Source organism: Saimiri boliviensis, chromosome 13 (genome assembly GCF_048565385.1).
Source record: "Saimiri boliviensis isolate mSaiBol1 chromosome 13, mSaiBol1.pri, whole genome shotgun sequence".
In the NCBI taxonomy this organism is placed as follows: Eukaryota; Metazoa; Chordata; class Mammalia; order Primates; family Cebidae; genus Saimiri; species Saimiri boliviensis.
In genome coordinates, this window is record NC_133461.1 from 2,864,490 (window position 1) to 3,441,205 (window position 576,716).

Here is a 576,716-nt window from a genome sequence, read left to right on the forward strand (position 1 = left end):
AAAAGAGTATCATTGGGAATTACACACAAATGAAGGTCTTCCTGTGTCTTAAAAGAAATCGTACATCACCTCTTTCTCCCCCAGGTATATTCAGTTACCCTTTTCTCCATGAGATCATATGCAAGAACATTTATTAGGGTTGTTTGAAAACAGAAAACGCTAAATAGGAACTAAAAACGGCCCATAATCCTTTTGTCCTGATAACCCATGTTGTCATTTTGTAACAAATGAAAGTAAAACATGCACATGATTACAAAATTCAGATAATAATGGAAGGTATAAAACTGAATGTGTCTAGAATAGACAAATTCATAGAGACAGGAAGCAGAACATAGGTTACCAAGGTCTGGGAAGAGAGAAGAGTGAAGAGTCCTTGTTTAAGGAATAAAGAGGTTCAGTTTGGGAAGATGAAATACTTCCAGAGATAGAGAATGGGATGATTAGGCAACATCATGAACATACATTAAAGCATTAAAACAAAAGGCAACTATTTTTTCACTTTTTAATTTTTTTTTAATTTCCACAGGTTTTTGGGGAGCAGGTGGTATTTGGTTACATTAGTAATTTCTTTAGTGGTGATTCCTGAGAATTTGGGGCACACATCATCCGAGCAATACACACTGAACCCAATTTGTAGTCTTTTATCCCTCACCCACCCCATGCTTTCCCCCAATCCCTAAAGTCCACTGTATCATTCTTATGCCTTTGTATCTTCATAGATTAGTCCGACTTGTGAGTGAGAACATGTGATGTCTGCCTTTCCATTCCTGAGTTACTTCACTTAGAATAATGGTCTCCGGTTCTATCCAGCTTGCTGTGAATGCCATTTATTTGTTTCTGTTATGGCTGAGTAGTATTCCATATATAAATATATGGAATGATTTATATATATGGAATATTTATATATATTATAAAATGATTTATTATATATTATATATATAATGGAATACTACTCTGCTATAACAGAAACAAGTGTTATATTTTATATATATAAAATATATGTGTATATATATACAATTATATAATACAATTATATATTTTATATAAATTATATTATATATAAAATATATTTTACATGATTTATATAAAATATATGTTTATATCATATATTATATGTATATATAATTGTATTATATATATACAATTATATATACAATACAATTATATATACATAATATATATGTGTATATATAATTGATTTTTACATACACACATATATATGTGACAGAGAGAGAGAGAGAGAGAGAGAGAGAGAGAGAGATCACAATTTCTTTATCCACTCCTTGATTGATGGGCATTTGGGCTGGTTCCGTATTTTTGCAATTGTGAATTGTGCTGCTATCAATATGCATGTGCAAGTATATTTTTCAGATAATGAATTATTTTCCTCTGGGAAAACACCTAGTAGTAGGATTGCTGGATCAAATGGTAGTCGAACTTCCAGTTCCTTAAGGGATCTCCACACTGTTTTCCACGGTGATTACACCCGTTTACATTCCCACCAGCAGAGTAGAAGTGCTCAAAAAAAAGCAGATTATATTTTTAAATTTGGGATAAAGGTTTCCCTTTTCTAGTCTACCTTTCCCCAAAAAATCATCACTAAAACTGTTTAACAAGCATCCTTTGAGAAAAAATTATATGCATATAGTCCCTTATATATAAATATGTAGCATTTTTTTTATTTACATGAATCGGAGTATAGCTTATACAAAGATGTGGATTTTGTATAAGGAATATTTCTCTTTCATTTAGGAATATTTCTTGAAAGTCTTTGACCATCAACATTATGGAACCATACCTTATTATTTTTATCATATGTATTATTGCTCTTTATATGAATTATTGTAATTTATTTAACTAATCTACTCTAGTCTCCTGGATATTTAGATCAATTCCTTGTCCATATGTCCATATGATATAAGACAAATGATAGATATTTTCAAGGGGCATTGGTGAAAATTTTTAAATAATAATGAGGCTAAGATGAAGGTAGCAGTCCCACCATAATAATGCTGACATGGAATTGACATTGTTTATGACTGCGAAAATACAATCTAAATAATATCTAAACAAAGCAGTTTTTAAATGACAGTAACAACAGTAGTGACTAACAAAAAGTCGGTACTGAATTTAACCAATAATAATAGGGATGGTTTTTTTCTTTAAAGTGGTAAAGTTGCTGGAAGTAATTCACTCCTCTCACAATACCCTAGTTGTTAGTGAAGGGAACAGAAGAAGAACATGCAGGTAAGATGTCTTTCGAAGGCTTCATGCACATCACCTGCGGTTTTGCCAGCTGCACCCTATCACAAACTCTACTTTTCCAAATACTTGACTGAGAAATATTTCAAAGTTGTTAATATTATTCAGCGCTCTCAATTTTCATTCTGTGAGGTTGGTTTTAGTCCAATAGGTAAAAGATAATATGTCACTAGGAAAAATAAAGTTTTCAACCAATTTTAAATATTCATGTCAATATTGCCTCTTTATTCTACCATTATTAAAAAGTTAAACTCAAGTTAAACAGAAATGATTTATTAATAATTCCCAAATTAAATTATGCAGTCAAAGCCAAATCCCAACAGTTACAAGGGATTTGAGCCCTGAAGATAATTACTATACTATTTTAGTTTCTTTCTGCTCAGTTTATCAGAATCTGCTCTCTAAATCTGCCCCTTCATTTCTTCTTCATAGATCTTACAAAAGCCATAGTTACAGCAGCGACAGGAACATTTCTATTTCAGAACATCTAAGTTATTTGTAATAACTTAGATGAATAAACACCATGATTAATTTTGACATTCAGGATTGTGTGTTTCTAGCAAATAGCTAATATGTTTTAAAGTACTGAAAAATATGCATCTCATTTGCAGCCTCTGTCTCTCCCAAATTGGCGATAAAATGTAAGGCTTTTAGCAGCACTGGATGTGAAGACTGGTAAGTCAAGTTAATCTCAGAACTTCGAAGGAAATAAAAATAAACAGATAAACCTAAAGATTTTATGAAACAGCGTCAAAAACCAGAAACTACCTTAAGAAGAAAAGGAAATGGAGTTGGCAGAGCCTTCATCAATTCCAGCCCCTCCTCATGTAAAGAAACAGAGGTAAATCAAACCAGAAACGTGGACAGATATTCCCCACAGTACTTTACAAAAGGCACCCCCTCTTCTCACTGCTTCTAACCATTACACACCATCTTTCTTACTCACTCGCAGCAGATTCCAGACTTTTGAAATCTAGAAAGTGAATAGGAGCAGACTGAGCAGAAAGAGAAGGAAGCGGTGGGCTGCACGGGCACGGTGCCGCCTCCACAGGTCAGGCTCGCGGGTCGGTGAAAACGTCTGAAATCACTTGATAGACGAGCAAGCTGGGACTTTCAGTTGTCAAAATCTTCATGAACTCTTAAGTATGAATGAAACATAAATCCCATAGGGAAAACTTAACACAAATTCAGAACGAGCTTAAAAGCAAAGAGGAACTATGTGGATATGCCAGAAAAAAAAATATAATCAGAACTGGGACAGAGATAAAGGGCCTAGAGCCTCACATACACTGGCTAAGCTCCTCTCAACTGGAGTCTGAATAAAGGAAAACCAAGTCTAATGACACTGAGAAACTGGCACTCCCACCTCATCAAACAGTCCGATGGAATCGATCCAGGGTAAGCGTGTCATCAAAGATCATCAGTCCTGTAAAGACAAGGGGGTCATATGGAAGAGAACAAGGAATAAAAACTGACAGAAAAAAAAAAAGACGGAAAACTCAGGGAACAGAAAAAATAATTGTAGTTAACATTCTGAGATATTCAGGAAGATATGACTTTCACAAAATAAAATCAATATGCTCTAAAGTGGAATAATCAGAGAACAAAAAGCGTTTTAGAGACTAAAATATGCTCATAACTTTTTTAAAACATAATGAAGGAGGCATTCCAGAATGGAGAAGAAGAAAAGAAGAAGAAATCAAGGAGGCATGGAGCGTGAAGGCACCACCCGTGCCACCCCGACCTGACCAACAGCAGACCTGGGCACGGACGGAGAGACAGAAGGAAACTGCCGGAACCGCCGTCTTCCCGTAATTCGCCAAAATGACGCACACAAAGGGAAAGAGGAGAGGCGCTCGGTGCATGTTCTCCAGGCCTTTTAGAAAACATGGAGTTGTTCCTTTGGCCACGTACATGCGAATCTGTAAGAAAGGTGATATTGCAGACATCAAGGGAATGGGTACTGTTCAAAAAGGAATGCCCCACAAATGTTATCATGGCAAAACTGGAAGGGTCTACAATGTTACCCAGCGTGCTGTTGGCATTGTTGTAAACAAACAAGTTAAGGGCAAGATTCCTGCCAAGAGAATTAATGCGCGTACTGAGCATATCAAGCACTCTAAGAGCCGAGATAGTTTCCTAAAACGTGTGAAGGAAAATGATTAGAAACAGAAAGAAGACAAAGAGAAAGGCACCTGGGTCCAACTGAAGCGCCAGCCTGCCCCACCCAGAGAAGCGCACTGTGTGAGAACCAATGGGAAGGAGGCTGAGCTGCTGGAACCTATTCCCTATGAATTCATGGCATAATAGGTGTTAAAAAAATAAATAAATAAAAGACTTCTGGACTGTTAAAAAATAAAAAATAATAATAAAAAAAAAACAAATTGCCAAAGAAATCCCAGAAGGAGGAGAATCTCTGGAGCAGAGACGCACTGCACCCGGGCGGCCCAGCGGCCCTGTCTCAGAACAGCAGTGAGAGGAGAGACTTCCATCACAGATCCAAAGACGAAAGGAGGTTTTCAGATTGAAAACATTCACTCTGAGACAAGAAGAATTTTGGAAGATTCACGTCCAGAAACATTCTGGAGAAGTTTGAGAACAGCGAGAGAAAATGACAGCTTCCAGGGAGGGGAAGGGGGAGGAGATGGGAGGGGAGGGGAGGGGAGGGGAGGGGAGGGGAGGAAGGACAAGGGAGAGGACGGGAGGGGGAGGGGAGGGGGAGGAAAGAGGATGAGAGGAGAAGGGGAGGAAAAGGGGGAGGGGGAGGGGAAGGGGAAGGGGGAGGGGAGGGGAGGGAAGGGGAGGGGAGGGAAGGGGAAGGGGGAGGGAAGGGGAGGGGAAGACAGGGGAGGGGAGGGGAGGGAAGATGAGGGGAGGGGAAGGGGAAGGGAAGGGGGAGGGGGAGAAGGAGGGGAGGGGAGGGGAAGGGGAGGGGAAGGGGGAGGGGGAGAAGGAGGGGAGGGGAGGGGAGGGGAGGGGGAGAGGGAGGAGGGGGAGAAGGAGCAAATGAATAATAAAATTAACAAATAAGAAGGGAATTTTAAGGTGGAATTTACAGCTTTATACCTATGGTGCTGAAAAAAATAGAGGTAATAGGAAAATGCACTTTTCCAACCTTTACTTACTTGGAAAGAGGGGGAGCATACGAGCAAGCCCACCACAGAAGGAGAAAATGAAATGCTCTGTGCACACTCCTCATGACCCTGAGACGGTAGACCAGGTGTCATGCTCACAGGGAACTCACCTTTTTTTTTGTTTTTCTTTTTTAATTTAAACTCTTTTGGAGCAAAAAGAAATACAAAAACTTTCTCAAATACTTCTACCAGGTAAAGGTAGGCAAAAATGACCTCTGGACAAAAAAAGAAAGCAATCAACGAAACAATCCCATTGCCATTAGCAGAATATAGCAAGAAGATAAGTGAAAAGTTACCAGAAAAGAGAAGAAAACTGTCATTTTTATGCATATGGAGTGATTATCTAATTGTTTACAGGTATTTAAAAAAAGTAAAGAGTTCATAATGTTAGTTCAGTATAAGATTACCATAAAAAAATAACTTTCCTATGCACTAATCAAAGATTAAATAGATGCTTCTTTGTTTATACAAAATATATAGTCAGGCTGTGAAAACAGACGATAAGCAACAACGAAGACCAAGGTTGTAAATACTCTGTAGTAATTCTCCCAAATGTAATCTATAACCTCAACATACATTCAATCAAATTTCATTGCAATTGTGACTCCAAACTTCATCTGCAAGACAACATTGCAAAAAAAAAAAAAAAGAAAAAGTAACCTAAGAGAATGCTATAAACTAATTTCTTGTGTGGCAAGAAATTAGATATCTCACATGAAATGAACAAATTTCCTGCAAAGGTAAAAACCACCAAATCTGACTCAGGGAGAAGGAGAAAACCTGATCAGGCCTGTAACAGAGGGAGAGTTGTTAAGTTTATTAGTAATTAGATTTAATAATTAAAACTACCCACGAAGAAAATCTCAGGCCTGAATTTTTTAATTCTCCCCAAATATGAAAAGAAATAATAACAATTCTTCACAAATTGTTTCCAAAATAGAAAAAGAGGAAATCCTGCCGGCTCATTTTATGACACCTCTATGACTCTGTGTGGGAAAGAGTTAACATTTCAGGTATGATCGTTGTGGCTGGAAAGATCCGCTTACTGGGTTGGTTCCTGGCTGCCATCTGGGAACCTGGATTTGGGGAGGGTCCCCACCACTGTTAACTGACAAAGGTGGTTCACTGTACCTAAACCGATTCTACCAACAACATGATTTCTGCTAAACACCTGCTTTGAGTCTGGAATTTCAGTCCATGCCAGACAGAGGCTGCCTCCATGATCAGCCCCTGTAGAAACCCAGTCACTGAGTCTCTAAGGACTTCTGGAGGGCTTGCTGGGCCACCAAGAGCGGCTCTGATTCAGCAGGTTGGGGTTGCAGGGTGGCGGGAGCACTTCAGCAGATTCAGAATGGGCATGTCTATTGTGTTTCTGGGGGGTTGTGCTGCTGCTGCTGCTGCTGGTCCAGGGACTGAACTTACAGGGCCAATGATCAAGGCAGTTATTTTACCTCATTCCTTTTTTAAGAGAGCTCATTTCTTGAATATCCCTTTCCATCGTAATCCATCTGACCACAGCTTACACAACTGAATTGGTTTGTTAAATCTGACTACCACAAAGAAATTCTTAAGAAGAAACAATGACCTAGTAATTATGAAGTTACTTTCATGTTATCTAACCTCTAGGATATTTGCCAATATCTAACATGTTCTAACATATTCTAAGTATGACTATATGACTCCACAGTTATCCCAAGTATAATGCTTTTAAGACAAAATTTTAATTGTTTTATCGGGATAGGTCAAAGTGTATATTATAATTAATTTTAAATCTTGTTACGTACCTTCTAAATGACATTTGCAATGTTAAATACATCTGACTCTCTAACAATACTGGAATTCCTTTGACGTCACAGCGCTGTTTGCTCATGCTAGGTTAGGGGCGGCAGACTAAATCCAGACACCGCCACCCGTCTGCTGTGCTGGCAACAAGCCTTCTAACTAACCAAAGCAACTAACGCTTCTGCAATAGCTTTGAGAAGTATGACCACTGAAGGAGAATTTTCCATTTGTCCCCTTCTAAGGTAAGCATATAAATAATCTAAAGCTATTTCTACCTCTGACAAATTAAAACTTATTTCTTCAGCTTTTTCCCATGGTCTAACCCTAATAAATTGTGGCACTGGACTTATCTATAAATCCTTGCAAGGTAATGCCTGCCCAGAAGTAGCTGTAAATAATGCTATCTCAGGGCCGCTAAAAGCCAACTCCACCATTACAGAAACTGGAGATTTCATTGCAGACCTAAGATTTTGTTACAGATGGTCGCTAGTAAATATACATAATTGATTAATATACTTTGAATTGATTTTTTTTAATGATGTGAAAATCATTTTCAAAGAAACTGCATTTTGTTACTTTCAAATACGGCTCTAAATTTATTTTCTTGTTTCTAGTTTTATCCCCTTTAGAATCCAATTCCTCCCCCGAGATAAGAGTGATTTTCCTAAAAACATAAAACATTCTCTTGCATTAAGCCTTCTTGTCCTCAAGATGAAGTTCATCTTAGTCTCTGGGCCTCATCTTCCAGCTTGCCTTCATCCACCTTAACCCTAGACACTCCACACACAACACTGATGCACCTTTTTTTTTCTGTTTTTTTTTTTTTTTTTCAATTTATCGTACACTTTTTAACCTTCTGGATTTTGTATAGACCGTGTCCTTGCCTTACTCATTTCCAGTGACCCTTCAAATCTCAGTTTATAAGACGTGACTTCAGGAAGCATTCTCTTAGCCTGGGCCTGGGTTTAGTGCTCAAATCGTTTTCTTCCATACATCTCTACTTCTTCCATCAAAGAACCTAGGACACTGGATTTCCTGCATATTTGTTGAAATATTCCTCCAGATTGAGAAGAAGTCATTTCTAAACTTATTTACCACTGTTCAGTGCCTACCAGAACATATAAGTGCTCATTGACTATATGCTAGCTGGCTGGCTGGCTGGATGGATGGATGGGATGCATGCGTGGGTGGATGAATGGGTGGGTGGGTGGATGATGGATGAACAGATAAATGGATAAATGTGTGGATGGATTTGCAGTTGAATAAATGGATGGATGGATGGATGGATAGATGGATGGAATTCAATTATATGAAGAATTTCTAAAATGGTGCAGCATCCTACAAAAATCTTAATGGACCTCCTAACTGCTCATATTCTGGCACACCTGAAACTATGATCCCTTTTGTAAGACACCTCAGCTGTTCTTACCCGAGGAACTGGCCAGATCACCCCAGGTGCTTTGGGTGTTACTTGCTCACAGGCACTGTGCCTGGAAAGCTGTGTCCTGGGGAAGCCTCTAGTGGTGTCTCTTGTGCGAATATAAATTGAGTTCGATCAACAACCATTGGCTTGAAGGCAGGAAGTAACAGGTCTCTCTGTGACCCGCCCACATTCTCACTGTGAAAACCTGGCTGCTAAGGGAAAGGTGGGTAAGTTTCTATAGAAGAAAGAAGGAAAGAAGCCAATAAATAAATCTCTTCTCTCTTATTTTTTAATATTAGGCTTACTGAAGTATATATATATATATATATATATATATATATATATATATGTGTGTGTGTGTGTGTGTGTGTGTGTGTGTGTGTTGTGTGTGTGTGTGTGTGTATATATATATATATATATATGAGAGAGAGAGAGAGAGAGAGAGAGAGAGATAGTCTCACTCTGTCACCCAGGCTGGAGTGCATTGGTGCAATCTCAACTCACTGCAACTTCTGCCTTCCGGGTTCAAGCAATTCTCCCTGTCTCAGCCTCCTGAGAAGCTGGGATTGCAGGCGCCTGCCACCACACCCAGCTAATTCTTGTATTTTTTAGTAGAGACGGGGTTTCACCATGTTGTCCAGGCTGGTCTTGAACTCCTGACCTCAGGTGATCCACCCGCCTCAGCCTCCCAAAGTGCTGGGAATACAGGCGTGAGCCACCATACCCAGCCATTGAGGTATAATTTATACATAGAAAAATTCACCCTTTTTATGTGTAGAGTTTTATAAGCTTTGACAAAAGGATGCAGTTGCCAGACCACCACCATAACCAACATGGACAATTTCCATCACAAAAATTAGTCCCCTTAAATCCCAAAATAGCCACTCCCACTGGTTCCAGCTCGTGGCAAGTGCTAGACGGATTTGGATTGTACAGTTTTCTCTTTCTAGAATATCATATAAATAGAATCATCGAGTATGCAGCCTTTGCACCTAGCTCCCTAAACATAATGACTTTTCACCCACGCAGCTGCCTGTGTCAGCAATTCCTTCATTTTTGTTGCTATGCAGTATTCCACTGTGTAGATGAGCCACAGTTTGTTTACCTGTTCACAGGCTGATGGATGTTTGGGATATTCCAGTTTGAACTGATCATAAAAATCGAGATTAGAGACATTTATATATGGGTCTTGGTGTGGATATATGCTTTTATTTGTCTTAGGTAAATATCTAGGAGTTGTATTATGGGGTTGAGTGGTATTCATATGTCTAACTTCATAAGAAACCACCAAATGCATCTGGAGTGACTGTGCATGCTGGATTCTCACCAGTAACAAACGAGGCTTTCGGCGGCCCCACACCCTCTCCAGCACTTTGACTGGCATTGTTTTAAGCCATTCTAATTTATGTGTGTCAATCCTTTTGATCCGAACTTGAATTTCTCTAATGACTAATGGCTTTGAGCATCTTTTGATGTGTTCATTCACCATTGATACCTTTTATTTGGTGAATTGTCCAAATCTCTGCCACGGTCCCTGTTTTTTGTTTGTTTTTGTATTATTTTGTGAAAGTTCCATATATCTTCTGATTACTAGAGTTTTTTCATCACATGAGTGTTTTGGAAATGTTCTCTCCCAGTCTATTGCTTACCCTTTTGTATACTTAACGGTGTCTTATGAAGAGTACAAGTTTTTAAATTCTGATAAGGTCATTCAACTTATCAGTGCTTTTCTGTTATAGTTTATGTTTATTGTATCTTATCTAAGAAATATTTGTTTGGCCAAAGATAACAGGATTTCTTTTTCTTTTTTTTTTTTTTTAAATGGAGTTTCGCTCGTGTTGCCCAGGCTGGAGGGCAGTGTCTCAATCTCAGCTCACTGCAACCTTCACCTCCTGAGTTCAAGCAATTCTCCTGCCTCAGCCTCCGGAGTAGCTGGGATTACAGGCATGCACCACAATGCCCAGATAATTGTGTATATTTAGTAGAGACAGGGTTGCTCCATGTTGGTCAGGCTGCCTCGGCCTCCCAAAGTGCTGGGATTACAGGCGTAAGGAACTACGACTGGCTAGTTTGAGGCTTTATAGAAAGAATGATGATTTATCAAGTAAATATTTGTGTATCGTATGAGATACAAGCTGAAGTTCTTTTTTTATATATGGAATCCAACTGTTCCAGCACTGCTTGTTAAAAACGCTATCATTTCTTTTTTGAGTTTCCTTATTACCATTGTCAAAAAATCAATATACGTATAGTCTTTCCCTGAACCTGATCTGCTCCACGCACCATTATGATTAGCCCTCACCAATATCACAATATCTTTGTTCCTGTCCCGAAATCAGGAGTGAGAGTCCTCCAGTACCTTCCTACCTTCCTTTAGCATTTCAGCAGCCACAGATTTTGCTGAGATCTGTCAGTAGGAAAGTCTACCAGGGCTGCCAGGAGGACCCCACACAGCCACCCAGATGCAGCTCAGTGTGAATGAGCCCATGGAGGCTGGGATACAGAGCACACGGCCAGTGCCGAAGGCTGCAACCCACACAGTGGGACTTCCAGGCTTTGGGAGGGAGGGGATGTCTGTCAGGATGAACAGAGGAGGTTTCACCATAGGAAGCCAACAGGAAGCATCACCATGGCCTGTGAGGGGACCAGAGCAGCAAGGTGTCAGGCATTGCACTGGGCCCCTAGACAGGACCTCAGCATGGCTGTCCAGACCAAGAACACCGTTGAGGAGCTCAGGCTCCTTCGCCTCTGCAAGCCTTTGGAAACGTAACTGACTCCTTTGGACAGTGCGGCTCTTACCTTTCAAGATTAAGAGTAAAACAAAGCTTCGAGAGGAAAACCACTTCGACTTTCTCATACTTTGAGTTGGTAAGTGCTCACAAAATTATTTTTTTCATGTGGTTATATTTATACCAGCATCTAAAGAAGTGTTATATCAAAGTGCATAAAAGTACAATTTTTGTGGTTTAAAAATGTTTGAATATTGGCGGTTTCATATGGTTTGAGTTACTAAATCATATTGGTTTTCATTCATTCACTTTGAAATGACCTATCTTGCCACAAACCCACCATGTCTCACTACACACGGTACCTGCTTGGGAAGATTTCTCTCTTTTTTATCTGTCTAATTTTGTAGTCTGTCTTTTCCCCACTCCTTCATGAAGGCTGTCTTAGTATTTCAGGATATTTAATATACATATAATATTTGCATATTAAATATCAAAACAGGCCTCTTGCTAATGCTCTTTGTGATCGTAGCTTCTCATTTTCTTCTGACTGGGCTTGCTAATTTATCGTGCTCATCATTCTGATCTCTAAAGTAACTTGGATGATGTAGTTCGTTTTGATAAGTAAGAACTTTTGAACAATCACTACAAAAAGCCTTAATTTGTATCCCTAAGCAAGAAATTCTTTATAGTTCTGTACGCCCTTTAAAAACTTTTCAGCATTTGGCCAGGAGTTAAGAGGACCTTGAGAGTCATTAAAAATTTACATTTTTTTCTTTTTTTACAACATATTACTAGGCTAGGATTTAAGCTAATGAGCCAAAAGCATTAAGCAAGAAGCAAGAAAACTGTACCAAGGACCCAGCTCATTTACAAGCTGCATAGAGAGCTGACTATAACTAAATAAATTCAAAGCTTTTCTTGAAAGTTCTCTGGCCAATTGTCAAATACATTGACCTGAATTTTTATTTTCTCTATTAAGAGAAATTGTGTTTCAATAGGGAAGTAAGACAAGTGCAGAGTGTGGAATAAAAAGACAGCAGAACATGGGGTGCACCCTAGGGGGAGGACACGGGGTGCAGCTGCCCCTGAAAGTCCGCTGAGAGAGTGTGCCACAGCTGCCTGCCACCTGCCCCACATGGGAACAGTGCAACACGTGTGCACTCTGGAATCAGACACACCCACTTCTTTGCTTTTCCAACACATAGTGAACCTCACTAAGCTTGAGTTTTTTTATCTGTAAACCAAAGATGAGAACAGCACCAAAATCATGGGATGGATATGAGAACTAAGAGGGAGAACATGTAAAATGCTCGGCACATCAGGGTGCGGGAGGGAAGAATGCTGATGACAGAGCTGCAGATGTGGACAGTGATGGAAGGTCGTGCAGGGGAACTGCAGAACCCACGGGGGAGGTTTAATCAGTCCACTACTCCACTCATTTATTGATGGGGAAAAGAAGCAGATTACGTTATTAGAAAATGACATCTATCAGGCCATAAGAGAGTTGTATTAATCTGATTTCACACTGCTGATAAAGGCATACCCAAGACTGGGAAATTTATAAAAGAAAGAGATTTATTGGACTTGAACTTCCACGTGGCTGGGGAGGCCTCACAATTATGGTGGGAGGTGAAAGGCACGTCTCACATGGTGGCAGGCAGGAGAGAGAGCTTATACAGAGAAACTCCCGTTTTAGAAACCATCACATCTCATGAGACCCATTCGCTATCACAAGAACAGCACAAGAAAGACCCACCTCCACGATTCAATCATCTCCCACTGCGTCCCTCCCACAACATGTGGGAATTGTGGGGAACACTGTGGACCCCTCGGTGGTGACCGAGCAACCCCAAGCTTCTGGAAGAATTGGCAAAACCTGAGCTATCTGAAATAACAAGAAGAAATCGTTGATTTTTAACCTGTAATACTCTTAGAATTTGATTTCCCAGAAATGAGTTATTTGCTTTGTTATACTTGTTACTTACTGTATCTATTAGATTTGAGAAAATGAAGAATAATGTGAAAAGTTAAAATGTAGCTTGTAACTTTGGCTCTGCTGAGCTGTTCTTGAAAAGACAGGCACTCTGTGTTAAAAAACCACACAGCCTGACTTCCAGAGAGAGATGACAGCACATAATAAGCTCCTCAGTGCAGACAGCCTGTAAGCGGACGTGTTACGGAGAGGCTGATTGCCCAGATTCCTTTCCCAGGAAAGGCATGGTAATTACAGCCCTGGAAAGGGAATGCGACCCTTATGGAGAGCCTGTCTCTGGTGGAGATGAGGTTGTAAAAGTCTTTCTTCTCCCCCCACCCCGCTCCTCCTGACCTGCATGGAGCACGCCCATCCTCTTGCAGCTTTGTGGTCAGGCTGGTTGTCCTGTGTCAGACCCTGCTCGCCCTGCAGCTGTGAGCCCAGTGTATTCTTGCCGATAACTGTAAGTTCATGTGTAACCTCTATGCTTGCTAAGGTGCCTGGTTTTGATGCTGACACACAGAAAGTTATCTTCACATGGTTCTGCTTTTACAATACCACATCGTGATCTTTCTGCACCAATTTTGCAGATGTATTCCTTTCATATGATCATCACCCCAGTGTGTGTAGCCTCACCCACCCTCCCCTGTTGAAAGAGCCTAACAAAGAACTGAGGTTTTCAGGGGAATTTTAGACATCCACGGAGCGGCTTTCTATAGTGTCTCCCCTGGGCCCAGCTTTGAACAAAACTATTTCTTTGTCTTTTTTTTTTTTTTTTTTTTTCCTTTTCACCACCACTGTATCACTTTGAGAGATCTTGAATCCATGTGGATATATTGGGAGCTGGTCTCACAATGGGAGTTATGAGAGGTACAAAATGAGATCTGGGTGGGCTCAGAGAGCCAAACCATACGGAAGGTCCAGTGCAAACATCAAATGTGAATTGGAGAGGCCGCCGTATGCACAGACTTCCCACTAGCAGCGTCCCGTGGGGAAGGTGAAGGAGGACAGAAACCAATCTTATTCCTTTTCTGAGCAGATCCCATTTTGTTTGAGGATGATTAAAGAAAAAAGGTCTTCTTTTCATCCTTTGGAAACTAATTCCCACAGTGGCCCTTGGACCCATACCAGCTTCCTAGAAAACTCAGCCAAATCTGTTTTGTAAACATAATTGGATAGGCAATTCTATTTACGAGAATTTTATCTGACAGATAAATGGGCACATATGCACGATTTCAAAGGTGCATATATAGTCATTGCAGCAAAAAGATTGTAAACAATTTTCCAATCAAAAATGGCCTGAGATAAAATTACATAGTTCAGTAAAGGTCTATACATTCTATAGAAAGAATATGAAGACACTCTCTGTCCTGATATATTAATAGCTCCAAAATATATTAAGTGAAATAGCATAAGAAGAGTCATATGGATCAATGGAATAGCACTGAGATTCCAGAAATAAATTCACACATTTTATTTGTAACAAGAATGCCAAGATAATTTGATGGGGAGAAAATAGTATTTTGAACAAATGGAGCTGGACGACTGGATAGTCACATGCAAAAAAAAAAATGAAATTGGACCTTACTTCACACCATACCAAAACTTAAAATAGGTCTAAGATCCAAATGTAAAACCTAAAACCATACAAATCTTAGAAGAAAACATAGGGTTAAATAAATCTTAATGATCGGTATTAGTCAATGGTTTCTTAGAAATGACACCAAAGGAAAAAAATTAGAAAAACTTTATCGAGATTAAAAACACTTTCGCTTTAAAGGATAACACCAAGAAAGTGAAAAAAGACCCCATTCAATGGGAGAAAATATTTGCAAATTGCACATCTGATAAATACCAAGTGTGGAGAATATATAAATAACTTCTACCAATCAACAGTAATATGACACCACAATTTTTAAAATAAGGAAAAGTTTCAAATAGACATTTCTTTAAAGAAAATACGCAAAAATCCAATAATGGCATAAAAAGAAGTTCAATGTCATCAGCCGTCAGGAAACCACAAATCAAAACTGCGGTGAGACACCACTTCACACTCTTGCATGGCTAACGCCAAAAAGGCAGAGAGCAAGTGCTGGCAAAGACGTGGAGGAGCCGAACGCTTCGCACGCTGTAGTGGGAAGCGAAAATGGTGCAGCCATTATGGAAGAGGAGTTTTCCAAACCGTTTTGGTGATGCAAGTTTAATTCAAAAGGTTAAATACAGAGCTTCCACATGACCCAGCAACTTTACTCTTCTGTATATTGAGCATTGAAAACACATGTCCACACAAAACCTATACATATATTTATAACAGCATTATTCAAAATACCCAAAAATGGAAAACACCAAGTATCTATCAACTGATGAAGTCATCAACAAAACATTGTTTATTTATAAAATGGAATATTGTTTGTCAATAAAGAGATACGGAGCACTGAGACATGCAGCATCATGAACCCTGAAAGCATTATGCTGCAAAAGAAGCCAGGCACAGAACACCACATACAGAATGGCTCCTTTTATATAAAAATGTCTAGAATAAGCAAAGCCATAGAGATAGAAAGATGATCATTGGTTGTCAGAGGCTGGGCAAGAGGAAGGAAGAGAGAAGCCTCAGTCTGTAGTTTCTTTCTTGTGTGGTGAAAATGCCCTGGAAATGGGTGGTGGTGATGGCTGCACAACTCTGTGCATAAACTAAACACTACTGAGTTGTCATCTTTAAAAGGGTGACTTTTATGGTATGTCAGCTATACCCCAAGACAGCTGTTACAAAAAACTGACGGGGCTGGGCATGGTGGCTCATCCCTAGAATCCCAGCTCTTTGCGAGGTCTAGGCGCATGCATCACCTGAGGTCAGGAGTTCAAGACCAGCCAACATGGTGAAACCCCATCTCTACAAAACAAAAGTACAAAAATTAGCAAGGTGTGGTGGTGCACACCTGTGGTCCCAGCTACTAGGGAGGCTGAGGCAGAAGAATCGCTTGAACATGGGAGGCAGAGGTTGCAGTGAGCCAAAACTGTGTCACTGCACTCCAGCTTGGCTGATGGAATGAGACTCCATCTCAACAACAACAACAACAAAAACTGATGGAACATAAAATAGTGAAGAATATTTTAAGTTAAAAATCCTAATAAAGAAATGTAATTGAATGTTAGAATATGAGAAGTGTATGCAAGCTAAATATTCATCTTTCATATCGAGGAATTAATGAATATTATTTGAAGCTACAAATTTTAAAAAATAGATACAAATGTATTATCTAGAGTTTTGCAGGTTCCTGCCAATAGAAATGAAAATAGAAAGAGCTTGAAGCAATGGCCTCTGGGTGCCTGTAGGTTGTTGAGGAGGCAAGGTGTGACTGTGACTTTCTGTTCCCAAGTGCATGTTTATTTTTACCAAATATTTTAATTTTAATAATTTTAAATAATTACAATAGAATGGAGTAGAACTATAATAACAGCTTACAAAGATTTCCAAGAAATATATTAAGAAATCAAGTTGCAGAAGAGACCACACAATTTGATGGGTCTTTTTTTAAAAGGAGGAAGAAGAAATTATTACAGAACTATCTTTGTGGGTTTCTGGGAAAGGCCTGGAAATACAAGATATCATCACAACAACTAACCTGAAAAGTTTGACTTGTGGGAGTGAGGCTCATCCAGCAGGAGACTGTGCTCCCTTGTAGCCTCTGGACTTTTTTCCCAATGACGTTTACCTTTATGGCATTTTCACACTTAAATAGACAATGGGAACAGTTCCTCTTTATGTATTTAAAATTCAGTCTGATTTTCCATTGCCTTTCTAATACTAATCTTCCAATTAGTTTGGAGGACAAACTTGAAAAGAAAGACAGACGATTTAATTATTATTGTTATTATTATTATTATTATTTTGAGATGGAGTCTCACTCTGTCTCCCAGGCTGGAGTGCAGTGGCAAGATCTCGGCTCACTGCAACCTCCACCTCCTGGGTTCAAGCAATTCTTGTGTCTCAATCTCCCCTGAGTAGCTGAGACTTCACGTTCATGCCACCATGCCCAGCTAATTTTTGAGACAGGCTAATTGTAGAGACAGGGTTTTGCCATGTTGGCCAGGCTGGTCTCGAACTCCTGACCTCAAACAATCTGCCCACCTCAGCCTCCCAAAGTACTAGGATTACAAGCCTCAGCCTTTCAACTGGAGAGAGGATGCCAACGTGACTGTTTTTTTAACAGGAAAGGAAACCTACAACAACCTCTTTGCTTTGAGCTCAATTAAACTTGAAGTCTTGGAACCTTTCCTCATGGTTTTTCTATATACAAGGCACCAAGAATTTGAGTAAGCCAGATAATGAAGAAAAGTAGAGCAAGACACTGAGGCAAAGAGCTAATGACCAGGCCAAGCCAGCGCCAGTCCCAAGAAAATACAGTCCCTGAGAGAAATCAACAAACAGCAAATAAGCCATAGAGTGAGGCAGAGAAGATAAACTTTAGCTAGATTTTTACATAGATTTTAAAGGCTTGGAAAGAGGTTTATTCAACTTGAATTCTGATACATTAAAGAGACAGCATGACCACTTGGAGTTCAATTTCTTAATAAACATATAAATTTCATATGAAGGGCTTAGAAATTTCTATTTGTACTACCAGCCCAAATCTATTAAGAATGTCTTTTAATGACCACTTGATGGCACCATAGTTAAAATGCAGGCGCAGTCACTGGCCCCTGCAGCATTAAAACTATTCCAGAGCTGTTTTAGAGCCATTGGCTCCGTGAATCCAGATACGGCTCAGCAGAAATGTACAAGAACAGACAACCATTTTCAGGCCCTCCAGAATAATTGTGTACTTTGGCCTTTGCTTGCTAAAAGATCAAACAACATTCCTTAGCATTCCCAGGAAGGAAGGAAGGAAGGAAGGGAGGGTTGCTCCATCCAGAAGAATTTTTATTTGTCTAGCTACAGTAATTAGATTTTTATTCACAAACAGCTCATAGAGAATGCGCTTAAATTAGGTTAAAAAGAGATCTTTGAAATGTCATTCGCAAAATTAGTTTGGGATATACAATATTCTCCTGGCCTAAGGTTAAGTAGATTTGGGGCAATATATTTCAAAGCAATTTTCCATTCCAAATTTTTCATTCTTCTCCTCTCCTCAGATTCTCCATTGGGCACATAGTCCAGGACATTCACCTCTTCGCCTTTGTTTTAATATGGAGGCTTCAAGACCAAACCCTAGAAGGTACCACCACGGCAAAGCAGGTGGTGACTTCCAGCTGTGAACTGGAGACCGCAGGGCCCCACTTCCATGAAGGGTCCTTGATCCCAGGGATAATGTTTCACTTGGTTTGTGAGTTTTTGTTTTTTACCATTCCCGCTTCTTGTCCTGTGATACAAAGTACAAGTAAGGAAAATGTGCATTGCTCAAAGTTACCCAAATGAGTACCTTTGTGTGTTGAGGATTGGAAATGAAGGAGCTTGTGAATGTGAATGTTAAATGTATACTGCAGTAACCCGAATGGCACAGCAATGGAGACCAACTTCTGATCAATGGACGTGGCCAGGACAATCGAGGACAAACGTGATGCTCAGAACATCTGCCCGTGCTCTTGAACTAATGTCAGGAGACTACAGCCAGATGCCAAGGGCTGCGGGCCTCTGAGTTACATGACGATGGGGTAGAGATTGTGCAAGCTGTCAGCCCAGAAGGCCTCTGGTAAGTAGGCGAGCACACTTTCTTCCATCTCAATTTGGTGGAGAGGAGCACCCAGCAGCCCTGCTCCCCAGGAGGAAGCCTCCTCACTGCCTGGGAGGGAGAGCCCATCGCAGGACCAGCGGTCCCTCCAGACACCAGTGGGTGGGATTTAAATGATTTCCATATTCAACACAAATTTAGGAAGAGATTTGCAGTTCCATCACAGGGAGCTGCCCCCTTCCTCCCTGGTCCTGTCTCTCATGACCAAGAACTCCAGACACCTCATAGTCAATGGGTGCAAGAAGAGCCTGAAGGATGTGAAGAAGGCGGGGTGCCCAGGGAGCCGGGCTCCAGGAAGGGCAGAACTGAGCTCCTGGGCTTTCTGTCACCCCTCATAGATTCCACGTGGCCCCGCAGAAGCCCCCGCCCTGGGACCACCCACAGACACACACATAAGGAGCTTCAGAAAAACCTTGCCTGCACCCCCACCCCCAGCCAGAGAACCACAAACAGAGCAGCCAGTCAGCATGGCCAGGGCTCTGCTGCGGCTGTGGTGCCACATGCACCTGCCCAGACACAGCAGCCCAGCGAAGAGCACCTGCTGCAGATGAAGACGCCATCGACTTTGGAGTCTCATAAGATATCCTAAGTGTCCAGGCTCCGATCCAAAGTCACTCAGTGCACAAGAAGTAGGATAATCACAATTGGAAGGAGGGATAAACAGGTGGATGACAACATGCAGGTGAGTCAGAGGCTACCATTAGCTGAGCAGGATCTTCACATATCCATCATAAATACGCTTCAGCAAGTACTAATTCCCATGCAATAAATGGAAAATTAGACGATTTTAGGAAAAAAATATAAAGAAAAAACAAATGAGGCCAGGCGAGGTGGCTCACACCTGTAATTCTTGCACTTGGAGGCCAAGGCAGGTGGATCACCTAAAGTCAGGAGTTCAAGACCAGCCTGACCAACAGGGTGAAACCCCATCTCAACTAAAAATACAGAATTAGCCGGGTGTGGTGGCTGGCGCTTGTAGTCCCAGCTACTTGGGAGGCTGAGACAAGAGAATCGCTTGAACCCAGGAGGCAGAGGTTGCAGTGAGCAGAAATCTTGCCATTCCGCTCCAGCCTGTGCAACAGAGTGAGATTCTGTCTCCAAAAAAAAAGAGAAAGAAATTATAAAGCAAGAAAACACAATAATCAAAAGACGAACAGCCACAAAACCTCAATGCTTACTTAACCAGGACGGCGAGAGGGCTGGAGACTGGACGAGGGCCAGAAGTCACCAACTTAGAACAGCACTGAGGGAGTGTGCCAAGGAGAAAGACGGATTCTCAGGGGCCTGCGTCATCCTCAGAGGAGAGACAAATGGAACTGGAAAGGTATATTTTTCAAATGCCTGAAAACTTCCCAAGTTAAGTAAAATGCACTAAAGATTCAAGGATCTGAGAAAATTCCAAATGTGATAAACCCAGAGAAATTTATACCAAGATACTTTATAATCCAAGGTCTGAACAACTCAGGACAAAGAAAAATATCTGCAAAGTAGCCAGAAAGAAACACATTGCTTGTAGGACATGCAAAATTTTCCATTTGAAACCGTGGAAGCCAAAAGAAAATAGCACGTGTCTCAAATTCCAAGAGAAAAGGACGATCCACCAAAGCTCTATGGCAGGAAAAGTGTCCTCCGCAGACCAGGGATAAACAGAGATGCTCCTGGGTGAAGAATCACTAAGAGGATTTGCACCAGCAGGGTTTCTCAAGCACGGCTGAGAAAGTTTCCTAAACAGAAGGGAAATTATCGAGGGAGCAATATCCGAATATTAGGAAGAAAAAGAGAACAATGGTGAAATCAAAAAATACGGGTAAATAAACAGACTTCCCTTCTCCTCTTGAGTTTTCTAAGTTATGTTCCATGGTTAGAAGCAGAAATGACAACGCTGTCTGATGCTCTCAATGTATGTGAAGAAAATATTACACATGATAGTTACGTTATAAGCTATAACATGATACTGTAAACTGTAATATATATTGGGGAGGGATAGCATGAAAAGAGAGTTTAAGTGACCACATTGTATTAGAGCTAACAAAATGTCAGCAGCACTAGACCAGGTAGGTTGTGTATAAATGATGAAATGCCTACAGCTACCATTTCTATAAAAAGGCATAAACCCCAAAACCCTGGATAAATCAAAATGGAATTCTTAAAAAAAAAAAAAAAAATTCAAGTACAGGAAAGTCAGAAAAAAAAAAAAAAAAAAAAAAAAACAGAAAAACTCTAAAGAGTGTTTTTATACTTCAATAAGCACATTAAAGCAACCAGTGGCAGGTGCAGTGACTCAAGCCTGTAATCCCAGCACATTGGGAGACCAAGCTGGGAGGATCACTTGAGCCCAAGAGTTCGAGACCAGCCTGGGCAACACAGTGAATCCCGTCTCTTTCTGAAAATAGTAATAATAATGCTAATAAACAACACTAGTGAGAGCAGAAGCAGGGGCTGTCTCTGGTCGGCATCTCTCTGATGTGTTTCTCCCCAGACACACTCTGCTGAACACATGAACTTGGAGATAACTGAACCCCTTTCAACGTTCAGTCATTCTCTGCACGTGTGAGTGCCCGCTCTGATCCCGGAGCGCTTAGGGCACTTGGCTAGTGTGGTCCCGACCTCACAAAGCCTTTGGGTTTAGGTGGGAGAGAAAAATATGGAATCAATAATTCAGGACTTCTAAATGTGCTGCCCGCTGAGATTTCAGAAACTCCCACTGTGTGCGGGCTGCGTCCTGAGCGCTGTGTGGTTCCCCATTTTACAGAGAAGGATAAAGAGAATCCTGAGAATCTCCCGAGGACACGTAGCATGCAGCGGGCGCGTCCTTCATCCCAGGGCTTTTTACCTCTCAAGGCCTTTCTAGAAAAATCTAAATTATTACAGGGTTTCCAGGGCAGCACTGAACATAAACCTATGGCTGCTCATTGTTACTATTTCACAAATGGTATTGTTTTATTTCTCACTTTTCCGTTTTAATACTTCCCAAAGAACTGAGGGACATTTTCCTGCAGCATGAACGGTGTTCATTTACATCACTAAGTCTGTCAGTCTATACACGTTTCATCCTACGTGGACCAGTTATCACTGAAGGTCATTTCATCAAACAGCAATAGTTATGAGCATTCAGCTTCTCTGGGCGTTTGTTTGTTTGTTTGTTTGTTTGTTTGTTTGTTTTAGACAGAGCCTCACTCTGTCACCCGGGCTGCTGGAGTGCAGTGGTGTGATCTCTGCTCACTACAACCTCCGCCTCCTGGGTTCAAGCAATTCTCCTGCCTCAGCCTCCCTAGTAGCTGGGATTACAGGCACCTGCCACCAAGTTTGGCAAATTTTTTTGTATTTTTAGTAGACACAGGGTTTCACCATTTGGGCCAGGATAGTTTCGAATTCCTGACCTCATGTCTCACCCGCCTCAGCCTCCCAAAGTGCTGGGATTACAAGCATGAGCCGTCGCACCCAGCCCAGCTCATCTAATTTTGCCAAACTCATTTTTCCTTTTTATAAAAACATTAGAGAGAGAGGGATAAATCACAACGAAGGCCACACTGTGGCCACTTCCATCCACCTGCTCCCACCCCTTCCCCTGCCTTCCTGGTCCTTCCAGCCAGGAGCATCCAAAAGTGTCCCGGACAAAGCCCCTGTGGCTCCTTCCTCTCCCTCTGAATCCAGAGGTGGACAGGACAATCTCTGCACGCCTCTGGCCTGAGCTTACCAAAGTGAGCTTCTCCTCCCTGTAGCCCGCAACCTGCTCAGTTGATGCTCTGAGCACCCACGGGAGACACTGACTCGACTTGACTCCTCCCAGCAGGGCCCCTGGCTGTCGGGCAGGCAGAGGCGTCCAAGTTCTCTGGTGGTTCTGGGACAGCTTGTGCAGGTGGAGCGGGATGAATCGGCAACAGAACTGTTTCCTCCCTCAAGCTACGGGGCTAAAAGGAATAGCCAAGTTAACTGCTTATCTACACAGAACTCAACTGAACTATTAACTTCATAAGAAGTTTTCTATCTCATCTCCCTCCAGGTTTTCAGGTTATATATGTTAATAGATTGAATTATGCTGTCATTCACTTTATCTACTTCTTCATATCAGTGAAGCAAAAACAAACAGAGAAAAATATGAGTGGTGGCTGCAATTCTCCTTTAAAACACTAAAATCATGAAACAAGTTTGCAATGATGAAAAGGAAAAGTATCATCGAGCAGTTAGCAAAGGCTGCCTTACTTTTTCTACATGCCCTTTTCTTTCTCACCTTTGCCTTTCATCAAAGAATTCTTTGTAGTATTTACTGAAGCTTGAGATGAGCCCTCACTTACAGAAAAAAGGAGAGACCGCCTCTGAACATCCGGATGCTTGGGGAGGCTGCTGGGCCACCGCTGGTTCTGCTTGTTTGTTTTCTACTTAACACGGAAGGGAGATGGCGTGTAAATATTGTGAGTCAGGCTTGTCAAATACTCACACACATCACTGACGTGTACGTGATGTACTAGGATGAATTCTCTATGTGAGTGTCCTTGATAACCCGAGTATTGCCCCTTCAGGAAACCTCTTAGTAATTAATTTCTTCCACAAATATTTGGTGCACATGGTTCTGGGCAGGCTTTAGGAGGCTTGACACACACAGACTCTCGCCCCGAGAGGTCAGTCCCCAGACACAGGGCGTTGTCTTACTCACTGCAGACTCTTCAGAATCTAGGCCGATATCACCTGATAGAAATTTCTGCAGTCATAGAAATGCATACGACCTTGCATTACCCAACACGGTATTCACTAGTCCCACGTGGGTATTGAGAACTTGAAATGTGGCTAATGTGGGTGAGGAGCTGAGTTTTTTAACTTTGTTTCACTTTCATGGAATTTCAATCGTCAACCGTGGCCAGGGGACAACACAGACATGCCAGATACAAGCAGAGGCTCCGTGACTATGTGTTGTTGAGAGTGAGCTGCCTCTGCCCTACCGAGCTTATGATGTGGGGAGAGATAGATACTGAGCAAATACTGACAAAATAAATCTGTAATTACAAATTATAACTTGGCTGTGGAAAAGTGCATGATGGCTGGCCACGGTGGCTCACGTCCATAATCCCAACACTTTGGGAGGCTGAGGCAGGAGGATCACTTGAGCCCAGGAGTTTGAGACCAGTGTGAGAAACATAGGGAGATCCCATCTCTACAAATTAAAATTAAAAATTAGCCAGGCCTGATGGTGCTCACCTGTGGGCCCAGCCACTCAGGAGGCTGAGATGGGAGAATCACTTGAGCCCAGGAATTCAAGGCTGCAGTGAGCCATGATCGCACCACTGCAAGACCACACCGAAAGAAGAGAAGAAACAGTGCATGGCTCCATGAAGGAACATAGGCACCTTGGGCCTCACGGAGACTGTCTCTGGGGAAATAGTGCTGGGGCTGAAACCAGAGCAGCCATGAGCTGAACACAGAACCAGAGAGAAGGAAAGGCGAAGAGAGAGAAAGGAGGGGAGGGGGGCAAGAGAAGTAGACAGAGAAAGAGACAGAAATGGAGAAAGAGGAGGGAGAAGAAAGGCGTCAGAGAGAGACAGAGAGAGAAGGGGGAGAGACAGAGGGAGAGAGGCAGAGAGGGAAAAAAAAATGGAGACGGAAAAGCAGAGCAACAGAAACCAACAGGCAGAGAGGAGAAGAGAGAAAGAGAGAGAGAGAGAGAGAGGAGTGCAAAGGGAGAGGGAGATGGGAAGCAGCAGAGAATTCTGCCCGGCAGAAGACGCTGCACAGGCAGCAGGAGGGAGCATGGGGTTTCCAAGAACAGCAGGTATCTGTGCGAATCTCACACCGTGAGGTTGCAGGTGGAGGGGTGGCCAGCTGCAGCGGGCTGTCCAGGTCCTCTTGGGGTTTCCCTCTTTGCCCTCAGAGCAATGAGAGCCCACTAGAGAGAGGTGAGTAGAGGAGGGGCCCACAGGGTTTGTGATTTTGAAGAATCACCCGTCTGCAATATAGAGAACCAAGCAGAAAAGTGGACGGAGGGGAGAGGTAGGTGGCCGCGGCAGGTGTCCAGGCTGCAGGTGGGGAAGATGGAGGGACGCTGCCGTCATGCCTGGACAAAGCTGAGGGCATGCCTGGGACTGGATGGTTTCTAGACCACCCTCAGAAGCCCCGCTGGATGCTGTGCTGAGAATGCTGCTGTTCGTCCAAGTTTCCACTCCCACAATCAAAGCTCATCACAGGCCGAGCACACGCTGTGTCATTCATTCATTCACTCACATGGAGGGAGTCATTGTCCTCCAGAGGCCGGGTGCGGCCACGTCCAGTGGAGCGGAGCCAGGTAGACCCTCAGCCTCCTGCCTGCAGTGTGCGTGTGAGCTCTCCAAAGCAGAGCTGACAGGCGTGGGGAAGCCGTGGGAAATGATCAGCTCTCATGGTCATAGCATCTTCCCATCTATTGATTTACTTTTTCAACTTGAAAATGGGCCACAGATACCATTTTGGCTTCAGAAGTATAAACTGGAGTCCCAGTAGGCAGTAGCATTCATATTTTTTCCTTAAGGACAGAAAAGCATTTGTGTTGCAGAACGCCCTGGATGGCGGGGCTGGCTGCAGTGGGAGCTGGGCCCTCCTCATCCTTACCCCGAGTTTCACAGACAGTGGGGGGCACCGCACAACCTTGGCAGCCCCACCATGAGTGGCCCTTCCTGTCAAACAAAGCAGTATGAACAGCCTGAGTTTATATCCATCTTTCCGTTCCAAAGGAGGCCAGTCAGGAATTACTGAGAAAGTTACAAAGGCATTTGGTTACAATCCATGCACTAAGTAAACAGATTTAATGAAGCAAACCTGTAACCCCGAACTTAATGAAGCAGACATAACAGAGGGTAGGGCAGCGCCTAGTGTCCCCTCCTGCCGTTGCTGCTCCTGGCCTCAGAAGCTCGATGGCCAGTGGGACTGCAGCGTGGACAGGCAGGTCTGCACCACGAATACACGCCACAAACAGCAAGCTCACGGGTTCCGAGACAGGGAAAGGCTTTACTGTGTGTGGTGCTCTGATAAGATACAGAGAGTGGAAGTCAATATGGGTCATAACTCCCTGCAGAATCCCTGCCAGTCGTGGGGTAAAGAAGGAAGAAGGGGAGGATCGATCACATTTGCTCTCAAAGGCAAGCTCACATCGAGAGGTTCCACCACCACCCCCATTTCGCAAGCAGGGCCCATCCTCCCGGCAGCAAATCGTCTGAAAAATGCAAGCAGTGGCACTGACCTTAGTGACCAGACATTGAGCACTGAGGCCAGGGGTCATGCAGACCCCTCTGCAAGCCCAGCAGTGGCCACCTTAAGCCACAGTGGCATCCAGGGGGGTCTGCTGCAGGCTGGAGCACACAGGCTCAAGGCTACAGAAAGGTGTCAGCACCTGGGGCTGTGGACAGAGGCACGTCAGCACCTGGGGCTGTGGACAGAGCCACGTGGAGGCTCTAGTAGGACAGCCAGGTGCTAGCAAAGTGCTTCTGGAATAAATCACTCGCCACCTTCTGAGGAGGACAAGGAGGCAGGTAAGTCCCAAGCTGAAAGCCTTGGCTGGGTGGAGAAGATGTCATTCACTGTGGAAGGTACAGACGTCAGGGAGCACAGGGCCAGGCAGGAAGGTCCTCCTAGAGGTGAGAGACTGTTACAGGAAGATTGAAGACCTGCCAGGAAAGGAAGGAGGCTCTGGAAAGAGAAGACCAGAAACGTCCAGGAAAATCCAAGAAGATGATGACTCTTGCAGGACTGATACTGACAACCACGTCCAGTTTCTCACGGAGCTGAAGCTTTAAAAAACCTTCGGCCACCGGAAAGCAACCAGCCACAGGGACCGCAGCTCCACCAGTTCAGGGCCCTGTCATGGGAGGCTGTGGGGGTGGGGGTGCTCTCTCTGGCCTGAGAGGTGTAAGGAAGCTGGAGAAACCCGTACAGGAGGCTATCGCAGCAGATGAGCGCAGCAGGGTCTCGTATAAGCAAAATGAGATGCACAAGCCAGCCGGAGGAATGAGGGCCAGTCAGAGAAGCAAGTGGTCCCAACCTGCAGGGGCAGCGCCACACGGCCATGTGGAGAGGACAGGATCGCCCAGAGGAAGACCCCCACCCGGTCGTGAGGCAGCCACTTCTCTCCAGCCAGGGCATGAGCTGTGCTTATGAGCATGCAGACTATGAGCAAAACAGGAGCAGTGACAGTCACACACACACACAACAACGACAACACAAAATGAAGCCACAACAGAGCTCCATCCACAGCAGGGCTCGAGGACTCAGAGCTTCCAACCTTTGATTTAAAAATATGTATATCTAGTATTGTTTTACAGCTATTCTTGGTAAAATATCAGGAGACACACTCCTTTTGCCACCCATTTTTCTGAGCCAGTGAGTGACCTTGTGGTTGTCAGCCCAGGGTGAGGCTGTCCTGGGGATGCTGCGATGCTGGAACCATTTGGGTTGTTGGTGGTGCCTGGGTGCTGCTGGCATCATGTGGGTGGAGGCCACAGAAGCTGCTGGGGACCCTCCAGTGCCTGGGACTGACCCTCAGAGATGACCAGCTCCAAGTGCTGAGGTGGAGAAACCCCAGTAAGCGAATCCAGTACCAAGAGAACTTAGAGGGGCTTAGAACAAACTGGCTTCCATTGCTGTTTTCCCCAGGATAAAATCATGTTTTGACCAGTCTTAAAGTGACAGGTTTCTAGGTTCCTCTTGTGAGGTTTCTGCACCCCAGGGCCTGTCTGGGGGCTCGGACCCTGGGCCCATCATAATGCGGATGGTGAGAGGGTGGTGCTGTGGGCATGCCTGGCCACTGCTCTTCCCCACCCACCCAGGAGGCCTGCCTCCTCCCGTGTTTCCGAGGTGACTGTCAGGAATGACCCTCCATTACAACGATGAGTTCGTCTTGACTCATTTGAGGCTCAGCAGAGGGGACCCCTCTCTGCATCACGATTAGGCACATGTGTGAAATCCCACCCTGATCTGGAGGTGAGCCTGCAGGGTCTCACACTCTCCTCCCCAACTCCACTCCAGACCTGGGCCCCCACTCCCTCCAATAAAGACAGGTCATCACATGCTACAAAGCCAGATGTTTGTGAAGACCCTCGCTCAGGGAGGGGCGGGAGGGGTGAGAGAGGAAACAGTGTCACAAGACCTGCTCTCAAAGAAACCAGGAAAAGGCCTTTGTCTCGGAGCAAAAGTTTCACAGCTGTGAGTAATCTGCACCCACAAGAAACACACGTAGTGCTGAATTCCAAACAGCACTGCTTCCAACCGGGTGTGTTCGACTTGTCTCACTTCAAAATTACAAGTAAATAAACACAGAAACAAACCACTAAGCCGTTGCTTCCCAACATAATGAACTCTAACTTAGAGACTTTGTGATTTGAACAAATGGTGTTAAGAAATAATATTTACAGGTTTGAGTTTCAACGTATTATTTTCATTCTGGGAAGACGCCTTCTAAACAAGCAGACACAATTTAAGTTTAACTAATTGAAATTTAATTAAAAGTTATTTCTCTAAGATTATGAGTTATCTAGGCACCCCTTAAATTGACTCCTATATGACGCTGCTGTAAAACCTCTTAAACTGGTGGAAAACAAAGCTTCTCATTTTAAATAAGAAATTCTTCCAGAAACACACATGCACATCCCTAATGGGCCGAAAGGAGCTCAGAGTGTGGGGGATCCTGTCTCCTGAGTCTTGCTGTTCCCCCTAAATTCATCAGCGAAAATGTACCAGGCCCTTCCATTTAATTTGGCACAGTAACAACATTTTTTTCCTTGTCTTTTCAAAAATTATCTCAATATAATAAGAGCAAGAAAATAAACCCTTTTCCTATCGATGTGGTGACGTCAAAACAAAATAAAACAAAACAAAATAGAAAATAAACCCAAACTTTGCCTTTCACAAAACTAGAAGACATCTATTCTTGCAAATCACGAAATACAAAGACAAAAAGAATGGGCGCAGAAGTGGTCAATGACGTGGATGATAGGGAAAGAGGAGGCCTCGGCGTCTGCAGGCGCAAAGGGCTGGGGATCTGGAGGGCACTGGGATGTAGGGTGGGCAGCAGGGTTGCGCAGGCCCTCACCCACTCCCAACGTGCCTCTCCCACACGCTCAAAGATGGGAATTGTATGCACGGAAAAGATTTCGCAAGAGCAGTCACGTGGAAATGGCACCAGCAATGGGGTAACAGGCATGGCAGGTTCTCATTTCAGAGACGCTATTTGCCGCGTTTCGGAATCTCAGGACATGCCTAGTCGGGAAGATTTTTTTCCCCAAGACTTGAGAAGATCATTAGGTGAAGGTAGTTCTCAGCAGGAAGAAATAGTTTCCTCCGAGGGGACATTTGGAAATTGTGTGGCACCCAGAGGTGTGAGGAGCCACTACCAGCATCCAGTGGGTAGAGGCCAGGGTGGCGCCCAGCTTCACAATGCACAGCCAGGAGGACGATGGAGCTGCCCAGCGAGGAATGGTCAAGCCAGAATGCCAGGAGCGCTGCTATTGAGACGCCTTGATTTAGACCTACAAACGCCAGAACTAATTCTATGATATATGAGCTAAGAAGCAAGAAATAGAAAATGAACAAAGGGGGAAAAGCTCTGCCTTGTTCCCACAGATATTATGTGTTTTGTCCGTTTCTGAATCGTATAAAAGGCTAAAAGCTAAAAGGGAATAACCAATTCACCATGAACTCCCTTCTTTTAAGCATGAGTAATATCTAAAGCCCCGAACAGCCTTGTAAGGTCAACACGTGGTTTAACGTGCCAATATAGACTTAGAGCATATAATTTTCAAATGTATTGGGAAATCCATGATGTCGAGATGTTCCGGTAACTGGGAGGTGTTAACACAACCTGACGGTTTGGAGAGACGCTGATATTCCCTGGCCATGCCACTCAGAAGCTTTGGGGACCCCATATTTCCAGCCTGGCAACAAAAAATATGCAGTTTGCCAGTAAAATAGGAAGAGAGAATTTCTCCAATCGCATGGGGCTTGCGGAATCTCATTAGGTCAAATTAGGCAGTAAAACATAGTTTGTGAGATTTTACTGCAGCATTGTGCAGGCGTCATTTTAAGGCATGCCCAAGTCATTCATAATTTTGAGGCAGTGTTCAGCTGTCTTCCTGGGTGGTCATGAAGTGCTGTCATTCCTTTTGGAAACTTAAGTTGCCCTAAGGAACATCCAAAAGAAATATCTGCTAGTGACCTGAAGTCTTGGCTTTGGAGCTGCAGAGACAGGTTCCAGCAATAGGTGTTCGTTTCAAAGCCATTAGGGTACAGAGAACTATTGACGGTGAGTAAGTGGGGTGAGAAAAAAACACACAAAACCTCAAGGGAGAAATGGAAGGACGCTGATCAAACTGTCAGTATTGGTTACGTGACACACAGAGTATGAAGAAAGGGAGACAGAGGTTTTTTTGTTTGTTTCATCACTTTCGTCTTGCAGAAATTGTTGCAATTATCAAATATGGTACAACTAAAAGAAGCCTTAGAAGGGAGACTTAGGAAGAATGAAAAATAATTAACAATGGGCCTTGTTTTCAGAGACAGAAGAAGAGTGGTGGGTGCAGATACATGCATTTGTTAGGGAGGAGGCAGAGCGATCTTCCGGTGGGCAGAGAGTGAGGGGCAGTCTCCTCACACCTCAGCGTCCACAAGGACCACCGGGGATCCCCGACACCAAGCGTCTGGGGGAGACATGGGATTCTGCGTTGCCAGCAAGCTCCCCAGTGGCATGGACATTGCTGACCTGGGCTTTTCTGAGCCTCCATGGCAGTGCTGGCTTCTCTGGGCTGTCAAGGCTCCCTGAGCAGCTCCTTGGCCACAGTGTCCTGGTGGCATCAGGCACAGAACCAGGTGGTTCTCATGACAGCTCCATCCAACTGCCATTTTTATTACTTGTCATACATTTCCTTTTTAAACAAGAGTCCCAGTAGAAAAAATAATAATAATAATTGAGCCAGGTATTCCAGATACATGGCATTTTCAGCTTAGACAATGATATTTAAGAATAAAAACTACAACATAATTATCAATGAAAAATATCCAAAGCAAAATCAAATTAAAAGAGAAAATATCTTACTGGTAAGATCGACCAGAAGTAAATCCTGTTTTTATTTTGTATTCTGCTTTGTTTTATTTTGTTTCTGTTATTAACTTTTGAATTCTATTGAAAATTTCTTTAAAAATTAAATTATAATAGCTCTAACACTGTCTTTAGAACAGAATAAACCTTATCCTAGAAGGAATTCTAGAAAGATAAACTTTGATTCTGGGAACTAGAAAAATTCTAGAATGAATAATTTAAAATAAAAATAGTGGCTAGAGGCCAGGCACAGTGTTCACGCCTATAATCCCTGCACTTTAGGAAGCCAAGATGGGTGGATCACAAGGTCAGGAGATCAAGACCAGCCTGGCCAACATAATGAAACCCTGTCTCTACTAAAAATACAAAAATTAGCCAGGCATGGTGGCACATGCCTGTAATCCCAGCTACTCAGGAGGCTGAGGCAGGAGAATTGTTTGAACCCCGGAGGCCGAGGTTGCATTGAGCTAAGATCGTGCCACTACACTCCAGCCTGGGCTACAGAGCAAGACTCTATCTGAAAAAAAAAAAAAAAATGGTGGCCAGAAATTTGATGCAAAAAAAAAGAATAAAAATGAGAAATGTATTCTTGTGAACTAAGTAAGTCGCTAAGACTTGGTAATATCCGATTACTGAAGAATGTTTTTCTAACTATTAGATGTTCACGTGTATATAATCCCAGCCCAAATTTTAATTTTTGTAATTTCCTTTTAGAAATGAATAGGCTGGTTTCGTCCAAGCTTCACCGTTTCCTCTCTGTGTACCTGGAGGAAGGTAGCATGATTGTGCTCCTTAACTCACTCAGGTGTGAACTCGAGAGCACACACTAAGGTAGTGAGAATGAAAGTCCTTTGTAAAGGGCTGTGGAAGTGCTTCTCACAAGGATCGCCATTGTCATAAGTGTTTCTAGCATGAGCTGACCACAAACAAAAAGATATTAGTTCACAACTGTAATATTATTTCTCGAGAGAAGGTGTTTTCTATGTAGCAGGATCTCAGAAATCTGTACAAAGCATTTTCTGTATAATTATGATTTCAGTGTTATTCCAGATTTTTAAGGCTCAAACTCCTCCGTCATAAAGCCATCTACAGTTTCACTAAAACAGTCATAATTTTGGGAAAAAAAATTGATGCAGAAAGAAAGGAAATGCGCCATACATTGACCAAGAGCGAGCTCCTGGCTTCCAGGTGGCATCTGCAAGCCAGCTCTGGAGCAGACTTCCCAGGCCCCACCTGGCAGCTCCTCCCTCTCCACCTGGTTTGTCCAGCAGCTTGGCAGTGTATGAAAGTTTAGAAAGTATTAGTCCTATTTTTATATTTAGCCTTTCATGGTAAGTGAAAGATTCAAGCTGCTTGAGAAGAGAAATAGAGATGATTATATAAAGAAGAGATCATTAGATACCCTCCTAATGATCTATGATCTCCTCCTGAAACACAGACTAGAAACCCTCAACAAAACCACCCCTGTCGGCCAGCAGAGAGCATGACAGAGACATTTCTGACCTCTCCTTTATCCCTGGCCACACCCCTCCCTTCCCCACCTTCTTTAAAACCTCAGAGGTTCTAGAGTCCAACCCCCATCCTCCCTCATCTCTAGGTCCCAAGCACTTGGCTAGAGTGGTTAAATAATTTAATCTAAACATTGTCCCCAGGGGAAGGCACCATTGTTACGCTGAATTTGGCATATAAATCATAGTTGCCATCGTCTTGAAGATGTGCCGATTAAAACCAATTGGAAATATGCAAATAATTGCATCACAGTCTATGAAAGTGACAAGGCCTGTTTAATTGGTATGATATTTTACGTGCTTGGAAACTCCTAGGAAGAGCCTGAGGAAGCTTCTCCTTTACAAAGTCTGCTTAGACCATTAAAACAGCAGAGAAGGAGAAATCACACTGGAGGAAATGAAAGAATCCATGACCATAAACTATTCCATAAACATGAATCTTTGAATTTTCAAGCCAAACACAAGGGCCTTCAAAAGAAAAAAAAAACTAGCATATTGAGACTGGAAAAATCACACAAAAAATCAATTAATCTACAAGTTTGTCATTTGAAAGAATAAATAAGATAGAATACTAGCTAGACTAATAAAAGGAGAGAAAGATCTAAATAATCACAACCAACAGTAGCAAAGCGGCATTACCACGAACCCCGCAGAAGTACAAATAACCCTCAGAGACTGCTATCAACACCTCTATGCACAAAAGTTAGAACCTAGAAGAAATGAATAAATTCCTGGAAACATACAGCCTCCCAAGATTAAACCAGGAATAAATTGCCTCCTGGAATAATGAGTTCCAAAACTGAATTAGTAATAAAAAGCCTACCAACCAGAGAGAGCCCAAGACCAGATGGATTCACCGCCAAATCCTACCAGGAATGTAAGGAACAATGATACCATTTCTTACTGAAACTATTCAAGAAATTGAGGAGGGACTTCTCCCTAGCTCACTCTATGGGGCTGGCATCATCCTAACATCAAAATCTGGCAGAGATACAACCAAAAAAAAAAAAAAAAAAAACAATTCAGGCCAGTATTCTTGACGAACAACAATGCAAAAATCCTATAAAAAAAAAAAAAACTTGCAAACCAAATCCAGCAGCACATCAAAAAGCTAATCCATCACGACCACGTAGGCTTTATCCTTGGGATGTAAGGTTAGCTTAACATATGCAAATCAATAAAAGTAATTCATCACATAAACAGAACTAAAAGCAAAACCCGCATGATTATCTCAATGGATGCAGAAAAGGCTTTTGATTAATTTGACATCCCTTCATGTTAAAAACTGTCAACAAACTAGGCATTGAAGGAACCATCCTCAAAATAGTAAGAACTATCTATGACAGACTCACAGCCAACATTATACTGGATGGGCAAAAGCTGGAAGTATTCCCCTTGAAAACTGGCTCAAGACTAGGATGCCCTCTCTCACCACTCCTCTTCACCCTAGTACTAGAAGTCCTGGCCAGAGCAATCAGGCAAGAGAAAGAAATAAAATGCATCCAAATAGAAAGAGAAGAAGTCAAACTATTCCTGTATGCAGAAAGTACGATTCTATGGCTAAAAATCCTCATAGTATCTGCCCAAAAGCTCCTTGATCTGTTAAACAACTTCAGCAAAGTTTCAGGCTACAAAGTCAATGTACAAAAATCAGCAGCATTCCTATACACCAACAATATCCAAGCTGAGAACAAATCGAGAACACAGTCCCATTCACAATCGCCACCAAAATAATAATTCTCTGCCCAGTGCCTTTCACACACACCCCATGTGGACCGTGAGGTCAGAGCCTCACATGCTCCTGTTCTCCCCACTGTATTCCCAGCATCGGGCAGAGCTTTTTGCACAGAGAAGGCTCTCAGCTAGTAACTGCTGAATGAATGAAGGAATGGATAGATGAGGAATGGGTTGATTACTGCTCCATGGCTTATCGCTTGCCTGTCTTTGCATCTCTTCCTTTCCCTGGGTCCCAAGTGCCCAGATCGCTTACAGTCCCTTGGATCTGCTGTTCCGCCTGTTGGAGGCTTTGTCCAAGCTGTCTTCTGTCTGAGTGCTCCACAATGGGCCCATCCCTCCTCTAAACAGGCCCACACACTGAAAACACAACATTTTCTACTAAGCCTTTCTTTATCCATTCTGGAATATAAACTAGCTGTGATTTGGGTGATTTTTCCTCCATTGTTGACTCAACTCTTTACAGGCACTCCTCCTTTTGAAGGCATCTTGTTTTTCTTCTTTTTAATATCATGCTTTGTTTTTCCAAGACAGAATAAATTGAACCTACAGGCTTCATCTGTTATTTCAAAGAGAGATTCATACAGCAAACCACCCAGAGAATTTTAAAATCTGTTATTCCTAATATTGTGCCATGTTTGTAGGGAACTCAAGTCGATCTTTTGTGCTTTTCTTTTTCTTTCTTCTTTCTTTACTTTCAAAGCTTGAACATCATTTAAGAAATGAAAACGTAAAATAATTGCAAGAAATCTAACCCAAGATGACAACACATGGCAGCAGAAGGGACACAATGCACTTTTACATCCAAACTCTGAGGTAGCAAAGTGAGACCAAAGTGCCTGAATTCTGTGGTCTACAGAAGACGCGTTTTACAAGTTAGCACTGAACTTTTATAAATGAGTTGGAATTAGTGCTTTGTGCCAGAGGGTGAAAGATGAGATCATAAGTTCACTTCTGTGTTTCTGCCAGTAAGGAGCAAAGCTGATTAGTAACCCACAGCCGTTCTATTCCCAGGGCTCACAGGGAAAGAAGGATTAACAGAATGAGCAAAAGCCAGAGGAAATAAACATGATTCCAACATTGAAGGAATTTTGTGCTGCTATTGGCCACTCTATACCTGAATAGTCATGGGGATATATCAGTGCAGCAACAAACGCATTTTGCTGAGGCCGGGAAAGGGAGGCTGGGCAATGGGGAGGTTCTGACTTCAGGAAATCTCTTTCTTGGAAAAGGTTTACTCTCATACATTAAGAAGGAATGTGAAGTTTTGTGGCTTTTTTCAAAAACAAGGTGGAAACAGATGTTTAATTCAAAATATATAAATTCTTCAACCCCACAATCCCACTTTTGGAATCCATCCCAGAGAAATTGTATCACTAAGAATGTCAAATGTACGAGATGTAGATGCATTGTTTATATGGATAAGAGCTGCGAATAAAGGGACCATCCATCAGTAGAAGCCTGGCTGAATAAAGTAGACTATAGCTCTCCATGAAAAACTATGCAAGCCCCAAAAAACTACTTACAGCTACACCGTATTTCCTAGAGAGAGTTTCATAAAATACTGTTAAGTGAAACAAGAAAGTTGTTGAAACACGTGATTAATCAATCTATTCTCATAAAACAAAATTGGACGAATTCCTTTCTGTATGTGTACAAATGCACCTGCGTGTGTATGCAGGTGTGTGCATGTGCGTTTGTATGTTTGCACATGTTTACACAGTATTCTATACGTGTAGACCAAAACATGGAATGAACACTCAGTCATAACATGGGCAATCTTGAGTGGGTTCTCACGTGGGTGAAGGAGTTTGGGAAAAGAGACAAATGAAAAAAGAAAAGAAAAAAATTAGATTACAAATGCACACTTCAACTTCTAGCCTAGAAAAGGTGGTACACACCTGTTTCCCTGATCTTTCCACTTAGCACGACTATAAACCCTGGAAACAAAGCAATCGACAACCAAAGGACGGCCGTGCTGCATGGTGAGAGGACAGTGATGTCGTTTGCACTTCTGGGAGTGGGAGAACAGCATGGCAGCAAGGTGTCTCGCGACCCCATTCAACAGAGAAATGGGAGCCAGATTCTGTGTCGCCCACCTACAAACCACCAGCCCCCAAAAGAAGGTAGCCCTGGTAGGCACATTCCTCCCCTGATCAGTCAGGGGCTCCTCTAGACAACACCAGCGGAGCCCAGTGCCACCTGCAAATGAATCGATCGCCACTGGAAACAGTGACCATGGAAAGCACTCTCCTTCTCCCTGGGCCTGAAACCCCATCCCCACCAGAAACACCCAGGATAACTACACCAGTGTAGAAAAGGAAGAACAGGGAGGAATCACTTTACCAGTATTCAGACTGACTACATAGCTACAGTAATCCAGACACTGTGATGTTGACAGACGGCTAACCAATAGATCCATGGAACAGGATACAAAACTTAGAGAAAGACCCACAAAATATGCCTGATTTTTTATGAAGGTAGAAGAGCAATCAACAGAGGAAGAATATTCTTTTTGTATCAGGCAGGGTTCAATCAAAGAGCAGAAGGAGTGGGAGATATTTAGTAAGCATTTGTTGCTAGGAGTTGGCTTATAGGATTAGGGAGCCAGCTGGTCAAGTCTAAAATCCATAGGTAGCATGAGCTGGTGCTGGCCCATAAGTGGGGTTTCTTCCTCTCCAGGGAGCCCTCATCTCTGCTTTCAAAGCCTTCAGCTGCTTAAACCAGGTCCACTCAGATTACCTAGGATAATATCCCTTAGTTAAAGCCAAGTAATTATGGACTTTAATCACAAGTAAAAAATCAATACCTTCTAGCACTAAATTAAGATTTGAGTAAATAACTGAAGACTGCAGAGTATCCAAGTAGAAACATCCAAAAGATCATTGCACTTTTCAACATACAATGCTGGAGCAGTTGAACATCCACAGGCTGCAAACACAAGCCTCAACCTAACCTCGTAACACACAAAATTAACTCAAAACAGATGATGAACTTGATGTAAAATGGAGAACCAGAAAACTTGCAGACAACAAAAAGAAGAACCTTCAGGATATGAGACTAGGCAGAAAGTTCTTGGATCTGACACTAAATACAGAATCAATTTTTTTAAATGTTGATAAATGGCTCTTGGTAAGTATTAAAACCATTTTCTCTGTGGAAGCCCATGTGGAGATGAAAATAAACACCACAGGCTGCAAGAAATACCTGCGAACCACCTATCCAGCAAAGGACTAGTCTCCAGAAAAAATTAAGATTGCTCAATCCTTACCAAGAAAAACAAACAATTCAACTAGAAAATAGGCAAGGACACAAACAGACCTTTCACCAGAGGATACACAGGGGCAAGCATCATTAACCATCAGGAAAATGTTTGAGTCCCACGGCACCTTCCCATGTAAGACTCAGTTGACAAAAGGACCTTTAAAAAGGGAAGAATTTGGGAATGCAAATTAGTTCAACCATTGTGAAAGACAGTGTGATGATTCCCCAGAGATTTATAACTGGAAATATCATTTGACCTAGTAACCTCGTTACTGGGTATGTACCCAAAGAAATATAAATTATTCTATTATAAAGATACCTACTTGCATATGTTTATTGCAGCACTATTCACAATAGCAAAGACATAGAAGCAACCCAAATGGCCATCAATGATAGACTGGGTAAAGAAAATGTGGTACATGTACACCATGGAATACTATGCAGCCATAAAAAGGAACAAGTTCATGTCCTTTGCAGGGACATGGATGAAGCTGGAAGCCATTATCTTCAGCAAACTAATGAAGGAACAGAAACCCAAATATTGCATGTTCTCACTTACAAGTGGGAGCTGAACAATTGGAACACATGGACACAGGGAGGGGAACAACAGGCATTGGAGCTTGTCCAGGGAGGGTGAGAGGGAGAGAATTAGGAAAAAGAGCTAATGCACACTGGGCTTCATTCCTAGGTGATGGTTTCACAGCTGCAGCAAACCACCAAGGCACATTCTTACCTATGTAACAAACCTGCACGTCCTGCATATGTAACCCAGAATTTAAATACTAAAAATGTAAAAAAATAAAAAGCATTCTTACTGTCTTTCTTTGATAACTGAGCATTTGAAGAAAGAAAGCATTTGTGTGTGTATGCTTGCAAAACATTTTAATCTATATTCAACTCTCTTTCATTGACCTTGGGGTTTGCAGGGAGGTGTCGTGAAAATAAAGAAGGCTCCTAGGAAGACAGGACTCGCTGCTGCTCACGGCTGCTCCAGGAGATGCTCTGTCAGTCAAGGTAGCTCTCAAGTCACGTGGAAGCATGAAGGGTTCTCTGGATATTTTCCTTAGCTGAATGCTAAGCAAAAGCTGAAGTGTGGAATTCTATCATCTCCATTTATTGTTTAACATCCAAGTGACTTGTCTTGGTAACAGAGTTAATGAATAGTCAACTCCCATCAATAATAATTTAATCGTACATTTAAAAATAACCAAAAGAGTGTCATTGAATTGTTTGTAACACAAAGGGTAACTGCTTGAGAGAATGGATACCCCACTCTCTGTGATGTGATTATTACATGTTGCACGCTCGTATCAAAAAATCTCAAGTACCCCGTAAGTGCATAGACCTACTATGTACCCACAAGAATTAAAGAATTAAAATGTAAAAAAAAAAAAAAAAAGTGGTCGAGAAAGCAGAGAAGTAACAATAGCAGGCTGGGCACATGCGCCCCTGCACAGCAGCAGCTACGCAGAGCCGGTACAGGCCCAGGGGTTTTGAAGTCACATGAACTTTCTCCTGCTACAAAGTCACCTTATTTAAATCCTTTTTAGGAAGACTCAACTTCCCAAAAGACCTATCATAAAAGAAACTTCTGCATTAGTGCTCATAATGTATTACTCACTATTATCTTAGGGAAACTTCTCACCTGCCAGTTAAAGAGAGAAGAGGCAATGGATTATGTATGGAAAAATGCACCCATGCTTTAGGTAGAAAGTAATCATTTGATTTTCAATAATAACAATGATTTCTAGTACTTTTTTAGCTTTTTCTAACAAGAACTTATGATTTCTTACTACTGCCCCAAACTATGATGCAGTCAATAATAAAACTGGCCAAACTGTTAAGCAGCAAGTGACAGTCTGAATGAAGACATGACACACTGAACGTAGCTGCAGACCAACAGCCAATTATGCTGAGGGATTTCAAGCAATACCACAGAACAATAGTAGAAGCTGTAAATGCGATTAACTTAAACAATCAACTTATGAAAGTTACGAAAATGAAGGTTGGAAGGTGGGATAGCCTCTGTTTCAGACGTCCTTGGCAGGAAGCTGTACTGGCCTGAACCTCTCCCATGGAGGAGTAGGGGGTCTTGGTGCCTGGGTCCCAGGCACCACGGAACAGAGAGAAGCTCTGTTCTTGCCAGATGAGAGTTTGGTGTTGACCAATATCCCCGGTTCTCATCATGTGGGAGACGTGAAGCTGCCCAGATTGCCGCTGGGAAGAGGCAAGAAAGTCATTTGCATGGTTAAGGTTTAAGCCTCAAGTAGTTAAAAGGAAAAAGTGACTGAGTCATAACCCTGTACCATTCACAGCATAAAGCAGCTCAATTAACATAATAATTTCTTATCTGAATGGGAAATAGGCCACGAGTCTGGGGAGCATGCAGATTAAGGAACATGTTGAGGGATCGTCATCTTTTTAATGCCACAGAGCTTTCAAAACATGTGATTGGTGGCAGATGTAACAGTGGCAAAACTCAGAAATGTCAGGATTCTTCCCTTTGATGTGCTAAGTGATGAAGCTAAAACCCTCAATTTTTTTCTAATTAAGCAGTATCTGTATTCGATTCTTGACTTCCAGTGTCCAGGGGTTCCCTTTGAGACTCTTGAATTCCCCGACTCATAAGCATGCACAGCTGATCTAAGAAGAGCAGACAGGCAACGGGATACAGGTGTCGAGGGCTCAGCAAGGCTCCATCATAAACTCAGTGACCTGCTCTGCGCACAGCCCCAGCAGAGAGCATCTCAGCTCTCACTCAGGAAAACTCAAGTCACTATGTGTCTTCAACCTTTTGAGTGCTCTTAAGTGACTAAAACAAGACGTAATAAACATGCAAATGCCAAGGGCTTTATTGAAACTTGACACTGAGTAGAAGAATCATCTGGTAACACTACATCATCAAAATATTCTTTTTTCAATAAGAAACAAGTAAACAGGCTTATAGCTCAGGAGCGTGAGGACTGTGTCATCCTATCAATGCGGGTACAGACCTGCATCCACAGCCATCCGTGGGGTTCATGAGGAAGCCTTGAGGCGACACGTCAACCTAAAGGTTTAACTTTTTTCTCATTTACTTTCTATGAGCATCTTGGCAGTAAACAAGAATGGGAGCATCTAACAGTTTCTGTAAATTCAAAACCAGATACATAGGCAGCCTCCAAAGACGGAAACAAGTTTTTGTTGTTCTTGTTTTTAAGCTGGCAAGTTGATCGCTTGGATTTTGCTATGTGTTTTTTGGGAAGCAGAGTCGTCAAGACTCCCATCGTGCTGCACCTGCCGGGACCCATTCTCCCACTCACTGTGGGTTCTGCACTTTTAGGCTGGCCTAGGAGAACCCAGGGGTGAGCAGAGACCATTTCAATGGCAAAATTTTCAGAAATTATTAAATAAGATATCCTGACAATGAATTCCCAATGCCATTGGGACTGTGGACTCTGTACCATGTCCCTCACAGGTACCAAACAAGACACAGTCCTGGTCATATAAGCTCCCGAGACACAGTAGCTTTCCAGAGACTTTTGCGAGCCCATGGGAGCCAACACCGTGGAAACCCATGTAGTGCCAGGGAGGAGGAGGGGAGCGGCTTAGTCATCTCTTCCTCTAATAACCTGAAAAGAACGAACTCACAGTCTGGGGCAGATCTGGGAACCCTACCTTTTATAACTTGCTGGCTTTATACATTTGACTGGAATTGGCTCAAAGCAGAGATGCCGCCAGAAACCCACAGGAGCTGCAATGAACAGGGTGGAGGAAACATTTTTCAGATCTAGCCTCTCGCGCTCTGTGACTTAAGATAATATACAATAATGGAGAAAGAGGCACCTGGGGAGTTTTCTGCCTGTTCTCTCTTAAGGCCAGACCATTGTTGATGGTTAATATTATTTCTTTAAAAGTCCACCTGACAGAGTACTACCTAACCAATATGAAAGCAGGCCCCTCACTCTAATTGCACTGCAGAATTAACCACTGTTTCTGTTACAGCGTCAGTGTAAAGCACCTTCCAGCCAGGTGTCCGGGGCAGCCACTCCACCACCCCCTGCCCCAGCAGGCCTCTCCTTCTGCCTCCTTCTCTCCCTACAGCATGGCACAGGGCTCGGTGAGTGTGGGATCCGGGGTGCCGGGAAAAGCGGGCCCTTGCTTGCCATTCTCAGGTTCTTGCTCTCAGCTGTCAACTACCCAAGAACCTAACCCCTGACAATTTAGAATTAGTCAGTAGACACAGAAGGTTTGACTCCTCTCCAGGGAATTTGAGTTTTATTTAAAACTCCTAAGGAGTCCAAAAAGTAGACTCTCGATGCGGTGATAGCAGGCAGCGTTTGTATTGTGTGTGGGAGTTTCAACGACCGCCTGCCCAAGTCAGGCATTTGCGTGGCCTCTCACTGATGACTCCGATTTTTATGCTACTAGATTTTTAACTTGCCAGAGCCTCCTTTTCATGTGAGCATCTGAGATCATTCACAACGCGCTCTGTGATTGCACCTGCTGTCGAATATGGCTATTCTCCAGCATGTTATTTCTATATCAAATTATCTATTGCAGTAATTTATTAAAACATTATGTATTTTGTCGTGTGCAATTCTGTAATCCATTGTACATGATTGATTGTACTGACTACTCTGTGTCATTGTTTGGAAGAAACAAGCCTGTGACAAGAGTGGGAAGATTGCCTAGGGTCCAGAGTCACGTTGCAGCAGAAGTCAGAACAGCAGAAGCGCGTCAGTATCGCCCGGCCACTGTGTTTACTGAACTATAATTACATGAATGAACTAAAACAGGAGAGAATCTGCACGTTTGCAGAGGTATTTGAAAAACTAGCACAGTTTCTAAGACCTTTCAGTCAATTTTTGTGAGTTGAAGTGTCAAGTAGAGAATTATAATTCTAAAAGAACAATGATACCTCATCTTCCAAATGTTTTTAAATGTTAAGAATTTAAAGGAGATTAGAGATAGAGAACATTAGGCAGTAATGACATATAAGTAGCATTAATGTTGCTAATTGAACCTGTAATTACCAAATGTTTTTCTTGAACTTGATTAACCAGATAAGCAACTAACAAGTACATGGAAAATTACACTGTCTCTGGCTTTAGACCTGGGCTGGGGGTTCTAAGACAGCACCGATTTGACCTCTTCCTCCTTCAAACGGGGAAATGGAGTGGCAGAAGGGCTGTCGCCTTCCCATGATCGTGAGCATTTTGCTGAGTACTACAGGACAACAATGCAATAACACATGTTTAGGAGTCTTTCCTCCAAAGAATTTATACAGGAGTCAAAAAGACCCACTATCCAATGCATAGTGACTTAAAAAGAAAATATTCATGCTCCCCATAAAGACTCTGTAGTCAATGATGGACCATGCATACAATGGTGGCACCATAAGATTACAATAGAGCTGAAAACCCATGGCCTGGTGACATCATAACTGTTATAACATCAACGTGCAATGTATTGCACATGCAAATATAAGAAAAGTAATAGGCCAGGCACTGCAGTTCACACCTGTAATCCCAGCACTTTGGGAGGCCGAGGCAGTTGGATCACCTGTAGTCAGGAGTTCAAGACCAGCTTGGCCAAAATGGCAAAACCCCCATCTCTACTAAAAATACAAAAATTAGCCAGGCATGGTGGCACATGCCTATGATCCTAGCTACCCAGGATGCTGAGGCAGGAGAATTGGTTGAACCCAGGTGGTGGAGGTTGCAGTGAGCCAAGACCACGCCACCGCACTCTAGCTTGGGTGACAGAGCAAGACTCCATCTCAAAAAAAAAAAAAAAAAAAGACAAGACAAGACACAAACCAAGCAAACTTAGGTTGGTTTGCCGTGGACATATTTCTGAAAAGAGTGATACCTCCTTAAGAGGGTCCTTTGGGAGGCGTCTGGAAGAAGACATTGTTCGACAGCTCCACGAGTGTTCTTCCCCCTGAAGACCTTCCTGTGGGACACGATGTGGTGGTGGAAGATGGTGACGCTGATGATCCTGACCTGTGTGCATATTTGCCTTTGCTAATGTGTGTATTTGTCTTAGCTTTCAACAAACAAAAAGCTTAAAAGTAAAAAAAAATTAAAAATAGTAAAAAGCTTATAAGTTAAAAATATCAAGAAAATATATATTGTACAGCTATATAAGGTTTGTGTTTTAATCTATGTTATTACAAAAGAGCCAAAAGTTTTCTAAAAATTAAAATATTTATACAGTAGTTAGAGAAAAATGAGTTGCATTTATTATTGAAGAAAAAAAGCTGTTTTAAATAAATGTAGCGTGGCCTAAGTGTACAGTGTTTTTAAAGTCTACAGTCACATATTAGAATGTCCTAGGCCCCCACAGTCACTCACTTCTCACTTACTGACCCACCCAGAGCAACTTCCAGTCCTGGGAGCTTCATTCATGGTAAGTGCCCTGGACAGCTGTATCATTTGTTTCTCTCTTACACCATATTTGTACTCCACCTTTTCTATGCTTAGATGCACAAATACTTACCATTGTGTTACAAGTGCCTACAGTATTCAGTGTAGTAACATGCTGTTTGTAGCCTAGGAGCAATAGGCTATGCCATATAGCCTACGCCATAGAGGCTACACCAAACAGCGTGTATAGTAACATGCTATTTGTAGCAGGCTGTATCATGCAGGCTCATGTGAGTGCTCTCTGTGGTGTTTGCAGAAAGATGAGATCACCCAACAGTGCACTTCTCAGGACTATGCCTGTTGTTAAGTGACTCATGACTGTATTCTGAGTTGTCTCTACAAGACAGTTTCCTTAGTCCATTTTGCGTTGCTATAAAGGAATACCTGAGGCTAGGTAATTTACAAAGAAAAGAGGAGTTTTTGTGCTTCTACACTGCTGGTGTAAATGTAAACTACTACAACCACTATGGAAAACAGTGCAGAGATTCCTCAAATAACTCAAAGTAGAACTACTGTTTGTTTTTTGTTTTGTTTTGTTTTCTTTGAAACAGTGTCTTGCTCTGTTGCCCAGGCTGGAGTCCAATGGCACAATCTCAGCTCACTGCAGCCTCCACCTCCCAGGTTCAAGTGATTCTCCTGTCTCAGCCTTCTGAGTAGCTGGGACTACAAGCTTGCACCACCATGCCTGGCTGATTTTTGTATTTTTGGTAGAGACCAGGTTTCACCTTGTTGGCCAGGCTGGTCTTCAACTCCTGACCTCCAGTGATCCGCCCCCCTCAGCCTCCCAAAGTGCTGGGATTATAGGTGCGAGCCACAGCACCCAGACAAAAAGGATAACTACTATTTGATCCAGCAATCCTACTATTGGGTATCGACCCAGAGGAAAATAAGTCATTATATGAAAAAGATACTTGCACACATGTTTACAGCGGCACAATTTGCAACTGCAAAAAATGTGGATCCAGCTCAAGTGCCCATCAATTAATGAATGAATAAAGAAACTGTGGCATATGTGTGTGTGTGTGTGTGTGTGTGTGTGTGTGTGTGTGTGTGTGTGTGTGATGGAATACTACTCAGCCATAAAAAGGAAAAAATTAATGGCATGGCAATTGCAGCAACCTGGATGGGATTGGAGACCATTACTCTAGGTGAAGTAACTCAGGAATGGAAAATCAAATATCTTATGTTCTCATAAGTAGGAGCTAAGTTAAGAGGATACAAAGACATCAGAATGATACACTGGACTTTGGGGTCTCCAGGGGAAAGTGTGGGAAGGAGTGAGGGATAAAAGACTACATATTGGGTTCAGTGTGTATTGCTTGGGTGAAGGGTGCCCCAAAATCTCACAAATCACTACTCAAAGAACTTACTCACATAACCAAATAACACCTGTTCTCCAAAAACCTCTGGAATTAAAAAAAAATGAAATGACAAAACCAACATACAAAAAAGAAGAGGATTTTTTTGGCTCCGAGTTCTGACGCCTGTACACGCAGCATGGCGCGAGGCCTTCGGGAAGCCTATGCTCATGGCAGATGGAGATGGTCAAAGAGAAAAAGAGAGAGAAAGGAGGGCTGCCATGCTCTTTTAAACAACCAGCTCTCACATGAGCAAGAGCAAGACTGGCTCATTCCTGAGGGGACGGACAGCGTTAAGCCACTCATGAGAGATACACTCACAGTACCGAAACACCTCCCACGAGGCCCCACCTCCAACAGGGGGTGTCAAATTTCAACATGAGATTTGGAGGGGCCACATCTTCAAACTGTTGTGAGCAGTGCAAGGTCAGAGATAATCAGGTCTACACACGTTTGTGCGTGTGTACAACGTCAGACTTTCGCTGATGTTATTTTTATAATAAATGCCATGAGCTTTATGGAGTTTCCAAACAGGAGATTTTCTTTTGTACTTTTTGTTCACTCAGTAGTCAGAGCCACAGCACACAGGCTCAAATCCCTCCGCAAGCCAGTTGATACTGTAAACTATATATAATTCTATACTTAATATATGAATGCCACAGATAAAGCATTTTACACAAAGCAATATATAACATCAAAAGAAAAGGGACAGAAAACAGAGTTAATGACTCTGTCCAGAGAAAGCATTGTGAACGAACGCAATGTCCTGGCCCCATGCGGGACTCCCCCTTACAAGCCCACCAGTGTCGATGTCTTGTAAGGAGGAGTCCTGAGTGTGGGCAGAACCTTTGACAACCCATGCCACATGCTTTTCACAAGGGACAGCAAGATGACATCTGTTGACACGGCCATTTTGAGCTGGGGAAGTCCTATTCTTTTTATGGCCACAGAGTCCTCTGGTGAGGACTGGTAGTGTAACAGTGCGTTCAGTCATGTCCTTCCTAGGTTGGATGTAGCCTTTATTGATCAGCAAACCCTCTGGTCCCTGTTGGCAGGGGTGCCTTTTGAAATGTAAGGTGGAGTCTTTTTTTACGATGCAGTTACTTATGTCAAGGATGCACTCTACCCAAACTGTATCAACAATATTTTATTAATGACAAATTCCCTAATCCGTCTAGCATAAAAAGAAACAAATTCTACAGGAAGTACCTGCACAAACTCAAAAGAATGGAAAGAAGATTAATATTAAGCTATCACATCTAACCCTGAGCTCACACAGCACCATAATTCTCTCTGTACTTTCAGGGTTAAAATATTTTCTCAAAAAAAAAAAAAAAAAAAAAAAGTTCTCCATTATGCTGCAATAAAGAGAAGCCCAGTGACTCCTCTGCAGCAGGTGCACAAGCCAGAACAGAGTGGTTGTTTTCCACAGAAGGAAGATCTGGCCTCGGAGGAAAGCTCCTAACGGCATCATAGTTCTTTGCACAAGTGAGTGCTTATGGAGTAAATGAGTCAAGATAAGGTAGAGAAAGACAAAGTCCTAAAATTTACTTTAGTTTGCCTCATAAATCTTTGTGTGGTTTTCTTAGTCCATTTTGTGTTGCTATAACAAAATACCTAAGACCAGGTACTTTATGAAGAAAAGAGGTTTATTTAGCTCTGTGCTGCAAGCTGGGAAGTTCAAGGGCCTGGCCCTGGCTTCTGGTAAAGGCTTTTGTGATGCACCCTTGATACGGTTTGGCTGCGTCTCCACTCAGATCTCACTTTGAATTGTAAAAATCCCAAGATGTCAAGGGCCGGTTGAAGCGGAGAGCATTGAACCGTGGGGGTGGGGTCCCCCACGCTGTTCTCATGGCAATGAATAAGTCTCAGGAGAGCTGATGGTTTCGTAAGAGGGAGTTCCCCTGCACATGTGCTCTTGCCTGCCACTGTGCAAGATGTGACTTTGCTCCTCCTTTGCCTTCCACCATGATTGTGAGACCTCCCCAGCCATGTGGAGCTGTGAGTTCATCAAACCTCTTTCCTTTATAAATTACCCAGTCTCAGGTATGTCTTTATTAACAGTGCGAGAACATACTAATACAACCCTACAAGGCAGAGAAGGTCAGAGAGGAGGCAGATACATCTAGAGACAGATCCCAAGGGTTTCCTGGCCTTGGAACAACCTGCTGTCATGGGAACTAATCCATTCTTACCACAACCAATCAACCTCACTAGAGTGAGAACTCACTACCAAGAGAATAGCACCAAACCATTCACGAGGACTCCACCCCCATGACCCAAACACCTGCCCCTAGGCCCCACCTCCAATGCCATCCACATGGGGATACACATCAACATGAGTTTTGGTGGGGACAAACTCAAACCACAGCAGAATATTGTCTCATTAATGGAACATCATCTCATTACTAGACCGTCAAAACTGGATGTTAATATTGAGCATGAAATGACAGCTTAAGCAATGGAAAACATGTCCTTAATTTTATTATAACAATGTTGTTAATGATATTGTTATCGTTGTATTAGTATTAGTATTAGTATTTTCTAGAACTATCTGTTCCAGCTTATTCTTTTTTTTTTTTTTTTTTTTTTTTTTTTTTTTTTTTTTTTTTTTTTTGAGACGGAGTTTCGCTCTTGTTGCCCAGGCTGGAGTGCAATGGCGCGATCTCCGCTCACCACAACCTCCGCCTCCTGGGTTCAGGCAATTCTCCTGCCTCAGCCTCCCGAGTAGCTGGGATTACAGGCACGTGCCACCATGCCCAGCTAATTTTTTATATTTTTAGTAGAGACGGGGTTTCACCATGTTGACCAGGATGGTCTCGATCTCTCGACCTCGTGATCCACCCGCCTCGGCCTCCCAAAGTGCTGGGATTACAGGCTTGAGCCACCGCGCCCGGCCTGTTCCAGCTTATTCTTCAAGTTCTCATTAAGCTGGATCATTTGTGACTAAGGAAGTTTGATCATGATTGCATAAAGGTTTTGCTTAAAAATTCTCAAATTCAACTGAAAGTAATTTAATTCCATGTCAGACAAAATGCTACATAAAAATTCATGTTTTGCAGATAGCCGAGAAAGAACCTGTGATGGCCAAGTTTGTAATGGCATTGGAGGAACTAAGAACAACATTAACTTATGCTCTGTTATCAAGAAGTTTGAAACACATTTCTGCCTCTTAGCATAAGAAGAGGGCCATCATGTTAATGCCAATCAGCTTAGTGTGTGAGGCCAGGTCTTGTAGTCTTTTTCACACTGCAATGGTTTTCACACTACTGGAGGTAATTTATTACTAGCTCATGCCTTCAAGATAATGATTTCCAGAAGTGCTGTCCGTACCCAGGCAGGATACATGGTGATCATCTCCTGCCCTTTTACATGTGCACAGTTACCGTTCTCTAGTTATAGGTATAACGGATGGTTAACTTCTGTGTAAGACTTGAATTCCTCTCTCATTTTTTTCTACTGGCTACCTTTACTCATACCAGTTATGATAGGCCAACTAGAAACATTCTGCAGAGGCAGCTCATCAGAGTTGGGTATCTGCAGTGATAGTTCAGAGTACTAGGAGTTTCCACTAATGCTGGTGGATTTGCAGACATGAATACTGAGCTAAAGAATCTCACCTTATACACAATGGCACCATTAAAGGAGCAGGATTTTTCTAGGATAAAACGTCCCTTAAAAACATACTATCCGTATTTCACATGCTGTATACTTACGGTAATAGACATAGTTGAAGAATATCTAGATTCCTGAGACATTAAAAAGACTGCTTTTTGCACACACTTTGGTTTTTTATACATGGCATTGCTTTTGTAAGTACTACCTGAGTATCAGCTGGCATTTTATGAAGTATACTGCTTGGAAGGGTCAGAAAATGTGGCGTTCGTTCAAAGCTAATACATCTGTACAGATTTAAAACCAGGAATTTCTTAACATAGCCACCTGTTAAGCACATTTAGCTCCACATGGACCATCAGGTCCCTCAGCCACCATTGCCTTTTGTGGAAGTAGTTAATGTTAGTCAATAACTAGACTCAGAAGGCTTACTATTATTTTATATATTCTTTATTTCATTTAACTCAGATTTAGTGCATCTAGCTTGGATTGACAATCTTAGCAAATCATCTTGGGATGATTTCAATGTCTCTAGGTCCCTCATGGACCAGATTTCACGGTGGCTTACCCTGGGCCATGCTACCAATGTCCATGATCTGTTTTATCATAAAGATATTCCCATCCGGTTCATCAGCTTCCACACAGAAGTCTGAGTTTCATTTGACAGGATTCTTCTCTGAAATGCTGAGAGCCAAGGCTGGGTCTGATGTAGACACTCAGTGATCGCTGAGTGATGCCTGCCAGAGCAGGAGGCGAAGCGGAGAGCCTTGTCACGGGCTGGAAAGCTCCTTGTTTCTGCCAAATCCTATTGCTTGCCTTCCAGCTGAAAACAAGGTGCTTTTTTGTTTTTTGTGTGTTTTTTTTTTTAAAGAGAACGTTATAAACAAAATAAGCAGAACGATAAATGAGACGCTGCATAGGTTTGCTGTGATTTGTTTTCCTTGCTGATCTTTACTATAAGTACAACCAACAGAGAGTTTAACTGTGCTAAAGTTCTCCAGCAATCAAGACCACTCAGCCACAGTACCGGTGCAAAGTACCCCAGGCCTGCGCAGCTGTCATGGTTTTATAGCAATCAGCTATTATGAGACCAGATGGTGCTGCAAGGATCTAATGTGTTGCCCAGACACAGTGATGGCCTAGAGAAACACAGCTTAAATGAAAGACAATGAGATTTCATCTAAAATACTCATGGACGGGTGTTGAGCAATGAGAACACATGGACACAGGGAGGGGAGCATCACACACTGGGGTCTGTTGGGGAGAAATAGGAGAGGGACAGCGGTGGGTGGGGAGCTGGGGAGAGAGAGCATGGGGAGAAATGCCAGATATAGGTGATGGGGAGGAAGGCAGCAAATCACACTGCCACGTGTGTATCTATGCAACAATCTTGCATGTTCTTCACATGTACCCCCAAACCTAAAATGCAATTTTAAAAATTAAATAAATAAATAAATAAAATAAAATCCTTAACAATGGGCTTCTTCACAGGGAGCCTGAAGTCGGCTTCCACGCACTTGGCAGCTGGAGGGGTCTACGGAAAGCTGGCATCTCAGAGGTTTCTAGTCTGAAGATGTCCAAATCTGGAGGAAAATTAGAGTCACATGCTATTTAATTAGATGAAAAGTGTTCATAAATACATGCGTCTCTCGCCCTCACTTTCACGTTCATCAGCAAGTCCTATGGGCTCCCAACACACCCAGAATCATTTCTTTGCCTCCATCCTTGTTACCCTAATCCACCAGTTCTCAAAGTGTGGGATGTGGGATGCAGACTCCTGAGAGTTCCTGGAGGGGACTTGTGAGTCCACAAGATCAAAACTATTTTCATCAGACTATTTAGATGCTATTTATCCTTCTCATCGTGTTGATATTTGTACTAATGGTTCCTAAGAAAGGGCAGGTAGAATTGCTTACTCTTGACCGTGATACAAAGCGTGGCACTGGCCTGCAGCAGTGACCACTGTCCCCTTGACCTCCGCAGACTTACCTGTGAAAGAAGTGCCCCTTTTGTTAAAGACTGTCCCTGAAGAAGCAGCCAAAATTGTGAATTGTATTAAGCCTCAGTTCCCCAATGCATGTTTTTCCAAAACTCTTTACCACAAACGGGAAGGGCTCAGAGAGCATATCTCCTGCAGATGGAAGTTTGTGGTCATCTCAAAGAAAAGCTTTACTCATGGGATGGTTTTTACTCGGAAGAAAGACAGCAGGCAAACTAAGGGAATTCAGGCTTGAGTTTGTGGCTGGTATTTTCTCAGAAATGAATGAAGGGAGCCTATCACCTCAAGGAACACAATTGACACTGTCTCTTGCCAAGAACACAATTCGAGGTCTAGAGTGAAAATCTGAATTTTGGAAAATGTATATCTTCTGCTGAGCACCTGACAGATTTCAGACACTTAAAGTGTTTTGTGATAAAAATCAGTGGGGATATTAGGGAGTGTGATTTTTTAATGATAGAAATTCACGATATATGTCAATATTTGGAAGATCTGCACAGCCCACTGGAATGAATTTTCTAAATGACAGATGCTTGATGTTACAAATTGTGCAGGAGGACAAGATGAATTCAAAGAGTAAGAATGACAAATGAATTTTAATATAAAAGAGATTGAAAAGTTTATTAATATGGTTTCAGATTTCATGTTGCAATTAATCATGAAGAAGCTGTCACTTGTCTAGTTTTGGTACAGATAAGGAAAACATCCTCAATCATAGGAAAATGTTATTAACTCTTCCTTTTCCAGCTACTCATCTATATGGGGGTGAGTTTTCTCCATATATTTCAGCCAGAACAGCATATCACAGCAGATTGAAGGCGGAGGCAGACAGAAGAACCCAGCTGTCTCTGTTAAGCTAGATATCATAAAAATGTGATAGTCACTCATCACTAATTGCTTTTGTTTCCAAAGATGTCACTATTTTTCATAGAAATAGATATTATTAATGTTTACATGCAACAGGCTTATAATTATTATTTTTAAATATACTAATCAATTTTTCTGTTTTAATTTCTGAGAAAACGATTTCTAACTCAGTCAGTGTAGATAGATATCACTCCCATAATCTCATTAAATTCTCATCACAACCCTATAAACCAAATACTATTATATCCAATTTATATCATACAAGAGTAAAGGGGCCCATTATTAATAAAATTAGGATAAATTTGCCACTAACATTAAATACATTGATTGTAAAGACAAGGGTTGACCTGCCCTGATAAGATTTTCTCTTAAAACCACCTGCCTGCCCTGGTGCCAGTTGAATGTTCAACAGGTAACTTTCTCCTCTACTCAGAAGCAGCCCCCCACACAAGCAGCTGACCTTGGGCAACTGGCACAAGGATTCAGGTTCCTTCCAGAGCAAGCACTCTTCTTTGCAGTCCAAAAAGGTCTCTTGAGTAAAACCACAATGGCAACAACACATGAGGCTTGGAGGATTCTGACTTAGCATCTGACCCTAATCCTGCAGACGAGAGCTTTGTGTCCTTCAGCTTCTGAGCCTTGCACTCAGCGAAGCAATAAATTGGACTGCTGGGTAACAGAAGGATCCCTAGTGAATTACGCTCATTCACCAGAACCAGGTGAATGATCCACCCTTCTTTATGAAGCAAGAAAATCCCTCTCTCTGTGGCAAAACTCCATCTCTACAAATAAAAAATTGAAACATTAGTTGACCTGGTGGATTGCACCTGTTGTCCTAGCTACTCAGGAGGCTGAGGTGGGAGGCTTGCTTGAGCCTGGGAGGTTGAGGCTGCGGTGAACTGAGATTGAGGGACTGCACTCCAGCCCAGGCAGCAGAGTGAGACCCTGTCATGATTAAAAAAATAAGGAAAGCAAAAGAAAATCCCTCTCTCAAAGTAATAAGCCTGAGAACAAAGCTGTAGCTTCTGTAGGAAGCAGCAACACAGCACGACCACATGTCCAGGGTTGTTTCAGACAGTGATTCCCAACTTGAGGCAACCTCGTCCCCATGGGCCATTTTACCAGCCTGGACTCCCTGGCAATTTTCATGAAGGGTGTGGGTGTGGACACTACTGACACCTGATGGGTGGAGGTCAGGGTTGCCGCTGCATGTCCTGCAGGGAACAGGACCCTGCCCAAACCACACACACAGAGGTTACAGCCCTGTGTCAGAAGAACAGGGTGAGGCACCCCGTTTCAGGACTGCCCTGCTCTTCAGACACCCTCTCTCTGCAGCCACTCCTGCTGTGGGCATGGCACCCACCTCAGGAGTCCATTCCTCAGGTCCCAGAGAATGTCTTCGGGGCCTGTATCTTCCAAGTATATGGAGTCCTATATAATTGCTAGTCCCTGCTAATCCAACATGCAGCACAGTGCCTTGTCCAGAATGAGTATTTGATAACTATAAATAGTGGCTTAATAAGTATTATTATATATCTACACCTCTAGTGTAGTGTCAATATATCTACACCTCTATGGTGTCAATAATGTTATGAAAAAATTGACCCAGTGATCAGTTAGAGCCACTGGATCCAATGATAATTTGGCACGTCCACTCCAGGTATACCAGAAGTAGTACCAGGATAAAAATGTGAATATCCCTATCCTATTAACTCTTACATAACCCATATTTTTTAATTAAAAAAAATCTCAAAGTAACCCAAATAATAATCATTAAAACCATAAACCTGGCCGGGCATGGTGGCTCATGCCTGTAATCCCAGCACCTTGGGAGGCCGAGGCGGGCAGATGACAAGGTCAAGAGATCGAGACCATGGTGAAACCCCATCTCTACTAAAAAATACAAAAATTAGCTGGGCATGGTGGCAGGCGTCTGTAGTCCTAGCTACTTGGGAGGCTGAGGTGGGAGAATTTCTTGAACCTGGGAGGCAGAGGTTGCAGTGAGCCGAGATTGCGCCCCTGCACTCCAGTCTGGTGACAACTAAAAAATACAAAAATTAGCTGGGCATGGTGGCAGGCGTCTGTAGTCCTAGCTACTTGGAAGGCTGAGGTGGGAGAATTTCTTGAACCTGGGAGGCAGCGGTTGCAGTGAGCCGAGATTGCGCCCCTGCACTCCAGTCTGGTGACACAGCGAGACTGTCTCAAAACAAACAAACAAACAAAACAACAACAACAACAAAGATAAACCTGAGTCTTGGAAACACTGCCAAGGATTTCTTCCCCTGAGTAGAAGGAGACTCACACGATGAGGCTCTCTCTCAACAGCCTGCCGCTGGTTCTCTCACTCGCCCATCTCTCTGCACATCTGACCGTTTCCATGAATTCTCACACACACGGCTGTTGAATGCCTACTGTAATTGCCAACTGTGCTAGAAAGTGGGGATTTGAAACGTAAAAGACCGCGCAGCACCCCCAGAGCTCACAGTCGGATTGGATGTGAAAAGATATGTTCCCAGTGGGAAAAGGCGCTGTAGACTCCAGAGAACAGGTGCCCGACCGCCGTGTGAGCTCAGTGATCTCGTTTCCTCCTAAGGAAGGGGCGGCAAGGCGGGAGACCCAGGAGGCCGTGGGAAACCACGGTGCCTAGATGAGACGGTGGCAGAAGCCAGGACGATGAGAAACGCTCAGAGCTGAGTCTATTTTGAAGCCACAGTTTTTATGGGTGTGGCTCCTCGGAGTGCAGAACCCTTGAGAGAGGGGCTTTACTCTCCCTGAAACCAGGCTCTCCCTGCAGTGCGGGGCCAAACGCCACCCTTGGCAAAGCACCCTGGCCATGACTGCCCATCAGGCCTGGCAGGTGTCAGCCAGCAGCCTCCCTCCTCATGCACGGCTGGAGCACTGTTCGGGCTTCTCAACGTTCATGTTCCCAAGGGCAGCAAGCAGCTCAGGTGACGGTCACCTGCCCCCACAATGACCTTCGCACCGCTGTCTACTGTGGGGCGTGGAATAACACCAGGGAGCATCGGGCCAGCCACCTCCGCTGCAAATCCCGGCTCCCCTTCCACCAGCATGGAGCATGGGCCCAGTGCCCAGCCCCTCTCAGCCTCCAAAGCCTCATCTGTAAAGTGGGCAGCAGAAAACTCACTCTCAGGATCATCTGACAGGCAGACAGACAGACAGTGTATAAAGTACTCAGTGTGTGCAGACAGCCCACAACCCTACTCACGTCTCTTCTCCCCTCCAGTGCTGCGGCAAGAAAACCACCTGCTTTGGCAGCACAGGAGGGCCCACTGTCTGTGAGCAGCTGGCCGCTTAACTCTGGGCCTCCAGAGCCTTGGCTGTCATGACCACCCCAAATGGAGGCACCGCCGTCTCCTGCCCAGAACACTAAATGAGGCATAAGGACAGCCCCTGACACAAAGGAAAGGTTGCACAGTGATGGTTATTAATTAATATCTTACGGGCAAGACACATCTACCACCGCTGTCACCAGCAGGTTCAAATACAGCCATGCCATCAGCATTTATTTATCACCTTCTGGATGGTGGTGGGGCTGGGGAGGGGGTAAGGGGCAGGTGGTGCTGGTATAAATCAGTAAATGAGAAGACGAAACACAGCCCTTAAGGAAACACACAAAACAGAAATTAAGATAGGTTATCCCAATTTAACACAAGCAAACTATGAAATGGAAGTTGAAAAAAAATGTTAAAAAAAAAAAAAGGCAAAATGTAGCATCTGAGCCACAGAATAAAGGGCCCAAGAATTAGGGAGGATAATAGCTGAAGAGCCCCATGACTCAGATCTTAGATTACCAAATTAATGATTGGTGAATCAGACAAGAAGGTTGCAAGACCATTTGTTCTATCACCTGTGACTCAATAATTTGAGTTTGAAACTCGATAAAAGTTTCTAGTAACTTTTCATTCCAATCACTCGGCAACAAAGAATGTGATCCATTATTCAGAGAGGTTTTGATCAAATTAACTTTAAGACCCACAGGAGAAAGCCAAACTGTAATGATGTCACTGAAAAGTACCGGCGCACTTTGGGGGAGACCCAGTTACAGATGAGGAAAACAGACATAGAATTTTAAGCAGTAGAGGCTGCAGGATGGTTTGGAAAGAACTGGGGAAAGCTGTGTTAGGACTGAATGCTTCATCGTCCAGCGGAGAGATGAGGGGTGTCTGGTCATCAATGAGAAAGGAAGAAATCAGTGGCAACGCTTCCCTCAGCTATGGCCCAGGCCTTACAAACCCAGAAGAGAACATCTTGTAAATACCAGAAAATGTCCCCTTTCAGAGGTAAGAGAGACCCAAGAGCGGGGATAGGGTAGCCATTTGGTTCTTTATCGTTTCTAACAAACACCTATAACTGGGTGGAATCAGGAAAGAGAACCCTTGGGATCCAAAAAGGAATGTCATGGAAGAGATGCTGGCTTAGGGCACCTGTGGGGAGTGATTCCGTTTGCTGCGTCCACACCCAAGTCTCATCTCGAACTGTTGTTCACATAATCCCCACCTGTCACGGGAGGGACCCAACTGAATCATGGGGGCAGTTACGTCTGTGCTGTTTTCGTGGTGCTTCACCTCTCATTTAAGGGCGTGCATGAGCTGAGCACTTTGCCAACCTACCTAGTATATTAGTCAGGGTTCTCCAGAGGGACAGAACCCATAGGATATATGCATCTACGAAAAAGGAGTTTACTGGGGAAAACTGACTTACACCGAGAGTGGTTGCCAGGGGCTCTGTGGTTTGGCCACAGACTGAAGGCTGCCCTGTCTCCTTCCCTACTTTTGAGGTTTTGGAACTCGGACTGAGCCACTAGTGGCTTCCCTGCTCCTCAACTTGGAGACAGCCTTTTGTGGGACTTCATCTTGTGATCACATGAGTCAATTCTCCTTTAATAAACTCCCTTTCATATACGCATATATCCTATTCGTTCTGAGGAAGAGCAGAGGTTTCAGTCAACTCAGAACGTGTTTTGTCATTTCCCAGCATGCAAAACGTTGTGGGGATTTCACAAACCCTGTTATTATGTGGGAGAAGCAGGCTCGTATAATTCAGCATTATCTGAGTGAATAAAGCAATTTGCTGCAGCTTTGATGATCAAACTTGTCAGCTGCTAATAAGTCAGCTGAGATGAAGACAGTGCTGAACGGTGCGCGTGGCCATTCGGAAGTCTTCACTGACTTCGGAAAAACTGGTTCTGATGCACAGGTGAGGCTAATATCTCTAATCTTCAATTGTACATAATAACTGATAACTTAGCTTTCCCTTGGCCTTTTAAAGTCTGGAGTTTGGGATGCTATGCCATTCTTATATATTGCCAGTACTTACAACACAAAGAAATTTAGCGTGTTTTTAACAAATAACCACTATTGTTATACTGCCAATACTTACAGGGCCAAGATATTTACCATGGTTTAACAAATAACCACTATTTGTTATATATGTTTTTAACAAGTAACCACTATAACAAATAACCACCATAAATAGCATTCAAATCTTTGTCTAATCCAATGTAGAAAAAAATGTATTTACGTCATGGATTTCATAATTTTTCATCTCTAAACTATTTCAATTTCTCAATTTGTATTCACTTGCTCTGGCCACAGACCCAGTCAACCATTCAGATGCTGGGCACGTTATTTGAATGCATGATTTTCTGCTGTGTTTGGATGGGATTTACTTTCTATTATTAGTCTATTATTTCTAAGTGAAGGACATGCTAAAAATGCCTCCAAAATCCATAATATAATTCATCATCCTCCTGGTGTCTTACTTTGTAGTCATAGGATTAAAGGAATATCATTTTGAAACATTGAAATTTGCACGTTAAAAGGGGCTGCCTGAGCGGAGGAAGCATTTTTCTCAGGAAACCATAATTGCACAACAGAATAAGAAAGTAGTGATCACAGAGCCCTGCGTCTAAACACGGCCTTCTTCAGAATTGTAAATGCTCGAGCATCCAGAGCTGAAAAGGGCCCTGCAGATAGAAAATAAAGTTCTAACCTGTCGTGTAAATGATGGAAACCTGAGGCACACATATGAGGAAATTAAGCGACTTTCACAGGTTAACTTTACCCAGTGGTGACTGGGAATGCCTAAAATAAATGACTTCCCATGAGTCCTTGTGTGAAGATTCTGGGTGATGGGAGAAATGTGTGAGGAATGGGTAAATATTCATGCATCCCAGGTGCATAGCGGCAGAATCCTAGCTTGGAATTCCTGCCTCTTTGCGAACGCTGAGGCTGACCCTACTGCAATACTGACGCACTGATCAGCTCTCACCCAGATTCGCCATCACATTTCCTGAAACTCAGTCTTAAATATCCTTTTATAGTCACCTCGGGATGTGAAGATTTAAGAACAGACACTTTGTATGTCTTTGCTCATCACAATTTTGGGAATATGCAAGGCATATGGAATAGAGTATCTGTAAATAGTTCAATGCCACAAGTACCCTTTAAAAATAGAATCGGAACCCACTGGAAGACATTAGTAAACCCGGCTGCCAGAAAACGTTTAAATACAGGACAAAGAAGCAAAGGCCTCCTCTATCAATCTCTGTTTTCAAACCTTTGTCTTAGTGCACTCTGGCTGCCAGAACAAAGTATGGTAACCTGGACTGCATATGAATAGCATAAATAAATTTCTCATGGTGCGAGAGGCTGGGAAGTCCAACACAAAAGCGATTCTGTGTGCTGGTTCATGAACAGCATCTTTCTGCTGCATCCCCACCTGGTGGAGGGGGCAGGGCAGCTTGCTGGGGCCTCTTTCATAAGAGCACTTGTCCCGTTCGTGAGGGCTCCACCCTCCTGATCTAATCCCCTTGCAACCCGCCTCCTACTACCATCCCTTTGAGGGTTAGGATTTTAACATGAGTTAGGGGGAAATACAGCTATTCAGACCATAGCAGATATTTACCACAATAATAGACTTTTAACCATGCCTGTTATATAATATAGTAGATCAGATGATTAAAAAATTAGTGTTATTCATACAAAAATATATATACACTCTAATCGTGAATAAACAAAAAAAAAAAAGCACAAATTCTGTCATAAAACAGCAGGAATGTGTTATTCCCTCACAGTTCTGGAGGCCCGAGGTCTGAGGTCAGGTGTAAGGGCTGCCTTCCCCCTGGAGGCTCTGTGGGAGGGCCTGTCCTTCCTCCGCAGCTCCAGGTGGTGCCTACGTTCCTTTGTCAGTGATGGCATTGCTTCCACCTCTGCCTCCATCCACGCGGGGTATCCTGAGCCGTGTGTCTGTGACACATTTCCCCCGGTGTGTGAAGACACCAGCCATTGCCTTGGGGACCATTCTAATCCAGGATGACCTTATCCTGGTTAATTATACCTATTTCCAGGTAAGGTAACATTCCGGGGTTCCAGGTGAACACGGATTTTTGGAGGCCACCTTTCAGCCCAGTACACAGACATTCTACAAAACAACCTGTTGCTCTTATATTTAAGAGCACTCCTGAATTCTCCAAATCCCCCCATGGCCGTGGGAGTGAGCCCCTTCCCTGTTCCTGGTCACCCTGCACCACCCCACCCCACAGTGCCCACTTCCTCCACCCGAGACACTCCTCCCCCTGCCATGCCCACATCTGTGCCATGGAAAGTGACAGCTGATCTTTTGCATGACTGCTAATTCAGCAGAATACTTTAACAGAAACAATTGCTGATATGCACAAAAGGGCCTGAGCACTCCCAGCTGTCATCCCAGGCAGTTGTCACCATTGACTCGAGAAGTTACACACTTACAATGTTGCTCAACACATGCAGACACTCCTCTTTGGGAACTAGCTTTGAAAAGAGCTAAAGACAAAGCCACAGTCTTTTTAGTTCAAAATAATATCAATATCTCATCTGTTCTGCTTGTTTCTCAGAAGATGAATATTCACCACTGTCATGAGATTGGACATCACAACTGAAAATTTTGAATATTCAAGAAAAGAGTAAGATCTCCCGTAAGCAATGTAAAAAAGACAAACTGAGAACCAACTTGTTCAACTCACATCACAAGTGCTTCCCTAATCCATAAAAAAAGTGTCTACAAAGTATCAAGAAGACCAAGAGACCCATAAGCAGAAACGGTTAAAGGCCATGAACAGAAAGCTCACACAGAAATAACTAATACTGTGAAAATAAGCTTAACCTCACTCGTTATGAAAACTGTGCCAAGATAACTTACCACCTCTCAGATCAGCAATCTCAAAAATTTGATAACACACAACAGGACAGATTTTGGGAGGATGATTTGGCATTAATTATCAATCTAATGTGTATGACCTTTGGCCCAGCAACTACCTCTAAAAATACATTTACATGTGTGTTAAGTGATGTAATGTAAACTACTTCTTTACCTCATTAGTTGTTATAAACATCAGAAATAACCTAAGTATCTCTCACTAACTCAGATATTTAGTATCTGAGTATTTCTTTACTCTGGGTAAATAAATTATATCACATTCATAAAATAAAATTCTATACAAATGCTTAGAAGTGAGTATGTTTCTTATCTTAGTCCCATCAGGCTGCTACAATAAAATGCCATAAACTGGGTGGCTTTTCACCACAGAAATTTGTTTCACGCAATTTTGGAGCCTGGGAAGTCTAAGATTCGTGTCTGGTAAAGACCTGCTTTCTGTTCCTAACTGGCACCTTCCAGCTGTGTTTTCAATGGTGAGAGGGCCGCGCCAGCCCTCTGGGGCTTCCTCCATAAGGGCAAGAATCCCATTGGCAGGGGCTCCACCCTCATGACCTAATCACGTCCCAAAGGAGATCCCCGGGAATTCAAGTGGTAATATGTATTTGGAGGGGTTGCAAAGACTCAGATCATAGCATTCCTCTAGTACTAATATGTTATTAAGCGTAGAAAGAAGTGTAATAGCTTACAAACTTTATGTACATAAACTTTGTATCGCATAGCGCCTTAAGTGTTGAGAAAGGGAAAAGTGCCTATGTATGCATCTGTATTTTAGCTACATGTTTGTTTCTCTACCCATATGTATTTCTGGAAGGATACACCAGGAGCCGATGGTACGTCTGTTATGTCTGCGCTGGAAGATGAGAGATCAGCTTCAGATCTGAGAGCCCAGCGCTGTGTTCTGGTCGTTCTCTTCTGTCACCTGGCGACAGTGGAGGCAGGCTTTCCAAGTGATGAGTAATAAAAAACGCTTTCGATAGTTCCACAACTTTTAAAATATTTGCATGGTCTCCGTAGGTGGCTAAAGGAAACATCTACAAGTTTTGCACGTTCTAAACAGATTCGGTCACTTTACTCTCCCCCTGCATACACCTGTGAATCACTGACAGGGGCAAAGTCTTACTTAATTTCCTCCACTGTTCATTTCGCTCCCAACTGTCAAGGGAATTAATGACTACGATACTATCTTTCAGGCTATTTTTCATAATGACAGGGTGAAACTCAAAATGTTTTAAAAAACATAACTAACCACAAAACATTCTCCATGCTTTCACATCACTCTCAAAGGTTCCAGATATTTTATGATACACTACTTTTTGCGTGATGCCAGCTTTTTATGATTTTTCTATCTATATTCCAAATTCTGTCATTGTAGGCAAACAATCTTTCAAATCCTTTTCAAAATATAAAAGTACTAAATTAAGGTACAATAAAATAGATTCATTCAGCCAACAAATACTTATTAATGCCTGCTACACAAAATTAAGGCTTCTCTTAGACCTACTCTATTAAAATAAATAAATATTAAAATAAATTAAAATGTTTAAAATCTTAATTTTTATTCCTATTAAAATAAATTAAAATTTATTTACTCTATTAAAATAATAATAATGAAGAAAGAGAAGTATAGGCCTGGTGCAGCGGCTCACGCCTGTAATCCCAGCATTTTGGGAGGCGGAGGCAGGTGGATCACAAGGTCAGGAGTTTGAGACCAGCCTGGCCAACATGATGAAACCCCATCTCTACTAAAACTACAAAAAAATTAGCCTGGCATGGTGGCATGCACCTGTAATCCCAGCTACTCGGGAGGCTGAGGCAGGAGAATAGCTTGAACTCAGGAGGCGGAGGTTGCAGTGAGCTGAGATTGCAGCATTGCACTCCAGCCTGGGCGACAGTGTGAGATTCTGTCAAAAAGGAAAGGAAGGAAGGAAGGAAGGAGGGAAGGAGGGAGAGAGGGAAGGAGGGAGAAAGGGAAGGAGGGAAGGAGGGAGAGAGGGAAGGAGGGAGGGAGGGAAGGAGGGAAGGAGGGAGGGAGGGAAGGAGGGAAGGAGGGAGAGAGGGAAGGAGGGAGGGAGGGAAGGAGGGAAGGAGGGAAGGAGGGAGGGAGGGAAGGAGGGAGGGAGGGAAGGAGGGAAGGAGGGAAGGAGGGAAGGAGGGAGAGAGGGAGAGAGGGAGGGAGGGAAGGAGGGAAGGAGGGAGAGAGGGAGAGAGGGAGGGAGGGAAGGAGGGAAGGAGGGAGGGAGGGAGGGAAGGAGGGAAGAAGGGGGGGAGAAGGGAAGAAGGAAGGAAGGAATTAAAATTAAAAAGATTAATTACAAATTCTAAATAATAATGTAACCTCATAGTGGGCCTGATTAGAAAAAGCACTTCCCCATCATTACTCCTTTGTTAAAACGCTCTCTATCCCGTGGGGAGCTGCTCTCCGGGCCATTTGACTTACGAAGGATGGTGGGGAAGGAAGAATCATGAGGCCACACAAAGTAGCTCCAGTGAGGCCGGGTTTCTGAACACGTGGAGAGGTAGCGCATACAAACACGTTCTGCGGCACAGCTGGCCCCTGTGGGCAGTGGGTATTTCTAGACAGCTTGCGTCTGTTTTCCCTCACTCTGAGTCAGGCATCAGTTCCCGCCCTCACCAAGACACCCGGATCTCTCTCATCTCCGCTTCTCTTCTCTCTGCAGACCCGCTTTCTCTGCCGGTTCTTAATTTCTGCTTTCACTGAGGGTGGCTCCGCTGGGGTGCTACCTCCACACAGCACCTTTCACCACCAGAGCCCTTCATCATGCGACTGCTGTCGAAGGAGAGAAACAGAGGGAATGCAGCTTCGCCTAGACCATGGGCACCCTACACCTGGGTTGGAGCCCCGCCTCTCCCACCTTCTCACTACAGTCAGCAAGCTCAGACACCCCTGTATTCCAGGTACGATGGCCGGTGAGGCAGGTGAGAAGGGAGCTCAAGCGTTGCATGCAAAACAACCAACATCTCCTGCAAGATCCAAGGTACCCAGGAGATTGTTCCAGAGTTGGTTTTTGCTTCAACAGTTTTCTGTAAGTATTTAAAATATATTGCACACTTTCTTGCAAATATGATCTCGTCCTACTCACCCACTTACAACTTTACAACGTTTTAATGACTCACCATGATCCTCAGTGCAAAGCTCAGAGTTCTCAAACTTAAGCATCTTCCATCTCCTCACCCCTCCCCTCCTCACCTCTCCTAACCTATCTTATTTCATAATCCTCCTCTCCTCACTAAACATTCTCCCTTACTTCCAGACTTTTGCACATCCTGCAGTTCTTCTTGGAATTATTAGCACTTCATGCTATATAAATGATACTGAAACCTTTCATTTTGTTTTTGGATTTTGAAAAACATTTGCAATCAGGTCTGTTCTGGATAAAAGTGGGAGGCATGAATAAAAATGGCATGCAGGATGTTTCATCTCCCAGTGAAGCCCACCTCCTTGCCAGCATGCCCACCAAGAGCTGGGTTCACTTGCGATCTTCCCTCCACCCTGGTGAAATCAGATCAGGGAATATCCAAAATTCACTCATCCAAAATGAAACCAGCTCCTAGTTTCCATTTCATTTACCACTCCCGGTGCTATTTGCATTGTGTCATGAATCAAAATGTTTAAATGAAGTCATAATGTTAGAATGTTATGCTGTCCATCTTCAGCCAGGAGAAAACTGACGTTAGTCTCCATTTGAAAGGCAGGTGGAGTCTTTCCAATGCCTGGGAGTTCAAATAGTTTTCTGCCATTGCATAAGGCAGAGCTCGGCTGCACTTTCCTTGTCATGAAAGTACGTATTGCATGGATGAATAAACGGAATTTTTCATAAAACTGGCTGTGATTGCACCTGCCAAGGCTGGTCCGCAGAGCTGCACATCAACACAATAGCTTGTATGAATTTCCACAATAGGCCAGAAATGATTAAATAATTTTTGTAGAACAGCATTTGAAATTTTGCTTCTGTCTCTATTTTTCATAATAGTCAGCAGAGAACTGATTGCATCCCTCCGAGAAATGAATAATTTGGCATTTTAAAAAGGTTCAGAGGCACACATTAGCACAGAAAAACCATTACGAGCCAGTGTGTCAGGCGCACACATCTCGGACGCCTTTTCAAGCACTTTATCTTTCAACTCTACCAAATGCTATTTTTTAAAAGCATCCAGATTTCTATCCTAGAGGCAACTATTTTCTTAAAGTTCATAAAGGGTAGGAGACAAATGAAAAATGCATTTTAACATGTGTATGTATGTCCCCCAGCAATAATATCTAAATAGTACATTGAACTGCAACTCTAAGAGCTGTGAAGAAAGGGGGCTGGTATGATTCTAGTCCATTTTATTAAGAAATCCATGAGCTGGTCTAAAACCATTTTACGTCCATACAAACAAAGGCTGCACACATGCCCGAATGTTCTTATGAAACTTTGTCAGTGCCTTCTGTGATGGACAGATTTCGTGTGTGAACTTGGCTAGGTTACAGTACCCAGTTATTCAGTTAAATGCTAATCTGGCATTGCTGCAAAGGTATTTTGTAGATGTGGTTCATATCTACCATCAGGTGACTTTAAGTAAAAAATGATTAGATGAGGTCCACTCACATACCCTTGATTATGTGAGTGGACCCCATCTCATCAACCGGAGGCCTTAAGAGCAAAACCTGAGGCTTCCTGGAGAAGAGGACAGTCTGCTACAAGACTGAGCATCAGCTTCTGACCACGTCTCTAGGATGTTCCCCTGCCCCTCGGATTTCAGGATTACCAGCCCTGCAATCAATCATGTGAACAAATTTCTTTAAATAAATCTCTTGATAGATAGATACACAGACAAACAGACAGATGGTGGCGGGGGGGAGAGAGAGATGATAGAGATAGATAGATGATAGATAGATACATGATAGATAGATACATGATAGATGATAGATAGATAGATAGATAGATAGATAGATAGATAGATAGATAGTAGAGACAGTTAGACAGATAGCTATCTTCTGCTGGTTCTGTTTCTCTAGAGAACCCTGACTAATACCTTGTCCCATATGATAATACTTATTAATATACATATCACACCTGATAGTTTTTTCAAGGGGAAACACTCTGTGAATATATTAATGATATGAAATCCTGTGAATGTGTTGTCTATGTGAATAAATTTTTTGGTGGTGTTAAACCAGCTTTTTCAAGTCGAAATCACAGTTACCTAAACAAGTTGCCTCAGTTACTCCCGTGACCAGAAAAATCAAGACCACTTCCAAATTACCTCTTATGATTTCCAGGATGTAGCCTTAAGGAGCTCACTGATTGCTGTTGTTGTTCCTGTGTGTTCTAACTAGGAAAGTTAGAACCATGCAAATGGAATTGATGTGCTACAAACCTAACACAAAGGTGGGAAGTTAGCTTGTGGGTTCTTTCTTTGATATTCCCAAGGAATAACGCGGCATACACCTCTCACTTAACCAGATTTAACTGCTATTTTTCTGCTGACTTAATGATTGCATTTCTGTCTCATTTCCTGATTTAGAGCATCAAATTTAAAGTCAGATGCACCAATGAAAGGGCCTCACTCATTCTTCAATAGAGCTCCTCTTAAAGTCCTTTCTAGTCAAAGTCTATAAATGCTGGAAATAAAAAGTGGAAGCTGTGGACCATCTCCAAGGGAATGAACCCTGCCTTTCCTGGAAGACATGTGCACCCCACATTCTGACATGGATATACACGGAAACAGGTGACACACGGCTTCTCCCCCGCCCTCACTCCTGTCCCACATACGGTGGCATGTGACAAGTCACTAGACCTTCTGAGCCCAAATGGCTGGTATCTGTGATTTTATAACAGCAGGTGGGAATTATAGACACTCAATTAAAATGAATCAGGGGGCCCTGCACTTCAAAGGAATCTCGCTGTTTTTAAATTCTCTTTGTAAATATGGACTCTTTTTTTAGAGATGGGAATCTCACTCTGTCACCCAGGCTGCAATGCAGTGGCACTGTCACAGCTCACTGAAGCCTCAACCTCCTGGGCTCAAGCAATCCTTTCAACTCAGCCTCTTGAGTAGCTGAGACCACAGGTGTGAGCCACCACGCCTGGCTAATTACGAACTTCTGCACACTGGCTTTGCTGAAAGCAAGAAACAGGTCTGTTCTGCTAGAATGTGGGCTGAGTTTACTCTATCAGCCCACTGGTATTTCATTCAAGTTAATTGCTAAACCTCACAATATGCATGTCATAAGTATTGCCAAAATTGCCATTTATCTGTGTAGAGGTTATGTTTCACCTGAGCCTCCAGTAGATTAAATAGCACAGCTCTAGACTTTATTTATTTATTTATTTATTTATTTATTTATTTATTTATTGTTTTTGAGACAGAGTCTCACTCTTGTCACCCAGGCTGGACTGCAGTGGCGTGATCTTGGCTCACTGCAAACTCTCTCTCCCTGCAAACTCTGCCTCCCAGGTTCAAGCGATTCTCCTGCCTCAGCCTCCCAAGTAACTGGGGTTACAGGCTACTTATGCACCACTACACATGGCTAAGGTTTGTATTTTTAGTAGAGATAGGGTTTCACCATGTGACCAAGCTGGTCTCAAACTCCAGACCTCAGAAGATTTGCCCGCCTTGGCCTCCTGAAGTGCTGGTATTACAGACAGTTCTAGACTTGATGATGATGGTGATGGCGATTTAACATAAATGCCATAATTCTATTTAGTTCTTCAAATTTTTATTATGCTTTCAAATGCATATCTTATTTAATACTCCTGACATTCCATTTTACTTTACAGATGAGGAAATTTGGCCTTAAAGGGAGCAAGTGAGTCACCCGAGAGGAAGTGACAAATCAAAGGACAGCGGGCAGCAGGGCCCCACGCCCAGCCCGTGTGCTTCCAGCCTGACGTCTTTCCAAGTTCTTCCCAGACACGCGCCTGCAGGTCTGATTCCCACTGAGGACCTCTGTGTGTGTGAATGCCTCCTGTTCTGAGAACTCTTTCTCTGCGTGGACAGTGGGAACCCATGGGAACCGTGGGGACAGGGCCTGCACACACAGGTGGTCTTCTGTTTGGTTTCCCAGGCGTGGCTCTGGGAACCAGCGCTGTCTAGAATACGTTCGGAACACCGTGAAACCAGAGGAAGGAGAGATCAGCAATGTGAGCGACCCAGGACTCTCCAGTTCTAAACTCACACATTAGAAGCGGGCTCCACAGCAAGATGAATGGAAGCCAATCAGCCAGTCCAGAAGAACACGGTTGCTTCTATCAAGGATGCCGACACCTATTCCGTGACTTGGGAAGATGATTCTGATGTTCTGCTCAGTGAAAAGCATGTTACGAAAAAATTACAGCATGATTACAGTTTTATACATGAAAGAGTGAAAAGTGAAAGCTCATACCATGCTCAGATAATTGTTTCTCAGTAGTATAATTTGGAGCCTTTTGTGTTTAAAAGTGTTTTTCTTCATTTTCTAACTTTTCACCATAAGTAGGCAGTGCTCGAATAACATAAGGTTTAAAAGACACTACAGAGCTAATGGCTAACCGTTTGTGAATAGGCTACTCACTTACCAGGCATTCTTATGCCAAGGACCTCTCCCATCTTCTGCCTGGTTCTCTCCAGAACAGGCTGGGGGTCTGGGCAGGCAGGGGGCAGAGCCAGCACCGATGTCCAGGCTCAGCAGGGATGAGACGGCCGCTGGGCCCCCATCCCGGGGTTGTTATCAAGCTGCTTCTCTCCTCTGCTTATAAAGCCACTCCAGTTTGCAGAAGAGTCACCTTGTGACTGTTTCAGGACCTGGAATGAATGAGCTGAGGCGCTAACTGTGTGTCACTCTTCGTAGCCAAGCATCAGCCGGGTCTCCCCATCCCACGGGAATGCCCAGCACTCAGGCCCAGCCCCAGGACAGGGGTATCTGTAGGTACAACAGGCCCAGAACATACCTGGGAAGGCAGGGCTGAGTCAGCTACATCTTCTGCTAGGTTTTCGAGCGGTGTCTCTCTTTATCCAGGGGGTGGACCTTGTCTGATTGGCACTCGATGTCTGGCCCTGGAGGCGGTCTGTGCAGGAAAAGGGAGGAAAATCTGTGTGCTGTCTCCTGTCCCTGCACGCTCCCTCCCACACCATCAGCATCTGACGTCCACAGGCCCCCTCCATGGCGTGGCTCAGGTGAAGTGAGCACCAGCTCTGTGTGGCCAGGTGGCTCTGACAGAGAGGATGAACCCCGGCTGCCAGGAGCTAACAGCATCCACTCTCTTCTTTCCCTTTAAGCCCACGCCTCTTCAGATGCCACCAGTTCTGAATCCTGTGCTAATAGTGTACGTGTTTCAAAGAGGACATGCAGCCTACTGAAGAGAATCAGCTTCTTCAGCGCCCTCCGGTGCTCATGCAATTACCCACTAGGTCATGAGAAGTCATTATTGTTTTTGCTCTTCATGTTTATAAATAATGGAGCCCTTCCCCTGTGGCCTCTGTTCAGCTGTAATTTATTAGCCTAGCCGTGATTCCTCTGGGCTCTTGAAACTAATAATGTTTACTTTCTTTAACAATGGGAAATACGTGGATGCATAGCAAATGCTTATTAGTCTTCAGTCTGTGCCAGGCCCTTCTGAAGAACCTCACACAGACTTGCTCATTTCATCCTCAGGACGACAATGCCTGGGAAATGGACAGGATGGTCACCGTCACCATTTACCGGGGAGACACTGAGGAAAACAGTCTGGGCCCCTCCCCAGGGTTGCACAGCCAGCAAGTTGCAGAGGCTGAGCCCAGGGTGCCTGGCCGTCACACGGGCCCCTGAGTGTCATGATATATGGCACCTCTGCGCAAGCAGTGACAAAAATTACTCTCACCCGATTGTCCATGTGTGACTGTGAGTCTGAGCTTCCGAGAAAGCTGCCCCCACACCAGGAGGGCTCACAGAACTCCTGTCATGACCAGGCTACCGCCGTCCCTTCTCACAATGCCATTCTGGGTTAGGTGATGGCCACAGCCTGAGCTGACACCCTCTGAGGGAAGCCTCAGGGTTTTATTTGAAGACTGAGTATGAACAGGGCACCCAATGCTGCCCAGGGCAGCAGTGAGCCATGAGAGAACCCTACCAAACCTGGAGTACACTCTGAGGAGGCAGGACAGGTGGAGAGAAGGACAGTGTCTCCATCCCATCACAGGAGCTGCCAAATTCAGTGCCTCCTTCAGAACCTGCTAGTGATGCAACACAGTGGATTCCTCTTACTGCCTGCCTCCTCATTAATGTTGGCCTTCTTCTTGGGACTTGCAACCAATAATTCACGTGCTCAGGAGAGGAATGTTCTTACCAACAGCCATTCAAACACGGCATTGGCTGCCTGGAGCCATGGACGGAGGAGACGTTGGCCATCCTTGATATTTTAAAATTAAACATCCAGCTACATTATCTGTGTGTGGAGCTGGCACTTGTGTGATGTGATGCTACAGAACTAGGGGACCACAGATTTCAAAATGTGAAGAGTGAGTCCCAATCAAGAGAGAGAGGCTTGCTTTGGAAGCAGTCACCTACGATGCAGAGAAGAAATGGATATGGCTTGGTGAGCATATGTGTTCCTGGTTATCTGACCTTCTGAGGCCAAGAGGCTTGCAGGATTCTCCACCCCCAGGCCAAGGTATTACCAGCAGCACCAGGAAGCGGGGATTTAGCAGGACCATGGACAGAGATCAGGAGAAGCCACATACTCATGCTGCCTCCATGCATCTCCCATCAGGCTTTCTTTTCTTGAAAGTCATTCTTTCTGGAGAGGATCAGCTGGTGGACAGCCAGAGCTTTGCCTCCCACCAACAGACGTGGTTTGGAATGCTCCTGAGGCAGAAGCCACTAAATGCAAAGTGAACTGGGAGAAAGCTTTTTGCCAGGATGCAGAGTTTCCCTCCCAATTTTGGGCTCAAACTCGATGGCTAGGTGAGATCTCTGGTTGAGGTTACTGAACAATTGAAAGCAAACAAACAGAGCAGAAGTCTAAATATCAAGGACTTGCATTGCCAAAGGAATGCTAAAACTGAGCCAAGGGCCACCAAGGCAAACATGCAGGACCCCACATCTCTCCCAAAAGAAAGCTCTAGAAAATGCGGAGCCACCTGGGGCATCACCCCAGGGCCTTTCCAGAGTGTATTAGTCCATTTTCACACTGCTGATAAAAACACACCCAAGACTGAGCAATGACAAAAAAAAGAGACTTATTGGACTTACAGGTCTGCATGGCTGGGGAGGCCTCACAATCGTGGTGGAAGGTAAAAGATACATCTTACATGGTGGCATACAAGAGAAGAAAGCTTGTGCAGGGAAACTCCCGTTTTTAAATCTGTCAGATCTCATGAGACTCATTCACTCTCATACGAACAGTGCAAGAAAGACCTGCCCCCATCATTCAGTCATCTCCCACCGGGTTCCTCCCATAACACCTGGGAATTGTGGAAGTTACATTTCAAGATGAGATTTGGGTGTGGACAAAGCCAAACCATATCATTCCATCCCTGGCTCCTCCCCAGTCTCATGTCCTCACATTTCAGAACGAATCATGCCTTCCCAACAGCCCCCAAAGTCCTGACTTCAAAAGTCCACAGTCCAAAGTCTCATATGAGACAAGACAAGTCCTTTTCTGCCCATGAGCCTGTAAAATCAAAAGCAAGCGAGTTATTTTAGATACATTGGGAGTACAGACATTTGGTACATGCAGCCATTCCAAACGGGAGTAATCAGCCAAAACAAAGGAGTTACAGGCCCCACCCAAGTCTGAAATTCAACCAGGTAGTCAAATCTTAAAAGCTCCAAGATGATCTCCCTTGACTCCATGTCCTATATCCACATCATGCTGATGCAAGAGGTGGGCTTCTACGGTTTGGGGCAGCTCTGCCCCTGTGCCTTTGCAGGGTACAGCCCCTCTCCTGGTTGCTTTCTAGGGTTGGTATTAAGTGTCTGTGGCTTTTCCAGGTGCATGGTGCCAACTGTCAGTGAATCTACCATTCTGGAGTCTGGAGGACGGTGGCCCTCTTCTCACAGCTCCACTAGGCAGTGCCTCAGTAGGAACTCTGTGTGCGGGCTCCAAAATCACATTTCCCTTCTGTACTGCCTTAGGAGAGATTCTCCATGAGGGCCCCACCCCTGCAGCAAACTTCTGCCTGGGCATCCAGGCATTTCCACACATTTTCTGAAATATAGCAAAAGTTCCCAAACCTCAATTCTTGACTTCTGTGCACCTACAGGCTCAATACCACATGGAAGCTGCCAAGGCTTGGGTTTCCACCCTCTGAAGCTACAGACAGAGCTGTACCCTGGCCCCCTTTAGTCATAGCTAGAGCAGCTGGGACACAGGACACTAAGACCCTAGACTGCAAACAGCAGAGGGGACTCTGGGCCTAGCCCATACATTCATTTTTCCTCCTAAACCTTTGGGCCTGTGATGGGAGGGGCTGCCATGAAGATCTCTGATATGCCCTGGAGACATTTTTCTCATTGTCCTGGGGCTTAACATTTGGCTCCTCATTACTTTTGCAAATTTCTGCAGCCAGCTTAAATTTCTTCTCAGAAAATGGGAGTTTCTTTTCTATCACATTACCAGGCTGTAAATTTTCAAAACATTTACACTCTGCTTCCTTTATAAGACTGAATGCTTTTAACAGCACCCAAGGCACCTCTTGAATGCTTTGCTGCTTAGAAATTTCTTCTGCCAGATACCCTAAATCATCCCTCTCAAGTTCAAAGTTCTACAAATCTCTAGTGCAGGGGCAAAATGCCAACAGTCTCTTTACTAAAACATAAGAAGAGTCACCTTTGCTCAGGTTCCCAACAAGTTCCTTATCTCCATCTGAGACCAGTTCAGCCTGGATTTCATTGTCCTTATCATTATCAACATTTTGGTCAAAGCCATGCAACAGGTTTCTAGGGAGTTCCAAACTTTCCCACATTTTCCTGTCTTTTTCTGAGCCCTCCAAACTGTTCCAACCTCTGCCTGTTACCCAGTTCCAAAGTCACTTCCACATTTTGAGGTATCTTTTCAGCAGCACCTCACTCTACGGGTACAAATTTACTGTATTAGTCCATTTTCACTGTATTAGTCCATATGCTAATAAAGACATACCTGAGACTGGGCAATTTGCAAAAGAAAGAGTTTTATTGAGCTTGTAATTTTACATGGCTGGAGTGGACTCACAATTATGGTGGAAGGCAAAAGGCATATCTCACGTGGCAGTGGACAAAAGAAGAGAGCTTGTGCAGGGAAACTCCTGTCTTTAAAACCATCGGATTTTGTGAGACTCATTCACTATCACAAGAGCAGTGGAGGAATGATCCACCCCCATCATTCAATCACCTCCCACTGGGTTCCTCCAAGGATACGTGGGAATTGTGGGGAATTATAATTCAAGATGAGATTTGGGTGAGGACACAGCCAAACCATATTACAGAAACACAGAGTCAGGGACATGGCCACCAGGTCCTTGCGTGGACCACAGTCGCCTGTGGCTTTCCTTCCTCCTTCTCTCTGTGGCAGTCCACTTACACTTACTCTGTAGCTCCCTCCACCATCCCACCACCAAACCAAGAGCCACACCCAGGAGAATGCAGAGAGCTTCACCTGACCAGATATCCTGGGCTCTGAGCTGATGGCCTCAGGGGATGGCCGCTGTGAGGAGAGGGGCAGGAGGGATTTCTGGTCTCTGATTTTTTTTTTTTTTTTTTTGAGATGAGCATCTTCCTCTACTTCCCTCTGATGGCTGAAGTGCAGTGGTGGGATCTCAGCTCACTGTGGCCTCTGCCTCCTGTGTTCAAGGGATTCTCCTGCTTCAGCCTCCCCAGTAAGCTGGGACTACAGGTGCCTGCCACCACGCCCAGCTAATTTTTGTATTTTTTTAGTAGAGACAGGGGTATCACCATGATGTTCAGGCTGATTTCAAACTCCTAACCTCAAGTAATTTGCCCATCCTCACCTCCCAAAGTGTTGGGATTACAGGCGTGAGCCACCATGCCCAGCCAAAATTTCTGGTGATTTTGAGAAGTAATTGTATGTGAGGAAGATCCCCCCCAACCATGTCCCTTAGTGGGCGCTCACCCTCTAGGGCTGTGGATCTGGCCCCATGTCCCTGAGTGGACACTCACCCTCTAGGGCTGTGGACCTGGCCCCCTGTCCCTGAGTGGACGCTCACCCTCTCAGGGTTGTGGACCTGGCCCCATGTCCCTGAGTGGACACTCACCCTCTAGGGCTGTGGACCTGGCCCCGTGTCCCCGAGCATCATGTTGTGAGGATGAAATTGTGGAAGTCTCTAAAACACTTACAACATAGTAAGTGCCATGTGTTATTCAACTATTGTGACTTTGGCTTCCATTTCCTGAAAAGAAAATGATGAAAGGGATTCAATTAGACATAAGAGGAGAGCGTTTTGGGGAGACACCATCCTCTGTGTTAATGGGAGCAGCAGAGCTGAGGGAAAGAGTTGTTCATCCAGTCTGCGTGCATTAGAGACATGCTCCCCTCCTCCCATACTTTCAGAGAGAAATCAGGGTCACTTACAGTCGCTTGCGATTCCTTTTAGCTGATAAACTGTGCTTCCCTGTGCCAGACTGGGTCACATGGGGCCTTACCATCACTCGGGTGCTGGACTGAAGCCCTACTACAGGCCCGCCTGCCACAGGGGTTGACAAGGCAGACGTCAGCAAGAACAGGGAGGCCCTGCCTGTGTGGAGCTCCCATGCTAATGCGGAGGAGGGAGTGTGGGGCACGGCCAGGAAGCAAGCAGGAAGGTGCCAGGTCATGTTGCCAGTGCAGCGCAGAGATGACACAGCACCCGGGAAGCACTGGTGTGACGGCTGCTTCCAAGTGGGAGGCCAGGAAAGAGCTCACTAGGAGAGGATGATTTTTGATCGTGGTGAAGTACAAATACTATGAAATCATCTGAAGCATGTTTAGGTGCACAGCTGAGTGATGTTAGCCATTTCACATCTTCCTGCAGCCGTCACCACTTCCCACCCCCAGAGCCCTCTTTGTCTTACAAAAGAGAAACTCTGTGCCCCTTGAAGGACGAGGGGACTTGTAAGTGGAGGCCTAAATGACTAGAAAAATGGGCTTGCTGCGGGGGCTTGTGGAGAAGAGGAAACAGCTCAGCGGAAACCAGGGAGGCAGAAACATGGGAGGCAAGCATAAGACACGGAGGGTGCACTGGAGGGGCTCTGAGGGACACAGCCAAGCAGGGAGAGGGTGTGGGTTTTATCCTAAAGGTCATGGTGCATTAGTCTGTTCTCACCCTAGACGAGGTAATTTGTAGAGGAAAGAGGTTTCATAGGCTTCTGGACTCACAATTCACATGGCTGGGGCGGCCTCCCAATCATGTCAGAAGGTGAAGGAGAAGCAAAGGTAAGCCTTACACGGCGGCAGGCAAGAGCGTGCGTGCAGGGGAGCTGGCCTTTATAAACCATCAGATCTCACAAGACTTGTTCAAGACCATGAGAACAGGATGGGGGAACCACCCTGTGATTCAGTTCTCCCACCTGGTCCTGCCCTTGACACAGGGATTTTAACATTCAAGGTGAGATTTGGGTGGGGACACAGCCAAACCACATCCTAGGGGAAACACTGCAAGACCTCACATGAGGGATGTGGTGTGACCGGTGTGCGGCCCGTCTCTCTGTGGTGTGGCTGGAGCAGCCCCCGCAGCCTGGGGAGCCTCAGGGCAGCTTGGGCGAGGTGAAGAACGGACATGCAGTGAACAGGGAAGTCTGGGGGACAGAGTGACGGGACGTGTCCACAGGTTAGGCATGTGGGTGTGCAAAGCATCTGCAACAATTTCTAAGTTCAGGGCTTGAGCCCTGGACGGTCAGGGAGATGATTTCTGGAGACAGCAAGAACGCTGGCTCAGAGAAGGCAGAGAGGCAGGGCCAGGAAAGACGGACCTCCATCCCGACTGGGAGGCATGGCTTCTCGGTGAACTGCAATGTCAGACCTAGGATACTGGGTCATAGAAGAACTTAACATTAAAACACACACACACACATACACACACACACACGCAAACTAGAGTACTGTAGACTGCTTTTCTTCATGTAAACCTGACCACACAGTATATCACCATAAAGTTAAAATTGGCCAAGCGCAGTGGCTCACGTCTGTAATCCCAGCACTTTGGAGGCCAATGTGAGTGATCACTTGAGGTCAGGAGTTTGAGACCAGCCAGGAAAACATGGTGAAACCCCATCTCTACTAAAAAGAAACAAAAATTAGCCAGGCATGTAGCACAGGCCTGTAGCCCCAGCTACTCCAGAGCTGAGGTACGAGAATTGCTTAAGCCCAGAAGGTGGAGGTTGCAGTGAGCTGAGATCACGCCACTGTACTACAGCCTGGAAGACAGAGATTTTGTCTCAAAAAAGAAAAAAAAGCTAAAATCACTGATTATATCATATAATCCATGCTCAATGAGGCTGTATGTTAATTTGCATTTATTTTAATAACTTGTGGCAAACATCCTTTTGTAAATAGCAAATTTATTTTCCTAACCCAGATGAATCTCTGAAATTTTTGTCTTTGGTTGCCATAAGAACAGTTACATATAAATGTTGACTCCCAGAAACATTAATATAAAGAATAACTGAAAAGCATCCCGGCATCTTTCACTTGTACCAGTTAGCATCAGATACTTTCAGAGATAATACAGTAAAAAGCCAAGAGCTTTAAATACTAAGTCATTCTCTCATAATTCGTGATGACAAAACACACTTGAAAATGTTACTGTGTCCTCAAGGCTTATGCCATTTGCTAACTGTCAAATCATCACCTAACCCCGTCTCACTTGAGCTACGTAGTAACAAAGTCACAGAAACACGAAATGCTTTACCCAGGAAGAGACATAAAAATACGACCAGGATTGACCAACAGGGGGAGCTCAGTCTCCTAACCCTTTTTTGGGACCGCGTCTGGGGTGCAGCCACACTGCCTGCTGCCCATGCCCAATTCTAGCCCTTTCTTGCAACAAATTCAGCAAATACCTATCGAGGGCCTCCTGCGTGCCAGGCACTCTTCTGAGTGCTTGAATTAGCTGAGCGATGGCCCCATGCCTGTCCTGGAGGAGCCCGCAGTGTAGCCGGCAACCCTGCCGCAGAAGGGAGAATCCCTGAGCTCCTCCGAAGGCCGCTCCCTGTGAGGACTTCACGGCTCCTGAAACAGTGCAGGGACTGAGGGAAGCACTCCTGGGCCTCACTAGTGACTACGCGTTTCCCTAGCGCTTTCTCTGCTGGAATCTCTCCCACCCCTCTTCTCTGCTTTCCCCAGAGCTGGCCACATGCTCCCCTGCCCACATCCTCTGATTAGCACCCTCCTTGGCCTCAAACCTCTCCTTCCTCCAGGGCAGCCCTGCAGCTCCCTGGCAGAGTCCGCTCCAGAACGGCCTGGCCCCAGCTGCTATCTCCAGCTCCTGTTCCATCCATGATGTTCTCTGGCATTCAGTCTCTCTCTGTCACACATTTTATCCTCCAGAACTCCCCGTGGCTCCTCAGCCCATCGTGCTTCTGAGCCTTTGCTGGCTGGTGCCTCTGCCTGGCACACCTTCAGTATCCCTCCTGCCCCTCTCCAGCAGGCATCTGCCCCAGGACACCTCGAAAGACTCCTCGGGGTCTCCCTGACTTCCGGGCAGGGCTTTCAGGCCACCCTCTGGGTTTTCCAGGCACCGCAAACTGCTATTGCTGTCAGTCTTTGTAACTGACCTTAAGATGACCACGGGTCTGAACGTCTCTGTGACCAGCCCCTGGGCCCCCAAGTGCCAGGCGTGTGCCGGGAGTGTAGCACACAGTCACGAGGCCCTGAATGACAAGACTGGGGCCGAGGTCTCCCGGGAAGGAAACAGCAGATGACACCCGCTCCGGCTCTGGGAGGAAGAACCAGGCACAGGCAGCGCGGGGTGGGTCCAGTCTCTCCTGCCGGGTGGCCTGAGACTGTCCCCCAGGATTTGTGAACCTGGAGGGTGCTAGGAGCCTGCACGGGGGCGGAGGAAGGAGGCTGGGTATTGCCCTGGGCTGCCTGGGCACAGCTTCAGAGGGGAGATTTGTGTGGTTGGGGCCATGGACGGGGACAGGCAGAGACCCTGACTTCTGACCCTTGACCTCACTCCCCACAGCGGCTCCCGGGGCCTTGCCCTCTGGTCCTCCCGAGTCCACTCTGCTCACCTTCCTCCCACACCTCGTGTCTTTCGTGGCTGGGTTGCTCGATTGCCACTTTACCTAAAGTCTTTGTAGAGTGAACGTGCAGACACCCGCTTTTCTCCCTGGAGGGACTGCTCCTGTCGCCTGGCCCTGCTGTAACAGAAAGTCACCTTCTGGGAGGCTTCACAACAGAAATGTCGCTTCTCAGTCTGGAGGCCGGGAGTGTGGGATCCAGGTTTGGCCCCGGCTGCGCTCCCGCCAGGGTCCAGGGGAGGGTCCCTCCTTGCCTCTCCCAGCTTCTGCTGCCTCCACGTCCCTCAGCTCGGGGCTGCATGGCTGTCACCTCTGCCTCCCTCTCACATGGCCGTCTTCCCTCTGAGTGCCCCCTCTCCTTACAAGGACACAGCCAGTGCACTGCAGCCCCCCAAGGACCTCATCTCAGCCTGACGATACCAGCAAAGGCCATTTCCAAGCACAGTCACGTCCCCAGGTACTGGGCGGGCAGGACTTGGAGCTCTCTCTTCGGGGACACAGTTCAGCCTCAACAGTGAACTTCCTCTGTAGAAACCCAGTTTTTCCACCTATGAGGACAAACTCCAGAGAAAGCAAGCCTGGTGCGGGAAGAACGAGACATCATGGACAAGGTGGAGGCAGCTCTGGGTCAGAGGTGGAGGCCAAGGTAGAAATGCAGGCCCTTGAAGCCAGGCCCCAGGCCCCTGGTTCCCACTCACCCCGCCTCTGAGCCCCGCCAGGGCCGTCTCCCTCCCTCAGAGCTGGCTTCTGACCCTGCCCCTGCAACAGGGCTGCTCTGTCCTCAGAGCCTTGCCTGGATCCCTCTGAGGTCTCCCATGGCTCCCACGCACACTGGGCATGCTCTGGACTTCCCACCAACCTTCCCTTCCTCTCAGGCTGCTTCCTGGGGCTGGTTGTTAAGAGGTCACATTTAATCACCTTGTTGTAGGAACGTGAAATGTATCACACAGTCCAGCACACACACGACCCCCACCCACCCAGCAGACCTGGCTAAGGCTCTCCTCTCCCTCTCTCTATTACTGCCTAATCCAGCTCCTTCCCAGCTCCTGGGAGGCTGGCACCCGTTCCACCACCCCCGCAGGGAACTCTGTTGACTGGACTGGAAGCTGAGTAGTTATTCCCCTTTTCCCCTACGTATTCATCTAACCCTCTACTAAGGACTACAAGTCTGTCCCCCAAAAATTTATGTTAAAGCCCCAGCCCGCATGGAGTGGTATTTGGAATGGGGCCTTTGGAAGGCAGTTCAGCTTGGATTGAAGCTGCGAGGGTGGCCTCATAATGGGATTAGTGTCTTTATAATGAAAAGAGGCCAGAGCCCAGACTCCTCCTCTTCCTCTTTCTCCCTCCACCAGCAACACAGACAGAAGGTACCATTTATGAGCCAACAAGCAAGCCCTCACCCAACGCCAAGTCTGCCAGCACCTTCGTCTTAGACTTCCAGACTCCAGAACTGGAATAACGTCTGCTGTTTAAGCCACCCAGTCTGTGGTATTTTGTTATGCAGCTCAGCTGACAAATACACCCTCAAGTGAAATGAAGCCCCACTGGCTAAGTCATGTATTTCTGCAACAGCGGGAATATGTGGAATGTCTGAACAACCAGGCCGGAATTCCTCTGAAATACAGCTTGTCTGGAAACAACTTTGATCAATCTCTGGGTGAATAAGGGAGACCTCAACACCTGGGTATTCACCGATCCTGGGCTGCAGAAAGAGAGTGTTCAGCCCTGATGTAAGGACGACTATTACCTCCCCAGTACCGATGAAGGAACTGAGGCTCAGAGAGGTTTAGATCAGGTCTGAAAATAACATTCAGTCCTGGTCAGGCGTGATGGCTCATGCCTGTAATCCCAGCATTTTGGGAGGCCGAGGCAGGCGGATCACCTGTGGTCAGGAATTCGAGGATAGCCTGGTCAACATGGCAAAACCCCACCCCTACTAAATATACAAAAGTTAGCTGGGCGTGGTGGTGGGTGCCTGTAATCCCTGCTACTCAGGAGGTTGAGGCAGGAGAATTGCTTGAACCCGGAAGGCAGAGGTTGTGGTGAGCTGAGATTGCGCCATTGCACTCCAGCCTGGGCGACAGAGGGAGAGACTGTGTTTAAAAAAAAAAAAAAAAAAAAAAAAAAAAAAAAAAAGTTCAGTTCCTAAGCAAAACGTTGTAACAAAGACCAATCTGTTGATGAGGAAACTAAAGAAAGGCAAAGTTCCTGCAGTCTGAAGTCTGTTGGAAACTATTTAGATTCATTTTACTTCCTTTAGCTTGGGTAATATGGAGTTTAACTCAACAAACATTTATTGAGTGTATTTCATGCACAAAACAGTTTGCTATTTGCTGCCGTATGAGATGCTAGATAGGTCAAACTTTCTGCTCTCTGGTACCTTGTGAAACATGGGGGTAACTACAATGTGATTTTCTTAGAAACGTCAAAGACACAAGGAGGCTTTGATGCGTCACTTGTCAGAGATGCCTTCCTATTTTATTCAGCACAACGAATCTCTGTACTTTGCCGAGGGCTGCACAGACATCGTCATGTGAAAGTTTGTCTCTCCATGGTGAAATGCCAACCTCTGTTTCTTCCATCCACTGTCCTCCACTTGGGGTCCTTTTGCTAACCAGGAGGGCAGGAAAGCCCCCGAGACAGGCCCTATTGATCCAAACGTGGATCCATTGTTTCATTACATACAATAGTACTTCTCTGAAGACTCATGAGTTTTTAAAACTGCCGGGCTGCCCATCTGCGTGGACACTCTATCCCAACAAAATATGCACGGTGCAGTTTTATACCTACTTTAAAAAGACTTTTAACTGGAACGTGTGGAGCCTGCCGTTTGCAGGGCTGACCGTTGGCATATGTAATGCTTCAGGAAACCGCTGAAACCCCAGCAGAAGGAGCGCAGAACAGAAGGTCGCGTGCTGCCGCTGTCACTGTGGTCTGAGGGACGCTCCTGAGCCCAGAGCCCAGCTGCAGGGACATCTGCAGGCAGGAAGGTGGCCCGCCCTGTGGAGTCACGGAGATAAAGCCAAGGGATATTTTGGGGAAGAAAAGCCGTTTCTGATGTTAAAACAGGTATCCAAAGTAGGGCCCAGTGTTCCAGCTTCTCGGCCTGGGCTTTAGTGACTTGAGCTGGGGTGCACCTGCGTTCGCTGTCACCGTCCGTGCTCCTAGGGCAGCTGTCCCGCCTCCCACACCCACTCGCTCATCCTTGACTTAAAGTGAGGTTGTGGGGCAGAAATATCGGAGAAGCACACTTTATCTCTGGCACCCTTTTCCCCGCCCCTTCTCACCTTCAGCCTCAAATTCCCGGAACCCTCCTGCCCTCTCCACTTGAAAAATCTCTCCTGAGGAAAGGCCCAGACTAAATGCTTTTGTATCATCGTCTAAATATTTCTCTTCAGTTACCAGCATTTGAACACAGTTGCTAAATCTTCCGGGACTTCCAGGGATGGTTTTAGGCCGCAACCCCGACCCCACGCTGAAGCCGCCTCCCAGCGCGGGCCAGGACAGCGCTCAGCCCTCTCCCTCACCTCCTGACAAACTGTGTGGGTCCCAGGTTGCCTCCGGAAGCCCCCGGTCCACATCCCTGACTGGGGGTGCAGGTCAGGAGGAACGCGGGGGCTCATTCGGGGACTCCCCCACCTCCCCCTCTTCCACCATCAGGAGACCGAGAATCCAGCGAAAGATCTCTCTGACCACTAAATCTGTGTGCAGGTGAGTCACGTCCCGACAGCAGGCTTTTTCTGTTTAACGGGAGAGTGACGAAGACCACGCCGCCTCCCCGCTGCGGGCCCAGGCGGCTTCCTCGCACGTGGCGCGTTTGGCTGTGTTTTCCGCGCGGACTTCCTGCGCCCCTCCTGCAGGCGAAGGTGCGCTCCCAGGGCCGCGCGGAGCACCTGCCGGCCGCACGTGGGCCTGGGCGGGGCTGCAGGGGAGGGAGGGCGCGCCCGGGAGGACCTGCCCGCTCCCCCCGCCTCCAGGGCGGGCTGACCCTCCTCCCGCCGCGCCAAGTCCTTCCGCAGCTTCTGGGGTTTCCAGCCCCTGAGGACACGGGGAGAGGCGGCCTCGGTCCCCTCCCGCGAGGTCGAGGTCGGGGTCGGGGCGAGTTCCCAGGCCGAGCCACCGAGGAAGGGTCTCGGGTGAGGCTCCAGGCCGCCCCTTCTCCGAGGCCCGACCCCGCGCGTGAATCCCGTGCGCCCCCCAGAACTCCGCGTGGGCAAAGCGGGCCCGGGGTCCTCAGAGCTCCCGGGGCGGCCGCGTCAGGTGGGGCGGGCCCGGCGGGCTGGGCCTGTGTTTACCTGGCGCGCAGGAAGCCCGGGGAGGCGGGGCCGGGAGCGGGGTGCGCGCCCGTCCCTCGGAGCCGCCTTCAGTCTCCGCCGCCGCGCGCCCGCGAGAAGCCGCCTCCAGCCCCGGCGGCCTCGGGCTCCCGACCCCGGAAGGCGGTGCAGGCTGTCCGGGGACCCCGCGAGCCGGCGCTTGAAGCCGGGACCTGCTCGCCCGGGCCTGGGACCCCGCGGCACCCCTCGGTCTCGGAGCAGCGAGCGCAGCGCCGGTGAGTGACCCTCGGGGGCCAGTGGGGGCGGCTCTGGCGCCTTTGTCTCCGCGCCCCTCCTAGCGGGGACCGCGGAGACCTGGGCGGGACCCCGGGGCCGAGCCCCGCGGGAGCCGTGGACGGAGGGTCGGGAACAGGAGCCGTCCCGGCGCCCGGACTCCGAGTCTCTTTCTCGGCCGAGAACGCGCAGGGGGAACCTGGGGAGCAGCGCAGGTGGCCGGGCAGGTGGCAGCCGGGGGCCCCTGACCCGAACCCACGGCCCTGTCCCCGATCTCTACTGCGAGGGGGTGGGCGCGGGTGTCGACTCGGGTTTACTGCGCCAGGGCCGGCCCCTGACACGTGTCCAGGGTGGTCTCCAGTCAGGCCCGGCGTCCGGGGGTCGCAGAAACCGCTCGGCCTCGGGCCCCGGGGCTGAGGGGAGGAGTCTAGGGTGGGAGGGACGGCGATCAGAAGCGGCCACTCAGCGCGGGTGCGGAGAGGGTCCTCCCCGGGCCTGCCAATCACGCCCCGGGGGCCCCGCGCGCCGCCACGCCCCTGCCGCTCCCCCAGAGGTGAAGCGCAGTTTCCCTGTGAACTCCGAGGGCGGCGGCCAGAGCCTGGGTCCGGGCTTCCGCCTTCTCGGGGCCTCTCTCGGGCTCCTCGGCCGGCCAGTCTTTGCGCCCACCTGGGCCCACGTGCGCGCCCGCAGCTGCCCGCACTACCTCGCCGCGCTGAGCGCTGGGCCCGCGGGGCCCGGGTCTCCCCGGCTGCTCCTCCCGGGCGGGACGGCCTGTCCTGAGGGCGTGGGGTGCGGGGTCCCCCCGAGGCCGGCGTGTGTGACCCGCGCGCGGCCATTTGCCGCCACCCTAGGTCTTTCCGGGCGCCGGGGGCAGCGCCTGTACCCTTTCGCGTCCGCCTGAACCCCCTGTTTCGGGAGGTGGAGTGGCGCTCGAGAAAGGGTTCGAGTGTCTTTAGGGATCCCCGTGCGTCTCTGCCTGGAAACCGGCGCGTTCTGGTCGCTTGTTCCGTTTTCCGATTGCAACAACGTGAGAATCAACAAGTGCTCGGCTTCTCTGCGGGTGGGTGAGGGGCGCGTGGCTCGCCCGGCTCTGGGAGGGCGTGGACTTCGTTCCAGGGAGGTCTCTGCCTCATCTTGAGCACAGAACGCCCCGCCTGGAAAAAGAGCTTTTCAGAGGAAGGAAAGGTCAGGGAACAGCCAGTGTGCGTTTTGGACATTTTATCTGGCGAAGCTCCGGGGGACGGGTTAAGGACGGTCACGCCAAAGTCAGGGACCACACGGATGGAGCAGGGTCCTGCACTGAGCTCCCTGGCGGCCACCTCCAGCGATGGGCGCCTCCTTAGCGGTTGGACCCCGGGCGGTGGATACGGCCGAGAGCCTGGAACCAGCTGCACTTCAGTAGAGGAAGGAAGGCCATGACCTGAAACCAGGCGGGCAGCCAGGAAGGGGTGCTCCCACCAGCCAAGGGAAAGGGCACCACGCCAGAGGATTTTTTTTTTTTTTTTTCGAATGAGATAAACAGAAACCTGGGGAAAAGGAATCCAGCTAAAAATGGTTGTAAATGCTGGAATAAGTCTCAGGGAGTTAACTGTTCTGAAACAACCACCTCTGTTAACTCCGGGTTAAACAAAGCCATTCTGTTCTAATCTTTGAAAACTCTCCAGAAGTATCACAATTCTGCCCAGAGATAAGGAAGTGTAACATGCGTCCCTTGATTTAGATCTGGTAGCTCATGGCATGATTTGAAACGTCCGCTTTGAGTGTGGTCAGTCTCGGTCCCGGCTGTGGGCACCAAACGCTGGGGGAAAAAAGAAACCAGCCTCTCTTGTGATGTTTCTATTTCCGCCTGAACTTGTAAATGTTAATTGTAAGTTATTTTGTTTGACTTTTATCTCCAAGTCCTTTAAAAATACAACATGCTGTACTAAAAATACAAAAAATTATCTGGGCGCGGTGGCAGGTGCCTTAATCCCAGCTACTTGGGAGGCCGAGACAGGAGAATCTCTCGAACTTGGGAGGTGGAGGTTGCAGTGAGCCGAGACCATGCCGTTACGCTCCAGCCTGTGCAACAAGAGCAAAATTCTGTCTAAAAAAAAAAGACATGCTTAAGATTAGCAGCTGCCTCTGTGCCTTTTCTATCCCCAGGGAGTGCTTATCGAGCACTCGCACATTGCCAGGCTCTCTTCTGAGAGCTGTTTGTCACCTCAGTTAACAGTTGTGATGGCCCTAGATGCCCTCATGGGTGGTTACTGTGCTTTTCATATCTTCATTTTGACTGATGAAGAAACAAGGCCCAGAGAGGTTAAGTTACTCTAAGGGCGCCCAGGAAGAGGCAGGATTCTGTCCGGGGAGTCTGCAGCGGCGCCTCACTGCTGTGCTGCCCCACCATGGTGAACAGCATGGCGTGCAAAGGTGCTCCTCATCCCTCATTTTAAACTTCCACCCCTGATTATGAGTGACGTGCACCCAGAGATGTTTTCTTTCGAGAATCATTTGACCAAAAGGCTCCTGTCATCCCTCTTTGTTCATCATCCTCTCCTTAACGTTCTTAGTTGCCAGTAAAAAAGAAAGTATTCTAGTTACTAATCACTCTTTTTTTTTTTTTTTTTTTTTTTTTTTTTGGACAGAGTCTTGCTCTGTCGCCCAGGCTGGAGTGCAGTGGTGCAGTCTCAGCTCACTGCAGCCTCCACCTCCCAGGTCCAGGTGATTTTCCTGCCTCAGCTTCCTGAGGAGCTGGGACTACAGGTGTGTACCACCACACCTGGCTAATTTTTGTATTTTTTGTTGTCTTTTTGTTTAGTAGAGACAGGGTCTCACCATGTTGGCCAGGCTTGTCTCAAACTCCTGACCTCAAGTGGTCTGCCCACCTTGACTTCCCAGAGTGCTGGGATTACAAGCGTGAGCCACCACGCCAGCCTCTAATTACTCTTGGGATAACTTTAAATAAATGGCCGTTAAGCAGGAAGACGCTTGGCTGGCCCATTGGAGCCCCTGGAGGAAGCCCCCGAGCTGTGTAAGGGAGGAGTGAGTGCTCATGGCACAGGCCCTGATGCCAGGTGAGCCACTAGAATAGTCTCCAGAGATTTTACATCTGTCAAAACCTGTAGTGAGCAGGCTTCCTCCAGAGAAACAGGAGGCAATGGAGAAACATATTAGAGTCCTGAAGGAATTGTGTATGCAGAGGTAGGCTGGCCAGGTTTGTGGGACGTTCGGTGGACAGGCCGACCCGCAGGGCAGCTGATCTCTCGGGTGGGTGCTGAAGCTGCCCTCCACAGCAACAGCTTCCGCAGTACCAGCGACAACTGTGAGTGCGTGTTCCCACGCTATTGGCAATGTCTCAGACTCAGTGGCCATTAGAGCACAGAAAAGTCATCCTGAATGTTCTTTTGTTCTGGGATCTGTGAACAGCACCGCATTGGTCTGAGTCACCATTGTGAAAAACAGGTGGATTGCAAAAGATGAGGAGAAGCAGACCTATGTGAGGCTAGGATTTGGAATACATAAAAAGTTTGAAAATTCAGTAATTTGAAACAAGCCATTTAAGAGCAGAATATGAGCCTGAAGAGAAAACCCAGATGGACCAATAAAATTCGACAAGAACTTTAACCCTCTGGGAGTCAGGGAATTCGAAATTAAAATGGCAAAAGTTTTATTTTTTTTTTTTTTTACATTTCTTGTACTGGAAAAAAAATTCAATTGTGACTATACCAAGTAGTGGAGAAGGAGTAGAAAAATTAGACCTCACGTGAGTTTGAGTGGAATATAAGGAACGAAGATGTTACAGAATAATCTAGAAAAACTGAAGATGGGTATATCGTAAGATCTAACAATTTCACTTCTAGGGAAAACAAGTTCTGTGTGCATGAGACACACACAATGGATATTCACTGAAGCAATTTTTTAAAACTCTGTTTTGAGATAATTACAGATTCGCAGGCAATTCCCTTCACTGGTTTCCCCGACAGTAGCATCTTACGAAACCATAGTACAATGCCGCAGCCAGAAAATTAACATTGGTACAACCCGTTAACCCTGTTGACATTTCAGATGCCACCAGTTAACACGTACTCACTGTGTGTGTGTGTGTGCGCGTGTGCACTTAGTTGTGTGTAATTTTATCACCCGTGTATAACCGTGTAAGCACCAACACATCAGGGGACAGGACAGTTTCATCACAGGATCCTTGATGCTCCCCTTAGAGCCAAGCCCACTTCCTCCTTCCCCTCCCTGAGCCTGGCAACCACAGGAGGCTTCCCCTTTTCTATAATTTTGTCATTTTAACAATGCTCTGTAAATGGAATCCTACATTATGCAGCCTTTTGAGACAGACTTTTCCCACTAAAGGCAGTTCCCCCGAGACGCATCCAGGTCGGTGAGCATGTCCATAGGTGTTTCTTTTTAATTGCTCAGTGATGTCCACCGTGTGTTCAACTCTTCACCCAGGAAGGGCACTTGGATTATTTCCAGCTTTTGGTTATTGCAAATAGGGCTGCTGTGAACATTCACGTACAGGTTTTTGTGTGAACACAGTTTTCGTTTCTCTGGGATACGTGCCCAGGACTGCAATGGCTGAGTCATATGGTTAGCACATGTCTAATTTTATAAGAAACTGCTAACTCTTTTCCAGAATGGCTGCACCATTTTGTGTTTTTGCCAGTGGTATGTGAGTGATCCAGGACCTTCCCAGCCTGGGCGGCATTTGGTATTGCCACTATTTTTGTTTTTATTACTTTAGCTGTTCTAATACATGTGTAGTGATATTTCCTGATGGTTTAATTTGCATTGCCCTGATGGGTAATGACATCAAGACCTTTTTATGTACTTATGGCCATCTGTGTGTCCTCCTCAGTGAAAAGTCTGTTCATGTCTTTTGCCCATTTTTTAATTGGATTGTTTGGTTTTAACAATTGAGTTTTCATCATTCTTTGTATCTTCTAGATACTGGCCCTACCACTCTGCGACTATTTCCTACCAGTTTATCTTGTTCTTTCATCTTCTTTACAGAGTCTTTTGCAGAAAGTTTTACATTTTGATGAATTCAAGTTTATTTATTTTACCTTTTTTGCATTTTGAGTTTTGGAATGAAGTCTAACTCTTCACCTAGCCTGGGGGAAGTCCTCAAGATTTTCTCCCTTTTTTCCTACAAATTTTATAGTTTCACATTTTACACTTAAGTCTATTTTCCATTTTGAGTTAATTTTTATATGAGCTGTGAGATTTAGGTTGAGGGTTATTTGGTTCGCTTTGGGTTTTGCCAGTGAATGTCCAGTTGCTCTGTGACTGTTGAAAAGATGATCCTTCTTCCACTAAATTGCTTTTGCACCTCCATTAAAAATGGCTTCCACTTGTTGCTGTGGGTCAATTTCTGGGTTCTCTATTCTGTTCCATTAATCTATATGCCTGTTCCTCAGCCAGCAGCAGGCTGTCTTGATTACCGTAGTTGCATAGTATACTTTAATCAGGTGGAGTGACTTCCTCTCACTTTATTCTTCTTTATAAAAAATGTGTTATCTGTTGTACGTTCTGGGCCTTTCCATGTGAGTTTCAGAATAGCTTGTTTATGGTTACAAAAACCTTGCTGGGCTTTTGATAGGAATTTCTTTAAACGTAGAGATGAGTTTGGGGAGAATTAACAGTTCGACTGTGTTGAGTCTTCCAGTCCGTGATGGCAGGTTCTCTCTCTCTGGTTATTTAGGTCTTCTTTAATTTCTTTCATCAATGTTTTATAATTTTCAGTGCATGTATTCTGAATCTGTAATTTTTTTAACAGTCTACATAAGTGTTTTATTTCTTTTGGGGCATTTCTAAATGGCATTGTGTTTTTAACTTCAGTTTCCACGTTTTTTGTGGAGTATATAGAACTGTGAGTAATTTTTATGTGTCAGTATGTATTCTGAAACCTTACTGAACTGGCTTATTAGATCTACTAGGACTTTTTTTTTTTTTTTTTTTTTGGTAGATTTCTTGGGATTGTCTATGTAGATCATCATGTTATCTGCAAATTGGATAGTTTTATTTCTTCTTTCTAACTTATATCCTTTTTATTTCTTTTTCTTATTGTACTGGTTAGAATTTCCAGTGCTGTATTTAATAAGAGTTGCAAAAACATGGCTTGTTTCTGACCTAAAGGGTAAAGCATTGAGTTTTTAACCACTAAATACGATGTAGCTACAGGTTCTTAAAGATGTTCTTTGTCAAGTTGAGGTAGTCCATGTCTATTCATGAATGTGTGTTGTATTTTGTCAAATATTTTTTTCTGGGAAAATTTATATATTCATGAGATTTTTCTTCTTTGACTTCATGGTATGATGGACAGTATTGATTGACTTTCTAATGCTGACCCATCCTTGGGCATCTAGTATATATTCCACTTGGCCATGTATACAGTTTTTTTAATATGTTGCTAGATTCACTTTACTAATGTTTTGTTGAGGACTTTTGCCTCTAAGTGTTCGTGACATGTTGATTGATCTGTGGTTCTCATTCTTTGTATCATCTTTGCTCGTTTCAGTATCAGGATAACTGGCCTCATAAAATGAGTTAGAAAGTGTTCCTACTTATTCTAACTTTTGGAAGAGAGTGTATGAAATTGCCATAAATTTCTCCTTAACTGTTTTAGTAGAAATTTCCAGTGAAACCATATGGACCTGGGGATTTTTTTCTTGAGTATTTCCTTTTTTCTGCTTTCTTTGTATAAATTTAGCTTGTTTGTTTGTTTGTTTCTTGAATTAGAACTTAGATTATTAATCTGAGACTTTGCCTGTTTTTTAATATAAGTCTTTCAGGCCACAAATTCCCTCTTAGCATTACTAAACTAGGTGTACATATTTTGTTGGGTAAAGGTTTTGATACCAAAAAAAGAGGGAAACACACTAATCTCCCATGAGTAGGGCTATAGATTTATACTATGATTTATTTACAACAGTTAAAATAAACTACCCGACTTTGTGCATCTACATGGACAAATACATGTTATAATATTACTCTATTTATTGAAAATTTTCAAATATGTGAAAGTCATGCCAGGTAATGTTATCTTCTAACCTCAGGGAGGGGAGGGTATTGGCTGTCTCTATATGGTTTCATTTCCTTTATTTATTTATTTATTTATTTATTATACTTTACGTTCTGGGGTACATGTGCAGATTGTGCAGATTTGTTACATAGGTATACACGTGCCATTGTGGTGGTTTGCTGCATCCATCGCCCCATCATCTGCATTAGGTATTTCTCCTAATGCTGTCCCTCCCCAATCTCCTCACCCCCTGCCATTTCTCCCCTAGCCCCCACCCCCCTAGGCCCCAGTGTGATGTTTTCCTCCTTATGTCTGCATGTTCTCGTTGTTCAACACCCACTTATAAGTGAGAACATGTGGTATTTGGTTTTCTGTTCTTGTGTCCCTTTGCTCAAAATGATGGTTTCCAGTTTCATCCATGTCCCTGCAAAGGACATGAACTCATCCTTTTTATGGCTGTATAGTATTCCATGGTGTATATGTGACACATTTCCTTTATCCAGTCTATCATTGATGAACATTTCGGTTGGTTCCAAGTCTTTGTTATTGTGAACAGTGCTGCAATAAACATATGTGTGCATGTGTCTTTATAATAGAATGGTTTATAATCCTTTGAGTATATACCCAGTAATGGGATTGTTGGATCAAATGGAATTTCTATTTCTAGATCCTTGAAGAACCGCCACACTGTCTTCCACAATGGTTGAATTAATTTACACTCTCACCAACAGTGTAAAGGTGTTCCTGTTTCTCCACATCCTTTCCAGCATCTGTTGTCTCCAGATTTTTTAATGATCGCCATTCTAACTGGCATGAGATGGTACCTCAATGTGGTTTTGATTTGCATTTCTCTAGTGACCAGTGATGATAAGCTTTTTTTTTTCGTATATTTGTTGGCTGCATAAATGTCTTCTTTTGAAGAGTGTCTGCTCATATCCTTTGCCCACTTTTTGATGGGGTTCTCTCTTGTACGTTTGTTTTAGTTCTTTGTAGAGTCTGGATATTAGCCCTTGTCAGATGGGTAGATTGCAAAAAATTTTTTCCCATTCTGTTGGTTGCTGATTCACTCTAATGACTGTTTCTTTTGCCATGCAGAAGCTGTGGAGTTTGATTAGGTCCCATTTGTCTATTTTGGCTTTTGTTGCCGATGCTTTTGGTGTTTTAGTCATAAAGTCCTTGCCTGTGTCTATGCCCTGAATGGTTATGTCTAGGTTTTCTTCTAGGGTTTTTATGGTGTTAGGTCTGATGTTTAAGTCTTTAATCCATCTGGAGTTAATTTCAGTGTAAGGTGTCAGGAAGGGGTCCAGTTTCTGCTTTCTGCACACAGCTAGCCAGTTTTCCCCAACACCATTTATTAAATAGGGAATCCTTTCCCCATTGCTTGTTTTTGTCAAGTTTATGAAAAATCAGATGGCTGTAGATACGCGGTGTTCTTTCTGAGGCCTCTGTTCTGTTCCATTGGTCTATATCTCTGTTTTGGTACCAGTACCTTGCTATTTTGATTACAGTAGCCTTACAGTATAGTTTGAGGTCAGGTACATGATGCCTCCAGCTTTATTTTTGTTTTTGTTTTTGCTTAGCTATGGGGCTCTTTTTTGGTTCTATATGAAGTTTAAGGTGTTTGTTTTTTTTCCCAATTCTGTGAAGAAATTAATTGGTAGCTTGATGGGGATAGCATTGAATCTGTAAATTACTCTGGGCAGTATGGCCATTTTCACAATATTGGTTCTTCCTAACCATGAGCATGGAATGTTTTTCCATCTGTTTTTGTCCTTATTCCTTGAGCAGTGGTTTGTAGTTGTCCTTGAAGAGATCCTTCACATCCCTTGTGAGTTGTATTCCTAGGTATTTTATTCTCTTTGTAGCAATTGTGAATGGGAGTTCACTCATGATTTGGCTCTCTGTTTATTTTGATATTTTATACAAATAGGAGAATGCATTACTTTTTGATGAAAAGGATAAACCAGTTGTCTTTTAGACTATTATCTGTGCTTTTTGATATGTTTGAACTAATCAGTAATTTTTATTCGCAATAAATAAATAAACAAATGTAAAGTTCGGGGGGAAATGACGCCAAGGATAATGAAGTGTTAGGGAGAAAGATGAGAGGGCCTCACAAAGGAATCTGAAAGTAGGTGTGGAGGCAAAATGACTGAAATTTGGTAAGAGCACGACAGTGGCAAGGAAGGAGGAGAGGAAGAAGAAAGCAGAAGAGACAGTCTCTGTTCCCCTTGTTGTCACTTGTTCAAGTAGTATAAATGCAGAAAGGTTCGGGGTGGGGGCGTGAAGAAATTGATCTGAAAAGAGAAGCGTGCAGAAATGGGCAGGAGCTAGGACCTCAGAGGAGTGGGCTGGATTCAGCACGAGCCTGGGGATTAACTGGATGTTTGCAACCTCACTCTTGAGCCAATGACTTTTTTTTTTTTAAAAAAAAGCATGAGAATCTAGCTAAATCTGAAAAGATTTAAGGAACAAAGTTGTTATGGACTCTTTTTCCTTCTTGGCTGCCAGGATTTATAATGAGCTGGGCCTGTAAGTGCAGTCTAGCATGATTCAGAGGCCAGCAAGCCAGGGCCCCGCTTCCTGTCACTCTGCAGGCTACCTGGCTCAGAGACTCTGCAGGTGCAGCTCGGCGCCCACTCAGCAGTCTCGGGAAGTCCCCAAAGCCCTGTCTTCTATCTCCTGTGGGTGGGCTCTCCCCCACTGGCCCCGAGGGAGCCTTTGCTCCTTTCCTCTCCCGTTCCCTCGGAACTCATGTGAGACAGGCACCCAGGCCAGTGCAGCCCCAGGTGACCAGTGTCCAACCCCCACTTCCAGGGGTGCAGCTGGGAAGGATGGTGCAGGCAGCGACCACAGCAGTTACTGAACCCCAAGAAAGGAGACCAGCACTGCGGGGAGTGGGAGGATGCGGCCAGAAGAGTTATTCTAGCAATTTATGCTTATATCAATTCACTTTAAGAGTAAAGGGATTGGCATTCGGCTCACCAGTTTTCCAAAGGTCAAGAAGGAAAATGAAGTTTTATTCAAAGTACAGGATTAACCAAATTGCCTGTTTAATTTTACATTAGAGACCACATATAAAATATGTGAAAAGGCAAGTAAGGAGGAGAGAGCACATGGAAAGAAAGGACCAGGAGGCAGAGATGAGGGGCAGGCAGGGGGCTGGAGAAAGGGTTTCTCAGGGGACCGTTGGTGTAGCCCCCTTTGGGGGCATCTGGTGACACGGCATGTTCCCAGAGAACCCTGCTCCTTCTAGGTAGGAAGGTGTGCCCGTGCCACCCTGCAGGCTGGAGCAAAGTGCCCCGTCCAGGGAAGGGGTGGAGCTCAGGGCGGCCACACTGGCAGACACCCGTGCAGGTGCGTTAGGCTGCTTCCGCTGACCACCAACCCAGAGAGACAGAGAAATGCTCCACTCAGATCTGCTTTTCACCTAGAGTCTGATCAAGAAACCTAACGTTTCAGAGGTCAACACACGCAGAAAACAAAACAAAAATACCGGGATCCGTTTAGAGTCCTAGCAGGGAAAGATTGGTGTGGTGGTGAATGCACAACTCCCAAGCCAAGCGTCTGCCCACCTGGGGAGGGGACACGCTGGTGCCTGGGGTCAGCAACCACCTGCCCACATTGCGCTGAGAATTCAAATTAAATGCAGAGTCCTAGGCCCACCCTGGCATACCACCCCACCGTCTTGGGGATGGGCCCAGGAATATGTATTTTAATGAGTTCTCGGTTAACTCAGGATCGCTGCTGTAAGTGAAGGAAGGAGACAAACCGTGAATGCCTCTGTAGTTCTAGGTCTACACAGCTCATCCTAGTGGACACACGGGCTCTCCAGTGTGTGCTTTAGAGAGAGAGTGGGTCAGTGTTCCTGGGTCTACACAGCTCATCCGAGTGGATATACAGGCTCTCCACCGTGTGCTTTAGACAGTGAGCGGGTCAGTGTTCCTGGGTCTACACAGCTCGTCCAAGTAGACACTCGGGCTCTCTACTGTGTGCTTTAGAGAGTGAGTGGGTCAGTGTTCCTAGGTCTACACAGCTCATCCGAGTGGATATACAGACTCTCCACTGTGTGCTTTAGACAGTGAGCGGGTCAGTGTTCCTAGGTCTACACAGCTCGTCCGAGTGGACACACGGGCTCTCCAGTGTGTGCTTTCCTGTGATCGGGATGTTCTTTATGTTTCACTGATAAATTGAATTTGCATTGGAAAGAATAACTTGTTGATACCGGAGCATTTCGTTGAGAGTTTATTTTTATTTGCATCATGTAATTTGGTACTTTCTCCACATTCAGAGAATCACATTTTATGTCCTGCATGTGAGCACCACTTCATCTGATGAGGAAGGTTTACGGATACTCATTTTCCTCACCTTTCTTATATAGTTGAAAGCTCACATGTTTGCTAAACTTGCTATCAAAGCAAAAAGCCATAGAGCTATGTTGCCAGCTCCTCCGTACAGCAAATGTACCATCACTTTTTAAAAATTCCTTGGTGTCTGTGTACAAAAATACTATGCTGTGCATTTCAGGGTACATTAAGAGAAAATAGATGTTGCTCTTGCCCTTGAAGTGCTTATAGTTTTGTTAGGAAACTTAGAAGTTCTCAAGTAAGTTTCCCAAGGCAGAATATTTGCTCAGTACCCTGCCATGTGTGCAAAATGCTGCAGGGCTTCTTTAGAAGGGGACTGTGCTCAGTGGAGGAGTGGAGTAGACTGGATGACGATGAGTAGAATTGGCAGAATTATGTTGAATGGAAAATACACTGGCCAGACACAGTGGCTCACGCCTGTAATCCTAACACTTTGGGAGGCTGCTGAGGTCAGGAGTTCGAGACCAGCCTGGCCAACATGACGAAACCCCGTCTCTGCTAAAAATACAAAACTTAGCTAGGCATGGTGGTGAGCACCTGTAATCCCAGCTACATGGGAGGCTGAGGCAGGAGAATCACTTGAACCCAGAAGGCAAAGGTTATAGTGAGCCGAGATCATGCCACTGCACTCCAACCTGGGTGACAGAAGGAGTGTGTGTGTGTGTGTGTGTTTGTGTGTGTGTGTAGAGAGAGAGAGAGAGAGAGAGAGAGAGAGGAGGAACGAACAACATGAACAACATTTTGGTCTCTTCTATGCCACAGTTCACTCTCAGTTGGCCTCCACAGTCCGGGGAGCTCCCTGAGCTTCTCCCAGCTCCCACGTCTAGGAGACTTCTCGGGACTCTGGCTGAGACTTTAGCTGGGTTCCCAGCTCGTCGTCGGTGTAGCCGGCTCCTTTCTGGACTTGCCTCTTACCTTGTTTCTCGCCCATCTCCTTCCTTGCACAGCTTCCAGAAAGGATGGCTCTCTTCTCCAGTTTTGGTAGCGTTTTGTTTACAAGGGGCTGAAATGCTACACTGCAAACTTACGTTCTGGAAAACTGTTAAAATATGTTTTGTCCCCACTGATGTCTACCATCGTGCACAGTCCTAATACTTGTTTCATAAACCGAGAGGCAGATTCTGCCAGTTCTGCTCATCTTCATCCAATTGATACACAGCAAGAGCCTAAATTTTGCAGATGGCATGTGTCTAAATCTGTTCTCCACCAATCAGAAGCTAAAGACCTGGGCATGACTTATTCAGCTTAAATTGTTGCCTGAAAATACCAGATAAATTAACTCAGTAATTTGACCAAAAAGAAGAAAAGAAAGAAAAAGACTCTCATGTATTTTAGGAACAAGGCTTCTCTTACTTACATGGGGTTGTGGCAGGCAGGGTGTTTTGGTGGTTTTATTCTTTTTTTTTTTTTTTTTTTTTTTTTTTTGGCTATCTGAAAATGTAATAACCTTGGGATAGCTTGAGAGTAAGATTTATGAAATGTAAGCACCAGCTACAGTTGTCTTCCTAGATATATAAAGAGGATAAATTGTATTTCAGAAACAGGCATAGTATGTCTATGGACAGCTTCAATGTATCATTTTAGATTGCTGTATGAAAGGTGTGATTTTAAAAGGGAGATAATGATTCTTTTATTCTGTCATTATTTTCCTATGTCAGGACATATTTGAAGAGAGGAGGATTTAAGCAAGATATTACAAGCCCACCTTATTCATTTCAGACTAGTAGTTCAGAATTGGTGCACACACAGGGCAGGAGAAGTCAGAAGACCAGAGGCTGGCAGCAGCCTTCCTGAACACACGTTTAAATGGATGTAAGGGTTAAAGCCTCATTAGGAAATAGTCCTAATACTAAATGAACAGACAGCTCAATAAGCAACACCAAAATAAAGTGTACTATAGGAACTTAAAGTAAAATCTTTTTTTCTTTTCTTTTTTGAGACAGTTTCACTCTGTCACCCAGGCTGGAGTGCAGTCACCATCATGGCTTACTGACCCCTGAATCTTCGGGGCTCAGACAACCCTCCCACCTTAATCTCCCCGAGTAGCTGGGAGCACAGACAGACACACACTGCCACACCAGGCTAATTTTTATATTTTTAATTTTGGGGGGGACAAGGTCTCTCCATGTTGTGTAACCCAGCTTGTCTCAAACCCCTGGGTTCAAGGGATCCTCCCACTTGGTCTGCTAAAGTGCTGGGATTGCAGGCGTGAGCCACCGTGCCCAACCTTACATTTTAATGGGAGGTAGATTAAAACATGGACGTGTCACACAATTTCAAAAACTGAAACAAAACTACTACATTTGCTCCAGAAGATAGACCAAGTTGCCAGAGGTATTTTTGTATGGGTCGATCTGACACAGTCATCTCACAAGAGTCCTAAATCTCATAGATGCAACGTCATCTTACAACATGCGTAGAGGAATTTGAACACTTTACCTGATTCCACACGGGGGTTTATTCCTGACCTCTTTCAGTGGAACGCCACTGGATCACCACGACACCTGTGCTCACAGGGCAGCTCCGAAGGTCGGTAACGTGGTTTTCCAAATCCCAGTATTTCCCCATCCTTTTCTTAGGCAAACTGTCTTGCCATTCTCTCTCTGGAATTTTCTCCTGTTGATGTGATGGACGTTGTGACTAACAAAGCATTTTGTAAGATACTCTCGAGGCTCAGAGAAAGCCAAATATAAAAACCAGGAGGGAGAAGCCAGGCAGAGCAGCATTCATTCCTTCCTTCATTCATTCCTCCATTCCTCCAAGCAGGCCTAGCTCAGGCCCAAATCCGCGCCCGGGGGGCTTCCAGAAAGGAAGAAAACACCCACGCCAAGGCCTTGTCCTGGGTCAGTGCAGGTCTGAGTGCCCAAGTGCTTGTGGGTGCCACAGCCCATGTTGCAGCCGCCCCTCTACCGCCTCCCAGGTATGGCCAGCGCGTCTGAGGTCACCTGCTGTGCCAGTCATAGCTACACCGGATGCTGGGGGTTGGGGGGGGCTGACCCAGTTTTAGAGGTTTCTGTTTCACTAGCATTGGGAGGAAGCTTACTTACAGGAGTTTGTGTTCCCTGCGTGAGGACTTTGAACCCTGCAGTGGATTCACAGAAGCACACACAAAGTGATAGTGAACGCTTTAGCACACCTCACCGGAGACAAGGCGGAATTCGTGCCTCGGGGGCTGAGCACAGCTGTGCTGTTCCTGAGTTGCCGGACCTGCTGTCTCTGGAGACACTGGGGGTCCATCCCACCCTGTTAAGGTCCCCATCTGCCCTGGAGGAGGATCACCTGGGTGTGGCCTGGGCTGCTGCACCTGCTCGCACTGTACCCGGGCCTCTCCCGTACCCACCCCAGGGCCCTGTCTGTCTCCTGGGGGCTTCACATCTGGGGCATCAGCCTCCAGCTCAGGGAAGGCAGCTGTCCTCAGGAGGCTTGCCCACACTTCCCTTGGGGTGTCCCTCGTTCCTCAAGAACCAAGGCTTTGGTTTTCCAGGAGGAGCCTTCAGTCCTGGCTCCTGCTCGCTCAGCTTTCTGAGGCTCACCAGATGGTGTCTGATCTCCAGTGGAGGGTGCTGAGCTGTGTGCGCGCGGCTTGGGGAGGAGGGAAGAGCCAGGGCTTCCCCTCCCATCTTCTCATCCTACTGACAGGCATTTGTCAAGCACTTGCTGTGTGCCTGCTGTGTGCTGTGTGCCTGCTGGGTATTGTGTGCCTACTGTGTGTCATGTACGTACTATGTACCATGTGCCTGCTGTGTACCATGTGCCTGCTGTGTACCTCCTGTGTGCCTGCTGTGTGCCTGCTGTGTACCTCCTGTGTGCCTGCTGTGTTCCTACTGTGTACCTCCTGTGTGCCTGCTGTGTGCCTGCTGTGTACCTCCTGTGTGCCTGCTGTGTACCTCCTGTGTGCCTGCTGTATACCTCCTGTGTGCCTGCTGTGTGCCTGCTGTGTGCCTGCTGTGTACCTCCTGTGTACCTCCTGTGTGCCTGCTGTGTACCTCCTGTGTGCCTGCTGTATACCTCCTGTGTGCCTGCTGTGTGCCTGCTGTGTACCTCCTGTGTGCCTGCTGTGTTCCTACTGTGTACCTCCTGTGTGCCTGCTGTGTGCCTGCTGTGTACCTCCTGTGTGCCTGCTGTGTACCTCCTGTGTGCCTGCTGTATACCTCCTGTGTGCCTGCTGTGTGCCTGCTGTGTGCCTGCTGTGTGCCTGCTGTGTACCTCCTGTGTGCCTGCTGTGTACCTCCTGTGTGCCTGCTGTGTGCCTGCTGTGTACCTCCTGTGTGCCTGCTGTGTTCCTACTGTGTGCCTCCTGTGTGCCTGCTGTGTGCCTGCTGTGTACCTCCTGTGTGCCTGCTGTGTACCTCCTGTATGCCTGCTGTATACCTCCTGTGTGCCTGCTGTGTGCCTGCTGTGTGCCTGCTGTGTACCTCCTGTGTGCCTGCTGTGTACCTCCTGTGTGCCTGCTGTGTACCTCCTGTGTGCCTGCTGTGTGCCTGCTGTGTACCTCCTGTGTGCCTGCTGTGTACCTCCTGTGTGCCTGCTGTGTGCCTGCTGTGTACCATGTATCTGCTTTGTGCCTGCTGTGTACCTCCTGTGTGCCTGCTTTGTGCCTGCTGTGTACCATGTGCCTGCTGTGTACCTCCTGTGTACCTGCTGTGTACCATGTACCTCCTGTGTGCCTGCTGTGTACCATGTGCCTACTGTGTGCCTGCTGTGTACCTCCTGTGTCCCTGCTGTGTGCCTACTGTTTACCATGTGCCTGCTATGTGCCTGCTGTGTGCCTGCTGTGTACCTCCTGTGTGCCTGCTGTGTACCTCCTGTGTGCCTGCTGTATAACTCCTGTGTGCCTGCTGTGTACCTCCTGTGTGCCTGCTGTGTGCCTGCTGTGTGCCTGCTGTGTGCCTGCTGTGTGCCTGCTGTGTACCATGTATCTGCTTTGTGCCTGCTGTGTACCTCCTGTGTGCCTGCTTTGTGCCTGCTGTGTACCATGTGCCTGCTGTGTGCCTGCTGTGTACCTCCTGTGTACCTGCTGTGTACCATGTACCTCCTGTGTGCCTGCTGTGTACCATGTGCCTACTGTGTGCCTGCTGTGTACCTCCTGTGTCCCTGCTGTGTGCCTGCTGTATACCACGTGCCTACTGTTTACCATGTGCCTGCTATGTGCCTGCTATGTACCTACTGTGTACCTGCTGTGTGCTGTGGACTGTGCCAGGTCCTGGGGACACCATGGTGACGAGACAGAGGCCCAGCTGGCATCATCTCCTGTGGTGGGGGTGGTGATTGAGCACATGCGGGGACGGGGTAGCAGAACGGCTGGGCAGTGACTCAGCCAGCTCTTCTCCGCACCCCACAGGGTCCTGGTGGCTTCCAGGACACCTCAGGCCCTCTCCTCAGGCTTCCAGGTCCTCTAGCCCCTGCCTGTCCTCGATTAGGGCAGGTGATACTTCCACTGCCCAGCTCCAAGCCACAGCTGCCACAGCTCCAGCTCTGGGACCTGCGGGACCAACTGTGGGCTTCGCTTTCCTCTGTCAGCCGCCCTTCCAGAGTGTCCAAGGGAAAGTGTGTCCGCCGGGCAGCGTCTCACAGCCAAGGGTGGTGTGAGTGTGTCCTTTCAGCACCCTGGGACAGCAGGGAGGAGCACCACACACACACACACACACACACACACACACCCCACACGTCCTCCACATACACCACACATGCACACACACCACACACGCACACACACCACACACGCACACACACCACACACATCCTCCACAGACACCACACACACCACATACACAAACCACACACATCCTTTGAAGACACCACACACACACACCCCATACACACACATCCTCCACAGACACTACACATGCACACACACACCCCACACACATCCTCCACAGACACCACACACAGACACATACCACAGACAGTCACCACGCACCACACACGCCACATTCCCACGTGCACACACACTACAACTTTTGTAAGGTGAAAGGGACTTGAAGGAGAAACCACCTCTCTAGCCTTTTGATGGAGGCCTTTTCCGTGATAAATCCAGGACTGTATGCATCAAGAAACCAAAGGCAGGTCGTCAGGTCAGTGAAGTCACAAAGCACGTAGCAGCCAGGAGCACAGCTCAGCTCCGGCCTGTTGGTGTTCGTGTCAGGCCCTGCTGCGTGGACGTGTGTTACTTGGCTGGAGTGCAGTGGCATTAGCTCAGCTCACTGCAACCTCTGCCTCCTGGGTTCAAGCAATTCTCCTGCCTCAGCTTCCCGAGTAGCTGGGATTACAGGCATGCACCATCACGCCTGGCTAAGTTTTGTAAAAGTAGAGACAGGGTTTCGCCATACTGGCCAGGCTGGTCACACATTACTCGGGCTTTCTGAACCTCATGAGTTTCAATGTGGGGAGCGTGAGAATAGCACTTGCCTCCTCATGCGGTAGAGAGGACTAAGAAGCTCTATTTCCGGCGTGTTCCATGAGCACCTGGCCCCAGTAAGCACCCCATCAGGGCTGGCTGCTATCCGGGGTTTCCTGAGCCCAAATCCAGATCTGTTCAGTGCGTCATTCTGTCTCGTGCTGTGTCTCCCACTCTTTTCTTTAAATATAATTGTCACTTGCTCGCATCTTTTGTCTTTATAATGTGTTTTGTGAAGTTAAGGACTCAACCAATAAAATGCTGCATGCCCATGTGAAGACGCGGGGCCCCTGAGGAGATCAGCTCAGAGTCAGGTCTTCTGTGAGACAATGGTGAGGTTAATGACCACACATTGCATGGTCTTCTTTGATTAGAATCTGGAAGGCTCTGGAAAGTTCCAGAAGGTTCTGAAAGGCAGTTGCCCAGTAAAATGCTGCATGCCCATGTGAAGACATGGGGTCCCTCAGGAGACAGCTCAGAGACAAGTCTTCTGTGGGACCACAGTGAGGTTAATGATCACATATTGCATTATTTCTCTTGATTAGAATCTGAAAGGACCTGGAAAATTCCAAAAAATTCTGAAAAGCAGTTGCCCACTAAAATTCTGCACGCCCATGTGAAGACATGGGAGCCCCTTAGGAGATCAGCTCAGACTCAGTTCTTCTATGGGACCATGGTGAGGTTAATGACCACGTAGTGCATTCTTTTCTTTGATTAGGATCTGGAAGGCTCTGGAAAATTCCAAAAGGTTCTGAAAGGCAATTGCCCAGTAAACTTCTACAAGCCCATATGAAGACATGGGAGCGCCTTAGGAGATCAGCTCAGAGCCAGTTCTTCTGTGGGATCATGATGAGGTTAATGACCACATATTGCATTCTTTTCCTTGATTAGAATCTGGAAGGCTCTGGAAAGTTCCAGAAGGTTCTGAAAGGCAGTCACTCAGTAAAATGCTGCACACTCATGAGAAGGCATGGCACTGAGTAGAAGATGGGCTCTGAGCCAGGTTTTCTGTGAGACCATGGTGGGTCTCACATGTGGCCACACCACAGCATTCTTCTCCTTGATTAGAATCTGGAGACTTCAGATCTACCATTCTACCTCCCTGTGGCAGCAGCAAAGCTGAACACCTTTCCGTGATAGAAATCTGTGTTTTCAGGAAGACTCAGTTTATTTTAGCCAAGACCCAGATGGCAGCTCTTATGTATATGCATGGCCTGAGCAGGGGGCCAACACATTTGTTTCCTACACGCAGACTCTCAAGAGCCATCGTGCCTGGTGGCAAGGAATGTGTGAGCTCCTCCGCAGGTGAATTAAAACATTGTTCTGTTATCATCAGCCTGGCTGTGAGTGATGCCTGAAGTCCGTGTGTTTCCTCTAGTTATAAGACCAGGGCCCAGGGTTATGTTGACCCTGTGGACGGTGGTGTTGGCAAAGGCGTGACTCCCTGCCATGCTCAGGAGGGACACGTGGGCGGCCACAGAGGAGCAACTGTTGCCGGGGTATAGCGTTCCTCTGATTTGACGGTTTGCAACCCAGGGACCTGTAAAATATTAACCAGCAGTTTCCACAGCAGCTGGGGGAAGCAGCATCCACCATCAGGGCGTTACAGATAAGGAGGACAGGGCCCACATCCTCAGAGCAGGCAAGGAGAGCAGGAACAGGAAGGTCCTGGCCAAGCACGTCTGCCCCAGGCTTTCCCCCTTCCTCCCTGCAGCTCATGGCGCGCCCTGTCCCAGCTGCCCGCCCTTGGGTTGGGCGGCTTGCTCACAGCACACTTGGAAAGGGGGCTTGGCCAGACCCGACCTATGTTCCTGTGACTAAGCCCCACGTGACTGCAAAGCCACCAGGGATGCCCCCAGCCACACTGCAAGGGTGTGCCATGTGTGCCTGCGTGACTCTGCCCACCCCGTGCCATCCAAAGTCCAATCCCAGCATGACAGTGCTGGCGTGGCTTGTCAGGACTTATGTGGCAAGAGTGGCTTCCTCCTGACCTCGCTATTTTTACACAGAAAATTTCGTAACTCTCCGTAACGCTGCTACAGCTGAACACCATACCTGTCTCAGACATGTGGATACATTCACAAGAAACTTCAAATGCTAATCTCACTGACACATGGATGAGCCGCTCTTTCACCTGCCTTTCTTTTTTCTTCAACAAAATGCTTTGTTTTGGCTTAGCCAGGTGATGCTGCAGCAAGCTGGGAACTCCGGAGCCAGCAATTCGCCGCTGGATTCTGATAATGGCTTTATCTCCAAAGTCAGCTGATCCTGCAAACAGTGATTTCAAGGGACCACAGATTTCTGAAAAACTCCACTTTTCTGCAATTCCATCGTTTTCTTTTAAAATGATTTTGATAACTTTAAGGCCATGATCTACAGTGCCTAAATCTACTTGAATCTGCTAAGGCAGAAAAAAACGAAGAATGGTGATGACTACCTTATGAATGATATTATCTGATACCTCAGAGCAGAAATCCCCATGCCAGGAAATAGAGAAGCTACTTCCTTATCAGGCACTTCTCACATGGGTGGATGCAGATTGGGTTTTTGGAACTTTTTTCGTGTGCAAGTACTGTGGAGGCCCTATTCCAGGGCTGGCTTCTGAAAAACACGGGGAGCCTGGGTCCCTCCAGTGTCTGTGGGAAGCTTGCTCTAGGACAGACATGGGTGCCTCAGATGAGTTCTGACCTTGTCCTTTGTGGAGAATTCCTGGCTAGCAGGTGGTTCTTCTTCTAGGCCCCCAACACTCCAGAAGACTTGCTCATTGGCAGAATTGACTCACTGTTCAGAACGGGCAGAGAGCATTGCCTGTGTCCTGTGGTATACGTCACTCCCCTGCCCTCTGTGGGTGCATGAGGGGACCCCGTGCATTTGTGGATTCTGTTCTATCGGCTCGATTTGTGCCACGCTCAGACTGCACTCACAGCCTCTGTGCAGCAGGGCGTTTGCACAGCCATGCCCTCTGCCCGGAACACTGTTCCTCCCCAGACCTTCACCTGCACCTTCTGCACCCTGGGAGCCTCCACTTACCTCCCACCTCCCCGCCCGTTACTCTCCAGGGCTGCTGCGAGGCCGTACCACAGGTGGGCATCCGGAAACAGCGGAAGCAGCCCCCACAGCCCTGGAGGCCAGGGGTGCCAAGTCTGGGCGTTGGCAGAGTGCTCATTGTACTGGTTTTTGGTGATACTGGTTCTGTGTGCTATGCTCTGAACACACTGTATTACAATAATACTTTTGGTCTGAGAAATAAAAATGATTGTCTACAGAATACAGGCTTTAATGCTTGGGTATCAATAGAATATCATGGGAAGAAGAATGGAGGGAGGGACGTGGGTGGAGAGAGAAAGGGGACAAGGATAGAGGAAGATGAGAAGCTCCGTCACTTGGTTTCATTGATTTTCTTTCAGATAGTTTTTGTTTTGTTCTATGTATGAGTTTCTTGTTCTTTGACATTTCTTCCCCAGGATTCTTTTTTCAGAAGTCAGAGAAGCAGGGTTGTAGTCTCGCCTGTCCTTTGACTTGAGGCTGCCACTGTCCTGGTCTAGAGGGAGGGGTTTGTTTCGTCCCTGCAGGGAGGGGGGCGGTGTCTACACTCTTGCCAAGCCTGCCAAGCCAGGGCACGGTCTCCCAGGCAGTTGCCTGCGGCTGGGGAGATCACCCGGTCTCAGCATGTTGGTTGTGGCCCTGGTGAGTCCCGCCCTGGGTGCTGGAGAGGAGGCAGAGGCCTCGCAAGACGGAGTGGCCCCCTGCCCAGGGCTCACAGGACCCCAGAGCTCTCCCGTGGGGGTCTCCTTCCTGCCGCCCACAGCCTTCTGCTGATCCCCCTGCCTGGCCTTCAGTGTCTCTACAAAGGGGCATGACAACCCCTTGGAATTTCCGTGGTTCCACCTGTTTATTCCGGTTTTCTCATTCCTGGGATGCCAGGTCTGCACCTCTCTCTGTCGATCTGGATTGTACTCCATCCATAGTTAACACACAGTTCAGGGGTCAGAGAAGGCTTTTCTGATGTGTGCAGGTCCACAATAGCGTTCCCCTTGGTTGCATTCTTCAAGAAGGGGTGGTTATGGCACCTCTAAAATACAGAGCCATGCCCACGAGCGCTGGGCTCCTCAGTGGATGCTGGGTGATGCCGTGTTTCATCCAGCAGACCCACAGAGTGGTGTCTTCAGTGTGTGCCTATGGAGCTTCTCCTCCCAGCCAAGCGTTACCAGGCCTTCCGAAGAGGCGCTGAGGACCCCGAGACCCAGCGAGCGATCCCACACAGGATTGCAGCAGCCACGAGGTAATACAGGCAGCTCACCTTTCAGGTCCAGTATACCGTGAAGACGCCAAAGCACGTGGGATGTTGGAAACATCACTTCTGGGATTTGAAAAAGCAGAGAAAGCAGAAGAGGTGCCATCAAACTCTCCCGGCATAAGTACCAGTTAAGACCCTTCCTTCTGTGAATGACACTAAGTGGATTCTGCTGGGTAGATTGTATTAAATTAACCATAATTTCTGTTTTATAATATATTCTTATGTGTCTGTTTAGGCATAACATGTTACAGTTTCCAAATACAGGGAAAAAAAAAAATATTCTCTAATGTATGTGCTGCCGAGGGAAGTGGTCTTAGAACAAAACTTCCACACACTCTTGTGGGATAGAGAAAGGCTGCAAGGGCTGCTGGGAAATGTGGCTCCTGCCCAGCATCCAGGTGGCCTGTGTAAGGTGGGTGGTGTGGGGAGGGGGTGATTCTCTCACTACATGAAGAAGGGAAGGTGGAGGAGTGGGAGGAGGTCCTTGTGACGCAAGTGTGGGAGACCTCTTCTGGAAAAAAAAAATCACATGTCATAGATTTTGCCCCCGATCTACATGAAGAAGGTTCTGAAACACAAATCACCTGCAGGGCTTCTGAAAGCAGAGTCGAAACCCGAGAATGTGTGTTTCTAAAAAGCTCTCCGGTGCTGCTGGCTGGTCCCCACGCCACATCACACTGCCTCGTGTTCACTTCTGAGACCCTCAGCACCGCGTGCTGCTTTTATTGTATTGATTAATAATTGAGGAATGTCGAATGTCTTCACCCTACTCTAATACTTTCCACATGGGATATTCAGAATGTAAATGACATCCAGCTAACTCTGTTCATAACTAAAATACATTCCTAGAGGCATTCTCATAGCTACATTCAGTATTCTAAACTTTCACAAATGTAACATGGGAATGAAGCTTGCAGGGTGATTCCTATAATTATCTAACTTAGCTTTATAGAAACGTGAGGGATAAAGTAGATTGTTGTGAAATAAATCCCATTATCTCTGTAGAAACATAGGCTTTAGGATTCCTTTCTTAAACATGGACTCAAAAAAAAAGTGCAATCAAAGCATGTTATGAAAACAACCCCAAAAGAATCCTAAGTCTAAAAAGTAACACACGTGTGATCTGTGTCCTACAATATGGGTGTTCCCTGCAGCTCCGTACTACACAGATGTTTTGCTAATAAGCCTAAACACACAATGACATGCAGAGAACATGTTATAATTCCACACCATCATGAATTTGACCTTGCATGCTTGTCAGCTAAACCCTCAGCAGTGACGATGTTTGCTGCTTGTATTTTCGCAGCTTTGGGAGTGGGAGTGAGATGATCAGGGTAACCAAATGCCAGCTATCTAGGAAGCCTTGCACTGAGGTCTCGTCTATCTCACGGTTCATTTATTTAAACAAGGGATTTCACAAATCATCTCATTGCTTGTAAAATGGGACTCAAAATTATTTCAAAAATCACCAGTTTCTCATCTTAATATTTGAATACTTCTCTGACGTCTGGGGAATGGCTGTCTCGTGAATGTCCTCTTCAGTCTTTTCCCTCTTTCCTCACCTCCCGCACCCCAGGGCGCTTCGTGGAGTCTTAAAGCAGCAGCCGCTGCATTTCCCTGGCTTTAGTTGAGTGTGTCGGATCAAGAGCTTTGTTGATGGGCAATTACAGGATGTGACCCCCAGGCTTCTAAAGGCACCTGGTGTTTTTAGCCCTTTTTCTTCCTTTGACCATGACAGTTTAGGAGTGGATGCATCTAGATGTGGGAAGCCACACAGAGGTCTCTGAACATGTGTGGTAGCAAATCGGTAGCAATGTTTCTGCAGCTGCTCACCACTCACCCAGGGAACCCAGGATCTGGGGGAGGAAAGAGGAAGTCTTCAGCACACCCCCAACCCTCACCTCAGCCCTGCCCAGCCCTGCCCAGCCCTGCAGCTCACGTGGGCTTCATTCTCACACCAGCGCAGAAAGGCAGGTTTTATTACCTCGACTCTATGGGAAACTGAGGCTCAGAAAAGTGGAGTCTTGTGCAGAGTCACCCAGATGGAAACTGTATTGAGACACAGGTCTTCCCTGTCTGACTTGCGTTATGAAAAGTCAGAACTCCCTAGCGAATGAAATCAGCAAAATACCCAGGAGCAAGGCATTTGATCCCCAGCATTTCAGCTGGGAGCTATTTCCCTGCACTGATAGGCTAGCTACGTTTATCTGTGCTGAGTTCTCCGATGGCGCCATCAAGGTGACATGTCATCTTAAACTGCTTTAGGTGCATTTTATTTAAAAAATTGTTGCTAACAGTGAACAACAGTGGACTGCTTCCCAGTAAATCTGGATGGCTAGCTGTGCATATCCCCTTAGTATTACCTCGAGGTAATACTAAGTGTTGATAATCACATAAACATTATCAAAATGTCCAGTAATCCCAGTGGCTGGCATCAGATCTAGAAGCGAAGTCCAGCCTAGAAATCTCGGCGGCCATGATGGAATCTGAAATTCTGTCCCTGCCATATAGCTCTTGCTCAGTTCTTCCTCCCTCTCATCCTTTTATATTATCTTACAAAAGGCTTCGTTATTACCCAAGAGATGCTTCGGCGTCAGCTGGCTTTCCTTGCAGCATTTCGCATGTTTACCCAATTTTTCTCTGGCTCTCTCAATTTTGATCAATCGCAAAAACGAAGTAAAAAAGATTTCCTCCAAGCATGCAGCTGCTTTTTTGTGTGCAGATGGATCTTTTCAGCACGTTACAGAAACCAGCTGCCGGGCTGAGCTCTTAGCCCTGTGACAGTGAGATCTTCATCCTTCTCTAGCTCTTCTCTAAAAGGCAGACTGGGACAGAGTGTCAGAAGCTCATGAGGAGACTGCCAGTCACCCATGATTATCAGCCACATGCTCTGTGGTTCCCTCCGTAGTGCGGTGAGACCCCTCTCACTTAATGCTCAGAAGCCGTTTCCACTGAGGGTTCTGATGGAGGCTCCCACACATCAACTTCTCGTTTTGTTCCTCCTGCCTTTCTTTTCCTGCTAGTGTATGAATTTTGCATTTAAGGCTAGAATTAACCAATCCTCAATGATGCATATAAATACATTTTCTTTATATTAATCCTAGAGACTAGTCAAATGCAAGTAAGTAGGCTTGTCTAACTAACTAGTCAAATCCAACTAGATGTATTCAAAAAGCTGGGCTTGAGTTATTTTCACTAATTCTGTGTCCAGTATTCTTGCATTTTCTAAATCGTGATTAAGATCAGTCACCCCGAGCGTAACCTAGAAGTGTGCTATGAAGTATGATAAAGTTTGATCACAACAGACTGGCTCGGAAGAAACACGGCCCCTCTCCAGGGAGCAGTTCAGTACCTTGTGGGGAGATCTCAGCTGCATTCAAGAGCCCTTTGTCCAAAAATAGCTCTCTGTGTCTATCAGCATGTCCCCAAATACTTACATGTCCCACACTATTCTGATTTGGGACAAATCCTTGGAGCTTTGTTTTCTGGAAGGAGTGAGTGTTACATTTGGGTTTGCCTAGTCCCAGCTTGAGGAGGTAGGAGGAGGAGGGTGAGAAATGGTTGGAGCCAGGGAGCAGGAAGGGGCCTTGGCAGGGGAGGGCTCCCAGGAGGCAGAGGTGAGGTGATGCCTGGGCCGGGAATAGGCACTTGGAGAACACAGCTGGTGAGAGGACGTTCTTTGTGTTTAGACGGGCAAAATGCCTGAGAAGGTCCAAGTTGTCCGCCTTCACTGAAGGAGGTTACCTGTTTCTACCTGTGTTTAGCTTTGAATAGACCACTTCTCATTTCTAAAACAGAAAAATGGGTTGACAGATATTTGACATGTTTTATTCTACAAAATATGCCTATCCTGCAAGCTCTTAATATTTAGTTCCAACAACACCACGTGGAATTAGAGAGCCGTCAGACTTGAGAATGACAGCCCCCGTGTACCCAGGGTTCAGAGCAGCACCGCACAAGGAACACACTCGTTCGTGCTTAGACCCCAGAAGGGCACAGTGAATTTGGTCTTTCCCCTTGTTAACCCCTTCTTACCCAGGAAGGCACCAGACCTTCATTTCCCCATGAGAAGATGGCCTCTGCAAGGTTTTTTTTGGTTGTCCAACTTAAATAAATTGAGGAGATAGAATCACACTGGACGCTGACATCATTCGCAAAGGTAGCCTTGCGTTTTTCAAATCAGACGCATCAAACTCTGATGGCTTTTTTCACTCTCATGCCACGAAGGATGGGGTTCATGCAGCCGGCTGTGCTCATAGCATCACTAGCACCGCATCTGACTTCCCAGAGCCCCATCCGTGGGCGCTTTGACCTGAGTCGCTTGAAGTCCAGCATGTTGTCCACCTCCCTGCATGAGGCCCCCACGGAAAGTCTTACGGCAGGCCCCCTTTTGCAGTCACACGTGATGAAGGTGGGTGGGTCTTCACTCTGCGGTGGCCGGCTGAGTCACCCCCACACACGTGAGCGGGGGTGGGGCCCAGGAGTGGCCACTCTGCTGTCGTTAGCTTCTCTTCTCAGCAGCCCTTCCAGCAGCTGTGGGGTGATGGGGGTGCCTGCCTGCGGAAAAGTGTCCTCAGCTAGTCCTTCCAGAGCCACCAAAAAGGGACCCGGGAATGTGGGAGACAGAAAAGCTTGGCTGTCAGGCAGTTCTCTCTTCTAAAGAGTGACTTTTGAGGAACACAATTCGGCTTGTGTCTGGGCGTCTCTAGTATTTTGGGGAGCCCCCCGACCACGTTCAGGAGATGGTTCATCCAGTTCCCTCACAAGGAAAGCTGTTCCTGGGTTCTCACACCTTTTCTCAAAAGGACACATCCATCAAGGAAAACATATCATTGTCCTTAGACTCTCTGGTCACCTGCACCCGGGTTGGGGCTGATGGTTCCAGTGACCGTCAGCTGATCGGCCCCAAGGCCAGGGCAGGTCCCGGAGGCGGGCTGGGAGGAGCAATTTGCTTGGAATGAGTGTGGCTCAGTGCTTCCCTTCTTTGCATGTCTTGGGGAACAATTATAAATGTGCTGCTAAGGTTGGGGTTAGAAACTAAAAATGAGGAGTGGCATGCTTTTTTCATCTAACTTTCCCTACAAATTCTGCAGGTTCTTTGGACACTTGTCTGTTAAGCAATCCTTGGTCTGATGTTGGCTCTTTCTGTGCTCACGTTTTTTTTAAAGCAAGGAGCGCGAATATCTTCTTATTACTGTTCAGTTGTAGAAGAGTGTCAACACTTTTCTGACGTCTCAGCTCATTACAGTACACCCGAGTGTGGGATGTAATTCTCTGCGTGTGTACATATGTATGGATAGATAGATTATTTCTGTACATATACACAAATCTGCAAGATTTCTTAAGACAGGTTGAAGTGTGTTACTGAACAGGATCTGGATGTTGGTGCAGTTCTGTTTTTGAGCTCTTGGCATGAGATCAGAAGATAGAATTTATTAATAAGGTGACTGGGGCGTGTTTCTCAGTTCTCAGAGCTGTGGTGTCCTCTTCTCAAAAGTGGGCATCATGTATCTCACAGGATTGTCTTTCTGATTGAAAAACAACATAGAAAACTAAGAGTACTAGATTTAAAGCTAACACTTTCTCTTTCTCTTTTAGCCTCTGAAGAGCTGCTCTGTTCAGGATGGGAAACCACGCAGGCAAACGGGAATTAAACACCGAGAAGACCAATACGGTAAGACAGGAGCTGATCCTAAAAGTGCGCATGTCGTTTTGTTATTAAACACAAATCCCCTTGGTGAGTCAGAGGCGGAGGGCATGGGCTCCTGCTGCTGCGCTCATCCCTGACAGCTGGGTGGAAGCCTGGTCCTTGTCAATAGGATTCACTGTTACTCATTTATTGAGGAAGATTGTGTGGCAGTAGGTAGGTCCTGACCTTGCAAAGCAATAAAGGAATGGAAAAAGGAACAGAGTTAGGAAGGAGAAAGAAAGGGAGGAAAAAAGAGACCCAGAGAAAGAGAAAGAGGGAAACCAGGAGGACAAGCAGACGAAGCAGGTTTCGCGCTCGGTCCGTGCTGTGTGACTGGTCCTCGAAGGCTCAGGAGGTGCTCGGAGAGGAAAGAGATCGTAAAAATCCCTTTGTTCTCACGCTAAAATACTTTTGATTTTTTAACATTTTTATTTTTTAGATATTTCCAAACTGCATTCTATCTAATTAGCTGCTGGTGTGAAAGAGCATAAACATTTATACCAGTTCGTGAACGGTGAAACACATCAGATTTTCTTTTAGCTCAAAAACCTGATCCCCTCTACTAAGGTCGCACGCCTTTCTTCTCACCCACCGTGGAGTGTGCCTCTGACTTTTCCCTCTGGGCTGGTTCTGGAAGAACTCACTCTGCATCCGAGGTCTGGAGAAAGGATGGACATACTCCGTCCCCCTGGACCGCTCCTAAATCCAGACCCTGCTTTCTCCTGCACACAGCTGCTTGGCTCCTCACCAGCGGCCCTTCTCTGGGGTCCTGCTCTGGCCTGACTGCACATTGGAATCTCCCGGGGAGTTTTCAGATCTGCCAGGGTCTTTGCCCACCTTCGATCCCGATGCAGACGTGGGCGTTTTTCAAAGCTCTCCAGGCTCCAGAGCGAAGGTTCCAGCTCCTCCCACTCCTGCGTGTCTTGTGTTTTGGCTGCCAGGATTTCCCTCTATCGGTTGGGTCATCGCCCTCCCGCCCCCAGAACTTCCAGGAAGCCCTTAGCTCAGACTGCAGTCCAAGGGTTCTCAGCCCTTCTTCACCCTCACTGTGACTGGCCCTTCCAGGGACGGCTCCTGCACAGCCCGTTCCTACCCCTTACCACAAAACATGTGGAAAATGCAGTTAATCAAACAGGAAACTGCACATTAAAAATCATTCAAATCCTTCTGGCTGCTAAGAATTCGTCTTTGTATTTCTAGCTCGGCAGTCACCATTGTCTGCCTTATTTGAAGGCACTGGCCCCTTTGGTGTGATTTGGATTGTCCGCATCGTCGCCGATTCCCCTGTAGCGTCCTGAGTCAGGGTTCTGGAGCCTTTTCCCAGTGAGATGCTCAGGACAGATGATCCAAGGATGTCGACAAGGACCACAGATGCCCAGGGGTCCTCGCCGTCTGTCTCTCTGCCCACCCTTCTCTCTAGACCAGAGAATCGTTTCCGATTATGAGGAATTAGCCTGCTATGGTGCACAAAACTGTAAACCCTCCCTAATTTGTATGCGGGGCCCTTGCTCTTGGTCCATGCTGTGTGATTGGTCCTAAAGGGATCAGGAGGTTCTCGGACGGGAAAGAGATGATAAAATTCCTTTGCTCTGATGCAAAAATACTTTTCATTTTTCAACGTTTTTTATGTTTTAAACATACATATTTTTCCCTCAAGGAAAGTTATTCCATTTCCTTGGTACTTTAATCCAACATAAAATTATGCATGCTCCAACCCGAGGGAGATGCTGGTGTACTAGAACGTCTGGTGCTGAAGATGGGCTAGCGTTAGGGTCGGGGCCACCCCCGGCTTACACCCAGCATGCTTTAGAAATGTCCACAGAATTGAACTGAACTGAATGTCAGTCTTCAGACCTCTTTACCGTGGTCCGTAGTGCATTTTTATTTAATAATAAACTTGGAAGAACTGGGACCTTCTCTGATTTGTACTTGGACTCAGCCTCTGTATCAGCCACAGGGGTAATTCTCCATGGTTTGCTTTCAAATCGTCTGTGGAAAGCGAATAGGTGACTACATACTGTTTCCATTTACATTTTATCTCAAAGTGAGAAGCAGTCATTTCTTACCTAATGATTTAGAAAGACCAATTTTATAAATATGTAAATAGTTCTAGTCAATGTTGAACAGGGGTTCACTCATTTTATTCAGCCCATACTTCAGCTATATTACTGGTAATGTCATTTTATAATTAACAATGTCATTTAACCATAAATGTATTAAGTTACTAATTTATTAAGAACATGGCTTGGATACAACATCCACACCAGGAGAACTGTTTCAGCTAAAAATGAAAAAACAGCTCTGCTCAGAGGTCTCCAGGCTGCTCACACTGATGATATTTTAAGTCTTAGAATAACTGATTTGCAACTCCAGTTTCTATAAAACTCGGTGTGGCCTTCAGTTTCTTTCCTGTTGTTTGACACTGTAAAACACCCACATGTATTTTCGATTCGTTTAATGTTGTCAGAGTCAGATTCTTGAGCCCTAGCAAAGCCCACACTTAGGACTTTGTTTTCTGAAATCTCACGTTTAAAGTTCTGATTATTTTAAAAACCTCAAAAATGGGAAATTTTTAAACTATGGTTCCCGTAAGTGGTTTAAGAAGAGCTTTTATTTTCTTTAAACCTGACGGGAAGCATTTTTGTGCCTTTCCAAGTACGTGCTCTGTGATGCCGCATGACTTAGTGGAGTGTTTAAACTTGAACCACGAAAGAAAAAGTGCTGCCTACCGCTCGCACGTTTCTGTGTGTGATTCCGGGAGGCATTTATTTTTCCCCTTAGGAGAAAGTCAAGGAAAGTTTCTGTCAGTTTCAGGGGCTGGTGACTGATCTGCCAGCAGGGAAGCCAGCAGCAGTGGGGGCTGCCCGTCCACCCTGCACACGGCCACTGCGGGGCCACCCCGTCCACCCTGCACACGGCCACTGCGGGCCGCCCCGGTTCCCGACCCAGGCTGCTCAGGGCCCCCTGCCTCCCGCCCTGCTGCCGTCTTCACCCATCCCCACCCACACCCAACGCCTCTTTCCTCTGCCGTCATAGAGCCTGCAGCCGAGTGTCTGATATAGATCGTAGTGATTTGCTTATCATCCGGCTAATTCCCCTCCAACATCCAGGAGGAAACTTCCCTCTCTTTTGCCTCCATCTCAGCCCGGAGCAGCCCCAGCACTTAACTGGCTCACAGATGTTTCAAAGAGTAAATGAATCATACCTATTTCCTAACTTCTTTTTCACATAAAAGCTGTTTCCTGAGCAGGCTCTGGGGGCTGCTGGCTGCTGGGGAGGTGGTGGCGAGGCCTGGTCGTTGCCTGCAGGAGCTTCCAATCTCCTTTGCGAGTTTTGCCCTCAGTGACTCAGGGCCTTGAAATCTGCTGCTCTCTCATCCTGAATAAGCCACATCAGGATATAAGAGGAAGAGGGACTGTCTAAAGGATTAACTGTGGAATTTCTCTGCGTTGCAGTGTTAGTCCAGTCATGTGGGACGCAGTTCCCAGGTGACCAGTGGTTGGGGCACCTTCCGGGGCCAGTTGAGGGTCAGAACGGTCAGAACAGGGAGAAGGATGCCTCAGAGGAGCGAGGAGGCTGCACTGCTGACGCTGACTCAGTGTGGATGGGGCATGACTTCCTGCAGGCGGGCGCAGGTTCCGTGCAGGGCTCTCCTCAGGAATGAAGAAACCCCTGTTCTGCCTTGTACTCCCTATGTCTTTTTAAGTCGCCCGGAAATCTGGTTTCCAAATGGCCCTGCCTCACTATTTTACCAGCTTTTTAGCGATCTGCCCATTTTGTGTTTGGTTCGCTGTCTTGCTGCAGAACTTGGCAGGACCCAAGAAGGAAAGGGTGCCAGAAGGAAAGGGTGCCAGCCGCCCTGGAGAACCCAGGGGCGTGCCTTAGCACCAGGAGGGGGGCAGGGGCAAGACCCGCCCACAGAGGGACACCCCGTGTCGGGCAGTCTTTGCCTGCCTGGCAGTCCTTGGTCCTTAGGACAGAAGACATTTGGCTTCACTGGCCACTGGAGGAACTCATTACCTGTTGGCAGTGTGAATCCAGGGGGTTGGGTGATTGCTCAGAACACTGCCCGTGTCCTTCGCCAGGCTGCTCGCAGCTTTTCCCCCTCAGCTTTCTCTGAATGCTGTAGATCTGATGACCTGTGGGCTTGCTCTTTGGGGTTTTCTGGTGATAGCTAAGCTTCCTGGAGATGATTGACTATGTGTTAAAAACACCAAACAAGGCTGGGTGCAGTGGCCCACGCCTGGAATCTCAGCACTGTGGGAGGCTGAAGCAGGTGGGTCGCTTAAGCCCAGGAGTTCGAGACTAGCCTGGACAAAAAAGTGAGACCCTATCTCTACAAAAAAAATCAAAAAATTAGCCAGGCATGGTGGTGTGTGCTTGCAGTCTCAGCTACTCAGGAGGCTGAGGTGGGAGGATCACCTGAGCCTGGAGAAGTCAAGGCTACCGTGAGTCATGATCACACCACTGCACTGCACCTTGGGAAACAAAGTGAAACCCTGTCTCAAAAACACAAACACACACACACACACACACACACACACACACACACCCGCATCTGTCAGGGCCAGCACTAACACTGCGTGGGCGCCTCTGTGAGCCAGGGACTTTGAAGATGTTGTCTGTGTTGTGTGTTGTATCAGTTCTTGGGGCTTCCACAACAAACAGCACAGACTGGGTGGCTTCAGCCACAGACACATCTTCTGCCACAGTCCGGAAGACTGGAAATCCCACGTCGAGGTGCCAAGGGCTGGCTCCCTCGGCGGCCTCTCCTTGGCTTGTACGTGGCATTCCCTCTCTGCATCCTCCAGTGGACGTCCCTCTGTGTGTGTCTGTGTCCTAATCTCTACTTAGAAGGACACCCTCACGTTGGATCAGGGCCACCCTACTCCAGCGGGACCTCATCTTCCTGTCATGACCTTTTCAAAGGCAGCATCTCCAAATGCAGTCACGTGGCGAGCCAGTGAGGGCGGGGACATCAGCGTGTGGATGTGGGAGGAGCACGGCTGAGCTTACCATGTGTGTTACTCGATACACCAAGCAGCGTCTGCACAATTCGAGAGAGCAGAGGAGGAGAGCGCTGGGACTGGCATTTGCCGCACGCCTGGCACCTCCTGGGGAAGGGACTCCATGCAGCAGCCACGTGCTGTCTCTGCCCTGTCCTCAGAGACAGCAGAGATGGTTTCTCTTCTGCGGACTTGGGTCAGGCGCTTCCTGTGTAAGCTTCCTTCTTCCTGCCTCCTGCCACGGGCCCCTCCCAGGGCAGGCGGGCACCTGCAGAGCGCTCATCTCCCCTGGGCTGGCTCATGGCTTTGCACAGCCCTCCCCATACTTAGGACCCTCCAAGGATCATCCTCATTCTCCCAGGGACTGAGACTCAGAGCTGGGCTGGGCCTGCCCGAAGCCAGGTAGCAAATGGAGGGGAAGCCAAAGAGCAAAGCCAGACCTAAAGCCCCAGGTCACACAGCCACGCAGAAACAATGCCTGCATGGGAGTGTATGTCTTCTAGTGGACACAGAACGTGTAGGAAGAAACAGGTGAAATCATTTTAATGTCATGTCTTTTCTTTCACCTAAGAAACCCCAAATGTCATGTAAACACAGAATCCATATGAAAACTGTTCATGAAATGGTTTATAATTCTTCTCTCATGAGGTCCTCACACTCTGAGATATATTTTAACTCATGGTGCAGTGTGGCCTGGCCACGTCTCAGGCGCTGGGTGGACACACGTGGATGGGACCCCAGGTCTCGGCTGCGCAGCTCCACCCCTTCCTGTGCCCACACACCCTGCCATATAGCCAGGCAGCGCACGCTGAGACCCCCCCCATATGGTGTACGTCACCCAGTTCACCATCCCCTTTGTGCATGGTACCCATTGGTTGATAAATGAGCACTTTCTAAAGAAGTCAGAAAAAATTGTAAATTACCAATATTTTTTCCCTGAGAGATGCTTACAGGTCTGGTTTTTCACACACTGCACCTCCCCTTGTATGAAATGAGTTGGGATTGATAAAGATGAGGAGGAGGGGAAGAGGGTGTGGGGGAGGATGGAGTGGAGGGGACAGAAGAGGAGAAGAGGGAGGGGAAAGGAAGGGGGGAGGAAGAGGAGGAGAGGGAGGAGCGGGGGAATGGGCCTGGCCAGTAAACGCAGTCCTGAGGGCTGCCCTGGATAAAAATGCAGTGCAGAGGAGGAGCCAGGAACAGCCCTGTTCAAATCTGCCCAGACTCAGGGGCAGTTTCGGGCCAGTGCGCCCGGTCCCAGGCCCCGCTCCGCCTTTCCTTGGCGGTGCCTCAGAGCCCTCCAAGCCCACATGGCAACGCAGAGGGACCTCAGCCCAAGTTCTGAACCAAGAGCCGTGGCTGCGCCCTGCCAGTGTGTTGATATGTATCAAGCTGTCTTGCCCCGAGTTTTCTAACAGCAGACAGCCTGTTTCTAATTCACGAGTGGATCGCCCGTGCTCTTTACCAGTGCAGGTGAAAACTCGCTGTTTGGGACTGAAAGGAATGTTTTAGATGTTGGTTTGTTCATTCCTGCATTCATCCATCCGTGCACATACACTATAAATACTTTTTACTAAATGCCTGCTCTGCACAGGACACTGCGATAAACTTTGTAAATGAAAACTTTGGCTTCACCACCAGCTAGTTGGGTGATCTTGGGCAAGTTATTTTCTCTCTACTTAAGATGATACCTGGTAGCATAATAACACTATGTAGAGTGAATCCACATGTGTGGTGCACTTAGAACAGCCCCTTGTACAGAGCAAGTGGTACGTGTTGTTTGCTGTTACCAATTTTCTTATTGTGAAAGAAAAGCAAGTCCCTATATCTGTCCTCAGAATATCTCAGAGTCTAATCAGGAGACCAACAAAATTACGAAGCCACATTCAGAGCAGTGATGGGTATGCAGGATGGAAGCTGGGCTCCCTGGGGCCGTGGAGCCCACAGGCCGGCAGGAGAAGCTGCGGGGAGGGCTCGCGTCAGAGGGAGAGACGGGAGTGTCCTTCCCCATTTCCCGGGGTTGAGACAAGCATAAGCAAATCTTTAAATACTGTATTTTTTTAAAGATTTGATCTGTGGCACCTGCTGCAAACCTCTCCCACTCAGGATCATCAAGGTGGTAGGGTCTGGGTGCCCCCCGACACCAGCTCCACCCATTCTGGCTTCACCCCAGAAGAGCTCTGCCTTCCAAAATGCCTGGCTCTGCAGACCCATTCAAAGGCAACGCACAGAGCGATTGCTGGGAGACAGCCACCCTCTGCGATGAATCCACATCACCGTGTGAGTGGCTGGCAGCTCCTTACGCGTCCCATGGAGATCTCGATTTCTGAGAGGATGCCCGCTGAGCGAGGCTGCAATTTATTAACACAGGTTGGAATCGTCTGAGGCTGTGTAGAGGGCGTCTGGCTCTGCAGACGGCCGTGGCTGAGACTCTGTCTCCCGAGGGTAGCTGCTCTCCTGGTGAATCCTGGAAGCGCTAAGCTCCCTGCTTCCCTAGGGCATCTGCCCAGAGCAGCACTGTCCTGTGTAAAAGAGCGTCAGTGGCATCTTTTGTTATGTAGAGGAGATGGAGCCCTCCCCGCCCCGCCCCCCCTCAGTGACTGGTAGCTGAGAGGTTGGGAGACCATGAGAGCCAAGCAGGGAGAAGGGTCACAGGAGGAGAAAGCTGTCCACAGGAAGAGCTAGCAGAGGGCCCCCCTCTGCCAGGCCCCTCCAGAGCCCATCTTTACAGGGCGGAGAGCTGGGGTCCCAGCATCTGTGAGCCGTGACCTTTGAGAATTCACCTGAAGGATTACCCAAAGGATCTGGGGGATCCCCTGCCCCGAGCTGGCCCACAGTGGGGCTCACTCATGTTACCCAGTTGGGGGATGTCCGTGAAGGTTCCGAAACAGGCCTGGTCTCTGGAGACCCTGTACCCTTCCTTCCCCAGCGCTCTCTGCTCCCCCACTTCACACCAACCCAAAGGAGTGGGGTTTGTAGTAGCCTTGAGTTATTTGTCAGCATTTGAATTCTTTCACTTTGGTTTTGTGAACACTGTCTCAGTTCACAGTGGAATGAACTTGGAGAGGTCTAAAAACCTTATTCTTTTTCTCATATGAAACTCACAAGGCTTGCTAATTACAAACAATAAACCTGGAACCTTAAAAAATGAAGACAACCTGTAGTTTATCTTCACACACTTTTACATTACCCAAAATGGGTGAAATCAATTGGTAAGCTCCTAAAACGTTCCAAAACCTAACAGGCAATAATAACCGAAAACCTGCTTTTCATCTGCGGGTGGGCTAAGAAAAGGTAGCCTCTGGGCTTTCCCTGGTAATAATATCTGGCTCGGAAAGGTTCTACAAAGATGCTAGCCATGTTTCTGGATTTCTCTATTTAATCAGCTTAAGAAAAAAGATGCCATACTGAAAAATAAGATCTGACAGCTGGCAAAATCGTATCTAAATTTTACAGTGGAGCGTAGCTGGTTGGTCTGTTTAGTGTTCCAAATTAAACTGATTTTTTAATTTAAACTGCACATCAAATCCAAGTTCAGGCAGGAGCAAGGAGACACACGCTCTATACCTCTCCAGGGATCACCAGGCCCCTGCAGAATCTGCTCTGTATTTAATTATCATCAGAACCCAACTCTTTCTTCATGACATTCTCCAGATACTATGAAAATGACATTCTGAGAAATGAGACATTTAGTTTGCAGATATACACAAAGGCATTGAAGCAATTCAGCTCCTTCCATCAACATGTAAATAGCATCTTTCACTTTGACGGGAAAAACACTTTTCCTTTAAAACTACTGACAGCCCAGCTGTGAAATGTCACTGACTTTTTACAACTAGGAGTTATTTTCTCATGGCCATTCCTTTGTGGAATCATAAATCCTGCAGCATTTTATCGTACGTGCAGGAGATTCTTAGACTATTTAACATCTTTAATGAGTTCTGTTCTGGTCATACCATCCTCAGGAATGAAAGATGATTATACTTTAAGCCATCACTAGCTCACAGCTGCGTTATGCAATCATCCCTCTCCACGGTAAAATTAAGTCCAGTGAGCGTGAACTTCGTTTTTGCTGATGGAGGTATCCTTAGGTCCAAGTAGTGTGCACACATAGGGGCTGCTGACGGTGAGCACTCTTGTTAAAGGAATGAATCCTAACCACCCAGGGTGTCTGCAGAACATCTCCAGACATTGTCCTGCCCGGAGGCAGGTCCGGTAGCCACAAGACTGGGTGACATCTGAGGACACGCTGTGAAGTGGGCAGGAAGCCGTCCATCCTCCCTGGAGAAGAGCAGAGGCGGGACTGAAGCCCAGACCCTTCAAACCTCCAAATCCAGTGTACCGTTTTTCCCTCCCTCACACTTCCTCTGCAATTACGTGCTGAAACCGACCCCTGTCACCATAACTGTTTCACAGAAAGGGAAGCCAAATCACTCAGGAAGTCACTTCCTCCCAGTCATCCGAACCCACGCCCGGATTGCTGTGACACAGCTGTCATCGAGCGCCACGCTCCCTGGGAAAGCCTGCCTTTCTCATCTGACTGCGGCGTGCTGGCAATTGTCAGATCTATACGTGTAAAGCTTCTATTTTATAGTAAGTCACATCAGCAGATTTTTTGAGAACTCATGTAATTCTTAACTTAGTCGTTTAATCGATATTTTAAAAGCTTAGGGAACTGAAAAGTAGGGGTAAAGACACTCACCAGTCTAGTCTGACCCTTGGATACGTGGAAGTAGTGAGCAATGCCTAGAAAATTCTTAGACTATGTGGGTGCCGACAGGCTTTTTATTGTACCTTATCTTCAGCAGAGTTTAGAGCACTTTCACATACGCGACAAACCTCTAGAAAACTCCCCTTGAACTCAACAGCAGAACATTAGACGATCTCTTAGTCAGTAGACAGCGCATTGAAACAGCCACACCACGCAGTAATAGCTCCCACCTGCTGGCAGCTTGCCATCCAGACACTCGGCTGTAGCACGGGCCAGTGGGACTTTCTGCAGTGGTGGGAACGTTCTGTATCTGTGCCGCCTGGAAATACGTCAGCCTGTAGACACCTGTGGCACACAGCACATGAGATGAGACCCGTCCAGCTCAACGACTGTTTCTAATGTCCTTTATTTTTAAATAATTTAGATGGAAGCGGCCACAGTTGTGAGTGGCTCCCCGTGCGACAGCAGAGCTCTCCCGTGTGCTGGCGGTGGTGACCCCTTGTTCTCCCACGGCCCTACCAGATAGGTGTTAGCTCCATCTGTCAATGAGAAAAACTGGGGTGTTTCCCCAAATCACATGAAAGTTAATTTTGAGTTCAGAGGTAAAGCTCTCTGAAAAACACAATGACACTTATGAATGCCCCAAATGGAAGAGGACAGCGCTGGTGTGCTGTGGGCCATGGCACGAGTGTCAGCGTGAGCTCTCCTGTGCTCACCTCAGTGTGGGGGAGCCGGGCAGTCCTCGTCCAACACAGCGTGCTAGTGAAGCACCCCACTACGACATGCCTCCTACAGAGTCCAGAAACCTGCCCTTACCAGCAACAGAACTTGGAGGGCTGCCTCTGGGCGTGATGCACCCTCCGAAGCCCACCTTGCTGATCTGGTTAGTACTTCTATAAAACTCATTGCACTCCTAAAAAGAATAAAACAATATGGAAAAGGTATCCTTTTAAAGAGACCCCTTAGGCCAGACGCAGTGGCTCACACCTGTAATCCCAGCACTTTGGGAGGCCAAGGCGGACGGATCATGAGGTCAGGAGTTGGAGACCAGCCCGTCCAACATGGTAAAACCCTGTCTCTACTAAAAACATAAAACTAGCCTGGTGTGGTGGCACATGCCTGGAGTCCCAGCTACTTGGGAGGCTGAGGCAGGAGAATCGCTTGAACCTGGGAGGCGGAGGTTGCAGTGAGCCGAGATTGTGCCACTGCACTGCAGCCTGGGAGACAGAGCAAGGCTTCATCTCAAAAAAAAAAAAAAAAAAAAAAAAGAGAGAGAGAGACCCCTTAAAAACCCGTGAATGCTAAATAGCCTGGTTATAGTTCTGGAAAACCCCGTGGACCCATGTGTCTGACTGAGAGCATGTGTAAAGCATGGTTCTGGAGTGGTTTTAGGAAACCAGCTTTGCGGTGGGAGCCAGCAGCCCCCTCCAGGCCATTGGGCGGACTGTCCAGCCCCCACCTCCACCGTGAAGCAATGGCAGTACCTGCTCATGAGAATTTCTTGTGAATGTTGTGTTCGAGATGCAGAATTTCTTTCTGATGTTAGAGAACAATCTTACGAGGTTTACACTTGATAGCAACCTCTCAGATATCTTGAGTCAGTCATGTTTTTGCTTCTGGAGGGGATTCACGAAGGAAGTCTGGCATCCATGCTTGCGTGGCGAGCACAGCTGAAGGTCGACTCTGGTTTCTGAGGTATGGAAGTGGGCATTTTGCTTCCTCTGATGAACTGGTGACCCCAATACCTTTGTTACGTCGGAATGTGATGATTAAAGACGTAAGATGTAATTAGCAAGTGGGGCAGCCGCTCCATAACCTTTATTAAAAAATAATGTGGGGGTGAGCATGAAGTGGGCCTCGGGGCCGTATAAACCCACAGGGCTCCACCTGCCCACGCCTGTGAACACGCCTGACCCGCGGCTCTCTCCTCATGCTGGCTTCTCTCTGCTGCAGCTCCCAGACCCAGCTGTGGTCATCCCCCTCGAGGTGGCCCCTGGGTCCCACGTGTGAGCCTGTCTCCAACCGGTTTCCTGATGCTCCCAGAGAGCCGGCCCGGCCGCAACCCCAGGTCTGGCTGAGGGTGATGGCTCCAGCACAGGTTCGGGGGTGGAGGGGGACACTAAGGCACCAGGGGCGCGTGCTCTGTTCTTTCGCCCACAGCAGGGGCATCCTCAGCCTGGGAGTTAGCTTAGCAGCAGAGGCTCTGTCAGAAACTATGACCCAGTTTGCAAGCGGCCGACTTTAAACAGACTTTGGGAGCACAAAATTGAAGGCAGGTTGCTGCATGTAAGTGATAGAAACATTAACATCCGTTCTTTGTGTGAAGTCAGAAGCAGCGGCATGCGCACGCAGGGCAGGTGTGTTCCACACTGAGCCACTGAACCGGCCAGCAGACGTGTCTCTAGTCCTCACCGCAGACTGTCCCGGGGGCGAGGGGAGCTGCCGAAGGGAACGGCCGATTTCGTGACATGAGGAACCAGCTCCTCCGAGGAGGCTGGCTGGTGTGTCCTCGTTTTCAGCTGAACTCGTAACGCTCCCCTTTCTTATTTCTTCCTTCCCTGATGTGGTTCCCGGATTGCATCCCTGCCTCTGTGACTCTAAGCGACTCCACAAGATCTGGCAGCGAGGAGGCCAGGGAAGGGAGGATCTCAGCCGGTGCCAAAGACAGCACAAAACGGGCAGAGCAGGGCCGATGTCACGGAACAGGGTTCGGAGGGGGGAAAGGTGTTTGAGCCGTGGCGGGTGCATCCACGCGTGGGTCTGGTTTTCGTGTGTCCATTTGAACCTGGAGAGCGCCGTGCTGAGTGCGGCCCCGCCGAATTCTGTTCATCAGTTATTGGCGACTTCCCTGCCGGTGTTGCCGTGACAACGCTCCTTCCTGGAAGAGGGGCTGGGTTTCCTGGGCTGGGAGGCATTCAGTGCCCTCCTGCGGATGCTCCCTCGAGGGGCAGAGGGTGCGGCGTGACGGGGAGTCGCCTCTAGTCACCAGTCTGCTCAGTGCTGACCGCACCCTTGGCACACGTGAGGTGCCACACTGGGCCGGGTCAGTTCAGAAAGGCCGTGTGTCATTCCAGCTGTGCAGACGGCTTTGTTTCAGACTCTGGAAGTGGAAAGCATGCCCTTTCATCTAAAATCTGTGTTCGCTGTTATTATTAGGAAAGAACTTCTTTATCTTTAATAAAGTGCACTTAAAACGTTTGAAATGAAATGAAACCTGAAAAATCCAGTTTTCAGAATCATGTTCCCTATCTTCAGCTATCTGGTTTTCAAAGTTCAAATGTGGCCGTGAGACTTCTTATATGACAGAATATATTTGTAAAAAAGTGTAGCTCCGTGTTTGTAAATGTGTATATATGGTGTGTGTGTGTACATGTGTGGGTATGTGTGTACGTGTATGGGTGTGTAGGTCTGTGGTGTGTCTACACACATGAGGGGGTGTGTGTGCCTGTGGTGTGTATACATGTATGGAGATGTGTGTGTACTGTGTATAATGTATGTGTGTGGTATGTGTACATGTATGAGGCTGTTGTGTATATGTGGTGCGTTTTAATGTACTGGGATGTGTGATGTATGGGTGTGTGTGTGGTGTGTATACATGTATGGAGATGTGTGGTATGTATAATGTATGTATGTGGTATGTGTACATGTATGGGGTATGGTGTGTATATGTGGTGTGTTTTAATGTACTGGGATGTGTGATGTATGGGTGTGTGTGTCTGGTGTGTATACATGCAGGGGTGTGTATGTGTCTGTAGTGTGTATACATGTATGGAGATGTGTGGTGTATATAAGGTATGTCTGTGGTATGTGTACATGTATGAGGGGGTGTGGTGTATATATGTGGTGTGTTTTAATGTACTGGGATGTGTGATGTATGGGTGTGTGTGTCTGGTGTGTATATATGCAGGGGTGTGTGTGTGTGTCTAGTGTGTATACATGTATGGAGATGTACATATGTGGTGTGTGTGTGGTATTTTTTCATGTATGGGGATGTGTGTATATGTTGGGAGGTGTATGCATGTGTGTTCATGTGTGTGTGCATGTGTGTGTGGTGTGTATGCATGTGTAGGGGCGTGTGTGTGTGTGTGTGTGGTTTTTCCTGCCCTGTGAGTGCTGTGAGCACTGTGTGGCCCTTCCCTCGCTCAGCCCCAGCTCTGCACCGGGTGGTTCCTGCCCGTCATTCTCCTCACTCCAGTTTGATTCCTGCATTAATCTAATTATCATATTTTTAAGTGTAATTATCATATAGTTATAAATAAAATTCAATATTACATTTCTGCAACCTTTGATACTTGGAAAACAGAGTCCTTGTTACTTCAAAATTTTTTAAATATTAAATTAAGTAGTTTATTGAATGTGTCCTAGATTATGCTTGAGCACAGTTCATATAGAACCAAACAGAAGCTGTAAGTCAGGCGACTTGGTAGTTACACTAATTACCCACAGTGATTTAGGTTAAGTGCAACGCAGAGTATTGTTAGAGGTGTGTGCAGCCTCACTCTACGATCTCAGAATTGCATTAAGGCGCCTAACACAACACCAATGTCTAGAAATGCCGATGTGAAGGGCTGGCTCGCATGTCGTTCTCGAATGTGTAGATCGGAATTTACCTCCTTTGAGGGACGTCCTGTGAGCTCGGCCCCAGGCTCACTCTCTGCCCTCTCCCAGCAGGCCTGAGCTGTACTGCCACCTCCTCCTCCCACTCTGTGCCAGCACAGGGGCTCTTCCTCCCTTCCACCCTGCCCAGCCCTGGCCCTGGCCCTGTGTGAGGTTGTCCCTTCTCATCTCCTCCCAGGGGAACGAGGGCAGAGCCATCCCGGTTGAGACAACCCGGTGGTCCTGCAGATGGGCAGGAAGGGCACAGCAGACACCGTGCTGGAGGGCATGGCTTCAGAGAGCAGAGGCCGCCGGGAGCCTGCACTGCACCATCTGGGATCAGGAAGGCGGGGCTGCGGAGGGGCGGCCGGTGCGCCGGGAGGGTGGGAAGTGCGTGTCCAGAGTGAGGTGGTAGGAAACGTCCCACCAAGGAGAGAGCACGGGGCCATCAGACACCCGGAGTCTAAGAGAGATGGAGACTGAGGACTGGCATTGCCGGGGCACCTGGAGGTCGCGGCTGTGGGGACAGAGCCGCTCCGGCGGTGAAAACCCGGTCAGTGTCAGCTGGCGAGGAGATTGGCTTGGTGCGTGTGGAAGTCGGTTTTGAGTTCTGCTGTAAAGAGGAGTTGAGCCTCAGAGCGGTGTCTGCTGAAGGACGGGGTGGAAACGGGGTGGCTGGAAACGGAGTGTGGATAGCAGGTTGTCGGCTGAGGCAAAGCCAGGATGAGAGGCTACAGGGAAGGCTCCGAGTTTAATTTAGTAACGTTTAATTTCATGCTTGCTGGAGCTGTGACTGTTTTGAAAAGGAGGAAAACACGTTTGTCTCAACCTCAAGCAATGGGGACTAGACGTTCCTAGGTGACCCCAGGACTCTTGCCAAGGCTGGTTTACATCTTCCTTTAAGGCAAAGCCCTCTGACAGGTGGCCCTCCACGGCGTCTGCTGAGCAGGGGAGCGCAGGCCACCGGCAGAGAGGGCCACTGCCCCAACGGCACCCGAGAAACTGCGGTCACAGTGTGGCCAGCCTGCCCAGGCTGGGAGGCGTGCTGGCGGCACCGTCTGCTCCGAGTAGCTGACTGTCGTGCACTTGCCAGGGACACAGCTGAAGATGCCATTTGAGGCGACATGGGGACCACTCGGAGCCTTGGTTCGGGAATGCACGCCTTGGAGTTAGGGCAGGAAGAGACGAGGGTCTGAGCTGACTTCTCACCTGCTGCAGGTGTTTCAGGCAGGTGCGCCAGCCAGACTCCCTGTGCGGTATTTTTGCTGTCAGGACAAGAAGAAAATGTTCCACAAAATCATGGCAGGACGGGACCCTCTTGCCCGAAAAGTATGGTAGCGTCTGAGAGCAGCTGCTCTCACAAGCTGCCACACACTGAATGTCTAAAACACCAGGAATTCATTTTTTTAGGGACCTGGAGGCCGGAAGTCCGACAGCAAGGTGTGGGCAGGGCACGTGGTCCCCTGCGGAGGTGAGGCTCTGCAGCCTGGTGTGGGCAGGGCACGTCCCCTGCGGAGGTGAGGCTCTGCAGCCTGGTGTGGGCAGGGCACGTCCCCTGTGGAGGTGAGGCTCTGCAGCCTGGTGTGGGCAGGGCACGTGGTCCCCTGCGGAGGTGAGGCTCTGCAGCCTGGTGTGGGCAGGGCACGTGGTCCCCTGCGGAGGTGAGGCTCTGCAGCCTGGTGTGGGCAGGGCACGTCCCCTGCGGAGGTGAGGCTCTGCAGCCTGGTGTGGGCAGGGCACGTGGTCCCCTGCGGAGGTGAGGCTCTGCAGCCTGGTGTGGGCAGGGCACGTCCCCTGCGGAGGTGAGGCTCTGCAGCCTGGTGTGGGCAGGGCATGTCCCCTGCGGAGGTGAGGCTCTGCAGACTGGTGTGGGCAGGGCACGTCCCCTGCGGAGGTGAGGCTCTGCAGCCTGGTGTGGGCAGGGTCCCTGAGGGAGGCAGAGGCTCTGCGGGAGAAGCCCCCTGGGCTTCTGGAGGCTCCTGCCAAGGTTTCCCGCCTTGAGGCTGTGTCCCTGCCTCCCTCCAGGCTCCGCCCCTCCTTCCTCTCCCCGCTTCTCCTCTTCTTTGTGTAGCTCTGTCTTCTCTCCTGCTTAGCAGGACACCAGTCATTGGATCTAGAGCCTACCTGGATAACCTGGTCTGGTGAGGGAGGAATTTCTGCCCTGGGGCCATGGAGATGGCCGCACACTTGACGCCTGACACTGGCCAGGTGAGGTGTGAGTCACTCCACTCACTGCCCCAGGGAGGAAGACAGGGCCTGCCAGGCAGGACCACACAGGGGTCACACCTAGGAATGGAATGGACACCCAGCAGCTGTGGAGGGCGGGCTGCGTGGTACGGGGAAGGCAGTGCCCTCTGTGTCCTTTGCAGTATGAAGAAGGCAGATGCCCTGGGTCCCGTGGGAGGACGTGACGGGCTATGTGAATAATTCTGCCAGCTGGCAGGGAACCAAGGCCTGTGACGCGGGGTGAGCCCCACTGTGCCCGGCCCTGTGACGAGGAGGATGGAGGGCCGGGGCCTCGTCCCCTGATGGGTGGGGGGGGGTGTCCACATGCAGACTCAGGCCTTGATCTTCCGCCTTGTACCCCACGCTGACTGCTGTCATCTGGAGACCCTCACCTTACTTCTGCAAAGACTCAGCTTCCAAATAAGGCCACCCTCAAGGTGTGAGGGGTTAGGACTTGCACATATTATTTTGGGAGGAAAAAGGACGGATCATTGCTGATTTGAATATAAATGTGGATTTGTAAAGTTTTATTCAAAAAAACTTTTTTATCGTACTGATTGGTCTTTTGTATTATTATAAAAACCATAGTTTGTTGTAGAGAAGTAAAACAAAGAAGCCCAAAAAAACCTGTTTAGTCTCTAATAATGGCCACTTCAACCAATGCTAATGGTTTAGAGTATCTCCGAAGCTTTTTAATCTGCATGTGATAATCTTTATATGCATGCATCGTGCCGGAATCCTGCTTCCTTTTTTGTTTTAATGTGAGAAGGCGCTGGGCCTGTGAGGACATTAGAAACTGAGTGCATGGCATCCGTGCGCTCCTAACAAGCTCGGTGGCTGGAGACCTTACAGCCAGCGGGGCGGTGTTAACAGGTGAGGCCTTGGGGCCTCGGTTAAGTCCACAGGCACCTCCTTCGTGGATGGCTCCTGGCCTCAGTAAAAGGGCTGGGGACTCCCTCGCTCCTTCTGCTGGATTCGGACGCCCCTGGAAGGCGCCGTCCCTGAGGGATGCCCGGGCCCTCTCCAGAGCCACCGGGAGGAAGCGTTTTCTGTGGCTGACGAAGCGCCCAGGCTGCAGTGTTTGGTTACCACGCGCCCCGGAGGCCAGGTGGCCAGGGTCTCCGCTGCGGGTGAGAACTGGCCTCGGAGCCTGCGGGTGTGGCCTGGAGGACCCGGGCTGCGTCGCCAAGGCCCTTCCCCGTCTGCTCCTCCAGCTCCCCAGGCGCAGCGTGGACACAGTCGGTGGAGTCCCCGAAGACTCACCTGTCCCCTGCCCCGTCCCCTGTCCCCGTCCCCTGTCCCCGTCCCCTGCGCCGCGGGACGCTGCCCGTGGGCCCCCAGGAAGCAGGAGCGCGCAGGTGGGAAGCTGGGATCCCAGCCCAGGGCGTCAGTCTCCGGACCGGTCCACACAGGGACCCCTGAGTGAGGAGAAGGCCCGACCCAGGAGGAAACCGGCCTGGGAGGAGCTGCCCAGGCCCCCGCAGATGCTTCGCGCTCCCCGCCCTGCGCCCTGGGCCCGCTCCGGCCTCCCCTCCCCTGGCCTCCCCTCTCCTTCCCTCCCCTCGCCTCCCTGACCCACCCCCGCACCTTCCCCCTCCCCCCTCCTCCCCTGGCCTCCCTGCTTCCCTCTCCCCTCCCCTCCCCTTCCCTCCCCTCTCCCCTCCGTTCCCCTCCCCTTCCCTCTCCCTTCCCCTCCCCTCCCCCCCTCCCCTCCCCTCTCCCCTCTCACCTCCCCTCCCCTCCCCTCTCACCTCCCCTCCCCTCCCCTCTCCCCTCCGTTCCCCTCCCCTTCCCTCTCCCTTCCCCTCCCCTCCCCTTCCCTCTCCCTTCCCTCTCCCTTCCCCCCTCCCCTCCCCCCTCCCCTCTCACCTCCCCTCCCCTCCCCTCTCACCTCCCCTCCCCTCCCCTCTCACCTCCCCTCCTCTCTCCTCTCCCCTCCCCTCCCCTCTCACCTCCCCCACCTCCTCCTGCAGTGTTTGCCTCCAGCCTTCCCTAGATTCCCACGCAGGCCTCACCCTGCAGCGCAGAAGCCAGATGACTCTGCCTGCTCTAGAGTGAATGGACCCGGCGTGGGAGGGAGGAAGGGAGGCCTCTGCGCTCCGGCTCCAGCCGGCCTCCTCCTTGGGACCCTGTGGCCCGAGGGTGGCCCGAGCAGAAAAAAGAAAAAAACGGGTAGGGGGGAGGACACGTCTCATTTCCTTTGAAAAGTAAGTAAGGCGCCATAAATGTTGGCCTTTTTCAGGGGCCAGGGAGGCCCTGGCCACGCCGGTGAGTGCGAAGGGCGCGCGTCCTCCCACCCTGCTCGGCGCTGATTTTCCCCACGGGGCAGGGGTGGGTTCCCGCCTCCTGGATGGTGAGGAGCCCTTCCCTCTTTCCCGTGGCAGTGGCGAGGACTCTGCGTGTGCTTTGCACACTCTGCGTGTGCTTTCGATTAGTTTTTTCTGTTGAATTAATAAAGGAGCTGTGGTGACTGATAAAGCATTTATTTTTATACTTTTCATGTAAAACAGATTGAATATAACATTTGGTGGCCTGCCTATTCTTCCTTGTGGCAATTTTAGTCTTTTTAAAAAGTGGTTTATGGCAATGCATTTCAAAGTGAAATATGACGCGGTGTCTGGAGAGCGTTCGAGGAGCACAAACTGCTTGCTTTTCATGAGCCCTTCTTAAGACAGACTTTTCCTGTCGTTGCTGGAACACAAAAGATTCAGTGTTCTGTTTAGGAACATTATAGCTCATGGCTTTTTTGGCAACTTCTCAACATTTAAAAGAAAATCAATTTTTTATGGTTTGTTCTTGAGTTTGTAATAATGTGCATTAAACTCTAAAGACTAGGAATTGATTTTTCTTTGAAGTCATAATTCCCTTAGCGCTTAAAACAAAAGTATTGTTTGATGAATCACTTAGAGAAAACCATTTGATCTGCATCATTCCTGGATGGCTTGGTCATCCTGTGACCTACGAGATGAGCTGAATGCTCCAGAGAGTAGTTTTTCAAAGGATCTTTATGACTTATATCTTCATGAAACCATATTCTAACTTGATTTTATTACCAGCTACAAGACTAGAGAAAATCTGTGGCCTGAAAAAACATTTCTCCGGAATGTGGAGTTGCGGAGAGTATCCTGTTCAGACTCTTGAAAATGAGGAATTGTCCTTAATGGATCTTGATGATTGGCATCTATTAGCACTTATATGCGTGGAATTCTTGGAACATATTCAGTTTCTTCATAAAGTCCAGGTGACTAATTTTGCTGTTGAATGGGTAGAAACAAGTCTGATCTGGCTTCCTCCAGCTCTTAGGACAAGTTGGAGCAGATTTGCTCTTCTGATGATTCATCTTTCTGATCACAGGGATAGCAGGGCTCAGCTTTGAAGAAAGGCATCTGCAGAGATCGTGGCAGTACCCTTCTGCATTCTGACTTTGCTTCTTTCTGTAAGGGAACCAGAATGCAGGTGCAGTTAGAAGTGCTCTCGCTCTTGCGCTCTCTCTCTCTCTCTCTCTCTCTCTCTCTCTCTCTCTCTCTCTCTTTCTCTCTCTCTCTCTCCTCTCCTTCTCCCTCCTTAAACGTATCGCACTGATGCTCACCTTAAAACCCGGTTCTTACTTTAAGAAGATTTAATGTCCGCCTTTCTAAAGGCCTAACTCTGGAAAGAAATCAGAAGATGAATGACAGTAGAAACGTGATGGTGATGCCTGGCATTGGCTCCATGCCAGCCGATCACCAGATGCTGTCATGAGCCTTCCATGAGTGAGATCATGTAAGGTTCACAGTGACCCTGTGAGATAGAAAATATTCTGCCTGTTCCACAGTGGGAGAGAAACTACAGAGATCGGAAGGTTGGCAGAGCCAAGCTGCACATTGAGAAAAAGGTACCTGCTTCTCCTCCATTACTGTCTTTTGAGCAAAGATCTTTCTTTGTGTATTTGACCTCTTGCGCTTCTGCCGCATCTGTATCATAGGACACAATCCAATACAGAAACAGGTGCAGGCACAGGAGAATTACGTAGGACTGTTTTTGTTTAATTATAGAAACTGAAGGAAGTGTATTCACCATCCAATTAAAAAGACAGTTTCCATTGCATTCTTCTGTTTTTAATAATGTGCAATTTCATTTGAACTGAATAAAGGCCCACATGAATTAGCTTTACATGCATTTTATTCAAACTTGAAATTCACCCAGCTATCAAACTCTTGTTGTAAAAGAGCTACACTGAATGTTCCCCTCTCTCCCCGCCCCACTTTTCTCTTTCCCCTTCCCCCTTAATGTGATCTTATTTTACTTAACCAGCTGACGGAGCAATGGCTTCCAGGAATAAATGGCACAATATTTTGTGTTCCTAAAATAGAAGTTAGGATGTCCAGTTACATAACAGACCTCGATAAACAGTCTTGTTGTGACACTGGGTCATGTTTGCTTGGGTGTCACTTCTAGAAGACAGTGTGTAAATTATATCCTGAGCACATATCTTTGCATTATGAACCTAAATAACAAATACTCTTAAAAAAACATGTTTATCTAGGAACTGCATTGCAGTGGGAATACATGTGCCATGGCAAACTATGTGTCATTCAGGGAGGTGAAGGAAGACAAAGGTTTTTAAATGAAAAATGAGGAGGATTATACAATGTCTTGAGATAGTTATCCTTAGTACAATGATCAGTACCAAGGGTGGTGCCAGGCAGCTGCTGGGCAGGCATTCCTCACAGGTGTGTGTGTGTGTGTGTGTGTGTGTGTGTGAGACTGTGATGTATCTGTGTGTGTATGTGAGACTGTGATGTATCTGTGTGTGCGCGCGCGTGTGTGTGACTGATGTATCTGTGTGTGTGTGACTGATGTATCTGTGTGTGTGTGAGACTGATGTATCTGTGTGTGTGTGTGACTGTGATGTATCTGTGTGTGCATGTGTGTATGTGAGACTGTGATGTATCTGTGTGTGTGTGTGACTGTGATGTATCTGTGTGTGTGCGCATGTGTATGAGACTGTGATGTATCTGTGTGTGTGTGAGACCGCGGTGTATCTGTGTGTGTGTGTGTGACTGCAATGTATCTGTGTGTGTGTGTGAGACTGTGATGTATCTGTGTGTGTGAGACTGTGATGTATCTCTGTGTGTGTGTGTGTGACTGCGATGTATCTGTGTGTGTGTGAGACTGTGATGTATCTCTGTGTGTGTGACTGCGATGTATCTGTGTGTGTGTGTGTGAGACTGTGATGTATCTGTGTGTGTGTGACTGTGATGTATCTGTGTGTGTGTGAGACTGATGTATCTGTGTGTGTGTGACTGTGATGTGTCTGTGTGTGTGTGACTGTGATGTGTGTGTGTGTGACTGTGATGTGTCTGTGTGTGCACGTGCGTGTGCGTATGTGGGGTTGCGATGGCCTCTTGGCAAGGTTGTGATTTTTGCAGCCTTCTGTGGTAGCTCTTGTTGTCAGGCTTTTGTGCATGAAAATTCTCCCTTCGTGGCCTTCCCTGGCTCAGTTTTTCAGCATTTTAACCCAAGTGACTCCATTTTTATTCTGACAAGCTTCACAATACTCGTTATTTAAACACTGCCATCTTAATTACACTACAAAATGATCTCACGGAATGTGTGGCTTTAAACTAAAAGGAACATTTACTAACGTAAGTAATGTTTTCCATGGGAAAATGGCTTCCTGAGTTCCCCCAATATGTGGTTCCAAACTCCCTTCCAATAATGCTATGATGATGTTTCATTTTTAACTACCCATACACTGAGCATTTATAGTTGTTTTTTAAAAAAAGCGTTATTGAGATGTAATTCAGATGACATACAGTTCACCCACTTAAAGTGTACAATGCCATCTTTTTTATTAGATTCCTGGGTACGTGCAACTATCCCAACAGTCAATCCGCAACACTGACTTCACCTCAGAAAGAAACCTGCATCCTTCACCAACCCCTCCCATCCCCCCACAGCCCTCTGCCATCGCTGGCTCACTTCCTGTCTCTAGGGTTCCATCTTCCAAATGTTTCATCTGAATGGAATCATTTACGTGATCTTTTGTGTCCAGATTCTTTCATATTTTCAGGGTTCATCCATGTTGTAGCCTATATCGGTGCTTTATTCTTTTTTATACATTATATTAAAATACAGCTAAGTAATATCCCATTGTATAGAATATACACATTTTGTTATATAATTGTCTTTATAATAACATACACATTTGGTTATGTATAAAATATACCACATTTTGCTAACCCATGCATCTGTTGGTAGATGTTTGGGTTGATAGCTTTTTGGCTATCGTGAATGACTACCGTAAACAAAACGTTCAGGTGCAGCTTTGTGTGTGGACTTCTGTTTCCATTTCTCTTGTGTAGTTTCTTTAAAAACAAATCCTGGAATCTCATAGTCTCATGTTATGGAAAGTGCTTCCTGTGTTTTCCTCTGCTACTATCAACACTGGTGAAAGAAAAGGCTCCTGGGTTTGAAATGGAGATTAGTGACATTGTGGAACTTTCCTCTGGGTCCTCAGCGTTGAGCAGTGTTGGGCAGGAAGTGTTTACTGAACCTTTTCTCATAAAACCATTCAAATAATCACTCTAGGTGGGGCGTTGTGGCTCATGCCTGTAATTCCCGCACATTAGGAGGCCAAGGTGGGCAGATCACTGAGGTCAGGAGTTCAAGACTAGCCTGGCCAACATGGCAAAACCTCATCTTTACTAAAAATACAAAAAAGAAAAAAAGAAAAAAAAAGAAACTCTTAGCTGGATTTGGTGGTCTTAGCTACTCAGGGGGCTGAGGCATGAGAATTATTCAATCCCAGGAGGCGGAGGTTGCAGTGAGCTAAGATTGCACCACTTCCCTCTAGCCTGGGCAACAGAACAAGACTGTGTCTCAAAAACAAAAAATACTCTATCCAGAAGCAGAATAGTCAGACTAGCAATTACTTAAGAGAGAATACTCTCCTTAAATGTTAATTCCCCACGTTTTAAAACCAGTCTGGGATCCTGGCACTGAAACACGTGGTGTTCCCTAGACTACCTGGGCCAGCTGCTGCAGGGAGAGAAGATTCCTCATCCTTCTGAATCACATGGTATTTCCCAGACCACCTATGCCAACCAGCTGCTGCAGGGAGGGAGGATTCCTCGACCTTCTGAACCACCCGGTGTTCCCCAGACCATCTGGGCCAGCCAGCTGCTACACGAGGAAGGATTCCTCGTCCTTCTGAACCACATGACGTTCCCTAGACCACCTATGCCAGGTGCAGGGCAGAGGGATTCCCTTTCCTTCTGAAACACATGGCATTCCCCAGACCACCTGGTCCAGCCAGCCAGCAGCTGCAGGGAGGAAGGATCCTATGGTTCTTCCCTGAGCCACATGTCCAGTCACCATCTCTCGGCATCTCACTGGGTCCTGACTATGGGGTGCACACAGGGGTACACATCCACGCTTTTAGTACATTCACAGGATTGTGCAACCATCACCACGATCTAATTTTAATGCGTTTTTGTCCACCCTGAAAGAAACTCCATACCTATTAGCAGCCACTGCTCACCCGCACCTGACCTCGTTCTATTCCCCAGTCCCCAGGCAACACCTCATGCACTCCCAGTGTCTGTCATGTGCCTGTTCTGGACGCTTTATACTTAGGAATCTTCCATGAAAACACAGGCTTTTGTGAGTGGCTTCTTTCATGTAGCATAATGTTTTCAAGGTTCATTCATGGTGTAGCACATACCAATACTTCATTCCTTTTTATTGCTGAGTGATATCCCTCTGTAGGACTGTCCCATATTTTATTTATTCATTCACTAGTTGATGGATATTAGGGCAGTTTCTACCTCTTGGCTAATATAAAATATGCTGCTGTGAAGAGTCCCGTACAAGCTTTGTGTGGACATACGCCTTTATTTCTCCTGGGTGTACCCTTAGCAATGAAGCTGTGGGTCATGTGGTATCTTTATGTTTCACTTTTTGAGGAACTGCCAGGCTTTCTTCCACAGAGCCTATTTGCATGCCACATCCTCACCGGTAGCTGCCATTGGTCTTTCTGATTCTAGCCATCTTACAGGTGGTATCTCATGGTGGTTTGATTTGCATTTCCTTACTGGGTGATAATGTTGAGCATCTTTTCATGTGCTGGTTGGCAATTAGTGTATGTTCTTTAAAGAAATGTCTATTCACATTTTTTGGCTGTCTTTCAAACCCGAGTTTTTGTCTTTTTGTTGTTGAGTTGTAGGAATCCTTTACATATTCTGGATACATGATCTTTGTCAGATCTACGATTGGCAAATATTTTCTCCGCTTCTCTGGGTTATGTGTCCCTTTCTTGATGGTGTCAGCGGTTCACCATGTTGATGGAGTCCCACTGATCTGTGGTGTCTTAGCTTGTTCATTGCTTCTGTGTCGTCTCCAAGAGCCACCGCCTGGGGGGCACTTGTTTTAAGGACTAAAGTCACCTCCCACCTTCAGTCAGCCTCTAATCCTGTGTGTTGTCCCTACTTTCAAATTATTCTTTTAAAAGTCGAGTTTTAAGACTACACCTTCATCATTTCTAGTTTGTTAAAAGTAGAGTTTTGATAAAAAGTGTCTCGGTCGGGCGTCGTGGCTCACACCTGTAATCCCAGCACTTCGGGAGGCTGAGACAGGTGAATCACTTCAGGTCAGGGGTGCAAGACCAGCCTGGCCAGCATGGCGAAAACCCATCTCTACCAAAAATACAAAAATTAGCCAGGCCTGGTGGCACGTGCCCATAATCCCACTCGGGAGGCCAAGGCAGGAGAATTGCTTGAACCCAGGAGGCAGAGGTTGCAGTGAGCTGAGATCGCACCACTGCGCTCCAGCCTGGCGACAGAGCAAGACTTCATCTCAAAAAAATAAAAAATAAATAAAAAGTTCCTTTATGAAAACCATGCTGCCACCAGGTATACTAGGAAATGGACTGGCCGTTTTCACTTCCTCTCTAGTACTCCTCTGTCTAGACCAGGCGTCCCCAAACTACGGCCCGCAGGCCGCATGCGGCCCCCTGAGGCCATTTATCCGGCCCCCCGCCGCACTTCAGGAAGGGGCACCTCTTTCATTGGTGGTCAGTGAGAGGAGCACAGTATGTGGCGACCCTCCAACGGTCTGAGGGACAGTGAACTGGCCCCCTGTGTAAAAAGTTTGGGGACACCTGGTCTAGACCAACAGCCCCTAATGAGGTGTGATTTGCCCCTAAGGGACATCTGCCAATGCCTGCAGATGGTCTGGTTGTCAAAGCAGGGGCTGCTATCAGCATCTAGTGGGTGGACGCCAGACACCCCCCATGCAGGGCAGCCTCTGCCCCACGACAAAGAATGATCCACCCCAGACCCAGCAGGACCCCGGCGAGGAGCCCATGTGGCTGGGACAGCCTGGGGCTTGTCCTCAAGCTTGATTGTCCCCATCCTGTTCTGATTCTGCAGAGAAGGGGGATGCCTTTGAGACGAGCCTGTTTGTACAATTCTTATTTTCATTTTCCCAGTCTAGGGCAAGAATAAAACTATGGTCTTTATTAAAAGAAACAAAAAACGCTGAGCAATAAGTTTGCAAAGTTATAAGAACTATTTTTATGACAGCACACACACACTTTGTTCCTGGGCTGGTACTTCAGTTCCGAAAGGGTTTCAAATATAGTTTACCACCAGACGGAGGTTTTAAAAACATGCATTTTTTTTTCCATCCACGTGAAATACTAGTCGGCTTGATTCTCGCTGTGCATTCTAGTTGGTGAAGAGCCGTTCAGTCCTGGAGGGAGTTGCAGTCCCGGACGCTGTGAGGTGATTCTCCTCCTGTTTTGAGACTTAATTAAAGAACAGTGCCACAGGGATTTAAATTGTATATACAACCAACCCACACAGAACCTTAATTTATTCTGAGTGTGGAAGGAATATTTGCTTCTTGAAAAGAGCTAGAGAAAGCAAGAGAGAATTTACCTTTGAGAGGTAAAGAAGTCATGGAAGTTTTTTAATATTCCTAAATGTAGGAATAGGAATAACATTTATCATAAATAGGAACAGGAATAATATTTAAGAACTGAAATATCAGCATGGGAATAAATTGTGTGTGTGCTGTTGTAATATTTATTATTTCTGATTCCTACTTACCTTTGAAGATACACAAATAGCCAGTTAGCACATGAAGATATGTTTAACCTTATTACCCAGTGAGGAAATGCAAAGTGAGAGAGAATCTACCTTTGAGAGATTCCACAATTCCCCGAAACATTGTGTGTCCCGTTGAGAAACTGACTTCTTCCATTTACCTCCAAAGCTGCATGTCTGAACTTTTCCTGAGCCCTGCTTCCCCACGGTGACCATGGCCATGGTGGCACTGCCTGTCGGGCTAAGAGCTCAGCATCCCTCCAAGCTTCGTGTACCGGGTGGCTGCTCTTGGGTGCTGTCCTTTTCTCAGAGAAATAGTCCTAGGCCTGCTACCCCCAGTCCAGAGACCCTTTTCCAGCCACTCTGAGCACGTTGGAACCATCTCCTTTTTTTTTTTTTTTTTTTTTTTTTTTTGCTGACTCTGCAGCCTCGAGGCTGGGGACTTGCAGGCTTGGTCCTTTGTCAGGGGTGCGGATGATGTGCCCGCCTGTGGGACACTTCTGCTTTCCAGCCTCCTCTCCTGCTGGCCTCGGTGATGGCAAGCTGCTGAGTCATCCCTGGACTCACGGAGCTGCAGTCTTGGGAGGGTGCTAGGCAGGGGTGCCCAGAGCTCAGCCAGGCTCCTGGAATCCCAGTGCTGAGCCTGCCTGGGGTTCCCAGCTTTATAGGGTCACAGGCAGGAGCCAGCACACAGGATTGGAGCATCCTTGATGGCTGGAGCCCACCCGACCCCAGGGGCAGCCCCTGCCACTGAAGACAGGAGGGGGAGCAGAGGCCAGTCCAGTGCTCGGGACGGAGCCCACCTGTCAGGACCGCCCCCCTCTGCGGAGCTGCTCTCCAACTCTGGAGATGCTCTTCAGCGCTCAGCTCACGTCCTCCTGTGACAGCTTCCGGAGAAACGAGTTCTCCGGGCTCCAGCCGTAGCCTCATGGGAAGACGGCTTCAAATTTTCCTGATTCTGGCTGAATGCAGAGGTAGTGAGAGCAGCAGAGTGTGGCACCTTCTGTGGAGGTGGATCTGACGAGCACTTTGTATCATCAACCTTCTTTCTACTCCTTTCTCCAGAAGTTGTCACATGAGGGCTAAATAGCAACTTCAGAATATTAAAAACGTCCTTGATTCCTGGGAATTGACTAGTCAGACAGCAGGAAATCTGGAAGGGCAGGCAGTGGAATGGCAGGGAGGGAACGAGGGCCGTTGAAAACAGAGGTAGGAAGGGAGACAAAGGCAGCCTCGACCGGGAAAGTGACTCGCACAGCGTGAGTGCGTCTCCTGAACGGGTAAGATGTCGTGACACGTGGCAAGCACAGATGGGAGGGCTTGATATGGGATTAGCCATGAAAATGCATCTTCCATTGTTAGAGCAGATAGCTGTCCTTCAGCTGCCGGGGCTGGAGATAAGGAGGCCCATGGTGGGCACGTGTGTCTGCAGTGAGCCATCCCTGGAGAGGCGGGGGCGGGGGGGTAGCTCTCGGTGAGAATGGCGGGGGAGAGTCCGTCCGCGTGGATGCTTCCGTTACCTGTCTCTTAATCTCAGTCTAGAAATTGGCAAATGTAAGACCTGCGCTCTTCCTGAATTAAAATAGCAATCCTCCCACGGTGATCCTGTTAAGTTTAGATTCTATAATGTGCCTTATTTTCCAAAGAAAATTGTTAGTTCTGTGACATGTTTTTCTGGAATTATCCTAATGAGTAGTTCCGAATCCTGCGTGTGCTGACAGTCACCTGCGAGGGTGAAGACCAGGGAGCTAGAATCTCGAGGGTGCAGGACAAGCTCTGCAGGCCCTTCTGAGGCCGCCCTGGGCCGGCCCAGCACTGAGGAATCACAGACTTAATCCCCTCAGCAAAACTCAGTCCAAGCAAGGTCCTGCCCCACCGCAGGGCTGTGCAGTGTCTTTACTTTAGTCCAGAGTTATTCTCCTGGTCTCTACCCAGGCACTTTTGGGAAATGTTATAGAATGTGGTGAGGGCCCGGGGGTCACCTAGTGCAGGTGCCAACCTTGGACCCTAGTTTGCAGGGGACAATATTTTCAGAGGAAGGATCGAGAAAAGAATTGCTTTATTTTATTTTTTTGCAACGGAGTCTCACCCTTGTTGCCCAGGCTGGAGTGCAGCCTAGAACGCTCACTGCAACCTCCGCCTCCCGGGTTCAAGCAATTCTCCTGCCTCAGCCTCCCCAGTAGCTGGTATTACAAATGCTAACCACCACACCCAGCTAATGTTTTGTGTATTTTTAGTAGAGATGTGGCTTCACTATGTTGACCAGCCTGGTCTTGAACTTTTAACCTCAGGTGATCCTCCCGCCTCGGCCTCCCAAAGTGCTGGGATTACAGGTGTGAGCCGCTGTGCCCAGCCTGTTGTGTTTTAATTTTATACCAAACACACAGCACTAATTCTATGCCAGGTACTTTATAAGTATTAATTCACTTCATCTTGATAACAAAAGGTACTATTATTCTCACTCTTAAGCAAATGAGGAAACAGAGGCACAGACACATTAAGCCGCTTGCCCTTGATCGCACAGCTGGTAAGGGTGGGGTGGGATTGGTGCCTCGGCACCTGGCTCCAAAATGCTGTCACCACTGGGCCCTGTGGACTTGGGGCTGGAGCTTCTTCTGGGGGTTTCTGTGCCTAGTCACTGGAATCAGGTGTTCTTCAGTGTGTTTAACCTCATACTTAAATTAAAAGTTTGATTGGCCCTTTTCTCAAGAATTGCTGAACACGTTTTTATTTTGAGTGGTCACCAATATATTTAATAACTGCTCTGTGGAAGGTCAGGAAGGGTGAAAGGACATAACCCAGCAGCTGGCACGGTTGTCCCTGCTTTGTATTGCTACATAACAAATGATTCGAGACCTCAGCACTGAAGCGGCAGCAGCGTTATTAGGTCTCGGGATTTGGTGAGCTGGGACTCAGGCGGCGCTCACCGGTGGTGGTGCCACCCAGGTGCTGCTCTCACAGGCAGTGGAGGCCTCGGTGTGGCGCAGGGCCTCTCCAGGTGCCGCTGGGCCAGGGGGAGCGGCTGGAAAACTGCCCCACAGGGCTCCCCTCTCCAGTGGCCTCGGGGCATCCCCAGGTGGACTCCCCTGTGGAGCAATGCAGCGGCCCACATGATGACTCAAGAGGCCACAGTGGAAGTGGCCAGTCCTCGTCAAGGTCAGGCCAAGTGCCAGCACGGTGCCAAACCCATCCTGCCGTGTTGGCAGGACTACCAGGGCCAGTCCAGTTCCAGGCAAGGGAAATGGGCTGACGTTTCCATGGGACAAGTGTCCAAACCCAGGCAGCCCTCTTTCATCCCTCACACTGAGGCACGCGGTCGATTCTGAGTCAGAGGCTGTCAGCTGAACAGCACAAACCGTCACTGCTGTTCCACAACGCACACTCACAGTGCTCTTCGATTTCGATGTATTCAAATCCAAGTTGGAAAGATTGTGAAGGTCAGTGTAAATTTAATTGAACCCTCCATATGCATCAAGGTTTGATATTCAGATCAGCATTCTATGCCCGTTGCCTCCAGAGGCCAACGGTGCCCGGAGACCGGCATGGGCCTCAGGATAATGTTCACCGCACAATTTGCAGCCTAATATAGGACGCCTAATCTCACTTCCGCTCTACGCCTCCTCTCCTTCGTCGGACTGTAATACTGTTCTGTGTAGGAAGTGCCGTTAGCGCAGTGTGCACGTTTTTATGGGTGACTGGCTCCCGTGCACTGAAAAGCTCCCATTCCGAGGACGTTAAACAGAGCTCCTCCATGTGGGCATTCAAGATTAGTTCACGCAGGCTTCAAAATGATATTAAAAAAAGTTTTCTTCTCTCTGCTATGCTCAGAGAGGGGCTTGCGTATCAAAATCACCTGGCTACACCCTCAACCCAACTCTCTCACCGACTCTGGGGGCTGCAGTGCCCATCAGCCCACTGCTCCTGGAGGAGGGGACCCACCTCGCTGCGGTCTGGAGGTGCCAGACATCCTCTAGCCCAGTGGTGGACGTTTTGATGGAAGGCTACATTTATTAGATATTTCATCATCCTTTTAAAAGGACTACGAGTGTTTTCTCTTATCAATTCCGTTTTAACGTTAGCTATAACAAAAACGTAGTTTAATGGTTTGTGCAAATTGCTCCAAAGTAATTAATAAGTGGGCCCTATTTGAGGCAGAAACCACATCTGCAGAAAGTTATTCCATCCCTTGGAGAACCTTCCAGACAAAAAGGGCAGGAGAGTAGATACTTGAGCAATCCCACCTGCCGTGAGAGAAGACCCTTTCTCTGCCATTCTGGATCGTGGAGAAGGGGATCGAGATCTTACAAGCTCTGTCAGATAGTCTGTTCCTATATTTACAGGTTTGTTTTACCTGCAGTATCCTCTTTAAACACCCACAGTTTATTTCTTAATCAAGATAGTATTACCTAGAACTTGTGGATCATCTAAACACGATCTGGTAAAATTATCACAGGTGAATTACAAGTTACATCTGCAGGTTTCTCTTTAGCTGCTGTGATGTTTACACGCATGTTTCTTACTGGCCCTGCACAACCCATGTAGGCATTGCCAGCGGTGCTCTGGCACTCACGCAATTAGAAGCCATTCCGCACAGAACTGAGGCTGAGGAATGCAGGTTCTGCCTGGGTATTGATTTCCCATGAAATCATGGGTTTAGGTTCCATCCCACCCCCACCCGCGGCTGTGCCTGGATTCCCTTTCCTTCCCCCACCCCGGATGGGGGCCAGACACTGAGGCCCAGCGCTCCGTGTAGCTTGAGGCCAAAGCCTTGTGGCCTCTCCATATCATAGGCCTATAGTCTTGTTGACCGAAGAGAAAGAATTCTACAAAACTGAGGCGGGTGGATCACGAGGTCAAGAGATCGAGACCATCCTGGTCAACATGGTGAAACCCCGTCTCTACTAAAAATACAAAAATTAGCTGGGCATGGTGTGCGCGCCTGTAGTCCCAGCTACTCTGGAGGCTGAGGCAGGAGAATTGCTTGAACCCAGGAGACAGAGGTTGTGGTGAGCCGAGATCGCGCCATTGCACTCCAGCCTGGGTAACAAGAACGAAACTCTGTCTCAAAATTTAAAAAACTATGATACATAGGACCTCAGCCCTGCAGTCTCTGACTGCCTTGGAGAAGCCAGCTTAGAAAACCTGTCCGTTTCCCTTGAGGCCACGGCTCACTGAACACATCGTCTTCTGACTCTACTGTCCGCACAAGCCTCATGGCCCTTTCCAGAAGCAACCATGCACAAAGGTGGGAGAAACAGAAAAATCAGTGACCCCACGTGGGCACCGTATACCTCCAAGGACCCCCAGACTGGGGGGCTGCAAAGTCCTCAGATCTCTGTCCAGATCAGAAGCAACCCTTTCTGTGCATTTGCCCAAGGGTTTCGTGTCATCTCTGAGCTAAATACCCTGTACTTGTGCACAGGTGAGCCTCACCTAGTCAGTCTTAGTGGTAAGATGAGTGCTTGGGCTGGTCTCTAAAGTCACTAATTGTGAAAGTCTGTAACATTTTGTTTCCTATAAGGAAAGTAGCAGATATCATGGTGATCTTTTAGCTTGAGAATAAAATGTGTGAAGTTGGGTTTGAGTGTGAACTGGATGGAAGGCAGGAGATACACCCATCGAGCCAGCTGAAGAGTACTTGTTAGTTTTCAGTAGGTCACCTCTTATATAACTAGTTGTGGGAGATAATCTTCCAGGGGTCTGCATGTCCTGCAAGCCAGACGGGATCCACCCTTATTATAGACTATTTTTTCCAGGATGTTTATATAATGAACAGCTTGGGAAGATAGTGAGTGTGTATCTGGAGCAAAATACAGGTCTTGGGAGATACAGTGTCTTCCTCTAGAGCAGGGCACTGGCGTAGCTACTGACAATTATAAAGGATCCAGGTTTCCAAAGTGGGGCTTCCTCTCCTGCCACTCAGCCCACTGTGTGCAGGCAGCCACCTGGGCCCCTTCCCGTGGCTTCTGTGTGAATTGGGTGTTAGGGAGCCCATGCCCAAATGGTGAAACGTCCGTACTGCTATGAATAATAACCTGCCTGTTGTCTCTGACCCAGGAATTTCATTCCTTCGTGAGCATCCACTGAACATAGCTTTCAAGTAGATAAAATCTCAGATGTGCCACTGTTCTTAATATAAACCTAGTGTTGATCCTCTTTATAAAACTAGATAATGCTGAAATTCCTTTTATAATCTAGTCTTGTATATATATTACATATACATATGAAATATTTATAAAAATTTAAAGAGCAAAAATATGTAAGTTGAAAAATAAGCCAGTTTACCTCTACCTGATATCTTTGACTTTCTGGGACTGGAAATGAAATTTGTGAACAGATTCTGGATTCTAAAAAAGCATTTGGAAGTATTCATTGTCAACTAAAGTTTCATTAGAAATCCTAGAAATCTCTGATGTGGATTAACTGGAGAGAAATCTTAAGGAGGGGCAATGGCGGTGGCGAAGATGCAGGAAGAACGTGTTGCTGCAGGCAGGGACGGCTGGCCACTGCTGACGGTGGCAGAACAGGCCAGGTGTCCTCAAAGTGAGTTTTCCTCCAGAGAAACGTGCACATTTGCAGTCCCCATGATGATGTCGCAAGACGGGGACCATTGTCCTCATGGGGCAATTAGGCGGGGGAGCCTGACTCGCTTACGATCTCTCTTGAGTAACTGTGCTAGGGACGGCTCTGCACCCTGCTGATGCACAATCACCTGTTTCTGCTGCCACACCGGGGGTCCTGGGCCAGAGCCCCTGAGAAGCGGGCTGTGACGGTTCTGAGAAAAAAATAAGGGCTTATTCTGGTAACAGCGCGAAGCTAAGCTGCTACAGATCCGCGTATTCAATGGCCTTGTGTGCTTCTGCAAAAAGCAGTTTCCACATAGTGAATGCTCTTCACAACAACCACAAAGTATGATTATAATGTTCGTTTTAACGCTGAGCAAACAGAGGTACAGAAAACTTCATTACCTTCCCAGTGACCCCAGCAACCAGCTTCTGAGAGCCTGAAGTCTTGGCTGTCATGCGAATCATGATTTTGCTACGACATTCCTGTGTTGCAGATCCTGATGCCCCCAAACTATTTTCTGCAAACATCTGGGTGGATTAGATCTGACTACAGCAGGGAATCTGGCAGAAGGTAAAGAAAACTTAAAGAAATACCTGCCTTTCAGTAGCATCCCCTCCAAAAGGACCTCAGGCTCAAAATCTGTGTGGTGCTGTGAGAACAACAGGCCATGCTGAGATCTGTGCATAGAAATGAGATGAGAATCCTGAGGCAGGAGGCCAGGGGAGACAGGGCAGGGGGCGGGGGTATGCCCGCCAGCAGGAGGTCAGCCTCTACAGGCCCAGCCCAGCAGCTGGCACGTGGGTGCCGCATATGACTGTGTCGCCGGTGACATCATAGGAAGTTTCAGCTGAGCCTCTTTTTTTCTTTTCCTTTTTAAATAAGGTCAGTCAAGTATACGATTCAGGAAGAACATTGCTTTAAGGAAGGGGGAAGACAGTGGTAACTTCTCTTGTTAAACATCCTAGGAATTTTTAAAATATGAATCACCGTGTAATTTTTCTTCTAGGGCATCTCAGAAAAAATAAGCATGGTGAATTTCCTACATCACTGACACTCTCCCGTGTGACGGATGGGGCTTGGCCCAGCATATTTGACTGGACAGTCGCCATCTGACATTCTGGGCTTGCTCTTCTAGCTTCGAAGCGCCTGATTTGGCTTATTAAAATACTGCCTTATTTTCCTCTGTATGCTCCGCTCCTGGGCAGTGTTTCTTGCAAGCAGGTGTGGGAATGGCAAGGTACTGAGGACACAGAACCAGACAAGAGTTTTACCTGCTTCCATGCCAGCGATTCTCTGCCCAAGACTCAGAGTGTCCAAGGAGAAAATACGGTCATGGGTTCTTAGTTTCTGTTTCTGGTTGGGCCAGTAAAGCTCCTTCCTCATCCTTTTTTCTGGTTATCACTAGAGACAGAAACTAAAAACCGTGGCTTCAGGCTGTTGAAAGCGTAAAACAAAACAGAACAGAACAGAACAGCACAACGAATAAGATGGGCTGCACACGCTTAGGACATCTCTCGAAAGGCAGGATTTCTTAAGGGATTGCAGAATTCTCAAAATCAATTCTTACATGTTTTGAATGAAAGCAGCCTGTGGCAGACCCTGACTCTGAGTATAGCATACGACTGGTTTTGCAGGTGAAAGTCACTTTGTAACGTGCTTCAACCCTTTCCTCTCCGGATAAGTAGTTTCTAGTGTGAATTGGGACTTGGAGAAATACACTCGATAATGTTTGTAACAAGATGAAGCAAGGGTTTTCCTCTCCCACGGCCTTTGTAGAAACTTACCTCTGGACCATTCCTCCTGAAATTGCCACCTCCAGACCATCAATCTTTTAAAAATGTAAGGCTGATTATAAGAGTATTTTCACTTCAGTGTGTGCGTGCATGTGTGCCACGCATGGGCACCTATGTGAATAGCCGTTCCAAGTAGGAGATCTTACAGACGTGACTGGACGCTCTGGCTATGCAGGAACGAGCAGCTGAGCCGGGTCCTCAAAACCAACCCACGGCCGGGCGTGGTGGCTTGTGCCTGTAATCCAAGCACTTTGGAGGCCAAGGCGGGCGGATCACCTGAGGTCGGGAGTTCAAAACCAGCCTGACCAACATGGTGAAACCCTGTCTTAAAAAAAAAAAAAAACAGCCCGGATTCCGCCCGCTGGCGTCTCGGCTGTGACTGGCTTTGGGAGGTTTGACACCATGCTCTCCTTTGCTTCTCCGCTCAGTTCTGATGAAGACCACTGAATTGTGCTCCGGGTGGCTGGAGAGGGTGGAATTCTGGGGATTCGGGGCCTTAAAAGTTGAATTGGCAGAGGTTTGGTTGAGATGGTTATTTAAAACTAAGTTATAATTGAGTTAGAATATGAGACATGGGGTCCTGCTTTAGGAGGGGCATATTCAAGGTATTATAGTATATTCAAGGTATTACTATAGTATAGCATTCACCTGCCCCTTCCCTGGCCTGCCCCAGGTCCCTGTGCAGGGCCATGCTGACCCCCAGGGAAAGCTTGCCCCTGAAGGGGTTAGAAGTCAGGGCCGGGTAGAGGTTTTTGGTTTCTGTGTTTTTACTCACAGAGAAAATGAGACTGATTACTGGTTTATAATAGATTAGGAGGCTATCATTTCCTTTGTTCCAAAAAATAGACTTTTTTCTCTGTCATCTTCACCGTGCGTGGTGACGTCCCGAGCTGTTGGCGCTCCTTGCAATGCAGGGGAATGTGCCCACTTCCTGGGGCTTCTGGAGCAAATTCCCACACACCTTCCAAAATTGTTACGGATAGGAAATAGGTTCTTACTTAGGTCAGCTCCCACATACGTAAGAAGGTTGCTACAAACGTATGAAGGAGCCATCATGGCTTGAAATGCCTGTTGACACCTGCAGTCACAGAATCCATTTGGACTCGGATTTGGACTCACTTGGGCAATGAGGCACAGAGGGCCTGAACGGCCAGGACCCGCCTCTCTCAAAAATCTACACCCTGTCTGCAGGAAGCGCTTGTTTTCTCATCACGAAAATCACATCACTTTAGACACATCACCTCCGGTGTTTGTTTTCCTAGTAGACGTTTGGCTTACAGGAAATATGTTCATCATAAGGGAATATTTTATATTTTTCAAATAGCAATATCAGGTCTCAGAAACAAGCCTTTTATTTGAGTAGAAATTAGTCCCGAAATTTCCCAGGCCAGTGTGTACTTTCTGCGCACAACCCGCGCCCCTGTATGACCTGGAGATGTTTAAACATCAGAGAGTTGAGTTGAGAAGGGAGAGAAAAGGGAGGATTTGGAGTCCCGTCTGCTGTCCCTATTCAGGGTACACCTGTGGCCAATTTGATGTGACGGATGAACAGAGCGGATGCACCATCACCAAGGGACCGACGTGGGCACAGGCTGGCACACGGGACACAAAATTCCTCCTCACACTTACGCTGCCCCTGCCCTCTAAACCAGCCTGGGAAGTGGACGCAGGGTCGCTGCCGCTGGGTTATCCCCTCCACGCACTTAAAGCAAAGTGATGTGCTTTAAATATCAGCTTGCCCTCTGCATCCGAACCACCTCATTTCTAAGACACAGCATTGTGCTACCCACCGCAGGAAGGGCTGCCCACGCCGACTGGAAGATGCAACGGGTCCTGGCGCTGTCCCTCTTGGAGAAACATTAGCATGAAGAAAATGCAGCTACGATCAGTAGCAACGGCAGCTGAATCGTATTTAATTAGTTCTTAATGCTTAGTGTTTTGTAATTAGTGAAGAATATAACTTTATATTAGCATAGAAGCTAGATGTAAAAAACATATGACATGGATCCGTAGCTGAGGAAAGACTACCGGGAAATTATTTCTTTTTTAAGTTTTACTGTCTTCTAAAATTAACTGGATAGATAGGAAAAGTGTACATAGTCAGCTGTCTTTGGCTCCCTCTGCTGAAACAGAAATGATCCACTTTAACTGTGTTTCAAAAGCAGTCGCTGGGTGCCAGGCACTGTGCCAGGTGTGAGGGGTAAGAGGGTGTGTAAGGCATGGCTCTTGTTCTCAGGGAATTCACAGCATCACAGGGAGGTGGACAAACCAATGGGCTGTTCCGTGAGTTTCTGTAATAGAGACACATGAAAATCCGTGGAAGGTCACAGGCGGCTGGGAGCCTGGAAGCCATGGGTGGTGAGGTCAGAGGCCCCGAGGAGAGGCTCCAAGAGGCTGAGAGTGTTTATTCCAGTCCCAGAAAACTTCCTGTCCCTCTCCATCTCTAGCAATGCTGGGAGTCAGTTTTTTCCTACTTTGCTGCATTGAAATCTCACGTGTGTTTTGCTCTGTATTTCCTCCATTCTCAGCGAGTTGGAACATCCTCTGCATTTCATTACTTAGTAATAACAGTCTCCTGGAACTCTGTGACTCCAGGTCTGGAACGCAGCGCATGGGTTTCTACACCAGTCATCCGCAGCAGAAGCCTGGCAGGTGGAGACAAAGTTACAACAAACTTAGAAGCCTTCATTGGCCGTTACTTGTCATTCTAGAATCCGGCAACACCTCTTTCTACAAAACAGAATGAGCGCTCCGATGAGCCGAGCAGAGGAGGCTGGTTTCTAAACAGACTGAGGAAAGCAGACACACAACAGAATGAGGGCGGATGGGTGGGTGGTTCCAAAGTGACTCCCCTGCAAAGGTTAGAGCAGACGGGACTTCCTCAGCATCCAGGCTAAACCCAGCCTGCTTGGAAATTGGGCTGTTCTCTCTCCTGGTTTCTCGGGAGGTCAGATAGAGATCCTCGCTTGGGCTTGGTGCCGTACTTCATACTGGGGGCGTCCGCTGGGCCCAGTGCACGGACTCCGCCCAAACCGGTGCCCTCTTCACAATTTTATTTCACGCCGTAAAGGCAACTTCCTCCCTCCTCAATGTTGTGACTTCAGTAACCCCTGTGTTTTTAGTATGTTCATCACACTAGACAGCATTGACTTGTGGAGATAATGGTGTACGCATTGGTTGGTGGGGACGTCGCCCACCCATCCCCTCCCATCTGCCCAGGGGTAGGAATGAAGACCCTGATACACACACACACACGCACACACACACGCACGCACACACACACATAAGAGGGCTCTCAGTGACTAGGAGCAGGACTGCAGGACCCTGGCTGATGTGAGCTCAGAGGGCTGGGTTCTCTCCGGGAACGCAAACACTGCAGCACATCAGTGCGTCACACTCCGTCTGAATCAGACTTCAGATCTCATGTGGCTTAATGGCTGTGCTGGGCCCCTCTGCCCAGAAGGGCTGGAGACTATGTAAAATTGAAACTATGCGCATCTTACGGTCCTGGGTTAAAGGCTCCTCGGAAATGAGAGATTGGTGTGAAAAACTGGTACAAAGTCAAGTGCGGAGACTGGGGTGGGAGAGAAGCAGCCCCCTGTGCTGCTGTTGAGTGGCACAGGACCAGCGCTGCTGCCCGCAGCACGGACACCCGCCCAGTGAAAGCCCAGTGTGACTCAGTCCTCCTCCAGAAATGCTCCCTGCCCATGTGCATTCTGAGAAGTGAGCAGGAATTCGGGCAACGTGGTTAGGATCGAAAGACAGAAATGTGAACAAGCTGAGTGCTGGTGCTGGAGCCTGGAGAGGTGTGAGCAGTGACGGAAGTGCTCGCGGGCTCTGTGGGCAGCTCTGCGCTGCCGACAGGAGGCCGCCTCCGGGAACCCTCGTTCCCAGGCAGAAGCAAGGAGGGCATCATCCACAGTGAGATGCCACGTATGTGAAGACAAAGCCGAGGGAAAAGGATATGCATGTGTAATTGTCTGAAGGTGCACAGACGATTGTGCAGAGTCTGGAAGAAGCTGGAAATGCCGGCTGTCTCCCAAAGAGAAGGCAGCATCCAGGAGACCCCGGGGTTTCAGCATATGGCCACTGTGCACTTTCCAGAGCATTTTAATCGTGTGACGTGCAAGCGTGACATTTCAAAATAGTCGAGTAGAATTGATATCACAAAAATATAAAGAAGCTGAACCGTATCTTGTCTCTGCACTGGTGATCGAACTGTGTCCTGAACATATGAAACTCAAAAAAACAAGCTCACACTAAAATTCGGGCACCAGCAACAGGCAACGGGAGGCCCCGAAGACGGGGAGGAAACTCCGAGGCCGCAGATTCCCAAAGGAGTAGAGGGGCCGTTCCACAGCGGCTGCTTCCCTCCCCTGGAATACAAAGGTGCCTCCCAACACCGGCTTCATTTTCTGCCCCCAAAAGGGCTCGATCTCCCATCAAAGTGGTCCTGACTGGTTCCAGCTAGTAGCAAAGGTGTAACTGGAGAAGTAAGGCCTGGTGTCAGCTCTGCCTCACAGTGTCACTTAGAGTCTAAAGCAGTGACTGTGGGCTCACCCCTGGAATAAATAGGATGGGGTGTAGCTAATTTATTTTACCTAGGTTGATATTCCACTATTTTTGTATAAAATTATATCAACTGAGTCAAGAAAGTGCTTAGGTGTTTAGGCAGAGAAAATAAGCTAGAATTCAGAATCTTGTGCAGGAAACCCACCTCTGAACCAAAGCTCTGTATTCTATCTGGCAAACAGACGTGAAATTGATGATCCGATAAAAAATTTATAGAGACAAATTCATTACAGTTATTTTGTTGATAAAACAGTTTATCTTAAGAAAGGGGTTTGTTGTGTTTTCTTTTTCCAGAATGGTGAGACGAACAGAGGAGAATCTGAAAAAAAGAGAAAGCTGGGTGAACTTTCGCCGACAAACTCAGAGGACAACGAAGTGTTTGGTAGGTGACACAGACGTTGGAAACGTGGCACCACATGGTGACAGCGTACACCTGCACTCTCGCTCAGGGAAGCCTTTGTTTTTCCAATTGCATGGGTAATCACAGACTTGTTCTTGTTCCTAAAAACATAGAGGCTCTGTTCATTGGCTCACACCTATAATCCCAGACTTCATGGGGTCTGTGTAAGAGGATTGCTTGAGCCCAGGAGCTCACGGCCAGCCTAGGCAACATATGAGATCTTGTGGTTTACAAAAAATAAATAAGTTAGGCAGGTGTGGTGGCATGCACCTGTGTTCCCACATGCTTGGGAGGCTGAGGTAAGAGGATCACTTGGGCTTAGGAGGTCAAGGCTGCAGTGAGCTGTGATTGCACCACTGAACTCCAGCCTGGGTGACAGAGAAAGAGCCTGTCTAAAAAAGAAAATGTAGGCTGTGTAGATATGTGGCAGATACAGCCCCGCCTCCGCCCCTGCAGTCCCTTCCCGTCGGTTTTGTTTCTGCTTACGTGCCTTGTTGCACACAGACACTCTGCCTTTCCCAGCTTTGCCTCACTGTATTCTGCTTCTCTGATCATCTGTTTGTGCAGCCCTATGTGAGCACCGGGAAGCCCAGCAGTGCTCGTAAAAAATAACTAATGAGGAAGTGAGATTACAGCAAAGCCTCGATGCTGTGGTGTTTATCTTGACCGCAGAGTGACGCAGAGGGCGTCGGGAAATAACTGTTGTCTGCAAAAGTTTACTTTTTTGTATTGCCTTATTGACTATAAATTGCCTTTACGTATTTTTATGGTTTGAATGTGTCCCCCAATTTCGTGTGTCGGAAACTTAATCCTTAAATTTCTATGTTAATTGGACGTGGGCCTTTGAGACCGAGTCACTGGGGCCTTGGGGTGGGGCCCCTGATGAGACCATGGCTTGAAGGAGAGAAGAGAGGCCTGAGCCAGCTCTCACTCTGTGTCACCATACAGTGCCACCCCCACGTCAGGACACACTTGCCAGAAGCTAAGCAGATATCAGTGCCATGCCTTGGGACTTCTCAGCCTCAAGAACTATAAGGAACACATCTGTTTTCTTTATCAATTACCCAGCCTCAGATATTCTGTTATGGCAACAGAAGATGAACTGAGACGCAATCTCAGCATTCATCTTTGCTTCTGCTTCCCCTGTGAGTGAGCGACCGTGTGCTCATCTGATGTTGACATGGATGCCTTTCCCATCCTGACACTGAGGGTCAGTGACTTGCTGAAGACCGCAGGGCTCTGAAGACACTCAGAGCAGGTCTGTTCTGCTGTGCACAGCTCTCTGATTTTCTCCATGTATTCCTAAAGCAGAGAGAAAAAGGGGTGGTGTGAAATCTGCTCAAATCCTGAGGACTCACTGTAGGTCGCAGGAAAAAGGAGTGATTTTCTGGCTGCTGAAATACGCATCCCTTTCCCCAAGATCAGCCCAGCCTGCAGGTTTCAGACGACACGCAAGGTAAACAGGCTTCCTGGCCACATTCCCTAGCCTGGTCTTTGCTTATTTATGGAAAGGCCTTTATGCTTCACTTGTTAGGCAAGGTAATTATGCCAATTTTTGTTGTTGTTGTTGTTCCTGATTAACTTGCTGTTTTTCAAAAGTCCTTTCTTTTCTATAATTCCATCCTTCTTGACAGAGCATACATAAAGTAGATGTGGTGATGCCCACCATTTCAGTATCTTAAGTGTCCATGAAAATCAACATAACCCAAAGGCCCAGAGGCTGAAAGAAATGAGGACTCCTTGACTAGAAATGAGACCGGCAAGGGCAGAAAGGATTCGGAGCTCCGCTCGTTTCTGTGTACCTCCTGATGATCTCTATGGGAATTTTCTTGGAGGCATGCCCCAGCATAACCCACTGCCTTTAGGAAGTAGGGTTTCCATCCTTAGTGGCAGAGGAAGAAGAAGCAGGAGTTGAAGGCAGCTGCGTCTGTGACTAGGAGCAGCAGCGTGCACTCTGCAGAACACTGAGGGTTTCCTAGAATAGATAAGCTGTGCGTTTGAAGGAGATGTCCCAGCCTTGATGATTTTAAGAATAAATCTGCCTCTAAAAGCCTAGAATAAAAATTCCTTTAGATGATCTCTTTACTCATATATTTCAGCTACATGTATAAAGACATAATAGAAAAGCATGAAGACAAATGTCCAATTTTAGGTTTTACACATAAATAAAAGTGAGTTCTAAAATTATTTTGGCTAAGCCTACTGATTTTTTTAAAGCAAGCATCCTCTTTGTCATTATTCCCCCTTGCTAGTTGCCTTGAAAATTATTAGTAACCATGGCAGCAGTTCCGTTATCATCTAGCACACGTGTGCATGCTCACAAACACACACACACACACACACACACACATATGTGTAGGTATATATACAGCATACATACAATATAACATAAAAAGTTCTTCTACAGTCAGCCCTTTTGGTACACTATGAAGATGACATAATTCCTGAAGCCCTTCCAAACGCAGCCCTCCTTAACCTTTTTGGAGAGGTATTCAGTTTGGAGAGTTATTATTTAGGGTTGAATGTGAACGCTACTGGAAGTGATGGAAATGCAGATGATGTCCATCATTTCACAAACTTGGTTTGTCTTTTGATAGGAAGAGCAGTCCTTCTGCCTGTCGTGTTTACTGAGATGTACCCAGGTCGTCGGATGCCAGACAAGGCACACATACTGCTGAATGAGCTTAGCTCTCACATTCCAAGCCTCTCCACCCGTGAGTGTGATGAGGAAGCAGATCCCCAAGAGTCACCTTCAGGCCTTTGCAGCTGATGGCTGATTCAGGTTGAGTCAGAACAAAGGGGGAAGTGGGAGGAGCTTGCGGTCTGAGGTGTCCTCATTTCATCTGACTGTGGGGGAGGCTGGCCCGGGAGGCCTCTGTACTCCTCAATTTGTGAGCAACAATCTCAAGTGATGCCGACCTGGAGGGGCCTGTTGAGCTGTGGGGCGTTTGCTTTTGACCTTAATAACTTCCCATTCTCGATCCTTTGCTGGAACACGCAGAACTCTACTCGAAACGTGCAGAGTGCTGAAGGAAAAGCAACTAAAGTAACCTTGGCTGTTAGTCTTGACTGTAAACCTTGAGGACATATATGCAATTTCTTTTTAAAATATAATGTACTAAGTTACTCTAAATGAGAGCAGCAGCTCCCTCCCACTTTACGAAAAGGGTATTTCCTTGACAGGACACTAAGTCCCATAAGTATGTTAGGAAATCACTCTTGATATCCCGTGAGTACTAGTCATCCATGCTCGGTTCTGGGTAACTGTTTCATCCATGCATAAGAAGAATGAGCAAGGAATGTGCTTCAGGTGCAGAAAGCCATAATCCTTAGCTGACCACCTCTGCAGGACACCCATACCTGAGGTCTCTGTGAATGTCAAAAGGCAACCATGTCTGGTAAGAGGGTGCCCCCTGAGTGAAGACTGGATTGGCATGTTGAGTAGAAGTTCGTGCCAGGAGCTGACTCCGGCACAGATGCCATCACTACGGTTCACACACTGAGTGCTCAAAACCACAGACCGACAGCTAAAAACCAGGCAGCCTTCCTGCTCATCTTCGTGAAGGCCAGAGCCAACCATTTTCATAGCAGTGCACTTTGAAGTTTTATTTGCCCTCCATCGCCTGCTAAAAATCCCACCAAAGGATTGTTTTCAATCTGAGCAAATAACTCGTTAGAGCACACTTTCAGATACCTTCTGTAATTTTTTTTTTTGACAGCTTTGTGGTTATGCTTAAGACTGTTTTGCCTAGTTACAAAAGGAGGAAGAAAACATTTCAGGCACGACAGCCTAGAGAACCGGGTGTTGTCAGCGCTCTGGGGAAACAGCAGGTCATTTTGCGGTAGACCAGTTGCTGCTAAGCGTTTTCTGACCCACACACCCACAGGCAGTGTACACCCCGTCCTCCTCCTTAGAAACCAGGCGGGAACGGGGCAGAAGTCAGTCTCCACCTCTCCTCCTGCTGGAGTTGGCCAATCATGGGGCTAAACTACAGGCAGGCAGTTCAGCTGAGGTGAGGGAACTTTTCAGTCTCCCTAAATTATACTAAGGAAGGAGAGGAGTGGCCAAAAGAGGGCGCTGCTGCCCCCGGAACTGAGCGTGGTTCTTCTGAGCTGGGACGGGCATCTCAAAGGCGGGGCTGGAAGCAGGTGCACTCGGCGTCACGCGTGAAAACATCACCATCCTGCGTCTGTGTTCACTGTGTCCACCTCATGGGGCCAAGGCCTGTGTGTACAGCACGTAAGGGCAAAACCCGGTGAAGAGTCATGAGGAAAACGTTCACTACATTGCTCAGACAATGGAGATAGAATTATCGGTGTTTAATGTCTATTTTTAAAATGTTCATCCCAGAAACATTTAAGCACCTATATTCGTGTGTGTGTGTGTGTGCGCGCGTGTTTTGCTCTTCTTTATAAAGCTTGAGTTAGTTGATGGTAGGAGAAAACGCCAGGAAACAGTAAAATATAAATAAAATGGAGAAGTCTAGATGACGTGAAGTGAGACTATAGACACATCAGCTGTGGAACAGTGACTGCAGAGGGCCACACGTTTGGCTCTGAGCTGCCCAGCGGCCAAGTGCAAGGGGACCCCAGCCAGCCTGACGTCGCTCACTTTACACAGCAGGTGGCAGAGCCCCACCGCCTTCAGCCGTGTGCTTTTGGCAGTGAACTCCCCCTTTTGTGTCTTGGCTTCCCATATGTAAGCAGGGTAATCATAAAGGGCCTGTGAGTAATAAACAAGTTAATCCATGTGCACACGAGACTCTCCCATCTCCTGCCAGTAGTCTTTGGCTAATATTTTCAGAGAGAAGACTGCAGACATTTTTTGAAGGATACAGAGCTTTAACAAATGCTAAGAATTTTTCCTGCTTAAATTCTTATCACAGGTGAAGAGTCACACGGTAGTCAATGACCTCAAGGTACTTTTATAGCGCAGGCCCTGTGAGCCGCGTGGACACCAGGCCAGGTACAAGAGGCAGCCATGGTGTCTTCCCCAAAGCCTCTGCAGACCCAGCCCCGGACACAGGGGCCTTGCTGCCGTGTGCTGGCGCAGACGCACGCAGGTGCTGCCCGCCCTCGTCCACGCGGTGAGCGGAGCGCAGCACGCTCAGCCTTTCCAACATTCCAGCAGCTGCTCTAAAACCCTAATTATTCCAGCCAGACTTCTAGAAGCGCTGAGTTTCTGGGAATATCTGGGTTTGCAAGGTCACAGGTCGCCAAGTGTGCTGGGAAAGACATTTCCAGTGGGGCTGAAGTCCTCCATGTGAATGAACTTTCCTTGTCCTGACCTCAGTGTCTGTAATGAGGGCTTCCTGATTGTAGTTTGCTTTAGCTGAAAACAGAACAGAAGCAAAACCACCTTATTTAAAGGAAGAATGGAAGTTATACTCTGAAAGATAGAAGCAGATGTGAAAAGCAGTTATTAGTAGAGAACAAGATTGCGAGAGCGAGAGTGAGAGCGAGAGAAGGAAGGAAGGAGAGAAGAGGAGAGGAGCCCTTTCTCCGCACAGTTGATCTTTCCCGGCAGCCAGGGAAGATGGCAGGAGGGACGCTGGGCCAGGCGGGGGCAGCACCCCGGCATCTCCCAGGTCAGGGGCTGGGCTCTGAGTACAAGGGTTCTAGAGGTTGATGATAATGTGTCCTCTACTCTGGGTATTTTATCAATTAGTATCAAGCCACTGCCTCCCAGGGCAGGACACTGTGGCACCAGCTCGGCTCAGCTCCTTCCTGCCACTGGGTTTTGCTGACCCTGCTGCTCCCACACGGAGGCCATGTTGCAGTTGCAGCCAGGCTGCCTGCTGTTTTCTCTGCCACAAAATGCGGCGCACACACGCAGGGCCCAGCAGCGGAGGCGGCGCGGCCGATCCCAGGTCTCCACCCGCAATGCGCCCACCCCGAAGGCTCTCTTCTCCCAACTCCCGACCTCCCAAAGCAAACTCATTATGACTTCTCTTGGTTCGCATACTTATACGATATTGAATTCCATAGAATGTTGTCATTTAAATGTGTGTGTATGTGCGAGTCCCTCGCCTTCTCCTCTGGGCTTTCTGCTCCAAAGCTGATTTTCCCAATAATAGGAAATAATCATCTAGAGAACATAGTAGCAGAGCAGGAGAAGTGAGGGCTGTGCGCATGGCGATGCCTCCCCGCCCCTAACAGGAATTGAACTTGAGCTTTCCCCTTATCCAGGCACAAAATGAGGTGCTGTTTCTGTGTCTTTGTTGAGAGCACTGATGGCTGATTGTGCCAAGGACCCAGGCAAGCTCCCATGCATAGCAAGGACCGCTCCCAGCACCAAGGGCAGGCCCTTCTCTGCCCACCTGGGTTACTGAGTGGGTCCCTCCCTCCATCCTGATCTGTCCCTGTCTGTTATCCCTGCAAGCAAGCTGCTGCGTGCCCGGCTCCTGCTCAAAGCCCACCTGTTCCCCGAGGGCCCCTCCAAAGGCACCTCCTGTGGCCCCTCCCTCCTGGGTGTGGCTGGAGCGCAGGCTCTGCCCCCCTCCTTCAGTCTCCTGCCCAGATATCCAGAGGTGAGCTCTTCGCTCCGCGTCCCTTCTCGGTGACATCTCCCACTTAGAAGTGCGACTGTGTCAGCACAGGTGGGCTCTGCGGGCCTGCCAGCGGAACTCCTAAATCTCAGAGGCTCGAGGTGATGTCCACTCACGTCTCAGCTCAGCGAGGGCCAGGCGGCTTTCCCTCCAGTGCACCTGGAAGAGCCCCGTGGCTTCCACGTAGAGCCTCCACCATCGGAGGGCAGGGCAGGGAGGGACCGGGAGGAGAGCCCAAGGGCCAAGCGCCCGAGGGCCAGGCTGAGGGGCAGTCATCATGTCCACTGAGTTCTGTTGGCCAGAAGCATCATGCGGCCCCACCTGGAGGAGAGGCCCCTGGGGACGAAGGACGCAGAGCGGGGCGGTACGGTCACCTCTGTCACACTCCCTATGTTGCTTATTGTCTGAGCCCCCATCCTGGATGGAAAGTGAGCCCCGTGAAGGCAGGGACATCTGGCTGTTTGTTCACTCAGATATCCCAGCACCTAGACGCAGGCTCGGCTCAGGGGAGGGGCTTCGTCAGTATTTGCTGGATGACTGAGTGACAGGTGGGACACCCCTCGTCCTTGCTGCCCTCTCCTCTCCTATCTCAAAGACTTGGTTTGCACATGGCAGGGTTCCACATAAGGTGCCAGCAGACAGTGTGCCTGAGGCCTGAACTCCTCCCTGTAAGGAATGCTGGCCCAGTGCTACAGCTTAGCAAGTGACTCTTGTGTCAGAGTGTGTGTGTGTAAGAGTGCCTGTGTGCGCTTTGCGAGGCATGCACGTAGCATGTGGGGTGCATGCTATAGAAATGCTGCTCCAACTGACAAAATGCCCCTGGAACTCCCGAGTTGCCTTTGTTCTTTGAAATCAGGGTGAGACTCTGAAGCCACAGCCAGCCCCTGTCATGGGCCGTGCTGGCTTATGCACCTTGGCTGCGGGGGCTGAGGACAGAGCTCGGTCCCGGCCAAGCTGAGCGTGCAGATGTCCAGCTTCTGAGTGCCCCTCGGCTGCACCTGCAGTGGGTCCCTACCTGCCCCTCCCCTGAAGCGGCCACCATGAAGACAGGTGCAGGGAAGTGGGAAGCAGTCGGGTCACTGCAGGTGCGGCCACCCTCAGCCAGGGCTACCAACAATAAGCTATCTAGTGTTGCGCTCCCTGGAGACACATGAGCCTGTGCTGTTCCCCTCTCTGCTCCTGGGATAGCCACGCTGGCCTATCAAGGGGACACAGCATTGGCTGGCTGCTTTGGGGGCCTTCCTTTTAGTAGGAAACCAAAAGCACCCCTCTTTCAAATGATCCAGGGCCAGCAGCTGAGACCTAGCATGGCTCACACCCGTGTGCCCCAAAGCCTTTCCAGTGGCTCCGCAGGAGGGAGCAGGTTAGGATGGGAAGGGCACAGTGCCCACAGGGACAGTGCCCCTGAAGGCCCCCCGGGCAGGGGCCCCTGCTGACTGGAGAGTAGAGGCTAGAGGACTCAGGCCCTGTGTTGCTGGGTGAGTAGGGTACTTCCCGTCGGGAGTCACATGTCCCAAGGCAAGGATGGTGGCCCTGTTCCTGTGGGGGGTCGTTCCGGTGGGCGGCTGGGTGGGTTGGGGACGCTGCTCAGTAGGTCCTCGGAGCGTGCCGGGCTATACAGTGAGCACAAACACTCATCAGTCACAGCCGCATTCACTTCAAGTTTGTTTCCTGTGCACTTACCCCTAAGCGATTCTGGCCTTCAAAAATAAACAGGCACTGCTGAGAGTCACTTAGGGTCACCAGAGGCACAATGGGACAGCTGACAGACTCCCAGAACAAAGAGGGGATACAAACCTGACAGTCGCACAAATAGCAGCTGTGATGGGCTCTGGCCAGTGGGGTGGCCATGCATCCAGCTCAGGACCCGGGGGCTCAGACAAAGGGGTTCCTGCTGATGGGTGCCCCGTCCAGAGACGCCATTGTCTTGCCCCCCGGTCGGGATGCTGCTGATCACGGTCGGGTCTTGGGTCCCGACGTGAAAGCTCCTCTATTTGGTTTCCATGAGTACAAGTTGCCATCTGTGACTTCCACCTCACAGCCTGGATTCGTGGTTGGAACTCGGGGCTCGGGCGTGTGGCTGTCGGATCGCCGCTGCTCCTTGCCCCGTTCCTGGTCGGGGGACTCAGGCATGTGGGAGGAAGACTCCGGCTCAGAGGGCACAGTCTCAGGCAGGCAGCTGGCACTCGTGGGCCTTCTCCAGCCTCCTCCTCTTCTTCCCGTGGTGCCACACGGGTTCACCTTAATCTTTTCTTTAAGATGCCTTTTTCCCCCCACTTTTTCCCGTGAGAGAAGGGCATGTCCCTGAGTTTCTCAGATGAGTCCTTCAGGAGCTGGGCCTCACTTCCACCAAGAACATTTTAGCATCAACATTGTGTAAGGTGAAGAAACAGGGTATTTAAAAAAAAAAAAAAAAAAAGGAAAATTCAGCACCCCGTGACATGCAGGATGAGCAAGTCGCACCTGAGTCAGTCCCTGCGTCTGGCCCTCACGCGTCAGACCGACCCTGTCCCTGTCACACCACTGCCTTCCATGGTAATCCCAGCTTTTCTTCTTCCCCCCAGAAGGTGTTACATTGATGTGTCAGGAAAGATAAGCTGTTAGTGATTATTATTCCTAAGCTCTCCTTCCACGTGGACGAACCCTCAACTCTTCTTAGTGAGTAAAGAGTTCCGTGAAAGCCGGGTCCTGGCTCCAGCCCCAGGTCTGCCCTGGGTCTCAGTTTTGGTATCGTTGCCGCAGAGGCCGTTAGCCCCTGACATCGGCCCCCTTGGGAGGAGCCCCGTCCAGAGACCCAGAAGCAGCCCCAGGAAGGCTCTGTTGGGCAACTCCTCCTTAACTGTTGACCTGTTAATTCACTGTCTGAGCCAGGCCGACAGTGGTGGGTAGATTTTTAAATAAACAATGGATGTCACCATTTAAGGAGACTTAATGTTCTCATTAGAGGGGCACAAAGCAATTGAGAGATGTTCGCATCGTTCACCGACAAGCGGAACGTAAGGAACGCGCTGTAGTTTAGGCAGAGTGAAATGGCAACGTTTCATGAGGTTGACTTTTTGTATCTGGACCATTTTTATTTCAAGGCTGCAATACAGTCATTTTCCACCATAATAAAATTGACATAATAAAATTGAGGCTCTGATTAAAACTTACCCAAGAAGCTCTCCTTCTCCCCTTCCTTCTCTGACGGGAGGACCCCATCTGGATAGTAGAATCTTACCTGTTATTTTACTTAAAGGTTGCCGTTACTAAATCTTTTTATTAAAATTACTAAATTATGTCTTCATGTTCCATTTCTTTTTTTTGGAATATTCATAAATAACCAAAAATACCCAAAACAAATATTATAATTAATATGGTCCCCATGACTAGAACTTGATACTATAATAATTTGCCCGAGGTGGGGGAGAGAGTGGCAGGGGGCTTGCCCTGAGGTGATTAAGACATGCTCCTTAATACTAAGGTAATGGGCTGGGTGCAGTGGCTCACACCTGTAATCCCAGCACTTTGGGAGGCCAAGGCAGAAGGATCACCTGAGGTCAGGAGTTCAAGACCAGCCTGACCAATAGGGTGAAACCCCATCTCTACTAAAAATACAACATTAGCCAGGCATGGTGTGCTTGCCTGTAATCCCAACTACTCAGGAGTCTGAGGCAGGAGAATTGTTTGAACCCGGGAGGCGGAGGCTGCAGTGAGCTGAGATTGCACCGTTGCACTCCAGCCTGGGCACTTCACTCTCAGAGTGAGACTCCATCTCAAAAGAAACAAAAAAAAACGAACATAACAATTACTTCTAAAATGCTTTTCCGTACTCTAGGGAAATTTTTATAGTGAAAATGTTGTCCATCTTTCTCAAAGCAAGAAACTTTCAACTACAGTGAAATGAGATTTCACACTCACACACACATACTCATGCACACTCATGCACACACTCGCCGTCATACACTCAACCTTTGCACACACTTGCATATTCACCCCCACACACACAGAGACACACACACAGTACCACCTGCAGCCCCATTGGTGGCAGTCACCCAGACCCTTGCACTCGAGATCCAGGGACTGTTGTGCAGAGGTTGTACAGGTGCAGGGTGGGGGGAAGCGCACCGATAGGAGGAGCCGGACCGTGCACAGGCTCGGCTCCCGCGCCCAGCGGACGAGCGCAGTGAACGTCTTCATGGCAGGTTCCCTGCAGGCCCTCGCTTGCCTGTTCCTAAAGAAAAATGGGCTTTAATAATTTCAGTAAGATGAAAAGGGTGAAATCTCCTAAGAATTTCCCTGGTATGGTAGAGCAAAATATTACCTCTTTTTTTTTTTTTTTTTTTTTTTTTTTTGTAAAAATGATGAGGAGGAACATTGACACAGCTTGACCGTGGGTGTTATTTCCAGTGTTTCTCAACTGGCGGATCCAGTGGTGGCTCTTTCGGTACAGAGGGGTCTGCCTGATTGTGTCCAGGGGTGCTGTCAAATCCTCAGTCATTCTTGCCCACTTCAATTAAGATTGAGGCCAGGCGCAGTGACTCACACCTATAATCCCAGCACGTTGGGAGTCCAAGGCGGGCAGATCACTTGAGATCAAAAGTTCGAGATCAGCCCAACCAGCATGGTGAAACCCCATCTCTACTCAAAATACGAAACTTAGGTGGGTGTGGTGCCATGCCCTTGTAATTCCAGCTATTCAGGAAGCTGAGGCAAGAGAATCACTTGAATCCGGGAGGCGGAGGTTGCAGTGAGCCGAGATCACGCCATTGCACTCCAGCCTGGGTGACAGAGCAATACTCCGTCTCAAAAATAATAATAAGTAAATAAATAGAACATTTTAGTCAGTAGTACCCCCGAGGTACACAGCTCAGTTATGGCAATGAAGAAGGAATGACCCTGGTAAACAGGAATAATACTGTGGCAAGCCACAGACTTCGGCAAAATTTGTATGGGGGAAAAAAGCATATAACCTGACATTTAAAATATAAATAGCAAGCTATTTTGTGTTTCAGAGCTTTAGTTTCTCTCCAAAAATTACTTTAAAATATTCAGTTTTGGCATCTGCTTTTGAGGCTGCGTTTCTCCAGTGAGCGTCTCGGTCCGCAGAAGACTGTGCTTTCCCAAACGTGTCTCCAAACCGAGCAAGTCTGGAAATGCTTCCATAGAACAGTCATGACTTTTAGACATTGATTTCTTAAAGTCAAAAGACAAACAGGAATTTGGAATAGCATTACTCAATGAAAACTTGTAATTTTTGTTCTTGCTGTTGACATTCTACCAAGAACATCAGCAACGACAAACTCTACACTTTGCAAAAAATTAAAATAGAACTTGTTTCCATGGTTACAAAAGTGCTCTTTGTTTTGAGAGTTTAAAATGATCATTCAACCTGAATGCACTGGCTCACGCCTGTAATGCCAGCACTTTGGGAGGCTGAGGCAGGCAGATCACTTGAGGTCCAGAGTTCAAGACCAGCCTGGCCAACACGGCAAGACCCCATCTCTACTAAAAATAAGAAAATTAGCCAGGCATGGTGGTGGGTACTTGTGATCCCAGCTACTCAGAAAGCTGAGGCAGAAGAATCACTTGAATCTGGGGTGCGGAGGTTGCAGAGAGCCAAGGCTGCCCACCGCACTCCAGCCTGGGCCACAGAGCGAGACTCCATCTGAAGAACAAAAAATGAAAATAAAAAAATAAAATGATCATTATCCATATGTAAAGATGAGTAAATAAAATCCACATGTGACCAAAAATGATGCTCTGTAATGACAGGATTGTATGATGGCACTTACTCTTTTCCTAATAATAAATCTGAGCATGACGTGCAAATAGGCAAAATGCTCCTCCCAAACCAGTGAGGCAAGTCGTCCAGGTCCCATTGCAGCGACCCCAGATAGCTTTGGACTCTCCACTGATAGGAATTTCAAAAGAAACAGAATGTAAAGTGAGCCTTTTCTTTGTTAGGGTGTGAAAAAGACCCAGCTATGAGCATGTTCTCACCACAGGTTGCATCCTCATCATACATCAAAGCTTTTTATTAGTTTGAAATAAAACTTATTCTACAAACACTTAGTGAACAATTTTTATGCCCCAAAAATCAGTGTCACACAGGAGTACGACAGTGAACAAAACTGATTAAAAACCCTGCCCTCACAGAGATTATTCTTAACCCGGGTTCAAATCCCAACCCTGATGCTTAATCCATGTGTATTAAATGTTTTTTTGTTTGTTTGTTTGTTTGTTTGTTTGAGACAGAGTTTCGCTCTTGTTACCCAGGCTGGAGTGCAATGGCGCAATCTCGGCTCACCGCAACCTCCGCCTCCTGGGTTCAGGCAATTCTCCTGCCTCAGCCTCCTGAGTAGCTGGGATTATAGGCATGAGCCACCATGCCCAGTTAATTTTTTGTATTTTTAGTAGAGACGGGGTTTCACCAGGTTGACCAGGATGGTCTCGATCTCTTGACCTCGTGATCCACCCGCCTCGGCCTCCCAAAGTGCTGGGATGACAGGCGTGAGCCACCACGCCCGGCAAATGTGCCCTCTTTGATCCTCAGCTTTTCCATCTGTAAAATGGAGATGATAGAACTTCCAGAGATGGGCTAGGCACGGTGGCTCACGCCTGTAACCCCAGCACTGTGAAGGGCCAAGGAGTTCCAGACCAGCCTGACCAACATGGTGAAACCCCATCTCAACTAAAAATAAAAAAAGTAGCCAGATGTGGTGTCAGGCCCCTGTAATCCTCAAGAGGCTGAGACAGAAGAATCAGTTGAACCCAGGAGGCAGAGGTTGTAATGAGCCAAGATTGCACCACTGCACTCCAGCCTGGGTGACAGAGACAGAGGGAGAAAAAGAAAGAAAGAAGAGAAGAGAAGAGAAGGAACCTGCCTTGCAGAGATCGGTGGGGAGGCGTGAAGTCAGATGCCAGTAAAAGGCCTCACACAGTGGTCTTGGAGTGATGACCATTCATTTTTCTCTTCTCCAGCTGGACCTCTTCCTTCCACCCCACCTCCTTCATCATAAAAGAAACAGTTTCCTGTGAGGATGGCCCAGCTTTCCCTCTGCCTCTACCCAGGCGTCCCCAAACTACGGCCCGAGGGCCGCATGTGGCCCCCTGAGGCCATTTATCCGGCCCCCCGCCGCACTTCAGGAAGGGGCACCTCTTTCATTGGTGGTCAGTGAGAGGAGCACAGTATGTGGCGGCCCTCCAACGGTCTGAGGGACAGTGAACTGGCCCCCTGTGTAAAAAGTTTGGGGACGCCTGCTCTACACAGTCCTCAGAACGCTGCTAGGGCTGGAAGCCCGGGGTTCTCTTTCAGGTAAAGAAAGGAAATAGGAGCAGTGCCGTGACTGCCCACAGCTGTGTCCTGCTGGGTGCTATGTGTGGAAGGAAGCCCTTCCCAGCGGAGATTCCAACGGAGTCAAGGGAGAGACACTAAAGCAGACACTTCGCTCATTTAAACGTTCAATTCTAAAATCGATAATGGGCCTATTTTTCCTGGAAATGCTTAATCGTCACATTTTTGAAAATTATTTGATTTCTAGCTTTGGGGTGAATTGCTTTTAGTAGTACTATGATATCATTGTATTTCTGCACAGAATTTTCTTCTGAAGATTGATAGATCTAATTCCTTGACTGCATCATACGTACATTATTCACTGGCCTGTTCCGGCACATAGTCAGTTCACTTGCCAGCCATTTGGAATTAAATGTTAAATATATCTCTAGTCCTCTCAGTTGCCTTAAAAATAGGATTGAGTACACCCTCTATCTTCTGATGTATTTTCTGTTTTGTTGAAAAGTTATGTTGAAGCAACAAAACAGTAGAATGAAAACTGATTTAATTGCTTTTATGTTTTAACAAGCTTAGTGAGATAATTTACGAACTGCGAAGTTCAGCCATCTTCAGGGTACATATTAACGGTTTTTGGTGAATTCAATCTAACCTTAGAACATGCTCACCATCCCAGCAAGGACACCTGGGGCCACTAGAAGGCTTCTCCCTTCCCTTCCCCCACACATCTCACCCCAGCCCCAGCCACTTCCTGCATCTGTGGATTCGCCTGTCCTGGGTTCTTCTGTAAATTCGTGGAGTGAGTTGTTTGTGTAGCAGCTAATAGCTACTTAAAGTGGGGAAGAAAAGTGGGCCGGGGTTCTACAGCACAAATATCCCAGAAAACTAGGTATTCTGGTGATGCAGGAGTAAGCTTCCATGCCTGAGAATGTTCCAGAACAGGTAGAATAATGTCCTCATCTAGCCAGCATCGCTGACACTCTCAGAATGCGAGGTTATCTATAGGTTTTAATGTTACCAAGGAGTAAAACTGTACAATATTTAAACAGCTACATAATACCAGCATTCATGTCTATAGTTAACAAAGTTTGATCCAGCAGTTTGAATATCTGGATTATTAAATATGTTGCACATTCAGTTTCTAGTTGGTATAATAGTGCATGAGTGAAGCTCTCCCTCCTGGTGTCTTCCAGAATACAAGTGTCAGATCTGTCAGCGTTGTTTGCCATGAAGCTGAGCCTCAGTCTTGTAGCTAGATTTCTAAAACTGCATCAGTGCCCAATACACACCTCACAGCTGTGCTAAGAAACACTCCCGCAGACAAAGGCACCATCCGCTTTCCAGGATGTCAGTTGCGTGGAGGTTTCGGTCTCCATTGTCCTGGACTGCCTGCATGCTAGGATTTCAGCAATTTCACTGTTAATTGGTGCCCTTTCTAATAAAAACGAAAGATTAAATTCACAATAGCAATTTTTCAACTTTGGACATGGCTTTGCCACAGAAGATGGAAATTACAGAACAATGTGGAATTTTGTCACTGTCCATGGATTTCAGTGCTCTGAGCGCCCCTGGCTAACAAGCTCACGTCGAGGGTTTTCAGACTTTGCAGTGGGAGTCGGTGCTGGCAGTACGGGGGCCTCTATTAGTACTTGTGCAAATGTCCCTGCCGGCAGCGGGGGCTCCAGAGACCCTGACCGGGCGCAGGCAGGCACTCTGCAGGGGATCAGTCGGTTTAACACTCAGTTGCGCGTTAATGGGTGGGCTGTAACATTTACATGGTGATTAGAGAGACCTCTGTCCATTTGCTGTTGTCAGCAGCTACTCTGTTTAACAGTTACCACCAGTTTCCTCCAACCAACATAATGTCCCTTTTCTGATGGCAAAGAACAAGCAGATTAACCCGTAGACACATAGGCTGATTACTTAGAGAAACCGTCCCCTGTCAAAATACATGAAGATCGTATTCATCCGCTTACCAGCCCATCTGTGTGTATCCCGTTATGTAGGGAATATTGAATACTCACACACTCCTCACTCCCCACACTTACACACACACCACGCTCACACACACACGTCCTCTCACAGACTCACAATCTCTCACAGTCACACACTCACCACACTTACACACACACGTCCTCTCACAGACTCATTCTCTCACAGTCACACACTCACCACACTTACACACACCACGCTCACACGTCCTCTCACAGACTTACATTCTCTCACACAGTCACACACTCACACTTACACACACATCATGCTCACACACACATGTCCTCTCACAGACTCACATTGTCACACAGTCACACACACACACAGGATGCAACAGACAACTTTACAGTCACCCTAAGGATTGTTGTTAAGAGAACCAACATTTCCATTTCCTACAAGTAAATTTATTTGGAAAGAAAACAAAATACAATGTTTTTAAATGAACATTTTCCTTTCTCCTCTTACAACTTAAGTTCAGTTTGCTTTTAAGCATTTCAAATCTGACTTCGTTTATTCACGTGGCAGGTGACTCTGGGGCCCCTTGTGTGTGGCCTGGACAGGGAGAGCAGCCTGTGAGCAGAACTTCCTGCTGAGCAGGAGGACAGCAGTTCCCAGGCCCGAGACACTGGAGCCTGATCTCTGGAGGCAGAGGAGAGGGCCAGGGGGCTGGCTCCATGGCAGCTGCAGCAGAGTTTGGGGAGGTCATGGTGGAGGTGAAGCTTGAGGGCAGTTGAGGAGGGGTTTGAACCCCATCTCGGGTGTGTAGTCTGTGAGCCACCAGCGCGGTGCTGGGCATTGCAGCATCCACGGGGGGCACAGAAGAGGCTGCCGCCCTCAGGAGTTCACACGCAGGTGAAGGGGGGCACTTATGAGACATTTAGGTCACCAGAGAGTGCATTTGACCTCTGCAAACCAGCCCCGGGTGCAGTGCAGAGGGCATCGGGGGAGGGTCCAGCAGGAGGAACTCACCGCCCAAAGGAGAGCAGGATTTACACAGCCTCCAAAGAGGAGGCAAAGAGGCAGAGAGCCTCAGGATCAAAGATACAGAAATTGGGAGGCACGGGATGGCAGCCGGGGCAATGGCACGGGGGCGGGAGTCCAGGTCAGGTGGAGTTGCTGGGACCAGATCCGACCTGGAAAGCCGAGCAGAGCTGACGTGCGACAGTCCTGTCCCGCATGTGTGGGCATGTGAGCAGCATTTGTGAAAACCGCGCCTTAAATCAACAGAGATGTGTCCACTCCCACGTGCCCTGCATCCCTTTCTCACCAACTCTGGGTCCCCTGGGAAAGTCTTACCCATCACCCGCAACACCAAAGCAGTAACTCAGTGCATTGCAGTGTGTGGGGCATGCGTGCAGGTTCAAAGCTTTATCCCAAATGAAACCATTTTATAGATGAAAACATTTTATACACTGCATCAGGGTGTTTGTAGAGGTTCAGACCAAAAAGGACCTCGCAACCCACGTCCACGCTGCTGTGAGTGTCACGCTGGCCTCTGGTGATTGCAGCAGGAGCAGGGCAGAGTCACCAGCAGGTCTGCGGGGTGCCCTGCAGGCCACAGCACTGATTTCCCTCTTTTAGATGCTGCGATAGCCAGCACCCCTCAGAAATAACCCAAGACTGACTGACAAGAATCTATGCCAACTTGTCCCTGTGATAAAAATAGAAAAACAGCCGGGCGTGGTGGCTCAAGCCTGTAATCCCAGCACTTTGGGAGGCCGAGGCGGGTGGATCACAAGGTCAAGAGATCAAGACCATCCTGGTCAACCTGGTGAAACCCCGTCTCTACTAAAAATACAAAAAATTAGCTGGGCGTGGTGGCACATGCCTGTAATCCCAGCTACTCAGGAGGCTGAGGCAGGAGAATTGCCTGAACCCAGGAGGCGGAGGTTGCGGTGAGCCAAGATTGTGCCATTGCACTCCAGCCTGAGTAACAAGAGCGAAACTCCATTTCAAAAAAAAAAAAAAAGAAAAGAAAAAAAATAGAAAAACAATACAGTGAGATTTAAGGAGATAATTGTATTTCAATTTTGAAGAACTGTTTATGAATTTATTTTCATGATGTGGAGATGTTGCCTTTCTACTTACAATAATTTTTTTAAATTACCAACTTATTCAAGATTCATGCAACAACAGGTGAAAGGTTATTGTAAGTACCCATTGCGATGAAGTTAGAATTTTCATAAATGTACCTTGAAAAGTCTCCTTCTCCTCTAGATGCATAGATGGGAAATATTTCAATTACTTCCTTCTGATGATAGGCCTTATAAAATGTAAATAATATCTGATTCTTTGATTGATAAATTTTCTCGAAATGTTTCCTGAAAGAAAAACAAGGCATTTAAGTGTTAGTATGCATTCTCTTCTAAAGCAATGTATATCTGGGAGTAGCTTGGTTGTATATCCAGCGCGGTCGGAGGGAGTTCTCTGAGGCCAGTTTTACAAATGATACCTCGGAACATCCTCCTTCCCATTTGTCTAATTATTACATCATCTTCTCCTAATCTGGAAAATCGTGTTATTGCCTGAGGCTTTTTGAAAGTATTTTACTGAATAGTTTCTCGCTTGAAGAGCTTTTAAGTTATTTTTATCTTTAAAAAATAGTAGCTAACACGAGCTGGTACCGGGCGGGCCCCGTGCAGGCGCTTGCTGGGTGTTGCATGCCGTTTCTGAAAAGCAGACATTGTGTGAGGCCCCGGCCCCGCCACTGAGCGAGACATTTGACACCATTGTTCCTGCAGCTTCCAAGGACAGTAAGTGCTGCGTACAGCTTGGCCACTGTCCCCAAGAAAAGACCCAAAATAACTCTCTCCCTTACAAAATGCCCAGTGGTAAATGTATCCGTTACTTTTTCCCATTGTAAGCTGTGGGTCATGTCTGTCTTGCAAAACAGAATACACATTAATGGTTAGGGTTTCTCACCCGAGTTTTCAGATAAGAAATAATGAACGTATTCTCTGAATATTTACAAAATCGTGCAAATGTTTTTGGAAGTATGAAAGCTGAACCTGACATTATGTTTTAGCAAAGAGAAGGGGTGTCCATCAAAGTGAGGCACAGCATGGACTCACCGCAAGGTGCCCAGGGCCGAGAGTCGGGTCCACTGGGGGCACTGAGCGGGAGGTTTCCTGGGTTCTCAAACACGTGCCTTTGTCTGGAAGGGTAAGAGAACGTGCCACTTTCTGCACACCTCCCTGGTCCTCGCTTCTTGAATTTGGAACAGTTGTGGGATAATGCAGGGAATGCCTGTATTCAGCAAGCAAAACTTCCAGAAAGGTCATAGAAAATGAGAGCTGTTTCCACCTCATCATGAATTCGTGTTTTCCTTTATTTCTGTGTCAGAGAGCTCAGGTGTGATTGCCAGAAAGCTAGCCTCTTTTTACTGGTCACAAATCCATGATGCAGGGTCTGTGGGTCTCTTATGGATCATTCTTTCTAAACAAATGTGTGTTTGATCATCTAGCAAGCAAATTTTGAATTGGAAGGGAAGAAAGAAGTAAAAATAATAGAAGCATCGTCTAAAATTCAGTTCTTAAAGATGTTTGAGACACTTGTGAGTGCCAAGGCAGGAGCATCCGCATTTATGTAACTGTAGCTTTAGGACTGACATGCGATTTTTGTACGAGTAAAGTTCTCAGTCCTCAGTAATCTCCCTGCTCTAAGAACAATGAAAACCAAGCCACAGGCACTCATGCAGTGCACAGCCGTGATGCTGGCCACACCGGCGTTCCCGGGCTTGGAGGTCCTGGCTGTCGGGGGCGTCACTGCAAGAGCTCTGTTCGGGTGTCGGGAGAGCCGCTGCACATCCACCCCTGCGTTTCCCTTCTGCGCCCCGTTTCCTCTAGCTTCTCGGTGATACGTGATCACAGATCCTGTTCTTCCTTCCTACCACCTAACTCACAGCTCCTACCTGATTTCAGAACGTCTTTGTCCAGAAACAGCACTCCTCTTTTTTTTTTTTTTTCTGGCTAAAATATTTTGCAAGGGACCAGGTAATTGGGGAGGGGAGACAGGTGGGGGCGAGGGGGGAATGCCCCCCCATCTCCTTGGAGGCAGTGGTATGAATCTTCAACAGCAATTAAAGAGGAAGTGATTTGTCTAGGTGGCGAGCTGCTGGTCTGTTCTTGAAGAGGCAGGTCAGGGCATGGCCTTGGTCAAGGTGGGGAACCAGGGTGGGACAGGGACAGGCAGAGGTGCCTCCCACTGGGGCTGGTGGCAGGGCACTACCCATGGGCTTGGAGGTGCTTCCATCACGTACAACAGTTCTGGGTTCATGTGGTTGAGGACGTGGGCAGGTTGGAGTCAGTGGGGATCCTTGCAGCAGAGAAGTCACTGACTCTTAAGATGATGCCAGTCCTGGGAGAGTTAGGGTATGGTACTTAGACGAGAGAACAGGCCCAAGATATTGAAGAAGTGTCCTCGTCCGTCAGCCAGCGTGCACCCTCTTCAGTCCCTTCAGCCCATGAGTGGACAATTTTGATCTCAGTTTTCCCTGGAAAGGAGCAGTATGCAGTGAGAGGAGAAGATGGCAGCAGCCTCAGGGCAGGCCGCCTGCCCCGCTGGTCTCAGCCCCTCCACTTCCTTTTTTTTTTTTTTAGGGTATGTATTGATCCTTATGAACTGACATGAGGAAAGGCTGTTCACACTCACCTGCACCCTGTCCTCTGGCATATGGGGTCCTGTTTCCCCTCCCCTGCATGCCTGCTGTGTTCTAGGGTGGCTTTTGGGTATGAATTAAAAGTAAATTATCCCATAGGGCTGACTTCTTCCATCACCTTACATTCATCCTCTGGTTTTAAAATAATTCTCGTCCATTTCCTGCATGAAATTAACACTGAATGCATTTTTAACTTGGCCTTACCTGTCTAGCCACAGAGCTTCAGCAGCGCACGGTAGCACCTCACCCTGGCTTCCTGCACCTAGGGGCTCGCAGAAATCTGACTTCTGAGTTGAGTTGTGTTCACTCTCAGTGCTGTGTCCTAGCAGGGCAGCACCAGTCAATCATGCCTGCCTGTTCTCAGAGCTTTAAATGACCTTATTGATCACAGAAGAGCCAGATAGTAAACCTTTTAGGTTTTCAGGCCATGCAGTCTCTGGAGCCTCTGCCTGCGTACCTGCCATTGGTGCACAAAAGCAGCCAGGGACACTTTGATCAGCAAATGGCTGTGACTGTGTTTCAGCGAACCTTTATGGACACTGAAAATCGAATGAACTGTGCCTTTCATGTTTCACAAAATACTGTTTTTCTTTTTTAACCGTTCAATCGGTTAAAAAAAAAAAAAAAAAGTCCTCAGCTTTCCAGCTGTACAAAAACAGATGGGCCAGATTGGGCCCCGAGGCATTGTTTGCAGATGCCGCTGACTGAGGATTCAAACCTCCATCCTAACCAGCGACATCGTGTTCTGCCCAGTACAGAATACAAAGGAGAAACTCTGGTCACTCTTCAAATTTCTTCGGCTTTAAAATACTACATAAAAAGCAAACAAGAGCCCACATTGTATTAATTAATTGATGAATCATTCTTGCATCAAGCAAGTGATATGCATACATGTGTACATCTATGTATGCACATGTCCATATGTACATAAACGTACATCCACACACACATGCCTGCATGCACCCATATATAGCAGGTACTTGGTGCCAAGCCCAGGGTTAGGTGCTAGGAATGTAGGAGAGAGGGGAACAGACATGGTCACGAGTCTGCAAGCTCAGGCTCGTGTCATTTCCAGGAGCCGGCTGTGGCATGACAGCAAAGAAACACCAAATATGTCAGCGAACAGTGTGCCTTTCTACTCCCAGCGTGCTGTTGAGTAAGGGCCACTACTACTGGGTCCCGCAGGCATAAACTCTGGTTAGTAACGTGCGCTCTCTGTGTAGCAGAGGACCAAATATGAAGGTGCAGCAGAAAGGTCTTTGCAACCTGGAACCCAGGACTGCCAGTTCACACTGTGGCCAGCCTTCTGATGTGTCTGAATTATTGCAGAACTTCCCCCCATCTGCTATTTGCCCACACGTTTTTTTTCTTTTAAACTGAGCTGCTGTTCCTCCCCACTTTAATCTAAGACTTCTGGCACAAACTCTTAATGTCTATGCAGACAGCACACAGATGTGATTCGTCTTTCAATGTACTGATCGTTTGCAGATGCATTGAGAAGTCTTCTAACTTAGTAATCGCTGGCTGCTAAAATCATGGGCCCTGGAACTGACTGAAGCCATTATTTACGAGAACCCTTTCGAGGATTTGATTTGCTGTCTCAGTTGGGTTTTTGATATCTATTCCCTTATTCCCTACCGTGACTCTGCATTTGCCTGGAAATAAGCTGCAGAGGCAGAGACACTATTTATTTCACAACGATGTATTTCTGTGTAATTGGGGAACACGCCGCAGACCTCGAGAGGCCTGTCGCCTGCTTTCCGCGTGTGGCCACGTCTCTGTCGCCAGCATTTGGTGCTGTCCTGTCACCCAGCAGCGACATGCTCCAGGTGCCTCGGCTGCTCAGAGCAGCTTCGTCGGAGACTGCGTGTGCTTCCTCCCCCTCCCATTCTGTGATCCAGAGGATGGAAGAGAAAAGGTGAAGTCCAGTAAAATACTGAGGTTTTAACTACCTGCTCGGTCACAAAATCGATCTGCTTGGAAGCTGGAACTCTCCACTATTGATTCAAATCCCCGCCTGCCCTGCACGACTCTCCAGAATCAGTCCCCATATCCTGTTCAGTGACACTCGAGGAGAGCTGCTGGCCCTGCTGGGCATGCCCAAAAACAGCCCCTCCAGTTACTCTCTATGGCTCTGGCCAATCTCTGTCCCCAGACCTGGCCATACTCCCGATCTCACTGGGGGATCAAATCTGGCCACTTGCTTGGCTCAGTCCTCCAAAATGTGACCAGTGATGTGAGTCTCATCTCTTTCTTTCTTTCTCTTTTCCTCCGATTTGACACAAGAACTGCCAGCTGTATTTGCTGTATGAGAAAAAGGAGCCTGGCCTAGCAAGTTCTCAGTCAGCAGAATGATTGTAGGGGATGTTTCCTTGCCCGAAAAAGCTTTAAAGTCCATCAAGTTTGAAAGAATTCTTAAGCAGTAATGCTTGCAGGAGGGTCTTTCATGGCAATGTGCTTATTCTGAAAGGTTCTCCCTCAATACGATGGCCATTTGCTTTCTGTAGAGTATTTTTTCTCTGAAACATATTATTATAGACTTCGGTCCCGTGTATTTAATCTGTATGAAAGTAAGTCAGCTTCATGGTCCTCCCTCTCCACCTGCAGTGTGAGTGTGGCGTCACGGCATGGCGTCAGCATTGTCTGCAGGGCTGCTTTATTGCTGTCAAGACAGTGAACAGACAGCTCTGCATGGACCATACACTTCTCATCTTAGTACCGGGAGAGCACTGGCCTTCACCAGCCAAAGGCTAACTTTTAATAGAGATGTGAACGGATGGTTCATATCACTGACCGTGGCACATTTTGAACTGAGAAACAGAAAAACAGGATGGATTCGTGAAATTTAACAGTCTTCTTTGCTCAGAAATATTTAGTGGACATCTACTACATGTATAACATTCCAGTAACAGAGAAAAACTATTCCAAAGAGCGTACAGTGGTGATCTGTGGACAGATAGGCACTTAGAATGCAGCGTATATGTCCCAGGACACCTGTGGGTCCCATTCACTGTGAAAGCCGTAGGCTGATAACCCACTTAGAATGAGTATGAGTGGGGAAAGTGGAAGAAGCAGCTCTCTGGAGAAGCAGAGGAAACCTGGGCAAAGTTTTAGCAGCATCTCGCAGCCTGCACCCACAGAGTCTGTTCTCAGAGGGCTGCCTGGCACCTGGGGAGCTGTGCTGCCATGGAAGGTAAGCTTGGTGGATGCTGTGTCCTCCGGCTCTGCACAGTGAAGCCCCCAATGAGTCTTGAATTACAGAAGCACTTCCCTGGCAATCTAACCACGGAGCCGCGCTTTTTCAAAGACCAGATTTTGACATCATGCAGCGCACTCAGGCTTCAGGAAACAGTTTGAGAAAAGCGAATAGATAGACCCGAGATAATGGTGCGCGGGGGCCTGCAGCAGATGGTTCAAAGAGCACCTCGCCCACCCAGGCTGAGGCCCCAGGAGCCCACCAAGGGGAGGCAGGGGCTGGGCCAGGTGGACGAGCCAGTGGTCACAAAGCAAGAGAGTCTCCAAAGGAGTGAGCAGGGAGGTCATAAAATGTGCCACCGGATTTTACTAACTTTCATCTTCTAATCCACCAGCAAAATGCGGTGGATTGTCTGCCGACCTGTGTCCTGTAGCCCTGGCTCCCGTAGGCAGTGGGAGGCTGTAGGAGGCGTGCATCTGTTTTTCTATTGCCGTGTAACAAATCACCACATGTTTTGCAGCTTGAAACAGGTTTATGAGCTCGAAATTTTGTAGATCAAAAGTCAGGGCAGGCTCTACTGGGGTCTGCACTCTGAGTCTCCAGGCCTAGCATTAAGGAGTCAGCGACCAGGCTCTTCCTAGAAGCTCTGGGAGGGAACCCACTCCCCAGCTCATTCAGTTTGCCAGCAGAATTCAGATCTGTGGGAACCGTCATCCCCATCCCTGCTAGTGGTGGCAAGAGTCACTGTCAGCTCCCGGGGCCTCCTCTCCAATCACGCACATTGTCCCCACTGTCCTCAAGCCAGCCCTGGCGCTTCAAATCCTTCTCAGCCTGGAGTCTCTCTGGCCTCCACTTCTGCCACCAGCAGAGAAAACCCTGCCTGTAAAAGACTCCTGTGATTTGGTCTGAGGACCCCAGATAGGCTCCTTTTTTTGCCCTATTAGGTAACAATCACAAGAGATATTCATCACAGGCTCCACTATGCTCTGGATGAGGGGTGCAGTGGGGAGCAGGACTCTGTCAGGGTGAGGATTAGTGGGAACCATCCTTAGAACCGTGCCTAACTCAAGGCACTATGTGAGTATCAGATGGGTGGGTGGATGGATGAATAAATGGATATGTGGGTGGGTGGATGGGGGGATTGATGGATGGGTGGACTGATGGATGGACAGGTGCTGGGTAAATGGTTGGGCAGATAGACAGATAAATTGATATATGATGGATGAGTAGATACATGGGTAGATGAATAGATGAGTGGACTAGTGGGTGGGTAGATGGATGGATGGATGATGAGTAGGTGGATGGATTTGGTGGATTGATGGATGGGTGGATAGGTGGATACATTGATATATGAATGGATGAGTAGATACATGGGTAGATGGATGGATGAACAGATGAGTGGACTGGTGGATAGGTGGGTGAATGGATGGATGGATGGATGGATATGTGGGTGGGTAAATGATGGATGGGAAGTGGGTGGAAGGATGAGTATTGTTTAGGGCCTTACTCCTTTGCCCAAGGTGTTTCCAGACTAGTTGTAGAAACATTGTGATAGTAACAATAAAAGCCCTAATTGTGCACCAGGACCAGGACATTTTATGACATGCAGAGCAAGCACTCATTGGAGCAGTGCATGAGGGAGCTACAGCTGTTGCATCCGTTTGCAAATGAGGCAACTAGGCCTTAAAGAGATTCAACTGTGTGCTCAAGGTCACACAGTAGGTGATGGAACCAAGACTCAAAGTCAGCCATGTTTGGCCGGGTACAGTGCCTGACACCTGTAATCCCAGCCACTTTGGGAGGTTAAGGCAGGCAGATCACTTGAGTCCAGGAGTTCCAAACCAACCTGGACAACATGGCAAAACCCCATTTCTACTAAAACTGCAAAAATTATCTGGAGGTGGTGGAGGGCACCTGTAATCCTAGCTATTCAAGAGGCTGAGGCAGGAGGATCACTTGAACCTGCGAGGGCGGCAGAGGCTACAGTGAGCTGAGGTCACAGCTCTGCCCTCCAGCCTGGGTTACAGAGCGAGAGTCAGTCTCAAAAAATAAAAGTAAAAAACAAGGTCAGGCATGTTTGCCTCCAGACCTTTTCTAAAAGTCCAAATCCAACTCAGTTCAACTAGTGTGTTTTGAGCTCCCACCATGTCAAACTGGCCAAGAGCTGGGAATAATTTTTTTAAGTTGTTTATTCCCCAGTGAGAAGCAATTCCTAGCACTACCTGTGATGCCACTTTCTTAAAGGAAACCTTTTGACTGCTCTGGGTCTGTCAAGTGTTGGCACAAGTCACCGTGAGATCCGCCAGAGGCTCCACACAGAACCAAGCTTACACGAATATCGGGCTTTTTTTTAAGAATCTGGTATCTCTACACCAGCTGTGTTAGGGAAGCTGAGCATATGGACTGTTGCCACGTTGGAGGAGGAAGAACTTTGAGCTCAGTGCATGCAGCCTCACAGGGGTGATGGCCGGCACGTGGTCCTGCCGAGACAACCCCGTCTCCGTCCTCCCGAGGCTCCCCCAGCACACGGCTGCCTCTCCTGTGGCTCCTTCCCTGCCGTGGGAGGCTCCAGGGGTGAGCTATGTGGAGCAAATAAACACTATATGTTCTGCGCACACAAAGGAGGCATTGCTGTGAGATGGGTGGGATGATGAGCCTGTTTGTGGGAAAGTTTTCAAGAAATCTCTGCGGGTAGCCTGGCGGGCAGCCACATGCCTCTCATAGATGCAGCATTTCTGCCATCGCAAATCCACGGGCACACCATGGGCCTTTTTGTTTCCTTTGCCCTCCCTGGTGACCCTGAGCACAGCACACCGTGACACAAGTATTCCACAAACAAGGAGGGTCCTCTTCGGCCCTGGCCCACACTCCCAAATTCCACAGTTCTCTGCAGGGCTCAGCCGCCTTGAGAGGGGCCAGGCCAGTGGAGGCCCTGGGTACCCCTGGCGTCTTCTCCAGTGGGACGAGGGGCCAAAGCTCCAAGCCAGTCGTGCATCTTCAGCCCCAAGCTCTCCTCACTTCCACCCCCAGGAAACATGCATGTTGCTGTCGCCATGGCTTGAAGTTTCTGACTCTTCATGGGCGGGGAGCAGACCGCCTGTCTGCTGGACAGGAGCTGGCGCCGAGAGCTCAACAGAAGCCCTGGTTCCCACTGGACAGAGCCTACGCTCTCATGTCCCCACCCATGAGAGAGGCCACCTGCAGCCCACTCTGCAGCCCATGCACAGCCTGTGCAAAGTGGCTGAATGGAGAGGCACTGATCAGGCACCCGTATCAGATAAGAGATGTCAGCACACCCAGCGTTAAGGACATCAAGGAGCCCCTCTGCAGAACAGTACCCTGGAAATTGTGTTCAGAGAGTGAATTACCTTCTTCAAAACATCTACAAAAACGAGAATCTGACCAGCTTCAGGTCTAAACAAATGGATTACTCCCTGCCGCCTTTTTCTTAGCTTTCTTTACGTGTTCCTGAAATCTGCGTTTGTGGGGGAATTGGAGGGGTTAGGGTGCAGTGGCTGGCAGGGCAGGTGGTGATACAGGGAGTGGACAGGAGGGCGGGGGTGCTCACAGCCTTGGGGGTCTGTCGGGCGTCTGCCAAACTGCTTTAGGTAAAAAACCAGTTGTAACAGCTCCAAAACATCTTCCCACCGTTAGAAGCAAATTGAGAATTAAAATTTAGAAAGGCCACTTGAAGACATTTGTATCATCTCGTTTCAGTTTTGTGTTGAGTTTTTATATGGGTTTTCCTGGGACATAGGAAACAGCATCACTTTCTTTTGATTTTCTGAAAATAGGATCTTTTTTGCAGTGGCTGAAGAATTGGATAACATTTATTTCTCTAAAACAGTGTGTGTATAGCTTTAGAGTTTCTTGACTATAAAGAATGGTGTCAGACTTCAGAATCCCCTCCTCCACTGATAGCACGTTGCCCCTCTGAAGGGCTTGAACTTGAACTTGGGTGTGCAGACTCTCACTTTGCTGGATGACTGGTCCCCATAAGAGAAGGTCTGAAAGAGGGTCAGTTACAAGACTGAAGATCGTACAGTGGCCCCAGTAGCCTCAGTCATCTTGAAGTTACCATCTGATAAAAGGGCCTGGGAGAAATGTGTATGTTAAAAAGCATGACTTTAAAAACACCAAATAACTAAACATTTTTCCATTTTGTGAATTCTGCAATAATAGTTTCCTTAACTATTATTATAACTATTATAGGTTAAGTTTCCTTCACCTGTTCCATGCTGTTGTTTCCAGTTAGCAGCTAAGGATTAATTTAAATAATTATGGAAGATAACACATTTTGGCATATTTGGATATACAGATTTATTTTTGGAAAATACTTCCTGAAGCGATTGTGGGCTAGAAAACCAGTTTGCAAATCACTGTAAGAGAAAATTGTTCCATGTACCAGAACCACAGGGCCAGCCTGCTCCAGTGAATCCTGCCATTGCGAATTTACAGCAGGAAGTCACCAAAGCATCCTGTCCCTGTGTGGCGGCCTCGCCAGCCCTCCAAGGAGGCTGCCCTGTTCAGAGCTCTTTCCACGCAGAGTCCCCATGTGAACAGTACCATGGGCTCTTGGGTCCCTTCCAGTACTTTCTGCCTCAGAAACTGTGTGACCTTATAGCTGGATTGCCAAGAATGGAAAATAAAGGAAGAAACGGTCATGATTCCAGGAGCCATTCCGAGCTCTAAACCATTCCCCGAGCCTCTGGGGACCTTCATTTCCAGTTCCTTGTATTTTAACATTATGGACCCCAGAATTTCCTTAGGCAACTGTGTGGCCTCTAGTCCCTAAAAAGATCATCTGGAAGTGCATTTTGGTGGCTCGGGGGTGGGTGTGGCTCCTATGAGACACCTAAGATTATGTCTGGGTTCCCTGTGTGAGTCAGACCAACAAGAAGGACATCTATGGATGGTAAGCTGGGAACCGGGATTTTTGAGCCAGGAAAATTCCTAGTTCCTGGGCTAAATTTCCTGATGGTAGAGGACAGACCTGTCAAATCAGGTCAGTGGTGACTGTGTGTGTGTGTGTGTGTGTGTGTGTGTGTGTGTGTCTGCGTATATGTGTGTGTGTGACTGTGTCTGTGTGTCTGTGTGTGTGACTGTTTTTGTGTGTGTGTGTGACTGTGTGTATGTGTATGTGGTGTCATTTTATCGGAAATTAAAACACTCAAAACTAACCAAAATTGTACTCTGGGCTTTAAACCTAACTAGATATGCTACCAAAAATAATACTTTTAAAGCCAAGGTAAAAATGTGGACAACCAGTGAGTCTATTATTATACTAATCTCTCAAAATAAATAAATCAGGCCGGGCACAGTGGCTCATGCCTGTAATCTCAGCAATTTGGGAGGCCAAGGCAGAGGGATTTCTTGAGACCTGGAGTTTGAGACAAGTCTGGGAAACAGAGCAAGACCCCATCTCTAACAAAAGGTTTTAAAGATTAGCTGGGCAATGGCTTATGCCTGTCATCCCAGCTATTCAGAGGAAAAGGTAGGAGGGTCGCGTGAGGCTGGAGGTGTGAGACAAGCCTGAGCAACAGAGCAAAACCTCATCTCTACAAAAAAAAAATTTAACAGTTAGCTGGGATGGTGGTGTGTACCCTACTCAGGATGCTGAAGTGGGAGGATCACTTCAGCCCAGGAGGTTGAGGCTGCAGTGAGCTACGTCTTATCAAGCCGCTGCACTCCAGCATGAGCAACAGAGCAAGACCCTGTCTCTAAATAAATAAGCAAAGTTTTTTTGTCAAAACATCTGGTGGATGTCATGTTGAAAATATACAGGAAAGTGGTTACCAGCGTGGGGAAGTGTTTAGTGGTCTGTGGCAAAATGAGAGTTGTGAGCTGTTTGGGTCTGCGAGGGGCCTGTCGGTTCTGGAATGTGTGCAGAGGGTGGGGAGCTGGGTCTCATGTCATGTCTGTTGGAGACCTCGGGCTCCCTGACGCTTTCCCTGGCCCGGCCCCTGCCCAGGGGATACCAGCTGGGCTGGATGTCACAGCCTCTGCTCGGTGGGCCTCAGCAGGGCTGTGTGGGCAGATACTGGGTTTGTGCAGCAGATAGAAAAGCAACCCTACAATGTCACTTTTATGAAGCTAAGTGTATTCCATAACCTTTCATCCTGAGGAGAGGCTCTTCCCATTCTATTGATTCCAAAATTTTTTTTTTTTTCTTTTTTTGAGACAGAGTTTCGCTCTTGTTACCCAGGCTGGAGTGCAATGGCATGATCTCAGCTCACTGCAGCCTCCGCCTCCTGGGTTCAGGCAATTCTCCTGCCTCAGCCTCCTGAGTAGCTGGGATTACAGGCATGCGCCACCATGCCCAGCTAATTTTTTGTATTTTTAGTAGAGACGGGGTTTCAGCATGTTGACCAGAATGGTCTTGATCTCTTGACCTCGTGATCCACCCGCCTCGGCCTCCCAAAGTGCTGGGATTACAGGCTTGAGCCACCGCGCCCAGCCCCAAAATTATTTCTTTTGTGAAATTATATTCCCAGTACATGGTAGTCATTTGCTTTTTTTTTTTTTTTTTTAAAACGTCTTAGCTGGCAAAATAAAAACTTGAAGTTTTGAGGTGGTGATACAGAGTCCCACCATTTTCATCTCTAACTTTTCATGTTTTACTGGCCCATGAAGTCTGGGAATCTCCATTTAGATGGGAAGGGCGCAAATACATAAAATAAGCCAACAGTGGTGACTCAGCAGGGAAAGTCTCTACTGCATGCCTTAGAGTTTATTGTTGGGAAAACCTCAAGGTACCTGAGGATGATCGTTTTCACTGTATCTCATTTAAGATCTGCTTAGCCATGAGTATGACATTTCATCAAACATCCCTAGAGAAGTTGTATCTGGGTGACCCCTTAGGTCTAATGGCAGGGACAGCATTAAATTGACTGTAGTGACAAGGGCAGTATCATCTCATCTGCAGAAGTCCACTGTGTTATAGTTCAGCTGGGGAGTGGGGTTGCCTTCGTGGAGAAGGTGATTTCTGCGTTATGATTTATTCTGGTTTGGTGAGCACTAGGGCATGCTCTGGATTACTAACTAAATGCTTTCCTGTTGACCTGAAAACCTCTGGCTTTAAAACAGAGTTGCAAACCCAGAAGATACCACAGCAAGCCTCATCCAATAGCCCCGAACGCCCGCGCTCAGCCTCCCATTCCGGCTGAGGGCCGCCCGGCTGGGTCATGCCAGGGAGAAAAGCACTGAGTTCAGGCACAGACAGCGGCCTGCAGGCACCGTCCCGGAAACGAGGCGGCAGAGCCCCCCAACCAGAAGCATTGGAAGCACAAAGACTCATGGAGGGTGGTCGAGACCCACCTCGGCACAGGAGGCAGCAGCAGGCTCAGCCTTATCCCAGGCTTGCAGTTAAGCAGATTCCGCGGCCCAGGCCGGAGCTCCGCTGAGCGGGACGTGTGGCTGCACTCACGGAGCAGCTGGATTGGGATGAGGGCGGTTTTTTGGAGAATGAGAACTCACTGCCCACTGCTCCTCTGGCTGTGCCAGGAAGGCAGCCACCGAGCCCCAGCCACACGTTCTGGTTTGTTCAGGCTGTGGGGTGTGCCTGGGAGCCCGGATGCCTGTCTCTCACACGTGCTGGTTTTGATGGAAGTTACTTGTAGGATGTGATTTTCATGGATGCAGGGGAATGGAGTTGAGGAATATGCTCTTGGTTAAAAAAAAATAGCATCTCAGTAGAGGCCAGTGTCTGCTCTGTCATCACAGTTCTGCTGGAGACCGTCATGTATGGACATTTGATTCCTGCCATGTTCTGCTTCGAGCAAGATGACAGTGAGACAGTTTCCTAAACAAGCCTGGAGCTGTGGACCAGGAGCTTCCATGCTGTCTGCAGGGCAGCACGTGCATGGGCCGTCAGACGCGGACTGTACGTCCTGGAGTCCGGGACTCAGCTTTTGTTCACGTTTAACAGTCGTTAACGTATCGATGTCCAGGTGGCCGTGGGGGCACCCAGACCACAGAGTGCCCTCGAAGGCCCTGTGGCTGCAGGCCCAGGACGGGTCCGAAAGCCTCCGTGGCTCTCCTTTGAGCAACTGCTGGCCACAGATGGCCAGCTATCAGTTATCTGCAGTTCAGTTTGACCCTGAGAGGAAAAGCCTCATTGCAGTAGAAGCCAGTCGGCTGGAGCAGGGCTGGTGACAGATAGTCAAAGGTGGGAGATCGCCAGGCTTTCCAGAACATTCAAAGGGCATTTAGGCAGGAGTGAAAGGCAGCGCCTCCATCAATCCCAGCTTAACTTTGCTAAGTCTCAGTTTCTTGTATTAATAAAAGGGCTACTAAAGCCGCCCACCTCGGAGAGTGACGGGAATGCACACTCCCCTCCCCAAATGCCTGCAGTCTGCTCAGGAACGCTCTCTCTGCCACTCTCCTCCATGGAAGGCAGTGTTTGTGGGAGGGTGACACCCAGGTCGCAGTGTGCCATGCAGACGGGACCCTGGGGATGGTTAAGGTAAGAATAGCCCTGAGTGCTCCCGTCTCATAAACACAGAAATGGAGGCCCACTGGGCCCCGTGACTCTCTGCAGCACGTCGGCGGGTCAGTGGGCGGATGCGGTTGGCCTCTGAGCTCCTTCCCTGGGCTCTGCACAGGCCTCCACCCTGGCCTCAGCCCCACCCTGGTGACTGCAGGCCGCGGGCTGCCAGGACGGCCAGTTCTCCGTCACCCACGTGCGTTGGTTTGCCCCACGGAAACTGCAGCGCACGTGGGCCTGGCCTTGTGGAAGTCGGTCCCACTCAGCCATCTGTGTTCAGTCTGAGCAACCACCCAAAGCAGAGATTCGCGTTTGGAGGTTAGGACAGGACAGAGCCGGAAAGTCTCATTCGTTACTCCAGTAGTTCAGAGCCACGCTAAACGGCGATCTCTACCGTATTACATGAAAACTCTGCAGAACCAGAAAGAGTGAAATTTTACTACGGAAATTCATTTCTACGCAGAATTCTTTAGACCAGAGGTGTCCAGTCTTTTGGCTTCTCTGGGCCACATTGGAAAAATCATCTTGGGCCATACATAAAATATACTAATAATAGCTGAAGAGCAAAAAATAAAAATAAAATAAATAAATAAATAAATAAATAAAAACCCACAAAGTAACTCCTGATGGTTTTTTTTGTTTTGTTTTGTTTTGTTTTTTGAGATGGAGTTTCGCTCTTGTTACCCAGGCTGGAGTGCAATGGCACAATCTCGGCTCACTGCAACCTCTGCCTCCTGGGTTCAGGCAATTCTCCTGCCTCAGCCTCCTGAATAGCTGGGATTACAGGCACGCGCCACCATGCCCAGCTGATTTTTTCTATTTTTAGTAGAGACGGGGTTTCACCATGTTGACCAGGATGGTCTCGATCTCTTGACCTCGTGATCCACCCGCCTCAGCCTCCCAAAGTGCTGGGATTACAGGCGTGAGCCACTGCGCCCGGCACTCCTGATGTTTTGAGAGAGTTTATGAATTTGTGTGGGGCTGCATTCAGAGGCCTCCTGGGCTGCATGCAGCCTGTGGCCCGCAGGTTGGACAAGCTTGCTTTGACCATGGATGTCGAAGCTGACAGGATTTGAGAGAAATTCTCACTTAAAAATCAGTATGTAAAAAACTGCTTAACAGCTATCATGCCAAGTTTTTCCAAAAAAAGAGTGGGGGTTTGCTATCTTTTCTTTTGGAGAATAGTCCATTAAACATCAGCATCTGCTATTAGCAAACATTAAGCGCTTGCAGGCTGTCTCTGAAGGCCCCAGCACCAGCCCAGTGCATTAGAGAATACGCAGCCTGGTGCCCGGCCCTCAGAGAAGGAGGTCGCTTGACTAGAGAGAACACAGCAAATGGGAGGTGACCTGAAGGAAACCAAGGAGTGGCTGTGTGTGCTGGAGGGCAAGGCACCCATGGAGAAGGGTGTCCGGGCCGTTCCCGGGTGGGGACCCGGAGGCAGAGGAGGCGCATGGTCTTTGTTGAGAATACAGAGGTCAAGGGCCTGCAGTGATGCACACAGCGCCCTGGACGAGAGCAAGGGACTCGCGGGCAGAGAGAGGAGTGTATCCTTGGTGCACAGAGAATGAGGAGTCTGAGTTAGGGGCCTTGTGTTGCAAAGCCCTTTACGGATCGTTAGGTGGGTGTGCAGGCAGTGGAACCCACGAAGAGAGCCTGGAGAAGAGGGGATTGGCCGTGATGACGCGACAACGGCCCCAGCAGAAAGCCGTAGCAAGTAAGGGAAGTGGGAGCTGTGGTCACGTAAGAAATACTCCAAAGGAAGGAGTGGCAGGACTTGGTGACGCCTGTGTGCTGGGGATGAGCCGATGGAAGCAGCAGACACGCTGTAAAAATGAGGCCACGCGGCCTGTCATGAACACCACCTCTCCTGAATCTGAGCTTCCACAGGTAGTGACACCTGAGTTTCTTGAAATAGTAAACACTATCCCCCAAATATCACAGCTGTGTCCCGCCGGGCACTTCTGTGCTGCAGAAGCCACCCAGAAATACACGCTACCCGTGCTGTGGCGCACAGAGGTCAGTGATTTCAGGGCCATCACGCCCTGAAGGCCAGCATTGTTCCAGCAGCACGATTACGGTGTGGTGGCGTCCTTTAAGGAAGTTTTCCTGCAATTGCAGAAATCGAATAAAACTACAGGAAATATGAGTACATATTTTGGGAAATTTGGATCCTCATGTTTCACTAATTGTGTCATAAATGCTCTGCCCTATAAATACCCAAATTTAAAAGTCTGCGTTCAGATTTCGTTCAACTGAAGGTAATGTCAACCAACTAAACCTGCTTGCCCCTACCAAAATGCTGCACATCCATAGATTTAGACTTTTTCGCATGCTTCTTGTGTGTTGGGAGAAGCTACTTTGGGGACACAAATGCCCTTCTCTGTGCCTTACAAATAACTGCATTCAGGGACACAAAGCCCAACTGTTGTAAAAATATTAGTATTCAGATGTTCTTGTGTTTTGTTAATGCATTTAATTAGGTACAATATAGCGATTGTTCTCCTTCCACATTTGCATTCATTTATATTAGCCAGAGAATATAAAGCACGGCTATAAAATCAGACTAATTATTTCTGTTGTTCTTGCAACCTATAAATAAGCATTGCATGCCTGCAAAAACTACAGCTTTGTACTGACCACCACGTTCTTCATGTTGCTTTTTCAAACACTACAATGCAACGATGTATTTCATCATATGTTCTAAAGCTTGGTGTTCTTATGCAGTTGAATTTCACCAGTGGTCACAGAAGAACAGTGCCACCAACGTCTGCTGCCCCACCTGGCCCTGCCTTTTCCAGGCTTGTCCTGGAGCGTTTGACCTATTTTTCAGGCATAGGACTCAGCCAGCACAGACACACCAGCAGCTGTATGCACACCCTTGGGTGCATGGACGAGGACACCACACCCCTGGGTTCCGACCGCTGGCCTTACACTTTGTTGGCAGGCATCTATAGTGTATGTGAGAGCAGGTTAGCCTGCCTGGGAACCGGGTCTTATGTGGACCGCATGGTAAGTCACACTTACAGGGCACTTTCTTGACCCAGATGATTTTGCTTTAAAAAAAGTAATCACAAGCGTTGGAATTCTTTTTCCAATGAGCAAGTGTTGTAAGTCTGCAAACGTCCATGGATATATGTAGCAGAAGGAGAGCAACCCCGCCTCTCTCCTCTCCTGCCCTCCCTCCCAGCCCCAGAACTGGGGCCCTGCCCTCCTCGAACCCCCCAGAGGAGACCTCGGTGCTGAAGGGGCCTGTGTGTTCTCAGATTCAGAAAAGGCCGATCACTGCAATTAGCCAAAGACCCTGGGAAATACACTGAGAAATAAAGGAGCTGCACTGGAGTCCATGTGCTCGCGATGGTTTAAAAGCAGAGGGTGCGTCTTCACAGGCGCTGTTTTATCTACGCATCACCCGAGGTCAGCCACCTGGGGGGCTAGCAGGCTTTCATCTGGCTTCGTCAATAGCACTAGCAATGCAAGAGGCAATCACATTCTTACTGAAGTTTCTACGAGAATCGCTGAACCCGGGTTCCAATTCTGATGGCGTTCTGCCTGTGTGTGTGTGTGTGTGTGTGTACACGTGGGTGTGTGTGCACAGGAGGGGGGTTACCTAACCCCCCCAAGGACGAATGTAACTCAGGTGGGAAACGCGTCTACCCCACTCTCCCTGAGAGCTGCTGCTGCTGAGAGCTGGAATCTTCCACCGAGAGGCTGCTCCTACGGGTTCATCTTCAGAGTTGCCAGTTCCGAGGCTGTACCCAGTGGACGATGGCGGACGCTTTCTCAGGGGATAACACTCTTCCAGACATGGAGGTTCACAACCTAATCCCCCCAGTTAAGTGTCTTCTCAATCCATGTAAAGAAATGCCCTCAAAGTTTTTGGCGTGAACCAAAGCACATGAGAAGCATCTGTTCCTCGCCAGCGTGTTTATGGCTTTCCGCCTTAGTAATCGTGCAGAAAATAGTTGACGCCACAGGCCTGGGACCGTTTACTCTTAGGCAGGCCTGTGGCGAGCTAGGTCCCGGGGTGTGGTCTGGGATCTTGAGTTTCCAGAGGGCTCCCAGCCACCGTTCCCTAACCGGGAGGGCAGTTCGCTGTGCCTGCGCGGCTGTGGGCACCACACGGTCCGTGCTGAGCGGCCTCTTTCCTCTGGAGCCTGGGATCTTGGTGGCACCACGCAGGGACAGCCTAGAAGACCAACCCCCAGTAAAGCCCTGGGGAGGGGTCGCTAACGAGCCTCAGTAACAGCTTTTAACACGTGGGGTCACAGCATGTGAGCACTTCACACAGGTCACAGCACATACTGAGAAATTCAGCGTCCCACGTGACTGTGAGGAGGGGTCTGGAACCTCACCGTACCTCTCACTGTAATGAGTCATAGCAGTGACGGGACCGTATCCTACATCCCAGGAGCTCCCCCAGCAAGTCGTGGAAACTGGAGAGGTGGAGGGGACCCCAGGGCAGTTACTGAAAGAGGTCCTTTTGGAAACCAACCTGGAAGAATATCTGCCAGCTGCCCACTCCTCATTGTGTGGCAGGTGTTCTTAGCTGTTTGCTGGTTCCGTCTATACCTTCCCCAGGCAGGCTGGCTGCACCCACTCTCCTCAGGCCAGACACCTTCTCTCCTTAGTGTCCCAGCCAGACTCCCAGCCCCGTCCCTCTCCCAGTTGCTCAGGATAGAAGGCAGGGTGCCCCTAGCATCTGGGTCCTATCATCGCAGCGGCATCCCTCCGCAGAGGCCGCTCACCAGAATCTTCCCCTCCTCAGGCCCCACTGCTCCCCAAACCAAACCCTGTCTTCATGCCGCAGAGCCGCTTGCTCTGCCCTTTCCACCGTCGTCCGCAGCCAGCAAGGGGCCCCCCAGCTCCCTGCCCAGGTCTTCCGGCCTCCCAGACTCCTGCCTGGCCTGGGACATCCTCAGCCCTGCCGTCCTCCTGGACCCAGGACCAGCACGGCCACTCTGCTGCCACTCCTGCCGCAGGGAGCCAATTCTGCACAGACTTCCAGGGGGGCCTGCCTTCCCCCACTGCCAGAAGCACCCTCCCCTACTTCCCCAGTTCCTCACGGGGCCTAGACTTGCATCCTGTCCAGAGGCAACTTCCACAAGGACCCTCCTGCTGACCCAAGCCCTCTCTGCTTTCCTGTCCCCTTGCCTGATGTGAAGTTGCACATCGAGTGAGTCTCCCAGGGCTGCCAAGACAAATTGCCACACGCTGGGGGATTAAAACAACAGGAATTCTCTGATCATTGTGAAGGCTGGAAATCTCAAGTCGAGGGGTCTGCAGGGGTATGCTTCCCCCTACGGCTCTATGGAAGAATTCATTCATCACTGTAACTCAGAAATCGGGAACAGTACATTACACTTATTCAGTACTCATAAATAATGGATGGGTGGATGGATGAGTGGACGGGGGATGGATGGATGGGTGGATTGACAGGTAGACAGATAGATACATGAGTGGATGGATGGATGGGTGGGTGGGTGGGTGGATGGATGGACAGTTAGGCAAATGGATACGTGGGTGGATGGATGGATGCATGAGTGGATAGATGGATGGGTGGGTGGATGGACAGGTAGATACATGAGTGGATGGATGGATGGATGGACAGGTAGGCAAATGGATGGATAAATGGGTGGATGAATGGATGGGTGAATGGATGGATAGATGGGGAAATGGACTGATATGTGGATGGATGGATGCATGAGTGGATAGATGGATGGGTGGGTGGATGGATGAGTGGATGGATGGATAGGGGTGTGTGTGTGTGTGTGTGTAGGATGGACAGATGGGTAAATGGACTGATATGTGGATGGATGGATCAATGAATGGATGAGTAATATTACAGGAATATGTGAGTGAAACCTGTTTTCTGCAGATAAGCGTTTGAAGAGGAAACTAAATGATAATTCATTTAAACCTAACACTGTAACTTGAAAGCAAAATGGATTTATTGCCATTGGTGACAGAAATGCTGTATTTCTTGGAAAAGCTATGCGATGGTGGTATGCAACATGAAATATCTCAGTCCCACTTCAGATTTCTAATTGTTTCTGCTTACAGAGGAGAAGCCAAGTAGAAATGTCCTGAATAAGCAATTCTCTATTGCGAGAGGCCTCTTGTGGAATCTGGGATTGAAAACGTTCTAAATGCCCCACTTCTTTTATGCATGAATTGCAAAAAGATGTGGCAGGTTTCACTCCTACCAAGAAAACTAAAAACACCTTTTGTCAAATAAATGCTCCTTGAATATTTAACGTATGCACCAGTGGCCTCATGGCGGTCAGTGTCCCATCAAAGTGCCTGCACATCTGGGCTCTCTGGGGAACAGCTGTGGCAGCACCCAGGAAGAAACACTGATGTGGCTGCTCCGTATGCCCAGGCTACTTCATCGGGAAGCCTGGGTGCATTTTACCCAGGGTGCCAAATCTCAAGTAACGGAGGAATTCCCAGGGCCTTCTGAAAGCAGAGTTGCAATAAGGCTGCTCCCTCCAGGTTAGCTCCATCCTAGGCCAAGGACTCTGAGCACTGCACGTATTCTGTGGGTTTTATAGGAGACAGCTAGGTCAAGGCCCTTCAAAGAAAGCTGCTTTGTCCGGCGCTGGGCTCTGCACAGGCCCGTATTCATATCTCATTGTTGTTTGCAGGAGAGGCAGATGTGAACCAGAACAATGGGACCTCCTCTCAGGACACAGCGGTGACTGACTCCAAGCGCACAGCAGACCCAAAGAATGCCTGGCAGGACGCCCACCCAGCTGACCCAGGGAGCCGCCCCCACTTGATCCGCCTCTTTTCCCGAGATGCCCCGGGGAGGGAAGACAACACCTTCAAAGACAGGCCCTCTGAGTCCGACGAGCTCCAGACCATCCAAGAAGACAGTGCAGCCACCTCCGAGAGCCTGGATGTGATGGCATCACAGAAGAGACCCTCCCAGAGGCACGGATCCAAGTACCTGGCCACAGCAAGTACCATGGACCATGCCAGGCATGGCTTCCTCCCAAGGCACAGAGACACGGGCATCCTTGACTCCATTGGGCGCTTCTTTGGAGGTGACAGGGGTGTGCCCAAGCGGGGCTCTGGCAAGGTGAGCTCTGAGGAGTAGAGGACCTTTAGATTAAGTGGAAAAAGCAAAGGAGAAATCAGTAGGTGAACTAAGCCATTAGAGGAAGAACTGGCATGTAGCCTCTTGCTGTCTAAGGTCTGGGTCTGTGCTGGAGAATGCATCTGAGCCCAAAATTGTGGGCCTGAATTGCTGCTTAGGACGTTGTTTTCATGTAACTCACCCTCTGTCTTCCTCAGAAGGGATGGTGCCCGGGGTGTGGCTCGGGAATGTAAGGACATGCTGAATTGTGGAGCTCTAAGGGGGCCCGGGCACAGGCATTGCAGAAAGAGAGCCACGTTTTTGGGGTCTCTGGTGGTGTGTGCTTGCCGACTTTGTGACTGAGCTGCCTCTGCAGCCCACACGTTGGAGTTCAGCACTGGGTTACGCTCGTTTTTCCTGGAGTCAGTGCTGTTGGCTTCATGTTGCTCTGCAACAATCACACAATTGAGGTTGAGGAAGACTTTTGAACAAACTCCTGAATTTAAATCCTCCTTGAGCAAGCTTTCTCTGTGATCTGAAAAGTGGAAGGGGTGGAGGGATGAATGAGTATCTATGAATCAAAGCTTTATTATTTTGTGATTCCAGTAATTTGCATATAGAGTTTTAGAAGTTTAAAAGCGAATGTTCTGTGGATAAAAACGTATCACAAGAAAGAAAAAGAAAACCCTGCTCTGGGGTCCAGTGTGTCGGTGTGCCTTCTGCCGTTGCTTGTCTGGATAAGCCTGTGGCTGCAGGTTCATCAAAGCACTGGCTCCTGAGTGGCATTCAGATGGCAGAGGCATAGCTTTTCACATGACACTTAGAGTGCTTGGTGGTTGTGTAAGTTTGGTGAGAAAGAAGTTTTTCCCCAAAACATCCTGGTTTATTGGGTGTTCTCACAAACCCTGTAAGAGGCAGCTATTTTTCTGCCTGTGTGCAGTGCCGATTCTGGAATTCTGGAAAGCCTTGTGGGAACGTAAAAGGCTTTTGAATAAAATGTGGAACAGAACACCTCATTCTGTTAACATGCCATCATAAAAACCACAGGGTAATCTGTGGAGTTAAGGAATCCCTAGAATTTGCGTTAGTCTCCAGCTGCAATTCTTTATTGATCATGAGATTGTTGAAGATAAGCACAAATGTCAGCTTTACCTTTCCTGTGGGCATGAGAGCACACTGAAGTTTCAGGCAACTGTGAACATCTCTACCATCTGCTCTGAGTTGAGAATTCATGTTGTGACACTTGCCATGACTTACTTGTAAATAACATTTGGTGTATCCACAGTACTTCTGGAATCGATAGTCTGACTAGTTCTCTCAGTGTATTTGTAGACGTTTTCTTTCCCTTTGTGGCAGTACTCCCCCACCCTGAAATGTTGGTGTTCCAACCTATTTCTCATGCTAATTTCAACTGGAAGCACTTTTTCAAACCACGCCTGATATGCATGGATTCAGGTTGTGCAATCAAGTGTGGCTGTTACGCTAAGCACCCATCATGCATACAGCATCACCACTTTTGAAAGCTTGAATCATTCTGCTCAATGCAAGGTACAGAAAAAAAAATGTATTAACTGCAGAAAAGGTGAAATCGTTGGATAGCATTGTATTATAAAACAAGCTTCATGTCAGAGATAATGGTTTAAGTTGAAATGAAATGGTGAAAGCATTGATATCATTGTGACTTTATCTCAAAATGGATATAGAAATGCAGAGATGTGTGTTTCTTCTTTTATGTTAAGATTACAGCATTCATTGTCTTAAATCCCTTATATGCTTCAATATTTTGAAAGAAAATCTTCTAGTCTCAGAAATAGTTATCTTTGCAAAATAGGACCCAGAAAAAACATTTTTCAAAAATTTTAAAAATAAAAATTTTCACATAATTCCTTTAAGAATTTTAAAATATCAATTCTTTTCACTATGGAGGATTGAATATAGAAGATTTTTTAATGAACAGGCTTGCCCTTTGATACCAAAGGCAAAAAGTAGTAACATTTGCACACGTGATCGTACAGCAGCCTGTGAGGCTTCCCTGTGGAAAGGGCACAGCGGGGATGTGTATTTGTTCCACTCAACTGTTTTATCACAAAGGGTTTTAAACATGGAAGATGAAAGCTTAACTCTTTCTACACCCAGCTACAAACCCATAATGGCCCTAAAAGTCTGGGCTATTCATTGGTATGGGCTGCCGTGGATGAACTTTTGGTTTTGTTTTTATTTTTTGCTCTGTTTACAAATCAGAAGAGCCCCAGTTTTTATCTGCTAGGAAGGTCCTTCAGACAGACTGAAGAGGTGTGCAAGGAGGAGGGGTGGAAGGCTGAGCCCCGTCTCTCGGGACCACGGCCGCTGCCCTGCCTGCCCGGCAGTTCATTGGGAACACAGTTATTCTGCTTCTCCATCTAGAACAAGGGTTATCCTGGCAGATTCCTACCAGACTCTGAATGGAGCCCCCCACGACCCTATAAAAGGGGCTGTTTGTCCCCTCCCACCCTCCTGAGTCTCTCCCTCCCTCCCCTGAGGGCACGTGGCCACTGGTACCACATGTTGCAGGGGCCGCCCCCGGCCCCGGGAATGCCCTAACAACACCCATGCTTGTGTCGCTGGGAGCTGACATTCAAGAAAAGTACATTAAAAATTCCTTGAGGAGGCATATTCTTTTGAGAGCCATAAATGAAAAGTGCATTCACAGAGAACACGCTCCTTTGTTGTGAGAGCAAAGAAAGGACGATTGTTGCCTTTAAGGAACACGTTTCCCAGTTCCCCGGAATGTCAGGGTCGCGTGAGGAATGGGTGGGCACTGAGGGCCAAGACTGGCACGTGCTTAGCCCGGCGGCTTCCTCTCCAAGTGACCTCCCCGGCATCAGTCTTCTGCCAGTGCTGATGTCTGAGGCCACTTGAATGGCACGAGGCAGAGCCTGGAGGTGTTGGCTTTGGACACCACTCCTTCCTTTTGATAGAGAGGAAGGTTTTACAAAACACGTAAGCAGGACACAGGGATGTACCATGCGGGCAGTTCCCAAAACAGAATGCAGCCAGGACACCCTAGCCCCTGCCTCTCCATGCCATATACCCTTAGGAAGTTTTTTAAAAGCTAACTTCTTACTGATGATTTTGTCTATTTTTCTGTTTGACATTAAGACCTCCATTTATAACCTGTTCTCAGTATTCTGTAATTCAGCATTCAGTATGACTTCTGTGCCTCTGGCTGTATGGGGGAAGAACTCTGTCATTCAGTGCTGTGGGGTATCTTCAGTGCTGTGAATTAATCACAATGTTCTGTTGCCTGATTTATTTTCCATTGCATTTTAATTTCATTAAGCATATTTTAGTTCTACAGTAACCTAATTCCTCATTGTTAACATGAGATCCTAATTCTGTAACTTTGTTCTGTAATCCCACTGTTGGGGGGGCGCGGGGGGGGGCGGGGTGTAGCATTTGGAGACACATGAAGGATACAGTAGCTACACGGAGGGCCAGCCATGCACAGGGCTATCCCCTCCCCTGAGGGCAGCCTGCACCCAGAACCAAATTCCATCTCTTTCATCATGAGCCTGCGTGGTCACTGACCTGGCCACCCAGCACCTCCATTGGATGAGAGAGTTGGCCAGAGATTCTTCTAGAGAAAATCCAAATATGGAGGGGGTGCATTTGTTTCTGCACTCAAACACCTAATGAGATTTCCTAGAAGAACTCCTCTCGAAGTCCCGTGGCCCTGATCAGTTATTGATCGGAGGCTTCCCTGGCTTGGCCACCAGCCTCCCTGTGTCCTTCTGTGGTCTGCATATGTTGCTGCTGTGTGAACAGGCGACAGCTAATTAGCCTGGACATGTCTGTACTGGCAGTGATTTTGCAACTTCCTCTGTACAAGCGATACGTTTGTGAATCATGGTCATGGATTTGCTGGTGATTGCCTCTGGTGGTTGTATCCAGGTTTAATTCTGAGCTTTTTGCCTTATATATTTTTCTGCCATTTCATGCATTCATTAAACAGTTTAACAGACCATGGACAGTGTACTAATTGCACGTGAACTTTCTTAAGTTGTCGTTTTTGGTTGCCCTGCGTACGTCAGTGTGCTGTGTGGCCGGCACTTCCGTGGCCTGGTGACACAGCTGGCAGGTAAGTCTGAGCACCAGAGCTCCTGTGCTTCTGTGCGGGAAAGTCACAGTTGCTTGCTCCTCTGCTTTTATGACACCAACACATTTTACCCTCTTCTCTCCACCGACGGTCCGGTGTTCTGGTCTTTCTATTATGACTGTTCTGATTCTGCCTCAAGTTTCTCACGTTTCTCTCAAAGCGTCATCCGCGAATGTTAGGGCAGGTGGACGCTGAGCAGGCGCTGTCCGCGACTCAGCCCACCCCACCAGCACCCCCCAAATGAACGCGCACATGGGGGCCGGTGCCCGCAGAGCTCACTCAAGGGGGGTCACGGGAACCTTGTGGCACTGAAATAAGGGGAAGGCACTGGCTCTCTGAAGGGTGATAACGAGTGTATGAGATTAAGGTGAAACTCAGGGTCCTTGAAAATCAGAAATGAGAGCAAAGATGAGTGATTGGCTTGTAGGTGGCCCTGCCGTTCATGTCCCGTCAGACCCTTGTCTTAACTCCTCCCTTCAAACTCATTTTCATTTTAAAGCATTCATTTCTCTCATCATTGATTTTCCTTTGATAAAAAGACTAGCCATTTGATAACAGGCAATTCTGATCGGTGGATCAGGAGCTCGGCTTGACCTCTGAGGGAACAGATCATCCTTAGGAAATAAACATGCAATGGCACTCCTGTGGAAATCGCTTAGATATTGATTCAAATTTAAGAACTATGGACATTTCCTATCAAACCCTGATTCAATGTTTTTGTAAATTTTTTTTCCTTTATGTCTATTAGCATATTCTTAATGCTCTGAAATCATTCTACTTAAAAAAAACATAGTAAAAAAGGAAAAACAGCTAAAGAAAACTGACCTCTTTTGAGGGAGACCCATAAAAGTAGGCTCAGCACCCACAATTTCTCTTGAGACGGTTCTTGCCTTTCAGCTTCTCTGGCCTTTGCATTTGGCCTCCCTTTCCCTGGTTCTGGAAGTGGCAGGAGCTGGGGTTACCAGTTGCATTTTCTGAAAACCATCAGTGGGATGCCTTATATCTGCCCCAGCCACCTGCCTCTCCATGGGTAGAGGGGGAGTCAGCAGAGGGGCTTCACACCAGCCCACCAGAGCCATGAGACCATGTCTCACAATGGTGATCCTCTTCTTAAGAAGAGCCGTTGTAGGAGATGAGGGAAAATAAATGGAAAGTTCTCCGTTTGATGGCCACATGCATAGCGTGCACTTGCTCATGGACACCCGTTGATGGGGGTCACTGCTTAGGGGGACAGCCACTGCTTAGGGGGACAGCAGCTCCCATGGTCTCGTCCATGGAGACATCCTCTGAAGTGAATACTCAATTTACTTACTGTTTAATATCATGAATTAAAGTCACCAGAAATTCCTGCCAATATAGAAATAGCCTCTCTCATGCAGGGAGAATCTGTTAGGAGACATAGAGCTAAGCACACACCACAGATTTGCCTCCGAAAACCCCAGAATGTTCACTTTCCATAATACTTCTAGAATGTGCTCACATTCTTCCGTGCAGAACTACTCTATTCTCACACATACTCAGCTGCTAACTTGTTTAAAAGGATCCATTTCATCTGCATCCAGTACATCTCCTGATGCCTGTTACCCTGATTTCATCTCTTGACCACTGTGAGTCTCTCTTTTCCTTTCTCTGTCTTTATTTTGCTGTAGATGATAGTCAAGAAATAGACAGTTCTTGCAGAGCATTTACCTTGGTTCTATAATCACAGTCTAAACTGCAGCCTTCAGAGTTCATGGATGCAGCAGATACTCTCGTGCAACTGACAGAATACAGTAAGTCAGGAGCAAATGGTATTTAGGAAGATTTATAACAGAGCTCAGGTGAGTGCACAGCTCCTGCTCCTGCTGAGGAAGGTTAACTTCCTACTTACGTTAAATTCCTACCTTCAGTAGCAAGGAAGGATGTCAGCAGGAAAACCAGCTCTAAGTAGTTGGCTAAAGTGACTTTGAACACTGCTGCTCCTAAAATTACTTCCTTATGCTCTGCAGAGAATCTGAAACAGCCAGTCCTCGGTTCACTGAACTTCGCAGAGCAGGAATGGCTTCCACCTGCATTTTTCCTCCCTCTCTGGCTCTGGGAGTGGCAGGCAGCTGGGGTTACAGGCTGCATGTCCTGAAAACTATCAATGGGACGCCTCATGTCTACCCAGCCAGCTACCTCCCCCATGGGGGAATACGATGCAGAAGCAAACGCACTTGCTATAAAAGAAAAAACACAACTGTGCAAGTGAAGTTGGATGTAAAATGTATCCACTCCATGCAAGACATCAAAAAGCCTTTAGTGCCCTTTGCTCTAGACTGGGAAATGCCTTCTGCACTTGACTGTAGAACTCTCACACAGCTGGTGCCTGCACCCGTGTTTGGTCCCATCGTTTGCTACAGGCCCTCAGAATAGACTTTGGAGGAGAGGATTCTTAAAATTTCCCTTCTGCTCTTGGTTTTCTGAGTCCTTCGGGCGCTGCCTGCCCTCTCCTCTCGCCATAACCTCTTGCTGGTCCGTCCATCACCCATCTCTGTACACAGCTTCTTCATTCACCGTCGCCCCCCATCCTCCATCTCCCGCTCACTCCTCCTCCCTCTGGGTTCGTGCCAAGCCAGCTCTAGAGGAGATTTGCTGGAGGACTTTGGGGCACTGCCAGTGGCGCCCACCCGGACTCACACAGCCCACTCTGTGTCCCCCGGCAGGTACCCTGGCTAAAGCCGGGCCGGAGCCCTCTGCCCTCTCATGCCCGCAGCCAGCCTGGGCTGTGCAACATGTACAAGGTAAGATGCCGGCGGGTCCCCACCCATCGGGGTCAGGGGTGACCTGCCCTTGCCTGGACTCTCAGCCACTATCCCGCAGGGCAGGCAGTGGCACTGCCAGGAGTCCACCCCAGTCTCCGAGGCATCTGTGAGGCTGTCAAAGCAGGGAGGCAGGCCTCCCCCGGGGGGGAAAGCAGACGCAGGAAGAAACAAATGCCCAAGGAGGGCCTGCCTTTGAATCCTTGGAGGGGAGCAAAGGGCGTGGCTGTCAGCTCAGGACGGTGGGCAAAGCTTGGTGACGCTGTTCCCAGGCCTGAAGGGCGTGGGGGGCCTGGGATGGCTCTGGTATCCAAGGGCTGGCCTGAACCTGGGCCACTTGCATACCCGTGCCTGAGTTTGCTTTGAAACCTAGTGCCTAGCAGACACTTAGCACTTGCTAAACATGGGTTAAATTAAGCTCTAAACGATGAGTGCCCTTGGGACGTCCGGCCCCTCTGGACTCTGTCCTCACCTGAGTGCAGCTGGGCTCTGCGTAGGAAGTGGGCTGTCGCTGTGGCCTGTCCTCATCTGCTGATGCGGCTGCCACGGCTTCTCAAAACACGACGGTGCCAGGAGTAATCACGAAGAAGGCAGGAGGGGAAGCGGGCAGGCCCAGGGCTGACACCGGAGTCGCCGCTTGCACGCTAGGAGCGGCCGCCACAAACCCGCGTCCACCAGACCCCTTCCAGGTCCAAGCCACCACCATCTGCACCTTGGCACCTGGCTTTTAAAGCCTGGGAATATGCAACAGATTGGAAACACGTGCTCAGTACTGAAATAGCACGAGCATTTCACAGCTGAGCTTGATGGAGCACCAAGTGTGAGGGAGCACCAAGTGTGAGGGAGCACCAAGTGTGAGGGAGCGTTTACACTCAGCAGGGAGCACAGCAGCATGGGGTTGGGGGGGCAGGACGCCTGTGGACGCCAAAACCTGGAGCCCCTGAAGGGGAAGTGTTCACCAGGTGTGGCCGCATGTCAGCCATCAGCTAATGGCTGGGCGTCCAGGGCTGCCCCGCTGCGGGCCAGGAGTGGTTTACAAGTTAAGGATGTGCCTGCTGGCCCCAGGATGGCCAGTCCAGGGCAGTGGCTGAATGTGCAGCAGCAGAACCAGGGCTTGGGGGCAGAAGGGCCCTGGGGGAGCCGGGGCCAGACAAGGAGCAGGTGAGCACCGCAGGGTGGTCGTGGGACTTGGAGTGACCGGCAGCTGCGGCTCGGGGTAAGGATTTCTTCCTCAAGCCACAGGGGAGGAGGCAGCCAGGCACCCGCGGAGCCTCGGTGGCTTGCACGCCCGTCCCGAGAGTCTGTGTGTAGCTTGGGTTGCGTCCTTGCTGAGAAGCTGCACTTGATTTTCAAGAGCTCTCTTGGTGATGAAAACACCCCCACTGCCCCCAGGTAGCTTCCGAGGCTCCGCTGTCCTTCTGGGAGGTCTCTTCCCTGGGTCGCACTGGGGCTGTGGCCACCTGGGCTTCACAGCCTGGAAGGGGCCGACCCTGCGGACCCCACCCTGGAGAGCAGTGCTGGTGAGAAGGAGGATTTTAACTGCGTGGAGGAATATCTGACGTGGGAGGGCTGAGCTGAGGACGCCACAGCACCCGGTGTGTGACGCACTGGCAGGCCACAGCTTGCCCCCTGCCCCGTTCCCTGCTCCACCAGAGGCACGTTGTCCTCAGTGGACCCTGGCCACGGAGAGGTGGCGCCTCCGCCAGAAACCCCCCATGTTGCCAAGCAGAGAGGAGACGATGAGTGTCCCAGGCTTCGGTATCCAGATCACAGCAAGAAACTCAGCAGAATGTTTGATTCCTCTTCTAAAAAATTATTTAGCAGAGAACAGCCCTCTGTTCTCCACAGTGCCATCTGAGATGGGTCTTTGCATGTACCTTTAAAAACCTGGCCAAAGATAAGTCCGTACTCTGCACAGCACTTCACCCACGTGGCTGCCCAAGGGTCACACTCCAGTGCACACGACAACGTCACAAAGTCCTGCAGGCTCCAGGGTTCGGCTCTTTTCACTCAGCGCTGTGCACCTGTGGATACCCCATTCTGGTCCAGATAGGAAAAGCAGTAGGGGTGTGTGTCTGTGTGTGTCTGTGTGCATGTGTGGTATTTACATGTCTGTGGAGTGAAAGGAAAAAGAAGATAAGCATAAGCAGGAACTCAAGGCTGAGCAGGCTGTGTGGGCTCCCAGCGTTGCTCCTGATGGACAGAGAACCCTCCCAGAGCTGCGTGGTAAAGGTCTCAGCTGCTCCCTCCAACCCCCTGAGCTGGGGCTGGCAGTGCCTGGCTTCCAGAGGCCTCTCTGCAGGAGCCGCACACAGAGGGGCAGGCAGGCTGGTCTCAGAGCCCCCAGGGTGTCCCTGTCGGAAGACAGTGGCAGTCCCATGCCATTTGCATATGGAGTGGAAGAATAAGCCAGAAGCTTCTCGTTTCTGAGAAAGAGCTTTTGAGTTTGAATGTCTTCCTCCGGGATTTAGGATGCTTTCTTGTTGCAAGACAGTGGCTGTGAGGCACCAGCCACAGAGGCACGAAACGTTTTTAAAATAGAGGGATTTAAAGTGCAGGGATTCCATGACAAAAGGCCCCTGAAGTCAGCTCGCAACAGAGACAGAAGCAGCTGGGTGGAAGGCTCAGGCTGAGCAGTGCCAGGAACCAGCAGAGTTGGAACCAAGAACCCCCTGCCCTGTGACTCAGAAACCACGGCGCTCATGCCCTAAGCTGAACAGAGGTCTCTGCTCGGGCCCGCCTCAACATGCTTCACCCTGCATCTGTCTCACCTCCCGCTCTGCCTCCCTCTTCCTTCCTCCTCCCTGTGCAAACACCCCAGGAGAGTAAGGGAGACCCCCTCCCCAGCTATGAAACAAGCACCAAGGCAAAGAACAACCCAGCTCCAGAGCTGGGGTGCCCCTCCAGAACGGAACCCTGCTCCCAGCTCCCTGACTCTGGAGACACGGGTGCTCTAGGAGCTGACTGGGCTCTTTTCTTTGCGGACTGGAAGCGGGGCAGCGGGAGCACAGGAGGGGAATCATGCAACATCTGAACACCCGAAAGTAAGCAGGGGAGGCAAAGACTCCGAAGACAGAGGAGCGACACACGCGACGGAACGGCCGCGTGGGATGTGGACACGCTCTTCTCTGCAGTCTGCCTGTCTGCACGGCCCCCACCTGCCTGCCCGCCTGCCCGCCTGCCCACCTGCCTGTCCAGCCAGCGCTGCAGGTCCCTGGAACCTGGTGCTGGGCTTGCGCTGGAGGCTGGGGGGAGGGCACCTGCGGTGCAGCTGGAAAGGTGGCCCAGGGCAGGGTGCCTCCTCTCAGCCCTCCACACGGTGCCAGGTCCTCCACGCTCCAGGCTTGGCCCAGGGCCCAGGACACGGACCTGAGCAGGGAGGGACGGGACGCCCTGCTCGGGGCTTCCAGCAGCCACCGTCTCCGTGTCCCGGGACAACCTTTCTGCCTTGTTGCTCACAGGCCCTCATGCTCCTGGCCCGCCTAGGAGGACAGTGTCCACCCCTCAGCCTCGCGCCCACGGAGGCTTCTGGAAAGACCTGCCCTGCCTCTGAATCCACCATCACCCAGCACATTGGTGTTCAGGAGGCAAAACCTTTTTTGCCATGGAAAAGCACAGAAGTAAGAACCGAAAATGCTCGGCTCCGGCTCACGGCGCCGCGTCACCCCCACGGACCTGGGGCGGGCGTCCGTCTCCTCTGAGCTTCCTTCCCTCTCCTGTGAAAAAGATCCGTGGCAAAGGACCATGCATCCTGCAGAGGCTGTGGGAGTTCGTGCTGATCAAGTGAGAAAAGCCACGCCAATGACCACAGGAGCCTCGTCCTCTGGAAACGCTGGTGTCGTCGGAACCCTGCACAGTGCCATGCCACACTCGTGCCGTTCTGGAAGAGGCCTGGTGGCCTTGGAGCCGCTGGGGAGGGCAGCACTGACTCTAAAATGCCCCGGGGCCCCCGGCCCCTCTGCTTGTCAAGGCTGTAGCTTTGGGTCCTCTGTGTTTCTGTACTCGAGCCTTAGTTTCCTCAACTGTAAAATGAAAATCAGAGTGGCCAACCTCACATCAATCCCTGCTTCCACCATTTTTAGAAGGAAGTGGCAATCAAGCCTCTGTGGTCTGCGGCAGCTGGACTGGAGCTCGACTCTCTGGCTATCAGCTCCATGTCATCTGCGGTGGGAAGCAGACATCTCTGAGCCTCCCTGAGGGAGAAGAGTCCCTCTTGCCATGAGGAAGAGGAATTCTTCCCGTGGGTCTCTGGGGACGAGGAACAGAGACTCTGCTTCCCGGCACCACGGTCATCAAGGGTGTGCTTCTGCACAGAGACGCCGTGGCAAAATGGTACCCAGGGGTGAGCTGGCATCCACATGCCACCCAGAGAGGCCACGGCACAGCCACTGAATGGAAAGCACGAGACCATTTTTAGGACTTCCTCCCCCATCTGATGGCGGCTTTCGGCTCAGACAGGTGCCATCTGTCCCCCTCCAATGCTTCCCCCTCTTCAGCACACTCACCAGGATGAAGAGGCTGGAACCTGCTGTCAAAGCTCTTCCCTTTTGAGGTTAAACCCATGTCAGAAAAATACAGCCACTGAAAGGGTTTACTTCACGGCGGAAGCACAGGCTGCTGACGCTTGGCTTGTGGTGTCCTTCTGTGCCCAGGGCAGAGCCCAGTGTGTATCCCACCTGGTTTTGTGCCAAGGGGTCTCTGATGCCAACCTCTGTATCACCAGTGAGCAAAGGCAAAGGCCCCCAGAGAGGCCACGGGAGCTTCACTTCTTCCCTGAAACATGGGCGAGAAAACGTCACCAGACATGCCCGGCTGCGTCTGTAAAAGCAGTGTCTGAATCTCTGCATCCAGCCTCACAGTTGCCAAGAAGAGAAACGCTGATCCTCCTGCCACGGGGCAAAGCCACAGCCCCTGAGTGAAGCACCAGGAGGGAAACCAAGCACAGCGGGCAGGGCCCCCAGCTGCTGCCACCCTGCAGCGCCCTCATCCTCCAGAATCTGCAGGGAGCTGTATCCTCGGAACAGTCTCAGGTTACCCGAAATCTGCATCTGAACAAAAGGCTTCTCTATGGACTTTTTCAGACATATGCACAGCTTTCTATAAAGAAAGTAAATGCCCATGACCTTCATTGACTAGTGTGAGCCGGTGACTCAGGAACAAACATCGTCTGAAACCCGGCAAAGGGCAAACACAGGAAAAACTGCATCTGGCATTCAGGCAGAAAAGAACACTTTTCTCCAGACTGCAAAATCTAAATGCCCTGATCTTGCTAGAAAAAAAAAAAAAATCCACATACTCTCCTGAGGCATAGTAGGAGCTATTGACCAGATGTGGAATAATAGCATGCTTTTTTTTCAGAGGAAGCTATTATTTAACTATTAAACTAGTGTTAAAAAGCACCACAGTGTTCTGTGATTTCTTGGAATTGCAGAGCATAGTGACATCAGGGGCATGGGAGTAAGAAAGGGGAGAGACCACAGCCCACCATTCACAGTCGGATGTGTCCTCTCCAGCCCTGCAGGCTTTAACACACGTGTTCCGTTCAATCATCCTGATTTCACTGGTGCCTGTTGTAGCTGCTGGGCGAGTTGCCATGGGGAACAGATGCCAAGACCCTAACCTTCAGATCATTTGCAGGGGTCTGCTGTTTACCACTCCCACTGGTGTTTAGGTGGAAAGTAGGCATGCATTGAAACAGAGAGCCCTGGAGAGAAAGGAGGGCGCTACGTAGGTGACAATCTCCTTTGAGACCTCTTTAAGGAGGGCCATTTAATCATTTAAACAAGATTTCTGAGGATGGGAAGGATCTTTGTGAGCCATGAGTGTGATGCGGGGGGAAAACGGAAGAAAAAGTGTCTCTATTTCATCTAGAACTATATTTTATGATTCTTAATTCAAAAAATATACTGAAGCATCACTTTCACAAGAAAATAATTATTTCAAATATTATTCTGTGTTCTTTCTTACGGCAGCTCAGCAAAACGGTGACACCACTATCTTCTGTGGTTTTGCACAGGTCACACAGATGAATCCCGGAGCTCTCTGGCTCTGAGTTTCTTCAGATTAATTTCTGAGCTCTCTGGTATCCGCATTTCCTGAGAGTGCCACAAGAATCAAATATCACCCTGGGAGGAAAAAAACAGTAAAAAGCAAAATCATTCGCTCTTCACCCTTAGAACCACAGGTAAAAGCATCAAAATGAACAGTGTAGGACCCGAATGCTGCTTTGTGGATGTGTGCAAAAATCCACCACGTTCGACCTGAAAATGAATAAGTATCAGGAGATACAAAATAGAAGGGTCCAGATGCTGCAGTCGGTCAGTGCTGAGGCATCTGAAAGGAGGAGCAGACAGGCCCTTTGTTTTACTTACATGGAAATGCATCGTTAAAATGACAGAGAAAATCAAAAAATCTAATCTGTAGTTAATGCATTAACTACGGCTGCATTTACCGTATACATCAGTGTTTACCTAAATAATTAGGAACTGATTTTCTAGTAAACAGCAGCAATTGAAGCTTCCCTAATTCCCTAGACCCTAACTGGCATATGTCATTGACTTTGTCTTCAGATACTAGTTTATTTTTCTCATCTATGAGCACATTGTTATTTCTAGCCAATAGCTTCATCACTTACTACAAGGTAAGCCTACAGATTTTCGTAATAAACACAATACAACTTAAAAATCCATTCCTCTCCCTTCCCTTTTCCTTTTCTCCTATGACTAGCCAGTGAGATTCCCCATCGGCCGCTGAGTTTCAGCTGGGTCACATGAGCCTCTCATCCTGCGTTCGCGCCACAGGAATCTCACTCGCAACGGAGTCTGAAGATCAAGCCCGCAGGCAGGTCCCTGAACCTCTTTGCGTCTCAATATCCAAATCTACAAAACGAGTAGTGACGAGGGAGCAGTGCTGGGTTTACGATGCTCACACCTCATGTTTTCAAAGACGCATCACTTTCTCTATTCTGGTTTTGCATTGAATCCTTTTGGGGACACAGGGAAAAATGTACATTCCTAGAACTTGGACCACTTACTGGATTAAGAAAATGCCCATAAGGAAATCCCTGCTGCATTCCACCACTGGACGCTGGATGCCCCTCTCTGGGCATAGTGAGATGCATCAACAGAGACAATTTTCTAATGTGTCATTCCCAGATGACATCACGAGCCATATGACAAACTGAAGACCAGGCATTTGCTCAGGCTGCACAACCACCTGCTGATGGGTGCATCTCTGTAGTAAAGGCCAGCACGGGAGGTCCAGGTGGAGAAGCCAGGTGCATGGGACCCCGCCGTGGGCGCCTCCATGAGAAGGCACCATGCCAGGTTGACCAGAGGGCGGAGGTCTCCAGGCGGGAACTCCACATGGAGCCAAGCTCCTGTGCTCCATCCCGCCAGGTGGGAAAAATGGGGCAGATGGTATCAACACTCAGTTATGTGACCAACTTCCCAAGCACTGGCACACAGTAAATAAGAGTGGGGAAGCCAAATGTACTCTGTTAATATGTATGATCTGAAAGGAGGCAGATCATCTGCAGTGAGATTTAGGAGATGTTCTAACACGTGGCTGTGTCCGTGAGAACACTGTTGCGAGGCGAAGGGGTGTAGATGAGCAGGAACTCTTTCTTATGGGCATTAGTTTTGTTTTGTTTTTTGAGGTGAAGTCTTGCTTTGTCACCTAGGCTGGAGCACAGTGGCACAATCTTGGCTCACTGCAACCTTCACCTCTTGGGTTCAGGTCATTCTCCTGCCTCAGCCTACCAAGTAGCCAGGATTACAGGCACCTGCCAGCATGCCTGGCTAATTTTTGTACGTGAGTAGAGATGGGGTTATGCCATGTTGGCCAGGCAGGTCTCAAACTCCTGACCTCAGGTGATCCACCCACCTCAGCCTCCCAAAGTGCTGAGGTTATAGGCATGAGCCACCATACCTGGCCTCTTACGGGCGTTTTCTGAAGCAAGTCATGCAAGTTCTGGGAATGCACACTTCTCCCTGTGTCTCCAAGAGGATTCCATGTGAAATGGGGGTAGAGACCTCCAATACCCCGCCCATCTGCTGTAACTGCGGAGCGGGTGCCCGGCGGGCTCTCAGCTGCCATGGCCGGCTGTGGAGCTACTGGAGGCGGTCAGGCTCTGCTGGGCTGATCTTCTGGGCAGGTGTGTCCACACCCATGTATCTAGTGATTTACTCTCATCACTAGATACAGAAGAGAAACGCGGGCACACCCCAGCCTGGGATGGCACGGGAGGGACCCAAGCCCCACGGGGCCCTGCGTGGTCCCACCTGGAGGCTCAGATGAGCTTCAGAGTCCGGGCCAGTGCGCGGGGACCAGGGAAGGCTCGGAGCCGTGGATTCGCTGGGACTGCACGTTTGACTTTGTGATCGTTGATTCAGGGGAACAGCGAAATTCCTCTCTCAGACAGAGAAGTAAGAGCTTGAACTCTTGTTTCCTAACCGCAAAACTCCGGGCACCAGTGAGGATTGATTTTTTTTTTTTTTTTTTTCAAATTAATTGCAAGGATTTCTTCTGAGGGGAATGACTCCATCAACGGCCTCCTTTAATGAAATCCGAATGGAAATGATGGTGCTGAGAAATGCCTTGGGCCTGACCTTCAGAGGCTTCGGGTGGTGACTCAGCCCTGTTATTCCTTCCAAGTTTAAGGACACCCAGCTCCCCAGACCTTAAAACAAATTGGAGAGCACAAAAAAAAAAAAAAAAAAAAAAAAAAAAAAAAAAAAAAAAACACCTTCCTGATTTCTGCAGAGACGCTGGTAACAGTTATCACAGGTCGAGAAAAACTCTCCAAAAACCATACAATCCAACAGGCTAATGGAAAAAGCAATTGATTTTACAAATAAACGGCCACACATGGTCTTCTTCCGATGATTTAAAAAAAATTTTTTAACAAGTTATTTTATTTACCAAACGAAAGTTTGTCGTTTTTCTGTTGCTGCTCGACGAATCGTGATGAAAACCTCTACTGGCAGGAAGAGACGCTGACGCTATCTAGTAAAACAAGAAAACAGCTGAAGAGAACAGCATGTCCGCCATGCTCGCCTTGAACGGCATTTGCGTGTGTGGTCTGTGTTTTTGTACAGAGCCAGATCTAACAACGTGCTCATCAAAGTGTACACCAGGGTCACCCTGAAGTGGTAGAATTTTCCCACAAACTTTCTTATTTCCTGCGATATTATATGAGCATGTATTATTGTTCTAAACAATAGAAAATATTCATATTTTAAAATCGGACCATTTTTTAATTTTTCACTTGTCCCAAGTATTCAGCTCCAAATAAGCAAGCCAAACATTTTGCAAAAATGTTCTGGCATCATCTCTAGCTGGCAAAACGCGAATGCAGGCCGCCCTCCAGCGTCTGAGCCCACGTCGCCAGGCGAGCCCTGCGTCCGTTCCTCATTCTTTCCTGCGACTGACCTCCTAGCTCTTCCTTCGCTTTTAATCACCTAAAAAGAAAGTTCAGTGCTTGAAACAGGCTAGGGATGGCCAAGGAGACACAAATCTCAATGAAGAACCAAAAACGTTAACACTTGTGGCTTTTTTAAAACCTTTGCGAATACAACTAAAAGTATGTCAGGGAATTCCAAAGTGTGTGTCCTAAAAACTAAGCAGGCCAGGTGCGGTGGCCCACACCTGTAATCCCAGCACTTCAGGAGGCCGAGGTGCACAGATTGTTTGAGGCCCAGAGTTCAAGACCAGCCTGAACAACATGGCAAGACCCCATCTCTACTGAAAATACAAAAATTAGCCAGGCATGGTGGTACATCCCTGTAATCCCAGCTACTTGGGAGGCTGAGTTATAAGAATCACTTGAAGCCAGGAGGTGGAGGTTACAGTAAGCCAACATCATGCTACTGCAGCCTGGGCAACAGAGTGAGACAGTCTCAAAAAACAAACAAACAAACAAAACCCAAAAATCCTAAATGGCAGGAAACCTTTCTCTCCTGGAGAGCTGAAGTTCAACTCTCCCATCACTTTCAAGATGGCCACACACATCCCAGGTGCTCCTGGGGCCGCGGCTCAGAGCTTCTGGACGGCGCTGACGGGGAGGCGGAGGTGCAGGGCTGGCCCAGGCTCCCAGGTCTCCTCCGGGATGGCTCGAGTGTGGGCCACACCCCTCAGCATCCCCAACGGCTGGTCTGTGAAGTGAGCAAGTTCACCCCCAAGCGCCCCACCCAGCTGGCATCTTCCCCTCGCCCCTCCCACTGTTTCTTGAAGGCCTAGCCTCCTCTCCCAGTTCCTCCTGCTTCGGAACAGCTCACCTGTTTACTGTAAGGTGTGACAGATGATAAATTCCCACAAATTGCAAAATAACCCCCCAAATGCTGCTTTGAAAATGCACAGACACCTTGCATTGGTCCTGTTTCCTGTACCTCTGGACAGCGTGCAAGTGGTGGTGCAGTCCCAGAATTGGGCTGAGCAGGGTTTGTGGTGAGCAAGGGGCTGTGGGGCCAGCCAGAGAGGGGGACGAGAGGCTGCGTGAAAGGACCCCAGACCCAGATCAAGAATCCAGAAGGAAGCTTCTGCCCTTGTCTGCTGGCCTGTGTGACCAAGGCCATGCTGCGTGCCAGCCACTCACTAGCAGGGCAGACACAGGGCGCCACTCCTCAGCCAAGCCGTCCTCACACCTTGTGGATGTCTCAGCTCCTGAATGCACCTCTGCCTTCAAAAGGGCGTCAGGGTCCCAGTGCCCTGTGCTGCTATTCACTCAAAGAATAAGGGAACCTCAGCCAGGTGGCTTCACTTGAGGCTGTTGGGGAAAGGAGGGTGGGGGCGGTGTTTGGGCAGTCTTCCGCCAAGTCACCTGAGGGCCATGGGGATGTCATGGCCAAATCAGATCAGTGTCGCTCAGGGGAGCCTGGGTGGCTTAAAGGGTGACTCAGAACCACAGCCAAAAAGTGGAGACAGCCCAGCAGTCCCCAGAGGGATGAGTGATGAGCAGAAAGCAATGTGTGCATGCAGTGGAGAGGATCTTGTTCAGCCTAAATGTGGAAGGGAGTTCTGACCTGGGCGGCAGCCGGCGAGCCTCAAGGGCGAACGCTGCACAGCCCCATGCACAGGAGGCCCCGGGGTGGCCCAGCTGAGAGAGACAGAAAGCAACCTGAGTGTGGGGGCCAGGGACCAGAGAGAGGGACTGGAGAGTGAGGGTTTGATGGGAACAGAGTTTCCGTTTGTGAAGCTGGAGAGGCTGAGGTGGATGGCGGCAGCTGTACCCGGTGTGAACGTGCTTAAGGCCACTGAATCGCACACCTAAAAACTGTTAGAATGGTAAGTTGTATGGTATGTATGTTTCACCACAATGAAATTATTTTTTTTTAAGTGGCTCAGATCCAGCACACATCCGTGCAGGCCACGCAGTCCCCTGCCTGCGGTCATCGCCACCGTGACACCAAGGGGTGCTTCTGGGCTTTTCTTCCTGTGCTCAGCACAAAAGCTCTTTACATATAAACCAAAAACCAGACTGTGCGAGTCCAGTGCCAGAAGCTTTGGGGATCCTGCAAAAGCTTTTCTTTTTTTCTGCTGAAAGATTAAAATCTAGCTGGAGAGGGAAGACGCTTGCAGAAAACTAAAAAGGACAGTGCAAAGCCAGATGAGGGTTGCAGCCAAAAGAGGCCTTATTTTCCAGAAACAGAGACATTTGGATGAGGAGGACACTCTAAGCCAAGGTCAGCACCGAGGCAGAAGGACACACCTGCACTTTCAGGGCAGACCAGAGACTGCCAGTTAGAAAATTCACACAGCCACAAGATGCGCACAGGAATTCCATTTCCGGCTCTATGATGACAGATTGTGTTAAATGGCCTTATTCTATGTCCTAAAATAATGAACAAAATGGGCCTGTTTGGGGTTACAGCTCTATGAATTGTGATGCATGTATGGATTTCTAGCTACCACTGCAATGAAGACACACAACCCGAATCCTCCCACCTCCCCTTCCCTCATGGTCCGCTCTGCACCCTCCCGTACTCCCTCCGCCCAGCTCTGACCTTCCCCAGAGTAGGTCAGCCTTTTCCAGCATGTCATATAAATAAAACCACACAGCAGAAAACCTTTTAGAACGGCTTCGTTTACTCAGCAGGATGCCTTGCAGATGCCTCTGAGCTGTGGCCTGTATCAAGATTCTGTATTTTTATTGCCAAATAGCATCTCATGCCTGGATACACCACAGTGTGTCTAACCCTTCAGCCGATGGAGAACATTTCAGTTGTTTGCAGTTTTCAGTGAAATCTACTGGGCTAAACCGCTATGAACATTCATGTACAGGTTACTGTGTAAACGTACGTTTTCATTACAATTTAAATTACTTTTCCCTCAAAAGATTGGTGGCCAACATATTCATTATAAAAGCCATTTCCAAAAACATGTAATTCATCCTTTAGTGTTTAAAGCAGGAAATGGAATTACAGGGTCACATGGTAAGTACAGGGTTAACTTTCTAAGAAACTGCCAGACTGTTTTGGGGAGTGACCATTTGGCAATCCAGGAGGGCTCCGGTGGCTCCATCTCCTAAGGAGCACTTGGGAATGTCGGCATTTTTTACTTCAGCCATTCTGACGGGGTGGTACCACCTCACGGTTTTGATTTGCATTTTCCTGAAGCTAATGATGATGCTAAACGTCTTTTCATCTGCCCCTTCGCCTTCCCTGCGTCCTCTTTGCTCAAGTGTTTATTCAAGTGTTTGGTCCATTTCTAAACCAAGTTGTTTTCTTCCGGTTGAGTCTTGAGAGTCCTTTGTCAGATATGTCATCCACAAATATTTTCTCCCTGTCTGTAGCTTGTCTTTTTATTCTCTTGACGGTGTCTTTTGTGGAACAAGCGTTTTTAAACTTTGATGAGGTCCAGTGTATCCATTTTTCCTTTTATAGATGATGTTTCGGTGGCAGGACGAAGGACACGTCTGCTCGCAGGTCACGAGGATTTTTCTCCCACGGCTTCTTCTAAAACTCCATAGTTTTACATCGTAGATAAAGATCTGTGATCTCTTTAGAGTTAAGTCTTGTGTAAGGTGTGGACTGGGGTTAAAGCGGTTTTCGTTGTTGTTTCTTGTTTTTCTCATATGTGAATGTTCCATTGTTTCAATGCCGTTTGCTGAGAAGACAGTTTTTTCCCATTGGACCGTCTTTGCCAAAACCGGCTGGTCAGATTTGGTGAGCCTATCTCTGGGCTCCGTTTGTCCCATTTTCTCTGTGCCTGTCCCTCCCCTAACTCCAGGCGTCCGTGGTTGCCATAGCTACATAGTAAGTCTTAGAACCAGGGAATGCTACGTCTCTCACTTTATGTTTCCTTTTCACAACTGGGTGCTTACTTTTGCTCCCTTGGACTTCCATACAGTTTTAGAATCCACCTGCCTGTATCTAAACAAAATCTTGCTGGAATTTGTATTGGAATTGCATTAAACCTGTAGATCAGTTTGGGGAAAGAATCAACAGTTTTACCATGTTGAGTCTTCCAGTCCATGAACACAATATGTCTCTCTGTTTATTTAAGTCCTCTTTGATTTCTTCCACCAGCATTTTCTAGTGTTAGCATTAAAATTCTGTACATTTTTGTTAGATTTATTCCTAATATTTTGTTTCCCTGATGCTATGATATATACTAATTTTCATGTTGTTTTTTACTTGTGCATCACCTGTATGTAGATATGTAATTGACTAAATGTCCTTTCAGTAATAGGTCATTACAACTATGGTATAACAACGCAGCTGTAACTAAGATTCCTCAAATTATCTGTGCAACTGATGATTTATGGCAAAAAGCCGAAGTCAAAACCCTAGTGCAGGCACTCTTCAATACATCCATAACCAAAAAATGTGTGTGATCCCATGACAATTATTCCATTCACTGAAGATCAGTGTCAGTTCTGTATTAAAAGTGAACTCAACAGGCTACATGTTAAGTCAACAGCTGACGCTCACTGCATTCTTAGTTCTGTGTGAGGACCACCAATAAACCAGCTGCCTTCCTCACAGGTATTTCTGACCCCTGATCAGAGCTCCAGAAGCTCCAGTGAAACCGGCCAGCATCATGTGTACCTTAAAAGATTTAAACTAGCTTTTCCTCACCAGTGTAGTGACCAATAAATTCATCACTTACAAAAATGTATCATTTGTCTTTTAGCATTCAAAGCAGGTATTCATAATTTGCATGTGAACCAGTATCTATGTGATGCTCCATTGAATCTCTGACAATATAGTAAGTTGTGATGCTATGCGATCTGCATAGAGCCGCTGAACATTCATTTCTTTAAAAACCTCAGTGGAAAGTTTAAGGCATTTTTCTAGTTTAATCACAGGATAAGTGCCTTAAAGGCCACTGATGTTTCTGTGACTCAAAATCCAAAGTTTAGCATCTAGAGAAATGCTACCCAAACACCAAGAGCAAAGTGGCCTGGACTAGACCGTGAGCTGTTTCAGTGATTTCAGGCCATTAGCGTCAGAGCTGAGAAGTAACTTCCTCTGGAAGACATAGCGCTTAAAGATGTGCGTCTTAAAGTTTAAACAGGTTCCTGTCTCTCCCATTTTGTTTTTTGATTCATAATTTTACGCTTCCTCTCCTATGGAGGAGAAGAGTACGCAAGGCTGTTTAGCGGTGACCAGTTGCAACCCCTGACTCTACACAGAGCAGTATTCAGTACAAGATCACACAACACACGGAGCATCAGAGAATTACTTGGGTTCTTGCAGCATGCACAGAGGGACTGAGCTGGAAAACGAATAATCAGGGATTTCTACTAGGACCGCAGCGTCCCCAGCCCTTCTGACATCCTCAAGTTGAAAGGCCCACAGCACTTGCCGGGAGGAAACTGAGCCAGCAAACTTCACTCCTCTGTGCATGAGAAGGTGGAGGTGTCAGTAAACACACGGGCACCCGCCACAGAGCACCGGCCACATGCAGAGCACCATGGCTTCTGTGGAGAGTCTGGCATGAGTGCCAGCTGTGCTCTGTGCCTGAGAGAGGTTGGCAGTCTCATAGGGACAAGAATCGTTAACAACAAGGGCACAAAACAGGAAAAACATGACTAACTGGTAAAATATACAGTGCTGATTACTAAGAGATTCAAGGGATAAAATAGGATCCTTCTCATTTTTTTGGAAATGCAGTCTTGCTCTGTCGCTCAGGCTAGAGTGCAGTGGCACAGTCTCGGCTCACTGCAACCTCCACCTCACAGGTTCAGACAATTCTCCTGCCTCAGCCTCCAGAAGCTGGGGCTGCAGGTGCCCACCACCACACCCAGATAATTTTTTGTTTTTTAGTAGAAATGGGGTTTCACCATGTTGTCCAGGCTGGTCTCAAACTCCTGACTTCAGGTAATCCGCCTGCCTTGGCCTTCCAAAGTGCTAGGATTACAGGCATGAGCCACTGCACTCAGCCAAAATGGAATCCTTCTTTCGGTCTTCACGTGTTCAGAACCTCTCAGGCAGGAATTTTGCCTGCTGCATTTTCACGATATTTTCAGAATGTGGACCACGCCTGGCTGCTGGCAGTTAGCTGAGAAGTAACCAAGCCCAGTGCAGGAGAGGGACAAGCTCATGGTTACGCCCTGCTGTGCCCGCAACTCTGTCGCAGGGGAGGCCACGAGCCGTGGGGTGCAGAAAACAGAGCTCGTGGTGCTGAGCAGGCCCCGTGCACGAGAGACGCCTTTGCCCTGGGCCCGGCAAGGTTCCAGAACAAGGGCAGAAGGACAGGCTTTGCAGACAGAAAGGACCTTGTTCAAGGCCCAGGGCAGGGGAGGCGCAGCCTATCCACATGGGAGATCGGCGGGGCCGGGGTATGGGAGCGCGGTCCAGGGCAGGCTGGAAAAGAGCTAAGGCTGGCCTCTGGCTCCTGGCAGGGCTGCAGCCAGAGCAACGGGCCCCCAGAAGTGCCCAGCGGGTTATAACAGGGCTCCCGCTGCAGGCAAGGCGGCCCACAGGACCCTTGAAGGGGAGGGGCATCCGCATTGCCTCTGTTCACGAAGCTTGCTCTGCTCTGGGTGACGAAGCCTGGGAAGGTGGGTAGGGAGCCTCACCATGTTAGGGCCCAGGGGACAAAGGGTGTCGGCCCTGAAGGGTGGGCAGGGCAGGGAGCCTCTCGGGCAGCAGAGGATCTGTTTTTACTTAGGTTAGTGGTCTGGGGGTGAAGGCAAGACACATTTAAAGCAGGGGTCCCAAACCCCCAGGCCATTGAGCAGTACTGGTGTGTGGCCTGTTAGGAAGTGGGCTGCATAGTGAGCGGTGAGCTGAGGGCGAGAGAGCATCATCTCCCGAGCTCCGCCTCCTGCCAGGTCAGCGCTGGCACCAGAGTCCCCTAGGAGGGAAAACCCCAGGGGAACAGCGTGTTCAGGGGTCCTGATGAGAGTCTCATGCCTGATGATTTGAGGTAGAACAGTTTCATCCCAAAACCGCTCCCCACCCCCATCCGTGGAAAAAGTATCTTCCACAAAACCCATCCCTGGTGCCAGAGAGGTTGGGCACCGCTGCCTTGAAGAGGATGGAGTAGGGAAAGAGGGAGAGGAAGGAGCCCAGGGACAGCCCCGTCCAGGCTGAGCCTCAGTGGTGAGCCAGGCCAGTGCCGGGCAAACCGCCGCATGCCCTGCAGACTTGTCCTCTGCCGCTGCCCATGCAGTCGTCACCCAGCGAATCCCGCCAACCCAGGCAGTCCCAGAGAAGCGCACTTTAGGTCTTGGGCGGCAAAGCCATCTTCTGAACAACAAGGGGTCCTGCCGGTCAGGGTGCGCAGGGCTGAGCGAAATGCTTCAGGGGTCTTCGGGGCATTGAACTGATTTGCCTGAACCGCGTTCTGTGCTGACGGGGCGGCCGGAATGCCGGGGCCAGATCTCCTCTGACCCGACCCCCGCGCCTGCCTGAGGTGTGGGCTCCTCACATGCCGGGTGTTTCTGAGCAAGTCGGATCTGGGAGCAGCAGTGAGAGAGCGAGGGGGACAGGGACAAAACCCGCCTTGCGAGCTGCTCCTGAGCCCGTCTCCTTTGCTTTCCTAAGAACTCGTGTTCGGCCCTCTTGCCCGATGTCTGTTCACCGCTGACGGGCCTTTTCAGTTGAGCCCAGAGCCGAGCAGACAGTGCATGACGTCTACAAAAGCCACAGCGCCCCCTCTGTCCCTGCGTCCCCTGCCCCTGTGACAGGTTAGCTCACAGCGCCTACCCAGTGTCTTCGGTGCGATCCGTCCTGACCTAGAATGCCCAGAATGTTCTGGTTCTGTTGACCCGTCGGCCCGGGACACTCACGCCCAGCCGTCCTTCCCTCTGCTTCCTTTTACTGGAGATGTGGACGTGATTGTCCCAAATCAGGCCGGTGGCCGTGTCGTGAGACACTGAGAAGTGGCCAGCTCGTGCCATGCAGCCACGTCAGAGCCTAGGGCTGTTGGGCGTTTTTCTGTGTGCCCTTCCCAAGCATTCTCCTGTATTCGACCCAGAACCTGCGGGTGCGTGGTATTTTTCTCTGTGCTCTGCCCAACCGGACCCTCTCTCGGCTGGAATCCCTCGAATTACCTTCACTTCCCCTCTATTTGCTTGCACACCTTCAGGAGAGCCAGACACTGGATCAGTGATAGAAATCTCTTCCCAGCAAGCCGCACAGCCAAACCCCCGCCGCCGCCCGTACCTGCCCCCGATGTGCCTCGTGGCTCGTCTGTGGCTTCCTAGTAGAAAGCCTTTAAAACCCCAGATCACAAAGGAGTAGAGATCCAGCTTCCCCGAGGAGGACAAACCGCAGGGACTCCGGACTTGTCCTGAGTTCGCCGCGCCTCTGTCTTTCAGGACTCACACCACGCGGTGAGAACTGCCCACTACGGCTCCCTGCCTCAGAAGTCACACGGCCGGACCCAAGGTGAAAACCCCGTAGTCCACTTCTTCAAGAACATCGTAAGTGACCGTCTGTGGGAAGAGGCGGAAACGGGAGGGGAGGAGGGTTGTTGGCCGCTGCTGTCACCCACACAGGACGTCTGTACATTCGTGGGTGGCACTGGGACCCTCATCAGGGTGAGGCCAGGCAGGGAACTCACCCCTCGCACCCGATCCTGGGTTCCAAACAGCGCTGCCAGACTGTGTCTGCCATGGAGTACACTGAGCATTCTCCAGAGAACTCACTGCTCTTGAGATTAGATGACAACATAATGCTTAGCCTCAGAACACAGGCTTTGAACCCATACAGAGCACAGAAAGAGAGCACTCGCCACGGGCTGGGAGGGGAGGGGCAGCAGAGAGAGCGCAGGGCATTGGGGGCAGTGGCACCGCTCTGTGGAAGCTGCAGTGGTGCCTGGAGCGCACACGCTTGTCCAGACCCGCAGAATGCACAGCCCCGAGAGCGTCCGCAGGCAGTGCTGCTGCTGAGGGACACTGCGGGGCATGTGGGGGCTGTAATTTCTGCAGTTTTCCTGTAAACCTGAAAGTGCCATGCAAAACGAAGTCTATTAAAAACAAGAACAAAGCCTCAGACCTCTAATTCTAGGATCTCGGTGTAGCAGACATTTCATGGTGGGATTTTGATGAGTGCGTTTAGGAGCTACAGAGCTGGGGGAATCCCCTTGGGAACTCTGCGTATCAGAGGACCCACTACTTGCAGCCCCTGAGAGGGCCCACCGTGAAGCAAGTGCCCCATTTCCATCCACGTGCAACGGGCCAGCGCCATTAGCGTGTCCCAGGATGGGCCCATCCCCCAGCTACGGAGCTTTGGGAGCTAATTTCCGTTCTCTGAAACTTTCTGAGTGCTCTGGAGGGTCTGTGTCGTCTCGAATCTTTCCAGTCTCAGGTCTCTACTCCTTGACCAGCTAGGACAGAAATGGGGGGCTGAGCATCCAGGTGCTTCTGACAGCTGACGGATGCTACAGCCACCCCCAGCAGGCGGGAGCCAGTTAGGACACACAGGGCGGCGGCACAGGGCTCCCAGTGCAGCCCACGGTTCTCTGTGTCTTTCCAGGTGACGCCTCGCACGCCACCCCCATCGCAGGGAAAGGTAAGACCCTGGACTGATAGACCTTCCCTAAAGACCCATACAGTACCAAAGAGAGAGTTAGACTCAGAGCTACCTGAGTTCATCCCAAAGCCTGTTACCAGGCAGCTCCCAAGGAGAACAGGCTACCAGATCCGTGGCACCCTCCCCGACCCTCCCACAGCCACACAGCCGCCGTGGCCCTGAGCCCGTGGCCCCCTTGAAGCTCCCATGGAACCTGTTTTTGCCACCTCGGCTCTGCAGTGCTTTGATTGTGTTTCCTGTTTATTGAAAGGACCTTCCCTTCACTGACCACCAATGCATTATTTCTTTGTCTTCCTCATGCAGGGGAGAGGACTGTCCCTGAGCAGATTTAGCTGGGTAGGTGACGAGCGCACTTCGTCGGCTTCCTCCTCCCTCCCGGGCCTCCCTCCCCCGCGACTTTTGTGTCCTGCTCTGTTTCAGTTGCTTCCCCACCCCCGCTCTTTTCCCTCAAGACTGCTCTGCCCACAGCTATGACCGGGCAGCCTGCTCGTTCGCTGGCGACAGGACCCGGGCTCTTCCCTCCTGGCAGCTCTGGTCTCTTGCTTCTGTGCCTGGGACCCAGCCCTGCAAGGCCAGACCCTCTTCTCCCGAAGGGCTCCCAGCAGACGTGACTGGTCTCCCTCACAGGGAGGCAGCAACACCACGTCCATCCCAGAAAATGTTTAACTTGCTTCCAACACAACCAATGCAAAAACAAGCCCCAGGAACCTGAGTGTGGACGTGGGACTGGCTGGCCCAGCTCAGTAACTCAGGGGCTGACATTCGCTTCAGAAAAATCATTCTGCTAACGAACAGAAAAGAGGCTAAACAGAGTTGCTCAATTTACAGTAACCTCATTAATCCAAAGATTTTGGTTTTGTGTTTTACTAATAATTAAAACATAGCCCTCAGCCATCCAGAAAATCTTCCTTAGGAATATTAGGCTAATACTCAAAGCAAACTTTCAAGAGGGTTTAAAATGGCCAATTTGAACTTCCTTCTTTTGAGATGGAGTCTTGCTCTGTCACCCAGGCTGGAGTGCAGTGGCACAATCTCAGCTCACTGCAACCTCCGCCTCCTGGGTTCAATCAATTCTCTGCCTCAGCCTCATGAGTAGCTGGGATTACAGGTGCCCGCCACCATGCCTGGCTAATTTTTTTTGTTTTGTTTTTTTTTTTTTTTTTTGTATTTTTAGTAGAGACAGGGTTTCACCTCCTTGGCCAGGCTGGTCTTGAACTCCTGACCTCACGATCCATGTACCTCGGCCTCCCAAAGTGCTGGGATTACAGGTGTGAGCCACCACGCCCAGCCCAATTTGAACTTTCTAGTGAACAAATTTGGTGTCTGAGCAGATTAAAATGCCAATCATTATATTCACACCAAACTTACAGACTTTAGTTACTAGCAAATACCGGATCTGATTCTTACTGTATGAAAGTTAATTTTAGAATGGAATGCAGAAATAACCACCAACATACTGCAGATAGATTGTCTGTCTCTGAAACTGCAACGCCTGCCCTTATTCTCTAGAACAGAGCCTACCTGCACTTACTGCTCAGTTAATAAGCATCATATAAATGAACGAATACACTTTAAAGGGCGACAAGGAGAAAGAACAGGAACCGAAAAGAGAAAGAAAGTGGGAAAGGGAGGAAGGGAAGGAGCGCCTGAGAGAAAGGCGGAGAAAAGGCTCCATGCGGGCCCCGTATTAGTCCCGCATTATTACGCTGAATTATGAGCTAAGATGTTTCCTGAAACGTTTCATATTAATGCATATTTGACTTCATTTTCTGACCTTATGAATTTGCCAAACGATGGCAGTCACGTGGACATGGGCACGGGCCAGGACTCACAGCCAATTAATTGTTTATTCTCTGTGCCGGCAGGAGACAGATGAGACTGAAGAATGAAATTCATTTCTGGCCCAGAAATCTCACTTTAGCTACCGCTTCATCTGCTCTTAATTTTCTAGGCGTGGACTTTGGGGCGCACGCAGAATCCTCCCTGAATGTGGAGCGCTGGGGACCGCACACAGCCCGCAGCTAACGAGAAACACCCTGCATTCCTCGCTGCGTTTCTCCTTTCTGGGTCCTACTAATGTTTCTTGAATTTTTCTTTTTTCCAAAGCAAAACCCTTCTCTGCCTTTTGTCTGCTTGGCTGTCCCCAGAGCTGCAGGACCCTCTCCTTGTCTGGAGTTCCGGAAAGCCCCACTTTCTCTTTCTAAACTGTGTTGTGTGTATCCTGGTACATTCTAGGTTGCCCAGAGATAAACGTGACTAAGAATTTGAAAGGAGGAAAGGCCAAGCAGATTCTTAATCTGAAAGTCAATCCCCAGATTTAGTTCTCAAAAACTATTTCTGGAGAAAAGCAATAGAGTAAGACAGAATGAGCGTTTGTAGGGGAAGTGGCTTTCTGCCCTGTGGCTGGGACCAACCAGCCTGGCCTCCCACGCCCCCACCATCAGGGAGTGCGCGTGACCCTGGAAACCTCCAGGATGCAACGGTGAGGCTGGCTGTCCCCGCATGCGTGGTGCTTAAACCTTCTTGCCACACATCCCTGTCCCTCACTTCATGGGGTAGCCCCTGAATCGACCGTTCACACAGATGCAGCTGCCCGAGTTCTGAGTGGCCATGCTCGCTCCCAAGCACAGGTTGAATGAAAAGAAAACTGGAAGCAGCTTGGACAGCAGGAGGCGCCCAGTAGAGGCTCGGGGTGCAGCCGGGTGCTCTGGAAGCCTTGATCCCTCTGAACTAGAAGGGGGCTAGGTTGGTCAAGGTCCTGCCTGTCCTAAAACACTTTAATGACATGGAAACAGGCTGCAGGCTGGTGCAGGGGAGGTGGTTTGGTTCAGCTTCCACAGAGTCGTCAGGAGCGGGCTCTAGGACATGCTCCCAACGTCTTGTTAGCAAAACGCAGAGTGAGTCTGGGACCCTGACCATTGAGTAGATTCACGAGGCCACCTGAGATCCCACCCTGAAAAGCCAACAACATGGTCAGCCTTCCCACAGACAGCGCAGCCACCGCGGGAGAACACGTCGCCCCAGTGGCTAACATCCCCCGCGCCCAGACCCACGGAGCGGTGGACTTCCCACTTGAGAAGACAGCACAGTAGAAAGGGGCTGGTCCAGGAGCTCTCACGCCCCTGTGTGTCAGGAAGACCCTCGGTCACAGGGCACGTGAGAAAGCCAGAGGAGCTGCTGGGGCTGATGAGGCTAGGGCGGGGCGGCCTGCGGGTCCATAAACCACAGGGGCACCAAAGTCCAGAGCCGGCAGCCCCCACCTGGGGAGTGACATCGCCATGCGCTCTTCATCGTGTTCGCACACAACCTCGTTGTACAGATGAGGAAACTGAAGCTCAGAGAGGTTCCTGCCCCTGCCCAAGGTCACGCAGCTGGAGGAGCTAGAAAGGCGCTAGGAGACTGGGAGGCTGGGGAGCTGAGATGCTGCACCCCCATCCCCACGCCCCGTGCCGGCCAGGCCTGCCTCCCCACTCTGTCTGGCTCAGCAGCTCCAGGCTCCTGTCAAGGGCCTTGCTCCCAGTCCAAGCCATGGCCCAGGGAGGCTGATTCCTGCTCACACCTGCGAGAGAGCTCAGGATTTTACCTCCAAACTTTAGAAAAGATACGAGCCTCCACATTTCACTAAGGCCAGGGATTCCTGGTCCCCAAGACAGATCCTGGAACTGCAGGGCCCATGTGACCAGAATCCAGTCTGCAAATCTTGTCAGCAAGGAGCCCCGAGGAAAGGCCCCAGGCCCTCCAGGGGCCTCCGGGACGGGCCCCCAGCACCGCCCCCAGGTGCGCGTCCTCCAAACACGGGTAGGCAGGAGCCTCCTTACCTTGATGTGCTTGATGTTTGCTAATCTTCTCTTGACCACCCCACAGCGCAAAGGTAAGCAACTGTTCCCTAAACAATGTAGATCCTTAAAGTATGTGTGTGGGAGCCACATGTGAGAGAGCCACGGGAGAGCCTCCGCCCAAACCACAACCCTCGTCTCTCTGCGGCCAACACCCTGATAGGTTCGGAGGAGCCGCCTCTCCCGCCCCGCCCCCCAGCTCCGTGCTGGCCTGTGGCTCCTGAACCACTCACCAGCCCAGTCCGGGACCTGGGCCCTTCCCCGGGCCCTCGTGGCGGCTCTCAGTGGCTCAAGCAGACTGTCTTGCACCTGGGGTGGAGGCCGAGCTCTGTGGTCTTTCTTTGCAGGGGGCCGAAGGGCAGAAACCAGGATTTGGCTACGGAGGCAGAGCGTCCGACTATAAATCGGCTCACAAGGGATTCAAGGGAGTCGATGCCCAGGGCACGCTTTCCAGAATTTTTAAGCTGGTAAGATACCCTCTGCTCAGCGTCACTGAGCAGGGACTGAGGAGTCCCAGCAACGAATGGCAGCTGAGCCAAGCACAGGGGTGGTGGTGTCTCTGACTCAGCCGCGCCACACTGCGCCCTGGGCATGCTCTGTCCCCGCAGGCGTGCCGGGGCACAGGTGGCAGTGCCCACCGCATTTGCACACAGGTTTTCCCCGAGATGCACGTGGAGCCGCAGGTGCTTGAGGAAAGGCTGCACCTGGGCCGGGTCAGGAGCCGGAGCAGGCAGCTGACCTTGACTCTGGGACAGGGCAAGGGCCCAGCTGGACTGCAGCTTCCCCTTGCCCGGGGCTTGGAGCCCTCAGGAGCAAGCAGGAGCCAAGCAGACGCGGGTGTGAGGGGAGATCCCTAGAGCCACGGGAGGGGACGCCCAGGAGACCGCAGGGAGTGGGGAGCGTCCCATCGGCTTATGAGGACCTGGAGCCACCATGCCCAGGATGAAGGCCAGGTCTGCTGTCAGCCACCTCTGAGACTCGGTTTTCTCATCTGTAAAATGGAGGTAACACGCCCACTCAGATCACAGAAGCACTGTGAAAGTAAAAGGTGGTCACAAACACAGATTCCTCAGATAAGCAGTCACATTATTATTGTTAAACCTCGCCCTCAAAACCCTTCAGTCTTAGAAAGCTGTTCTCATGAAGTGAAAGGAGAGGCACGGGAAGCTCCAGGCAGGGCTCGAAGGGAACCCCCATCTGCATTTTCATCTCAGGAGAGAGCCAGGCCTCTGGGGGTCCCCACAGGGTGCTGAGAGGAGGGGTCTTTCTTGTGTGGGGCACACTCATGCATTCTGGCACCTGACCTTTGCATGGATTTGCTGAGTCTGGGTGTGTGGCTGGCTCTGCCCCGCAGCTGCGATCCACGTGGGCACAGACACGTTCCTGAGCCCCCATCCCCAGTGAGAGCAGCACAGCTGCTGTGAGCCTCGATTCTGGGAGGGTCTGTGGGCAACAGGCAGGCAAGGCGGGCACAGCCCCTGCTCTCAGGACAGCCGGCCTTAGGAAGAGCTTTCACTCTGTGGAGTGGCGTGTCACTGAGCTGCTTACATGCTTTATGTCAGATAAAGTGGTAGGCAGGATCCCCTCCTCAACGCAAATTCTAAGAAAATCCACTCCCCAGACACTCCAGTCTCATGGCCATCATGCAGCTCATTGCTGCAGTTCTGGGATGTGGCCACAAGAGGACGGAGATGAGGCTCCCGGGGCGGGCAGCGTCTGACCCCCGGCCCCACCTGGCCAGTAGGTCAGCTGCCTCTGAATCGCCTGGGCTGCCCTCGCAGACCCCTGTCTGGGACTGACTCAGCATGCCCGAGGGTGAACTAGGTGTTGGCAGCTGTGATGATTTTGCAGGCACCGTGCTCACCTGGGACATAGGGATTCATCCCATCTAGGTAAGTAATTACTCCACTACCAGCTTAAGGACTGTTAGAACACGCAGGACGTTGAGCGCTGGCTCAGAGTTGCTGGGAGGCCCAGGTGAGGGAGGGGCCCCGTTCAGCAAATGTTCCGCTCTGGGGCAATGTGTGCAAGGCGTAAAGCGGCCACTCGGAGGTGCTTGCAAGAGAACCGAGAACACCTGAGGAACAGAACGCTGCACGAAGATCTGTTTACTGAGTGCAGATATAAGCAGTACGCGCCACCCATGTGTTTAAAGTTCAATATTTTCCCTGAAGTTTTTGGTAAGCAGCTTCTAAAACTTATTTAATTTCTGTAGAGTTCAAGGGAAGCTTCCACATAGCAAATTAAGGCAAATTTCAAATCATATGGCTGTAATTAAGTTTTACTGCGTAAAAGTTCAAAACCGGCCACTAGAGCCGCATGACTGAATGAGTTGACTTGAAGCAGTTCCAGGCGGTGATAAATCAGCTCCCGCGGAGATGGGGGGTTTGGAGGCCAGCGGGTAGAGAGGACAGGGACCCCGTGGCGCTTACCGCCATTTTGCATCGTGCCTTCCTGTTCTTTCTGGTGCTGCTGGAAATCAGTAGTGAGAGGAAAAGACTCAAATCTGGAAGCCGAGCTCTGTTGGTGGGAACTGGGTAGAAGCACCATGCCTGTCCCCCCATCACTCGGGAACCACATCAGAACATCCAGGAAGCCTCCTCGTTCCATGTGCGTTAATTTCCACGTACATACATGTGAACCTTTTCCCACCTATAGTGTTTCTGTGGTGTGAGGCGTCAAAGCAGAGACATGAGTATCTGTCTTTTGCGGTAGACTGTTCTTTCCTGTCCTGAGAGAGGAGTTCAGGCCAGCCTTCTCCTTGTGAGTTCAGCCTTCTCCTGACCTGAGCCCAGGGCGGATCAGATGCCTAGATCAGGCAACTCCAAGTGACAGGACATGATAGAGTGAAGCGTGACTGCTGCATCCACGCCAGGTTCTAATCCTGGCTCCCTCGGGCTGGCTAAGCTTTGGCTCCTGGGCTGTAAAGAGAGGATGATAGGAATGCGATTGGTGGGTCAGGGAGAGGGTGAGCACAAGAGAAAACAGGAAGAACGAGTTTCCTGCATGGTCGGTGCTCAACTAATTGTAGGTTCACTGGTAAAAAGTAAAACCAATAGGCCCACCGTTTTCAGTGTCAAAAGGGCCATCAAGCAAGTTAAGATGGCATCTCAGTGAGTCACCTTGCCAGAGGCTGTGGGGAACGGACTCCGTTTCAGCAGGGAATCACTTGGTTTCATAGGACAGTGGTTCTACCACTTTCCAGGAAGTCCTAAGGCTGACCTCTTGGAAATGCAGCAAAAATTGAGGTGAGCGCTGACATATGCGCTACTCCAGATGGCAGCTCCAACGCCAGTAACTTTCAAGTTAAGCCAGGATCGCACAGGAAAAACCCACACTCCTGAGGCCGCCTGTGAGAAAGCCTCCTGTCTTGGGAGGGAAGTCTCACTAGGTGGTTCCTAGGTGGCTCCCCCAGGCTAGAATTTCGAAACGTTTTCATTTGTGAAAACAAAATCCCTTAAGTGAGTTGTTGAACCGCAACATAGAGGCTTGTTTACAAAGCTAAGTAAGTACTTGGAAAACCCCCCAGAGAAGTCAGCACTGTCACCCTGGCCTGTTCGCTGTGTTATTTGTAAGGACTCTTGGCGTCTGCTCTGGGGGACGATGTAGAATTAGGTGAGGACAGTGTCGGCTCCTTACCGATCAGCCACAGTAAAGAGCATATTCTCTCTTGCTTTCTGGGGGCTCGTAGTCAAAATTGATCATTTCATAAAAAAGGGGAACCCAAGACGAGAGACTAAAATTTGAATAAAAATTTGAATGCAAAAAAAGTGCAGTTCTGTTCTGCCTCGTCAATCTAAACGGCATTCTGAGTGGCCGACGCACCTCTTTCTAGAGGGATGCCGTGCCTGGCTGCCTGTGCACTTGGGCCACAGTACACCTGTGTGCCATCTCAGTTGGCTGCCAACTATTTGTCCCCAAAACATGTAAGTGCATGGATTTAAGAGGCCTTCAAGTCAAAGTTTGCAGGCAAACTTCCCTGTGCATTTCATATGTCCGGTGTGGCAGATGGGATGGCACACAGGAGGGTCCTCTCCAGGGATGGACATGTGGCTTCGCTCTTTTCTGTGCCTGGAGTGAGGGGTGTGCTCTGGTCTCTCGGAAAAAGAAGTGGCTCCTGTCGTCACTGGAAGCTCCCCTCGGTGGCCCTGGACTCTAGCTGAGAGAGAGAAAGTGTTCATTCAAAGCCACACTGCGGCTGCACCTTCACCCACAGAAGCGCAGCGCTGTTACGCAGAAGGGTGTTATGCCAGGCACCGCTACCTGGGACCTGGGAGTCAGATACCAGGGAATCTTTCTTACAGAACTGAACATTCGATTAGCATTGGCTGAGGGGGCTCGGGAGAAATGGAATGAAAATACCAACCTTCTGTGGTGCCATTTCCATCAGCAGGTGCAGCTGAGCGAGACACCCCGTGGCTCACCAACCACCTGGGCCACAGAAGAGGGGAATGCTGGTTGGGAGGACACCGCGGGTTCTCGTCCTAACTTCTCTCTCTTCCTTTTCAGGGAGGAAGAGATAGTCGCTCTGGATCACCCATGGCTAGACGCTGAAAACCCACTTGGTTCCAGACTCCTGCCCTCAGCTTCTTAATATAACTGCCTTAAAACCTTAATCCCACTGGCACCCCTTACCTAGTTAGAGCAGATGCCCTCTCCCCTAACGCCTGTGGAGCTGTGCACATAGCGCGGTCGGGCGCACGGCAGCCTGCGGCGATCTCTGGCCAACAGCTACGTGGAGAAAACGGTCGCAGTCCCTTTCCGTGTGCGGCTCATCCCCAGCCCGGCAGTGTGCCCGCAGACGCACACGGGTCCCCGCGGCCAGGTGCACAGGCATCCCTCCACGCTCACCCTCCATCCTTGGACTTTCTTTTCGCCGTGGCGGCGGCATCCTCGCGCTTTTGCTGGGCACTGCCATGGAGGCACACAGCTGCAGAGACAGAGGACAAGGGCGGCAGAGAGGACTGTTGACATCCACGCTTCCCTTTATTTTTTTCCGTCTCCTCTCACCTCCTAAAGTAGACTTCATTTTTCCTAACAGGATTAGACAGTCGAGGAGTGGCTTACTACATGTGGGAGCTTTTGGTATGTGACATGCGGGCTGGGCAGCTGTTAGAGTCCAACGTGGGGCAGCACAGAGAGGGGGGTACGCCCCCAGGCCGCGGCTGCCCACACACCCCGATTGGCTGAATTCGCGTGTGGCAGAGGGAGGAAAAGGAGGCAAACGTGGGCTGGGCAATGGCCTCACGCAGAAACAGGGTCTTCCTGGAGATTTGGTGATGGAGATGTCGAGCAGGTGGCCTCTGGACGCCACTGTTGCCCTGCATGGTGGCCCCGGAGCAGCCCCTATGAACAACCCCGTTTCTGAAGCAGAGCCCACAGCCGGAGAGTCCAGGAAGACTTGCGCACTCGGAGCAGAAGGTAGGAGTCCTCTGGGCAGCCTCGCAGCCGCGAAGGTCACCCCTAAACATGGCCAGGCGTGCTGGCAGTGGCAGTGCACAGCGGCCGCACTAACCCTCGCTGAGAAGATAAGCGGCTCATCCGCCTCCTCCCGGAAGACGCGTCGTAGCGAGTAGGCACAGGCGTGCACCTGCTCCCGAACTACTCACCGAGACAGAAGACCTCTTCTGACTGCGGCCTTCCTAACACCTGCTGACACCTCCCTTCGCTCTTCCCTCCCTAACCTACTGACCCACCTTTTGATTTTAGCGCACCCGTGACAGGCCTTCCAAAGAGCCCCACGCTGGCATCACCCTCCCTGGGGACGAAGATGAGGAGTCAGCGTGATGCCAAAACGCGTCTTCTTAATCCCATTCTAATTCTGAATGTTTCGTTCGGGGTTAATATAATGTCTATTAATATATAGCCTCAATGATGAGAGGGTTACAAAGAACAAAACTCCAGACACAAACCCCCACATTTTTCAGCAGAAGCGCTCTGCGTCGCTGAGCTGAGGTCGGCTCTGCGATCCGTACATGGCCACACCCAAACAGCATGTGCTGTGGCGACAGCTCAGCAGAAAGTGTACACTCTTCCTGAATATTGAAATAAAACAATAAACTTTTAATGGAATTTGAACGGCTGCCTTCTTTTGTGTCCTGGGCTGCAACTCACAGGCCCGCGTCGTCAAGCAAGAGCCGAGTCTGCAGAGCTAATGTGACCGGGTGCCTCTGGGGCTCCTGGCAGGGCTGCCTTCTGCCTGGGGGAAGGCATGCTCATCCAAGGGTCTCTGACTACTGGAGAAAGTGGAACAGAGCTAGTTGTTAGGACCCTGAGTCTCTCACCAGGAAAATAATACTCAGTGTCTCTGAAGACACGCTTCCAATGTATGCCCCCTGCAGATTCGAACCCAGGAGTCTTGGACGGCTGCCCCTGCCACCTTTTTCTCTGGCAGCATGAAAGGGCGTGATGTTTTACTTATGGTTGCCTTCAGTTACAAGAATTTTTCTTCAAGAAGACAAGACTAAAATCTCTTTTGTTGTTTCTTTTTCTTTTGAGACAGGATTCTACTTTGTCACCAAGGTTGGAGTGCAGTGGCGCAATCCTGGCTCACTGCAGCCTCAACCTTCCAGACTCAAGCTCTCCTCCTGCCAGGGCCTCCCATGTAGTTGGGACTACAGGTGCGCACCACCACGCCCAGCTAATTTTTTTATTTTTTGTAGAGACAGTCTCTCACCATGTTGCCCAGGCTGGCCTCATCCTGACCTCAAGCGATCTGCCCACCTCAGCCTCCCACAGTGCTGGGATTACAGGTGCGAGCCACTGCTCCTGGCCTTCGTTTTGCTTTTAACGGAAACACCAGTTTCCTTCTGTCTAGCAGCCGCTGTGAGAAATATGCTGCATTTGTGACCCTTAGGAAGAGACCCTCCATGCTGAATGAGGGCAGGATTGCACGCTCCTGTTTCCCGGGGATCAGAGAGCCTCAGACTCCAGTGTGAGGACCCAAGGGTGGGGAGCTTGGGAATATGACTACATTCATTGTGATAGCAGGAAAAACTGAGGCTGGAGGCATGGCCGCCTGAGCGCCCGGCAGGCATGGCTGGCAGGAAGCCCACGCCCACCTGTCTTGGCTGGCGTTCCCTGCCCAGATCCCCTCCAACCGAGGAACTCGGAAAATCATGCAAAGATAGTTACATTTTGAAACTTGTATTCTTTTACTTGGCAAATCTATCTTCATGGAACATACGTGGAAAATGCATTAAAAGGCAAACCAAGGGTATGTCATAAGCTAGCATGTACCGTGACAGCACAATGTTCAGGTGAATATTTGGGAACGGAGCCAGGGAGCTGTGTGCTCACTCAATACCTGCCTGCAGTGGCCTGCCCTGCCCACTTTCTCCTGAAGGTGACTAGAAATTAACTCACCTGGCTGAGAGCCAAGGGGGAGGCTGCCGGAGCCCCAGCCTCATGGACACAGAGGCCCATCCACACCACCCGCACAGGCTGTAAGGACCTCCCCCATCCCCCTGCACAGGCTCTAAGGACCATGGTCAGTAGAGGCTAGAGGGGCCATGAGGGTCCGTGGAGCTGGACATAGAGACCACAGTGATCACGCGTCCATCTGCACAGCTGTGCCCTGCCGCTCCGTGCTGGCCGCCCATCTGGAGGGGCAGGGAGCCTGCATGGAATTGATAGAGCAGCCTCCGAGCCTAACGTTCCCGGCACAGAAAAACGAAATGTCTACGGAGGGCTGGCGAGGAGGAGGCAGTGGAGAAGTGAACGGGCAGCGGCTGGTTTACCCAGGAGACGCTGTGGTGAATGATCACGCCTGGAACGGGAACTCTCCATTGGAATCGGAATTATGTGAGAAGAAAGACTAGGGACTGAGGGAGAAACTGTAAAACAGTGAGTGAGAAGTTCTTTCCGAGCAATTTTTACAGAACAAAGCAAAGCCATCCGTTAATTGAGGGTGTGTGTTTGTTAGTCTGCTCAGGACACCACAAGAGAATACTACAAACTGGGTGGCTTAAGCCACAGACAGTTACTTCCTCAGTCCTGCAGGCGGCAAGTCCAAGATCAAGGTGCTGGTCTCCGGCGAGGCCTCTCCTTTGATTGCAGACGGCCACCTTCTTGCTGTGTCCTCACATGGCACAGAGAGACCTGGGGTGTCTCCTGTTCATAGTCGGACACCATTCTTACTGGATTAGAATGCTGTTACTTACTGCCCTTATGCCGTCATTTAACCGGAATTCCCTCCGTAAAGGCCCTATCTCCAAATGCAGTCACATTGGGAGTTAGAGCTTAAAAAAAAATAAATTTTGGAAGGACACGATTCTGTCCATAACAGAAATTTATTTTTCCTTATGCAACAACAAATATTTTCTAAGCCACCATTTGGCAAGATGTTAGAATTAAATCCAAGACTCTGCAGTACTCTTACCTCTTTGCCAAAAAAAGGCACGCTGAGGTGAAGCACGTTGCCATGTGTCCCTCTGCGATTCTTCTATTGTAAACAGTAGCTAGTCACTGAAATCCTAAACGAGGTGGTAGGAAGGCGAAGGCTGACCCAACAGCACAGAAGGGGCTGTGTGGCGTTAACCAGCTCTCCCCAGCACGAGACGCGGACCGCACCGGCCACAGAAGTAAAATGAATGGTCTGGTTTTGTAGAAGCAGGCCGATTTCAACCTGCCCTCTCATCCACCTTCCAGGCAACTCCGGCCAGGGCTCCCCATTCTCCAGCCTCTTACCTCAACTTCCCACCACCAGGAAATGTCTTGTTTATCTGGCTTCAGAATCTGACAGGCTCCTAGAGCTCGCTGATAGGCTTAGACTCAGGGCATCCATAAAACAGTGACTCCTTCCACTACCTCCCACACCAGCCAGGGCCCCTCCACCTCCCAGCTAAGTTCCCGCTTCTGATTTAAAGTTCATGGGAAAACCAGAGACGATCCTGAGTTACATCTGCGTTCCAATGTGGTGGCCAGGCTGTTAGCTCACCAGGGGTCAGCAGCCTGCCTGCCTGCCTGCCTGCCTTGAACAGGTTGCGGCAAAAGCCCTTAGGATCATGCCCCTGCCACACATGGGCAGCTTTCAGGTCTCCTGGGAGACAGCTTCATCTACAGTACCAGGCTATGGCCAGTGTGGTGCATAGAAGACACCATCACTCAGACATGGGCAGTGCGTGAGGGGTCTACGGAGGCCTGCACATGGAGACATCTCAGTTCTTTTCCTTACAGCTTTTCTGTAAGCTTGAAACTGCTTCAAAAAAAAAAAAAAAAAAAAAAAAAAAAAAAAACAGGCCAGGCGTGGTGGCTCACATCTGTAATCCCAGTGCTTTGGGAGGCTGAGGGGGGCAGATGACCTGAGGTCAGCAGTTCAAGACCAGCCTGGCCAACATGGTGAAACCCCGTTTGTACTAAACATACAAAATTAGCCGGGTGTGGTGGGGTGTGCCTGTAATACCAGCTACTCGGTAGGCTGAGGCAGGAGAATCACTTGAACCCAGGAGGTGGATGTTGCGGTGAGCCGAGATCATGCCACTGCCACTGTCCTTCAGCCTGGGCAACAGAGCAAGACCCTGTCTCTAACAAAATAATGAAAATTAGCCGGGTGCAGGGTGTGAATAGCTGGGTGTGCATCCCAGTGATTCGGCAGGCTGAGACGGAAGATCACTGAGTCCAGGAGGTCGAGGCTGCAATGAGCCATGATTGCACCTGCACTCCAGACTGGAGACAAAGTGAGACCCACCTCAAAAATAAAAGGAGCATCTGGAGGCAGACTGGCCAGCTGTTGTCCATTGCTACCCAGAACTACTAAAAAATTGGCTAACAGCAAAGTGAGCTGTTTCATGTCAAATATAAGAATTTCTTTCTTATAGAGCTTGGTTACCAAGGTAACCAATGATCTTTTTGTTCTAATTACTAAAATAGTAACATACAACTCTCTTCATTGGCCCAGAATAATAACACTGGGAAGCATCTGTTAATTGGTAGAAGGGGTGTGTGGGGCATCTCCGTGGGTGTGCCCAGTGACATCTGTCATTCTTTCTGTAGGGCCTTAAGGGATTGAATGTTTCAAAGGTGCCAGGTCACAGGGAAGGTCCTCAATGATGGGGGCAGCACTGTGGGTGGCGTGGAATATCATTAACAACTTCCATGCATATCATAAGCTGAGCCAGGGCTGTCCCCAGGCCTCCAGTGTCAGCAGCCGTGGAGCATCCCACGTTCTCCCACTGTCCTTCCAGGACAGCCTCCCAGCCTCCTGGCTGCTGGCAGAAGACACAGGCTCCTGGGTGACAAAAGGGATGTTATACAGTAACAGCGGTAGTCAGTTAGCATTTGTTTGGACATTTGAGCCCCCATCCCCAAAGCTCCACGCAAACTGGGCCAGGGGAATGCCTGCACAGTGGGTGGTGTGGTGGGGGAGGGGCTGAGCTTGGGGAGCAGAATTTCAGCTGCTCAGGAGGCCAAGGCAGTGGGATCACTGGAAATTCGCCTATCCAGCCTTTGGTGCGAAGGGCGAGTGTCTTGATTACACCGATCAGTAAGCAAGCATCCCTTCATACTGGAGAAAGAGGCCATCTCCATCTTCCCCGGCTGCGCTCTGTACAAACAGCCCAACAAGAGTATCTGGAGAAGACAAACAGAAATGCCAGGGGCCCATGCAGAGTGACTCCCAATGCCACGTGGCCGGTTAACTGAGAATCGAAGTAGAAGGCAGAGCTGAAAAGAAAGTAAGTCAATCAAATCACCCCAGGGACGAGGAGCCAGGCCTGGAGAATGTGACTGGCTGGCCCAGGGAAAGGCAGCGCCAGAGGCAGAGCTCGCCTGAGGGGGACACCAGGCCGCCTCCCTCCCAGCATGCAAGCGCACAGACACTTACAGGTGCAAGCCTCTGCTCGTGCTTAAGGAAGAGCACTCTATTCACTGGCACAGGGAGCCCAGCCTCTGGGTAAAACTCACCTGGTAAAGCACTGCCAATAGTTGAGACAATCCATCGTAGTGGGAACACACTTTGTATAATTTGATAGTTTAAAAAAGAGCCCTTCCCTCACCCACTCTATTTCAAAATCTATCAGAGCAATATGGCTCCTACAAGCAAAGAAACAAGCAGAATGAACAGTAAAGCAGCTTCCTACCATTCCCTCTTGGCCGCATTCAGGGACTCACTATCACTTTCATTTTTTCAGTCCAAAAATGTCTGGAGTCCCTACTCAGTGCCAGGAATGAGGTGCCAAGGAAAAAGGTATCATTAATTTATTTCAACAGGATGATGACTCTCGCAACTACAAACTTCGTTAACAGTTTGGAAATGTAAGGCACATTAAAATAGATTAATGTATATTGTAAAAGAACCCGATGATATAAAGTAACTCCATGGGTGCTCTGGGAAGTCCAGCATCTGGCATATCTCATAAACAGACACACGGATATTATGATGGATGTGCATTTCACTTCAGCTCACTCTTCAACACCTTTCAAACCAGAGCAAAAGCAGAGAGGAGGGGCAGGGGACGTCCTCCAGGATTTAACGTCCTGGCTTGAACCGATGGTCAATTCAGCACTGTCCTATGTGTTGAGCCATGCCAAGCGTGACCTAGAGGAAGTGTCCATCTTTAAATAGTTGTAACTCACCCAGAACCCAAATAAGTATACAGAAGTTTTAAAATAATACAGAAACTATTTTTATTATTTTTAAAGCCAGCACAATGGCTTTCGGCATCACTATCCATTTCTAATACAAAACCAGATTAAATAAATATCATCCAATGTATAAATAGACCAAGAAACAATTGTGAAGATAAAAAGATAATTCTTCCGTAAATAAAAAAAAAATTAACTTTAAAAAATCTTCTTTAGTGGTGAATCAAGAACGAATTCCTATGCCACTTTAGAATCTGTCAATTAAGATACAAATCTTGATTGAATACACAAGTCTTCATGCTGTAAAAAGTGTTACACATAAAAAGATTAAATAGAAAAATCTCTGCTGACTGCCTATTGCTCCTGCCATTTATACCAATCTTCCTAGTTTAGTGCCATTGTTGCCAGTCATCCATATAAGGAACTGCCATGGTCTCTGTTAGGGTGGGTGAGTGTGTGCTCATCCGTGCATGGGAGTCTGAGGGAATCGGTTCAGAGAGGGCGAGCCCCCCACCCCCAGGACAAAGAACACGTCTCTCTAGGCATGTGTGGGCATCTCACCCACACAGAGCTCTGTGGCTCCCACTTTCCCCACAGTGAAGAGGATGCCAGCTCAGCGGCCTTTGGCGTATGATCTTTTCATTAGAATACGGTAAAGATGTAGAGGCCCCAGGTAGAGATGCGACATTAAATTGGGTTATGTATGTAGGCACTTTTGAAATTTTATCCTAAAAGATCCAAAGTACCCATGTTACACGAACACAGATTAAGTGACACAGAGAGAACTCTTCCTTCAGAAGTCACAGTTGCATAATCTCACCTCTGCCTCACTTACTCCCTATGCAGTAGGTCTTGGAAAAGGGATAAATTCTCAATGATCAACCCTTGGTTTAACTTCTTTTAGTGGGGGAAGGGCAAGACATTAAATTTGAAATAAGCTTCAGAAAAAAATGTAAGAAGCAGGAATGAGATAGACTTAGAAATATTAACTAGAAAGCAGTTCTATGTATCTTACAAATTTCCTTTAAAAATGTTACATACATGTTCTGCACATGTACCCCCAAACCTAAAATGCAATAAAAAGTTACATACATAAATCTTGAAATTAATGTACACGCCAAACTATTTTATCTTGAATATTATCAAAATAAATCTGTGTGATGGTCATTTCATGTTAAAATGTGTATCCTAACGAGTTACAAATATTCTTCTAAAAAGAGGAAAACCCACAGCAAGAAGAGAAATCCACTCCTGCTTTAAACAATCTTATACCTGTGTGAACACATGCATTTCTTGTAATAAATGTGATATAAGAGTTCAAAGGAAGACACAGAACACTAGCTATAATTTCAAAATTCAAGTTTCCTTAAAAAGTTGCCATGGGGGAGTAGAAAGTATGCACGAGGGAACATTCCCTGGTTAAGTGCCGGACAAGCACAGATGTCCCATGTCTCACCGGAAGAACATAGCAAGATGAGGGGCGTCTGATGAGCCTCCCACTGACCTGGCTGCAAGCTGGCAGGGGCCCTGTCACAGGATTTCTTCTATTTAGATAACTTCTAAGCACCTCAAGTTTTTCAAAGGGGCAAAGGTAGAGCCTGGTGGGGGTGGGGTGGCATCTGCATCTGCATTTTTGAAAGAAGCTCTTTCTTTTCATCTGCTGCTGTTCCACGGAAACGCAGCCGCTGGGACTCCGCACACGCCGCGCAATGCCTGCAACTCAGCTTCACCTTCGGGATCTTTGCAAAGGCCATTCATTCTTTCAGCCCAAGTGCTTCACAGTTACCTGAGCACAAAGGCAGGATCAAGACACTTAGGAACTGTGGAAAGGCTCCTAAATGACTGGGTGCTGCTGAACACAGCTGCAAACAGAAGCACACAGGAGCAGCTGTGGCGTAGGCCGGGGGTACTCACTGTCACGGAGCCACACCCTGAGTTTTCAAGTCTGACGCCTTCCCAGGGGACATTCTCGGGGTAAGCTCCTCCAAACTTCACAGAGGTGAAGGAAAACACCATTGAAGTTCTCCCTTAAATATATCTGAACTTGAAATTAACTTACATGCCAAACTATTTTATCTTAAATATTTTCAAACAAAAAAAATTAATCACATATCCTAACTTCATTTTTTATTTATAGTTATTCCAAAGCAGATATGCTATGATGAGACAGTTCTAAAAATACAGTTCTTTATCCTCAAAACCCTGGTTATACGAGAGGCTAGAAATCTCTTTTCTAGAATTTTTAAAACAACCAGTAAAATATAAAGATCAGCCTGTACCCCACATAGATTCAAGTAAAATTATGTCTTTTCAAAACCTTATATTTTCGAGGAATGTTCTGCAAAAAAGCATCTTTTATAATTAGGAAGTAAATCAAAATAACACATAAAATGTCTTATGTTTTCCTACTAATAAATTCAGAAAAGACACAAAATTGAATTATTGATATTTTCTTTTTCTTTAACCAAAATAAAAGTTGGCTCTAGATTCACCTGTTAAGGCCTTAAATAGTTAATTAACCAATACAATTCACCAAACTACACTTTCTATACAATTAGGAATTAAACAACCCCTTTTAGAGCTGTCCTGAGATGACATTTAATGCTAAAATCCAAATAAATAACCCAGCAAGAACAAAAATTTAAAATTCCAGTAATTAAAACTTTGGGGATATTTGTTCACCAAAATTAATCAACATTTCTAAAATATTTCAATACAAAATTATAAAATAAAAAGTGCATTAAAAGCAGAACCTTTAAAACTCTAGCACAGTTACAATTATTCTGAATATGCCAACTACAGCCAGGTTCACACACAGACATTCAAGGAAGGAAACCCCGGGATTGGTAAGTCCAGTATCACAAGAGTAAGTCGAATAAGGCTTTTCTTTTTCTTAAAAAAATATACAATAGACAAAGCAGTTTGGAAAAGAAGTAATATTATTTAACAATTTTCTGACTTAAATATTTTCACATAACAAAAGTTTTCATATCACCGTCAATATTACTTATATACATATGCCAAAAGTGAACAACAAAAATCAAAAGATGCCCTTTCAAAATAAGAGTAAAATGTCTATTTCTTTAGGAATCTGAAATGAGCTCCTCTCTTAATATACAAAGTCCATACAATATTTACAATAAAACTACTCTCTTCTGAAACCAAGGAGGCAATGAGAGAAAATAAAGGCAATTATTTTTCAGGGAAAAAAAAAAATAAAACCCAGCTTTATATTACAATGAAAAAGATATCCATTTATTAATAAAATGAATACAATACTGATCTGAAGTGCTCGTGGGGAGGTGAAACTCAGACGCTCTTTCTGCAATTAGGACTAGTACTTATATTTACAAAATATACTGTTCAGCCACACAGAGGCCCATATATCTGTCTATGTACATATGTATTTATATATAGAACATATAAATAATTTCAAAGGAAAAATCGACATGAAGTAAAGAAGCTTCCATCTTTGGAATGCTGTCGGAATGGCGTGCACGCACTCTGCCCAGCACGGGTGGGATTTGGTTTGGGACATGTTTAATGTGGCACCATTGACGATACTGAAGAATTCCCTGAAATCAAAACTACATCTGTTTATGCACAAAGAGAAAGTCATGGGGTTTTTATGGATTCTTAGCCATAAGCTACAAATATGCTTATTTGTTGAGGTGGACGGGGCCACGGTTACCTGTTCCTAGCTGACAATTCTGTGATTTCCTACTTGCGATATATGGCTTGTGCTTCTGCGATGATCTAACCCCTGTACCTGATCATAGATTGATGCAATAAGCGTGTCACCAGCCCACGTGGACAGCTGAATCCTTATTTGTGGGTCAGGTTTACTCAAGTCCCTGTGTTGACGCCCCAGATACTGCATTCTTGTAACTAATGATTAAATATTTGTCATGGAGAGAGAATTGGTCCAGCCATCTCTCAAGGTATCAGTTACATTAACTTATGGTAGACTAAAAAGAATCAATGTTTACTACTTTTCAAAATGCACAGAGAAAAGAGTGGAAAAAAATTCCCTGTGTTGGAACATTTTCTTCTGAACTTCATGCACCAATCTTACACTGGCTTTGTAAGCTATGCTTCTCATAACCGGAAGCGTGAAGGAAAATCTGACATACTTCTGCCATGTTAGCTTTTTTGTCTTTGCTAATACAAAGAAATCACACTACAATGATAGTAAGACTCAGTTAATTGTTTTGTGGACTAGACGCACTGGCCATGGAGGAGACTGAGGAGGAAACTGCCCACCGTAGTACCTGAGTTCAGTGATTTGTAGACGAGAGAACAACGCGGTGACACTTTTCCCAGTTTTTTTCCTATGAGTCTCTGAAAGACAATGATTCTTTAGATAATTTTATAGCTAAAAAACTATTGTGGTAACGTTTTTAACACTTGAAGCTTTAAAACAGAGATTCCAAGTGCTTTGTTCTTCACAGAACGTAACTTCAGAAACGTCTGAAAGGTGTACTTGTGACTCGCATCAGAAGACGTGGGTGAGGGTCTGCCACTCGCCTGTGGCCTCCTGCACCACCTCCTCCAGGTGGAGGGTCCGGCTCAGCTCCTCTCCGTCCTGCTCCGGGTGACCTGCAGGCTCCTGCAGAGCTCCTGTCAGGTGGACAAAGAAAACACAAGCAGGCTCAGACTTTCCAGAGTATGAAATGACTCCCATTTAAATAAAGACGTCTCAGTAAACAGACACAAGGCATTTCTAAAGTGATTTGCTTTGCATTCCAATGGAAAAAGAATAATTTGAGCTGCAGGTGAAATAACTGTCATTAACAGTTAGTGTTATATGAATATGATCACACACAGAGCACTAGTGATATGAGTGCACTCCCATGATGGCTATATTAACACAGCATCAGCAATGAGCAATGAATAACCAACATGCATGATTTTTCTAACAGGAAGGAAAGTAGGAAGCACTACAGTGTAGACGTTAAAGAGAAAAATGACTCCACTTTCCTTCCTCAAAAACTCCCCACAATATAGTGCTCTGCCCTTGGGTTCCCTACACATCTCAATCTCAGCCACTGAACACTGAAAGCTGCCGAGTTCCCTTCACAAAGTACAGCACCTCAAACAACCAAAGAACACCTGCAGTCTCACAGATCACACCACCACCTCCAACAACCAAATCGCAGATCTCACACATCACACCACCTCCAACAACCAAATCGCAGATCTCACACAACACACCACCTCCAACAACCAAATCGCAGATCTCACACATCACACCACCTCCAACAACCAAATCACAGATCTCACAGATCACACCACCTCCAACAACCAAATCACAGATCTCACACAACACACCACCTCCAACAACCAAATCACAGATCTCACACAACACACCACCTCCAACAACCAAATCACAGATCTCACACAACACACCACTTCCAACAATGAAATCACAGATCTCACACATCACACCACCTCCAAAAACGAAATCACAAATCGCACAGATCATATCACTTCCAACAAATCACAGATCTCATGGATCACATCACCTCCAACAACCCATCATAAATCTCACAGATCACACCACCTCCAACAACCAAATCACAGATCTCAGAGCACACCACCTCCAAAAACCAAATTACAAATCTCACAGATCACACCACCTCCAACAACCAAATCACCGATCTCAGATCATACCACTTCCAACAACCAATCACAAATCTCACACATCACACCACCTCCAACAACCAAATCACATATCTCAGGGTACACCACCTCTAACAACCAAGTTACAAATCTCACAGATCACACCACCTCAAACAATAAATCCCAGATCTTACCACCTCCAACAACCCAATCACAGATCTCAAATCACACCACCTCCAACAACCAAATCACATATCTCAGACCACACCACCTCTAACAACCAAGTTACAAATCTCACAGATCATACGACCTCAAACAATAAATCCCAGATCTCACCACTTCCAACAACCAAATCACACCTGGAAAATGCATGGAGCACACCAAGGGCTCCACTCAGACTTTACCATTTCTAGCTCCTTGCATAGCTACTGCCACCCTCTGAAACCTAGGCTAGGGCATTTATTGTCATTCCTTCCTGAGATGGATGGTACTGCTAGATTCTGTGTAGGAAACATAGGTGGAAAAGAGACAGACAGGCAGTTGATCACACCCCAACATCCATACCCTGAATGGCATGAATGTGAGTGAATCAAGGACACACCAGGGCCCACATGTCATCTGCGCCAGGTCAACAGGATGCAGACAGGAGGAGTTGGTGCAGATTCTGTTTGCTCTGTGCCCCTGAGCACCGAGACAGCACCTGAACTGCATGCTGTAGGAAAAGGGGCTTCCAGACATGCAGTGAAGACAGACGCAGAGATGCTATTCTGGGCCTCTGATGCCCAGGTGCTGACTGACTCTACAGAGAGCTCTGTCCAGTGAGAAATGAGCTGCTCAGAAATGCTGCACTTGCTCAGGTTCTGAGCTGCCATTTTACTCCAATAAATTTCTGTGTCCTTGCCATAACAAATCAAAAATATAAATATAATCTAATCAAATTGTGTGTGTGTGTGTGTGTGTGTGTGTGTGTGTGTGTTAAGGGTGCAGTCCATAGCCAACTTCAACCACTGCATACACTAAGTATGAAAGTAGCAAAAGCACAGGCTTCCTTCTGGGACCAGGTGGGTGGGAGGCAGGACTCGACCGCAGCTCCGACTCAGACGGACAGAGCAACATTTGGAGGCTCACACTGTGAATTTTTGCTCCAGAACAATCACAGGAATAAATCAGAAGCCTGAGGGGACCCACGGATGCTCTGAAGGAAATGGATTGCTCCTGCAGGAACCGGAAGACACCCCAAGTACTGAGCCACAGCAAGACCAGCCCAAGGAGAGTCTGAGCTCAGATAGGCCTAGCCCAGCCCCCACCCAATGGTCCTTCCCTACCCACCCTGGGAGTGGAAGACAAAGGGTGTATACTCCTGGGAGGTCCAGGGCCCTGCTCACCACCTGTTCCTCACTACACTACCACAGCTGATGCTCTCTGGAAAGCACCACCTCCCGCAGGAGGCCAGTGCATTAAACCACCAAACCTAAGAACCCTCACAGAGTCCACTTCACTGTCCTGCCACCTCCACTGGAACAGGCACTGGTATCCACGGCTGAGAGACCCACGGATGGTTCACATCACAGGACTCTGTGCAGACAACCCCCAGTACCAGCCTGGAGTTGGGTAGACTTGCTGGGTGTCTAGACCCAGAAGAGAGACAACAATCAGTACAGCTGGGTTCTCAGGGAGCCACAACCATAGGAAAAGGGGGACAGTTCCACATCAAGAGAACACCCCGTGGGACAAAAGAATCTGAACAACAGCCCTCAGCCCTAGACCTTCTCTCTGACAGAGCCTACCCAAATGAAAAGAAACCAGAAAGTCACTCTGGTAATACGACAAAACAAGGCTCTTTACCACCCCCAAAAGTCACACTAGTTTATAAGCAATGGATCCAAACCAAGAAGAGATCCCTGATTTACCTGAAAAAGAATTTAGGAAGTTAGTTATTAAGCTAATCAGGAAGGCACCAGAGAAAGGTGTAGCCCAAATTAAGAAAATCAAAAAAAAAAAAATGATACAAGAAGTGAAGAGAGAAATATTCAATGAAATTGATAGCATAAATAAGAAACAAGGAAAACTTCAGGAAACTACATACTTATAGAAATGCAAAATGCTCTAGAAAGTCCTAGCAATAGAACAGAACAAATAGAATAAAGAAATTCAGAGCCTGAAGACAAGGTCTTCAAGTTAACCCAATTCAACAACAAAGAAAAAACAGTAAGAAAATACAAAGCTTCCAAGAAGTCTGCGATTATGTTAAATGACCAAACCTAAGAATAATCGGCATTCCTGAGGAATACGAGATACCTAAAAGTTTGGAAAACATATTTGGGGGAATAATCGAGGAAAACTTCCCCAGCCTTGCTAAAGACCTAGATATCCAAATACAAGATGCACAAAGAACACCTGGGAAATTCACTGCAAAAATAGCATTGCTTAGCCACACTCAGCAATAGCAGTTAAAAAAGACAAAGAGGGACATTATATAATGATAAAAGGCCTTGTCCAACAGGAAAATACCACAATCCTAAACATACATGCATCTAACACTGGATCTCCCAAATTTATAAAATAATTACTAATACATTTAAGAAATGAGATAGACAGGAACACAATAATGGTGGGGGACTTCAATATTCCACTGACAGCACTAGACAGGTCATCAAGATAGAAAAGAAAGTCAACAAAGAGACAATGGATTTAAACTATACCTTGGAACAAACGAACTTAACAGATATATACAGAACATTCCATCTAGCAACTGCAGAATATACATTCTGTGCAATGGCATACGGAACTTTCTCCAAGATAGACCATATCATGCGCCACAAAATGAGCCTCAATAAATTTAAGAAAATTGAAATTATATCAAGGACTCTCTCAGACCACAGTGGAAAAAAACTGGAAATCAACTCCAAAAGGAATCTTCAAAACCATGCAAATACATGAAAATTCTATAACCTGCTCCTGAATGACCATTGGGTGAAAAATGAAATCAAGACAGAAATTTAAAAATTCTTTGAACTGAACAACAGTAGTGACACAACCTATCAAAACCTCTGGGATACAGCAAAGGCAGTGCTAGGAGGAAAGCTGATAGCCCTAAATATCTACATCAAAAAGCCTAAAAGAGCACAGACAGACAATTTAAGGTCACACCTCAGGGAACTAAAGAAACAAGAACAAACCAAAACCAAACCCAGCAGAAGAAAGGAAATAACATAGTTCAGAGCAGAACTAAATGAAATTAAAACAAACAAACAAAAAACAAAAGATAAATAAACAAAAAGCTGGTTCTCTGAAAAGATAAGTAAAATCGATAGAACATTAGCAAGATTAACCAAGAAAAGAAGAAAGGAAATCCAAATAACCTCACTAAGAAACGAAACAGGAGATATTACGACTGACACCACGGATATATAAAAGATCATTCGAGGCCACTATGAATACCCTTACACACATAAACTAGAAAACTTAGAAGAGATGGGTAAGTTTTTGGGAAGATACAATCCTCCTACCTTAAATCAGGAATAATTAGATACCCTGAACAGACCAATAACAAGCAGCAAGACTGAAATGGTAATTTTAAAAAATTATCAACCAAAAAAAAAAAAAAAGTCCACAACCAGATGGATTCACAGCAGAATTCTACCAGATGTTCAAAGAATTGGGACCAATCCTTTTGACACTATTCTACAAGGTGGAGAAAAAGAGAGCCCTTCCTAAATCATTCTATGGAACCAGTATCACCCGAATACCAAAACCAGGAAAGAACATAACCAAAAAAGAAAACTACAGACCAATATTTCTGAGGAACATAGATGCTAAAATCTTCAACAAAATATTAGCTAACTGAATCCAATAATATATCAAAAAGATAAATCACCATGATCAAGTGGGTTTCATACCAGGGATTCAGGAATGGTTTAATATATGCAAGTCAATAAATGCGATACACCACATAAACAGAATTAAAAACAAAAATCACATGATCATTTCTACAGCTGCAGAAAAAGCATTTCACAAAATCCAGCATCACTTTGTGATTAAAACTCGGCATACAAGGGACATACCTCAATAATAAAAGCCATCTATGACAAACCCTCAGCCAACATAATACTGAATGGGGAAAAGTTGAAAGCATTCCCTCTGAGAACCCCAACAAGACAAGGATGCCCACTCTCACCACTCCTCTTCAGCATGGTACTGCAAGTCCCAGCCAGAGCAATCAGACGAGAGAAAGAAATCAAGGGCACCCACATCGGCAAAGAGGAAATCAAACTGTCACTGTTTGCTGCTGATGATCGTTTACCTAGAAAACCCAAAAGATGGCCAGGCGCATTGGCTCACACCTATAATCCCAGCACTTTGGGAGGCTGAGGTAGGTGAATCATGAGGTAAGGAGAACAGGACCATCCTGGCCAACATGGTGAAACCTCATCTCTATTAAAAATATAAAAATTAGTTGGGTGTGATGGCGCATGCCTGCAACGCCAGCTACTCGGGAGGCTGAGGCACAAGAATAGCTTGAACCCAGGAGGTGGAGGTTTCAGTGTGTTGAGATTGTGCCACTGTACTGCAGCCTGGCGACAGAGCAAGACTCTGTCTCAAAAAGAAAAAAAAAAGAAAGAAAGAAAGAAAAAAGAAAACCCAAAAGTGTCCTCCAGAAGACTCCTAGAATTGATAAAATAATTCAGCAAAGTTTCCAAATACAAAATTAATGTCCACAAATCAGTAGCTCTTCTATACACCAAAAGCAACCAAGCTAAGAATCAAATCAAGAACTCAACCCCTTTTACAATAGCTGCAAAAACAAACAAAAAACTTAGGAAAATACCTAACCAAGGAGGTGACATACCTCCACAAGGAAAACTACAAAACACTGCTGAAAGAAATCACAGACAACACAAACAAATGGAAACACATCCCATGCTCATGGTTGAGTAGAATCAATACCGTGAAAATGACCATACTGCCAAAAGCAATCTACAAATTCAATGCAATTCCCATCAAAATACCACCATCATTCTTCACAGAATTAGAAAAAACAATTCTAAAATTCATATGGAACCAAAAAAGACCCCACATAGCCAAAGGAAGACAAAACAAAAACAACAAATCTGGAAGCATCACGTTACCTGATTTCAAACTATACTATAAGGTCATAGTGACCAAAACAGCGTGGTCCTGGTATAAAAATAGGCACATAGACCAATGGAACCGAATAGAGAACCCAGAAATAAACCCAAATACTTAACAGCCAGCTGATCTTTGACAAGGCGAGCAAAAACACAAAATGGGAAGAGACACCCTTTTCAGTAAAAGGTGCTGAGATAATTGGCGCCACACGTGGGAGAACGAAACTGGATCTTACCGCTCACCTTATGTAAAAATCAACTCAAGATCGATTAAAGACCTAAGTCTAAGAGCTGAGACTATACAAATTCTAGAAGATAACATTGAAAAAGCCCTTCTAGACATTGGCTTAGGCAAAAATTTCATGACCAAGAATGCAAAAGCAAATGCAATAAAAACAAAAGTAAATAGCTGAAACTTCATTACACTAAAGAGCTTTTGCATGGCAAAAGAAACAGTTGGCAGAGTGAACAGACAACACACAGAGTGGGAGAAAATCTTCACAATCTACACATCTAACAAAGGACCAATATCCAGAATCTACAACGAATTCAAACTAATCAGCAAGAAAAAAAAAATCCCATCAAAACGTGGGCTAAAGACACAAATAGACAATTTTCACAAGAAGATATACAAATGGCCAGCAAACATGAAAAAATGCTCAACATCACTAATGATCAGGAAAATGCAAATCAAAATTACAATGCAATGCCATCTTACTCCTACAAGAATGGCCATAATCAAAAAATCAAAAAACGGTACATGCTAGTGTGGATGCAGTGAACAGCGAACACTTCTATACTGCTGGTGGTAATGTAAACTAGCACAGCCACCATGGAAAACAGTGCAGAGATTCCTTAAAGAACTAGAAATGGAACTACCATTTGATCCGGCAATCCTACTGCTAAGTATCTACCCAGAGGAAAATAAGTCATTGTATGAAAAAGACATTTGCACATGCATGTTTATAGCAGCACAATTTGTGACTACAAAAACAGGGAACCAACACAAATGCTCATCAATCAACGGGTGGATAAAGAAACCGTGGTGTACATATATGATGAAAGGCTACTCAGTCATAAAATGGAATGAATTAACAGCATTCGCAGCGACCTGGATGAGATTGGAGGCCATTATTCTAAGAAAAGCAGCAGGAATGGAAAACCAAACATCCTATGTTCTCATAAGTGGAAGCTACGCTACAAGGATACAAAGGCCAAATAGGATGCGGTGTGTACAGCTTAGATGATGGGTGCACCAAAACCTTACAATCACCACTAAAGAACTTACTCATGTAACCAAACACTACCTGTTCCCCAACAACCTATGGAAATAAAAAAGTAAAGCACAGGCTTCCAGTCCACACAACTGAGGCTGTGCCATATGCACTGCACAACCACTGTGCGAACTGAAGGAAACAATGTATCCGCAACACACGGTGCAGCGCAGGTTGCCAAACAGCATGCGCTCCCAGGCGCGGCCTCCTCACCAGCATAGCTGTGTGCCCGCTTCATGTGCAGCTTCATGTTGCTCTTCTGTGTGAAGCCCATGACGCAGTAGGCGCACTTGTAGGGCCGCTCCCCCGTGTGCTTCTTCATGTGCACCTGCAGCGCGCTCTTCTGGTTGAAGGCTTTCTCACAAAGCGTGCAATGGAATGGCCGCTCCCCTGTGCAGAAACGGCACATGTCAATGTCTCTAAGAAGAGTGCAGGGGATGCCTGGGCTCAGCCCTGAGGTGTGAACAAGAGGGACTGAAGGCTTCTCTTTTCTCTTAGGCTTTCAGCCTGGCTGTCGTCTGAACAAAGGGCTGGAGGAGCCATGGGGAGACCAGAGGGAGCCTGGCCCGCAGCAGATGGGGCGCAGCAGAGGGACCAGAGAGCCTGTGGAAGCCCCGGCCCACGGTGAGTGGGTAGTCGTCAGATGATCACAACAGAAATGAGCCCAGGATGATGTGCTGTCAGGGCAGGGCGGAGACAGAAGGGCTGACGTGGAGCTATCATATCCCAGCCGAGAGGCAGAGAGATGGGAGAGCTTGTTTCTTTGTTCTGTGTTTTTTTCTCTAAGACAAAAGGTTTGAGCAGATTTAGGTGGTGTAGGAAAAGCCAGTAGAGAAAAAGTTTTAAGACAGAAGAGGAAGACTAAAAATGAAGTTCCCCAGTGACTTGAGGACGTGGGACCCAGGCATGGGGGGCCACCTGTCTGCTCTAGCAGGAGGGCAGGAGGAAGGTGATGTGGTCAACATCCCAGACACGGCACGGGAGCCTTGCCTGATGCTTGTTTCCTATGGTCGTAATGTAAGCAGCAAAATCTTTCAGGTGAAAAGTTAGTTAAGATGACAAATAGGTCAAAAATAAGCGGAAATGAACATGTGGCCCCTGCTTTATAAACAAAGCATTACATCACTTGTGAATATTGTACAGGTGGAATTCTGTTTCCTCGCCCATGATGTCTGCTCCAGGGAGTAAGGAAACCAGCACGTCCCTCCCCGTTACCTGTGTGGATGCGGCTGTGGCGCTCCAGCTGGCTTGGTTTGGCAAACGCCTTCTCACAAGTGTCGCATTTAAACACTCTTGGCTTCTGGGAGCTCAAAGAGGGGCCGGCCTGGTGCGTCTGCATGTGCTCCTGGGAGACAACACACAGAAATCAAGAAACGAGATCAAAATGGAGTTTTCACAACTGGAAACAAGAGAGCAAATCATTGCAAAGTTCCAGTCAGTGGCAGGGACGTCAAAGGCTTATCTGTGATTGTGTTCTTAAGGACTTTAATCCATTGGTAGTAACAAAAGGGTGATGGGCTAAGGGCTTCTCAGGGAGACCCTGGTCCCCATCTGAGCTTTACCACCTACTAGCTATGTGGCCCAGTCATATCTGTGTCCCAAATAGGGGTAGAAGCATCTCCTTCATTAGCTGTCACCAAGATTAAGACCAAGGACATCAAGCCATGAGCCTAGTGCAGGGGTCCAGGTGAGCTCTCTCCATTGGTTGCAGGGAATCCTGTCCCCATTTCACATACGAGTCTACCCCTGTGTCATGGCCTGAGGCCACCCATAGGTTGCTGCCCAAGGCCAGCTCTGTGAGGCCCTGCAGCGCCCAGCTGGGACGCATTCAGTGACTCTAACCCACAAGTCCTCACGGAATGCCTGTGATTCCAAAGTGTGTTCTTCCAGTGATATGACGACTGCCTCACGGTGGCTCCGGAGGCTTCTAAACCAAGAGGAAACTGTTCCCTTCTCATGTTATGTGATTGGCAACTTGAGAGATACTGCATTCACGTGATCACAAATTTCTCAAAGATCTGATAGCTGCTGTCCTTGCAGGCACCTGAGGATGTGCAATGTGGTTATTTCCCAAAATTTCACAAGCATAATAATTATCCTGATAGAATCCCAGTCTTTAGAGCTAACCTCTACCCTTTAAGGCAGAAATCAGGGAAAAGTACACAATTCTGTGTGTTTGCGATGCCCACCTGTGTTCCAGCCGCATACATTGCACTGCTCAAGGCCCAGCACAGACTGGGAGGTGGGTGTAATGAAAGCTGCAGGGTAGGAAAAGCAAACTCAGGAGGTGGGTGGGGGAGCCTCTCCAGCACTGCAGACCCGGCAGAGCCAGGACTGCAGGTGAGGCCTGACCATGGACTACACCGTCCGGACGACACCAGTCACCATCAACAGCTAGATTGCCTCCCTCCCCCACTCCACCTGGGGTTTCCACCTGATCTGTGTCGGATGTAACTGCAGCCACACTGAGTGCTAAGCTTCCTGAGGATGGAGCCGCCTATTTCTGGGACCATTGTCTTTGCATACAGGAGGTACTGACTGTCTGCTAAACTGAAAGGAGGACAGAGAGAGTCCATGGGGGACAGACTGTCTAGTGCAGGCGTCCCCGAACTACGGCCCGTGGGCCGCGTGCAGCCCCCTGAGGCCATTTATCCGGCCCCCCGCCGCACTTCAGGAAGGGGCACCTCTTTCATTGGTGGTCAGTGAGAGGAGCACAGTATGTGGCGGCCCTCCAACGGTCTGAGGGACAGTGAACTGACCCCCTGTGTAAAAAGTTTGGGGACGCCTGGTCTAGTGGGCTGAGATGGAAAGCTTTTATAACCGTGGCTTCTATGTCTCTGACCACCAGAGAGCTCTGTGGTGGTAAAAGAGCATATGTGGCTGTCATTCTATGCTGGTGGCTCTAAAAAAAAATACCGACCAGCTGCACTCCTCGAAGGGAGCAGTTAGGCCTTACCCTGCAGCATAGGGTGGCTGGATGAAGTAGGGGTGCTCCAGTTGGAGGAAGGAAGCATCTGGAGTTGCTGGGGAATGCCCCTGAAGGTGGCTCACAGCCAGGGACATCCTGTCTGCTCAGGCAATGTCCTCAGCATGAGGTTCAGGCAGTTCTGAAGCATTTATTGAATGAATGAATAAACTGAGCAAAGAAGGGAGAGGGCTTAGACTGCTCTTTCTCCATCCTGGTGGCAGAGCCAGAAACTCTGGTGGATGAGACCCTCGGGGTGCAGCCCAGAGGAAGCAGAGATCAAGGGCAGGGTAGAGGGAGCCTGTGCGTCGTGGCCACTTTTATTTCTTACTCTGTAGCCCTGTACACTGCCTTGATTTTGAATTTTTACCACCAGATCATTACGTGAAGCATGCCCATCCCATCCTTTGACCACAGAAGAGGATTCGAACATTGCCCGGCTTGTCCCAGCTCTGTGCCCCGGGCCAGCCAGGCCGCTCCTGATTTGAGCTCTTCTTGGACAGATGAGGCCACTTCCTTCACCATCTCCTCACATAATCATCACTGAACCTTTCTGTAGGTGCCACGGAGGAACCCAGAAGGCTCTGAGAGGCATGAGCAGGAGGCACCATCCTCTATTTGGGTGATTTGAGTAAGAAAGAAGAAGAAAGATAGGTTTCCAGGAGGGTGGGAGACGGGGACCAAGGGCTGGAGCTGAGGGCCTGAGAGCAGCACGTGGGCTGCAGAGAGGAGGCAGTAACCCCGTCTCAAGGGCCTCACTAGACAGAGGCGTGTGGACCTGCTGCTTCCAGCCAGGTGGTGGCACTGAAGAGTTTCCCGTGGGGCCAGTGACACCGGACGGGCTGGGCAGAGCTGTGGAGAGACCAGAAGAACGGCCACCATTCATTTCTTAACTGGGCAGTCATGACGCCCTCATTTTAACCCCCTTTTCACAGTGACCTGCTGGGCAGGCCCCCACCATGGACCCCTGAAGAAATGGACTCTCACTTTTAAACATATGCCTACCTGTTTTCTTTCAATCCGATTCCCTTCCCTTTCTCAATCAGGGTGATCCTACTCATAGCCTTCTCTGAAAGTCTACAGGGTTTGCAGCTACGGTTTCATTCATCTTTTTGCCCATTTATGCAAAACTATGCATAAGCCGTGATTCCGTCTAGACAAAACTCAGACGCGACTGTCTAGCCAGAAGACAGAACGGTGCCCTGCCTGCCTGAGATGTGAAGACCAGGGTGCTGGAGAGCGCAGAATGAGAAAAGTTCACTTCAAGTGGGTAAGATCAGCTCTCTTTATAAGTAATCCATGAGAACTAACAACCTCTCTGTGAGTGAGCAAGGAGTTTCAGAAATGTCCAAACTGCATTCAAATTGACAAACACAACCTCAAAAATGCCTTCAGATGTTTAAGTAGTCTGGTGGGTCACATTTTATTAGGTCTTAAGAAAGTTTCTCTTAAGAAAGAGAGGAGATAGGAACCTAGAGAGGGATCTTAGAAATGAGATTGGGCATGTTTTTCAACTGAACTGCGAGACATGGCACAGAACACAGGCATGCTATGTCATCTGAAGTAGAATAATGCTGAACATCTGACCGTAACCTAGTTCTCCCTGGAACGTGTTCTTCAAGACAATGACAAATGTTCCTCAAGAACGAATTTCATCGTAAAGTAAGTTTGTGATCAGCTGGAGTTAATACATTCTTACTCTAACACCTGTCGGTCTGGCTCTGCTATAGCGAGGTGTGAATTTCTAAGGGGCGGTGCCGTGCCCTGAAGTTGGAGCGGACTCAGCAGAGCCCATTGGCCATCAGCTCACCAGAAGGTGTGAAAAGGGAGAATCTTGTTGCTAGTTAATTTTGCTGTGCAGAAGCTCTTCAGTTTAACTGGATCCAATTTGTCAACTTTGGCTTGTGATGCAAGTGCTTCTTGCATCTGCGTCATGAAGTCTTTGCCTCTTCCTACATCCAGAATGGGACTGTCTAGGTTGTTGTCCAGGGTTTTTATAGTTGCGGGTTTTACATTTAAGCCTTCAATCCATCGTGGAACAGAAAACCAAATACCGCGTGTTCTCACTGATAAGTGGGTGCTAAATGAGAACACATGCGCCCACAGAGGGGAGCAACGCATACATGCAGAGGGCTCCTTGAGGAAGGAGGGAGAGGAGCAGGGAAATAAGTACTGGCTACTAAGCTGCGTACCAGGGTAATGAAACAATTTGTACAACAAAACCCTGTGACCTGAGTTGATCTATATAACAAACCTGCACCTGTACCCCTGAACCTAAAGTAAAAGTAAAAAAAAGAAAAAAGAACCCAAGCAGCCAAGTAACAGGCTTCCTTCAGGCACAGAGAGGGAGGAGTGAAGGTCTCAGGGCTCACCAGCCCCTGGTGGGACCCTGGGAGAGGAGCCACAGCCGGGTCCCTGGGCTTCCCAGCACAGAAAGGGCTGTCACCACTGACACCACTGGTCTGCGATACATCCAATGCTGTGTGCTCTAGTCCACACTACAAAAAAGCCACTCTGGTCACAGGGATACAAGGATTCCAGTTCCTGGGACAGGAATTTCTCCTTTAAGTAGGATTCTTCCTTTTTCCAGTCCGACACTCATGAAAAGACAACAAACACACTAAAGCCAAAAGCAATCCCGCCCCCAACGTAAACAGGAACCCCAAGGGTCCAGGCAGCCGTCTTCCCAGCGCAGCTTTCCTTCTCGGCCAGTGTGGCACAGCTCCGCCCTCTGTGCAGCTCGGCACGGTTGGTCAGGAATTTTGCAGGCCATGCCTCACTTGGAATTTGTCTGTTTTTCTCATGTTATGTATGTTACGCAGTTTTTGGGAAAAGTGCCATTTTCATCCCACACTGCCAAGGACAGATGCCAGCTTGATGTGTGGGTGCTGATGGGGGCCCTGGCCCCTGGGCTGGAGTGGTGCTGACCAGGCACCCGTGGTGCACACTCTTGTGTTCCACCCTTCCGCACCCCATTCCCTTCACATGAAGACAGCGCCCTGGGCTGGATGTTGGAGCACCTGGTCACACGGCCCTGGGGGTCCTCCAAATCACCTGCTGGGATTCTGCCTCCCGTGCACTACGGCACAGCATCCTCCAGGGGGATGTCCCCAAATGCATCCTCTGCCTCCCACTCGTGGGTGCTCCAGTCCCCACTGTGTGATAGCTCTGCTGCAGTGGACAGCACGGGCAGCTAAACTTTGGGAGGCTGAAGGGGCATCTTCATGGCTGGTCCCCAGGGTGAGCACACGTGCGTTTGTTAGGGCCGCCCAATGCCCCTACATAAAGTCCTACCAAGTGACAGTCTCCCCAGCAATTACATGAGCCAGCCTCTGTTTCCCCACAGCCTCGCAACAGGTGCTGATAGATTTTTAGATTTTTGCCACTCTGACAAGGGAGACAGGGTATTTCAATGCTCTTTCAATTTGTATTGGAAACTGACCATGACTTGCAGGTGAACACGTGATCTATTCATCTGTACAGCCAGCGGACCTCTTACAATGCAACAACAATACACCTACATCTCTTGACCTTTTCCTCAAAAACACACATACAGAAAAGGTTTTCAGATCCTGTCTTGCCATAGCTGGACTCCCAGTGGTGTTAAATCTTAGACTCTGCCTCTCTAGCAGCCTGGGGGGTACACAGCTGCACTGTGGCACGGTGGGCCTACCTTGAGGTGCGTGGCGCGCTTGAAGGCCTTCCTGCACACGGGGCAGCCGTGGATGCGCTCCCGGCCGTGCACTTCCTTGCTGTGGTGCATCAGCACCGCCGCCGATGAGAAAGTGCGGTCACATTCCAGGCACTGGTGTGCCCGGCCCTCCTTCTCCGGCTGGCTGCCCGGGGCCAGGTTCCCAGAGACGCCAGCTACCTGGAAAGAGCCAGAAATTCTGTGACTTTCCATGCACTCAACTGGACTTGTGCAGTCTGTGAACTGACACACGCCATGGTGATAACAGGGACATTCTTAGCACGGACACATTGAACCCACATTGCATGCATGTCCTAGCATCAGGGTAATTAAGCCAGAGGCACCTTCCACACAGTGTGAGACCAGAATGCACACTGTCCTGCAAGACTGAGACCGCACAACAGCAGGTAATGAATGAGCTCTGCTGCTGAACTGACCAGGTGCAAATCCCAGTTCCAACGAGACGGTCCGGGCTACTCCAGGCTAAGTACTGAACCAGTCCGTGCTTGGTCCTCCTGGGAGAAACACCTACCTGCCAAGGCTGCACAGTGTAGCATTCACTAAATGCTTGCTGCTGGTAGTAGCTTTAGATAAGCAATTCTTAATAGCAAAAGGTGTTTTTAACCTTTTAATAGAATTAAATCGTTTTTTCCAAACTGTGGATCACAACCAACAAGGTTTTCAAATCATTTTAATGGGACGCCACCACCACTTGAAAAAATAATGAAAAAAGTAGGAGGAATTTATTACACAGCTTTTTTTCTTTTTAATTTTTTTTTTTTTTTTTTTTTTTGAGACGGCGTCTTGCTCTTTTTCCCAGGCTGAAGTACAATGGCGCAACTGTAGCTCCCAAAAGCCTGAAACTCCTAGGCTCAAGCAATCCTCCCACCTCAGCCCTGCCAAATACCTGGGACCACAAGTTCTCACCGCCTCACCATCATGCCCAGCTAATTTTCTAATTTTTTGTACAGACAGGGTCTCCCTATGTTGCTCAGGTTGGTCTTAAAACTCCTGGACTCAAAGGATCCTCCTGCCTCAGTCTCCCAAGTGCTGGGATTACAGGTATGAACCACTGCACCTGGCTGACTCAGCTTTTGTAAACAACAGATTTCAATTTTGCAGATGCAAATTTCTATGAGATGGCTTAACAAAGCAATCATAACGAAAATTAACGAGATTGGTTAACATTTTTATTATTCCCAGTTTATCAAATACTTTTTCATTAATTTGGGAATGTAATATAAGAAATAAGTAAAAATTAAAGAAAAATACTTAAACAACAACAAAATATTTCTATAGGATGCTGTATTATTAATTGGTGCTGTAATTTAAAAAAAGGAATGAAATTGGTAAAAAGGAAACAAAAGAGAAGGATCAGAAAAGACATGGCTGCCATGTGAGATGCCTGGGACAGGAGTTATTCCATAGTATGACACCTGTGTCAGGTGCGTGTCTACACATGAGTGTCTGTAGGTGTTATTCTATATGACTCCTGTGTCAGGTGTGTGTCTACACGTGAGTATCTGTAGGTGTTATTCTATAACATGACACCTGTGTCAGGTATGTGTGTCTACACGTATCTATAGGTGTTATTCTATATGACTCCTGTGTCAGGTGTGTGTCTACACGTGAGTATCTGTAGGTGTTATTCTATATGACTCCTGTGTCAGGTGTGTGTCTACACGTGAGTATCTGTAGGTGTTATTCTATATGACTCCTGTGTCAGGTGTGTGTCTACACGTGAGTATCTGTAGGTGTTATTCTGTAACATGACACCTGTGTCAGGTGTGCATCTACACATATCTGTGAATGTAAAGAAAAATGACAGAAACACACGTGTGTTTCAGGTCACCACATATAAATATATTCTGTGTGTGTCAAAAAAGTCTGATAAACACAGGAATAAATGATACTGAAGGCTGGTTGTGTAACTGCAGATAAATGCATGCTGAAGAACATCAACTCAAGCAAAAACCTGTAGTTACGGAGCTGCCTCATGTCCTCCATCAGTATTGCCAAGTATCCACCAGTAGTCATGGCGATGAACACACACACAAAATTGTTTCTGACCCAAAAATTTTACTCATGAGATGTGAGAAGTCATTAACTGATCCACATTATTCAAGAAAAGACAAACACACAAAACTTTAAAAACCATTTCTGCAAAATATTTTTCAGCATAACCACAGCAAAGCTTCTGAATCATTGCTACTACTGTGAACTATCCAATGTTTTGCTGAATTTCATAATTACATATATATGAAAATCTGGAAAGAGACTCAATTATATTAATAGAATATTGCTAAAATCATACTTGTCCAAAAGAGAAGGGGAAATCAGTTAGAGAAGGAGTGTGAGATGACTTTTCAGCCTGAAACATAAACTCGGCCACAGCTAGAAATCATCTTATCTGCTTCCCACAGCAGTTATTCCACGTGGGGGCAGGAGGATAGAAGCGTGTATGAACACCACCTCCCAAGCATGAGGAGTGTGGCTTTTGGGAAGCAGAAGAGGGAGGAAAGCAGCCTTACGTCCACCTCCTAATGAGCCCAGAGAGACCTAGTGCTGATCCAGCATCCTTTGTGTCCAGCGGCCAGCACTGGCAGGAACTTTAATGTTTGCTGAATTCAAACAAGGCAGCTTTCAGAGAAATACTATCCACAACACACACCTTGGCACACGATCAGCCTTCTGACCCCAAACCTCCCTCTAAAAACCTGCCCCTTACTAAATAGCCCAGTTGAGACTGGCTGAGCTCAAGTAACAGGAAATCCAGGTGTAAACGCTCAAAACGATATTCTTCTATTAAGACATGAAGAGTGGGGTAAGACAGATCTGGGTTCAAACGCCAGCTCTCTCTACTGGCAGGGTGACTTTTAAGGTATTCAAAGCTACCCTTAAATCATAGATTCCTTAGGAATAAAATGGCCCTGACACTTAGACACCTCAAGGCTGTGGGGAGGGCTCAGCTACATAAGACCACATGCCCAGTGGGAGCCTGGCCTCAGACAGCTGGCCAGCCAGTGTCATCTCTTTTCTCCAGCAAAACCAGCTTCAAAAGCCATCTCCACCTTAAGCAGTGAGTGGAGAAGGAAAGGCAGTTTGCTGCAGTCGTTCCCCGCTGATGTAATAGCTTGAAGTTGCTAACCAAGTTAGGTCAGGTCTCTTAAACCTTACAGGAAGGGTCAGCTAGAAATTAGCTCATTCGTTTTTGTAAAGACAGGCTGAGTAAGGGGGCAGACTGTCAATGGCTCTCAGGATAAGGATGATTTTACGTTGTGAGCACACATCTTGTCAGATCAGGATGGATTTCTCTTCAGATGAACCATGAAGAAAAAGATTTTTAAAAAGAAAAGCAAAGATAGTTGCTCTAGGGACTTCACTAGAGAGTGAAGTGAGCCCCAGCCTACAGCTGCTCCACCACCACCGATAGTGTCCTGAGCACTTGCTTTGGGCCAGGACCTGTGCTCAGTGCCAGGGAATGTGATTTGCCCAAGCTTTGACCACCAGGAGGCAGTCCTAACTACACCTCTGTTTGGGTTTTTTTTGAAACACAAACTCGCTCTGTCACCCAGGCTGGAGTGCCGTGGCGAGCACAGCTCACTGCAGTCTTGAACTCCTGGGCTCAAGCAGTCCTCCTGCCTCAGCCTCCTAAAGTGCTAGGATTACAGGGGTGAACTACCGTGCCTGGACACGTCTGTCTTCAAAACAGGCCATCACACAGACCTAGGATTGCCTGAGGTCTCTTGGCCAGAAAGCACGGGCGCAGGGATGTACACACATCATCAGAGGCTACAGCCAGCACTCCTAGCCACTCTACAGCGGGTTCAGATAAGCCCAGGGTGCTCAAAGGGGCCCCAGCTTCCTTCCAGACGCACAGGCCACAGGCAGACCCAGGCATGGGTCTGAAGTCTCTGGTCAGTGCCCAGGTCAGAGCCTGGAAGCGTCAATGTGCATTCCATCTGTGTCAATAGAGCATTAGGATGAAATTAGACAGTGATTAACGCCAATTAATGTTGGCAAACAGTGCTACCACCTAACAAGGGAAATTTACAGAAAACATCTAACAGAATTTCTCTCGATAATTAAGACATGTCTTGTTTTCATTGAACTCTGCTTCTTTTTGCCCTTCATAGATACCGTTTCACTTTTACAAACTGAAAGTCTGTGGCAGTGCTGCTTCGAGCAAGTCTCTCAGTGCTATTTTTCCAATGGCACATGCTCACTTCCTGTCTCTGTCACATTTTGGTAGTTCTTGCAGTATTTCAAACGTTTTCATTATAGCGCTATCTGTTACAGTAACCTGTGATCAGCGATCCTTGATGTTACTATTCTAATTGTTTTGGGGCACCACAAACCCCGCCTACATAAAATGGCAAACAGTCTACAAACGTTGTTTGTGTCTGGCTGCTTTATCACCTGGCCATCCCACCTCTCCTTGGGCCTCCCTGTTCTCTGAGACACAACAATACTGGAGTTAGGCCAATTAATAACCCTCCGATGGCCTCTAAGTGTTCAAGTGAAGGAAGAGTCACATACCCGTCACTTCAAAAGCTGGAAATGATTAAGCTTAATGAGGAAGGCATGGAGAGAGCTGAGATAGGCTGAAAGCGCAGCCTCTTGTGTCAAACTATTAGCCAAGCTGTGAAATGAAGGAAACGTTCTTGAAAGAAATCAACAGTCTTATCCAGTGAGCCCACGAATGATAAGAAAGTGAAACTGCCTTATTGCTGATAAGCAGAAAGTTTTAATGGCCTGGACAGATCAAAACAGCCACAACCTTCGCTTAAGCCAAAGCCTAATCCAGAGCGAGACTCTTCCACGTTATGAAGTCTGAGAGCTGAGGAAGCTGCAGAAGAAAAGCTGGAAACCAGCAGAGGTTGGTCCAGGAGAACTAAGGGCAGAAGCCACCTCTGTAACGTAACAGTGCAAGGTGAAGCAGCAAGTGCTGATGGAGAAGCTGCAGCAAGTTCCCCAGAACATCTAGCCAGCATCTTCAGTGAAGGTCACTTCACTGAACAACAGATTTTCAGTGCAGACAGAACAGCCTTACAGTGGAAGAAGATGCCACCCAGGCCTTGCATAGCTATAGAAAAGTCAGTGTCTGTCTTCAAAGTACAGGCTGACTCTCCTGTGAGGGGCTAATGCAGCTGGTGACTTTAAGCTGAAGCTAGTGCTCATTTATCATTCCAAAATCCAAGAGCCCTTAAGAATGACGCTGAATCCATTCTTTCTGTGCTCTACAAATGAAACAATAGAGCCTGAATGACAGCATGTCTGTTTACACTATGATTACTGAATATTTTAAGCCCACTGCTGAGACCTACTGGTCAGAAAAAATGATTCCTTTCAAAATATTCCTGCTCATTGACAATTCACCTGCTCACCCAAGAGCTGCGATGGAGGAATACAGAGAGAAATGTTGCTTTCATGTCTCACTTCCAAAGTTTTCCTTTCATGAAAGCGAAATCTTTTATGAAAGGAAGAACTGATGCAGTAAACTTCATTGCTGTCTTATTTTAAGATATTGCTATAGCCACCCCAACCTTCAGCAACCATCATCTTCTTCAGTGAGCAGCCATCAACATCAAGGTGAGAGCCTCCACCAGCAAAATGACTGCACTCCCTGAAGGCTCAGGTGATCATCAGCATTTTTAACAATAAGGTATTTTTTAATTCATTTTTTAAATTGCATTTTAGGTTCTGGGGCACATGTGAAGAACATGGAAGGCTGCTGCACAGGTACACACAAGGCAGTGTGGTTTGCTGCCTTCCTCCTCATCACCTGGCATTTCTCCCCATGTTATCCCTCCCCAACTCCCCACCCTCCACTGTCCTTCCCCTATTTCCCTCTAACAGACCCCAGTGTGTGATGCTCCCCTCCCTGTGTCCGTGTGTTCTCACTGTTCAACACCCACCTATGAGTGAGAACATGCGGTGTTTGATTTTCTGTTCTTGTGTCAGTTTGCTGAGAATAATGGTTGCCAGCTTCATCCATGTCCCTACAAAGGACACAAACTCATTTTTTATGGCTGCATAGTATTCCATGGTGAATATGTGCCACATTTTCCCTGTCCAGTTTATCATTGATGGGCATTTGGGTTGGTTCCAGGTCTTTGCTATTGTAAACAGTGCTGTAATGAACATTCGTGTGCATGTGTCCTTATAATAGGATGATTGATAATCCTTTAGCTATATACTCAGTAATGGGATTGCTGAGTCAAATGGAATTTCTATTTCTAGGTCCTTGAGGAATCGCCACACTGTCTTCCACAATGGTTGAATTAATTTACACTCCCACCAACAGTGTAAAAGTGTTCCCATTTCTCCACATCCTTTCCAGCATCTGTTGTCTCCAGATTTTTTAATGATCGCCATTCTAACTGGTGTGAGATGGTATCTCAATGTAGTTTTGATTTGCATTTCTCTAATGACCAGTGATGATGAGCACTTTTTCATATGTTTGTTGGCCTCATATATGTCTTCTTTTGTAAAGTGTGTGTTCCTATCCTTTGCCCACTTTTGAATGGGCTTGTTTGTTTTTTTCTTGTAAATCTGTTTTAGTTCTTTGTAGATTCTGGATATTAGCCCTTTGTTAGATGGGTAGATTGCAAAAAACTTTTTCCCATTCTGTTGGTTGCCGATTCACTCTAATGACTGTTTCTTTTGCTGTGCAGAAGCTGTGAAGTTTGATTAGGTCCCATTTGTCTATTTTGGCTTTTGTTGCCATTGCTTTTGGCGTTTTAGTCATGAAGTCCTTGCCTATGCCTACGTCCCGAATGGTTTTGCCTATATTTTCTTCTAGGATTTTTATGGTGTTAGATCTTATGCTTAAGTCTTTAACCCATCTGGAGTTAAGCAATAAGGTATTTTTAAATCGAGGTATATATATTTAAAAAATAATAATAATGCTGGCTAGGCATGGTGGCTCATGCCTGTAATCCCAGTACTTTCGAAGGCTGAGGTGGGTGGATCACTTGAGATCAAGAGTTCCAGACAAGTCTGGCCAATATGGCAAAACCTCATCTCTACTAAGAATACAAAAGTTAGCCAGGTGTGGTGGTGCACACCTGTAATCCCAGCTACCTGGAAGGTTGAAACGAGTTGAAGTGAGCTGAGATTGCACTACTGCACTCCATCTTGGGCGACAGAGTGAGACTCTGTCTCAAAAAAAAAAGAATGCTGCTGAACACTGTTATTACAGTATAGTATAAACATAATGTTTATATGCCCTGGGAAACCAGCAAATTAGTATGACTTGCTTTGTTGTGATAATTGCTTTAGTGCAAGCTCTAGTTACTCCGGTCAAATTGCAGGACATCCCCAGTGCTGGTCAAATCACATTTCTTTGTGAAAAAGCCCTTGTCCTACTGAAAAACCAGTTATTATTTTGAAAACCCATTTGCTAAAAATGTTTAATGCTTCTTAAATTCAGAGATTATTCATCATCTGTGCTTTAATTTTCACCCTGGAAACTTTTAAGGGAAGAGTTTTTAGACTCTTCTATATTCAGACTATTGCTTACTAAATATTTTGCCCTCCCCCACAAATGATGTAATAATTGTTTTATTGCAATGATCACAACAAAGCAAGTGGTCTAGAACTGACCCCAGGATATCTCTGAGATAGCCTGTATTCACTCACACAGGCTATCTACTTCATTTTTATATTTAATTAACCTGTCAAATACTGAAAAAAAAAATACAAGCTAGACCAAGTTTTAATATTTGATTTATCTCATTACCATCTACTACTCAAATAAAAGTTAAAATGGAATATGTCACTTGAATGGGGACATTTTCAACTAATCTTAACATAGGATTACTCTACAAACATTATTATTCTAGCTATATGAAACCAAATGATAAAATCATAATGTTAAAAAATAGCAAAGCAGTTTCATTTACTAGTCACATAAAATATAGGAATTAGGTAAGGTGTGCCTTGGAACTGAATTAGGAACTCTCTGAAACATACCAGACTAATAAGGTTTCACTACAAAAGCATCATGAGAAAGGGAGCTTAAAAAGATGACCAAGATGCCAGTGCTTTTTCTGTCTAGATGAATGTGTGTAGTCAACAGTTACCTCACAAGCCTGAGGTGCTCAAACCCTGCACACTCCACAGTGCCCTCGATCAGCTCCCGAGACATCCCCAATAAGCATCCTGCTATTTACAGATAAGAGAGTATTTTCAACCCCAGGACCCTGGGCAACGCCACACATTTTGTGCTGATGATGTGACTAATGGTGAAAGCCTATTTTTGTTTGTTTGGGGACCTGGGCCATTGCATCAGTTTGACCTGGAGGGGTAGGGACCTGGAGACCACACAGGTAACCCCAGCCACATGGGCACTCCATGCCCACATGACTGACCCAATACAGTTCTGGATACCAGAACTTAGCTGAGCTTCCCAAGTTGGTTACACTTGGCAGGTGCTGTCACACAACGTTCCTGGGAGAATCAGCAATGTCCATGTGACCCCACGGGGAGAAGACACCAAGAAGCTTGTACCTGGGTTCTCTGGATTCCCCCGCAATGTGCCTTTTCCTTCTGCTGGTTCTAATCTGCACCCTTGCACTATAATCACAAGTATAAACCACAACCAAGAGTATATCAGATTTCTCTGAATCCAGTGAGACCTTGGAGTGTATCATCAAACCTGAGGGCAGTCTTGGGGACCCCAGACACAAATGTGTTAAAGTTACACAAACTGAAATTCAGTGAGATGAGCTCTGGTTCCTCAAGCCAAATTGCAGGACATCCCCAGTGCTGGTTATATCTCACCTCGTCGTGAAAAAGCCCTTGTCCTACTGAAAAACCAGTAAGTCATTATTTTGAAAACTCATTTGCTAAAAATGTTTAATGCTTCCTATATTCAGAGATTATTCATCATCTGTGCTTTAATTCTGACCCCGAAACTTTTAAGTAAAGAGTTTTTAGATTCTTCTATATTTAGACTACTGCTTACTAAATGTTTTGGTCCCCAAAAACATGCATTTGAAGAAAAAAGACTAGACAAACGACAAACAGGTCTTGTGCATGCACGCACACACACATATATGAAAATGTAAATGACACTTAACAGAATCAGCAAAGGTGTTACAAGAAAATCTGCAGGAAGAACTGAGTGCAAGTGGCTGGCTATGTGAGGTCTGATTGGTAGGCAAATATGTTAAGATATTAATAAATTTAAAATTAGATCACTGGTGGCTACATCTAATTTTGTGGTACTAAAACCTCACTCCCTGAGAAACAAATAACAAAATGAATGAGCTATCATACTCGTCATTTAACATATGCCCGCAGAGCCTAAGTCCACTCAGGATTCAGCCGGGGGCACCTCAGAAGACAGTCCCAGCCCCAGCCACCTGGGCCACACAGCACCCCCATGACCCTCTACTACCATCCCTTCTGAATCTGTTTGTTTTAAAAAGCGACAAAAGCTCTGTGGATGAGGGAACATCCCGTACCTGGTAGGCTATTTCTTCACAAGCGGCAGATGCAGGCTGTGGCGTGTGGCTCACTAGTATGACCTGTGGTGAGCCTGCTCCACCCTGGCCGGAGAGAGAGGGATCCGTGAGGACTGCTGGGAACTGCTGACCCTGGCAAAAGATTAGTACGAGTTCAGAAGTTGAAACATCAGCAAAACAAGTAATAATTTAAAAGATCTTTTATGGTGCAGCTACCTTGGAAAACAAGCTGGTAGCTCCTAAAAAAATAAACCACGGAGTCTCCACGTAACCCAGCTACCCAGAAGTGAAAACAGAGTCTGCTCAAAGCCTTGTACAGAAATGTCGGCAGGAGAATTACCCACAGCCAAGAAACAGAAACATCCAAATGTCAATCAACTGATAAATGCACAAACAAAATGTGGTATAAGGGAATATTCTTCAGTAATACGAAGGTACAGAGTTCTAGTACACGCTACAGCAATGGAGGAACCTTGGAAATACTCCACGGAATGAAAAAAGCCAGTCACACAAGACCACACAGATGATCGCATTTCTATGAAATAGCTGGAACGGACACATCTACGGAGACAGAAAGTGGATCGGTGGTTGCCAGGGGCAGAGGTAGGGGCAGGCCGGGGATGAGGGGAACATGGAGTGATGGCTCATGGCTCCACGTTTCTTTAACAGATGATGAAATGTTCTAAAATTCGATCATGGCGATGGTTGTACAACTCTGTAAATACACTGAAAACCATTCAGTTGTATACTTTAAATAAATGGGTAAACCTATATAAATTACACCTCAGAGTCTCTACATGTGTGTATGTATATAAAACACTTATTTTTTTAGAAACGCATATACAATTTTGCTATGCTATAGAAAACTACAGTAAGTTTTTTTTACCAGCCCAGCACATCTCTAGCTATGAGAGTGGATGAAGCAGCAGCTTAAAGGATCTAAATATCTACTGTAAATGCTGAATTTATGGAAATAATTCAGCATGCAACTTGATCTGCTGCAATTAGCACTGATCTAAACATACTTTATACACAGTTAAAACTATGGCTGATGACAGGAAGCACGGCTGATGTTGGCTCCTGTGCTTTAAGGTGAGGGTCGTTTCTCTATGTCTTGGGGAACTACACAAGCTGAGCCCCTAACAGGCAAGTTAAGGATTGAGGAGGGGATGCTGTATTAGCCTGTCTTCACATTGCTGATAAAGACATGCCCGTGACTTGGCAATTTACAAAAGGAAGAGGTTTAATTGGACTTACAGTTCCCCATGGCTGGGAAAACCTCACAATTATGGAGGAAGGCAAGGAGGAGCAAGTCATGTCTTACATGGATGGCAGCAAAGAGAGGAGCACTTGTGCGGGGAAACTCCCCTTTTTATAACTGTCAGACCTCGTGAGACTTATTCACTATCATGAGACAGCACAGAAAAGACCCACTCCCATGTTTCAATTCAATTACCTCCCACCAGGTAAGACAGGAGTCTTGCTCTGTCACCCAGGCTGGAGTGCAATGGTGTGATCTTGGCTCACCTCAACCTCCACCTCCTGGGTTCAAGCGATTCTCCTGCCTCAGCCTCCTGAGTAGCTGGGATTACAGGTGCATGCCACCATGCCCAGCTAATCTGTTGTGTTTTTAGTAGAGATGAGGTTTCCCTATGTTGGTCAGACTGGTCTTGAACTCCTGACCTCAAGTGATCCACTGCCTCAGCCTCCCAAAGTGCTGGGATTACAGGTGTGAGCCACTGCACTCGGCCAACCTTAAGTATTCTTAAAGCAAATCCCCTCCTTTAAAAATCGGTGTCCAATAAAATATTCATTATAATTATGTAATCATAATGTATCATCATGATTTTCCTAATTAATCTCTGCAAAGTTTTTTGGCATCTTAGCTCAAGGAATCATGTAAAAATGTACACCACTTTGACACACAACTTCTACTGGCAGGAAATCATCCAAGAATCTCAGTGACTAAGGGCATGAAAATTTCCATACTACTTACTGAAAACATGAATACAACATAATGTTCCTCATGAAGTTCATCTACACGGTGTGTACATGAACTTATTTCTGCAGAAATTTATAAATATGTACCTTATACATTCATATAAAGGTTTAGAAGAATATATACACTAAAATGTTAACTGTGCTTCCATTTGGGTAGTGGGATTAAAGCTTTGGGTTTTATGTTTTACCTTATTTTTTATATTATTCTATATCATCTGAATTTTCTTTTATTCCCTTTTTACATTTAACATATTACTTTTTTAATCAGAAAAAAAAAGCCACTTCAAGTTCCAAAAAAAATGCTCAGAATCTATATTTAGGAAAGAGTAAATAAATGACTAACGTTTTTGAAGATCCCCTTTTGAAAGGACCTTTGTTTCCCTCCCTGCGGAGCACTTGCCTGAGAGGTAATGTTGAGTGTGACAGTGTCCAGGCCTCCAGACAGCATGCCCTGAGTATCGGCCAGTGTCAGCGTGACGCTTGCGTCACCTCCCACGCCTGACGAGGACATGACCAGGTTCTGAGTCGAGATGGCCGATGGAGACATCGGTGTTGTTGAAGGAAGGCTTCCGCTTGTAGTGTTAAGTTCTATGAAAGAGGCAAAGTAAGCAGATCAATGGGAAAGCCAGACAAATCCACGTGTAAGGGGACAGGGAGGCCGACACTCCCACAGGGGCTGACCTGCGGAAAGCAGCATTCAGGCTGCCCAAGGTCTCCAAGGTTCATAAAAGAAAGAAGTCACAGGATCTTCAATTCTAATTTTATGATAAGGCTTTTCTTAGTTTCTAAACATCTTTACACGTGAATATACTGTGCTGCTTAAGTATAACATACACAGAGAAAAACCAGTAGAAGAAGAGTGAACACGTGACTCCGCAGTCCCAGTCACAGCTATTGCTATAGAATGAAAACTCAGGCAAGAATTTCCAGGGCATTGTCTCCATCCATCCACAACTACAGAGACCGGTTGAAGAAAGGAAGCAAGCATGATCACTGAGGGATGACTAGTTCCAAAGCTTAGGGGATACATTTGACCATCTCTGCTCATTTTCTCACTTTCATCACCCTTACTGACTCTTACTCTGAATGACAGGCGGTCAAAATAAACCTCATGAAATCCTTTAAATATGCATTTATTCTGCATGACATCTTAATTTTCTTTGGAAAAGACAAGAAAACTGAAATATGGCCCCCTTGTAGCCAATACTAAGAGAAAGGAAGGTGTCTGGAGAAGGTCTTTTCTTTTATAGAACAGACACTCATGCACCTTGCTGGCAGATGAGATGGGCTCCATATGGGATTATCAAAGTCGTGTAGTGGGCACCAGTGAACACAACGTTCAAAGTATAAACGCACAGTCACACACATGCTCACTGTATCTCACAATTGAGCCATCCATTCATCTCAAACACGTATTCCTCATCCACCTGTGCCAGCCACCGTGCCAGGTGCTAAGGATACCAAGATCACGACCAAAGGATATGTTCAAAAGCTATTTCCTAGTCGGGTACCAAAACAAAACAGGCAAGCTCCTGTGCGTACTTTGCTATAACCTGGGTCCAGAGCTCTCCTAAGAGTCGGGGCCAGCAGGAAAACTAGGTTACTTACTTGTAATTGGGGTTCTCCAAATACAATGCCTCCACTGATCCACACTCCTGGACTCCCACACTGTGCTGCACAGACCTGGAACCTTCAAAAGCAGTAGAACCATTAGCAGGCTGGGAGGCTCGAGCGCTGAAGCAGCCGCCAGGGCTCCACAGATAGCTAGGTCAGACCCTCCCACCTGCTCCAGCGTGCGCACAGCGTGCTGGTGGGAGCCTGAGGAGTGTGGCCTTGTGGAGGATGTCTGTATGCGCTAAGCGTTCCAGTGACCGGGACAGCAGCTGATCTAGCAGTAGCTGTCCTCCTAAAATTCCCTCCACACACCCTTATCGCACACTAGCCTGCGGGTACGACTCTAATGTGAGTGGTCAAAACCGGGGAGAGACTGAGGCCGGGGGCAGATGGCAGCTGCCGATGAGCTTACACAGAGGGAGTCAGGGAAGAGAGGCACACGCCTCTGAACCTCGCCCGGGATCACTCTGACAGCCAAGACGAAGCCAACGTACAGCAAAAGTTCAAACCTTGCTCCAACTGCTGAAACAAAGGAACCAAAGATCTTCTCCTTATGCCACCAGTCAACTAATTCAGACTTTCTAGTGATTATTAAGGTATCAGGAGATTCCAGAACTATGCGGCATGAAAAACGTAAAAAAACACAGAAGCAGCCTTGTGTTTGATTAAAGTGAAACCTGACACGAAGTTCAATGAAAATGATAACTTCAGACAGTGCCAAAGTTCATATTCCAACTCAAACAGTGAATCTTTAATCATGTCCCAACTCAACAGATTTTCCACAAAGTGGATAATACCAGTTCCAGTAGAACTGTCCTCAATATGATTGAAAAGAACATGTGACTAGAGCAGAAAAAAAATTGAAATTTTCTTAAGCATGCAGTGAAATTACAAGCTACAAATAGCTCTGAACTATCTGTTAAAAGCCACAATTTTAAATTCAAATTAAATACTCTTAGCATGAAAATGAAGATCCCATGTTGAAGTGAAGATTGTTTACTTTTTATTCCTCACTTATTTTTCTGAAACCACTGTTCCTCCAGAATGCATACAGCAATGTAAGTCTGACTTTAATTTGTGATTCTGACTCAAAAATAAAGTTAAAACGATTAATAAACTCTACAATCATCAAGCCCAACATTGTCTTATATCTCTTGTGACGACGCGTCATAGCTTGCAAGAAAACATAATTTTATAAGGTTCCAAAAATAGTTGAAAGGTATGATACCGGTTTTTTTCTTGAGATTAACTGACATATGGGAAGAGAGGAGCTTAGGGTGCAGAACAGGAGAGAAGCATCTGTCTAGTCACTCATTCCCAAGCACCCAGGTCACTCAAAGGAACAACTTGTGAGTATGGAGAATGTCCTATTCAATTTTAATATACGCCAGCAAATGGGAAATGTTAAAATTGTTTAACTATTTAAAAATAAAATAAGTGATTATGTTCAAATCTAGAAGAAACTAAGGCTAAAATAACCTTACAAATAAGTAGAAAGCAAATACTGGTCTTTACTTTCATTGAAAGCAGAACTCAATTTATTCATCAAAATTATCTTAAATTTAAAAGTGGATGAAGGTAGGAACAAAAAGGTAATACTCATTTGAGCTGAATTCCTTAAAAAGTTGTGCTAAACTTCTCAAGCCTCTATCAATACTATGATCTGCTTCTGAGATGGGACTTACATTCTGTGGGATCACTTTTTAAGGAAAACTCTTTGTGTCAGATTGGGAAACGGATGCTTCAGGATCCAACTTTGAAAGAAGTCCTCAACTCCTGCATCCCAAATCTGAACATAAAGCAGGGACTTTTATCTTGCATGTGAAGTTCTGATTAATTGTTTCCCTTTTGATTTATTCACAAATCTCGAAGAGGTAATAATACACTTCTTTAAATACCTTCAATTAAGATGAAACAGCCAGAGTTAACTTAGAAGCTGATGAGTCTTAACCAACCTTGCTTGCATACAGAATCAAAAAATAATCATAGCTACATATATATTCATTATGCTCAACATAAGTTTTGTATAGACACTAGAGGTTTTTATTTGAGTGTTTACCTTAGAAGAGCTTTGTTTAATTTCAAAATTATGTCATTTTAATTTCAATTATTAGTGGTAGGTGGCCTCAAGCTAGATCTGGAACTGACTTTGGCTCTAGATAAATACTGCTCACTAAGAGGCAGTCTCCTAGCTACTACTATAGAGTTGAGATCTGTTACACAATTCTAACTAGGACAAATGGGATGTGCAAGCCATTCGAGAAACATCTGCTTAATAGCAAGGACTGAGTGGGTCAATATATGAAGAACTGTTTCCGATACCCAGGACTAGTCAAAGATGCCAAAGGTATCATAACATAACTTCCTTGATCAGATAAAACTAACCCTGTATTTAAGAATACTCAGTATTACAGTAATACACAAATATTCTTTAATTATGAGTTCATCTCTTATTTTATAATGCAATCCCTTGAAACACTTTTTTTTTTTTAGCTGGGATTACAAGCTAAAGTAGCCTGAGAGACACAGAGAGAGAGACAGACAGACAGACAGACAGACAGACAGACAGACAGACACAGAGAGACAGAGATTGATTTTCTCAGCTGGCTCTTTTTTTTGAGGTGGAGTTTTACTCTTGTCACCCAGGCTGGAGTGCAGTGGCGTGATCTCAGCTCACTGCAACCTCCACCTCCCAGGTTCAGGCAATTCTCCTGCCTCAGCCTCCCGAGTAGCTGGGATTACAGGCACCTGCCACCACGCCCAGCTAATTTTATATATTTTAAGTGGAGATGGGGTTTCACCATGTTGGCCAGGCTAGTCTCAAACTCCTGATCTTAGGTGATCCACCCACCTCGGCCTCCCAAAGTTCTGGGATTACAAGCGTGAGCCACCATGCCCAGCCTCAGCTGGCTCTTTAAAAAAAGGTCTAAAAGAATACAAAAAAATTGTAAATCAGCAAATTGAGTATGTTGCTGTTTGTACAGAAATGTTGGCCGCCTAACATGTGGGAGCCTTGCACCCACTGACTGAGGACCGCTTGCCTGCCCTGTGAGGACCCTTACCTGAGTGTGAGACGCTAGTGTGACAATATCAACATGGAGGTGAATTTATAGGTTCAGCACTTACTAGCAACCTAGCCAGATCACAGGAGTCGAAAGGAGCGCGAGCAGCCCCGGCAGAGCTCTGGAGCGCGCAAGTGCATGTGTCTTCCTTCCATCGAACCTCTCCCTTGGCTCCCAACACCCCCAACGCTCCATTAAGCAGTCCGCCGCACCTGCAAACATCCAGGACCATCAAGAGGCACAGAACACCACTCCACTCAAACTGAAACCTCTACAGCTCCACTCGTCTCGCCCTCAGTTTGCCAGGGGCTCACTAAGGACGTTAAGCAGAGCTTCCAGGAAGACATGAGACTGCACAGCTGACGGCCAGTTTTCTGTGCAGTGAGGCGGGCTAGCAGGGCGAGAATCCCGGACATCTCACAAGAGCCCTGTGCCACAAGTGACCACAGCCCACTTCGGCCCAAACACAAGTAGCATGTCTTCATGTCGCAACACGAGTCGTGCAGTGAGGGAAAGACGATGAATTAACAGCCTAAGATTAGAATTCTAGAGATGAGAAGAACACGCTGCCTGATCCTTTAAAAAAAAAACTAGGGCTTTTAGAAAATATTTGGAGAAAAACATTCGCTGTATAACTTCAACAATACATCATACATTTCGGATCTTCCACCCATTAAAATAGCCACACCTCCTTGCTTCAGCTGAAGGCCACCATGGGCCACACAGGGCCAAGCGGCTGGCATGGGGAGAAAAGCCACCTGACTCCTGATCCCCTCTCAGCTCAGCTAGGACTTGTTCAAAGCAGCCACAGGGCCACCCTGCGACGTGTGCCCTCAGTGCCATCATCACTCCTTTATATGTGGTTACAGTTGCAATTTCACAGTCACTTGTGGATTCTTCAAAACATGTCCACACCCCATTTGTTTCTAAGATCCAGAACATGGGACCAGCTTTGACCTGCCCAGTCATATTCCCAGATTTTGCACAATTCTTACCACACAGCAGACACTACGATCTCTTATGGAACAAATGAACTACTGGACAAGAGGTCATTTCAATTAAGAAATAAACATGAAAAAAGGTCTAGCTTTTGGGTACAAACATATCTGAAGATTGGTTTTTTATTTCACACACTGATACCCATAGTTGGAGACAAGGCTAAGAAGTGAATGCAATCTCTACAAGGTGAAGACAGCAAGACAGGCATGTTAGCTAAACTGTTAATGGTTATTTATGAAACTGTGATTTCTCTTATGTGAGCTCATTTATTAGGTTGCTGCAAAAGTAACTGCAGTTTTTGCCAATACTGATATGTTTATTTTTCATAAAATTCTATGCTTTAAAATCTTAGAAAGCTGCCTCCTTTCAATTTTTCTATTCTATTTTCAGCTGGTGTCAGAAAATTCTCACTGCAGGACAGAAGTAATGAGCTAAATAAGAGACTTCCAACGCTAGGTCAGAAAGGGACAGCTTTGTACGTGGAGTTATTAAAATGCTAAGTTGCATAAATACAGGATGCTTTGTGTACAGCTGAATAGAATTATTTACTTTCATGACTTAAAAAGTAACATTATCGACTGGTTGGTAACATTAGAGAGAATTTTGTATCCTAGAATTAGGCATAAGCCACTAACCCTCACAGAATGATACTGCATGTGACAAAGCACGATGCTGACATGTGTGTCATGCTAAGGACAGTCTAACTCCTCACTTACTGTGTGCAGAGCTCTTTAGCTATGACCTCTCATAACGTCTTTCTTGGTGAACGCATGTGCCGCGTATCTGAAGAGTTCAATATTGTACTCTGTGAGAGAAGCTGGTCATTGCTTATTGTCAAGGTGGCACCTGTAGATTGATTATTGATTTCAGGTGCTGACAATCTTATGCCCCCTTTTATTAATAGTTCACTATTTCCATTAGAATTAGGTTGAATAAAATATTGACCTAAATGGAAATTAATATTGTGATATCTGAAAACAACATTCTAAGACGTGTATTGGCAAGTCAAAGCTTTTTCATTTCAGTAAAATTTATGGAAAAATGAAAATGAGACCACAAAATGCGTTTCCCTAAATGACAGCATTTGTTCACACTTTTTAAGCTGTGAAGTATTTTAAAAATACTTATTATGATTTCTACTTTAACTCAGTATTTAGGCCCTAAAAATCACACACTTTGTTGAATAAAACTGTCAATGAATTGAAAATATTTCCAAATATAGTGCACTGCCAGGTATAGCAAAGGCATGTTACAAAGGATCTGAGGGACACCATCAAGCGGTAACAGAACCTCCCCTCCCTGCCTCCACTCAGCAGGCTTGCTGAGCCGACGATGCTGTGGTTTCCCATGTGGTGTGTTCCTACCCTGTGTATTCTGAATGCTCTCAAGTACACACTAAGATGCCTGTAACACATTCCTACTAAAACACATTTGCTTGATTCAAACCCTGCTTATGGAAGCTTCATTAGCTAGTATAACGACACAATGCAATCAAATAGTATGGCAACTAGAAATGAATATGAGAATAAAAAGCCTGTTAGAATTCCAAGGGAAACCAAACTGAATTCCTTGGAAAGACTTGGTAAGGACAAGATATTTTAAACATTCTGCTGTCAAATTAGGTGTGGGCAAGACAACTACACAAAACCAGAGAAAAAAGATTCAAAGACAAAAGGATGCTGCACTATGACTGCTTGAGAGCGACTTGCATTCTCATGCCTCGCTAAGAAACAGAAACAGGAAATGAAACTGCATGATGAACATGATGAGGACAGGCAAAAATTTCAAAAAGCAGAAAATGTATTATCACCTCAGCAGACACACGTCCAAAAGATCCGCAGATGAATGTCCAAGGTGTGAAGATGTCACTTGCTTGGCTCCCTAATTTGTACACTCTTTCATTAATAACTGGGCTGAAAACATCAGGTAAAGGGACTTTCATTGTATCTGGACAGAGTTAATTCCAGAGGCAAAGGACTGTCCTTGCCTTTTACTCAACGTTTAACCTTTTCCCAAATGCTAGGATTCGTGAACTGCTTAAAGTCTGCAAAACTTAGCTGAAGTAATATTTGTATTCTCTAGTACCTGCATGCATTTATAATTCTATGTGTTAATGGAAGAAAGAACATACTAGAAAATCTTTGAAAATTTCTATAGAATATCTAGATGCTTTTAACAAGTTACCATAAATTAAATGCTTTTTACAGCCCTTTCAGAATGGGATAAGGAATTGTATAGCCAGTTCTCATTATCCATCATAATGAGAAGTGAGGAAAAAAAAATCTTAAGCCCCAAAGTTGCAATGAAACTTATTTCATTAACTGATTTAAAGTTTTCTCCTAGAACAGCTGAAGCCAAATTCTTAAAAAATTAGTTATATTCATCTACACTTTCAAATATACTAATAAGCAATAAAGTAGCCAAATGGCCAATAATAAAACAGAGGGAAAACAGAAGCACAACCCACAAACCAAAGAATACCTTTTCTTAACCGAGCAAGAACCACATACTATGTGGTTTTGATGGACCTAGCATAATGCTTCTTAGATTAAGTGTACTCAGTTTTGATTTTCTTATGAATACCTTTTCTTTCAATTCTGAAATTAAGTTTTGCAGAAGTATCTCTGAAGCAGCAGAAATACTGTCCCAGATGGGCCTCATGGTTGAGTCTATCTAGAACTCTGTCCCTCTCCGGAGATGTGTTCCTGGGAAGTGGGGCTGCTTCCCTCAGTCACCTGACAGCTCCACTGAGGGTGGTTTGATTCCTAGCAAAATATTTTTGTTAACATCATCATCAGGTGGTTATGAGTTTTAAACGAATTAATATTGAATGAGTTAATACCCAAGGAAGTTACTAGAATAGTATCTGGCACTTAGTAAGGGCTATAAAAGTTATTGCTGAATTAAAAAATGATTCTTAGTTAACATGAAGAGTTCATGGTTAGGAGTCACATGAGCGAAGCACACCAGGAAAGTGCGTTCAGTGCTCACTGAGATCTAAGCACATGTGGGAATTCATGATTCGTAAGGATCACGGAAGGCACAAGGGAGAAGCGTCAGAATAGGAGCAGCACAGCCCTGAGGCGGGGAATGAGTCAGCCATGGAGAGAATCAGATCGCCAATTTTAAGCCAGCTTTGCTGCCAAGGGTATTTCCTACCTGTTTATTGACTTTTCAATGTTCTCCCATGTTTTAATTTTTTTACATAATCCCAGTAGAATTCTGAAGACATCCGGTAAAGAGAGTGCCATGGGGATTGATAACGCCCTAATGTAAACAGTTGATACCAGTTTCACGGAGCATGAGGAAGAATCACAAAGCTACATTTTCTGCTCTCTGCTACACAACAATAACTTATTCTCTAAAAATGAGTGAATGAATGAATTAAATAACTGACTGTACCCAAACTGGAAGTGACTTGAGAAAGTATAATTTTTCATTTCTGGTACCAGATCTGAATTGGAACACATTATTTTCATTAAACTTCAACTTCCCTTATACATTACAAATATGTATTGAGCATGGGCTTTCTGCACAGCAAGAGTATTGTAGGAAAAGAGACAGTAAGATATACAGTACTTAAATTGCAGGGTGAAAGGATGTTTAAAATAATAACTTACTAACCGGAGATAGTCAGGGTAATTTCCTGTGGAGACCCCGAGGAAGACGTGGCCGTGGGCCCAGCGGCCTGTGCCAGGACCTGGCTCAGGCTGGAGTTGTTAATGGTCAGGGTGATCTCGTGGGGACCACTGGAGGGGGATACCAGACCTTGCGAAGTCATCACTTGAGTGAGGTCTTGGGTCCCTGATTGTCATTACAAAGCAAAACAAAGTTGAGCTTTAAAAAAGCCATCTTCCCCTGTTTTTATATTTAAAACATTTTAACTAAACTGTTATTAAATATTTCAGTAAGAGAAAAATTTAAAACAAAGCATGAGTCATCTCCAATTCCTTCATCTAAAAAGAAAGCCTTGCGATGAAATGAAGGCAGGATGACAAGAGTAATAGATGAAGGTAGTAATAATCTAACAGTAGATATTAAATACATATCATTAATTATAAGAAAAGCTTATCTTATTCTTAGGACATTTGACTTATTCTCTTCTACAAACAGAAGAAAATAACATCATAATATCCTAAAATCAAATAAGTGATCACAAGCAAGAAGCTGAAACTCCAGCTGTCAAAATAAGCAAAATGGAGGGGTTCTTACCACTGCTGTTAGTGGTCAGCACAGAATCCTGCTCAGACAGTGGGCCTATGGTCAGATTCGCAGAGGTCACCGTGGGCTGTAAGGACAGGCCTGAGATGGGCTGGATGACAACACTGGCGGGGACTGTGCTGTCCGACGTCTGGAGAGAGCTGTTCTGTGGGGTCAGACCGGGCTCCCCCGTGAGCTGCTGAGCCAGCAGGTTGCCCTGCTGTAATGTCTGCTGCAGAATGCTCGGATCAATCTGAAAAGCAGCAGAGGTACTTGTAATGTAAACTTCAAGCTTCTGTGTGATGCCAACAGTTTCATAGCACAGAAGACCATGGAAGGTGCCATACCTGCAATGTAATGTTATTAATGCTGGTGGCATCAATTCCAGAAATCTGTACATTTGGTCCAACCAAGTTAGCAGCCAACTGTAACTGGATGCCTTCTAGGGTAGCCAGGCTCCCATCTGTCAGAGACACTGTCAGGTCACCCCCAGCTGGCCAGAGAAAGAGAAAGGAAAAGACTGAAAATTATGAATGCTTCTTAAAACTAAAGCAATTCATTTTGTACATAGGGATGTTTAAATACGTAAGTGGTACACGTTACGACAATACAATCTTGTTGTGAAATACCCATACCTACCTTATACCATACACATACACTGACTGTCTAATCATCCCAAAATAACTCTGTAAAATAGATACTCATATTACTCACTTTAAACATATCAGAAAAGTAGCTCAAAAAGATTCCACTGATTAGCCCAAGGTTCAAAACAACCGCTACCACTGAGTGGCAGTCAGACTGCCATCGTGCCAAAGGCACAGAAAGACAAAGAAGGGCACAGAGGACATCTGACTGCCATGTACAACTGCCGCATTTACCTGCAGCAGATACGCAAATCAACACTGCTAGCTAAAATGTAACACTTTTCAGGCACTATGTGACCCAAGAACAACTGGGTAACTGTATCAAAAACAATGATAAATTACACTTCTCACTACTACATTTATGAGAGTGCCAACTGTGTAAAAACAAGTTCGAACCCATTAAAAACAACAGCTGAAGGAAGTGCTTAGCGTGAAAAAGCAGCCGTCACAGAAGGCAGAGTGGGAAATGGAAAGGGGCGCCGTCTGCAAGGCGAGCTTCCACCTTTTCCCAGCGCCGGACAAGGGAACGGCTCAAAGAAGGAAAACACGGTGCTGCGGGAAACCGCGTTTCCCCCGCTCCGGGACCACACAGAAGCCACGCAGAACCACTCGGTCCCTGTGCGGCTCCCACTCCCCTGGGCAGCGTTTACCTGACACGGAGGCGGGAAGAATCGCTTGGCCCACCAGCCCTGGTTGCAGCAGATTCTGATCGAACTGTCCTGTGAGAACAGGGTTGTTCATGATGAACACGCTGGGGTCGGCGGGGGAGGAGTTGAGGAGGCCGACAGGCTGCAGTCCTTCTGACGAACTGCGAGTCACAGGCTTCCTGGCCTTCTTCGGGTCGGGTTTGTAATGAAACTGCATGTGCGTCTTCCTTCTACCCGAGGTACGGAAACGCAGCTCGCAGTGCGGGCATTTGAAGGGCTTGGCTCCCGTGTGCAGACGCATGTGGACCTTCAGGCTTCCCTTTGTGGAGAAGGAGTTGCTGCAGACGTGACAGCTGAAGAGCTTCTGACCTGCGAAAAGCCCAGCTGAGGATCAGCAGAGGCGGTGGCAGCCATGACACGCACACCCATGCCACTCAGTTGTCAACATGAATGTAGATATGTTGAATCGGTGGAAGGAAGTGCTTTAAAGAAAATCCCTTTCACCAATAAGATGTCACAGGCAATTGTTGCAGAAATTTAACAATATATTGTTTACAATTTGAATTTGGTATTTTCACAATCCTTTGAGGTTTATAGTGTTTCTAAACCACCGCATTTTTCTGAACTTTGATTGAAGTATTTGATTTATATTTATCAGAAACAAATGGGTGGTATGACTTAACAGCCCACCTCTGAATTAGTCACTTTTCTTTAATTTTACAAATGGTACGTTAACATCTCAGCATGTCTCTATCTTCTCTTCTGCCAAACAGGGGCAACCAAAATGCCAGCCCAGGTCGGCATCACACTGGGAGAATGTGCAAAGGAAAATTCTATTCTAGGCTCAAAGAGCTGTGTGCCTGTATCATGTACGTAGTTCCTTAGGCGCTGGCTCCTTTCACGATTACTGGGTATATCAAAGGCCATGAAGGTGCTGAGCACCATGAGCATAGGCTGCACCCTGTAAGAGCCTCAGGGAGTAAAAAACTTCCTGGCTTGCTTTTCCGGTCTACTGGTCCAGGAACAAATGCTAATTCTCCCCAGGCCGGTGCACACTGGGGACCACAAAGGGACTAGGGCAACCTGCTCTCCCAACGCCTCCCCGGCTTCCTCAGAAGTCACACCTCTACTTCAGAATGGAGAAAGAGGCACCAAAGGTATTTATCCGGAGACTTCCATTTCTATTCTGTATCCCCGTAGCCTACGCTCAACTCCAAAACCACGGAAATGATGAAGCAGCGTGCACCAAGTCATCGTGGTCGTCGCTGGGCACCTGCTACATGCCAGGCCATACCCTAGGCCTGGGGGCATGAAGGTAAGTGAGGCTGGGCCCTCCATATGCGCAAAAAGTTCACTGCGTTACACAAGAGCCAAATACAGGGAGCCTAACAGCAGAAAAACCGCACACAGGACAGCCAGATAAACAAGTTCATCTATTTGTCTAGTTCCAAATAGGAACCCATCTGAAAAGAATCACAGGGCTTCAGGTAAACGTGTGAAAGGCCATTTGTTCTTGTCTGGCGCATTCTGCTTATAACCAACATTCAGAATATAAATATAAATGAGTTTGATCATCAGAATTTTATGAATCATTCTAACAACAGCTCTCCACTCACTGAGAGTTCACCATAGGCCAAACACTTTTCTTAAGTCATCTAAATGTCTGAACTCCCAAAGAAGGAGGTACAACTGTCAGCCCGTCTTCTGCAGGAGAAACCTGTGGCTACACGGAGAACCATGTCTAGGACCACAGAGCTCCCAGGAGGACTGCAGGACTCCCAAACAGGGAGGCGGAGCCCGCCTCGCAGCCGCTAGGATGGACTACGCAGAACTCCAGAAGCGCAGGCGCAGGAGTGTTCACCTCACGTGAGAGGAAAGGCAGAAAGAGGCCCGGAAAGTCGGCCATTCCTTTCTCCCTTCATAAGATTTTCTCCCCACACAGAAATGATTATGAAATGATAACTGTCATCAGATTTGCTGAGTGCCAGTTTTTACGAAACCTCAACAAACTGAATCTCATTGGCCTAAATGAGACTAAGAGGTCATCTTTATTTACATATTTATTTTGAGAAAGAGTTTCCTTCTTGTTGCCCAGGCTGGCATGCAATGGCGAGACCTCAGTTCACTGCAACCTCCGCCTCCTGAGTTCAAGTGCTTCTCCTGCCTCAGCCTCCCAAGTACAGTAGCTGGGATTAGAGGCATGCATCACCACGCCCAGCTAATTTTATATTTTTACTAGAGACAAGTTTTCTCCATGTTGGTCAGGCCAGTCTCAAGGATAAAAGGTAATTTTTTAAACAAAGATATTTAAGCATGAGTAAGACTACATGACAATTCTTAAGAAAAATTCAACTTCTGAAACCAATCCTTTTTTTTTTTTCTTAGTGTCATTTTGACAGTTTTCCCTGTGTCAGGAATAAAAAAATATTTCATATTACTTTCTTAATGGTTCTTCATTTTTAAGTTTTCTATAATTTAAAAAGTACTTATGTATGCCAAATATATAGGAACAAAACATATGAAATGGTACCCTAAGACATCTACCAATGATGCAGGAATGCGTTTCTTACCTGTGTGAGTCTTTACATGGCAGTCGAGAGTGGATTTCACAGTAAAACTCTTTCCACATTCATCACATTTGTATGGCTTTTCTCCAGTATGGATTCGAACATGCCTATCCAAAAAGCATTCATTATAGATGCATTGACAAATGACTTCATGATTTGAAATTTATAACTATATAAATTAAAATTAGGTGTTACTACCTTCTGATTAAGTTTGGCCAAGAAAAACCTTAAGCTGCACTCCACACACACAAAAAAACCATAAACAAATCAAAATAACAATAAAAATATTTGCAAGACAAATAATAATAGAGATAATTTCCTTATGGCCAGGTGCGGTGGCTCACGCCTGTAATGCCAGCATGTTGGAAGACTGAGGTGGGCAGCTCACCTGAGGCCAGGAGTTCGAGACCAGCCTGGCCAAGATGGTAAAATCCCATCTCTACTCAAAATACAAAAATTAGCTGGGCATAGTGGCAGGTGCCTGTAATCCCAGCTACTCAGGAGGCTAAGACGGAAATCACCCAGGAGGCAGAGGTTGCACTGAGCCGTGATCGCGCCACTGTATTCCAGCCTGGGCAAAGCAAGACTCTGTCTCAAAAAAAAAAAAAAAAAAAGACAATTTCCTTAAAAAAACCAAGAACTCTGGCAAATCAGCAAGAAAACCCAAACAATATCAGAGTAGACAAGTGTGCAGTGAGCAGAGAGTTTACAGAAGAAATACTAACAGCCAAAAAGCATACGCAAAGCTGTTCAATCACACTTAGAATCAAAAAAGAGCAAATGAAAATGAGATATCATTTCCCCCATCCTGTTAGCCAGAGCTGTAAAAGAGGCACTTGGAGTCCTGAAAGACAGAGGCACAGGGCCCTCTGGTGGCCTTTGCCAGCCTCTCCCCTCACTGAGCTGTCAGAGGCACACAGGCTCACAGAAGACAGTCACTGCTGCGCCCAGCCAGTCATCAAACATGGAACTTCAGTGCTCGGCGGGAGGGTCTGGTAAAATTAATTGGGTATGTCCATGTGACGGAACACTGTGTTGCCATTAAAAAGAATGAAACAAGCCGGGCGCGGTGGCTCAAACCTGTAATCCCAGCACTTTGGGAGGCCGAGGCGGGTGGATCACGAGGTCAAGAGATCGAGACCATCCTGTTCAACATGGTGAAACCCCGTCTCTACTAAAAATACAAAAAATTAGCTGGGCGTGGTGGCACGTGCCTGTAATCCCAGCTACTCAGGAGGCTGAGGCAGGAGAATTGCTTGAACCCAGGAGGCGGAGGTTGCGGTGAGCCGAGATCACGCCATTGCACTCCAGCCTGGGTAACAAGAGTGAAACTCCGTCTCAAAAAAAAAAAAAAAAAAAAAAAAAAAAAAAAAAGAATGAAACAGCTTTACTGATTCTGACAAAGAAAAACATCTATGACCCATTGACATGTAAAAATGTAAAAACCAGAATTGCAGAACTTAATGCTGATATATGTCCAGACATTCTGAAAAAAATAAAAGAACTGTTAAGAGTGCTTATCTCTGGGGAGCAGGACACCCTTCGGTACCAGGTTTTGTTTGTTTTATCATCACATTTACTCACTGGGAGGCTGAACCTTGAACTTTTTAAAAATAAAGGATAGAACAAGAAGAAGAAAACGCAGCTATAAGGATGCCCTGCTCTCCTGGTCTTCAGGTACAGCTGATGGAGACACATTCGGCACTTCGCGTTGCCTTGGTGGCATCCTGTCTCTGCTACTTGGCTGGCATGCCCCACCCACAGGCAGAGACAAAGTACTGTCTCAATGCCTCCACGTGACACCCTTGCCAGGCCTGACTTTCTCATCTATGATTCCATCACTAGCCCCTACTGGCAAAACTATCTCCCTCTATCAGCTAATTCATGAGTTTCTCCAGGCCACACACAACTGCTGGCCAGACTGGACTCCTTCTTAAAAACATACAGAGTCTTCCATCACAACCCCTTAGATACTCCTCTCCTTAGTTTAACTTTCCACGTCTTATTCCCCAACTTCAGATCACACCATCGACTTAGATCCTTCCCCTGAACTGCACTGCATGGCTCAAAGAGAGCTGGCCGCTCAAGGGTCCTGTGGCCACACCATCCAGTGGGACCTGGGCTCTCTCTTCTCCAGCCAACTCCCTCATTGTCACTCTCTGGCTGAACATGCCTCCCCTTCCTGCTGTGGTTGACATATGAAGGCCAGAAGTCAAGGTGTGTGCTCACTAGGGTGGCACCGCCAACTCAGCAGCTCCTCGAAACCAGCTACCCTTTCCCTGTACTACCTGCCACTGCCCTCCGTAGAATCAAGAGTACAAGGAACACACACCCTCTTTGGTTTTCTGAAACATCCCACAATATTAAAATCTTCACAGTTTGTTTTACTAAGTTGCAGAATAACTTCCACTCACTTGTTCTATCTCCTAGAGCAAAACATAAGCATCCCCCTTATCATATATAGAAACTCTTCTGATTCTTTAGGAGAATGTTGATACTTTGGTCTTCCTTTCTCCAGAAAGGAAGGGCATTCTGAGAGCCCCTTCTGCTCTTTATCATGGTTCTTGGTTTCCAGATTCTTCACAGTTCTTCTAAACTCAATGTCATGTATCAACCACTGCGGTTTGGCCAATCGCTAATTAGTCTTCCTCCTGTCACCTGCATGTGTCCCGCTCCTCACACTGACTGGCAGGCCTCAGGCAGGAGGGCGCCTGCTGCTCTTCTGCCTCCCCACAAAGCTTAAAGCCCTGCCTTCTTCAATGGATAGATTTGTTTTCATTGTTTACTACTATAACCACACAGAAATAAGTACAAGCAATTCACAGAGAAAACAGACTTTCTAATTAATATTTGGAAGGACTTACTATAGATAACTAACTCAAGCTTAAAACCATACACTCAAGTAAGTAAGCAGCCATCACTCAGGTGACACCAGGTTCAGGAACTAACGGCCTTGCTGCAGTGAAAGTCACCAAAGGAGCAGCCACCTGCTCCCCCAGTCTTCAGAACAGAACCCGCGTGGTGGCCGCGCCCTCACCTCACCAGGTCGCTGGGCTTCTTGAAGCTCTTGGGGCAGTAGGTGCAGCAGTTGGCGTGCTTGGGCTCATCCTGCAGCTCCGCCTGCTTGTCCCTCAGCTCACTGATACGGTCCTTTTCTGCTGCAGACTGCACCAGGACCTTCTCTGACACAGTGGCACTCTCCTGCGGACGGATCTTGGCTAACTGGGCTGTCTCCTCCTCTGTGAAAGTGATGACCTCAGGACGAGACTTTCGTGATGCATTTCTGTCGGGATGTTCTTCCTCTTCCTCCATACAAATGTCTGAACAACATAAAGGAAAAGGGATCAAAATCCTAAGGAAGAAGACTTAGGTTTTTAGCAAAACAATTAAAACTAAATAGGTATGTATATAATGAAAATACATAACTCAACCAAGCTATTTTTACAATGGTAGAGAGTCACTATATTTTCCCACTACTATTGAGAAACTTAGGTCACAGAAAGAAAACAGCCAAGTGAACTGGAAAGCAGGGGTCAGGGGATGAACAGAGGTTGATGAAGGGTGCAAACATCTGCTTAGATAGAAGGAATAAGCTCTGATGTTTGATAGCAGAGTGGACGATACAGTTAACAACAATGTATATTTCAAAGTAGCTAGAGGAGAGAACTTGAAATGTTCCCATACGTAGAAACTGACAAATACTTAAGGTGATGAACACCTCAAATACTTTGATTTGATCATTCCACATTCTATACATGAAAACAAAATATCACATGTGCATCATGAATATGTACAAATATTATGTATCCAAAAAAAAAAAAAAAGGCAAGTGAAGGGTGCCCTTAGGAGAGCAATTACTAATATTAGGAAGACGCATGGGTTAAAGACCTCCTTCCACCGCTCCGTACAAATTCAGGAGTACGCTCTGAAGCTGACAGTGTCTACATAAGCTACCAGGTTCATAAATACAGATATTCACTTATTAATAAAGGCAAAAAATGAATTACCACCAGATTTTTAAAAAACAGAAGCCCAAAAATGGGAGACCAAATTAATAAATTAGCCAATGATCCTCAACTAAAGGCAATTACTCTAAAGAAGAAAATAAAACTTTAAAAATACATATGGTTGGTCCTCTGTATCCATGCCTTCCACATTCATAGATTCAACCAACTGCAGTTAGAAAATACGTAGATATATTTTTTTCTCATTATTATTCAATAAACAATATGGTATAATGGCTATTTATGACCAGGTGCAATGGCTCACACCTGTAATCCCACTGCTTTGGGAAGCTGAGATGGAAAGACTGTTTCAGGCCAGGAGTGTGAGACCAGCCTGGGCAACACAGCAAGACCCCACCTTTACCAAAAATTTAAAAATTAGCCATACATGGTGTCAAGGCAGGGCTTAGCCAAGAAGTTCAAGACAGCCTAGGCAACAGAGCAAGACCTTGTCTCTACAGAAAATTTAAAAATAATTAGCCAGGCATGGCGGTGAGCCTAAAGTTCCAACTACTCAGGGGTCTGAGGCAGGAAAATTGCCTGAACCCAGGAGTTCAAGGCTGCAGTGAATTATGAACATGACTTTGTAATCCTGACCGAGTGACAGAGTGAGACCATATCTCTCAAAAAAAAAAAAAACCCAAATTATTTACATAGCATTTATATTGCATTAGGTATTACAAGTGATCTAGAGATGGTGTAAGGTACACAAGAGGATGCGTATAGGTTACGTGCAGATACTGTGCTGTTATCTCTCAGGAGCTTCAGCAGCTGCAGCTTTTGGTGTCCTCAGGAGTCCAGGAACCAATCCTCAGCTGATTGGTTCAACTGAGAGAGAACTGCATGTATAAATATTCATTCCTCAATGAAAAATAAAGATGCATTCCAATTGATTAAAAAAAAGAATAATAATAGAAAAGGAAAAAAAGTTTGGCTAGGAACAGGGAGATCATTATTGCACAAATGACTGAAAAAAACTTACAACTCAACAGAAACACTAAATTGCAAAGTGACAGTGATTAATTCACCAAATAAGTAAATTTAAAAACCAATTGGATAATTTTTCTTAGCACATAAAAGGAAAGATGAGAGATGGGAGGGGAGAGGGTAGCAAAGGACAGCAAGGGTGTGGGTTGAGGGAGAAAGTCAGGGAGGGTAAAGCCAGTGGACTCAATGTCCGCCTCATAGAAATTCCAGAAAATGATACATCAAACTAAAATTCCACATTATGTAAAGTCTGGAAGAATTTGAGGGCCACTTATAGACAGTGGCCCCACCGACACTCATGAAGAAATAAGGAGGTACCTCTGCTAATGTTCTTTAAGGAACTGAGAACACAATCAATGTAGCACAGGCTGGAGAGAGAGAACGCAACAAAATTCAGCACGACCGAAAGACAGCATGAAGCAGATGGCCAACAGGCCAAGCAGGCTAACATCGCAATTATGTGAGGGGACTGAACCCCTAGCCAAGACCCTAGGTTTGGGCAAAACAAGGCAATTTAACATGTGACTTTTCTCCTATGGACAAGAGAGTTCATCCACAGTTTCCCCCACAATGATCCAAGGAAAACAGGACATATAAAGGTGACTCTAAATAAACACGTAGCAGTGAGATGAAGCCCAAACAGAACCCCCAAATTGATGCTAGAATTCAGCAGCCTTAGAAGCTTTATGAATTGATGGAAAGGAATATGTAAAGAGGCCTAGAGATTATTTGAATTGGCTGATAAATCAACACCCTCCAAATGACAGGGTTCTAGAAATAACACCTGGATGTCCTATAGCCTTTAACTCACTTGAAATAAAGGGTCATTTTCTTTTTATACTTTATGAAATCTCATGAAAGAATTTTAAAAATGGAAGTAAAGATAAAAATTTTAAACCATGGAAGTAAGCACCATCACATTAAAGAGTTTGAACTTCTCAGTATAACAGGTCAGAAACTTCTATTCCGGAATTATCTACTAAAGAAATGAGGTGCACAGGGGCTCTCATAATGGTTAAGTCAAAGTCACAGTTTTTGTTACTTTGAGGGAGGGTGGGCAAGTTTTACAGACTTATTCCTCAAAACAGAAAAGTAGACTGCCATTATTTCAGCCTAACCCACCAGGGACACCGGATGGTCTCAATGTGATCGTGCGATCAGACGGAGGCAAAGCAGACAGAGGGGCCGTACTTTGAGAGGGGACGATGGGCCAGCAGTAGGTCTGACCTCTGAGGACAGTCCCCACACAGCACCCCCATCTCCACACAGCCACTGACACAAGATTCTCTGACAACATTGGGCACCAACGGTGCCAGGACGGGATGGCTGCGGCATGGGCAAGAGCCCAGGTCCACACATGCACAGACCAGCCGCGACCTCCGAGTGTTGGAACTAACACTGGTTTTAAAACTGCAGTCTGGGTGCTGGCACAATGTCCTAGAATACAAAATGTCCTCTATTCTTAACTCTGTAACTTCATGGTAGAACTTACTAGAAAGAAGTTGTCTTACAAGTACACAAAGTATAAGCACAAAAATAATACTCAGGATTTTTCCGCTTGGTGAGGGATTTGAGCGAATTAACTTCTCTAATGTTTAGCTGGCTCGTGTACAAAATGAGATTAATCCCTCCAACTGTGCAGTGTTTTGTGTCTATTACATGAGACAACGTAATGGTAAGCACAGGTTTTGCCAGGGGTTACAGTACTCCATAAATTACCGTTTCAGTGAGAGACCAGATACTAGCTACACATCCATGAATCCATCAACAGGAAATTACATAACAAAATATGATGGAATTCCATGGAGTCATCTGAACTGATGTAGATCCGTGTCCAATAAATTAAATATGCCTATAATCAACTTCAGTAGAGGGAAAATTACGCATACTACAACACCATATACAGCAAGAAACCGTATTTGTTTAAAAAAAAAGTCTCTAGCAACATGTATGCATAAGCATGAAAGGAAGAACACAATGTTAGAGCAAATGCTAATTCAGTGTGTGGTGATTTCTAAGAGCAGATGTTTTCTTCATTGTACCTCTGAATTTTTCTTCCAGGAGCATGCACAGCTTTCATAATCAGAAAATAAAATTAACTTTTAAAAACACAGCGTGCTAGTGAGCTTAAGCTGTACACAGCCCAGTTAAAATACTCACAGTGATTTGTGAATGGATTTATTCCTAAATTATCATCAGGTTAATACACCTTCAATCAACAAATGAAAAATACCTCCTCCTTCTGTCTCTGCAGTGGTTGACACAGCAGAGGAAACCGTTTGGTGTCTCTTCATGTGCTTTTTACAATGCACTGTAGTTCGGAAACCCTCCTCACAAAATGGACATTTATAAGGCTTCATGCTCATGTGTGTGGCCATGTGCCGGGTGAGGCTGCCGTTGGTGGTGAAGGAGGCACTGCACACGCCGCAGCTGAACGCCTTCACTCCTACGAGCACAGAAACAGAGAAAACGCTTGGAACGAATCATATTTCATTACCTTAAAACCATAAGCAGTCAAAAGCAAACAAAGATAGGTTTAATATGTCACAAAGTTATCCTGAGGCTTAGCAGAGTTTGGTTAAAAAAAAAAGTAAATCACAAAACTATCGACAGTTTATTTGGTGGGGTTTCCAATTTTTAGAAATGGATTGTTTTAAGAACGTGGAAGTTGACATAGGACATCTCACTACCTTCTCTACTAAAATCAGCAGCCTCTGCAAAGTCATATTCTTCAAAACAAATCACTGCCCTCAGTCTGTTACACTTAAACTGGCAACATGTGGATTCTGCCCTAGAAATGTTTTCTCCAATCCATCCTTCATCACTCCCACAGCAAGTGAGGTCGAGTAGGCATTAAGAACTCGTCTATAAAACTTCTATTCAGCTTCATTTTCAAATAAAGTCCGATACAGAAGGCTCTCTCTCCTCCGGACCAAGGACACAGAAGCAAGCAACTAGCTATTTTCTTCTTGTTTCTATCTTTCTCCCACTGTTCTTTGTAACAGTCACATGTTGCTGCTCTCTGTCTCCGCAGCAGGTCCTTCAAAGCCCCACATTAACTACTCCCAGCAATCTGTCCAGTGTCCACTCCAGCCACTCCCCAGTCAGCAACCTATGGATTAGCCAATAACACTTTTCCTTATTTTGCCTGGCTGTATGTTTCTAAGCAGTATATACTTTCATTCTCAAATAAAGCCTTATACAAGATACACACTGATACTAAACTTAGTAAGAAAATACTGAATAAACAGATAACGGTAATATGTTAAAAATATTTTTAACTGTACACCACGTATCTGATAAAGGGCCAGTAGCCAGAATATAAAAATCTCTTAAGACTCAATAAGGCAAATAATCCAATTGTAAAATGGGCATAGGATTAGAACAAACATGCCTCAGTGTCTATGAAAGATGTTTAACATGATAAGCCATTGGAGAAACGCAAATCAAAGCAAAACCACAATGACACGCAGGAAGGCCCATGACCACCCACAAGGCAGGTCATAAGAGAAGCAATAACAGGCATTGGTGAGGATGTGGGGAACCAGAGCCCTCCCACGCTACAGTGGGCTGTCAAATGCTGCAGCCACAATGGAAAACAGTTCTATAAACGCAAATGTTTTAACAGAGTTAACATATGACCAAACAGTTCCACTCCTAGGTAGAGAAATGAGCCCATGTCCACACAAAAACTTATACACAAATGTTCATAGTAGGATTACTCATAGGAAAATATGGAAATAACCCCCATGGCCATCAACTGAGGAACGGATCAATAAGATGTGGCATATCCTGCCATGGAATACTGTTTGCCCATGTCTACGGAATGAGGTGCTGATACTACAATAAGGGCAAACCTTGAACACACTGTGCTGTGAAAGCAGCAGGCGCGAAATGTCACATATTAGATGAGTTCATTTCTATAAAAGACCCGGAGAGGCCCACCTAGAAAGACAGAGGGAGATCATGGGTGCCTAGGGTGGGAGGCAGTGAGGGGGAATGGGGAGTGACTCTTCATGGGTACAGAATTTATTTTGGGTGTAATAAAAATGTCCTAAAAGTACAGTTTTTATGGTTGCAGAACTCTATGAACACACTAAAAATCACTGAATTGTACACTCTAGGTGGGTGAACTGAAAGGTATATGGATTATATCTCAAGAAAGGCCTAATCTCCAGTGTAAGGCAGTCAATGACCTGTGTGCGTCTTCTCGTGGGACTTGAGGACCCCGGAGGAAACAAAGCCACGTCCGCAGAGCTTGCACTTGTACGGCTTCTCCCCTGTGTGCGACCGCACATGCTGCTTCAAGTGGCTGGACTTCTTAAAGCCTTTGCTGCAATAGTCACACCTGCAAACCAAACATGCAGAACTCAGGCAACATGTTTATTCAGAGCACAGTTACAAATATCGCACCTGAGAACGGAAGAAAAGCAAACAAGCTTCACCAACAACCATGAAACCTTTAGGCACAACTGTTACAGAACTAGGTGTGCTCTCCAACATTTAAACAATTATAAGCTATAAAATATTGCCAACAATTATTTGTTAGATCAAATTCTGCTTATTTATAGTCTTAAATGTATTACTTAAAAATTAATAAATCCTATAACCCCCCAGCAGAAATAATATTTGATTAATTAGAAACTTTCTCTTGGCCGGGCGCGGTGGCTCAAGCCTGTAATCCCAGCACTTTGGGAGGCCGAGGCGGGTGGATCACGAGGTCAAGAGATCGAGACCATCCTGGTCAACACGGTGAAACCCCATCTCTACTAAAAATATAAAAAATTAGCTGGGCATGGTGGTGCGTGCCTGTAATCCCAGCTACTCAGGAGGCTGAGGCAGGAGAATTGCCTGAACCCAGGAGCCGGAGGTTGTGGTGAGCCAAGATCGCGCCATTGCACTCCAGCCTGGGTAACAAGAGCGAAACTCCGTCTCAAAAAAAAAAAAAAGAAACTTTCTCTAAATATAACAGAAAGAAAATGCATGCACTCTCTTCTTTATTAAGTCATTAGACACTGAATCTTTCCACTGCCTCAGAGGCAGAATCATTCCAGGATCTAGTCACTTGGAAATGCCAATCCATGTACTCCTTTGGTTTATAAAATACAAAACACAGTGTACTGGAGTTATGCTGAATAATATATAAACATGTATCATTTCCCCTCAGTTGTTACTGAATAGACTAATGTTATCTGAAGGATTAAAATAATTACGAATTTCAAAATTCCTATTCACATATTATATTCCATTAGGATGTCTCTTTTGTCCATTCCTAAGTTTTAATCTCCAGTAAGAGGTTAGCGACATCACTAAACTATAACCTACGTCTAGACTGGGTGCCCACATAGAGGCAACTAATGTTCCTCTCAAGTCCAAATTCAACTAAAAGCTAGAAGCGTCCGAATACATCTTGAAATTTCACTCTTGTAAATTTGGTTTGGGGGTGGCTCACACCTGTAATCCGGCACTTTGGGAGACTGAGGCAGGTGGATCACTTGAGGTCAGAAGTTTGAGACCAGCCTGGCCAATGTAATGAAACCCCATCTCTACTAAAAATACAAAAATTAGTGAGGCGTGGTGGTGCATGCCTGTAATCCTAGCTACTCAGGAGGCTGAGGCATTAGAATCGCTTGAACCCAGGAGGCGGAGGTCGCAGTGAGCCAAGATTGTGCCATTGCACTCCATCCCGGGTGACAAGAGCAAAAACTCCGTCTCAAAAAAAAAAGAAAGAAAGAAAGCAGGCGAACAACAGTCACTAGTTGATTTTAGAAAGATAATTTTACAAATGAAATCAGCATTGATTCTGACCTACGTGTGAATAGCAGATTATCAGTTTGTGGAACCGAGGATCATGAAATCACTTGAAATTTACTGAGAAAAGGTCCACTAATAAGGAAAGTAAGCTTTTCAAAACACTCACGTCTATTAATTAAAAACCAACAACAATACGATATTGGCTATAACACAGAGAAACAGATGCCCTTCAGAGACCAACCTAGTGGACACGGCCCCCCTCGGCCAAACTTAGCCTTGTCCCACCTCTCTCCTCTCCCAACAACCAAGCTCTGCTCATGTGAGGTAAACTCTTTCCTGCTAGTGCAAAGGCTTTTCGCACTCTGCCTGGACCACACCTGCCTGCTCTGTCGACCACAGCTATACTTCCAAAGCATTCGAGAATGGCCTGAATTATAGATGCTAACAGTGTGGCGCCCTCACCATAGGACAAACATCATGCCTGTGAGTTGTGTGCTCATGTCAGGGACGCATCGCCCTTCAGGGAGGTGTGCTCCTCCAAAGAGATTAGCTGCAGAGGGACAGCAAACAGCTGAGCTCCCAGGGACCGTATCTGCTGAAACAGCTCATCTGAAGTGAGTCTGCCCAGGAAACACATCTACAGGGAGCTTTGCTATTCTCTAATTTGTTGTACTTTATTGGGAAAATGATAGGCTATAGATTTGATGTTTCTCAGTATCTTGAAAAAGAATCTCTAATCTCTTTAGGAATCAAAGAAAGCTAAATATCCTCTCCTCAAAAAAATACACAGGCACACAAACCTTCCCCTCCAAGTTCGCATCTTGTGGCTGGTTCATCTCAATCTCCAAGGCTCGTTCTCCTTCTCCTTGCTCATCTCTGTGTGGTGTGGCCAGGGGTGCAATCTATGAGCCATTTCTCCCTCATGGGCCTGTCTCCTCAGCTTCAAATACCATCTACACTGACAACTCCCAAATATGTGTATGTAAATTCTGGATCTGTTTAGAAGGTACAACCTACAGAATTCACTGCCAAGTCAAGATACAAGAGAAATAGAAGAATTAAGGAGTAAAGTCCGGTAATACCCAAGACGAAGTCATGAAGGAAACATGGGAAAACATTTATCACATGCAAAAATAGTACAAAATCCCAAACTAGACCTTAGCAAATAAATGTGGAATAAATCAAAGTGTGAACAAACATCAGGAGACTCACAGGAATCTGAATCCATCTATGTGATATAAGAAACGGCTGGAATTTACAACCATTCCAGTCTGGTGAAATGAACTGCCTATATGCCATTTCTCCTCAAACATCAATCCTAGTGACACAGACCCAAACTTTGGTCTTCTTACACAAACCAGCTCCCCCGAGGGCTCCCTCTTCAGGTGATGGTAATTTCATCCTCCTAGCTGCTCAGGTCAAAACCCTAGCAGTCATCCTAATGCTTTTGATCTTGACTTGCAATGAATCCTGTAGGTTATGCCTTCTAAACAGATCCAAAACACACAGGCATTTCTTTTTTTCTTTTCTTTTCTTTTCTTTTTTTTTTTTTTTTTTGAGACAGGGTCTCATTCTTTCACCTAGGTTAGAGTGCAATGGCATGATCTTGGCTCACTGCAACCTCTACCTCCTGGGTTCAAGCAATTCTCCCACCTTGGCCTCCCGAGCAGTCAGGACATAAAGATGTGTGCCACCATGCCTGGCTAATTTTTGTATTTTTAGTAGAGATGGGGTTTCACCCTATGTTGGCCAGATTGGTCTCAAACTCTTGATCTCAAATGATTCACCCACCGTGCCCTCCCAAAGTTACAGGCGTGAAGCCATCGCGCCAGGCCACTTACAGACATTCCGTACCTCAGGAATGACTCTGCAAAAAGCTATCACATGGCCCCCACATGGCCTCTTCTGCCTTCCCGTTCTCCATGGCCCACTGTCACATCTCATCTACCATGTAGTTTACTTGTTCGTTTTGCTTATTAACTCTCTCTACTAGACTGTCAACTTCATGACAACTGAGTTGGATTCTTTGTTTTGCGAATTCAGTCTTAGTGCTTGGTACATAACATGTCCTTAATGAATGAATGGGTGAATGATACAATGTTAAAAGCCCACTAATGCCCGAGCAGATGTCATGAAGGAAATATGAGAAAACATTAATCGCACTTAAAAATAACACAAAATCCCAAATTAGACCTTGGCAAATAAGTATGTGTTGAATAAATGAAAGTGTGAATAAAATATCAGGAAAGTCACAGAAATCTGAAGCCCATCTGTGTGCATCCTCAGGATCCCTGGAAGCCCATCCCAAAGAAGGAACCACTGCTCATATATGTATGTGTGTAGGTGTGTTCGGTATATGTACACACACACACACACACACACACACACACACACACACACACATTTTTTTAAAAAACCAGAAACAAACCTGAACATGTGACACCTGAATCTAAAATAAAAGTTGATTTTTTTTCTTTTGGGAGGGCACAGAGTCTCCACTCCATCACCCAGGCTGGAGTGCAGTGGTGCAATCTTGGCTTACAACAACCTCCACCTCCCAGGTTCAAGCAATTCTCAAGTTCCAGCCTCCCAAGTAGCTGGAATTACAGGGGCCCACCACTGCATCTGGCTCTCTAATATATTTTTGCAATTTGCAAATTCATGAAGACCTCAGTGTATCATCCTTATGAAGGAATCAAATGCATAAGGATACTGGTTCAAGGTACTTACATTATGTGTTTAATATTAGCAAAACCTACGCATTTAAAAAAATCTTAAGAGCATTCATTTGAGGTAATATAGCTTATCAGTTTTCAAGAGTGACTGTAAAGTAAATGATGTGCAGTTTTTGCTTCGGTGGCTCTGGAATAAAAATGTGCTAGAGTTTAAAAAGTATTTTTAAGCATATTATAAATATATATAATTTATATACATATATATATATCAACATACTAGAAAGCCAAGACTATCTCTGTAAAAAACCACACTCATATTCTAATTTTTATGACATACATGCTCATCCTTCATTCTGTAAGAATATATTCATTTTATTCACTATGGGTCGTAGTGTGAGCTGGGCAGGAGTCTGTTCACCAGCATCTCCCAAGTGTCCAGTGTGGTACACTGTGCACAGAGGGTGCTCAGTACGTACTGCTGAGCCAGCAGATGGACGCAGCTAAGAAGCTGTCTTGCTAATCGTGCTGTACCCTGGCACGCAGGTTGTTATATATAAAGCACATGAAGAGTCTTGGAGTAAAAGGCATAATACAGATTTAAGTAATTTCTGACAATGTAATAATAATGACTTAAAGCAGTAAACTTCACATGGGAAGCTACAGCAGAGTACTTCAAACAGACAAACTGAAGACTGCTTCATTCAAATCCTGGCCCATTCACTTACTTGCTGTAAAAATTTTAGCAAGGTAATCTCCTTTGTCTCAGATCCTTTATTTACAGAACATGGATGACAATGGAACTGTCCAGACAGTTTTGAGAGCGTGCAATTGCAAAGCCCTTGGAGCAGGGCAGGCGCACAGCAGCAGCCACCGCCGGGAGCCAGCAGTACCGCAGGCTGGTCTGTGCAGACAACTACCTGTAAGAGCGCCTGCTCTGGTCCTCGCTGTCCTCCAGAAATTGGGAACCTTGCGTCTGTAGGTCCAACTCCTCTTGGGATGACTCCTGAATCAAGCGAGTTGTCTAAAATGTAAGAGAAGTATAAAGCAAACCACTTGAATATCTGAGAATCTTAATAAGAGTTTCCTCTTTCATTTGCTCTATTCTTACTGACAGTGAATAAAATCCCACCTTCAGAAAGTATATTATGTCTCCTCTTGCCACATGAACCAGAGGGTGAGAAAGACATGTTCTCCAGATCCCCAAGAATGGTGCCACACATACATAGAGCAGTCATGCTAACCCCATACCTTCCTGACAGCGCCCCTACAACTCAAGCTACCACAGCAAGGATGAAACAAAAATCTTGTCAACGTTTTCTAACTACTCTATGTTAGACCCATGCTCACCCCGGGCAGAGGGTAAGCTCCACTGACCTTCAGAAGGCCGGGACAGTCCCAGGACAGCCTGCGGACAGTAGGGTCATCCATTCCTGTGCAGCAGCTGAATGTTGCTATAAGCAAGGGCCTGTGTCTCATTTGTTTACCTGACTTCCAAAACCAACTTAGAGAAAACTACAATCACAGAACTGGGTTTGCACAGTTTTATTTAGAGAGCTCTGGAGTGAAGTCAGCTGCTAAGAAGTACATTCTCCGCTTCTCAGATTCAGCAACTGCTGTCAATTAGGTAATTTCTAGCTATGAGAAAAATGTTCTGAAATTTTCCAGCCCTACAACTTGGGCAAAGCTACCAATCATGGATTTTAAGAAGGGATAACAATTGGTCAATCATTTCTCATCACTATTAAGAAATTTCCAGAAGCAGAAAAATGAAAACCAAAACCAAAATTAAGGTGTCTCCAACTAGGAGTAAGAGATAAAATTTCAAATGATGCATTTAAATATTTTTAAATGTCAGCATTCATTATATTTTCCTTCTAACATGATTAAAAGCCCACAAATAAAAATGTTTAGGCTTTGTGCCTAAAGCAACATAGTATCTTTCAACGTGTACCTAACACTCTAGTAAATTCTTGGCTTTTAATCACAAATGCAAAGCCACACCATGGCACTGAAACCTTTAAGTAAAATTAAAATGTTTTAAGGAAAAAGAAAGCCCTATGTACTAAACACTGAGGATTTCATAGGTAATGCCGTAACCTTCATGTTACAAGAAGTGAGCATGCCTCTTAAAATTTCCCTTAAGGAAACTTTCAGTCATCACAGTGAGGAATAACACAGCACCTGCTAAATACTGCCCCAAACGCATCCCTCTGTCCATACTCACTACACTCATCCCATCAGAGCTGGGAGCCTGCAGCAAGCTCTGCTGGTGGAAGCTCGTGGAGAGGGCCTGAGACTCAAGTGTGCTGGAATCCTGTAGCTGCTGGACAGGTGGAAACTGAGGCTGCTGATGGTATGTATCAGTCACTGTAAAACCTGAAATAAATTAGAAAAGAGGAGTTCTACAAAAAAATATTAAAGTTACATTAAAATGCTAAAAAAGGAAGGTTTATAAATTCAACATGTCTAAAGGGGCCTTTCTATTTTGTGAATTAGAATCAGGACTAGCTGTTATTAGCAGGCTCTAACATTGTTTGCTAACAGGCAGGAGGCTGTGCTGAGCAGACATCAGGCAGCGGAGGCTTTACAGCACCAGCCACAGACATCCAGCCACCATGAAGTTCCAATTTCTACTCAGCCACCTTTCCTTGGCTGGAAACTACGTGTGGAATGGCTGCAAAGGTCACCTTCCAGAAGACCTGAGCAGACCACAAAATAGTATGCATCAATAAAAATAAAAAAATTAAAAAAAAATCTACAATGCATGCAAAAAGTTATTTGGTTTGAAACCATACATTTTAGAAGAGCCTTAAGAGAAAACATCTAAGGTTGCTGTAAAATTAAATTCAATTGAGGTACAACTCACTTACAGATTTCACTGATAACCCACCACTGACCTTGGGGCAGCCCCGCTGGTTCGAAGGACTGCTGCGCGGGGGTCTGCTCTTCAAACTGCTCTATGGGCCCTCGCAGAGGGTCCTGTGGAGCCACAAACCCATCTAGGGATGAGATGCCAAAAAGGGGGACTCAGACATTTGTTTCACATCTACAAATCTATCCAAAAGTACACTTTAGTGAGTTTTCAAATATCAGACTCTTTACTTTGAAAAGACAATAGGGAGATAATTTACATATGTATATGTTTAAAGCATTCTCTTTGCATTTCTAGAATATCATCCCTGAAAGCCCTTACAGTCTGTCCAAAAACTTAGACATTGTTCCTTTAAGCAATATTCTAAAATGATATTACATTACATAATTGTTTACAACCTTTTTGGGTGTGCATGGTTGCTGGTACCATGCAGCAGAAGTGTATAATCCTACCTAGAGACTGAGTACATGTGAGACAACCATAAAACAAAACAGTAAACTGGTCGGCACATTGTCTGTTGACACGCCTGTGTGAAAGAAGCATCCTGTGCCAGATGGAAGCCAGATATGTCACTAATCACACAGTCTACAGTTGACCTGACATTGTTTTTTTGTAGTCAAACTTTACTGATGAAAGATGCAATGTGCTTCTTCATATTCTGGTTCAGGAGCTTAACCTCATTTCCGACCAGTCACCAACAGTTCACTGACCCACATTAGTCTTTGAATCTACACTGAGTGCACTTAATAGAACACTAAAGATCATATAGTTTACACTTGAAAGATGTTCACAATATTTTGGGGATATAAGTAGATTACAAAATAGTATGCACTGCAAGATCCTATTTGTATAACTCTTTTTTCTTTTGGAGACAGAGTCTCACTCACTCTGTTGTCCAAGTTGAAGTGCAGTGGTGTCAACTCAGCTCACTGCAACCTCAGCCTCCCAGGTTCAAGCAATTCTCCTGCTTCAGCCTCCTAAGTAGCAGGATTACAGGTGTGAACCACCACACTCAGCTGATTTTTGTATTTTTAGTGGAGATAGGGTTTCACCATGGCCAGGCTAGTCTTGAACTCCTGACCTCAAGTGATCTGCCTGCTTTGGCCTCCCAAAGTGCTGGGATTACGGGTGTGAACCACCATACCCAGCCTTATTTGTATAGTTCTATATGCACATCAAACACACACACACACACACACACACACACACACACATACACACACACACCCCTGCATATTTGTATGGAAAAAAATTGGAAGTGTCTATATCAAAATAAGGACAATAGATTTTGCTGTAGTCTTAAGATTTCACATACTTCCTAGTAAGATTTCAAATATTTCCTAACAAGAAGTCCAATCACTTTGTGTTTCTGTTTTTAAAAAAAGACCTTGCCCTAAGAAAGTTAATACAATTGAAGAGTAAAAATCTAATTGAAAAGTAACAATCTAATTTAAGAGCATGTGGAATGATATAAATACTGAATTAGTATTTTAAATGATAAAATACTGAATTCAATCTCTGTCCCACACACAGCACATATTGTTTTAAAAGTCAGCAGTGGGAGACACCGATGGACTGGAGTGAGTGGGAAAGGCTGCAAAACTCCGTCAGGATCACTCCAAGTTAAACATTTACCTTCATCTGCTTCCAGGGGCTGATCTGCCAACTGCTGGCCCAGCCCTGCTTCCTCCGTGCCCACCACATGCTGAGGCTCCAGGTCTAGCATGGCCTCGGCGTTCGCTGCGACCACCTCCGCTGTCTGCGGCAGCTCGTCGCCCTCGATCTCCACCTGCATCTGAGTGGAGGCCTGCACGCTCTGCTGGTCCACAGTGCTGGCGTCTACCGAGGCTGCCTGCTGATGCTGTTGGAGCTGCTGGGCAAGTTCATATCTTCAGAAAAATGAACAGTTCATCGGATTAGATGCTGTCAAAGGTGACTTGCGTGGGATACTACAGTGAGAAAGTTGTCATTGATTAAATAACATTTTTTATTAATGATTTCATCTTGAAGTCCTGAGGGCAATTCAGGTAGAAACTGAACACCATCAGTAACTCTGAAGAGAGCTCGTTTGCCTTATCTTTAAGTGCTTCCACCAGCTACAAGACACGAGGCACAAAGGGAGGATGAAGGACAACACCCACCCAAATGCCTAACGGTTTAAAAGCATTAAAAAGATGTCACGTGTTGAAAAGTAAAACTCTCCCAACCCAAGCTCTGCAATGAGTCTAAGTATTCAGAAAAATAACTGTACTAAGATGACACCTTTATAGACTGATCTAAATACGACAACACATGTGGTGCACAGAGAGGGTCCAGCCTCATCACCGGCTGTCTCACGGCCCGGGCCACAGGCATTTTATTGGACCAATGATCAAAATGTTGCTTGCAGCAACATTTACATTCACAAAGTGTATCCAGTACATATTCATCAAAGTCAACAATTTATCTTTCAAAGGAAAAGATGAACAATGAATTCAGCCATGAATTGAGAACTTGAAAAAAAAAGAAAAAAAACAAAACAAAACTCACGCAATCAACTGGCTAACAGGTTGGATAGTGCAAAGAATATCTAAGACAAAGAGTTGGCTGGGTGTGGTGGCTCACATCTGTAATCCCAGCACTTTGGGAGGCCGAGGCGGGCAGATCACCTGAGGGCAGGAGTTCAAGACCAGCATGGCCAACAAGGTAAAACACCATCTCTACTAAAAACACAAAAATTAGCCGGTGTGGTGGCACTTGCCTGTAGTCCCAGCTACTCAAGAGGCTAAGGCAGGAGAAATCGCTTGAACCGAGGAGGCAGAGGCTGCAGTGAGCCAAGACTGTGCCACAGCGCTCCAGCCTGGGCAACAGAGCAAGACTCTGTCTCAAACAAACAAAAAACACAAAAAAACAAAGGGCTGCCTGGTCCTCTCTTCTACCTCTGCATACAAGCTGTGTCACGGGCTCTGCTCCAGTGTCTTAGGAATCTGCCTACTCAAAATTTCATTCTCAGTTCCAAACAAAATTTTCCCTCTTCTCTAATGTCCAAAATAGAAAATTCATAACTACTTTTACTGTGGAAGGGAGAACAAAAATGTCTCACATAATAGAAGAGTCAGAAGATGCTCGCCCACACCTCCACTGTGATGCTTCCACACAGCAGTGTGGTGGCGGCAGGGGCCGCAGAAGCCACTCTACCCTGAGCACATGGGCCTCACGTGCTAACTGATGGAGGCTTGTTTTCTGTTCGTTTCCTTAGTTCTCTGGTTTTTCCCATAAATGTTACTATAGTAACTAACCTTTACCTATCCTTAGTATGAGTATATGTGGTATTTTGGGAATTCCCAGCAATTCAAAGGAACGAAACACTGGCTGGCTGCTCTCCTTGTGGGCAGATTCCAGGTGCACATAATCTGTAAAAGCAAAGCCCTTTGGCTCTGCAGTGACAGGCTGATCTGCTCAGTGTCTTCTCAAAGCTATACGCGGATCTCCTGCACGTGGCCCTCGAAACTAATGACAAGCAAGAGCCACACAATACACCACTTAATAAAGGTGACCCCACAATTACATCATTGGTCACTAGGTCCAGAAACAAGGGCCTGAAAACCCATATTCCCAATACTACCACAAAAAGTACACTGGAAAAAGCTGGTTTCCTGACTGAAAAATATTTTATTAATATTCCACTGAGCAGGCCAGTGCCCAAGCTCCATTCCTGTTAGCACAGTAAGCTCTCGGGCCAACTGGGGACCTGTCATCCTCCCACAGCAGAAACACAAACATCGTCAACATCAATGTGCCCCCGAGTTCTCCAGTTCCCAAACACGTGCAGTGCCCTGCACAGGATGCAGTGAAGTGTAACTGGATACGCAATTGACAGGAGTCCACTATACACCACCACACTCCCTAGGTGGTCTCAAGCAGCAGATAAATATCTCAGCTAAACAATCAATGATGCTGAAATCAAAAATGTCAATTCTGTTGAGGGTGCTTAGGCATTCAGGTCAATAGTATCAAAAAACACTATCGCAGTTAACTTATTCTAATATTTAGGGTTTTGCTTTGTAGGGAACATCCAGGCAGACATATCTGGGTTAAAATGCTGTCTGAAAGCAAATGTCCCAGGGCAGCTGGTTTAGGCCTCGTGACTCACTTTCACAACTCCTAGGCTGTGGTCACCCTACCCAGCTTTTACAGTACCACACAGAATTCTGTGGCTTCAGAGAAATACTCATCCAATAGGCCCCAGCACGAGTCAGAAATGTATCTCTCCTGGATTACATCCACGTAGAGATGAGCTAGCCTTCCAATCATGTGAAAATACAAGCTAGGCTGAATGAATAGTTTATGGAATATCTAAAACACGTGTTCTTTAAAGTCAACAACACAGAATAACTACCATTCAGATTTGCTGATGACATGCCTAGAAATCACAGGATCTTCTAAGATCCTGTGAAATACTTCCTAGCTGACTTTTCTGAAATCCTTTTCTGAAATACTAGCTGACTATACTAGACACAATCTAGCATTTCATCTGAGTATCAACTAACAGCTTTAAAAGAGAGCTTACAAAGCATTGAGCACAATAGAAACTACGTCATTTTTAAGTTAAAAATCAAAATGTTATTGCTTCAGTCTATGGCTCCCATTAGATCCTCAGACACTAATACTTAAGTTTTTTGAACCCATATACTATGAGCTAGAAATAATAATGTAAGAATCAAAGACAATTATTTCCTAAAAACACCCCCTACCATCTTCTGGCAATTATAAAGATGATAAAAAGTGACCCATAGAATTACACCCACCTGTGGGTTTTCATGTGCTTTTTGCAATTTAGTGAAGTCTTAAATGTTTTTTGGCAATAGGGACACATATAGGGACGAAGGTCGTTGTGGATACCCATGTGTCGCCGTAAGCTGCCACCAGTAGTGAAAGCCCCATTACATATCAGACACTTGAAAGACTTCAGTCCTGTGTGTGTTCGGACATGCGCTTTGAGCACGCCTGCAGAAACAAAGCCTCTTCCACACTGAGAACATTTAAAAGGTTTTTCACCTGTATGGGATCTTAAAAAAAATACACATTTTAATGAGTAAGTTTCTTATCCTTGTATAATGCTTTGTGACTAGAATGCACTCCTGCATTTCACTTCACTTGATCATCACATCTTCACATCTTTTTTTTTTTTTTTTTTTTGAGACGGAGTTTCACTCTTGTCGCCCAGGCTGGAGTGCAATGGCGCGATCTCGGCTCACCACAACCTCCGCCTCCTGGGCTCAGGCAATTCTCCTGCCTCAGCCTCCTGAGTAGCTGGGATTACAGGCACACGCCACCATGCCCAGCTAGTTTTTTGTATTTTTAGTAGAGACGGGGTTTCACCATGTTGACCAGGATGGTCTCGATCTCTCGACCTCGTGATCCACCTGCCTCGGCCTCCCAAAGTGCTGGGATTACAGGCTTGAGCCACCGCGCCCGGCCCGATCATCACATCTTTTACAGCTAAGCAGCAATGCCATGGCTCTCCACATTTTACAACTCAGGAAGCCTGAGGCTCAGAGTGTCTAAGCGAGCTGCCAAGTCACACGACAGAGATGAAGCTAGACGCCAAGGCTTTTACTAAGTTCTATACTTTTTTCATGATATCACACTGTCCCTCATTGTTAAGGTCCAACTTCCCTTTCACTGTGGCTAGCACTCAGAATTAATCTAAACTCTGATAAATATATCTGAAAAACATAAACAGAAGTCTAACAAAGTAAACCAAATACTTTGATATTTCTTGGAAATTGCAGGCAGTGAAATTTAATGGGCATACACATAAAATCCAGTGGCAATTTCTGGGTAAAATAGTTTAGTCAAGACATTAAAGAATAAAAATATTAATTACCAACAAATATTTTGGTCAAATGGGACATCTTAAATACCAAAAGCTAATGCTACTATCCTAAGTCATCAGGTCACCAAGTCAGTTTAATGATACTAAATTTCCATCTGTAAATCTGTTACCTTACCTGATGTGCTGTTTAAGGTGGCAAGATTTTTTATATGCACGATGACAGTAAAAACACTTGTATGGTCTATCTGCTTCATTTACAAAATTATTATTAAAATAGCTTTGGAAAAACTGGTTTTTTGGAATAGGCTGGATAAGACCTACAAACCAAAAGAAAAGCAGACATAATTCACTGTCAAGGCTAGTCATAAAATTAAATGTCACAAGGCATATGTTTTACCCAGAAGACGAAAATTCTGGTAAGTTAGATTCTAATGTTGCTACTATGTTATTTTAATTGTGTTAGAAACTGGCTATTCAAAGAATACCTATGGGAAAACATAAATTAATATATGTATAATATTATAAATTAATATAAACATTACAACCTAACATATATTAATGTTTCTCAATTTTTCAACATGAGAAATATCTAGTCACAATTACTTCCCTTGATGCCACAGACAATTTGTAATGAATTTCTACATTTACTTTCTATATAGGCATTCGCTGACATGGAATTTACACAACTATGTCCACGATTCAGGTTAAGCAGGATTTAAATACCTTGTTTCAGTATGAATACTGCACACTAGGTACTATAATAAACTCAAAACCAAAGTGATTCTAACATGATCTTTTGTTCTAAAATGGTTAGCGTTTTCAGATGCCACCAAAGATATGACTAAAGATATCTGTGAAAACGCTAACCATTTTAGAACAAAAGATATCCTTTGTTATTAACCATAAAGATAATCTTTTGTTATCTGTATATCTACAAATAACAAAATTGCTAACTTAAATATTTCAGGTTTTATATACAATGACTAAATAACGAATTCCTTCTGGTCAACCATCTAATAAAATATGACTTGATCAAGCTACTGCATTATAAAAGCAATTCAGGACCAACTTAGGGGTAAACTTTTGAATTCCTTAAAAGTCCCTTGGCACGCTAAGAGGAAGAGGTACACAATCAGTCCTCCACCAGCCTTGGGCTGCTCCTCCTCCTGCACAGACAAGGAGGCACGGGCCAAGACTCTGTCCTCTGCCCACAGCTCTCCACTCCCAGTCCCCTCTCCTCCCTCAGTCGTACCTTAACTTCTACGCAACGATTAGCATGACGCACCTCTTAACACACTTGAGAAATATCTTCTCTCCTGACTTTCCACAGAAATAGATTCCATTTCCATTTTTTTCCCCTAAAACCTATTTCTCCCAGCCTTCTTAGTTGCAAGCCTGGAACAGTCTTCTGGTCTCCAAGGCTGGGGAGCCCCAGGCCTCAGAGAGCTCCCTTCCCTGTCTTACACTCGGCATCTGCCCGTCCTGGTGACCAACACTGCTCCAATGTCTCTTAACTTGAATCTTCCCTTCTTTTTCCACCACCACCAATCTCAAATCACAGGGAAAACAATTACAAAGCTGGAGGGAATTTGACAGTCCAACCAATTTCACCTAGCTCATTATGAGACTTAAGGAAACTTCATCTATAATTCCTGATGCTTGCATCAGAACCTTACCTATTTTTCAAAAAGTTTTCAGAAACTTCCCTTGTGATTTTTATACATAATCCACACAGCACAAGCCTTTTCTCACCTCAAAAGCCTTTTGGACCAAAAGGGCTATGTCAAAGAGCTCTCTCCAGGCCACTCTGACACCTCCCTGTGCTTGGCAGCACAGCCTCACTTTTTCCTCACAACTCGTCCTGCTCAAAAGAGAAAACTGCAGGCTGGGCATAGCGGCTCACGCCTGTAATCCCAGCACTTCAGGAGGTCAAGGTGGGTGATCACCTGAGGTCAGGAATTCAAGACCAGCCTAGCCAACACAGGGAAACCCTGCCTCTACTTTAAAAAAAAAAAAGAAAAACTACAAAAATTAGTCAGTTGTGGTGGCACACACCTGTAGTCCCAGCTACTCGTGAAGCTGAGGCAGGAGAATCACTTGAACCTGGGAGAGAGAGGTTGCAGTAAGCCAAGATCATGCCACCGTACTCTAGTCTAGGTGACAGAGTAAGACTCCGTCTCAAGAAATGAAAAAAAGAAAGAGAAAATGCAGGCATCCAGTATACAACTACCACCTTCCCCAGGATACACATGCTGTGACACGCAGACTGAATGCCATGCCTGGTTCTCAAAAGCAGTGACGGCTAACCCTGGATTCAGGTGTTCTCTCTGTCAAGGAGTCCCCTAGACTTATATATATGTGTCCCTATTGCCAAAAACATTTAAGACTTCACTAGCTAGGTTGCTCAATGAACATTCAGTTATTCTTGTAACACTGGCAGAAAAACATCTAGTTTACTAAAGTAAGCTATGATCCCAACAGTAGTTTACTCAAATGCCTTCTGCAGCACACCATCAAGTATTTAACTGCTACAACTGTCTGGCATGGCACTCAACACCCCATCCGCCATGTCCCTCTGTATCTTTACACTCTTGCTGTGCCGTGGATTTCCCATCTCTGCATCTTATTTCCACTTCTGTGCCAGTCATTGCTTGTCCTCACGTCTTTTCCCCATTCTACCAAGCTTTCAGCTTCTTGAGCCTGGGACTTCCACAGTAATCACTGACGTAGCTCTGAGCCCACCTATCACCTGCAGTTAAGAGGATACATAAATATGACTGAAGAAATTGACCCCTGTTCTCAGTGTGTAGGGAATTAAGAGAATGAAAGAAGAATGCACAAATTCAAACCAAGGTCATTTATTTATCGTCTTACGGTCAACATTTATTGGACACCCATGTGTTTAGGAAACTATGTTAGGTTCTTAGAAGAATTACTCTGAAAGGTGAACAGAAAACTATTATGACTATTTTTCAAATGGCAACTAAAAAGAGCAGTGCTTTTGGTCACTACTAACTAAGCTTATCAAACTTCATATTTCAAATGCCCATCTCAGAGGGCCTCTGTGGTAATGTAATATTAGACACAATCATTTAGAATTTTATACAGATAGCTTCAATAACTATTAACATAAAGTTAATTAAAATTATAAACTCCAACTAATATTTAATAAGCCATTTTCTTGCTCCTTGTTAAACTTAATGGAATGAATTTTAAAATAAAAATAAAAATTTTAAAAACTCGGCTGGGGGCGGCGGCTCACACCTGTAATTCCAGCACTTTGGGAGGCCAAGGCAGGTGGATCACCTGTGGTTGGGAGTTTGAGACCAGCCTGACCAATATGATGAAACCCCATCTCTACTAAAATACAAAAAATTAGGCAGGCATGGTGGTGGACACCTGTAATCCCAGCTATTCTGGAGGCTAAGACAGAAGAATTGCTTGAATCTGGGAGGCAGAGGTTGCAGTGAGCCATGATCGCACCACTGCACTTCAGCCTGGATGACAGAGTGAGACTCTGCTTCAAAAAAAGAAAAAAAATTTAAAAACTCTTCCCACCACTAAAATGAATTCTATAATACAGAAATATCAGAAACATTTATATCATTCATTAGATATGTAATACATAAAACAAAAGCAAGAAAAAAGATGCAGCAAAGTGAAATTACTTCAAGCAGTTAAGTATATAAATTCATGGAAGTAGGTAAACTAGGAATTCCAAATTCACAAAGTCATTCTTAAAAAGTAAGAACCCTCCAATGGTTGTCTTCTATCTGTTTCCAGCGGGGAGAAAACAAGACACTTCACAAACAGAAAAACCCGACATTGCTCTTGCCATTTCCCACGCCAAAAGACACTATGTCTTATGAGGGGGGAAGAAGGGTTACCAACCAGTCAGAGCTGACTTCCGCAAGTCGTTAGGATTTCAGGGGAGTCTCTCCCCAGAGCTCTGCAAGCAGACACTAAGCTCATTTGATGGCACAACCATGTGCTTTCCCAGGAGCAGTCCAGGCTTCAGGCTACATCTGATTTAGCCCCTTTACACAGACCAAGCCCCCAGCAGACCCAGCCCCTGATGCTGGCGCTCTAGCCTTTACTGAAGAACTGAAGCAAACTGATACCAGATTCTGATTGGAGATCTCCACCCTGAGATCACACCAGGCCTCACCGCTCTGAGCCCTAAGGAGGCCCAGGGACCACTCGACTCTCTGTGTTATCCCCCATCCTGCTGCAGGGTCCCCCCTGCATCCGCCTATGCAGCAGACGACCCCAAGTCTCCCCATCTCCTTCCAACACTTTCTCCTGTGGCTTCTGGAACCCACACTGCACAGTGAGCAGGTGCTCCAACATAAACAACTTCACAGAATGCTCAGTTCATCGTCTCCTTTCCATGGTTGCACTGAGCTATAGCCCTCAGAGCTCTCTCATGCTTCCTCCTATCTGCTTTTTGAGTTGGATGAACCCTAGTCTAGTGTCTTAGCCTGTCTTCCATCTCCCAGTCTATTAGATCATCTGTCTTCAATCCATTCCCAGTCCTGCCTGGACTCCATGAACCGAATTACTTTCTCCAATCCCTTATCCAATCCACTCTTATGCAACCTCCAACTCATGTGGCCTTTTCTCAAATAATTCAAAATACCATAAAAAGACACACACACACACACACACAAAAGGAAATTGCACAGTAATGTCTCTCACAAAAAAACAAAATTCAGTTTAGTGTATACTCTAAGAAAAAAACTCATTACACATGAGCGTAAGTGAAATCAACCACGCATGCTGTTCTGTAATTACCTGCTATACTTAATACAGACACCTTAATACCTTCCCACGGCATGACATATGACCTCATCTCCATCATTCTTTGGATGTCTGCACAGAATTCCATGACACTAAGGTTTGTTCATCATACTTTTGAGGAATATTTTTATTGCTTCTAACTTTTCGCTATCATAAACAACGCTGCAATGAACAATCCTAGTATATACAACTGTTTTCTTAGTTATTTCTCCCCAGACATGGAACTCTACCCATGGGGGTTGTAGCTAGGTATGTATACTTCAGAACAGAACCCTAGAAGACTCTGAGCCCTTGTGTTGAGGGAGAAAGATGTTTCTTCTTTGAGCCAGTAAAGAAGTAAATAGGCTCATTTTTGAGTGCTTTATTTTTCACCTTTACTAATCTTAAATACAAAGTTCTGATCAAAGTTGGGCATATTATGAGGTCTCAAACTTTGAAGAAAAAATTAATGAGAAATTAAACATACATAAAAAGTCCTATATTAATCATTTCTACTATATTATCAGTCCTTTGCCATGTTTGTTTCTTATATAAAGAAACTACTTATCTCAGAGAAAGGCATGAATAAATTTTAGTTAATTAACACCTGAAAAAGAAACAAGAAATGTCCTTGAAGCATCCTAAATTTCCTTCTATAATAATAGAAGCAAAAGCTTCATCCTGTAGGCTGCCTGGGGGAAATACAATTATTCTTACCACAGCTTTTATATACAGTATTGCACATAGTAACAGAATGTAAATCCTCAAGAAAGAATGTGAACATAACACATATTATACATCATATGTGACTATAAATCATAAATGTGATATACAAGGTTTGACAAATTGGTTTACAAGTACTTGTATTAATATGACAAGCAAGTATATTAATAGGATTAATACATCAAAAATAAACTTGAAAGATCCATCATTACATCCTTGACATTTATAATAACAGATAACCAAAGCCTGGCTCACATCAAAGGAAAGATATTTCAAATATTTATGCTAAGAAAAATGAAAAAATAGTGACATTATTTATATAAAGTCATATAATAAAGAAAAATAGTTAAAACAGATATGTCATATATGTGATTTTAAAATCCAGAAGGAGCTCCAGATCAGAATATTATAATTATATGTCTCCAATACTTCTTCAGATTGCACATTGAAAATTTAGTTCCTTAGCTTGAAGGAACAAGCATAAAAAAGAGAATATCTAGTGAAATGCAATCGCTATAATGTCATAAAATATGTAATATCCAAGTTCCATAAAGACTAATAGTGCTTGACACCAAGGTATAATTATTATACTATCTGAAAATCACAGTGTGCTCTTCCATAATTCTGTGCTCAGCAGGACTATGGAAGTGGCTGCGGAAAGAAGTGAATTGTAGATGAAACACAACCCTAATCTACAAGTCAGAAGATCCAGATTCTAGGTCCACCACGAACACAAGCCAGCTGTATGACCCACACACAAAGTCATCAACTCTCTCTAGACCCTAGTTGTTACATCCACAAAAATGAGGAACAGGGAATGCAGGAAAGTTTTGAAAGGAAAATTTATTAGTTCCCATGCAACTCTGTAAGTTTCTAAAAATTTATGACCAAATAAATGTACTATTCCATGCAAAAGTGCTTCCTTAATAATCAGAGAATGAATTACTTGGTACAGTATTTTTAATGTATTCTAATGCTGTTTAAAAGGACAGTCTTGCCGGGCGCGGTGGCTCAAGCCTGTAATCCCAGCACTTTGGGAGGCCGAGGCGGGTGGATCACGAGGTCAAGAGATCAGGACCATCCTGGTCAACATGGTGAAACCCCGTCTCTACTAAAAATATAAAAAATTAGCTGGGCATGGTGGCGCGTGCCTGTAGTCCCAGCTACTCAGGAGGCTGAGGCCGGAGAATTGCCTGAACCCAGGAGCCGGAGGCTGTGGTGAGCCGAGATCGCGCCATTGCACTCCAGCCTGGGTAACAACAAGAGCAAAACTTCGCCTCAAAAAAAAAAAAAAGGACAGTCTTAGTGGAAAACATATTGTATTTTGAGTAACTACACTGAACTGGAAGATCTCCTCTCCCAACTAAGTCAAATAACTAAGTATTCTATGCTAAAACCTTTTCTTATCATGTTTTTCATCAAACTCTGTCATAACCCAAAGGTTATGACAGCCAAGTCTTTTCTGTAGCCTCTAAGGAGTCCAGAGTCTGAGAGAAGAGATGAACACAAATATAAATAACAAAAAAATTAAGCATAAGACATAGTTACAATATTTTACAATTTACAGTATGAAGCTCCCTCTAGGAATCATTTCCCTCATGTGTCCCAGTCAGCCTAAACCAAAGTAGTCAACTTCCACTATCTGGTTTAAGATACAAGCATCTGTGAGGCCAATAAGTAAAATATATCCCGTTTTAACCCTGAAAAATTTCTGAAAAGTCAAGACTCTAACTCAACTGAAGATTCATAAACTTGAAGTCAAGAAACCCATGGGTGTATAACCTGATTTATGGCAACCTGATAGAAGAAACTGGTCTGTTGTTTCATTTTTGAGTAACCAAAACCAGACAAGGAAATCAAAGTATTCTAAGCTATTATGGGGTTTTTGATCCCATTCTATGCTCAAAAACAACTAAATATAATAATAATTACAGTTCCTAGAAAGCTTAGTACAATTCATATATAAAATTATCAGACTTTTTTTTTTTGAGACAGTTTCGCTCTTGTTGCCCAGGCTGGAGGGCAGTGGCACGATCTTGGCTCACTGCAACCTCTACCTCCTGAGTTCAAGGCATCCCCCACTCAGCCTCTTGAGTAGCTGGGATTATAGGTGCCTGCAACCACGCTTGGCTAATTTTTATATCTGTAGTAGAAATGGGGTTTTGCCATGTTGGCCAGGCTGGTCTCAAACTCCTGACCACAAGTGATCCACCCACCTTGGCCTTCCAAAGTGCTAGGATCACAGGCGTGAGCCACCATGCCCAGCCAGGCTGGTATTTTGGAGAACATGATCTTTTACTATCTTGTCAATTTGTTGTGTATTTTGGAGTATTCTATTTCTTTTACAGTCAGTTCTGCCAAGTATATTATTCTAGAAAAGATTCATTTCATCAAAATTTTCAAATATATTAGCAAAAAGTTGTAGAGTATTTGCAAACAATTGTTGCTTCATTTGTATCTGTTGCTTATAACTTCTTTCTCATTCCTAATATTACGTTTTCTCACATTTATTAGTGACCAGTCATCTATTATTCTGTTCATTCTTTTTGGCTTCTATCTTCAATTCCATTATATGTATGAATTCATCGGTCCCCAAGCCCCAGGTCACCTGTTAGGAACTGGGCCAGGCTGCGAGGTGAGCAGCAGGTGAGTGAGCTTTACCACCTGAGCTCTGCCTCCTGTCAGATCAGCAGCGCATTAGATTCTCATAGGAGAGGGGGCTCTATTGTGAATCGTGATTCTCATAGGAGTGTGAACCCTGTTGTGAACTGTGCATGTGAGAGATCTAGGTTGCACGCTCCTTCTGAGAATCTAATGTCTGATGATCTGAGTGGAACAGCTTACCCTGAAAGCATTCCCCCACCCAACCCCCATCTGTGGAAAAATTGTCTTCTGCAAAACTAGTCCCTGACGACAAAAAGGTTGGGAACTGCTGTATTAATTCCTTTCTGCTACTTTCTTTTAATTTTCCTAGTTTTTGAGTTAAGTATTTTACTTATTTTCAATCTATCTTATTTTCTAATAATACTCAAAAGTCTTAATTTTTCATAGGACAGCTTTGGTACATCCAATCTAATTACATCCTACTCAACATCTGTAGTACGCAGTGTCTGTTTTGAGTCCTTCTTTTCATGTAATAAAATTTTGGATGGCTATTTCATATAAGTTTTTCAGTGAACTATAATCAAAGATTGTATCCTGTATAAAATCAACTTCTGAGAATTTATTGAAAATTTTCTGTGCCCCAGAATGTGATCAACTTCTGTTTCATGCATATTTAAAAGTGTGTAACTTAAGGCAAAAGATTATATAAAGCTACTAAGTAACACTTTTCATATGTGTGCTCGAATCTCCTTCAGTTTTAGTGTGTTTGTTTAAGTTGACCTAATTAAAGATATTTCACTACACTTGAGAATTTGAGTATCTCCTCCTTCTTCAAATTCTTTTTGGTTTCTATATTTTGATGTGAAACTCTTAGATTCACACAAGTTTATGGCTGCTGATCATCTTATTGGGGGCCCCTTATGTATAACAATCTAAAATCTCTCTGTACACTGTCTTGGAATAAAGGAATTATATTTTGTTTACTATGCTTACAGATTGAATTATCTTTCCTAGGAAAGTCGTGAAATATCGAAACTGCATAAAAATATAAATTCACATACAGAGTTTAATAAATGCTATGGTCTCAATGTTTGTGATCCCCCAAAATTCATGTAGTAAAAGGTAGGACCTTTGGGAAGACATAGCCAGAAGGCACCATCTATGAGGAGGAGAGACCTCAGGAGGCACTGAATCTGCCAGCACCATGATCTCAGACTTCCCAGCCTCGAGAACTGTGAGAAGCAAACTTCCGGTATTTATAAACTGCTCAGTCAGTGGTATTTTGTATTCAGGAGCTCAAACAAACTAAGACAACGAGGTTTCTTAAATTTTTTTTTTCCTGGATTTGGTGCAAAAGTAGAGGTTTCTTAAATTTTGTTCTAGTACTGACAGAAATAATTTTTCTGAAGATTCCAACAAGCAGTGTTTTCTTTCTAGATTAACAAAATCATAGTTTGGGTTGATTATAATAACACTGAATCTAAAAAGAACTTATAAGCAGGCAGAATTTTCTTTTCCTTTTTAATCCAAAGATTAAAGTAGCCCAAATAACACAAAGAACCTAAAGATGAAAACAACAACATGGCACTGTGTGCTTCACATAAAAACCACTTGTCACCTTTGATGATTCCACTAAGGCAGAAATGTTTCTTCAATGAGGGCTTTTACACTACTGTTTTCACTTACACATTATTGGTCTCTTAAAAAACAATTTGAGTAGCAGTTTGGATACAATTAGGATTTTAATCTTGATTGTAAAACATGCTAGCCCTTAAAGCAAAACAAGGCTTAACACAGATCTCATTAATACTATGCCTAAAAAACTATTTAACTACATAGATCATAATTTGCATACACAATTCATGAAACAGCAAAGACAAGAGTACTGCATAAATTGTAACGACTCCCTGCAACCCCTCTTACCTAAGTCAGTTATGAGGATTGGTTCCTGCAAAGGAATATCAGGGACTGGAGCATTCGTCTTGCCAACACGAACCTTTGCAGGTTTTCGCTGGTGCCTCATTTTCCTTAATTCCGTATGTTTAAAGTGGGAAGCAATGTGAGTCTTCCTATGGCCTGAGGTTCGAAATTTTTTGTCACAGTGAGGACAAGCAAAAGGTCTAACTCCTAATAAAAATAAAATCACATTTTAGAATTATTTCAAGAAATTACTTCTCAACAGCAAATGCCAACATAAAATGTTAGTATTTCCAATACTGATTTGAACCTTCAGTTTATTAGGCCATGCTTATAATTTCATGGATATTGTCAATTATTTTCCCTGGTTTGCATGGAGTGCATATTATAGATATGAAGGCATGTAGTAAGAGCATTTTAAGTACATAAAAAAAAAGAACATTTAGTATTTTTGGGACAAGGTCTTAAATTGTAAAATATGGATATTCAAACAACTAGGACTTCTTAAAAGTTCTACAGTATGTAAGGAATACTCTCTCTCAAGTCCTCGTTTGGAAAGTGGCTTAAGGACAGCAGTCTCCAGACCTGCTGCTGGGATTACTAAGCTGATGTTTAAACAGCACTTAGTCATGTCTCCCACTTTGCAAACAAACAATAAATAGTAGTTGCTAGTGACTGTGAACTATAACAACAGTACTAACATCCTCTTGATGATCCTCTTACTACTATGCCCCACTTCCAAAGAATATTTCCTTGTTTTATAATTTTATTAGCAAATGAAAAATGTAAACTTCAAAGAAGACATACAACAAAATTGAGTAACTTTGGCTTTCTCAAACACTTATCCACACAGTCAGCCCAGCGGAGGATCCCTGAGGGAATTGGGGAGATACTGCCAGTGAGTACAGGGTTTCTTTGAGGGGGGAGCGGTGACAAAAATGTTCCAAAATCAGACAGTGGTGTGGGCTACACAATTCCAAACTGTATACATTAAAAGGGTAAATATTATAATATGTAAATTACATCTCAATAAATCTATCATTTTAAAAAATTTGGAGCTCCATAATTAAGATTTCATGTCTTAATACTGATTAGAAAGCCTCAGTACAAACAGGTCCCTGATCCTCCCCCTGGCCCAGCCAAAGCCTTCAGATCTTCCCAGATCATATGGAGACTACGCGTTGTGTCCTCAGAAAGGCTCACCCAGCCTAAATACAAATCTGATCCAGACAGAATTCTCTTTTCACCCTCTGCAATTGCACGTTCATTTTTAAGTGTTACTTGTTTTTAATGCCTCCCCCAGCATATCCTTAGCTCCATGGAGATCAAGGTTGCACCTGTTTCCTGTACCTGTAGATGCCTCATGCCCACCCTACAGAAAAGACTCAACAAGTGCTGATGAAAAGACGGAAACACATCCTCCAAGGACTCAATTATTGCTCTCCCGGGTGCTGTGACTCAATCCCTTCTCAGCACCTGTGTGCGGTACTGTATGCAGTACCTATTGGCAGTGGCTCTGTGTGCCACTGTGTGTGGTGCCATGTGTGGTACCTGTGTATGGTACTGTGTGTGTTACTGTATGCAGTACTCTGTTTGATACTGTGTGTGATGCCTGTGTCCAGTACTATTTAATAATGTGTGTAGTACCTGTGTACAGTACCTGTGTGCAATACTGTGTTTGGTACCTAAGTGCAGTACTGGGTGTGTGGTAGTATGTCCAGTACTGTATGTGGTACTGTATGCAGTCCCTGTGGGCAGTAGTTGTGTGTAGTACTGTGTTTAGTACTGTATGCTGTACCATGTTTGGTATTCTATGCACTACTTTTGTGCAGTACTGTGTGAGATGCCTGTATGCAGTACTGTGTTTGGTACTGTGCATAATGCCTGTGTGTAGCACTGTTCAGTATTGTATGTGGTACCAGTGTACAGTACTGTGTTTGGTACTATGTGTAGTACCAGTGGGCAGTACTGTTCAGTACCTGTGTAGTACTGTGTTTGGTACCTAAGTGCAGCACTGTGTGTGGTACAGTGTGCAGTCCCTGTGGACAGTACATGTGTGCAGTACCATGTTGGGTATTGTGCACAGTACCTGTGTGCAGTACTGTGTTTGGCACCTAAGGGTAGTACTGTGTGCGGTACTGTGTGCAGTACTGTGTGTGGTACTGTATACAGTCCCTGTGGGCAGTACTCATGGGGAACTGGGTGTGTGGTACTATGTTTAGTACTGTGTTGAATACTGTATGTAGTACTGTGTTTGGTACTATGCACAGTACCTGGGTGCAATACCTGTGCATGGTACTGTGTACAGTGCTGGTGGTCAGTACCTGTGTGGGTGCAGCACTGCAGGCCATACTTGTGTGCGGTACCTGTATACCATACTACTATGTTTGGTACTGTGTGATCCCTATGGGCAGTGCCTGAGTGCAGCTCTACAGGCTATACCTGTGTGCAGTACTGTGTTTGGTACTGTGTACAGTACTGTGTTTGGTACTATGCATGGTGCCTGTGGGCAGTACTGTTTGGTACTGTGTGCAGTACTTGTGTTCAGTACTGCATTTGATACTGTGCTTGGTGCCTGTGCATAGTACCTGTGTTTGGTACCTTGTGTGGTCCCTGTGGGCAGTGCCTGTGTGGGTGCAGCACTGCAGGCTGTATTTGTGTGTGGTACTGTGTTTGGTACCTGTGTGTGGTACCTGAATTTAGTACTGTGTTTGTTACTGAGTTTGGTACCTGTGTGCAGTACCTGTGTTTGGTACTGTGCGTGGTTCCTGTGACCAGTGCCCACGTGGTTGCAGCACTGTAGGCCATACTTATGTGTGGTACCTGTGTGTAGTCTCTGTGGGCAGTGCCAGGGTGGCTACAGCACTGCAGGCCACACCTATGTGCAATACTGTGTTCAGTACTATGTATGGTGCTGTGTGCAGTCCCTGTGGGCAGTACTCGTGTGCAATACTCATGCATGATGCTGTGTTGGGTACTGCGTGCAGTACCTGTAGGCAGTACTTGCCCAGTACCCGTGTACAGTGCTGTGTTGGGTACTGTGTGTGATACCTGTGTGCAGTCCCTGTGGGCAGTGCCTGTGTGGGGGCAGCTCTGCAGGTCACACCTATGGTGTGGGTGGTATTTTGTGCAGTGGGTGGTACTTTGTGCAGTCTCTGTGGCAGTACTTGTGTAGGCAGTCCTTGTGTGCAGTACCTGTGCACAGTGCTGTGCTAGGTACTGCGTGCAGTATCTGTGTCTGGTACCTTTGTGCAGTATGCTGTGCAGTCCCTGTGGGCAGTGCCTGTGTGGGGGCAGCTCTGCAGGCCACACCTATGGTGTGGGCAGTCCCTGCGCGCATACTGTATGCCGTACCTGCGCACCGTGCCGTGCGCACCCCCGGGCCCGCAGCCGTGTGGACGCAGCCCTGAGGCCGTACCTGTGTGCAGGCGGATGTGCACCTTGAGGCTGCCCGAGGTGGAGAAGCTCTTCATGCAGTACTGGCACTTGAACGCCTTGATGCCGGTGTGCGTCTTGATGTGGGCCGTCAGCGTGCTTTTCACGGCGAAGGCACGGAAGCACTGCGGGCACTTGAAGGGCTTCTCGTGGGTGTGGATGCGGATGTGGCGCACCAGGTCGCTGGGCTTGCGGAACTCCTTGGCGCAGTAGGGACACACGTGCCATCGCACGCCGTTCTCCTCCCGGATGGAGCCTGTGGAGGGAGAGGACACGTACCACTCGGCCTGCACGCCACGCCCAGTGTCCTGGCCAGGGCCCCCTGCGGTCCCTATAGAAAGCTGCGCGTATGATCAGTTAACGCGAAAGCTTGCAATTCCCAGGATGGCTGACATTATCAAGGGCTATGAGTTAATCTTGCTGAAACCCCTAACAGTTAGGGAAAACACAGTTCAGTCTCTGAGAAAGTACGCCCACTGAAAAAGTGATTGATTCTGTAGGTCCAGCGGCACCTCGGCTCCTTCTCAATGAGAAGGAAATCAAATGCGATCGAATAACCCCATGCTTAACGCAAGGGACGAGAAGAGAAGGAGTTACGCTGGAATAAGTATTTATTGGGCCTACTGGATATCGCCAATAAAAAAATATAAATGCAAATAATTTAAAATGGTAAATTCATATGCAATGAAAGCCAATTTGTAAATAGTTAAGACATAATATATATCAATTCGTGATAAAATATAAGTGGATCTATCTCCTGTATTATTCAATTTTGAATCAAGTTTAAAACTATTTCTAATAGAAGAAAAATCACAAATTGATGGAAATACAGTAAGTACACTTGCCCCTCCCTTTTCAGTAGAAAACAGTGCCAAGACCCGAGTGAATGCCTGAAACCCCAGATAGTAGGGAAACCTACGTATACTACGTCTTTCTACCTGATAACCAAGCCAGCCACTGAGTGCTAATGCGGCAGCGTGAGTGCGTGGGACACAAAGGGATGCCCTGCATCCCTCTCATCCCTCTCGGTATGGAGCAGGACAGCACAAGGTGAAATGGTAAGCAACTTACAACTTAAGAATTGTTTATTTCTAAAATTTTCCATTTAATATTTTTGAGAATTTGGTTAACTGCAGGTAACTAAAACTTAAAATCACTTTATTTTTAAAATTTTTGATTAGATTTATTCATCTGAAATTAAGGTGACATGTACATACTATACAGATAACTCAGATAAAAAATCCACATGAAATTGAAAGATTTTGGCCATGTTAACGAAATTCACCAGAACATGTTAACTAAAATTTACTTAACTGTGTCAGAAAAAAGTTGTTTTTCTTGAAAAAACAAACCTCTGTTTCCTTCTCTGTTATCACTAAATATAAGAAATTCTTCACATATGCAAGTTAATCTATAAAGGTATAAAATGTATTTCCTCGAATACAATATTCTTCGCAAGAATAATTCACATAAAAAAGAAAGGGGCCTGGTGCAAAGCGGCCGGCTGTGGTGGCTCACCCCTCTAATCCCAGCACTTTTGGAGGCTGAGGCCAGTGGATCACCTGAGGTCGGGAGATCGAGACCAGCCTGGCCAACATGGAGAAACCCCCGTCTCTACTAAAAATACAAAATTAGTTGGGCCGTGGTGGCATATGCCTGATAACACAGCTACTCAGGAGGCCAAGGCAAAGGTATTGCTTGAACTGGAGAGGCAGAGGTTGTGGTGATCCAAGATTACTCCACTGCAGCCTCAAGGCAGTGGAGACAGGGTTTCTCCATGTTGGCCTGGTTCTCGATCTCCTGACCTCAGGTGATCCACTCGCCTCAGCCTCCAAAAGTGCTGGGATTACAGGGGTGAGCCACCATACCCGGCCGCTTTGCAGGCGGCCCCTTTCTTTTTTATGTGAATTATTCTTGCGAAGAATATTGTATTCGAGGAAATACATTTTCTACCTTTATAGATTACTTTTGCAACAAGAGCGAAACTCCATCTCAAAAAAAAGAAAAGAAAAAGAGAAAAAGAAAAGTGGGCAGGGCGCAGTGGCTCACACCTGTAATCCCAGCATTCTGGGAGGCCAAGGCAGACAGATCGCTTGAGCTCAGGAGTTCGAGACCAGCCTGGGCAACATGGCAAAACTCTGTCTCTACAGAAAACGTTTCAAAACAATGAGCCGGGTGTGGTGATGCATGCCTGTGGTTCCAGCTACTTGGGAGGCTGAGGTGGAAGGATGGCTTGAGCGCAGGACATGGGAGTTGTGGTGGGCTATGATTGTATCCCTGCACTCCAGCCTTGACAACAGGGCCAGACCCTATCTCAAAACAAAACAAAACAAAACAAAAAGAAGGAATGAAAAATAATTTAAACAGTGACAGAATAGAAATAAAAACAAAGAAAAGCACAGACACAAATCACAGAGGTAAAAATGGAGAAGGAAATAAGGGAACTGGTTTTAAAATAAGAGACATTTATTTTGTGGTGATAGTGCATATTTTAAAGACATCTAAAATTTAAGACTGCTTAAAACTAATAGGTAAAAATTAATTCAGAAATATGCATAGTTACCTAAAGGTCTTATCATGACAAATCAAAAATGCAAGGTATAAAAGGGTATAAGAGACTATAATATCTACGAGTGAAAATTAGGACGCCATTCCCAAGCAATCAGACTTTTTCCAAACCAAAGTAAAACTACATCTCTACTTATGCAGGGTGACATCATCTAAATCTGCAGCAGGTTCTAGTATCTGGGAATAGACTAGAACAGAGACTATGAACTGGAAGTCCTGAAGCTGTCTCCAAATCTGGCCTCCATATGTTTTGTTTCACCTACACAATGTTAAAAAAGTAAGTGGAATCCAGATTTCCAACTCTGACAAATGGAAAGATCTGGAAAGCTAGATCTGCAGTCCCACATGGCAAGCTTCCCTGGAGCTGGCCAATAGCTTTTCTCTTCAAATATATTAACAAATGTAGGGAAAAAAGGATATATACACATCTTCAACATGAAAAGGTATTTGCTACAACTCAACGTGTAGTCTTAAAAAAGGTCTAAAAACAGGAAAAGGTGAATAAAACATATCTCAATACAACAATCAACGGAATAGAAAAATATATTAAAGTCAGGGGAAAAAGTTCACTATGACTGCCATTAATTTATAGTGACCTAGAGATACTACTCAATGACATTAGACAAGATAAAGCAATATACAGTATAAACTAGAAATGTCAGTCATTATTTTCAAATAATATTACCACATAATCTAAAAAACCTAGACACTCAGAACGATACCAAAGTTTTAATACAAGAAACTCAATACTTTCCCTATTTACAAAAAAAAAAAAAAACCTAAAATTTAAAAACATTACTGAGATACTTTTCAAAAAGAAAAAAAAAAAAAAAAGAAAAGATAAATTAATGGAAATGCGTACCCTATTCTTTGGGACAAAGACTAAAAGTTACAAAGACATCAGTTCTCCTTGGTTTAATTTATCATCTGTATACAAATACCAACAAGACTGTTTTTAGAACTGAAGTTTTTGGAACTTTAGCAGAAGATTCTAAATGCATCTGAAAAATAAATATGTGAAAATAGTCAAGAATACGCTTTTAAAAAGGAGCATCAAGAGAAGACTAGCTTTCTAGTTATCAAAGTACACTAAAAAGTTAAAACCTCTTGGTACCAGAACACTTGAATAAAAAGACAGATTAGTGGAGTAGAAGAGAGTCCAGAAAAGACATACACAGATGTGGGAGTGTGATAAAGGTGGCATTACATTTCAGTGGGGAAAATACGATTTCTTTAACAAATGATGTTTGCACATCTGGGTGGCCACCTGTGCCACCAAAAAAATAAAATTGAATCAAATATTTAGTTTAAAACATTAAATTATGGCCAAGCACAGCAGCTCATGAGTGTAATACCAGCACTTTGGGAGGCCAAGGCAGGAGGACTGCTCCAGGCCAGGAGTTCAAGACCAGCCTGGGCAACATAGCAAGACTCTGTCTCTACAAAAATAAAAGTAAAAAATTAGCCAGGTGTGCTGTGCACACCTATAGTCCTACCTACTCAGGAGGCTATGGCAGGAGGATCACTTGAGCCTGGGAGGTCAAGGCTGCAGTAAGCTATGATCATGACACTGCACTGCAGCCTGGGCAGCAGAGTGAGTCCCTATCTCAAAAACAAACAAACAAACAAACAAACAAAAAACCCTCAAATTATAAAAGTCAGATATAAGAGAAGGGTTTATTTTTCCATAATGTCAGTGATGACTAAATATCACCGAAGCTCAAAGTCATTAAACACTGACAAACTTAGCTATACATATATATATATAAATTTCTCTCCAGTTAAAAAAGTTTTTTAACACAAAAAGGCAAACAAATTAGAAAAAAATGTACAGCTGATCCTTGAACAACTCAGAGGTTAAGGACACTGACCCCCAATACAGTTAAAAATCCGCCCATATGATACCCAAAAAACTTAACTACCAATAGCCTCCTATTGACCGGAAGACTTACCAGTAACATCAACAGTTAACACATATTTTATATGTTATGTGTATTATATTACTGTGATCTTACATTAAAGCTAGAGGAAAAAAGCATTATTAAGAAAAGCATTATAAAGAAGAGAAAATATATCTCCTATTCATTAAGTGGAAATGATTTTCATCTCCATCTACATGTTGAGTAGGCTGAGGAAGTGGGGGGTCTTGCTGTCTCGGGGTGGCAGAGGTGGAAGAAAACCTGCATATAAGTGGACCCGTGCAGTTCCAATGTGTGTTGTCTAGGAGTAAACCGTATGAACAAATATATAGTTCACAAAATACTATCATCTTTAATACATTATGGACAAAAGAATTTAAGAATTAGTCTTGTGGGAAGATACAGGTATTCTTTAACAGGAAAAGCTCTCAACGTTACTCCTTGTAAGAAAAACGCAAATTAAACATACAATAAGAGACTATTTTCTAACTTATCAGATGAGTAAAAAAGATCCCCAAATTCCGAATACAATTTCTCAAAAAGGCTGTGAGGAAACAGGTGCTCCAATGATTGCTGCTGGAAAGGTCACTCTGCATAACTCCATGAAAGTGTAACTGTTTATCAAAAGGAAAGTGTAACTGTTTGCAAAATGTTTTTCATTTGTTATCAAGTACATTACCGACACCATGATAAAATTTCAGTAAGGTCAGTACACTGGACAAGTATTGGGTCATTTTTAATTTCCTGATATTGATGATTTTACTATGATTATGTACAAGAATGTCCTTGATTTTAGGAAATACACACTAAAGTATTTACATTTAAAAGAGCATTATATCTACAAGTCCCTCTCAGAAAATTCAAGAAAAAAATAGGTAGATGATGAAAGCTGTCACGCACAAATGCAGACCCCTCAGCCAGAGAAGACCTTCACGTGAAACATGAAAGCCTGAGTCACCTTCTTGCCTTTTGTTACAGAATATCTCACTGCACAGCCTAAGTGTTTGTTTGCTTTTTGTGTTTCTTTTTTCTTTTTTTAAACATTCTCTCAGTAGCAGACCTACTAGAACAGTGGGAATAGGGCATTCAAACCCAGTGGAACCACAGCAGCAAATCTTACTAAATAATCATCATACAAATCAGAAGTGACAGGTCAATGCTGGGAAGTCTTGGGGTTTCACCCAAAAGCCTCTGATAATGGTGTAGCTCTATGTCCCCACCTAAATCTCACCTTGAATGCTAATAATTCCCACATGTCGTGGGAGGGACCCGGTGGGAGGTAACTGAATCATGGGGGTGGGTTTTTCCTGTGCTGTTCTCGTGATAGTAAGTCTCACGAGATCTAACGGTTTCGTAAAGGCCAGGTCCCCAGCACACACCTCTCTTGCCTGCAGCCGTGTAAGATGTGACTTTGCTCCTCATTCACCTTCTGCCATGACTCTGAGGCCTCCTCAGCCATGTGGAACTATGAGTCAATTAAACCTTTTCCTTTATAAATTACCCATTCTCGGTTATGTCTTTATTACCAGCATGAGAGCAGACTAACACAGCCTCAACATAAACCTGGCCCTCATAGCCAGTGATAGGTTTAGAGACATGCTGCTAGGACTAGGCCAACAGAAGCATCTGACTGAAACTGTAAACGGAGGAATGGACCCTGCTGATGAAATGGAGCTAGTAAAATCTTTTTATTTTATTTTTTGACATGGAGTCTCACTCTGTCGCCCAGGCTGGAGTGCATTTGCATGATCTCAGCTCACTGCAACCTCTGCGGACCGGCTAGCTCAAGCTTTACCAGTTACTGCTGGCTCCTGTGCAGTTTTTGTTTCGACACTATAGCACTGGCAGGCTACACAGTTTATAGAAGCTGCAGAAGCAGCAAGCTTGCTATAGCAGTTAGCAGAAGCTCTTCCAGGATCTCATGGTGCCCCTTTCTCAGGTGCTGGTTCAATGGCTAGTGCTTTGCAAATATAGTGCAGCCATTGGTAATGCCAGGAGTTAGCTCCTATCAGCACATATCTGTGACATGAGTTCTTCACAGCTGAACCTCAGCACATTCCATGGGTATTAATGGCTTTCTTAGATCACAGGGGTCTGTAACACTGTCGTACAAAGGCGCGCAGCACAACTGCTTAGCGGTTCCTTAGATCTGACAGATCTCTCAAGAAACAATGAATCCTTTCATTGAGGATATTCTCAATAGAATACAAGACTTATCAGGGCTTTCTCCAGGGAGAATGGTTAACAGTCCTTATCAAAGAACAATAACCAACTATTTGTTTAGGAGACAGCTGGAGTACTGATTATTGATAGCAAACATCCATCAAAAAGGAAGCAAGCATTAATTGAGGAATCTGTGGACTCCACTGATGGAAAAGTTCAAATTTCTGTTAGGAACACCCATGCTGACAGCAGATGGAGAAAGGCAGGCATCCATAACAGACTGCCTCAACCACGCTGCTGGACTTGCCAGAGCAACAAGCAACCTGGGGCACAGTGGGGCTCTGCGCTGTTTACAGACATTCCCATCAGCCCTCTGCCATGCCTTATAGAGGATATGCTCAGAGCGGCATTCCCACGTTCCTTCATCTCATGATTACTTGCCTGGAGGATGAAGTCCTTCTGTTCCTCCTGTCTGCTCAGACATGTGCTCAAAGAAGGAAGAGACCCCCAGGAACTCATTCCTTTTATCAAGCAGATTACAGCCAAGCCTAAGACATCAGCATCCCCGTTGTATGACAGATGCTCATGCCTCTGCTCATGCAGTTGTTGAAGAACTGCTCTGAGCAGCAGAAGAAAACAACCAGTCTGCTGTTGAGAAAGGCAGATGCTGTGGACGAGTTACTCTGCTTCCCTTCAGTCAGTGACAGGCAGTGGAATGAGTGACACCACAAAAAGGTACAGAGAACAGACAAGGAGTGCTGGTCACTGTCTCGCAGGAGCAGCTGAATAGCCAGATCAAGTGCACACAATGGATTTTGTCCTCTGAAGTTGAGAATCTCGGGGAGAATGGGAGGGAACGTGGGATTTCTTGCTTCCATTTATAACAGCATTGCCCCCATGTGGCTTCCAGAACCTTTGAAACACATCTCAGTCCTGCCAGATGCACAAACAGTACTGGCTTATGTGGGCACACAGCGAGGACAGCGCATCTCAGATGCAGCCTACAATGCACTCAGCATCTTCAACAAGGAAGCCTGCCCTCCTCGCAGGCTGCCCAGAAATGACTTAGGACTTTTGTCAAGTGCTTCAGCAGCCTGAGGCTAAAGTTTTACGAGAATTATTTAAAGGTACTCTACCAGGGAGGAAACCCTAAGGACTGCATCTCTTTGGGTCTACTTCACAATGAGAATTCCAGTTAATAATTTATGGGGGAAAAAAAGCAATTTTTGTATGCCATTCACACTAGTATTTTTAACACTGCTTTGGGCTTACTGCAGTACACGTACTGGGGCTTTTCTGATACGAGGTCAGTTGCACCCATGGACACAGACCCCACGGAGAAGGAGAAGGGCTACTTGCACTTAGCTTATATGGAATTACAAAAATCAAATTTATTCCAAGCTGTAAGCACTTGGTAGACCACAAACAACAAAAAAAGAACAGGGGAGAAGGTTTGTTACAGGGCATTTTAAAAAGCACACGTGCAGAGATAATAATTTTAAAAGGCAGATGAGTCTAAGAGCCACACCATCCTGGAGCCAGTGGACTGAAACAGGCCAGCAGGATGCCGGCCGATGACAGCTGAGTAGAGAGTGAACTGAGGTTCACAGCAATGACCCCAGGCCATCAAGCAGTGGCTAAGTTCACAAGACCATATTCTGATCTAAGAAGGTCAAGTCTGCAACAACTTTTAGAAGTCTCCAACAACTTTTAGACGTCTCCACACACAATAGTTTCACTATACCACACAATTTTCATCCTTAAAAGAATAAATGATCAGCTTTCCAAAACACCTTTCACCATGATTTCTACAAAGCCAATACTTCCCCACAATAAATTTCGAACTTTACTAAAAATTCACAATGATTTATATGTCACAAGTTGTACAATAACTATAAAAACATTTGTTAAATTTTTAATGTAACTTCTTAAAATAAAGCAAATCCCACCAAAAACATACACTCTGATAAAAGTGAATAAATCAAAAGCAACAATTTAACATGGCAGAGTATGCTTAACTTAGGAACATAATGATGGTTAGTTTTGGGTGTTTGTTTTGGAGATGTAGTCTCGTCCTGTTGCCCAGGCTGGAGTGCAGTGGTACAATCTTGGCTCACGGCAACATCTGCCTCCAACTGACTCTCCTGCCTCAGCCTCCTGAGTAGCTGGGATTACAGGCCCGCACCACCACACCCAGCTAATTTTTGTATTTTTAGTAGAGACGGGCTTTCACTATGAAAATCAGGTTGGTCTCGAACTCCTGGCCTCGTGATCCACCCACCTCAGCCTCCCAAAGTGCTGGGATTACAGGGGTTAGCCACCGCATCCAGCACCAAGGTTAGTTATAAGTAATTAACATCATGACTTATGAGATAAGAACAGTTTTCCTCATGGTCTTTCTAAGATATTAAATGATATTCTGTCCTTGGTGAGGTATTTTCAGATACAATCACTATGTTAAAACAGCACTGGTCATTGAAAAGTTTTAATTAAAAGGAGTATCTTTATATACAAACATGTCCCCAGGCTAAGTGTGGTACCTCATGCCTATAATCTCAGCATTTTGGAAGGCTGGGGCAAGAGGATCACTTGAGGCCAGGAGTTCAAGACCAGCGTTGGCAACAGTGCAAGATCTCAGCTTTACAAAAAAAATGTTTTTCACTAGCCATGCATGGTGGCACAGGCCTGCAGTCCCAGCTACTTGGGAGGTTGAGGCAGAAGGACTGCTTGAGTGCAGAAGTTCAAGGCTACAGTGAGCTATGATCCCACCACTGTACTCCAGCCTGGACAACAGAGCAAGACCCAGTTTCCAAAAAAAAAAAAAAAAAAAAGTCCCCAATGGTTTTCTCATCACCACAAATGTCATGGGCAATTCTTAGAGCTGCATGCACTTACTCAGTAGTCTACGTGTGTATTGAATTTATTCAAGTCGTCCAGAAATTACACCATTGTTAGTTACCAACTCTGTAAACACAGCACTCCAAACGAGAACACCGTACAAGAAGGTTTGTAGCAATTCCATTTGGAATTCCCTGGCTAGCACTCAGTGCAGGGAGAATGCTGCTTCCAGCACATGCGGGCGAAGGTCTGGAAGGAGCATCACAGGGCGATGCTCACCTGCCAGGTTTAAGGGCCATGACTATGTGGTGCTTTCAGGAAGGAGAAGGTCTGACATGGCTCCTCACTCAGTGGCTGGCTGCCGTGTGAAAGCATCTCTGATTTCGCACAATAACTAGAGACAGTGGCCTACAAAACTGAGGCAGGCACTCCCACTCAGGCGGTAAATCTGCATCAGATTATCAGGAACACATAACACCCGTCACCTGGAAGGCCCTCACACAGCTAATCAAAACACGTGGAAATGGATCCTGTTTTTCCTTCCTTGCCCTGCTCAATACCAGGAAACTGCAGGAGAAACTGATTAGATTCCAGCATCCAGGTTTTCACTTAGGGAAAAGAAGGCCAGATCAAGGGGCAGAAGAGGAGGACTAGTGCTGTGTGGTTTGAGAAAGAAGAACTTGACAATCATGTTATAAATGAGAAAATGTATTCTAGGAAAGATGTCTTCACAGAAATGGCAATGTTATTCCATGCTTTGTAGCAAGAATACACTTGCTCCCCAAGACACCTGGAAAGGTTTTTACAGGAACAGTTTTGCCAAAAAGAAAGGAATCTATCTGTTTCAAGAAAGATGTAGTAAATTCCTGCTCCTATACAAAAAGCCATCTTGAGCGCTGTGGGATGTTGAGAAATGAAAGGGCTGTATTCCCAGTCAGAAAGAGCTTATTACCTAGAAGAGACATCTGACTGCATCTGTGCACAATTCACATGAGAGAACGCAGGAATCCTAAACACTCTAAGTGCTGTGGGAGGCGGGACAAGGAAAAGCATCGCTCAGGGTGTGCCCACAAAGAGGAGCATTGAAGATGCCTGATGATGGAGCACTGAAGATACTTCAATGATGGCCAAGATTTGACAAACAACAGAGGCAGAGGGAGAAGGAGAGCATCCTTGCTGCAGAAACGCAGGGACATCTAGAAACAGTAGGAATCCAGTTTCAGTATGATGCATACCAAGTTTGTGCCCAGAAGCACAGAGGGAGGGAGGACTGGAAATGCTGGCTGGACAGGTGACAGGATACTCAGGAGCCGAGAAATGGATCTGGGCATGTAACAGGAAAGGGTGAGGCGTGGAGGGAGCTGTGCTGTGGGGTCCTTTGATGATGAAGAGGAAAGGATTAGTCAGGCGTTACTACAATCACATGGCTGGATGCCAGAAGCACCAAGGGTGAGAAGACCTGAAGCAAAGTGGTGGATCTAAGTGGAGAGGAGGAGCCTAAGCAGAGCAGGGAGCAAACAGTCGGAGACAAGCTTTCAAGCCCCGGCGAGGAGTCAGGAGAAACTGAATACAGGAAAGAAGCAGGTTAAGGGAAAGGGATCCATTTAAGACATTTTATGGCTGTCATTCTTTTTAATTTTAAATACCAACCAACTACAGCTAGCTACACAACATTCAACAAACATATCCTATCACCTTCAGAAGAAAAAAGGGTGGCATATTTCTTAAAAACCAACAATATGCTATCCCAAATGTCTAAACTTTAAAGTTGAGCACAATTACCGGGTAGAAATGGTGATTTCTTCTTGATCATTTTTTTTTCTTTTTTATCCAGTTTCTCTGGGCTTTCCTGTTCTTTTTCTTGCTCCGCATCTGTAGGGTCCGTCTGCTCATTTGAAACACTGGAAACATCTGGGGTTTGAACCTGTGTTGCAGAAGTCTTGGCATGGCTGGAGTCATTAGGATGTGCTGCAACTGGAATTGAAGACAGCCCACTGTTTTCTAAGGCTTGCTAAGACAGAACAAAACTAAAAGGTTAGAAGATACGATGGCCCAAATCTGCCTACCAAAATCAATCGCAAAGATGTCATAAAGCTTTACCTATAGAATTCTAATTCCACTCCAAGAAATAAGAACCTACAATTCCAAGTCATCACTTATAAGTGAGGCTTCCAACCCTTGGAGGCTATAATATCCCATCTGATGTCTGACAACTTGTCCCGCCCAAAATATGATAAACATTTACATTTCTAAATTGAAGGGAATTAAAATCGATTTGACTTTTAGAAATCTTACGTCACACCACTTTAGCTGCCTCTAAATAGATTTGGGAATTCCTATTTTAAGACTCGTGAGTTACACTGGGTTTACCTTTAAGGTATGGGCTGTGGAATGACACCCTGACATTCCTCATAGCCGTGGCCAGCCCTTCCCCATGAAAGCATAGGAGGAAGGTTACTTTAACCAAGCAACAGAGAGAGGGGAGGAGAAGGAGGCCCCTCTCGTTAGCAGTGAAGAGTGTGTCACGTGGCGCTGGACTGGAAGGCTGGGAGTCCTGCGCCCCTGCCCCTGTCCTGTCCTGCATATGCAGGCACTGCCCACATACCCACAAGAGAAGGCCAGGCAGTATGAACGCTTCAGAACTGAACTGTCAACACCCATGACTGCCTCCAAATCATACACCGGAACTCAAGAAAGAATAAAATACTTTTTCCACCTCTGTCAACATAAATAGATACAACTTCGGAAAAGCGTTGTTCTTTTCAAGTAAATTCACTTTTGAAAAAAAAAAGTTTGTGATTTTTTAAAAAATGTATAGATTAATAAATCATTTGAATGCTGCACCATCCATAAGCAATTAAGCAGGCACATGAAGTCTTTTCGGTTCAGACACATTTTTATGAGGATACCCTGACTCTGATCAGCCCTGCATATTTATCTCTCAATCATGATTCTTGGTTTCTGACCCAGCTCGAGCGCGTAAGCCTCATGCCGCAGGTAAGCGTGCTTCACCTGTAAAATGTCCTGGTTGATGCCCACTGTGATGCTCAGCTGCTGCCCGGGCTGTGGGGACTGACCCGACTCCACCGGCCCCGGCTCCGAGAGCTCCAGGAGCTGCTGGATGACGTCGCTCACCGCCTGGGAGCTCGGCTGGCTGGAGGCTGACGTGGCTTGGGCTTCCGTCTGTTGAAGAGGTAACGTCTGAAAGAGTGTGGCCTGAAACACGGAGACATTTTCATTAAAAATACAATTTTGCTCTTCAATTTAAAAAGAAAAAGAAAAAACAGGCAATACCCTCTTTGAGGGTGTTCAAATCTAAGAGTATCCTAAACATAAATTTTAAATACAATGCCTCACAGATTTTTGTCTTTGGCACGATATTGGCTCTTTAAAGAACATGATAAATTGTTCTAATGCAATTTTTAAAAGTTTTTCCAAGTGGGCAGTAGAGACTCAAGCTGGCAGATTGAGCACACAAACCCTCACCTTCCTGTTGGCCCAATAAAATGAAGTGAGGGATTTAAAAAATACTAAGTTATACAATTTTTAAAAGTAAGAAAGAAACCACTCCAGTTGAAATAATTCAACAAATTTCTGAAAAATTATTCCTGCAGGGAAACTGGAGGAAAAATGCTGTAATGCTATAGCCAAGAAAACCTAAGTCAGAGGAAAGGGCTGTGATGGGAGACGGAGCCAGCCCCATTCCTGCAGGGCTCGGGAATCCGAAACGATGGATCCAGAAGACGGTGGACGGCAGGGAAACTACCCTGCAGGACACTGTGAGGGTGGGACACTGTGAAGGCGGGTTTTTGTCGAAACCTGTAGAATGGACGACTCAGAGAGTGAACCCTGATGGAAACTATGGACTTTGGTTAATAACAGTAATATATCCACATTCGTTCGCCAGCTGTAACAAATGCACCCGGCCAATGCACCATGTCAGAAATGGGGAAACTGAGCACGGGAGCAGGAGAGTGTATGGCAGTTTCTGTACTTTCTGCCACATTGTCTGTAAACCCAAAACTGCTCTAAAATTCAAGTCTATCAATTTAGAAAATAAGAACAAAAACAGAAGAAAAAATATTAGGACTGAAAATGAATGCCCTTGTCACTCATACAGTGGCAGACAGGCACTTACTCTGAGGCAATTAAAAAAAAAAAGAGAACTCTCTAAGTATCATTTATCTCTAAAAAAGATAAAAAATAATAAATGACCTGGGAAGAAGTAGGACACCTTTTGTGGCACTGAGTTCCCCAGAATAAATGTAAGTCTTTTTTGTTGCCACCAGGGTCCCCTGACGGGCTGGCTGCCCGGCCACTCACACTCAAGGTGACCCTGGGTCAGCAAGCAGCGTCCACGTGTTAACAATTCACACACAGGCTACCGCCGCCCCTTCCTGAAACACAAGCAGGCAACGAAAGATGACGAGACGGACACAGGAGGGAGAAGGGGAGATGACCCAGGCAAACAGCTCGATGAGCACAAAAAACTTTTTAAAATGCTGACTGGATTTCAGAGAAAGTGTATCAAACCAGAAAAAAAAGTAGTGAAAAATAAACAATCATATCATTACAAGGTAGAGCTCTCAGAAATTAAAAATCTTACTGTAAAAAAAAAAAAAATCAAAAGAGTCATAAGATAAAGCTGAGGAGACTTCTTCAAGCCACCCTCGGTGGCTCATGCCTGTAATCCCAGGGCTTTGGAAGTTTAAGGTGGGAGGATTTCTTGAGGCCAGGAGTTTGAGACCACCTTGGGCAACACAGTGAGACCTCGTCTTACAAAAAATTTAAAAATGAGTTGAGCTTGGTAGCATGCACCTGTAGTGCCAGGTACTCAGGAGGCTGAGACAGGAGGATCGCTTGAGCCCAGGAGTTCAAGGTTACAGTGAGCTATGATTACGCCACTGCACTCCAACCTGGGTGACAGAGGAAAAAACCTTAGGACTGAAAAAGGCCAAGAGTTAGAAAACGTGAAAGGTAAAATATAAGACATGTAGAGTCAATCCAGGCAGTTAGTTGAACACTGATTCTAGGCAGTCCTGAAAAAGAATATATATAATTTAACTTCTAATGCTCTTCCCTGCCCAAGTAAGGGTGTAAAGTAAGGGAGATTCCAGGTTTCTAAATCTCTCTACTACATTTCGTTTTATCGAGAATATAAGTGCTTACGATGATCTGGACTATTATTCCAGATTGCTCACTATATCTACATTTTGATGTGCATAATGCCAAAGGAAATGATAAAAACTAATATTTGGTTGATTTACACAACATTAAAAATTTTATTTAAGAAAATTCAGACGAAAATAGAATTTTGAAGACATAACTATTGGACTCTAATTATTCTCCAACTTGATAATTCATTTTACAACAATCTACCTGGTCAAGAACAAACTGAGGAACCATCCCATACTGCAAATGTTAGGAAAAAAGAAAAGAAAAAACAAACACTAAAGGTAAACCTAACATTTAAAAACTAAGAATTCATTAGACTTATTTTCCATATTGGTAAGAGGCAGCTGTTGACGTAACACAACCAAGTAACTGCATTCATAAGCATACATTAACACTTCTCACACGTTTGTATTTAATGTCTACTACTATTAAGATACCACAGTCGATGCTCAGATTTGACCATTTATTAATCTGTTGAGAGAATGGTGCAGTACAAGTAACTAACTGAGGCTGAGCTAAAGACACCTACAGAGAAAATAAGAGTGTGTATGTCTGTGTGTGTGTGCACCTCTGTCTCTCTGTGTGTAGACATATGTATTTAGAGTCATAAAATTTTTAACTATGTGTACTGGCTAACATAAATTAGTTTCAAAAGTCCAAAGACTTGGGAAAAATTATCACTGTCACATAAGAAAAGACAAATATTATCTACAAAGGATAATTCCTAAATTATAAGGCTAAAGAATATTCAATAATCATCAGTAACACTGTAGAAATGATCTTTCACAAATTAACGATTACATTTTGTCTTATTTTTACAGGTTCAGATGACAGTCCATTAAGTCATCTAATTATTATTCTCAAATTTCAAAAGACTAATTTTCTTTCTTTAAAAAGTCACACCTTATCTCCATGTAAAAAACTTTGATAGCACCTTTTTAGTACCAAATATTCAATTGTAAAGGTCATATTTTAAATGATAGATTTTAGTTTAAAAAGCAGCTCTTCCAAATTACTAAACTTACCGTTAAAACATGAGCAGTCTCTGTAGAACTTGTTGAATTCTGTGGCCCACCCATATGCATCTTGCTGATATGCGTGTTTAAGCTGCCTAAACTTTTAAATACACAACTACATTCTGTACAGTTATAGGTAGGGCCATTCTTAACCTAAGGAATAAAACAGAAAAAAATGATGTTTTACAATTAATTGTTAAGTGAAAACATTTAAATTATAGCAAATTATAATTTACCATTCCATTCAAAACGACAGAAATAATCTAACCCTTCAACATTACCTTTTTTTCCTTTAAATTAGATAGTTCTAGAATCAATGACCGAACTCTGTAAACAATATTGCCAGTATAAGATGAACTTAAATTTTAGTCTTTTCTATAAAATAGAAATTATTCAAGAGTGAGAAAACACATTTTTCAATTATTGTAATTTAATAAAAACAAACTATCAGGCATAAGACATTCTCAGTTAAACAGTTGAATACAATATTCAATAGCAAAGGCCAGTTATATATAAACACATATTACACCAAATATGCTTTCAGATGGCCAAAACCACAGAGGTTAGGAACAACGATCATAATGATACATGAATCTTTCATCACTTTTCATATTCCATATCAACAACTAATTTTTTTTCTTTTTTTTTCCTTTTTTTTTTTTTTTTTTTTTTGTCGCCCAGGCTGGAGCGCAGTGGCACAATCTAGGCCCACTGCAACCTCCACCTCCCAGGTTCAAGCAATTCTCCTGCCTCAGCCTCCAAGTAGCTGGTATTACAGGCACCCGCCACTGCACCCAGCTCCTTTTTGTATTTTAGTAGAGATGGGGTTTTGCCAGGCTGGTCTCGAACTCCTGACCTCAGGCGATCCACCTGCCTTGGCCTCCCAAAGTGCTGGGATTACAGGCGTGAGCCACCGCACCCAACCTAACAACTAATTTTTACAACTATCATAATTCCAGAAACTATAGAAACCAGTAAAATGAATAAGAAGAGCTATGAACAGAGAAAATAACTAAAATATTCTTTCTCTATGACTAAAAGCCAGTGCTAGTTACTGTAGAACTATGAAGGCTAGCTTGAAAACTCATTGGCCCCTCTGAACTTGAGTAAGACTTCTATTCTGTTTCTGGTGCCTCTTTAAGAACCAAATTTAGATTCCTCACAGGACTGTGTAACATTTACTAACCAATCTTTAGAGGCTCTTTCTGGAACAACCCAACCCAGTACAGCTCCCAGAGCGCCTCTCAGTGGCAACAGGCAAGTCTCTAGGCCCCTTAGTAGAGGAGGAGTTTTTTGAACTCACAAGGCTGCTTTAGGTTGCAGCGATGTATTTCTGGGTGCTACACAAATATATGATCCTTCCTACGCGATCATCTTCACCCAGAGGCAACTCCACAAGGATGACTTATAATAGCCCAAACTGACTCTTCTGAAATCTGAAGGTAACTCAATACCTCACTAATTCTGGCATGCCTTCCTAATGTCTCTGGGTCTTAGATAATAAAAAGATTAACTCATTGAATATGGAACTCAATCTGTTCACGAAACTACGTGCAGTGTGCAGGGTTTTTTCCTCATTTTAGATTCTCTTTTTCATTTTAGACATTATTCTGCTTATCTAAGATCAAAGACAGCTTCTACTAGTTTTTGTTAAACTTGGATAGTGGGTGTTAACTCTCAGCTCACTTCAGTGTTAGTTAAGGTATTACTCTAAGGAAAAAATTAAGGGATACACATTTGCTGTTAAGAATATGATAGCTTTCATTCTGCAAAATTGTTTCACAGGATATATTGATTCATGATAAAAGTATTTGTGTTGTTTAAATACTTTTTTGTATTCTACAATTAAAATATAAATCAATAAATGATGACAGTTAAAGCAAAGATTGACCTGCTTTACAGAAATGCTAGCAGAGGCTCTACGCGTCAGCACGCTCTGCAGACAACAGAAAATTCCCACGGGAAATCATCACTGTAGCCAAAAGAGTTGACAAGCAGCATGGAAGGAAATGAACAGACCAGGTCTCTGTCCAAGAGGGAATGGACATGTCCTACATGAGCTCTGAGTATCAGCAGTAAGAAAAACACTTTTCTCACAATTTTATTTCCCATCTTTTAATTTCTTACACTTGCCTGTGTTTCGAGTTTGCTAAAGGGATGAATACATTATTTAGAACGAAGGACTATAACTAACGACGGTATTAGAATTATTTTCAAATATTTATTCACCAAAGCCATGCTGTCAGCAAGAAGACAAAAACATAGTCGTTTCCATTTCTTCCACAGGTAATAAACCAGAAAAATTTCCATGTATGTATTTTCTAAAACAGGGCCTGCTCAGCACAAAATTAATCTACATTTTTTTTAAATGGAAGAGAATTTGTCGGGTCCATTTATTAACCCAAAAGCTACCTACTGTCCCTGTGAAATACTGCTTATGCCCCAGCCCGTGTTTACCTCTGAGTGGACTCGCTGCACGTGCGACTGAAGATTCCCTTTCTGAGAGAAGGCGGCAGGACAGAAGGCACAGGCGTGGGGTTTTTCACCTGTGTGCTTGATCATGTGGGTCTGCAGTGCCCCCTTCTGGTTAAAAGCTTTTCCACATTCACTGCATTTAAACGGCCTTTCACCTAGAGGGAGAAACATGATCAAAATATAATTCCATATTGTATGAGCATCTCATGGATTAAAAAGAACAATATTGAAGTTACCCAAACCTATTCCTCCAGCCAAAATGTCTCCCCAGAACTCTAGACACATACACACAAGTGTCTACTTTAAATCTCAAAATTAACATGACCCAAACTGCACTTGACCATCTCCCAAACTGCTCCACCTGCAGGCTTCCCCAGGCAGTGCCATCCTTCCAGGGGGTCAGACCGCAAACCTTGGAGTCATCCTTATCTTTAGTTTCTCTCACGTCTCACGCTCAATAAAAACTTCATAATAGACCCAGAGCAGCCCAGCTTCTCATCCACAACCACCACTCCAGGCAAAGGCACTCCCCCATCACTCAAAGCTCCTGAGACCACCCCCAGCTTGACTCACTGCTTCCACCTTGGCCAGGTGCTCTAAAAACAACAAACACAATGACCCTCTAAGTCCGAGGAAGTCACCTGTCTGCGGAAAACCCTCAATGGCTTCCAGTCCCCCACAGAGTAAAACTGAAGTTCTTCTAATACCCGGTAGAGGGGGTGCCAGTGCTGTGGTTCCCACACTCACTGTCTTCAGCTCCCCTGCTCTCTCACTGCCTCTACCCACTTCTGCCACCACCCTCAGACACTCCAGGCAGGCTTCCACTTCTGGGCCTCTGAAATCCACCACCTGGGCGGTTCTTCCCCAAGTATCCCCAAGACTTGCTCTCCTCAGATTCTTTAGGCCTTTGCTCAAAATCCCCTTTGCACTGAGGACTTTCCAGTCCATCCTATTTAACATTAAAATCTCCCGCATCCTCCCTGGGAAGCCCCGGCCCCCTTCTCTGCTTGATTTTTCTGCAGACTTCTCAGCATTGGACCTTTGACCTTTTACTCACTGTCCATCTCCCCTCCCTAGAATGCACGCTCCAAGAAGGTGAGCGCTTCAGCACCTAGAACAGGGCCTCATACACTAGCACGCAGTACCCATCTGATGAAGGAAGGAATGAGCGAACAGACAAAATTGGGCTAGGTTAGAACCTAACTGCAAGGCTACTTAAATTTCTAGTCTTACTAAATTTTCACTCCCTAAGAAATAGAAAGCCGCTGAGTTCATAATAACATCAGATCCCTGCTTCTCTAAACAGTTTAGGGTTAAATAAGTGAATGAAATATAACAAGCTTGGGGACCGTATACAAATGGGAAACATCCCTGCTTTAACAGCATGGGTGTGAAAGAGGAGGACAGCCAGGCAGGAGGCAAGGCGACAGTGTGACTCGGTCATGGCACTGCATGTGTGGGGACAGGAAAGGAGGGCAGGAAGATGGGAGGCACAGCAAGAGTGTGGCCTGGTCACGGCACTGCCCATGTGGGGACAGGATAGGATAGCAGGAGGGCAGAAGGCACGGTGAGCGTGTGGCCCAGTCACGGCACTGCCCACATGGGGACAGGAAAGGAGGGCAGGAGCATGGGAGGCACAGCGAGAGTGTGGCCCAGTCACAGCACTGCCCACCTGGAGATATCCTTCCTGTCCTAGATGACGATGCTGCAATGTACACAGCCTCCTTTGGACAGGAGCCCTGCTGGGTCACACACAGTGCAGGCGTGGGCCAGCAGGATTCTGGTCACCCCCCTCACATCACCACACACACTGTGAGGCACAGCCATACAAAGACCAAGCCCAGAACGCAGAACTGCCTGAACAGCACACAGGCACTCCCTGCCACCTCCACCCGGGCCCACCGGCCTCCTGCTTAAACCACACTGGCCTGTGTGACTCCTGGGGATGGGACCTGCTGCTCTCTCCAGGCAGCTCACAGGCCAGTTGAAGCAACAGTGACACATGCTTCAAGTTCAATGCAGGAAGAGTATGCATCACGGAATCACAAAATCACACATAAGTATATGATACTACACGCATGTGTCTCTCTAGGAGTGAGAGTGTGCTTCTGATGTACGTATATTTAGATACACATAGAAAAAATCTTATAGGGGTAGACATCAAACTGTTAAAGGTAAATGACATCTGAGAAAGGGACACAAGAAGGATTTGCTTTACTTTTTACTTTCTCTCTACTTTGAGTAAAGTTTATAACATTTTTAAACTATATTTTCATTGATTAAAATTTCAAAGACTATAAACTAAAGCTGAATACAGCATAATGTATTAGCATATTTACAAAAGCACTGTTTTGGTTTTCTCTTACTCTAGAAAATAAAAGCTGATGCTCTAAAAATACCCACTTTATGCTGACATATAAACAAACATTGAAATCATCTGAATGACTCTACAATGCTCTACACAGAAATACTCACTATAACTCTGAAGAAAAAAAAGCAGTGCAACAAAATTAGACCGGCTGACAAACAGGAGCAGCCAAGCAAATAGCTGTGAGATTTCTTACTTTGTCACCATAAAAGAACACCAAATCAGACATACAGAGAAAAACAAAATGACAAAATATGGATCATTTAAATTGCAAATCCCAAAAACTAAAAATGTTTGTACAATTTTCATTTTTCCTTCACTAGAGATGTGTGTTACTAATACAATATTATGAGCAGACTGCTTTTTATAAGACGGCAAAGACTATTCAGCTATGAATGCTGTACTTACTTTCAAATATTCAAGCGAAAGTAACAAATGAACAAGATAAGGCATGGAGAAATAAAGTTTTATTATTTCAATGTTTCACAGCTTAGTAAAGAAAAATTATAAAAGAATATGAAAATTCAGTGCTTTCTTGATTTTTATTTTGCTTGTTTTTATTTTTATTATTTTTAAGAGACAGGGTCTTCTTGCTCTGTCGCCCAGGCTGGAGTGCAGTGGCAAGATCACAGCTCACTGCAGCCTCAAACTCCCAGGTGCCAGCAACCCTCCCACCTCAGGGCTACAGGTGGGTGCTACCATGCTTGGCTATGATTTTTATTTTTTGTAAAGACAGGATCTTGTTATGTTGCCCATGTTAGTCTTGAACTCCTGGCCTGAAGAGATCCCCTCACCTTAGCTTCCAAAAGTGCTAGGATTATGGACCTGAGCCACCACATCCGGTCTTGCTTTGTTAATTTAGATCTAACCAGCACGGTGTAGTATCTGACACACAGCAACAATAAATGAGGGAATAAATACCATACCAATATTAATAGCAGTAATATGTCAACTCCCAATTATTAACAGCCTACCATGTATCAATCAATCACTTTTCAATGAGCACTACATATATTTTTAATTTATAATTTAGAATAACCACATACAGATAAAAGAGCCACATTTTTCAAGTGACGAAATAAAATCACACAAAGCGTAAGTAACTTCAGCAAGATTACCCAGCGACTTACGGGAAAGCCAGGATCAGATTTCAAGTAGAGCTAGCACTAAGGCACCTGTTCTTCCCTTCAAGCCGCCCAGCCGGTCACCAGAAGTCAGTGTTTTCATACCTGTGTGTATCCTAATGTGTCGCGTTAACTGGCTTGGCTTTTGAAACGTCTTTCCACAGTGCGGACACGAATACGTGAACCCACTTCTGTCGATGTTCCGGTTATAAGACCTTGTACTTGATACCCTAGTGCACAAAGAGGGGCAAAATACAGTCAAGTTGTCTCTCTTGTACCTTGTACCATAATTTCAAAATGAAAATCCTACCATAAAATTTGGCTGACTAGTCATCAGAACCTGTTTTAATGATAAATCGATCATACATGTGTATGTGTGTGTCTGTGTATATGTGTTAGTTTTAAAAATCACAAAATTCCTTTTTCTCTATTTTTGATTAAAAAATACTTGTTTTTTTTCTAGGTCAAAAAGTGAAATTGGGGCAGGGAAGCAAAATGTCTCTTGTAGCCAAAGCTTTACCTAGATGGTCAGAAACCAAGATGCCACAGGTATCATTTCTACAACGACACCTGACCCACGCCATCTCCTCCAGGCTCTTGCTTTAGTGCCATCCGCACAACAGTGATGTCCAAACTCCTGCCTCCGGCAACTCTGCCTGGACCGCAGCTCTCACGTGGCAATGCCTCTGGGTGGTGTCCCAAACAGAACTCATCGCTGATTCCCAACCCGCCCCTTTCCATGTCAAGACATGAAAGCTCCCTGTTGTGCAAGTTTAAGTCTCAGGAGTTACGCTGGGTTTCTCCAGTCCACCTCCAAAAGCTGCTGCTCTTACTCTGAAACACCCCCAAATGTGGTCGCGGCTCTCCACCCTCCAGCCGCCACCGTGGCCTCCGAAGAGGATCGGCTCTCCAGTGCACTGCTTCCACAGTCTCCAAAAGGGCTCCCTGCTTTCCACTCCTGCCCACACACCCAGCCCAGTGCCACCCGTCTGGTCATGCTCTTCCTTTGTGAAAAACCCTCCAAGGGCTCCCATCCCACTCATGGGAAATGCACATCCCCAGCCCCACCAGGGCAGGCACTCCTCACCCGCCACCTTCCTGCTTTTCCAACCCCGGAGGCTCACTGCTTCCACCAACACACTCCTCAGCCTGAAAGGCACGTCGCCTAAGGCTGCAGAGCTCCCTGCTCCTCACCCAAGTCTCCTTCCAAAAAGCCCCACTCACAAAGGCCCACGCAGAACAGCCGCCTCCCCAGCCTCCCTCAGCCTCACACTGCACACTTCCATCCCAAGTGGCGTTCTTTCTCAGCACTTGCCACTCTCTGAAACTGTGGTACTCACCAACCCACTCACTTGCTCACTGCCTATCTTCCCCACTAAACGGCAATTCTGTGAAGGCGAGGCTTCGTCTGTCTGGTTTGCCCCTTAGTCTGGGAAGACCTAGAAGCTAAGACTGTCTGAGTGCCATGAGCACCAAAACATCTTCAGTCATCTCTCTCAAATCTTCAAGGAAACATCAGAAATGCCTGTGCGAAAGTCTCACGAGAATAAAAATCTGGAGTGTATAGAGACCATGTATTATATTGGGGGGGGGGGGTAAAAATCACTGAAATTAACATCCAATTGGCTGGAGAAAAAAGAAAAAAAATCATTTAAATCATAAAATACTAGGTGCGTACCACATTAGTGAACAAGAGGCAAAATGAAAAGACAGGAGGCGGCTGATCATACAAAGATATCCAGGCCACATTTCTCAAATGCAATGTCTAAGAGGACAAACAAATATTAGAGTCTTCAGGCATTTTACAAACCATATTGATCAAATGGCGTGAGACTTCTTTTCATTAAGAAGTACAGCCGGGCGCGGTGGCTCAAGCCTGTAATCCCAGCACTTTGGGAGGCCGAGGCGGGTGGATCACGAGGTCGAGAGATCGAGACCATCCTGGTCAACATGGTGAAACCCCGTCTCTACTAAAAATACAAAAAATTAGCTGGGCATGGTGGCGCGTGCCTGTAATCCCAGCTACTCAGGAGGCTGAGGCAGGAGAATTGCCTGAGCCCAGGAGGTGGAGGTTGCGGTGAGCCGAGATCGCGCCATTGCACTCCAGCCTGGGTAACAAGAGCGAAACTCTGTCTCAAAAAAAAAAAAAAAAAAAAAAAAAAAAAAAAAAAAAAAAAAAAAAAAGAAGTACAGGTATTTCCTAAACATTGCAGCTTAGAAGGGTGGCAAGCTAAACTGATAATATAGTAGCTAAAATGGTAATCAGTACTGCCTTTTATTTTTATTTTTAATTTTTTTTGGAGACGGAGTCTCACTCTGTTGCCCAGGCTGGAGTGCAGTGGTTCAATCTCAACTCATTGCAACCTCCACCTCCTGAGTTCAAGCGATTCTCCTGCCTCGGCTCCAGAGTAGCTGGGGCTATAGGCATGTATGAGCCACCCCACCGGGCCAATTATTAATACAGGTGTGTCTTACTCACCATACCCAGCTAAAATTAGCCACCCCACCTGGCTAATTTTTGCATTTTTAATAGGGACAGTGTTTTACCATGACAGCGTTTTCATGGTCCTGAACTCCCGACCTCAGGTGATCTGCCTGCCTCAGCCGCCCAAGGTGCTGGGATTATAGTTGTGAGCCACTGCGCCCCGCCTGATACTGCCTTTTAGAGTTTGTTGGAGAAATTTGCTAAATTAGTGTGAAAATTGATTATCACCATTAGCTAACTTGAGCACAGGGGCCAGGAAGAATATTTTATTTTGCTTTATTAAGAAACAAAAATATCAGTAAAAATATATTATCAAGAATTAGGTAAGATATAAAACTTTTTAAGCATGTTAAGTTTGACTAGGAATAAATGTATTCAAATGTAGTCAGATGTTAAGATTATGAGCTCTAAGATCAAACTATTAGGGTTTAAATTTCAAATTCTTGACTTAGAAGCTACAAAAATCTCATGAAACTACTTGGTTCCTCTAATCTTGGTTTTTCTCGTCTGTAAAACGGGAACATAAAAGTACCCTGGCCTAGCAGGGTTGTCTGTCGTGATGAAATGAGGCTCTGTTGATAGACACGCTAAGAACAGTGTCGAGTGCATATGAGTGTTAACAGTTGGGTACTACAAACTAATGGATTAAAAGGGGTACTAATTAAACCCTTGTGAGCCTAGTTTACATATTTTGTTACCTACCCATAAAAATGTACTGCCAGGACACTGTTCTACAGCTTTTAATGTTATAATACCAGGTAAACCTTTGTACCCACATAGCCTGACATGATTCATTAATGTACACATGGATGAACTCTGCTATGAAAGACATTCTGACACCACACCAAATTAAAGTGTGGTTCCACTTTGCTGTGTTCTTGCAGCAAAAATTTCTGATGGGTCATAGCAAAGTGAGCCAACTTTTAACATATGAGATGGATTTTTTACCAAGCCCAAGTAATGACTCATACCTAATTTTGTAATGAGTCTTCATGTGTTCCTTCAGCTCCGCGGAAGTCTCAAACTCTTTCTTGCAGGCCTTGCAGGCATGCTGCCGGGTTCCAGCCAGCTCCTGGCGGTGCTCCTCCATGTGCATGGCCAGCTGACTCTGCAGAGTGAACTCATCCCCGCACTCAGAACAGATGAGATTCTGGAACAGAAAACCCACCAGTGAGCAGAGCAAACCTTTCAAAACCACACCTTCTTCAAAGAACTGGTAATGCACAAGTTACGTGATACTACTTGGCCTCTCCAATCTTGGTTTTGATATAATACTCTCCTCTGGAACAAGCATCGCTTTTACCTCTCTAAAATATATTTGAATATACAAAAATCATTTCTTTATTAGATGAAAAACATGGAAATGCTGGGAAAAGGGTGAGAGATCAACACCATTTTGGAGCAAAGTGAATTCTGTTTTGAACTGGTGTTGGGTAACTGGCACTGGGTCTGCCTGTGCTATGAGCACTTTAGAAAAGCAGAATGACCTCAGCACTACAAAGAGTCAGGAAAGAATTCAAAGGAAGACGATGGTGTAAGAGACAACCTTGAAACAAAATGACGGCTTTTAAGGTTTTAACAGATAGATGGCATCATTCTCTCATTTGGTTTACAAGCAGAGCAGAGCGCAGGCTGTGGCCTGGCTTACTGCCCTCATGAACCAGGGACTCTCTGAACCGAGGCATGGTGTCAATGCAGAACATACACACACACAGGAGTCCAAAGACTCAGAGCAAAACACAAGAATGTAAAATAGCTCAGTAATCTTTAATATCTGAGTTCATAATATCTTGGACATATTTTAATAAATAGATTAAAAATTATTTCACCTGTTTGGGGTTTCCTTTCAAAAATGTGTCTTCTAGAAAATTTTAAATGACTCATGTTTCACTTAGATGATGCTGGTCTACATGTTCTACTGCTGGGTCTAGGTTAACTTTAAGGCTGCCATTCACTAGCTAACCTGCCAGTTTGGGTGTGCTGCCCACCCTAAGCCTATGAAACACGGATAACAGGAACACCTTTCCTTCCAGAGCTGTTAGAAGGTTAGATAAAATGACAAGTGTGAGACGCTGATCGTGTGTGGCCTAGAGTGAGTCCTCAGTAATTACTTCATTGGTAGCCATGGCTGACTGTGCACAAACTTCAGTTAATTCACTCCCTTGGAGTCCCATAACACAATCACAGTATTTACTTAAATAAACTGTCCAAACATGAAAAAACATATGACCTGCCAATGAGCATAAACTATTTCCAAATAATAAAATATATTGACTTTTTTTCTATCAGACTGTCTTCTAATCTGCACATGCTAGTTTGTAAATAAATGTATGTAAACCTCATTAAATGAGGCTGTTTATTGATAATACTTCTAGCTATACTGCAGAAAAAGACAAGCAAAAGTGAAATACTTTGAGAAATCCAAAAATCATTTAAATAACTTTAAACTAGTATCACTGTATAATAATTTAAGGAAATAACAAACTACTAGATTTTTACTGACTTATTGATAAAACAACATTTGTTCTAGGAAACTCCCCACACGCACACAAAAAAAATCATAATTTGATGCATCTCTTAAAAAAAAAAAAAAAAAAAAACCCTCTGCAGTCCTGAATGTGTATAGCAAAAGAAAGTGCATTGCTTTTATTAACACTGATTCCCCACTACCCTCCTGTCTCAAAATCACATCACAAAACCCCTCGCAAAAACCCCACTCCTCTCCATACTGTTTCTGCCCTGGCTCACATCTACTCTTTTTTCACTTACTCTTTTACCAAATGATTCAGTTCATGTATTTCAGGGATACCTACATGGATATTACTCAGGCCTCTGTTGGATCTGTCTGAGTGACAACCCAGTTTATGCACAACATGCTCAGATGGTGCGAGCAGGATCCAGCACCTCCTAGGCCACAGCCAGACCTGCCTCCTTATGGAAGGCTCCATCACTATCTCTCTGCTTTCTCTCCTGCAAGCCATAAAGAGCCCAGACGCTCCTCCCTCGCCTAGCCCTCCCTAAATCCTTGTGGACGCCTTCCACAAGGAAAACAGCACCTCGTGCATTGTCACAGGCACTAGGACAACAGACCTTCCACTTACTATGTCTCTCACCTAGAAGCAGAGGCTGCCAGGGCGGGAGAGAATCATCAAGAGAAATGCATGGCATTTTAACCTGTCTCCACCTTGCTGAAGACATGATCAACTCTAAGAGGCCAGCTTTAGGTACCGACTGCCTTGAGGCTGCTCTCCTGTCCACTCCCCACCTTAGGATGGCAGCGTGTGTTCACCAGGACTCCGTGTGTTGGAATTTTCCCTTTCTCAGAATCCCCTCCATAATCCCCTCCATATCATCATCCTCTCTCCTGTCTGGCCTTCTCAGGAGCCACGCTTCTTTTCCTAATGCAATGTGCCTCAGCTGACCTCAGGCACTGCTGGACACACACAATAAACCTAACACCCCCCCAACACACACAAAATGCTGCTCTTCTCTCAACACTTATGGAACCTGGTCCATCACTACTCATTTGCACATGCTGCTGAGATGATTAATAAATGTGAACAATGTCTTCCATGAGCTTGTTTGTGGGTGTGCACATACTGTTTCTCCAAACATTCTGTAACACCCCTTAACCGAAGTGATTTACTCAAAAGCTAATGTGAACCTCAATAATTAGGTGACGGTTAAGAAAAATTCCTAAGGGATTTAAAAACTACAGTTTTTCTGAGTTACTCTTCTGGGTTTGAGATTTATTTGGACAGAGTAGTGACCAGTATGAATTTCAGACTGTCAATCTCAATAAAGCAGTAACTAAAAACTAGATTTCAGTGTTCTGAAAGTAAAAACTTAAAAATGGAACACCTTAAACTAAAAAGTTAATTATAGTTTCTAAGCACATATAAGAAGACATGTTTACAGCCTATTTCTTAAACAAATTTTCATGAGGCATACTTTACATACAACAAATCCACCCATTTTAAGTGTAACTTTTTACCCCTCCAATCCAGTGTTGATGATTTCAGAGTTTAACCCTTAGAAAGCAATTTTAGGCCGGGCACGGTGGCTCAAGCCTATAATCCCAGCACTTTGGGAGGCCGAGGCGGGTGGATCACAAGGTCGAGAGATCGAGACCAACCTGGTCAACATGGTGAAACCCCGTCTCTACTAAAAATACAAAAAAAAAAAATTAGTTGGGCATGGTGGCGCGTGTCTATAATCCCAGCTACTCAGGAGGCTGAGGCAGGAGAATTGCCTGAACCCAGGAGGCGGAGGTTGCGGTGAGCCGAGATCGTGCCATTGCACTCCAGCCTGGGTAACAAGAGCGAAACTCCGTCTCAAAAAAAGAAAAAAAAAAAAGAAAGCAATTTTAGTCCTATTTCCGAGGTTTCAGGGGACCCTGCACTGGTACCCTCAATACTGTCTACACCCAACAAACTGCTGGGTACTTCACTGACGTTCATTTCACCTCATCTTCAGCCTCACTGAAGGAGCCACAGCTGCTCCCCGAGACCTCAATGTACCTGCACTAAGCAGCTTTCTTCAGAAGGCTCTCTAATGTCCTCTAAGCGGTGAAGAGTTTAAAAAGCAATAATCAACAGCTGTCACTAGTTGAATTCTCTATCTGCCAGGAACTGTGCAGGGCCATTTTATGTTTGGAGTAAGTTTTTTGGAGACAATGTATTGTTAAATCACATGAGGAATGTTTTTTTTTTTTTTTTTTTTTTTTTCTTGAGATGGAGTTTCACTCTTTTTGCCCACTAGAGCACAATGGCGTGATCTCAGCTCACTGCACTCTCCGCCTCGCAGGTTCAAGCAACTCTCCTGCCTCAGCCTCTGGACAGCCTCTGCCACCGTACCTGGCTAATTTTTGTATTTTTAGTAGAGACAGAGTTTCACCATGTTGGCCAGGCTGGTCTCAAACCCCCGACCCGAGGTGATCCGCCCACCTTGGCCTCCCAAAGTACTGGGATTGCAAGCATGAGCCACAGCACCCGGCCTCCTTTCCTCTGCTTCTCTTCTTGCCTTCCTTTATTACCGTTTGAAATTTCTTAGAATTCATTTTGATTTATTAGCAGTATTTTTTAGTACATTGGTTTGTACAGCATTCTTGGAGATTGCTCTAGGTAAGATTATACATACGGAACTCATCGCAATCTAATGGCACTGCCATTATACCACCTTGAGAGAAGTACAGAAAACCTTATTTCCATTCAGGGTCTTGTGCCCTCTCCCCTCCTTAAGTATCACTGTCCTGAGTATTTCCTCCATGTACACTGGGCACACCAGATGATAATTTCTGTTTCAACTATCAACTATGAGTTAAGAATTCATAAAGAGAAGAACAGTGTATTATATTCACCCCAATTTTTTATTCTTACTCAATCTTTTTGTATTAGAGTTTTCCAGAGAAACAGAACAAACAGAACGCGCTTGTGTGTACAGTACGTATTTGTTGAAAGAAACTGGCTCTCACGATTATGGAGGCTGACAAGCCCCAAATCTGCAGTATGGGCTGGCAGATGGAGATCTACAAGAACTGATAATGTAAGTGACATCCAAAGGCCTTTGCAGGAGAATCCCACTCACTTGTAGAAGTCACTCTTTTCAGTCTACTCAGGTCTTTGACCGACTAAATGAGGCTCACCCACATCAGGAGGGCAATCTGCTTACTCAATTGTTTAAATGTTAATCTCATCCAAAAACACTTCCCACGTTCACAGAAAATTAACCAATACACCATTATTCTCTTCTTTCCTTTCTGAAGTCCCAAGCCTCCTTCTGGTACCATTTCCTTTCTGTTTGAAGAACTCCTAGTGATTCTTTAAGGGTAAGTCTGCTACTAAGAGTTTGTTTCCTTCATCTGAGAATGTCTTTATTTCTCCTTCGTTCCTGAAGGACATTTTACCACATACAGAATTTGTAGCCAGGCACGGTGGCTCACATATGTAATCCCAGGACCGTGGAGACACAGGTGGGAGGATTGCTTGAGCTCAGGTTTAGTTTTCAAATGTTTGATTATAATATGTTTTGGTGTGTATTTCTTTTGGAATTCTGAAACCTGTAAGTTATGGCTTTTACCAAGTCTGGGTCATTTTCATCCATTATTTCTTCAAATATATTTCCAGCCCCACACTCTTTCTCCTCTCCTTCTGTGATGACCAGGATGCAAATGTAGAATTTTCTGTTATTGTCCCAAAGTTCCCTGAGGCTCTACTAATTTTTTTTTTTCAGTCTACTTTTTCTCTGTTGCTCAGCCTGTCCTTCCTGCTGACCTATCTTCAGGGTCCCTTCTGTGCTCTCTGGCCCACCAGTGAGCCCTTCTACTGAGTTCTTCAGTTCAATCACTGGATTTTTCAGTTCTGTAACTTTCCTTTGGTTCTTTTTTCTATCTTCTATTTCTTTCTTCTACTTTTTCATTTGTTTCAAAACTCACACAGCATTTTCTTGACAGCTGCTTTGAAGTATTCATCAGCTAATTCCAATGTCCGGGCCTCTGCATAGTGGTACTGTTCTTTCCTCGTTCCAGCAGGGCCTGTGCTGGCTAGTGTCTGTGTCCTGGACACTTTGGGTGTTAAGCTGTGGGACCAGTTCTTGGGCTCTCCTTTAGCCAGCAGTCGCGCTGCTCAGATGTAGTGTAAGGACCAGAGGCAGCGGAGACTACTTTGCAGAGCCCCACTGACCTCAGGGGGCGGAAAGCACAGAGCAGACCTGTCCGTCTTACATGGTTCCAGCTCATCACTGATGGGGAGGGAGGCCCAGCTCCCTATTGGAGCCACTGACACACTCTGGCAGGAGAATCAGAACACTACCGGCTTCTGCTAAGGGAAGATGGAAGATGGGCTTCCAGACAGGCTCTGCCAACACAATGGGAGGGGAATTCTGGGCATTTCCTCCCTCTGCTGGGAGAATCCCCCTCCTGGATGCAAGGTTTGCTCCCTGCTCGGCCCCAAGCACTCAGGGAATTGAAGTGCTGCCAGCTCCCACGGGATGGAGACAGAACGGGGCAAGTTCAATGCTGCACTCAGCTCTGCTGAGCAGTTTTTCAGTTGGTATTTCACTGGAATTGAGTAAATATCATAAAAATGTGTTCTGTTCTGTTGGACCAAATTTTTCCCAGTATTGGCGAAGGGAAACCAGCTTTTCTTGGAGTGTTTTTCCTGTACACTTGTTGGCAGAAGGCTGCAGGCTTCTTCAACACCCTGTCCAGGTCTGAGAGAAAAAAAGGAACCCATGGAGCTGACAGACACATTATTCCTCAAGTCCCTCCAGCTGTCTGCCACCCTCTGATGCCTTTCAGAGTCCTTCTGTGCCTGTTGATTGGTTATCTGCAGTGACAATTAGTGATACGGTGACCCCCAGGAGAAGGAAGCTGCTCTAACATGGCTGGAACCTTAGAGATTATTTTTAAGTGCAACTGAAGGTCAGAAATTATCCCTCTAGTTACTATTAATATGCCATATTTGAATCAATTAACTGAAAAATAAAACACAAAATGCAAAGGCAGCCAAGAATGTATGATTATGACATACAGGGAAAAGATTTAGAACTGTGTGCCAATATTGATTCTTCCTTTGTTACGCATAATAGACTTCTTGGCTGAGCTTACAGCTCAGCAGCTAAACACTATTTCCCAGCCACCCAACCACTAGATCACTGGTGTGATGACTACGTTCTATACGGCTGGATGTGAGCAGGACCGAAATGCATCTTCCAGATCACGCCTTTAAAGAGAGGCAGTGCACCTTCCTCCTCCTGTTCTCACTGTAAACCATGCAACAGAAGCAAAGAACTCACGGAGACAGCAAAGGAAGATGCTGGACAAGCCTGAAGGCAGGGCTGCCCTACCAGCTCTGCTCCACATACGCCAGGCTGCCAGGTGGAGCACAGTCACAAACTCCAACCTAAGCACTAACACAACCATTGGAAAAAAGAGAGCCAACATACTGCCAACATGGTATGATGGAACAGGCTAACGAGGCCCTTTTCCCCTCTGCTCATGTAAATCTGGAGCTTGGCATGAGGTTGCTAAGGTCAGGTGGCTGAATATGACAGCCCAGCTTCCAGGACCCTGCTTCTGGCAGCAGACACACAGTGCCAAGGAAGAAGTGAAGTGTCCTTCCAGCTTCCTCACCAGAGTCCAGCAAAGCCTCTTCCATGACTCTTCCCCACCCTCTTCTCCTGTTATCACTTATTGATCAAAGACAGCCTGCTGGGTGCTGAAGAGGGAAACCAGAAGCAGGGGTTAGTAGTAATAGAAATGTAAAGTCAAGCAACTTCAGAAAACACATATTTCTCAAAGCACTTCCAAAAAATTTTAAAAGGAGTCAGAAGCTGAGGAATGCGTAAGTTCTTTTTCTTTTTTTTTTTTTTTTTAAAGACAGGGTTTCACCATGTTGGTCAGGCTGGTCTTAAACTCCTGACCTCAGGTGATCCACCCGCCTCGGCCTCCCAAAATGCTGAGATTACAGGCATGAGCCACCACACCCGGCAGGAATGTCTAAGTTTTTACAACCACAATAGCGAGAGATGTCGGGAGCTGGAGTTTTACAGACAGAGCGGAGAGTTCTCGTGGGAGCAGGCTGCACAAAGGCCAGATGATATGCTGCTGCTTACGAGAGCACGGCCTAACCGACACACAACAGCAGAGGCAGGGACCCAAGCAAACAGCCAAGTGTGAGCCCCACTGTGGGCAGTGATCTGGAGAAGCAGCCGGCCTGTCTGCGGAGGAGAAAACAGGACGAAGGGAAGGCTTTCAAAACAAGGTATAAATAATTGAGAGCATCTGCGAATGACCAAAAACCGTTGTTTCTCTTTCCAGTTATGGAGAAATCACAGTGAATTATTAAAAGGCACGTCTGAAGAAACTTTAGGGTGGAAAAGGGTAAAGCTCGCTGCTCTGGACAGCAGTGTAGACGGCGTGGCTTACACGCCATCTTCACCCTCCGTGCTGTCCTGGGGTTGAGCCACCCGGAGCGTGTGGCATGTGCAGGCGCCTTCAACCACCTTCACCCACCTATGCCATCCTAACAGAGGATTCACACAGCCCCCAAGTTTCACCGCCCTGCCCAGACCCCACGGCTTATCTTTGCAGCTCTTCTGCCAACGTCCCTGTGGCCCTAACGCCTTTGTTCCTCCACAGCACGCGCTTCAGAAGGCCCCGCCTCCAGGCAAACCATCTCCACTCCTCAGAGCTTCTGAGTGGAAGAAAGGAGACCACACACCCGCCCAGCCAGAGTCCACACCCGGATGCCCTTGGGGCTCCAGGGCCGCCCACGGATGTGCCCCACCCACTCAGGCTCTGCTCCCATTTCTCAAAATAGGCTTCCCATGCCCATCTCCAGTTGCCTCAGGACACCCCATGTTTTCTGCCTCAGGACACCCCCCATTCTCAGTGAAACCAGAGTACTGTCTTCATTTCCCAGAGAAGCATGGGCTCTAAGGCCTCAGGCCAGCCCACGACCTGAGCACCGCAGTGCACCATGACAAGCTGATGAGGATGCCCAGGAACGGGTCACATGTTCAAGGGACACGGCGGTGCTCCACGCTTGTTCCGTAAGACTCAAAACCTAGACAGAGGGACTGCAGTGTCAGTAACATTGTGTCTTTGAAGGTTCCATGGTTGCTGTGGTTAAAAACCAAAGACGAATCATGTGGAACAGAAAACTTCACAATCAATGTGCAAATGACTGTGAATAGGAAACGCAAGGATATAGAGGGTGTGCAGTACCCAGCACACCTGGGTAGGTCTTTCAGCTGGCTCTTCACTTATGAAGACGGAAAGAGTTCCCGTATCATACAGATCTAACTGGTCAATATACAGAACCGTTGGGTTTGCCTGAAGGTCTATAAAAAACTTCATGAGACTCGAAGAAAGCACAGCCTGAGGAAGTCTGGGAACACCTGTGAGACATGCCAGGCGCTGCTCCACTTCTACCTCCACCTGCACCCCTCTCAAGTCTTCCCCCTCTCCACCTGCATCAGCCTCCACCTGAGCCCTTCCCTGCTTCCTCCTCCACCTACATCTGCCTCCACCTGCAATCTCTCCCCCTTCCTCCACCTGAGCCCTCTCCTTCTTCTTCTAGGGTCAAAAGAGACGTCTCTTCTCTTCAAAACTAAATTCTCCCCTACACTCTTGTAAAATGTCACTCTTTTCCCCTCTAAACAGGAACCTCTGAAAATGGAGTATTACAGCAATGTTAAATTTTTTAGTGTGATCACTGTTTGGTGAAATCAAGAAAAGTGTCTGTTTTTAGGGGCACATCCTGAAGTATTTAGTAGTAAAATAACATGAAATCTGTGGCTTACTGGAAAATTGTTCAAAAAAGGGAGAAGGGAGTAGGTAAGATCTGGCAGATCTGTCAGTTGGTGGGTCCAGGAAAGGGTTCTACAAATATCCATTGTACTACTATTTCAACCCTTGACTTCGGACTGGAATTTTTCAAAATAAAAAGTTAAGTGAATATGCCATCACTACATACTATGAAAATAAACAAATGATTCTAAGGGTGCTTCTTTTAAAAACTGTGCATATGCTAGTTGAAAACAACACAGAACCAAAAACTTACCACCCAATTATTACGTGCAGGTGAGGCTGCACAGAGACTCAGAAAGGATGGCAGGCAGAATGAACACACAGAAATGCATGGCTTTCCTAGAGACCAGTAACACCCCACACATGCCAAAAAACCTCCCTACCCAATATCATTAAAATCTTCAAATACTTCAGAATCAATTTAAGAAGTGTATTGAATCCATATTAACCAAACATCACTGATGTTTTGACATTCCGAGTTCATAAAGATTCTACACTATAAACACATTCAGTTCTCCCCTGAATTTAAATATTTAGTACAATAAAAATAGAAATACTAGCCTATATTTAACTATGTAGAATTCTAAATTTCCTATGTAATAAGCCAGTAAAAGATAAGAACATACGAACATGTGCTTCTCATCACACAGAGAGACACAGGAGAGACACACCAGAGAAGCAGGAAGGCAGCCTGGGAAAGGCCGCGGCGAGCAGGCCGCGAGGGTGCAGGAGGCGGCTCTCCTCCCAGTGTACCTGCCTGTGTCACTTCCACTTCTGACAGTTGGTTAATATCCAAATATTCAAACCTACGCCCCGAGCCTCCACCTTCCTCTGCTTTGGACAGACAATGGAACCTGAAGGAGGGCCCGGAGTCACAGGCATGGGAAGGGAGAGGTCCCGTGTGGCAGCAAACTGAAGTAGGTAACCCTGCTGACTTCGAAGGACTCCCACACAACCACGGCAGAGGAGGAAGGCCGTGTTCAATTATGTCTGCCTTCTGAAGCACGGTGGAGGAGCTGGGATGAGAAATGTGCACATCCTGAGGGCTGCTGGATAGGAGGCCCAGGGGCGTCCCGGCTAAGCAGGTGGTACTCCTTCAGACGCACCCAGGGTAAGCGAGTGAGTGACGATGCTGGTGCTGCCAGGCACCAGGCCCTACCAGAGAAGGAGCCCACATAGGAACTAGGGAGGCAGGGAGGCCCTGTGAGAGGAGGAGACCACGTAGGAATTCGGGGGAGGCTGGGAGGACCTGAGAGAGGAGGAGACCACATAGGAATTAGGGGGAGGCGGGGAGGTCCTGAGAGAGGAAGAGACCACGTAGGAACTAGAGGGAGGCGGGGAGGTCCTGAGAGAATGGGCTACACTGTAGCGTCAGTGTGGATGCCTCTCCTCCATGCACATTCTGCTCCACATGCGTGTAAATCTGTACCAGGCAAATCCATGTGGAATGTTCCAGACATGTGGGATATTTTAGAAAGTAATTTTAGAATTGGGAAGCATTTCTATTCAAGCCACAAGAACCAGAATCCATAAACGAACAGATTGAAAATCTGAGTCCATGACAATTTAAAAATTCCTGCCAGGAAGAGAAAAATAATGAAACCAGAAACCAAGAAAGAATTCTGTCACACAAAGTACAAAAACCTCTTTCCAGGAATGTAAATACTTTACACAAGTCTGCAAGAGTAAGACCAATAAGACTCACACGTCTACCTTCCAAAAACAATTGTTTAATTAAAATAAAAATATTACTCATGGCTAATGAACACGGAAAGATGCTAACTTCACTCATAATTAAAGAACTATAAATTAAAACAAAGACATACCATCTTAAAATGACCAAATTGTAGGAGACAACTTTTACAACACAGAGTATTGAAAATGGTATGGCCAGCCAGGCACGGTGGCTCACGCCTATAATCCCAGCACTTTGGGAGGCCGAGGCAGATGGATCACCTGCCTGGTCAACATGGCGAAAGCCTGTCTCTACTAAAAATACAAAAATCAGCCAGGCATGGTGGCACGCACCTGTCATCCCAGCTACTCAGGAGGCTGAGGCAGGACAATTGCTTGAACCTGGGAGGAGGAGGTTGCAGTGAGCTGAGATCGTGCCACTACACTCCAGCTTGGGCAACAGAGCAAAACTCTGTCCAAAAAAAAAAGAAAGAAAAGAAAGAAAATGGTACGGGTTGGGCCCAGTGGCTCATGTATGTAATCCAACCACTACTTGAGACCAGGAGCTCAAGAACAGCCTGGGCAACATGGTGAGACCTGATTTCTTTTTTTTTTTTTTTTAAGTAATAATTGTTTAAAAGAGGAAGAAAATGGTATGAAGAAATGGGCATTTATACACACCATTTATTGGCTGGAGGATAAAGTGATAAAGCCTCTTTGGAAAATACTTGGACAATATAAAAATTTTGAATTCACATATCCCTTGACCTAACAACTCTATTTTCAGAAATGGAGCTCACATTCCTATTAACCTAGGGTTTCCTCAACCTCACACTCCTGATGTTCTGGGCCAGGTCGCTCACAGCGGTGGAGACTGTGCTGGGCACTGCAGGGTGTTTGGCAGAATTCTCTATTCAAGAGATAACAGACGCACCCCACACCCAGCCCCGCGAGAGTGACAACCACAGTGTCCTCTAGGATACCACACTGCCCATCTTGAGAACTCAAGCATGGGCAAAAATATTCGATCACCATAGCTTTGTCTGGAAAAAAAGCCTGGAAACAACCTATATGCCTAACAACAGTGACTCGCTAATTATGATACACAATATAACACCGTACACCTGTTAAAAAGAAAGAGCCAGCTCTCTGATGAACAGATGTGGAATTACAGTTAAGATACACAGTTAACTGATAAAAAGGCACAGAATACTATGGGTTGACTAATAGAGGTATGGCGGAGACTTGTACAGGCACAAAATGTCCCTGGAAGGTTACAGAAGAAACTGCTAATGAAAGTTGTTTCTGGGGAGCAAAACTGGAACTAAGGAACCCAAAGAATATGTAACTTTTGGCCTTCTATACCCTTCTCTACTGTTTGATTTCTTAGGATGTGCACATAGGACTTATTCCAAAATATATTGATACACCATTATTTAATACATTTTCTGCTTTTAAGAAATAAAACTGGCTAAGCACAGTGGCTCACACCTGTAATCCCAGCACTCTGGGGGTCTACAGCAGGAGGATCACTTGAGGTCAGGAGTCCAAGACCAGCCTGAACCAACATGGTGAAACCCCATCTCTACTAAAACTACAAAAATTAGCTGGACATGGTGGCACACACCTATAATCCCAGGTACTCGGGAGGCTGAGGTAGGAGAATCGCTTGAACCTGGGAGGTGGAGGCTGCAGTGAGCTGAGATCATGCCACTGTACTACAACCTGGGGAATAGAGCATGAGTCCTCTCCCCCAAAAAATAAATAAAAATAAAAATATGACTATAGCCATTTTTTAATAGCACTATCGATAAGTGAGACAGGCATTCTTGAACTCTGCAGAACTCTGCAAAAGAAGGTATTAAATTAGCATGGACTTTCTAGACGGTCATATGGCATTCTATAAACAACTGGGGTGAAAAAAGTCATATTTATTAATTCAATTAATCTAACTGTAGGAATCTATCCTAAGAAAATAATTAAAGATGCATAAAAATATTCATATGCAAAGAAACAGTACTTATAATATTTAAAATATAAACAATATGCTAAGCGATGATGAAAATTAAATTTTATTATGCTAAATGCAGATGCTGAGGACTTTTATTTTGTAGTGACAGTCCATGTTGTCCAGGCTAGTCTCAAACTCCTGGGCTCAAGCACCCGTGGCCTCCAAAAGTGCTGGGATTACGAGCACGAGCCACCACACCCACCCAAGATACTGCAGATTTTAATAGCTTAAAATAGTAATAGTTGATAATGAGTGATAACTTTGACAGTGAGTGAAAAGAGGGAGGATTTATTTACAATATGTTATGGGAAAAGGTAGGTTACAAAAGTAGTCTGTACTGTGGCATAATTCTATTTTTGTATTTAAAAAACTATTTTAAACATGAACTATTAAGAAAAGCACATATAGAAAAAAAGTTGGAAATACCACCAATGCATTCTCTCCACATAGTATGTTTTCTTTCTTATAATTTAACTCATTGATTTTTGAAGTGATAAGTAAAACTGTACATATGTATGGTGTACAACATGATGTTCTGCTACAAGTATAAACTGAGGAATGGCTAAATCAACCTATGTTACATGCGTTATCTCATACATGTATTTCTTATGGGAGAACACTTAAAATTGCCTCTCACAGAAATTGTCCTCTTTTTTTTTTTAAGACAGAGTCTTGCTGTGTTGCCCAGGCTCGAGTACAGTAGTATGATCTCAGCTCACTGCAACCTCTGCCTCCTGGGTTCAAGTGATACTTCTGCCTCAGCCTCCTGAGTAGCCGGGATTATATGTGCATGTCACCACACCCAGATAATTTTTATATTTTTAGTAGAGATAGGGTTTTGCCATGTAGGCCAGGCTGGTCTTGAACTCCTAACCTCATGTGATCCACCCGCCTCAACCTCCCAAAGTGCTGGGATTACAGATGTGAGCCACCATGCCCTGCCAGCAATTTTCAAACATACAATATATTCTTATTAACACAGTCCCCATGATGTACAACAGCTCTCTTGAATTTACCCCTCCCACCTAACTGAAATATCGTGGCCTTTGGCCAACATCTCCCCAATACCCCAATCTCCCAGCCTCTGGTAATCACCACTTTGCTGTTTCTATGTATTCAACTTCATTAAACTCCACTATGGGTGCTTTTAACGTTTGCTAATTTTTTCCAAAATAAATATGCATTACTTGTATTATAAGATTTTCAGAGATAAAAATAAATGACTTTAAAATAAAAATTAAAGACACTGATAACAAGAGGATCCAAACTCACGTAAAGTGTGAAGTCAGGCCAGGCGTGGTGGCTCACACCTGCAATCCCAGCACTTTGAGAGGCCACCACACACCTGAGGTCAGGAGCTCAAGACCAGCCTGGCCAACATGGCAAAACTCCATCTCTACTAAAAATACAAAAATTAGCCAGGCGTGGTGGCAGGCACCTGTAATCCCAGCTACTCAGGAGGCTGAGGCAGGAGAATCACTTGAACCCAGGAAGCAGAGGTTACATTGAGCTGAGATCACACCACTGCACTCTAGCCTGGGCAACAAAAGCAAAACTCCATCTCAAAAAAAAACAGAAAGTGTGAAGTCATCTTTCAAAATGTAAATTTCATAGAGGTACATCCTGACTTACAATGGGATTATGTCCTGATAAACCCATGGTGAAATGAAAATATCACAAGCCAAAGGGTGTGGCTGACAGGGAGCTGTGGCTCACTGCCTCTGCCTAGCATGACAAGAGATGTAAGGTTTCTGAGAAATGTGCTTGCTTTCACACCACCATAAAGTCAAAATCCAAAGTCTAAACCATCTTCAGTCAGGGATCATCTGCATATGTAATTTAAGTACTGTGTTTGTTTTTCTGTCTCAGGAAGAAAATATACCAAATAGTTATCAGAAATTATCTCAGAATTAGAAGTGACTTTCTCCTTTAACTTTTTGTATCTTCCTAATTTTCTACAGTAATAATGGAAAGGGGGAGTTTGGAAAAGGTTTTTTCTTTTTTGGTAGAGATGGAGTCTCACCATGTTGCCCAGGTTGGTTTCAAATTCCTGGCCTCAAGCAACTTTCCTATCTCAGCTTCTGAAATGCTGGGATAACAGGCATGAGCCACCATGCTCGGCCCAGGAGGAGCATATTTTTGAAGTAACAGCCATTGGCTTTAGATTGAGCCCCAGCCCCAGCACTGGGGCCTGTCATCTTTAAAGATGCCCTAGACATTGGGCCTGTGGACCTCCCAGAAGTGGTAACTTTGGTGTGTAAGCTGTTTTGGGCCATCAAGAAATTATTCTCTTCCCTCAGATTCTCACAGGTCAGAGAACCCAGGAGCAAGCACGGAGATTCTACCACGCACAAAAGCAGAAAAGTTACCTTTGGCCACAGCAGAATCATATAAAAGTTTCTGTTTAAGAGAGGGGGGTGAGGGGACAGGAGGAGCCTCTGCCAGCCAATGTGGATATATTTTGATCCTCCACATATACTACACATTAAAATGTCTCTACCCTAAGGCATTGACAGGGCCAGAAAATAAAATGTTTTATCAGTCAACTGGAGTCAAGGGAAATCTAATGACAATTCGCTCCTTGAAATCTACACAAAAGGCTTTTAAAACTAGTTTATGGCTAAAATCCTCCTGACTCATGATCAGACTTTTTTAACAATCACTTAACAAAGTATATGCAAAATGATGACGATTACCTCTTCCTTTTCATGTAGCATAATATGCGCTTTGAGACTAGCCACTCTGGAGAATTTCTTGTTACACACAGGGCAGGTGGGATCTTCCCCGCTGTGAGTGCATTTATGAAGTGTCAGGTTGAATTCAACATTAAATGTTTGGGGGCACTGGTCACATCGATGTGGCTATTTGGAGAGAAAAGTGAAGACGCCACTGAAATACAGTCTTTTCACAGATGCTTGTTCAATAAATGTTATGAAAATATTAACAAGTACCAAAATGTACAGACAATCTACAGAAACTTCTGAAGTCTCCTCTGGCCCTTAAGTCAATAAATCCCAAATAGACCCAGTAAAGCACCTGACAGAATTGCTCAAAGGATTATACAGACGAAAACACATACATACATGTAGGAAATATGTCTAATAAGAAATGCTGCATATAAGCTGTTTTCTTTCAGTGAGCATAAGTGTTTGACAGTGAAACACCTTCCAAAGCTAACCTTTAAAACATGGTATTAAAACATTTTTTCTGGGCCTGTGCAGCAAAAAATTAAAAAACAAAACAAAAAAACATGTTTTTGTGCCTGGGCATGGTGGCTTACTCGTGTGATCCCAGCGCTCTGGAGGCCGAGGTGGGCAGATCACTTGGGCTCAAGAATTTGAGACCAGCCTGGACAACATGGTGAAACCCCATCTCTACTAAAAATAAGAAATTAGCCAGGTTGGTGGCAGGCGCCAATAGTCCCAGCTACTTGGGAGGCTGAGGCAAGAGAATCGCTTGAACCCGGGAGGCCAAGGCTGCAATGAGCTGAGATTGCACCAATGCACTCCAGCCTGGGCAACAGAGCAAGACTGTCTCAAAAAAAAAAAGTTTCTTTCTCCATGTGTTTGCATTACATGGGTTTGTGTTGAATGTTTAAGTACACGTGCCTACATTTGCCGTTTGTAAATGTATATGGATACTGGTATAAAATGAACACACAGAGAAAGAATCACATATTCTCAATGTTTGCTTCCAAACATTTTCCTGTCAAACTCTTCTATTCACTGAAATAATACAGTTTATGATGAATCTTAAAAAAAAAAAAAAAAAAAAAAAAAAAAGGCTACATATTAATTTATTGGATTGTACTCTCTGTGAAAAACTTCAGCTCATTAAGTTGGATTTTTCCCTTCTATTTTTGGCCAACTCCACTATTATAAACAAAATCACTTCAAGTAGGCTGGACACAATGGCTCACACCTGTAATTTCAGCACTTTGGGAGGCCAAGGCAGGCAGATCACCCTAAGGTCAAGAGTTCGAGGCCAGCTTGGCCAACATGGCAAAACCCCGTCTCTATTAAAAATACAAAAATGAGCTGGACGTGGTGGCACACACCTGCAATCCCAGCTACTCGGGAGGATGAGGCAGAAGAATCACTTGAACCCAGGAGGAGGAAGTTGCAGTGAGCTGAGATCTCGCCACTGTACTCCAGCCTGGGTGACAGAGCAAAACTCCATCTCAAAAAAAAAAAAAACCACTTCAAGTAAAATAATCATACAAAATTTCACTAGATTCTAACAGAGTTGCTTATCTAGGTCTAAGATTTTTCTCCAAATGGAAGGTTTTCTGCTATTCACTTGCAAAAAGATAACTGATATCTCTCTCTGAAATAACTGGAACCTAATGAGGATAATTTAGCACTTCAGATTGTGAAACCTGAGAAAATAATACCGGTACATACTGGTATATTACACTTATATTATATTATTGCAGCTACAACAGCATTTTGTGCTGAAAGTCAAGCCTAAGATGGTCACATTCTGTTCTCTAAAGGAAGTCCCTGGTATTGTTCTGGTCTCAAATGGCTCACTAGCTTACATGATCCTACCTGGATAAAAGTCAACAATCACTTTCTAATTACAGTTTTAACTGCCACTTTCCACCTATCAGGCAAGTCATTCCATTAAGACACTAAAATTCTTGGCATATCCCACAAGAGGTCCTGCGAAAAAGAGTTCCAATTTCTATTTAAGATTGTATTTAATATTTGCTCCCTCCTGAAATACAACCTAAAACATCTAGAATACCATTTTTAAATGCAAGATCACCTAAAGATAAAACTCTCTGCTGGAGAAAAATACTTCAAAACACACCACTTCTGTGTTCAGCCATACAGGAAATTGAAACTACATTTAAAAAGTAATATTTTTAAAATAATTCTTTGTCCACTAATAAATAACTTTAATATACAGATTCACCAGGACAAGCTCTCATTCTTTCTCCTTATCAAATGATAGCTAGGAATACAACTACAACTTTTAAAAAGGACAAAATACTTATTTGTATAATATAAAATGTTCTAGTATTTAGGAACCCAAATTATAAGAAAAGTTTTGATTATACATGTTGATTTTTACAATACCTCCAGTTTCAACGCTCACACTCCTGACATCACCTTTGAAAATACATACCTTGTCATTTCGCTCGTGATCCCTCATGTGGCGTTGAAACTGGGATTCTTTTGGAAAAGATAGCAGACAGATTTCACATTTATGGAAGTTTGGAACTTGATAGGCATAATTAGTGTTCTCCGCATTCAATGTTAAAACTCCATCTATAAAATTGCATAAGTATAGACAATAAATACCAATTGTTATTCTCATTACATAAATAAAACCAAATTATTGGTTACTGTTTAAAAATCAAATTATGTCAGAGATTTATGAGAGATTTTAGATGAAATTAAAGATATACTGATTTTTTTAGCTGACATGTTTTAAAGTTAGAAATGAGAAACGGCGGGATGACTAAGACACGGGACAATAGAAATCTAAATACTTATCAATGGGCTTTTCAGAAGCTTAAACTAAACTCCTGAGGCTTTACAGCCTCACACACCAAAACACACAAAAGCCATAATGATGCTTCTTAAACCAGGTGAACCTATTTAATAGTGTTTCAAATCACTACAAACCACAGATGCATTTCACCTCCAAATCACTTTAAGAGTTCATCAATAATCCACATTGTTTCTTATATCACTCAGTAAACAACTCAAGTAGAAATATTAAAGCTGTTAAACGCTAATTCACAAACTCAATGACTCTCAAAACTGCTGCAAAGCAAGATTAAGTCAAAAAGAAAAACTGCCAGGTGCAGTGGCTCATGCCTTTTATCCCAGCATTTTAGGAAGCGAAAGCAGAATTGCTTGAGGTCTGGAGTTCAAGACCAGCCTGAGCAACACCGTGAGAACCCATCTCTACTAAAAAATTAGCCAGGCATGGCAGTACATACCTGTAGTCCTAGCTATTGGGGAGGCTGAGGTGGAAGGATCTCTTGAACCCAAAAGTTTCAGGTTCTGGTGACCTCTGATCATACCACTGCACCCCCCACCTGGACCACAGAGCAAGACCCTGTCTCTTAAAAATAAAAAACTTTGCTCTCTCATATAGACATGGCTTATGAGGTTCAGGAAGACAAGGGATTGCACTGCCTCAGACAATCCTCAATTTTCACAAAGAGTTTCCATAAACCGACCCAGGTAAAGTGCTTTTAACTTAAAAGTGTCTTCAAATAAGACTATAAATGACAAATAATATAACACACGATAATCACAAAACTTGTCGAAAGTACCATAAAGATGTCCTAAATCTCTACAATTTTTTAAAGTAAATATACTTCAAGTGTTATAATTTGTACATAAATACATAATATACCTTGCTATGTGAAGACTAAATATGTTGCACACAGCTATTTATATCAAATTTGATCCAAAAATATTAGACTTCAGAAATTAGGGAGTGAAGGATAAGCCGAAGACCTTTCACTCAAGAAAGCCCCTCGGTCTCAAAAGTCTGTGTGGTTCACACAGGCACTCAAGATGTTCTATAGACCTTGAAATCTTTGTTTTGAGAAGACAGTCTGCAGTTTCCATTTCTGCTAAGAATCTCCTGGCCCAAGTTTGAATCTGCCCCTTAGCAAGGACAAGGAGATTCCAAAAGACAGGAGGCAGGTGAAGCCCACGTGGGAGAGGACAGAGACAGGGTAGAAGTCAGCAAAAGCTGCAAACATTTTTCTAGCAGAACCTTGAGAAAAGGTGAATTCCAGCTTCAAGAAATAAATATAAGGTAGCCGGGCGCGGTGGCTCAAGCCTGTAATCCCAGCACTTTGGGAGGCCGAGGCAGGTGGATCACGAGGTCGAGAGATCGAGACCATCCTGGTCAACATGGTGAAACCCCGTTTCTACTAAAAAGTGCAAAAAATTAGCTGGGCATGGTGGCACGTGCCTGTAATCCCAGCTACTCAGGAGGCTGAGGCAGGAGAATTGCCTGAGCCCAGGAGGCGGAGGTTGCGGTGAGCCGAGATCACGCCATTGCACTCCAGCCTGGGTAACAAGGGCAAAACTCCGTCTCAAAAAAAAAAAAAAAAAAGAAATATAAGGTAATTTAAAGAATGCAACTTCATACATAAAAAGTGAGTCCACTAAGTAAAAGATACACATCTCTTTTTTTTTGAGACGAAGTCTCGCTCTTGTTGCCCAGACTGGAGTGCAGTGACATGATCTCAGCTCACTGCAATCTCCACCTCCCAGGTTCAAGCAATTCTCCTGCCTCAACCTCCCAAGTAGCTGGAATTACAGGCATGCGCCACGACATCCGGCTAATTTTTTTTATTTTTAGTAGAGACGAGGTTTCTCCATGCTGGTCAGGCTAGTCTCAAACTCCCAACCTCAGATGATCTGCCCATCTTGGCCTCCCAAAATGCTGGGATTACAGGCGTGAGCCACCCCACCCAGCCTGCATGATTTTTATTCTATTTATTCTTAACTATATTCACATCCTGTTCAAAGACCATATTTTCAAAATTTCTGCACTAAAACTAACAGCAAATGTTTTATGACTTTCCAGGCCCAAATAATATGACTGTTGGGACCACAGCAATTGATATAAAATTCCCTTGGGAAACTGTGTAGTGTGGTAAGAAACAGTTTAAAGGTTAGGAAGGAACAAATAAAATATCTGTTGAAAACTGGGTTTTAAAAACACAGTTACAAGTGTTTTAACCTAAAGGCTGAATACATTAATAAAAGAGCTCCTCAACTTAATTTCTGAAATGCAAAATTAAAAAGCTATCTGAGGATGATAAAACCATTTTTACAGTCTCTATGTTGAAACCACTTAATATGCTGTCCAAAAATGAAAAGGAATTCACTGAAATTGATAGATAAAACCCTAGGAGGCATGAACTATACATTTAAAATTGAAAAATGATGTTGAAGCCAGGGACAGTGACTCACGCCTGTAATCCCAGCAATATGGGAGACCAAAATAGGTGGATCACCAGAGGTCAGGGGTTTGAGACCAGCCTGGCCAACATGGTGATACCCCTTCCTCTCCACTACAAATACAAAAGTTATCTGGGCTTGACAGCGTGTGCCTGTAATCCCAGTTACTAGGGAGGCTGAGGCAGAAGAATTACTCGAACCCAGAAGGCAGAAGTTGCAGTGAGCCAAGATCGCACTTTAGCCTGGGCAACATTGGGAGACTGTCTCAAAAGAAAAAAAGGAAAAAAAATGTTGATTCACTTATGAATTAAGACTTTTCCAGAAAAATAGTTATCTTAAGAAGTAAGACTTTCCTCCTTAACAAACTCAAAAAAAATATTTTTTTCAGTAAGTCTTTTCTTCCAAACAGTGATATAATAAATATTAATTTGGTTCAGACACAAACTTAAAACAATAATTCAAATTAAAGTGACTGGAAACGTTTTTTAAAACAACAAAACGGTCTAGTTTCCACACTGGGCATAATTTTGAAACCCAGAGGTGGTCTAGGCTCTCGCTCTGCCGAGGGGGCACACCTTTGTACAGGCTGTCCGCGGTCCCCTGCGCTCTGCGGAAACGCCTTCCTGCCAGGACGCGGGGGCCTCCACCGCCCCCATTCTGCTTCTGCTTGCTTTCCTTCTGCTCAGAGTCAGCTCTTTCTGGGCAGTGTCCCAGGCCTCAAATAACACCTTTGGTCCATCATGCCTTCAAGTTTATTCAAACTTCTGGTCCCCAGGGTATCTGTTGTTCAGAAAGAGGTCTACTAAATTAATGCAACCTGGTTGGGCAGGGTGGCTCATGCCTGTAATGCCTGCGTTTTGGAAGGTGGAGCCAGGAGAACTGCTTGAGGCCAAGAGTTTGAGACCAGTCTGGACAACATAGGGAGATGCTGTCCCTGTTTTTAAAAAGAGACAGAATGTCTAATCCATGCATCCTTAGATAAGGGCTTTTAACTGAGAGGAGCCCCAGGTGGGCAGCAGGAGATGGTGCCCCTGTGGAACTGCATACTCACACATGCGCATATGCACACCGCTCCACACACCTCCATTGTTCAGGGATCTCCGCAGTCCCAGGGGCCATCAAATCCATTAGGGGACCAGTGATCAAAGAAAGATGTGATCAAATGAATGACCCCTCTTCATAGACTGGCCTTCTGGGGAACAGCTGCATTTTGTTAAAGGCAGCTAAAAGGACTTGAGGTTTTTGGCAGCAGATATTCCTAATGCCTTCCAAGTCAGAATAGGCATTCCCTGCATTCCTACGCACACACACATACCAAAATGCACACAAAAAATTCATCTGGAACAGTACTTTTCAGCTGTGTGTTTCTGCCCCTTAAGAAAACAGAGTGTAGGTCACTGTAAGAGTTCACTGTGGCCGGGCGCGGTGGCTCAAGCCTGTAATCCCAGCACTTTGGGAGGCCGAGGCAGGTGGATCACGAGGTCAAGAGATCGAGACCATCCTGGTCAACATGGTGAAACCCCGTCTCTACTAAAAATACTAAAAATTAGCTGGGCATGGTGGCGCGTGCCTGTAATCCCAGCTACTCAGGAGGCTGAGGCAGGAGAATTGCCTGAACCCAGGAGGCGGAGGTTGCGGTGAGCCGAGATCGCGCCATTGCACTCCAGCCTGGGTAACAAGAGCGAAACTCCGTCTCAAAAAAAAAAAAAAAAAAAAAAAGAGTTCACTGTATACCGGGGATGCATATGTAGAATTCAAAGGCAGTTTACCCAGACAGCCACCTCACACATAAAAATATGACCACTGTTTGCTTTAATTATTCACCCTTTCTGATACCAAGAACTCTAAACTATGAAAATTAAACAAAAACTGATTAGACAATGGTAAGAAAATGAGCAGCTCTGTTTTCCTTATGTAGAGACTAGTTTCAAAATCAGTTTAAGTCTTTACATACTCTAAATAGAACATAATAGTTGTCTACCACTGCAGGGCTGAGGGCCCGACAGGGTCGTGGGGTGAGCCTTATACTGTACTGAGGCGCAGGATCCGAGAAATAAAGAAACAGGACACAGAAGTACAAAGAAAACGCAGCTGGGCTCAGGAGGCCACGCCACCTATAAGCGGAGTCAGGCGAGGCCCTGAATGTCCAGAAGCGTATTTATTGTGTATAGGTTAGGGGGCAGGGCAGTAAGTGAAATCATCTTTAAGGATAGTGATAGGGTCGTGAGCAATAAAACATGGGGTCCACCCCCATTAGGTTACCTAGGCCAGGAGGTGGACAGTGTGCAGCAAGGGGCCCGTTCCCATGAAGGCGAGGGCCGTGTGCAGTAAGGGGTCCACCCCCATTAGGTCACCGAGGCTTGAAGGTGGGCCGTGCGCAGTGAAGAGGGTGTAGTGTGCAATACTTCTATCTATGGGCAAACTACTTCTAAGATTTATAGGAGAATAAATCTTTAGGTCACATAGCAGTGACAGGGCTGTCAAGGTTACTGCCACCTTCTGGCAGCTTCCATTGGGTTCTATGGGAAGATGCTTTTCAAGTAGCACAGTAGCAAGAGCTGATAAAGTTCACAGTCACCAAGGTGGATTGCCGGTCTGAGGGCAGCCTTCCACAAGAACTGGAGCAAGGTTCTACAACTCCTTTATCAGGAGGAGTGGCTCTTGTCCCAAGCCTGCCATATAGCAGGTACCTTTACAATACTGAATGCTGCCACCTGGGCCATGGATTCTTGTCCTGGTATAACTGTTTGTCCCTTAAATCATGCTCTGCACTGTGCTTGCTCTAGGCATTCCTCCAATTATAAGCTGCTTATCCCTTAATTCATGTTCTGTACTGCATCCACTCTAGGCATTCCTCCGATTATGAACTAAGATATAATTATAGGTATACATGTAGGAAAATATTCTTTAGGCACTCATAGTATCAACCAGGCATCCCCAAACTACGGCCCACGGGCCGCATGTGGCCCCCTGCTGCACTTCAGGAAGGGGCACCTCTTTCATTGGTGGTCAGTGAGAGGAGCACAGTATGTGGCAGCCCTCCAATGGTCTGAGGGACAGTGAACTGGCCCCCTGTGTAAAAAGTTTGGGGACGCCTGCTATCAACTATTATATGATTATACATAAAGGATTATATAAAGGGATTCTTTCTATAAACTAATATATGATTGTGTAAAGGATTATATAAAAGGGAATAGCTGAATAGTAACACTATAAAGTGAGATATTCTTCAAGCCCTAACTGTGCCAGGGTTCTGCTTAGCTGTCCTTCCTCGATGCCTATATGGGGAGTTACCCACATACCACCCCCAAAATAATAAAGCCTATCTCAGAGTTGTGCAGAATAAATGAGACAATGCTTCCTGCAGCTACTGGGACAAGGAACTGCCAATAACTTAGGGCTATGGTCATCTCTTTACTCAATGCCCAACTCATCACTCCATAATCCCACTACTCCATGACTATATTCAGGACTGATTTGTCACGACTTGGGACTAGATAAGCTATCTTAAAAATTGATCTTCTACCCCGATCAGGTCCACCAATCAGGCTAATCAGCTAAATCTTAATGGCAAAGGTCTCTTATACCCCACCTAGAGACCCTACATTGATTTATACAAAACGTCTATTTGAGGCCAAGTTCCAACAAAACTTACTACATTTATAGCATTCCATGGATTTCACTCAAATTGGCCTCTTATGAAAAACTCTTAAGCCGTATGCATTTAAAATCTCAGTTATCTGTAGGTCTTAATGTATTTCATATTAAAATAAGAGATTAAACAGTTTCAGTTTCTGCATACTTTCTAAAATAACTGAGCTAGTCCTTGAGCTTTTTATGTTTTTGTTTTTACATTTTGAATAAAAATCTTTCTAAAATACAGTTGATCTTCCTCACTCTGCTCTCAGTGTACACCACCCTCAGGTCCCTACTCCCTCACCCCCTATTCCTCCAAGACACCAGCCCTCTGGCCAGGCACCCACACTGCTCCCACCTTCTCATCCTGACACCACACGCTGTGTCATCACAAGTACACCTGGGACGCCTGACAGGCATCATGCCACTCCAAACTGCTACCACTTTAGGTCATCTCTACTATCTTTTTTTTTTTTTTTTTTTTTTTTTTGTTTTGAGACGGAGTCTTACTCTGTCACCCAGGCTGGAGTTCAGTGTGCAGTCTCCACTCACTGCAACCTCCACCTCCCAGATTCAAGTGATTATCCTGCCTCAGCCTCTGGAGTAGCTAGAATTACAGGTATGCGCCACCACGCAGGGCTAATTTTTGCATTTTTAGTAGAGACCGGGTTTCACCACATTGGTTAGGCTGGTCACGAATTCCTGATGCTGCCTCAGCCTCCCAAAGTGCTGGGATTACAGGCTTTAGCCACTGTGCCCGGCCTCTTCTTTACTTGTATTTAAAACTCCCTTCTGCCGGGCACGGTGGCTCAAGCCTGTAATCCCAGCACTTTGGGAGGCCGAGGCGGGTGGATCACGAGGTCGAGAGATCGAGACCATCCTGGTCAACATGGTGAAACCCCGTCTCTACTAAAAATACAAAAAACTAGCTGGGCGTGGTGGCGCGTGCCTGTAATCCCAGCTACTTAGGAGGCTGAGGCAGGAGAATTGCCTGAGCCCAGGAGGCGGAGGTTGCGGTGAGCCGAGATCACGCCATTGCACTCCAGCCTGGGCAACAAGAGTGAAACTCCGTCTCAAAAAAAAAAAAAAAAAAAAAAAACTCCCTTCTACCTTCTTCCCTGTTTTCCACTGCTCCTCCCATATTTGTCAACGTTCAGGTTTTAACACAGCTGGTCTTTATCAGGTAAAACTCTAAAGTGTTTGGATCCTGGAACACTTTTGCTTCAAAGCCTGGCACATAATGTGTACCTAACAAATAGATGTTAAATATTTGGAGATAGACAGGCGCTAGTGGCTTTTTTTTTTTTTTTTTAACCCTCTTCCCAGTTGTCTGAAGTTCCCAAAACCAATTTATCTAATTCCCACCTTCAGCCTCACTGGCTCATGTCCTCCACCTCAAAACTGCCTATATTAGATTCAATCTATTCCCAGCTTAAGTACCCTTTAACTATTCTTATTTTATACACACATACCTGGCCCACGTGGTTGTTCCCAGGAGCTGGCTGAAATAAGTCTGCATAATTTTCTTTGTAGAGTCTCTCAGAAAGCCAAATGCTCGGACTGGATAACACCACCAGCCACGGGCACCTGCTTTCTTCCAGGAAGGGGCACTCACCTGTCACTCAAAAGCACCTGCACTGGGAAGTAGAGAAAACCAGAGGACTCCTGCCCTTTCTGAATCTTACAGCGAACCAGAGAAGATGCCAGTCCTTTCTGAATCTTACTGATTATCTATTCAAATAGATTTACTCATAAGCGGGTACTCAAATGGAAATGAAATGTAACTCATATGGAAAATTAATCCCTAACCTGTATTCAACAGGAAAAGGAGTATGTTCTGAATGGTATCACTTCTAAAAAAAAAAAAAAAGTCTCGGGGCAGCAGAGATATACCATGCATTTGCTTATGTATTCCAAAAAAAAAAAAAATCTGTAAAACCACAGAAAAAAAGTAGCATTGGTTGCCTGTGAAAAAGGCAACCATCTGACTGGAAATGGGGGCTGGTGAGGGAGACATACGTAAGTATCACAGGTGAATGTCGAATCATGATAATATATTACCAAAAGCAATTAAACATAAACAAAATAACTTTATGGGAGGTGGGGGGAAGGCAAGTCATATTGTCCATGCCCTTGTTATATAGCTAAGGAAACTCACACCCAGAGAAATTAAGCCACTTAGTCAAATTTACATAATTAACCAGTGGCATAACTAGTACTAATTTTCAATTAATAATCCAGGACACTCTCCTAATTAATTATGCTTAAGATAATGGCTTCTGAGATAAGACCCCAGTTGCTGGGCCATGCGCAGTGGCTCATGCCTGTAATCCCAACACTTTGGGAGGCCAAGGGGAACAGATCACCTGAGGTCAGGGGTTCAAGACCATCTTGGCCAATATGCCAAAACCCCATCTCTACTAAAAATACAAAAATTAGCCAGGCATGGTGGCCCAAGCCTGTAATCCTAGGTACTCAGGAAGCTGAGGCAGGAGAATTGCTTGAACCTGGGAGGCAGAGTTTGCAGTAAGCCGAGATTCGCACCATTGCACTCCAGCCTGGGAGGGAAGAGGGAAACTCCATCTCAAACTAAACAAAAAAATACAAGGACCCCAGTTGTTACTTTAAGCCTAGTGTAAAAACAATAGACAAACTTGGATTTTGTCAGCAATAATATATATTAATATGTAAGCCTGTTTATTCAATTAAGAGCCAAGCCAAAGTAGGACCCTAGTTATCAAAGGCATGAGTTGTTTCAGTGAAACAATTAAATCCCAAAACTTTGGTATTTGCCATAAAAATGATATAAAGTACAAGTATGACATGACAAATATCTGTTAAGAAACTCAATAAATGGTCCCTAATAGTGTCAATTCGCTCATATTCTTACAGCAAACTGTTTTCCAAGACAGGTTCACCTGGCCAGGTGCAGTGACTCATGCCTATAATCCCAGCACTTTGGGAGGCCAAGACAGGTGGATCACCTGAGGTCAGCAGTTCAAGACCAGTCTGACCAACATGGTGAAACCCCGCCTTCACTAAAAAAACTAAAATTAGCTGGGCATGGTGGTACGAACCTATAAGCCCAGCTACTCAGAAGGCTTAAGCAGTAGAATTGCTTAAACCCGGGAGATGGAGGCTGCAGTGAGCCGAGGTTGCAGTAAGCTGAGATGCCCTACTGCACTCCAGCCTGTGTGACAGAGCAAGGCTCCATCTCAAAAAAAAAACAAAAAAAAACAGGTTATAAAGACCATGCTGATAAAACAGGATGCAGTAAAAAGAATCACTTGAACCCTGAAGGCAGAAGTTGCAGTGGGCTGAGATCGAAGCACTGCACTCCAGTCCAGGTGACAGAGCAGGACTCTCTCTCAAAAAAAAAAAAAAAAAAAAAAAAAAAAAAAAAAAAGTTCACCTTTGCCCAGGTGTTTCAATGCTCATTTTGCCTTCGCCGCCATCTCCTTCCTTTTAACGGAGAGCGCCGGGGTGACGTCTGTGTACCTGTTTATGAAGCGGTACGCGGCGGAGGACATGTACAGGCCCCACCCCGGCTTCTACCGCCCTCGGCTGAGCAACTGCTCGGATTACTCGGGCCAGTTCCTACACCCAGACGCCTGGGTCAGGGGCCGCAGCCCCTCCGAGATCTCCAGCGAGGCCTCCCTGCAGATGAACAGCAACTACCCTGCCTTGCTCAAGTACCCCGACTATGACCAGATGTCATCTTCACCCTGCTGAGCCTCGGCCACCCGCATCCCTGGACCGTGGGTGGCCAGGCAACCCTGCCTGTTCTCTCCAGGTGACCCCTGAGCCCCAGGCCTGTGGTTGACAGGCCCAGGCCACCCATGCTTAGCTGTTGTCACTTGACCCCAGTCCTCTCCCCGCTTCTCCAGAAGGGCTCTAAATGGCCCCCAGCGTGGGTGTGGGAGTCTGGAGTTTGCAGGCAGGCTGATTGGCTGGAACATGAAAGAAGCCCCACCCGTGTGAGTGCCAATCACAGCTGTGGCTCCAGGAAGCCAGCCGCCGCCTGCAAGCCCAGGAGAGGCTGATGTTCCGTTTGTATATTCTTCCTGCACCCCCCACTTCACGGCCCTAGCCCATGGCCAGCTCTGAGATGCCAAGTTCCTTACACAGATGCAGCTGGACTCATGCACTTGCCAACTGCCCTGGCCTTCACGTTCAAGATTTGCACCCTCTGGCCGAAAAAAAAAAAATTATTGTATTAATGTAAACTTTTTCTTTTCATGCTTAATGTTATTAAGTCTCCCTCATTTTTTAAAGGAACATCAACCCCCTTTGAAATACTTACTTTACTATCTGTAAATTCTTATTTCTAAAGACAGACTGTAGGGCAGAGATCTAGGACGGCTGATCAGGAGCAGCTCAGGATTGCAGCTCCCAGGGAAAGCGCGGAGGGTGAGTGGACGCTGCATTTCCAGAGGGATTTTTATTGCCCATGGACCAGGAGATTCCCAGGCGGAGAAGCCCCAAGGGTCACCAGCGACACTGGTTTGGCCAGCCAGGCTGGTTTGGCCCGCGAGGCTGTTTTTGCCCACACAGCTGTTTAAGCAGCACCCTGGTGTGGCAGTTCTCCATACAAAATACACGGGTCCAGACGCCGTGTTAGCTGGCGATTGGAGCTCCTGGCAGACAGAGTTGCCCATTCAATTGATTAAAAAGGAAACTGAAACAGGGAGCCAGGCCAGAAAATTCCTGGGCAAAAAAGCGCCACAAATCTCCATGCAGCTATTTCATCTGGCACAGTGGGTTGCCGCCCAGGAATAACACAGATCCCGGCGCCTTTTCAACAGGTGACTGGAACACCTGGTAGACAGAGTCAACTGTTCAACTAAAAAATAAATAAATAAAAAATAAAGGGCTCTGAGGCAGGGAGCCAGGTGATCAGGCTCAGCTGGTCCCACCCCCACAAAAAAATAGCAATCAGAACCGCTCTGGATTGAGTGTTGCACAGCAAGCACAGCTGAACCCGGGACAGCCTAGCTCTGTGGGGGAGGGACATCCGCCATTACCGAGGCAGTCCACCACTACAGAGGTAGTTTGCCATGGCTGAGGCAGCCCGCCATTACCGAGGCAGTCCGCCATTACAGAGAGAGGCCACCATTATAGAGGTGGGCCACCATTGCAGAGGCAGTTCTAACTACACCCATATAAACAGGACTGCAGGGAAGTTCACACAGCAGCTGGGCGGAGCCCACAGCAGCTCAGCAAAACCTCTGCAGGCAGACAGTGACTAGCCTGCCTCCTCGCTGGGCAGGGCAGCCTGAAAAAAGGCAGCAGCACAACAAAAACTCATAAATAAAGCCCTGACTCCCTGGGGCAGAGCACCTGGGGAGAAAAAAAAAATTAAAAAGGGGTTTATGAGTTCTGCTGCAGCAGACTTAAACATACCTGCCCAGCAGCTCTGAATGAACAACAGAGCTCACAGCTCAGCACGTGAGCTCCTATAAAGAACAGACTGTCTCCTCAAGCAGCTCCCTGACACCTGTATATCCAAAGAGTCACCTCACAAAGGAGAGTTCAGATTGACCTCTGGCGGGTATCCTTCTGGGACAAAGATAGCAGAAGAAGAAACTGGCAGCAACCCTTACCATTCTGCAGCTGCTGCAGGTGATCTCCAGGCAAGCAGGGCCTGGACTGGACCTTAGCAGTCCTACAGCAGAGGGGCCAGACTGTCAGAAGGAAAACTAAGAAACAGAAAAAAATAACTTCATCATCAACAAACTCGATGTCCACTCAGAGACCCAATCTGTAAGTCAACAACTACAAAGACGACAGGTGGATAAATCCACAAAGATGGGAAGAAACCAGCAGAAAAAGGATGAAAACATCCAAAACCAAAATGCCTCTCCTCCTACAAGGGATCACAACTCATCACCAAGGGAACAAGGCTGGATGGAGAATGAGTGTGATGAATTGACAGAATCAGGCTTCAGAAGGTAGGTAATAAGAAACTTCTGTGAGCTAGAAGAACATGTTCTAATCCAATGCAAAGAAACTAAGAACCTTGAAAAAGGATTTGATGAAATGCTTATGAGAATAAACAACTTAGAGAGGAATATAAGTGAATTAATAGAGCTGAAAAACACAACACGAGAATTTCGTGAAGCATACACAAGTTTCAACAGCCGAATGGACCAAGCAGAAGAAAGGATATCAGAGGAAGAAGATCAACTCAATGAAATAAAACGAGAAGGCAAGAAAGGAGAAAAAAACGGTAAAAAGGAATGAACGAAGTCTCCAAGAAATATGGGACTATGTGAAAAGACCTAATCTATGTTTGATATGTGTACCTGAACGTGACAGAGAGAATGAATCCAAGCTGGAAAATACTTTTCAGGATATTATCTAGGAAAACTTCCCCAACCTAGCAAGGCAGGCCAATATTCAAGTCCAGGAAATACAGAGAACACCACAAAGATATTCCTCAAGAAGAGCAACCCCGAGGCACATAATCATCAGATTCACCAGAGTTGAAATGATGAAGAAAATGCTAAGGGCAGCCAGACAGAAAGGCTGAATTACCCACAAAGGGAAGCCCATCAGACTCACAGCAGATCTCTTAGCAGAAACCCTACAAGCCAGAAGAGAATGGGGGCCAATATTCAACATCCTTAAAGAAAAGAACTTTCAACCCAGAATTTCATATCCAGCCAAACTAAGCTTCATAAGTGAAGGAAAAATAAAATCCTTTACGAACAAGCAAGTACTCGGAGACTTCATCACCACCAGGCCTGCTTTATAAGAGCTCCTGAAAGAGGCACTAAACATAGAAAGGAGCAAGCAGCACCAGCCACTCCAAAAACATACCAAATGGTAAAGAGCATTAACACAATGAAGAAACTGCATCAACTAACGGGCAAAACAGTCAGCTAGCATCAAAATGGCAGATCAAATTCACACATAACAATATTAACCCTAAATGTAAATGGGCTACCTACCCCAATCAAAACACACAGACTGGCAAATTGGATAAAAAGCCAAAACCCATTGGTGTGCTGTATCCAGGAAACCCATCTCATATGCAAGGATACACAAAGGCTCAAAATAAAGGGATGGAGGAAGATTTACCAAGCAAATGGAGAGCAAAAAAAAGCAGGAGTTGGATTCTCGTCTCTGATAAAACAGACTTTAAACCAACAAAGATCAAAAGAAACAAAGAAGGACATTACATAATGGTAAAAGGATCAATACAACAAGAAGAGGTAACAATCCTAAATATATATATGCACCCAATACAGGAGCACCAAGATACATAAGGCAAGATCTTAATGACTTGCAAAGAGACGTAGACTCCCACACAATAATAGTGGGAGACTTTAACCCACTTGTCAATATTAGACAGATCAACGAGACAGAAAATTAACAAGGATACCCAGGACTTGAACTCAGACCTGGACCAAGCAAACCTAATAGACAGTTGCAGAACTCTCCACCCCAAATCCACAGAATACACATTCTTCTCAGCACCATATCACACCTACTCTAAAACTGACCACATAATTGGAAGTAAATCACTCCTCAGCAAATGCAAAAGAATGGAAATCATAACAGTCTCTCAGACCACAGTGCAATCAAGTTAGAACTCAGAATTTAGAAACTAACTCAGAATGGCACAGCTTCATGGAAACTGAACAATTTGCTCTTGAATGTTGACTGGATAAACAATGAAATGAAGGCAGAAATAAAGATGTTCTTCGAAACTAACGAAAACAAAGACACTACATACCAGAATCTCTGGGACACATTTAAAGCATTCTCTAGAGGAAAATACATAGCAATAAATGCCCACATGAGAAGCAAGGAGAGATCTAAAATCGACACCCTATCGTCAAAATTGAAAGAGCTAGAGGAGCAAGATAAAAAAAAAAAAAAAAAAAAAAAAAACTCAAAATCTAGCAGAAGACAAGAAATAACTAAGATCAAAGCAGAACTGAAGGAGATAGAGGACATGAAAAACACTTCAAAAAAATCAATAAATCCAGGAGCTGGTTTTTTTGAAAAGATCAACAAAATAGATAGGCCAGATTAATAAAAAAGAAAAGAGAGAATAATCAAATAGATGCAATAAAAAATGATAAAGGGGATATCACAAATACAAACCATCGTCAGAGATTATTACAAACAACTCTATGCATATAAACTAGTAAACCTGGAAAAAATGGATAAATTCCTGGACACTTGCATCCTCAAAAGCCTCAACCAGGAAGAAGTCAAAACCCTAAATAGACCAATAACAACGTCTGAAGTTGAGGCAGCAATTAAGAGCCTACCACCCAAAAAAAAACCAGCTCCAGATGAGTTCACAGCTGAATTCTACCAGACATACAAAGAGGAGCTGGTACCATTCCTTCTGAAACTATTCCAAACAAATACAAAAAGAGGAAATTCTTCCCAAATCATTTTATGAGACCAACATCATCCTGATACCAAAACCTGGCAGAGACTCAGCAAGAAAAAAAAACTTCAGGCCAATATCCATGATGAACATAGATGCAAAAATCTTCAATAAAATACTGGCAAACCGATTGCAACAGCACATCAAAAGCTTATCCACCACGGTCAAGTTGGCTTCATCCCAGGGATGCAAGACTGGTTCAACATACGCAAGTCTGTAAACATAATTCACCACATAAAGAGAAATAAAGACAAAAAATACATGATTATCTCAATTGATGCAGAGAAGGCCTTTGACAAAATTCAACAGCACTTTATGCTAAAAACCCTCAATAAACTAGGTACTGACAGAACATATCTCAAAATAATAGAAGCTATTTACGACAAACCAACAGCCAGTATCATACTGGTTGGGCAAAAACTGGAAGCACTCCCTTTGAAATCTGGCACTAGACAACGACGCCCTCTCTCTCCACTCCTATTCAATATAGTATTGGAAGTTCTAGCCAGAGCAATCAGGCAAGAAAAAGAAATAAAGGGTATTCAAATAGGAAAGGAGGAAATCAAATTGTCTCTATTTGCAGACGACATGATTATATATCTAGGAGACCCCATTGTCTCAGCCCAAAATCTCCTAAAACTGATAAGCAACTTCAGCAAAGTCCCAGGATACAAAGTCAATATGTAAAAATCACAAGCATTCCTATATACCAGCAACAGACTTAAAGAGAGCCAAATCAAGAATGAACTGCCGGGCCGGGCGCGGTGGCTCAAGCCTGTAATCCCAGCACTTTGGGAGGCCGAGGCGGGTGGATCACGAGGTCGAGAGATCGAGACCATCCTGGTCAACATAGTGAAACCCCGTCTCTACTAAAAATACAAAAAAAAAACTAGCTGGGCGTGGTGGCGCGTGCCTGTAATCCCAGCTACTTAGGAGGCTGAGGCAGGAGAATTGCCTGAGCCCAGGAGGCGGAGGTTGCAGTGAGCCGAGATCGCGCCATTGCACTCAAGCCTGGGTAACGAGAGCGAAACTCCGTCTCAAAAAAAAAAAAAAAAAACAGAATGAACTGCCATTAACAATTGCTACAAGGAGAATAAAATACCTAGGAATACAACTAACAAGGAACGTAAAGGACCTCTTCAAGAAGAACTACAAGCCACTGCTCAACGAAATAAGAGAGGATACAAACAGATGGAGAAACATTCCATGTTCATGGTTAGGAAGAATCAATATTGTGAAAATGGCCATACTGCCCAAAGTAATTTACAGATGCAATGCTATCCCCATCAAGCTACCAATGACCTTCTTTACAGAACTGGAAAAAACCACTTTAAACTTCATATGGAACCAAAAGAGAGCCCACATAGCCAAGTCAATTCTAAGCAAAAAGAATAAAGCGGGAGGCATCACACTACCAGACTTCAAAGTATACTACAAGGCTACAGTAATCAAAACAGCATGGTACTGGTACCAAAACAGATATAGAGCAATGGAACAGAACAGAGGCCTCAGAGGCAACACAACACATCTACAACCATCTGATCTTTGACAAACCTGACAAAAACAAGCAATGGGGAAAGGAGTCCCTGTTAAATAAATGTTGTTGGGAAAACTGGCTAGCCATGTGCAGAAAGCAGAAACTGGACCCCTTCCTGACACCTTACATTAAAATTAACTCCAGATGGATTAAAGACTTAAACTTAAGACCTAACACCATAAAAACCCTAGAAGAAAATCTAGGCAAAACCATTCAGGACATAGGTGTAGGCAAGGACTTCATGACCAAAACACCAAAAGCATTGGCAACAAAAGCCAAAATAGACAAATGGGACCTAATCAAACTCCACAGCTTCTGCACGGCAAAAGAAACAGTCATTAGAGTGAATCAGCAACCAAAAGAATGGGAAAAAATTTTTGCAGTCTACCCATCTGACAAAGGGCTAATATACAGAATCTACAAAGAAATAAAGCAGATTTACAAGAAAAAAACAAGCTCATTCAAAAGTGGGCGAAGGATATGAACAGACACTTTACAAAAGAAGACATACATGAGGCCAACAAACATATGAAAAAATGCTCATCACCACTGGTCATTAGAGAAATGAAAATCAAAACTACATTGAGATACCATCTCACGCCAGTTAGAATGGTGATCATTAAAAAACCTGGAGACAACAGATGCTGGAGAGGATGTGGAGAAATAGCAACACTTTCACACTGTTTGTGGGAGTGTAAATTAGTTCAACCATTGTGGAAGACAGTGTGGCGATTCCTCAAGGACCTAGAAATAGAAATTCCATTTGACTCAGCAATCCCATCGCTGGGTATATATCCAAAGGATTATCAATCGTTCTATTATTTGGACACATGCACACGAATGTTCATTGCAGCACTGTTTACAATAGCAAAGACCTGGAACCAACCCAAATGCCCATCAGTGATAGACTGGACAGGGAAAATGTGGCACATATACACCATGGAATATTATGCAGCCATCAAAAATGATGAGTTCATGTCATTTGTAGGGACATGGATGAACCTGGAAAGCATCATTCTCAGCAAACTGACACAAGAACAGAAAATCAAACACCGCATGTTCTCACTCATAGGTGGGTGTTGAACAATGAAAACACATGGACACAGGGAAGGGAACATCACACACTAGGGTCTGTCAGGAGATGGAATAGGGAAGGGACAGCAGGGGGTGGAGAGTTGGGGAGAGATCGCATGGGGAGAAATGCCAGATATAGGTGATGAGAAGGAAGGCAGCAAATCACACTGCCATGTGTGTACCTATGCAACAATCTTGCATGTTCTTCACATGTACCCCAAAACCTAAACTGCAAAAAAAAAAAAATATATATATATATATATATATATATATATATATATATATATATAAACAAAAAGAAAGACTGTAAACTTGGAAAGATGGATGATCAGGCACTACATAAACATTATCCAAATTAAACAAAACCACAGCATATTAAATTATAATAAAATAACACCTCAAGTGTCTATAGTCTCACCTTTAACCAGAACTCTTTAAGAATTCTAGGCTCAGGATCTGAAAGCAACAGGGTCTTTTTGAAAATGATCCAGCAGCATACTGCAAAGCAGAGTGCTTCCATTGACAATGCAAAAAAACGAATTTTCTATATATAGTATATTTTCTTGTTCTGTTCACTGCCATTATTCTATTTTCACCTCTACAAACAAACAATTTGTGTGGACATCAAAACAACACACTTATTTACTTTTAGACCAAGTTGAGCCAAAGAGCGCCACAGAGAACTGTGAAGAGCCCATTCTGAGATTCAGTCCCCATTTTCAATAAAACATGCATCTTCAAAGGTGGGTATCTGTACATCAAAATATGGATACACGGCAGAGACTGGGAAGACACTGATAAATAAGCACCTGGAGTCAGATGACTTGAGGGTGAGTCTCACTCCTGCCAAGTTATGAGTTGTGAGTCTCCAGCAAGCCAAATAAATAAACTCCCTCAGCTTGATTCTGTACCCAAAGATAAGGGTAATGATTTCTGTCCTATCTACTCACAGGGTTGTTAAGATTCAAGTTATATGGTAAATGTGAGATAACTTTTAAAATACTTTTTAAGGCACACACCCATCAGATGGCTACAATTAAAAAGACAGACAATCCCACGGATTGATGAGGAAATGAAGTAACTGGAAATCTCATATACTGCCAGAGGGCATGAAAATTGCTATAGCAACTCTTGAAAACTATTTTGCAGCATCAAATAAAGCTAAATGCATGAATACTTATAATCCAGCAGTTGCACTGGATAATACAAATCCAACAGAAATGTGTATGTATGTGCACCGAAAAGCCATGTTTAAAACATTCATAGTAGCACAATTTACAACGGGCAGCAACGAAAAACACAAATGCCCTCCAACAGCAGAATGGGCAAATAGGTTAGAGCAGTTTTTATGATGGAATACTATCAAACAGTGACACAAAAACATGGACACATCTCACATTTTTACCAAAAGAAGCCAGATATAAGAAATCTGTATGGTTTCATTTTATTTAAAAAGGTCAACAAATAGGCAAAACTAACCTTTGTTGTTAGAAATCAGGAAAGTGGCTAGTAGCAAAGAGGAGGGTCCTTACTGGGCTGGAGCTTAATGAAGATTTCTTAGGGTGCCACCAATGTCTTCTTTCTTAATCTGGGTACTGCTTATGTAAGTGAGTTCTCTTTGTGAAAGATTCATTGAGCCAACCACAATTTCTGTTCTTCCCTGTATATTATATATCAGTATAGTTGACTCAAAAGTCAAGTGCTATAAAACATAACTTGTTTTCTCTTCCCATCTTTTCCTCTAGATTGGGGGTCAAGTAACTACGGTCTAGCCTTTTTGGTACACAAAGGTTCACTGAAACGACTCAGATCTGCTATATGTACGACAGAGGTCATACAACCTATGAAGTCTAAAACATTTTCCATATGACCCTTGACAGAAAGAATGCTTGCCAACTCCTGCACTAAATCGTAAACTATGACTCCATCTGGAATCACAGCCATCACAACTACAATCCCTGAAATTTCCACGATTTTCCACATATCACAGCACTCCTCCTACCACAGTGAAGTCCCTGAGTGATAAAGGCATTAAAGTTGATATCGCTATACATTATTTTCTACAGTAAAAATCTCTAATGTTTACTTAACCATAATCTCCCTAAAGCTGGTAAGGCCCTGTCTTAGTCATGGGATGGAAAGACTGGTTGCTCTCCTAAACAATCATTTTATGAAAATTAACACAATAAAGACAGTTGTCTCTTTCTCACTACTGTGCCCAAGATCAATATACTTCACTCCACATACTTTTAACCCATCCGCTGAATGTTCTCTGCCAAGCATTTTTAAGCTGATAAATGTGATGTTGAGTATTTGAGCCTAGTTTGCTGTCCAGTGATGCAAAAGTATGTATTTCCTAAAAACATGCAGTGTCTTCTGACAGGTACCACCAGCAATTTTCAAGGTGACTTTGAGTGATACACAAATAACTAATTCTAACGGCTATGTATTCATTTTAATGTGTCTTGACATAAAGTATCATTGCCACATCAAAACAGTATGAAATTTGCAAAAGGACAGAGACACTAGTGAGAGTCCAGAAGTAAATACACATATATGTTATCCACTGATTTCTGACAAGAATGGCAGTATCATTCAATGAGGCAAGAATAGTCTCTTCAATAAACAGTTCTAGCAGAAGTGGATATACACAGGCAAAAAATAAAGGCTGGGCATAGTGGCCTGTAATCCCAGCACTTTGGGAGGCCAAGGCAGGTGGATCACCTCAAGACCAGCCTGGCCAACATGGTGAAACCCCATCTCTACTAAAATAAAAAATATTAGCCAGGCATGGTGGCAGGTGCCTGTAATCCCAGCTACTTGGGAGGCTGAAGCAAGAGAATTGCTTCAACCTGGGAGGCAGAGGTTGCAGTGATCCAAGATCCCACCATTGCACTCCAGCCTGGGCAGCAAGAGTAAAACTCTGTCTCAAAAAAAAAAAAAAAAAAAAAAAAAAAAAATTCCGAACTTCACCTCACACCGTATACAAAAATTAAATCCGATCAAAGACTTCAATTTAAGGACTAAAACTATAAAACTCTTAGAAGAAAAACATAAGCTTCATAACTATGAATTTGGCAACAGTATCTTAAATCTGACACCAAAAGCTACAAATAACCAAAGGAAAAAAACATAAATTACACTTCGGTAAAATTTAAAACTTTTGTGAAGGATGGGCGCTATGGCTCATGCCTATAATCCCAGCACTTTGGGAGGCTGAGGCAGGCGTATCACTTGAGGCCAGGAGTTCAAGACCAGCCTGACCAACATAGCGAAAACCCATCTCTACTAAAAATACAAAAATTAATGAGGCTGGGCATGGTGGCTCACATCTGTAATCCCAATACTTTGTAAGGCCGAAGAGGGCAAATCACCTGAGGTCAGGAGTTTGAGACTAGCCTAACCAACATGGAGAAACCCCATCTCTACTAAAAACAAAACTAGCTGGGCGTGGTGGCACATGCCTGTAATCCCAGCTACTTAGGTGGCTGAGGCAGGAGAATCACTTGAACCCGGGAGGCAGAGGTTGCAGTGAACTGATATCGCCCCATTGCACTCCAGCCTCGGCAACAAGAGTAAAACTCTGTCTCAAAAAAAAAAAGAAAAGAAAAGAAAAATAGCCAGAGATGGTAGAATTTGCTTGTAATCTCTGCTACTCCAGAGGCTGAGGCACAAGAATCACTTGAACCTGGGAGGCAGAGATTGCAGTGAGCCAAGATGGCACCACTCCGGCCTGGGTGTCAGAGCAAAACTGTGTCTCAAAATAAATAAACACACAAATAAAAAACTTTTGTGCATCAAAGGGCACTATCAAGAGGTGAAAAGGGCCAGGAATGGTGGCTTACACCTGCAGTCCCAGCTACTTGGGAGACTAAGGCAGGAGGATAATTTGAGGCCAAGAGTTTAAGGGCAACATAGCAAGATCCTGTCTTTAAAAAATAAAGGATAAAAATTTAGCCAGTCATGGTGGTGGGCACCTGTAGTCCCAGCTACTTGGGAGAGTGAAGCAGGAGAATCACTTGCACCCAGAGGTTTGGGGCTGCAGGGAGCTATGTTCGCACCACTGCACTCCAGCCTGGGCAACTCGAAGAGTGTGACCATGTCTCAAAGAAAAAAATTACAAAGAATGTATAAATAGCAGGCTAATGGATGGTGAGGTATAAATGGCATTTAAAAATACTTATTGAGCCTAAAGAATGCGAGAAAGAAAAGGGAACATAAAATGATGAATCAAGCAGAAAACAATGTCTCAAAACATGCTTAAATATACTTAAAATCAGCATATCAATTAAAGACGAAGATTATCAGGCCATACTTAGAAAAGTTAACTATAGGCTGCTTGCAAGAGATACAACTTGCATATAAGGACAGAGAGACACATTTGTAAAAGAATGCAAAAAGAAATTCTATTAGAACACTAACCAAAGTAGTCATGGTGCAGGCGTACTAATATTAAACAAAGGAGGCTTTACAGCAAACATCATGCTAGATATACTATACAGCATAATTTATTTCATAAAGACAAAAACAGTTAATATACCAGGAAAGTATAAGATCTTTAAATCTGTACGGTTAAAAATGTAGCTTCAAAATAAAAAGATTGACAGAATATAAGGATAGACAAGTTCACAATTATAGGAGAATTTAATATTTAATACACTTTTCTAAGTGACAGAAAAAAAATTGATATGTTATTTTCAAGTGCATGTCAAACACTTACCAAATATAACCAGAGAACATGAAAAGACTCAAGAAGATTTCAAATGATTAAATAATTCAGGGTAAGTTCTCTGACAACAAACCAAGTAAACTAGAAATCAGTGAAAATTAAGGTAGTTTTAAAATTAGGCCACATCTTTTTCAATATCTTATGAGAAATCACAGTAGAAATTAGAAAATAATCTTGAACTTAATGAAGATAAGAATAAACCATATCAAAATTTGGTGGACGCAGTTAAAACTACAGAAATGCCAACAGCCTTAATACCTACAACTGTAAATGTATATATCAGAAAATAAGAAAAGCTGAAAATTAGTTAAGTATCCACATCAAGAAGCTGGGGGTAAAAAAAAACCAGAAAATAAAATATAGGTACAGAACCGGAAGCAGCATGTAGTCCCCTTCCCTTTTGCGGCCATCACTGAAGTGAGAGCAACCAAAATGAAGTTCAATCCCTTTTTGACTTCTGACCAAAGCAAAACCACAAAAGGCATTTCAATGCATCTTATGTCTTCCCCTCTTTCCAAAGAGCTGAGAGGTACAATGTTCGATCCATGCCCATCTGAAAGATGACGAAATTCAGGCTGTACGAGGACACTATAAAGGTGGGCAAGCTGGCAAAGCAGTCCAGGTTTACAGGAAGAAATATGTCGTCTCCACTGAACGGGTGCAGCAGGAGAGGGCTAAGGGCACAACTGTCCGTGCACGCATTCACCCAGCAAGGGGGTTCATACCAGGCCGAAACTGGACGAGGACCACAGAAAGATCTTGGAGCAGAAAGCCAAATCTCACCCAGTAGAAAAGGAAAAGTGCAAACGCAAGGAGGAAACAATGGAGAAGGTTTACGAATAAAGTAATCTTATATACAAGCTTTCATTAAAACTTGAAATGAAAAAAAAAACCTAAGGAAAGTAGGAAGAGGAAAACGATAAAGAGAAGAAACTAATGAAATACAAAACAAACATCTATTAACTGAATTGAAAGTCTAAACTTGGCTCTTTGAAATTATTATAATTGATAAACCCTGTCATGACTAAGAAAAAAACTAAGAAAAAGCACCATCTCCACCATCAGAGAAAAGAAGACGACCATCACTACAGAGCCTATAGTCATAAAAAGAAGAACAAGAGATACTTATGAATAATGTTATGTTAATAAATCTTAAAATATTAGATGATTCTTACAAACAAAACTTACCAAAACTGACACAAATTTTAAACTTGAGTTGTTTTATATATATTATAGAAATTGAATCTGCAATTTAAATTTTTCCCCAAAAGGCCCAGGCATGGTGGCTCCCGCCTGTGATTCCAGTACTTTGGGAGGCCTAGGTGAGAGGATTGCTTGAGCCTAAGAGCTCAAGACAAGCTTGGACAACATGGCGAGATCTCACATCTATTTTTTAAATTATTTAAAAAATTAAAAATAACATAAAATTTCCCCAAAGAAATCTCAAAGCCCAAATGATTCTAACAGGGAATTCTACCAAAGATTTTAAAACAACGTAATGTCCACCTTATTATAAACTCTTACAGAGAAAAGAAAATAAAAGAAGACTTCCCAACCTATCTTATGAAGCCAGCAAAATACTGATATCAAAACTTGAGACTGGTAATATAAAAACATAAAAGTGCAGCCCATTGTGGCTCATAAACACAGACATAAAAATCCTAAGTATGTGCAAATCAAATCCAGATATACAAAAAAGGATAACATCACAACAAGTTTGCTTGTATCCCAGGAATGTAAGTTTGGCTCACCATTAGAAAAATGATGTATTTCACCCTATCAACAAAATAGAAACGAAAAATCACATGATCACCACAATACATACAAAATAAACATGATAAAATACAAGACTCATTCATGATAAAAACACTTAGCAAAACAAAAATAAAACTTATGTAATCTGATAAATAATATCTACCTGCACCCCCCCCTCAAAAAAACCCCAACAACAAACCCCTAGTTAATAATATAATTTTCCTCCTGCAGTTAGGAACAAGTCAAGAACGTCCATCATTCACTACATTTATTCACCATTATAAAAGAGACCCTAGCCAGTACAATGAGCCAGAAAAAAAAGTAACAAAAATGATAAAGATGAGAAACGAAGAAATAAACCTGTCGATATTTACAAATATGATTATAGAGAAAATTCCAAAAGAATCTACAGAAAAACTATCACAAATAATATGTAAAAGACTTTGGCTAGAATATCAATTTTTAAACACCTATTTTATTTCTATAAACAAGTAACATATAGAGAATAAAATTTTAAAAATACCATCAACAATAGTTTCAGGAAACATCAAATATCTAGGAGTAAATTTAACAATATTTGTATAAGTCTTCAATCTTGAAGTCCCAAAACATTACTGAAAAGTGATAATGAGAAAGAAATGACAGGAGAGAACATGTTCAGATTCAAAGACTCAAGGTTGCAAAGATATTAGTTCCACCCATATTATGGATAGAGTCAATGTAATTTGATCAAGATTCCAGAAAGTTTTCTTTTATGAAAACATATATGCTGATTCAAAAATCTACATGAAATTGAAAAATACCAACAATTGTCAAGATGATCACAAAAATTGAAAACTAAGTAGACGACTTACATTTCCTATGCTAGATATCAAGACTCAGAATAGCTCATTAAGACAGCATGAAATGGACTAGCCAGGAACAACAACAACAACAACAATGGAAAAGCAGGTACAGAACAATTCTTCACCTGATTTGCAACTGTATACAAAAACAGACGCATACGGTAATTCCAACAAATAGTGCAGATATTAATTGGTCAGGAGAAATCCTGACCTTTTTCTTTTCAAATCGCTTTCAGATGGAAGTGTTAAAATAAAGGTGAGACATACGGCTGGGTGCAGCAGCTCACACCTCTAATTCCAGCTCTTTGGGAGGCCAAGGCAGGTGAGCCACATGAGGCCAGGGGTTGGAAGCCAGCCTTACCAACATGGTGAAACCCCATCTCTACTGAAAATACAAAAAATTAGCCAAGTGTAGTGGCACACACCTGTCATCTGAGCTACTTGGGAGGCTGAGGCACAAGAATCGCTTGAACCCAGAAAGCAGAGGTTGCAGTGAGCCAAGATCACGCCACTGCACTAGAGCCTGGGTGACACAGCAAGACCCTGCCTCAAATAAATAAAATAAAGGTGAGAAGTAAAACAAAGCCTCTAGATGAAAACATAGGAAAATATTACAGTTGTCAAATATTATTTAGATAATAGATAGATCCCAAAAGTATTCAAGGAAAGGAGTGACAAGTTGGTATTAAGAACTTGTTTAATCAGAAGGTATCTTTAAAAGAATGAATAGGAGACTATAAAAAACTCATCCAGAGTATATAAAGAACTCCCATAAATCAATAATAAAACAGCATACAACTCTTCACCAAAGAAGATACACAGACGGAAAAGAAGCCTATGAGAAGATGTTCAACATCATATGTTGAAAAGTAAACATATAACGAAAACTGCAAATTAAAATGAGATATCCAGTACACTCCTAAAAGAATGGCTAAAATTCAAAAAGCTAATCAATCCCAAATGCTGGTTAGGATGTACAATAGAAACTCTCATTCATTGCTGGTACAAAATGGTACAACCACTTTGGAAAACAGTTTGGCAGCCTGTTAGAAAAAACGAAACATAGTTTTACCTTAGAATCCAGCAGTCATAGTCCATGGGATTTACCCCAATGACTTGAGAACTTACGTCCAACACAAACCCGCACACAAATATTTAAAGCCACTTTACTCATATTGCTAAAAACTGGAAGCAACCAAGATGTCCAAAATGCAAAAGGATAAATGTGATACATCCATACAGTGGAATATTATTCAGCAACAAAATCAAACACCTATTAAGCCTTGAAAAGACATGGAGGAATAAAAATGAATGTTGTTACTCAAAGCCAACCTGAAAAGGTTGCATACTGAATGCTTCCAACTATGTGACATTCTGGGGCAGGCAAAATGATACGGACAATAAAAAGATCAGTGGTTGCCCTTGGTCAGGGAAGGGAAGGATGTATAGAGGGAACAAAGGGCAGTGAAACTATTCTGTATGACACTGTGAGGCAGATATGAGACACCATGCATTTGTCCAAACCATGGAATGCACAAACCAGAGAATATATCCTCATGCAAACTATGGCCTTTAGTTAATAACAATGCATCAACACTGGCTCAACTTACTACATTAACGCAATATGTTAGTAATATGAGAAACTGTGAGGAGAGACAAGGTATCTCCATAGTATCACTCCATATTATCTGCTCAATTTTGAGTAAGCCTGACACTGCTCTAGAAAAGAAAGTATTAAGTTTTTTCTTTAGCCTTTGTTTTTTTAGACTAGTCAAGTGCAGTAGTGAGAATGGGGGAAGAAAGTATTAATTTTAAAATATATATGCCCAGTAGCAAAACAGGCCAAGGTCTTAAACAGGAGCTTAGCAAAAAAGAACAAATGGCTGACAAACATAAAAACTACATTAGCATAAAACTCAAAATAAAAATCAAAATGAGATACCACTACACATACCAAAACAGCTAAACAATAAAGACACAGGCCAATCTTGTTCAATCCATGGCCCACACGAGGCCCAGGCCAAAACAGCTTTGAATGTGGCTCAACACAAATTTGTAAACTTTCCTAAAACATTATAAGATTTTTTCTTGCTTTTTTTTTTTTTTTTTTGGCTCACCAGCTATCATTAGTGTTAGTGTATTTTATGCGTGGCCCAAGACAATTCTTCTTCCAATATGGTCCAGGGAAGCCAAAAGACTGGATCCCCTGGGAGAGGTGATACTAAGTGTCGCTGAGCTGAGAACAAAAGCACTCTCATGCCCCGCTGGTAGGAGAGGAAGCCAGGACTGTCACTGGCTGGCTGTATCCACTGTGGCCCAGAAATACAGAAAAGTTTGTAGCCACACTTATTCAAAATAACCAAAAAACTGGAAATAACCCAAATATCAAGAGTAGAAGAATAATTCTGGTATGTTCATATAATGGAATACTATATCCCTTTCAAAATAAACACAGTTCTGCTGTATAGCAACAGGAATAAGCTCATAAAAATATTGAATGAATAAAGCCAGAAAAAAAACATGGTTTCATACTATAAATTCAATTTAGTTCAAAAACAGGTAAAGCTAACATGCGGTATCAGAAGCCAGCCAGGACAGTGGGGGGAGGGCCAGTGATTGGAAGGGGCACAAACACGCTCGGGGTGCTGGCTCACAGAAAATCTCAGGAAGCTCCTCACCTTTAACGTGTGCACTTTCCTAGGCAGATGTTTTTTCCTCACTAAAATAGTCACTTAAATGTACCAATGAGGAGGCTTCAAATAAATGGACACATTTCTGGCTTCTCTTAGAAACCATAAGCTGGCTGGGCCCAGTGGCTCATGCCTGGAATCACAGTACTTCCAGAGGCCAAGGCAGGGGATCACTTGAGTCCAGGAGGTTGAGACCAGCTTAAGCAACATGGCAAAACCCCATCTCTACAGAAAACACAAAAATTAGCCGGACATGGTGGCATGAGGCTGTAGTCCCAGACACTCGGGAGACTGAGGTGGGAGGATGGTTTGAGCCAGGGAGGAGGAGTACAGTGAGCTGAGATCACGCCACTGCACTCCAGCCTGAGTGACAGAGCAAGGCTCTGTCTCAATTAAAAATGAAGAGGGTCGGGCATGGTGGCTCACACCTGTACCGGGGCAGGCGAATTACAACATCATGAGATCGAGACCATCTCTACTAAAAATACAAAAAATCAGCCGGGCATGGTGTCACGTGCCTGTAGTCCCAGCTACTCAGGAGGCTGAGGCGGGAGAATCACTTGAACCCAGGAGGTGGAGGTTGCAGTGAGCCAAGATCACACCACTGCACTCCAGCCTAGGCGAAACAGCAAGACTCCATCTCAAAAAAAAAAAAAAAAAAAAAAAAAAAACACTAAAAAGAAGAAATCGCAAGCTATGGCAATAACCAAATGGAGTGGAGTAGGAGCCTGCTCCTTCGAACAAAATAAGAGCTCTGCCATTCGCCCAGTCCCTAGAGCCTGCGAGTAATTGCCACTACCTGTAACCTTTAAGAGCTTCACTAGTTTGCATGATTGTCTCACCCACAAACTTGAGGTTTTGACTTCTATATTAAGAGCACGGAATCTTTGTTCATGGCAGTATATAGCTCGCATAAATTCTTAATTTTAGTCCACTAAAGCAATGGTTTCCAACTATGCTGAGAGAAATTTTAGGGAAGGCACTTCAGAAGAGTAGGCTCTCTCTAAATCCCTGACCTCTTCAACCTGACGGCTCTGCTGCAGGCCTTGCTTCTCAGCCTTGACACACAGTGGAATCAGCTGGGGGGCTTGAGAAGCACTGGCGATCCCCTCCGAGAGACACATACACATACACACACACACACACACACACACACACGCACACACACACCCGCAGACTCTGATGGAACAGGACTGGGGTGAGGCCTGGTCACTGGGATCTTTAAAAAGCTCCCCCAGGAGATTCCATAATGCATGAGCTGCCAAAGGTGAGAGCCCCGTTCCAGGCCTTGCCATGATACCTCATGTGAAGAAAAGTTCTATGACAAAAAATAGCTTGAAAAATACTGCTACTTTCTTGAAAGCAAAGACATACTATCTCTGTACACACAGACAAGGTAAAGGTCGTGAAATACAATAAGCATTCCAAAAGTGTGGAATTGACTTTGTCTAATAAGGAATTACGGTTTACTATGGCTTCTCCCAAGCTTGTTTTTCGTGAAAAATCAAGACTTTGAACCCATGTGATGTCACTACTTAACACCAGGATTATAAAATCTTTAGAGGTTATCTGATCATACTTCCTTCAAAATACTAAATACTCTCTACATGTCTAGGCTGGGCACGGTGGCGAGGTGGTCAGATTGACTGAGCTCAGGAGTTCGAGACCAGCCTGGGTAACATGTGAAACCCCAGCTCTACTAAAATACAAAAAATTAGGCCGGTGTGGTGGCATGGCAGCATGCACCTGTGGTCTCAGCTACTTGGGAGACTTGAGACTGGAGAACTGTTTGAACCCAGGAGGCGGAGGTTGCAGTGAGCCAAGATCATGTCGCTGCACACCAGCCTGGGCAACAGAGCAAGACTCCAAATCCAAAATAAATAAATAGTCCAAATTTCTGCCTACCTAAAAAGTTCAACTATGAAGAGTGGAGGGTTTCATCCTTGGATAGATACCTGACATTGTTAGAAAGTTACTATTTGAAGTAGAAGCTGTCTCCCTGAAGCAAGTTAAGCCTAAGGGTCTTATAGTTCCAGCTGCCTCCTAAACTCCGGCACTTTGAGGCCGAGGGAGGTAGATCACCAGAGGTCAAGAGTTTAAGACAAGCCTGGCCAACATGGCAAAACCCCATCTCTACTAAAAATACAAAAAATTAGCAGGGCATGGTGGCACGTGCCTGTAATCCTAGCTACTCCGGGGGCTGAGGTGGGAGAATCACTTGAACCTGAGAGGCAAAGGTTGCAGTGAGTTGCGATTGTGCCACTGCACTCCAGCCTGGGCAACAGAGCAAGACTCCATCTCCAAAATAAATAAATAAATACTCTAAATTTCTGCCTACCTAAAAAGTTCAATGATGGAGACTGGATGGTTTCATCCTTGGATAGATACCTGACATTGCTAGAAACGCTATTTTAAGTAGATCAGGAAGATCCTGTCTCAAAAAAAAAAAAAAAAAGTTAAAGTCCTCCTACCCCTAGCTTATGCTGTGGTGCCCTCCCCTTGGGCTCCTGAATTCGTCCAAAAAAATCTAAAATTCTTGAACCGGTAATCTAATCAGGAAAAGATCTGTTTATACATTGGGTTCATGGTCTGCCTGTCTCTGCTCTCTAGAAACAAACTAAGTATTATAAATATCCCTCCAAAAGGAAAAAGAAATAGCATGAGGCCAAGTAACGGAGCAAGCTAAAAAGAAAAATTTTCACCATGTGGGCCAGGCTGGTCTCGAACTCCTGGCCTCAAGTGATCTGCTGGCCTCAGCCTCCCAAAGTGCTGGGATTATGGGCGTGAACCACCATAACAGGTCTAAAATGCATGCTTTGGACTAAAAAGGAGATCAGTTCCCAACTCTGCCACTCACTAGCTGGGTGGACCTTCCAGATCAGGTATCCAGGCTGGGCACAGTGGCTCTCACCTGTAATGCCAGCACTTTGGGAGGCCAAGGTAGGCGGATCATTTGAGGTCAGGAGTTGGAGACAAGCCTGATCAACATTGGTAAAACCCCATCTCTACTAAAAAACAAAAAAATTACTCAAGTGTGGTGGCTCACACCTGTAATCCCAGCTACTCAGGAGGCTGAGGCAAGAGAATCGCTTGAACCGGGAAGGTGGAGGTTGCAGTGAGCTGAGATCACACCACTGCACTCCAGCCTAGGCAACAGAGTGAGACTCCAACTCAAAAAAAATAAATAAATAATAAAAAAAATTTCAGGTATCCGCTCTGAGCTTGATTCCCTTATCTGTAAAAATCCCTACATCCCGGCTGGGCACGGTGGCTAACACCTGTAACCTCAGCATTTTGGGAAGCTTAGGAGGGCGGATCACCTGATGTCAGGAGTTGGAGATCAGTCTGGCCAACATGGTGAAACCCCATCTCTACTAAAAAGAAACAAAATTGCCAGGCACGGTGGTGGTTGCCTGTAATCCCAGCTACTCGGGAGGCCGAGGCAGGAGAACTGCTTGAACCAGGAGATGGAGGTTGCAGTGAGCCAATACAGTTCCCCTGCACTCCAGCCTGGGTGACAGAGTGAGACTCTACCTCAAAAAATAAAAATAAAATAAAAATAAAAATCCCTACATCCCTTGCAATTTTCTTAGGAATAAAATTCATAATGGGGTAACAGAAAATAAAACCATTTCAATTATGAGAATCATGATTAGCATAGTAACAGAGCAATGTTCCTTAAACATTTTGGTTTCAGGGCCCTTTTATACTTTTTTTTTTCTGAGACAGAGTCTTGCTCTATTACCCAGTCTAGAGTGCAATGGCACAATCTCGGCTCACTGCAACCCCCACCTCTTGGGTTCAAGCGATTCTCTTGCCTCAGCCTCCCAAGTAGCTGGGACTACAGGTGTGTGCTACCACGCCTAGCTAATTGTTTTTACATTTTTAGTAGGACGGAGTTTTACCATGTTAGCCAGGTTGGTTTTGATTTTCTGACCTCGTGATCCACCCACCTCAGGCTCCCAAAGTGCTAGGATTACAGGCGTGAGCCACCGTGCCCGGCCTATGAATCTTTTTAATGTCTCAATGAATAAGAGACAGTTGGATCGTCATATCTACTCTGCATTCTCTCTGGTGCAACCTGTCCTTTTTGACTGTGATCCATGAAGATATCGCAGCATGACTCTTAGGTATTACCACCATCACCCAGATTCAAGCAAGGTGTCAGCAGTTGTGGCCACAATTGCTTTAGTACGATTAGCGCAAAAGTTAACCAAGTGAAACAGCCTAATAGTCTTAGTCTCATTATGGTATTTACCTTACAGAATCTGAAATCTCAGGGAACCCCGAGAGGTTCATCCACTCCAGTTTGAGAACCGCTTTGCTAGAGGGCTGGTGTTAAGAAGGAAAACGTTGCTTTTAAGCAGGTCTGAGGAAGGCCTCTCTGAAGACACTGAAACACCTGGAGACACAGACTAGTAAAAGGTGTTTCTCAGTCTAGGAAATGGCAAGTGCCCCAGACAAAAACTAACGTGGCATGAAGGAACTCAAAAGGTTGCATGCCAGAGCAAGGAAAGAGAAATGAGAGCCAGGCAAGGCCTGAGCCACAGGGTCCTGCGGGATGTGGGTTTCTGTTCCAGGGATGAGGAAGCCACTGCAGAGTTTTAATCAGGGTGTGTGTGTGGCCCTCTGATTTACATTTCACAAGATCATCCACGCTGACGGCAGGGCAGTGAGAGGCTCCTGCAGCCTGCGGCCCGGACAGGGGCTACCGCTGCAGATGGAAAGAGGTGGGGCCCACAGCCAATACCTTCCCGAAGCAGAAGCCACAAGACTAAATTAGGAAGTGTGCAAGGAGATAACAGAAATGGAGTAATAATTCCCGAGGCTTGAGGGGAAACACCAGGTGGACAGGGAGACCACGGGGGATACTGGGGGAATAGGTGCCCCACGTGTGCCAGCGGAAATTTTACAGGCTTTCTCTCTGCTAAGCCTTCTTCCAAGTAACTGAGACACTGCACCTTACAATATTTTTGGCAGAAGGCGTATTAACAAAGCAAAACAAAAATATTAAACATCTAACAAATTAAGATCAAGGCCAAAACAGTGGGATGAGCAACAAAGGCTTCCTTCCAGACACCGTCAACCACTCACCAAAATTCTGAGCACCGCTGTCATCCAGCTAGAAATCTCCATACCTGGGTCTCGGTGCAGCCAACCTCTCTCCAGCAGCCAGAGGCCCGTGAGGTGTGCCAGCGCTCATTCAAACACCTGTCGGCCACGTCCACGTTTCTCTCATGTGCGTGTGAGTGACCCCAACCGAGTGCAAACCCGACAAGAATGGCGGCTTGGGTGCGGCCTATGAGTGCGTTTACGTCTATTCCTACCCATTACCCCTTTCTTCCTAACCGCAAGATTCACAGAATCCTTCATCGTTTCCAGGCCCAGCCTTTTTCCGGGGCACCTGTGTTCTTTGGTCACAAGCTCTTTAATGAGCCTCAGTTTACTCATCCCCAAGAAAAGGGGAACACCTGAGTCACCACGCTAAGCCGCTAAATAAAAATCAGTGGGAGCCGAGGCATAATCCGCCGACTCCCATAGAGTCCGAGGTGCCTTCTCCCCTTTGCAAACGCAGAGCGCCACTCCAGCCGCACGGTGACCGGGCCTGCGGGGGAACCCCAGCGCCGCCCGACCGCACTGCCCTCGACCTGGGACCCGCAGCAACGGCGAGGGCGCCCCGTTCCCCCGCGCGGGAGAGTCCCCTCCTCGGGCTCCGGGCTGGGGCGGAAAGCAGGTCAGTCCCTGTGACGGCGGGACGGCCGCAGTCTGGGGGTGCCCGCTGGTGTCCGTCTGCCTGCTTTTCAATTCTGGGCCTTTCTCCTCCCTTGGAAAACAAAATCCGAGTTATTTCATGAGTTTAGCAAGGTACCACGGAGCATAAACTAATGCGGAAAACACTGCCTGACGCCTACTGTGTGCACGATCTAGCGCTCCCCACATAGCAATGGCGCCTACTGCGCGCACGGCGCTCTGCAGAGGCTCAGGGTTCAAGTTCCCGGGTCACAATGGCGCCTACTGTGTGCACTACCCACGGCGCTCTCCAGAGGCTCAGGGTTCAAGTTCCCGGATCACAATGGCGCCTACTGTGTACACTACCCACGGCGCTCTCCAGAGGCCCAGGGTTCAAGTTACCGGGTCACAATGGCGCCTACTGTGTGCACTACCCACGGCGCTCTCCAGAGGCTCAGGGTTCAAGTTTCCGGATCACAATGGCGCCTACTGTGTGCACTACCCAGGGCGCTCTCCAGAGGCTCAAGGTTCAAGTTCCCCGATCACAATGGCACCTACTGTGTGCACTACCCAGGGCACTCTCCAGAGGCCCAGGGTTCAAGTTCCCGGGTCACAATGGCGCCTACTGTGTGCACTACCCACGGCGCTCTCCAGAGGCTCAGGGTTCAAGTTCCCGGAACACAATGGCGTCTACTGTGTGCACTACCCACGGCGCTCTCCAGAGGCCCAGGGTTCCAGTTCCCGGAACACAATGGCGCCTACTGTGTGCACTACCCACGGCGCTCTCCAGAGGCCCAGGGTTCCAGTTCCCGGATCACAATGGCGCCCACTGTGTGGACTACCCAGGATGCTCTGCAGAGGCTCAGGGTTCCAGTTCCCGGAACACAATGGCGCCCACTGTGTGCACTACCCACGGCGCTCTCCAGAGGCCCAGGGTTCCAGTTCCCGGATCACAATGGCGCCTACTGTGTGCACTACCCACGGCGCTCTGCAGAGGCTCAGGGTTCCAGTTCCCGGAACACAATGGCGCCCACTGTGTGCACTACCCACGGCGCTCTGCAGAGGCTCAGGGTTCCAGTTCCCGGATCACAATGGCGCCTACTGTGTGCACTACCCACGGCGCTCTGCAGAGGCCCAGGGTTCCAGTTCCCGGATCACAATGGCGCCTACTGTGTGCACGACCCACGGCGCTCTGCAGAGGCCCAGGGTTCAAGTTCCCGGATCACAATGGCGCCTACTGTGTGCACGACCCACGGCGCTCTGCAGAGGCCCAGGGTTCCAGTTCCCGGATCACAATGGCGCCCACTGTGTGGACTACCCAGGATGCTCTGCAGAGGCTCAGGGTTCCAGTTCCCGGAACACAATGGCGCCCACTGTGTGCACTACCCACGGCGCTCTCCAGAGGCCCAGGGTTCCAGTTCCCGGATCACAATGGCGCCTACTGTGTGCACTACCCACGGCGCTCTGCAGAGGCTCAGGGTTCCAGTTCCCGGAACACAATGGCGCCCACTGTGTGCACTACCCACGGCGCTCTGCAGAGGCTCAGGGTTCCAGTTCCCGGATCACAATGGCGCCTACTGTGTGCACGACCCACGGCGCTCTGCAGAGGCCCAGGGTTCCAGTTCCCGGATCACAATGGCGCCTACTGTGTGCACTACCCACGGCGCTCTGCAGAGGCTCAGGGTTCCAGTTCCCGGATCACAATGGCGCCTACTGTGTGCACGACCCACGGCGCTCTGCAGAGGCCCAGGGTTCAAGTTCCCGGATCACAATGGCGCCTACTGTGTACACGACCCACGGCGCTCTCCAGAGGCCCAGGGTTCCAGTTCCCGGATCACAATGGCGCCTACTGTCTGCATGACCAATAGCGCTCCCCAAATAACACTGGCGCCTACTGTGCGCAGGACCCCGCGCTTCCCTGACAACAATGGCGCCTACTGTGCGCACGACCCCGCGCTCCACGGCCTCCCTGTGGGCCGAGCCCCACGTCCCCGGGTCAGCGGGCGCCGTCCGGGAGCAGCGTCCGCAGGCCCCGGCTCCGGCCAGGCCGCCTGCCCAGCGCCGGCCCCGCGGCCCTCCCGCCCCCGACGGGACACGGGGCGGCCGCCTCCCCTGCAGCTGACCGCGGGCGGGCCGGCGGGGGCAGGGCGCGCGGAGGAGGCGGCCGTCCGCGCCCGCGCCCGCGCCCTCTTCCGCCTCCCGCCTCCCGCCTCCCGCCTCAGCCGCCGCCCGGCCCAGGAAAGTAGGCCCAGCGCGCGGAGGGGCCGGGCGGCGACTCGCCCGTATCATTCCGCCCGCGCTGCGGCCCGCCCGGCCAGTCGGCGGCGGCGGCGGCCCGGGTCTGCGCGGCCCCCGCCCCCGCCCCGCCGCTCCCGGCGCCCCCCGCGCCGCATCCGGGGACTGGCAGGGCGCGGGCCCCGCACCGGCCGCCGGCGGGGCGCGAGGGCGCGGCCGCGGGCCTTACCGGAGTCGCCGCGCGCCTTGCTCTCCCTGGGCTTCGGGGGGCGGCCCCGCGGCATCGTCGGCGGCCCGGCTCGCACCCACACCCACTCACACTCACTCACACTCACACTCACACGCGGCGGCGGGCGCGCGCACGCGCGGGCACGGCGGCGGGGGCGCGCCCGGCCGGCGGCGGAGGCGGGCGGAGCGGCCCGGCGGCGGGCGGCCCGGTCCGAGCGCCGCCGGGCTCACGGGGGTAAGGCGCCCGAACGCGCGCAGCGGAGCGCTCGAACCGCGCCGGCCTCGGCGGGTTCCATGGCCCGCGGGCCGCGGTGGGGGCGTTGGGCGCGGGCGCGGCGGGGGCGGGGGCGGCGCGGGGCGCATGCGCGGCGCCGCGGGGCCTTCGCGGACGGAGGGGAGCGCGGGGGTCAGCGGGCCGGGCCGCGGGCCGTGGAGGGGCGCCGCCGCGGCCGGGTGCCTCGAGCGTGTCCGCGAGCTCGCGTGCGCGCGTCCCCTCGGGCCCCGGCACGGCGCGGAGCGCGGCCCTGCCCGCGCCGCCCTCGTGCTGCCGGCCGCGCCCGGAACCGCCACCCGGGCCTGAGGACGCCCCGGCCGGCCTCGGTAACGTTCCTCTTCCTGGGGGCAGGGCTTTCAAGTGGGCCGTTTCCCGGGTGCCGGTCCCGGGTGGCGCTGCCTGCGAACGGGTAACGGCCACGGGCGGCGCGGGGTGGCGAGGCCGGCGGCGCCGGGGGAGCGGCCCGACCGTCCCCCGAGCCGCGGCGCAGTGTCGCGGATGAGCGTGCGGCTCGCTGCGCCTTGACACCTGTCTACGCTGTGAAGCCTTCCCCGCGGTCGGCAGGGAGCGTGTCCCTCCGTCTCCGTAACCCTCGCCGCCCTCCCTCCGCCTCCCGCTCCCTCCCGTCTGCCCCTGGTCACTAGAGTTTGAATTTACTAGTTTTTAAGTATTTATGTTTTTACATAAAGTGGGTCTCGCTTACCCCGTCTTCCAGGGTGCAGGGCAGTGACGCGATCGGGCGGGGTTCACTGTAGCCTCGAGCTCCTGGGCTTACGCAGCCCTCCTTCCCCAGCCTCCCGAACAGCCGGGACTACGTGAGCACCGACATGCCGCGCCGCTTTCTTTTTGTACACATGAGGTCTCTCTGTGTTGCCCAGGCTGCTCTGGAGCTCCTGGCTGCAACCGATCCTCTGCCTCAGCTTCCCAAAGTGTTGGGGTGACAGGTGTGAGCCAGTGTGCCCAGCCTTTTACTTGCTGTTTTGTATCAATGGAATCATAAAGCATGGAGTCTTTGGGGAAGTGGAGGCTGTTCATGGAGCATACTTCTGGTGGAATTCATGTTTTTAAATACTTCAGTCCGTTTTCTTGCGCGGTGTCTATGAGTCACTGTTGCTTACCCTTTCCCCCGCCCCCCAGCCCTCACTCAGTTTCACCAAAGATCTGTCTCCAATACGGAAACCATATCCAAGGCATTCCCACATGTATTTCCCCCTGAGCCATGCTCTCTCACCTGGATGGCAGATACACAGCCTCGTTCCTGCTCATCCTCGCATCAGTTTTGTGTATAGCTGTGGGAGTCTTTTCTCTCTGCCTTAAATAAGACGAATACATCCCAGCTCTTTTGAATATTTCCAATTATGAAATGTTTCTCCTTATTTCTCATAATGCTTGATATCGTCAACTTTGCCTCCTATGTGAATAACACCACTGGCTTTCTTACTTGTGTGTACCTTTAAGTTGAATTTAAGAAGTATGTGTGGTTATTTGTTTGTCTTTGAGACAGGGTCGGGCTCTGTTGCCCAGGCCGGAGTGGCTCGGCAACACATGAGACTGTCTCTGCTCACTGCACTCTGTCTCCCGGTCTCAAGTGTTCCTCCCACCTCGGCACCCCAAGTAGCTGGGTCTATAGGGGCTCACCACTAGGCCCAGCTAATTTTTTGAAGAGATGGGGTTTCACCATTTTGCCCAAGCTGTTTTCAGTCTCCTGAGCTCAAGCATTCCACCCACCTGGCTTCCCAAAATGCTGAGATTACAGGCATGAGCCACCATACCCAGGCAAGTATTTCTTTTAATCCAATTTGATAATCTGTCTTGAATGAGAGCAGTGGCTCCCAAATTTCCTGCACTTTAGAATAATCTGGAAAGCTTTTAAAAGTCACAGTGCCCTGTTCATACCTCACATCAATAAATCTGACGGGAATGGGAACCATGCATTGGTGTTTTATTACTGTTTTTTAAGGTCCACAGGTAATTTTGCAGTGTACAGCAAAATTTAAGCGCCAGATCATTTAGTATATTTATACAAAGTAATTACTGACATATTTACATTTAAAGATGTCTTTTTATACTTTGCATTTGTCTCATGTTTCGTGTTCTTTTATATGCTTTTCTTGCTTTTGAATTAGTGATGTTTAAAAATTAGTAATTTTTAAATTACTGATAATTTGAGGCTGGGTGAGGTGGCCGACACCTGTAATCACAGCACTTTGGGAGGCCAAGGTGGGAGGATCACTTGAGCTTAGGAGTTATAGACCAGCCTGGGCAATATGGTAAAACTCCATCTCTACCAAAAATACAAAACATTAGCCAGGTATAGTGACGTGTGTCTGTGGTCCCAGCTACTCAGTAGGCCGTGGTGGGAGGATCCCTTGAGTCTGGGATCCCTTACGGTGAGCTGAGATTGCGTCGCTGAACTCTAGCCGAGATGACAGAGTGAGACTCTGTCTCAAAAAAAAAAACAAAAAATTGTATATATTTATATTTTTATATATATATATATATAAATAGCCTTTAGTGGTACACTTGAGATTTCAACATGCGTTCTTGACTTACTGATGTCTGATGTAAATTAGTATTTTTTCCTCTTCCCAGACATATGAACAGATTATTAGGTAGTTATTTCTGTATTTAAAACTCCACAAGGGACATTGCTGTTGATGTTCATTTCAGTGGCCCACATACATGGCACTGTTGTGTTTTATCCTGTGACTTTCTAGGATCATTTCCCCTCCACCTGCAGCACCCCCACTGTTACATCCTTCAGAGGAGGTCTGCTGATCATCTCAGTTGCCATTTGTCTGAACATCTGTATTTAATTATTCTTTAAAAGTGTTCTAGGTTGTCAGCTAGTTTCTTTCAGCACAATAATGATGTAACTCCACTGTCATATGCATCCATGTTTACTGCTGTTTTTTGAAGTAAATCTTTATTTTCCTGACTGCTTTTAAATGTTTCTCTGTCTTCAGTTTTCTGCAGTTTTACTGTAATTTATCTGGATGTATATATCTTTTTATTCATCTTTTTGGGAACTGATTGGACTTAATGAGTTTCTGGATTGTTGGATATCTTCACTTTTGGAAAATTCTTGGCTACTATGTATTCAAATAATGCTTCTGCCCAAATGTCTCTCTTGTAATCTACCAGAGTCTAATTCATCGTATGTCTGAGGCCGGGCATGGTGGCTCACACCTGTACTCCCAGCAATTTAGGAGGCTGAGGCGGGCAGATCACGAGGTCAGGAGTTCAAAACCAGCCTGGCCAGGATGGTGAAACCCTATCTCTACTAAAAATATAAAAATTAGCCAGGCATGGTGGTGCATGCCTATAGTCCCAGCTACTTGCGAGGCTGAGGCAGAAGAATCACTTTAACCTGGGAAGTGGAAGTTGCAGTGAGCCAAGATGCCGGTGCACTCCAGCCTGAGTGACAGAGCAAGACTCCCTCTCAAAAAAAAAAAAAGTTTGGATTATCTTCTTATATACCTTTTAAAAACTGTATTCTATCTGTGTCTGTCTTTTTGTTCCTTTATCATTTGCTCTTGTCTGTTCTGACTTACCCTGCAGTTCATCACATTGCTCTGTGGCTATGTTAAAGCTGCTGCTGAACACATCCATTGAGTTCTTAGGTGGGTTTGGAGTTTTCAGTTCCTGAATTTTAGTTGACTCTGTTTCAAGTCAACAGAGTTTGTTTTGTTTTTTGAGATAGGGTATTACCGTCACCCAGGCTGGAGTGCAGTAGTGCCAACACGGCTGACTACAGCCTCCACCTCCAAAGCTCAAGTGATCCTCCCAAGTAGCTGAGACTACTGGTGTGTACCACCATATACCTAGCTAATTTTTTTTTTTTTTTTTTTTTTTTTGGTATTTTTTGTAGAGCTGGGGTTTTGCCATGTTATCCAGGCTGGTCTTAAACTCCTGGGTTCAAATGATCCATCTGCCTTGGCCTCCCAAAATGCTGGTATTAAGGCATGAGCCATCATTCCCGGCCTAAAGTATGTTCTAGGCTGGTGTAGTGGTGGCTCACACCTGTAATCCCAGCACTTTGGGAGGCTGAGGCAAGTGGATCATCAGGACGTCAGCCTGACCAGAAACCCTGTCTCTACTAAAAATATAAAAATTAGCCAGGCATGGTGGCGCATGCCTATAATCCCAGCTACTTGGGAGGCTGAGGCAGGAGAATCACTTGAACCTGGGAGGTGGAGGTTGCAGTGAGCTGAGATCATGCCACTGCACTCCAGCCTGGGTGACAAAGCAAAACTCGGTTTCAATTAAAAAAAAAAAAAGTTTTAGGCTCGTGAGCCTAGTTATTATACCTGATAATTCTGTATGGAGTGACCATGAATTTTATTTGTTTATTTTTGGTCTCTGATTTGTACTAGTTCTTGTTTGTCTAGGTATTTACAAGAAGGACTTCGAAAACTACTTACAAAAATAATTGAACATATATGATGATATTCTTCAATAAAAGATTTTCATCTGCTTCTGCCAGCTTGCTGGAGGCACTAGCATTCTGTGACCACCTTTTGTTTGATTTCAGGTTGGACAGCCTGCACCTCCCAGGGCCTCATGGACGGCCGTAGCCCAGTGCAGGAGCAGATTTGCTTCCAGGTTGGCCTTCCTCCTAGGTGCAGCCCGTCGGGTTTTCAGCTCTCAGTGCTTAGCAGTTTCAGAGGGCCCCCAGCTTTGGCATTCTGGATTTAAAAAACCACCTCGGCAGAAACAGCGTAGAAATGCTGATTTAGTCGTCTTCTCTCGGATTCCGGGCTGACAATTTCTAACTATCCTTGTGAGCACCGTTGCCCTCAGTCGGAGGCTTAGTCAGATTCACCTAGGTAGTTGGCCACAACCAGGAGAGAAATGTCCTTATATCCATTCTCTAACTTAAGTCACTTAGGCTCCCACCCACTTTCACCAACATGACTTCAAGGTCACAGTGATCTCCATGCTGCCAAACATGGTGGTCCATGCTTGTCCTCTGACCTCGCCAAGTCGGCTCTGACTTCACTGCTGGCCTTCTCCTCCTGGGGTGGTCCCCAGGTCTTCCCAGCCCCTTAACACTGTAGAGATCATTCCTGGGCTTCTGTACCCACTCCTTGATCATCTCAGTTACCTGCCTTCACGTATCGGCCCTGTGCTGACGGCTGTCTACCTGCGTCTCCATCTAGCTGCACTCCTGGCTCCTGCCCAGAGAAGCAAGGAAAGCAAAACAAAAGTTATTTACACATGCATCAGGCACGCACGCGGGAGTGCTCAGAGGGACTGTTAGAACTGGAGGTCTATTTATTTTTTGAGACGGAGTCTCTGTCACCCAGGCTGGAGTGCAGTAGCACAATCTCCGCTCACTGAAACCTCTACCTCCTGGGTTCAAGCGATTCTTCTACCTCAGCCTCCTGAGTAACTGGGATTACAGGCATGTGCCACCACACCAGCTAATTTTGTATTTTTAGTAGAGATGGAGTTTCACTGTGTTGGCCAGGGTGGTCTTGAACTTCTGGCCTCAAGTGATTCACCTGCCTCAGCCTCCCAAAGTGCTGGGATTACAGGCGGGAGCCACCGCGCCTGCCTTAAGGTCTACATACCTAACTTAGTAGGGAAGAGGAGTGGGGAGAAAGGACACTTGTAGAAAATAAAATGACTCTTTGGAAAGATTAGGCACCCTTCAGAAAAACAGGATGGCTGGGCTCACTGCAGAGGTTGCAGTGAGCCAAAATGGCACCACTGCACTCCAGCCTGGTCGACAGTGAAACTCCTTTAAAAAAAAAAGAAAGGCGATCTGATAGTCTCCTGTCAATGTCTGGGTGTGGCGTTGGCTGTTCATCACTGAGATAAGAGTTGCTTTGGGTCGATGTAGGACAATTGAGTTCAGGCTCTGCTTTTAGTTAGATAAGGGATTTCAGAAATTTAAGTGCCTTAGGAAAAAAAAAATCTATTCTAGATCCAGGAGGCACAGCTGCAGCTCCGTTCCGTGGGTGTATTGTGTGGTGCTGAGGTTGGGATGGGAATGATCCTGTCAGGCAGGTATTCTAGCAAACATGGTACCCAACAGGTAGTTTTCAACACTCCCCCCCTTCTCTCCCCCCCAGCAGTCCCCAGTGTCTCTTGTAGCCATTTTTATGTCCATTGTACCTAGTGTTTAGCTCCCTCTTATAAGGAGAATGTGGTATTTGGGGTTTTTTTATTTTGAGATGGGGTCTTGTTCTGTCGCCCAGGCTGGAGTGCAGTGGCTCCATGAGCTTGTCTCACTGCAACCTCCATCTCATGGGTTCAAGCAATTCTACCTCAGCCTCCCAAGTAGCTGGGATCACAGGCGTATGCCACCACACCCAGCTAATTTTTTTTTTTTCCTATTTAGTACAGACAGGGTTTCACCACGTTGACCAGCCTGGTCTCAAACTCCTGACCTCAGGTGACCCGCCTCGGCCTCTCAGAGTGCTGGGATTACAGGCCTGAGGCGCCACCCTGGGCTAGTATTTGGTCTTCTATTTCTGTGTTAATTCGCTTAGGATAATGGCCTCCAGCTGTATCCATGTTGCAGCAAAGGACATGACTTAGTTCTTTTTTACAGCGACGTAAACTGCCTTGAGCTTGAAACAATATGCCAATGTGGCATGTTTTGGGGTGCCACATCCCTGCTCCGTTTCACTAGTCTCCTACCAGTCTCCCTGCTGCTTCCCTCTTGACCCCTTTCTCCAGTAAGAGAAGATGAAACGTATCAGCATTTTGTGAGGATTTTACGAGATAAAACATGTAAAGCATTTATTGAGTGGCACATAGTGAGCACATTGCTCATCGATGAGAATTGCTCATTGGTGATGTCCATGAGTGTTGCTGGTGATGGTACATCACAGCAACTCCCACCGCCTCAGCCGCCTCAGTGGGTGGTCCGTCCTTTCCAGGATGAAAACTCAAAAATCATTGTTTTGCTGATCACTAGGCCGAGGTCCTGCCACTGCACCCCATCCAGCTTGGGCAACAGAACGAGACTGTGTCTCTCAAAAAAATAAAGTCTTTATTCAAACCCAGTACATTAATCAATTTTCCTCTTACTGATAAAAGAATACGTGGTAAAGGATACAAAGGACCTTCCCTTCCTCCCAGTTAGGACCACTCGTAGCTATTAAATGTATTTCTGCCTGTTGCTGCTGCTAAAAGCTCTACTTTGTCCTTCGGACAAAAAGATTTTGGAGGGCAAGGTTCACGTTCGCGTGTCCTAGAAATGCAGCCCAAAGCCTGGACCCAGTGCGTATGAGAAGCTGAATGAATGAACGTGGTTGGGAGATGATGAAGACTGCAGGGAGTAGCTGTAGTCTAAATGGGATCTTGAAGAGTAGGATGGCCGGGCGTGTTGGCTCATGCCTATAATCCGAGCACTTTGGGAGGCCGAGGTGGGCGGATCACAAGGTCAGGAGTTTGAGACCAGCATGGCCGACATGATGAAACCCTGTCTCTACTTTAAAAATACGAAAATTGGCCGGGCGCGGTGGCTCAAGCCTGTAATCCCAGCACTTCGGGAGGCCGAGGTGGGTGGATCACGAGGTCAAGAGATCGAAACCATCCTGGTCAACATGGTGAAAACCCCTCTCTACTAAAAATACAAAAAATTAGCTGGGCATGGTGGCACATGCCTGTAATCCCAGCTACTTGGGAGACTGAGGCAGGAGAATTGCCTGAACCCAGGAGGCGGAGGTTGCGGTGAGCCGAGATCGCGCCATTGCACTCCAGCCTGGGTAACAAGAGTGAAACTCCGTCTCAAATTAAATAAATACATACATACATACATACAAAAATTAGCCAGGTATGGTGGCGCACACTTGTAGTCCCAGCTACTTGAGAGGCTGGGGCAGTGGATATTTTAGTGAGCTGAGGTCACACCACTGCACTCCAGCCTGGGCAACAGAGAGAGACTGTGTCTCAAAAAAAAAAAAAAAAAAAAAAAAATTTCTCAGGCATAGAAGCAAGTAGTAGTACAGAAGCTCTAGAGAAGAAGAATCTCACTAAATAAGACGACTCGTTACAGAGTGAATGTGAAACTGGCTCATTAAATGAGGAAGAGTAAGATTATGCAGGGATTTGAACACCAGACATGATAGTTTGCATTTAATCTCAATGTCACTCTGGAGATCTTTTTGGCATTGATCAGAGCATGGCCAGACCATATCTAAAAACAGAACTGGGACTCAGAACTTCTAGCAACCTGCCCAGGAAACCAAGCCCTTGTCTATAATAAGCAACCCAGGACCCAGGTTGCTAGCTCCAGGACCATCCGGGAAGCTAAACAGCAACAACCCGCCAGGACTTGATTATTAATTGACAGTTTTCCTCATTTTTGTCCCCACTTCCAACTTAGTACCAAATGTGCCCCACTAACCAGTCACATGGGAGGCTCCTGTTCCAGGGAGCCGCCTTCGGCTTTCCCAGGCTGACAGCCTCCAGTCAGGGCGCGCCTGAGGCCTTCGCTGTTTTCTACTACAGAGCTTTCCCCTCTGCATGCTTTTGAATCCTGCCAGAATGCAAGTGACGTTGGCCGACTCCCTTGCTATACCAAGTAAAGAATAAATTGGCCAGGCGTCGTGGCTCACGCCTATAATCCCAGCACTTTAGAAGGCTGAGGTGAGTGGATTACCTGAAGTCAGGAGTTCAAGACCAGCCTGACCAACATTGGGGAAGCCCTGTGTCTACTAAGGCAAAAATCAGCTGAGCGTGGCGGTACATGCCTGTAATCCCAGCTTCTAGGGAGGCTGAGGCAGGAGAAGTGCTTGAACCTGGAAAATGGAGATTGCAGTGAGCCCAGGTTGTGCATTGCACTCCACCCTGGGCAGCAAGAGCGAAACTGTATCTCAAAAATAAATAAATAAATCGTCCTTGATTTTCTCATGTGGTTGGTCTTTATTTCCACATCGTACTGCCTGCAGAATTGTCATCTTCACGACGGTCCTTTACCTGGCCCTGGTAGGTGGTGTGCAATCAGAAGCAGGGCCTTGGACAGTAAGAATGACATGGCCAGATCAAGGTGAGAACGGCCTCCAGCTGAGCTTCGTAAGGACTGCTGCGTCACATTTCTGGGGAGGAAGTCGGGAGCCTTCCTCAATCCTTAAACTTTGGGGGATATAGTTAACTCCAGTGGTGTTCTCTGTATTTCCTTTACTTTGTATGATAATGATGGCTTCTTTTTGGCCTTTATTTTCAGTGCCAAAAAAAGCTATAAAGTTAAAAATCATAAATCCCCAAAGAATAATAAGAAATTTGCACACACCAGATTTCTAGTCATCAAAGCTTCCTTGAAAATAGATACAGGCCAGCGTGGGGGCTCAGGCCTGTAATCCCAGCACTTTGGGAGGCCAAGGCCATAGGATGGCTCCAGTTTAGGTGTTCGAGACCAGCCTGGGCAACATGGTGAAATCCCATCTCTACTAAAAATACAAAAATCAGCTGGGCATGGTGGCATATGCCTGTGATCCCAGCCACATGAGAGGCTGAGGCATGAAAATCAATTGAACCTGGGAGGTGAAGGTTGCAGTGAATCGAGATCATGCCACTGCACTCCAGCCTGGGCAACAGAGCAAGACTCTGTCTCAAAAAAAAGAAAAGAAAAATTAATGCCCGGTGCAGTGGCCCATGCCTGTAATCCCAGCACTTTGGGTGGCCGGAGTAGGAGGCTCTCTTGAGCCCAGGAGTTGGACACCAGCCTGAACGACATAACGAGACCTTGTCTACTTTAAAAAAATAAAAAATAAAAAAATTAGGCCGGGCGCGGTGGCTCAAGCCTGTAATCCCAGCACTTTGGGAGGCCGAGGCGGGTGGATCACAAGGTCGAGAGATCGAGACCATCCTGGTCAACATGGTGAAACCCCGTCTCTACTAAAAATACAAAAAATTAGCTGGGCATGGTGGTGCGTGCCTGTAACCCCAGCTACTCAGGAGGCTGGGGCAGGAGAATTGCTTGAACCCAGGAGGCGGAGGTTGCGGTGAGCCGAGATCGCGCCATTGCACTCCAGCCTGGGTAACAAGAGCGAAACTCCGTCTCAAAAAAAAAAAAAAAAAAATTAGCCAGACATGGTCACGAGTGCTTGTGGTCCTAGCTACTTGAGAGACTGAGACGAGAGGATCACTTGAGCCCAGGAGGTCGAGGCTGCACTGAGCCGTGATCGAACCACTGCACTCCAGCCTAGACAAGAGTGAAACCTTGTCTCAAGAAAAAAAAAAAAAAAAAAAAAAAAAAAAAAAAAATATATATATATATATATATATATATATATATATATATATGACGCTTGTTAATAAAGGAAGGCTTTATTCAAGCCGGGGCATGACCTTTACTCAAGGGACCACTTTCTAGGGACCTTGAGTAGAGACCACTTTGCATTGGAGCGCAGAGATTGGGCTCAACTCCAAATACAACAAGAAAAAGTGGGAATTTATAGCTAAGGAGAAGGTGAAAAGTCACTGGATGGAAACTTACTAAGACGAGACATCAGAGTAGACGGGGACTGGCTAAACCAACCTCACAGGACCCGCAGAGGGCAGGCCAGGGAGAAGAGACATCTCCTGGCGGAGGGTGGAGGATGAGGAACCTGATCGGATATCGAGGGTGGGGGGTGTAGCTAAACCGGCTGAGCAGGACTCTTGCTAAAACTGGACAATGCAGAGACAACACTAGGCAGGACTTAGTTGGAAAAGCACCCGGGGCTAGAATGGAGAGAAGAGAGCAAAAGGAAAAAGCACCGAAGAACCGGCATGGAATTAGGTGGGGAGGTAAGGCTCTGGGGCATGGTGCTCAGCGCTCCTGGGAAGCCTATAAAGATAATAAAGTGCTTTCGTCCTTAACCCAGCCCTGACCCACAAGCCCCAGGGCATGACAGTACCAGAGCTCCTCTTCCTGCAGCTGGCCTCCGTGGAGAAGGAACACTAATGCTCTCCATGTGAGATTAATGGGACACCTACCGTGGAGCATCAAGCAGTGTGAATGGGATACAGTGAAAAAGAAACCACCCCTAATCTTGAGAAACTTGCAGGTTTTGTGGGAAAGGGAGGGGCAGCAAATAGGACGATACAAGGTGGAAAGGTAAGTGGAACTGGAGAAGTCAGCCCTGTGGGCTCCCACCCAGAGCCCCGGGACCCCAAGGACCCAGGGCAGATTTTGAAGGCTGATCAAGTGCAGTGCATGGGACAGAATGGAAGGAGATGCCTTCAGCTTCGGAGATGTTTGCTGGGGTGATAATTGTGGCTTCGAAAATCAAGACCCCTTGGAGACTGGGAAAAAACCTACATGCAAGCAGTTTCTCTGGGAGCATTAGCAGTCAACTGGCTTCTGCTTTTCATTGCATAATTAAAATACCTCCATGAAATTTTACTTAAATAACTTATTTTAAAAGGATGTCAAGTTAATGGAATGTGTTCTGCTTTAGGAAATACAACTCTTAGATTTTCAAAAATTAGCAGCTCCAGGATTACCAAGGGCCTGCTTACTGTTTAGAGGATGTGACTCCTACTTCCTTTTCATGGTTGTAAGAACTGGGATTTCAAAGAGTTTCTGGGAGCTGAGCTGCAGGAGTCCGCAGGCCACCTGTTAGAAATGTGTACGCTCCTCTGCAAACATGCCTGTGGGGGGTCCTTGGCTCTCTCTGCGGGGGTGCATTGCCTGTCCACCCACTGGGAAGGAAGGATCTGTCAGAACTGCAATCAAAGCCACAGCAGGCCTCCCAGGGTATTACTGGTGGTGAAAACAACCGGCTTCCTTCCCTGCTTCAAGCCTGGTGACCACGGTCCTCGGACTCTGAGATGCCTGGATGAGTGTGATCGGGCTGACTTGTTGCTCTTACCCGAAATTCTTTTAGGCTGATAGGAGATTTTCTTTTCTTTCTTTCTATCTTTCTTTTTCTTTTTCTTTCTTTCTTTTTTTTTTTTTTTTTGAGACAGGTCTTGTTTTGTCAACGAGGCTAGAATGCAGGTTCAAGTGATCCTTCCAGTTCATCCTCCCAAGTAGCCTTATTAGCTGAGAAAGCAGATGCACACCTCCACGACCGGTTATTTTTTGTTCTTTTTGTAGCACGGTGGTTTCACCATGTTGTCCAGTCTGGTCTTGAATTCCCGAGCTCAAGGGATCCTCCCACCTCAGCCTCCAAAGCATTGGGATTACAGGTGTCAGCTGCCATGCCTAGCTACCCAGGAGATCACTATTTTTTGCCATCAATCTATCCAAAACTATTCGTTAATTTATCCACTCGATATTGATTTATTATTCCTGACTGCAGCCAACAACACTAAATACTTTCCCTGCCTCAAGCTCTGTTCTAGGCCCTGGAACATCCATAACAACTTGTATCTCTGCCCTCTGGCAGGTGAGATCACTTCGTAAGAACTTTCAATAGCAAAAACTGTGAGCAGATGTACGACAGATGTGGGACTCTGTAACATACACCCGGCGTAGAGTGCAGGATCAGAGATGGAAGGCCTGGAGAGGGCCCTGCACACGCCGATGGGCCTACAACAGAGAAAACACAACCTGGACAGGCGCGATGGCTCTCGCCTGTAATCCTAGCACTTCGGGAAGCTGGGGCAGGTGGATCACCTGAGGTCAGGAGTTCAAGACCAGCCTGGCCAACACAGTGAAACTACGTTGGTCTCTACTAAAAATACAAACAATTACTTAAAAAATACAAAAAATAGCCAGCCATGGCATGGGCTTGTAATCCCAGCTACTTAAGAGGCTGAGGCAGGACAATCACCTGAACCTGGAAGGTGGAGGTTGCAGTGAGCCGAGATCCTGCCACTGCACTGTAGCCTGGGTGACAGAGCAAGACTCTGTCTCAAGCAAGGAAGGAAGGAAGGAGGGAAGGAGGGAGGGAGGGAGGGAGGGAGGGAAAGAAGGAAGGAAGGAGAACGCGCAACCCACAGCACAGCCACGGCGGTTGTGCCGGTTGTGTCTCTGCTGACGCTGACCCTTCACACCTTCCTCCTGCGGCCCCTTCCCGACGCACCTCCCTCGGCCTTCCTCGGAGCCGCGCACACGCCCAGGCGCCTCTGCAGTGCATCCCCATGGGATTTACCTGGTGATTCTTTTTTTTTTTTTGAGACTGAGTGTCTCTCTGTCACCCAGGCTGAAGTGCAGTGGCATGATCCCAGCTCACTGCAACCTCCGCCTCCCAGGTTCAAGTGATTCTCCTGCCTCAGCCTTCCAAGTAGCTAGGATTACAGGTGCCTCCCACCACGCCCAGCTGACTTTTGTATTTTTAGTGGAGACAGGGTTTTGCCATGTTGGCCAAGCTGGTCTCGAGCTCTTGACCTCAGGTGATCTGCCCACCTCGACGTCCCAAAGTGCTGGGATTACAGGTGTGAGCCACTGCTCCCATAATTCTTAATCACATGAAACTCAGCCCCAACTCCATTAGTTGAAGCAGGGGTGGAATTAAATTCAGCTTCTTCCTTACTGTTACTCTATGCATGTGGGTAGAGTGTGTGCGTGTTGCGGATGGAGGAGTGGGAAAGGCACATGGTCCGCTGGACCACAGAATGTTGTTATGTAGTCAGAAATCAGGTTACCCTTTGAGAAGGAAACTCCTGAGAATCAACCCAAAAGGAATTAAATGAAGGCCGTAAAAGGAATTCAGGGACTTGGTAAGCATGGGGCTGAGAAGCCGAGATCCAGCACGTGACTCCAGCGGTCTAGGGAAGCTGCTCCCTGATGTAGCCGAGGACCCAGGCTCCCATGTCACAATCTGTCATCGTAAAATCACCAAAACCTATTCAACGAGATCATCGTTTGTCTGAAAGTTAAACTGAATTTTAATATACTACTACACTCTTAGCCATATTTTTAGGGTTAACCTAAAGGGCTACTCTGCTTGGAGCCTGAACAAAGAGAAGTCAGGATGAAACTTCTGTGCAAAGGAGACATCAAATTTGGGGACCATGGGCGTCTTGAGCAATGCAGTGGCAAGGTCTGAGGTCGCCCAGCGATTTTCCAGGTGTTCCTTAGCACGCTCAGCTTTTCTCAGATTGTATTCAGCAGCTCTTAACTCAGAGTGACTTTGCCTCTCAGGACATTTGGTGATGTCGGGAGACATTTTTGGGTGTCACTCCCGGGAGAAGGCGCTACTGACACGTGGTCGGTAGGGACCAGCAGTGCCGCTAAACCTCCCTGCAGTCACAGGACAACCCCTCCCATGAAGAGTGACCTGGCTGGGGCCGGAGATCGTTGCTTTACCCGGAGGTGCAGCCAGTCAGCCAGGAGAACGAAGCCGTCTTTTTGGGCTGAGCAGAGAGGGTCCTGGGCAGATCCTCAGTGTGTGCACATGAGGGCCCCGGGCGGGGCAGAGGAGGTAGGGGCGCTGAGTCGGACGTGTGCTCCTGAAGGCAGCCAACAAGGGGGCAGCTTCGTGGAGCCGCAGGCCTGGCCCTGAGCAGCCTGGCAAGGGGCGGTCTGGGCAGGCCTGCGGAGAAGGGCGCCGAGTCACAAGGCGGCTGTCGCAACACGGTGCCTGGCCTACTTGTGACTGGGTGTGTTTTTATACATACTGTTGTGGTTTGTTCATGGGCAAGCAGTGGAGGCTGGCTAGGCAGTCCTGGGCCTGTTACTCACCCAGAGGGGCCCTGTGCCCACCTCGGGCCTCCTCCTCCCGTCGGACGAGAGCCCAGTGAGCGGAAGACGTCCCTCCCTCCTGTCTGGGTTCTCTCCGGCCCTCTCTCTGCTTCTCCTTTTTTTTTTCTTTTTCTTGTTTTTTTTTTTTTTTTTCTTGCCAAGCTCAAAACAAGCAAGCTTTTAAGAAACACCTGTTCCACTCCTGCACGCCAGGCACGTGGGTTAAGCATTGGGAAGAGGTCCGGCAGCGCCACGCGCAGCCTGCGGAGCCGTCAGGAAGTGTGAGCACCCATGTCTGCCTTCTGTCCTGAGCATAGACAGAGGTTCGCATCAGAGTCTCCGAGGCCCCCACATTTGAGAATAGCTAGTCTTGAGGGTTCTGGTGAAGGATTCTTCTAGGTGGCTTTTAAGGATATTCCAAACCTTAACATTTAATTGATGATCTGAGGCCGGGCACAGTAGCTCATGCCTATAATCCCAGCACTTTGGGAGGCCGAGACAGGCGGATTGCCTGAGATCAGGAGTTGGAGACCAGCCTGGCCAACAAGGGGAAACCCCATCTCTAGTAAAAATGCAAAAATTAGCTGGGCGTGGTGGCGCACATCTGTAGTCCTAGCTACTCGGGAGGATGAGGTGGGAGAATCAGTCGAATCTGGGAGGTGGAGGTTTGCAGTGAGCTATGATCAAGTGAGACTCCCTCTCAAAATAATAATAATAATTATTATTATTATAATGGATGATCTGGAAGCCCGAGTGTAGCTAATTGGTGCCTAGATGAAAGCGCAATGTGTGATGTTTCCTAGAGAACACTGAGTTCCCTGAGTCATAGGAGGCTCTCGTGAGTGTGTAGGCCAGGGTTTTGAGGAGGGTGGATGGATGTGTCCCGCATTTCCCTGGCTGCCTCTCCCTTTCCCTTCCTCCCTGCTCCCAGAGACTTCTTTGTGGATTCTTTCCCAGGACTTGGTCTGAATTCCCTGACAGCCGTTCCCCTGGCCGGATGAGTCCCCTTGGCAGCACTCAGGAACCGTCTGCCCCTCCACTGTCTCTCATTGGCCTCTCCCCTCATTCAGCTAAAGCCCCCATGCGCCAGACCATCGTTTGGGATGCCGTCCCCAGCAAGAAGGGCCCTTAGAGTTGTCAGCTGACTGACACTAAGTTCACTATGAGAGACTAAGCACTTTTCTGCTCTGAAGTCACAAAGCATCTTCCCTCATTTCCTCCTCCTCGGTAGGGGACATACATTCTGGAGGCAGCAGCCTGCACGATTGCATCACGTTTCGAAGACATCTGTTTGTCCTCGTGGAGAACGCACTGACTGTGGTAACCTCTGGGACCGTGAATGACCCTAATCCTCGGCAGAAGTGGACTCAAGCTGGCACAGTCTGCTTTGTTTTATTATGACGCATGGAACCCTAGAGGTTTTGGTGAATAAAAACTAACTTAAATTGAAGTAATTCATGTAAAATGAAAATAGATGTTTCGCTGTTCAAAAAGCTCTGTTTTGGTAGATGATTTGCATAAAGGGCATATGGACAACACAAGCCCACAGCAGAATAGACAACACACGACACAACCTGTTACACAGGCACGACGCGCAGGTGCGCAAGCACCTTGATTCTTTTTGTTTTTTGAGACAGAGTCTTGCTGTTTCAGGCTGCAGTGCAGGGGCATGATCTCAGCTCACTACAACTTCCGCCTCCAGGGTTCAAGCCATTTTCCCACCTCAGCCCCCCGCCCCCCCCAGTAGCTGGGATTATAGGCGTGTGCCACCACACCCAGCTAATTTTTGTATTTTTAGTAGAGACAGGCCCTGCTAGTTTTTTGTTTGTTTGCTTGTTTTTAGTAGAAATAGGGTTTCACCATCTTGGCCAGGCTGGTCTCGAACTCCTGACCTCAGGTGATCCTCCTGCCTCAGCCTCCCAAAGTGCTGGGATTACAGGCTTGAGCCACTCTGCCTGGCCAAAGCACCTTTTTTCTTTATCTCCTATGTTTGAAATTAAAATGAAAAAATGTATAAACATTCTTACTTAATTAACAAGTGGTGAGTCATTTTTAGTAAATGGACCTAAATACCTTAAGAAAGCCACTGAGTGTCAGCGAGGTGAAGCTAGCATGAAAAGCCCTTTGGGATGCCTGGAAGGAACCTGTTTGCAATGACAACGTAATGTGGGTGGTGCCTGTTTGCAACTCAGAAATTCCAGTGGGGTTTTCAGAGTGCCCGCGTCACCGCCTTTGTTCTCCAGCCGCCTCCTCTTCCAGGACTCCGATGCCACCTTCCTCCGGCGTCCTCTGGTGTCTGTCTGCTTTTCTGTTCCCCCCATTTCCACGTTAGGACTCTCCGGTGTCGTTCATTCATCCTCTATCAGCATTTCCCACGGCACTAACATCAAAGCCCCTTCCTGCACCTGAACTCAGTCGTGTGAATGAGGATGGCAGTGCTGTTAGGGATGTAATCTCCGTTTTTACTTAGAGTTATGTGGAAACCTCAACTGTAGGACTGACGGATACTGATAACTTGTCTATGGCACAAACATTGGCTTAACTGCCTATCCTAACATAACAGGAAACTAAACTATTGACACTGAACTGAATTCTCCATTTTTTTTTTTTTTTTTTTTTTTTTGAGACGGAGTTTCGCTCTTGTTACCCAGGCTGGAGTGCAATGGCGCGATCTCGGCTCACTGCAACCTCCGCCTCCTGGGTTCAGGCAATTCTCCTGCCTCAGCCTCCTGACTAGCTGGGATTACAGGCACGCGCCACCATGCCCAGCTAATTTTTTGTATTTTTAGTACAGACGGGGTTTCACCATGTTGACCAGGATGGTCTCGATCTCTTGACCTCGTGATCCACCCGCCTCGGCCTCCCAAAGTGCTGGGATGACAGGCTTGAGCCACCGCGCCCGGCCTGAATTCTCCATTTACAGCTTGTCTACCTGCACGTTCCTGGACAGGCAACAGCAGTCCCAAGCCCTGTTATATCCTAGTATATAACACTTTACACATGTAACTTACATCATTTTCAGAATGTGAATGTTTCAAGTGGCATATTAGACATTAATAATTTAAGCAATGAAATTAACTGGTACAGAATATATAGGTAAATAATAAAAGAAGCCATTAAAATCTTTGTTCCATCAATTCATATTAGCTCTATATGTTCTCAAGTCTCAGAGAAAAGGTATTATTTCAAAGAAATTTTTTAAAATATTTAAAAATTAGCACAGTGAAGTTCTCATTCAATAAGTTAAATGAGTAATTAATTGGCATTGTAGTTCAATAGAAACAAAAAGCTTTCTACAGAGTTATTCTGTATAAAATGGTAATTATGCCCATAATTTTCTAAATGAAGTTTGTGGAAAGGGCTCATTTTTGTCTTAAGCATAATTTTCATTGATGTTTCCCTTAAAGACAAATGTTTCCTTCGCTGAAACAGACTTTTGGAAATTGTTTAATTATTTTTACATTGGCAATTATGTCACCTTCCTTGAGTATCCTCATTAATTGCCACATGGGCATTGGTACCTCAGAAGTATTTGGTGTTAAGTTCTTTAAGCTCTTTTTTGTTGTTGTTGACGTGGAGTATCGCTGTGTGGCTCAGGCTGGAGTGCAGTGGCATGATCTCGGCTCACTGCAACCTCTGCCTTCCAGGTTCAAGCGATTCTCCTGCCTCGCCCTCCTGAGTAGCTGGGATTACAGGCTCCAAACGCCTCTACCGGCTAATTTGGGTATTTTTAGTAGAGACAGGGTTTCGACATGTTGCCTGGGCTAGTCTCAAAACTCCTGACCTCAAGTGATCCACCAGTCTGTTCTTCAATTTCCCAATACAGAGTCTGAAAAGAGGGCTTCAGTCTGGGATTAAGTGCCTATTTATTTATTTTTGAGACGGAGTCTCGCTCTGTCCCCCAGGCTGGGGACGGAGGGAGAGGAAGAGGAAAACATACAGCCTGCGCCACAGCCACGGGTGATTGTCCAGGTTGTACCTGCTGGCGTTGACCCTTCACGCCTTTCTCTTGCGGCCCCTTCCCGATGCACTGGATCTCGGCTCACCACACCCTCCGCCTCCTGGGTGCAAGCGATTCTCCTGTCTGAACCTCCGGAGTGTCTGGGATTATAGGCGTGCGCCACCACACCCGGTTCATTTTGTATTTCTAGTAGAGATGGGGTTTCGCCATGTTGGTAAGGCTGGTCTCGAACTCCCGGCCTCCGGTGATACGCCCACCTCGGCCTCCCAACGTGCTGGGATCACACGTGTGAGCCGGTGCACCTGGAAGCTGCTGGGCACGGGCCGCTGCCGCCACCTGGCGACCGGCCGGGGGCACGACAGCCTGGACCGCCTCCGAGTAACAGGGGCTGCGGGCTTCCCGGAGCGCCCCTTCCGGGGGCTGCGGGTTTCACCCCCACTCCCACTCCCACTCCCACGCGGGCCCGGGTTCCCTCCGGGTTCCCCCCGAGTTGAAAGCAGGGACCCTGCAGGGCTCCCTCATCCTAAAAACCACCCTCATCCTGCTGGCCTCCAGGAGCCCCGAACCCTGCCCGCCCTGGCCCCGGGGAGGGCCCCCCATCCCGCCACCCTACACCCCAGAGCAGACCCGGGGCTAATTCTCCCCGTAGCCCTGAATGACCCCCGCACGCCGTGGGCACTGTCCCGGGGCTGGTCTGACCCCCACACCTGCAGCCCCTTTCCCCCGCCCCTCAGCTGCTTTCAACGCCAGTGTCCTCCGCACTGTGCCTGTCACGGCCATGCGTGCTCCCCACGCAGTCCGCGCCTAGACCCATCCTAGTGGATCGCCCGGAGGCCTCAACTGAGGGCTGTGCTTTTTCCTTTTTATTCCTTTTTTTTTTTTTTAGGCGGAATCTTGCTCTGTCGCCAAGCTCAAGTGCAGTGGCGCCATCTCGGCTCACTGCAGCCTCCACTGCCGGGGTTCAAGCTATTTCTTGCCTCAGCACCCCCGAGTAGCTGAGACTACAAGCACCCGCCACTACACCTGGCTAATTTTTGTATTTTTAGTAGAGACGGGGTTTCACTATGTTGGCCAGACTCGTCTCGAACTCCTGACTCCGTGATCCACCCGCCTCGGCCTCCCACAGTGCTGGGATTACAGGCTTGAGCCACCGTGCCTGGCCGACTCATAACAACTTTTAACAAGCAGATAAATAAAATGGTTGCTAAATCCAATCTGAGATTTGTAGTGATACCAGCAACCTCACAAGTCGTACAGAGAAACCTTTAGGCCGAACTTAAAATGTTAGGAGGCAGCTTTAGGCTAAACTTGATTCAACAAACTTCAGACCAATGTCAGGATTTAGTTCAATTTGGAATCTGTGAAATTGAAGAACTCTGAAGTGAACTCATATTCAGATTCCCGGATCACAGTTTCTTGAACTACTAGGTATACGCTTCAATCTGCTCACCTCGTGTAAGAAAGAGGGCAAGGCCTTGGCTGGGCCAGGATGGTCGAGAGATCGAGACCATCCTGGTCAACATGGTGAAACCCCGTCTCTACTAAAAATACAAAAAAACTAGCTGGGCGTGGTGGCGCGTGCCTGTAATCCCAGCTACTCAGGAGGCTGAGGCAGGAGAATTGCCTGAACCCAGGAGGCGGAGGTTGCGGTGAGCCGAGATCGCGCCATTGCACTCCAGCCTGGGTAACAAGAGCGAAACCCTGTCTCAAAAAAAAAAGTTGTTATGAGTATTATCTTCACTATCATATTATTTCTATTTCAACCTCATAGCAAGTGGAGGTGTAAAGAGACCGGAGCCTACACCTGTCTGGCCAAACAAATGTAGCCAACTGTCTGAACTGTGTTTAAATAAGGCAAATGCTGGGGGGTCACCAACCCGGCTGTTTCTGTGGCTCACTTCCATTTTCCGTACATCTCTTTCTTTTTCTGTCCGTAAATCTTCCACCATGTGGCTGCACTGGAGTCTCTGTGAACCTACTGATTGTGTGGGTTGCCTCATTCGCAAGTCGTTCATTGCTTAATTAAACTCCTTTAAATGTAATTTGGCTGAAGTTTTTGATAAAAATCAAGTTGAAACTGTCTGGAGTAGTTCCAGGGATGAACTAACTTAGCTTGACACCTAAGAAAATAGAAATAATATGATAGTGAAGATAATACTCATAACAACTTATAACAAGTAGATAAATAAAATGGTTGCTAAATCCAATCTGAGATTTGTAGTGATACCAGCAACCTCATTTCATGACTTTCTCAAGAAGCACTTGGCAGCCCAAGAAAATGGACACAGTTCCACATGACAGGGACCTTTGAAGGGACTGTGTGAGGACCAGCAAGGAGCTGATGGGGGCTGGGGGTGAGGGACGGGGGGAAGTTAGGTTGCTAACAAGAGTGTGATTTCAAAAAGCATAGTCAGCTTCTCTGAAATAAGGAAGAGTGTTATTCAGACGTAACCTCCCAATGGGTTCACCTTGCCTGCTGCCTAGACATAGTCGATTTATCCAGACAGGGGGACTGTAATAGAGAGAGAGTAATTCACACAGAGCTGGCTGTGCAGGAGACGGAAGTTCCACTATTACTCAAATCAATCTCCCTGAGCATTCGGGGAGCAGAATTTTGAAGAACAGCTCGGTGGGTGGGGGAAGCCAGTGAGCAGGGAGTAAATCACGGGGAGGTGAAGCCGTCTTCTTGTGCCGAGTCAGTTCCTGGGTGGAGACCACAAGATCAGATGAGCTCTTTTATCAATCTGGGTGCTGCCAGCTGACCCATCAAGTGCAGGGTCTGCAGAAGATCTCAAGCACTGATCTTAGGAGCAGCTTAGGGAGGGTCAGAATCCTGTAGCCTCTAGCTGCGTGACTCTTAAACTATAATTTCATTTCATTGCAATGGCGTGATCTGGGCTCACTGCAACCTCCGCCTCCCGAGTTCAAGGAATTCTCCTCTCAGCCTCTCGAGTAGCTGGGATTACAGGTGGCCACCATGATGACTGGCTAATTTTTGGATTTTTCGTAGAGTCGGGGTTGACTATGTTGGCCATGCTAGTCTTGAATGCCTGACCTCAGGTGATTTCCCCGCCTCGACCTCCCAAAGTGCTGCGATTACAGTCATGAGCCACCGCACCTGGCCGTTTGTCTCTTTTTAATAAAATATTTCATTGTGTTATCATTTGATCCCCACAGCACCATTTGAGGCGGACAAGGGGTGTTAATCCAGTTTAACACACATGAACAGCAAAGCTGTTCAGAAATGCTCGGAGCCGCAGCCCAGTACTTCTTCCCTGTGATCTTTACCCACAGCAGCTCCGCCTCCAATTTTTTGAGTTGACACCCGGACCCTCCACTGCCCTCCTCCAGCCCTCTGGTCCTTGACATTGCATTTTTATTCACTGCACCAAGGACTGAGTGGGAAGTGACAATCTGCTTCCATAGCATCTATATTCAGAACACACTAGAAGATATAGCACATTTACTTCTTACAGGGATCCGCGATTCAGCAATGTTCTCTTTTTATTTTATTGCTTAGAGCTTCATGTTGGTGGGAAGGTTGTTAGGTCATAAAAAGAACCACTGAGCACGGGTGTGCTGTGACCCTGCAGGTTCCTGGGGAGGCAACTCATCTTCTTTGGAGAGGACAGTTAAATATGTCCCCTCCGACACAGCCACACAGACCCTTTTCCAAATTCTGCAGCCTTCCTCCCCACCTCATGAAAGAAAATGTGTATTTCTGTTGTTTAATTGCGCTTAATCTTTTTTTTTTTCTTTCAACCACTTTGAATAAACTTACATGTTGTCAGTAAATCTTTTGAGTTTCCATTTCTATGAAACATTTTGGGGCAGTGTACAACACAAACTTTAGTGACATAAATTACCACTTGGAAGTATGATCTATGTGTGTATTTCCGCTTAAATAAGAACACATCTTTGGGAGGCCGAAGTGGGTGGATCACGAGGTCAAGAGATCGAGCCCATCCTGGTCAACATGGTGAAACCCCGTCGCTACTGAAAAGACAAAAAATTAGCTGGGCATGGTGGCGCGTGCCTGTAATCCCAGCTACTCAGGAGGCTGAGGCAGGAGAATTGCCTGAGCCCAGGAGGCGGAGGTTGCGGTGAGCCGAGATCGCGCCATTGCACTCCGGCCTGGGTAACAAGAGCGAAACTCCATCTCAAAAAAATAAAAAAGAACACATAATGTGTTCTATCATTCCACAGAAATGTTACCCTGTAGCAATTTTCTAGGCCTCCTAGCCTTCAGCCTTGACTAATAGCTTTAGTTCATTCTTCCAGAAAGTTAAAGAAGTTGTTATCATTCTGTGGTGGATACAAAGTTAGAGAATTTTTCTCCCGAAAAGATAAAACACAGAAACGTTCCTATGTTTGGAGGCAGAAAAACCTCATCTGTTCAATTCCTCCCAGAAAATCAGAGGTCTCACGCAAGCTGAGCCTTCCTACCAGCCAATCAACTCCACCTGCCCAGGGGGACAGGCAGGGGCAGCACAAACGCCTTCCGTTCCACAGGCTTCCTCCTCACACTGACTTCATTTTCATTAATTTCTTTAGAGACAGGATCTCACTGTACTGCCCAGGCTGCAACAGTGCAGTCATGTGATCACAGCTCACTGCAGCCTTGGACTTTAGGATTCAGACAATCCTCCCACCTGAGCCTCCCAAGCGTTGGGATTACATGCAGAAGCCACCTTACTAGCCACCCAGGCTAACTTTAAAGTTGCAGGAAGCGAGAATGTTCTATATTTAATGTTTTAGGGAGTGAAGGTTGTTCTGTGAAGCTTAGAAATTCCAACATATTTTCTTCTAGAGATTCCTGAAAGATGCCACGAGCCTTTCACGTCACAGAAAAGTACAGGTATCAAGCCGTGTGACCCCAGGAAAAATCACCCGGCCTTTGAAAGGTCTCAAACTGCAAAATAAGAAGTTGAATTAACTGCTCTCTGAGGTCGTCACAAAGTTTAATATTCTATGACTTTTCTAGGATTCAACCTTAAAACATCAAGCATGTTTTGTTTTTTTATTTGTTTGTTTTGAGACAGAGTCTGGCTCCGTCACCCAAGATGGAGTGCAGTGGGGCGATCTCAGCTCACTGCAACCTCCACCTCCGGAATCCAAGCGATTCTCCTGCCTCAGCCTCTTGAGTAGCTGGGATTACAAGCCCACGCTATGACGCCCAGCTAATTTTTGTATTTTTGTTAGGCACAGGGTTTCACCCTGTTGGTCAGGCTGGTCTGGAACTCCTGACCTCGTGATCTGCCCGCCAGGCATGAGCCTCCATGCCCTGCAGTTTGTTTGTTTGTTTTCAGAAACTCTGTTGGATGATGGTTAAAGTCAATGGCCCTGGAGCCCATCCATCTCTAGGGTTCAGAGTGTTCCTGTCTGCTCGTTTGATCACAGCCGTCAGAGCTCACTTGGCTGTAATGAAAATAAAAATGTACTCATGATTCACGAGTAAACTAGCACCCAGCTTTCTTTATGCAGATTACTGACGCCACAGAGCTGCCCTTCTCCAGGGAGGTAGGTACAAAGGGCAGTGGCCTCCAGAGAGAAGGCAGTCCTCTCCCAGCCTCTGCTGTCCTCGACACAGGCAGCCCACTGCCGGCCAGTCTTCATCCGGAGTCCAAGGTGCACCGGAAAGAAGGTGCTGTTCCTCTCCCACCTTCTTCTCCCCTGTGTCCCCTCCCCCTGTGCCCCCTACTTCAGCCCCCCACCTGCCAGCACGAAGGCTGAGTGTTTCTCTCCCCCTCCCCATCCCAGCCTTCTCCCCCTGTCCCCTCCCCCCACCTCAGTCCCCCTACCTGCACGCATGCTGAGTGTTTCTCTCCCCCCACCATCCCAGCCTTCTCCCCCTGTCCCCTCCCCCACCTCAGCCCCCCTACCCGCAGGCATGCTGACTGCTGTTCTCCCCCCAGTCCCAGCCTCCTCCTCCCGCGCCCCCGACCCCGCCGGCCCGCAGGCAGGCTGAGTGCGCGCCCCTTCATCAGGACTGCCGTGGCACCTTTGGCTTCCGCGCCTTCTCGGGGGCGTCCTCACTTCTCCCGAGCACACCCAGGACTCAGCTCACGCCTCCGCCTGCCGTGGGTTCCAGCCCAGAGGCACCTGCCGTTCGCGGGGCCCTCAGGACTCCCTGGCACCGCCCAGGGCGCGCTCCCCGTTTCTGCGCCGCGATGCCACGCCAGGGTTCCTCCCTCGCAGCCTCAGAAACGCTCTCTCAGCTTCTCCTCCTCACTCCTGCGCGGACCCTCCCCTTTCCCGCGGTGGGCGCTCCTCGGGCTTCCTGCTTGCCCAGCCCCCCCACACCCCCACACCCCCACACACACCTGCCCCTCTCAGGCGCGGTTCTGGGAGCGCACCCGGGGCTCCCCACGTGCGCTTCCAGCCCTGAGCCCTCCCGGGCGCCCGCCCCCGACCTACATTTCCAAATCCCTGGGGGTCCGCGCAGCGAAGTCCTGTCACCGCACGTGTGACAGTCAGCCTGCCACACCCGAGCTCCCCCTCCATCCAGCCGCCTCTCTTCCAGCGCCCCTATCTCTCCCGGATCCCCTGGGAATCTGATCAGTCAGCGGGACCAGGACCGGACGGCGGGCGCCAGGCTCTGCTGGACGCCGCTTCCCACAGCCTGGCGCGACACCTGCCTGCGCTTGGCCCCTGGCTTTTGTCACCTCGGAACCTCTGCTTCCGAGCTCTTCTCTCCTGCCATCCGAGCTCTGGCTCCCAAATTTAGGCCCGACCTTTTCTCTCCTCACCTAAAACATTCGGATGGCTTGCCAATTCGCACGCTAAAGATTTAAACACAGGACGTTTTTCATTTAAACACAGAACATGCGTTGCGTAACGGGGGGGTGGGGAGGTGGGAAGAGATAGCATGGGGAGAAATGACAGATACAGGTGAGGGGAAGGAAGGCAGCAAACCACACTGCCATGTGTGTACCTATGCAACAATCTTGCATGTTCTTCACATGTACCCCAAAACCTAAAATGCAGTAAAAAATAAAAAATAAAGAAAGATGTACAAACCGGTAGAAACCTCGCTCGGAAGGCCTGCATCCCCGTCAGCACGGCCACGACAGAGTCGGGAGCCCTGTGTCCTCACAGCGGCTGCGGTGGGTGCCTGACTGCACGGGGGTGGGGGCCCCCGGTCCTGGTTGCTGTGCCCAAGAGTTGTGCTGTGACAGGAGGCCTGCCTGTCACTCGCTCCTATTTTCTTCCTCCCTCGGGGCGTGACCCACAGAGAGAGCCGAGAGTTTGTCATGAACAGGCATTTCTTTACCCTTGGCTGCCTACCTCTTATCTCTAAGCTACATATAGCACTGTTTTTCCCGCTTTATACAAGAATGTCATGTTGTACTTATGTGTATGCTTAATTTTTCACTGTCAATTTCTTTTTCTTTTTCTTTTTTTGAGACACAGTCTCTCTCTGTCACCCAGGCTAGAGTTCAGTGGCACCATCTCGGCTCACTGCAACCTCTGCCTCCTGGATTCAAGTGATTCTCCTGCCTCAGCCTCCCGAGTAGCTGGGACTACAGGCATGCACCACCATGCCTGGCTAATTTTTGTATTGAGTTTCACCATGTTGGCCAGGCTGATCTTGAACTCCTTAACTCAGGTAATCCACCCACCTGGACTTCCCAAAGTGTTAAGATTACCAGAGTGAGCCATCACACCCAGCCTCAATTCATTTTAATAGACACGGGGTCTTACTGTGTTGCCAAGGCTGGAGTGCAGCGATGCAATCGCCACTCACTGCAGCCTCCATCTCCTGGGCTAAAGGCATCCTCCCCGGGAGTGCCCTGGGTAGCTAGGACCACAAGCATGCCCCACGTGGCTGGCTAATTCACTTTCAATTTTGTTCATTTTCACTGCTTTGTGGGATTTCATTGTATATTATACAATAATTATCCATTCTCCTGTGGATGAAATTTAGGCAATTTCTAATTTAAAAAAATTACAAATAGTATTACTTTAGTTCGTGCCACTGCCCTTTGGCCTGGACAACAGAGCAAGACCCTGTCTCAAAAAAATATCACTTTAAACATTCTTGTGCATGTCTCTGTGTAGATAAATGTCCTGAAATGTTAAGAGTGGACTTTCTCGGCTTTTAAATAATTTTCAACATGATTGAAATAATTTACTTTCCCACCAGCAGAGCCTGAACACTCCCGCTGTGCACCTTGGTCTTCATTTGGTGTGATTCGACTTCTGAATAGTTACTAAGCTCTCGGGTTTTCAGTCTGGGGAATTTCTTCTTTCTTTTTAGAGACAGAGTCTCGCTCTGTCACCAGGCACCAGGCTGGAGTGCAGTGGTGCGATCTCGGCTCACTGCAACCTCCACCTCCTGGGTTCAAGCAATTCTCCTGCCTCAACTCCTGAGTAGTAGCTGTGACTACACGTGCATGCCACCACACCCAGCTAATTTTTGGATTTTAGTAGAGATGGGATTTCACCATGTTGGCCAGGATGGTCTCTCTCTCTTGACCTCGTGATCCATCTGCCTCGGCCTCCCAAAGTGCTGGGAATACAGGCATGAGCCACCGCGCCTGGGGAGTTTCTAGAGCGGTTAAATTTCTCTTCATTTTTCTTTCCTCCTCACTGATCTATCTTCTTATTTTTCTCTATTTCAAAAATCCAGTATATATATTTTAATCTAATTATTATAATGATATATTCTAGATACTAGTATTCTCTTTTTTTTGAGACGGAGTTTCGCTCTTGTTACCCAGGCTGGAGTGCAATGGCGTGATCTTGGCTCACCGCAACCTCTGTCTCCTGGGTTCAGGCAATTCTCCTGCCTCAGCCTCCCGAGTAGCTGGGACTACAGGCGTGCACCACCATGCCCAGCTAATTATTTTGTATTTTTAGTAGAGACAGGGTTTCACCATGTTGACCAGGATGGTCTCGATCTCTTGACCTCATGATCCACCCGTCTTGACCTCCCAAAGTGCTGGGATTACAGGCGTGAGCCACCGCGCCCGGCCTGATACTAATATTCTATCAGATAAATGTGTTATAGATATCTTCTCCATTCTGTGGCCTAATTTAGGTTTGTTGTTGTTGTTGTTGTTGTTGTTTTGTTTTGTTTTGTTTTGTTTTTTAAGACAGTCTGGCTCCATTGCTCAGGCAGGAGTGCAGTGGAGCCATCTCGGCTCACTGCAACCTCTGCCTCCCAGGTTCAAGAGATTCTGCTGCCTCAGCCTCCCAAGTAACTGGGCCTACAGGTGTCTGCCACCATGCCTGGCTAATTTTTATATTTTTAGTAGGGACAGAGTTTCGCCATGTTGGCCAGGCTGGTCTTGAACTCCTGACCTCACCACTCTCACTTCCCTGTGCCCTGCCTGCTCACCTCCTGCTCTCTCGCTCCACCTTTCCCCAAATGGCACCTCGTTGGAATCACACAGCATGCAGTCTTTTCACGTTGGCTTCTTCCACTTTGCACTGCAATTGAAGTGTCCTCTGCATCTTTGGGTGGCCTCGCAGGAAGCTGCCGCATAGAAAACTGCGCAAAGTCACAGGATATGTCTGACATTTCGCCACAAGGGGAAGGAAATGAAAGCTTCCAAAGCTTCCACCGGATCTCCACCGATATCCTAGGCAGACAGCGAAGTTGTAGGCAGAGAAGCAGAAGCACACCTCGGAGCACGGCGACACCGCCTCGCGTGTGAGGAGCGCGCGCTCCCGCGTGTTGGTAGGCCGGGCTGAGCGCATTCAGCAACGGAGTGAGTAGGAATATGACGACGTGAGAAATCTTCAGTGACAGTCTAAAGACCCACGCCACCATCTTAGGACCGTTACCGTCAGCAGTCCTAGGTTCACCCGAGAGCCCTGCCCCACGAGGGGCCTGGCCAGCTCCGGCGCTTCCGTCCCCTTGGCCTGGCGTCCTGACTGCATGGAGGAGCCCCCAGCCCCGCCGTCAGACGGTCGCTGTGGATTGTGAGTGGTGTGTGAGATCCTCACAGGAGCACTGAGCACAGGGCACCTTCCATGCAAGTTGGCAGCTGTTACATCCAGCGGGCACGACTGCCAAGCCCCGGAGCTGTGCGGTGCCAGGCGGCAGCTGGGCGGAGCTGCAGAGCCGCCCGCTCACCCACCCCTCGGCCTCCGAGTGCCCCTGCTCTGCCTTTGAGCCTCCCTTCCCTGGTCCCTCCATCGTTCCTCAGAGCCTCCGTCTTCACCCCTCCCAAGGACCTGCTGCATTTCGGGACTGACAAGTCTCCCTGAAGGCAAAAGAGAACATCAAAAAATTAGGTGACACGCAAAATATGTTGCAGCCTTCGTAATTCCAAGTAACACCTGGAAAGGATAACGAGACACTGTTTTCCTCAATCAATGCAGCACGAGGCGCTTCCTCCCGTCCTTGCTTTCCCGGCGGTGACATTTGCGAGGGGAGGTGTCAGCCTGGTTCTATCAAGGGCACGGAGGACGCAGAGGGCAGACAGAATGCGCGGCAGCGCTGACTGCGGAGAGTGGACACAGCTGCCACGATGCCTGCCCCGAGGAAGAGGGCTTGGGATGGGGTCCCTGGAGGGGTCAGGGGAGAGCCGCGCTTCAGATGCCACTGCAGGCGGAGGCGCAGACTCAGCCCGAAGGACAGGCCTCATGGGCGCTCTGTGCGGGGCCAGCCCTGTGTGACCTGAGGCAAGTTGCCTGGCCGCTCCCAGGCCTTCTTCCACTGAAGGGGCAGCTTAGGATCAGGGCTCCCGGTTGGATGATGTGATGCTGTGGGAGACGCTGGGCACAACCTGGAATGTGGAAGGCAGATGGGGTGCTGTTCCAGTCACCGTTTCCCAGGTCTTACATGAAGATGGCAGATAGATAAAAAGACAGGCAGGCTGGAGGAAATCAACACTAAAATGTGAAGAGTGAACCAGGTGCGGTGCCTCAAGCCTGTAATCCCAGCACTTTGGGAGGCCGAGGCCCGTGGATCACGAGGTCAATCGAGACTGTCCTGGTCAACATGGTGAAACCCCGTCTCTACTAAAAATACAAAAAAATCAGCTGGGCATGGTGGCGAGTGCCAGTAATCCCAGCTACTCAGGAGGCTGAGGCAGGAGAATTGCCTGAGCCCAGGAGGCGGAGGTTGCGGTGAGCTGAGATCGCGCCATTGCACTCCAGCCTGGGTAACGAGAGCAAAATTCCGTCTCAAAAAAAAAAAAAAAAAAAAAAAAAAAAATGTGAAGAGTGGGTTGTCTGTATTTTTAATTTCCACCTTCATGTATTTTGGGATTTTCCCAGTTTCCAAAACAGTGACAGTGTCTTAGTTCCAGAATCAGAGAATCACCGTGATTACAATTCAGTTGTTTGTTCTTTCCCCTGCGAACTAACTCTTCAGCGTGCGCGGGGGCGGGCCGGGAAGACCATGCAACTGACGGGTGACCTGCGAGTAGCTGTTCTCCACATGCGGAGAAATCTGAACTCTTCTGACTGTGTTGATTGTTGCGGCCTTGGGGAACACGGATGGGCTCGTGTGCCTGTGTCTTGGTAGCAGTAAAGTCTTAAGGGGACTTGGCAATCCCTCCCCTCCTTCCCCTCCCTCCCTTCCTCTCCTTCCTTCCCCTCCCCCTTACATCTCTCTCTTTCTTCTTCCTTCCTTTCATTCTTTCTTTCTTCTTTCTCTCTTTCCTTCCTTCTTTCTTTCTCCTTCTCTCTCCTTACCTCCTTCTCTTTCTTTCTTTCTTTCATTTCTTTCTTTCTTTCTCTTTCAATTAAGTCTCACTCGGTCACCCAGGCTAGAGTGCAGTGACACCAATCTCAGCTCACCGCAACCTCCGCCTCCTAGGTTCAAGCAATTCTCCTGCCTCAGCCTCCTGAGTAGCTGGGACTATAGGCACCCACCACCACGCTTGGCTAATTTTTGTGTTTTTTAGTAGAGATGGGGTTTCACTATGTTGGCTAGGCTGATCTCGAACTCCTGATCTCAAGTGATCTGCCCACCTTGACCTCCCAAAGTGCTGGGATTACAGTCGTTCACCACCATGGCCAGCCTAGGACTTGGCAATTTCTTCTGCTGCTTCTTCTTTTTTTTTTTTTTAATACTTCCTTCCTTTTTTACATGTATCCCTTCTGGGGTAGGTGTGCAGAACGTGCAGGTTTGTTGCATAGGTATACACGTGCCGTGGTGGTTTGCTGCACCCATTAACCCGTCATCTATATGAGGTCTTTCTCCTAATGCTGTCTCTCCCTTAGCCCTCCCACCCTCCAACAGGCCCTGGTGTGTGATATTCTCTCCCTCCCTGTGTCCATGTGTTCTCATTGTTCAGCTCCCGCTTAGGAGTGAGAACATGCGGTGTTCGGTTTTCTGTTTCTTTTATTGTTTGCTGAGAATGATGGTTTCCAGCTTCATCCATGTCTCTCAAAGAACATGAACTCATCCCTTTTTATGGCTGCATAGTATTCCATGGTGTATATGTGCCACATTTTCTTTATCCAGTCTATCACTGATGGGCATTTGGGTTGGTTCCAAGTCTTTGCTATTGTGAACAGTGCCACAATAAACATATGAGTGCATGTGTCTTTATAGTAGAATGATTTCTAATCCTTTGGGTATATGCCCAGTAATGGGATTGCTGGGTCAAATGGTATTTCTAGTTCTAGATCTTTGAAGAATCACCACACTGTCTTCCACAATGGTTGAGCTAATTTACACTCCCACCAACAGTGTAAAAGCGTTCCTGTTTCTCCACATCCTCTCCAGCATCTGTTGTTTTCTGACTTTTTAATGATCGCCATTCTAACTGGCATGAGACGGTATCTCATTGTGGTTTTGATTTGCATTTCTGTAATGTCCAGTGATGATGAGCTTTTTTTCATCTGTCTGTTGGCTGCATGAATGTCTTCTTTTGAGAAGTGTCTGTTCATAGCCTTCAGCCACTTTTTGATGGGTTGTTTGTTTTTTTTCTTGTACATTTCTTTAAGTTCTTTGTAGATTCTGGATATTAGCCCTTTGTCAGATGGATAGATTGCAAAAATGTTCTCCCATTCTGTAGGTTGCCTGTTCACTCTGATGATGGTTTCCTTTGCTGTGCAGAAGCTCTTTAGTTTAATTAGATCCCATTTGTCTATCTTGGCTTTTGTTGCCATTGCTTTTGGGATTTTAGTCATGAAGTCTTTGCTCATGCCCAAGGTCATGTTCAATTTTCACTTTTCATTATCGAAAAATACTCTGTACAAGAAACTCTTGCTATTCCATGAAGAACGAAGAACAAGTAACAGTCTCCTTTGTTCTCAAAGGCTTTCATTCACTAACTGTTGGTTAGTGATGACTTGATGTTTTCAAAACATCTGCTGAGACTAACTTTCTATTAGGTTAGAAAATCTGTTCTTTTTTTTTTTTTTTTTGAGATGGAGTCTTGCTCTGTTGCCCATCTGGAGTGGCTGTGTCACTTAGCTGGAGTGCAGTGGCACAGTCTTGGCTCACTGCAACCTCCACTGCCTGGGTTTAAGCGATTCCCTTGCCTCAGCCTCCCAAGTTGCTGGGACTACAGGCGTGCACCACCACACCCAGCTAATTTTTTTGTATTTTTAGTAGAGACGGGGTTTCACAATGTTGGCCAGGATGGTCTCGATCTCCTGGCCTCGTGATCCGCCTGCCTCGGCCTTCCAAAGTGCTGGGATTACAGGCGTGAGCCACCGCGCCTGGCCTGTTCTACTTCTTTGAGAGCCTAACTGGTTCCATTTAAACAGCCTTTGTGTCTGCTGCTAGAAGAAGAGGGAGGCATCCCTGCTCTGGAAGTCTTGCCATGTGGCTGAGTGGCTACAGATGTATTAGGGTCTTTTACTGCACCATTAGCAACTGCCAACAAAGGCACCAGTAAACATTTTCTCAATGGCACCAAGAGCTTGGCATCTTAGAAATAAACTTCATCCTAGAGAAAAAATAATTGAATTACAAAGCTTTCTTCGAGGCTGAAAGCTTATTCCTGGATGAACCCTCTATAAGCAATTAGTTATACAGAGGGAGTGGATCAGTGCTTGGCTGTCATATCAAAATGCCACAGACCAGATGGCTTCAACAACAGACAGTTATTCCCTGACTGCTCTGGAAGCTGGAGGGCCAGGATCAAGGTGCCAGAAAGGGAAGCTTTCCTGAGGCCTCTTTTTTTGACTGGCAGGCAGCCGCCATCTGGCTGTGCGCTCACCTAGCCTCCTCTGTGTGGGTGTGCATTCTGAGTGGGGAAAGAGAGGGCGCAAGCTGTCTGATGTCTTCTTGTATATGGGCACCAATTCCATTAGATTCGTGCCTTATCTAACCCTGATTACTTCCCAAAGGCATCACTCATCTGCAAATGCCGTCTTGTGGGAGTTAGAGCTTCAGTGTAGGAATTTTGGGGTGATACAGACATTCAGCCCATAACAGGTAGATCTTTCTAATGCAAAGCAGATATCCCCTTTATATGAAGCAGGTGTGTTCTCTACTATGTGTGTTTTCCATTGCTGCAGTCACCAATTTTGATAAAGGTAGTGGCTTCAATCAGCACAGATTTATTCCCTTACAGTTTTGAAGGTCAAAAGTCTGGAAGGGGCTTCGCTGGGTTAAAATCAAGGTCTTAGCCTGGCTGCGTTGTCTTCTGGACCCTCTAAGAGAGAATCTGTTCTCTGCCTTTTCAGGCTTCCGGAGGCCACCACCTGCTTCTGCCTGCAGCCGTTTCCTCCATCTCCACCGCCAGCCACGCTGCATCTTCCTGACGGTTCTGTGGGCACAGCTCCCTCGACCACCTCTGGGAAGGAGTCTCCACTTTGATGGACTCCCACGATTCCACCAAGCCCACCTGGAAAACCCAGGGTAATCTCGCCACCTCAAGACCCTCACCTGAGTCACTTCTGCACGGTCCGGTCCCTCTTGCCTTGGAAGGAGCGTAGTCTATAGGTCTGGGGACTGCACATAAGCCTCTCTGGAGCCATGATTCTGCCTATCAAATGTGCTAGTCAGAGAAAGATGACTCTCGTCTTGTTCTAACAGCACGACACGCCTCTCTGTATTTATCTTGAATTTTACATATTCTTAACATGATTTCAACAGTAACAACACCAATTTGAAAACTCATGAAGCCATTGCGTTCGTCTTTTTGTGCTGCTATAGCCAAATACCTGAGACGCACACAGAATAGAAACTTCTGCCGCAGTTCGGGAGCCTGAGTGTTCAAGATCAAGGGCCTGGCAGATTGGTGCCTGGCAAAGGTGGCTCTTTACAGCCACGATGATGCCTTCCTGCTGTGTCCTCTCATGGCAGGAGGGGCAAAAAGAGATGACTGCTGTGTCCTCAAGAGGCAGAAGAGGTGGAGGGGCTGAAGAAATCAGGTGCTCCCTTCAACCATTTTGCTTTTTTTTTTTTTTTAAGATGAAGACTCATTCTCTCGCTAGGCTGGAATGAAGTGGAACGACCTTGGCTCACTGCAGCCTCTGCCTCCTGGGTTGAAGTGATTCTTCTGCCTCAGTCTCCTGAGTAGCTGGGGCCACAGGTGTGCCATGCCACTGCACCTGGCTAATTTTTGTATTTTTAGTAGAGATGGGGTTTCACTGTATTGGCCAGGCTGGTCTCAAACGCCTCACCTCATGATCCGCCAGCCTTGGCCTCCCAAAGTGCTGGGATTACAGGTGTGAGCCACCATGCCTGGCCCCCTTCAACCATTTTTTTTTGTTTTTTGAGACAGAGTCTGTCTCCCAGGCTGGAATGCAGTGGTGCAGTCTTGGCTCACTGCAACCTCTGCCCCTTGGGTTCAAGTGATTGTCCTGCCTCAGCCTCCCTAGTAGCTGGAATTACAGGTGCCTGCCACTGCACCTGGCTAATTTTTGTATTTTTAGTAGAGACAAGAGTTCACCAACTTGGCCAGGCTGGTCTTGAACTCCTGACCTCATGATCCACCCGCCTTGGCCTCCCAGAGTGTTCCACCTTTTTTTTTTTCTTTTTTTTTTTTTTTGAGAGGGAATTTCACTCATTACCCAGGCTGGAGTGCAATGGCGCGATCTTGGCTCACCGCAACCTCCGCCTCCTGGGTTCAGGCGATTCTTCTGCCTCAGCCTCCTGAGTAGCTGGGATTACAGGCACGTACCACCATGCCCAGCTAATTTTTTGTATTTTTTTAGTAGAGATGGGGTTTCACCATGTTGACCAGGATGGTCTCGATCTCTTGACCTTGTGATCCACCCGCTTCGGCCTCCCAAAGTGCTGGGATTACAGGCTTGAGCCACCGCGCCCGGCCAGTGTTCCACCTTTTTTATAAGGATGTTAATCCCATTCAGGAGGGCTCAGTCCTCATCACTTCATCATCTCCTAAATGTCCCCCCTCTGAATACAATTGTATTGGCCATGAGTTCACCATGGGAATTTTGGGGGGACACCAGTCTGGAGACTGCAGCCGCTGTGTCAGTGAGGCTGCTGCACAGGTCTTCAGGCGGCATCGGTCACCCAGGCTCTCAGCCAAGGAGGCTGTGGCCGTGACTGCTATGGCTCGTGCAGTAGTTGAGCCTGTTGTGTGCTGAGGGCCCAGGATGCCCTCATGGCGGCAGCAGACAGGTAAGTAGCCATTTCAGTGGCGCACGGTGGCATCAAAATAGAGGGACAGAAATCCCGTCTCCTGTAGCTGTGTTCCAGCAAGGAGAAACAGTCAGCTAACACATGCAGATGGACCAGGTGACAGGTATTTTATGGCAATGACCCAGGATGCCCTCACCAGCTTCCTCTATTCTAGGCCCATCAGCTCACTAGACAGAAAACTCTGGCAGGACAAGGGAGCATATCAATTTCACTCTCCCACATCTACTCAGCACCCAGGACAGAGACTCACAGAGAAGACCCTCCATAAGGTGTGAAAGGAAAATTTCTTGGGCCCCTAAAATCATAAGCTGAAGGAAAAAACTCAAGCTGGAAACTGCTTAGGGCCAATCTGCCTCCCATTCTATTCAGTCACCCTTCTGCTCATTGAGATAAATGCTTACCGGATTGCCTCCTTTGGAAAGCTAATGAGACACTCAAGAGAAAGCAACCATTGCCTCCCACCTACCTGTCACCTGGAAGCCCCCTCCCAGCTTCCGGTTGCCCTGCTCTCCAAACTGAACCAATGGTCATCTTACACGTGTTCATTGGTGTCTCACGTCTCCCTACAATGCATAAATCGAAGCTGTGCTCTGAACACTTGAGCATGGGCCATCGGGATCTTCTGAGGCTGCGCCACAGGCACGCATTCTCGATCTTGCTTTAGAAAGCAAAATCCATTTTCTAAATTCACTGAGATCCGTGCCTGATTTTCAGGGTTCACAAAGGTTTCTGGAATAAACTAAGGATTGGCCCACTGGGAAACCATCCAGTTAAACATGAATAGGTTTCCAGTGCCGAAGAGAACTGGCAAAACGACCAGTATACGTTTTTCTCATTTGCTTAGAAACCTTGTTTCCTGTTACAAATTATAAATTAGGATTCTGGTTTATGGGTACGACTCGCAACACTGAGCCATTTGCATCAGGGTCCACAAGAAAATCCAGGTTGCTGCAAAGCCGAGGACCAGACACCCTTGTGGTCCCACATCATGGGGCTGACTTGGGGGCTAGCACCTGCTCACACATCAGTGCTATCTCTTTTCTTGGTTTAAGGTTGCCAGATAAAAGCGCAGAATGCCCAGTTTAATGTCAAGGTCAGATAAATGACAATAATGTCTAAGGTGAAGTATGCCCCATGCAACATTTGGGACACATTGAAGCTAAAAACTGTGTTGTTCCTCTGAAATGTAACTGTCCATCTTATATTTTTACTTGCTAAATCTGGTAACACCATTTTTTTAATTAAAAAATTTATTGAGATAATTGTAGATTAATACACATTTGTAAGAATAATACAGGGAAATTACCATACACTTTCCTCAGCTTCATCGAGTGGTAACATTTGGCAAAACTATAGTCCAGTATCACAACCAGGACGCTGGCGTTAGGGCAGTGCACCGATCTTATTCGTATTTCCCAATCAGTTGTATTCATGTGTGTCTGTGCGTATATCTATCCAGTTCTATATAATTTTACAATCTGTGGAGAAGTTAGCCCTATGTACACATGGGTTTCACATCCTTAGATTCAACCAACCACTGATCAAAAATATTAAAAAAAAACAAAAACAAAAAACAAAAAATAGCAATACAATGATAAGAGTACAAATAAACAATACAGTAAAACAACAATTTACATAGCATTCACATTGTATTCAGCATTATAGGTAACATAGAGATGATTTAAAGTATACAGGAGAATGTGTATAGCTTATAGGCAAACACTGCTCCACTCTATAGAAGGAACTTCAGCTTCCTCAGATATTGGTATCCATGGTGGGAGTCCTAGAACTGATGCCCTGTGGATGCCCAGTGAGGACTGCCATTTGTGTCTCCACCAATCACAGCCAAGATGCTGAACAGCCCCAGGACTGTGGAGACCCTGGTGTTGCTGTTTTATGGCCATACACACTTCCCCACCCACATTCCTAAGCCCTGGGAATTAATCTTCCTTCATTTGTAAAATTTTGTCATTTTGAAAATGTTATATAAACAGAATCATCTGTCTATAACTTTGGATATTGGCTTTTTCCAGCTAGCATAATTCCTTGGAAACTGACCCAAGTTGTCACGTATATCATTAGTTGGTCCTTAGTATTCAGGTTGAGTAGCATTCCAGGTATGGATGGCCCTCAGGTGTCTCACCATTCACCTGGACCCATTCTGTCAACCCTATTTTAAGTACAACAATTTAAGGAGGGAAAATAATTTTCAAATACATGTAAAATCCAAATGAATCATGACGTTTTATTTCTGTCATTTGTAAAGAACAAACTTATTTCAAAATACTTTGTTTTGAAAATGTTTTTTAAACTTACCCAAGTTGGGCATAAACTGATACAATCTCGTTGGATAATAATGTAGCATTACTCTTAAATATTCACAAATCTTATGACCTAGCAATTTCCTTCCCGGGTGTATACCTGTTATGAGTTAAATTGTGTTCCTCAAAAGAGACACGCTGAAGCCCTAATTCCCAGTATCTTAAACTGTGACCTCATTTGGAAATAGCCTTTGTAGAAGTAATCAAGTTAAGATGAGGTCAGACTGCACCAGGGGGGACATACACCCAATGACTGCAGTTCTGGTAAGAAGAGGGAAATTCACACAGAGGGAAACAGATGTGGAAGCCATGCAGCCACAAGCCCAGGGACAGCAAGGATTGCCCGGAGGAGGCGAGAAAGGATCGTCTCCTGCAGCCTTCAGGGGAAGCAGGGCTGGGCTCTGTGGACACCTGGAGCCCAGACTTCTAGTCCCCAGAACCGTAACAGAGTACATTTCTGTCATTTGATGCCATCCAGTCGGTAGTACTTTTTTGATCTGGAGTCTCTCTCTGTCACCCAGGCTGGAGTGTAGTACCGAGAACCAGCTCGGTCGGGAGACCCCACCTTGGCGGTGCTGAAGGTATTGAGAAGCAGACCCCCAGATAGAACAAGAGTGGATCTATCCAGGGGACCAACAGCCTTCGAGCTGAGAGGCTGAGAGTGTTCCAAGCTGAAGGCCCCAGCAGACTTTCATCCATGTATTTGTTTGCTCTTAGGTGATTCTTATTAATACACAGGTGTTCTACATTTATTCATACTCAAGAATATACCAAGTAGGCAGCTTTACCCGCCTGCCACTAATTACAAACTAGAAGGTACCCTCCACAGAGGAGCCATGGGAGCAGGGTCAACTTAATGTTTCTCAACAGTACGATGGTGCAATCTCAGCTCACTGCAACGTCCACCTCCCAGGTTCAAGTGAGTCTGCTGCCTCAGACTCCCAAGTAGCTGGGATTACAGCTGCACACCACCATGCCCAGCTAACTTTTGTGTTTTTGGTAGAGACAAGGTTTCACCATGTTGGCCAGGCTAATCTTGAACTCCTGACCTCAGGTGGTCCAACCGTCTTCACCTCCCGAAGTGCTGGGATTCCAGGCCTGTGCTACTACACCCAGCCAGTCTGTAGAGTAGGGTAGGGTACAGTAGTGTAGTGTAGGGCAGTGTACTGTAGTGTACCTACTTTGTTATGACAACTCCAGGAAACTAATGCAACACTCAAAAGAGAAACTTGCAAACGGACAGCAGCAGATGCAGACAAGAATGTGCTATGCATGCTTGAACAGCAGCTCTGTTCTCAGGAGCAAAAACCTGGAAACATTTCAAATGTCCGTTAATAGAAAAGTGGATCCATAAATTATGATTTCATCAGAACATAAAAGAGCAGCCCAAATGAGGAAATTATGGCAACATTCAACAATATGGGTGAATTTGGGCAATAAATATTCAGCAAATAAAATAAATTTCAAAGACGACACACAGTACAAGGTTAACCGTGTTTTTGAAGTTAAAAGTTATCAATTATACATCTACTTTCTGGAATGCATACACCATAGCACACAGTATACTACACTCTCCTATGTTACCTTACATAACACTGCCCGACACTACACTACACTACCCTACACTACACTACACTACCCTACACTACGCTACCCTACACTATGCTACCCTACACTACGCTACCCTACACTATGCTACCCTACACTACGTTACCCTGCACTACACTACCCTACACTACCCTACACTACACTACCCTACACTACACTACCCTACACTACGCTACCCTACACTATGCTACCCTACACTACGTTACCCTGCACTACACTACCCTACACTACCCTACACTACACTACCCTACACTACGCTACCCTACACTACGCTACCCTGCACTACACTACCCTACACTACCCTACACTACACTATGCTACCCTACACTACCCTACACTACCCTACCCTACACTACCTTGCACTACACTACCCTATGCTACCCTACCTTACACTACACTACCCTACACTACCCTACCCTACCCTACACTACCCTACACTACCCTACACTACCCTACACTACACTACCCTACCCTATACTACCTTGCACTACACTACCCTATGCTACCCTACCCTACCCTACACTACACTACCCTACACTACCCTACCCTACACTACCCTACACTACCCTACCCTACCCTACCCTACCCTACACTACCCTACACTACCCTGCACTATGCTACCCTACCCTACACTACCTTGCACTACACTATCCTATGCTACCCTACCCTACCCTACACTACACTACACTACCCTCCACCACACTACACAACACTACCATCAAAAAGAACATAGCGGAAACAATAATCCAGGATGTGGGCAGTCAGGAAGTGGCAGAGAGGCAGCACATGGCAGAGGAAGACAGGTAAGCAGGCACGGTTATTCCCAAGTTGTGGTGTTCAGGTTGCGTCATGGCTTCGCAGGTGCTTGTTACATTTTTACAAAGGAACGTATCTGTAAAAAGAGCTGAGCATGGGCTGAGCATGACGATTTATTGTGAAGCAAGGGTAACGATGAACTGAAGTTGGTGCAGACGAGTCCAGTAAAAGAAGCATCCAATGGAACAGAACTTAGTTCTCTTACTGTAGAGGAAGAGAGAGCAGAAGCAGAGCACAGCTAGCGGTTCCTGCCACAGCCCTTTCATCTAGCATTTCGGTGGTTTCTAAGTCCTTGGCTATGGAAAGTGTGGTGACGATGTCACACAGGTGGATTTACACAGATCCACAATGCTTCCTGAGGGATAAGAGTAGATGTATTGATGTGAGATCCCTCCGGCTAAGGCTGTGGTGACGATGTCACACAGGTGGATTTACACAGATCCGCGACGCTTCCTGAGGGATAAGAGTAGATGTATTGATGTGAGGTCCCTCGTTTATCTACAACGATGAGGGACTCACACTCCAGAAAGTGACACCTCTCGCTTGCATCCCACCAACAGCACAGAAGGTTGTCAGTTTCCCAGATTTTTACTCACACTAAGCATTACCGTTTGGGAGGGAAAAAATCCTTGTCATCTTGTGCAGCGGAAAAAAGCATATTTTAACCATCTTTTTACTTTGCGTTTCTTTAGCAACTTTTAAGTTGGACGTATTCTACTGGGTCATTGGCCTTTTGAGTGTTTTCATTTGTGAACACTTGTCTGGATCTTTTACGCTTTTCTTTGGAGGTGGGGTAATGGGGCTTTTCTTGCGGATCTGTGACAGCATTTTACATACTAGTCATTAGGGGCATTGCTAAAGCCATGAATCATTAACTCTTTCAAGATGATAAACTTGATAGAAAACTTCAGGACCCTTGAAGACCCTGAACTCGCTCTTCCTTATTCACCACTGCCCTTGAAATATGCTTCGGGGTGTGCTGCACGTTTCCCAGGATCCCCCCGGGGCCTAAGGGCGGAAGTGGAAGTAGGAGCAGCCAACAGCAAAGGACTCTGCTGAACAAATGTCCCCTCTCACTGTCACTCTGCTCCAATTCTGTCTTCCTCCAGCACAAAGAGCACTAAGCCGTTTGCAGGGATTAACAAGCCACACATTATACTTTAAGAATTATTTGACATTTCAATCGCCCTGAAGTGTGAAAGGGTTCTATTGTGTACAGATTCAAATTCATCATGAGCTCTCATAACGTCCCGGGTAGAAGCCTGCTTTTCATTTTCATCTATATATCACAGGCAATTTCCTCTTGGAGTGTGAAGACAATGTTTCAGTTATGCATCCAGAAAAGAACAATTTGTGCATGGTAATCAAATCAATGAATCACTAATCCTCCTTAAACCAGACTTTGTGCCTCAAAAAGAGCCTTCAAAGGTTCCTTTCCCCACACATTATTTAACAAGGGTCTCCACTGGTTAATAATTAAGAGGAGGCTGAATGCGGAGAGAATGGATGGGCGATTGAGCGCAGCAGAGAACAGGAAGAAAAGGGAAATTTATAGGCAGGAGGGAAAGTGTCTTACCCTCCTTGGAGGTCAACAGTACGACCCCTTTTAAAAGAGAAAGCTGTAATTTTCAATCCCACTCAAATTATTTCATAACATCTACAAAAAGGATATGCATTTAAAATATTTGTTATTTTTCAAGTAAAACTAAGGAATGTTTATTGATAGAGAAGAAATTTAGGTGAATGATGCAATGAAGAAGTGGCCCTCATTCTTCAGGCATGCTGTCCGTCAACACCCATGGCCAGGCGGCAAGCGAAGGGGCTAGGCCGTTGGGGGTGGCTCTTTCTACTGCCCTGTGCCAAAATACTCTCTCCCCCTTTCCCTCTCGTCCTGTATTGACCAGCTCACCGGGCAAAAGAGTAAAGAAAACACTTTTCTCCAGTCATGCTGATCTAGCCCCGAGGGCAGCGATTTCTCTTGAGAAAACACCTGTGGAGGGGGCGGGACCGCCGTCGTGCAGAAAGGTGACTGGGGACACGGGACTGGGCGCACCTGCAGTGCTGAGTGCCAGTCAGAGGGCGGCGGCGGCGGGCAGCGAGGGGAGCAGCTCCCCACAGCCAGCCAAGTCTCCTCCATCCCTGAATTTAGCACACAGTGTCACAGTCAGGCTGGGGGCCGTTGACGGTGTCCGTTCTCCTGGACACACAACTGAAAGAATCAGGCCGAGAATGTGGCCCCAGATTCAAAACCGCATCAACCTCCGTTCATAGATCAATTGCCTTTGCTGATCTTTCAGATTTATGACAAGCACCTTTAGGGGTGCTGGGCTCTCTACCACCATCACCAATGTCAGATATGGTCAGTACCTGGGTGCTCCAGCATCTTCCCGGCTCCAGGTGAGTCACATCTGACAGATTATGGAAACTGCACAAAGAGCACTTGGAAATGGAGACAAAGCCTTCAAAAGACACTGAACCTGTGGGCATGCTCCTCTTGGACCTTCAGATCCCAGAACTGTGAGAAATAAATCTGGGGCCAGGCATACTGGCTCATGCTGGTAAGCCCAACATTTTGGGAGGCTGAGATGGGAGGACTGCTTGAAGCCAAGAGTTCAAAGCCAGCCTGTGCAACATAGTGAGACTTCATTTTTACAAAAAATAAAATAAAAAAAAATTAGTCAGCTGTGGTGGCTGGCACTCACCTGTACTGGGAAGGCTCAGCCGGGTCACTTGAGCCCAGGAATTGGGGTTGCAGTGAGCTACGAATGCATGACTACACTACAGCTTGGACGACAGTGAGACTTTGTCTCTAGAAAAGGCATAATGGTAAAAATTGTGCTTTTTATAAATTACCTTGTCTAGGGTGTTTTGGTACAGCAGCACTCGGAGATGGAGATGGTAGCATCAGTAGGTAAGTGGAGATGACACTGTTAGAACAAAATAGAAAGGAATGCAAACATATAATAACAATTTGGTGCCTTTGGTGACTTGTTAACAACTATGAACATCCATTCTGTCTACCTTTCTTATAGCCAAAGCTTAGACGTGCAGATCAGAGTTGGAGGAGAGAAGAAGGCTTTTCTGCAGAGTTGCATGTCAGTAGCGTGCATCACATGCTCTAATTCCATGACGAGGAGAGTGGACGGCTCCAGCTCTGCTCCTTGGCTCACTTCCCCATGCCCCTAGCTAGCTTTCATTGGTTCATTTCTTCGTTATCACAAATTGTCAATTGTCTACTAGGTGCCAGCCTGGTTCCATATGCCAGGGATAAAGTAGTGAACAAACCGACATGCCCCAGCCATCAAGGAGCTTCGATTCCAGGACAGGGAGACAGAGCAAAGCAACTAGACAACACGCACAAAAGGGCAGAGGTAAGCACCACACAAAGTATGAAAATACAATTATGTATGGCAGGTGATTGTTCAGGGAAGACCTCTGAGCAGGAGAGAGTGGAGCTAAGATTAAAGTGAAAAGAAGGCAACAATTGCAAAAACCAGGGGGAATTGGAAGACTTAATATCATTACCATATTAAGATCACCAGAGCAATATGCACATTGAATGAAATCCCTATTAATATCTCTGCAGCCTTTTCTGAAGAAATGGAAAAGCTGATCCTAAAATTCATATGCAATTACAAGGAATCCCAGACAACCAAAAAAAAAACCTTGAAAAGAGTAAACTGGAGGACTCATACTTCTTGATTTCAAAACATGCTCTAAGGCTAAAGCAATCAAAACAGTGTGCCACTGGCATAAGGACAGATGTAGATCAGTGTTATTGAACTGTGAACCCATCATCTGTATGGTCAACTGACTTTTCACAAGGGTGCCAAGACCTTTCCATAGAGAAAGAATAGTATCTTCAACAAACTGTGCTGGGACGATTAGACACCCACATGCAAAATAATGAACTTGGAACCCTACCTCACACCATAGACAACAATTCACTCAAAATGGGTCAGTGGCCTAACCATGAGTGTATAAAAGTCAGAGGAAAATATAGGGGTAAATCTTCATGGTCTTGGATTTGGCATGGATTCTTTTTTTTTTTTTTTGAGACGGAGTTTCGCTCTTGTTACCCAGGCTGGAGTGCAATGGCGCGATCTCGGCTCACCGCAAGCTCCGCCTCCTGGGTTCAGGCAATTCTCCTGCCTCAGCCTCCTGAGTAGCTGGGATTACAGGCACACGCCACCATGCCCAGCTAATTTTTAGTATTTTTAGTAGAGACGGGGTTTCACCATGTTGACCAAGATGGTCTCGATCTCTTGACCTCGTGATCCATCCACCTCGGCCTCCCAAAGTGCTGGGATTACAGGCTTGAGCCACCGCGCCCGGCCTGGCATGCATTCTTAGATATGACACCAAAAGCAGGAACAACAGAAGAAAAAATAGAAAAATTAGGCTTGATCAAAATGTAAAATTTGTGTACATCAAATGACATTATCAAGAAAATAAAGACAATATACAAAATGGGGGGAAATATATGCAAATCATATATCTGATAAGGATTCAATATCTAGAATATATAAAGAGCACTTTCAGCTCATCAACAAGACAAAAACTCAACTAAAAAATGGGTAAAAGACTTAAATAGGCAGTTCTCCAAAGAAGACAGAGGATGGCCAATAAACATATGAAAAGATGTCTAAGGAAATGTAAATCAAAACTACAGTGAGGTACCACTTCATACTCAGATGGCTATAAGAAACGGAGAACATAAAGTCAGGATGTGTAGAAACTGGCATGCTCACACAATTCTGGTGGAAATGCAAAATGGTGCAGCTGCCATATAATACAGTTTGGTGTTTCTTCAAAATGTAAACATAGAATTACCATATGACTCAGCAATTGAACTCCTAGGTATATATCTAAATAAACTGAAAACAAGTACTTAAACAGAAACTTATACACAAAGGTTCATAGCAGCACTATTCACAATAGCTGGAAGTAGAAACTGGCCAAATGTTACTGACTGATGAATGAATAAACAGAATGTGAAATAACTCTAATATGGAATATTATTCACTCCTAAAAAGGAATAAAGTTCTGATATTGCAGATGAACACTGCAAACAGTATACTAGCTGAAAGAAGCCAGACTCAAAAGGTCACATTTGTGATTTCATTCATATGGAATATCTAAGAGAGGTTAATCCGTAGGGGCAGAAGGCAGATTTGTGGTTACCAGAGGCTGTTGGAGGGGAGAGGGGGCATGCCTGCTTCATGGGTATGGAGTTTCTATTTGCATTGATGAAAAGGTTCTAAAACTAGAAGTGGTGAAGTTTGTACAGTATTGTGTATCTCCTTAATGCCACTGAAGTTCACAGTTTAAGTTGGTTAATTTTATGTTATGTGAATTTTACTTTAATAAAAACAAAATCAGGGGAGCTCCAAGGGTAGGAGAAGATGGAATGTTTGAGAATCAGAACTCTCCATGGGGCAGGAAATATTGCACCAAACAAGGAAAGGAGAGAGGGGTTCCTAGATGGCCTTCCACGTTAGGGATTGGTGGTACAGCCACGCACTGTGGAGTGGCTGTGCGTGTGAGCCAGGGAATCACGTGGCTTCGTGGCTGCTCGTGAAGCACCCACTCCAGCTGTTCTGGTCCTGTGGTTTGAGGGGTCAGGCATGAATGTGGAGACCAACTGGCGGCCAACGCAGCTCCCAAACCTGCAGGTGCTGAGACAAGGGTGGTGGCTGAAAATGTGTAGATGAAGGTAGATTTAGATATTTAGTGGCTGAGGGCGGTGCAGTTTACAGGACTTGGTGATGGGTTGAATATAGGGGTGAAGGAAGGAGGCCAACAGTTTGAAGGACGGTTTAAAATTTCCATACTTCCTATTAAGTGTATGGAAGACACGGAAGTGTAAGTGGCCTTAAGTATCATCTGGCCTGGGACAGTGCTTTCACTCTTGAAAAACGTTTGTGTTCTCTTTGACAGGAAATAATTTTAAAAGAACAGCTTGCCCCAAATGCCACAGACGATGAGCATAAGATACTAGAATTCTAGGGTTTTCTCAGACCGTGGAGATGGTTGGGTTTAACCTCTTCATGCTGTGGATGTGGCAGCAGATCCAGAAGGCCACGTGACTTCCCAAAGACAAGCGGCTGCTTAGGGGCTCAGACCCTGAACCCGCGACCAGGCTGGATCCCTGTAGTTAGTTCTCCGAGTCTTCAGAGGCAGCAGTGGTGCCCCATTCCAGACACTGTGTCCGCCGGTCTCCCACCTTTTCAGCTTCAAGGATTTAGGGTTTTGCTTCCTCTAACTGCACAAACCCTGTGGTTCTCATCCCGTCGAGATGACTCTGGACTCTAGAGTCGCACCATTTGGGCACAAATTCTGGCTCTGTCACCGTGTGGGGTGACTGCAAGCAAGTCAGGTAGCCTCTTTGCTTCTCAGTGTCTCACCCAATAAGCGGGGACTGGGAATGGCTTGTCCCATGGAGTGGGGCCAAGAATTTAAAGAGTTGGCTCCAGCTGTCCTTGTCTGTCTGATCACAGCTGGCCAACCCCAAGGTCAAGCTGAAGCTCTTCACTTCTTCCCCCACATCCAAGGACTCTGAACCCCACGACGGTGCCACGCACCCGCCGCACAGCACACGCATCTCTTCCCCCTCTCCCTCAGTCCCTGCCCCTGTGCGGTGTTTCCAGGCTAGCTCAGGCCACCACGGGCGATGCGGAGTCACGTCTGACCTTCTGGTTTCAATAGGCCCCCATACACCCAGGTTCGGAATGGACTGCATTTGAGGTTAGCTCAACCGTGAATCGCACAATACAACTCTGTGCAATGGAAAGACAGCAAGTGTGGGGGCGTGTGTGTGTGTGAGAGAGGGAGATGTGGAGGAGGAGGCAGCTGGGGTGATGCCATGCTTTGTTTTTGGAACATGATTATTTTCTCTTCTTTCCCTAAAAAGCAGCGATTTAAAAATCAATTATTTAATTCTGAAAGAGCCCCGTGGCATTTTAACCGTATAAAATTAGTCATGCTGACATTCAATCCTGATCTGGGAACCTTTCCGATGAAAGCACTGTGCCCCTCCGGAATGACTGGCGTAAGAACAGTACCTTGGCAGACTGCGCCGCAGTGATTCCCACTTACGTCATCCTGAAGCAGTGATCACTCTCCATCGGATCTCAGCGTGCTCCTGCCTGAAGATCTCCCAGGGAAGGAAAAAAAGATTCTGCAATATTGTCAAAACTAATGCTATTGTCGGGAGTAATGGCCTCTGAAATTCATATTTCATATTTCATTTTTTTTAGTGTAAACACAGAGGAAGTGAATTCGAGTAACTTCTCTATATTTCAGCTCCAGTCTCTAAGGCAAAATGTTGCTCTCAATGTGATTTATTATTTTATTTCTTACTGTTTTTTTATGTTGAGAAAGTGAAGGGTGAAGTAAAAGAGGTTTTAACATTTCATGGCGCTGTGTTTAGGGGCAAAACTTAAACTCTAAATGCTATTTTACTTTCTGCCTTCCATTCTTCTCTTAAAAAATTTTCCCTCTCATCTCATGCTGTGTGACCTTCATCTGTTTATTAAAACATTACAGGTTCCCGAATCAGAGTTTTGGTTAAACATGGGAGACTGCACACACATGCTATTCAGCGTCTTCCTGAAATCTTACCAAAATAATCATAAGGGGGAAAAAAGTCATAAGCCTACAATAACAAGGAAAATGAGGCCTGGCATGGTGGCTCATGCCCGTAATCTCAGCACTTTGGGAGGCTGAAGTGGGCAGATCACCTGAGGTCAGGAATTCAAGACCAGCCTGGCTAACATGTCACAACCGTGCCTCTACTAAAAATACAAAAATTAGCCAGGTGTGGTGGCAGGCACCTCTAATCCCAGCTACTTGAGAGGCTGAGGCAAGATAATTTCTTGAATCCGGGAGGAGGAGGAGATCGCATCACTGCACTCCAACCTTGGCAACAGAGCAAGACCCTGTCTCAAAAAAAAAAAAAAAAAAAAAAAAAGAGCTGAGCACGGTGGCTCATGCGTGTAATCCCAGCACTTTGGGAGGCCGAGGCAGGTGGATCATGAGGTCAAGAGATGGAGCCCATTCTGGCCAACATGGTGAAACCCCATCTCTACTAAAAATAGAAACATTAGCTGGGCGTGGTGGCACATGACTATAGTCCCAGCTACTCGGGAGGCTGAGGCGGGACAATCACTTGAACCCGGCAGGCAGAGTTTACCGTGAGCTGAGATCGTGCCACTGCACTCCAGCCTGATGACAGAGCGAGACTCTGTTTCAAACAAAAACAACAACAACAACAACCAAAAACAAAATGAGAAGCGACACAGTATCTGCGATTTGGAGAAATAGGGAGGAAGTGGCCGAGGAGCACTTGGCTCTGTAGTTGGAGAGGGCTGAAGCTTTCTTCCCATTGCTTAATGAGAAGTCAACAAGACGTGGCTGAGGTGTGAGAGCTTCAGGGCTGGAGGCAGCACAGCCTCCGAGTCGGTGAAAGGATACCCTGAAACCAGCATGGTTGTCAGAACTCCCAGTTCCCCTCCCACGGTTTGTGTGTACTGGCAGCAACCAACCCAAACAGGGGCGGACGGGGAGGTATTCTCTGGGGATCCTGCCCCTGGGAGCCTCTGGCCTCAATGTCTCCAGGCACAGCTGAGGGCAGGGGCTGGGCACGATGCCAGGGGCTGGTGAGTCTAGCTGATGGGCCCCGCCAGGCCCGCCGCCTGTCTCTACGAGGTTCTGCTGGAACACGGCCACACTCTACCCTTTGTATTGTCTATAGCTTCTTTCACATTACCCACTACAGGGGCTGGGTGGAGGTGGAGTGGTTGCAGCGGAGACCAGATGGCTCGCAGAGCTTGAAATATTTACTATTGGTTCTTTATAGAAACCATTTTCTGACTCCTATCCTGGAGTGTGAGCCACTGGTCCACCACAGAACCTCCATCAGCTTTAACTCTCCCTCTTAGAATCACAACTTAATCTTAGTAAACACGGACAATTAAATATTACTGGATATCTGAGAAAACATTTCAGCAAGACAGAGATGAGGAACTCAGAAAAAAAAAAAAAAAAAGGGGCATAGAGTGAAATAGAAAACTTCAAAAAAAATTCACAGTTTATGCCCTGGTAGAAATAGGAGACTCTATTTTATCCATGACACATGAACAAGATACTGTATAAAAGGAATAGTAAAGAATAGAAAAGAGTTCTTTAAAATGTGAAAACAGAAATAAAATAATTCAATAGAAATATTGGGGCCGGGCGCGGTGGCTCAAGCCTGTAATCCCAGCACTTTGGGAGGCTGAGGCGGGTGGATCACGAGGTCGAGAGATCGAGACCATCCTGGTCAACATGGTGAAACCCCGTCTCTACTAAAAATACAAAAAATTAGCTGGGCATGGTGGCACTTGCCTGTAATCCCAGCTACTCAGGAGGCTGAGGCAGGAGAATTGCCTGAACCCAGGAGGCGGAGGTTGCGGTGAGCTGAGATCGCGCCATTGCACTCCAGCCTGGGCAACAAGAGCGAAACTCCGTCTCAAAAAAAAAAAAAAAAAAAAGGAAATATTGGGAGGTATGGTTGAAGAAATCTCTCAAAAAGCAAAATAAGGAAAACAGATATAAAAGACCAAATTAAAGGACCAGGCTGGGCGCGGTGGCTGACGCCTGCCATCCCAGCACTTTGGAAGGCGGAGGCAGGAGGATTACTGGAGGTCAGGAGTTCGAGAACAGCCTGGTCAACATGGTGAAACCTCATCTCTATTAAAAATACAAAATTTAGCCAGGCATGGTGGCATGCGCCCGTAATCCCAGCTCCTTGGGAAGCTGGGGCAGGATTCTGCCCTGAGGACCATGTGACTACACTCCAGCCTGGGTGAAAGAGCGAGACCCTGTCTCAGAAAAAAACAACCACAAAATAGTGGATCAATTCAGAGTGTCCGACTGTTGATAAATAAAATTTCCAGAAAGAAAAAAAATAGAGGAAAAAAATAATCAGGAAATAATTATAGAAAAGCCTCCCAAATAAAAGGACCGAGTGAGACCCCATCTCAAAAAAAATTTTTGAGGATCAATTCAGGGTGTCCAACTGATGATAAATAAAATTTCCAGAAAGAAAAAGAAAACACAGAGGAAAAAATCATCAAAGAAATGATTCTAGAAAAGCAAAGTTCTATATTAAAAGAAGCTATCAAGCACTGAGCATGGTGGCTCATGCTATAATCCCAACACTTTGGGAGGTCAAGGTGGCAGGGTTGCTTGAGCTCAGGAGTTTGAGAATAGTCTGGGCAACATAGTGAGACTCTACCTTTACTAAAAACAGGAAAAAAATCAGCTGGGTGTGGTAGCACACACCCCCAGCTACTAGGGAGGCTGAGGCAGGGGGATCCCTTGAGTCTGGAATTTCAAGCTGCAGTAAGCCATGATCACACCACTGTACTCCCAGCCTGAGCAACAGAGCAAGACCCTGTCTCAACAACAACAAAAACCAGAACCCAGCAAGTTTCTGCCTGGTGAATAGACACACAGAGAGTACACTGCTGTGTCACTGAATAAGGGTGATAGTGAACGTCAGGTCCTAGGATCTCCCAGAAAGAGAGAGGAAAAACACAGGCTACGTTACCAAGTCCAGCAGTCGGAATGATGTTGGACTTTCCAAAACAAACCAGATGCTAGAGAACCATGAACCAATGTCTTTGAAATTCTGAAGAGACATGATTTCAACCTGGAACTTTATTTACAAGTGAAGGGTTGATTGAATCCTAGAGTAGAAAGGGGCTCAGGCTCTATTCAAGCTCGCCAGCCTCCTGGAAAAGCCCTCTGGCAAAGCATGGGAACAAACAGCCTCAAAGTGTAGGAATAAACATCCTCAAAGCATAGGAACACACATCTTCAAAGTGTAGGAATAAACACCCTCAAACTACAGGAATACATACACTCAAAGCATAATAAACACCCACAAAATGTAGGAATAAACACCCGCAAAGTATAGGAATACACATCCTCAAGGGATAGGAATAAACGCCCTCAAAGCATAGGAATAAACACCCTGAAAGTTGCTGGGAAAGGAGAGGACAGAGGGGCTGTTTAGAGAGCCACATCTCTGTCCTGCGTTTAGAAATCGCCGGATAAATACCAGAAGAAATGGCTCATTGCCCCTGGAAAGTGGAACGTGGGATGGAAACAGCTGTTTTTCTGTCTAACCCTAAAGTAACAAGAGCATTTAAACATACGTCTATTACTTACTTCTATGGAATAAAATGCTAAGAAGGACTTCCCTGGCGGGCCTGGCAGGCCGTCCTACGGCTCTGCAAGCAATCTGTTTTCCTCCTGGGTCAACAGCCTCACTGACCCCTGGCAGGTAGGCTGCGGCCACATGTGTGTAAGGGAGCCACGTTTGCCGTCCCCAGCTCTGCACATCAAAGTCTGGCGGTGCCATCAAGGTGAAGAGCATGCTGCCCTGGGACCCAACTGCGAAGACTGGTCTTAAGAAGCTCCTGCCTGACCACATGAGCACCGTGGAGCCCCAAGATGGGATACTGCCCACCACCCCATCTCAGAACAGAAAGGAGGGAAGCCACAGCCGCCTGCCACGGCCCAGCCAGTCCCCGCAGCCCACGGAGTCTCCTTGGCAGCTGTGCTCTAGAGCCTGGATGTTGCTCTGTAAAGACCTTTAATAAAATCTTGTACAAAGACACACACACACACACACAGACACACACACACAAGTCTGTCCCACGCATCCACCCTTGTCTCCTCTCCTTCTCAGCCACCCTGAGGACCACACGTGGAGAACCGAGCCCGGGGCCCTGAGTCCTTGCTTGGGCAGCAGCTGCGGACACGCACTGGATGGTGGCGCGGGGGAGACAGAAACCTGGCGAATCCCTGAGATTTGGACATGTGCGCTGCCAGCGGACACACAGCACCCTGCAGGAATGGCAGCGGAAAGTTCTGGTTCAGTCAACCCGAGCCGGAGGGGTTTCTCTGCAGGCCACGTGGCCTCCATCTGCGCGCGCCCTGTGGGTGGTGGCCCCTGGGGTGGTGTGTCGCCCTGGGATGGTGTGGGTCCTGGGGTGGTGTGGGTCCGGGGTGCTGTGGGTCCGGGGTGGTGTGGGTCCGGGGTGCTGTGGGTCCGGGCTGGTGTGGGTCCGGGGTGCTGTGGGTCCGGGGTGCTGTGGGTCCGGGCTGGTGTGGGTCCGGGCTGGTGTGGGTCCGGGGTGCTGTGGGTCCGGGGTGCTGTGGGTCCGGGGTGCTGTGGGTCCGGGGTGCTGTGGGTCCGGGCTGGTGTGGGTCCGGGGTGCTGTGGGTCCGGGGTGCTGTGGGTCCGGGGTGCTGTGGGTCCGGGGGTGCTGTGGGTCCGGGGTGCTGTGGGTCCGGGGTGGTGTGGGTCCGGGGTGGTGTGGGTCCGGGGTGGTGTGGGTCCGGGGTGCTGTGGGTCCGGGCTGGTGTGGGTCCGGGGTGCTGTGGGTCCGGGGTGCTGTGGGTCCGGGGGTGCTGTGGGTCCGGGGTGGTGTGGGTCCGGGGTGGTGTGGGTCCGGGGTGGTGTGGGTCCGGGGTGCTGTGGGTCCGGGGTGCTGTGGGTCCGGGGTGCTGTGGGTCCGGGGTGGTGTGGGTCCGGGGTGCTGTGGGTCCGGGGTGCTGTGGGTCCGGGGTGCTGTGGGTCCGGGGTGCTGTGGGTCCGGGGTGCTGTGGGTCCGGGGTGGTGTGGGTCCGGGGTGCTGTGGGTCCGGGGTGCTGTGGGTCCGGGGTGCTGTGGGTCCGGGGTGCTGTGGGTCCGGGCTGGTGTGGGTCCGGGCTGGTGTGGGTCCGGGGTGCTGTGGGTCCGGGGTGCTGTGGGTCCGGGGTGGTGTGGGTCCGGGGTGCTGTGGGTCCGGGCTGGTGTGGGTCCGGGGTGCTGTGGGTCCGGGCTGGTGTGGGTCCGGGGTGCTGTGGGTCCGGGGTGCTGTGGGTCCGGGGTGCTGTGGGTCCGGGGTGCTGTGGGTCCGGGGTGCTGTGGGTCCGGGGTGCTGTGGGTCCGGGCTGGTGTGGGTCCGGGGTGCTGTGGGTCCGGGGTGCTGTGGGTCCGGGCTGGTGTGGGTCCGGGGTGCTGTGGGTCCGGGGTGGTGTGGGTCCGGGGTGCTGTGGGTCCGGGGTGCTGTGGGTCCGGGGTGCTGTGGGTCCGGGCTGGTGTGGGTCCGGGGTGCTGTGGGTCCGGGGTGCTGTGGGTCCGGGGGTGCTGTGGGTCCGGGGTGGTGTGGGTCCGGGGTGGTGTGGGTCCGGGGTGGTGTGGGTCCGGGGTGCTGTGGGTCCGGGGTGCTGTGGGTCCGGGGTGCTGTGGGTCCGGGGTGGTGTGGGTCCGGGGTGCTGTGGGTCCGGGCTGGTGTGGGTCCGGGGTGCTGTGGGTCCGGGGTGGTGTGGGTCCGGGGTGCTGTGGGTCCGGGGTGGTGTGGGTCCGGGGTGCTGTGGGTCCGGGGTGGTGTGGGTCCGGGGTGCTGTGGGTCCGGGGTGCTGTGGGTCCGGGCTGGTGTGGGTCCGGGGGTGCTGTGGCCTCCGTGCTGCCCGGGTTTTTCCGCAGGCCGCCCTCACCGGTGACGGGGAGAGGATGGCGGCCAGCGAGCCGGGTGGAGCCGGCGTGGGAGCAGAGCGCGGCCGCAGGCCTCGTCCTGACAGGAGCAGCTTCTGCCGGGGAAGCCGGAGCCGTGGGTGCTGCCGGGGAAGCCGGAGCCGTGGGTGCTGCCACGCGCGCCCCTCGCTCGGCGAGGCCCACCCCGCAGGTCGGCCGTAATAAAACGGCGCCGGTTAAAAAGGGCGTTTCCTGTGAGGCGCGGGCCGAGAAAACCCGAGTCCTCGGGCGGGAGGAAGCGGAGCCGAGCGCCCTTCCGGCCGCGCCCTCGCTCCCACTCCGGCTCCCGTTCCGCTTCCTGCGGACTCCGCGGCTTTTCCGTTCCAAGGTCACGTTTCCAGTCACTTCCGGGACTGCCTTGACTTCCTGCGTCCCAAGTCCAGGGTCTTGAAGAGTGACTTCAGCTGGCCGTCCTCGGGTCCGGGCTCGGGCCTGGTCCACTGAGTCACACGGCGCGTCCCGGCCCGTGTTCCAAACGCGGCTTCGTTCTCCGAGCAGGAGCGGGGCGCAGGCCTCGAGGGTCCCCTGCGCGCGGGCGCCGCCTGGTCCCGGCGGTGTGATCCGACCTGCGAACGCTTCGTCCCGCTCTCAAGGGACGCGCAGCCAGCTTCGGGAGGCGATTGGCGACCCGAGCTGGCCCGGAGCTCCCGCCGGGGAGGAGAAGGTTCTGGAGGTGGCTCCGCGCCCGGCCCGTGCACTCGGACACGGTGAACGGGGCCGGTTCTGTGTCTTCTGTTCTACCGCGGTCATTAAAAGACCCGACGAACACGGTGGCCGGGGACACGGCCGGCAGTGCTGCTGGCCTCGGAGGACGGTGTGACCCTGGGGCTGGGGCGGGGCGGGCCCTGGCTCCGTGACCGAGAGGAGCGGGGTCGGGGGCGGCCTGGCTGGTCTCCTCCAGGCGCTGCGAGTCACGTCCAAAGAGGACCCGGGAAGACAGCGCTGCGCGGCGCGGCACCCCCACCCTGCGCACTCGGAGGCCGCCCCTCCACGGGAGACTTCCACAGGGACAGCGCCCAGGCAGCCACCGCCTCAGAGAGGAAGAGGGGAGGGCAGGGCCGCCGGGAAGCCAGGGCCCTTCCGTGGAGACACTGAAGGCCCCGCGCCCCGTCAGCCACCACGTCAGGAGCCCCCGGTGGCGTCTGGAGGGTTTGTGTCACGTGTCATTTAATGAGGCTGGCACAGCTCTCGGGCAGTAAGGCCCTCTTCGAAGTCAGTGCAACAATTATTACGACGTAAGAGCAGGGAGACTGAAAGAATTCCTTCTGATAGGACACCTAGGCAATTTCAAGTGCAAAAAGAAAAGCAAGAGCGCGTGGGCACGTCAGAGGGACTTACGGCAGCGCTTCTCAGAGTCAGCGAGGGACTGGCATCTTACCAGAGCGACAGCCGGAAATGCCAGACTAGATCATCTGTTTTGAGTCGTTATAGCCCTTAGGTGGCTTTTATTATTAATTTCAATTTTGAAATGCTTCATTCTGCTGAGGCAGTAGCAACCGTATTTTTCAATACATTTCTTAGAATCAGAAATAAATCATAAACTTAACAAATCATGTTTAAGCACTGTACTGGAATTGCATATGATCAATGTACTTTGCTGCAGAAGGATTATAAAATGTTTTAATTTCATAATATAAGAGGCTACCACATAGTGCAATTTTTAAATAAACATTTTTAGGAGCAGTTTTAGGTTCACAGCAAAATTGAGCAGAAAATACAGAGTTCCCCTTTAACCCCATCCCCACACATGCAACAGTCTCCCCCATGGTCAACGTCCCCCACCCCACCAGAGGGTGCATTTGTTATAGTTAATGAGCCTACATTGACACACCACCGTCACCCAAAGCCCATAGTGTACATTAGGGCCTGCCCGTGGTGCCATGTAAGTTGTATAGGTTTAAGTGTGGACAAATTTATAGTGGAAGATACCCACCATTACAGTAACACACGGAGTATTTTCACGGCCCTAAACATCTTCGGTCTTTTGCCTCTTTGTTCCTCCCTCTCTGACCCCTGGCAGCCACCGGGCTTGCTGCCCGCAAGGCATCACCTTTTCCAGGATGTCATGCAGCTGGACTGCGCAGGATGCAGCCTTTTCTGGCTTCTTTCACTCGGGATATATGTTTAAGCTTCCTCCCTGTCTTTTTGTGACTCGACAGCTTATTTCTTTTTAGTATTGATCCCAGATGTTTGATACCTGACAAACTCAGGAGTCCAACCTCCCAGCCCTGTTCCTAGGAAACTGACAGGTCGGAAATCTATTTGTCAACGAAGTCATGCCAAAGTATCAGTCATGTTGACGGTGATGTTACTTCCATTTGCCCTTCCAAGTACAATTGCATTTATAAAAAGATGTCAGCTGGGCAAGGTGGCTCACGCCTGTAATCCCAGCACTTTGGGAGGCCGAGGATCTGAGGCTCACTAGGAGACGTTTCTGTCAATGTGATTGGCTTCTTTCGGGTCACCTAAATGTCACCACACAATCCCTTGGAGGTAGACCAGCTGCTAAACAAACCTTACCTTCTAAAATTTTTTCCATCCTCATTTTAATTAGAAAAGGAAAATGAATTATTTTATTATTTCTGATGCTGTCCTTTACCGTCATGTGACAACCAACCTGGAGAAAAATACCTGTTTATTCAAAAGATTACACAATTGCTTATGATTTTATTGGAATATCCTCTCCTCTCTAAATTTTAATCTTGGTCCAACCCCTCATGTCTGTTACATCACAGGCTCATCATGAGAAGTTTATAAATGAAGTTCAGCTCTTTTAAGTTAACGTGGTCCTTGATACTGCAACATGGTGATATTATCAGTCAAGCTGAAGGGACAATTGTGTGCGCCACACAGGAAGCAGGTGATTAGACAGAGTTGGAAGCAAAGCATGCAGATCTGGCCTGGGAAGCAGAACTTTAAGCCTCCCGAAGAGAACAGGTCCGGTTACTGAAGGCTATTGTGTGTGTAATCACTGACTGCAAAAGAAGTTTCCAGACAGGTTCTTTGGAGTGGTTGTGGGGCCGATGCTGAGCTCCCATTCTGAGCTTGAGCTAATTCGGCTACACACTCTAGTGTGTAGTATTCTGACGGATTAGTTTTCTTGTGAAGTTTCACACAAAACCCTTCTCCAAATAAAAAAATGCATGTCCTTTCAAAGAATTTTTAACATTTACAGCAAAATATAGGATATCTGGAAATCAACTAGGTTGGCAAACATTTCTAGTGTTTTTAGGTCCATAATATTTTCAAATGAAGTAATATGCTTACACTCTAAATTGTGAATAACTGCTCATGGACACAGCCCCACAGATGTGGTCCTGGAGAGGGTGACAGATACCTGCTGCCATGTGCAAGCCCTTGGCCATGGCGCCTGTGGAGGGTACCCCAAGGACATCAGAAATGTAAATGTGTGACATATAAAAAAGGCCTTTTTTTCTTATTTTAAAACTTTCTTTATTGGCAAGGAGGGCTGGCATGGTGGCTCTTGCCTGTAATCCTAGCTCTTTGGGAGGTCAAGGCAGGAGGATTACTTGAGACCAAGAGTTTGAGATCAGCCTGGGCAACATAGTGAGACCCCCATCTCTACAATAAAAATTAAAAAAAAATTAGCCAGGAATGTGGGGCACTTGTAGTCCCAGCTACTCAGGCGGCTGAGGCAAGTGGATCATTTGAGCCCAGGAGGTTGAGGCTGCAGTGAGCTATGATAGTGCCACTGCACTCCAGCCTGGGCAACAGAGCAAGACCCTATCTCTAAAATAAATAAACAAGTACAGAGGCAAGGAGAATGGTTTTAAGAACTGGATTCCTAAAAGAATTGTCACAGGTCTGGCTCTGAACATGACCAACTACCGATTTTGAAGCTTCCAAAGCTGGTTGTTACTCGTTGAAGGCCTTTCATGGGAAGGGGATGATGATGGAGTCCTTCCTCAGTCGTGCTCCCCCAGGACTACAGTGACAGTCTGCTGGGATGGTAACGGCACAGAGTCAGAAGAGCTGGCCTACGTCCTTTCAAGCCTCTTTTCTACTTCATGAAAAAGCCAATCAAGTTTCATCACCTGGAAAGTAGAAATAATAACATCAATTTGATTGATCATGGTGAGGGTCAACAAAAACAATCTTTGTGTATATAGACACTGTAAATGTCAATCATTATTTGTCTACATAGAGAATCAAGTTAAAATTAACATAAAGATTAGTCTGGAAGAAAAATAAAACTGACACTCTTTCAAACTCACTGGTATGGGAGGAAGTAGTGCAGAAATCCTTATGTGTTTTGCATTTTTATTTTTACTTTTTGAGATAGAGTTTCGTTCTTATTGCCCAGGCTGGAGTGCAATGGTGCAATCTTGGCTCACCGCAACCTCCACCTCCCAGGTACAAGCGATTCTCTTGATTTAGCCTCCCAAGTAGCTGGGATTACAGCCTAATTTTTGTATTTTTAGTAGAGATGGGTTTTCGCCATGTTGGCCGGGCTGGTCTCAAACTCCCGACTTCAGGTGATCCACCTACCTCAGCCTCCCAAAGTGCTGGGATTACAGGTGTAAGCCACCTCACCGGGCCAGTGTTTTGCTTTTTAATAAGGGGATGACTCTGTCCCCTCACTCACATCTATCAATCAACCGTGCTTGAAATTTGATCTTTGAAAGGACCCATCCAAGTGCAATAACTAGAAAGGCAACATTTTCAGAAGGCACAGGAGGCATTTTGGCAGTTGAGAACATGAGAGCCCTGGGGAATGGGGTGGCCTCAGAACGAACACGGGTGCAGGTGTTTCACCTGTTCCAGTGTTGTCTGACCAGCCTGGCTCACCCCCAGCTAGAGTCAGGGAAGGAGCTGAGCTGCTCACAGCAGAAAGTAGGGACTTTACTAGGCTTCCAAACAAGCCTCGTGTGGTGTGGTTTGTTTCTGGAGGCAGGGAGAAAGGTGCCAGTGGCCTCTCCTCTGTTTCATGGCCATTCGAGGGGGACTCTCCAGGGCTACAGGTGGAGGACCACAACATCTATGGCAGTGCTGGTCTGGCTGGGTCCCTGGCTGTCAGAACCCAGTTGGGCTTTGGGTACTGGGCTGGGGCTGGTCTGGGTGGCTTCCCTGAGTGCAGCTTTGATCTACTCCTGACAGGCCTGCAGGCAGCCCACTTCAGTGCCTGTGACCCCTGCCAGCAGCTCTGTGAGCTCATTCTGGGTGTGGAGCAGTCACCCAGGCTTTGCACAGTGGCCTTAATGGTGCTCATTGCAATCATGCATGACAGATACATAGCAAAAGTGTAATCTCTAGCACAGAGGATCAAAATGATCTGGGAGTGCTTTTTGACCAAGGTCTATTGGTCACAGGGCGGAGAGAGCTGGTGCAGAATCAGGGCTAGGAAATCAGAGCAGTCGCAGCCACAGCTGGAGAGGAGAGACAGCATGGCTGGTGCGGGTGCGTGGTTATTTGATGGTCATGGGTATGGTCTCACCCAGCTTGGAGGCCAGCAGCATTCATAAAACTGCTAATCAAGATCAATCCAAACAAAAAAATTAATTATGTGAAATTAAATAATTGACCAAGATAATGTCTTTGTAACAAGATGTGTTTTATTTGAAATATTTTTGATTCTTCATTTAATGTCCATCAACAAAAGAATAAACAAATTATGATATATTCATAAAATACAATACTACTCAGTAGCAAATGAATGATTTATTTAGAAATGCTGCAATATAGACAAATCACAAAATTACTATGCTGAGTGACAAAAGCCAGACCAAAAAAGGCTCATACTCTACGATTTCATTTGTAGCAAATTGATCTTAAAGAAAGCAGATCAGTGGTCAGGTGGGGTGGGGTGGGGCTGGGAGGCAAGGAGGATTGAGTAAGCACAGATCACAAAGAGGTACTATGAACTTTTGCAGGTGATAAATATGTTCATTACCTTGATTATGGAGACAGTTTCATGGCTGTATATATATGACAAAACTTAGCAGATTGGGTACTTTTAATATGTACAGTTTATTGTATTTCTTTTTTTTTTTTTTTTTTTTTTTTGAGACGGAGTTTCGCCCTTGTTACCCAGGCTGGAGTGCAATGGCGCGATCTCGGCTCACCGCAACCTCCGCCTCCTGGGCTCAGGCGATTCTCCTGCCTCAGCCTCCTGAGTAGCTGGGATTACAGGCACATGCCACCATGCCCAGCTAATTTTTTGCACTTTTAGTAGAGACGGGGTTTCACCATGTTGACCAGGATGGTCTCGATCTCTCGACCTCATGATCCACCCGCCTCGGCCTCCCAAAGTGCTGGGATTACAGGCTTGAGCCACCGCGCCCGGCCAGTTTATTGTATTTCAATTATACTTCAATAAAGATATTTAAAAATTAAAAAACTAAAAAATGTTTTGTTTTCCATATTTAAAGAAACTTTTCTCATAAGCTATCTATAGTTTATAACAATTTGGTATGGTAAAGTATACTTTGGTGAACAAAGAGTGAAAGCATTTTCTTTTTCTCCCTGCTCGATTCCTCCAAAATTCAAATACTATTTGTGGGTATTCCTATTTTGTTTACATGTGTTCAATACAAATCTGCTTTCTCTTTATAAGAAGTATTCAACTGGGGCTGGGCGCGGTGGCTCAAGCTTGTAATCCCAGCACTTTGGGAGGCCGAGGCGGGTGGATCACGAAGTCAAGAGATCGAGACCATCCTGGTCAACATGGTGAAACCCCGTCTCTACTAAAAATACAAAAAATTAGCTGGCCATGGTGGTGCGTGCCTGTAATCCCAGCTACTCAGGAGGCTGAGGCAGGAGAATTGCCTGCACCCAGGAGGCGGAGGTTGCGGTGAGCCGAGATTGCGCCATTGCACTCCAGCCTGGGTAACAAGAGCGAAACTCCGTCTCAAAAAAAAAAAAAAAAAAAAAAGAAGTATTCAACTGGGACCAGTGTTTATATTAACAAGGCTTCGACTGAAAGTTCACGTTTAAGAATGTGCGTAAAATGCCTGGCTTCAAGAATTCCCAGACTTATAGTGAGTGAGTAAAAACTGTCATTTTCTGGCAAGCCCAAGAACCTTAAGATTATAAGTAAAATCTAAAATCTGCCTTAGTTTGGCTTTCTAGCTTCAAGGGCATTTAAATCAGACACTCCCATGTAATCAATGCAGAGAGAAAAAGTTATGTTTCCCAAGAAAAATTATAATATACTTTTTATTAGCCCTTTGCATTGTTTTCAAATTCTTGTTATTTATTTATAGACTGAACTAGATACTAAATTCTTCTAATTTCCTCCAGCATCTGGCTGTAATTCTTGAACTAAAAAGAAAAACCACTCTGTTTCTAAAGCCCTATAAACTGAAACTAGATAAGTTTTATAATCTAGAAACTAGATTCAGATAACTTTTATCTGAAATTTTGTGGACCACACAAAAAGTTTACCAAGCTGCCCAATGTCATTGCCAGAGCCATTTAAGCTACAAGTCAGAAAGAGAAGTTGATGTTTTCACACGGTAGACAGCTTTTTCCAAGACATCAGAACAAGACTCTGTATCATAATGAGACTTTTACTCCCATTTAATGTTACCTTTTTCACTTGGCAGAATAATGATGTAATTATATACTCACAATTAATAGCTTCTGCTGGTAACTTAACAGAAGCTAATCTAAAAATATCCTTTATTACTCATTGGTTAAATGAGAAAATGCTTGTGCTATTGTGGTACTAATAGGTCGGTACGAAATTTGATGCCTATTCTTCCAACTACTTGGGAGGCTGAGGCAGGAGATTCACTTGACCTCAAAAGGTGAAAGCCCTAGTGAGCTGAGATCGTGCCACTCCACTCCAGCCTCGGTGACAGAGTAAGACCCTGTCTCCAAACAAAACAAAACAAAACAACAACAACAAAAACAAACAAACAAAAAACACGTCTTACAAATAGAGCCAAAGAAGGTGATGAAAAGAGGATTCTCATGCTTGTATTCCTGATAACAAAACTATCACAAAACACTGCAAAACTCACAACCTTGCACAAAGGCCATCACAGTCTTACACACAAAAAAATACTGCTGCTAGAGCATCTGCTCAGCAACTGCCTCTCTACCTCAGACTGGTGTCACTCATTTGTGATCTTTAGAGTCAGATATAATTATTTCAAAACAATTATATAATCCTCCCCATTTTTTCCCCTTAAAGAGCTTTGTCTTCTTGGGCCAAGTGCGGTGGCTCACGCCTGTAATCTCAGCTCTTTTGGAGGCCAAGGCGGGTAGATCATGAGGTCAGGAGTTCGAGACCAGCCTGGCCAAGTGACCATCCTGGCCAATATGATGAAACCCCATCTCTACTAAAAATACAAAAATTAGCCAGGCATGCTGGCGGGTGCCTATAATTTCAGCTACTCAGGAGGCTGAAGCAGGTGAATTGCTTGAACCCGGAGGAGGAGGTTGCAATGAGCTAAGATTGCACCATTGTACTCCAGCCTGGGCAACAGAGACTCTGACTCACAAAAAAAGCATTGTCTTCCTTTACCTCCCTGAATACACTTACAGTTTATTTACTAGGGCATACATGTTCCTATTGTAATGTTTTACTACCAAATATGTGTCTTTTCTTTTAGAGAGCCTATCTCTCTTTGCTGGTTGACAGGATGAAGTGCAGGCTGGTTAACAGACTTAGTGTTATGGGATGTGTGCACAGAGTTCAGCTGGCGAGCAAGAGGCAAAGCCAGCTATTCCTCATGCTCCAGCCTCAGAGTGAAGTCCACCACCACCGGAAGCAGGACTGTTCAACTGCCCCCATTCCCCTATGAGTATTGTACCTAGCTGTGTTGTAACAGTTTCTTCAAAAAGTAATTTGAATGTTACATGCTGCACTTCGTCTTCATCAAGAATGTGAGCTGAAATATGTGGTTTCTGGTGTGTTGGTAAAATAACGTGTACTTTCCATTTTGAGAGTTTCTTGATTGGAGATCCATGTTCAGTGTGTCCATGCAATGACATCTGCATATGCCACACAGCTTTTGTGACACTCACTTGCTTCTTTAAAGTTCCTTATGATTCATAGGAATTACTGGTAGAGCTGGGAGTCTGTCATTAACATTTCAGCCGTTCCTATTAAAGACTCCACCAATTAGTTGGAAATTTACAACTTTCTCTTCCACATCAAGTTTTACCAACCCAATTTAAATAACTTTTTAAATTTCACTTTTCCATTTTTTTTGTTTTGCTTTTTTTTTTTTTTTAAACACAGGTTCTCGCTCCCTCACCCAGGCTGGAGTGCGGTGGTGTGATTTCAGCTCACCACAACCTCCAGCTCCTAGGTTCAAGTGATTCTCATGTCTCAGCCTCCCAAGTACCTGGGATTACAGGTGCATGCCACCATGTACAGCTAATCTGTGTATTTCTAGTAGAGACAGGATTTCACCAAGTTGGTCAGGCTCAACCACTTTAATATCCCACTTGCCACACTTGTTTTTGCAAACTTCTTTCCATAGGAAGATGGCACCGTAGTTGCACCATCCAGGTGTGTGCCTGGGGGTGGTGAGGATCTACTTGCTTTGATCTGTCCATACTTGCTCCCCAGGCTTCCTGATGAAAGACTTGACACATCTCTGCTTGGGGCACATATCCTTAGATAAGAAGCCCAATAAAAATGGAGACTCACAGTCTGACACACTATAATAATGTATTTATGAAAATAACAAAACGGAATATTTGAAATAATGACTGTCTGAAAAAATATGGGACATATTATCACAGTGCCCATAGGAAAATTCTGCCTGGAATCCTAGCCTTGTAAATTTCACTGCCCTGTAAATTTCTCATTCTCACTAGCCAAAATGCAGCAATTCATTGACATCTTCCTTTTCATCTGGGCTTTTTCTTCCATGACAGTCAAGAATGGCCCAGGTTGGCTGGGCACAGTGGTTCACACGTGTAATCCCAGAACTTTGGTGGCTGAGGTGAGTGGATGGCTTGAGGTCAGGAGTTTGAGACCAGCCTGGCCAACATGGTGAAGTCCTATCTCTACAAAAAATACAAAAATTAGCCAGGCATGGCAGCATGTGCCTATAGTCCCAGCTACTAGGAAGGCTGAGGTGGGAGAACCACATGAACCCAGGAAGCAGAGGTTGCAGTGAACTCAGATTGTGCCACTGCACTCCAGCCTGGGTGACAGAGCAAGACTCTGCCTCAAAAAGAAAAAAAAAAAGAATGGCCCAGATTTATCACTATCAGGAGAGAAAGAAGAGCAATGATAACAGAAACTATTTGCATTTATTTTATAACCATTTGCAAATAGTATTAACTATAATACTAATTTTAAGAAGATATTCTGATTAAAGAAATATAAAAGACACTGCCATTGGATTGGAAGGAAAGGGATCTGTCATCCAAGCAGATTATTCTGAATTTGCAATGTTCTAAGGATTACTCCATCATTTCAACTTAAAATGTCACGGGCTGTAGATGCTGCCAGCAGTTTGGATCCGATGCCTCGGAGGAGCTGGCCTTTTGAGAACATAATTGAAGCGTCAGGAAGAAGCTGTGGGCGGTGAGTCAGCAATGACTCAGGCAAGGAGGCGCTCTGGGTCCTGCTGCACTCTACCTGCTTCGGGAACAGTCACTCGGCTTTTTCAGTCTTTCTTCTTTCTTTCTTTGTTTCTTTCTTTCTTTCTTTCTTTCTTTTTTCTGAGATGGAGCCTTGCTCTGTCCCCCAGGCTGGAGTGCAGTGCCACAATCTCAGCTCACTGTAACCTCCACCTCCCAGATTGCGATTCTCCTGCCTCAGCCTCCCGAGTAGCTGGGATTACAGATGCATGCTGCCATGCCCATTTAATTTTTGTATTTTTAATAGAGATGGGGTTTCACCATCTTGGCCAGGCTGGTCTTGAACTCCTGACCTTGTGATCCACCTGCCTCGGCCTCCCAAAGTGCTGGGATTATAGGCGTGGGCCGTCACATCCGCTCTGCCCCCCAGGTGTTTTGTTTTGTTTTGTTTTGTTTTTGTTTTTTTGTTTTTTGAGGTGGAGTCTCACTCTGTTGCCCAGGCTGTAGTACAGTGGTGAAATCTTGGCTCCCTGCAACCTCTGAATCTGGGTTCAAGCGATTCTCCTGCCTCAGCCTCCTGAGTAGCTGGGGTTACAGGTACTCGATACTACGCCCAGCTAATTTTTGTATTTTTAGTAAAAATGCAGTTTCACTGTGTTGGCCAGGCTGGTCTCAAACTCCTGATCTCCCTCAAGTGATTTGCCTGCCTCGGTCTCCCACTTCTTTATTTTCTAAGTGATCTTAGCATAAATCATGTCTGGTGGTCTGCCTTCAAATAGAGAAGCTTTTGCTTATAATGAACACAATGTCTAATGTCTCAGATGACCCTTCCAAACAGGTAAGGTGAGGTTAATTGGGATGTTTATTGGTTGCTGGCTGTGCCGCTCTGCTCTGAGAGATGTTCTCAGTCCAGATGGGTTCAGGGATGGAAAAAAGACACCCAGCCAGCAAAAGTGTGCACGTGGAGCCCCGTTCCCTGGCGCACATGTGAGTGTCCAGGGAACACCTCTGGGGTCCCATTGGGAGACCTGAAGGCCTCATCTCCTCTTCGGTCTCTGGGGGATTCTCCACCTGGAGAGAAGCAAACGGGTCAGCCAGCTCCGGCCTCAGCCTGCTCAGGACCGCGCTGTTGCAGCAGCACCCTCGTGATGCTGTGCCTCCCCGTCCACACCTTCCCGCATGCTGGGACGTCACCCCGCCAGCCTCATCTGTGCCTGTTCTACAGCGATGGGAAATGAAAGGAGCCTGAGCATCACCAGGGGCCCGGCTCTCTACCCAAGCAACCTCCCTCTTTGCACCCCCCTGGGCCACACAGCAGGAGCTTGTTACAAATGCAGATTCTCGGGCCGCCCCAGATGTACTGAGATGAGATCTCATTTCCACAAGGTGTGCAGGTCATTTGTGGGCAGGTGGAAGTGGGAAGCACTGGGCCTTGGCCACCCTCTCTAGCCTTAAGCTGTCTGGGGTACAAAGCAGTGTTAGGGGTGCAGGAGGCTGCAGCAGGCCTCAGTGTGACTGTGAAACAAAGACAGATTGAGGAAAAGCATGACTGGAGAAGAAGAGAGGACGGGAGGAAGGAAAGAAGGGAGGGAGGGAGGCAAGGAGGGAAGGATGAAGTGAGAAAGAAAGGCAGGGAGGCAGAAAAGAAGGAAGGGAGGGAGGGAGGCAGAGAGGGAGGGAGGGAAGGAGGGAGGGAGGGAAGGAGGGAGGGAGGGAAGGAGGGAGGCGAGACAGGGAAGGAAGGCAGGAAGGAGAGAGGTGAAGAGAAACTTGTAGGTGAGTGTGACTGAACGCCAGAAGCTATGAACAAGGCTTAAGACTTCAGGTCCAGACCAAAGACACACTAGCCCCAGCCTGTCTTCAGGTTGTTCAGTCTAACTTGGAGCTCGAGGGCTGGGTGACAGTTTCTCTTGACACGTGCGCACCGAGTGTCTCTTTGTAAGAATTTGGGACCTTATCAAAACAATAGGCCATGACTTTGGGATTCTAATTGTGATTTTCAGAAGCTATTTTTTTTTTTTTTCCTAATATGACTCCAGGTTTGTAACCCTGTCTCTCCTCTTTGAATGCAGTTTACTTAGGGAACTGTTGAAACCCACTGAGGCCACCTGCACCTCGCAGAGAGCGTCACTGAGCTGGGGACAGGCACACAGTGAACACCGATAAATGTTGACTTGGGCCGGGCACGGCGGCTCACATCTGTCATCCCAGCACTTTGGGAGCCCTAAGTCATGAGGTCAAGAGATCGAGACCATCCTGGCCAACATGGTGAAAAGCTGTCTCTACTAAAAATACAAAAATTAGCAGGGCATGGTGGCACACGCCTATAGTTCCAGCTACTTGGGAGGCTGAGGCAGGAGAATTGCTTCAACCCAGGAGGTGGAGGTTGCAGTGAGCCGAGATCAGGCCACCGCACTCCAGCCAGGTGACAGAGCGAGACTCCGACTCAAAAGAAAAAGTTTACTTAATGAATCCGCAGGCTATTTAGCCCCAAAGTTGTGCTGTGCCTCAGTCAAGGAGAGGAAGCCTATGGCCCCTGCGCCACGGTGCTTGCTGCCTGAGCAGGGGCTCTCCCGGGAGGCCCCCAGGGCCTGGGGCTCCCCTCGTTTTCCTTCTTGTGATGTGCCCAGGGTTGAATATTGTCCCCCCAAATTCACACCACCTGGAACCTTTTTTGTGACCTTATCTGGAAATAGAGTCTCTTTAGATATGATCCAGTTAAGAGGAGGTCATAGGACATTAGGGTGTGGGCCCTAAATCCACGGGCAAGTTTCCTTAAAAGAAGGGAGACATTGGAACACAGACACAGAGAGGACCCTCACACGCAAAGATGGAGGCAGAGAGCAGAAGGGTGCAGCTGGAAGCCAAGGGGTGTGGGGAAGTGCCCAGAGCCTGCAGATCCCGGGGGAGGAGGAAGGCTCTTCCCGCAGAGCTGCCAGGGCACCCCGCCGTGGTACTTCCCTGATTTGGATTTCCGGCTTCCGGAATGTGGGAAGATATGCTTCTGCTGTTTGCAGCCGCCTTGTTTGCAACATTGGTTCCAGCAGCCCTAGTCTCTTCCTTCACAACCCTTGTCCTGGAAGCCCCAAGGCTGCTCGGCCTTCGGGGTGTGCCCCCGGCTGCAGCCCAGGTTGGCCACACTGGCCGCAGTGGTGGGTGCTGGAGGCTGGCCGGAGCAGACCCGCACCTCGCCCTGCATGGTGGCCGCACACCCGCATGCTCACAAGAGATTTGCTCATAACCCGGCCAGCAGGTTGCTAATTCAGCAGGAGTTCAAGGGACTTCAGAAAAGTGTGCTTGCTTTCTTGATAAACATTTGGTATGATTTATCACTGTCTTTTCTTTTCTTTCTTTTTTTTTTTTTTTTTTTTTTTGAGATGGAGTCTCACTCTGTTGCCCAGGCTGGAGCGCAGTGGCATGATCTCGGCTCACTGCAGCCTCTGCCTCCCAGGTTCAAGTGATTCTCCTGCCTCAGCCTCCTGAGGAGCTGGGATTACAGGTGTTTGCCGCATGTCTGACTCATTTTTGTGTTTTTACTAGAGATGGGGTTTCACCATGTTGGCCAGGCTGGTCTCAAACTTCTGACCTCAGGTGATCCACCTGCCTCAGCCTCCCTAAGTGCTGAGATTACCGGCATGAGCCACGACGCCCGGCCCACTGTTTTTTCTTTTTTTCTGAGAGTTTTAGGGGGTGGAAAGAAAACTTGTCAGATGCTCCCATCAGCTGCAGGGTAAATGGACTCTATAAACTTAAAAATGAAGTCCTGGCTGGCAGCATCCATCCCAAATGAGGCCAGGCACCCAGGGGTGCAGAAGTGTCAGTCAGGGAGGCTCGGGCAAGGCAAGGATACAAACAAGTTAGTGGAAGGCCCAGGTCCAGCACCCTGGGGAGAAAGTGTCTGGCTCCCCGCGGAAACGCGGTGGTTCGTTCTATCAACGAATCAATGAAACCCATCCTCCACTTCGTGGGGAATGATCAACTTATTCCAGCTGGTATCTCAACATTTTAGAAGTTTTTTTTTTTTTTTTTTGCACATCTGTGTGGAAGAACTCACAAATTCACCATGGAATGAGAAACCTGAAAGGTGGATTGCACCCTGGAGGCCTCAGTGAAGAGTCAGCTCCCTTGGAGAGCGGGTGGCGGCTGCTCAAACGTGCTTTCCAGGTCTGGGTGTAAATAAATGCTATCTTTTTTTTTTTTTTTTTTTTTTTTTGAGACGGAGTTTCGCTCTTGTTACCCAGGCTGGAGTGCAACGGCGCGATCTCGGCTCACCACAACCTCCGCCTCCTGGGTTCAGGCAATTCTCCTGCCTCAGCCTCCTGAGTAGCTGGGATTACAGGCACACGCCACCATGCCCAGATGATTTTCTGTATTTTTAGTAGAGACGGGGTTTCACCATGTCGACCAGGATGGTCTCGAACTCTCGACCTCGTGATCCACCCGCCTCGGCCTCCCAAAGTGCTGGGATTACAGGCTTGAGCCACCGTGCCCGGCAATAAATGCTATCTTTTAGAACACATCCGCCAGATCGCCCCCAGAACTGCATTTGCCTCCTGGAAGTTTTCAGCAAGGCCTGCCATGAAATGGGGCCAGGTCCCCTGGAATCAGTGAAGATGCTAACAAAGCCCCAGTCTCACAGGCACCGGGGTTTCTGCAAGTAAATTGATATTCGGCACAGCTTTAGCTACAGCGGTCCTGAAAGGAACACCCACAGCCCCGAGCTCGGGTTTTTCTTAGGTCACGAATCAAGAAGACATTTTTCTCGGATCCTCCCGATGGCCTGTGGGAGGTAATACGATTCCCATCTGCAGTGAGGAAATTGAGCCTCAAGAGGTTGAGGGGACAGAGGACTCCCAGTGCTTCTGCACCACCTTGACGCCGACTCCCCGCCACCACACTGAGAGGTGACCTCTTCCTCATGGGGGGGGCTGCGCCCCACGTGCAGAGGACGCCACCGTCAGTCCCGGCCGACGACCCCGCACAGCCTCTGTGGTGTGCCCCAGATGCATGCCTGCAAGGTCTCAGTGTTAATTCTGCTTCTGCTGCCAATGGGGCCGTGTCACGGATTCCTCCGCAGACCACGCTTCGTTTCATCTCCAAGATGAAGGCGGATAAAAGGTTTTTCTCTCTGGTGCTGCTGTTTGCTGCTGCCTCCAGACAATCCTGCAAAACTAACTGATGAGCAGGGAAGCTTCTGTTGCTGCCTATGGAAAGGAGAGTGTCGCCTGTCAGCTGTGGCACACCCCGTCCTGGGTGCAGCCCGTCACCCTTGCAGGGCGAGTCGCAAAGGAGACAGTGGATCCCTTTGCCATGTTCTTGCTGCCTCTCAAAATAGAACTACTTTAAAGTTGTAAAGTTGTCACCCTTGAAGTCACCCTGTTCATTTGTTTCTGGTATCTGCTTCTTTCAGGTCTGCCTTTGACTTTCTTTCTCAAATGCCACTTGTGTTTTCCTTTCCTTTAACAGAATTCCAGGGTGGTTCTTTCTCGCCCCTCCTCACTGTGGCATCTTTGGCTTGTATTTTCAGCACTTGCCTCTTTTTTTTTTTTTTTTTTTTTTTTCCTTGAGACAGAGTCTCACTCTGTTGTTCAGGCTGGAGTGCAGTGGCACGATCTCGGCTCACTGCGACCTCCGCCTCCCGGGTTCAAGCGATCCTTTTGCCTCAGCCACCCGATTAACTGGGACTACAGGCATGTGCCACTACACCCGGCTAATTTTTGTATTTTTAGTAGGTACGAGGTTTCACTGTGTTGACCAGGATGGTCTTGCTTTCCTGACATTGTAATCTGCCTACCTCGGCCTCCCAAAGTGCTGGGATTACAGGTGTGAGCCACCACGCCCGGCCTTTTCCTCCTTTTAAAAATTGCTTGACCCGGCCAGGCATGGTGGCTCGCACCTGTATCCCAGCAATTTGGGAGGCCGAGGCGGTGCATCACTTGAGGGCAGAAGTTCAAGACCAGCCTGGCCAACCTGATGAAACCCCATCTCTACTAAAAATATAAAAATTAGCCAGGCCTGGTGGCATGTGCCTCTCGTCCCAGCTACCTGGGGGGCTGAGGCAGGAGAATCACTTGAACCTGGGAGGCAGAGGTTGCAGCGAGCCAAGATTGTGTCATTGCACTCCAGCTGGGCCAACAGAGTGAGTCTCCATCTCAAAGGAAAAAAAGAAATTGCCTGGCCTGTTTTTTTTGGAAGAAGTTCTTAAGATTTTCTCCCAAGAAAACCCTGAAAACTATTGAAGGACTTAAGAGCTTCTGGATCCATGAACTTCTGGACAAATGCATTGGCTGTGGGGTAGCCCCAGCTTTGAACTTGAATATTTCAAACCTGAGAAAAACGAGCAGCAGGACATTCAGATTTTACTTTACATAAAGCATTTTGAACTATATTTACACTTAATTTATTATTTTTTCTTGTGTAATGATTTGGCTGAATGAGTGACTTACAATGACCTGGGAGTCTATGTTGTGATATCCAGTGTTTTAAACCTTGGATATTCAACAAACTTTCCAAAATCAAATTATAAATGATGTCTCTTTCTAACCTAAAATTTTAGATATTAAGTCCTCTGAAGTCCAAAATATGACATTTGGATTATTTGGTATAGAAATCATACAGGAAGCATTGTCAAATATGAAATAGTGTTTGGCTTTCTTTGGGCTATATTTGTGTAACTGTGTTATTTGTATGTGTTCCAAAATTATGTAAAACTCCTGTAATTCTAATATGATATACCATGTGTTATCAGCAATAATTATAACTATTATGTTAAGTGACTGTGTGCTACAGAGGTAACAAATGTCTTTGTCAAGTGTGTCTTTAACTGTGGCTATCCTAAAATGTTTTTGTCATCCGCAGGCAATTGTTGTCTCTCTTTAAAAGATAGTTTTATAATCAGCTATAAAGTTTAACAGGTGCTCTTAAATGAAGGATTCTCATTAATAACTCTGGAGATTGTGACATTAGAGTAGAGGAAAAACTTTCAAACAGAAGAGCGAATGGTGTTTAGTTTTATCTGGACTGTATTTGTACAAATATGTTATTAGTGTATGTTTCAAAAATTATGAGAAAATTCTATCATTCTGATATTATTTAGTGTACATTATTGATAATTATAATTGTTATGTAAAACTGTTGTTTGCCACAGAGTAACCAAAATTCCTAGTTAATTGTAGCTTTAATCGTGGCTATCCTAATTCTTTTGTTATCCACAAACATTTTGTCTCGCTTGGTCCTTTTCAAAAGGCAGTTTATCATCTGATATAGGACTCTGAGTGCAGGTCTCAGGTAACTTTAAAAATGTGCTATTGGCCGGGCGCGGTGGCTCAAGCCTGTAATCCCAGCACTTTGGGAGGCCGAGATGGGTGGATCATGAGGTCAAGAGATCGAGACCATCCTGGTCAACATGGTGAAACCCCGTCTCTACTAAAAATGCAAAAAAAATAGCTGGGCATGGTGGCGGGTGCCAGTAATCCCAGCTACTCAGGAGGCTAAGGCAGGAGAATTGCCTGAACCCAGGAGGCGGAGGTTGCGGTGAGCCAAGATTGCGCCATTGCACTGCAGCCTGGGTAACAAGAGTGAAACTCTGTCTCAAAAAAAAAAAAAAAAAAAAAAGTGCTATTAAATAGAGAGAGAGAAAAAAACAAAAACAAATTTGTAGGACTCTCATGGAGAACAAATGTGTTAAATATTGCCAAACCTTTTGTTTTCAGAGTCAAGAGAACTTATTTCTTTAGAGTTATTTGCAACTTTTAACAAGTGAGTAAAATATACTCCTGTGAACAAAGTTTGCAGCATATTTGTTTCTCTCTACTTGATTTCCCCACAATTTATAAACTATTTCTGAGTATTCCCAATTTATGGTAGTATAGTTAATTGTATATGTGCAATAAGAATCTGTTTTCTTTTGTAACAAGACACAGTTGGAGAACTTGATCATTTACCAAGGCTTTATCTGGAGCAGCATGCTTCCTTTAAAGAATCAGAGTTGACTTAGAGCCAGTTAAAGCCCATTGGGCAACCTGGCCTCATACCTTGTCCACACAGAGTCCCTGCACAGGGTTCCTGACCTGTGGTAAGTAAAGAATGTCACTTTCTAATAGTCCCAGAAATCCCAAGTTATCTTAGGACCTCAAGAGGAGAGGAATTTGCTCAGCTCATAGGTATTTGAGGTTACAAACCCATGGCTGGGCTCAGCTTTTAAAAAATCTTATCTGGGATGTTTCATGGTAGAGTTCCATCAAAGCCTATGTGAAAAATAATTAAAGTAATTATTCTTGCTGCACTTTATGCAAATAATCAGGCCAAGTACTGTAAAACTAACGTTTATTTTGTAAACTGTAAATCAGTTCTATCATTTGATTTTTTAAATGGGGACTGGAGAGAGAAAAATTATGCTTCAAATGAAAGGCTGAAGTACACTGTTGCCAGTTGTTGTTGAGGTTTTTTTCTGCAGTTTAACTTCTAAGTTATTTGTGGGTTAGAAGTCCCCAAACTAAAGTTTTAAAATCTTTTCTTTTAAACCTGGGACTTGTACTCCTCATCCTAGGACTCATTATTTACCTTACAGTATGCTGCTCACTTAAATACTGTACTAAAACTCTAGAAGAAAGTAATGATGTGTTTACCACGCAAACCTTGGAACCCAGCCAGGCCTGTGTGCGTCCGCTCAGACAGTGGCAAAGTGGTTCCACTGTTCTCACCTTGGGGTTCACTCCCATTCCCACTGCGATGCCTGCCAGCAGGAGGAAGCCAGAGCGATCGACAGCCTTTTCCCATCTTCATAGCCTACACCTTAAGATTAAGGTGTTATAAAACCCAAAGGGAGGGACTGAAACCACCTTTGCAACATTATGAGACAGTGAAAGAGATGTAACTTAACTGACTCCATCTTGCTTCTGACCTCCAAACTGTCCTTGTTCACTCCTGGGCGTAGGCTGAACTAACTTTGGGAGAAACTTGCTTACAGTTTATAGTTTAAACAAAGACGGAAACAGCCCTTTCCCAAAGCAGACCTCCTTCTTGCCTGGGGACTAGATGGCCTTTGTAGGACTATCTTTAGCCACAAGATTAGAAATGATGCTTTAGGAGTCATGCAGCTGGGAGCTTCTGACCCTCACTAAACTGCTCCCAAGATCAGTGTGTGAGATAGTTTGCAGGCCCTGAACTTGATAGATTAGCTGTCACCACCCAGATCAATAAGCTGGCTCAGCTGCTCTTGTGACTCAGCGAGAGAAGACAGCTTCGACTCCCTATGATTTCATCTCTGACCAATCAGCACTCCCGGCTCACTGGCTTCTCCCTGCCACCAAGTTATTCTTAAATACTATACTCCCAAATGCTCAGGGAGACTGATTTGAGTAATAATAAAACTTCAGTCACCACAGAAAAAATAGTAAATAAATAAAAATAATAAAAACCGAATGAAAACTAATTTAAAATTTTATTACCGGAGATAACCGAGTATTATTTTAAAACCTGATCACTGTAAGTGGTGCTTTCTCTGCACAGGCTGCCGTAGTAAAAGTAGTAAAAGTAGTAAAAGACTTACTTTGAGGCAGGCAGAGCTCTTTTGCTTGAAACAGATGTTTCAGTTCAAATAAAAGGGTTGATCAGAACGATGTCCTGTGGAATCTCTGGAGCACGGCAGAGGCCCAAGGGCAGGAAGTGCGACACCGTGGGCTGCTTGGGAAGCGGAGTTGGGACGTGGCCAGGAAGTTTCCTCTTCTGCCACCTGGCTTCCTCGCTGGTTCTCACACAGCCTCTAAGGTCTGCTTCAAGTGCAGCTCTCCAGGACTCTCCAGTTACCATGTCCAGCAGGCAGCTTCACTCTGGGTCTTTTATTTTAAGCAGTAGGGAAATTGGATGGGATTGGTTCAGCCTGTCTTTCAAGCTAGACACACAGCTGAGCTGTGGCTGGCCCAGCTTTCTTTGGGTACCTGCTTTGGAGTCATCGGCAGTGTTCAAGCAGGGAGCCCACTATGTCCACCAGGGCTGTGCCCGCCGGGAGAAAGGCGGGAGTGGGTGCGGGAAGATCCACCCTCCGAAATGGATACTTTCAGGGTTTCATACTGATTATTTTATTTTTAAAACTTTTTTGAGGAAAAATATGTATCTTAATTTGGATAGAATTAGCATATTCATAACACTGAGTCTTCCAATAAAACAACGTGACATGTCAATCCGTTGATTCCAGTGCCTTTGATGTATTTTGACAACATTTTCTGGTTTCCTCTTTATGGGTCTTTCACATTTTTTTATTTTTAAGAAAGAAAAAAAGAATAATAAGAAAAAGAATAAAGAAGAGGAAGAAAGAGAAGAGGAAGAGGGAGAGAGAATGGGGGTATTGCTTTGTTACCCGGGCTAGAATGCAGTCTAAATATGGGTATGCCTATAATTGTCCTTAATCATGGAGACATGAAAGAAAATGAGGGAAGAGAGTAACAAACAAGGAGCCAACCAACATTTCGTTTAAACTTATAAGTTGATATGATGTGGTACTGATAAGAGTGTATATTTTGTGTAAAGTGGAGAGTTCTATAAATGTTAATTACGTTTACTTGTTCCAGATCTGAGTTCAAGTCCTGGATATCCTTGTTAATTTTCTGTCTCATTGATCTGTCTAATATTAATGTTGAAGTCTCCCATTATTATTGTGTGGGAGTCTAAGTCTCTTTATAAGTCTTGTATGTCTGGGTATTCCTGTATTGGGTGCGTTTATATTTAGGACCTTTAACTCTTCTTCTTGTTGCGTTGATTCTTTTATCATTATATAATGTCCTTCTTTGCTTCTTTTGATCTTTGTTGCTTTAAATACTATTTTATCAGAGGCAAAAATTGTAACTTCTGCTTTTTATTTATTTATTTTTGCTCTCTGTTTGGTTGGTAAGTCTCTCTCCATCCCTTGTTTTGAATCTTTGTGTATCCTTGAATGTAAGATGGGTCTGGATGCAGCATACAGTTTTAGTTTTTTGTCCAAATTGGCTGTCTGTCTTTGGATTGGGGAATTTAGTCAATTTAAATTTAGAATTAATAATGATATATGTGAGTTTAATACTGCCATTTAATATTAGCTGGCTATTTTGCCCATTAGTTGATGTAAATTCTTCATTATATTGATGTTCTTTACTTTTTGGTATTTTTTAGAAAGGCTGATACTGTTTGTTCCTTTCTATATGTAGTGGTTCTTTCAGAAGCTCTTGTAAAGCAGGCCTGGTGGTGATGAATTCTCTGAGTGCTTGCTTGTTCACAAAAAACTTTATTTTTCCTTCATTTATGAAGCTTAGTTTGGCTGGATGTGAAATTCTTGGATGAAAGTTCTTTTCTTTAAGGATGTTGAATATTGGTCCCCACTCTCTTCTGGCTTGTAGGGTTTCTGCTGAGAGATCTGCTGTAAGTCTGATAGGCTTCCCTTTGTGGGTAACCTGACCTTTCTCTCTGGCTGCCCTTAGTATTTTCTCCTTCATTTCAACCCTGGTGAATCTGACGATTATGTGCCTTGGAGTTGCTCTTCTTGAGGAATATCTTCGTGGTGTTCTCTGTATTACCTGGAGTTGAATATTATCCTGCCTTACTACGTTGGGAAAATTTTCCTGAATAATATCCTGAAGCGTATTTTCCAGCTTGGATTCATTCTCTTCGTCACATTCAGGTACACCTATCAAGCGTAGATTAGGTCTTTTCACATAGTCCCATATTTCTTGGAGACTTTGCTCGTTCCTTTTTATCCTTTTTTCTCTAATCTTGTCTTCTTGTTTTATTTCACTGAGTTGGTCTTCGACCTCTGATATCCTTTCTTCTGCTTGATCAATTCGGCTGTTAAAACTTGTGCATACTTCACGTAGTTCTCGTATTGTGTTTTTCAGCTCCATCAATTCACTTATATTCCTCTCTAAATTTTGTACTCTTGTTGACATTTCGTCAAACCTTTTTTCAAAGTTCTTAGTTTCTTTGGATTGGGTTAGAACAAGTTCTTTTAATTCACAGGAGTTTCTTATTATTCACATTTTGAAGCCTGCTTCTGTAATTGGAACACACTCGTTCTCCATCAAGCCTTGTTCTGTTGCTGATGAGGAACTGGGATCTCCCGCTGAGGGAGAGGCGTTCTGATCTTGGGCATTCTCAGCCTTTTTTGGCTGTTTTCTTCCCTTCGTTGTGGATTTATCCATCTGTGGTCTTTATAATTACCGTCTTTGTAATTGGGTTTCCGAGTGGACATCCAACTTATTGACTCTCAGTGCCGAAATCTGAGCAACCCACTGCGCCGACCAAATCAGCGGCGTTAAGATTGATGGTGCTGTTCTGACTCTGCACCAAGAACCGACGCTCCGAGGCGCCGGCAAAACCACGTCGCCGGTCACAAGAGTCGCGCTGGCGACCCGTGGGGCTCCTCCGCTGGGAATCTCCTGGTGCGTGAGCAACAAGAATTCATGTGAAGGTGTGGCGTCCTCTCGTTCTTTGCGTTTTCACTGGGAGCTACAATCCCGAGCTGCTAGTGATCAGCCATCTTGGATCTGTCTCCCCCGGGTCTTTCACATTTTGAAAGGAAGACTCAGATTCAAAAGCAACAAATAAAATATAAACAAAACAGATAAATAAAAAAAATAAAGAAAACAAAGGAACTCAAGGAGTTCTATGCTTTAGACTATGTGGCTCACCAGCTAAAAAATACAGCAAGTAGCTAATGGGGCGGAAACATCCCGGAAGGGCACCAAATTTACAACGTTAAGGTCACTCTGCTCATGGTGGGAAAAGGTCTGTTTTATGATAGCTGAGAGCGTCTTCTGGTCACCCCATTCATGAAGGAGGGATTCCCCTACCCTAAACAGTATGAGAGAGCTGCACACCCAACCAACACCAGTCAGAGAAGAGCAAACAGAGGCTTGTTAACAGAGCACATTCACAGCCTGGAAGAGGGGTCAACATGGGCCGGCAGGGGCTGTGCTCAGGACCAGGGTGAACAAACAGGGGCCACTGTGGGCAGGCTTCGTAGCAAGAAGGGTGATGACCCTGGTTTCCATGGATGGATGCGATAGGATTGTTTGAACAATTCCACAGGCTGCAGAAGGTGGCAGAAGGTGGCAGCCTGTGGAATTGTTCAAACAATCCAATCACAGCCGTCAGATTTGGGAGCCAGATGGGGTGCAGCTGGTCTGGCTAATAGGGGAAACAGCCAGGTGAGGAGCCTTTCTTCCTGGCTGGGGGCATATCCAGCAAAAGCAGGGAAGCTCTCCAGGCCTGTCCAGCTTGGAGAAGTCAAGGCAGTACTTGAATTTGAGATGTCGCAGTACATAAGGCTATCACACATCAGTACTGTGAATGTCAGAATACACTTGTTCTTTTTAGGGGGTCAGTCACATTTGATACCTGAAATGGCTCAAGTTCTCTTTTTTGGGGGGATGAATATTAGGGTGAAACTGTGTTTACTTCAAGGTGCAAAGCATTGTTTTCTATCCGTGGTGTGTGATATGCCTGCTGACTCCCCGAGGAAGCTGGGCAAGGTGTCGGCTCTGCTTCCATGTGAGTACAAACTATTGTTCGCACCCAAGCTCCGTTTCTTGGCCATCCCTGCATTATAAGACCACATGTGTGCACATGTGCATGCATGCACACACACACACACATCCATGCACTCACACATCCACATCCACCCACTCACACAATCAACCCACTCACACACACACACACACAGCCACACACATATCCACGCATTCACACACACACATCCACACACACACAGCCACACACCCACCCCCCCACACACATCCACATACACACACATCCACCCACTCACACACACATCAACCCTCTCATACACACACACACATCCACACCCCCACACACACACATCCACATACACATCCACCCACTCACACACACATCCATGCACTCACACACACATACACACATCCACACACATTCCCACACACACATCCACCCACTCACATACACATCCATGCACTCACACACACATCCACAGCCCCCACACCTACACACTCACACACACATCCATGCACACACATCCACTTACACACATCCACACAGTCACACACACATCCATGCACTCATACACACACATCCATGCACTCACACACACACATCCATGCACTCACACACACACCCATGCACTTTCTCACACACATCCATGCACTCGTACATACACATCCATGCACTCACACACACACACATATCCATGCACTCTCACACACATTCACTCACACACACACCCATGCACTCACACACATTCACCCACTCACACACACACACATCCATGCACACACACACACATCCATGCACTCACACACACACACACATCCACGCACTCACACACACACTCATGCACTCTCTCACACACACACATCCACGCACTCGCACACGGGTGCTCTTTTCTCTCAGGCCAGTTATTTACTGGACTATCAGAATCTGCAGCTACCTAGGACCCCAGAGAACATTTAAAGTCAAGGTGCCAGAGAGGCTGTGCCTAAGCTAGGACTGGGTGAAGTGAGGAGTTTCAGAATCTTGGATTCATGGACCTTAGACATGAAAAGCCTTTAAGTCTTCCAATGCAGTCTTCCCTATCTGTTGTAGATGGTTCTGTGAGTGAGGAGGCAACCAGCGGCATCCAAGGGTGGCACCCTCCCGCTCTGCAGCATCAGCACCTGCACAGTCAGCACTTACAACTGTCATTAAAGTGAAGGCGCACAAATGGAGGCCGGAAGTGGGGGATGGAGACAAAGCCCCAGCCTGGCATTCAGCAGTGTGGGAGATAACACCTACCTCATGGCACACTGCCTTTCAGTTGGACATTCACAATTTGTTAGTTTTAAGGCGTTGGATTTTGTTCTAACCTGATTATTAGTGTGTGATGGAAAAGCAGTAAATTTTTGTCAGCAATGCACAAATTCATTAAAAAATCCAATTATTTTATTTTGTAAGTGACCTAATATTCTGAGGTTAAAACATTTGAATACAATAATTTAATGGACTGTAGTTTTAGACCAAAATGCAACAGAGGGCAGTTCCTCCTATTCCTCTAAGTACAGCAAAAAGTCTCAGACTTTATAAGTAAAACAAGCACACAAAGACTCTCACATCGGAGAGAAGAATGCAGACTGGCCAGGGACCTCAGGACCCAAATCATAACACCATGGTGCTCTGGGTTTTCTTTTTGCCCCTGTATACCAGACCAAATACCAGAGACAGTAGCAGACTGGAAATGCCAATAGGCACAGAAAAAAAAGTCCCAGGAAAAGCCCACTCTATACCCAAAGAATCAGGAACGACTTTGCCTATCAAGACAGAACGCTTTTAGACAGTAACTGCCCTAGCCCATGCCAACTCCCATTAGCAAAGGCTGACTGACTACATTTCCCCCTTTACCCTGATGTAATGATCTGACTTTCACCCAAAGCCCTCCACCCAAAGCCCTCCTCCTGGCATGGCATCAGAGAAGACTGAGTGGGGAGCTGGACTTTCCTCCTCACTTGGCATTAACAAGGCTCCCTTGACAGTGTCATTGGAGGCTAAGAAAACCTACACTTGAGAAAAGACAATCAACAGACACTAACGGCAAGATGATAGAAATATTGGGATTATTTGACGAGGGTTTTAAGACAGTCATCATAAAAATGTCTCAACAAACAATTACAACAAACTTGAAGCAAATAAAAAATAAGAAGGCTTAGCAAAGAAATAGTAAATCTAAAGAAGAAACATATGGGCATTTTAGAAATTAAGATTTTTTTTTTTTTTTTTTTTTTGAGACGGAGTTTTGTTCTTGTTGCCCAGGCTGGAGTGCAATGGCGCGATCTCGGCTCACCGCAACCTCCGCCTCCTGGGTTCAGGCAATTCTCCTGCCTCAGCCTCCTGAGTAGCTGGGATTACAGGCACACGCCACCATGCCCAGCTAATTTTTAGTATTTTTAGTAGAGACGGAGTTTCACCATGTTGACCAGGATGGTCTCGATCACTCGACCTTGTGATCCACCCGCCTTGGCCTCCCAAAGTGCTGGGATTACAGGCTTGAGCCACCGCTCCCGGCCCTAGAAATTAAGATTACAATAATTTCACCTACTCCATGATCAGCTCAGCAGCAGAATGACAGAGGAAAGAAACTAATGATGTTGAAAATATAACATTAGAAATTGCCAATCTGAACAATAGAAACATAAAAAGCTACCAAAAAAAAAAAAAAAAAAAAAAAAAAGAAAAAAAAAGAGCAGAGCTTCAGGGACACGTAGGACTGTAACAAAAGACCTAATGTTCATGTCAGGGTCTCAGAGGAGAGGAGGAGAGTTTGGGGCTAAAAAGTATCCAAAAAATAATTGAGGAAAAGTTCCAAAATTTAGCAAGATTTAAACCTACAAATCCAAGAAGCTGAGTAAGTCCTGAGCAGTATAAACCCCAGAACTACACAAGACTCATCATAATCAAACTTTAGAAAACTCAGAACTTTAAAAAATTCTTGAATGCAGAGATAAAAAAATTAACACCTTACCTACAGAGGAACAGGTTGAATGACAGTAGATTTCTTGTGAGAACCATGAGAGCCAAAATGAAGTGGGATAACATTTTGCAAGTTCTGAAAGCAAAGAGCTGTAAATCTGAAATTTTATATCTAGGAAATTGTCCTCAGGATGAAGAAAAAAACCAAGATGTTTTCAGAAGAAGGAAAATTGAGAGAACTTATTTTTGGCAGACCTGCTCTACAGAACAGCTAACGAAAATTTCAGGACAGAAAGGAAATTATAAAAGAAGGAATCTTGGAACACCAGGAAGGAAGCAAGAACAGGAGGAGCAAAAAGATGGACGAATACAATAGGCTTTCCTTTTCTCTGAGTCTTTCAAATTAGCTTTGACAAAGCAAGCAAAAATTACAACACATTCTGATGTGGTTCTAAATGTATGCAGAAGGAATGCTAAAATAATTCTCAAAAAGGGAGTCAAGAGACTTAACGAGAGTTAAGATTTCTGCACTCCACTCAAACTGGTGAAATGTCAACAGCAGTAGACTGATAAGTCATATAAATATATGTATGTATTTGTTTATATAACGTAATACCTAGAGCAACTCTTAAAAAACCTATACAAGATACACTCAAAACATTATAGGCAAACAATGGATTCTAGAAAGAGTTCAGGAACACAGGAGAAAGAAACAGAAATAGAACAAACACAAAACTAAAAGACAAAATGGCAGCCCCAAGCCCTAACATATCTATAATTACTTTAAATGTAAATGGTCTAAATAACCAATTAAAAGACAGAGACTGACAGAGTGGATTAAAAAAATGATACAACTATATGCAAGAGTATTGTGCTACTGACAAAAAGTAATCTCGAAAATTCACACAGTGTATGATTCCATTTACTTAACATTCTTGAAAAACAGCAGTACAGACAGAGAAGGGATGACTAGTTTCCAGGGTTTAAGAATGGTGGGGGCAGTCAGGCAGGTGTGGCTCGAGAGACGTAGCAAGGAAGAGGTCTCTGTGAAGATGGAACAGTTCTGTATATTGATTGCAGTGGTGATTACATAAAAAAATTTGTGTTAAAATGGGTTGGAATACACACACACTGTACCACTATTAGTTGCCTGGGTTTGATATTGTACTGTATTTACATACACTGTAGCCATTGGAGAAAACCAGGTGAAGGGTATATGTCTCTCTAAGCTGTCCTGACAACTTCCTATGAATCCAATATTATTTCAAGATAAAAAGTTGAAAACACGGGACAGAATTTTATATGTGGTGTGAGCTCAACCACCCAAATAATTTTATTTAGATAGGACAAAATACAAGCAATACATGCACTTTTTAAAAAAAGTTAAGGCATAGCCTTCCACAGTGGTATCAGCAACAGGGTATTATAACTTCGATGACATCATTATTCAGCATTAATGGAAACTATTTTCTTCTCTGGTTTATAAAATGATGACCTGGCAAGAAAATGTGAGTTATTAGTAAGCAGTGAAGCCAGAAGATGTTTCTGTTCTATTTTAGTGAACTATTTTTGTCTCCTCTTTGTAAACCAAGCAGTTGTCCTTATTTTGAAGCATGTCTTGGAGCACAACAGGACTAGTTCAGAAATACATTTCTTGTCTGGTACAGATCATTTGCTAAAAAAAATGGTGGTACAGAATTAGATGAAAAGTAGGTCAACTTTACCCAGTAGGTCACAACTCCATTGGGTCAAAAAAGATTTCAATCAGGTTTGTTTCATACAGGGAAAAGTATTACAGGATACTCTTCCTGGAGAAGATGAAATTTCAGATTTTCCAAGAAAAGTAATTTTTTATTCTTTGTGACACAAACAGTTCTTTTTCGGATTATGTGATTAACAAAGATGTAGTGAGTTATAGTTGAAAACATGGATTCAGCCTAATTCTTGGGCAAGTTTTTTTTTGTTGTTTTTGTTTTTTGCTTTTTTTAAAGACAGGGTCTCGCTGTCACCTAGGCTGGAGTGCAGTGGTGTGAACATGGCCCACTGCAGTCTCAGCATCCTGGGCTCAAGTGATCCTCCTGCCTCAGCCTCCCAAATAGCTAGGACTACAGGTGTACGCCACCATGTCTGGCTTTTTTTTTTTTTTTTTTTTTTTTTTTTTTGAGATGGAGTTTTGCTCTGTCACCCAGGCTGGAGTGGAGTGCCACAGTCTTGGCTCACTGCAACCTCTGCCTCCCGGGCTCAAGTGATTCTCCTGCCTCAACCTCCTGAGTAGCTGGGGTTACATGCACACACTACCACAACCAGCTAATTTTTTGTATTTTTAGTAGAGATGGAATTTCTCCATGTTGGCCAGGCTGGTCTTAAACTCCTGACCTCAGATGATCCACCCACTCTCCACTTGGCCTCCCAAAGTGCTGGGATTACAGGCGTAAGCCACCGCGCCCGGCCACCTGGGTAATTTTTTTTTTTTTTTTTAGTTTTTGTAGGAATGGGGTCTCACTTTGCTGCCTAGGCTGGTCTCAAACTCCTGGACTAAGTGATCCTCTCACCTCAGCCTCCCAAAGTGCTGGGAGTATAGCACTGTGCTTGGCCAGGCCAGGATCTTAAAGGCATTTGCACATATATTACTCTAACATACCATCTGTTAATTTATATTCACCAGCCATGCAGAACTGTTACATTGTTTTACTACCTCTTCCTGTGCCTCAGAGCTGGGTCCCTGACCCCTAGGCTGTGGACAGTCCAGTCTGGGGCCTGTTAGGAGCTGGGCTCCATAGCAGCAGGTGAGCAGCAGGTGGGTAAGGGAAGGTTCACTGTATTTACAGCGGCTCCCATTGCTCCCATTACTACTAAGCTCTGCCTCCTGTCTGGTCAGTGGCGGCATTAGATTATCCCAGGAACCTGAACCCTGCTGTGAACTGCACATGTGAGGGATCGAGGTTGCATGCTTCTTATGAGAATCTAATGCCTGATGACCTGTCACTGTCTCCCTTCACTCCCAGATGGGACGCTCTAGTTGCAGGAAAACAAGCTCAGGGCTCCCATTGATTCTACATTACGGTGAGTCAATATTTCATTATATATGATGATGTGATAATAATAGAAATAAAGTGCACAATAAATGCAATGTGCTGGAATCATCCTGAAAACACCATGCCACCGTCCGTGGAAAAGTTGTCTTCCACAAAATCAGTCCTTGGTGTCAAAAAGGTTGGGGACCACTGCTTTGGAGGAGATTAGAACCCAGACAACAGGACGAAGCTAAAGTTTCACGACCTACATTTGCATGACGGCTCCTCTTTTGCTCGGGTAAAGGTGCTTGTCATTTTCTATTCCAGTTTTGAATGGGGGTCTGACTTCAGCTGTTACATACTTTTAGAAGCATAAACAAACAAGTTTATTGTTTTAGCTACAAATAATCCCCCACAACAACAAGCGTCTAATCCTTGGTCAATAGCTGTTTATTCGAACGCAGCTGCTCTATTGCCTCTGACGTTTGTGTTCTTAGCACAGCTCCAAACATCAGACTGAACACCACTATGCCAGAAACCTTCCAAGTGCTACATTTTGAACTTTATAAAACTTCCAGTCACAGTAATGCCAGATACTTTATCATGCATCTGGCATTACTGCAACTGTATCTAACACAGACACTACAGGGAACCCTCCAGAGTTTCTTTTTTTTATTATTATACTTTAAGTTCTGGGATACACATGCAGAACATGCAGGTTTGTTACATAGGTATACACGTGCCATGGTGGTTTGCTGCATCCATCAACCCGTCATCTACATTAGGTATTTCTCCTAGTGCTATCCCTCCCCTGCTTCCCCGCCGTCCCTCCGCCCCAACAGGCCCCAGTGTGTGATGTTCCCCTCCCTGTGTCCATGTGTTCTCATTGTTCAACTGCCACTTATGATGAGAATATGTGGTGTCTGGTTTTCTGTTCCTGTGTTAGTTTGCTCAGAATGATGGTTTCTAGCTTCATCCATGTCCCCGCAAAGGACATGAACTCATCCTTTTTTTGTTTTGTTTTGAGATGGAGTCTGACTCTATCACCCAGGCTGAGTATAGTGGCGCGATCTCAGCTCGCTGCAACCTCTGCTGCCCGGGTTCAAGCAATTCTCCTGTTTCAGCCTCCTGAGCAGCTGGGATTACAGGCATCTGCCACTGTTCCTGGCTAATTTTTGTATTTTTAGTAGAGACGGGCTTTCACCATCTTGACCAGGCTGGTCTTGAACTTCCAACCTCGTGATCCACCCACCTCGGCCTCCCAAAGTTCTGGGATTACAGGCGTGAGCCACCGAGCCTGGCCGAACTCATCCTTATTTACGGCTGAAGGGTTTCTTTTAAGATAAAAACTTGTGACAGATGATTTTTACACTGGATCCTGGGAGAGAGGGAGGTTCTTGATTTTACTACCTGAAGACTCTTTTCACCTAAAGCGCCAATGGGAAAACAGAGATCTCTGTTAGCACCTGCTAACATTTATGATAAAAAACACTTCACCTTCTATGTCCAGTGCTGCACTGAAACCCTCATCTTGTCATCCTCATGACAATTCTGTGGGCTAAGCACTGTTTTACTGCTCCCCATTCCTGCCATTTTAGGAAGAAAGCAAGGCTTAGAGGGGTTACATTTTCCCAAGAGCATGCAGCTGTTAAGTGGATTGAAATCTGATCTCCTAAAATTTAAATTTCTTTGAGCATCCCAGTGATTCATGGCTTCCAATAAAGATCAGTCAGCACCGCCTCAAGACCTCAGTGCTGGAGAGCCCCCGCAGCTCCATTCACCTCCCCCACAGCCCCATTCCCCCCCTCACAGCCCCATTCACCCCCACAGCCCCATTCACCCCTCCTCCCCCCGCAGCCCCATTCACTCCCCTCCCCAGCTTCCATCAGTTTCATCCAGGGTTGCAGATCCCTGCTCCCCTTCCTTCCCGGTGCTCTGCAGAAGCGGGAACACAGGGCCGCAGCATCCTTGGCTCTTCTTTGCAGCCAAGGGCCAGGCTCCTCGCGTACTGCGTTGAGGAAGCGGCACAGAACTCTGCCATTCCTACAGCTGTGCTGCCGGCTTTTCCCCGCTTACCCTCTCAGGGTAAACGCCCTTTCTCAAGCCGGATTTTTGTTTCGTCTTTGCGCTCGGCTTGCAGGAGCTTGCTGAGCAGCAGGAAAGAGGGAGGAGGGCCCGGCTGTGTGCGGCCGTGTCCTGCGGTGCTGTGTGTCTGGATACAGCAGGCACCGCCCAGCCAGCACCGCGGGGAACCGGATGTCGGCCCGGACCCCAAGCCCTGTCCAGGGTCTCCCCGCTGGTGCGGAGAGGTGGGGGACCCCGGCCCCGTGGCTGCTGGCGCTGGGTGCTCTCCCGGCAGGTACCAGGGCGGAGTCTTTACAAAGCGGTTCTCAAGGTGTGGGCTTCAGACCAGCAGCATCAACACCCGGAACTTGTTAAAAATGCAAACGTCATGTGTCCTAAATAAATAAATAACTAAATAAATAAATAGCAAACGCCAAGCCCCCTCCCGTGCCTTGGGACACGCTCTGCGTCTGGCAGGCCGCCCTGATGGTTCTGACCCAGCTGATGCCAGGGCCGAGGCCTGTGCGGATTCGGGAAATCACCGAAAACAGATTTCAAAGTTCCCGAAGGCTTCTTTCCCGACAGCGTCCCCTCTTAACCTCATCTTCCCCCTTCCCTACTGTGCCCCTGTGGCTCACCAGGACTGAAGTGGGACCTCTCGCTAAGCCACATCCTTTCAGGGCGTCTTCCTGTGGTTACCCCATGGTTTGAAATGACTCTCAGAAGCCTCAGTTAATTCTTGCCAAGACCTGGCCCAGGTGCTGTTTGTGGGGAGGAAAGGAGGTGAAATGCATTCCCGTGTTTTTGTGAAGAAACTGCTCGGCCTCTGGTGCCTGCTCGATTCACGGTGGCAGCTGTGGCTCTTCTGCCCCCAGGTCTCTCTGCAGCGCTGAGCTCACTCACCTTCTCAGAGGACGCTTCCCTGTGTCTATCCACCACCCCCACTGCACCACAACACCCCGGGACCACACCAGCTTCCTCAGGCACAAAGCTGGGATTATACCACTATTACCTCTTAGGATCATCTTGACAGCAAAACAGGCAGTATCTCTAACTCACATAGCACAGCACCTAATACAGTGTTTTAAAAAGTGGTCATGATATTAGCTACGCATTTTAAAATATTTATTGAAATGAAATTCACGTAACACAAAATCCTTTTAGAGTGAACAGTTCAGTGGCGTTCAGTGCCTTTGCAATGCTGAGCGGCCACCACGTCTAGTTCCAAAACATCTCCGTATTTCACAAGAAAACCCTGTCCTCATTCAGCAGCTTCTCCTTCCGGCCCCTGGCAACCCCCAGTCTGCTTTCTGTCTCTATGGAATCATCTATTCTGGATATTTCATGTAAACAGAATCATACAATATGTGACCTTTTGTGTCTGACTTCTTTCACCGAAAATAATGTTTTCAAGGTTCACCCATGTTGCAGCATGAGTCAGTAACTCCGTGTCTTTTGGGGCTGAATCCAGCTCTACTGTACAGATGCAACACAATTTGCTTATCTGCTCATCCATCGTTGGATGTTTGGGTGGTTTCCACCTTTTGGGTACTGCAAATAGTGCCGTGATGAGTATGTGTCCACAGGGATTTGTTTCAGCTTCTGTTTTCAGTTCTTTGGGGTATATATACCTAGTAGATTTCTGTGTCATATGGTATCTCAATGTTTACTTTTTTCTCTGTGCGGAAATATTTTGTATTGTAGTAAAATGTATATAACCTTTACCATGTTAACCATGTTTGTTTGTTTTTGAGACTGAATCTCACTCTGTTGCCCAGGCTGGAGTGCAGTAGTGAGATCTCAGCTCACTGCAGCCTCCACCTCCTGGGTTCAAGCAATTCTCTGCCTCAGCCTCCCAAGTAGCTGTGACTGCAGGCATCTGCCACCATGCCTGGGAAATGTTTGTGTTTTTAATAGAGATGGGGTCTCGCTGTGTTGCCCAGGCTGGTCTCAAACTCCTAAGCTCAGGCCATGCTACTGCTTTGGCCTCCCAGAGTGCTGAGATCAGAGGTGTGAGCCACCGCCCCCCACATTAGTCATGTTTAAGCATACAGCTCTGGGCATTAAGCACCTTTGCACTGCTGTGCACCCATCAACATTACCCATCTCCAGAACGCATCCGTCATCCCAAACTGACACTTTGATCCACTAAACTGTAATTCCCCACCTCCCCCTCCCACAGCTGCACTGACTTCTGACTTTCTGTCTCTATGAATTCGACTGCTGTAGGCATGTCATCTAAGTGGAACCACAGAAGACTTGTCTTTTTGTGAGTGGTGTATTCCACTCAGCACAATGTCTGCAGGGGTCGTCCATGTTATAAAATGCATTAATATTAGAATTGCATTCCTTTTTAAGAAGTATTCTGAAGTATATACCACATTTTGTTTATCCATCCGTTCAGGGACATTCAGTTGTTTCCAGCTTTTTGCTGTGGGAATAACACTGCTATGAATACCAGCATACAACCTGTTAGAGTGTCTGCTTCAATTGTTTCGCATATATACCCAGAAGTGGAATTACCGGATCATATGGTAATTCTATTTTGAATTCTTTTATGACTTGCGATACCATTTTCTGTAAGGGCTACACTGTTTTACATTCTCATCAGCAGTATACAAGAGTTCCAATTTCAGGCCAGGTGCAGTGGCTCACACCTGTAATCCCAGCACTTTGGGAGGCCAAGGTGGTCAGATCCCTTGAGGTCAGGAGTTCGAGACCTGCTTGGTCAACATGGTGAAACCCTGTCTCTACTAAAAATATGAAAATTAGCTAGGTATGTTGCTATGTGCCTGTAATCCCAGCTACTCGGGAGGCTAAGACAGGAGAATTACTTGGACCAGGGAGGCAAAGGTTGCAGTGAGCCATCTCTGAGATTGTGCCACTGCACTGTAGCCTGGTCAATAGAGCTAGACTCCGTTTAAAAAAAAAAAAAAGAGTTCCAATTTCTCTATATCCTTATGAACACTTACTATTTTTCGTATTTCTAAATTACAGCCATTCTAGTGAGTGTGAAGTTCACCTTTATTCATAGTTCCCTAACGACTAATGATGTGTAGCATTTTTCGTGTGCTTGTTGACCATTTGTGTGTATGTGTATATATGTCTATTTCAGTCATTTGCCCATTTTAAAATTAAGTTTTGTTGTTGTTGGGTTATATAAGTTCTTTATATATTCTGGATATTAATCCCTTATCAGATATTTTGGCCAAAGCCAAGGTCATGAAGATTTACCCCTTTGGTCTTGCTCTTATATTTAGGTCATTTACTTATTTTGAGTTGATGTTTGCATATCATGTGAGGTGGGGGTCCAAATTTATCATTTTGCATGTGAATATCCAGTGATCCTAGCACCGCGCCATTTGTTGAAGAGTGCCATTCTTTCTCCATTGAATGGTCTCAGCACCTTTGCTGAAAATCAGTTTGTCACAGATACAGATTTATGTCTGGGCTCTCAGTTCTATTCCACTGGTCTCTATGTCTGTCCTTCTGCTGGTACCACAGTTTTGACTGCTGTGGCTTCGTCATAAGTTTTGAAATCAGAAAGTGTGAGTCCTCCAATTTTGTTCTTCTTTTTCAAGATGGTTTTCGTTATTCAGGTTCATTGCAGAGCCGTTGAAATTTTGATAAAGATTGAGTATGAATTTGTAAATTGCTTTGTATCTTAACAATATTAAGTCTTTCAATCCATTAAATGAAATGTCTTTCCATTTACATAGGTCTTCTTTAATGTCTTTCAGCAATGTTTTTAACTTTTTAGTTCACAAGTCTGTCATGGTTACATTCTCCTTGATTACATTTATTCCTGGGTTTGAATTTTTTTTTCTGATTCTATTGAAATTTTTATCTTAATTTCCTTTTTGAATTTTTCATTGGTGATGTATTGACACACGACTGATTGTGTTGATCAATGTATTCTGCAATTTGGCTGAATTTGTGTATAAGATCTGTGCTGTGGTTTGAATTTGTCATCCCAAAATGCCTGTTGGAAACTTAATTCCTATTGTAACAAGATCAAGAGATGGGGCCAGTGATGGTTAATACTGACTGTCAACTTGATTCAATTGAAGAATGCAGAGTATTGGTCCTGGGTGTGTCTGTGAGGGTGTTGCCAAAGGAGACTGATATTTGAGTCAGTGGGCTGGGGAAGGCAGACCCACCCTTCATCTGGGTGGGGACCATCTAATCAGCTGCCAGTGAATATAAAGCAAGCAGAAAAATGTAAAAAGGTTAGACTGGCCTCGCCTCCCAGCCTACATCTTTCTCCTGTGCTGGATGCTTCCTGCATTTGAACAGCAGACATGCTTTCAGTCATTCTAGCTATTTTTAAAAAAATCTTATTCTTCCTTTTCCTAACCATATGCAACCTTCATGAGAGGGTCGAAACCAGTCTCGCCACTTTTAACCATCTTTGTAACAACTTTTCTCCTTAGCAAGAGCACAGGCTTGGATATAAAAGTAGCATTGTTTTCCTTACTTTAGTTTACAAATATTTATAATATTCGTAATTATCCCATCTCTTCTACTTCATATTCTCAGTTCATGTCCAACATAACTCAGTACTGACTGACGTCACAGTTAAGAGCTCCACCCATCTGAATGCAATCTAATTTTCATCTATCTAAATTCTCTTTTCCTCTAATCAGCAACATTTTTCAAACAGATAGCTTAGTGAAAGTTCAAGCCATAAATTTAGTTATTTTTGTTTCATTTATCCGTACCTCTCAGATTTTCTTTGAGGCAAATAGGCACAATGGCAGAGTTTAGAGCATGCTGGGGTCTTTGATGGCCTGGCTTTTATCACCAGTGTCTGCTCAAAATGTGCTTAGGAGGAGCATTCCCAAGAAACAAGCGCAGGGTGCTCTAGGCTTCCCTAGATCTGGCACCTCTGTTTTGGATTCCATTATAACTTTAAAAATTAGGGCAGGCAATGTTCTGGTGCAGCAGAGTCACCAGCGGACTCCATGCAGCCCTGGATGCTGCCAGACTGTTTGAAATAACACGTCAGTGAGTTTGGAAAGACCTGCTTTAGGAATACAGATAGAGCAAGAGACTCTTCATTCACTCTGAGTCAGGTTCAATAAATGAGGCAAAAGACCATGAAAGACCCCGAGGGCAAGAGAACACTGGGCCGCTCCCGGCCATCCACCTCGAGGTCCGTGGGTGTCTCTGTCAGCAGCGTGCTGGGGGCTTTGCATGTATCATCACAACTCTAAGAGGCGGCTCTTGCTAACCACTTTCTACTAACGAGCAAACAGGCTCAGAGGGACACAGCATTTGCCAAAGGCCACAGACCGGGCCCACAGAACAGGGATTAGGCTGTGGGACTCATGGCAATGTCTATGCACTTTCCCTGTACCAGGGGTTGGCAATCTAGGCCTGAGAACCAACTGCACTCACTACTTACTATTTTAAATAAAGTTTTATTGGAACACAGTCATATTCACTTACTTTTGCACAGTGTGTGGCCGCTTCTGCCACGGAATCAGACTGCAGTCGACAAAACCTAAAACATTTACTGCCTGGCTCTTCACACACACACAAAATGTGTTCTGTGCTCAAGACCGTGAGACTTTCCTTACTCCTGGGGTTTTCCATCACCTACTATATCCCCATCCAACAGGAATCCTAGAAAAATCTGCCATCTGTCCTCAGACAGTGGCTCCCGCCCACTCCCCAACCTTGCGGATACAGACACAGGAGGGAGGTTCCTTCAGCCTCCCGTGGTGAAATCCCCAGTACCAGCATGCAGGTGCCCAGCACATATCCAGCCTTTCCTTCCCTGCCCTGACCTCATCACAGGCAGTGTCTGATGGCCAGCTGTCAGGGCTCCCCTGTCAAGGGAGACACTGGGCTGTCTCAGCTTCCCCCTCCCTACTCAGGGCTTCCTCCCATGGCCATGCTGGCAGCTTCCTCCCAGGACCCAGGTTCCCTCGATGGAGGACCCAAAACGAAGGGGAAATAACCCACAAGTTCCATGCGTTAGAAATGACTTGGAGGAGTGCTAAGAACCCCGCCTGCGTGAGTGTGTCCCTGAGTCCCGCTGGGAAGACAGGCTTCATGGCCCTGGCAACCACCCTCGACAGGGCTCCTACTCTCCGCTGGTGATGGGCACATTATCTTCAGGCCTCACAGCAGCCCCTGGGATAGGTGCAGATACTTTCATTTTACAGGAAAACTGTGGGCTCAGCGCATGTCGAGACCATGTCTTAGTTCATTTGTGCTGCTACAACAAATAACCAAGACTGGATAATTTATAAAGAACAGAGACGAATTTCTCATAGTTCTGGAGGCTGGGAAGTCCAAGTTCAAGGCCCTGGTGGTTCTGTGTCTGATGAAGACTTCTCCCTCTCCTTCCAAGATGGTGCCTTGACGCTGTGTCCTCTGAAGGGGAGGAACGCTGTGTCCTCTGAAGGGGAGGAACACTGTGTCCTCACATGGGGAGAGAAAGGTACCACACCCTGTGTGAAGTCTCTTTTACGAAGGCCTTAACCCTATTCATTGGGAGGAGTTCTCACGGCCTAATCACCTCTCAAAGGCCCCGCCTCCCAATGCCCTTAGGCATTGAGTTTCAGCACTTGGATTCAGACCGGGGCAGACCCTGATGTGGGCACGTGTGCAGTCAATGCTCTAGGTCCGAAGTCACGTGGCTCATGACCCTTTGTCAATTCCACTTGCCTCTGTATGATTAGGTACAGAAGTCTAGTGTCTGGTAAGGACTACACCCCAAGACCTTGAAGCGGCAGGAGAGGTGGGCCTGCTGTCCTCACTGTCCGGACCCCATCACTCAGAGCAGGCTCAGAGCAGGGCTGGGCTTGGTGGTGGGGTCGCTCTGCATGCCCAGGCTGCTGGGAGAGGCAGGAGCCCTGGTCAGGGGCTGTGGGTCCCAGGCACTTCCGCTGGCTCCCACAACAGTTTTCCCACAGCCTCACACTCCCTTCGGCCCTGCGCAGCCCCTGGGTCTCTGTGTCCCTCTGCCCAGCCTGTGAGCTCTGTCTCCTCACTCTCAGCAAGGCGACCGTGTGCCTGGAGTGGGACAGGGCTGAGCAGGTCACTGCAGTCCAGACTCTTTGCCTCTGCCCTTCTCCTCCCCTAACCTGGACTGCAGGGACCCACGCCATGGAAGCATCCAGAAAAGGCACCAGCCTGCAGCACTGAGCAGTGCTATCCCATCGGGCGCTCCGTGTCCTCCTGCAGAGCTGATCCTCGCTGCCTCTGTCTAACCTGATGCCGATGCTGTGGGGTCCCCACCACCAGGAAGTGTCGCCCCCGTCTCGGGCAGTCTGGAGGGCTCATTTAGGCTGTCACAAGTCCACAGGCTCCGGACGGCCGACCTCACCAGCTGAGGCTGGGCTCGATGTGCGCATTATTTATGGGCCACGTGTGGCCAGTGCTGTGTCTGCAGGCCTTGCTGGGGCGCGGGACCACTCCCCATGAGTGTGGAGACTGGCAGGCTGGAGATTTATGGCCTGAGTAGTTAGAAGAGGAAGCTGTAAAGCGCCCACAGAGCCGCTCTAAAAATTAAGCTGTCTGCCTCCTACACCCACAGGCAGGAATCCCGGACCCCGCCAGGGCTAGGCCCCTCTCACCGGCTAGTTCATGCATGAAATGAGAAAGAAGGACACGATGCATTTCATGCAATTTTGTCAGAGAATCTTCCTTACTCTCAGTTCCTTAAATAAAACAGAACATCCAAGTTTCCTGGGAAGTTGATCGTGACAGAATCTGAGAAGGGGAAGGCAGCGGGAGGAAGCCAGGTCTCCTGACAGCCCAGCGACCTCACGGGCCTCAGGTGCGACGCCCCCGAGAAGAGTCGTCCTTTGTGTTCGGGTGGCGCGAAGGTCATGCTCCAGCTTTGTCGTGTACTTGCTGTCTAACTTGGGCCCTGTGTTAGTGTGGGATTCTCTGGGTCTCGGTGTTTCACTTCCCAGCTGTGAACGAGACTGCAGCCCCCGGCCTCGCCGTCCGCACCCACCTCATTTCCTTTCTTCCCTGGCCTCTGCCCTTCTCCTCCCCAGCCTGGCTCAGCAAGTGTGAAGAGTTGAAGTAGAAGCCGAGGGAGTGCAGGGCTCTGAAGAGCAGCGGTCACTAACGGAGGGGCAGGGTGGGCTCTGCGGCGCGGGAACCACTGTGCGGCCCGGGTCCACCGCGCAGGTGAGCGCCAGGCGCAGGGCGTCTTCCCCAGGGGCAGAGCGGGAAAGGCAGTGAGCACAGACACCCGGAGGCTCCGGTGTTCGCTGAGCTCTTACCATGGTCTCAGCCCAGCTGAGCACTCACCTTTACACACAGTGTCTCCCTGTACTGCTCCCAATAACCCTGCTCTGTGCTGCTACTGCCTTCACTGACATAGAAGGAAAGTTCAGCCCAGAAAGTTCAGGTTACTTGCCCAGGGACCCACGGCCAGTCCCTAGAACCAGGTTTGACTCAACGTTTCAGGAGCCCCAGATCCTCATCTCGAATCCACCGAAGGCCAAGCCAACCCAGAAGGACTGAGTTTTAGGATAGGGAAAACCTTAATCTTTTTTTTTTTTTTTGAGACGGAGTTTCGCTCTTGTTACCCAGGCTGGAGTGCAATGGCGCGATCTCGGCTCACCGCAACCTCCGCCTCCTGGGTTCAGGCAATTCTCCTGTCTCAGCCTCCGGAGTAGCTGGGATTACAGGCACACGCCACCATGCCTAGATGATTTTTTGTATTTTTAGTAGAGACAGGGTTTCACCATGTTGACCAGGATGGTCTCAATCTCTTGACCTCGTGATCCACCCGCCTCGGCCTCCCAAAGTGCTGGGATTCCAGGCGTGAGCCACCGCGCCCAACAAACCTTAATAATTTTTTAGGGCCAGAAAATGTCAAGGGAAAGAGAGTCGAGGCAACCTCGCGGAGCCCGTCCCGTGTGCCAGACATGGAGCGGCGGGCAGGGTGAGGAAAGTCGGTCTTCCCGGGGCACTGACCTTCTGAGACAGAAAGATGACCTCAATCAACTCTCCTGGGCCGCGGAGGAATGGGGGGATTCGGGGAACTGCCAGGATAGGCAGAGCCTATAAATCGACTGCAGAGGCCTTACTTACACTGAGCCAGCTACAAGAAGCAACTCTTCCTAACTCCCGAGTCGCAAGGCCAGCAGCCTGGATTTCCCATGGCCTCACTGCGCCACCCCACCCAGCTAGGTTGCTAGCATCAGGAATTGGCCAAGATGTTCGGGAGTGAAATGACTGACAAGTGGGGCCCTCTGGAGAGCCCGAGGCCTTTAATAAGTCCTCTGAGTCCTGATTCTGGATCATCAAAGGAGCCCTTGGTCTGCCTGGAATCACCCAGGAAGTGACTGTTCGGCGTTATTTCCTGCTGGCCAGGGCAGGCTGCCCAGAGCAGCTCCTCCATCAAGAGCAGGCGTCTGCCAGCACCCTCGGGTCATGGCTGGCGATGAACATTATTGAACTTGTTTTAACGATGTTCAGAAGAGAGGAGCAAGAGAGCAGGTGGTGGCCGTGAATTCCCTGGGAATGGCACACACTCGAGCTGGGGCCGGAGCGGGGTGGCACTGGTCACCCTGCCCGGGAACACCGGCCCTCAGTGGCCCCACCTCGTAGATTTCCTTCAGGGTGTGCTCACGTGCTGGCACTCACCTGTCCCTGGAGCTCGGCGCCGCCTCCGTCTAGTAACTCATGTTGTAATGCAAACGATGAGAGCGAGCTCCTGCTAGGGAGCTTGGCTTCCGTCTCCTTCTACCAAAAATGCAACTCAGTTACAGGTGCAGAACTTGGGAGTGATGAGGGCGCGCCATCACGCTGGACACAGGTGTGGATGAGTATCTTCTGGAGGGGGAAGTATTACATTCTTTGCGGCTTCTACTCAAAGCCAGGGTCCCTTGCGTCTTGTCCAGGGCAAGGGCTGGGGTTTAGGTGTCGAATCCTGTCAGCGGCAGTTGTCTAGATTTCAGTTTTAGACATCATTAAAAGGGTTCCTTGAAAACAGCTTGACATTTGAATGGAGAAAAAAAGAGTGAAATAGACAATCTCAAATGTTATATAATACAAATAATTGGAATTTTGTGTTTGGTATACGTTGTGGTTCGTTGATTTTTGGTGGACCTAATACTCGGAATTCAAAATATTTCAAGAAAGTCAACATGCAAAGACCCTGGAAGTTGTCCAGATTCCCTATCCTGCCTGGTCCTCACCCATTTCCCTTTCCTTGTGATGTGTTTTGACTTTTCTTAACTTTTTCAGGCTCACGTTTTCAACTTTTAAAAGGGATTCCCCTCATCCCTCAAAATAATTAAAAAAAAAAAAAAAAAAAAAAAAAAAAAAAAAAAAGACCGTAATAAACCCCGGAGTTGTAATTCGAGCGTAGAGCCACCAGATGGCAGCGGAGCATAAGTCACAGGCTCCGCGCTGCGTGGGAAAGAAGCGCCTTGCTAGATCCCGGCCTGGGGAAGGAGGGCGCCGACTCTACACACGCGGGTATAGACCGCACAACAGATCTAGGAGCTCGGATGGCTAAGCCATTCAGTCCCAGCATGTGTGGCTCATCAGTAGCAACTAAGGAGGCGGACCTGACTCAGGTCCGCTGAGCGCCCAGGCTACCTCCAGGGATGTGGAACCAGACAGCTCCTTGTTCCTGACCCAAAGAGAGCTCTCATCTGGATATTGAAAAGTCAAAAATATTGGCCTCTACCCAGAGCTGTAGGTGGAAAATCTTGAATATTTCTAACTTACTCCTCGTTTTTCTGCTGCCTGGCCGTAAGCCCACAGGACCCGCCTACTGTCCGTGGAAATGCCTATACAAAAATCTCTTCTGCCCTTTCTGCTCCATAACGTGACGTTAGCAGGTGCTCGCTGGTCTCAGGGATTCAGAAAGGTGAATGATTATCTCCTCCTTTAAAGATTTTTTAAAGAGTAAACCAAGTCCCAGGTAAAATTTTATCTGAGCGAATTCTGAACTTACATTAACTTCTAAAGCTTGTTTAAAACCCAAGTTAGCGTTAGAAGGTTCCTTGGATGTCCTCCCTGTTTGACCTGGAAGGGCAGAATGTTTCTAGAACGGTCCTCCTCCCCTCGCTTCTAGACGTGCTGGGTTATTTATTCCTCAGGGACTGTCCCCAGCGGCTCCAAAGCTGCTCGGAGTGGTCGAGGCCCCACAGGTGTGAGAGCTGGGGGCCTGAGAGGCTCGGGCACCTGGGCCAGCAAGCACCTGGGCCTGGAGTCCAGCCAGCCTTCGGGTTCTTTACAGAGGCTTGCTCTGAGTTACCCCAGATTGCTTCATCCTGCCTGCGGGATGGGCAGAGGCGAGGCCCGTGAGACCCCTGCCACCCCCTCCTCTGCAGCTGTGAACCCAGCTTTCCTAAACGTGACCTAACAGGGCCCTGGCAATGGCTTGGGTGGCTGGGGCCTTGGCGTGGACTCTGCAGATCTAGGAAAGCACCTGGCCAGTGAAGCAGCCATGTGACTGCCATAGCCTGTCCACATGACCATCACTTCCGGATCACACGGCCGCCACTTCCGGTTCACGTGCCCGCCACTTCCGGTTCACATGACGCCACTTCCGGCTCCCGACTGCCCTCTGAGCAGCCACGCGGCGGTGGTGGGTAGGCACGGTGGGTGGGCATGGCGCCTGGAAACCAAGATCTGTCTCTTCTGGGAGTCCCGAGTCCTCAGCCTTTGTTTCACGGACCTTTCCTGCGGCTTCCTGGGGTAGCCTCTCAGGGTCCAGAGCCGCGGGACGCCGCCGGCCCGGCCCAGTGTGCTGGGGATGCTGTGGGGATGCTAGGCCAGGAAAGGGGCCGGAGGGGACCTGCATAGACACCGACGATCCGGCCTTGCAGGGGCTCCCACGGCGGCTGAGGACAGCCTCGGGGTGGTCGGCACGGGCGGCCTGACCCTGCCTGCAGCCCCGGGGGCAGCCAAGGCTGGATGGGGCAGCGGGAGGCCTGCGTGGTGCAGAGGCCGTGGCGGGAGGGAGACCCTGTGTCTGATCCTCCCTGGCAGGGGGAAAGGGATTTGGACCCCGGGTGTGACAGTCGTAACAAAATCCACGCTCCTGAGGCCTGGGTGGCCCCGAGCAGAGGGCCAGGCCCGGCCCTCCCTGCTGCCTGAGCTGGCTCTCGGGCACCTCCCAGAAGCCAGAGCCCCTGGCGGTTGGGAGCACGGAGCCTGCGGCTCTTGGTGTTAAGGCCACGTTGCCCGGAGAGAACTAACACTGTGCTAGGAAGGCAGGTCACAGCTGCTTCCTGAGCAGAGCCGTCGGGCCCACCTGTGTGGCTGCTGGGCGGCGTTGTGTCACTGAGACATGTCAGGGACAGGCGCCTCCGAGGACGGTGATCTGGCGTCAGGCTCCGATGTGTGAGGCGTGCTGGAGTGAGGGGTCCGAAGAGGGAATGGCTTTGTGATTTTTGTAAAATACAATTTGGGCATTTCCGCCTTCCTCCGAATTTGCCTACGCTTTAACCCTCTGTGAAGCCTTGCGGCAAGTACATCCCCACCGCCACTGTCTGCATCTCACTCTTCTCAGGGCCATAAATGTCCGGAGTTAGCCACAGCCTCTTCTTGGGTTTGCCTTTGCCATCTTGCAGTGAAAACAATGCCTTAAAAGGGAGACCAACACTTCTGCAAGGCTAGTTTCATCTCAAATTTCTCGCCCATGAGGAATAGGAAAAACAGGCCCCCCTCCCCCTTAATGGGCAGGAGCTGTCAGTGTGACTTATTTTAGTGAGTCCAGAGTGTTCCTTACTAAAATGTTACACATCCTTCTCCTCCTCCTCGTCCTCCAGCCCGGAACACTGCTATCCTCAGGCCAGAGCCTGAGTTTCCGAAGGGGAGCGAAAAGGAGAGAGAGGCAGCTGCAGTGAATGGCTGCCATGACTGGTCTTATCTAAACATTTGTGCTCCTGTTCTTACCGGCTCCGGACCTGGCTTCACTGTGCTGCACGGACTGTTCTTTAAACAGTTTCGCCTAGACCAAAGAATTCTCTTTGACGGCCCATTGAAGAGGACCCAGGCAGGGAAGGACATTGACATTCCAGTCTACTAAGCACCCTTTTGCAAAGGAGCTCTCTTTCCCAGGCTGACTTGTTTTCAGAAGCAGCCTCCGCAAATCTGCTGAAAGCCAGCAAGGCCTTGATGGTGGTTTTAGGTCCCCCGCAGGGGTCCCTTCCATGGCTCTGGAGTCCCCTAACTGCGTGTTTTGAGGGTCACAAGCATTTGTAAGAGTTGTAAAAATAAGGCTGGTTTTGGTGTTCTTTTTTCTTAAAGAGTTTATTCTCAGAAATTTTAAAAGTCCTATGCTCTACAAAACCTGGATCTGAGCCTGTTCTTGTTTTAAATGAGGCATATGAATCAGTGAATGTACCCCAGGATAATTACCTAAGGCGCATGCAGGAAGAGCTGTTAACACTTTATCTAGGCTGGGTGCAGTGGCTCACGCCTGTAATCCCAGCACTTTGGGAGACCAAGGTGGGCAGATCATGAGGTCAGAAGTTTGAGACCAGGCTGGTCAACATGGTGAAACACAGTCTCCACTAAAAATACAAAAATTAGCATGCCTCTATAGTCCCAGCTACTTGGGAGGCTGAGGCAGAATTGCTTGAACCCAGGAGGCAGAGACTGTAGTGAGCCAAGATTGTGCCACTGCACTCCAGCCTGGGCAACAGAGCAAGACTCCGTCTCAAAAACAGACAGAAAACAACTTTGTCTGTTCAGTTTTTTAAATCACATTTTACTCATGTTGTATAGCCTGGTCCCTTATCCCCCAAATGTATGCATGTCCAAGGAGCACAGACATCCCTAAGAGTGAATGGGGACCCCACAGTGGCGGGCAGGGCAGGGCAGGGCGTGCTCACTGGCCCTTTCAGCATCTGGTGTATATCTTTAACTGACATGGGAGGAGTATGTTCAGTCTTACTGCTTGCACTCAAAACACAAGTTGGAGTCAAAGCAAAACATTTTTAAAGATAAAATATTGTTTATTTGTATTACAACCTTTAAATGTGTGTTTCTAGTAAACGATGCGTGTTGGTGCAGTTGTGCAGATGTGTGAAGATCAATACAGTACGTGGTTGGTGCTTTCTAAAAATCGAGTGGGGTGCCCCACTGAAAGTCTGGAAGTTACAGTTTTAAAGCACTGTACAGGTTGAGCATCCTTAATCTGAAATCCAAAATGTTCCAAAATTTGAAATTCTGAGTTTCAAAACTTAAAAATTTTGATAAGACCACAAGTGGAAAATTTCATACCTGTTGTCATGACACATTGTGGTCAAAACTTTATCTTATGCACAAAATTATTAAAAGTATTGTATAAAGTTCTCTTCAGGCTATGTATATAAGGTGTATACGAAACATAAATAAATTTCGTGTTTTGACTTGGGTCCCATCCCCAAGAAATCTCTTTATGTATATGCAGATATTTGAAAATCCAAAAACCGTTCCAGAATCTGAAAGCTATTGTAAGTTTTCTGGCCACGACAAGACAGGAGGTCAGTCATACCTCTGTGCACGCCCTTCCTCACCAACCTTCATGAGACCTTTTTCCCTCAATAATTAAACAGAAACCAGTCATGGGAAACCAAGAACGAAGACTCCTCTGCTGAATTCAAGCAGCCTCCTCACGCTGCGGCCAGACTGCCCTCCTGTCCCTGGTTTTGACCCAACAGCGCCGTCGGCATGGCCGCAGTCACAGGCCGGCTCTGCCTGGTCATGGCGGACGTGCACGCAGCACCTTTGTGTCCTGTCTTTCACCTTTTGATGTAGAGCCCATTTTTACCGCATTTTAATGTTACATCTTCATCCCAACTGAACATGGGACATGTAACATATATGTTTGCCTCTCACATGTGTGCCTGACCTTTCTTCATGAATATTCATAGCTTCTCCTATAGCCTGTTAAATATGTATATTTGGCTAACCTGTTTAACATAAAATTCCTGTCCCCGCCTCCCTCCCTCCAACCACCTGCTTTCGGTCTCAGTGGAAGGCTCCACTTCCCAGCCTGCAGGTTGCAACCCATCAGAAGAAATAACGTTCTCAGCTGAGACCCGCGTGGGCGGTGGGCACAGTGGCTGTGGTGACACCCAGGAGGCCGGGTCTCGGCCTCACTGGCAGGCGCTGACCTGGTTGGCAGTGAGTGGGCGTGGCCTGGGCAGGGAGGCCTCCTCTCACTGTGCCCTCCATGCAGGTTGGGCCGTGGGTCCGTAGGAGCCCTAGGCCTGCTGGCCCGCGCTGGTGGGTAAGGTGGCAGCAACGGACGCCTTAGAAGAAAAGAGCTTCCTGCTGCCTCTCTCCTCTGCCACTGATGCAGAATTTGAGGCTGTGGTGGGATATTTAGAGGACACTGTCATGGATGAAGAGCTCCATCGGGTATACCAGGAGTTTGAAGACACAGAAGCGAGTAAGTCCATCTACATGCCTATTTTTAATAAACAATATATTTGATCAAAAAGTACATTGAAAAGTAACTGCTGGAGTGGATTCCCAGATTTAACATGGCCGCTTTCACAGCGGCACGGCAGCCTCATAAGGAGGAAGGCTGGTGACTTATTTGACGTGCCGGATTTGTGGATTTTCTGGCTTTTGAATACGTGTTTCTCTACTGAAAAGCAGAAAATGACGGCTGGAGACTGGACTCGAGCAGGGCTTTAGTGGTGACTTTCTCGTGCATACCGTCTTCTGCGCCGGCTCCCAAGACAGTCTGTGTGCCAGGTTCCCAGGCCCCGAATGGGGTCATCGTGGATGTTACTGACCCAGTGGGCCAACAGGCTCAGCTAATGGTGACAGAAGAACACATACTGGAAAGACTGACTCTGTTCTATAACTCTTTATTCATGTTCGTATTGATAGGTCAAAACCACAATGACCTGACCCTCCTAGACCTGTTTCTCCTGCAACACCGTTTTGTATTAACTGACTTGGTGCTTAGGAACCCCAGAACTCCTCCCCTGCCCAAGTAGATACCTGTCTTGGGTGCCTCCGAGTCCGATTCCTTGGGAGAAAGCCCATGCCCAGCGTTCCATGTGGGGTTCCGTCCCCAGCATGCATGTTGATGTGCCAACAGTGTGGAATAACCCCCATCACAACCCTCCGCCCCTGCAGGGGTTGCATGAATCTTTTTGTGCACTCATAGCTCTTTTTTTTTTTTTTTTAAACATGGGTCTGAGTTTCAGTCCTTCAGCCTCAATGGGGTTTTTGATGTTTCTGTAGGGTGTTACTCATGCCAGCTGTCCATCTTGAGATTTCTGAACCTCCTGTGATCACAGCTTGTCTTCCCTGTAGCAATCAACTGAAAGAGACGTCCTTTACCTAAAAGCTGTGTTTGAAAGTCAGCTCCTTAACATTTGCAGTCCTTATGTCACTCAGTCTTCTGCTTGTCCTGGTGTAGTCCTACTATTTTTTAGAAATCTCTTTTAAGCATTATTTTTGATAAAATATTTTTGTAGGTGAATATTCAGGCTAGGCTGGTGGGTATGATGTCGGAGCTTCCATGATTACCCACTTAGAGACTGAGGTATAATATGCTGAGTGCCTTTTAATTGTTAGTGCTGTGAAAGCAAAAATGCTTTCTACGCTGGTATTTGTTACTGTTTTACTGAGCACTAATGAATGTATGCTGTGTGCTGGAAATCGACCAAAAGGTATCCTGTTCATATAGCATGTTAGTGTGTGTGCGTGTTTGCTGAAAACCCTTTCTGCATAAATAAGTTAGGTTGTCTATCTGCTTTAGCATACTGCAATGTTTGGTAGAGTGTTACTTACCAGAAAACATGTATGTCATTTCCAAAAAGGATAAAATTCCTAGTAGTTCAATTTCCAACATGTACTTTTGATTTTTTTTTTTTTTTTTTTTTTTTTTTTTTTGAGACGGAGTTTCACTCTTGTTACCCAGGCTGGAGTGCAATGGCGCGATCTCGGCTCACCGCGACCTCCGCCTCCTGGGTTCAGGCAATTCTCCTGCCTCAGCTTCCTGAGTAGCTGGGATTACAGGCACGTGCCACCATGCCCAGCTAATTTTTTTTTGTATTTTTAGTAGAGACGGGGTTTCACCATGTTGACCAGGTTGGTCTCGATCTCTCGACCTCGTGATCCACCCGCCTCGGCCTCCCAAAGTGCTGGGATTACAGGCTTGAGCCACCGTGCCTGGCCTTTTTTTTTTTTTTTTTTTTTTAATGTAAAAATCTGTATTGATTTTTCACTTGGCTCTTCTGGTGTTAAAGGGTGAGCTCCAAGCAATGTGTTTTTCTGTACTGATGTGCCCCTTATTAAAATCTTTTGTACTATGAGTTAAAAAAAATAAAATTATCCTTTCCAAATGTATAGATCTCGTGATTTTAAGTAGACTCTGGTCATGTCCATATCATGATCTCTGCCTTTCAAACAGTTGGAAGCTTCTGGAAGCAGCACGAGGAGCTTACATTGCCCTGGATTTGAGTTTCAAAGCATGTGTTTCCCTCTCTTGTGGGATTTTTGGAGCTTCCGATGAATGCACACGTTGACTCAGAGAGCACCAGAGGAGTATGAGAACCGAAAAATCATCTAGAGAACACATGAAGCATTATTTCACAGACAGGAGGCTAGGTCAGGAGCTGTGAGTGAGGATGCGCCTGGTGTGAGCCTGGGGTGGGAATTCCTGTGCTATCCTTTACTGTTTATCAAGGGCTCAGGTGAGATCGTCAGCTTCCCCAGACCCTGTTTCCCCACAGAATCCGGTTTCGGGATTATCCGTATTACTAGTGATAACGCCTGCACAAACACTTGTTGTGGTATGTGCACATAATTACATTAGCATTGAATAAACACGCCCCACCCCAAACATTTGGCGCATATCATGAGCTAATAGGTCATAATCCCAGCCCTAAAAGGAAGTGGAGCGGATCAGAGCCTGTATGTGTTTATCACAGAATCTTATTCCAATACGAGGTGGTCCCGCATTCCATCTTTAGAAGCAGTGGCTAACTTTGTTTTCCCTCTTTTTACGTTGCAAATGTTTAAAGACTGGAAAAAGAGATGGATTTATGCAAAGCTGGCTCTTCAAGCCAGGCTTCTTATAAATTTCTGCACTTGTAAAGACATGGAGCCTTTTACCTAGCACTTAGAAAAAGTCCGCTATGCCCAGGAAATGGTAAGCCCGGGTGGGCTGCATGAGGTGGACTCTCATGAGATCTCGCCACGGCTCACAAGGACCGTGTGGGTTACAGGTGGAGGTGCTGGGACCACCCTCAAGAGAAGAATCGGCTTCCATTCAAACAGACTCCCCTTCAAATGAGGCCACAGTTTTAGTCTGTCATTGCAACACTCGTTATGCTTATTTAGGTGACTTTGTATGTGTCATTTTTTTGAAGATGGGTTTATTTTTTTGACTATAAAAGAAAAAATAACTCCTCAGGAATCTTAGGAAAGGAAAGGAATATTTCATACTCACAGAAAAGACACCGAAACACAAAATTTTAAGTGTTTGGACTTTAGCACTGTCTCCGTATCCTCTGGGGAGCAGAGGATACAGAGACAGTGGAAGGAGACCGTTGAAACAAACAAGCAATTCTGTGAAACAGAAAGACGCAGAAACCTCACAAATAGGATTCCAATATAGATTTGTTTTTTGAAAGTTTAATATATCAAAAGGGCTGCATGAGTAATGTGCTCAACCTGCCAGAGACCCCCCACAGAGCCCCTGTCTTCAACAGTGGTCGACAAACAGCCCTCTTCCATCCTAGAACCCGTGTGTCCGACACCTGTGTGTCTTTCAGCCAAAGCCAGGCTCGCATGACCTGCTTCTGCCAGTCACCTGACCGGTGTCCACCCTCTCCAGGAGGGAGGGCAGGGCACAGAAACCCTGACATGGTATGAGGTCAAAATCGTCTCCAACAGCCGACTTTTCAAGCGCCGCCTCTCCCACCCGCCCTCAGTAGCAGACCCTTCTTCTGACCAATTTGCTTGCCTTACATTTCACTCCTGGAGAGCAGAATGGTTTTCTCTTTTACAAAAACAATACATCCACCCACCCACATATGTAATTTCTTTTGTTTTCACATTTAAATGTAAAAATGCAACTCTGCTTCACGTGATAAATCGGGAACCAAGCAGTAGGAACTTTTTCTTTTAAGGAAGGAATAGCATAACGCTTTCACTCTGAGCTGGGTGGTCAGGCACGGCCATCCAGCCCCAGGCAAGGGTGTTTCCTTCCTGGCCTGCACCCCTTCTTCTCTCCCAATTCCCACTTTTTTTTAAAAAAATTGAGTCTTGCTCTGTCACCCAGGCTGGAGTGCAACGGCATGATCTTGGCTCATTGCAACCTCTGCCTCCTGGGTTCAAGCGATTCTCCTGCCTCAGCCTCCCAAGTAACTGGGATTACAGGCACCTGCCACCACGCCCAGCTAATATTTTTATTTTTAGTAGAGATTGGGGTTTCACCATGTTGGCCAGGCTTATCTCGAACTCCTGACCTCAGGTGATCCACCCACCTTGGCCTCCCAAAGTGCTGGGAGTACTGGTGAGAGCCACTGTGCCTGGCCAAGAAGGGCTCATGGCCAATGTCATTGAGAAGACACGTGGGCGGGGGCTTCTGCCACTGAGCAGGGCTCACGGCTGGCAGAGAACCGATGGTCCTTTTCTTCCTGGCCAACAGCTGGGGAGTTCGAGTGCTGGGCCGCAGTTGGCCACACTGGCAGGTCTCATGGAATCCAGGCAGGCCCAGGAGACGGTCCAAGCCCCTTTGGGATGTGATGACGATGCCTCTGGCCTCCTTTCTCTACGGCCTCCCAGGGTGCTGCCGAGCACCCCTCCCACCTGGCCTTGGTGCTGAAGTCACACCATTGCCCTTTCCAGGAACCGTCTTAGCACGAAAGCTTGTTGTTGCTCAGTCTCCTCAGACATGGTGCAAGATGAAACAGCCACCCAGAGAGGCTGTCCCACGTCGATTCCGTCACAAGGTCCTCCACGGAATTCCTCTCTTAGGCACGACTCGGGATTTGTCCCGCAATCCCAACCACAGCTTACAGGAGCGGAAGGGAGCCTCTGCAATGTCCTGTATCCCTGACACAGGGTCTGTCCCCTCTCACTCCGGGACTGTGGACCTTGGCACCCAGGGTAGCCATTGGAAGGGTCTGGCTGTGCTCCCTGAGAGCATATTCCTGCTCTGTTCCAAACCAGGGTGCTGGTGGCCCACCTGTCCAGTATCCGTTTACAGATGCATCTTAAATTGGTCTCTGGGCTTTCAGTTGTATGGGGGGAGAACTTCATAGAACACCAGCCGATGGGGTTCTCGCAGAAAGGGCCTGAAGCTTGCCAGCAGGGACGAGATACTCACTATTGTTGGAGCCATCAGCATTCCACGCAGGTGTGGTGTGGGGCTTGCAGGTAGCCCTTCTCAGTACTGCTGACCCAGACTGGAGGCTTGGACCTTCTTATCTCGAGGCAAGGACAGCTCCACCTGCTTGATGCCTTTGTTCACGTGAGAACCGCTGAGGGCCGCGGTGGAAGGGGCTGTGAGGGGCGGATGCTCTACTCCCATTCTCTCCCATTTTCTTTCTCTCTCTCTCTTTTTTTTTTGAGATGGAGTCTCGCTGTGTCGCCCAGGCTGGAGTGCAGTGGTGCGTTCTCAGCTCACTGCAATCACTGCCTACCGGGTTCACGCAGTTTCTGCCTCAGCCTCCCTAATAGCTGGGATTATAGGCACCTGCTACCAGGCCCCGCTAGTTTTTTGTTTGTTTGCTTGTTTTTAGTAGAAGTGGGGTTTCACCATCTTGGCCAGGCTGGTCTTGAACTCCTGACCTCATGACCCACCCACCTCGGCCTCCCAAAGTGCTGGGATTACAGGCGTGAGCCACCGCAACAGGCCCCATTTTCTCTCATGCTGCTCCCAGTCTTGGCTTCCAGACAGTCTTTCTCAGCATACACCTTTCGCCCCCATCTTACTGGGATCTGTTTTGCTTGACTTCACTACACTGTGTCCTGTCTTTCTGGTTCCACCCTGTTGCCCACACAGCACCCAGATCCCCAACACTTCCGAACTTTCATGTTTCTTGGAAGAATTGTGCAGCCCTGGAAATTCCTGCGATTCCCGCCATCAACAGTTTATTCCTGGGGTTAAGACTGCACCTTACGTATGGATTTTCTCTGAGGATCAGCACAATAAACCATGAACGCTTGTCGTGCATGCCTGATAGCAGTGAGTTGGTGAGCCCCAGGTCAGAGGGACGCTTTCTGGTGGGGTGGCCGGGATGGGGAGATATCCAAGCCTTCCCTACTCCACCCATTTCTGCCGCCTCCCTGTTAGCTAATTGTTTTATCTTAAGCTTATTCTTTTAAGTATCTATCACACCAGTAATTATATGATTACTTATACAGTTTTTATTTTTATTTAATGATCTGCAAGGGACAGGGTTCTGCTTCGTTTACTGTCACAGCCCCTTCCCCGAACATGAGCACACAACACATAGCAAGTGTTCACTAAATATCTGTCCAATAAGGGAGTGAAATTTGGTAACCACCTGAATGCCTGACGATTGGAACACACCTGGAATACTTTCTTTCTTTTTTTTGAGACGGAGTCTTGCTCTGTTGGAGTGCAATAGCACAATCTCAGCCTCACTGCAACCTCTGCTGTTGGGTTCAAGTGATTCTCCTGCCTCAGCCTCCCGAGTAGCTGGGACTACAGGCACGAGGCACCATGACCACGCCTGGCTAATTTCTGTATTTTTAGTAGAGACGGGGTTTTGCCATGCTGACCAGGATGGTCTTGATCTCCTGACCTTGTGATCCACCCGCCTTGGCCTCCCAAGGCGTAAGCCACCATGCCCAGCCACTTTCTAGTCATTAAAAATGTTACTTCATAGGATCTTTAATGACAAGGGAAGTTGATTCTTTGGTAGCATTGGGTTCATGCAAATCAAAAGTAATGTATAGCTACAGGAAATCTATTGGAAAGAAATTCGCAAAATGTTCAAGTGGTTATTGCTGGGATGGAGAACTCTACATTTGTGTATTTATTTTGAAATGGACATGTACTAGTTTTATCATCAGAAAAAAATAGCTTTTGTTTTGTTTTTGAATATTTAAGGCTGAGTTACTGGGAAAAGTACCTCTGAAGATTAGGGAAATGGGGAATAGGGAAAAGAAAGACCACATGGGAAAACAGAGATTTCAATTAAATAGTATTTCAGATTCGTGTTTGAGAATCCTGACCTGAGGAGTGAATAGTCAGTTGCGATGCATCAGCCCAATGGACCACTTTCCAGCAGTGGGAATTAGTGAAGTACAGCCATGTATATTCACAGAAATAAGACTCGCAAAAAAAAAAAAAAAATTGAGGAAAAAATGTACCATTCATAAAACAAAATCAGCGTCTAACATCAATTATATAAATGTTTAAAACATATGAAAATACTGGCTGGGTGCAGTGGCTCATATTATCATCCCAGCACTTTGGGAGGCGAAGGTGGGTGGATCACCTGAGGTCAGGAGTTCGAGATCAGCCTGGCCAACATGGTGAAACCCCGTGGTCTGGGCCTGTCATCCCAGCTACTTGGGAGGCTGAGGTGGGAGGATCACTTGAGCCTAGGAGGCAGAGGTTGCAGTGAATCAAGACTGTGCCACTGCACACCAGCCTGGGCGAGAGTGAGACCCTGTCTCAAAATAAATACATAAATAAAATAAAGATATGAGAATACTATTTATTATTTAAGATACATGAATGCATAGTATTGCAAAACTGTTTAGAAATATATGGAGGCAATGAGCATTGAATTTATAATAAGAGACACTTTGGATAGGGGAGGGGACCGTGACTGAGAAGCGGAGCTTCTCTTTTTAAGTGGGATGGTATTGTTATATGACTCTTTGTATATGACTAATATTTCATAATAAAATTCTGAAATTCATAACAAATTTTGAAATAAAAACAAAAATGAAAGAAATTCTATTAATTCTTTCATAATAAAACATTCTTTTGTAAATAATAGTACATTTTTATGAGTTTGTAACTTCAGATTTTCAAGGATAGCTTTACTTTCTTTTCTTTATTTCATAGCTTTCTTAAGGTATACTTTCTTAAGACACTTAAAAGTAACATGGAAACCAGACTGTTGTTACTTGGCCACGTGGCATGTTTAGGCCGCAGCTGACTACTAAAATGTGTAGAGTTTTTCTGGTGCTTTCAGTTACTAGTTATTTCTATTTCACTGACATAGATTTTTAAGTAGGAAGTTACTACCAGAAAGCAAACAATTACAAGAAACATGCTTGCCTGAGTTTACTGAGTTATAGTTGATTTCGTTTCCCAAGATCAGCAATTTGAGGTGACAGAGGAGCTGAACTGGCTTAGGGCTTTCTAGTAACATGAATGTCTAGTGGACTCCTGACCACGACAGAAGGGAGAAGGCTGCTCCACCGAGTGCTACCCTCCGATCTGAAAAGACACCAAAGAGAACAGGACACAGTCCCCGCTATAAAGTAGGCAGGGGGCAGAACCACCCTGCAGGTGATTCAACCGTTTCCATCCTTGAAAACAGCGTGGTTAGTTTTGCTGACTATAGGTCAAAGTTGTCACTTTGCAAACTGCTATTGCATTATGGTCACACACTGCTTAACGATGGAACACGGTTTGAGATTTCTTCGTTGTGTGAACATCCTAGAGTGCACTCACACAAACCTAGGTGGTGTGGCTTCCACACCCCCGGGCCCTGCGGCGTGGCCCCCACACCCCCGGGCCCTGCGGCCTTCACACGCTGGGCTCTGTGCGGTGGGCTACTGCTCCTAGGCTATGAGCCTGAGCAGCATGTTACTGTGCTGAATATTCCAGGCAACTGTATTTGTGTAAGTATTTGTGTATCTAAACATTTTAACATGGAAAAGTTTCAATAAAAACATGGTCCAATGATAAAACGGTCCCTCTCTCTAGGACACTTCCTGACAGCTGAGCTTGCAGGACAGGAGGTGGCCGTGGGTGAGTCCCGGAACTGGTGGTGATGAACCTGAAGGGCCAGGGTGCTGCCGTGCACGGCCGTGGGCTTCATCAGCACTGCACACTTAGGCCACATTTATTTCATTTTTTTCTTTCTTTGATAAGTTAACCCCAGCTTACTGTATTTTTTTTACAAGTTTAAACACTTTTTGACTATTGTATTAACACTTAGCTTAAAACACAAGCACATTGTACAGCTGTTCAGAAACATTTCCTTATGTCCTTATTCTATAAGGTTTTCTTCTATTAATTTCTTTTAACTTTTTAAACTTTTCTGTTAAAAACGAGGCTACACACATACTTACTAGCCTAGGCCTGCCCAGGGTCAGGGTCACCCGCATCACCACAGAGGGTCGTGCCCCGTGGGACACATCTCGTCCCCCGGAAGGCCTTCAGGGCAATGGCACTCAGAGACTGTCACCGCCCAGGATCACAGTGCCTTCTGGACACCCAAAGGAACTGCCTGAGGCCATTTTACAGTTCATTTGGAGAAAAAAGCCGAAGGACTGCACTCTACAACAACAAAATACAGCCTAGTAAATACATAAGCTAGTGACAGTCATTTCTTATCATTGCCAAGTCTTACGTACTGTGCATAACTATATGTGCCGACGTTTACATACGTGTCAGTACAACAGGCGTGATTACGTCAGCGTCACCACAAACACGAGTCACGCGTCGTGCTATGACTTGAGAACTTCCGTGGTGGTAGGAATTCTTTAGCTTCATTTTAATCTTAGGGGATCATCATGGTATACAGGGTCCATCATTAACCAAAATGTCACTATGTGACACATGACTGTCAGCTTTCTAATTTCATACTAGTTTGGGAAATTGCTCTTTTGTCTGTTATGCTAATAGGAAAATAATAATTGTCTAAGTATTTAAAATACATTTATGGCTGGGCATGGTGACTTATGCCTGTAATCTCAGCCCTTTGGGAGGCCATGGTGGGTGGATCACCTGAGGTCAGGAGTTCAAGACCAGCCTGGACAACATGGTGAAACCTCGCCTCTACAAAAATACAAAAATTAGCCAGGCGTGGTGGCAGGTGCCTGTAATCCCAACTACTACTCAAGAGGCTGAGGCCGGAGAATCGTTTGAACTCAGGAGGTGGAGGTTGCAGTGAGCTGAGATTGTGCCACTGCACTCCAGCCTGGGCAACAGAGGGAGACTTTGTCTCCAATGATAATAATAATAATAATAAAATAAAATACATTTATTTGAGAAGCATTTGTGATAGGAAAACAAGGAAGATGGGATCTTTGACCCCAAGTCAAGTGTAGAAATGAAGGCAGCCACTAACAGTCTTCCCACATAATTTACCCAAAGGTCCAGCTTCCTGCTCCCCATCTTACTCAGAAAACCATCGCATCCCTTTGCTTTCATCAACATACCTGTGGAGATATCCAATAGAAGCAACATTGCTAGAAGGCAGAAACATGACCTTGGCCATCTTGCCAACTAGGGGAATTAAGATCCAGATAATGAAGAGTTAACTGTGGTTGAAGAGATGTTTACACTTCTCATCCTCAAACCACGGTCTCTGCTGTAGAAACTTCCTGATGAAGACTCCCTTCCCTGACTGCACCCTTCTCAAAGCCCATGGGCACACTCACTCATAGTCATCTGCACACACTCAGACACACCCACATTCACATTCATAAGCACCCAATCTTTCACACACACTCAGGCACGCACTTACACTAATATACACACACATGTTCATAGGCAGACGCCCAGGCACTCACACATCCACTGACATTCATATACATGCATATGCTCACACTCAGGCACTCACACTTACATGCACACAGGCACTGTCTCACTAATACATACACACACATTCATATGCACACAGGCACATACACTGATATTCACATACACACTCATATGCACACGGGCACTCACACACTGATATTCATATACACACATATTCATATGCACATGGGCACTCGCACACTGATATTCATATACACACTCATATGCACACGGGCACTCACACACTGATATTCATATACACACACATTGATATGCACACGGGCACTCACACACTGATATTCATATACACACACATTCATATGCACACGGGCACTCACACACTGATATTCATATACACACACATTGATATGCACATGGGCACTCACACACTGATATTCATATACACACATTGATATGCACACGGGCACTCACACACTGATATTCATATACACACACATTCATATGCACATGGGCACTCACACACTGATATTCATATACACACACATTGATATGCACACGGGCACTCATACACTGATATTCATATACACACATATTCACATGCACACAGACACTCACACACTGATATTCATATACACACACATTGATATGCGCATGGGCACTCACACACTGATATTCATATACACACACGTTCATATGCACACAGGCACTCACACACGATATTCACATACACACTCATATGCACATGGGCACTCACACACTGATATTCATATACACACACATTCATATGCACATGGGCACTCACACACTGATATTCATATACACACACATTCATATGCACATGGGCACTCACACACTGATATTCATATACACACACATTGATATGCACATGGGTACTCACAAACTGATATTCATATACACACATTCATATGCACACAGGCACTCACACACTGATATTCACATACACACACTCACCTGTACACGGGCACTCACACACTGATATTCATATACACATACATTCATATGCACACGGGCACTCACACACTGATATTCATATACACACACATTGATATGCACATGAGTACTCACACACTGATATTCATTTACACACACATTCATATGCACACGGGCACTCACACACTGATATTAAAATATGCACATGGGTTCTCACACATTGATATTCATATACACACACATTCATATGCACGGGGGCACTCACACACTGATATTCATATACACACACATTCATATGCACACGGGCACTCACACACTGATATATACACACACATTCATATGCACACGTGCACTCACACACTGATATTCAAATATGCACACGGGTTCTCACACACTGATATTCATATACACACACATTCAGATGCACACGGGCACTCACACACTGATATTCATATACACACACATTCAGATGCACACGGGCACTCACACACTGATATTCATATACACACACATTCATATGCACACGGGCACTCACACACTGATATTCAAATATGCACACGGGTTCTCACACATTGATATTCATATACACACACATTCATATGCACACGGGCACTCACACTGATATTCATATACACACATTCAGATGCACACGGGCACTCACACACTGATATTCATATACACACACATTCAGATGCACACGGGCACTCACGCACTGATATTCATATACACACACATTCAGATGCACACGGGCACTCACACATTGACAGTCATATACACACACAGCACTCACACACATTCATATACACATGTTCACACACTCATATTCTCATACACTCTGACACACTTGGAGACACACCACCACCACCCGAGCACAGCCCAGCCTCCCTTGTACCCACCCGCCGGTCTGGGACAGATGATCAAAGTTGACTTTCCCACCCTGGGGTTGAGAACTGGCCCACTTATGCTGTGTTTACAGAGGTGAAGAGCTGCGCCAAGCAACCGAGATCATGGCGTGGCCTGGAAAACACAGCCTGTTGAATAAGATTCTGCAGACTGCCTGCCTCCGTGGATAGGAGAGCCTGGTAGGTGTTTATTTCTCCATTTCACATTAACCGGGAAGCGACAGCAGCTCACGGCCACTGCACCCGGCTGGCGTGTGGTTCATCGGACATTTCAGCTGTCTTGAAAATGGCTATCGATTACTTCAGAACGTGCCGTCCAGGAAGCGATTCATCTTGGCAGTTAGAGCGGCCAGAATGATTAGACTCCCCATCCACAGCTGCATTCCACACTTCTGCCTGGTCCTGGGCGTGGCTTTGGAGGTCTAATTAACACGTGTTGTCAGGCTGAGTGAAATAAGCTAGATACAGAAGGGCAAATAGGCCTGACGCTGCCTGCATGATGAATCTAAACTAGTCAGGCTCCCAGGAGCAGAGAGTGGAACAGTAATTGTCAGGGGTGGGATGAGAGAGGGAGCATGAGGGAGGGGATGGCCTGGGATCCGTCGGAGGGTACGAAGTTTCAGTTTTACAAGGTGAGTAAGTCCTAGAGATCTATTGCACAGCACAGACATGTCATTAGCAACACCGTGTTGTATACTTAAAATTTGCTAAAAGGATAGATTTTAACTTGTGTTTGTATCACAAAATAATCAATAATCATAACTAATACAGAGGGTGGAAGGAGATTTTTGGAGGTGATGGATATGTTTATGGCATACATTGTGGTGATGGTTTCACAGGTGAGACTTACCTCCAAACTTACCAAGTTGTAAGCATAAAATATGTACAGCTTTTTGTATGTCAATTAGGCTTCAATAAAATGTCTTCAAAATAAGTAAACATAATAAATAAATCAAGGGCAACTTTTACTTAATTTAATTTTATTCTTTTTTTTTTTTTTTTTTTTTTTTTTTTGAGACAGGGCCTGGCTCTGTCACCCAGGCTGGAGGGCAGTGGTGTGATCTCAGCTCACTGCAACCTCTGCCTCCTGGGTTGGCGCAATCCTCCCACCTCAGCCTCCTACATAGCTGGCACACGACACTACATCAGGCTACTTTTTGTATTTTTTGTAGCAAAAGGGTCTCGCCATGTTGCCTAGGCTGGTCTTGAACTCCCGAGCTCAAGCCATCTGCCCACCTCGGCCTCCCAAAGTGCTGGGATTATAGGAATGAGCCACCATGCCCAGTCAGTAATTTTAAATTATGGAGATTCCAACTCTCAAAAAGAGAATACTATTGATTGCACTTCCAAATGTTCTAGTCACTTTCCTGTACCATTAGCTCTAAATAGTGAGTTCCACGAGGGTCGGGGCACGCTTGGTCACGATAATCACCATAGCTTGTGTGGAGCACCCCAGAACAGGCAGCTGTGTGGCATCCCATGGATCCTCGCGGCAATCCAGCAGGGCAACACGATTCTTTGCATTTTCAGGTATAAAAAAGGAGAACGAGAGAGATGAAGACAGGGAGATGGAGAGAGAGAGAGAGAGACAGACACACAGAGAGAGGGAGGGAGCTCGTGCATGCAACGAAATCCAGCTAGAAAGGGTCAGAGCCAGGGTGTGGTGCTGATTCCCCTCTGCAGCCTGCATGGTCAGCCACTGCTCCTTAATGCTGACTATTCCTTGGTGTGAGAGAGAGAGAGAGATCCGTCCTGTCTTACCGTGGCATCCCAGCTCCTAGGGCCATCACTAGCTCAGTGAGTCATGAGAAGATTGGGGGATGACGATAAAGACATGAGCCACAGAGGCTCCATACTCTGGCAAGCTTCACTCTTTGCTCATGTGAGAACTACACTTTCAGCCAGCAGGGGCCTGGGAATTTCTAGAACATTCTTTGGGTTTTTCTTCCTTTCAAAAGTGGAGCCAGATAGTCACTGGACCAACTGTGTATGTATGTGTATATGTGTGTGTATATATGTGTGTGCATGTGTGTATGTAGGTATATATGTGCATGTGTGTATGTTTGTGTGTAGGGGTGTGCGTGTGTGTACGTGTTTAATTTCCTGCTCATTGCCCTGAAAGGAGGTCCCCTGATCCTGCCAGGGAGTGGAGATTTTGTGGGATGGTGTCCATTAAGGTCTTCTATGCTCACCGTGAGGTAACACAGAGCATCTGGAGCCTGGCTGTCCAGTCGGATAAATTAAATGTCCACGTTTATAAACCAAACTCTGTAACGTGGGTTCAGAGGTCACTAACAGCAAATACACATCCTGCAGTTTGGGGTAAAGCAGGAACAAATATTATTTTAAGATTTAGGATTAAATTGCAAATACCCAGAACACAATTCCTATATGTAAAACACACATTCTATTTAAATATTTTCATTTTTAAAACTCATTTACAAGTGGCCAAAAATAATAATTGTAAAGATAACTTGATCTTCTCGTTTATATTTAAAAATCAACTCGGATTCAAGCAATCTTTTAAAAGGGCTTGAAAAGAACACTAAATCAGTGTTGGTGTCAGTTTGTCTTGTTTTGATAATAGTCACTGTGGAAACAAATCACCGACCTATTTCTTTTCCTACCTCCAAGTAAACAATAGGGTTTCCACTTTTCCTGGTATCCTGTTTCCTCTGCGCAGGAATTCCTTGTACAGACGTCTGTACAACGCTTATAACGGAACGTACGGTACGGTTCTCCCCATGCGCCTGTTTCTGTTGTTTTAAACCTCCTCCGCCTCGTGGATTTTCACTCTAAAAGGCTGAGGATGCTCAACCCCATCCTCTGGAATCCTGAGCGTTTTGTCTGGGGCTCCTGGTCATGCTCGGGGGTGGAGAATCCGGCTGTGGATGCAGTGGCCCGTGTGCCCCAGACTCAGCAGAATCTCACTGAGTTTCCTTTCCTTCCACGCCCACCTTGGGCTAGACGAATGGGAGTGTCCCAGACGGTCATTTTCCATGCTAAGCTGCGGATTCAGGAAAGAGCAAATAAAACACTAACGTGCGTGTGCTTTCTTCCTGTCCTGAACCTGCACCCCAAATTCATTGTGTATTTGGTTGAAGCCCAGAAGTTTCTGGACACAGAGGCTGCTGTGCCCCATGGACACCCAGGGCCCCTCACCTGCACCCCCACCAGCTCTCATCTTCAAGGACACGCTTTTGTTGCAATATTAAAAGGAAGTGTGCTATGTCTAACTTTGTTTATTGCCTGCTATTTTTATCACCCGTAGTACACTCTTAGGTTTTTATTGTGTGAGATGGAAAATTACAAAAACGTGCAAAAAAAAAAGTCTCACACAAAACCCCAGGCAGTTCCATATAGCACAGTATTCTCAAACAGAACAGTAACCAGGACACACACCCGCAACTAAAAAAAAAAAAAGTATTAAAAATGAGAATAAAATGGCCATAGAGATTCATTTTTCTTATTCGAAAAATCTATTTTTAAAAACAGAAAGAGGCTTGACCTAATATTACAGTGCCCCAAATGTGCCTCAGCTACCTTGGGAAGACTTCCTGGGTTTCACCACTCACGTGACTTTCTTTATGCTCTTGCACAACCGTGTCAACATGCTGCCAAAGCAGTTGCTTGGAAATTAGAGGAAGAAAGTCATCTACCTGAAAACCTGGCATATAAATCGCAAACGTGGTTCCCATTTGCCATCTTTTCCTGACCCATGCAGTCTGCGAGGTGCCTTGCTGCTCCTCTCATTAAGAGGTGGAGTCTATTTTATCACCCTTTGAGTCTAGGCTATCCTGTGACTCTCTTTAGCCACAGAATATGGTAAGAGTGGTAACATGTTAGCCCTGGGCTTGGGTCTCCAGAGGTCTGACACACTTGCCCTCCTTTTTGGCATACTTCAGGAGAAGAGAGCACGGAGAAAAACCAAGACCCCCAGCTGAGCACATACACATGAGGGAACCCAACTCCAACCGAAAGATCCTCCTAGCAGAGCCCAGCCTAAATTGCTGACCCATAGAACCACGAGCTCAGTACATGGCTATTTTCAGCCATATTTTGGGCTGGTGTGTTGCACAGCCTTAGCTAACTGATAAACACCTTTTCTTTCTCATTTCACTAACTCTTCATCCCCCAGCAGAAGGCTTATGGTTGTACAAAAGGTCTTGTCAAAGAATCAGGAGATGGACCGGGCACAGTGGCTCACACCTGTAATGCCAGCACTTTGGGAGGGTGAGGTGGGCGGATCACCTGAGGTCAGGAGTTCGAGACCAACCTGGCCAACATGGAAAAACCCCGTCTCTACTAAAAATACAAAAATTAGCTGACCATCGTGGTGTGTGCTTGTAATCCCAGCTACTCAGGAGGCTGAGGCAAAGAATTACTTGAACTCAGGAGGTGGAGGTGGCAGTGAGCCGAGATCAAGTCACTGTACTGCAGCACTCCAGCCTGGGTGACAAGAGCAAAACCAACACAGGAGACCTAGTCCTAGTTCTGGCTGTGAAACATTTAGCTGTGACCTTGAGCAGTCCCGTCCCTTTTCTGAGCATCAGCTGCTCCGTCTGCATTCTACGCGCAAAGCCTTTGCTATTTGTCACTAGAATACCTGCGTGAAAGCAACTGACTGAGCAGCTTGAATTCGTCCCCACTTCGGTGTGAATGCCTTTAACAGTCGTCTCGGACAAATCTATTCACATGACAAATACACCATTTGACTCAGCAGTGCTACTGCCTTGCCCTGACGCTGTGAGAGTCACACGTGGACACACAGACCGAACGTTCTAGGATGTCCGGAGCAGCCATGTGTGTGCGGCAAACATCAGGGAATAACCTGAGTGCCCACCGAGGAACATGGTTGCACAAATAGCGGCGGATTTATACTATGAAATACAGTACAGCTGTTTAAAAATTACCTGGAAGAGCTTTTGTTTTATATATATATATATATTTTTTTTTTTTTCTTTTTTTCTTTTTTCTTTTTGAGATGGAGTCTCGCTCTTTTACCCAGGCTGGAGTGCAGCGGCGCAATCTCAGTTCACTGCAACCTCCACTTCTTGGATTCAAGCGATTCTTCTGCTTCAGCCTCCCAAGTAGCTGGGATTACAGGTGCCCACCACCATGCCCGGCTAATTTTTGTACTTTTAGTAGAGACGGAGTTTCACCATATTGGCCAGGCTGGTCTCAAACTCCTGACCTCAGGTGATCTGCCCACCTTGGCCTCCCAAAGTACTGGGGTTACAGGCATGAACCATTGCACTCAGCCAATGTATTTTTTTAAAGGAGAGAAACAGGTTGCAGGGTATGATACTATTTTTGTAAAGGAAACAAAATAACAAAATCTTTTTCTGTGTCCCTGGTTTTTGTGTGATTGGCCACAGAGAATGATTTGGAAGGAAGCCGACCAGGCTGCTGTCTGGGCTAGAGACAGAGGTAAGAGGTTTCCAACAGCAAATGTGTTGCAACCACCTCAGTGTTTAGGTATGGGGGTTCGTGAAGTTCATGATGGCACATCCATACGGTGAAAGAATATTCAACTGTTAAAAATAGTGATAATAAGGACTGGGCACGGTGGTTCACGCCTGTAATTCCAGCACTTTGGGAGGCCAATGCAGGTGGATCTCTTGAGCCCAGGAGTTTGAGACCAGCCTGGCCAACGTGGCAAAACTCCATCTCTACTAAAAATACAAAAATTTGCTGCACATGATGGTGCATCGTGCCTGTAATCCCAGCTAATTGGGAGGCTGAGGCATGAGAATTGCTTGAACCCAGGAGGCAAAGGTTGCAGTGAACTGAGATCGTGCCACTGTCCTCCTGCCTGGGTGACAAAGTGAGACTCAGTCTCCAGATAATAATAATGATATATTAAAATAATTACATATGATATATTTAAAATAATGCTGTTAATGAACAAAACAGCATTACAGGAGGTAAAATGTGTGATCCTATGCATTTGGAAAACGTTCAGGATGGACTCACCAAGTATTCAAGGTAATCATTAGCAACTGTGAGCTTCCGAGTGGTCTCATCATTATTTTTACATACTCACATTCTCTAATTTTGCTAAATTAATGTAGAAAAAGAGAAAGAGGAGGAGAGAGGCAGGAATGTTTAGTGATTCAAAGGTGTTTAGTAATGCGGGACACAAAGAACCAAAAAGAATCGAGTCTTCATAAACTCAACACCTTTGAACAATGAAGAGGTGAAAATACTCTGAAATGGAAATGACTGCTTGTGGAAGGTGGCCTTAGAGACTCAGCTAGTGAGCTGGGTGACTGGCCATCTGTAATGTCTTTAGCTCACACAAAGTGATGAGGATGAATGAGATAATTAATATTTATAAAGGCCTTTAATATCCTGCAGAAAAGTCTGTTGCATCAGACAACACTGTACGCCGTGGCTCATCTTCTGTCACTCCTCAGACAGGACCCAAGCAACCTCTTTCTGATGGTCTCTTGAAAGATCACCCGTTTATCTCAGGATGATATAAGTGTGGCCTTTGTTTTTGTAACCAAGAACACATTGATTGGTGATATGCTTTCGCTGTGTCCACACCCAAATCTCAGCTAGGATTGCCACATGTTGTGGGAGGTAATTGAATCATGCAGGCAGGTCTTTCCAGGGCTGTTCTCATGACAGCGAGTAAGTCTCATGAGATCTGGTGGTTATTATAAGGGGTGGTTTCCTGCACAAGCTCTCTCTGCCTGCTGCCATCTACATAAGATGTGACTTGCTCCTCCCTGCCTTTGGCCGTGATTGTGAGGTCTCCCCAGCCACTTGGAACTGTGAGTCCAATTAAACCTCTTTCTTTTGTAAATTGCCTGGTCTCGAATATGTCTTTATCAGTGGCAGGAAAACGGACTAATACAATTGGAGAAAGACGTTACATCTTTTTTTACTTTAAATTTTATAAAAAACAAGAATTAGTTTTTACCTTCTGAAACTACATTTATACGTGGATAGATGTTTTCATTGAATTATCAGCCTTGAATAAACTATCTCAACCCGGCTTTACAAACCTTGACACAATAGGAATTTATGATTAAGTGGAAATGCTTAGCATAGGTTGAAATGGAAATTAACTTAGACAAGATGGGTGTGATTAGACTCACAAGGAAACAGGGATATTTCCACTACGCAGCTTCCATTTTCCTACTTCTAAATGCCAACACCCAAGCAGCTCTTCCCAGAACCTGAAATTGATACAAAGAATCTAATCCATACCCAGACATGGAATTCACTGGCATTCTAGCTAAAGAACCAGCTAGAATGAAAAGACCATGTCTGAGAATGGCTTTTCCCTCTGGTGAATTGCACCCTTACCTCTGCAGGTAAACACCTGCTGTTCCTCAGTCTTTGGTGACTGAAGATTCTACAAGGCTGCTAAGGTCTGCAGGGGCTGCTGAGTGAATGTCAGGCATCTACACAGCAACTTAATTGTTAGTATAATCTTTTTTGATTTTTTTTTTTTTTACCCTGGGAAAAGAAAAGAAAACAATTATTTTCCTACTTAGGCTCATCACAAGCCTTAACATATTTGAAAACATTCCAACTACGAAAATGGTCGTTTCAGAACATGAAGCCACTGGGTCCCAAACTCGGCAGCTTCTTCCCTTCCTTGTGACTCCAGCGACCAAACAGCAATGGCTGTGGCAGCGTCTCTGCCCTTCCCCACCGCCCTGTCCTGCAGATTCTCCGAAATCATCAGTGCATGATTTCCTTGGAATAAAAGGCAGATATGTAAGGCGACTCACTTTTTCTTAATGTTGAAACTTGTCTCTCAGTCACGTCAACCTGGCTTCATCCCCTGTGGATACTGTCTCTCCTGTTTTACTATTATATGTGTATATTTTATCACTGCAAGGAAGGGCACAACTATTTGTACCGCAGGAATGAATTCTTGTCATGAAGAGAAAGCCCCGAAAATACTCTAAATCTGTACTTCTTACAATGCCTCATTGTTATTGTGGGAGGGATGGTTTGTGACCAGGCTCAGAAATGTTTTCCTCAACGATTACACTCCAAAAACAATGTAAAGCATCTCAGCATTGAGGAGTGTTGCCTTTATTTAGTGTCAAGCACTCACGGTTCTCCAACTGCGATGCTCCACATTTCTGCACGTGAACTCCGGCTCCATGAACGATCTGGTCTGGACTTCATTAGGAAAGGACATTTGGTATTAGAAGAGGTCTCCTCCCTGGCAAGAGGCAAGTCTGAGAACCAGCAAGGCTCAAAGCACTTCCTCGTGGCTTCCAGTGTGACAGTCTGTGCAAGTGGTTAAATTTTAAAAAATCGCTCAGGAAATACACTATGTGTTACATCATGTCTTGACATTGTCAGTGTAGGTGAAAGTACGCTTTTGAGCTGGGCACAGGACGTGCCTCTACGTCCCAGCTAGTCTGGAGGCCGAGGCAGGAGGATTGCTTGAGCCCAGGAGTTCAAGTCCAACCTGGGCAACATAGTGAGACCCCGCCTCAGAAAGGAAGAAGTGAAACTTAGCATAAGTGAGAGAATTACTGTTGATGTTCTTCACTAAGAAGTCTGTGCCCAGGGCTGCGACAACTCATTGAACGTAGCTGTTCGTGAGGCTGTGGTTGACCTAAGGAATGAGTAGATATGCTAAGCCCAGGTTAGGTTGGAAGCAAACGACACAACGTCGTTTTTTGAGGGCAAACTGCTGAAAAGAACTTGTCAATCAAATGTTTAAAATTGAGGAACAGAATCCCGTCATTCAGGGTCAGCAGTAGGGCTGGTAGACATACTCCTCAATGTCTCTGTATCTGTGACATGGCAGCAGGGGCCCTCCATGCAGGAAACGTCTCTTGTGTGTTACGTGCACAGAGTGAAGAAAGAATGACAAAATCTCTGAGCTCCTGGTGTCAGGAAACGAACGGAACAGGCCAGCTTCCACCAGTGCCAACAATCCCACAAGTCCATGTCTCACTGGAATGTGTGACGGGCACCAGGAAGGAAAACCCATGGATGCTACGGAAAAGTAGGACAAGGGGACCCACGTCCAACGGGGCAAGGGGAGCCAGGAAGGCTGCCCTGAGTCAGGAGCACCCCAGACATCATCCTTTCCCACTGGAGGTAACATCTGGCTCTCTTGATGGCTGTCATCAAACAAAGTTTCCCACGTAGTTAAACCCGCACATCAGAGCACCGCCCAGGTGTAACTGGAGTGGAGGCAGCCAATCATTAAAGACAGAAAGGAGAGACAAGATATTCCATTTGCATTGTTCACATATTCCAACACCTCGTACGATGACAGGCTGTTCACAGGGAGCGCTGTTGACATTAAGGGCAAACACTGTCCCAGGTTGTGTTTTACCTGCTCTGAATAGAAATTCGCTCAAGAAGAAAAACCTGCCAAGGCCAGCTTACACCAATGGAGTCTCCTTGTGGTGCCTGAGCTGTGCCCAGCTGAAGATGACCATGACGCGCCGAAGGAGCTCTCACTGGCTTCTAAGGCAACGGAATTCGGAGCACCCTCCTTCTGTCTTTCTGTCCTTTTATTTTTTCCAACCTCTGTTTCCACCAAGCTCCGAATTATCCAGTGTGGATATTCCAGGTGGCGGCAGCAGGTGGTGCTTAATGCGAGTGAGCAGCTTCACCCGGCGCGTGCGTCCGATGCATCTGAAGCCGCAGTCAAGTCTTCCCTTCCGTCTGCATTCAGGGAGCATCCCATGAGGTGGCGGTTGGCAATTCCAACTTCTACCATGAGAACTCCTGCGAAGAGATCTGAGAGTAATTTTAACACACCCTTTCAAAATATTCCACTTTAAAGGTAGATTTTTGCAGCACTAAACATGAGTCAGCACTTTTGCATAATGATAGGATAAAAGTATGACCTCTATAAGACATACAAAACATTGACTTCCAGATGTAACTGTTTATAACAAAACAGGCTCTCTTTGTCGTATGTGTTAGCTCCACTGCCTTTTCCACTTCTTCACCGGAGCCCATGTTCAATCCAGATTTCCTGACTAGGTATTAGCACATTGCTGGATGCCCTCAGGTGACGACCCACAGCTCAGTGAAATGACACCGTGACTCCTGGATAGAACGCATTTCTCTTTCACGTTGCTACTGGGAAGTGTGTTCTGGTTGAGAAACATTTGGAATGCAGTTCATCCCATTAGCATAAAACACAGTACCTTCCATCTCCTCAGCTAGGTCTTTGTGCAGTGTGAGCAAGAGTGCAAATGACAGGTGCACCTAGAAAGTCTTTAAGACCAGCTAGGAGGCAATGGCTCCACGTGGGGAGCAGGCCGCCTGGAGAGGGTGGGCATGAAGGCGTTCTTCAGCCTGTCCGTGGCAAGGGCTAATCTCCATGCCGGGAAAACCATGAGGTGAGAGGTTGGGTGGTGAGAGCTCGGGAGTGCGTGTTACGTGTGCACGCACACACATGCATGGGCAAGGCACCCAGAGAAGGGAGCTGCACCGGGGCTCACAGCACCAGCCTGGGGCCCCAGCTGTCTCTGCTCACAGGGGCTAAGCGGTGGAACGGAGGGAAAGGAAGCAGACAAACGGGGACGGGAGCCTCACGAAACCTCGACACCTTTGATTACCAAAGATGCCAGCCTCGCATTCACCCTCCCACCCACAGCCTTTGGGCTTCAGACCCTTCTGGCAATTTTATTCCTTCCAGACATTGACCCCTCCCTGAATCTGGCTATCCCTGGGCTTCAAAGGGACCATGCTGGATCTTTATGAAACGTCAGGTTTCCCTGCCATCCCTGCTGCAGCTCAGCGGACAGGTACCGGGAGGTGGGATGAGTGAGGGCTCACTGGCACTCCCCGCTGCTTCTGCTCCTCCTGCTGGCAAGGCCATGAGTGCAGCGGACACGCTGGGAGGCTGGCGTTTTGGTTTTGCGGTGAGGAGAAGGCAGAGAGGCATTTCTATTCCCTGCTCTCTGTGAATGCACCTAACAGGCTGCATGGTTTTGCTCTCAGACCTCCAGGAGCTCAGGGAGGCAGAACCACCTCGGTAATGCCCCTTAAAACAGGGACTTGAGCCGGGCGCCGTGGCTCACACCTGTAATCCCAGCTCTTAGGGAGGCAGAGGCAGGAGGATAGCTTGAGCCCAGGAGTTCGAGACCTGCCTGGGCAATATAGCAAGACCCCATTCTCCACAAAAAGGGAAAAAAACAAAAACACCAAAAAAACACAAAAGCATAAAACGGGGACTTGGGTCCAGGCACAGTGGCTCACACCTGGAATCCCAGCACTTTGGGAGGCCAAGGTGGGCGGGTCATGAGGTCAGCAGATCGAGACCATCCTGGTTGACAGCTGAAACCCCGTCTCTACTAAAAATACAAAAAAGATTGGCCAGGTGTGGTGGCGGGTGCCTGTAGTGCCAGCTACTCAGGAGGCTGAGGCAGGAGAATCACTTGAACCTGGGAGGCAGAGGTTGCAGTGAGCTGAGATTGCAGCACTGCACTCCAGCCTGGGCAACAGAGCAAGTCTCCGTCTCACAAAACAAAAAACAAAAACAGGGACTCGAGCAGGTTATTCTCCCCCAGCTGCAGGATGCCCCCGCTCTTAACATGGTAAGAACACCGGCGCTGGGCTGCGCCACACACCTCTTCCCTGAGAAATGTCCTCCCATCCAGCTGAGTCCCTCTTCATGCCCATCAGCTCCCTCCTGCTCTGTTCAGGCGCGGCTGCCCCAATTCAGCACAGTGGCAGGCGGTATTTTCTCCTGGGAATCGGCCAGTTCCCTTCTTAGGCAGCTGACCTCTGGCACCTTCTAACCACTGAAAAGTCAGGAACGAAAGAGTTTCTGGACCTTGGTCATACCGATAATGGCACACCATGCCCTTGGACAGGATGAGGTGCTGCTCCTGTAGCCTCAGCCTCCCGGGCTCCGGTGATCCTCCCACCTTAGCCTCCCAAGCATCTGGGACTACAGGCACATACCACTACACCTGGCTAAGTTTTGCATTCTTTTTTTTTTTTTTTTTTTTTTAATAGAGACGGGGTTTTGCTATGTTGCTCAGGCTGGTCTCAAACTCCTGGGCTCGAGTTACCCAGCCCTCTGGCCTCCCAAAGTGCTGGGATTCCAGGTGTGAGCCACCGCTCAGCCCGCTGGGCTGTTTGTGTAAGGCCATCCGTGCTTCCTCCTGTGTATCATGCAGGAACACCAGTCATATTTCCTGATCGTATCTCTGAGCAGACATGGTATCAATGGCCAATACAATAGGGCCTCCTGGAAACAGCCCTGTGCAAAGGCAGCCAGCCACACGCCATGGTAGATGGAAGCTAATTAAAAATGACTTATTAAACACTGCGGACGCCACAGCCCGAAGCCGTGGATGAGCAAACACTCATGCTTCAACACTGGCTTTTCACAGGGAAGGCAGCCACGCTGTTGTTGGTAAGTCATTGTTCACCTCCCCGAAACTCACCGAAGGGTCTTCAGCCCTCCCCAGACCCCACCCCCGGCCCCTTCTGTGTGCCTGTGACAAACTCAGGCGTTCCAGTCCTCCTGCTTCCTTTCAGCTGAGGTGTTGAGAAAGGTAACGGATTGTACACTTTCACGTCAAGGACTTATTCTCAGAAAAATGACTCATATTTATTTAAAGGGTCTATTCAAGTGAGAAATGAATCATTCCCACCTGATGGCCCTCACTGGGTGGGAGAGGGGGCGGGGGTTAGGGGAGAAGCAAGTCTCTGAGCACTGCTTGCTGACTCTCCAGCTTACAATCGCAGGCTCTGGAGCCTGGAAGAAAAGCTGTTTTTAAAGGCATTTGACCTAAACCAAGTTTTAAAAGTATCTTTAAGTATTTCCATCTTTTTGGATAATGAAACCCTAATTGCAACACCCGGAGCTTAGGCTTAGAAGCAATTTTGACAGGATCTGTAGCCATGAAATTTGCATCCCTGTAACACAGTAACTTATCGTGACAAAGATCTGTTGACGTCAGTTCCTTTATTACTCTTGACCCAGGGCCTGACATTGTTGCCTTGGTGCTGGAAGTATTGGATCCGGGTCACTCTGACCTACAAACGGATACATAGCCCTGGGAGAACCTGCGCATTTTGAAGAGGAAGAAACACAACAACCGCTACTAAAGGCTTGGCCGACTCCAGGTCATGCAGTTTCATGGGCTCCCAGGACACGGCAGCCACTTTTTGGAAAACGGTCTCTCACAGTGCACACAGCAGCAGCAAGCTCACCCCGGGGCCAGCTGTCGAAAAGTAGGAAGAGGCAGGTGCAGGCGCTCACACCTGGAATCCCAGCACTTTGAGAGGCTGTGGCAGGAGAATTGCGTGAGGCCAGGTGTTTGAGACCAGCCTGGGTAACATGGCAAGACCCTGTCTCTACAAAAAAACACAGTTAACTGGTGTGGTGGCATGCGCCTGTGGTCCCAGCTCCTCGAAGGCTGAGGTGGGAAGAGCCCTACAGCTGCATGAACTGTGGTGGCTCCGCTGCACTCCTGCCTGGGCGCAGAGTGACACTCTGTCTCAAATAAATACATAAAAAAAAAAAAAAAAGAGAAAAGAAACGAAAAGAAGAGAGAAAGGAAAAGAAAAAAGAAAAAGTAGGAAGGCAACACTGATTCATCTTTGTCTTTGTTTCCTGGAAACAGAGTCTTGCTGGGTGACCGGCTGAGGGGCAGGACGCACAGGGTGATATTCACCCGCGGAAGAGGCGCTCCTGGCAGGCTGGGGCATGGCACAGAGAACAGATGTGAGTCTTTAAAATGGCCATAGATATGTGTAGGGATCGTCGCCTTATTTTTCGGAATTGCATCCATGTTAGGGGCCATTTGAACTGTGGAAATCGTAGCCAGTGCTTGACATCCCGAAAGCAAAACAAACCCCAACAACCCCAACAACCCCAAGGACCAGATTCCGGAACTAAAAGCGAAAGGACCACAGCCAGACGCCTGCCAGGGCAGAGGGAAAGGACCACACACTCTCCAGCACCTTGGGCCTGGGTGCGGGCGGGCAGTGTGGGTGAGCACTGGGCCCCCGGCGTGGTCCCCATTCATAGGCAGAGAAGCCAAGCTGCGCACAGTCTGCCTGCCGCGGGTGGTGGGGGAGCGGGAGCTGGGTAGGGACCCACGTGGCTCCTGGCTCCCAGCCTCTGACAGGTGCTCCAGGCACCTCCACCAGTTTGCATGGGAACTCCCAGAGAGCAAGAGCAGGGCTGTGCCCGTCGCTCCTTGAAGGTGATGCAGCTGTGCCCTCCTCCCCTGGCAAGAAAACTCCATTCTGCTGTTTGCTGTGTCAACCCCAACCTTTTGGAAAATTAGCAAAGCCATACGGAGATTGAAATACCACTTTCTCCAGTTTTATTTCAAATAGAGAAAATGACGCCATGATGAATTTCAGAGCTCACAGTTGGGCTTGTAGGGCTCTCAGACTCATAGCTAGTCTAACTCTGGAAAGCCAAAGGCGGGCCACCATTTGTAATTCTTCTACAGAGGCCTGGGTCACTCCCTTCCTGAGAACACTGCTGCCTGGAAGGTTGAAGGCAGGGCAGTCAGGCGATCTCAGGGTAGTGCTTTGTGGGTACAGATCTGGAGAGGGGATATGGGGACTTGAGTGATGGGGGTGGGGTCTGTAAATGCAGGGCCGAGGGATGTGTTCATGGATTCCAAATTGATGGCAAAGTCCTGGCAGAAAACCATGAACCCACAGGAAAAGGAAAGCCGACCAGCTCGGCATGCTTCCGTGATTTACTCGTGTAGATTATGCTTAAAAGGACACCACCAGGAGGAATGCTGATAACAGGACTCTGCCAATCACTGCTGAGCTGAGGCAGCACAAGCACCTTGTCTCGATGTAAGTGGTTCAACAAAATACTGGGACTTGGCACCGATGGGGTCACGCCTTCCCGTGAATAAGCAGAGGCACAGTCTCCTCTGTCTCCTGACCTCTGTGAGGTGAGTTGCTGGGCTGTGAATGACAACAGAGCCAAGAGCTGAGAGCTGGGGAGCTTGGAGGACCCGTACATTCGGGGCCCCTCCTGAAGCACTGGAAACGTCTGAAGCGTCATTGAAAGCACCCCTCATGGACGCCCCAGGTGTCAGGAAGAGTGATGTCCAACCTTGGCGGTGCTGCATTCCTCTAACACCGAGGTTCTCAGCATCATCCTCAGAAGGACCCATGGAGATCACTGCACTGAGCCAATCACCAGGTGCAGCGGGAGTGCCCTGTGCCCGGAGCTGGCTGCTGTGGAGAACGTAGATGCGCAGCGTGGGGGCACTGCCGGGCAGAGCGTGGGGCTGCCTGGCTCTTGTCTCCACCCTCCAAGAGCCCACGTGTCTCTGCGCATCGGCCACAGTCTGAGCTGGGCACAGAATTGACTTGTGGCCTTTTCAGTTTCCTTGGAGGCTCTTTCTCGTTCCTGCTTCTTAGAAAGAGCCAGGGTGGCAACTGAAAGAAACGGCGAAACAAGTCAAAACGGGGACAAAGGGCTGCAGCGCTGAGATCAGCACTGATTGGGAGTCTCCCCTGCTCCCCAGGCCCTGATAATTCGGATTACAAACGCTCAGCCAGTCGGTTCTACTCTTGTAGCTGCACTGACTCTGTTTGTGACTTTAAAATAAGAGTGATGCTATGTGTGTATTGATAACACCAGTGAGCCACTTTCAGATTCTGATTTAAAACTGCCAGCTGTTTCTCATCAGCCCGACGGTGGCGCCTGTGGGTGAGGACTCTGGTCAGGGGGCGGCCCCAACCTGCATGAGAACAAGCTCCTGGGGCATTCTCCCGTGGAGCCCAGGCTGGGCCACTGCGATCTGGGAAAACCAAGCTCAACTAGTGTGTATTTGCCTTTACTTACATTTTGGTTTATTACATTTATAATTATAGAGACACTTATCTGCTCCTTGGGAAGTAGACTGAAGGAGAGAGAAGCAGGAAAATAATTACACACAATCTCATTACCCAGATATACCCACTGTTGATATTCTGTCATATTTCCTCCTTGGTTTTTGTTACTGGTTTTTTTTTTTTTTAAGTATAATTGAAATCAAAAAGTATATATGTTTTTGGAAACTTACGAAAAATGTAACAACATAAAAATTTCCTCATGCCTTAAATAATTTTGTAAACACAAAATGTAAATACCATTTTTAATAGCTGCATAAAATTGAAATACAGGCATGGACCACACTTTGAATTTTTTCCTCTTAAATTATGGTGTTAATAATATTAACATTGACTCCTTCTTAACTGAGCCCTCATGAATTCTAGACACCATGTTTAAGCGCCATACATAAATTATCTGGTTTTAGATCTCAAATCAATGCTATGGAGTAAATACTGTTATTTTCCCAGTGTTACACATGGCGAAACCTGGGATCACCAGGGGCTAATTTTCCTGATTAAGGTGCCAGGGCAAAGGACCCGTGCCATGCTCTGTGTGAAAAGCCACTGGATTTTTCTCAGTGTGTCTCTGTGCTCAAATGGAAACACAGAGGCCTGTCGAAACTATCCTTGAGAACTGGGAGAAGTGAAAACAAGGCCGGGCGTGGTGTCTCAGGCCCGTAATCCTAGCACTTTGGGAGGCCAAGACGTGGATCGCTTGAGTCCAGGAGTTCAAGATCAGCCTGGGAAACATGACGAAACGCCGTCTCTACTAAAAACAGAAAAATTAGCCGGGAATGATGGTGTGCACCGGTAGTCCCAGCTACTTGGGGGGCTGAGGTGAAAGAATCGCTTGAGCCTAGGAGGTTGATGCTGCGGTGAGCCGAGAGCTAGGCATGGCACTCCAGCCTGCGTGACAGAGGGAGACCCTGTCTCAAAAAAATGGACCGGGCACAGTGGCTCAAGCCTGTAATCCCAGCCCTTTGGGAGGCCGATGCAGGTGCATCATTTGAGGTCAGGAGCTCGAGACCAGCCTGGCCAACATATTGAAACCCCATCTCTACTAAAAATACAAAAGTTAGCTGGGTGTGGTGGGGTGTGCCTGTAATCCCAGCTACTAGGGTGTCTGAAGCATGAGAATTGCTTGAATCTGGGAGGTGGAGGTTGCAGTGAGCTAAGATCGCTCCACTGAATTCCACACTCCAGTCTGGGTGACAGAGTGAGACTGTCTCAAAAAAAAAAAAAAAAAAAAAAAAAAAAGAATGGGCACCCAGGTGCTTCTTCCCTCCCCATCCTCTGTGCAGTGGCCTGGCAGCTGCTCCCGGGTAGGGAGGAGGAGAGGCAGGGAACAGGCAGCTCTGTGCAAGGCTGGGGCACAGAGGGCTTCGGGGCCGTGGCAGGCAGCAGTAGCCCTGGCCCCCATGGTTTGCACACTTTGGTGTGTCAGAAAAACCTGAACAGTGGACTCAAATTCAGCTGTGAAAGCAAGGCAATTTTGGCCTGTGCTGCGACACGGATGCACTGGAGGACACCGTGTGGAGTGCGGTGAGCCGGTCTCAGGGGCAGAGCTGCTGAGCTGGGCACGGCAGGAGCACGGAGGAGTCAGGCCAGTGAGGTGGAAAGTGAAGGGGTGCCAGGGGCTGTGGAGAAAAATGAGGCGTCCGTGTTTCATGGGGACAGGGTTTCCGTTTGGGAAGATGGAAAAGTTCTGCAGATGGAGGTGTTGACGGCTGCACAACAGTGTGTGTGAGTGTGTGTGTGTGTGTGTGTGTGTAGCGCCACAGAGCTGTAGTGTGAGTGTGGTGCCACAGAACTGCAGTGTGAGTGTGTGGTGCCACAGAACTGCAGTGTGAGTGTGTGGTGCCACAGAACTGCACAGTGAGTGTGTGTGGTGCCACAGAACTGCACGGTGTGAGTGTAGTGCCACAGAACTGCACAGTGTGAGTGTGGTGCCACAGAACTGCAGTGAGTGTGTGTAGTGGCACAGTACTGCAGTGTGTGTGTAGTGCCACAGAACTGCACAGTGTGAGTGTGGTGCCACAGAACTGCAGTGTGTGTGTGTGTGGTGCCACAGAACTGCAGTGTGAGTGTGTGGTGCCACAGAACTGCAGTGTGAGTGTGTGGTGCCACAGAACTGCACAGTGAGTGTGTGTGGTGCCACAGAACTGCACAGTGTGAGTGTAGTGCCACAGAACTGCACAGTGTGAGTGTGGTGCCACAGAACTGCACAGTGAGTGTGTGTAGTGCCACAGTACTGCAGTGTGTGTGTAGTGCCACAGAACTGCACAGTGAGTGTGTGTAGTGCCACAGAACTGCACAGTGTGAGTGTGGTGCCACAGAACTGCACAGTGTGAGTGTGGTGCCACAGAACTGCACAGTGAGTGTGTGTAGTGCCACAGTACTGCAGTGTGTGTGTAGTGCCACAGAACTGCACAGTGAGTGTGTGTAGTGCCACAGAACTGCACAGTGTGAGTGTGGTGCCACAGAACTGCACAGTGTGAGTGTGGTGCCACAGAACTGCACAATGAGTGTGTGTAGTGCCACAGTACTGCAGTGTGTGTGTAGTGCCACAGAACTGCACAGTGAGTGTGTGTAGTGCCACAGAACTGCACAGTGTGAGTGTGGTGCCACAGAACTGCACAGTGTGAGTGTGGTGCCACAGAACTGCACAGTGAGTGTGTGTAGTGCCACAGTACTGCAGTGTGTGTGTAGTGCCACAGAACTGCACAGTGAGTGTGTGTAGTGCCACAGAACTGCACAGTGTGAGTGTGGTGCCACAGAACTGCACAGTGTGAGTGTGGTGCCACAGAACTGCACAATGAGTGTGTGTAGTGCCACAGTACTGCAGTGTGTGTGTAGTGCCACAGAACTGCACAGTGAGTGTGTGTAGTGCCACAGAACTGCACAGTGTGAGTGTGGTGCCACAGAACTGCACAGTGTGAGTGTGGTGCCACAGAACTGCACAGTGAGTGTGTGTAGTGCCACAGTACTGCAGTGTGTGTGTAGTGCCACAGAACTGCACAGTGTGAGTGTGGTGCCACAGAACTGCACAGTGTGAGTGTGGTGCCACAGAACTGCACAGTGAGTGTGTGTAGTGCCACAGTACTGCAGTGTGTGTGTAGTGCCACAGAACTGCACAGTGAGTGTGTGTAGTGCCACAGGAAGACAGCACATTTAGAAATGATGGGAGGAGGTGGGCGTAGCGGCTCACACCTGTAATCCCAGAACTTTGGGAGATTGAGGCAAGAGAACTGCTTGAGTCCAGGCGGTCAAGAGTAGCCTGGGCAATACTGTAAGACCCCGTCTCTACAGAAAAAAAAAACTAGTGGGTGTCGTGGTGCACACATACAGTCCTAGCTACTCAGGAGGCTGGTGGGGGGCGGCCACTTGAGCCTGGGAAGTCAAGGTGCAGTGAGCCAGGTTCACCCCACTGTACTCCAGCCTGAGTGACAGAAGCAGACCCTGCCAAAAAAAAAAAAAAAGTTAAGGATACATTTTACATGATGTGTTTTACCACATTATGAAAAAAATAAAAGCAACCAAGTTACTCCCTACTGACTTGGGTTGCAGACCCTCCTTGGAAGAACTTGAAGCGGGACCTCACTGCTCATCTGTCACAGCAGGCGGAGAGTCGGGTGCCTGCTCAAGGAGAGGAAACCGGGAAAAGGGGACCTGAGGCCTAGGATCCACAGAGCTCACCTGGAGTAGCATGACCTGTTTCAGAGGACAGCAGGAACAGGTAGGCACTGCCACCTCACGCGCTTTCTCAACCGTGCGGGCCGAGGGCAGCCCCTGACTGGGCTTCCCCTGCCTGTGAGCCAGACCCTTAAGGACCTCTGAAGGCCAGCAGCTCCGCCCTCCAGCCTCATCTCCATACGGGATTCCAGAAATTTAGGTGGACTGAAAACCACCGACCCAAAGGAACCTGCAGAATGCCAGACAGACCCTTGGGAGAGGTGGGAGGCTCTCACCCAGGCTCACCGCCCTAGGAGGAGGGAGGTGTGGAGAGGAGGTTGTGAGCTGGCGGCTCCAGAGCAGCTTCCGAAACTGTGAGAGGTGAAACTGACCCAGCAGTCCCAGACAGGTTTTTAGGGATACACACAGAAATTAACCCGTTGGGTCTTTAAGCTTGAAACATATTTGTTTTATCTATGTTCTTTCCTCAGAAAGGACCCCCCCACCCCCACCCCCCACCCCTCTAGGCCTCTGAAAAAGTATCAAATCATTGAAACTCACCAGATCACTGCATCCCCAGGCAAGAAGCCAGGCCCCTCCTTCATCATGATTGCTTCCTTACCCCTCCCGAGTTCCTGTTTTTCCCATACATTGTTACATTTCTAACTTGCTATACAAACCCCTAATTTTAGTGGGCCAGAGCAAGATGGCTTTGAGACTGATCTCCCATCTCGCATAGCACCCAGTTAAAGCCTTCTTCCTTGGCAAGGCTCATTGTCGTGGCTTTCTGTGGCCTGAACGGCAGGACCTAAACTGAACCCCTGGTGTTTCAGTAACACAGGAAAGGCTGAGCTTCAGCGCTTAACGGCCTTTGCAGCTGGGGCTGGAGTCAGAAAGCAGCCCAAGCAGGTGCGGGGACAGCTCTCTGCACCAGGGGCAACAGGACCCGGAATCAGGAAGCAAATTCTAAAGCCTCTGAATAGATGATTTAAATATTAGAGAGTTCAGGTACTAAATCTTATGCCTTTAGGTGATAATAGAGCCCCTGGGCTGTCACTTCCAACCTACTTACACCCAAAGACAATTCAAACAAGCTTGGTTACTTGAGTTTTCAGCTCACAGTGTTATTAGAAATAGAGTATTTTGGGGAGGAACTGAGGGCGCTGCCGCAGTCAGGCAGGGGGAGAGGGTTCTGAGTCCCGCCCGGACTCCGGAGCGCCAGGTGTTAGGCAGGGAGGAAAGTAACAGCCCTGCGGGCTCACCATTCCCAGGGGATAAACAATCCCAATCCCGGGAATGGGAGCAAGCCCCGTGGTGGAATACATTTTCCTTCTCATTAGAACCATTGTGTCAATAGGTTAAGGACATTTGTGGCTGTGGGGGGCGTTCCAGCCGAGCTGGGCCTTCTCTGAGAGGGAGCGAGCTGTCAGCCCTCGTCTGTCACTGCCTGCTGGGAGCCAGCGTGGCTGGTTCTCCACTTGTAGTGTCGTGGAGCTGCCAGGAGAAGCTACACAAACTAGGGGGCTGAAAGCAAAGCAGCAGGATTTCCTGCTCCCACAGTTCTGGAGGCCAGAAGTCTGACGTCAGTGCGCCTCCGAAGGTTCTAGGGGAGGGTCCTTCCCTGTCCCCGCCAGCTCCCAGCGGCCCCCACAACCCTCGGTGCTCCTCAGTTGGTGGATGCGACACTCCACTCTCCACTCGCATCTGCCCTGGCGTTCATTATGTCCAGATTTCCCCTCCTTTCATGGCCAGCAGCCGTCAGATTCAGGGCCCACTGGAATCCAGCATGACCTCCTCTTACCTCGATTGTGTCTGCAAAGACCCTATTCCAAATAAGCTCACAGTCTCGGGTGTTAGGTGGCCATGAACTTGTCGTGGCGGGTGTTGAACCCAGCGTACGCATTCTTACCTGCTTCCACTCCCTTCCCACCTTCTCCAGCGTTCTCCTGGCTTCTGAGACTTCAGCCAACCAGAGCCCAGCCACTGCAGGAAGGAACGTCCCCTGCCCGGGGCTGAGGATGAGGGGTGGGCAGCCTGTGGAAGCCAGCCTGAGGACGGCAGGCGCTGGGGGGATCAGAGCCACGGGGCTCCCAGAAACACCCTCAGAGCTGCCTTCAGTTTGTGCCCGGCACCCACGCTATTGCTGCCTTTACTGATGTAGTCCCGGTGTTAGCTGGCCTGATGGGGGTTTCCCTTACAAATGTCTTAAGAGATGTCTTCCCAGGCACACGGAGGAGAAGTTGCCCCACTTTTTTCCCCAAATGAGACAAAAGGAACTTTTCTGCTTTGGGAAAAAGTAACTGGAAAGGGACTTGGATTTGTGGCCAGTCCATCTGCCATTGGTCCCCTTACCCCATGGCACAGGGCCAGTTCTGGAGCCAAGGACCTTTCGGACAGTTGAGGAGCTCTACCCCCGTTCCGTGAACTGAAAGCAGTGGTGGACATAACTGAATTCCGGCGGGGACAGGAGACATGTGACACCTCTTGGCAGATCCCAGTCCTGGGCACCTTAGAATAGACCCCAAAATGAGAAGAATCCAAATAAGGTCTGATGCAGACAGAAGAGATGTCGCTAATTTGGGCCAATCCTAAAGCTACGCTTCAGTAGTTCCTGCAATCGTGTGTAAAAATAATACAGTAATAATTGTAACAAATCATCAGAAATCACTAGAGGCAAGGTGCCTCTCAAAGACAAATGTCTGTCATTTTAATGAAAAAATAGTAAACATTTAAAAAGATGAAGACTTTACCCACCTAAAAAAGTCAAGCCATGTGATGGCACGTGGGTGCAGGCGGTGACCGGGACAGGCTTCCTCTGGATTAGCTCCCTGCGTTAGGAAAGCCCCCAGTGTGTGGTGACTGGGTCAGGGCCTGCCGCAGGTTCACACAGGAAGGACAGCACTTGACGCCAGCGGCAGAGAGTGTAGCAACAAGTCTACTGCTAGGGAACGTGAACCCTGAGGATTGCTGGGGCCGCCGACATGGAAGGATCCTCCCCGGAACCTTCAGAAGGAGCATGGGCCTGCTGACGCTGTGACTTCAAACTGGCAGCCTCCAAAACTGAAGCGAATAATTTCCGTCTTTCCCTGCCACCCCGGGTGCAGTGACCGGTTTCGGCAGCCCTCGGAAAAGGACACAGGCAGCTTTGACGGTTGTTCCTCCAACTTCCCATGGTGAGACTATAAAATATTGATGCATCTGCACAGATTGGATGATAAAATGCAAAACAGTACAAAAAAAAAACCACCGAGATTTGTAGAATTATGAATGCTCTTAAACTTGTTTTTTGAGTAAATGTTTATACATTGTCATAAATAATATTTAAAAAGAAAAGCAGCTACTACTCAGAAAGTAGAGCCACAGTTGGGGTAAAAACCCACATAGGAAGGGCCCACAGCCCCCAGTTATGGCAAGGCGTGGGGAGCAGGGGTGATGCCCACATCATGATTTTCTGCGTAAGTGAGTTGTGTATCTTTTCCTAGAAGAGGGAGTCTTGCTCTATTTTCTGCTGCTGAAACAGAATACCGCAGACTGGGTAAAAAATAGGTTTATTTGTAGAAAAAAATAGGTTTATTTGCTCATGGTTCTGTGGGCTGGGAAGTCTGAGATCCAGAGGCTGCATCTGGTGAGGGCCTTCGTGCTGTGTCAGCAGGTGGTGGAAAGGAGAGTGAGCATGGTGAGACAAAGGGAGGTGTGTGGCCCAGGGTACCCTCTTACTCGGTTGTTGGCCCATGCACAAGGGCACAGCCCTGTGGCCTGATTGCCTGCTGAAGGCCTCACCTTTTTTTTTTTTTTTTTTTTTTTTTTTTGAGATGGAGTTTCACTCTTGTTACCCAGGCTGGAGTGCAATGGCGTGATCTCAGCTCACCACAACCTCCACCTCCTGGGTTCAGGCAATTCTCCTGCCTCAGCCTCCTGAGTAGCTGGGATTACAGGCATGTGCCACCATGCCCAGCTAATTTTTTGTATTTTTAGTAGAGACGGGGTTTCACCATGTTGACCATGGTGGTCTCGATCTCTTGACCTCATGATCCACCTGCCTTGGCCTCCCAAAGTGCTGGGATTACAGGCTTGAGCCACCGCGCCCGGCCCAAGGCCTCACCTCTTATACTCTTACAATGACAATTCCATTTCAACAAGAGTTTGGGCAGGGACATTTAAATTGCAGGGGGACAGGACTTGATTTCAAGTTAAACACATTCTGAGATCATAACTTACTTAATAATAACTCACGGCCATATTGCTACAGGAAAGGGGTCCCGATCCAGGCTCCAAGAGAGTGTTCTTGGATTTTGAGCAAGAAAGAATTCAGGGCAAGTGCATACAGTAAAGTGAAAGCACGTTTATTAAGAAAGTAAAGGAATAAGAGTGGCCACTCCACAGACAGAGGAGCCCCGAGGGCTGCTGGGCCCATTTTTATGGTTATTTCTTGATGATATGCTAAACAAGGGGTAGGTTATTCATGCCTCCCCTTTTAGACCGCGAAGGGTACCTTCCTGATGTTGCCGTGGCATCTGTAGGCTGTCACGGTGCTGGCGAGAGTGTAGCAGTGAACACGACCAGAGGTCACTCTTGTGGCCATCTTGGTTTTAGTGGGTTTTCGCTGGCTCCTTTACTGCAACCTGTTTTATCAGCAAGGTCTGTATGACCTGTATTTTGTGCTGCCCTCCTATCTCATCCTGTGACTTAGAAAGCCTTAACTGTCTGGGAATGCAGCCCAGTAGGCTTCAGCCTCATAATACCCAGCTCGTATTCAAGATGGAGTTGCTCCGGTTCACACGCCTCTGACAATATGAGGATTTGAGACAAGACAGGAATGGCCTGGAGGGATGCACCTGAGGAGGTCCGGGCTCTGCGCTCCCTGCACCGGAGCCTGGGCAGGTCACTCGCCCTGAGCCTCAGCTCTTCACGTCCTCAGTGGAGCTCTTTGTCACAGTTTGCCAACCTCCCGGGACTGTTGCAATGGGGGGTGAAATGAATTGTAGAGATGCTTTGAAGATGGAAAATGACAACTCAAAAAATTCACGTCATTTACAACGTTAACAAGGAGGGGAGCCACAGGACACAAGAAACTTATTTACCTTAAAATAGTAAAAACGGCCGGGCGCGGTGGCTCAAGCCTGTAATCCCAGCACTTTGGGAGGCCAAGGCGGGTGGATCACGAGGTCAAGAGATCGAGACCATCCTGGTCAACATGGTGAAACCCCGTCTCTACTAAAAATACAAAAAATTAGCTGGGCATGGTGGTGCGTGCCTGTAATCCCAGCTACTCAGGAGGCTGAGGCAGGAGAATTGCCTGAACCCAGGAGGTGGAGGTTGCGGTGAGCCGAGATAGTGCCATTGCACCCCAGCCTGGGTAACAAAAGCGAAACTCCGTCTCAAAGAAAAAATACATCCTACACAGGATCAGAGTCTCACCTGTTCTGGCATTCAATTGTGAATTTAATCAGAAAGTGAGAACCGGACGACCAGGCCTGTTTTGGACTAATGATCCCGGTAGCACATATGGTCAATTTTAGTCATCGGTAGCAGGATTTTTTTTTTTTTCCAACTTGGATTACTTGGATCTTTAAAATTTAGGTACCTATGTTTTCAAAGTTAATAAAAAGATTTTATATTTCAGTTGAGAGCTTCCTGATACCATGAGCAGGTCCAAGCTGAATGGAAGCTCAATGAGCTGTTCCCTCCTCCCCCGGAGGGTGGGATGGGAAGGAAGCTGTGGAAACCCCATCTCAGCTCCAGAACCACTCCAAGTCATGGGGAAAGGCCAGGGAATCCGAGGGAATTTTGGCAAAATGAGTGGGAAATGTTCCTTTGCACACACAGCCTTTCCAAAGAGCGTGGTTTCCTCTCTGTTCCCGCCTGTTCTGCCTTTGGCATTAACCTTTCTTGTGATTGGAAATTCTGATAATGTTTGTTTGTTTGTTTGTTTGTTTGTTTTGAGACGGAGTTTCGCTCTTGTTGCCCAGGCTGGAGTGCAATGGCGCGATCTCGGCTCACCGCAACCTCCGCCTCCTGGGTTCAGGCAATTCTCCTGCCTCAGCCTATGTGATATTTGTTTGTTTGTTTGTTTGTGTGTTTGGAAATTCTGATAATGAAGAAAATGTAAAATGACATTCAAAGGCTAGAAAAGTTTCTCATTCAGACAAAGCCATGGACAGATAAATACAGTGCCTTGCCATGCTTTCTCATTGTGTTTCATCAAAGTTAGAGAAGGGAGCCTCTGAGAAAACATCAGAAGAAGGTTGTTTGGTCTGGAGAGGAGAGTGGCTTAGGAAATGACTGCTACTTTCTAGAATGTGAAGTGCTATTATTAGGGCAGAGGCTGTCCGCATTTCCTCATCTGCCCCATGGCAGAACAGGAGAGCAGTTGTTTGGGTGGGTTTCTGGTTAACTTGCCCCTCAGCGGTCCCACCTCTCCCTATCTCTCGATTTCTTTTTATTTTTTGAGACAGGGTCTCACTTTGTCACCCAGGCTGCAGTGCAGTGGCACAATCTTGGCTCACTGCAACCTCTGCCTCCTGGGTTCAAGCAATTCTCCCACCTCAGCCTCCGGAGTAGCTGGGATTACAGGCACCGGCCACCACATTAATTCTCCCTGTCCCTTTAGACTTTCAGATTCCTCAGGGAGCGCCCCCACCTTGGGGACAGAGACGCTGGACATCCTCAGGGTCTGCTGATGCTGCACCAAGTCCTCAGGGCAGCTCCTGGCCCACTCCAGAAGAAGTGAGATCTGCTCATGTTTCAAAGCAGCCTTTAACCGAGACATCCCCAATTGCTGTCTTCACCTTCATGCGTCCCCAGTTTAGGGGTGGTTTTTCCTCTGTATATGCCCTTTTTTTCTTCCTGACACTTTCTGCTCCCATTGCTAATGCAGTTTGTGGAATAGAAAGTTAAACAGCAGGTGGAGGGATTAGTGACCCACAGATTACAGTCAAGGGAAGACCAGAATTGGCAGAAAACCCTTTGGAGACCAACCCGGGCAGAACTCTGATTTCTCACATGCTCCCATCTCTGATGTTTCAAGAGATGAATAGATCTGTGTCTGTCACTTTTATTTGATAGGACAGACAGGTGCTTATCACGTGAAATGAAAACCACTTTACTCAGTACTTACATTATTTTTGCTCTTATGACAACCGTAGTACTATTCCTAACTCCACAATGGAGAAAATGGGCACAGAGGGAAAACAGCTCATGCAGAATCATCTGGCTGGGATCAGAGAGGCTGATGTTAAACTGCTCTGCTGCGTCTCACATTGACGTGAGATGCGAAAATTAAGGAACACCCATGCCTCGGCGTAAGTTCTTGTTTGTATGCAGAGCTACAGACGGACATTTCCGTGAACTTAACTGAAGGCACCCCACTCTTGATCCTGAATGGAATCAGCTCCGTTGTTTCTGTGAACGCTGTGCCGTTGGCCTTGACGCACCCGTGTCTTTAGGCAACAGTGACGTTCACTGCTTCAGATGAAACTGGGCTGTGGGTGGACTTTTTTTTTCTTTATTTCTTCTTCACTCATCTTTTAGCCCATTGCTACCAGAGCTAAGTTAGGAAAATGATTTTCCTGGATTGATGTGAAGATCGTGCTATAAAGGAAGTTGGCTCAAAGCAAAAGCGAAGGTCTTTATTTACTGAGCAAGCTTTATCATTGTGCACTATCTGCCCACCTCACAGAGAGGAAAGGATCAAAGGAAGGCACATCTGTGGCTGAAGAAAAAGGATGGAGCACCGTGTTCAAGAGGAAGCACCATTCTGAGCACAGTTCCTCAGCTGCGCTTGGCTGGGCCAACTTCTTTTACGGGAATATCTACTCTCAAGAACCTTGAGAGAATTTTTAAAGTTACAAAATCATTTTTTGCTTGGAATATAATGAAAAAGTAATTTTTTAAAGAGGGGTTTTGTGGTCAGTATGTCACTGAAGATTGTACTATACTTTTTTTTTTTTTTTTTTGTGACAGAGTTTCACTCTTGTTGCCCAGGCTGCAGTACAATGGCATGATATCTGCTTACCGCAACCTCTACCTCCCAGGTTCAAGCAATTCTCCTGCCTCAGCCAAGAGCTGGCATTACGGGCATGCACCACCAGGCCCAGCTAATTTTGTATTTTTAGTAGAGACAGTTTCTCCATGTCGGTCAGGCTGGTCTCAAATTCCCAACCTCAGGTGATCCACCCACCTCCACCTCCCCAAGTGCTGGGATTACAGGCGTGAGCCACCGTTTCCAGCTGACAAATATGTTTTAATGCTAGATGCTATTTGGTTTTGACACATTACATACACTAAAATGTGGAAGGACATTTATCTTCTTGTGGTACTGTTAAAAGCAGACAAAAGTGTGGGCATAGTCTATTTGGAGTTCTTGCATTTTGTTCTTTAAAAGTCAACTGACTTGTATTTATATTTTCATATGGTCACTAAGTGTTGCATATGTTTATTTAGATAATGTTGCATATCTAAAATTTTTTAAAGTTCTGTCTCGAATGATTTATATAATTTCTTTTATTAAAAATGAGATGCTATTATCACTTAACAATACGAACCCCCTTAAATACTTAAAAAACAAAAACAAAAACAAAAACAGAGTCTTGCTCTGTCACCCAAGATGGAATGCAGTGGCGCAATCTCAGCTCACTGCAACCTCTGCCTCCTGGGATCAAACAATCCTTGTGCTTCAGCCTCCTGAGTAGCTGGGATTACAGGCATGCATCACCATGCCAGCTATTTTTTTTTTCTATTTTTAGTAGAAACGGGGTTTCAATCATGTTGGTCAGGATGGTCTCGATCTCCTGACCTCGTGATCTGCCCACCTCAGGCTCCCAAAGTGCTGGGATTACGAGTGTGAGCCGCTATGCCTGGCCTCTGTGAAGACTTTATGGCTCAATTCCTGTATCCCTCCCCTGACTTCTCTTTCATTCCCTTGAAATTAGGACAGGCCTCGAAGAGCTGGCTGTCCCCGGCTTTCTTCAAACATTGCTGACTCCTTCTCATGCTGCAGGGCTGCTGGTGACCCTCATGAGGGCACTGAACTTCTCCTTTCCTCTGTCATGCTCCTGAAGGAGCCAGGGCTGCAGCGGAACTTGATTCCAGCGGGAGGTCCTGGGTTCGTTGGTGGGAAGTCCATCTCTCTCTTTGCACACCTGTTCCAGCCTTAATAGGTCAGAACCGCTCACCAGAGCAGAAAAAATGTTCAGAAAGAGGCAGCTTAGAGGAAGTGCAGACAGTGACCAGGCTCAGCTTGGGGAGGAGGCTGGAGGCTCCTTGGCTGAGAGGTTTTTAGCCCAAGGATGTAGAAAAGCCAGCAGGCCTCCTTCTCATCAGTGAGAGTGCATCACTCCCAGAGCAGGTGGAGACATGGCAATGTCTACCAGAACACTCTATTTTCATATATGCATAGACGTATATATACAAATACAGAAATAGCTATGTATGTGCACATGTGTGTATGCACATGCACACACACACACAGCCCCAAATACCCTTCCCCATCCTACCACATACATCAACACATGCTTTCACCAGCCTCTGTGAGGCTCCTGAAGCAGTGAAGCCGCTTTAGGGCCACAGTGACAAAAGGTGCCACCGAGACAAAAGGTGCCACCCAGTTGAGGGCATCTCCCACTCTCTGCATGGAGTCCAGCACCACCGGGGTTACTGGGCCCACTTGGCATGGGCACATCATGAGGCAGGGCATTTGATCAGTCTGGGCACTATCTTGGCGGCAGTGTGAGGAGGAACTGTCTTAGAAGCCAAATGGTGGCTGCAGCCAGCTGACCTGTGTGTGAGTAAACCCGGGGCTCTTCCTTAGAGACGCTGAGAAGTCTCTGGGAGGAAACTTCAGGTGAATTGCTGGCTATGCTGGGTGGGCAAAGGTGGGTGAACCCAGGACCTTCAAGTTATGACTTCATTGAATTTACAAGCAGGTGATTCCTGGTCATGTCTGAGTTGCATAAAAGTTATGGAACTGGCCCGGCACGGTGGCTCACACCTAGCACTTTGGAAGGCTGTAGAGGGCAGAGCGTGAGGTCAGGAGTTTGAGACCAGCCTAGCCAACATGGTGAAACCCCATCTCTACTAAAAATACAAAAATTAGCTGGCCGTGGTGGCACACGCCTATAATACCAGCTACTTGGGAGGCTGAGGCAGAAGAATTGCTTGAACCAGGGAGGCGGAGGTTGCGGTGAGCCGAGATCGCGCCATTGCACTCCAGCCTGGGCAACAAGGGCAAGAGTCCATCTCAAAAAGAAAAGAAAGTTATGAAACTGCATCATATTGCACAATGTTGTGCAGGATTCTTTTTTTTTTTTTTTCTTTTTTGAGATGGAGTTTCACTCTTGTTACCCAGGCTGGAGTGCAATGGCACGATCTCGGCTCACCGCAACCTCCGCCTCCTGGGTTCAGGCAATTCTCCTGCCTCAGCCTCCTGAGTAGCTGGGATTACAGGCACGCGCCACCATGCCCAGCTGATTTTTTGTATTTTTAGCAGAGACGGGGTTTCACCATGTTGACCAGGATGGTCTCGATCTCTTGACCTCATGATCCACCCGCCTCGGCCTCCCAAACTGCTGGGATTATAGGCGCGAGTCACCGCGCCTGGCCTTAATTTTAACTTTTTATTTTGAAGTATAGATTCACAGGAAGTTGCAAAGATAATGTAGCAACATCTCACATAACTGTCACCCAGTTTCTCCATTGGTTACATGTATAGCACATAATTAAAACCAAGAACTAGCCGGGCATGGTGGCTCATGCCTATAATCTCAGCACTTTGGGAGGCTGAGGCCGGTGGATCACCTGATGTTGGGAGTTCGAGACCAGCCTGACCAACACAGAGAAACCCCGTCTCTACTAAAAACACAAAACTAGCTGGACAGGTGAGGTCAGGAGCCTGAGACCAGCCTGGCCAATATAGTGAAACCCTATCTCTACTAAAAATGCAAAAATTAGCTGGGCATGGTGGTGTGTGCCTGTAGTCCCAGCTACTCTAGAGGCTGAGGCAGGAGAATCGCTTGAACCCGGGAGGCAGTGGTTGCAGTGAGCCAAGATTGTGCCATCGCACTCCAGCCTGGTCAAATAGAGCGAAAGTCCACCTCAAAACAAAACAAAAAAAGAAACAAGAAACTGACATTCCCACAGTGTGTGTGATTCTATCCCACTTAAAGACAGGTGTGGATCTGTGTGACCTCCACCACAATCAGCATACAAAGCTGTTCCAGCAACCCAAAGACTTTCTTTTTTTTTTTTTTTTTTGAGATGAAATCTTGCTCTGTCACTCAGGCTAGAGTGCAGTGACGCAATCTCGGCTCACTGCAACCTCCGCCTCCCGTGTTCAAGCAATTCTTCTGCCTCAGCCTCCTGAGTAGCTGGGACTACAGGCACACACCACCATGCCCAGCTAATTTTTGCATTTTTAGTAGAGATAGGGTTTCACTATATTGGCCAGGCTCGTCTCAGGCTCCTGATCTCACGATCCCCCTGCCTCAGCCTCCCAAAGTGCTGGGATTACAGGCTTTGAGCCACTGCGCCCGACCCCCTTTGCTATTCTTTTACAGTGAAACTCACTTCCCTCCCTATCCCCACTATCCCTAACCCCTGGCAACCGGTAATCTATTGTCCACCCTACATTTTTGCCTGTTTGAGAATGTTATAAAAATGGGGACTCCTACATCATTTTTCAGACTGGCTTTTTTTTTTTTTTTTTTTTTTTTTTTTGAGATGGAGTTTTGCTCTTGTTAACCAGGCTGGAGTGCAACGGTGCGATCTCGGCTCACCGCAACCTCTGCCTCCTGGGTTCAGGCAATTCTCCTGCCTCAGCCTCCTGAGTAGCTGGGATTACAGGCACGTGCCACCATGCCCAGCTAATTTTTTGTATTTTTAGTAGAGACAGGGTTTCACCATGTTGACCAGGATGGTCTCGATCTCTTGACCTCGTGATCCACCCGCCTCGGCCTCCCAAAGTGCTGGGATTACAGGCTTGAGCCACCGCGCCCAGCCAAGACTGGCTTTTTTTTTTTTTGCCAGTCAGCATAATGCTGTTGCATATATCAGGTCATGTTTTTAAATCTTCTCTTTGCATCTTTTCTTTCTCTCCTAGTCTTTTAAATGGTGTAGTCAGCCCATTTGCTTTGTTTTAGATGGAGTTTCACTCTTGTCACTCAGGCTGGAGTGCAATGGCATGATCTCGGCTCACTGCAACCTCTGCCACCTGGGTTTAAGTGATTCTCCTGCCTCAGCCTCTGGAGTAGCTGTAATTACAGGTGCCTGTGACCACACCTGGCTAATTTTTGTAGTGTTAGTAGAGACAGAGTTTTGCTGTGTCAGTCATGCTGGTCTCGAACTTCTAACCTCAGGTGATCCACTCTCCTTGGCCTCCCAAACTGCTGGGATTACAGGGGTGAGCTACTGCACCCAGCCATAGCCCATTTAAATGTAATGTAATTATAAGTATGTTAGGGCGTATGTCTGCCATTTTATTTAGTTATTGTTTGTTCTTGCTTGTTTATTTTCTGTTTGTTTCCTGTTTTTCTCTTCCTTCTTTATTTTCCTGCCTTCCTATGGGTTACTTAAGTATTGTATAGCTTTCCATTTGAATTGATCTGTTAAGTTTTTGGGTAGATCTATGGTTTCCATTGTTTTGTGGTTGCTGCATGTATTATATTACATATACGTACTCACCACCATCTTCAGGTGCTGACATTTTACAGGTTGAGTGAAGTGTAGAAATTGTCACTTTTTAAAGTCCCTTTATGCTCTCTTAATTTACTTAAATATTCCTTCTACCTGCATTAAGAACCACATCAGACAGTGATAAATGTTTTGCTTCAACTGTTAAATGTAATTTAGAAAACTCAAGAGGAGGAGACTCTATTGTCTTTGCTCTGATAAATGTTCTTACCATTTGTTCTTCCTCCCTGATACTCCAGATTTCCTTCTCTTATCATTTTCTTCCCATTAAATAACTTCCTTTAACCACTCTTTTAGGGCAGATCTAATGGTGACAAATTCTCTCAGTTTATTTTCTTCTGAGAATATCTTGATTTTTCCTTCATCCTGAAGATAATTTCCAAGATATAAAATATCAGGTTGACAGTTCTTTTCCTTCAGTCCTTGAAATGTCAGCCACTGCCTCCTGGCCCCCATGCCTTCTGATGAAAAATCCTTTGTCGTTCCAGTTTCTTTACCCCCTAAATAAGGTGTCCTTTCTCTCTTGCTGTTGTCAAAGTTTATTATTTGTCTTCAGTTTTCAGGAGTTTGATTATAGTTTGTGTTAGTGCGGATTTCTTTGGGTTTATACTGCCTGGTATTCACTCAACATCTTGTTTGTAGGTTTATTTCTTTTGCTAAATTTGGAGACTTTTCTTGTTATTTCTTCAAATCCTTTTTCAGGTTTGCTGTCTTTCTCCTCTCTTTCTGGAATTCTGATGACCAGAATGTTAGATCTTTTGTTACAGTTCCTATAGGAACCTGGGGTGCTTTTCATTTATTTTTAAATCTACTTTCTCTCTGTTGCTCAGATTGGATCATTTCTTGTCTTCTGTTTTCAAGTTCGCTGGTTCTTTCCCTTGTCCCATCCATTCCACTGTTCAGTCCATTGACTGAGTTTTTTATTTCAATGATTGTATTTTTCAGTTCTAAAATTTTCATTAGTTCTTCTTTGCATCTTCTATTTCTTTGCTAAGCTTTTCTGATTTTTTTGTTGTTGTTGTTTATTTGGAGTGTGTTTGCAATTGCTGATTGAGGTTTTTTATTTTGTGTATGGCTGCCTTAAAGTTCTTATCAGATAAGGTAACATCTGTGTCACATGGGTGGCGGCATCTGTTGACTGCCTTTTCTCATTCAAGTTGGGATTTTCCTGCTTCTTGGTAGGATGAGTGATTTTTTTTTTTTTTTTTTTTTTTTTTTGAGACAAGTCTCATTCTGTCACTCAGGTGGGAGTGCAATGGCACAATCTCAGCTCACTGCAAACTTCTGCCTCCTGGGTTCAAGCAATTCTTCTGCCTTAGCCTCCCGAGTAGCTGGGACTACAGGTATGTGCCACCACACCTGGCTAATTTTTGTATTTTTAATAGTGACAAGATTTCACCATATTGGCCAGGCTGGTCTCGAACTCCAGACTTTGTGATCTGCCCTTTTTGGCCTCCCAAAGTACTGGGATTACAGGCATAAGCTACTGTGCCTGGCCAGGATGAGTGATTTTTAAGTTATGACCTGGATATTACAATGGTCCCCCCACCCCCTTATCTGCAAGCAATATGTTCCAAGCCCCCCCAGTGGATGCCCCAAACCACAGAATAGTTCCAAACTCTATAAATAAGATGTGTTTTTCCTATACATATATACCTATGATAAAGTTTAATTTATAAATTTGGCACAGAAAGAGATTAATAACTAATAAAATAGAACAATTATAATACTGAACTGTAATAAAAGTTTTCTTTATGGTGAATGTGATCTCCCCTCCCCCTACCCCGGCCACAAATATCTTACTGTACTGCACTCACCTATTTTTGGACTGCAGTTGACCGGGGTAACTAAAACCACAGAAAGCAAAACTGTGGATATAAAGACCACTGTGCTGTTTTGTGACTCTGGATCCTATTTGAGCAGGCTTCCTTTGATACCAGGCTGGCAGGAGAATGAGGGGCACTGGCTCACAGCTGCCAGGTTAGGACGAAAGATCAGCTTCCCTGAGGAGTGTGGGCTCCTCCTGACTGCTGGCAGTGGTGGAGATCAGCATCCGCAACCTTCCATCACAGCCCTGGCCATGGTGCCAGGCTTCCTTACCATTAGGCAGTGCTGGGCACCTTTGCTGGTGGGGCTGCCAGTGCACTCATGTGTTTTTCCGTGGTGTTTGGGTGGGGTAGGGTGGTTACTGTCTCAAAGTGTTCTGTCCTGGTAGGCTGCCCCTTTCCTGGTACTCTGGCCAGAGAGCAGCTGTTCCAAGCTGTTCTTGGCACTTTTTAAATGACTGTCAGTGCTCCTTGGCGTTCCTGGGTTTCTGGCTTCTCCAACATCTGGCGTAGGACATAGAAGGCGAAAAGAAAACCCGGGGAACTCCCCACCACATCCAACCAGCCTGTCTTTTCAAATGTTTGCTTCATACATAATGTCCAGGCATCTTTGCTCTGCTGAGGGAAGAGTAGGAAGGCGTGCATACAGAAATCCCTGCTCTATTTTACAATATCATTTTCTTTGACCTGTAAAAATTATTTTCCATTTGCTATCATGTTTTCAGAATTTAGCAGGTCCTGTCTGATATCGTCTGCTGCGGAGGGTACCAGAACGAGTACTCGTTTTGGAAGTGGGTGTGTTTGTATTTGCACACAGCTTACCTGCTGAGTGATCCGGGTAAATAAGGAAGCCGTACTGCGTCCCAGCTGCTTCATCTGTAAAGCAAGTGCCTGCTTGCTGTCTCGCCGGGTTAGTGTATGCACGGCAATGCACATTGCCTGTGTCACAGGGTGAACTTCAACATGGGTTCAGTCTGGGAGGCCACAGGGGGTCTTGAAGGCTTCCTGCAGGAAGGAATTCAAGAGCCAGCAAGTTTATTCAGAAAGTAAAGGAATAAAAGCATGGCTACTCCATAGGTGGAGCTGCACTGAGGGGCACCGGTTTGCTATTCTTACGGTTATTTCTTGATCACATGCGAAACAGGGGTGGTTTATTCATAATTGGGGTGGAGGGGTGGGAAGGGTGGGGAATTCCTGGAACCCAGGGTTCTTCCCGCTTTCCTCTTTCAGACCATATAGCAACTTCTTCAGTTACCATGGCATTTGTAAACGGTTATGGCTCTTTGAGCTGCTAATGCATTATAATTTGCGTATAAAGCAATGAGGGCCATCAGAAGTCACTTCCATTGCCAGCTTGGTTTTGGTGGCTTCTGACTTGGCTTCTTTTTACCGCACTTGCCTGTTTTATCAGCGGGGCCTCTGTGACCTGGGCTTGCACAACCAGCCCTGCCCAACTCCTAGCTCACCTGGAGACAGGTGCTCAGGAATTGGTAGTTAGTGTTATCAACACGTTTCTTTGTGTCGATGTGAAATTTCACAGTTTGGTATCATTTCACGTGAGACCTATAAAAAAAGAAGCACAAATATTATGTTCAGGGGACAATTACTTGTGATTTGGTGTCGTTAGTAACGTTTCTACCTGTAGCCTTCTGTACCAGTCCTAGAGGCCACGGCAGTGTGGGTGGGGTGGGGTTTTCACGGCGCCAGTCGCGGCGGTGAGCCCTCCTCCACCTCTGGCTGCACTGCCTGGTGCAGAAGCTTTCCAGGACCAGAGCCCTGCGGGTGCACAGCACTGACCAAGGCAAGTGCTCTCCGCACTTCGCGTCAACTCCCCCTTAAAAAACGTGACCAACTCAAGGGAGCAAAGTCTTACCCAGATGTGACCTCTCCGAGGAGTGTCAGGATGCTGACCGTGGGTGTCAGATTCTCCACCGGCTTGGTCCTGACCTCATTGTCACCGACAGGATCACACCTTGAGACGCTGAAAGGACGACGGAAGTGCTTCGAAGGTCTAGTGACAATGGCTCTTCCATCCAGTGGGTTTAGCAACTGCAGCTTCTGTGGACGGAGACAGTGAAACCAGAGGATGTGAAGTACCTGCACTGGGGAGGCAAGGGAAGAAGAAATGCGTGGCCTGACCCACCATCTGGCCTTTTCTACTCTCCACTCATTTTTGTGTGTGTGAGACGGAGTCTTAGTCTTTCACCCATCCTGGGGTGCAGTGGCGTGATCTCGGCTCACTGCCACCTCCGCCTCTTGGGTTCAAGCAATTTTTGTGCTTCAGTCTCCCGAATAGCTGGGACTGCAGGTGTGTACCACAACACATGGCCGGTTTTTGTATTTTTAGTAGAGAAGGGGTTTCACCATGTTGGCCAGGGTGGTCTCAAACTCTTGACCTAGTGATCCACCTGCCTTGGCCTCCCAAAGTGCTGGGATTACAAGCATGAGCACCACACCTGGTCTCCACTCGAATCTGCCTTTGCATTTTCTGCAGACCAGTGGCCCACACCAGATCCGTCAGCTCCCTTACCATAAGAGATTATGAGTTGCAGAAACATTTTATTCTCTGTCCCCACCTTTTTATCTTAAAAGCCCTTTTTTCAGGCATTATTTCAGTGGCACAGAGGCCTCACTCTGGGGCACTATGCCCTCCCGTTTAAACTGGAGTTGGATCGGTGATCTGTGCACAGGAAGAAAATGAAGGTAATGATTTGATTGTCTTTAATGTTTGTGAATTTCTCCTGCAAAAATGCTTTCTAGGCTTGGAGCAATGGCTCATGCCTGCGATCCTACCACTTTGGGAGGTCGAGGAGGGTGGATCACAAGGTCAGGAGATTGAGACCATCCTGGCCAGCATGGGGAAACCCCAAAAACGTAGCTGGGCCTGGTGGTGCATGCCTGTAATCCCAGCTACTTGGGAAGCTGAGGCAGGAGAATCACTTGAAACAGGGAGTTGAAGGTTGTAGTGAGCCAAGACCGTGCCACTGCACTCCAGTCTGGCAACAGAGCAAGACTCTGGAAAAAAAGGAAAAAAAAATCCTTTTTCCAAGGAAAGCTAACTATTCTAAATATATATACACCCAATACGGGAGCACCCACATTCATATAAGCAAGTTCTTAGAGACCTACGAAGAGACTTAGACTCCCACATAATAATAGTGGGAGACTTTAACACCCCACTGTCAATATTAGACAGATCAATGAGACAGAAAATTAACAGCCATATTCAGGACTTGAACTCAGCTCTGGACCAAGCGGAACTAATAGACATCCACAGAACACTCCACCCCAAATCAACAAAATATACCTTCTTCTCAGCATCACATTGCACTTGTTCTAAAATTGGCCACATAATTGGAAATAAAACACTCCTCAGCAAATGCAAAAGAACAGAAATCATAACAAAAACAGTCTCTCAGACCACAGTTCAATCAAATTAGAACTAAGGATTAAGAAACTCACTCAAAACCGCACAACTACATGGGAACTGAACAGCCTGCTCCTGAATGACTAAATAACAAAACTAAGGCAGAAATAAATAAGTTATTTGAAACCAGTGAGAACAAAGACACAATGTACCAGAATCTCTGGGACACATTTAAAGCAGTGTTTAGAGGGAAATTTATAGCACTTCATGCCCACAGGAGAAAGATTTAAAATCAACACCCTAACATCACAATCACAGAACTGGAGAAGCAAGAGCAAACAGATTCAAACGCCAGCTGAAGACAAGAAAGAACTAAGATCAGAGCAGAGCTAAAGGAGATAGAGACCATGAAAAACCCTTCAAAAAATCAATGAATTCAGGAGCTGTTTTCTTTTGAAAAGATTAACAAAATAGATGGACTGCTAGCCAGACTAATAAAGAAGAAAAGAGAGAAGAACAACACAGGCAACAAAAAATGATGACGGGGCTATTGCTATTGATTCCACAGAAATACAAACTACCATCAGAGAGTATTATAAACACCTCTATGCAAATAAACTAGAAAATTTAGAGGAATGGGTAAATTCTTGGACACACCTCTCCCAAGACTAAACCAGGAAGAAATTGAATCCCTGAATAGACCAATGACAAGTTCTAAAATTAAGGCTATAATTAATAGCCTACCAACCAATAGAAGCCCAGGACCAGATGGATTCACAGACGAATTCTAGAGGTACACAGAGGTACAAAGAGGAGCTGGCACTATTCCTTCTGAAACTATTCCAAACAATGGAAAAAGAGGGAATCCTCCCTAACTCATTTTATGAGGCCAGCATCATCCTGATACCAAAACCTGGCAAAGACACAAAAACAACAAAAAAACAAAATTTCAGACCAATATCCCTGATGAACATCGATGGGAAAATCATCAATAAAATACTGGCAAACTGAATCTAGTACATCAAAAACTTATCCACCACTATCAAGTTGGCTTCATCCCTGAGTTGCAAGGCTGGTTCAACATATGCAAATCAATAAACGTAATCCATCACATAAACAGAACCAATGACAAAAAAACCACATGATTATCTCAACAGATGCAGAAAAGGCCTTCGATAAAATTCAGCATCCTCTCAGGCTAAAATTAACTAGGTATCAATAGAACAGATCTCAAAATAATAAGAGATATTTATGACAAACCCACAGCTGATATTGTACTGAATGGGCAAGAGCTGGAAGTATTCCCTTTGGAAACCAGCACAAGACAAAGATGCTCTCTCTCACCAGTCCTATCCAACACAGTATTGGAGGTTCTGGCCAGGGCAATCAGGCAAGAAAAAGAAATAAAGGGTATTCAAATAGGAAGATGACATGATTGTATATTTAGAAAACCCCATAGTCTCAGCCCCAAATCTCCTTAAGTTGATAAGCTGATAAGTCTCAGGATACAAAATGGAGATACAAAGTCTCAGGATACAAAATGCTTGTGCAAAAATCACAAGCATTCCTATATACCAATAATAGACAAACAGAGAGCCAAATCATGAGTGAAATTCCATTCACAATTGCTACAAAGAGAATAAAATACCTAGGAATACAACTTACAAGGGATATGAAGGATGTCTTCAAGGAGAACTACAAATCACTGTTCAAGGAATTAAGAGAAGACACAAACAAATAGAAAAACATTCCATGCTCATGGATAGGAAGAATCAATGTTGTGAAAATGGCCATCCTACCCAAAGTAATTTATAAATTCAATGCTATCCCTATCAAGCTACCATTTATTTTCTTCACAGAATTAGAAAAAACTGCATTAAATTTCATAATGGAACCAAAAAAGAGCCCATATAGGCAAGACAGTCCTAAGCAAAAAGAACAAAGCTGGAGCTTCACACTACCTGACTTCAAAATATACTACAAGGCTACAGTAACTAAAACAGCATGGTACTGTTACTAAAACAGATAGATAGACCAATGTAACAGAACAGAGGCCTCAGAAATAACACCACACATCTGCAACCATCTGATCTTTGACAGACCTGACAGGAACAAGCAACAGGGAAAGGATTCCCTATTTAATAAATGGCGCTGGGAAAACTGGCTAGCCATATGCAGAAAACTGAAACTGGATCCCTTCCTTATGCCTTATACAAAAATTAACTCAAGATGGATTAAAGACTTAAATATAAGACCTAAAATCATAAAAAACCCTAGGAGAAAACCTAGGCGATACCATTTAGGACATAGGCGTGGGCAGAGACTTCATGACTAAGACACCAAAAGCAAAGGCAACACAGCCAAAATGAGATTTAATTAGACTAAAGAGCTTCTGCGCAGCAAAGTAAACCATCATCAGAATGAACAGGCAACCTACAGAATGGGAGACAGTTTTCGCAATCTATCCATCTGACAAAGGGGTAATATCCAGAATCTATAAGGAACTTAAATAAATTTACAAGAAAAAAAGCAAACAACCCCATCAAAGAGTGGGCAAAGGATATGACCAGACACTTTTCAAAAGAAGACATTTATGCAGCCAACAAACATGAAAAAAAGCTCACTATCACTGGTCATTAGAGAAATGCAAATCAAAATCACAATGAGATACCATCTCACACCAGTTAGAATGATGATCATTAAAAAGTCATGAATAACAGATACTAGAGAAGATGTGGAGAAATAGGAAAGCTTTTACACTGTTGGTGGGAGTGTACATTAGTTCAACCATTGTGGGAGACAGTGTGGCAATTCCTCAAGGATCTAGAACCAGAAATACCATTTGACCCAGCAATCCCATTGCTGGGTATATACCCAAAGGATTATAAATCATTCTACTATAAAGACACATGCACACGCATGTTTACTGCAGCACTGTTCACAATAGCAAAGACTTAGAACCAACCCAAAAGTCCATCAGTGATAGACTGGATAAAGAAAATATGGGACATATACACCACGCAGCCGTAAAAAAAAAAAATGAGTTCATGTCCTTTCTAGGAACATGGATGAAGCTGGTAACCATCATTCTCAGCAAACTAACACAGGAACAGGAAGCCAAACGCTGCATGTTCTCACTCTTAAGTGGGAGTTGAGCAATAGAACGCATGGACACAGGGAGGGGAACATCACACACCAGGGCCTGTCAGGGGCTGGGGGACTAGGGGAGGGAGAGCATTAGGACAAATACCTAAATTAGATGACGGGGTGATGGATGCAGCAAATCGCCGTGGCACCTGTATACCCATGCAACAAACCTGCACGTTCTGCACACATATCCCAGAACTTAAAGTATAGTTTTTAAAAATTTAAAAATGCTTTTTAATTTTATCTAATACCTGTTGGTTTTTATACTAGAAATGAATAAAAGCAAATGTGCTATTTGATCTGGCACAAAATGTTACATTTAATTACATTTAGTGGGATATCTTATCAGTTCATCACGCCACGTGAAGAAGTCTGAGGAGCACTAAAGCATGAGAGTTTCCTTGTGTTTTCAGGTTTTGCACACTGCGTTGTTTCCAGCGTCCGAGCTGTGTGGTCTTGGACGAGCTGCTCTGCTTCTCAGGGCCCCAGCTGGCTCATTTGTAAGACAAAGATAATAAGCGCTCACCTTCAGAGGGCTGCCATGCTGATTATGTGAGTTAAAGATTCAAGTGCTTAGAACAGTTTTTGGCAGATCAGCAAGTTCACATAATGTGAACCATTGTTTTTGTTGTGACATTTATTAAACAGAATAATAAAAATCCTAGTGGTAATTCTCCGACACTCACTTTGCAACTTGCCTTCCCTTCTCTTGATTGTTACGGTTGGATTAGTATTTGCAAACCTCTCTGGAATTGGGTAACGAACAGGTAGTTTTATGTCAGGAAACTGGTGTCCCCCCGTGTGGTCCTCGAATTCTTTGTTCTAGCTGCTCAGGTGCAGTCTTTTTTTTTTTTTTTTTTTTTTTTGAGATGGAGTCTTGCTCTGTTGCCCAGGCTGGAGTTTAGTGGCGTGATGTCAGCTCACCACAACCTCTGCCTCCTGGATTCAAGCGATTCTCCTGCCTCAGCCTCCCGAGTAGGTGGGACTACAGCATGTGCCACCATACCCGGCTAATTTTTGTATTTTTAGTAGAGACGGGGTTTCACCATGTTGGTCAGGCTGGTCTTGAACTTCTGACCTCGTGATCCGCCCGCCTTGGCCTCCCAAAGTGTTGGGATTATAGGCTTGAGCCACTGTGCAGTCTTGCTAGGGTTTTGCCCGTCTGCCTTTATGCCCTATTTTATACATTCTATCTTTCATGTTTAGAAATATTTGTACCTAAATACACTACGTGTAGGTGCTCAAGGGATATATAACAATACCGTACAACACTTCTTACCTTAGCAAGCTCCTTGGCGACTACAGTGCTCAACCTCCAGGGGACTTGCACCCCGTATTCTTTTTGTTTTTTGTTTGTTTTGTTTTGTTGCAGGGTCTTACTCTGTTGTCCAGGCTGGAGGGCAGTGGCGCCATCATAGTTCACTGCAGCCTCAAACTCCTGGGCACAAGGGATCCTCCCACCTTAGCATCCCAAAGTCTGGGACCACAGGGGCACATCGCCATTCCTGGCTAATTTTAAAAAATGGTAAAGATGGGATCTGGCTATGTTTCCCAGACTGGTCTTGAACTCCCAGGCTCAAGAGATTCTCCCACCTCTGCCTCCCTAAGTGCTGGGATTACACATTGGAGCCACTGTCCCTGTGTTCTTAAGACCTGGAGTGGGATCTTGGGTTACGAGACTCCACTTGCCCTTAAGGAGCATTTGCTGGTTCCTTCCTAGTGTCTTCCAGCCTTCTAGGTGATGGCCAATTGAGTATTTGATTATTTGTTCCAGTATCTTTCCAAGTATTGATTCAAAAGTGAACGGTCTGTAACTGGGTACCAGGTCATCCCTACTAAACAATGGCCACAGTATTTCCTTCGGAATCCTCCAGAGACTCTCTTTGTCCTCTGGGACTTCTCTTGTGACTGCTCGTGTCCCACAGTGACTGACGTGTGCCAGTGTGTAAAATGACCTGGAGTGTAAAACGTCAGACTCCCCCAGAGCGAACGCATCTTTTGCACAGTGATTATTTGGTTATTCGTCTTCCTCTGTGAATTTGTTTTTCCTCCCCTGCATCTGTGTGGCAGTCAGGCAAGTGTGATGTTCACAGAAGCATTCTTCAGCAAAGACAATTAATTCAAACATTAAAAATATATACATTCTGTTGTTTTCCTTTCCTCTTTTTTTTTTTTTTTTTTTTTTTTTTTTTTTTTTTGAGACGGAGTTTCGCTCTTGTTACCCAGGCTGGAGTGCAATGGCGCGATCTCGGCTCACCGCAACCTCCGCCTCCTGGGTTCAGGCAATTCTCCTGCCTCAGCCTCCTGAGTAGCTGGGATTACAGGCACGCGCCACCATGCCCAGCTAATTTTTTTGTATTTTTAGTAGAGACGGGGTTTCACCATGTTGACCAGGATGGTCTCGATCTCTTGACCTCGTGATCCACCCGCCTCGGCCTCCCAAAGTGCTGGGATTACAAGCTTGAGCCACCGCGCCCGGCCCCTTTCCTCTTTAGGAAAAGGAGTTTTTAACACTTTTTTTCCTTCACCTAAGGCCTGGCAGTGTATGAATGTGCTTGCTGCACCAGTGACCCGCAGCCCCATCCCTTGGCCCCCGTCTTCTCCCCTGCGGCACCCTGCTTCCCAGAGTCTGGACCTTCCTCCATCCGGGGTCACTTCTCCTCCAGAAAGTAGGCATCCTTCAGCAGCGTCCTAAGAAGGGTGCAGGGGGCATGGTTCTGAAGGCCTGCAGGACTCCACGTGTCTTTATTTCACCTTCATGTTTTATGATTTGGTATAAAATTATAGTTTGACTATAGTTTTCCACCTAGGATTTCCCTAGTTTATTTACTTCTCATTTTTATCAAAGAAAACATCCAGTGGAGCCGGACCCTCCTCCGAGCCGCCCTCCTGGTCCTGCCCGCTGGCACAGTCCACTGAGGCTGTGTGTGTGTGTGCGGGCAGCGCTGGCTTCCGTAACCTTCTCCTGTTGTTGCCTTGTTGTTTTGTTTTGTTTTTGCACGGTAGGTCCTAAAGTTTTACGTTTGAAGTTCTAAACATACAAAAAAGAGGGAGTGGTCTAACGAACCCCTGTGAACACACACTACACAGCCTCAGGGAAGATGAGCTCCGGGACAGCTGTGTCTCCCCGGGCTGTGGAAGGCGCTGCGGCTCCTCTACCCTCCTGTGGCTGAGAAACGCACCTCCATTCTGACGCCTCTTCACGGGGGAGCTGCTTGCGTGCGCTCCCACGTTAAAGCCCTCAAGATCGTCTACTGAACGACGACGCGCTGGAATTCCATGACAGCCCTGTGCTCCCGCCTCCCTCCGTTCTGCTGGTCCTCAGCAGGTCTCTGACATCTGGGCACTTGTTAGTTCTGTGAACTTTTTCTTGACTTTATCCTTCAGACCTTCTATAGAAATTCTGTTTTATTTTGGTTCCTGTTCCCACAAGTTCCAGGAGCTGTGGTTCCTTCTGTCTGTGTGCACACGCGTGTTCATCCTGTTGTTTTGTGGATACAGAGTTTGCCTAGCTAAGGAGGTTAATTAGATTTTTTTAAAAGGTTTTTTTTTTTTGCTTGCTTTATGGACTGCTTCCTCTATGTTAATTTTTGTAACTTTTATTTTTTTAATCAAATTTCTTGTGATGCTGGACTCTTTTCTCATTGACTACTGCGGTACTAAACACCAGCCTGAGTGTGTGGGTAGGGCCTGGGGGCTGGGGGTGTCATTCCTTTCCCCCTTTGGGGGAAGGCGGCCCATGCATGGCTTCTGACTGTCTGGGAGCAGGTGGTCAGGGCCTCCTGCACTGAGGGAGCTTTTCCAGTGTCTCCTGCCCGGAGCGCCTCCACCCCTGCAGGATGGCGGAGGAGGGGGGGGCTCCCCAGCCGCGGCCCAGCCCTGGAAAGAGACCCTTTCTGCCCGGCTCCTTGACCTCCTCCCTCCCGGTCTTCAGCTGCAGACGCGTTCCCCGCACTCTACCTCCTCTCACCTGTTCCTGCCTTCTTTGTTGAAAGATCTCACTGGCTGCTGTTTTGCCTCTCATTCTGTTATTGTGAATAATGTCTTCAAAACTATTATGCAGAGTTTTAGGTAAAAGAGAAGATAAAATCCATCTGGCCAATCCACCGTGTTAAATAGAACATATCTTTTTGAAAGTTCTTTTTTCGATTTCACTTTTTTTCCCTTTATATATTGTGTCGGGTTTTCTTGCGACTCATTCCTCCGTCTACTTCCAAGAGATTGACTTCTAAATTGCCCACGATTTCTCCCCTGTTAAAGATCAGATTAGCCACAGGCCTTGTCCCGTTTGATTCCTCCACGTTCTAAGGGAGGAAGTTCTCCCTAGCGTAGTCGGAAAACCGACATGGTGGTCCGTGGTCAGCTGAATTGTTTTTCCAGAATGGAACCGGAGTGTAATGCCCCAGCGTAACCAGATGGAACAGAAAGCTTTGCTGAGTTGACCAAAAAAGGTTTCCTCGACCTCCTCGCCGTGCGGGCATCTATAAATAGACTCCAGCAGGACGCCGCCCGCAAGCTTAATCCCCCTTGCCTTAGCACTGTCTAGTTACTGGCTTCAGGTTTCCTGAGAGATTTTATTTGGCGGATCGTGGTGTTTGTTTATCCACACACATGCAGTGTTCCCTGCCGCAATGATATAATGTGAGAATGTGCAGGATTTTTTGCCCTGCAAGGAAAAGAACTGAATTTCTCATTAACTTGAAGAAATTTTTATGATCATTGAATTATTAAGCTCTGGTCTTTTCAGAAAGCTACCAGAGGGAAGGGAAGGAAAAAAATAAATAACAAATGGTGCTTTTTGTGCAAAGTTTACATTTTTTTTTTCCCCAGGGAACAAGAAGGCCACTGACAAAACCCGACACTCTGCTCATCCATGTCTGCTCCACACAGCCTTCTCCCAGACGGAGGCACCTCCGTCCATCCTGACTCGGAGCGGGTTCATCTCAGACGGGCGGCGATTCACATTTTCTTAGTACTTTGAGCTCTTGAAAGCGGGGAGAGATCAGTATCATTTCCTGCGTCAGCCTGGCTCCTGAGCTGCCGTGGCTGCATTTCTCTGGGCCTGTTTTTGTGAGCCTCATTCTTTGAGTACCAATAAAGGCTGCAGTAAAGGGACCGATCCAGACCCAGATAACCGCATGGCCAAAACAAAGTGCCCCAGCCTGAGCAACAGGACGACAAATGGAGCTACACTGACGCAAAACGTTCCAGAGAAATAGGAAGAGAGGTGCCGCAGGAGAGAGTGGGGCTCTTCATCTTTTGGAACTAAGAATTAAATATTACTTTCACTGCTTCAATGGGAGGCTATTTGAAGGAGCAGTTGACGTATGTTCTTATATAAATTTGTTGATCTGTACTTTCCTGCATTGACCTTATGCGCTCCTCGGTCATAACGCTGCTAGCATGTCCTTTGTGTAATTTTAAAAGCGACAATGGGCCGGGCGCGGTGGCTCACGCCTGTAATCCCAGCACTTTGGGAGGCCGAGGCGGGCGGATCACAAGGTCAAGAGATCGAGACCATCCTAGTCAACATGGTGAAACCCCGTCTCTACTAAAAATACAAAAAATCATCTGGGCATGGTGGCACGTGCCTGTGATCCCAGCTACTCAGGAGGCTGAGGCAGGAGAATTGCCTGAACCCAGGAGGCGGAGGTTGCGGTGAGCCGAGATCGCGCCATTGCGCTCCAGCCTGAGTAACAAGAGCGAAACTCCGTCTCAAAATAAATAAATAAATAAATAAATAAATAAAAATAAAAGCGACAATGGAATGTTTTTGAAGTTCACCGAGGGAGGAGTGAAAGATGTGCACAGCGCGGGAGGCTCCTTATCCTGGTCCCCGTGGTCATCAGGGGCACTGGGAACAGCCTGTTTTTCCTAGAAGCAGCGATCGCTTAAACCAATTTATAAAGTAAGCTGATTCTGCCTCCTCACAGTTCCTGAATGCTTGACACTACAGGAAATGCAGTCTAAGTCTAACGCACTCACAAGGGATGTTTCAAAAAGTAGTCCTAAAAATCACTGACTCACCAAGAAATTATCCTTCATATAAATCTGTCAGGAGCAGTATGCATTGGCATTTTTAGTAAATATTTCACTTTTATGTCCAATGTATATTCAGTTGCTTCTGAAAAATAGATTGTAAGCAAGCAGATGGGGAAATAAAAAGTTTATTTTTCCAAATGGAACTTAGAAAGATCAATTGTATTTAGAATCAGTTGTCTTAGAAATATGGCATAATAAGAGGTCTCTTTCTTGGAGCTCTAAGAGTTGTTATAACCTGGGACTTGTTTCCTGTACATCCAGATATAAAGCGTTATGTAAACAAAAGAAATGCCTTTTCAATATCCAAAAGATTTTTTTTCTTTTTGAAGCACAGGTATTTATGTTTGTTGATAAGTGAACATTAAATCTTTAATTTATTCCAAATTTTACTCACGACACTGAAACTGCTCCCACTCATTTCATGTTGAGACTTTTCCAAGCCAGGACTGGGCTGATGCCAGGGACTGCCTCCGAGCAGGAGGGTGCCTGGTGCGGATGGCAAAGGCCGGAGCTGCTCAGTTCAAACCCGGGTCCCCCGGTCACCATCTAGTGGATGTGCAACATCTGACAAGTGACGGAGCCCTCCCCTCAGTTTTCTGGAAAACGGAGCTAAGTGTCATCCCTACCTTATAGGATTCTTGCAAGGATTAAGAGAGTTGATAGGGAAAAAGCACTGAGAACAGCAATTGGAAATTAGTATCACAGAAGGGGAGACATTGACTTGCTCAGATAAGACCAGCCCGTGGACCCTTTCCTGCTGGGTATGTCCACACAGTCAAACTCCTCTCTGCTTCAAAAACTAAAGAAGTGGTTCCATAGATGCAGGACATGAGCAAGGGTAGTGCTGTTGGAAATTCTGCTTTTTTGTTTGCTGTGAACAATGACATTTGTTCTTGAGTGGTTTTACCCATGTATTATAGTCAGGGATCTTTGAAAAATGAATTTGTGGCTAGGAGTGGCTATATCTTCTCAAGCGAAGCTCTGGATGGTTACTGATAACATCAGTAACTGAAGGCTATTCTGGTTAGGGCTGAAATTCTTTTCCTTTTACAGAAGTTTGAGACACCAGATAAAAGACACTAAAAAGTTACAGAGTAGATTTAGTGTTGAGGTACGTTCCAGCATTCCCCATTAGTTGTGTGGTTTCAAACAGCAAAGGGCTACCTCCTCCTGAAGACAAGAACTCCTGAGAGGACAGCAGCAGCAGGGAGGCGCTGGGTCTGGAGGACCCGGAGCAGGCAGACGCAGCCATCTGTGGGCAGAGCCTTGGAAAGGGCATCCAGCCGGACACAGATCTGCATTTTGCCCTTGGCCAACTTCACTGCATCAGCTCGTAGTTGATGTACTACTAGCAAATTGCAACAGTGTGTAGCCTACTTAACAGGCAATCAAGTGGACCAAGACGAAAAGCGGGACCTTCTCGGGGCACACATGCAGGCAACATGGGACCTCCAGCCACTTCCTGGTGCTGCAGCCAGGCACTGTCCTTAGCGATGTTGCTCACGCCTTACTCCTGCCCTGTGTACTTAGATCCTCCGCTGCACAGGTAATGCACATGAGGCACTGAAGCTAACCTACCCAACGTCCCACAAGGCTGTGGCTGGAATGCTTGCATCACCCAAAGCATCGAAATCCTAACTCCCAAGGTGGTGGTATTAGGAGATGGGGCATTTGGGAGCAGACGAGGTCATGAGGCTGAAGCTCTCATGGATGGAATTAGCACCTTATAAAAGAGGCTCCAAGAGAGACTGTCCCTTCCACTGTGTGAGAACATAGCAATAAGGTACCATCTATGAACCAGAAAATGGGTCCTCGACAGATCCCAAATCTGCCTTGACCTTGGACTTACCAGCCTCTAGAACTGTGAGAAATACAGTTCTGTTGTTGATGAGCCACCTAGCCTTTGCTATAGCTGCCCAAACAGACTGAGACACACAGTGAGTGGGGCCAGAATCTGTCCCTTGGCCACCACCTGTCTTTCTAACTGCTTGGTACCTTTCTCTCTTGTGCATTCATGAGACCTGCTCTGCTCTGCTCTCTCACTCCTTCCACTCAGTCTGGAGGCTCTCAAGCACCACTGCTGAATCAGCACAAAGTGAATGTGACAGACACAGTCACTGCCTTTTGAGAAAATTAAATTCCAGACAGACAACACTGCTATGAGCGGAATGTATAAAGGATCCCTCAAGTAAGACACAAATGCTACACCTCGCCTTCAGGGACTGCCGTGGTTTGGATATAGTTTGTTTGGCTCCGCTAAGTCGCATGTTGAAATTGGTTCCCAGCGTTGGAGGTGGGGCCTGGTGGGAGGTGTCTGGGTCTTGAGGGCAGCTCCCTCATGAATGGTTTGGTGACAGTCTCACTTGTGTGAATTGTTACTCTCAGTTTGCATGAGAACTGATGGTAATAAACAGCCTGGCATCTCCCCTACGACTTCTTGCTTTCTCTCTGCCATATGCTCTCTCTGGCGTGTGCCAGATCCCCTTTGCCTTGTGCCATGAGTGGAAACAGCTTGAGGTTCTCCCTAGAAGCAGAAGTGGCACCATGCTTCTTTTAGACTACAGAACCATGAGCGAAATCAACCTCGTTTCATGGTAAATTCCCCAGCCTCATGATTTCTTTGTAGCAACATAAATGAATTAAGACAGGGTCCAGGCCGGGCGCAGTGGCCTAAGCCTGTAATCCCAGCACTTTGGGAGGCCGAGGCGGGTGGATCACGAGGTTGAGAGATCGAGACCGTCCTAGTCAACACGGTGAAACGCCGTCTCTACTAAAAATACAAAAAATTAGCTGGGCGTGGTGGCACGTGCCTGTAATCCCAGCTACTCAGGAGGCTGAGGCAGGAGAATTGCCTGAACCCAGGAGGCGGAGGTTGCGGTGAGCCGAGATCGCGCCATTGCACTCCAGCCTGAGTAAAAAGAGCGAAACTCTGGCTCAAAAAAAAAAAAAAAAAAAAAAGACAGGGTGCAAGCTTTTTCATCTACAAAATAAAAGGATTAGAACACAGAAAGGTATTCTGTTCACTCATTGACTTGCTCATAAGAAAGCCTATCTTGGCTGGGTGTGGTGCCTCACGCCTGTAATCCCAGCACTTTGGGAGGCCGAGGCAGGCAGAGCACGAGGTCAAGAGATTGAGACCATCCTGGCCAACATGGTGAAACTCTGTCTCTACTAAAAATACAAAAATTAGCTGGGTGTGGTGGCATGCGCCTATAGTCCCAGCTACATGAGAGGCTGAGGCAGAATTGCTTGAACCTGGGAGGCAGAGGTTGCAGTGAGCTGAGATTGCGCCACTGCACTCCAGCCTGGCGCCTGGCACTGGCGCAAGACTCCATCTCAAAAAAAAAAAAAAAAAAAAAAAAAAAAGCCTGCCTGTCTTGACTGCCTTTCATGAGCCAGTCTCTGGAGGCACTGCCCCAGCGCTCAAGGAGGACATAGTTATGTTAGACACAATTGATCATAGATAGTTACAATGCTGGTCATTCACATATTCACTCAACAACTATTGGTTAAGTTTCTGTAACGTGTCAGTCCCAGTGACAGGAACAGAAGATGAAGTAATGAGCAAAAAAAAGTCCCTGCCCTCATGGAAACTGTTACAAGTATCCAGATAGCTAGAGCTAGCATATGTGCTCAGTATATCTATGCTGACAGAATGAATGGGAGTTAGTGATACTATCTTCCTTTTATGTGCATGTACATTTATATAATTCTTTTATTTGTTAACTTCTTTGAGACAGAGTCTTCCTCTATCACCCAGGCTGCAGTACAGTGGCACGATCTTGGCTCACCTCCCTCCCATGTTCAAGTGATTCTCGTGCCTCAGCCACCTGAGTGTCTGGGGTTATAGGCGTGCACCACCATGCCCAGCTAATTTTTGTATTTTTAGTAGAGATGGGATTTCACTATGTTGGCTAGGCTGGTCTTGAACCCCTGACCTCTAGTGATCTGCCTGCCTCAGCCTCCCAAAGTGCTGGAATTATAAGCATGAGCCACTGTGCTGACCTATTAACTTCTTTTATGTACAGATTTGCATTTGAGTCTCACCATAGTTAATTCAACATGGTTTACAGTTCCAGTGGAACAAACCCATCTCTCCATCCAATCCCAAGGATGGACACATGGCCCAATCTGGACTATCCCCTTGGTTACAGTGAACGTTGTGACCTAAGTCAGGCCAATTAGAGCATTTGCTGAGAATGTTGTCAGAGACATGGCAAAGCATGTTTTCTCTCTCTGGTTTGAAAGCTGCAAGGTGTTCTTGAAGACAGACTCCTCTACCCCATGCCCTCTGTTTCTTGCCAGGGCCCAGTTAAAAGGAGCGAATGGGTGGGGGTGGGGGGACAAGATTGCCAAATAGAAGCCTTGATTGATCATCCCCCCTGCAGGAATACCAAATTGAACAACTGTTGACATAAAAGTCACTTTAATAAGAACAAAAATCAGGAGAGCTATTAAAGTACCTGATTTAAACTCCATATCACTGAAGGAAGTACTGAAGAGGGTAGGAACGATAGCTTTGAACCGCTGATCCCTCCCCTCCCCCAACCCCTGGCAGCAGCCACATGACTTGGAGAGAGACTCTGTATAGTTGGGGGAGGGAGAGTGCAGCAACTGTGGGACTTTCCACTGGAACTCAGTGATGTCCTGTGAAAGTGGAAAGCAAGAGCGGGCAGAAATCAGCCAACACCCACAGAGAGAACATTTAGATGAGCCCCTGCCAGAGGGGAATTGCCAACACCAGTAGTTGGAACTTTAGTTTCAGCAATAGTGTCACAGAATAAAGTGCTCTGGGGTCCTAAATAAACCTGAAAGTCAGTCTAGGCCATCACCCCTCCCTCAACCCCAGGCAGTGCAGTTCACAGCTCTGAAAGAGGCGCCTTCCTTACATTTGCGGAGATAAGAAGGAAGCATAAAGGGGATTTTGTCTTGCAACTTGGATACTAGCTCAGCCAAAGTAGGATAGAGTACCATGCAGGGTCATGAGTCCCCCATTCCAGGCCCTAGCTTCCAGAAGATGTTTCTAGACATAATCTGGGCCAAAAGAGAACCTGTTGTCTTTAAGAGAAGGACTCAGTATTGATAACCTTTATTCCATGTTGACTAAAGAACCCTTGGACCCTGAGTAATCACCAGCAGTAGTCAGGTAGTACAGGCCATGGGCCTTGAGTGACTATGAGATATGCTAGCTTCATGTGTGACCCAGAAAATTCCCAGCTGTAGTGGCTTTCAGGAAAAAGTCCTTCTTCTTGAGAAAAGCAGAGGGAAGAGTAGAGGGGACTTTGTCTTGCAGCTTAGGCACCAATTTGGCCACAGTGACGTAGAGCAGCAGGTGGGCTCTTGGGGCCCCCAGTTCTAGGTCTTGGCTCTTGGACAGCATTTATGGACCTTCCCTGGACCAGAGGGACACCTGCTGCCCTGAAGGGTAAGTCCCACTCCTGGCAGCGGCACTGCAAGCTGACTTAAGAGCCCTTGGGCCTTAAGTGAATATTGGCAGTAGCCAGGCAGTAACCTCCATGGCCCTCTGGTTGTGGTGACCAGAAAAAGAGATTTCTCTGCCTGCGTAAAGGGGGAGACAAAAGTGTGAAGAACTGTGTCCTATGGTTTGAGTGCCAGCTTAGTCTCAGCATAACAGAACACCAGGTAGATTTCTATGGTTTCTGATTCTAGGTTCTGGCTTCCAGATGCCATCTCTAGATCTGCCCAGGGCCTGGGAAAAGTTACTGACCTGAAGGGAAGGACATAAACCTGGCTATCTTCACCACCTGCTGATTATAGAGCCTTAGGGCTTTGGGTGAACATAGGAGGTAGCTAGGTAGTGGTTACAGCAGGCCTTGGGTGAGACTCAGCGCTGTTCCGGCTTCAGGTCTGACCCAGGACAGTCTTAGTGGTCGTGGCCACAAGTGTGCTGGTGTCACCACTCCCAAGCTCCAAGCAGCTCAGCACATCGAGATAGAGAAACTCTGTTTGGTAGACAGTAATGAGAGTCTCTGCCTAGTAATCCAAAGAATTCTTCTGGATTTTACCCAAGACCAACAAGGCATTACCTCTACAAGTCTCCAAGAACCACAGTGTTACTGGGGTTGGGGTGCCTCCTGATGCAGATAGGGCTAAAGTCACAAAAAAACATAAATCACAATGCGTTAGATCCTTTGAATACCTGGAAAGCTTCCCCAAGAAGTAACAAACCCAGACTGCGAAGGCTACAATATATACCTAACTCTTCAATACCCAGACACTGACGAATATCTACAGGCATTAAGACCAATCAGGAAAACATGACATCACCAAGTGAACTGAATAAGCCTCCAAGAGCTGATCCTGGAGGGACAGATACGTGGCCTTGCAGACGGAGAATCCAAAATAGCCATTTTGAGGAAACCCACATGAATTCAAGATAACACAGAGAAAGAATTGAGAATCCTGTCAGATAAATTTAAGAAAGAGATTGAAATAAATGAAAAAAGAATCAAGGAGAAATTCTGGAGTTAACAAATGTAATTGACATACTCAGGAATGCATGAGAGTCTCTTAACAGCAAAACTGATCAAGCAGAAGAAAGAATTAGTAAGCTTGAACACAGCCTATTTGAAAATACATGGTCAGAAGAGACAAAATAAAAACAAATAAAAAAGAATGAAACACAACTACAAGACCTAGAAAATAGCCTTGAAAGGGCAAATCTAAGCATTATTGGCCTTAAAGAGAAGGTAGGGAGAGAGATGGGGTAGAAAGTTTATTCAAAAGGATAATAACAGAACTTCTCAAACCTAGAGGATGATATCAATATTCAAGTACAAGAAAGTTATAGAATACGAAGCAGATTTAACCCAAAGAAAATTACCTCAAAGAATTTAGTAATTAAATTCCCAAAGGTCAAGGATAAAGAATCTCAAAAGCAGCAAGAGAACAGAAACAAATGATATACAATAGCACTCCAATATGTCTGGCAGCAGACTTTTCAGTGGAAAGCTCACAGGCCAGGAGAGAGTGGTAAGACATATTCAAACTGCCTAAAGAAAAAAACATTTATAGCTTAGAATAGTATATCTAATGGAAATATCCTTTGAACATGAAGGAAAAATGAAGACTTTCTCAGCGAAACAAAGCTCAGGGATTACATCAACACAAGACTTATCCTACAAGAAATGTTAAAGGGAGTTCTTCAGTCAGAAAATAAAGGATGTTAGTGATCAATAAGAAATCATCCAAAGGTATAAAATTCACTGGTAATAGCAAGTACACAGAAAATTATAAGACAAAATTGTGAGGTGTCAACTACTCACATCTGCAGTAGGAAGATAAAAAGATGACTCAATAAAAAAGATAATTACAACAAGTTTTCAAGACATAGTACAATAAGATATAAAAGAACAAAAAATTAAAAAGCAGGAAGATAAAGAGTTTTTAAAATGTTTTCTTTTTGCTTGTTATCTGTTTGTTTATGCAATCAGAATTAAGTTGTTATCAGTTCAAAATAATGAGTTATAAGATATTATTTGCAAGCCTTATGGTAAACTCAAATTGAAAAACGTACAATGGATATAGAAAAAATAAAAAGCAAGAAATTAAAACAAACTACCAGAGAAACTACCTTTAAAAAGGAAGACAGGAAGGAAGGAAAGAAGGAAGAGAAGACCACACAAACAACGAAAAGAAAAAAAAAAAAAGTCAGTAGTATGTTCTACGTATCAGTAATAACATCGAATATAAATGAATGAAACTCTCCAATCCAAAGATATCAAGTGTCAAATGGAATAAAAAAACAAGACCCAGTGATCTACTGCTACAAGAAACACACTTACCTATAAAGACATATGTAGACTGAAAATAAAGGGATGGAAAAAGATATTGCATGTAAATACAAACAAACAAACAAACAAAAGAACAGGAGTAGCTGTATTTATATAAATAGATTTTAAGATGAAGGCTATAAAAAGACAAAGAAGGTCATTATTAATGATAAAGGGGTCAATTCAGCAAGAGGATATAATAATTGTAAATACATGTGCACCAAATATTGAAGCACACAGATATATAAAGCAAACATTATTAGAGACAAAGAAAAAGAGAGACCCCAATACAATAGTAGTTGGAGACTTCAGCACCCCACTCTAAGCATTGAACAGGTAATTCAGACATAGAACCAGCAGAGAAATATCAGATTTAATCAACAAAGGAACATCAGATTTAATCTGCACTGTAGAAAAAAAAAATGGACCTAATAGATATTTACAGAATATTTCATCTAAAGGCTGCAAAATATATATTCTTCTCCTCAGCACAAGGATCATTCTCAAAAATAGGCCATGTGTTAGGCCAGAAAACAAGTCTTAAAACATTCAAAAAATTTGACTGGCTTAAAAAAAATTTCAAAAAATTGGAATCATTAAATATCATCTGTGACCGCAATGGAATAAAAGTAGAAATCAATAACAAGAGGAATTTGAAACCTATATGAACACATGGAAATTAAACAATATGCACCCAAACGACCAGTAGTCAATGAAAAAATTAAAAAGGAAACTGAAAAATTTATTGAAACAAATGATAATGGAAACATGACATACCCAAACCTATGGAATACAATGAAAGCAGTACCAAGAGGGACAGATATAGCCATAAGTGCCTACATCAAAAAAGTAGAACAACTTTAAATCAGCAACCTAATAATTCATCTTAAATAACTAGAAAAGCCAGAGCAAACCAAACCCAAAATTAGTAGAAGAAAAGAAATAATAAAGATCAGAACAGAAAGAAATGAAATTGAAATGAAGACAATACAATCAATGAAATCAAAAGTTGTTTTCTTGAAACGGTAAACAAAATTGACAAATTTTGCCAGACTAAATAAGAAAAAAAAGAACACCCAAATAAATAAAATCAGAGATGAAAAAGGAGGCATTACAACTGATGCCACAGAAATTCAAACAATTATTAGAGACTACTATAGGCAACTATATGGCAAGAAATTGGAAAACCTAGAAGAAATGGATAAATTCCTAGACACATACAGCCTACCTAGATTGCACCTTAAAGAAATCCAAAACCTGAACAGACCAATAACAAATAACGACATTGAAGCTATAATTTAGAAGTCTCCCAGCAAAGAAAAGCCCCAGACCCAATGGTTTTCTGCCTAATTTTACTAAACATTTCAAGAAGAACTAACAGCAATTCTACTCAAACAGTTCTCAAAAATAGAGTCCAAACTCATTCTATGAGGCCAGTATTACCCTGATACCTAAACCAGACAAATATACATCTAACAGAGAAAACTACAGGTGAATATCGCTGATATGGATTACAGGCACATGCTACCATGCCTGGCTAATTTTTGTATTTTTAGTACAGATATGGTTTCACCATGCCAGCCAGGCTTGTCTTGAACTCTTGACCTCAGGTGATCCACCCACCTCAGCCTCCCAAGGTGCTGGGTGGCGTGAGCTGCCGTGCTGCCCGGCCAACCGTCTGCCTTTTTAGGCAGCACCAGTAGGGCCCATTGGGAGATCCAGAAAAATGAGAAACAAGATAAATGAGCAGCCCAAAATAGCTCCAGAAAAGCTCTGAAGATTAAACTGTCATTGGAACCACAGTGTACAAAAAAAAGGCCAAGATTTGGGTGCTTAAACCTAATCAGGATGGCTACCTGCTACATCAAAAGAATTAAATAGGGCCCATTGGTCCCTAACGTAATAGCTGAAATGCCCAGGATACGATGGAAGATCACCTGTTATACCAAGACTCTGGAAAATCACCACTTGAATAAGAAATTACAATCACTTGACATTGACATGGAGATGAATCAGAGGTTGAATTGCCTGGAGAGAATTTTCAAACAGTCATCATAAAACTGCTTCAGAAAGCATTACAGCTTCTCTTAAACAAATAAAAAAATAGAAAATCTGATCCAGAAAATAAAAGTTACAAAAAAGAACAAAATGGAAATTACAGAACTTAAAAAATAGTAACAAACTTTGCTCAGTAGTAGAGTTAAGATGGCAGAAGATAAAATAGAGCAAACCGAGGACGGAGCAAAAACAACATCCCCAAAATCAGCAACAGAAAATACACTGAAGAAGATGAACAGAGCTGCATGCACCGGGGGAGAATAACAAAAGATGTAACATTTAATTATTAGATTTCAAAAAGGAAAGAGGAAAGAAGACAAAATGATGTTCAAAACAATTATGGGTGAAAACTTCCAAATTGTGATGAAAGACATAAACAAACACGTTCAAGAGGCTGAGAAAACCCCAAGGAGAATAAACGCGACTAAATTCATAAATTTCTGAAAACTAAAGACAAGGGGAAAAAAAATCTTGAAAAGTTCCAGAAAGAAATAACACATTCACTGTAAGTGAACACCGTTTTGAATGACAGCAGATTTCTCCTCAGAAACCATGGAGACCAGAAAGAAGTGGCACAACATTTTTCAAGTAATGAAAGAGAAAAACCCGTCCACTGCAAATTCTATACCTGGTGAAGCAATGAAAGAGAAAAACCCATCCACTGCAAATTTTATACCTGGTGAAACAATGAAAGAGAAAAACCCGTCCACTGCAAATTCTATACCTGGTGAAGCAATGAAAGAGAAAAACCTGTCCACTGCAAATTCTGTATCTGTTAAAACTATCCTTCAGGAATAAAGGGGAAATAAAGACATTTTTGGATGAAGGAAAACTAAAAGAATTTGTCACTAGATATTTACCTTTAATCCTTTCCCCATTTGCCCCAAGAAATGCGTGCCAGCTGTGGGTGTAGCAGTATTTTCCCCGACATAACTTTGCCACAGAGGATCTTGCTTTTATTATTATTTTTTGCATCTCTCTAGTATATTGACTTTGGAAACAAAAGGCATCATTCTATTTAGAGCATTCTGGTTTTAGTTAGTGATATTTCCATTTTAAAAATATAGTAATTTTCAATTGCTGAAAATGTCAAATCCTAGAAAACATAGCATTCCTACACGTGATGTTAACAGCATTCCTACTTGTTGGCCGAAGATTCTTTTGATGAATCCTGTTTTTCCAAAATACATGAATCTGATGATTCAGACCATTCTGAAGTTAGTTTTATTTAGAAACAACTCCAACAACAGCATTTATATTTTATTTTCACATTGAAAGTAAGTCAGATTTGCTTCAGCCTCCAAGAGCATGTTTATGTAAAACTAAATGAGACCTGGCAGGGAACTGCACTGTTTTTGGTTTTCTAAATGGGAAAAGGGTTAAGAATGGCTAAAGGAAGTTTTTCAAACAGAAAGAAAATGATAAAAGGAAAAATCTTGCTGCATCAGGAAGAAGGACAACTGAAAGAGTGGGAGCTATGCATCCCAAAGATCATCCTTTCCCTGGGGCGTCACATAAATCACCTTCCTATTTTCTAAGTGAGGAAGGTAAGACAAACTAATGGGCAGGAGAGTTCCACACGTCACTTGAAGTTATTCAGTGTTGAGACCAGCAGCCGGGGACACTGCCATCATGACCGACTAGAAGCAGCTAGTGTGCGTGGCTCTCACAGAAAGGAACAGAAGGGGTGAGGAGCACAACTCCTTCAGCGGAAACATTCAGGGCCTCGCACTGGGATCAATAAAGAAACAACTTGACACAGACAGAATAAAGAGAAGCAAGACACACATCATCCCACCTGGGAGCAACACGGAGCCAGGGGATCCTCCCTCACCCAGGAAAGCAGTGAGTGAATGAGTGACCCGGGAAACCAAGCCTCTCCCACAGATCTTTGCAACCCGTGGCTCAGGAGATCTCCTGGCGAACCTGCTGCACCAGGCCCTTTGGTCCCCAGTCTGACAGACAGGGCCACGTGGGGTCTGGGCACAGCAGCTGTTCAGGCATGCATGGAGACCCTGCAGCCTGGGAGCCTTGGGCTTTCTTTTCTTTTTGCTTTTTTTTGAGGTGGAGTGTCACTCTGTCACCCAGGCTGGATGGAGTGCAGTAGCACAGTCTCAGCTCACTGCAACCTCTGCGTCCCACGTTCAAGCCATCCTCCTCCTGCCTCAGCCCCCATAGTAGCTGGCATTACAGGCAAGCACCACCATGAAGGGCTTATTTTTGTATTTTTAGTAAAGATGGGGTTTTGTCATTTGGCCAGGCTGGTCTCGAACTCCTGACCTCAGGTGATCCGCCAGCCTTGGTCTCCCAAAGTGCTGGGATTACAGGCATGAGCCACTGTGCCCAGCCAATCCTTAGGCTTTCTGGCAAAAGTAGCTGCAGCTCGGGCAAAGTGGGAGGTTAGACTCCCATGCATACCCCTTGGAAAGAGGCTGAATCCAGGGTCTGAGCAGCAACAGCCTGCAGTCCCCACTTCCCCAGCATCCCACAAGATAAGGCCCCCTGGCTTGAAATTCCAGCCAGCTACCAGCACAGCCATGCACCTCCCTAAGAAGGCGCCCCCCGGGGTGAGGGGCGGGCCGCCATCTTTGCTGTTCAGGTGATTTAGCCCTTCCAGCCTCCAGGCTCTGGAGAGTCTGAGCCCATCGGGGCAGGAGACAGCCCTCAGTACAGCACAGCTGCTCTGCCAAAACGTGGCCAGACGGCTGCTGTAAGCAGGTGCCTCATCCGTTCTTCTCGCTCTCTGGGCCGGCCCTCCCCACCAGGGCCTCCAGCCACTCCCACGGAGCTCTCCCTCTAACAGAGATCTGAATTCCCCTTGGGATGGCACTCCCAGCGGGACGGGCGGGCCACCAGCTCCTTGCTTTGTGGGCGACGTTGCCATTCCAGCCTTTGGACTTTGAAGTATCCGAGGCGACAGGGGGCCGAGGTGGACCCCAGCACAGCACAGCTGCTGTACCAGAACGTGGCCAGACTCTGCTTTTTAAAGTGGGTCCTGATCCCGTTCCTTCCGTGGGCTGGGCCTCTCAGCTGGGCTCTCCAGCCACTTCCTACAGGTGCCCGTGACTCGGCAACATGTCCGTTCCTGCCTGGACAGAGCTCCCAGAGGGAGGGACAAGCTGTCATCTTTGCTGTTTCTCAGGCTTCCCTAGTGACACGTCCGGGTTCTGGAAAATCCGAGGTGGCTATAGACCGGAGTGGGCCCCAGACATGCACAGTAGTCCTGCGGAAAAGTGGCCAGATTGTTACGTGGGTACCTGTTCCCATGTCTCCTCACTGGGCAGATCCTCCAGGCCTGGGCTTCCAGCCCCCGCCCGCCAGAGCTACTGAGCCAGCAGCAACTCAGCATCTCCCTGAACACCCTCCAGCCTCCAGAGGCAACTGAAAACCTCTCTGCCACTGCTTCCGCACTGGAACTGCCCTTGCCACCCTCAGACTAACAAAGGGGCAAAGACCCTAAGTGCCTTATCCACACCCCCAACAAGCTGCAGTCAACCCTGGGAGAGGAGGCCAGTCCGTTTCCCACGGTTGTCAAACACTTCCTCTTTTAATTAGGAAAGGACTGACCAGGGATGCGTTGCCCCCATTAAGATGTGCTGTGAGGGGATGTGATGTCAGAGCCGCATCTGACCTGGGAAACCGAGAAAACTGTAGAAAAGATGACCGGGAACCCGGCATCCCCCAGCCACATGTTTAACCAACAGGGGAATCACCGTCTTCTCAATTCCTTATTCTGTGGGATGATGCCAGTTACGCAGATTATGAGACGTGGAATCTGTTATTTGCAACCAAAATGCTGTACTGGATCTAGGCTTGAAAACCCAAACTACCTCCAATAAAAGAATTATGGCAACAGAGTTCCCAGACAAAATAGAAAACATCCAGTTACATTTACATTTCAGACAAACAATGAAAGCGTTTTTAGTCTAAGTATGCCCCATATACAGCATAGGATTGATCAATACCAAAAATTATTTGTGTTTATTTGGTATTCAAATTTAACTACATGTCACACGTTTTTATTTGCTAAATCTTGTAACCCAGTTTTGGAATAGGTATGAATATATATGGTAACTGAAAATCAGTTTGTACAGGCTGCATTACATCGGCTCCCAATACAGGAGTGAAACTGAAGATCTGTCATTTAAGAGTTGTCATTTTGAGAGTAATAATGTCACATTTTATATAAGCATTAAAAATGGGATTTTTCTTTTTGGCTATGACCTGAAAAGCACAGACCACAAACGCAAAAGTAACAAAGGCGTGCATGAAACTCAAAACGCATCTGCACAACAAGAAAACCACCAGCAGAACCAAGAGACGAGCTGCAAACCCGCAGAAAACTCTTGCAAATTACACACCTAGTAAGAGGTTAACACGCAAAATACCCAAGAAACTGAAACAACTCCGCCTCGGGAAAACAAACCACCAGACTTTAATATTAGCAACGGACCTGAATAGACATTTCTCAAAAGAAGACATACAAATGGCCAACAGGCATATGAAAAAAATGTTCAGCCTCATGAATCAGTCAGGAAATGAAAATTAAAACCACAATGAGGTGTCATCTCGCATCTGTCAGAATGGCTAGTATTGAAAAAAAAACCAACCAAAGCTAACTGTTGGTAAGGATGTGGAGAAGAGGGAACTCCTGTACACTGCTGGTGGGAAGGTAAATTAGTATTGTCATTACAGAAAACAAGATGACGTTTCCTTAAGAAACTAAAAATAGGCCTCGTGTGGTGGCTCACACCTGTAACCCCAGCACTTTGGGAGGCAAAGGTGGAAGGATCACTTGAGCCCAGGAGTCTGAGACCATCTCGGGCACTATAGTGAGACCTTGTCTTTACAAATAAAAAAAAAGTAGCCAGGTATGGTGGCAAACACCTGTAGTCCTAGCTACTTGGCAGGCTGAGGCAAGACTGCTTGAGCCCACGAGGTTGTGGCTTCAGTGAGCCATAATCATGCCACTGCACTCCAGCCTGGGTGGAAAAAAAAAAAACAACAACACTGAAGTAAAAATAGGACTATCGTTATGGTCCAGCAATCCCAGTTCTGAAGTGAAATCGGTGTGTTGAAGAGACGTCTGCACACCCATGTTCATTGTGGGAAGCTTCACAGCAGCCAGCACTTGGAATTAACGTGTAAGAGTCCATCGACGAACAACAGGATAAAGAAGACGTGATATTGCCAGACGCGGTGGCTCATGCCGATAATCCCAGGACTTTGGGAAGCCAAGGAGGTTAGCTTGAGCCCAGGAGTTTGAGACCAAACTGGGAAATACCGAGAAGCGTGGTCTCGACAAAATATATATATATTTTTTAGACACGTTGTCGCCCAGGCTGGAGTGCAGTGGCACAATCCTGGCTCACTGCAACCTCCACCTCCTGGGTTCAAGTGATTCTCCCGCTTCAGTCTCCTGAGTAGCTGGGACTACAGGTGCCCACCACCAAACTTGGCTCATTTTTGTATTTTTAGTAGAGATGGGGTTTCACCATGTTGACCAGGCTGGTCTTGAACTCTTGACCTCAGGTGATCCGCCCAGCTCAGCGTCCCAAAGTGCTGGGATTACAGGCGTGAGCCACCATGTCTGGCCTTTGACAAAATATTTTTAATAGTTAGCCAAGCCTCTTGCTGCATGCCTGCAGTCCCAGCTACTGGGGAGGCTGAGGTGGGAGGATTGCTTGAGCCTGGGAGGCAGAGGTTGCAATGAGCCAAGATCAAGCCACTGTACTCACTCCAGCCTGGGTAACAGAGTGAGGCCTTGTCTCAAAAAAAAAAAAAAAAAAAAAAGAAAGAAAGAAAAAAAAAAAGAAAAAAAGTAAACGTGGTATGCATGTGTGTATACATATTTATATATACACATATGCAATGAAATACTATTTGGCCTTAAAAAAATAAGAAAATCCTATCATTTGTGATAATCTGGAAATACCTGAAAGCCACAATGTTAAGTGAAAAAAGCCAGATGCAGAAAGACAGATGCGGCACGATTGCACTCGCGTGTGGAATCTGAAACAGTGGGGCTCAGCAGAGAGCGCAGCGTGAGGTCGGTGGGTGGGGAGAAGCTGGTGAAAGGGCACAAACTTCCGTTAGGCAGTTCGGGAGGCCTGCAGCGCACAGTGCGGTGACGTGGGTAATGGCGATGTGCTGTGTCCTTGAGCATCGCTAACAGAGGAGACCCTCGATGTACTCACATGTAGATGCTCTACAGGTGTATCTCTGTCTCTCTCTCACAGTGTGTAACACGTCACAGCCGTATGCTGGACACCACAAATATGTACAATTTTTATTTGTCAGTGATACCTTGATGAAGCTGGGGGGTGGGGAATGGGATTCTTTTGCTTCCAGTTTCAGCCCAGGCCTCAAGATAGTGTCAGCTACAACCACCTTCCACGCAAGGTTCAGGGCCTGGGAGGGACTTTTAGAGGAAGTGGTAAAAAGTCAGTCCTACCACTCCTGCCCCCGTCAACCTTCTTAGCAAAAGCTACAAATTCAAATTTACCCCGAGGCCAGCATAAACTGGAGGAAGAGAAACATGTGATGAAGTTAGTGCTTTCTCAGGTGGGACCAGGCACCTTCGTCTCTGAAGCAAGGTGATATTACTTCAAGAAGTGACCGGGGGACTTGCATAATTCAGGAGTGATTGTAAAAGTTATGAGGACCGGCAGAAGATTTCATCCACGGTGGCGGGAGAGAAATAGCTCACAAAGCAGATGGAGAGGTGTGCGGGTGTCAAAGGGCACGCAGCTCTTTCCTCGTGGTGGAGTCTGCTCCTTAAATAGCAGGCACTGGTCTAAGCCCTTTGTAAATCTGAGTGTGATTAATCCTCTTACAGGGCAGTGAGATTTTATTATTATTTCCATTTTACTGACAAGGAAACCTAGGCAAGGAAACAGAGTTTGGGGAGGTCACCAAGATTACACATCTAGTGTGACATCATGACGAGATCTGAACTCATACACTCCGGCTCTACGGCCACCACAGGTAAGCATATGCTAAACAGCCTCTTTCAGGAAGCAGAGAAAATGCAACCACATTTACATGAAAGGCTCTAGACTTTTCATTTTTATTTTATTTTATTTGAGGCAGAGTCTCACTCTGTTGCCCAGGCTGGAGTGCAGTGGCGCAATCTTGGCTCACGGCAACTTCCGCCTCCCAGGTTCAAGCAATTCTCCTGCCTCAACCTCCCAAGTAGCTGGGATTACAGGAACCAGCCACCATACCTGGCTAATTTTTGCATTTTTAGTAGAGAGGGGGTTTTGTCGTGTTGACCAGGCTGATCTGGAACTCCTGACCTCAGGTGATCCGCCCGCCTCTGCCTCCCAAAGTGCTGGGATTACAGGCGTGAGCCACCGAGCCTGGCTAGACTTTTTAATCCATCCATCATCAGTATCAGCATCCCCACCATTTAAATTCATTCAAGGATTCTTTATCTCCACCAAACACATCCTATGCATTGCACTATTTTGTATCACGGGAATGGACGGTGTTTTGAAACAATAGGGCAAAATAGCAACGATCACTTACTGAGTGCAAAATATATACTGTACTAAACTCTTCACTCATCTCATTTAATCCTCCCAACAAAGCCATGAGTTACTTATTTCACAGATAAGGGAACTATTAATACAGTTAAGGGAGAATAAATTATCCACGCCTAGTAAGAACAAGATTTACGTGAAGACCTCTCAGATCTGCTGCCCGGCGCTTGGCTCCCGGAGTAGCTCCCTTTCTCCAAGGAGAGAGCTGGCCTCACGGAGTCAGCCCACGCGAGAGCAAACTCCTGTGAGCACTGCAGCGACTGCTCAAGCCCTTTCAAGTTTCCACCTTTTCCCGTGAAATTCCCATTTATTGGGGATTACACATAGATATCTGCCATTTATAGTGTAAATGGTCTTTTACTTTGCTTCCTACAAAATACTTAAATCAAAATGAGATTATCAGGGAGTGCACAAAACAGGCGTGGCCACCCACCTTTCTAATGTTTGGATGGTGTTAAAGAGGTCTGCGAATTCAGGAAATGGTGGCGTGGTTACCAGGCAGCCAGCATACCCCTCCTGATGGATTGTGGGTCCGGGAGAGCACAAGTGTTTTGTAACTATGGAAACAAACTGAGTTTGTCAAGCCAGAGAGCAACCCTCCAGCATCCAGATTACCCTTCGAAGACAGCAAAGAGAAAGAGAGCTCTGAAATCACTCGATGCATAGGAGCTGGTTCTATGATTTTTAGACTTTAATTAAATCAATTATTAAAGCCTTTCTTGATGCTTTGCTGAGATATTCAGGCTCTGGCTGCCTCAGGAGAGAGGAAGCAGTTGAATGCACAGAGGTGGCTAATAAGGTTGGTCACTGGCCCCTAAGGGGCGAATCCCATCCCTTCGGCAGCAAGGAAGGTTCTCCCTCCTACACCCTACCCAGTCTCGCCCTTACTCCTTGTCTCTCTTCCAGAGATGACACAATATTCCAGAATCCTGCAGGAAAGACTCTGCCATCCTCTGCAGCTGCTCCCACCGCAGTGCTCCCCACCACTGGAAAAGATACCCTCACTGACTGGGGTGTCTTGGGCTCACAGACGCATCATCGAGCTGGGTGAGGCCAGAGGACTTTCTTAGAAGAGGGAATATTTTTTCTCTCTCCCTTACTGATCTGCCTGGGTCCAGAGTTTGGGATCACTGGCAGATTGAACAGGTCCTGTGGCTCCTGTCTAGCCTCTCACTGTGTGCCCTAGGGAAGTGGGACCGGGCCACATCTCCCTGTGGCTGTATTCAGAAATAACCAGGGAATAGCACATTGTGTATTGGCTCATACAGAGTCCACGATGAGGGGCCGTGGCCATACATGCTGCTTTGCTGACACTGGTTTGCACAGTGGACTGTGTCATTAAAATCCTCCCACGGCCTCATTCTGTGCTGGCCATCACTGCGTGTCCGGTAAGGTAAGGAGTTTGGTGCAACAGGTAGTTTCTTCAGAGCAGTTTTATTGGGTGATTTGGATGAACTGGTTTGGGTGTGGAGTGCCCAGAATGGCAATGTCTCTGTCAAGGGGTCCTGGTTCTACGCTGAGGTCGTCTCTGCAAACAGGTGGGAGGGAAACAGAGACGATGGGGCAGGGCAGCACACACTCGCATTTCCTCCCGGTACCTGTCTGGCTCCACATGTCCTCGCGATGCGGGACGGCAGCCAGACCTGACCTGGGCTCCTTCCGAGGATACCGCAGAGCTTTGATTGCATGAGTGCAGCTGGGGAAAGAGCCCATAACGCAGCAATTATTGTTCATTTGTTGCTATGGTATTTCTGTGGCCTGTTTGGATCCATGAATGTCTTGATTATTTTCAATACCCATTTATAGAACATTCTGTTCATCTGAAAGTGCTTTGAGACCGTCTCATCGGATAGGACACTCCCTGTAACAGACACAAGTTAGTAAGGGCACTGCTGTTTTACAAAGGACCACTTTGAAGTGGGTCTTGTTTTAATAACTAAAATCAGAGAAAGTGAAAGAAAAGACATTTGATAAATGACGTTATCATTCTGAAAAGGGAAACTTGGCTTTAGGTTAAGTTACATTTGACATAAATTGATGTTTTGACATTAAAGGATATCACTGAGGCTTTGACATCTAGTTGGTGTCTCAATTGGGAGAAATAGTACTTGAGGAACAGGTTACTGTTAAAGGCAGGTCTAATGAAGCAGAAAGAGAAGATTGGCAGTAAGTCTGGCTTTCAAATCTTTGGTTTCCAAAGAAACTATGTAGAAATTAACCAGTTCACAGCCCAGCCTTCTGTGCATTGCAACCTATATTCACAGAATGTTTACAACCTTTGAGTAGTGATGTATGATAATTGATATGCATGTATGAATAATATTCAAATAATGTAATTGTGTAATTAAAAGAGAAAAATCCTCCTATGAGTAAATAAATCATGGCGTATTCATGAAATGGAATTTTATAGGATAGTGAAAATGAATGACATTTAGCTGAAAATGTCAGCACCCATGGATGACTTCCCAAACATAAACTTGACCCAATAAGTGGATTATCTACAATATAATGCCACTTACATTAAATAGAAATGTCATATATATGCAAGATTTAACATACGGCTTAAGGATACGTAGTTCTATAGGAAAATGAAGAAGGAAATTAAGTCAGTTATGAAGACAGCATTAGGAGATGGTGGCTCTGGGGGAAGGAGAAGGAGTGGCATCGGGAAGGCCCAGTGCTTAGGGGCTTCAGCAGTACTCACACAGCTCTAAGGCCTAAGCTGAGTGGCTAACTTGGGCCTGCTTGTAATCGTATTCTTTGTACCTCACGTGTACTTTTTAATAATTTCTTTTGTGTTTACGAGCTACAGGATCGCTCGTTGGCTGACTTTCAGTGGTTCTCTGAATGCGAACCTTGATTGGTTTCTATAGATCATAAAGAGAGCTGTCCTAAGCACTCGCACCTGCTAAGCAGGGATTTAATTAGGGCTATTCACAACTTCCATTTTTACAGAAAATAATTTGTGTAGGTCAGAGGACAAGTTCGCCACAGTTTTGTGTTATGGGATAAGTGATTTCAAACCCCAAAGATTATCCTAGAATAATAATGAGTATAAGCAAGCCCAGTGGCTGAATTCTCAAATATATATCTTAAATAAGCAAAGGAGAACCAGAATGATGACAATTTAAAAAAATTTCAACAGACTGTGTTGGTAAAATCATATAAAACAAAATAGATGATGTACTTTCACTTCTTCCTTCATATGACTTTCCCAGAACATGAGATCACATTAGAAGGAGAGTATCCTACAATTTCCCTTCTGATTTACAGAAAGGAACTGAGGCAGCCAGAGGTAAAGAGACTTGCTTAAAATCACAAGACACTTAGTCCCACCAGGGTCTGAGTCTAAGCCTCTCAGCTCATAGGAAAATGCAGCCCACCATACTGCCCTGCTCTGCCCCCTCCTCTCCTTGGATACCACTGTTGAGAGGAGGTGTTACACCAAATCTAGAGCCCCGTTCCCGTGCAAGAAGCACTGAGTTGTGGGGCAAGAGGTCTATATTTTGGTTTCAAATCTATTGTCTACAATCTGAGGCACTTACTATGTAAGAACCTTCACCTGCGTAACAAGGCAAGACCTAATCTATACAAAAAATGAAAAAAAATTAGTCAGCTGTGGTGGTGTGCACCTATAATGCCAGCTACTTGGGAGGCTGAGGTGGGAGGGCTGCTTGGGCCCGGGAGGTTGAGACTGCAGTGAGCCGTTTGAACTGCTGCACTCTGTCCTTGGCAACAGAGCATGATGCTGTTTCAAAGAAAAATAGAATCTTTGCTGTGGGACAATACGTTTTAGATATTCTAGTGAGCAGGTAAAATTCCTAAACAAGATTCAGTAACAAGCATAAAGGTTTGTGTTCATAGTAAAATTTGATCTAATTTCAGCACAGAACGCAATGGCAGCTGCTTGATTTTTTCTTCCAAGGTGCTCTTCTTACTACCATCCTCTTGAAATTCTTCTAACATTACTTGGGTGGGGGGCACTTTATTATGTGCTAATCCTTCTATTGACACCTGACAGCTTTTTGCCATTCAGTGGGTGAGGCCTGTAGCAGGCATGTACAGCAACATAACCACAGGACAGGGTCTTTGTCCTTGGGAGAGTCTGGGGGGCTAGGGATTAAACAGCCTTTCCCAAATGTCTAATAAGACGTGTTCTGCATCAGGGAGGTTTTATAGAGAACATCCTAGAAAAACATTTTAACCTTCTTTGCTCCCGGTATAATGGGCCAATACCAGACTTCTTTTTGTTGTGTCTTAGGAGGCAGAACACTGGAGGCAGCACAGAAAGCACACGGGCCTTGGCCCTGCAGCCGCCTCTCACGGTCTCAGCCCCTGCGCCAGAGCATAGATCCTTCCTGCCTGGGACTCCCAGTCTGTGCTGCAAAACCATTGTACTTGTCAGGGTTCTTGTTGCAACCAAAACAACTACTTCTGGCTATCTTAAGTACAAAGCATTCACTGGTAGGACACTGTTGATGGGACAGGCGTCACAGCACTAAGAACTCAGAAGGCTGCTAGGAACTCCAGAAATTCCGGAAGGTCAAGAAGCAGGAGGCAGCACAGCCTTCTCTTTGCATGAAAAGTTTGGCCAGGGTTCTAGTATTGGACAATACAGTCACTGTGAATGGATTCAAAGAATCGCTTTGCTGTGCACGAGTCAAAGATCCTATCCCGTGGAGTAAGGACAGGTCCAGCGCCTGAGTTCGGACCACCAAGGAGCAGGGAGTGAGGATTTACCTGCATTTCAGCTTTGGTAGGGGAAGGCTCCACTGATACACGCCCTGGGGAGTCTGCCAGAACACAAAGGAATGACAAATGCCCTTGGAAATCTATTCATCTGACTCTCTAGATTTACATACACAGTTTTCTTTTCTTTCCTGACGTTCATTTCCACCCATAACAATAACAAACTGGTTCTGTTTGAGACAATGTCGTTCTCCTTATTTCAAACAAAAAATGAACTCACTCCCTCACCAATGGGTGACAATAGTTACGGACCGCATCCATCTTCAACCCTCGATGTTCATTCATTCTCAAGCTCCATTTGCAATGCAGTTGTGTTATTCTGAAACTTATGAACCAAATTATAGTTAACTGTAAACAAACCATATATATAATAGTGAGAGAGAAGAGAGAGGAATCAAAGGAAAATTAATTAACTCATAAATATATACATGACACAGCAGGAGGAAAGTATCAGGAGTGGATACAATGTGGCTTTCTGCAGTTGTTCATGAGGAAAAAGCTGATATTGAAGACTTTTTTTTACTCTCATGTTTATTTTGCTTTCAGACAACACCTCAAATGGTCTGAAGTCTGAATACATGAGGGCTTCCAAAATATTAATTCTTGAGCAATCTTAGGGCTTCTTGGACCTGTCTGTAGAAGATTGTGTTAGAGTTCTACAGAGAAATAGAAACAACAGGACATGTATATGTAGTGTATACATAAAGAGACTTATTTTAAGGAATTGGCTCATGCAGTTATGGAGGTTGGCAAGTCCAAAATCTGCAGGGTGGACTGGCAGGCTGGAGATCTAACGAAGAGCCAAGATTGCAGTTCAAGTCTGAAGGCTGTCTGCCACAGAATTCCTTTTTGCTGTGGATAGGTTAGGCTGTTTTTTTTTTTTTTTTTCAGCTCTTCAATTGATTAGACAAGGCCCACCCACATTACAGAAGGTAATTTGCTTTGCTGAAAGCCCACCAATTTAAATGCTAATCTAATCTAAAAATATCCATACAGAAACATCCAGAATAACAGCTGCATGTTAATAAGGAGACCACATCTGGAACAGTTGCGGCTGAAATCAGGACTCACGGTGTTCCATGAGAGTGAGAACTTACTCCTAAAACACGAATTAATCTGTTAACGAGGGACCCACCACCATGACTCAAACATTTTTCACTAGGCCTCACCTCTCAGCACTGCCATATTGGGAATTTCAACACGAGTTTTGGTAAGAACAAACCATATCCAAATCATAGTAGAATACAATTATTATAGTATTATCTGATCATTCATTTTTTTCCTGTGAAGTTCATAGCAATGTCCTTGCTTCCATTCCTAATTTTAGTTATTTTATTTTTTTTATTTTTTGAGATGGAGTTTCGCTCTCGTTACCCAAGCTGGAGTGCAATGGCGCAATCTTGGCTCACTGCAACCTCCACCTCCTGGGTTCAGGCAATTCTCCTGCCTCAGCCTCCTGAGTAGCTGGGATTACAGGCACGTGCCACCATGCCCAGCTAATTTTTTGTATTTTTAGTAGAGACGAGGTTTCACCATGTTGACCAGGATGGTCTCGATCTTTTGACCTCGTGATCCACCCGTCTCAGCCTCCCAAAGTGCTGGGATTACAGGCTTGAGCCACCGAGCCTGGCCAATTTTAGTTATTTGAATATTCTCACTGTTTTCTTGGTCAGTCTAGCTAAAGGTTTGTCCATTTTGTTGATTTTTTTTCAAAGAGCCAATTTTTTGTTTCACTTCTTTTTTCTATTATTTTTCTATTGCCTATTTTGTTTATCACTAGTCTAATCTTGATTATTTACTTCCTTTGCAGATAATAAAGATTGTTTTGCTTGTTTTGGGTTTGCTTGTTTTGGGTTTCAGTTTGCTCCTCTTTTTCTAGTTCCTTAACCTATAAATCTAGGTTATTGATTTGAGATATTTATTCTTCTCAAATGCAGAATTTTACAACTATAAATTTGTCTCTAAGCACTGCTTTCCATGGTTTTGGTATTTTGTGTTTTTGCTCTCATTCATATCCAAATATTCTCTAATTTCCTTTGTGATTTCTTCTTTGATCCATTGATTACTGAGGTATGTTAATTATATTTCCATATATTGTGAATTTTCCAGTTTTTCTTCTATTATTGATTTCTAGTTTAATTTCTTTGGGTTGGAGAAGATACTTTGTATAGTGTGAGGTTATGGAGACTTGTTTTATGTCATAACATATAGTCTATCCTGGAGAATGTTCCATGTGTAATTGAGAAGAATGGGTATTCTGCTATTGTTGAGTGGAGTGTCCTACAAATGTCTATTCGGTCTCGTAGGTTTATAATTGTTTCAAGTCTTCTGTTTCCTTGATGATTCTGTATAGTTGTTCTATCCATTATTGACAGGGGTATGTTGAAATCTTCAAATAAATATTATTATTGAACTCTTCAGTTCCCTTTTCAATTATCTCATAACTTTATTTTGGAAGCTCTGTTTTTAGGTGCGTATATGTTCCTAATTGTCATATCTTCTTAAGGGAGATACCCTTTTATCTCTTATAATAGTTATTGTTATAAAGTCTTTTTTGCCTAGTGTTTGTATAGTCCTCCAGCTCTCTTTGGTTACTGTTTGTAAGGAATATTTTTTTCCATTCTTTGACTTTCAACCTACTTATGTCTTTGAATTGAAATTGTCTTCTGTACATGGAATAAATCCAAATGTCCATTAATGATAGACTGGGTAAAGAAAACGTATACCCAGTGGTACATATACACCAAGGGATGCTATGCAGCCATAAAAAGGAATGAGATAATGTCCTTTGCAGATACATGGATGGAGTTGGAAGGCATTATCCTCAAAAAACTAATACAGGAACAGAAAACCAAACACTACGTGTTCTCACTTATAAGCAAAAGCTGAATAATGTGAACACATAGACACAGGGAGGGGAACAACACACCTGGGGCCTGTTCCGGGGGGGGAGCAGGAGGGATAGCATCAGGAAAAATCACTAATGCATGATGGGCTTACTACTTAGGTGATGGATTGATAGATGCAGCAAGTCACCATGGCACATGTTTACCTATGTAACAAACCTGCACATTCTGCACATGTACTCCAGAACTTAAAAGAAAAAAAAAGTGTCTTTTGTGAAGAGCATATACTTGAATCAAGCGGTTTTTAAAATCCATGCTGCAAATCTCTGTCTTTTCATTGTAGAATTTAATTCATTTGAATTTAATGTACTTATTGATAATGAAGGACTTTCTTTTGGCATTTTGCTATTTGTTTTCTATATATCCTTTTTGTCCCTCAATTCTTCTATTATCTTCTTTTTTCTTAAATAGCTGTTTCTAGTGTACCATTCTCATCTCCTTGTTTGTTTCTTTCACTTATATTTTTGAGTTATTTTCTAAGTAGTTGCCCTGGGGATTAAAATTAGCATCTTGGTTTCTGAAAAATCTAGTTTGGATTCATACCAACTTGATTTTCACTAAATACAAGAACATGCTGTTATTGTCACAAATTATATCTTTACACCTTAAGTACCCATCAAAAATAGGTTTACAATTTTTTTATGCAGTTGCTTTTTAAATCCGATTAAAAAAAGAGAAGTTATTTTAAAATCACATGATCATCTCAATAGATGCAGAAAAAGCATTTCACAAAATCTGGAATCCTTTATAATGAAAACCCTCAGCAAAATTGGCATAGAAGGGACATACCTCAAGGTAATAAAAGCCATTTATGACAAACCCACAGCCAGCATTATACTGAATGGGGAAAAGTTGAAAGCATTCCCTCTGAGAACCGGAACAAGACAAGGATGCCCCCTCTCACCACTCCTCTTCAGCATGGTACTGGAAGTCCCAGCCAGAGCAATCAGACGAGAGAAAGAAATCAAGGGCACCCACATCGGCAAAGAGGAAATCAAACTGTCACTGCTGATGATATAATTGTATACCTAGAAAACCCTAAATAGAGACTCATCCAAAAAGCTCCTAGAACTGGTAAATGCATTCAGCAAAGATTCAGGATACAAAATTAGTATATGTAAATCAGGCCAGACACAGTGGCTCAGGCTTCTAATCCTAGCAATTTCAGAGGCTGAGGCGGGTGGATCACCTGAGGTCAGGAGTTCAAGACCAGCCTGGCCAACGTGGTGAAACTCTGTCTCTACTGAAAATACAAAAATTAGCCAGGAGTGGTGGTGCATGCCTGTAATCCCAGCTACCTGAGAGGCTGAGACAGAAGAATTGCTGGAACCCAGGTAACAGAGGCTGCAATGAACCATGATCGTGCCACTGCACTCCAGCCTGGGCAACAGTGAGACTCCATCTCTAACAAAAACAAAAACAAAAACAAACAAACAACAAAATTGATATATGCAAATAAGCAGCTCTGCTATACACTAGCAGTGACCAACCTGAGAATCAAATCAAGAATTAAACCCCTTTTACAACAGCTGCAAAAATAATAATAATATACTTTGGAATGTGCCTAACCAAGGAGATGAAAGACTTCTACAAAGAAAACTGCAACACACTGCTGAAAGAAATAATAGATGACACAAACAAACGGAAACACATTCCATGCTCATGGATGGGTAGAATCAATATTGTGAAAATGAGCATAATTTCAAAAGCAATCTACAAATTCAGTGCAACTCCCATCAAAATACCACCATCATTCTTCACAGAACTAGAAAAAAAATCCTAAAATTCATATGGAACCAAAACAGAGCCCACCTAGCCAATGCAAAACTAAGCAAAAAGAACAAATCTGAAGGCATCACATTACTTGACTTCAAACTATACTATCAGGCCATAGTCACCAAAACAGCATGGTACTGGTATAAAAATAGGCACATAGATGATGGAATAGAATAGAGAACCTAGAAATAAAGCCAAATACTTACAAACAACTGATCTTTGACAAAGCAAACAAAAACATAAAGTGGGGCAAGGATACTCTATTCAAAAAATGGTACTGAAATAGTTGGCAAGCCACATGTAGAAGGATAAAATTGGATCCTCATCTCTCACTTTGTAAAAAAATCAACTCAAGATGGATCAAAGACTTAAATCTAAGACCTGAAACCAGAAAAATTCTAGAAGATAACATCAGAAAAACCCTTCTAAACCTTGACTTAGGCAAAGACTTCATGACCAAGAACCCAAAAGCAAATGCAACAAAAACAAGGATAAATAGATAGGACTTAATTAAATGAGAAAGCTTCTGCCACAGTAAAAGAAATAATCAGCACAGTTAACAGACAACTCACAGAGCGGGAGAAAATCTTCACAATCTATATATCCAACAAAGGACTAATATCCAGAATCTACAAAGAGCTTAAACAAATCAGCTAGAAAAAAAAAAAAATCCCATCAAAAAGTGGGCTAAGGACACAAACAGATGATTCTCAAACAAAGATATACAAATTGCCAATAAGCATATGCAAAAATGCTCAACATCACTAATTATCAGGGAAATGCAAATCAAAACCACAATGTGATACCACCTCACTCCTGCAAGAATGGCTATAACCAAAAATAAAAAAAAAATAGATATTGGCATGGATGCAGTAGAAAGGGAACATTTACACTGTTGGTGGGAATATAAACTAGTACAACCATTATGAAAAAAATGTAGCAATTCCTTAAAGAGCTGAAAGTAGATCCACCATTTGATCCAGCAATCCCACTACTAGGTATCTACCCAGAGGAAAAAAGTCATTGTAAGAAAAAGAAACTCGCACATGCCATGTTTATAGCACCACATGTCCATCAATCAAGTGGATAAAGAAAATGTGATATATACATCACATACAAAGGCATCAGAATAATACAATGGCACATATACACCATGGAATACTATGCAGCCATAAAAAAGAATGAGTTCATGTCCTTTGCAGGGACTTGAATGAAGCTGGAAACCATCATTCTCAGCAAACTAACACAGCAACAGAAAAACAAACACCACATGTTCTCACTTACAGGGAGGGGAACATCACACACCTGGGGCTGTCGGGGGGTAGGGGACTAGGAGGGGGATAGCATTAGGACAAATATCTAATGCATGTGTGGCTTAAAACCTAGATGATGGGTTGGTGGGCGCAGCAAACCACCATGGCACATGTATATCTATGTAGCAAACTTGCACATTCTGCACATGTATCCCAGAAGTTAAAGTACAAAAAAAAAAAAAAAAAAAAGAAGAAGAATATAATGGACCTTGGCCTTGGGGATTCAGGGAAAAGGGTGGGAGGGGGTGATGGATACAAGACTACACACTGGGTATAGTGTACACTGCTTGGGTGATGGATGCACCAAAATCTGAGAAATCACCACTAATAAGCTTATTCATGTAACCAAACACCAC

At 46.2% G+C, this 576,716-nt stretch overlaps 3 protein-coding genes and 1 pseudogene across 8 annotated transcripts; 2 read left to right on the top strand and 2 right to left on the bottom strand.

Annotated features, from left to right (window-relative positions):
- Nucleotides 1–4,083: 4,083 nt before the first annotated feature.
- LOC141580925 (large ribosomal subunit protein eL21-like) lies at nucleotides 4,084–4,569 on the top strand (annotated as a pseudogene).
- A 74,781-nt stretch (nucleotides 4,570–79,350) lies between these two features.
- LOC104651074 (uncharacterized) lies at nucleotides 79,351–82,614 on the bottom strand. Its single transcript, XM_074384312.1, has 3 exons — nucleotides 82,096–82,614; nucleotides 81,527–82,054; nucleotides 79,351–80,231 (listed from the first exon to the last, which is right to left on the bottom strand). The coding sequence occupies exons 1-3, from the start codon at nucleotides 82,612–82,614 to the stop codon at nucleotides 80,094–80,096; spliced, it is 1,185 nt and encodes a 394-aa protein (XP_074240413.1). The 3' UTR covers nucleotides 79,351–80,093.
- Nucleotides 81,690–223,660, top strand: MBP (myelin basic protein). 2 transcript variants are annotated; one of them, XM_003925981.4, is made up of 10 exons: nucleotides 81,690–81,780; nucleotides 109,453–109,528; nucleotides 149,397–149,484; nucleotides 188,301–188,737; nucleotides 195,554–195,631; nucleotides 213,420–213,524; nucleotides 214,579–214,614; nucleotides 214,939–214,971; nucleotides 218,819–218,938; nucleotides 222,981–223,660. In XM_003925981.4, the coding sequence occupies exons 2-10, from the start codon at nucleotides 109,478–109,480 to the stop codon at nucleotides 223,023–223,025; spliced, it is 993 nt and encodes a 330-aa protein (XP_003926030.1). In that variant the 5' UTR covers nucleotides 81,690–81,780; nucleotides 109,453–109,477; the 3' UTR covers nucleotides 223,026–223,660. The 2 variants fall into 2 exon arrangements, with proteins under 2 accessions (XP_003926030.1, XP_010335018.1); XM_010336716.3 differs by lacking the exon at nucleotides 195,554–195,631.
- Nucleotides 223,661–229,235: 5,575 nt separating this feature from the next.
- ZNF236 (zinc finger protein 236) lies at nucleotides 229,236–389,758 on the bottom strand. 5 transcript variants are annotated; one of them, XM_074383233.1, is made up of 31 exons: nucleotides 389,434–389,757; nucleotides 352,775–352,917; nucleotides 350,338–350,502; nucleotides 334,616–334,794; nucleotides 331,265–331,389; nucleotides 327,650–327,822; nucleotides 325,202–325,345; nucleotides 322,014–322,217; nucleotides 320,784–321,012; nucleotides 309,497–309,769; nucleotides 306,085–306,288; nucleotides 296,231–296,372; nucleotides 295,025–295,285; nucleotides 291,873–292,126; nucleotides 290,263–290,364; nucleotides 289,590–289,741; nucleotides 288,283–288,386; nucleotides 283,133–283,284; nucleotides 281,170–281,382; nucleotides 276,983–277,265; nucleotides 273,949–274,052; nucleotides 271,382–271,747; nucleotides 270,432–270,577; nucleotides 270,097–270,337; nucleotides 269,509–269,688; nucleotides 260,610–260,797; nucleotides 258,209–258,340; nucleotides 248,718–248,915; nucleotides 243,295–243,424; nucleotides 242,293–242,469; nucleotides 229,237–234,674 (listed from the first exon to the last, which is right to left on the bottom strand). In XM_074383233.1, the coding sequence occupies exons 2-31, from the start codon at nucleotides 352,799–352,801 to the stop codon at nucleotides 234,550–234,552; spliced, it is 5,373 nt and encodes a 1,790-aa protein (XP_074239334.1). In that variant the 5' UTR covers nucleotides 352,802–352,917; nucleotides 389,434–389,757; the 3' UTR covers nucleotides 229,237–234,549. The 5 variants fall into 5 exon arrangements, with proteins under 5 accessions (XP_074239335.1, XP_074239336.1, XP_074239334.1 ...); XM_039463864.2 differs by lacking the exon at nucleotides 389,434–389,757 and adding an exon at nucleotides 388,458–388,623; XM_074383232.1 differs by lacking the exons at nucleotides 229,237–234,674; nucleotides 389,434–389,757 and adding an exon at nucleotides 388,458–388,624 and having other exon boundaries at nucleotides 242,389–242,861.
- Nucleotides 389,759–576,716: the final 186,958 nt, after the last annotated feature.

Excerpts from the sequence above, each read along its gene's own strand:
- MBP (XM_003925981.4), top strand. The coding sequence starts at position 109,478 with ATGGGAAACCACGCAGGCAAACGGGAATTAAACACCGAGAAGACCAAT. Across the intron at positions 149,485-188,300 it reads AGAGGACAACGAAGTGTTTG|GAGAGGCAGATGTGAACCAG; the intron begins GTAGGTGACACA and ends TGTTGTTTGCAG. Across the intron at positions 213,525-214,578 it reads TCCACTTCTTCAAGAACATC|GTGACGCCTCGCACGCCACC; the intron begins GTAAGTGACCGT and ends GTGTCTTTCCAG.
- ZNF236 (XM_039463864.2), bottom strand. The coding sequence starts at position 388,512 with ATGCCGCGGGGCCGCCCCCCGAAGCCCAGGGAGAGCAAGGCGCGCGGC. Across the intron at positions 327,823-331,264 it reads ACACATTAGGATACACACAG|GTGAAAGGCCGTTTAAATGC; the intron begins GTATGAAAACAC and ends TTCTCCCTCTAG. Across the intron at positions 296,373-306,084 it reads AATCCTCATAACTGACTTAG|GTCTTATCCAGCCTATTCCA; the intron begins GTAAGAGGGGTT and ends TTTGGTTTGTAG.
- LOC104651074 (XM_074384312.1), bottom strand. The coding sequence starts at position 82,614 with ATGGCCGCGCGCGGGTCACACACGCCGGCCTCGGGGGGACCCCGCACC. Across the intron at positions 82,055-82,095 it reads CAGGGGCCGGCCCTGGCGCA|AGATCGGGGACAGGGCCGTG; the intron begins GTAAACCCGAGT and ends CCCTCGCAGTAG. Across the intron at positions 80,232-81,526 it reads CCGGGCTTCCTGCGCGCCAG|GGCGGGCCACCTTCCTGCCT; the intron begins GTAAACACAGGC and ends GTGACTCCACAG.